Consider the following 576,716-nt stretch of genomic DNA (forward strand, 5'->3'; position numbering starts at 1 on the left):
AACATCCGAGAGTCCATGTACCGGGGGGAGACTGGCTCTGCAGGTTGCTGGTGTTGTCCTCTGCAGTGAGTTCTTGGTCACCTGTGGGTCAGATGGGAAGTGGTTATTGTAGTGCACGCAAGCTTTGTGTTAGCTGTGTGTCATTCACTTTTTGTACACTGCACAATTGGCAGATCATCACATTGTTTACTATGTGCACTACTGTGCTTCCTGACATGATGCAGTGGTACAGGCATTACTTGTCCATGGTGTGAGGTGTCAAGGCATACCATGCGACCCGTGCACAATTAATGATTAAAGGGACTTGTTGGCATCTAGAGCCTGGCACAACATGTTTTTAATTGAGTACTCAGTGTTGATTTGAGTGACCTGGCAGGCGTCACATCTGGCCATGAACTGGCCATTGTCATCTCCTGCATACCTTTGTCCTGTCATGTGCATATCTTGATTTGTACCACCACACATGCTTTCGTATTTTTCAAATGGTCCTTGTTTCACTTGCCCCATGGTGATGCACATGTGAATAGGTGCTGTGCATTATTGTGCCCTGACTTTCTTCTACTTGTGCATTGGTGTGTCACACTTTGGTAGCTGTGACAGTTTCCTTAGCTTGCCTGGGTGCTCACTGTGCTTGGCAATGGGGTAGGTGTGCCTCTTTGTGCAATGAGAGGGCTGGTGTTGTCATATGGCACCATTTAATTTGTGACGAATGGGTGGGTGCACGTACTGGCTACTTACCTGTAATGTGCCCACATTTGTGTTTTTGATGTCACACATGTGTGTGTGCGTGGTGGCAGGTTACATCCTGCTCAGTGGAGTCACAGGACAGAATCATATGTCTACCTACCTGTAAGTTTGTTTGATGTACTGCAATGGCTTCAAACTGCTTCTGGGTGGGGTGGGGGAGGGCTCCATCCTGCTGAAGTGTGGGACAGGGGGCATGGTGGGAGTTGTAGTGCTGGCCTTCCACCAACAAACACCCTCATTGTGAAGATGGCTACCTACCTGAAAGTTTGTTTGGTGTACTGCAATGGCTCCCAACTGCTTCTGGATGGGGTGGGGGGAGGGCTCCATCCTGCTGAGGTGTGGGACAGGGGTCATGGTGGGAGTTGTAGTGCTGGCCTTCCACCCACAAACACCCTCATTGTGAAGATAGCTACCTACTTGTAAGTTTGTTTGGTGTACTGCAATGGTTTCCAACTGCTTCTGGGTGGGGTGGGGGGTGGGCTCCATCCTGCTGAGGTGTGGGCCAGGGGGCATGGTGGGAGTGGTAGTGCAGGCCTCTAACCCCCAAACACCCTCCCAGGGAAGATGTCTGCCTACCTGTAAGTTTGATGAGGGTAATGTAATGGCTGACATATGCTTCTGGGTGGGGTGGGTGGTGAGCTCCATCTTGCAGATGCTGTGGGACAAGGGGGCCTGGTGGGAGTTGTTGTGCTGTCCGTCTGTACACATGCCCCCATGGTAATGTTGGTAGCTAAGTTTGGGGCGAATGAGAGTGGGTGAAAGATGGATCTGTGAGACATGTTTTTGTGAGTGTATGGTGCAGATGGATGGGATTTGTCCTAGGTGGTGTAGCTTTGTAGTTGTGTGAGACAGTACATAACAGAGTGGTGGTAGTCATTTGTTTGTACTTACCAGCCTCCACTCCCCCAGCTACTCCTGTGAGACTCTCTGGATGCAGTATGGCAAGCACCTTCTACTCCCATGGTGTGAATGGTTTTTGTGGAATGGGAGGGCCACCGGTAGTCCTCTGAGCCAGCTCACGGTTCTTGCTCCTCCTCTCCTTGACAACCCTCTTCAGATCATGCCACCACTTCATGATCTCCTTTTTGGATCTTGGGGTGGTCCCTACTGCATTGGGTCAAGATTTGGACTATCCTTGCCCACATTTGTGTCCTTGTGGCTAAGGGTGTCTGTTGGACCAGGCTACCAAAAAGCTGTGGTTCCACTCTGACTATCTCATCTACCATGACTGTCAACTCACTCTCTGTGAATGTGGGCATTTTCTGTGTGGCCATGGTGTGTGGTGTGCAAAGTGGTTGTGGGTGCAGGAGTGTGAGTGGTGGGTGTGGTTGTGATGTGTATTGGTGTGTGTTGTGCAGGGGGTTAGTTGTGCAGGTGTGGAAGTGGTGGTGGTGCTGTATGTGGTGTGGCTAGTGATGATGTGTTCTTTGCCTCTCCTTTCAGCTGGGGGGTGTGTCCCTTCTCTCATGGAGTATTGCAAAGGATTGTGGTCAGGGAAGGGGCTGTTTTTTTACTCGGCTATGTGGGTGTGTCCAATTGGGGTATTGCTGTAAGGTGTGTTGTCCTGGGATTTGTATATTTCTCTTTTGCCATGTGGTTGTGTCAGTGGGGTGTGTTTTGTGTATTTGGGGGCCATGCCTAGTTTGCTGTGTTTACTTTTGGGCCTTGTTGTGGATTTTTTGCTTCGTCTGCCATATTTGTCACGGTGCGTCCGCAGCGTTGGCTATGCTGCAGCTCTTCCGCTGGCACTCCCATTCATCCCATTGTGCGACCGCAGCAGTCGGAGACAGCGGTACGTACCGCGGGACCATCGAGGATATCCTAATTTCCCGTCCGGTGTCTCCGCTATACTTTGGCAGATTGGTGTTTTTCCGCTGCGGATCCAACAGTGTTTTTTGACGATTGATCCTAATTTGGCTGCCGGTTTTTCCACGGTGCAGGCGGGCGGTTGTTCTCCGCTTCCATGGCGGTCGGGGTGCTTTTCCGTCCGCCATACTAATAGACCCCTAAGTGACTAGTTTTCCTTATGGGGAAATGCTTTGCTTGAGGCAGTTTCACAGCAATGACTGTGATTTAGTAATAGTAATGTGATTTAGTAATAGCCCAATCGGAAAGCTAGCTGCGGTTTCTGGATAGGGGATATTCCGTACAAGTCATAGATAATGCAATTTTAAAATCCATGCAGAGACAGATATGAACTGCTGACTGGGAAACAAATTAATTGTGATGAAATTTCACTAAAAACTGAAAATGTGAATAGTGAGGCCAAAAAATAATTCAGAATTATCATCTAATACAGCCAACAACATAAACAACTTCAATTGATTAGCTCCCGTAATTGGCCCATGTTACTAAGTGACCCAGTGATTGGATCTAAAATACCTATCAGACCATCAATCACACACAGTAGGGGTCGATCTATGCGAGATGATTTGGTTAAAACCAGTCCTGAGATCATTGAGTCAACTAAATGGCTGCAAATGCATAAAGGTTTTTTTAAATGTAAGACCTGCAAAGCGTGCCAAAAGGGAGATAATAAAACAACTTACATTACTCCGTTCAGTACTAGGAATATCAAAATAACTAAACTACTTACCTGCAAAACTGAATATGCAGTGTATCTTTTAACTTGCCCTACAATATGTGGGAAGCATTAAATTACAGGTGCACAAAAGGATTTTACAGCACTTAAGGGCAATTAACAACCAAGACAACACCTACCCTGTGGCACGCCATGTTAAAAGCAAACATGAATCTAGAAGTCAGGATCTCGGGTACTTTGTTATTGACTCGATACCTCCTAGCAGAAGAGGAGGCAATAGAGAATACAGATTGCGTCAGCTAGAAACAAGATACATTTTAGAGCTCAACACTAAACAACCATCAGGGTTAAACATATCTGAGGACCTTTTTACTTGTCTTTAACAAATTGTTTTGAACATCATGCCGATATATGCAGTTTTTTAAGGAATTTTATCTAAGTATTTTACTATGATTATGAAGTTTAATTGAATTTTATCCGATATTTATGGTCGTTTTAGCATTATATTTATATATATATATATATATATTACCTACTGGCGGTCGGCAGTAGGTAGTTATAGTTAGGACCACGTTTCCATAGGAAATCCGCAACATTCTATTTTGAATAACTTTGGCGCCGGTCAACGAATCCTCGCAAATTTTTCGAAATAGGTGGGGCGCTACGCTCCGCTCCTTCCCTGAAAGTCTCGGGGGGATTCGTCAAGCGGGGGCTGAGATAAAAGGGGGGTCCCAAAACGCGTTTTTCCCATGCATTTTTCCATAGGACCTTTAGACACAGCTACAGCCCGAACGGCTGAACAGAATTACTTGAAATTTGGCAGAGAGGTAGTCCTCAGGTCAAGGAAGTGCCTTTTGTTGGTTTGGTGTAAATCTGTTCAGTAGATTCTGAGAAAATAGCCTTTAAATCAATATATATATCTGAGCCAGCTTACGGTGCGCTTACGGTACGCTTACCGTACGCGTACGGTGGCGTGCGCGAGCGCGATTCTGATTGGCTCTTAGATCTTAGTAAACATTCGAATCGGTCGAAACCAGGAAGCAGCGGCCGCCATTTCGTGTGTTTCACTCAGAAAAAAAAGAGTGATAACAAGAAAAGGGGGCAAGGAGGAGAGTTACAGACCCCCTAACATTTGTAAGGGGGTCAAAGAAGGACAGAAAAGTACAAAGAAAACATTTATTGATTTTAAAAAAAATCACGGGGTACGCGTACGGTAAGCGTACGGTAGAAAAAAAAAATAAAAAAAGAAATGAAAATCAGATTTAAGTGTTTAGATATTAGGGGGCTCTAAAAAGAGCCGTTGTGTTTATTAAGTGATTTTTTAGTGGTACCTACAAGTAAGTACCGATGCAGAGTCTAAGGTTCAAGAGGAAGACTCTGTTCCCTTCATCATTGAAGTGTACACCATCTCCTCTGTAAATGTCTTGCATGTCATAACGCAAGTTGTTGTGGTAAATGGAACCCATACCATAGTCACGGAGGAAAGCAGAAACAGATTTGTTGACGTGCTTCCTTGCTTTGTCAATCTGCGGACAGAAATGATTGGACCAGTTCCATTTTTGCCTTTGGCATATGTTAGAAAACACAAAGGCAGTTTTAGGGAAAAGTGAAAACAGTTGTGCAAAGGTGTCCTTCATAAGCATTTCCAGACCTACCCCAGTCAAAGTGCCTAGGTCATTGCCATCACAGTGCACTATTATGAGGTCAGGGTGTTGGATGTGCATGAAGGATTTCACCAATGGCATCAATTGGTGCCACTTTAACCCTCTCTGACCAATCCATTTAATGTCTACATTTGGCAAAGCAAGGTCTCTCACCATATCTGTTTTCTCTGCATACTTTTCACTCCAGAAGACATAGCTGTGCCCTACAATCCACACTGTGAACATCTTCAAAGGAGAACTGGATGCACTCAGGAGGTGTCTTTCAGTAGAATGGCAATATAAAAAGAAAGACAGTTTGGAAATGGAGGCATACATATTTTTTTTTTTTTAAAAAGAACTGATTGGCTGTTTCATACAATTCTAGAATAAAAACTAGGCTGTATGTGTAAATTAATAGAAGCATGTTTTGTATTGGTACAGAAAAATGTGTTACCAAAGAACAGTACTATGGATTTGCTGTTAGGTTTGAAAAGTCAAGCACTCTTGCTCTTTGGAATTGAAACATTCTTTGGCGAACTTCTGACCTGACTCCACACAGCAGTGTTCCATGAGCTGTTGCTATGGTAGCAGGCAGAAGTCAAGTTGGGGGAAGGGTACTAGGCAGAAGTCAAGTTGGGGGAAGGGTACTTTTGGAAAAGGGTTGGGTTTTCAACCAATAGAAATGTGTGATTACATTTGAAAAAAAGGGGCAAGCACTGAGATTTGAAACTAACATGTATATGTGTGGAAAAAGAGAGGGAAAGTTTGCCATTATCTGGTTCTGCTGAGAGGAGAGAGGTGTAGAGAACAGAGATCCTGGCTCTGATAATCTGCTGTTTGAGTGCCACATTTCTTTCACAACTAACTAATTTTAAAGGTGAGTTTAGAGTCTGAGAGGGGATGTATATGGTAAATTAAGAAATGAATAATAGAAATGCAATTCTTTTTGTTGAAGTTGTGTTTATTATTTTCTGTTTTGGGAGAAATTTAAATGTGAGGAACATGTAAAATAATATGGACTATATTTTCACAATAAATTAAGGTGTACTGGTATAATAAAAGAATAGTTTAAGGGTTTGAGGTTGGACTCAGTAATGCAAATACATTCAGCATCACTAAGGCTGGTTGCCCTTGCTGGAGTGTAGGCAGACACCCAGGTTACAAATGATGCTGGTCTGAAAAAGCAGTTTGGACATGTGCTTTGTAAAAAATCTGAAAAGTGGATTCATAATGTGTCAGTGTGTAAAAGTGTTTATCACTTGCCAAAAAAAGAGCAGTAAGTGTGCTTTCAAATTGGCAAAGAAATTTCGTTTTGTGACTAATGTGAAAACATGACTCTGTGTGCAAAAAGGAATTACAGGCAGAGATTTATTGCGTATTGCTCTGGTGATTTCACAGTTGCATTAGATGGAAAGGGGGAGACATTTTTTGGTGCAGAAGCAGACTCTTAGCACACAGGTAGCTGCTTACCATGTGGAATCATGCACAGTATTCACAAGCGAGTGGGGTTTGAGGTTTCAGTCAGTAATGCAAATACATTCAGCATCACTAAGGCTGGTTGCCCTTGCTGGAGTGTAGGCAGACACCCAGGTTACAAATGATGCTGGTCTGAAAAAGCAGTTTGGACATGTGCTTTGTAAAAAATCTGAAAAGTGGATTCATAATGTGTCAGTGTGTAAAAGTGTTTATCACTTGCCAAAAAAAAGAGCAGTAAGTGTGCTTTCAAATTGGCAAAGAAATTTCGTTTTGTGACTAATGTGAAAACATGACTCTGTGTGCAAAAAGGAATTACAGGCAGAGATTTATTGCGTATTGCTCTGGTGATTTCACAGTTGCATTAGATGGAAAGGGGGAGACATTTTTTGGTGCAGAAGCAGACTCTTAGCACACAGGTAGCTGCTTACCATGTGGAATCATGCACAGTATTCACAAGCGAGTGGGGTTTGAGGTTTCAGTCAGTAATGCAAATACATTCAGCATCACTAAGGCTGGTTGCCCTTGCTGGAGTGTAGGCAGACACCCAGGTTACACATGATGCTGGTCTGAAAAAGCAGTTTGGACATGTGCTTTGTAAAAAATCTGAAAAGTGGATTCCTAATGTGTCAGTCTGTAAAAGTGTTTATTACTTGCCAAAAAAAAGAGCAGTAAGTGTGCTTTCAAATTGGCAAAGAAATTTCGTTTTGTGACTAATGTGAAAACATGACTCTGTGTGCAAAAAGGAATTACAGGCAGAGATTTATTGCGTATTTCTCTGGTGATTTCACAGTTGCATTAGATGGAAAGGGGGAGACATTTTTTGGTGCAGATGCAGACTCTTAGCACACAGGTAGCTGCTTACCATGTGGAATCATGCACAGTATTCACAAGCGAGTGGGGTTTGAAGTTTCAGTCAGTAATGCAAATACATTCAGCATCACTAAGGCTGGTTGCCCTTGCTGGAGTGTAGGCAGACACCCAGGTTACACATGATGCTGGTCTGAAAAAGCAGTTTGGACATGTGCTTTGTAAAAAATCTGAAAAGTGGATTCATAATGTGTCAGTCTGTAAAAGTGTTTATCACTTGCCAAAAAAAAGAGCAGTAAGTGTGCTTTCAAATTGGCAAAGAAATTTCGTTTTGTGACTAATGTGAAAACATGACTCTGTGTGCAAAAAGGAATTACAGGCATAGATTTATTGCGTATTGCTCTGGAGATTTCACAGTTGCATTAGATGGAAAGGGGGAGACATTTTTTGGTGCAGAAGCAGACTCTTAGCACACAGGTAGCTGCTTACCATGTGGAATCATGCACAGTATTCACAAGCGAGTGGGGTTTGAGGTTTCAGTCAGTAATGCAAATACATTCAGCATCACTAAGGCTGGTTGCCCTTGCTGGAGTGTAGGCAGACAACCAGGTTACACATGATGCTGGTCTGAAAAAGCAGTTTGGACATGTGCTCTGTAAAAAATCTGAAAAGTGGATTCATAATGTGTCAGTCTGTAAAAGTGTTTATCACTTGCCAAAAAAAAGAGCAGTAAGTGTGCTTTCAAATTGGCAAAGAAATTTTGTTTTGTGACTAATGTGAAAACATGACTCTGTGTGCAAATAGGAATTACAGGCATAGATTTATTGCGTATTGCTCTGGTGATTTCACAGTTGCATTAGATGGAAAGGGGGAGACATTTTTTGGTGCAGATGCAGACTCTTAGCACACAGGTAGCTGCTTACCATGTGGAATCATGCACAGTATTCACAAGCGAGTGGGGTTTGAGGTTTCAGTCAGTAATGCAAATACATTCAGCATCACTAAGGCTGGTTGACCTTGCTGGAGTGTAGGCAGACACCCAGGTTACACATGATGCTGGTCTGAAAAAGCAGTTTGGACATGTGCTTTGTAAAAAATCTGAAAAGTGGATTCATTATGTGTCAGTCTGTAAAAGTGTTTATCACTTGCCAAAAAAAAGAGCAGTAAGTGTGCTTTTAAATAGGCAAAGAAATTTCGTTTTGTGACTAATGTGAAAACATGACTCTGTGTGCAAAAAGGAATTACAGGCAGAGATTTATTGCGTATTGCTCTGGTGATTTCACAGTTGCATTAGATGGAAAGGGGGAGACATTTTTTGGTGCAGAAGCAGACTCTTAGCACACAGGTAGCTGCTTACCATGTGGAATCATGCACAGTATTCACAAGCGAGTGGGGTTTGAGGTTTCAGTCAGTAATGCAAATACATTCAGCATCACTAAGGCTGGTTGCCCTTGCTGGAGTGTAGGCAGAGAACCAGGTTACACATGATGCTGGTCTGAAAAAGCAGTTTGGACATGTGCTCTGTAAAAAATCTGAAAAGTGGATTCATAATGTGTCAGTCTGTAAAAGTGTTTATCACTTGCCAAAAAAAAGAGCAGTAAGTGTGATTTCAAATTGGCAAAGAAATTTTGTTTTGTGACTAATGTGAAAACATGACTCTGTGTGCAAATAGGAATTACAGGCATAGATTTATTGCGTATTGCTCTGGTGATTTCACAGTTGCATTAGATGGAAAGGGGGTGCCATTTTTTGGTGCAGAAGCAGACTCTTAGCACACAGGTAGCTGCTTACCATGTGGAATCATGCACAGTATTCACAAGCGAGTGGGGTTTGAGGTTTCAGTCAGTAATGCAAATACATTCAGCATCACTAAGGCTGGTTGCCCTTGCTGGAGTGTAGGCAGACACCCAGGTTAGAAATGATGCTGGTCTGAAAAAGCAGTTTGGACATGTGCTTTGTAAAAAATCTGAAAAGTGGATTCATAATGTGTCAGTCTGTAAAAGTGTTTATCACTTGCCAAAAAAAAGAGCAGTAAGTGTGCTTTCAAATTGGCAAAGAAATTTCGTTTTGTGACTAATGTGAAAACAAATGTAGTAATATATTTAAATAAAATAAAGGAATTTTTTTTTAGTTTTTTTCAGGTATTGCTGAAGAGCAGTGAACAAAATTTAAGATGCCTACAAAATCCAGAGCAAAAAAAGAGCAGAAAAAAAACCTATATTTGAAGACAACTGGAGGACCTAAGTTAGTTGAAGATGCTCATGTTGGGAAGAAGAAAAAATCTTCTGGTAAGCAAAAAAAAGATTTTCTAAGGAACATATTCAAAAAAAGGAAAAATGTACAAAATGTCTGTACTGGAAAGAATGATTTGAATCGAAAAGGACAGGAAAAAATTGAGAATTTAGTTAATGCAAATATACCTTCTGCAACTCAAAACATAAACTTAAACAGAAAAACAGCGTTTAAAGAGATACGTAGAAAAATGTTTCAGAGGAGAGTTATGTCCAATTTGATAAAGGATGTGAAGAAATATAAGCAAAAGGCAAAGTTTTTTAAGAGAAAAAAAGAAATTGAAGCCATTGCAGCAAAGGCATTAGCATTAAAAAGGAAACTATTCATTTTAATTTTGAATAGGATGCGTACATTAGACAAAATGGTTAATGTACTGAAATCACATAGCAAAAGGAAAAGAGTAGTGAACAGAACAAACTTTTGTAAAGTGTTTTTAGGAAAATGGATGCATAGTTCAAGTAGTGAACCTTTTTTTAATGAAGAGAGCTATTTTCAAAGTAATAGTTTGCTGCATGCAGTTGACACCAGAGGTCGTGCTTCTGAAGTGAAAAATGGTTGCATAATGGAGAAGGAGATAATGGTTCCAAGAGATGAGGTACAAGTGATGGCGGATGAGGCTATGGGGAGACGTCCTAAAGCCCCAGTGTACACTTGGAATTGTAGTAGTATTTGCACTGTGCGTCAGGAGTCTATTGATAAATTTTGTGAGTTTCTAAGAGAATATAGCAAAAAAAAGTGTGAAACAGAAGATTAAGGTGCTTCAAAGTCTAGATCCATGCAGAGTGAGAGAGAATACTGGTTTGCAGGGTCATTCTCTGGCTTGTCTATCTAGAAAAGTGTGTAATAGTGTTTTCCATCATTTTAGGATGCTGGCTGTTCATCATACTGAAATGAGAAAGTTTGTGAGACGGTTGTATTTTGCTAAAAGTCCAGCAATAAAGTTAGATGAATTGAATAGGGCTCTGTTCCGTGGAACGGTATCAGATGTAGAGAAGGTTGTTGATGAAATTCAGTTTTGTTACTTTGATCCTGAACAAAACAATGCAGAGAAGGACACAGTAAATGAGGAAGAAGTGGAAGAAAATGTAGAACCCTCTGTAAGTAAGACATTTAATGATCACATAACAAAATTTGCAATAATCTCTAATGAAAGACCAAATATAACTTGTATTTGTTGCCGCAGAACTCAATATAGAAAACAAACCAGGTATGTTGATCTCTACAGAAAGAGTGAAAATTAAGATAATTATAAGTGGAAGGATTTTGCCACCTATATATTTCTTGAAAATTGTTTTGAATTGGGTGAAGTTCAGCGTATTTGTAAATACTGTTACAACAAGTTAGAGGAAAATAGAATGCCGACCAGAGCTGTACATAATAATTTAGAATTGGATGCTATTCCTGCTGAACTTTCTGAATTAAATACATATGAGTCTATACTCATTCAATGTGTTCATCCGTTCCAGACCATAGTACGTATGGAGCCCAAAACTGGTAAATTACCTCCTTCAGATTTACTGAGAGGTTTAAAAGGTAGAGTGGTGTATTTGCCCTTGGATTTGAAAAAAAATATGGAAACTATTGATGCGGATACTTTGGAAACTGAACCATTAATTATTCTGGTTAATGGTGTACCTACAAAGAATAAGAAGATTTGGCAGGAGCTGGTAGATGTACGGAAAGTACAAAGAGCAAATTTGTATTTGAAAAGGAATAACAAATGGTATGAATCAATTTATATAGAAGAAGAAGAAGAAGAAGGTTTACAAGAAGACACAGAAACACCAACTGGACAAATTGAAAAAGTGGACAAGTCAAAGGAAGAAGAAATTTATGAACATTTTAGCATACATCCTCTTCATTCAAAAGAAGTTATGGGAGACAATATTGATCTATTTCAGATGAAGAAAGCAAAAGGAACTCCCGTGAGTGTATGGGAGGAGAGCTTGGAAGCTCGATGTTTTCCCCAGCTGTTTCCTAAAGGAAAAGGAGGACGATACGATGAACGTCCGGAACAGATTCCAGCTTCTGAGTATCGGACTACAAGACTATATGCTGAAGATCCCAGATTTCGACAAAGTATTCCTTATTTGTTCCATCTTTTATTTGAAAGCGACTTGTCTGCACTGTCTTATGCAGTAAATCACATTTTAAAAAGTGGAGTACATTTGCAAAATGTGTCTGCTAAGGATTTTATGGAGAAAGTGCAGCACCGAGATGATCATTTGGAAACACAACTGATCAATCTGATGGCTTGTCAGCGTGGGACAAATGAATATTGGTACCGACGCCATGGTGAATTAAAATGCATGTTACGGAATTTAGGAACACCAACATGGTTCCTTACCCTAAGCTGTGCCGAGTACGCTTGGGATGATTTACTGGATTTTCTACGAGAGGCAAATTCAAACATTAAAAACATCGAATACAAAACAGCAGGAGAACTGTGCTCATTGGATCCGGTTAATGTTTGCAGATATTTCAATCATAGATTTGAGGCTATGATGTCCTTCATCTGCAATAAAAAAAATCCACCTCTAGGAGAAGTAGTGGATTTCTTTTGGAGAAAAGAGTACCAGGCAAGAGGTGCTCCTCATATTCATATGCTGTTGTGGATCAAGGATGCCCCAAAGTTTGGAACAGATACTGATGAAGCAGTGTTATCTTACATTGAAGAATATGCAACATGTGCTATACCAAAAAGCACAGAAGAGAAAAAGTTAAAGGAGCAAGTTTTACGTTTCCAAAGTCATCGGTGTGGAAAATACTGTCGACGGAAATACAAGAGCAAAGATAAATACTACACTAAATGTCGATTTGGATTTCCTAGACCTGTTCTTTCAAAAGGAAGAGTTAACAGTTTTATGTCAGCTGTGAGACATACTATCACAAGAAAATCACCTAAGAATACCTACAACCTTAAAAGAAAAGAAGAATCAAAAAATATAAATGACTACAACCCAGTGATTTTATCCATGTGGAACGCTAACATGGATATACAGTATGTAGCTGACAATTCCATTGCTGTTGCTCGATATATAACGTCTTACATTACGAAATCAGAAAAAACAGAATTGAAGGAAATGTGGGAAGAGATTTCTCACGAGAAAACTGTCAGTAAGAAGCTGTACAGTTTCAGTTTGAAGATGTTATCGCATCGAGAAATTGGATCCTACGAATGTTCAGATAGGTTATCTTCTGCAAGTCTCTACTCGAAATCAAGAAGAATAATTTGGGCAAGTTTAGGCCTTGTGGCAATGAGAAATCAGGTACTGAAATCTGTTGGAGAAATTGAATATTTGGCCGAGAATGACCCAGAAAGTACAGATATTTTGAAATCAAACATGTTGGATACATATTACCCAAAGAGAAGTCATCATCTGGAGAACATGTGTCTCTATGAAGTGCTGCAGAACTACATTTATTCACGGAAAGCCGCAGAAGACATCAACAATGGAAAATATAAAGTCATTGGTGAGGAAGGATGTTTGGTGAAGCAAACAAAAGGAAGTTTGATAAATCACCGGAAGCTGAGTTGCGACACTACTGACAAAAAGGAATTTTACTACTTGGCTCTTTTACAGCTGTTTAAACCATGGCGTACAGAGGATGAACTACTGGGAGAATTTCAAAGCTATGAAGATTCATTTAATGCTTGCAAAGACAGCATACAATGCAGAACATTCACAACTTATCTGCAAATGTTAAATGAAGAAATTGAACAGGAAACTACAATTGCAGCAGAAATAGCTAGAGACAGTTCTCAGGACAGCCAAAGTTCAGGAACACTCAGTCAAGATCCCCTAGGACAACCAATCATTGAAAATGAAGCATCAATAGCCATGAATGAAGTGGAAACAGCTATGAATCAAGCTCAAGAAGAATTTATAGACTTACAAAATTTGGAAAGACAACTGAATCAAGAGCAGCAACAAATTTATGAAGAGATCAGAAACAAAATTGATCACGGATTTCTACATGAAAAAAAAGAGTGCTCATGCACATCATTTCATCCAATCAGGATGTATGTAAGCGGACAAGCTGGAACTGGAAAAAGTTTCCTTATAAAAGTCATCAGAAGCTACCTACAGCAAAAAACGGATTCTACTTTGTCTTGTGTGGTTACTGCTCCAACTGGGTTAGCAGCATATAACATAAAAGGAATCACTTTACATCGTTTGCTAATGTTACCAGTGGAGCATGAGAACAAAATACAATACAACAAGCTAACTGGAGAAGCATGCTTGGAAGTTTCAAGAGTATTGAAGAAGATGCAAGTTCTCATTATTGATGAGGTGAGCATGGTATCGAACTTAATGCTTGCCTTTGTGCATTTAAGAATGCAGCAAATTCTGAAGACAGACTATGACGTGTTATTTGGAGGAAAACACGTCATAGTTTTTGGAGATCTTTTGCAACTTACTCCAGTTAAAGGACAACCAGTGTTTAATACTGTGACACATGAAGACACGAAGAAGTCATTGGGAAGCATCGGTAATGCAAATATTTGGTCCTTCTTTGAGTACAAGGAACTTACAACTAATATGAGGCAAGCAAACGATGAAGAATATGGAAGTATTCTGAAAGATATCAGGATTGGACTACTCACAGAAGCTGGCAAAAAAGCATTACAGACTCGGCTGCTACATAATTTATTTCCAAAGGAAGAAATAGTTGCAGAGAAGATATACAAGAACATTGCAGAAAACAAAAGTGTCATCTGCTTAATGCCAACTCTACGTGAGTGCTCAATATTCAATGAGGAGCTTTTGAAATTGGAAAAGGAAGATATCAGGAAATTGGAAGCAGTGGACAAAATTGAGGATGGAAGAATTACTGTCACATTAACAGGCACACTGAAAAATAAATTGGATTCACTAGAGAAGAAGATTTCCAAAACAGCTGGATTAGAAAAAAATCTATACGTTTGCATGAACTGTAGAGTATTTTTAAGGAGAAATTTGGATGTTGAAAAAGGTTTAGTTAATGGAGCTATGGGAAGAGTTGTGGGTTTTATTAATTATCAGAAAAAAGATGGAATTGAATGTTTAAAAATAAAATTTGATCAGATAGAAGAAGTTAAAGATATTTGTCGTTGTACAGTTCGTTTCATGCTTGTGAAAGACTTATATGTACGTAGGAAGCAGTTTCCGTTTTCTCTAGCATATGCTGTAACTATTCACAAGTCTCAAGGATTGACTGTAGATTGTGCATTTGTGAACATTGGTTCAACTGTGTTCAAAGAAGGTATGGCATATGTTGCTTTGTCACGAGTGAAAACATTATCAGGTTTATTCATGATAGACTTTGATGATTCAAAAGTTAGTGCTGATACAAACTGTGTAAAGGAGTATAATAGATTAAGAAGAAGCTATGCTCCTCATTTAGGTCAGTATCCTGTGTTGGAGAAACGTGTAGTTTCTCGTAAAAGGAGAAATGAGAATATCTGTAATGAAGATGTAGAGAGGAGGAAAAAAAAGAGGAGTGATGTAATTGCAAGCAAAAAGAATAAGGAAAATGAAGAACAGGTTGTAGGATGTCATTTTGAAAATAGCTCTGGTGTCAACTGCTACGCTAATGTAGTGCTGAATGTTGCATTTTATCTGGAAAGTTTGCAAGAGCAGATAATAGTAAATCAGGGAAAAAGATTCTGTACTGTGCTGAGTCTCCTTTTTGAAAAGCTGAGTAATGATAAAACTCAAATAGAAAGTGCTACTGAAATTAGAAAACTTTTAGATGTATGTTCAGGACGAACACAGTTTTCTCAAAATGTACAGCAAGATGCACAGGAATTCTTGATATATTTTCTTCAGGTACTGGAAGAGGAAGGGGTACAAATACAAAATATTTTTGGTCTCTCTTATAAATGGGAACATAGTTGTGAAAACTGTTATAATATATGTGGCTCTAATGTTGATTCTGAAAGGTTTATTTATTTAACATTGCCAGAGAGTAAAACAGTCACTTTTGCTAAATTAGTTAAAGATGCTAATCATAGCATGCAATGCAGTGAGTGTAAATCTGACATGTTTTCAACATTAATTTTAAAGGAATACAGACAGTATGTAATTTTAATGATGCAACGATGTAGAGCTGATGGTTCAAAATTGGATACTTTAATAAAGAAGTTTACAGGACAGCAATTATCAATTTCAGGAAAAACTTTTGTAACAGTTGCAATAATTTTCCATGATGGACCTACTGTAACTTCTGGTCATTACACAGTTTATCTTAAATGTGAAAAAGGCTGGACACTGTGTAATGATTCCCAATTGATTTTTAAGCAACGTTTGCCTTTTGATTTAGCAAATTCCTATCTAATCTTCCTGAAACATAAATTTTAGAGAGATTTGGCAACATCTGGAGAAAACAATTTTACCATTTTATTGGATTACCATTTGGAATTTACAAATAAAAAGATTTAACAAATTATCATTTGGCCTAATGGAAAGGTAACCAATTGTAATGTGGATTTTTTCCATTTTTTAAGGAAATTTTGGAAAACCAAAAATTTAGAAAAAATCGGTAACATCTGCACAATTTAAATTTTGGAATGTTATTGGATTGCCATTGGAAATTTTTTCAAAAAAGATTTTTAAAATTACTATTTGGCCATGCGGAAAAGTAAACAATTCTATTGTGGACTTATTTAATTATTAATTAATCTTTCAGAAACCAAAATGTTACAGAGAAACGGTGACATCTATACAATTTAAACTTTTGTTTTTTATTGGATTACCATTGGAAATTAAACAAAAAAAGAATTTTAAAATTACTATTTGGCCTAAAGGAAATGGAACCAGATGTATTGTGGAGTTATTTAACATATATTATTGTGATTATACTTCTGAAACAAAAATGTCAGACGGTATTTTAAAGAAATAAGTATAGATATTAGATGATATTTTTTTAGAATATTATGCATTTCTTTAAAGTTATGTTTATGAAAAAAGAGATTCTGGGCTTTTTTAAAAACAATCTTTGAGATTGTTAATTTTTTTTTGCCTGCTGTTAAATGATGAATGCAATTGCTTTCACAATTTATAGTGAAATGTAATATTTTCTGAAAACAGCAAAAAAAAGGCAAAAATATTTTTTGAAAAATATGTAAATATGTGTACTGTATTATTAAATGTTTTATTAAATATTAATACTTTTTTCTTTTTTTTCAGATTGAGATAGAAAATTTTCGAAAACTATAACCATTTAAAAAGCAATTAAAAATAAATAAAATGAATAAATCTTTTTTTGAGTGGCTATGGTAAGTCAATAATGTCATGGTCCCTTTTTTCCACTTCTCTACAATCACATTTGCAGTTTTTAATTGTAGTCTCTCAAGGACCTTGTAATGTGATAATTGATTTTTAGTGTTTTTAAAAAAAAAAAAAAAAAATTACGCGCACCGTACGCGTACGGTAAAAAAAAAATAAAAAAAGTTTTTAAAAACATATATAAAAAATAGATGAAAGGTAAGGTTGGCTCTTAAAAGAGCCGTTGTGTTCATGCAGGGACAGAGGAAAGAAAGATTGGGAATATTAGACGGTACGACAAGTGTGCTGATCTATTTTACTGTTCACTAAGGAAACACTGGTCTCCCTATAAGTAATTAGATCGTGACAATGGGCGCACCGTACTTCAACCCTCGCAAACCGAGGGTTAATTTCCAGAGGACCAGAAAAAGGAGATGCTCCCCCCACAGATGAAGGGCTCACCTGACCTGCAGAAGAAGGACTCGGCTCTGCAGATGATGGTCCAGGCTGAGCTGCTGTGGATGTGCTTGGTTGATTTACTGAAGGGTTACCTTCAGTAAGTCGAGCATGTGTCCTTCTGTGTACATCCTTAAGGTGTCTCATCATGGTGTGATTCCCAAAGGAATACTTCCTGTCAGGATTACCTCTTGAAAGTACACGCTTACACAGCTTGCAAGTCACTAAGGGTGCATTTACCTTTTGCTGGCCTTCTGGAAAAGTAAAATAATCCCATACGTAAGAGGTCTTTTGTTTCCTGGCTCTCTGCCTCAAGGTAGTGCTGCTAGCCTCACTCTCAGAAGAGCTCTGCTGTTCTGCCATCGTATCACAAAGACAACCCAGCTCCTTCTCCTAAGGGATCACAAGCAGAAATGAGGGGAATGGGTGTGGTGTAGGAGAGTTCTAGAACTGAAAGTAGTTTCAACCAATCAAAAGTTGTGTTTCATGATCACATGACCTAACGTACGCTTACGGTACGCTTACGGCAAAAGTACGCATGCGCGTAAAAAAGACACGCGCTTGCGCGCATGCGCTTAACAGTCACTCCCCGACACTTCCGCGTAACGTGCGCGTGTAGCGTACACGCGTACGCGTCCCACGCGGAGTACGCGCGACTACGTAAATTGCGTAACTATACGCAAACAGCGTAGATAAATTACGGACGTTGCGTAAACCGTACGCTTACCGTAAGCTTACGGTTCGCGTACTAAAAAAAAATAAAAAAAAAAAAAAAAAATGTATTGCTAATAAATTTTACATGTTTATTTTATAAAATATATTAAAAAAAACATATTATAGAATTTTAAAAATTTAACCATAGTCTTAAAAAAAGGATAGAAAATTAAAATAAAAATATGTAAAAAAAAAAAAAGAAAGAAAAAAAAATTAGCATTTAAAAAACCTTGCAAATTCACTGAAAAAACCATGGGTTTCACACACGTTATAGTTAGGAATTAGCATTTAAAAAACCTTGCAAATTCACTGAAACAACCATGGGTTTCACACACGTTATAGTTAGGAATTAGCATTTAAAAAACCTTAGAAATTCAATGAAAAAACCAAAGGTTTCACACATGTTATAGTTAGCTGGACATTTCACTCGTAAAAAAACAATGAAATTCCCCCGTTATAGTTAGTTCAGCTAACTATAACTCGCGCGCCCGCAATGCACTACTGATGACGTCACATATTACATCACTCATGACATGGTCAGTGACATCACTCATGACATCACTGATGACATCTCAAATGACATCACTGATGACATCATCCTTGTGACAGAGTGGTAGACCTCCTCTCACCCTAATATAACCTTTGATACAAACATTCAAAAATAGACACTAAAATTTTCAAAACAATGGACATACCAATAACAGTTACAACAACCTATTCAGTAATTCTAAGATCCACATACACATCCACTCATCCACCAACAATCCTATACAGTCACTCATACATGTACTCACACATCATATGTACTCATACACCTAAACATCCTGTAACACAATTCCACTCATCCATAGAGTTACTCACACACATAGTCACTCATGCTAATAAAGAAACAAACATCCATTTACTTGCATATACAGTTATACACACACCAGCACACTTACTTTAACAGAAACTTACACATACTTAGTCTTTTTAACAATCACTTATAGAAACACATACTTATTCATATAGGAACTCTTTCAATCTCTCACTCTCACATATACTCACTTATATACACCAATAGTCACATATACTAGTTTAAAACATATGTAGTTACTCATAAAGACACTATTGAGACAGTCATTCACTCACTAACACATCCATGCATACAGTCATCCACCCATACAGTCCTGCACACATGCTGTCTTCAACACATACAAAGAGTGAGTCACTCATTCATGCACCTATGCACTACATAATACCCCCCACCGAACCATACAGACACTCAGACACTCATAGTGATACTCAAAAAACCAACTAATAACCTATATAGACACTCATGTAGCTACTCACCAACCTATGCAGCCACTTATACACAAAGTGAGAGACTGCTACAGATATTTACATATTTAAACATTACTCACTAAGCCATGTATTCACTATGGTACACTTAATCAGTCAGTTACACAATCAATTTTTCAAAAACAAATCATCCACTTAGACACTTATATACCCATTGATTCTTCCATCGACCTTGAGATATATATGTATAAAACATATGTAATTTTCAGAAAAAGACACATTCACTGGATGATGTCATCAGTGATGTCATTTGAGATGTCATCAGTGATGTCATGAGTGATGTCACTGACCATGTCATGAGTGATGTAATATGTGACGTCATCAGTAGTGCATTGCGGGCGCGCGAGTTATAGTTAGCTGAACTAACTATAACGGGGGAATTTCATTGTTTTTTTACGAGTGAAATGTCCCGCTAACTATAACATGTGTGAAACCTTTGGTTTTTTCATTGAATTTCTAAGGTTTTTTAAATGCTAATTCCTAACTATAACGTGTGTGAAACCCATGGTTTTTTCAGTGAATTTGCAAGGTTTTTTAAATGCTAATTCCTAACTATAACGTGTGTGAAACCCATGGTTTTTTCAGTGAATATATATATATATATATATATATTCACTGAAAAAACCATAGGTTTCACACATGTTATAGTTAGCGGAAATTTTACTGATAAAAAACCAATGAAATTCCCCCGTTATAGTTAGTGCAGGAAACTATAACTCACGCGACCGCAATCCTCTGCTGATGCTAATACTGTATTTAGACACTTATTTGCCCATGTCTTCTTCCATAAATTTTTAGCTATACATATATTACAAATATTTTTTTTTCATAAAGACAAATATGTCATCAGCAGAAGATTGCGGTCGCGTGAGTTATAGTTTCCTGCACTAACTATAACGGGGGAATTTCATTGGTTTTTTATCAGTAAAATTTCCGCTAACTATAACATGTGTGAAACCTATGGTTTTTTCAGTGAATTTGCAAGGTTTTTTAAATGCTAATTCCTAACTATAACGTGTGTGAAACCTATGGTTTTTTCAGTGAATTTGTACGTTTTTTTAAATGCTAAGTTACTTTACGCCATTCGTGGCGTGCGCGCCCACTTAACGCAGTTCGTTCCGTGCGTGCACGGTGCGATTCGCGCACCGTGCGCACACAGTGAGCACGCGGTGCGCTTCGCGCACCGCGCGCCCACTTTACGCAGTTAGTGCCGTGCACGCACGGTGGGCACGCGGTGCGCTACGTGCACCGCGTGCCCACGTTACGCTAGATGGGCCATGTACGCACAATGCGCTTCGCGCACCGTGCGCACATGGAGGACATGTTATGCGCTTCCTTGTAATAGGTAATCTGTTGAAATTTTTTGGGGAAATGCTGTGCTCTTATATGCCATGCACAAATGGTGGCCACCATTTGCACACGGGGTGGAGAGAGTGGGTTTTTTTTTTTTTAATAATTTTTTACCGTACGCGTACGGTAAGCGTACGGTAAGCGTAATCGGCGAAATTTTCGAAAAATAAAAAATTACCGTTTTTTGCCTTGGGGGATCTTTGAAGACTCAACTAATATGGTTATGTGCATGGGCGCTGTCTAAACAGCCCCTTTATATGTTTTTGGCATTTGTTTATCAGCTCCCCCCTCAGAGTGCGAGAGAGAAAATGGCGGCCGCCGCTTCCTGGTTTCGACCGATTCGAATGTTTACTAAGATCTAAGGGCCAATCAGAATCGCGCTCGCGCACGCCACCGTACGCGTACGGTAAGCGTACCGTAAGCGCACCGTAAGCTGGCTCAGATATATATATTGATTTAAAGGCTATTTTCTCAGAATCTACTGAACAGATTTACACCAAACCTACAAAAGGCACTTCCTTGACCTGAGGACTACCTCTCTGCCAAATTTCAAGTTATTCTGTTCAGCCGTTCGGGCTGTAGCTGTGTCTAAAGGTCCTATGGAAAAATGCATGGGAAAAACGTGTTTTGGGACCCCCCTTTTATCTCAGCCCCCGCTTGACGAATCCCCCCGAGACTTTCAGGGTAGGAGCGGAGCGTAGCGCCCCACCTATTTTGAAAAAATTCGCAAGGATTCGTCGACCGGCGCAAAAGTTATTCAAAATAGAATGTTGCGGATTTCCTATGGAAACGTGGTCCTAACTATAACTACCTACTGGCGACCGCCAGTAGGTAATATATATATATATATATATATATATATATACCACCAAAGTGCCAAAGCTTTTGGAAGCGCCCACTCGTCGAACTAAACCATCCGGCTTTCTCTTAAGGGCATCTTCTTGCGCTGCTGCTCCGTAGTAAAATCCCATTGACCTGACGCGTTTCTAGGCTCTTGCCTTTCATCAGAGGTCGCTCAAGAATGAATGAAAGGGAAGTGTCTGGTGTTCTTTATTTATTTGATTACATGCCCCGCCCTCGTGGACTCGACTGAGTGCTTACGGTGCATGTTGGGAATAAGAGTCCATCCAGACAAGTAATAACCTTTGTTGGTCCCTTTCAACATTACATTTCAAAGCTTCTTTTTCACCCATAGTGGGCCCCAGAGTGGAGTACAAGTTTCTTTTGCCCCAGTTTGACGAGCCGCATTCGGGTCCGAACACCAGACACTTCCCTTTCATTCATTCTTGAGCGACCTCTGATGAAAGGCAAGAGCCTAGAAACGCGTCAGGTCAATGGAATTTTACTACGGAGCAGCAGCGCAAGAAGATGCCCTTAAGAGAAAGCCGGATGGTTTAGTTCGACGAGTGTGCGCTTCCAAAAGCTTCGGCACTTTGAGTATAAATAAATATATATATATATATATATATATATATATATATTCACTGAAAAAACCATAGGTTTCACACATGTTATAGTTAGCGGAAATTTTACTGATAAAAAACCAATGAAATTCCCCCGTTATAGTTAGTGCAGGCAACTATAACTCACGCGACCGCAATCCTCTGCTGATGCTAATACTGTATTTAGACACTTATTTGCCCATGTCTTCTTCCATACATTTTTAGCTATACATATATTACAAATATTTTTTTTTCATAAAGACACATATGTCATCAGCAGAAGATTGCGGTCGCGTGAGTTATAGTTGCCTGCACTAACTATAACGGGGGAATTTCATTGGTTTTTTATCAGTAAAATTTCCGCTAACTATAACATGTGTGAAACCTATGGTTTTTTCAGTGAATTTGCAAGGTTTTTTAAATGCTAATTCCTAACTATAACGTGTGTGAAACCTATGGTTTTTTCAGTGAATTTGTACGGTTTTTTAAATGCTAAGTTACTTTACGCCATTCGTGGCGTGCGCGCCCACTTAACGCAGTTCGTTCCGTGCGCGCACGGTGCGCTTCGCGCACCGTGCGCGCACAGTGAGCACGCGGTGCGCTTCGCGCACCGCGCGCCCACTTTACGCAGTTAGTGCCGTGCACGCACGGTGGGCACGCAGTGCGATGACAAAGCAAGAAAGCACGTCAACAAATCTGTTTCTGCTTTCCTCCGTGACTATGGTATGGGTGCCATTTACCACAACAACTTGCGTTATGACATGCAAGACATTTATAGAGGAGATGGTGTGCACTTCAATGATGAAGGGAACAGAGTCTTCCTCTTGAACCTTAGACTCTGCATCGGTACTTACTTGTAGGTACCACTAAAAAATCATTTCATAAACACAACGGCTCTTTTTAGAGCCCCCTAATATCTAAACACTTAAATCTGATTTTCATTTTTTTTTTTTTTTTTTTCCTACCGTACGCTTACCATAAGCTTACCGTACGCGTACCCCGTGATTTTTTTTAAAATCAATAAATGTTTTCTTTGTACTTTTCTGTCCTTCTTTGACCCCCTTACAAATGTTAGGGGGTCTGTAACTCTCCTCATTGCCCCCTTTCCTTGTTTTCACTCTTTTTTTTCAGAGTGAAATACACAAAATGGCGGCCGCCGCTTCGTGGTTTCGGCCGATTCGAATGTTTACTAAGATCTAAGAGCCAATCAGAATCGCGCTCGCGCACGCCACCGTACGCTTACCGTAAGCGTACGGTAAGCGTACCGTAAGCGGGCTCAGATATATATATTGATTTAAAGGCTATTTTCTCAGAATCTACTGAACAGATTTACACCAAACCTACAAAAGGCACTTCCTTGACCTAGGGACTACCTCTCTGCCAAATTTTGAGTAATTCTGTTCAGCCGTTCGGGCTGTAGCTCGTTCTAAAGGTCCTATGGAAAAATGCATGGGAAAAATGCGTTTTGGGACCCCCCTTTTATCTCAGCCCCCGCTTGACGGATCCCCCCGAGACTTTCAGGGTAGGAGCGGAGCGTAGCGCCCCACCTATTTTGAGAAATTCGCGAGGATTCGTCGACCAGCGCCAAAGTTATTCAAAATAGAATGTTGAGGTTTTCCTATGGAAACGTGGTCCTAACTATAACTACCTACTGGCGACCGCCAGTAGGTAATATATATATATATATATATATATATATATATATATATATATATATATATATATATATATATATATATTTATTTATTTATACTCAAATGAATTTTATCCAATAGGGTTTATATTATTTTATCTTGAAGTATATATTATATGTTGAAATATGTATGCATGGCATAATGTCATATATTACTTTGGAGACTCAAACGGGAAATATATATATAGGGGCCGATTCCGATCCTGTAAAAATATTCCCCGTACAACTCGTATCTGCATTTTTTACCGTACGAATCGTACAAGTCCCGTACAAACTGGCAAGTACGATTCGTATGTTAAAAAGTCCATACGAATCGCATTGGGTAAATTCTCCGACACGTCCTCGGGTCGAAAAAGGTGTCCGACACGTCCCCGGACATTTTTACGTACGAATCAGAAAACTGAAGTCCGAGCGCGCAAGTACGATCCGTCCCATCCGTCCGAATGCACAACCGTATGGAAAAAACACCGTACGGAGCGAACTCCCATAGCAACCATGGAGACATGTGCCCGCATACGCGCCGAACACCCCACCCCAGACCCCGTATGTACGCGCAGAACACCCCCCCAGCCCTCGTATGTACGCGCCGAACACCCCCCCAGCCCCCGTATGTACGCGCCAAACGCCCCCCCGGTCTGCGAATGTACGCACCGAACCCCCACCAGAGTATGTACGGAGCGTACCAACACCCCACCAGTGTATGTTCGGAGCGTACCCCCACCCGTGTATGTATGGAGCGTACAACCACCCATGTATGTATAGAGCGTACCCACAACCGTGTATGTACGTGCCGAACCCCCACCAGTGTATGTATGGAGCGTACCCCCACCCGTGTATGTTCGGAACGTACCCCCACCCGTGTATGTACGGAGCGTACCCCCACCCGTGTATGTATGGAGCGTACCAACACCCCACCAGTGTATGTTCGGAGCATACCCACACCCGTGTATGTTCGGAGCGCACCCCCACCCGTGTATGTTCGGAGCGTACCCCCACCCATGTATGTATGGAGCGTACCAACACCCCACCAGTGTATGTTCGGAGCGTACCCACACCTGTGTATGTTCGGAGCGTACCCCCACCCGTGTATGTTCAGAGCGTACCCCCACCCGTGTATGTACGGAGCGTACCCCCACCCGTGTATGTATGGAGCGTACCAACACCCCACCCGTGTATGTACGGAGCGTACCCCCACCCGTGTATGTATGGAGCGTACCAACACCCCACCCGTGTATGTACGGAGCGTACCCCCACCTGTGTATGTATGGAGCGTACACCCAGCCCCCCCTGTATGTACGGTGCGAAACACCACCACCAATGGTCGGTGCGGACCAACACCCTGCCCGTGTCTGTACGCACCCGGCCCCAGGCCCCTACACCAGCACCCTCACCCAACATTGCGCATGTACGAGTCGTACTAAGCCATAGCAAAGGTCAGCACTGTACAACAACATGGCCCATTTACGCACTGTACAGACGCCAAAAACACTCGTACTGAACCAGGACAAAGCAAAACAACACAAGGAGAGTCAATTTGATTCGCACAACACCACAAAACATGTCCAACACGCCCAAATACATCCTATACACTGACCTGCAACTGCCAAACAGCTAAACAGAGGCCCAAAACACAACCACTCCTTATAACACACCCACCCAAAGTTCAAACACAGCCACACCCACAAATGGACCAATAAAAAGGCCCAACACACACAAACCATGATCCTTTGCAACAGATCCACTACTGCCAGACCACAGAGACAACGCACTGCACCATGCTACATACATCAATACACCTTACACTTGCACTCCTTCACACAACCACCATCACAAACACCCCTCATCACATTCACACACACACACACCTTCACAACCACACTCACACACCCACAACCATCCACCCCCACACCCCCACAACCATCCACACCCACACCCCACACCATGCCCACTAACAGGAATCCAAAGTTCACAAAGGAGGAGCTGGAGATCCTTGTCGACGAAATCATCAGAGTCGAGCCACAGCTCTTTGGAACATTGATCAGACAGACCAGCATAGCCAAAAAATCAGCCATGTGGCAGAGGATTGTCAATTCTGTGAATGCTGTTGGGGCCACCAGAAGGACCATGCATGAGTGCCAAGCCAGGTGGTACGATCTGCGGAGGACGGTCCGCCGCAAAATGATGGACGATCACAACCAGGGGAACATCACTGGAGGAGGGCCGCCCCGCAGACGGGTACAATACCATCCCTGGGAGGAGAAGTTGATGGCCACGCTGCCGCCGGTGGGAGTACACGGGCTAGAAGGAGTCCGAGACCCTGGTGAGTACACAAACAACTCACCTCACATGGGGGGAACGCCATACACAACCAAAATCCCAATCATGCACGCAACCCCCCCAAAGCCAGCACCGGACACAACCACACTCCAAAAACACACACATGCCACTAGCGCCTCCATGCCCCATGCCCCATGCACCAAGCAAGGCCATGCCAAGTCACAGGCCACACAAAACACCAACACAAGACAGGATGTCCCCGATGCCGGGAGGGTGGGCCTCAAAACTAACATAGAGCAACTCAGAAGCACACAACAATGCCCTCAGCCCATATGGCCCAGGGCACAGCCATACAAACAGTGTGTCCCCACACAGTACTGTGTTGCCTGCAAATGGTGGCCGCGTTGCAGGATCACATGGGTATGAAGGCACAATTTGCACATAACAGCAGCTAATGAAGATGCAACACTCTGAAAGAGTGTCAGCACACACCGCCACAGCAGCAGCGTAGACTCAGACACTCCGCCCAATGGGTGCCCGGTGATTAGAAACAAACCCACATGAACAAGCCAATGGCCTTTGACAGACCTGCAAACTGTGTGTGCCCAGGAAGCTGGGCTGAGGTGACAGAGGGTGACACACAGAGGGAGGGAGAGGGGGAGAGAGAGGGAGGGAGACAGAGGGGGACACAGGGAGACAGACAGACAGAGGGAGGAGGGTGACAGAGGGAGGCAGAGAGGGAGACAGAGGGAGACAGACAGAGGGAGGAGGGTGACAGTGGGAGGGAGAGAGGGAGACAGAGGGAGACCAAATCACCCTTGGGTGGTGTGGCCATGTCCGCTCGTCAGCAGGTGGACTGTGTGCATGTAGACAAGGTTTGGCAGTGCCTTAACCCCCCCTTTTTCCTTTGATGAACACTGGGCCATGTGTCAATCTGTGCACGAGTACATCCGTGCTGCAGGCACAAACCTAACCTTACACCCAGTATACCCACCCACTGTGTTTGTTAGAACCCTGTCACAAATGCTTAAGTTACCTTCCTGCATTCTCAAATAGCATGGAAAAAACACCATTTGGCCACGTACAGTGCAACACGTAAGGCGGCTCTGCATGGCTCGCTACGCCCGCTCACTACACTGCTGACTGCGTTCCAAAAAGATGCATCAACTAAGATTGTGTCACACATAGGTAAAGTGTCGAAAGCTGTGGCCAAGGGACATACCCATGCACAAGTGCACTGTGAGAGGAATGCAAGACATATCCAACTACCCAGAGGAACTGTGCCAACTCAAAAATGAATAAAATATGGATGTCGCATGTAACACAATTAACATTGTCTCTCTCACACACAGGTCAACGTCGTTGATCTCCCCCCAACACAGGGGGGGGAAGACTCACAGGACCAGGCTCTGCGTGAAGAGGACCCCACCGGCAGTGACGACTCTCACCACTCCGTGGATGACCCAGACCAACCTGGCCCCTCTGGTGTCCAACCACCTGCAGCACCTGTGTCAGGTACAACTGTGCCAACCACCACCCCCATTCCTGCCACATCCCAGGAGACACCCAGGAGCCCTGCCCGCACACAACAACACAGCCAGTCTGTCCAGGAGGGACAAGGTTCTCCGGGCACCCAGGAGGAGGCAGGCGACAACGCAAATGCCATCCCTCAGGGGCTCCGGAGACCCGATGTGCCCACAACGGCAGGCCAGGCGCAAGTGGGCAGGGGTGGTGGGAGTGGAGGACGGCGGAGGCGCGAATCTGACCAGTTGGCTCAGGAACCGGTAATGTCACACGTCCGCAACATCCTGGACACATACCGGAGTGACACCAGGGGCATCAGCCAGGCCGTGGAGGCCCTCAACCAGATAAAGAACGTGCAGGCCGAGCAATATGCCAGTCAACAGCAACACCAAGGACGGATGGAGGCAAGACTGGCTGAGCTCGTGACGGTGCAAACGGACATGACCCGTTTCGGATTGCCGAAAACATGGGCAACCCTCCCTGTGCCACCAGGCGAAGAACATCACCAGCCACAGGGAGGGATCAGGAGGAGGAGGATTCATCCGACGGAGCATCACAAGCATCGTCACGGCCTGCTTCTGAGGGTCCCCGCAGGAAGGTGGGTCGTCCACGCAAAAGACCGTGAGAGTCAGCGGAACATCACCATCTCCCAGGTCACCTGGCCTGGCACCTGGCACCTGGCCCTCTGGCCAAACAGCAGCACATCAGCAAATGACATTCTCTGCCACATGGACTTGCTGGTCACTGTCTGACCAATGTTGACAAAGACTGTGGCATGGACTCTGATGACTTCCAATGGCAAGGATATCAACTCCCCCAGTGAACTTTGAATTCTACACACCCGGCAAGCACCTCTTGTCATCCCCCCCCAAACACGTACCCCACCACAAATAAAATTCACCACTATCAAGAGATGATGCCGTCATTTTGCATTATTCCATTACATGTGTGTGTTGTAAAGTCAAACGATGCCTGAGAATTTTAAATAACTACAACCATCCATACCCTGGGGTCTGAGTCTGGCACAGGACACACATGGGTCACAATGTATCATCCAATACAGACATGGAGCACCATACACACCCGTGATGGGCCCAACCAGCTGAGGGGGTGCCCGCACAACTGTGCCTACAGACCTATTTAGAAGAGCAACAGTCATGCGCAGAGGTCAGGGATCATGTGGAGTGTCCTGGGGTGCTACTCCCAGGTATGTGTACACAGGTCGCAGAACCATGTCCTGCATGCTTGAGTCAGGCGGATGTGGAGAATGGTGGGCCGGCCAAGGTTGGATGCATGGAGATGGCACAATGGGGTCTTGGATCACAGTGCCACAAGGTTGTGTTGGGGTTGTGGGCTGCATCCGGAGTGTGGGCGTGGATTGAGAAGGTCGTCCTGTTGGACGTTGATGTGGCTTGGTCGCCGGATGTAGAAGCAGAGCTGTGCAGATGCACCCTGGATGTGGACAAGTATCATGGGAGTTGTAACGCACATGTCCGTAGAGTGCAGGGTAGGATTAGAGACGGATGTTGTAGTTGACCTGGGGGATGGTCTCTCTTGCCTTGAGGTGGATGGAACTGGGGATCTTGTGCATAATGCAGAGTGTGCTGCAGCATGAGGTACAGATGATGCTGATCAGCATAGCACATGTCAGCAAGCAATCCATGATGAACACCAGCTCGTTTGCGTGGACACTGGGTGCCCTTGCTGCAGGGCCTGCAGCAGCATGCGCCATGTCAAGAAAACAATGCCACAAGTTGCACACAAAGACAAGGATCTCAGGAAGGAACTATGCAAAAGGTGTATGTCAAGGAAGGAATGTCTGGTTCAACATGGCACACACAAACACAATGGATGCACATGCAGCACAGTGGCCGTCGTGGAGACTGACATGCCACAATACCTACACAGCCATGGACATCATGCACAATACAGATTCTAATCCCTGACAAACAGCTTGCATCTTGCTACTCTACACATAGACTCATATGCACTATCTCTGATAACTATGCCAGACATGCCGCATGCACAGTGGCAACAGACCACCATTGACAGAGATGAGGCACCTTGGAGGCAGAGGGACACCTTTATTAGTCATGTGTGTCGGAATGCTAATGCAACTCTGTCAACACATACACAGGTCATGTGGATGAACATGTGGGACCGACACTGGCACCCCCCTTTGCACCACAGATGCTGGAAATCCATAGAACTGGCACACAAGTGACGGGTTACAGCTAAACACCCCCTGCTGCTCACAGAGAGGCTGCTATACACCATTGAGCCTCTAATGGGGAATTCACACACCATGTCAACCCGGTGCAACCCGTATGTTTCCAAGGGCAGTGTTACACACATTGATGGCTTCATCACAATCCACAATCCCATTACAGATGACTGTCACCAAGTCTGACCATCAATTCAGGTGAATTCAGCTCCATGTCATGTGCCCCATGGTGATTCTACATGTATGCAAAGTAACCAAACATGAACAGGAGCAGTGCACACACATTCAAAACAAATACCACACCCAAAAAGCCGTGCAGCATCCCTTACCCTAAGGAGATTTTCAAACTTGTCCGTGCATGTAACGCTGATTCAGCACATGTTGCTGTGTTCATGAGGAATAGCAGGAGCACAACAATGCCACCAGCATGCGCAAGTACCTGTGGATGAGAGACACACAAGGAGTCAGCCAAAAGAAGCACATCCGCATGCATGTGCATGTACTCGACACGTATAAGGTTGTCAACATGCTAGGTGACAATGATGACTCTGGAAAAACATTCTTCTATTGCACCATCACTCGAGTGACACATCCAAACACACCTCTGACTCACTTGGCAGACATGCAGATGGACACACACATTGCAACACATGCCACACATGGCCCAATGCGTGCACACTCAGACACTGGAACTCACCACTAAGCAAAGAAGTCGCGTATGAGCCGACTACGGATGTCCTCCACCGCCTCCTCCTCCTCCACATCACTTGCCTCGTCACCAAGCCCTTCATCCTCCACGGGTGGATGGTCCTGCTCATCCGGATCCAGGATGAGTGGCACACCTTTCTCCACTGCCATGTTGTGCAGCATGCAGCACACGAGGAAGATCTTGCAGACCTTCACCGGTGCATATGGGAGTGCGCCGCCGGTTTTGTGGAGGCAACAGAATCAGCTCTTCAGGAGGCCAAACGTCCTCTCTATCACTCGCCTGGTCCGCCCATGGGCGTTGTTGTAGCGGTGCTCGGCAGCCGTGCTGGGGTTGCGGAGAGGCGTGATCAGCCATGGCATGTTGGGATAGCCAGCGTCCCCTACATGGAAACATCATGGACAAAAGTGGGTCAGGAGAAGCAGTAAGACCGGAAGATGACGCTAAATACAGGACTGCCAGAGTATACCCACCAACAATACATGCTCGTTCGTTGCGCAGCTGCAGCATCATTTCAGGCACCCTGCTACGCCTCATGATGTAGGCATCGTGTGCTGATCCTGGAAAACGAGCACAGACATGTGAAATCACCATGTTGGCAAGACACACCACAAGGGCATTAATGGAGTGGTAATGCTTGCGGTTCCTATACGCTACCTCCTGTGCCTGTGGTGGTACCAAAGCCACATGTGTTCTGTTGGACAGGCCACATGAAGGGCTTGCTCCCTCCCCGCAGGACAGGGCCCGAGCCCCGGCCCCCCAGGTGTTACCCACAGAAACAACCCGCACCCCGTGTCATACGGGACTCCTGCCCCCGGACATCTCGGTATCATGGGGCCGAACCACTACCGGCTTCCTCGCCCGGCCCGGCCGCCATCTTTGACACTGCACCACGAGGCCGCGTGGCCTCAGCTCGACCCTAACCCTGGGCCTGGCCAGGCCCCGACATCCCGGCACCACCATCCACCCAGGAGGTGAACGGACCACTTGGCAGGTCGATGGGAGAAAGAAGTGTCGATGGCTCTCCCCCGCCAGGTGCCGATCGCCCCCCCCAGCTCCCCCGGGCGCTGGCTCCACCCCCCTGCTGGGTGTCTGGACTCCCTCACCCCGGACCTCCCGGCCTCCAAGTGCGAGGGGCCGAACATCAAAGGGCGCCAGACCTATAACTGGGGCAGCTCCAGAGCAGGAAGGAGTTGTATCCTGGAGTCGAGAGACACCGAGAAGAACTCATCCTTGACGGACTACCGGCGCTGCCGTAGCCCTGCCCTGTGAACTATCACTCTGCCTGCTGGCGCTGCCGCGGCCTTCTGCATCCTCCATCCTCGTCGGGACCGGCTGGCGCTGCCGCGGACCGTTGTACCTACCACCTTCATTGGGACCTGCTGGCGCTGCCGCGGACCGTTGTACCTACCACCTTCATTGGGACCTGCTGGCGCTGCCGCGGACCGTTGTAACCTCCACCTTCATCGGGACCTGCTGGCGCTGCCGCGGACCGTGTAACGACCACCTTCACCGGGACCTGCTGGCGCTGCCGCGGCCCGTCCAACTAGAACACCGAGCTCGAGGGTTGTGAGCTATCCATCATTTCATCGCATCTACCAGATTGGTAACAAGACTGTCCCGCTACCCCCTTTCCCAACCGAGAGACTAGAATCGAGGGGACCCCTGAGTCCTGACCTCCTTGTACCATTCTATCGTACCTAAAGATTGCTTTTAAATAACGTTAAAACCTATCTTTGTGTGGTGTACATCTGTGGGGGGGAAGTTACTCGTCTGTACGATCGCTGGAGACGGCTCTCCCCGGAGACCTCTCCCCTTGTCCTCGGCCGACCCTCCCGGTCCGTCTAACATTGGTGGCCAGCGGCGCGATCCGAATCAACGCGTAATCGTACAGAGAGTAGCTCACCCCACGACAAAACCACGATGTCAACCAAAGAGAGCGGATCCACCGAGAAATTCCAGATGGAGAAATTGGAAGAGTACAGCCATCGTGAATTGAAACAATTCTGCATTGAACTAGGCATTGCTACCACCGGCCTGAGTACCAAACACGATTTCAAGCACGCCATTGAGTCGTGGGCAGAAACCGGGGCCGCCAGATCCCCGGACCAAAACATTACAGCATCAGAGAGGAACACCACGGCTCCCGAAGAGCGAAGAACGGGCCTCTCGCAGGAAGAGATCCAAGAGAGAGAAAAAAACAGACTACATGAGTTAGAAATGGCACGGCTCAAAATGGACGGTGAACTAAAATTAGCCGAACAAAAACTGAACCTAGAGCATCTGCGGCTCCGAGAAGAACGGGAAGAAAAACAGAGGCAGAGAGAGCTCGAAGAAAAGAGATTAGCATACGAACACGAGCGCAAACTGGCAGAGATAGACCTACGGAAGCAGAACAAAGAACTGGAGGTGCCCGAGCGACCACGCACCCCGGGAGCGACAGAAAAGAAAGTCCACATCCCCAAGGATGTCGTTCGAGAGTATGTCCGAGAAGACGACATACAACAGTGGTTCAAGGCCTACGAGATCGCCATGACCTCCCACCGGATCGATCGAAGTGACTGGGGAGCCGGTCTATGGGGGAGGTTCGTCAATGAAGGCCGCGATGCCCTGTTACAGCTCCCAGACCACCTGATGTCATCCTATGACCACATGAAGGCTGCCCTCCTCACCCGATATGGGCTCACACCCGAAATGTACCGCCAGAGGTTCCGAGACTGCACCCGGATCCCGGGTACAACTTGGGTGGAATATGTCAACTATTTCAGCCGAGCCTTCGAGGGTTGGATCAAGGGAAGCCACGTAACGACCTACAAGCAACTTTTTAATCTCATGGTGTGGGAGCACCTCTCTAACAACTGCTTCGTCGAGCTCAGGCAGCACCTCCTCGACAGTAAATTGACTGACCCACGGCAACTCGCCGCCGAAGCTGACCGTTGGGAAAGCACCCGAGTGGGCCGGAGAGGGCCGCACGAACAGAACCGGAACAACCAAGGTCAGCACCGTCCCCGAGGAGGAGGAGGAGGCCAGGGACGAGGAAGAGACACCGTCCCGGCCGCTCCCGCTGCCAGCACCCCGCCCCCGGCCAGCCGGGGCAACCCCCCGATGCGCGCGGGGCTCCGAGCCAATGTCACGTGCCACCGATGCCAGCGAGTCGGCCACTACGCCAATGACCCGAACTGTCCACAGAACCAAACCCCGAGACCCCGCCAGGTAGCTGCCGCCGCCCTGGGGGGAGAACAAATCTCCAAAGAACAGGAAGAATACGAGCAGGGTCAACAAGAGTGGGAACCGGCCGCCATGGTTCTAGCGTGCCTAGGGGGAAGAGACATGGTCCCGCGGGCTCCCCTACCCGCCAACACCAGGAAATATAGTCAGTGGGTGAACATTAATGGACGCCGGGCCGAGGCACTACGTGACACGGGGGCCAGTGTGACGGCCGTCCGCTGTCACCTGGTAAAACCAGAGCAGATCCTGCCGAACATTCTCTGCCCCGTCCGTTCAGCCGACAATTCGGAGAGTCTATGTCGGATGGCCTGCGTCCCCTTCGAATGGGGAGGAGTCTCCGGCATGTTGAAGGTGACGGTCCGAGATGATGCCCCCGTGGACTGTCTCCTGGGGAATGATCTTGAGAGTTCCCCGTGGGCCGCCGTAGAAAGAAGAGAGCACCTGGGGATGTTGGGCCTCCCGGACTGGGCGTGCGTAACCACCCGGTCCATGGCCGCCCATGCCATCCCCCGACCAGAAGAACCAGAATGGCCAGCACCTCCTCCCCCGATCGCTCCAGTAGAGGACACCGACCATACCGACCCCCCAAGCAAACCCCCGAAGGGCTCGCTCAGCCCCAGGACCTTCCCAACCTGGCTCAGTGGCGTCAAGAAGGGGGGCCCACCCAGGAACAGTTCCGTCAAGAACAGAAGACCTGTCCCTCCCTCGAGGGACTCCGCCAGCAAGCCCTCGCCCAGAGCGCCGGGGACACCACCGGAGCCCATTGGATCTATTGGGACAACGAACTATTGTACAGTGAACAGAGAATCGCGGAGTTAGGGGCCAGTCGAGTGCTGGTGGTGCCCCTCCGTTTTAGAGACTTCCTGTTAAATTTGGCCCACGATGTCCCTCTGGCTGGACACCTGGGCCAGGACAAAACCTACAGTCGCCTGGTGACCCACTTTTTCTGGCCAAAGATGAGAAACGACGTCCTCAACCACTGCCGGTCCTGCCCCACGTGCCAGGCCAGCGGGAAGAGCGGCCGCAAACTCAAAGCACCTCTGCAGCCCTTCCCAGTTGTCACCACCCCATTCGAGAGGGTGGGGATAGACATTGTGGGGCCCCTGGACCCCCGTACAGCACAAGGACATCGGTTCATCCTGGTACTGGTGGACCACGCCACCCGCTACCCCGAGGCTGTACCCCTGCGAACTGTAACAGCCCCGGTGGTCGGCCGGGCCTTAATGGGGATCTTCTCCCGGGTGGGCTTCCCCCGAGAAGTCGTCAGCGATAGAGGCACAAACTTTATTTCAAAGTACATGAAGTCCCTCTGGCAACAGTGCGGGGTCACCTACCGATTAACGACCCGCTATCACCCTCAAGGAAACGGACTAGTCGAGCGGTTCAACCGCACGCTCAAGGGAATGATTGGGGGGTTGGAAGAACCCCTCCGTCGCCAGTGGGATGTACTACTTCCGTGCCTCCTCTTCGCCTATCGAGAAGTTCCCCAGAAGTCCCTCGGCTTTAGCCCTTTCGAACTCTTGTACGGGCACCCGGTGCGAGGGCCCCTCAGCCTAGTCAAAGAAGGTTGGGAGATGGCCCCCCCTAAAGACCCCTCCAGACGTCTTCAAGTACCTCCTGACCCTACGCAATCAGACCAGGCGATTCCGAGAGATGGCGAAAGCGAACCTTGAGGCCAGTCAGGAGGACATGAAAAAATGGTACGATCAAAATGCCTCCTCCATCGAATTCGAACCTGGCCAACAAGTGTGGGTGATGTCCCCCACCGAACCATGTGCCTTGCAGGACAAGTGGACGGGGCCCTTCAAAGTGGTCGAACGCAAGAGCCCCGTCACCTATCTCATCGATATGGAATCTCCACGGAACCCCCTCCGGGTCCTCCACACCAACAGACTCAAACCCCACTTTGTGCGCTCGGAGCTCAGCCTCCTGATGGCTACAGACAGTGGAGCGGAAGAAGACTCCGAGCCTCTCCCTGATCTCCTGAAGACTCGTGAAAAAGATGGTTCCGTGGACGGGGTCCGGCTCTCCGATGCCCTCACCCCGGAACAGCGCCAAGGCTGCCGGGACCTCCTGCTGCAGTTTGCTACCTTGTTTTCCCTCACCCCAGGGGTCACCCCCTGGTGCTTGCACGACGTGGACACTGGGGACAGTCCCCCTATCAGACACCGGGCGTACCGCGTACCAGATCGGGTACGGGCCTGCATCCAAGAGGAGGTATCAAAGATGCTCACGCTCGGGGTCATCGAGCCCTCGGACAGCCCCTGGGCCAGCCCGGTCGTGCTGGTCCCCAAAGCTGCTGCCCCCGGCACCACTCCTGAGCTCCGATTCTGCGTCGACTATCGGGGCTTGAATGCTGTTACCAGAACCGACGCTCATCCCATCCCCCGAGCGGATGAACTGATCGACCGCATGGGGGCTGCCCGCTACCTCAGCATCTTCGACCTGACAGCGGGCTACTGGCAGATCGGTCTCACACCCCGGGCCCAAGAACGATCCGCATTTTCTACCCCCGATGGCCACTACCACTTCAAAGTTATGCCCTTCGGCATGAAGAATGCCCCAGCTACTTTTCAGCGACTAGTGAACCAGGTCTTGGCGGGGCTCGAAGAGTTCAGCGCCGCCTACCTGGACGATATCGCTGTGTACAGCTGCCACTGGTCCGACCACCTCCACCACCTCCGAGAGGTCCTGCAGGCCCTCCAACGGGCCGGCCTCACAATCAAGGCCAGCAAGTGCCAAATTGGTCAGGGGTCCGTGACCTATCTCGGACACCAAGTGGGAAGCGGTCTGGTGGCCCCTCTGCAACTCAAAATCGCTGCCATCCAGTCCTGGCAGCCCCCAGTCACGCAGACCGAGGTCCAAGCCTTCTTGGGGCTCACCGGCTACTACCGGCGGTTCGTGAGGGACTATGGCAGCATTGTGGGGCCCCTCACGGGACTCACATCCAAAAACCACCCGAAGAAGATCAACTGGACCCCCGACTGTCAAGCGGCCTTCGAGAAGCTGAAAGCCGCCATGTGCACTGCCCCGGTGCTCCAGGCCCCCGACTACAGTCGGGAATTCATCGTACAGACGGATGCCTCCGACCATGGCATCGGGGCGGTCCTCTCCCAGCTGAACTCCGAGGGACTTGACCAACCGGTGGCCTTCATCAGCAGACGCCTCCTGGCCCTAGAACAGCGATGGAGCACCATCGAGAGGGAGGCCTTCGCAGTGGTGTGGGCCCTCAAAAAGCTCCGGCCCTATCTCTTCGGTACCCACTTCCGGGTGCAAACAGATCATCGACCCCTGCAGTGGCTAATGCAGATGCGGGGGGAAAACCCCAAACTATTGCGTTGGTCCATCTCCCTGCAGTGGATGGACTTCACTGTGGAACATCGCCCGGGCCAAGACCACGCCAACGCAGATGGCCTGTCACGCTTTTTCCGCCTCGACGAGGAGAGTCCCCAAGAGGATGGGTGACTCTCCCCGCCTTCAGCTGGGGGGGACGCATGTTGGACAGGCCACATGAAGGGCTTGCTCCCTCCCCGCAGGACAGGGCCCGAGCCCCGGCCCCCCAGGTGTTACCCACAGAAACAACCCGCACCCCGTGTCATACGGGACTCCTGCCCCCGGACATCTCGGTATCATGGGGCCGAACCACTACCGGCTTCCTCGCCCGGCCCGGCCGCCATCTTTGACACTGCACCACGAGGCCGCATGGCCTCAGCTCGACCCTAACCCTGGGCCTGGCCAGGCCCCGACATCCCGGCACCACCATCCACCCAGGAGGTGAACGGACCACTTGGCAGGTCGATGGGAGAAAGAAGTGTCGATGGCTCTCCCCCGCCAGGTGCCGATCGCCCCCCCAGCTCCCCCGGGCGCTGGCTCCACCCCCCTGCTGGGTGTCTGGACTCCCTCACCCCGGACCTCCCGGCCTCCAAGTGCGAGGGGCCGAACATCAAAGGGCGCCAGACCTATAACTGGGGCAGCTCCAGAGCAGGAAGGAGTTGTATCCTGGAGTCGAGAGACACCAAGAAGAACTCATCCTTGATGGACTACCGGCGCTGCCGTAGCCCTGCCCTGTGAACTATCACTCTGCCTGCTGGCGCTGCCGCGGCCTTCTGCATCCTCCATCCTCATCGGGACCGGCTGGCGCTGCCGCGGACCGTTGTACCTACCACCTTCATTGGGACCTGCTGGCGCTGCCGCGGACCGTTGTACCTACCACCTTCATTGGGACCTGCTGGCGCTGCCGCGGACCGTTGTAACCTCAACCTTCATCGGGACCTGCTGGCGCTGCCGCGGACCGTGTAACGACCACCTTCACCGGGACCTGCTGGCGCTGCCGCGGCCCGTCCAACTAGAACACCGAGCTCGAGGGTTGTGAGCTATCCATCATTTCATCGCATCTACCAGATTGGTAACAAGACTGTCCCGCTCGCCCCTTTCCCAACCGAGAGACTAGAATCGAGGGGACCCCTGAGTCCTGACCTCCTTGTACCATTCTATCGTACCTAAAGATTGCTTTTAAATAACGTTAAAACCTATCTTTGTGTGGTGTACATCTGTGGGGGGGAAGTTACTCGTCTGTACGATCGCTGGAGACGGCTCTCCCCGGAGACCTCTCCCCTTGTCCTCGGCCGACCCTCCCGGTCCGTCTAACATGTTCCATCTATGGACCCAATGACATGGGGCATCCCTCCCAGGGCATAGAACTCACACTTGACACCTGTCAACTGCTCAGGAGTTGGGAATTTAATGAACTCATCCAGGTGATCCAACATGGCCTCTAAAAAATCATGCAGAACACGGCTGTACATGGTTTGGGACATGCCATCAACATGAGCAATGGTATATTGAAAGGTACCCGTGGCAAAGAAATGTAGGGCTGCCATCACCTTCATCTTGGGTGTCAGTGCAGTAGGATACCTGTGTAGCGGTTGGAGGTGTGCTTCCAGCCGGGCGGTCAAGTCCTCAATCAACGGTTGGCTGAAGCGGTAGCGGCGTATACAGTCACGTTCCCTCAGGGCAGCCAAGTCAGGCATTGGTCAGGGGAGAGGCTGAGCCCTGCAGTAAATTTGAAGGGACAACGAAGAGTGAGTACAGTACACCACCAATGTCAATGTACTGAGCACATGTTCAACAGGCAATACACATATGCTACATACAGAGTCAGGTCTGTGCAACATATCCTGGACACGTATGCCAGGCAGGTGACACTCCTACCAAGAGCCAGCCACAAACGTGGATTCTTAAGCTCAACATGACATGGCATGAAACTAGCTGTGGGCCAGTGTGAGTGAACAGGCAGACGCATCACAGGAGTGCCAGACATCCGCATATGTGCAGAATAAGTATGTGAATCATACAGACAGGTTGCGGAACACTAGAGGCACAGGTCACATGTCATAGAAAAAGGACAGACCACACACCTTGCCATGAAGGAGTACATGTCAAGACTAATCACACATACATTGAGAGTATGCAGATATGTCCTTGTTTTGAAACTCCGTGTCGATGCATACATACACACCTTACGTCGGATTATACATGTGGGCTGGTGTGCGTAACAGTGTGCCATGCCCATCTACACACAGACACATGTTGGTTGCAGCAACTGCAGATGCATTTGACCAAACACCTACAGCAAACCTATGGGAACACATGACACACACATGACATAGTTACAGCGTGCAACGCGGGCATTCACATGTCAGGTGTAATATTCCGTGGACCTGGCATCAGGGGACAGTTGCGGGTGTCGGTGACTGTGCCATGCCAGTGACGCATGGCTCAACAAGTCTGTACTACATGCACACATGTCAAAGGAGTGAAGGGGATGTGTGGCACATAGTGCACCATCACACATGACATGTGTACACAGCTCACCATACATTTCTTTGCTTCACACCTCGGGGGTAATGTGCCACATCACTGCCTGACACACCTGTGCCCGACACATGTAGTACTGCACAGACAATGCCTTGATGTCCAGCCTTGGCCAAGTATGACAGCTCTATTCCTGTCTGTGTGCCGCCTGTCACCACTGTCAGGTGTGAAATGCACCGTACATACGCTCTGAGGGCGTGTGTAGGGTCCCTATCACAATGGGAGTGCTGGTGTATGCGTACGCCATAGTAATACAGACCGTACACGCGTGTGTAGGGTCCCTATCACTATGTGAGTGCTGTCGTATGCGTACGCCATAGCAATACGGACCGTACACGCGTGTGTAGGGTCCCTATCACTATGGGAGTGCTGGCGTATGCGTACGCCATAGTAATACGGACCGTACACGCGTGTGTAGGGTCCCTATCACTATGGGAGTGCTGGCGTATGCGTACGCCATAGTAATACGACCCTACACATGCGTGTACGGTCCGTATTATTATGGCGTACGCATACGCGAGCACTCCCATTGTGATAGGGACCCTACACACGCGTGTACGGTCTGTATTACTATGGCATACGCATACGCGAGCACTCCCATAGTGATAGGGACCGTACACACGCCTGTACGGTCCGTTTCACTGCATTTGGGGTGCCCTAGGGCAGTGGAACGCACCGTACCTGTGTGTAAATATTGAAATAACATAGGGGACACATGAGGGACAAGTATAAGGGCCTAAATGCATGCTGGTTGTCATGGAGACCGAGTTTAAAGTTTGAATTATTGCATCAGGTGGCCAGCAGAAGTCGGTTGGAAACAATATACTTTGTTGCAAAGTGGTTGTTGACTTGACATCATGCTCAATTTTTAAACCATGCAAAGCCACTCACTGGGGTAGGTTTAAAGGGGTTGGAGGAAACGTAGGATGCTAATGTGACTGACCAATCACTCTGTACTCCTGTAAATGAAACAGGCCAGCAAGGCAGATATAAGGCAGCCACGTCCCATGAGAGAGCACTTGCCTGCACATCCTTTCATTCCACAACACTGCTGCTGCTCGTGATTCCTCTGGCACCATGTCCAGGTCTGTGGAGAGGGCCCAGCCATTCACCATGGAGGAGAATATGGCGTTGGTGGATGTGATCCTCCCCCAGTACACCATGCTGTATGGTCGACCAGGGGAGCAGGTGAGTGCTGACTCCACTAGCTTAGACTGTGCCCCTTTTTTGTGACTGTGACTTCTGGCATTGTGTCCATGTGTGACAGACATGCAATGTTGTTTAGAGTGGGTCCCAGGGTGGGGAAGGCCTCATGTCTCCCATGCAGAGCATGCTGTAGTTCCTGTGTGCACTCCTCACTTGCATAGTGCTTACTGTGACAATCAATGCATGGTGCATGCCACATTCTGCCTGGCTACTCCTCCTGGGAATGTTGTTTCTACAGTCCTGATGTGATTCTGTGGTCCCCCCAGTGTGACAGGTGACAGTACCCATAGATGTGTGTTTGTTTAGTGTACCTGTGCTGTGAGTGTCCAAATGATGTGTTCGTCCCCTGGACATTGGTGTGTGTGTGTGTAAGTCCCCTGTCATGTGGGTGAGTGCATATGGGGAGTGTTGCACACCATCTGCATGAGGGATGGATATACCCTGCCCATCTGATGTGAGCAGGGAGCAGTGCTGTGTGACTGCCGTGCTGAGCCAGCCCCACACCTGTGACACCCCCCAGTCTAGTGGCACATGGGCAGAGTGAGGTTTGTACCCGCAGTTGGCAATGGCAGGTGATTGTCCTGTGCCTGTGTGTGTCTGTGTACTCTGCTGAGGTTGCGTCAGTGGGCTGGGGCATGTGACTGCTTTGAGGTGCTGTACATAATCCTGGTGTAGCTTGTGATGCACAGTGTGATCCAGGATCATTGATTGTGTGGCACCCCTCATGCCACCTGTGTACTTTCAATGCCACGTAGTGCATTTGGCCTCCCCCAGAGGATAATGTCCCTATGACAAAGGTGCAATGAGTTGCCTGCATACCATGGCCTGTTTAAACAAGACAAATTATTAATATGTGTGTCTCTGTGTCATTGCTCAGGTGTATTAAAGTATTCTCACTTTTGCATCCTCACAGGTAGGCGCCCATGCCAAGGGGGAGATATGGAAGCAAGCCGTCAGTGCCGTGAGGAAGACGGAGGGTCGGAAGCGGCGCCTAGCCCAGGTGAGGAAACGCTGGCAGGATATCCGGTGCTGGACGAGGAGGATCGCACGGGTCCTGCTGGGGGACTCACCTGAGAGCCACAAGAACCGTGGGCGCCGGCGTCTGACACACATCCAGAAGCGTGTGCTGGCGGTGGTCTTCCCCGACTTGGATAGGCGCTTACGGGAGAAGCAGCAGCAGGAAGGGGGTAGGTACATGTGTGTTTGTTGTGTGTCACCAGCTTTTTGAAGTGCGCAGTTGCATGGATACACTGCCAGGGTTTAAATGTGCAGTGCATAACCTGTTCCCCAAAGTAAACCGGTGCTGTTCTTCCTCCCTTCCCCTCCTTGCCATGTGTTCCCTGGTCTGTGTGTAGTCACTCTTGCACAAGGTTATCTAGGCTGCCAGTTAATCCAAGTGCCCAATGCTTGCAGCATCATGTATGGGGGTGGTGTGTAACAGGTTTTGGGACCTTGCCTGTGCCCTGGCCAGTTCAGTCACTGTTGGCACTGATGGTGAGTCCCGACATAGGAGTGTGTCTTAAAAGTGTACTGCCTTACAGCATGCATGTCCAATGTTGTGCCCTCTGACATGATGTGCATGAGTAGGAGTAATGCATAGTGCAGGGACGGTTGCTTCAGTTGCAGTCATATCCATCCAGGACCATGGAGGAGTGTGGCCACTACCGTGCCCTGGGGCACCTTTTCCTAGGTATCATGTGTGTCATCCAACAATGTGGACAGTCTCTGTGTCTTCGGCATAGGTTGGGCTCTGTGGCATTGTACCCTGGCCTCATCTGTATTTACGTAAAGTGTGCTACATGTGTCCACTGTACAGTGTGACCCAATTTTGCTTGTGCATACTCACAGTGGGCAGTGCCTGTGTGTCTTGGTACGACAATCTGATGATGGTTGATTGTCAATGATATATGTGGACAGGCGCACCAGGGGTAGTTTGTGTACAATCAGGATTTAGTGCAGGCCATGTGTTTTTATCCCAGAGTAAGAGGTGTAAGTACTTCCTCTGTCTGAATGACATTGTCTCAGGTAGGGGGTGGTTTGTGCGGGCAAGGCCTACATGTCAAAATCTGAAGTCTCCTTGCTAGGTCTGGCCTGTGTGTGATGTTTGTCTGGACATACACTCACGGTGCAGTGACCCAGTCATGTTGGGCATGGTTTAATGTATTAGCTTTGCAGCATGTGCAAAAAGTTAATAGACATGGTTCCTGCTCATCCCTTTTTTGGCAACGCTGTGTGGTGCAGATGCTGTGCACGATTGTCCCCAGAGCCTGGCTCCTCTGTCCAATTTGAGGTCAAGTAATTTGCTGTTGTGTCATGCTCTCCATTGTTTCTCAGTGGCATGGTGGGTCAACCAACTGTGTGTTGCAGGGCCTACATATGTACCTTGTATTGTAGATTTTACTCATGTTGCTTTTCAAGCTATGCACAGTGACCTATGTAGATTTGACTCATGTGACATATGTATACAGGTGTCTGATTATTTCCTGTCTCTTCACCTTGCCCACAGCATCATCGGGGGACTCCGAGGGAGACACTGGCACGGACCGTGAGGAGGGATCCAGCACCAGTGCCACCAGTGCTGGCGAGTCTGGCGCATCGAGTGGCACGGAGGCCGAGGGGAGTGAGGCGGAGGACCTGTCCAGTCCCACCACCAACTATGACGCTGACGGGTCCGAGGCTGAGCTCCCAGAGGGGGCGGAGGCTGCTCCCACAGCTGAAAGCAGCACTCCATTTCTACCCGCCCCCTCCATTCACATCACCGGCATCCCACTTGCTCGGGTCCCTTCCCGCCGTGCTAGGTCACCACGTGTCTCCTTCTTGCCAGGCACCGCACCCCCTGCCCCTGTCTCCACTGCTGCCGTGAATGCCGAGTCTGTGGACATCCTGCACCAGTTGCAGGTTGGTCAGACTGCGATGCTTAATGTCCTCCATGGCCACACCCAAGTGCTCACCCAGATGGAGGCATACATGGAGGGCATCTCAGCTGCGCAGTCTGACCAACGCCAGTTGCTGAGGTCCATAGACTCGACACTGACTGCAGCAGTGGGTCTCCTGCAGCGCTGCGTCCCCCCCCTACCCCTGCACCATCCACAGTTCCCACTCCCATGCCTGTCCCAGGCACACCCAGACATACCCATGCACGCACCCCACCAGACACAGGCACCACACCACCAGGGAAGGCCAAGCGCACACCTCCTGTCACGCACACACAGGGTGAAGTAGGCACACCCACTGGGTCGGGGGCAAACGGAAGACACGCAGCCACAGTGGGAGTCCACATTCCTCACAACCCACTCCCTCCAAATCCACTCCCCTCTGCTAAATGTAAATGTAAATGTCAAGGTACTTATAGAGCGCACTGTCACCAGACGGCCACCTTGCGGTGTCGCCTTTGCGGTTTCCTGGCGCTGATACTCATACCGCTGTGGAACCCCTCCTGGCTTTCCCTGTGAAGTGTCCACTCCTGGGCACCCCCAGGGTGAAGCCAGGCATCCTTAGCGCTGTTGGGGCCGGTGTGGAGGCTAAGCAAGCTATTGCCCAGAGTTGCAGCGTGGGGCCCATGATTAGAATAGGCACCGAGGCGAGAATAGACAGGTCCGAGGAAATTGAGCCCGAGCCCCGCCGAGGCGGGAATCGAACCCTGGTCCCTGGCCAGAACTCTGCTTCAGGGTCTGCCGCTCTAACCATTGAGCCACACTCCTCCACTCCTCTGCTCTCCTGGCCAAGATTCCAACAAAGATTCCTTCATGGCCGCTCTGTCCCTGAGCCCCAAGGTGACACCACCCCGCAAGCGGTCAAAGGAGTCCCCGGTCAGGGTAGTTGAGTCCCCCCCCCTGTCCACACCCTCCCCCAGTAGCGCTGCGACCCATCCCTTCGACCCCCCCCTCCTTGGGGCCTGTGGTTCCTTCGGGTGAAGGGAGATGCTGGGGGACCTTGCCACCGTGTGTAGCGCCATTCTCACCACCACCTTTGGCGCTGCCCCACCCCCTGTGGTGGAGTCCTCCGTCCCTGCACCCACAACACCTACCCTTGCCCCTCCTGTCCCTGCGGTGCCTGGTCCTTCCCCCCCACATGATGCCACCCCCCCTGTGGCAGCAAAGGAGGTATGAACTGTGCAGGCAAGTTAGGGGACACGCGTCCCCTAGGTGTCCCCCACCAGGACTATGGACTGCCCTATGGGCCTTGTACATATTGGACTTTTATTAACCAATTGTTTTTTCATGCTGAATAAAGCAATGTTTTTTTTCCTTTGAACACTACTGCTTTTCTGGTATTGCTGTTGGTGGTGCTGCTCCATGATTTGGGGTGGTGATAATGTGTTAGGTGTCTGGGAAATGTAGTAGTGTGCTGCTCATGGGGTGGACCCTGGTATCTGTGTGCCATCACAAGGTATTTGCGACATTTCTTTGTTCATGTAAGCTCTTACTGCATGGTGACATTGTCCCAAGGTGTGTTCCTTCCTCTGTGGACCCTGACATCTTCCCTGCAGGGTGTTTCCTAAATGCTGTGCTGAGCTGTGTCTACATTTCCTTGGTGTGTGATGGATCCGTTCAACTTTGCCCATGCATGCTGGGCAATGTCTCCACCTGCATCATTAGTGGCATCCTTGGTGGTCACTGTACTTGTGCATGGAGTATATTGCCATGACTTCATGTGGACATGTTCCCTTTTACACACTATGCATGTGTGTACTCCCAGCCTCGCACACATGTGTTACGTGTTCTGCAGGGTCTTTGAGCACCTGACTGACAATTGTGGGAATTGTATCTGTCGGTACTGCACCCTTTTCTTTCCATGGGCACTGCTGGGGGGACTCTGCACCCACCCCTCCTGTGTCTGGGCACTGCTGGGAGGACTCTGCACCCACCCCTCCTATGTCTGGGCACTGCTGGGAGGACTCTGCACCCACCCCTCCTGTGTCTGGGCACTGCTGGGAGGACTCTGCACCCACCCCTCCTACTGCGCACTGCTGGGAGGACTCTGCACCCACCCCTCCTGTGTCTGGGCACTGCTGGGAGGACTCTGCACCGACCCCTCCTGTGTCTGGGCACTGCTGGGAGGACTCTGCACCCACCCCTCCTATGTCTGGGCACTGCTGGGAGGACTCTGCACCCACCCCTCCTATGTCTGGGCACTGCTGGGAGGACTCTGCACCCACCCCTCCTGTGTCTGGGCACTGCTGGGAGGACTCTGCACCCACCCCTCCTATGTCTGGCCACTGCTGGGAGTGATAGGCACCCACCCCTCCTGTGTCTGGGCACTGCTGGGAGGACTCTGCACCCACCCCTCCTATGTCTGGGCACTGCTGGGAGGACTCTGCACCGACCCCTCCTGTGTCTGGGCACTGCTGGGAGGACTTTGCACCCACCCCTCCTATGTCTGGGCACTGCTGGGAGGACTCTGCACCCACCCCTCCTATGTCTGGGCACTGCTGGGAGGACTCTGCACCCACCCCTCCTGTGTCTGGGCACTGCTGGGAGGACTCTGCACCCACCCCTCCTATGTCTGGCCACTGCTGGGAGTGATAGGCACCCACCCCTCCTGTGTCTGGGCACTGCTGGGAGGACTCTGCACCCACCCCTCCTATATCTGGGCGCTGCTGGGAGGACTCTGCACCCACCCCTCCTATGTCTGGGCACTGCCGGGAGGACTCTGCACCCACCCCTCCTATGTCTGGCCACTGCTGGGGGTGATAGGCACCCACCCCTCCTATGTCTGGGCACTGCTGGGAGGACTCTGCACCCACCCCTCCTGTGTCTGTGCACTGCTGGGAGGACTCTGCACCCACCCCTCCTATGTCTGGGCACTGCTGGGAGGACTCTGCACCCACCCCTCCTGTGTCTGGGCACTGCTGGGAGGACTCTGCACCCACCCCTCCTATGTCTGGGCACTGCTGGGAGGGCTCTGCACCCACCCCTCCTGTGTCTGGGCACTGCTGGGAGGACTCTGCACCCACCCCTCCTGTGTCTGGGCACTGCTGGGAGGACTCTGCACCCACCCCTCCTATGTCTGGGCACTGCTGGGAGGACTCTGCACCCACCCCTCCTATGTCTGGGCACTGCTGGGAGGACTCTGCACCCACCCCTCCTGTGTCTGGGCACTGCTGGGAGGACTCTGCACCCACCCCTCCTATGTCTGGCCACTGCTGGGAGTGATAGGCACCCACCCCTCCTGTGTCTGGACACTGCTGGGAGGACTCTGCACCCACCCCTCCTATGTCTGGGCACTGCTGGGAGGACTCTGCACCCACCCCTCCTATGTCTGGGCACTGCTGGGAGGACTCTGCACCCACCCCTCCTATGTCTGGGCACTGCTGGGAGTGATAAGCACCCACCCCTCCTATGTCTGGGCACTGCTGGGTGGACTCTGCACCCACCCCTCCTGTGTCTGGGCACTGCTGGGGGGACTCTGCACCCACCCCTCCTGTGTCTGGGCACTGCTGGGGGGACTCTGCACCCACCCCTCATATGTCTGGCCATGTACGCTCGGGACATACACGGGTGGGGGTACACTCCAAACATACACTGGTGGGGTGTGGGTACGCTCCATATATACACGGGTGGGGGTACGCTCCGTACATACCCGTACCCACGCTCTGCGGGCCGGGGTACGTCTCATACCCATGCCTTTGGAACGTGGGTACAGTGCGTACCCCCATTGTTGGGGTGCCGTAGAGGTCCGCATCGTACCCAGGCCTTCTGAGCTTGGGTACGGGTCGTACCACGCGTACCCCTACGTCACTCCAACAATGGCGGTACGGCCCGTACCCAAGCTCTTAAGGCCTGGGTACGGTGCGGACCCCCAGTGGGGTGCCGTAGGGGTACCCCTACATTACCCCAACAATGCTGGTACGGCCCGTACCCAGGCCTTTAGAACGTGGGTACGGGCCGTAACGCCATTGTTGGGGTGACGTAGGGGTGGGCGTGGTACGGCCCGTACCCACGCTCTTAAGGCCTGGGTACGGTGCGGACCCCCAATGGGGTGCCATAGGGGTACGCACCGTACCCAGGCCTTCAGAGCGTGGGTACGGGTCGTACCACGCGTACCCCTACATCACCCCAACAATGCTGGTACGGCCCGTACCCAGGCCTTTAGAACGTGGGTACGGGCCGCAACGCCATTGTTGGGGTGACGTAGGGGTGGGCGTGGTACGGCCCGTACCCACGCTCTTAAGGCCTGGGTACGGTGCGGACCCCCAATGGGGTGCCGTAGGGGTACGCACCGTACCCAGGCCTTCAGAGCTTGGGTACGGGTCATACCACGCGTACCCCTACATCACCCCAACACTGCTGGTACGGCCCGTACCCAGGCCTTTAGAACGTGGGTACGGGCCATAACGCCATTGTTGGGGTGACGTAGGGGTGGACGTGGTACGACCCGTACCCACGCTCTTCAGGCGTGGGTACGGTACGTACCAGAATTGTTGTGTTGCCGGTTCGCGTCAACATCCACTTCCGTTGTGGCGGACGCATACGTTGCTGGACACGCCCCCACCCCCTCGAAGTGACCAGGTCCTGCAGGTCAGGTATGTCCAGGGCATGTATGATTTGTGACTTGGGTGGGGGTTATGTGTCCTGCCCCCCCCTTTGCCCCTGGGTGTTGTTCTGACCTTCTGCGGCGTCTGCGTCGGTTCCTGTAGAGCAGGTGGACTGCTATGAGGGCCGGGATGACACGTAGGTTCGGGTCCATGGCTGTCCGTCGCGTACAGGAGCTCTTTGTGCGCGTCGTCCTGATTTCCAGGCAGTTTTTGGCAGCCGGAAAATATAATCCGTGCGGGGTGACGTCGGTACGGATCGTACTTCCTGGTTCGTGAAATGCAGCCTGAATGCGTCCCGACTTCACGTCGGCGCTTTCCCGGATCACATTTGTATGTATATTTTCGTCGGTCGGTGTTTTGTACGATTCGTACGGAAATGGTGTTTCCATACGAATCGTACTTGCATTTTTGTAATGTTTTTTGACCGGGTATGAGTCGGACGGAGAAAATGCTCCATCCGACGGTTCGTACCCGGTTTCTCCAGGATCGGAATCGACGCCTATGGCGTTAAACAATAATCAATAGTAAAACTGTAGATGGAACCAAGGATTCTTATGGTATTGATACCGACATGACAAATGAACAACCAGACCACCTTTTACTTGGCAGTTAAGATCTGGTAACTGGGGCTCTAGTACCAAGACATATTAGACTAATGATACAATAATGAATTAGATTACATCGAAGATGTGAAAAGTTGATTTGCTGCTTAAGTGTTTTTATATTCACGCAACGTTTACAATACACTCACTTTTGCACTTTAGCACTATTTTGCACAGTTTCAATGTGGAGTCACAGAAACATCAATGAATATGTATTTATACTGAAAGTAATATATCAATATTGTATCTAAAATATCAGGCAAATAATTGTTATATAAGCATAGTGTCTGTGATATAGGATTCCAATGACCAAAGAAAATTTTCTTTTGAAGTCTTTTTTCAATGTCCTATGCGTGATGAGTCACGGGGTCACTGTTACGCCTGCACCAGTCACTTTAAATAACCTTTAATAATGTCGAACCGTGTCATGTGATCAAGGCTAAGGAGGGGCTGAAACGCGTCATGGCGACTTGCACCATTAAAGACTATTAAGCACCTTACAACGTGATCCGTATCCGTTTGTGGTGAAACATTCGGGGAAAAAGAACGGTACTGGTTTGATATTGTACACACTACTTACTACTACAGAGTAATTTACAAATATACATCAGGTTGGTGGAAATACCATTGGTCACACTATATTTAGCCCCTAAAGGGCCATAACCCCATAAATCAGACCACATCCTCCCATACAATACAGCAGAAACCATATACAAGGGTGTCACCTTACATCAAGCATAAACACTTATAGAACAGTCACATTTCCTAATGCATCACCATGTCATCGACTTGAGTAACCATAATCCATCTGTAATTATTATAATTATTAAAGCATTGCAACCGTATGCAGTTAATATAATGAATGAATCATTACGGTCAGCAAATAGAGCACAGTAAAAATCATCACACTGCGTGTCTGTTTCTTTCTTTGATCAACTTTGGCCACAAACATGCAGCCATAGCAGCAATAACAGCAAATTAAGCATTGCAAAAACCACATTACATGTGTCTGTTTCTTTCTTTGATCAACTTAGGCAACCATCATACAGCAAACCAACAGAGGTCACTGCACTCCTAGGCAGTAGAACAAAAGTTCCAGTCTAAGGGAAGTATTGACTAAAAGACAATGACTGTCATAATTTCTTTGACCCTATTAACTTAGGGTCAGTCATTTTTTTTTAGGATTTCCTGGAAGGGGGTTGGGGGGACTGCTGCACTCCTGCAGCCCCCACACTCTTTCAAGGGGTCTGGAATCGATCCCTGCTGGAGAGAGGCGTTGATTATCGCAGTCCAGCAAGGAACAATGGCATGGGAGGCAGCAGCAAGGCAGTTGGATGGTAGCGGGTCATTGAAGTGGTTGTTTGGGTTTAAGGAAGAGAGGATTATAGCAATGGAATCTTCGTCATAGACTTCGAAGTCAGTCCCGCAAGCTCCGTTTTTGGGTAAGGTCAGAGATGTAGGTGCAGTTGGTCATGAGGGGGTTGAGAGCAAGAGGCGGTACTGAGTTCAAGTCCTAGGGAGGCAATTTTTTCGGCGAAGAAGGGGGAGAATTCATCCGAAGATATAAGAGATTTCGGGGATTCTTTAGGGGTTTTGGCCAGCTTGTTTGATTGGTGTTTAACCAGTTCAAAGAGCATGCGGGGTCTATTCGTTGCATTCCCCAGTTCAGATCCGAAGTATTCTTTTTTTGAGTTGAGGATGTGTTTATTGTAGGAGTTTCTTGCCTGCCGGAGAAGTTTAAGGTGCTCAGTAGACGGGTGCTGCCTCCAGATTCTTTCAGATTGTCGTAGGGATCTCCTCTCTGAGTTGAGGGAGGCGGAGAACCAGGGGTTTCTGTCTTTGATTTGTGTTCTCTTTAGTTTCAGGGGGGCAAGGTCGCCTAGAATGTTCGATATAGACGCCGAGTAGTGTTCATAGAGGTCATTGATTGTAGTTGTGTTCGAGGACGGGCAGAGGTCAAGTTTGCAGCGAGCCTCCAGCTTCATAAGTTCAAGGTTTTTGGTGTCTCTAATCCAACGTTTGGGAATCACCGGTTGTAGGGGCTTTGTCTTGAGTGATCCAGGTAAGATGAAGGAGGTGGTGTGGTGGTCGGACCCGTCACAAGGGTCTATGGAGATGAGTTTGACTGCAGATTCCTTGGATATGATCCAGTCAAGGGTGGCTCCTTTTGAGTGAGTTGGTAGAGAGCAGGCTTGAGTCAGGGCTTGGTCATTTAGGAGGTCTTTGATGGTGTTGACGTAAGGGTCATTGGGGTCATTCCAATGCAGGTTGAAGTCACCGAGGAAGATCTCTTTGGTTAGAGGACATTTTCGAGGTGATGACTTCCAGTAGGTGATCGGTGAAAGAGTCATTAGAGCCTGGGGGGTGGTAAAAGATGTGCAAATTGCAAAGATGTAGGGCGTTGCTGGAGAGGTAGAGGGCGAGGTGCTCGCAGGAGTCCGTAGTGAGCGTTCCGAGTTCCTTGACCAGAAGGGAGGATCTGTAGATGCAGGCGATGCCTCCACCCTTCCTGCTAGACTGCCTGTCTAGTCTAGCAATGTTGTAGTTAGGAGGGACTAATAAGTCCAGACAAGGGGAGGAGTATTCATTTAGCCAGGATTTAGTTAGAATAGCTAAGTCCAAGTTTTTGTTCAGGATGAGGTCAGCGATATCGGCTGCATGTTTAACTGCTGATCGACAGTTGATTAGGAGACCAGATAGCGGGAGGTCTGGGGGAGTGTCAGGTGTCTGGGATGATGGGAGTATAGGCGCAAGGTTGCTTTTAACCACATTTCTATTATGTCGTGTGGTTGGCCTATTGGGGTTGATGGTGACCGTGCTGATGGGGTGTGCATGACCTGTGTCAGGTGGGCAAGAATTGGCTTGGGCAGTATTGTAATCTTGGAGGATAGCAAGGATTTCGTCTTCCGTGAGGTCAGATGGGGAAGGGGAGGTGGGGGGGGGATTGTAGGTGAGTACCAGAGCTCGGGATTCCTCTTCAGAGATGCGGCAGGGTTGCTTGCACGGGAGTAGGTGTCTTAGGGGAAGTGAGAGAGGGTGCTTGGGGGGCTCATTTAATTGTGGGGGGCAGGTAAGCGTGGTTTGAGGTTCGAGAGGGAGAGCTCAGCGAGGTGCAGGAAGTTCATAAGGTCCAGAATGGAGCAATGGATGCTCTGAGTTAGATTGGACGCTCTGGAGTACAAAGATTCGAGATTGATGAGGGCTGGGGGTGTTGAATATGTTTTTAGGAAGCAAATTACCGGATACTCCTGTAATCAAGTTGTAAACTCACAACAGACCCTACCACAATTGTAGACACATGAGAACGGAGTTAATGATATTTTGAAAATTGGAATAAATGATTGATTAAAAGGATTATTTTATGTACCCTGTCAGCATCTGTTCTTGGCATGTAGTGCTGTAAATTCATATGCTTTGCATAAGTCCGCCATCTACTGTTGGGCTCGGATGATTACAAATTGTATTGTACCAAGACGTTTTCTGCGAGTCAAAAGGCTGTGTGACTCCTGTTGGTAATACTGTGCATGGTCATAGACGCCATCTTAAGATGTTTTTTTCCGCCAACCGGTCTGGATGTAATGAGAGAGGGTCCGGTTTTACCATATAACAAATACCCTGGGCCATCCTTGTCACTCAGCAAAGTATGAACCCCTACGTAGGCCCTGCCAGCCTGATCTGTAGGCCTTTTGTTAAGTTGACCAAAGTTTTGCACCCATCTTTACTGAACAGCAGGCTCTAGGCTTGTCTGACCAAAAATCACAGCCAGTCTCTCTCTGCGAGGCCTCCTGCTCCAAACTATAGAGCCCCCACCCTACCCGTGTGCCAAGTTCACTGGCGCAGAGTTCACTGTCTCTCTATTCTGTCAACATATAGCACATCACATCCTGGGTCTGTATATGAGAATAGAGAAGTTCCCACTGCAACAACCGTCGGTCCCCGTCAGACCGGGGTGATGAATGTGGCAACCCAGACACATATATCCAGATATATATATATATTTTATTCCTTTGCATTACATATTTTCTGCTTGCCCTATGCAATTTACGACGAGCGCTTGGCCTGAGAATATAACCTTTCACCTAGTTTACGTTCCGCATTTAGTAGGATAGACACGACACGTCTGATAAAATGGGCAACCATGCTATAAGTGACGTAGGTAGAAGTGGCGTGAGATGACGTTACTGTAGGCGCTTCTCATAGCCTTAAACAGTATAAAAAGGAAGCCCACACAGTTCTCGGCAGACTACCCCACCCGTCTGTTAGTAGATGGCAGGCGGGTGTGGGTGCTCCCCAAGAGCTGTTGTTTTCTGTTTTTATTTTTGTCTATAAATTGGTGTTTTCTTATTGAGAATATAATACTTATATTACACTTGCAAGGCTGTTTTCTTTTAGGAAGGTATGTGAGTATTCTTAGTATTTTAGATCAAGTGTGTTTTGCATTCTGAGAACATTTTACTTGATTTAACTTATGTTTTTCATAATGCACTTATAAACGTGTCTTTGAAGTTCTCTGAAGTGTCTCTCTCCAAACGAGTTCAATGCTTCCATGTAGAAATGCCTTCTGATTCATATGACTCTCTGCGAATGCGAGGTCACTATATTTGTATTATATATTTGTATGCCCTTTTCTTGAAGTTGCACCTTCTAAATAAATCTGTTAAACCTTTTGGCTTAGTTTCCATGACTCACATATCTGTTTCCTTCATTTTTAGTGCGAGCGTTCCCAGGCACCCCCGCCTCAAGTTAAGGTGCCCCTTTTGCCCCTAAATCACTCCCTCGATCATTCGGTGAAGGTCCCTCGTGCCCCTGTCCCCCCTTAAAAAAGCTCCCTCGAACATGTGGTGACCCCGACGTGATAAGCATTACTGGCTGATGACAGGAGACCCCACTGGGACCCCGGACGCAGACTACCCTCCATGCCTCTTTTCTGACTGGACCACAGAGAACAGCGCTCGGGTAAGTCATTGCTGCCAGATATGCTGTGTCTCTTGGGAACAGTCTTAGAGGAGCGGCCGGTGGACATCTGTGTTTGTTGTTTTAGTTTTCCTGTCTAGCTAGTCTCGCTTATTAAAAGAACATTCCCAAGCTGAGGAAACATGTGCGGCGTAGTGGACTGAGCCAAGAGGGTGATGTTAGGAAGTTGTTTGAATTATGTGTTTATCTTTTTATAAATAGACATACGTTATTACTGTGCCTCTCGTAGAGCCAGAGAGAAGACTGCGTCTGTCATCTTTCAGTGCTCATTTTGCTCTATCATTGTTATAAGTTGTTACCGTGCCTCTCTGAGAGCCAGGGAGGGGCCTCTGTCTGGTAACAAGGACTGACAGGGAAGGGAAGATTGTGTTTGGGGTCTTTCAGTAACTATGTGCTTTTCTGAGAATATATCTTAGTTACATAGGGAGAAGTGAACTGTGTCATGAGTTTTCACGCAGTAATTTTGGAGCCTCTCTGAGACTCAGAGGGGCCCCCATTTCAATACTAATGGGGAAGAGGTCGATTTCTGAGCCCGTCTGGCTAACGGACTTACGGATATCTCCTGTTTAGAGTAAATTAGAAGTGGTTTCCCCGGGATGATGTATTAGATATTATATTTTCGCTAGCTTAAGCATTGGTTTTTTTTTTTGGGTTACATTATGTTTTTTAAAAACTATTTATTAAAGCATTTTGTGCAGTGGACATAGAGTTTACGCCTGTGCAGGAAGGCAAGGCGGTTGCATGCTGCAAGTCTCAGCTATTTGCGAGCTCAGGAGCAGTTCCGAGTCCTGGATGAGATGTGCCACTGTACGTCTTGTGACTGGCACATGAGGATTTATGATAAACAGTTCTCAGACTTCATCGGCTTTTGCGAGGGACTGTCAGTATATATTTTTATTTCCAAAGACAGTCAACAGGAGTATTATGTGATTATGGTTTGTGAACAAAAGGCTTTCCAATGTGGTTTTCTGTTCTCTTTTTGTGTTAAAATGAAATGTAAAGACGTTTATTTTTTGCTATGTTATTTTAAGACATCCTTCTGTACGCATTTAGGCCAGCAGAGGAGAATGCGCAAATAGTTCTGTGGGTTTATATATATATAGATAGACGTGTAAATAATATGCTTCACATTTTGTGTAATTGAAGTGCGAATATTTTATGGTCAAATATTTTTTTATTGTGCCCTTTTTAGCATGCATTGTGGTTGTCTTTTTAAGCATCTGTACCTGGTGCACCGACCTTTCATGTATTTAGTGAGACCAATAATAACTAGGATTGTAATTGTTTTTTTTATATATCAAAGCTGTTGCTTTTTTTGTGAATAAATAGTATTATATAGTTACCCCTTACCCCCCAAGCCCCTGTCTGACCCATGTGGCGCAGCACCACATTTAATTAGCACAGGTCACTTTCAGATAACTGACCACGTAGTGCACAACAATATACCCCGAATTTAAATAGTTCCTCACGTTTATATTTTGAAGCATGTACTTGGTGACAGGAGGTTGCGTCTGGCGTCTCCCACTTTGTGTCACAAATACGTGTGTATGGGACTGCATCTGGCAACTCACATTTGTTTTGAGTTTTGATTACCTATGTGGTGTAAACTGTATTGTTTGAACGTTTAATTCTGCCAACGCCTTTCAACATCTTTCTCTTCATTGTAAAAAGTGTCCTTTGTTCTCCGCCTTCTTTAGTTACATGCGGTGTACTCTAATAGCTATACTCTATTTCCTTCTCTCGTTCTGCATTTTGCGTCTCTCCCTCTCTTATCTGGCTTATGGGCCTTTCTCATCTCTTTCTCTCACAGTGGTACCACAGGAGATGTTATATATAGGTGAACTTCTCTTGTGCACTGCCTATGATATTTTTGGATCATAGGCTTAACATAGTACATACAATGTTCTGTGGCCCACAATGTTGAAAGACTAAAAATGCCATCAATATAAGTAATATAGTTTCCTGGCAGAAAAGAAGATACTTTCAGTTTCAAATGCATATGAATATCTCTCTATTTGTTCCGATTTCTTGTGCACAGAAGAGGGGAGATAAAAAGATGGAGTGGAATGCACGCTAGCTACACCCATGGTTTGACTTCTTGGTCACACGTCAAATGCTGCTAGGTCTCCTCAGCCTTTCATCTTTCCAAGTTGGATAAAATGAGTACCATTGAGTTAGGGGAACAATAACTATTTGCTATTTTGCGCCACAATACCATTCTGAGTGAATGTGCGCTTTACAAAAAAGCCATATTATTTTAAAATAAGCTATATTTTACTTACAATTAAAGACAACACATGTTGGTGTTGAAGGGTTAATAGATATTTTCTTGGGCTGCCTTCAGAAGTAGCATTCCTGGCCGACCACAGATTCTGGGCGTTGAGCCAGACAAGAAAGAGACTTCCTGTGGTTGGCAACGAACATGAGCTTGAGAGGAAAAATATGTATGTGTAGAAATATATTATACGATGGGCTGTGGAAGTTAAAAAAAAAAAAATAAGAGAAATAAGTTGCCTAGAATCACACAATTTGGTAACGGGGGATGCAGAGATTGAATGCAGTGTTTCAGGTTTCACGTTGTGCAGTTTAGTGAAGGAATATGTATGTGTTTATGTGCAGATGGGTGGGAGGAGATAAGGCATAAGTGTTCGGATATGCACAGCTGTGTGCAGCCTTCAAAATATGAGACAACCAGAGATTCATAGGAATAGATTACCACAGGTAGCCACCACACCAACTTCCTTCACACATACCCCAGTGCTAGGAAAATACAAAAGAATAAATAATACGTGTCGATATAAAGTAGATCTCAATGTTAAAGGACGGTATGCATGAAGTAAGCAACGCTCAGTATCGCAGTGCTGTCAGAATAATAGGTGTGGATTTAAAGAGGCCTTTTAAAAGTAGAGTTGCAGACTTTAGAGGTGGTTGCATATATTTTGCAGTTCGACCACTACGAGTTTCCTCTTGGCTCCTATCTCCTGGGACCTATTAGACTACAATGTTTTAGTTCTTCGTTCACTTTCAGCTTTCGGAGTTAAGTGAGGTTTCGAGGTTTTTGCAACATTTTTAGAATAAGCAGACTGCACTGGAAAGATTTGTCATGCCACAGTCTCAAGTCTACTACATTTTTCCCACACCTTTGGATGACAGCTAGACCATGTGTCCATTAAGCAGCAACAACTTTCAGCAATGACTGAACGGACTGCTTAAAGATAAAACAGGCAAAATAAGAGCCACAATTGAGGGAAATAAATAAATGAATAAATTGAGAGAAAGCAAAAATAGTTTATTGCCCATGGATCACTCTGTTTTCACTCACAAATATTACAATGTTCTGACAAGCACCTAACGCCCCATATACTTCTCACTGAACAATAAGTCACATCAACTCGACCTAACAGTGACATTGAAATTATGAAAGTAGAAATATATTTGTATAAGTTAACACGCGCTATGAAGTTTCTTTCTACTCAGGTATTCAGGGAGAAGGGCCCCATCATTCCTGAGTCCAAAGAGGAAGAGGACAGGTGATCAGCCGCAACGGGAACACCGCCATCTTTACAAGCAGATGTATATATATATATATATATATATATATATATATATAATAGCACTAGGTATATTGCGTTCTTGAAGGGTTTTGACTATTTGAATGGCGCAAGGAGGAGCGCTGTTTTATGTGTGTATCTAAAAGAAATAATGTGTATGTATATTAATGTTTTTCATTCGTAGATTCTTCAGAGTTGGAGAGAATATTGTTGTAACAAATTACATTGTACGGTGGAATGTGCTAAAAGGCATTCTAATGCAGTGCATTCACCAGGGACTACAAAGGATATGAGTAATAGGAAAAGTAGTAATGTTGTGTTTATATTATGTTTATGTATTGATTATTAGTAATGAGTATATGCCAATACAGAAGAATAGTGTGCATTGAATAACAGTGCTTCGTATTATAATGCTTCAAGGATACAATGCGTACAGATTTAATATGTCTTTCAATATATAGGAGCAATATTTCAGGGTGTTTGAAAACAGGTTTCAAGGTGTAAGGGATTGGCACAAAGGGGTGTGGAATTTAATGAAATATCTACTTGTTCATGGGGCAGGTTGCTTCCTAAATATATTTGTCCTGTAACAAAATCCTCTTGTCCCTTTTGTGCCATGTAATGCATCGACAAATTATGGCAGCAATGTCATTATATAAGAGCTCTGAAATAGCCTCTCTGATTATGTTGGGGCTCCTTCCATAGTAGGCTTTGAATACTAACAATCCCCTTATGTTGCCACGTTTCCGCACATACTGGGGCTGAAGGTAATGGTAAGCAACAGTTCTGGCTCACAAAAAAAAAGTGGCTGGAGGAAAAGTGAACTTGCTTATGCTTAAATGCAGTTCACAAATATTTTCTAGGAGTACTATTTCTGTGGTCTTGTGAATTCACAAAAGTTGTATATCTGCACATAATCCAATGACATGGGTGCACGTTATTTAAATTTACATTTAAAAGCCAGACCCTAATTGGGTCTGGCGTTAACAATGACCTTTTATGTTTAGTAAAATGTTGTCTCTCTCTCCCTCTCTTGGCTAGATTCACTGTGAAGGACTTCATTCTGTTCTTTCACAAGGAGCATATCGACACACAGTTGTTTTATCCAGTGCCAGGAACTTCTGTGGAATGTGTGATTTTTTAGACCAAAACAATTTCTGCTTTTGCCAATGTTTGTTATAATGGCCAGGGACCAGTAGCTCCCACACCAATGAGGTTTCACAAAAATATTGCCAAAACAAGTTGTGCGTTGACAAAGCCAAAAGGCTGACCAACAATTTCATTGGCTTTACCAATGCTTGTTTATTTTTATGTTGCAAAAAATGGTACCTACCTTATTCCAGTAGTTTAGCAAAATGCATTTTTTTGTGAACATTTTTATTTTGAAAGCAAAGAATTATCAGTCTTGCTATCAAGCTTCTGCAAATATTTGTATCTAATTGAAGAGCATTCTGAGAGCAGTATACATAGCCTCACATTGCTAAATATTGAAAACGTGTGTACACATTTTTATACTCGAACGACTGTCAGTAGTGCAGTCTGAGCTTACAACATTTACTTAGAGCGCTCACCCTAATAATAAAGCCTTTGCATTAATGAACAATAAATACAAGTTTGAACAGCATTAACACATGGACACAAATATTACCTTTATTGCAGACTATGCCTTTCCCTGATCCATAATGTGGTACTGTAAAATGGCAGCCAAAGGGTTTGTGCTGTAGGGGTTGGGCCTACTTGTCCCAAGGACGAAATACGCATGAAAACTTGTTGCCCTTGACCTAAAAAAAAAAATATATATATATATATATATGTCCTGGGAGTGGGGGCTATAGGAATTCCACATCCCTGGGCACAGTTTGACAACTATGAGTGTTTTGATTCCTAAAGGTGTTACTGTGACAGAGATTTTCATCTGTGTTTGCTGTTGGGTCAAGCTATAGTACAATGTTGTAATTCTTCTTTTGCTTTTGGAGATAATGAATTTCTTTTTAAAGTCTTGTACAGGGATGCCAATATAATTTTTAGGTTCTTTCCTTCATTTGGAGTTCCCGCCTTGCCTCAGCTGGCCATCAAATGCAGCGTGCACCATTAGTGGCTCAACTATTACAAGGCCTGTTGCTACCAAAGTTTCAATTGTAGAATGTGCTTCACACACCTCCTCCAAGGACTATGTATCAAGTGGTAAAGAATTTATTGATGCAGATGTACAAAAAATAATAGCATTAACTGATTGTGAGTACACAATGCTTCAAATGGCTTCTACTCCACATGATATATGATGATATGTACTATGACACTAAATATATTATTGAAAGGGCTGGATGGAAGAAAAGGAAGAAGGGAACAGGGGAGGATGTATGCAAACAGAAAATGAATACGGATAGGCCCAAATGGAAAGATATGTTTACCAACGATAATGCTTGCTCCCATGGCCCGTCTTTTTCATGGTTCATCACTTGTAGGACGTGATGGGCAGATCAGACTGTTTTGCTAATGCTGTATTTCCACTGCCCCAGGCCACTTAATTTCCCCACATGAAATGGACATCATCAACATACCCCCCTACTAAAACTACAAGTACGTGTTGGTTATTGTGTGCATGATCAGCACATGGACTGAGGCATACCAATACAAGAGCAGCAAATGCACATGCTATTGACAAATGCCTCCTGAAAGAGTTCAATACCGCGCTTTTGAGTACCTATGCTTTTGGGTTCTGACAATGGACCGGTGTTCATCTCACATGTGATTGAGGAGTTCTGCAAGTGGCAAGGAGCCACACAGAAACTACATGTGTTCCACGGAAACTACCAAGTGGGAATGGTATCACAAGCTCATCCTGAAGGGTTGCACGTGCTACACAGAAGAGAAAGGAAGAGTGTGTAAAGCAGGCCCCAAGGATACATCACCTAAAAAACGTCTGGAAACATCCACGCCCCAACCCCTCAGTCTACAAGTTGCGACAACGAGACATCTTTACCTTTTCATCACTTTGTTTTCTTCATATTGAATGTGTCTAAGTAATAGAAGTGCTTGCAAACTTCTCAAATTACTTGAAGACAGGCACCTACGGTTACTTTTTCTGTTTACATGTATCATCTCTGAGGCTCTACATTATTACTCTGCAGACTTTTTTTAAAAGAGTAAAAGTACAGCAGAAGATGAGACATTCCTCCAACTATTCACACTAGCCACACGTACCAATGATTGGAACAATGCCTCAAGACTATCAGAACGATTAGAGAAAATGATCATGGCTGCTGCTATTATAATGACTATTGTACAACATTTAATAAATAGCCATTGATAAAGACGGGACAGTTGACAGGGCAGGATGTTATGTTTGCACCTACCAGACTCCCACACAGAAAGCAGAATGTGTTACAATGTCATACCTGTCTCTAAATACGTGGGCTGTGTCCTAATGTACAATATGCTCTTCAGTCAGCACACCAAGTTCGTAGAAGTTGCACCTCCTGAGAAAAGCATAATTTGCAAAGGGAGAGAAAGGATAGAACAGGGAATGTGAATAACTTAGCACTTATAGAAGTTGTAGAAGTAACAACAATAGGACTACACTAAACGCAGCCTGCTACCATTACCAAATACCTGAAAGGTATGCTGTAAGGATTTTGTTCAAGAATGAACAAGAGGAGGGAAATGAGAGAGGGTCCGGTTTTACCATATTACAAATGCCCTGGACCATCCTTGTCACTTAGCGAAGTATGAACCCCTACGTAGGCCGTGCCAGCCTGATCTGTAGGCCTGTTGTTAAGTTGACCAAAGTTCTGCGCCCATCTTTACTGAACAGCAGGCTCTAGGCTTGTCTGACCAAAAATCACAGCCAGCATCTCTCTGCGAGGCCTCCTGCTCCAAACTATAGAGCCCCCACCCTACCCGTGCGCAAAGTTCACTGGCGCAGAGTTCACTGTCTCTCTATTCTGTCGACATATTGCACATCACATCCTGGGTCTGTACATGAGAATAGAGAAGTTTCCACTGCAAAAACAGTCTGTCCCCGTCAGACCGGGGTGATGAATGTGGCAACCCAGACACATATATCTAGATATAAATATATATTTTATTCCTTTGCATTACATATTTTCTGCTTACCCTATGCAACTTACGACAAGCGCTTGGCCTGAGAATATAACCTTTCACCTAGTCTACGTTCCGCATTTAGTAGGATAGACACGACACATCTGATAAAATGTGCAAACCATGCTATAATTGACGTAGGTTGAAGTGGCGTGAGATGACGTTACTGTAGGCGCTTCTCATAGCCTTAAACAGTATAAAAAGGAAGCCCACACAGTTCTCGGCGGACTACCCCACCCGTCTGTTAGTAGATGGCAGGCGGGTGTGGGTGCTCCACAAGAGCTCTTGTTTTTTGTTTTTAAGATACAATTTAACTTGCCAATATATATGCTATTTTTGTCTCTAAATTGGTGTTTTCTTATTGAGAATTTAATGCTTATATTACACTTGCAAGGCTGTTTTCTTCTAGGAAGGTATGTGAGTATTCTCAGTATTTTAGATCAAGTGTGTTTTGCAATCTGAGAACATTTTCCTTGATTTAACTTATGTTTTTCATAATGCATTTATAAATGTGTCTTTGAGGTTTTCTGAAGTGTCTCTCTCCAAACAAGTTCAATGCTTCCATGTAGAAATGCCTTCTGATTCACATGACTCTCTGCGAATGCGAGGTCACTATATTTGTATTTTATATTTTTATGCCTTTTTTCTTGAAGTGTCTTGAAGTTGCACCTTCTAAATAAATCTGTTGAACCTTTTGGCTTAGTTTCCATGACTCACATATCTGTTTCCTTCGTTTTTAGTGCGAGCGTTCCCAGGCACCCCGCCTCAAGTTAAGTTGCCCCTTTTGCCCCTAAATCACTCCCTCGGTCATTCGGTGAAGTTCCCCCATGCCCCCTAAAAAAAAGCTCCCTCGAACAGTAATCTCTTGCGCTCCATTTCAAGACTCCTTCGGGCTCCCTTCGGTTCTCTAGTAGAACTCCACTCTACGGTATTGACTCGATCACGTAGTTTAATTGAATCGGAGTGATCACCCTTCTGCGTAGCTGGTCTTCAGCTCGCTTCCTTGGCCCACGCCCAGCCAAACCGCTTTCTCTACTTCCGTTATTTTGCCGTAGGTAGGAGAATGTAATGAGATGTATCAGCAATGTGATTTTTTTTTTTTTTTAAACAGATTTTATTGAACAGTTAATCAAGACTTCTTACAGTGGGCAATACAACTACACTATTTTCATACATTGCATTGTGTTTTGCTCGTGCCTTTAGATCTTTCCCCCTGCAATGTTGGCTGTTGTGCAGCCTCAAGCTGGGTGAGTGTTCGCCTTTCCTATCATTAACTGCCATTTATTAACCTGTCCGTCATCTGTGATATTCAAAGGGCACCGAGCTATGGGCTATAGCGTGTTCTTGTCTGCTTTTTACAAGAAGCCATTGACCCCCCCCCCCCCCCGGTGTTGTATCAGCAATGTGATGGCCATGTAATAGTATGATGTAATTATATAATGTATATGAACTGCAACATACACAGGGTTTATTGGGAGGACGGATGGCGCATGTGAATCAACTAAATGCAATATCGGCCCCCTGTAACAAAGGCAGCTGCAGTGTTTACCAGGCGGACCCCCTTCCTCCACACATACACCCCCCCGCCCCCCCCCACCCCAACTGCGGCCGGTCCAATTCAATTGCCAGGGTTGGTTTGCGTTCCCAGTCATATGAATGTTCCCTAAAAAAAATCCATGGAATCTCCCATTTCCTAGTGGAGTGAGCTTTAGAAGGAACAGGTCAAAGCTATTTGACGTTTGACTATCAAAGTTTGGATGCATTTAACTATCCATCTTGAAAGGCATGGTTTTGAAACTGCCTTTACCATACGAGGAGGTGCGGAGGCAGTAAAAAGGTTTATATCTGTCAATATAATACATTATGGCCCTTTTGACATCTAAAGTGTGTATTGCCCTTTCAGCAACGGAACCTGGTTACGGGGGGAAAAAAAACAGGTAAGTCAATGGATTATTATGAAAATTGGAAACTACCTTTGGGAGGAACTTAGGATTTGTTCTAAGTACTACCTTGTCCCTATGTATTTGGAAGAAAGAATCATTAAGGGTTAAAGCCTGAATTTCACTGACCCTTTTAAGTGAAGTGATTGCTTTTAAAAAGGGGAGTTTCCTTGAGAAGTATTGCAATTGACAAGAGGGGAATGGGTCAAAAGGAGGATGCATGAGTCGTTAATACAATGTTCAAGTTCCATTCTGGTGCTGGAGGAAGCCTGGGAGGAATGATTCTATTAAGTCCCTCCATAAAAGTCTTAAGAACAAGAATTTTAACTATTGAAAAGTGCTGTCTATTTTGCAAATAGGCTTCAAAAACCGGATGGTGTAAGCGTACAGAAGTGTATGCCAACCCTGTGGTCTGTAAATGCAATAAGTGATTATTTTCTGTACTTTGCATTAGGAGAGTTGATGTTTTGATCCTGACCGTGTATAACAATCTTTTCATTTAGCCGCATAACAATGCCTGTGGTAGTTTGCAAGCTTAAGAAAGTCCATATTTTCCTGTGGTAAATTTAAGTACCCAAATTCTAAGACTTCAGGAGTCAAATTGCAAAATTGATTTCCTTGAGACTGGAATGTCTTAGTAGTCCTTGGTTGTGTGCAATGTTCCCTCTAATTTTTATGTGCAGCAGAGTAAGGTCTCTGTGCGCTGCAGCCAAGGCTATGTGCGCCAAGAACCCGACCGCGTGTGTAGACCCGGGCTTTAAGTTGAATTAAAAACTAGGGGGGTTTATCAAAGGGGCGTGACCAATGCAATTAAGGGCATGGCTTAAAAGCAATTAAGCGAAAAATCTATGCTTAGAATAGTGTGCCACCCGACTGATATTTTGCTTCTTCTGTCATTGCATCCAGATCAGTGGTCGAAGTGGGGGGAAAAAAAAGTAGGGGAACCGTGGGCGGAGAATCAGAAGGCGGGAATAACCTGATGATTGGATCAGTGGGCTGAGTTAGAGGTGTGGCCAGGATTGCAAAACATCCCAATCTTTAGTATTTGTTTGGCATTTCACTGACCAGTTACAACTTATTATGTTATGTAATTCAACCAATGGATACACATGATTATTTAACGATTAATATGAGTTATTGACATTAAAATAAATTCACAAAGTGGGATATGTTTCTGATCACAGAATGTCCCAAATATGCTTAAAAGTGGAAGCACAAGCCATTTGTTTCCGAGCCATGGATTTTCTGTCGTCAGCAATATAGACAATCAATTTTACGTGTGTAAATCACTGTATGGGAAATGTTACATTAGACAAAGGACTACAAGGTGTAGGAGTCACATGACAACCATATTAGTAGGCAGTATAGTTTAATAGTGATTAATCCGGAGAAACACAAACTCAGAATTTAAAACTTAATACCATGATTGGGGGGTCACTTTAATAATCGTTATTGATTTCTATCTGAAAGAACACTTTTTGCAACCTTAGGATAATCAAAGGCTTAGGGGAAAAAAACATAAAGCTCTAGTTTATACCTTGCAGTCTGTATGCAGCTGAAAGTTAATAGCTCACTGTTCTTTGTTAGGATTTTAACTTATAAACTTCAAGTAGCAAAAGGATCTTACTGACAAAAGCAGTAACCCACTGACCTATTTACAATATGTGCACTTTGTGATGGGCATGGTACATGTTCTTAGCAGCAGGCACATTAACCCTCTGCGCTATCTATGCTGAGGAATTGCCTAGTACTTCCAAAGTCAGCACCCGTTGCGGTCACACTGCCCTAGAGCCAGCTCTTCTCCGGGGATCCTGTGACCTCAGTGACAGAGGTACTGTTGCTCTAGGGTCCGCTACTTCGTAGGCCTGCCTGCAAGACTGGAGGTGAACTTCAGTATGGATTGTGGTGGGCAAGCCTTCAAGGTGAACCCACACTTGCCACTGCTAGGGTCCACCTGCTGGTGTTAAGACACCAGGACTTTTCCGGATTTGCAGGGCCTTCTAGGTCTAGCATGGAAATGTGTTCCCTCAGGAGAGTGGTCTGGGGGACTGCTCATGAAGGCTGAACCTGGTTCCCCAGTTCTAAATTTGGCAGCTCTGCCCCCAGTGCTACATCCGCTCTCTCTCTGAACACCATACTGCCCCACTGAGAGAAATTCACACTGCCTTCAACTACAATCCAATTTGACCTGCTAGAAACAACTGGATGTGACTCAATTCAAATTAAGCACTAGACAAGAGCAATATGCTGCCTAAAAGAAAAAGTAACAACATCCTGAAAAAAGCAAACACTCATAGGGAATAAACGATTAAATAAAGCATGTGAAATGTAAGCTGAAACAACATGGTGAACTTAACGCTTTTACACTCACTACTCAGAAATCAGTGAGTGCTTCTGCCTGAAAAATACAGGGCCCTGAAAGGACCCATTTCAATGTCCACTGCTTATATGCTCACAAAACGTAAGCAGTATGGTTTAAAAAGACCACATTCGTGAACACAAAGCCGCCGTACACATTTTGTTTTCCAATCCACCCATCAACCAGGTATTGCAGTACCTCCAGGTTTGGCCAACTTCCCCACCTGGGTAAAACAGCGCTTGACTGGCAAAGTCAGTAAAGTGACGCTAATGTTTTTGGGGTTTAAATAAAACCCATCTGGCCACTTTAAGAACACTCCGTCTTGCTTTATTTAGTTATTGATTTTTCATATTTTGAACCTTTTATTTCCGAGGCTGCACTTTGGAATAGAAAAATGTCAAAACGGCATTTCCAGCAAAAGTGTTTTTCTTTTTTGCATCCATTTCACAGGGGAACAAATGAATGACAGGAAGAAAGAGAGGGTGAGAACCATTTCTTGAGTCACGGTTTTCGGTAAGTGAGGAGGAGTTAGACAGACAGAGAGGGAATATGAGTAAGAAAGAGAGGGGGGCAGCTGCCAGCAGTAGAGCAGAAGCGGACACCTTCCTTGTCTTGTCTGGGCAGGAAGCTAGAGACGGAGACCTTTTCCTTCTCTGCTCCCCGCCCGTCCCCGAACAGCCACAAATGCAGAGCCTTCTCCGCAGACCTTGGATGTTTCTTATGTCCAGGGACGCATGTTCAAAATAAAAAGGTAGGGGAACGGAATCTATAGAATTAAAGAAGTAGGGGCCCGCCGTGCCCTGCCGATCCCACCCACTTCGACCATTGATCCAGATATATATTACAAGTAACATTACACAGGGCCACACAAAGAATTAGCACAATCAGCCCGCATCCGCGCTCGAATGAAAAAAGATATGCATCAAGTCCAAAAGCATGACGTGTGCTTTACAGGTCGTGCTTTTGGGCTTGCTTCATTTCTTTTCCCAACAGAACACGGCTGCAGGCTGATTGTGGGCATTTGTGAAAGTATTGTTGTTAATTGCAGCATCATCATACGCTGCATTTAACATAAATATCTTCACAATGGCCTACAATCAGCCCGCAGTCGTGTTTCATTAAGACAAGACATGCATCAAGTCCAAAAGCACGACGTGTAAAGCACACGTTGTGCTTTTGAACTTGCTGCATTTCTTCTCTTAATAGAGCGCGGCTGGGGGCTGATTGTGGGCCATTGTGAAAATACTTGTTAATTGCAGCGCATGACGGTGTTGCAATTAACAAATATTTTCACAAAGGCCCACAAAGAGCCCTCAGCCGTGCTCCATTAATAAAGAAATGCGGCAAGTGCAGGAGCCCCTGCGGGCATAGGCTTCCCGCAATCAGCAAATTACCGTTTTTCACGCCGCTCACGATTTAAAAGCATGCGGCGCGAATTCCCTCCCAGGATGAGCGCGCTTCACACCGGACACTGCGCGCTTGGTGGCACAGAGGTGCGTGCGTGCGCAGCTTTCAGGGAACACTGGTTGTGTGTGAAAATGTCCAGGTTGAGGTGAAGCTTCTTGCGCGGAACAAGAGATAGCTCAAACAGTGTTAAAAAAAACACCATGGTTGGCGAGCCAATGTTGGTGCTATAAGTATCATTGTAAAAGATGTTTCCGGACTACTAATTGAAGTATTGGGAGAGGAGGAAAAACGATGCAAATATTCCCGACCAGCTCATCCATAAAGCATTGCTCTTAGATTGTTGGTGTGGATACCTGCTTGCAAAATTTGGGCATTTTGTACAGTTGCAAACAGATCTATTTGTGGGAACCCCCCATTTTTGAAAGTATGGTAGAAGGACCATGGGGTGGACTTCCTATTCGTGGACTTGTTGCTGCATCCTGCTTAGAAAGTCTGCAATTTTATTGATTTTCCGCAGACATGTTCCTGGAGGTGAATATTGTGAAGTATTGCTAATCAGATTTTCTGTGCTGAGACAATTGGAGAGAGAGCAAACCCCCCCCCCCCCATTTGTATAGGATACATAGTTGTCATATTGGCTGTTGGAGTTGGACAACTTTGTATTGTGAGGTAGGAAGGCTTTCACTGCTATGTGAACAGGTTGCAGCTCTAGGTGATTGATATGGAGACCCCTGTGTTTGGTATCCCATACCCCCTGAATTGTGAGGTTTTGGAGATGTGCACCCCAACCAATTAAGAAAGCATCCGCTGTGAGAATTATTTGTGGAACTGGGTCTTGAAACGCCACCCCTTGGATAAATTCTGTGGATTACACCATTGCAGTGATGTGTGCTGCTGTCTACCAACACTAGATGGTGAAGTTGACACAGTGATTGTGTCCACTGATGAGAAAGACATTCTTGGAGAGGTCTCATGTGTGGTCTGGCATGTGCAACTATTGAAATACAAGATGCCATCATGCCTAGTAGTCTCTCAAGTTGATTCAGTCATACCTAGAGAATAGGACCTTCCAGGTTTTCTCAGGGGAAGCTATAGGACTCCGCTGTGGAGTCCCCCAGGGATCCTCCCTGAGCCCCACGTTATTCAATGTGTATATGCAGCCATCATCTTGCCTTATGGGATAAAAATCATCACCTACGCAGATGATACCCAACTAGTAATCTCCCTTAATGGCCCACACAACCACTCCTTTAACTTGGAAACCTGTCTGGAAGAAGTGGCTTCATGGATGGAACACTCCTGCCTTAAGCTAAATGGGGGAAGACCAAACTAATGCTGCTGGGCAACACCTCTGGCCTGGACCTTAAATAGATCTGGCCAACTTGCCTGTGACCAGCCCCCTCTCCAAAATCTAAGATAAAACGCTTGGGTGTCTGGCTGGACAGCTCCCTTGAATTTGAAGACCAGGCGGTAAGAGTAACAGGCACTTGCTTCGGTGCTATGAGACTGCTGTGCAAAATTTGTCCCCACCTGCCAATAAGTGCTAGGAGGACCCTGATTCAGGCCCTGATCCTATCACGCCTGGACTATGGGAACTCCTTATACCTTGGAGCTCCAGTCGCAACGCTAAGTAAACTCAAAGTGGCTCAGAACTGTGCGACCAGATTATTGCTAGGGGTACCGAAAAATAAATCAGCCAAACCAGCCCTTGGAAAGCTACACTGGCTACCTGTTACCAATAGAGTCACATTTTAGGCTTTGTGCATAGCCCATAGGACTTTTTGGAGCAGTGGCCCAGCTAATAGAATTTTGATCACCCTTTTATCTCCCTCAAAAATGCCTCAGCTCTACCAATCTCCACCTAGCAGTGACCCCGAAAATAAATACGGCAAGAAGTTGAGGTAGGTCATTTGTCTACAACGTGGCCAGACTGTGGAATACAATGCCCCCCTCCCTTCGAGCTGAATTCCATCTGCTTCCCTTCCGAAGTCTTCTTAAGACTTGGCTCTTCCAGCAACCTGGTGCATAACCCGCTGTAAAACCCTGTCTAGACGCAAGCGCTGGGACACCTACAGGTAGCTACGCGCTATATAAAAGCTAATAATAACAGTCACAAAAATGTTTTGGTTGGGGTTTGACTCCCTGTTTGAAAGTGTAGAATTAAAGTTACTATGCTGTGTATTCTGTCTACGTTTTGGTATGCAAATGCTGAACGTGTGCTGAGCATAGCTCCTAGGTATGACTCCATGGTAGCTGGTTGTAGTGCGACTTCTGAAGGTTGATGAACTCTAATTGATGTAGTAAGGTTAGGGTTTGTTGAGTATTTTGTTTGCAAAGGCTGAGGCTGTTTGCTTTTATTAACCAGTCGCCTATATATGGAAAGACATGCATGTTTTGTGTGCATAGATGTGCTGCCACTAAAGCTAGAGGTTTTGTGAATGCCCTTGGTGCAGTGATAATTCCAAAGGGGTTGAACCTTGAATTGATAATGGTATCCTTGGGAAACGTCAGATAAATTCTGTTTGTGGGATGAATAGGTATATGGGAGTAGGCGCCCTTTAAGTCTAATGCAGCAATGAAATCTCCTTTCTGTAGAAAAAGAATGATCTCCTGAAGCGGGACCATATGGAAGTGTTCCGATATGATGTAATGATTTAGTGGTCTGAGATCTAGATTGGGTCATAGTGACCCATCTTTTTTTTGGGAGTAAGGAAGTATAGAGAGTATACTCCTGTTTCCTGGAACTGTTTTTGAACTGGTTCTATTGCTCCTTTTTGTAGTAGAGCTGTTATTTCTTGTTGTAGGAGATGTTGATGTTGAATTGATAGTTTGTGTTTGAAAGGTGGGATATTTGGAGTTTTAATGAGCTCCAAATAGTAACCATTTTGGATAATATCCAACACTCATTGACCGGTTGATATTGATTTCCAAATAGGGAGAAAAGTTTGAAGACTACCACCAACAGGTGTTAAGTGGGCTAGGGGAATGGTAAGGAAGTTATTGCTTGGTACAGTCGTTTAAGGTACCGTATTATTCCCACAACCTTTCTTTAAAATCGTTTCCTCTGTAGAATGTTTTTGGAGTGGAGGTTTGTCCCTGTATGCTGACCCAGTATTGCCTGAGGAGGTAGATCTTGCACCTTGCTTACGGTTGCGCCTGCGAAAGGAACCACCGTATGTGCCAGTTTGTAGAGCCCTCATTGATTGTGTGCCATCCGAGTCCTTTTTCATTTTATCAAGGGCTCTGTCCACTTGATGGCCAAAAAGATGCTCCTTATCAAAAGGTAGATTTAAATTTGCCTTTTGTACCTCAGGCCTAAATCCTGAAACACAGTCATGCATGCCTACGTAATAGGATGCTAGTATTTATATCACTTGCAGCCATGTCGGCTACATTAATGCACATTTTATGAAATTGTTGGTAATAAGCTTTCCCTCATTAATAATTTCCTGCCCCCTTTAACTGTGTTCCTCAGGGAGGTGTTGGAGGAGCCCCTCCATTTCGCTCCAGTGGGCCCTGTCATTTCTAGCTAATCGAGCCTGGCTGTTGGCTATGCACCAGTGGTTAGCTGCTTGTACAGCTACACGTTTTCCAGAAGCATCTGTTAGATTAGACTTAATCTCTGGAGGTGGTGCATCTCTTGATGTTTGGGAGTGAGCCCTTTTTCTCGCATTTGAGACTACCGGCTAGTATGGGGTTAACTGACCTCAAATATATATATATATAAGATCTGATGTGCAGCCTTATATTTTTTGTCAATGTGAGGTGTTATGGCTCTAGCTTTGACAGGGTCTTTAAAATATTTCTTGTGACGCACCATGCCTTTAAGGAGCAGTAGGTGTTGTGCCCCCCTCGGAGCATCAGATAAAGTTTCAAAAAGAAAATCCTCCTCTATTGTGCCCTTATGCAAGGGGATATTATGTAAAGCTGCTGCCCTTAATATTAAATCCTGATATGCAGAAGCATCATCAGGTGGTGACGGTTGTGTGGGATAGATATAAGGGTCGGTATGACTTTGTGGTTCAAAGACAGTCATCGCAAGCATCCCCAGGAGGTATGTTTTATGGTATATTCTCATCATCCTCTACCATGGGTGAGTGAGGAGACATATTACCTGCCTCAAATAACTGTGGTGAGTGAGGTGGTGGATTAGATGGTATGGGTGGTGTTTGTGGGTTAGGTGAAGCTGGAATAGGGATGTGTAATGGGCTAGTGGCAGCATCATTGTTCTTTGGAGGAACATCCAAAGCCTCTTTGAAAGTTAATTGTTCTTTTTTGTAGAGTGAGGTTTTGTTGGTTGAAGCACTATTTTCTTAGTTCCAGCCTTAATCTGGAGCGTTTTTTTTCTTCGGGTCAATCCATTCCTGCATTACATTGAGGATCGGCCCGGTGGAGATTTCTGCCCGAAAATGAAGCATTTCAGTGGGGAAGCTTTGATTTATTCGGAGCTGTGGTCGGATCCGAAACAGTATTTTTTAGTTTCGGTGCCGAGACCGATAATCGAGGGGCTGTAAATCCAGAGGTTGAGAAGGCGGAGGCCCCTGCTGCAGGCCAAATTTTCGAAGGCGAGCCAGAGGGCGGGGCTTCAGAGTAAGTTTTTCAGTGCACGTCTTTTTGGTCAGAGCCGATATTTTGGGCTTTGGATCAGGGGTAAAAGTATTCACTGTCCGAAGCTTCAGTGCGAACTGAATGGTGGCAGAGTCCTGGTTTGATTAGGACTCGGAATCCTAGATAGTGATTCATTTTGTGCTGCCGAAGCTTCCTCGTCCTCCTCCTTTTGTTGACTGAAGATGTCCAGCACATCGTCCGCTTGCCTACGCTGCATTTCTTGCCATCGAGCACATCTATCTTGAAGAGTCTTTTTTGATCTAAAAGACTTCAGGCCTCACAGCTTTCCTCTTGATGATCGGGCAAGAGGCATAGGTTGCAAACGGAGTGTTGGTCGTAAGGGGATAGAGTGACACTTTGGACAGAAATGGAATGAATTGGTTACATTTGCAGGTCATTCTCAAAAGGAGGTTGGAAGTGGAGAGAGGCCCAGCTGGGCGTGGCCGTGGGTGAGGAAGCAAGCCTTATACCAGCTACCCAAAAGGTTGATCACTCAGGCGCAATGAAACTACGCGATCGAGACAACACCGTTGAGTGATCTACTAGAGAACCGAAGGGAGCCTGAAGGCGTCTCGAACCGGAGCACGAGAGATTACATCTGAACCGGTCGGCGGAAAAAACCAATCTGAAGATGGCATTGATGACCATGCGCAGTATTAGTAAGAGTCACACAGCCTTGTGACTAGAAGAAAACCTCTTGGAACAAAAGCTTATAATCATCCGGGCCCAGCACAAGACGGCGGAAATATGCAAAGCATGTGTATCTATAGCACACATGCCTTGAACAAATATTTTTCCTCACAAAATCGGCATGTGTACTCCTGCCAAGTGATTCATCAAGGTAGTAAATACCCAGATCACTAACCTGTGAGGGACTGCACCCTTCAAATGTGTGTGTTTCTTAATGTGGGGTGGGAACGGAGGAGGAGTGCCCCAGCCTTGGAAACATTATGCTGAAGTCAACTATTTTAATTAAGGAGACTATTATAATAAAGTACCTGGAGAGGGTTTCATAGAGTAATTGGATATCAGCAGAATAAAACTGCCATTTGGGAGCTGTCTTTCAAGTCAAGAATAACGGCGGTTTAAAAACAAACAAGACTCATCCCTGGGAGGGTTCCCCTTATCTCTGAAAAATTTCACCTTTAGAAGATAGGAGCTCTTCCTTATTCATGTTGAATGTATAACAACTAGAGGTCCACTGTATTAACAGAGGCTGACCGCTTTATTTAACCATTCCAAGACATGGCCTGAAGCCAAACTATTGAGTATCTACACTACCTTCTTCCTAAAAATAAAAAATAAAAAGTGTGTTGTATTCTACTATGTTGCTCTGCTGATGCTGTGATGTCATAGTGTCAGGTGCATGCTAAGAATGTTATGGTTCAAAGAGTGAACTCTGTAACTGCACTCCCTACGCTTCGCTGTACTGTGCAGGTGGTTTATCAACTGCTGTGTAGTCTTCCTTTAAATAAACTCACTTCAACCAGACCGCCGCTGAGTGAATCACTACAAAGTGCAAGAGTGAAGAAGGACAAAAGATTTTCTGGCGATGATTTGGACTACACAGCGGAAGCCACAGCGCGAGTTCTTCAACTTGGTCTCAATTCTCCTGGCCATTCTCAACACTGCCACTTCTCTTCTGGTGGATGCCTCATCACCTGCCTGCGTTTGATCTAGTCGTCTGACTGCTAAAAACAGTGGAGAACATGTGGACCAACGGCTACTCCCTCTCACCAAGTCTCCATGCATACCCAAGGACATAAGGTACTGAACTCTTCTCAACCGTGCCCGTTTGTCTTTGCCTGCCAACGGAGCCTCTATGTCTCATTGTGGATTTCTCTTGCGTCTCTCTGTCTTTCGCTCCTGCTGTCAGGACAGTCAAGGATTGGATTCCGTTTCCTTGCTGTCCAACCGCTGCCTGCTTTTGAGGGTCTGTCGTTTCTTCGCAGTTCAGCTACTGTCTGTTTTGAAGGTCCCACGCCTGGTTCCCCTTCCCTCAACTTGCTGGTGGGTCAATTTTGACTATTTTGTCCCCTTTTCCCAGCTTCCTACAGTTGTTCTGCACGAGCGCTCTGCGCGAGCATACCCACGCGCTGGTGCATGTGTTTATTCATGTCAGTCTTCTGTGCGTAGCCTGGACAACCCATCCTCATTGTTCACCACACCTCCTGCTTCACACTGTTTATTCAACGTTTTGTTTTCTCCAGACTGATCCTTTTGTTTACAGCATTCTACATGTATTGAGCTGCTTTTAAGCTCTGATTGCACTTCAGCATTGCCAATTCCGGTGATTCGCACACCATTTCCACTCTCATTCACCTACCTTCTGCCTTCTACTGCCAGTTGTGGATTTCAGTGAGTCACACACTTTTCACAGAGAGCTTCAAATATATTCCAAATAATTTAACCTAAGTGTGGATCACAGTGATTCGCACACTTTCTACATTGTATTCTTTGCTTTGTTATGCTCTGCTTTTTCTTCGTGGATCATGGTGATTACACATTATTCCTTTAACTTGACATTTTGTTTACCTTACCTGCATTTAATTTCCTTAACATCACTTCATTTGTTCTTGTTTGAAACTTGTTTTCTGCCATTTGTACCATGCAAGCCATTTCACCACCTCCAGCTTTCCTAGACAACCCAGGAGAACCACCTGTCAAATGGGATGTCTGGTTCGATGCATTTGAAACATACTTAGGTGCCATTGGAGCTTTAAGGTTTGGTGCCGAGAGGAAGAAATGTCTACTTCTTCACTCTTTAGGTTTTGAGGGCAGGTCCATCTTTAAATATTTACCAGAACAGACCTAGGACGACAATTAAGTTATCAATGAATATTAAGAAGCCGTGCGCAAACTCAAGTTACGGTTTGACAAACAACTGAGTTTGATGGTTCTAAGGCACAAGTTCTTGAAGAGGAAGCAAACAGATGGTGAAGATGTTGATGCCTACATTTCTGTTCTTAGGAGGGTGGCTTCAATTTGCATTTTCGAAAACTTTACTGATCAACTTATTAGAGAACAGTTCGTTTGCCAGTGCAGGGATAAGCATATTAGGCAGAAACTGCTGGCTATGGGGAACCCGTCACTCGAAGAAACAATTAAGGATGCAAAAAGCATTGAAATTTCACAGGATTCATTGAAAGGGCTTGATGAAAAACCTCTTGAAAGTGTCAATGCTGTTGGAGTAACCAACAATCTAAAACTTAGGTCTGTCAAGAGCAGTAGCAACAATGCCACCAAACCTAAATCTGATTTTACCATTCCTAACAATGTGTGTGTTTGCTGTGGTAGCTCTCCTCATTCGAAAGGGAGTAGATGCCCGGCTGCTAATGTTATGTGAAACCTTTGTAATAATAAAAAAAAAAAAGGGTCATTACGCTAAATTGTGTCAAGAGGAAATTTAAGAAAGAGTGTTGCTTGTGTTATAGAATCTGATGGCGACACAAATGAGATCATTTCTGTTGTTCGTGATGATTTTTTCTCTAGTAATGTGTCAAATGAACCCGTATCAGGTCATCCTTCTCTATGTGTTGACCCCATTGTTGAAATACTCGGGGATAAAAAAAACTCCAACTGTTAGTTGACTCTGGTGCTAGGATTATCATGATAACTCATAAATTGTTAACCGAAACATGGGGTGACAGAGTTATTTCCTCCTGACCGCTCGCCTGTCTCCTAGGAGGGACGTAAAATTGAACTATTAGGTTCCATTGAAGATGTTCTGATGTTCAAAGATAGAAGGATCAGAGGGAAAATCTACGTTGCCGTCAAGGGGCTCAACATTCTCGGGTGGTTTCACCAGGGATTGTTTGGGATGGTACTCAAACCGGGTACCAAGGAGCAAGTTATGCTAGTGACCTGTGAAGATGAGGGAAGTAAATGGAAAACCGAATTTCCTTCTGTTTTTGGTAATAAGCTTGGAAAAATATCCGGTTTCAAACACAAAATAATTGTAAGGGATGGTGCTATTCCCGTCAAGCACAAACTAAGAGGTGTCCCATTTAGCATTAGGATGACCTTAACAACAAACTCAAAGACTTGTGTGACAGGGGCATCATCGAACCTACAGAATCATCTCGATGGTTGTGGCCCGCAAACGTGATGGACAATTGCGCATTTGTGTTGACCTCAGATCTCTCAACAAAAGATCTGGGTTGACTCCCATTCTTTGCCTAGAATGAACGATCTCTTCACTAGTGTCAAGGGTGCACAAGTATTCTCGAAGTTGGATCTGGCTAGCGCATATCACCAAATTGAACTAAACCCCGACTCCAGGTCCCTCACAGCATTTGTGTCCCCTCTTGGAACATTCCGATATCGAAGAATGCCTTTTGAGCTTGCCACCGCTGCGTCTGTGTTCCAGAGGGTTATGCAGAATCTTTTTGAGGGAGGTGGATGCTGGTCTTTCAGGGTGATGTGCTGATCTATGCCAAAGATAATGATTCACATGACACCATCCTCAGAAAAGTACGCAACATTTAAAAACAAATTGCATTGTTCTTAAGTCCGAAAAAATTTACGTTTCTTTGCAAAGAGATTGAATTTCTTGGTCATTTACTATCACTTGAAGGTATTAAGCCTAGGCAAGGACTTATGGATGCCATTTCCAATGCTTCTGTACCCAAAGACAAGACTGGTGACAAGTCCTTGCTAGGTTTCTTTGAATACTATTCAAGATGTATTCCTAATTATGCTTCAATTGTTCGGCCCATTAGCAATATGCTCAAGTTAGGAGTCAAATTTGATTGGTCTGAGGAGTGTGATCGTGCGTTCAATGTAGTCAAATCTTCTTTGAAGAACAGGGAGGCTCTTACCTCATTTGACCCCGATTTGCCCGGCTGTATAGCTGTAGATGCTAGTCAAGTGGGTTTAGGCGCTATCCTCACACAAAAAATTGTGGAGACAGAGAAAACACTGTTGCCTTTGCGTCTAGGGTGCTGAGGAACGCTGAGGTCCAATATTCCGTCATTGAAAAGGAATTACTTGCTTGTTTATGGGCTATTGAAAAGTTTTGTCCTTATGTGTGGGGAAGACGTTTCATACTAGTCACAGACCACAAACCTCTTGTTTCCACCCTTGGTTCTGGTCCTAGTAAGTGTTGTACGCCCAGGATAACAAGGATGGTTAGCAAGCTGCTTCAATACCAATTTGATGTTTCTCACATCCCTGGCGGTAGGAATGTTAGGCCAGATTTTCTTTATCGTTTCCCTCAAAACAGTAATGGATGTGAAGGTACTGGCTTCCAAGAAATGTGTGAGGAAGATGCTGAAGATGCTTTGTGACTGCCATGGACGTCTCTGATCTGGCTGTTGGGTCGGAAGAGGATTGGAGAGCAGCTTTGTTAGAGGATAGTCTTTTTCAACAAGTGTGTGTTTGTCAAAGAAGGCTGGCCTAGGGAAAAGGGATGGTCTCCCCTCTTGCAGCCCTATTGGAAAGTTGAATCTGAAATCTCTTTAGAGGATGTTGTACTCCTGAGATGTGACAAACTTATACCTCCTCACTCTAATTAAACCTACCACTGTCAAAAAAGCTCACGAGGGACATTTGTGTTATGCTCACCAAACGTCGTGTTCGTCAGGACGTCCGGTGGCCGAGCATGGATGCGGAGATTGGTGTACTGGTGGAAAATTGTTCTGTGTGTTGCTTGGCTGAGAAAACCTTTAAGGTTTCTACTCCTCCCCTTTCACCTATTGAATGTCCTTCTGGTCCCTGCGTAAAGGTAGGAGTTGACATCATGGGTCCATACGAGGTTCTACCTTTGGGAAAGAAGTACATTCTAGTTCTGATGGACTATGCATCTAAATGGCCTAAGATTAAGGTTGTCAGGGAAGCTAGCTCTACCAGCGTTATTGCTTTCTTGAAATATGTTTCTCTGAGAGAAGGGTTTCCTCAGATCCTTGTCTCAGATAATGGGACTCAATTTCTAAGTGAAGAATTTGAGTTTTCCCTGACTTCTAGTGGTGTGAAACACTTAAAAAGTTTCCTCGATCACCCACAGACCAATGGTCTTGTAGAAAGAATGAATGGTGGTGGGTGAGTAGGTTACGTGGGCTGTGGGTGGTAACCATGATGTTATAAAGTCTTTAGAAAGCATGCTTTGGTTTTTTAGGACCCCACTCATCCGCTAAGGTTTCCCCGTTTGAGCTTCTAAGGGGTAGGAGGGCCAATACATGTTTCAGGCCTGGATGGATGAGCAAATTGTTAAAATCGGAGTCCAATGTCGATTCCCTTATGGAAATTGTCACGTTTAATTCAGATTGTGTACAGAGTAAACAAAAGGTATGGTTTGACAAACGGGTGTCAAGGTTGTTTCTCTTAATGTGGGTGATCTCATTCGTATCAAGATTCCTGTGCATACCAAGAAAGGGAAGTATAAATATTGTGGTTATCAACTGCTGTGTAGTCTTCCTTTCAATAAACTCACTCTTCAACCAGACCACCTCTGAGTGAATCACTACAAAGTGCAAGAGTGAAGAAGGACAAAGAATTTAAAGCAAGATCCAGGCTTGAAAGGCACTCAAATACTATTCCTTTTAGAGGGTATCCGATTAGTTATCTTCTAAAGATACTGGGACAAATGCAGTTTGTTGTAAATAAAATCAGTTCGAGATGGTCCTGCTTAAGTAATTTCACAGTGGACAATGTAGCCGGTTCATCATTCTGGTCAATCCTAGTCCTAATAGGGGAGGCCTTCAAGTTCGAGTGGAAGGAGTGTCTGTAATAGTTTCTTATGGAGTTAAGTACTTTGGGCAATCAGAAAAGGCCCCAGTCAAGCTCAGTAAATGGCCATATATCACATAAAAGTTACTTGTGTCAAAGGAAGTAGCCTCTGGATAACTTCAACCTTACATGACAGAAACTTTACAAAAAGGATCATCACTTGTGTGAAATCTTCAACAGCACATTCACAAGGTTTTCAAGAAAAGAAACACATCAAAATAATTTTCTTTAATGAGACTCTGAAGCAACAATTTCCATCTCCAGTACGCTGGATCTAAAAAACAAATTCATGAGACTGAATATTCTGCAATATGTGGAACATGGCGAGCATTAAGCGAGCCAAAAATCTGAATTATAAGCCTGAAGAACCTAGACAATTTGAAGTCATCTTTTACAATGATATTGCTTCAAGCTGCTATTCTAATGCGGTTTCTAAAATGAACCCCATATACTTCTTTGTAAGGCTTTGGTAAACAACCTCCTGCAGCGCTACAACCATATCATTGAAGTGCTCCAATACTTTTTCTTCCCAAAACTGCAGACAAGGCAACTAGAATTATTTACAGGTTAAGAAAATGCTCTTTTAGTAAAGGAAGTGTGCATTTTCGGTTTTATTAGTGCATTGAACCGGCTGCTGTTGAAATATCCCATCCTATCACTGGGGGTAAAGTTCTACAATCATTGCATGTCCCTGAAAATAAAGGAAAACAGAAAAAGAACACGGTTACTAGTCTCTGGTGGCAAAATGGAAGTTTTAGCCAAACATAATATTGACAGTACTGAATGCTAGATCTTACATTGGCAACCAAATAATGAGAAGAAGAAATCATTTATTGAAGAACCAGCTAAACCCTCTTGGCCAGAGGGGCCAAGGGTTAACCACAACTTAACCCCCAACCCCCCCCCCCCCCCCTTCGCAAGAGACACAGGGTTCGTAATATAACACAATAATTAAGGGATAGTAGGGTGCCAACCAGAGGAAATTTTGCATACAAGATATTTGGACATTATCATTTAATCTGTAGCAAACCACCATGACCTCTACTGAGCCACTCTATTCATTCAATACTGACTGAATGCGCCTTTAGAATTTTTATAAAGAAATAACAAAACTAGCATTTACAGCTAAAGGTGTATCAGCAGGTCAAAGAAATGAAAATGTAAGGGAAAAAGAATATAAGGGACACATCAGGCCCATACAGCAGTACTGGGCACGATAAATATGTAGTTGGTCTAAAGATATCACCAAGAGAGGAACATGTGAGCATCTACGTAGCTGATCGAAAATCAATACTGCAATGGGAATCAGATTTCAAACACTTATTCTGAGCAGGACCCAAACCAACATGGTACATGATGCTTCACTCCAAATTAATTCTATAAATCAGATCTACTTTAGCCAATGTTTTAAAAAACCAAGCTTGTGGTTTTGGAGAGAGGTGAAGGAATAAAGTAAGCTGAAAACTGCGTTTTGGAGCCTAGTCTAGCTCTGGCAAAAGGATGTGTGCATATTCAGGACAAGGCTATACTTTGAAGCTTTCCAGGAGTGATCCACTTATTGCAAGCATTCACCACAAAATGGAATATAATGTAGCATGAAGATGCTGAAAAAGAAGCCAAACATAATCTAGGCCCAATAGAGCAATGGAATGTTAAGCTTTTGCCTGGAGGAATAGACAGGGCTTCCAAAGTGCAAAAAATACCAGATCATAACTCTAAAGAGGTTAAAAATGTGTAATGCTACTCTGAGAAGCACCCACCCGTCACACCTGCTCTGCAGAAACATGAATGCACCTTTATGGGGTTGATATTTTAAAGATAACCGTAGATGGGTGTGGGAAACGTGCTGCATAGGTTTGTGAATAACCACAACATTATGACTGGGTGGGTGTTCTGCCTTTTCCATTAAATACTTCAGGCCACAACTGACACCTGACTGGAAGTGTGCACTTCAGATGTATCTCTCCTTTCCCACAACCATCTACATATATAAACGTAAACCTGAATGACACCGGTTCCAGTGTTGCAAAAGTGATGGAATGAAAACAAGCACACACATCGATTTTTGAACATTCTTTTCCCAACATGGAGTATGCAGAGTCTACGCAACATGGAGATGCTACACATGTGGTTAAAAGAATCAGGCATATGCCGGGAAAGTCTGAGAAAGATCTCTTCCATACTTAAGCTACGAGATTGATAGGGTAAGCGCAGATGAGTGAGAGTTGTTTGGTCAGCGCAGATGAGTGAGAGTTATTTGGTCAATCAGCTATTCAGTAGTAAATTCAGACCAAATACGTTGCGAGCTAGACCTAGAATAATTATTAACTTTGCACCATGTTCTACCCTATTAGATGGAATCCATGAGAAAGTCACTATAACCCAAAAGAAGCAAACATTTTCAATTCCTATGAGTGCATACTGTCTTAAAAAAAAGTAAGTAGGGCAGTCCTGAACCTTCAATCAAAAATTCCTACATAATATAAACACTACTGAGAACCAAACTTTAACCAAACATACAATCTTGCCAGTCATTTGCACAAAGGTTGATGTATACGGGATCAATCATATCCATGCTATGCAAGGAAACTCTATAGCATTTAGTCGATTTAAAAAAACAAAAATTCCCATTAGTGGTCCTTCACCTCAAGATAATGTAACGAAAGTGTAATGTGGTTATTACCTGGCCACCTGCTGCACATGCAGCCACCACCCCATACTGGCCGCCCTCTTGCTTTAGTCTGTGGGCAGTTGCCATTACCAGCCGGCATCCAGTGGCACCAAAAGGGTGTCCAAGGGACAAAGAACCACCCCATGTATTGAACTTATCCATGGGTAGAGCTCCAACCTTGAAGAAAAGATCAAAGAAAAAAAACCAATGCATTAACTTCAATAATAAACAACCTTTACCTTTCTACAGAATGAAAAACACATTTTGACTTGATTTTTCTGCCCATATATCAGGTTGAATATTTGTAGGATACATCTTCTAGGTTCTATGGCAGAGTAGAGGTGAAGACAATATAGCTGGGTATGCTTGTCACCAGTATTGGCTAAATACACATATTACACAATTTAATTGTCAATCTTTTCAAGACCATAAGAGGTGTTATAAAATCATCCATACTGCTGGTCATTTCTCTTCAACATATTAAAAAAATTAGTTTCAAAGAACTTGAATAGCGAAGGACAAGACTATATATTTAGCCACTGCAGGTCTCAAAAACACAATGTAGCCAAGTTCTTACAATGCGTATGCTAATCACATAGATTTCCATTTCTTGGCCTTACCTTGCTTTTCCTGCCCATGTATGTCTGTGCAAACCAATCAGAATCCATTGCTTTCAGGTTTGCCAAAATCTGCCCCTACGATGAAAAGCAAGAAAATGTGAACAGTGACAAACAGATGGTTTTTAACAGTCCTGTACACAAAGGCAGGATATGATGCGCACGCTGATATATGTGTCCAATGTTTGTGGGTATTACATGTTCAGATAGATTGTATATAAACCGTGCATGTCCCCTTTTCCAGTTTCTGATTAATTACCATATTGCACTGAAAGGGTCATCTTTCCAGACGGCGCTATTGATGTTCAGTTTCTGCAGACATATCCAAATACAATATAGTGCCTCTAATATTTCTAGGGTGGCTACCTGTAATTTAAATGTAGCAAAGAAGTTAAACTGATCTGTAGGGAATTATGCGCGCTATGGGACGGTGACAACCACTGTGGGCTTTGGGAAGTCCAGGAGCCACTAGACTCAAGGGAGTTCCTTTGACTGATTCAACTGGCAATATCTATGGAACCATAAGGGCTACAAATTAAACTCTGAAGGTTACATAATCTGCAGGAAACCACCCAAGTGATGGAATGGGACCACAAGGCAGGGGTCGAAGTCTGGATTCTCCAAAGCTTCATACAGTGGTAGCAGAGGTTATGTACATGGCACCCTAGGGGCATGGGGGGGGAGGGGGGGAGGAGTCTGGGACAAAGCAGGCTCCCCCTTCACGGTAGTTAAGCAGATGTCTTTGTGCTCAGCGTTGCTTCCTTTAGGCGGCTGGCTTTCTTCCCATTTCCAGGATAGGTTTCCTAAGTAGGCTCGTCTAGCAGCCTGCTTTGATAGGCAATGAAGCTAGTCACTTCTCGCATCTGCACTCTAGCTCTTCAGCAGGCAGGGACGTCTTCCTTCTTTCAACAAGACTGCCCCACAAATACTTTATAGTCTGGAGGGACCAGTACCACATCTGGCTCTGGCGTAGTCTCCCTCCCTTCTATTGTTGTGCAGGTTCTTCTTGGTCAAGTACAAACAACAAACTGGTCAATTAAACCAATATTTATCTTCCACTGATCTCCAGGGCTGGCCATCCAAGTAGTTTGCAGGTTTCAAATCTTTGGGATATCCTCAAATCTTGAAGGGGCAAGACCAGCTCATACCTGGGGTCATGCAATCCTGTTGGCCCTCTTTAATCCTGTTTGGGCAAGCTTATTTTATTTATTTAGAGAGTTTTATATAGTGCGAACATGACCACTGAGGGTATCAGAGCGCTTTACAGATTGAGCAGTAGGACGACTACATGCAAACCCAGATATTCAACATATCGAAAAGTACATAGACTTAGAATGTCCAACATTCTCATGAGCCTAGCTTCAAGGACTCAAAGCAGCGTCGATAGCCCGGGAGTCAAGTGGGGAGGGCAGACTGAGGCAGATATTTCTTCATCAAGAGCCCTTTAACTTCTGATTTGAAGAGGACAGTGGAAGGGATCACCCTGACTTTTTTTTGGGGGGGGGGGGGGGGGAAGAGGAGAGAGTTCCAGGTCCATACCTGAAAATGCTTCATTATAGGTCTTTTTTTTCTTGAATATTTGTGGTTTAAGTAAGAGGGTGCTGGCACTTCTGGAGGCTCTTGAACCACATGAGAGCTCCAGTTTCTGAGCAAGGTACATCGGGGTCTTGAGGTGGATGGCTTTGTGCGTCATGCATACAATTTTCAGCTGAATCCATGCTTCATATGGGAGCCATTTCAGAACTAGCAGGTCCGTAGGGATGTGGTTGAATTTTTTTGTGCCTGTTACGGGCCTAGCCGCAGAATTGAAGGTCACCCTAAGGGGAGCAGTTTTCACTCTGGGCAGGCCACACAGTGTTGCAATGCCATAGTCCAGCTTTGCGATCACCAATGCTTGCACTGGAACCTTTAGGTCATGAGCAGGGAGATCGGGTTTGAGCTTCCTAAGGATGCGGAGTTGGAAGTTTGATCCTTTGGTGAGGGAACTGATGTGTTTTTACATGTTCAGACTTTTGTCTAGTATGATACCAAGTGAGGATTTCGAGTCCACGAGGTGAGGTCTGCAGTTAAGAGCCGTAAGCTGATTCAACCATTGTTCAATGACTGGTGATTGCTTGTGGGCTGAGATAAGGAGGAATTCTGTTTTTAGAGCATTTAGTTTCAGGTGGTTACGTGTCAGCCAGCTTTGCGTTTCCAGCAGGACTGAGGTGAGGGACTGAATGTCCTCAGGGGAGGCGATCTTCAGGTATAGTTGAGTATCGTCCGCATACATGTGATAGTGAATGCTGGATGATTTCAGCATTTCTGTTAGAGGCTCCATGAACAAGTTAAAGAGTGTGGGAGAGAGTGCTGAGCCTTAGGGAACCCCCAGCGTAACCGGTGCAGGATGGGACAGGGATTCGTTCACCTTGAAGCGTTGGGATCTATTCAGGAGGAATGAAGAGAACCAGTTAAGCACAGGTGCAGACAACCCCATCCTGTGTTCCAGGAGGACAATTAGGTTATCATGTTTGACAGTGTCAAATGCGGACGAAAAGTCAAGAAGGATCAGTAGGAACGACTCATTGTGGTCCAGCAGTCTTAACGCATCATCAGCAATGTGCGTTAGGGCCGACTCTGTGCTATGGCCCACGCGGAAACCAGATTGGCATTGTTCCAGGAATTGGAAATGGTCGATATGGTTGCAGAATTGGGATTGGAAATGGTCGATATGGTTGCAGAATTGGGCAAGCACACATTTCTCCAGGAGCTTTGCGAAGGTGGGGATGTTGGCGATTGGGTGGAAGTTATCATGGTCCGAGGGATCCGCAGTAGGTTTCTTTAAAATCGGAGTGATTTGACCCATTTTTAGGCAATCTGGAATAGCACCTTGCCGCAGTGAGGCATTGACGATCGTAGTCCACAATGTTAGTAGGGAGGATCTAACTTCCGGGAAAAGGTTCGAAGGCAACGGGTCATTGTAGCGGTTGGAAGGTTTCAGAGTCTACAGCGTTTTGCATATAGCGCATTCATCCAAGGTTTGGAAGAGACTCCAGGAGGCATTGTTTTTGGGGAGGTGTGGTTGCGCCGGGACCATGAAATCCCTAACAGGTGGGTATAGGGGGGTTAGTGGAATGATCGACAGGTGGTTATGGGCAGATCGTAATTCAGTTTCAATCTTACTGGTCTTATCTATGAAGAAATTTGAGAATTCTTCGCAGTTGGGCAATGTCCCTTGACCCAGTGATGCGGAGTTCGGATGTCTATTGGCTTGGGACTGGATGAGTTTGAACTGTTTTTTGGACTTTTTTTGCTTGGTCTGCGTTCTGAAAAAAGTGGCCTTTGAGCATCTGATGCGTTTAGAAGTGCTTCTCAGGAATCTTAGGTGGAAGAGATGCTCAAGGGCTGGATTGGACCGCCACAGCCTTTCAGCAAGTCTTAGGTTTCTTCTTTCTGAATAGAGACTATCAGTAAACCATGGTTTGGAGAGTTTAGAGGAGATTCTTTTGAACTGTAGTGGAGCGACAGAGTCTAATACATTCCGCATTACGTTATTATAAAGGTCGTGGACATCCGACATGTTTGGTGGGGGGCAGAATGTTATCACAGAGAGCAGTCAGATCATGCGGGTTGATGTTCCGTTGGCATCTTTTCAACTGTTTTGGGTTCTTAGGCTGGGCTTTACTCGTTCTTACCAAATCCACGATACGGAAGGTGATGCAATAGTGATCTGTCCAATCACACGGGAGGATAGAATCCAGGAGGATGGAGTTGGGCTTACCAATGATGAGATCTAAGGTAGCTCCTTTGATATGCGTGGGGCTGTCACAGATTTGGATTAGGTGGAGGTCAAGAAGGAAAGATTTAAGGCTATTAACCACCACATTGTTTACATCATTCCAATGGAGGTTGAAATCTCCCAGGAAGATTTGGGAGCCGTGGAAGTCTGCATTGGCTGAGGTGGGTGGTAAAACATGTGCAGTTTGCAGGAGTGATTGTTGCACCCAGTCACTTCAATGCATAGGTATTCACAGGACGGCAGAAAATCAGCCTGTAGTACCTTCACTGTAAGATTGCTCCGATGTAAACATGCAATACCTCCACCTTGGCCTAAGGATCTGTCCAACCTAATGATATCATAGTTGGGAGGTATTAAGAGGTCCAGGAAGGGGGCAGCTGAGTCATTAAGGAATATGCTACATACTAGTATGCATCTGTTCTTGGCATGTAGAGCTGCAGATCTACACACTGTGCATAGATTGCCATCTGGTGTTGGGCACGGATGTTGCAGTTGTTTTTCTCTTTAGAGGTATGTGACTCCTCCTTTGGATCATATTGCGCATGGGCTTCGGCTCCATCCTCAGATTGTTTTTCGCCAGCGGGGAAATGATGGAGCTTTGTAAGAAACAGGAAAGATGCCAATGTGTGTTGTATCTAAATAAGATAAAACTGGAACAGATAAAGGTAGGTGGCGGGTGGGCGTGTGTAGATCTGCAGCTCTACATGCCAAGAACAGATGCATACTGGTAAGTAGCATATTCAGTTCGAGGCATATGAGCTGCAGATTACACACTGTGCATAGACTGTGTAGCAGTACCCTTTCCTAGCGGAGACCACCAGTATCTGTTGCAGTTGTTTGAAACAGTGCTTTGAGGATAGCCTGGCCCACACTAGCTTGTTGCTTAGTTTGCACATCTACACAATAGTGTTTAGTGAAAGTGTGCGGTGTAGATCATGTAGCTGCTTTGCAGATATCATCTAAGGGGATGTTCCCAAAAAATGCCATGGAAGCCTCTATCTTACGTGTAGAGTGGGCTTTAGGGGGAACAGATAGCGTTCGTTTTGCTTTGTGGTAGCAAATCTGCATGCATTTAACAATCCACCTAGCTATCCCAGATTTGGAGATGGGGTTGTCTTTGTGTGGTGGTGAGAAAGACACAAATAGTTGTTTGGTCTTGCGAAAAGGTTGTGTTCTCTCTATGTAGCAGAGTAAAGCTCTTTTGACGTCTAGGGTGTGTTGAGCTCCTTCTGCAATGGTTTGTGGCTGCGAGAAGAATACGGGCAGTTCCACAGATTGATTGAGGTGAAAGGGAGAAATGACTTTAGGAAGGAATTTTGGATTAGTGCGGAGAACAACCTTATTATGATGCATTTGCAGAAAATGTTCTTGAATGGTGAGTGCTTGTATCTCACTGACCCTTCTGAGGGACGTAATGGCTACAAGGAAAGCCGTTTTCCATGTTAAAAATTGAAGCTCACATTTATGTAGAGGTTCAAATGGAGGCCCCATTAGTCTTGTGAGAACGATGTTTAGGTTCCACACCGGTGAGGGTGGCACTCTGAGGGGGACTTATTCTCTTAAGGCCTTCCATGAAGGCTTTTATGGCAGGTACTCTGAAGAGTGATAGATGATGTCTATTTTGTAGATACGCTGCTATGGCAGCAAGGTGTAGTCTAATAGACGTGTAGGCTAGGTTGCATCTTTGTAGGTGTAGTAAGTAGCCTATGATGTGTTGGATAGACACATCTAAGGGATTGACATTGTTGTGACAATAAATCACGAAACGTTTCCACTTGGCTGCGTAGCAAGCTCTAGTGGTAGGTCGTCTAGCTTCTTTAAGGACGTTCATACAGTCAGGGGGGAAGATTAAGGTAACCAAATTCTAGTATTTCAGGAGCCAGATCGCAAGGTTGAGCTGAGCTGGGTCCGGGTGCCTGATCTCTCCATGGTTCTGGGTTAAGAGGCGTGGAGAGAGGTGTAACTTTTGGTGCGGAACTACGGAGAGTTCCAGCAATGTTGTGTACCACGGTTGTCTGGCCCAAGTCAGAGCAACTAGGATGAGAGGTAGGAAATGTTGCTGTAGTTTGCGCACCACTAATGGAATGAGTGGGAGAGGCGGAAAAGCCTACGCAAATCTGCTTGACCAGCTCATCCATATCGCATTGCCTTTGGACAATGGGTGTTGATATCTGGCGGCGAAGCTTGGGCATTTGGCGTTCTTGTGGGTGGCGAAGAGGTCTATTTGTGGTTGCCCCCACATTTGAAAGAATGGTTGACGAACTTGTGGATGAAGTTCCCACTCGTGGATGTGTTGTGTTTGGCGGCTCAACAGATCTGCAATGGTGTTTTGGACTCCTGGGACATGTTGGGCTAGGAGAAATATGTTTTGAGGTATGGCTCAACTCCATATGGTCTGTGCTAGCTGAGAGAGCTGCAGAGTGTGTGCCGTCCTGTTTTTGGATGTAGTACATTGCTGTCATGTCTGTGCGGACTAAGACAGCCTTGCCTGAGACGTTTGTTTGAAAGGCTTTTAGGGCTAGAAATATGGCTAGTAACTCCAGATGGTTGATGTGGAGTAACTTTTGTTGAGTTGTCCACCTGCCCTGCATGGTGTGATGTAGTAGGTGAGCTCCCCAGCCGGAGAGCGATCTGTCCGCAGTTAGAACTATTTGAGGAACCGGCTCTAGGAACGGTCGCCCTTTGGAAAGGTTTTTGGTGGTCCACCGCTGCAGAGAGCGATGGGCACGACCTTCTACCAACACCAGATCTGATAATTGACCCTGAGCCTGGTTCCATTGGTGTGCTAAGCACTCTTGGAGAGGACGCATCTGGAGGCTTGCATGAGGTACTATGAATATGCAAGAGGCCATCATCCCTATAACTTGCATAAACACTCTGGCTGGAAGAGAGTGTTGTGGTTGAAATTTGGCGCGAAGAGCCTGTATGCTTCCTATCCTGGCAGCACTGGGGTAGGCTAACGCTCTTGAGGTGTCTATGGTGGCACCAAGGTATTGTTGTACATGGGACGGATGCAGATGGGACTTGGCGTAGTTTACTGTGAAGCCCAGGTCGTGAAGTAGTTGGATAGAGGCGCGAGTGTGTTGTACACACTGGTTGTATGAGCTGGCTTTTAAGAGCCAGTCGTATAGGTATGGGAAGACGTGGATGTGTTGTCTTCTCAGGTGTGCTGCCACTACCGCTAGGCACTTGGTAAACACTTGTGGCGCTGTGGTGACTCCGAAGGGGAGTACTTTGAATTGGTAGTGGTGACCGTCCACTACGAATCTGAGAAACTTCCTGTGAGCGGTGTGAACGGGAATGTGGAAATAGGCGATCTTGAGGTCTATGGTGGTCAGGAAGTCGTTCTGGGAGAGCAGAGGAAGCACCTGCTGGAGTGTGACCATGTGAAAGTGGTCTGAGTGTATGTTTTGGTCTTAGAGAGCCGTCCTTTTTGGTATGAGAAAATATAGGAAGTAAACTCCCTTGTTTTGTTGGTGGGTAGGAACTGGTTCCATTGCATTTTCTTGTAGGAGGGAGATCACCTCCTGCTTTAAAAGTGACAAATGTTCCTGTGACATTGGGCGCTGTTTGGGCGGAATGGTTGGGGGGGGGGGGGGGGTAATGTTAGTTCTGGACACGAGCCAGATTGAATTATCTGTTGCACCCATCTGTCTGAGGTGATGGTAGCCCAGACAGAAAGGAAATTGTGGAGTCTGCCCCCGACTGGAGTGGAATAGTCTGGGGGGAGTGGAGGGAAGTCACTGGGGGTAGTGGAGGGAAGTCACTGGGTGGGGGTGGAGGCAGAGCGGGAGGTGTTAGTTTAGCATCTGCCTTTGTTGTTGTTACCCCTGTAACTGCCTCTTTAGTAACACCTAGTGAAGGTGGATTGGGTAGGGGCCTAGTAGGAAGTGGAGGCGCTGTCGGAGGAGTAGCCTCTGGTGGTACTTCTAAAGGTGGAACTGCAAAAGGAGCGTCTGGGAGCTTGCGACTGCAAGGCTCCCATAGATTTTGCCGTATCTGTTTCCTTTTTCATTTTTAAGGGCTACATCGACATTAGGGCCAAACAGATGTTTCTCATCAAAGGGGAGGTTGAGGATGGAACTCTGAACCTCAGGTTTGAACCCTGAAATGCGTGGCAATTGGCATGTTTCCTCGCATTGGAGACTACCAGGGAGTCTAGTGGTGCGGGCCTTTAATGTAGGTTGGATCTGTTGGGGCGGCTTTATATTTTTACTCAATGCGAGGGTTAATGAACCTTGCCCTAACTGGGTCTTTACAGACCTCTGGTGCGTGCTTAATAACCCCCTTAAGCATGGGCAGAATTGATGTTGACCTCTGTGCAGTGTCAAATGTATCTAAGAGGAAATCCTCCTCTACGGGGTCTGTGTGGAGATCAACCCCGTGGTAGTGGGCAGCCCTATGGAGTAGCTGGTTAAAGCCCATCGTGTTCTCTGGGGGGGTAGGGGACGGGAGGGGGGGGGGTGGTTGAAAGAGTGTCTAGAAGGGTAAAGATCGTCCTGCGGGACGTCTGGGATGTTGTAGTCGTCCCATGGGTCTGGGGAGCCTGTAGGAGTAGGGTCCCCTGTTGGTTGGTTGTCCGCCCCGTCCCCTGTGTCGTGGATAATGTCATCATCATGCTCATCTGGAGATGGTGTGGGAGAATGATGGGGTGGGGGAGGAGAAGGAGGAGGGGGAGGTGGCGGTGGCGGAGGAGGAGGAGAAGGAATCCTCAAAGGGGAGGTGGCAAAGTCTCTCCTTTTTGGTGGTGGAACTGGTGCAGGCTTGTCCAGTGATCTTTTTTTGGTGCTAAGCGTCAAATGCCCAGTCTTTGGATCCTTTACGAGGGTTTTTTGGTACGGATCAGGTCGAAACAGTTCCTCTGTATGGGGCAGATCCTTCGGTGCCGATGGTGTTGGAGCCGTGGGTTTTTTAGGCATCGATTCGGCACTGGTTCTCAGTTTGGAACCGTGGGGTTTAGAAGTGTCTTTTTACTTCCTCGGTTCCGAGGCGGGTTTCGGCTTCGAGGTTTGTCGAGTCGAGGCTTTTCGGCTTCTTGCTCGGCTCCGAGGATGTTATCGGTGCCGAGGAGCCGGTGCCAGTCTTCGGCACAGAGTGCTTCAGTGTCAAGCTCGGCGCAGACGAGGAAAGGGGCATTTTCTTTTTCGGTGCTGGTGTCTATGAGATTTTTTCGGCACCAAGGGTAGGCTGGCTCGAGCCCGAGCTGCCTGAAGGCTTGATGGGCTTCTTAACCGGGCCTGGAAGCGAGGTATGGGAAGCAGTCTTTTGGTGCATACCTAGGCCCGAAGGCGTGACCGAAGCCTTTTTCAATGGCGTGGAGGGGTGTTTAGGGTCGGGGTCAACGTCTGTACTCACGCCCCTCTGTGCCGGAGTGATGTCCTCGACGTCGGAGTCGTCAGATTTGGAGGCGCTGACGAGGCCCTCTTCGGTTTGCTGTTCCGGAACATTGACGCCTTCTTCGAAGATGTCGTCGAGGATCAAAGTCGAAGAGTGAGCCATTGTTCTCCTTGCTAGTCGGTCCCGGATCGTCTTCTTCGATCGGAAGGAGGCGCAAGCTGGACAGTCCCTTGCCTCGTGTTCTGGAGAGAGGCAGAGGTTGCACACTTCATGGAGATCGGTGTGGGGAAACTTCGACCCACATCGAGGACACTTTTTAAATGGCGTCCTTTCCATCAGCCAGGACCGGAGCCCAGGTAGGCCCAAAGGCCTTCGTCAACGACCGAAAATCGAAGACTTAGATTGTTGAGATTCGCGTCGAGTGTGGAGAATGCGATCAAGGCAATACCGTCGAAGGGGGGAGGATTGCGCGCCGAACAGGAAAACTGGAACGAATCCGAACTGGAGTGCGAAGAACACATCCGAGACCGATTGCGGTAAAAAACAATCTGAGGATGGAGCCGAAGCCCATGCGCAATATGATCCAAAGGAGTCGTCACATACCTCGTGACTTCCAAAGACTTTTCCAAGAGAAAAACAACTGCAACATCCAGATGGTAATCTATGCACAGTGTGTAATCTGCAGCTCATATGCCTCGAACACCAGGTTTCCGTGAACATTACAAGGTCAAGATCCCGCAACAGGGTGAGGTCGGCAATGTCCGCAGCGTGTTTAGCTGCTGATCTACAATTTAGGAGCATGCATTTGAGACTAATGGAGTCTGTTGGATTGGGTAGCATGGTAGTGACTCGCGTGAGGTTGTTCTCATTTAAGGTTCTGGTGTTAGGCCTAGGTTCCCTGAAGGGATCCGTGGGGATGGATTCAATTTGTTGCAAGTTTGCTATGGTGAGTGGGTGAGCTGGAACATAAGAATGCAGGAGAGAATGAATATCTGTATCAGACAGGGAGGCTCTGCATCTGGAGGGGCGAGCAGGGTCATAAGGGAATGGAGCGGAGCGGAGGCCCACCTATGAGGTATATGGGAGACATGAGACGGCGACCTCCGTGCTTAAGGGCGGGGGAGGGGGGGGGGCGGGGTTGAGGGGGCTGGGTGGGAGGTGAGGAAGGAGCCCGGTACGCCTGCAATCAGGGAGCAAACGGAGATGGTGATTTTTTGTGGTAGTGCAGCTTGGTCTGGAGTTTGCAGACAGGGCCTTGGTGATATGCAGTAGACTGCGGACCTCTGTCTTAAGTTGTTGTAAGCAGAGTGCTATCCCGCTCAAGCGGCCTTCCAGTGACATGTGTGGATGGGATTGGGAGGATAGGTCCCGGGGATCCTGGAGCGGAAGAGAGCTAGTGAAGTCGGGGGAAAGTAGGGCGGGTGGAGACTGCAAGTGTCCAGCGGGAAGAGATTCTGGACAACGGAGCTGCCTGCTCGGAATGGATAAGCTAGGGGAGGACTTAATGAGGTCAGGGGAAAGTAGGGCGGCAGGCAACTGGAAGTTGTAGGAAGGTGGAATCTGACTACATGGTTGCCCCCCCTTTTTTTCCTGGTTTTCGACTTAGTCTGGCTGGGGTCCTGCAATTCAGGACCCCAGCCTATCTGCTTACTCCCTAAAATTGATTACAAGTACTTTAGGTACACTCCAGATTGGATTCTGCAGTACCCTTATAAGTCACTAGTATATGGTATACTATGTACCCAGGGCATAGGTACCCCAGAGGCCTACCAGGGGCTGCAGCATGTATTATGCCACCCCTGGGAAGCCTTCCAAAATGACACAACAGGACTGCTACAGCAGCCTGTGTAAGGTGGTGCATGCACCCCTTACTGAGATATAGGTTCACTATATCTCTCCATATAACTGCACATATAAACCTATCAGTCACCCCTATGGTAGGCCTTACCAATCCTGAAGGCAGGGTGCTGGGTTTTATGTGAGAGGGTGCCCATGCATGAGCAGAGCCCCTCTGCAGCCTTCAAAACCTTTATTCCGGGGTTGTTTGTGATGCAGCCAAAACCATATACTCTTAAGTGCATTATGAACAAACGCTTACTGGTAACTTTGGGATGGCTGCATCGAAACATGTGTTTGGTGTCAAACACCTTAGAATCATAACCAGTAACTGATGTGGGAGTATGATCCACCCTTCTAGAGGGAGAAACATGATTGCACCGGTATACCCGGTACCAACTTAACAGAGCCCTGGCATCACAAAATGGATGCTGCAGCCACACGATTCTGCCCTCCTGTTGCTGGACGAAACTCCGTAACGGGAGGCCTGGACAATAGGTTTCCTGTCACAGGGAGGTGTGACCACCTCCCAGACAGGCTTTAGTGTATTGGGGCTGGGTGGGTGCACTCCAAGAGTGCTTTGAAGTCTGCACTGGGGGCACATTTGGTGTCCCTTTGCATAGTCTAGCTCAAACCGGTTGCAGGGACTACCATCCCCTGCTCTGGCGCGAAACTGGGCAGAGGAAATGGGTGTAGCCACCCCTCTTTCCTGACCCTCCCATAGGTGGGTCCCTAGAGTTTATCCCACCCCTTCCTTGGGTATAAAGAAGGAACCCCTGGCTACAGGACTTTAGATTACACCTGGACGAAACTCAGATACTGAATCCTGGAACTTTAGACGATCTACATTAAACTAGACGACCAAAGAATCTCCCTTGGAGTAAAGGAGTTACTCCCCTGCAGGGTAGGCACCAAAGACGCATCTGACCGGTTTGCATCTCCGAAGCTCCTGAGGACTCCTAAGAACTTTGCAACCCAGGAGGTGGGTTTCCGTGGTCTTAGAGGTCAATCAGTGTCCACAGCAAGTCTGAGGCCCGTATCCCTCGTGGCGACCGTGCAACCCGAACACCTGGACACCGTGTCACTTTGCAGAAGCATCAGCTTTCCAGCGACTCCTGCAGCTGAGCTTTGGGTTACTTGTAGCCCTGACCTCGAGCAGCAATTTCACCAAAGATTGCCTTCCTATACTCCACGAGTGTTCCGTGAACTGGCCCTTTGTGTTTTCTCTCGAGGTCCCTTCGCGATCCCTGGTCCGTCGACTGGTGGGTCCCTGTGAAGGCAACTTTCATTCTAATTGGGCTTAACTGGTTGCTCCAGATGTGCCCTGACTCTCCATCGCTTGGGGAGTCCCCAGGACCTTGCTGGTCCGCACCGAAGCATCTTTTCTCTTCCTGCGTGGGTTGCGGTTGCCAAGGCTTGTTGGGTTCAATCCGAGCACCAACACCGCAGCACGCAACATCCTTCGTGGGATAGCTCAAATCGAGCTCCTGGTTGTAGTCGACGCCTCCTGGTCCTCGTGGTTGCAGAGTCTAGCTTCACCTCTTCGCACCTGAAACACGCAACATTGGTGGGCATTCGTCTATCGTGCCCCTGGTCACTGGCAAGTGACCCAGACTGTCCCCTCTGCTTTCAGGTTCTTCTGATCTTCGATCTAGGCTTGGATCACCCCGGACACTTCTCGTCTTCTCGGCAGCAGCACTTTGCAGCAGATCGCCATTGAAATCAACAACGATTCCCCGACACCATTTGAAACCTATGCACCCGACTTCCCTGGGTGAGGTAACTCTAAAGGGGTTTGCTTAAAGTCCTCTCCTAAGTGTCCTAAACTTGTAAAATTCCAACCGCGACTTTCCCCATAGAATAGAACGGGAGCTCGGGGCTGTGTTCTCACACTGCACGCGTCCCCAGTGGGTCACCTGTGTGACTACCTTGGGTGGTTCCTTGGGGTCCCAGCGATTCTACTTGCTCTAGGCACTGTCTCATGTCGTGGTTCTTATACCACTGTCCTAATATATGGTTTGGTCCCCCCCGGGGCCCAGTGTATATTGTGCTATTTATTGTCGTTTTAGAACTGTATTAATGTGCATCTTAGACTCTAATCTCAAAGAGATTAGTAGTGAGTGTTTTGAAATAAATACATATATTTTATATATACCTGGTGCGGTTCTTCTTGTATTTTGTAACTCAAGAGGTTATAATCTGGTAAACCAAGCTGCTTTACACTCCTTCAAGACTCAGCCTGAAGGCTGCTCTCCATAGCTACCATTAGGATAGCTTTCAATAAAGGTGGTCTTTAAACCTATTCATCAATAAGGGTTGTTTAGACTGGCACAAAGTGCCCACTATAACTAGTGGACAGCATATATCAAGTCAGCTTCTCACAGAAGTGCCCAGTAGGAAAAGATTCTGGGCAGTAGAGCTGCACGCTCGGAAAGGGTATGGTGGGGGAGGAGCTAGTGAGGTCGGAGGAAGGTAGGGCAGTAGGTGACTGAATGTGCCCCAAGGGGAGGGATTCTTGGAAATGGCACTGCAGGTTTTGGAGGATGGGCAGGATAGGGGAGGAGGGGAATGATGGACAGAGACGACTGGAGGCCAGTGGGAGCCTGATGGGAGTGTGAGTTGGGCTGGAGGAAGGAGACTTGGGGAGAATCAGGGCAGTCTTGTACGCAATGGGGCTATGGGGTTTAGAGCCAGCTAACCATAAAGGGGGGGGGGGGGGAAGCAGGAGGGTTCACGTGATGACTGTACTGGCGCAGCTCGTTCAATGCGTGCATTGCGAGGGAGTAATTAGGCGTTAGGGTAGGAAGAGGGGGGTCCATCGGAGCAGATGTGGGATCAGCGGATGGTGGTGTCGAGGTAGGGGATAAAGTTTGCGAGTGCTGGAGGACCGCTTGGGGTCCCGCCCTTCCTCTGGGTGCGGGATGGACACTAGCCACTGTATTCAAGATGGTGGGGAAAAATGTGTCAAATAACATTAGATTGCGGTCTGAGGATTGTATAAGAATGGTTCCATTTTTGTAGAGGGAGATGGTGGCTTCAGCTCTGTAATCCGCGGAGGGCGCCACTATCCATCTAAGACCATGTGGCGTTTTCAGGGAAGTGGAGATCTTGAGCAGAGAGTGAATGGCCTTCTGCTATTGAGCATGACGTTTAGTGTAGAAGATGAGGTCATTTATGGCAGCACCCTTTCTGATAGAGAAGTAGGGGTCTGAGATGAAGGATTCCAGATGTGATTTAAGTCGTCTATGTTTGAAGTTTTTTGCTGCATTTTTAGATAAGTTTGGGGGGGATATCTGATTCGGAAAGCGTTGGGACTAGTCGGAACCAGGTTGGGTGAGAAGAGGATCGGAGGTTTAGGCTCCATATTAGCAAACGTCCTCTCAGCGCACATAGGAGGTGTGGGTAAGCAGGTGGCTGGGCAGAGTTCGGTCCCCACCATCGGAGGTGTAAGAAGACCAAGCGTCACAGGAATTTCTATTGCTAGCAACGCCCCTCAGGTTCCTTAGGGTCGACTAGTGGTTCCTTAGGGTCGACTAACTTAGGAGGAATATAAAAGGGCTTCAGGGAGAAGGCGGTTTCTAAAGTTATACACGTCTCAAGCACAAAGGCAAGGGAAGTTTCATTCTGGCCGGGAATACAGCCATGTGAAAACGGCCTTGCTAGTTACCTCTTCCACAACAGAGACAAGCGCTTACAGGTAGGAAGAGTGGCGGTGCACATACATGATTTGGTGTCTGAGAAGGACACTAGTAGCCTCAAAGGCATCCACCATCTTGTATGGCACAACCGATGTGGAGTCCAATGGAGTACACAATTCACCTGCTCAGGAACATGTGACCCCACACACACAAATGGTCAGAGGCAGGATCGTGGTAACACCCTGCTTCATGGCCTCCCTGAGGCCACACTTTAGGCCTTTTACACACTGAGGCACATCTCGCCCAGGGACAAAAGAAATATGATCCCACCACCCCATCCTGTGGAACTCCACTGGCTCCAGTTGCCGGCCCGCACCACCTTAATGACCAGCTGTATCATTTACAAAGCCATCATGACCATCACCCTCGCTTATCTTGCACACAAGCTCATCTTCTCTGGTGGGTTTCAAAACACCTGCAGCCAGCCTACCATCAGACTTGAGACCAAGTGGTGTAAAAAAGAAAAAACAGGGCAGCAGGCCCTTTCTATCGATGCACCCAAGATCAGGAAAAACATTCCTGTATCCATGAGGACCGCCCCAAGCATCATCCAAATTAGGAAAAGGTGGAAGACTCACCTATTTAAAGAACACGACCTTATGATGCAGTGACAATCCATAAACCAGCTACCTCTTCTATCACTCCTAGACTTACGCTTGCCTTTGACCTGGATAAGTCCCCCCCATGTGTTCTAAGCTAGGTTTGCGCTAAATAAATACCACATATACATACATAAATCCGTAATATGCAAGTCGATGTCATCGTGAAGCACAAGATCCCACAGCTGCATGTGGCTTTACTTTTAGTGGGAGGGCAGTAAGCAGCCTCTTAATCCATATGATCCTAGAAAAAAGGCCTGAATCTGCCCCCTTATTTCAGATTATATGGCTGCCATTGGAAATGCATACATATTTTAGTTGTAGAGGACAGAAGTTGAAATTACCAAGAAGAGCACACTTTAGGTGTCATCTCTCCATCAAAGCTGCACTCGGATGCCTAGATATTGAGACAACACCAAAGCCATTAGAGGTCACAGAGCACATTTCTGATGACATCCAGTGGGATTGCAATGCTGTTGAGCACACTGGAGAAAAGATATACAGAGCTAGCCAGAAAGCATAAATGGATACGACAGCATGGCTTCATAAAGCCACGCCAAGGACTTTGACGTCAAGAGGGGCAGTTAGATAACCCAACTGAAAGAGAGCTTACTGTGGTGGAAAACAAGATGGCACAGAGAGAATGTGCGACACGGATATAATGGTCCAAACCTGAAAGAGTGACGTAAAACTATTTTCAGATCCATCGCCTATGTATGGGATGTTTCTATTTCTACAGCATTCCTGCTAGAAGCTTTTGTGGAACCAAAATAAAAAAAAAGAGGAAATCGAAACAAAAATACTGATATTTTATTCCGGCCTAAACTGACGAGGCAACTCAAGGTCTTGTCTATTAATTATTAAGTGAATCATATAGGTCTAAGCAAAACTGCTGTAGATGGCATCTCTGGATCAACAGGCAAGTCAGGGATACAACACACTTACATGAAATGAATTAAATGAGAGGAATTAGCAAAAAAACTTGCATTTGAACACTTACTGCAAACGCTTCATGGACTTCAAAGGCATCAATGTCGGCCAAGGCCAAGCCTGCTTTCTCCAGAACTTTAGGAGTGGCATAGGTTGGTCTACACAAAGAAAAGTGAAGAATGAAAATGAATCGTGTTATCAAGAAACCATACGATTCTGGGCACTTTACCACTGCTAACCAGTGCTAAAGTGCTTCTGCTCTTTCCCTAAAACAAGGCAATATTGGCTCATACCCAACTGGCATATCTAATTTACTTAAATGTCCCTAGAAAAGTGCACTTAACTGTGGCCTGGGTCTGTAAATTAAGTGCTACTAGTGGGTCTGCAGCACTGATTGTGCCACCCACTTAAGTAGCCCCTTAACCATGTCTCAGGCCTGCATTTGCAGAGCCTGTGTGTGGAGTTTACATGGTCATTTCGACCTGGCAAAATAAGCCTTTTGCTAGGCCTAAGCCTTCCTTTTTCCGTCCAGTCTTTTTTGAATTATTATTAAATATCACAAACACATACCACAGTGTAAGGCATATAACAGGCAGGTGCTGGTTGTAGGAAGTTGGCTGTTTATATACACCAAAATGAGGTATAGTGCGCACAGAGTCCAGTGGAACCCCAAAGGTAGGCAGAGGTAAAAGTAGGTAGCACCTTACTCTCTATTTGTGGTAGTGTGGGCGAGCAGTAAGGCTTTACCAGAGGGTAGTGTTAAGCATGAGTTGTACACACTCAGGCAGCAAATGATGTCTCACACACAAAGACTGAACTCAGACCAATTTTGAATGTATTAAAATATCGTTTAGTTATATTTATTTTCTAGAACCAAGCAACCTGGCACAGGTAAGTGTAAACGGTTATTTTCAAGGCAGGTTAAACAATGCAAGCAAGCTAAATGAAAATGATTGTTACAGGTTTGTAAATACTTTGAATACAGCTGAAATTACTGTTAGATTACTTTTGATTACTTTTCAGATTTCTTTATGGATTACATTTTCTACTCAGTGTGATATGCCAAGATATCACACTGGGACATTTCCTAGAGAAAAGGTAAGTAAAGCCGTTTTTATATATTTGCAGTTTTTAAAATTTTCATACAAAACAAACTCCACACTTGGAACAATTTTCACAAAAAAAAACAGCAGTCCATGCACTCCTATCGGAGGAAATGATGTTATTGGTTTCAAAGTAAATACTTGGGTTTGGGAGTTGGTTTTCTCGGGTTAGAAACAGGGTTCCCAGGGGGTCGAGGATGCACTCTCTAAGCACCCTCAGCGGCACTAGGGCAGCTGGGTGCAGAGTGCTGAGGCCCAATTTTATCCAATGGGGGATAGGGGGCCTCTGGTTGGTGGCTGCTCACAAGCAGTCCAAAAGGCTGTGGGAGCAAAACTCCTGGAAGTAGGTTCAGGGCAAAGGGGGATCGGTTTAGCACACAAAGTGTACCCGCAGCGGTGCAGGGGCAGCTGGATGGAGGGTTCTGGTTTGGCGTCAGATGCCCTGTTTTCAGTGGTGATTCTCGGGTTGCAACAAAGACTGAAGGTTCGGGGACAAAGATGTTCTGGAGGTGACCACCGGTTGGAGAGGTAAGTTGGGATGCCTGGTGATGCTGGGACACTGTTGGTTGGGCCACCCAAGACCATGGGACATCGGGTGCAGGGGTGTCTTTAGGCGCCTGGTTTCTTACCAGCTCCGGTCTTGGTCAGGGGGGATCCTCCAGAAAGGGGCTGCAGGCGTAGATTGGAGATTCGAGGCAGGTCAGAGATCACCAGATCCCAGGTCAGGATCGCTGGGGAGACCTCCTCGTGGTGTTGAGCCACTCGAACTGGGCAGACTCGCGAATTTGGCCGGAGCCAGAGTCCGGTGCTCACGGGAGACAAAGTCTGAGATTTGGAAGGCAGGGTAGGTCATTAGGGTTCTTGAGGGCTGCTGGCTGCAGGACACACCGGATTTTGCTGGAGCAGCTTCGAGGTGGGGACAGGCCGGTAGGGCTGGGGCCAAGTCAGTGGGTGTCCTCCTCTTCTTAGTTCAGCACGGCTTCTTCGGTCCTTCTGCTCTTCTTCTTCTTGTTGGTTCTTGTCTCAGGCTGTAAGGTTCAGAGGTGAGGAGGGAGGGAGTGGAGGGATAAGGAGAATAGGGTGCAGGGCTTCCCGGGAAGGGCCCGTCAGGACCCCCGTTGGGGGCTAGGGGGAGAATAGCGAATTTCTCATATGATGGGGTTGGGCATCTTACCATGAAGTTTCAGCTCCACGGGCCAGGAGGAAATCTTCAAAGAGCTGGAGGGTTCGGAATCAGGGAGGAGAGAAGCAGGAATATTCCAGTTTGGATAAGTGATTGATCAGTGGTTCACAAGTATAAGTGAATTTGGGTTCTGAATGCGTAATCCGGCATGTTAAAGAGTTCCATCGCCATGACACGCCAGAGGCGCGTGAACCACAAGGAAATGGGTGGGGCAGAGGGCTTTTTCCAGGGGAGAGCAAGGACTTGTTTAGCCGCCCGCAGCATATGCGCGATGAGGTGCCAATCGGAATGGGTCATGGCTATGAGCTGTTGGGGCTGGATACCCAGGATGACCACTGTGGGTGAGTTCGGTATGGAGAAACCTACAGTGTCATTGATGTGGCTCAGGACTTCCTTACAGAATATGGTGAGTGGTGGGCAGGACCACCAAATATGAATGAAATTACCAGTCGCTGGTTGGCAGCGCCAGCAAAGGGGAGAGGAAGCGGGGAACATTTTCTGTAAATGTGTTGGTGTGTAATACACGGGGGTCATGAGTATATAGGCGGTTTCGCGTTGGGACATGCTCCTGTATATTCTAGGGATGTCGCGCCATAGATGTTCCCAGTGTTTCAGGGAAATTTCCTCTGTAGAGTGTGTGTCATAGCGTTCGGTAAGTATTTTATTTATTTGAAAAGTTTTATATAGCGCGAACAGGTATCAGAGTGCTGTACAAAGTGGCGAAAGCAAGAATAAAACAAAACATTGGAACAAATGCTTTCGTAAAATAATCACACGGTCAAACAAGGGGAGGAACAATCAGGTCAAGGGGCAGGAGAGTCAGCCCGATAAGAGGGGCCAGTACAGTTTCAGCAGGACCATAGAACGAGATAACAAGTAAACAGAAAGCAGAAGATTCAAACAAAACGGTATAAAAGAAGTATCAAATCCTGGTAGAGAGGAGTCTGGGTAAGGTAAGTCAGGTTAAAGCTGTTGATGTTCACTCAAGATTAGCCATTTGACTTGTTTCTTGAAAGATGCAGTGGATGGGTTTGATCTGATTTCTGAAGGAAGTGCGTTCCAAATTCTTGGAGCAAGACCAGTGAAAGCACGATTGTAAGTTCTTTTCTTTTTGAAAAGTAGGGTGGTCGAGCTTCTTAAGTTCCGACTCGAGCCAGATAGTTCAAGCTTTTTAGCCAAGTAAATCGGGGTGTTGTAGTGGATAGCTTTATGCGTCACGCAAGCTATCTTGAAACGTACCCTAGCTTCTTTAGACAATTGAATTAGGTCTGGCGTGCTGTGGTCATGTTTTCTGGAGCCTGCCTGGCCAATGCTTTTAGAGTGGCTCTAAGCGGCGCTAAACTAGCTTTAGGAAGCCCTGCAAGGGTCACCACACCATATTCCAATCGAGAGATAACCAGGTATTGTACTGCAGGCTGAATGTCCTCTGGCGGAAGGAAAGGCTTGATTTTCTTGAGGATGTTGAGCTGAAGATTGGCTCCCCTAGTAGTTGCACTAATGTGTGCTTGCATATTTAGGTATTTGTCCAAGGTAATACCTAACTATTTAGCAGAGTCAACAACATGCGGGGTGCAGTTAAGGGCAGTGAGTTGTTTAACCAAGTCCAGGGTAGGTGCAGAGTGGTTGCGGGGGTCAATCAGAAGGAATTCTGTTTTGATAGTATTTAACAGGAGATGGTTCTGGGCTAGCCATTGTTGAGTTTGTATGAGTGCATCATTTAAGGTTTTAAAGTCCTCTGGAGAGGAGATCTTCAAGTACAATTGCGTGTCATCAGCATACATAAGGTAAAGAATGTTAGAACGGGCCAGAATATCGGTGAGAGGTTCCATAAAGAGGTTGAAAAGAGTGGGCAAAAGTGAGGAGCCTTGAGGAACTCCAATGGTGACTGGGGTACTAGAAGCAAGGGAATGGTTAACTTTGATTATTTGTGTGTGGTTCTGAAAAAAAAGAGGCAAACCAATTTAAGACTTGGCCCGAAAGACCCATTCTGAAGGTGGATGGGGTTGTGTGTTGTAACCCCTGGTATATACGGGAGAACAAGCTGCATGTCGTCGAAAGAGCCCACCAGTGTCTCAAAAGGAGTGAGCATCTGTGTTGCTCCCTGTGCGTTCATTGGTATGAGCAGCTAGTGCCGGAGTTGGTAGCATTGCAGTCTAGATGCGTCAGTAAGGGTGAAAGTCTCTCTTGCATTGGTCAAATTTTTTGAATACATCCCCCTCAAAGAGATCTTGGATTGTGCGGCATTTCCCCTCACCCCAGGCTGAAAATGATTGTGACTGCAAGGCTGAAGGGAAGCTAGGATCACAAGCCAGTGGGGTGTTGGGTGAAGTGACGGAGGCGAGACTCCTGGAGATTGCGAGGACCGTTTTTGTTGGGGTGGCTATGTACGCACTTCGGGCCGAGTAGGTCTCGAGGGCCAGGCCAGGTTCCAAAGGGGTCTACAAGCCACTGTGCGATCGAAACCAATGTTTTTCGCTAACAATCCATTCCGAAATGTAGCAGAGGTGTGATGCCCAGTAAAAAGCCAAGAGTTTGTTGCAAGCTAGCCCCCCCCCCCCCCCCCCCGGTCCCTGGGCAACATGAGAAGTTTGCCTCCTCCCCCAGATAAAGTGTTCACGTCGTGTTGAAGGCGTAGGATATCCACCTGCAGGATAGGGGTAAGCAGGGTTTGGAATACGTATACAACTTTCAGTAGAATGGACATCTTGACCATATTGAGACGACCAAGCCAGGACATAGGGAGCAGTCACCAAAGTTGCAGGTCTTCAAGAATGGATCATCTACATTCTGACCAGTTGGCTTGAGACCATAAGGACAGGGATGGGGTCAAGTTGAGACCTAAATAACGGAGCGAGTGATGAGCAATGGAAGGGGGCGAGTGATTGTAGTTCGAGTATTTCCTGTGGAGGAATCGATAGATTGAAGCCTGGGATTTGGCCTTATTAATTTTTAATCCAGAGAGCTTCTCAAAGGATCGAAGGAGAGATACTAGTATTGGCAGGGAGATCCTAGGAGTGGTCAGTGCAAATAAAAGATCATCTGCAAATAGAGCAACCTTGTGTTCAGAGCCACCAAAGGGGATGCCCAAAGGGGTCGCCCACCACCAGGGCAAAGAGCAAAGGGTAGAGCGGGAAGCCTTGCCTGATGCCCCTTTGTATGTGTATGGGTGCGGAGAGATGACCATTAACTAAAATCTGTGCTGTAGGAGTAGCACAAGATGCCATAATCCAGGATGTCATAGTCTGGCCTAAGCCGATTTTCTGCAGGCCCACACGCAAGAAGACCCATCCAACCCAGTCTAAGGCTTTTTCAGCAGCCAGGGAGAGTAGGCATGCCAGGATGCCCCGGTGGTGGACCTGCTCCATTAAATGAGCTACTCGACGATGATCGAAGCCTTCCTTTTAATTATTATAAGACACCCCTAGGGTAGGCCCTGGACAACCCAAAAGGCAGGGTGCAGTAAATTAAAAAAAACAGTAGGTCATGCATGTTTAAGTTTTACATGTCCTGGTAGCAAAAAACTCAAATTATTTTTTCACTACAGTAAAGCCTATATCTCTCATAGGATACCTTATTACATGTTAGAAGAGTAATTTCCAAATGGGAAGATATTTGGAATCAAGTTTGGAGTCTCTGGACTCACAATTTAAAATCCAAACTTATGATTACTTCGAATTTTAAATTGCAATTCTTTAAAAAGTTGCCATTTTCTTATTTTAGCCATTTTAGTGCCTGCTGCCGGACTCTGATCACATCTCTGAGGTAGGTGACAGCTGGGGTTTGTATATTCCTCCTAGACAGGCACACAAAATAGAAGCTTAGGTGTGATTTGATAGACCAAACTGGCAGGATTAGAGGGAGAAGCTGGACCCAGCCTAACACTGAATAGGCTGTGTCCACAAGGGTTCAGGACTGGGGTGGCACCACTTGGCAGGGTAGACACACAGATGGCAGAGTCCAGGTGCAGGGGCTGGAACTCTTATGTCTCTGAGACTTAAGATCAGGAAGCCAGCCAGCTAGCCTTGGAGTCCCTCGGAGTTCTGGGGTCAGGTGATGCAGGTTCAGTCCTTCTCGCCTAGGCAAGGGGGCAGCAAGCTAGAACAGTAAAGCATGAGTCCGACATAGCAGGAGTCCAGCAGAGTGACAGCCATTCAGCAGCACAGAAGTCCTTCTTCCTGGCAGAGTATCCACAGGTCCAGAAGTTTACGTCTTGGTGGTGTCTGAGGTCCAGTACTTATACCCAGTGGTGCCTTTGAAGTGGGTGAAACTTCAAAGACAGGTCTTTTTAGTGCACAGAGGGCCTGCCCTGGCTCCAGACTCACTACATGCCCCCAGGTATTCCTGTTGGCCCTCCTAATAAAGAGGCTACTCCTCTTCTCGCAAATCACAACATAAAGCTTTCTCTTCTTCTAGGAAACAGAAGAAGCAACAGGGCTTCACCGGTTGGAAGAGGACAGCCAAAAGGAAGGTCCCATCTCTGAAATGTGCATTGTTTGGGCTGGTGCACATGAAAGTCCAGACAGTCTAAAGCAATACTGATCCCAAGGTAACAGTACTTAACTAAAGTTGCGGCTAATGACAGAAAGCCACAGCCAACCAAATTGTCAGCGTTCTATATAGAAATTCAAACACTCCTCTAATTGAGATGTAGTGGATCACCAAGGCGTTTCCATTTTCTAACTGGAGGCAGTAAAGGACTAGTTCCAGTGGGCCACGGATTCAGGATTGCATCCAGGCACTCTCAATCAAGTATCTTTGATTGCAAGGTGATGCCTAGCACAACACAGAAAGGTTGGCATAGGGAAGTTTAGGTGTAGACAAAAGCTGCTGTGGAATCAAGTGAATACAGACTCCTCAGACCTCTAGAAACCTATGGTGCTTTGGAGTAGAAACTCATTACAAAAGACATACAGTTCGAATCTTCACAGGACTATTAAGAGGACTAGAAGAGAACCCACTATTGTGTGCACATGTACAATGTCCCATGTGCACATAATATACTGAACCAACCCAAAATGCATGGCAATATCTTCAATGTGAGTAGCCTGCTACCTGTCCTTCAAGAGATTCAGAGCCTTGCCACGGGTAGAAAGCACTATAAAAATGCCTCGCCCCCAATGCCAATGGCAAGCAGCACCAAGCTTTGAGACTGTCAAGAAACAGGTTTCGAAACGTGAAGAATATACAGTGTTGGCGATAAAACAGGATGCCATCTTGCATGGATGATACATTCACCTAGCTTAGATTTATTGTAGCTATCTTGTAAGACAACATTCCCTTATGGACAGGTTACAGCACTACTGAAAGATAGATAGGGAAACATAAACCAAGCTCCATTTTACAAACCATGAAGGAAAATTGAGAGGGAGTACAAAAAAGAATAGTTAGAAGATAGTTACATTATATGCAGACAATTCCGTTGAAGGATCACGTAACAATTTTTAGGTTTTGCTTCAATAGTGCTACTACATCATGAGTCAAAGTGTGTTTTTGCTTTAAAGTCCATGAAAAACAAAAGTACACTGTTGCTACCTGGACATCAAAAGGTGAAAACATGTTTCTGTGCAAGCCTGTCTAGTAAGGGGGAAGCAGGAAGCTTCTACTAGAGTTGGAGGTTTTCCTATTGCTGGGAACTATGCCCGCACACTTGAGAATGGACCCACAAGTACTGGATGCCACACTCCCGGGCACCCACACATACACTTTGTGCCCCGATGCTCTTGCAAGGCACTCCTCCTTACCATCTTCAGGCAGAGCGAGCATCTCCTTGACCCCTGTCCAGCTTTGGCACTACTGCTACCTCCCCCACAGGCTACGTGTACACCCATGCCCATCTCCCAGGGGAGCCAATCAGAAAGCAGCCATCCACCATTAGAGGGAAAGAAGAGGCAGCCTAAAGTACTAGCGGGAATGAGGAATGTAGCTCAGCAGCATTAGGCAAGTTTGGAAAAAACAAGCTGCTGAAGTGTGTGTGCACGCCTGCATGTGTAATTCTTGCATACTGTGGACATCCATGGCAGGCAATCCTGCTATAATGCGGATGACTGCATGATGATGGCAATTCATGACGTGCTTGGGGCATGCATGGAGATGATGGAGCCCACCCCAGCTTAATGCTGGTATACTATGGGGAGTTATGGTATGATGGTGCTACGGAACAGATGGAATTTTGAATGCACTGAAGTTCACCCAGGCTCAGAGAAGAGAACCAGTGCAAGTAAACGTATGTAGGAGGTACACTGAGGTGCAAGGATAGCTAACCCTCTCTCCAAAATCTAGAATAGATGCATGGTCTGTATTTTGTGAAGAGGGCATAGAAGATGAACCCTATTAATTTGCTAATGCTTGTTTAACATAGGCAACAAAATTGCAAAAGGGCCAATTACATAGCAGAAAATGCAAAAGTAATTACAAGTCCAGAAAATATTCAAGATAATGTTCACTAGTAAAATGGAGGTAGGAGAAACAGTTTCCTACTCACCCTAGCAAGAGCTGGTCTTTCGGGTCTTGAGAGACATATACAAAATCCCTGTATGAAAGAAACCATAAGGTAAATAGAGGAAATGTGAGTATGATCAAGCAAGAATAGAGCACCATCTCCACTTACCTTAAGTAGGCCTTCGGTTTGTATCCCATAGCAAGGGCCTTCTCCTCTGACATAAGGAGAACAGCTGATGCGCCATCTGTCTGAAAGAGCAACCATAACAAACTGATTATTTAGGAATGGTGTAATTAAATTATAAAAACTATGCCAGGGAAGGTAAAGGGGTGTAATTGATGGAAAGGCCGGGCCATAGAGGGTAGCAAGAAGAAAGGCCCTTGTACACCTGAGGCTATCAATCATAATAATAATAATCTTTATTCGGCAAACATTAAAAAAATAGGACCATAAAAGATACACATTTATCAGCACAACAATACAGTACAATGATAATCATGGGTAGCCAGGGCACCGCATCAGCATAAGAAGCAATACTCATCTTAAAACATCATAAAAACATTAAAAAACACTAAAAGGTGTACCACACACTATCCCCATTAATGCACCATGTGCTTGAAGGACTCCTCCTTTTATATTCCCATCGTATTTCTTAGCTTTACTGCAGATCTTAAAAAATTTGTGACACGAAATAATGTAAAAGCATCAGGGGACAGTTTTTTTTTTTCTTTTTTTTTAAAGTAGGGCCACCCGGGCCTGCTTAAAATGATGTTTCCTTAAAAGCCCCTTGAGATGCACTCTTCTCGGGAATAAGTAATACGAACACAAGAGCACAAGGTGAAGGGTAGACTGTGCGGAACCAGATACTGTCGTGGAGCAACAAGTGACAAAGTTACCAGATTGTGGTCACTGAATATACGATACCCAATATTAAAACTAGTAATAAATCTCCTCACTGTATGAGAGACAAATAAATAAATAAATGATGCACAGCCTCTACCCTTATACGTGGGGGGCACGGGTGTATCTGGGTGGCTGACAGTCAAATCCATTGTATGGGTCAACCCAAAAGGTATTTAAAAGCATGCTCAGCTCACTTCCTGACTTGGTGTGCTCCATGTGAGGCCCTTTGTTTAGTGTACATGTCTGCCAATCACATTCAGTCACCCTCAAGTTAGACACAGGTGGCAATTAAAGTCTCCCACTACTATTAGGTGTGCTTGGGCACGTCCTTCTGCTTGTAGTTTCCCTAAGCAAAGCCTTAGTTCCTCAAAGGGTTTTGAGCCTTGCAAATTTGGCTGAGCGTTATAATAAATAATAAATGCCTAACGGTAGTTCGTGCTCACAAATGTTAGACCCTGTACTACTTCCGACTCCCATGGGATCGAATTCCACCTCCCCTGTATCTTTATATCTACAAACATTATCAGACCTCCGCTGGCTCTCCCTGCACTAGACCTTCTTGCTGGGCAAAAAAAAGTTTTGTACCCTTCTAAAAAGAAGGTATTTACTGGTTCCCATGTTTCCTGGATGGCTATTACATCAAACTTTCTAATATAATGGAGCCACTGTTCGTCCTGAAACGTACTCGTCAAACCTGACACGTTCCACGAGATCCGTTTTAAGTCATCCCGATTTCACCTCACCTGGTGGCATGAGGCATCGCTCTTATCCCCATCTATGCTGGGAGACCTGCATTCCCTAAGGTCCCTATATCCTTCAACATGTGTGTCAGTAAGCCCCCGTCGTCATCAGCCACCCCCCTCGGACTTTGTTATGTGTTGCCTGATTACACTTCAGTCTTTTTGTACTCACTCCCTCTACAAGTCCATCTATGTCGTTCAGTTCCCTCAATGGAGCGAAGGCATTCCTTAGCTGCAATGGACCCCCTCTCCAAATCGGACCTGCTTCATGTGTAGCCGCACCGTGGGGGAATAAAGATTTGGGTGGGGGTTTATAAAAGAAGCCCAGTGGTACTGGTTTAATCCCGGAGTCTGCCATAAATGATTGAGAGGATGAGAACAAAGTCTTCTGGGCTATTGAAGGGTACCTCAGCGTGACAATCATGCGAACCCCTTTGAATATTTTCTTGAACCTGCCAATCCACGCAACCCTTCTTGCCATCAGGACATGTCTGTGGTCTCAGCTATTAAAGACAAAATGTTTTCTTAGCCAGTAGGTAGCCTTATTTATCAACTGGTGGCTAGACTCTTCCTGTGAGATGTCAAGTCCTGGTACCACCACTAATACCACCGTGTACGGGTAACATGCCGGTGGGAGGTCTATAACTGGCAAATTCTGTGTGTGTGTGGGCTAGTTGAGCGGCACCACTAGCTCGCTGTCCCCGGTGGGGAGAACCCCCCTGATCACCTCTTTCATTCGGATCCCTGCTGTGTTGGATCAGCTGGCCTGCCCTCCACAAACCCCCGTCCCTCCTGCCCTGTTTTATCCGTGGCCACTGACGGGATCTGGGACTCAGACCCTCTCGGAGCGTGGCATAACATTCAAGCCTATTTGTTGTTGGCAGGTGTGAGTAGACGCATCATCCTGCCTGGACTCAACAGCCAGGGGCAACACTTTCTCAATGTTCGACAGAGATACCTTAATGTCGGTGATAGTGTTTGATAGTTCACTTAAGAAATCCTTTAAGAGGCCAGTCACCAATGACTGTATTTTTCCCTGAGACCCCCAAAGTTCTTCTACGTCCTTGCCCGATCCCATAGTTCGCCTAGAGTCAGAGTCTTTAGGATTATCCTACGCCGCCTTGGGTGCTAATTTGCTCTGCACCTTGCGCTGTCTCTTTTTGGCTGGTGGACCACTCCACTCCATACACCGACTAGTGGAGAGTGCGGCCCTGCTCCGTGTGATCTGCCCCACTGCTTGGGTATTCGAACTGGTACTAGGCCTCTCGTTTACGTTGCAGGTCTCTTCACCTTCCTCCCCCCTGCCTCTGGCTTAGAATAGTTCCTGCTCCATTTCAATCCATGTTTCCAGCTACCAGTGCCGGTTCCCCTTCTAATGTCAGCGCTGGTGAACCAGCCCTGCCCAGCGAGAGCCGTCTCTCTGCTTTATCAATTTCTTTAGTGATTGCTCCCACTGCCTTTATTAGGAAGGAATCAATAGTGCCCTTGGGTGTGTTCGGGGATAAACCCATAGGGGGGTCATTCCTCTTCCCCATAACCTGCTCAAAAAGGGCTCCCAGGCGAACCTCACCCAACAACTGCTGGCACAGCACAGGACACAGGGTACAAAGCAGTTGCAAGGTCTTGATGCCGCTACACAACACTTCAAGCACTACTGAACACAAGTACTGGCTCAATTCCACCCGGGCTACACAGTGATCGTCACTTACTGTAAGGCGGCATGCAGTCTACTGAGGAGTACTTAGTTGGCTGGTAATAGACGCAAAGGGTATAGCCCGTCCCGGCCACCTCCGGTCAGTGACGGGCAAGGAAGGGCCTGCCCTTGGCCCGCGCGCATCCCGCGCTGCGGGAGAAGACCGGTCATTTCAGCACACCACAGCAGCAGCACGCTCCTCTCTCCAGGGAGAACACGAAGTCCTGGGACCTGGAGTCCCCTTGAAGGAAAATGGCAAGTGGCTGGACTAGAGCTTCCCGCGCCACTGGAGAAGACAGGCGCTTTTCAGCGCACCACAGCAGCAGCACGCTCCTCTCTCCAGGGAGAACACGAAGTCCTGGGACCTGGAGTCCCCTTGAAGGCAAATGGCAAGTGGCTCGACAAGTGCTTCCCGCACGCGGGAGAAGACCGGCGCTTTTCAGCACACCACAGCAGCAGCACACTCCTCCCTCCAGGGAGAGCACGAAGTCCTGGGACCTGGAGTCCCCTTGAAGGCAAATGGCTGGAAAAGCGATTCCCTGTCAATCATGTTGAACACAGAACCTCACTATAGGAGAGGCGGGGCAGAGTCTTAGATCAATGAAGTCCTAAACAACATATTTAAAAGCAAGTTTGAGGGGTCATAGGACTGTCATAGAATATTTGTCTGCTATCTAGTCCAGCAATACAAAAAATGCGTCTCTGGCCAAAAGCACCTTACTGAACATGCTAGGCAGTGAGAAAAAGGAAATAAAACAGAATGGTCAGCAGCTCCATATGCATACAATGGTATGGAAAAAGGAAACTATAAGGAATTAATGGGTCAATGTTATAATGTCATGGGATTTACACCACCAGTCTCAAAGTCATCCTCTGAAAGATTGAATAATTACAAAACCGGAACAAAAACGGACCCACCCCCCCAATATGTTAAAACACCAAGGAAATTCACACCAATGGAGCCTGAAGCAACACTTTACATCCTTTGACTTCTACAGCAAAGTAGGACCCACTCCGCTAATCTTATGGTTGAATTCAGAGGTTTTAGAGAACATCAGTCCCCAGTATAATCAGACACTGATCGAAGAAAACGTCTGAATGCCCAAGGTTTATATAACACGTAGTACAAATACACACATAAGAGCACACACTTTCAGCCTTCCAGAGTAGAGCACTACACAAACACAACATCTTAAACCGGTCAGAGACATTGAATGTCATCAATACGTACTATATGACTATACTCTGACTTATCTCTTGGATTGGATTTTGGGTCACTTAACACACCAGTTTCTCAAAAGGAAAAACAGGCAAGGAAGTAATAAGAGAAGCAGCACAGCTTCAAAGAGGAAAGGCACTGTGCTTCCACTGTAGCCAGCAAGACTGGCCTCCCCAGAAGCTTAGGAGTCAACCAATGTCATACAGCTTACGCTTCCCACACGGGGGTCCTGTACCTAGCCACCCCCGCTTGTCAGGTAACACATGGGTTAAAATGCCCGCAAACAGTAGATGACAGTCGCACTTCATAACATAAGCAGGGTCAAGACTGATTTGTATATGGCTGGGTCCAAACTTGGCTGGCGTGGCGAGCACAAAAAACAATGGATTTAGGCCCAGATCTCTGACTGGAGTGAGTGTTTGACATTGTTTAGCATTCATTCCATCAATTCTTCTTTTCGCACTTGTCACTCTAAGCGGGACGGGGATGCCCACACAAGGGTTCCGTGCTCGCCATGCCACTGGATTCAAGCTATCCTGGCTGATGAAGGGCGATACCCTGAAATCAGTCCTAGGATGCTGGTTTCAGTTCCTGGAAGATTCTGGCCCGGCAGTTCGAACTGGACTGTTCCTATGGGGCGGCTAGCCGGGTCAAGACTGATTTGCATATGGCTGGGTCCAAACTGGGGTGGTGTGGTGAGAAAAAAATAAAACAATGGATTTAGACCCAGATCTCTAACTGGGTGGGGAGTCTTTGACATTATTCAGCATTCGGTCCATCAATTGTTCTTTTTGCATCAACACTATTCTGAAGCACCAGTCTCCTTTTTCAAACCCGCTGCCAGAATGCTATCCACTTACACCTTCCTGGGATGCATTTCATTATCCTTGTGAAGGAATGGAGGTGTCATGGCAGTGGATAAAAACGTACTCAACTGAGCGATTTTTCTCTGATGCCTAAACAGATATAAAGATACTTGCTATTTTTATAAATTGGTGTGGATCTCCTTCTTGAGACGTGTGACATTTATTGATTATTGCGTGTATTTGAAAATGTCTGGCACTCCTCGGTATTAGGCCTAAGTCTGCTCGCCCACACTACCCCCTAACAGAGCACTTTCGGATTGCCATAGCAAGCCCCTGTCCACACATAGGGGAACCCATGGACTCTTTACATAGTATATCAGATTTGTGATATCTCACACAGAGCCAGCTTCCTAGAAGTGAACAGCACTCAAGGACACTACTGGAGTATCGTGTTAAGGAGACTATTCACTGTTCCCCTCAAAGGCTCAGTTGTCTAGGGCTTCATTGGTTAATGGCGTTCACCACGTTTTCATCAGATCTGAGATGTGATGAAGTTAACTATCTCTTTTTCTGTCCCCGTTGTTAGCTCCTTGATGATCTTTGAATCTATGCCACTTCATGCCCAATCAAAGCTTCTCCTAGGTTTTCTAGTATCTTCGTATTACAATCCTTTGCAAGAACAGCGCAAGCCAGGCAAAGGAGATCAAGAATCTAGATTAGTAGCATGTGAATATATGAGACCTCTTCTGTGACTGAGAGACACCAACTCATACTCCCTGGCATGGCATTCTTGCATGAATGGGCAGTGGTTTGTGGATGACTTCCTATGGAAATGATGCAAGACTTGAAAGATAGTTAATGAAGACTTACAGGTGTCATATCAAGTCTTAGATCTTTCACCTTTTTCACTATTGTCTGCATGTGCTTGGTGAGGGGTCCCTTACGGTGGCACAATTCGTGCTGCTGCCCTTAGGCACCCTCTTTAGTACCTCAGGCTCTAGGTACCAGGGGTACGATTTGTTAGGGACTTACAGAGGGTGCTAAAGCTTTTGTCAATTGGGGGGAAAACTGTACAGTTTCAGGAAAGAACACTGGTACTGGGTACCTGGTTAGCAGGAACCCAGTACACCTCAGTAAAGTTTCATCAAATAAAAGGCAAAAAGTGTGTGTGTGTGTGGGTGTGTGTGTGGGTGGGTGTGTGGGTGGGTTGGTGGATTGGGTAAATGCAGCAAAAAATCAATTTCCTACAACTACTATAACAGACCACAGTTATAGTGCAATAGCTACACCAATCACGCTGACAAGCCATCGCCCGGATTTAAATAGGACTGTAAGTTTAGTTCGATCAATCTGGCTGCTGGAGCTATGTTAAGGATAAGAGAGTTTAGTTAACTGTCTTCTCAATGTAAAGGTTTTCCGATATTAAGGTAGGACAATAAACGTCAACGTTGTTTGCAATCATGTAACAAAGGCCACGAGGCAAGAAAGCAACAGTCTAGTTTTCAGTCGCCTCTCACTCAGAATGTGTGTAGAGAGATGACAAGCTATCTAACTTTGTAGAGTAACTTGTAGTGGCACAGAGTTCAACATGCTTTGATAGGAGGAGCTTTGCCATGAAGCGCAATTTAAGGTGTTACCATAGAGAGACCTCTATTTATGAATACCGTGGTACTATCAAAAATAAAATGCTGCTTATTTTTGTGAAGGATGTCTGTGTATTAAAACACGTGGGAACGGCTGCATCTTACCAGGAAGGAGGAGTTTGCAGCAGTGACAGTCCCATGGGGTTTTATGAAAGCAGGCTTTAGTTTTCCCATAGCCTCCATGGAAGAAGGACGGATTCCGTTATCTTTTACCACAGTATCTCTACCTGTAAAAATGAAGTATAAAAATGAATTTGACAATAAGGGAATATTCTACATATGAAATATACAAATTGTAAATGGCACAGAGATCACATACAGGATAAAGAGATGCAATGTATGAATCATACTGTAATGCACAGTGTTAAAGGGATGAAATTCAACTAAACAGGCCTTATTGATTTCAAGTAGGCAAGTATTTTTGACTTGAGAATAACTTGGTCAATGAGAAGCATACACCGCAGCAGCAATACAAATGGCATAAATTAAGTTTCAACTCTGAAGTTTTCGGTTCCAAATATTTAGCCTTATGCAACGCTGGCACAGAAACCAGAACGCGCTTAGATTTCAACGCCGAAGGTTTCGGGTCTGCACCGGAGTGGGGATGAGTAGGGCCCAAGCCAGAAGGCTGTTTGTGTCCCGGCACCGAGCCCGAAGGCAAGGCGTTCAAAACGTTGATGCCGACCTTGGCCCAAAGGCAGAGGAGGGATCAGAGCCTTTTTATAGAGGAGATGGTAGGGAAGTAAGTCTCTTTCCTCACGATCTGTTGTCCCGGTGAGAGCTCTTTGGCATCGGAGTCGGCTTCAGATACGGCGATGTACTCCTCCTCCATTTTGGCTTCCAGTACGTGGGATTCTTCATGTTCGGATTAGTCTCCGAGGAGACCCGACGCAGAGCCGCTTTGTTGGTGCATTTCGAGACGTCGAGCGCGACGGTCACGGAGCGTCTTCTTCAATCGAAACGACCGACATGCGTCACAGTCTCTCTCATCATGTTCCGTTGATAGGCAAAGGTTGGACACTTCATGCAAATCGGTGCGAGGAAATTTAGCTCGACACCCAAAGTAGCCATATCTTAAACAGCAACCACTTTTGCATTTCTTTGGCTCAGGCACACATCTGCCAATCCAGCTTTCTCCTGGTTGATGCTACCCTTCATGGTATTGTTCTGCCAATGCTGTACTGTGCTCCCACATGCCAGAGAACTATTTGGATAGGAGTGGTTTCACCCAATTGTGAGGTGCAGCTGTACACTGTCAAGAAGTTTACATGGCTTCATGCTAGCAACGATTCTGGAAAACTACTACAACTCTGCCACTATAGCTATATTGTAGACTCATCTCTACTCGTACCAGATCGAGCAGTCAACCAACTCCTCTAGATATACACATTCTGGTTTAGTAAACATTTACAGTGTTAGAGAGCATTACTTTACTTAAGTATCCAGCATGCTGCCTGTCTTTTGCCTATGGAGAGAAATCGGGGTCACTGAAGCAAAAACACTTTTTTAGCAAAAGTACAGCACAGTTACTTTCATAAATCAAGCCAAGGGTCTGGCAACCTAATGGTAAGTGTGTTACAGTAATTACATTTGTCACATGGCTCTCTAGCAGTGAGAAATGAGAACTGTCCACATAGTTTGCAATTCTCAGTGCAAGAATCAAGACCTGTATGTGCAGGCATGGCATTTCAACCGTAGCCCCTTTTGTATTGCTCAGGCATCACAGGCAGATGTGGATCCTGTGAGAATTATAAAACTGCCCGTAGGGTTCGCATACTGTGGATTGACAAACAAATTGCTCACTCCTAATTACACCGTTAGTGCAACATTACTTCTGCATCTGAAATTGGCAATCTTACAAGCAGCAACCACAACTTTGTGAATAGCAGTTATGAAACTTAGGGAACAATGTTAAATATCCAGCTAGCACAGAGAGTAGCATAAACTATCCGCAACATACATTCTTAAGCCCAGCAAATATAACAATTTGAGTGTCACAGGTGGCACAAATGTCAAAGCTTTAAGTAACGGTTTACAGAAAAGCGTTGCTAATCTGATTGGCACATGATTAAATAACCACTCACATCGAGTGCCATCAGCTGATTTGATATGTTAAATTATTAAATTCTGGCGGAATATTATGGGCCTTTAGACTGCGGAAAGTCAAGTGGTAGGTCTTTAAAATGTGTGAAGCGCTTGGAAACATGTGCAGCTAATGAGTGTGCAATCACTTTCAAATTCAACAATTCCATTACCCAATCAACAACATGCACTGCAACAAGAGTCAGCTAATATTACGCCACTCACCAATTCTAGTACTAAACAGGTTTTACAAACGGAGTGAACTATCAACTCCTCATTACACAGTGCCCCACAAGTATACACCAACACGTTCACTATCTAATAGGAGCAAAACACATTGCAGTTTCTCACTTGTCTCATCCATTAATTCATCACATCGCCAGAGCACAATTCCAATGATCAGGATTAAAAATGGTGTCCTACCAGGCACTTTGTATGGTATCACATCTGAGAGCAGTCCCTCATCCTGAGCTTTCTTGGCACAACTGTGAGAACGCAGGGCATACTCATCCTGCTCCACTCGAGACACTCCAAAAGCAGCAGCGAGGCGATCTGCAGAGTGCCCCATGGTCTCACTGGTAGAGAATTCAGCCACAGCAGGCAGCTGGGGAGAAAGAAAGTTGAAGTCACCATTCACAAAATTGCTTAAAAACGACATATTGGCGTCGCATTTTAACATTCCTGTTCAAAGCAAAAACACTTCTTTGTATGAGCAAAAGAAAATTGTTGCACAAGGACGTCAGCTGCATTGTGTGCAGTTGTGTGTCCCTGCCTCAAGTGCCCATCTGCGAGTTATCTGGAATCCTGGTTTTTGACTGCTGGTCCTAGCCTCACACTAAACTAGTGTATGAGCAGAGACCTAGGCCTGTCCTTTGACAAGAGCGGGGTATTTGGTCTGTCCCGTCACCTGAAGGGTCAAACCAAACTTGACCCCCAATTTACTGGCAGTGGACAACTGTTCCTGTTGTGGGTTCAGAATGTACAGTGGTGGTGGAGGCGGCAACATATATTTTGTGAATCCATAGTTACCCTGACCTGAAGCACTCCTAAGCCAACCCAACCAGCCTGAGAGGGGTACGGACCTGCCAACCCATCAGGAGGCTGGACTGTGAGAGAGCCAGAAGCAGCTTAACCCCGGTGGTGTCTGGGCCCACCAGTACAAGAAGACTGAGGAAAGTGATGTACGTGCCATGAGGAACGTGGGCACAGTCTCTCTGTATAAACTGTTCCATTCTGGATCCATAATAAGAACCTGATCTCAAGAGGTCGGTGCATCGGAGAACCATGCCTTATCTGACTGTGCCGCTGTATTAAAGAATGGTACCCGAGCCAAATGTGCTACTATGTAGAAACTGGCCTGAGGGCAGCCAAGCCACTGTGACTGAACCCCACAGATCAATCTCAGTATCTTGAGCCAGTAGAGGGTTCGTCGACAAGCCGGAAGCCTGTCTCAGCAATGGAGCCTCAACACGTCTGCACGGACTCTGGGCAGCAATCCTCGCTGCTACCTACTGCTGTCACACCCGAAGCAGGAAGAATCTCAGCTGGCTCGTTTCCGCTTGGAAAAAGGACCAAGAAGGATATGTGCTGTGGGTCCTGATGGCCTCCCGAAGAGGACTGGAATTGTGTTGAGAATTGGAACACTGGGAGAGGGCGGATTTGAGATAACTTGGCGCACAAACTATTAAAAGGGATAATCTGCCCTAGAGGGCTCTAAACCAGAAGGGAGGGATCTGCCTAATTACTCAAAGGAGGGGCACTCAGGACAGGGAGGACAGAAGGAAAAGAACCCAGGGCATAGTAGCCCAAGTTTCAGTAACATAATTGTACCTGTAGAATGTTCTGTGAGATATTAAGTTTTACATGTGTATTAAAGAGCCTTTCTTTAAAAGAGTCAAGCATTGGGTTGGATAATTGGTTACTGTGCTGCAGTGTGATTGTTAAGCTCTCTGCTTGCGCACCCCCACACTACCTGTGGCTGCTTGCCCCGTTCTCCCCCGAACGGGGTCGGACAAAAGGTCTTTGTCCGACCTCAGACATGCTTAATACACATACACACACACACACACACACACACACACACACACACACACACACACACACACACACACTGTGATGCAGAAAGCTGTCAGCTACATTGATCTGCAAACATGTCAGAGCAGCTGTGCCCACTTAATGACTGACAATGAAGGATATCAATCACTTCAGAAAGGGGCTCAGTGGGATTGCAATTCCCATACAGCACACTGACATTGCAGATTTGTGGACCAAACGAATAGCAGTAAACACGCTCTACATCTAAATATCTGACAGTCTTAATAAATGTCGTTCTTACAATGTAAGAGAAGTTAAATGACCTAAAAGCAGCTATGTCTGGAAACAAATTCTATTAAATGTATGAAATATTTACTATTATGTAAAAGTGACAGGCCACAAGATTAAGGGTTCTCTAGCACGCTCCCACCAGCTGCCTGCATGTCCTATACCTTTCCTCTAGCGAACAAGAACATCTGCAACTGCACTGGAGAAGCTCCATGTTTTATTGTGTTTTTCATCTGCAGAGCTCCTGTAGGTAGCTTCTGTGAATGCATTTTACAAAGTAAGGGTGACTAGTAGTGTCCGTGGCACACTGTGTGCCTGCTGCACTACATGGTTTGTCTCCCTGCAGACTAGCCATTTTGTGGACATAGCAAACTGCATTCTCCTTTCACAGGACCTTCTTCCTTAAATGGAGTTGTTTGGTTTGGTCAAAGTAGGTTTCAACCAGTTAAAATGCCCCGCCTCTTCCTGTGTTACTGGATGGATGTCACCTAGCAATGGTAAGGAGGGGGAGGGGGTTAGGGGCAGTCTAGCTTCGGACAGACAGAAGCCGGGAGAGATCCGCTGTGAGGTGAGTGTGGGGGGGGGGGGGGGGTGCTCGGGATACGTTTGTGGGCTGGGGGGGCTCAGGGTACTTTTGTGGTATTTTTCTGGGCTGGGGGTAGTTTTCTGAGCTGGGGGTGGGCAGGGGTCGTTTTTTGGGCTGGGGGTATCGGGCTAGTCTTCAGGGCTGGGGGTAGTTTTCAGGGCTGGGGAGACTGGGGATAGTTTTCAGGGCTGGGGAGACTGGGGCTAGTTTTCAGGGGTGGGGGGATTGGGGCTAGTTTTCAGGGGTGGGGGGATTGGGGCTAGTTTTCAGGGCTGGGGGGATTGGGGCTAGTTTTCAGGGCTGGGATGGTGGGAGTATTTTTAGGGCTGAGGAGTGGGAGTCGTTTTTAAGGGATGGGCAAGTGTTGGGGTCGTTTATTAATTAGAGGTTAGAGTATTAGGCCTCAGGGCAGGGGGAGGAAATGGGTAGTCGGGTAGTTTTTAGGGCTTAGGGGAGGGTGGGGCCGTTTTTAGGGCTGGCCAGGGTGAGGTTAAGGGACACGGGTTTAGGCATTAGGGCAGGATGAGGACACAGCGTGGGGGTAGGGGTATTTGCACTTCAGGGTGGGAGGGGATTTTGTACTTTAGGAGGTGGGGAGGGGGGTGGTGACCTTAGCCATGCATACCCCTTTACCATGCATGTCATTACCACGAAAATTTGTGGTAAAGGCATGCGTGGTAAAGCAATACACGGTAAAGACGCGGTCATTATACAGACCGCGTTATTTAGGTATGCGGGGTTGAGGAACTTGTTATTCCATTATACAACCTAATAAAGATGCTGTATTTGTGATCTTAAAGTTTACAGTTGTCACTGGAGGTGATAGACGATAATGTTAAAAACTAAGTCTTAGTGAATATAATGAAATAAAAGTATTAGAAACTTGGGAGAAGAAAATCAACTTTTTCTAGGAAACTAGGGGGATTTGTTATTATACTAAATATGCAACTTGGTTGTTGAGTAACATCACAAGGCCAGTCAAAGCGCATCTAAACAAATTGGATGCCATGGCTGGCTCAGTGTTTATAGAAGTAGAACTGAAGTCGTAACACTGTTAAAGAACCTGGCCTGTAAAGTGACAAGGTGCTGCTTAGCACAGTCATGCTGGGGCGTCACTCCTATCGTGACTCCAGGTAGTAAGTACAAAGAACACCAGGCAGTCTGCATTAGTGAATCCCCTTACACCCTGATAACATATTTCCTGCATCGTCTAGAAGAAGATCCATAGAACAAGGTTAGGTCAGGAGCAAACTGTTGAAGATACCTCTCCTGGTGCCCTTAGCGGAAAAGGCTGCACTGGCCTTTTCCTAAAGTCTCGTAGCTAGTGGTACTGCTGGGAAACCGGACGCCAAGCGGCTGAACTAGCAGATAGATGTATAAAATAAAGTCAGAAAATGATTTCCTGTTGTAATGATTTCTCTTGTGATGGTCATCCCCAGCACTCTGTCAATCAGGTTAATCAGACAGCATATAAACACATCTTTGCAAAGGAATCAGGACTATGTGCTCCACACACAGACAGACCTGGATCAAACGGGTTTCTGATTAACCAATTTAAATGGCATATAGCTTCTTTGCGACAGGACAGAAAAGTGAAACAATGATCTAAGCTGTTGCAAATGTGACTGAACCACCACTTTAATAGCTATGAAGAAGATTACACCCCCAACCGCACTGGGACTTCAGAGATACGAACCGCACTGTGCGGAAGACTGCTTTACTGGAACAGTCTCATTCAGCTGGAACATTTTTGAAGGAACTTGCGTTTGACAAAATGAAGGACAGAACACTGATGTGCTGAGAGGAGGTAAGAAGACACCTCATCATATCCTTGTTAGAGGAAATACAAAATAAACTGGCAGCTATCGGACAATGATATTCAACCCTCTTCCTCTCAATTTTTGGCTTTAAGTCCAAAAGAAATCGAACCTGAACTTGAATTCCAATGCAAGAAGACAGCATGCGCTTGCAATGGCCGTCTAAAACGACCATGTTCTAGAAGTAGGCAAGGAAAAAATCTAAAGTGTTGATTACATTGACTATCTACCTTTTTGTATATGAAAGCATGAAATTTAGTTTCATAAACATAAATTCTCCGGTTTAGACAGTTATGGAAATGCTGGAAAGAATCTGTTTTATAAATCTAAAGAACAGTTTAACAGATTTCCAAGGCAGTCAGAAGAGCCTCTTCAATGGCCTGGTTTTTGGAGTCATTTCAAAGAGGATATGAAGTAGCAGCCGTTTATTTCTGACAGATTCCATCGAAAGGGCTGGTACATAACAAAGGGCTACATCAATTGATACTCCAAGGAGGAAATGTTTAATAAATTATTAGAAGTCATTCCAGATGGGACAAAGAGCAAACCAAAAACTTTGCTAATTTCATGACTCCTGACAGAAAAAGCACTCTTGGTCCTTTGTTAAGATCACTAATAGCAGCCACAGTCCCAAGATGCTTCCAACCTGCCTAATGCATCAATCTACAGCCAAGCCAGTCACTCCATTTGATCGCCAGATTCTAAATACCTTCTCCACATTCAAGCCACGACAGTTAGTCCCCAGTGGTTAACTTAAATTAAGAATACAGACAGTCCTCAAATTCAATTTTCCAAAAAAGATACATTTAGCTCCAAGACTTAAACCAGTGCCTCTTCTCCCAACGCCTCACAATCTCACAACGAAAAAGTCAACTTCTGTATGACATTTAGAGAATTAATTCAAACTCGGCATTAAACTCAGTCTTCTCTCACCTCCTTCAGATTGCACAAATGGAAATATTCAAGAAATAATCAGCAAAACCATTGGATTAATAAACCAAGTGACAGAAGGCATTATTTTACCAATGGCTATTCAACAATTAATAGAACAGTTCAACCAAACAAAACATGTTGTAATCTGACATGGTTTCTGTATAAAGCAGGCTATCCTTGGCCGATACAATAATTTTGCTGTTGTTCAGGATCTTCTACGTGGCACGTCTTGTTTGAGGTTGTATTTAGACAGGAGGCGGCAGTCTTACCTCTGGTGCAAAGTAATCTGGACGGATTTTGGCGAGAAGGGACAACCTCTGACCCATGGTCTTGGCTTTGTTGAGGTTCAGCAAGAACTTTCTCATCTTCCGGCTGTGGCGAATGGGCACGTCTGACATGAACTCCACCCCACCTGCTACCACCACATCACACTGGCCAGAGGCAATCAGACCAACTCCTGAAGGAAGTAGTTACCAAGGGTGAGCGAAACATGCACTGAGATATAAACTGTAACTGTGTCAACCACATATCTGACAAACAATGCAAAATATGTGAGTATTTTTTTCTTAACCAAAGTGCATGCACTAACCAACAACAAGGACAAATGTAAAAGGGTGCATACAGAAAACGGATTCAAGAATTTCTGCAAAACTGAGAGGTGGAGTATCTTTTAGGTACTTCTGGACTCAACTTTTTATCTTGTCGCTACAACATGCCACGTCTTCGTTTATGGACTATGTTGCCATGGAATCCTCTCATACATCTCACCACACCAGATATAAAGGGCCAGCTAGCCACCCCACTACTTACAGAAAGAGGAGGCAAGATGTTCCCCTTTTGTGACTTAAAGGTAGATCTGTTAATATTTGATGAAACTTTTACTTGCTTTTCTATCTAGCTTTCTGTATTGTATATATATTTTTTTAACACAAACATGCTTAAACTTCAGAAAACTGAAAACATTTGTAAAGTGATACCAAGCAGCTCCGACGTTAACCTATGGGAGAGACAGTCTTTCAACAGTGAAAACAAAATACACAGTATTTCCCCATTAGGACATGCAAACATATACCACTACATGTCTTACCTTTAAAATACACTGCACCCTTACCTTAGGGGTGACTTAGATGTAAGAACAAGTATTTGGAATGCAATTGGTATCGCATCTGTGAAAGTTAGAGCTATTTGCGTTGTAAATTAGATTGTTTTTTACTTATGTTTTTTGTTTGTAGTGGAGTGGATGTAGGTTTGTACTGGAATTATGTGGTTTGCATTGGAATTGTTAGTTGTGTAATTGTGTAGGGTGGAATTATGTGGTGTGTAGGGTATTTGTGTATTGGAAATATGTGGCATGGTGAATAGCTAAGGGTGAGAGCTGTATAAAATAGATACGAAATAATACAGAGGGAGAGGTAGTTTGTATATGAAGTGCTGAATGAACTCTAGAGAGAGTAGTAGAAAGTGTGTGAGAAAGAGAATGAAGGGGAGAGAATGTTATAGGCGCATAAAGAGATTGCGCTTGTGTATGCAGAAGACACTGAAAGAAGGAGAGCGAGTGTTTGCGGTTTGGATTTTTTGAAAAGTTATGGTAAAGAAACTGTGCTGAAAGACCTGAAGTGCACCTATATAAGGAATGATGGTTGAGTGTGTGCAATGAAATTATTGTGTATCATGATTATGTGGTCGTAAGTGTAGTGAACTTATGTGTAGTGGTATTGTGTGTTGTGAAAAGACATGTATTGTGTGGAATTATGTGGTGCAGTGCTGAATTATGTGGCATGATGTGGAACTGTGTGACATGATGTGAATTGTGTGTTGTATATCGAGAGTATGTGGTGTGTAGTGGAACTGTGTTGTGGAGTGGAATGGAAATGTGTGAAGTTGAATTGTGTTGTGTGAAATTGCGCAACATGGAGTGAAAATATGTAGAGTGAAACGGGGCCGGGCTAGGAACCAAAACCGGCCCTGGCAAAGTGCTCGGCCGCCCTGCCCCCCAGGGGGTTGGGGGTGCCACCGAGCTCTTTGCCAGGGGCGGTTTTCGGCCGATTTTGTTACAGGGCCGATTTTGCAGCTATGCTGCAAAAACGGCCCTGTAACAAAATCGTCCCCCAGGGGCCCAAAACCGGCCCCCACCAGTGCGGCCCACCGGGGGTTTGCCCGGTGCACGCTCCGGCCAGTCCAGCCCTGGAGTGGAATTATGTGCCATGGTGTGGAGTGTATTTATGTGGAGTGCTCTGTGGCATGGAGTAGATTTATGTGGAGTGTAATTATGTTGTGTGGTGTGGAATTGTGTTGCATGGTGTGAAAATATGTGGAGTGTAAATATGGGGCATGCTGTGGAGTTGAAGTTTGTTGAGTGTGAAATGTGTTTTGGAGCGGAGTGGCTATATGTTGAGTGTAAATATGGGGTGTGAAGTGCAATTATGTAGTGTGAAGTGTAATTATGTAGTGTGAAATGTAATTATGTAGTTTGGAGTGTAAATATGTGTGGTGCAGTTATCTGGAGATGAACTGTGTTGCGGGCAGAGTAATGAAATTATGTTGTAAGGAGTGCATTCATGTGAGTGGAATTGTGGCATGGAGCAGAGTGGAAATTTGTGGATTGTCATTATGTGGCATCTAATGGAATAATGCTGAATTCCACTGTGTGGTGCAGAATTATGAGATGTTGAAATGGTTTGTGTAGTGGAATTATGTGGTGTGCACTTGTGTGTTGTGGAATTGCATGGTATTTAATTGTGTGGGGTTGTGTTGAATCATGTGGTGTTCAATGCTTGTGGTATTTGAAAGATGTGAAGTAAACCAATACAAGAAATGCTTAATGAGTGTTTGCATGTGCAATGGAATTACATTGATAGTAATTATGTGGTATTAAGTGTAGCGGACTCTTGTAGTGGTATGGTGTGTTGAGGAGTGGTATGTATTGTGTTGAATTATGTGGTATGGTGCTGAATTATGTGGCATGGTGTGGAACTATGTGGTGTGGATTGGATGTGTGTGGTTTGTAGAGGAATTGTGTTGTGGAGTGGAATTTTCTGCGGTGGAATGGAATTGTGTGGAATTGAGGTTTGTAGAATTGTGTGGCACTGGGTGATAATATTTAGAGTAAAATCATGGGCAATGGTGTGGAGTGTATTTATGTGGATTGTTATGTGGCATCAAGTAGATTTATGTTGAGTAATTATGTGGTATGGAGTGGAGTGTAATTATGTTGTGTGGTATGGAGTTGTGTGGCATTGAAATGTGTGCTGTGGCATTAAGTGGAATCGTGTTGCATGGTGTGAAAATATGTGGTGTGTAAATATGGCTCACATCGCAGAGTTGAATTCTGTTGAGTGTAAATATGTTTTGGGGCCGAGTGGATATATTTGGAGTGAACATATGTGGCAAGAAGAGTAATTATGTAGTTTGGAGTATAAATATGTGTAGTGAAATTATTTGGAGTTGAATTGTGTTGCGTGGAGCGCAATGGAATTATGTTGCATGGAGTGGTACTATGTGAACTGGAATTGCGTGGTATGGAGAGGAGTGGAGAGGAGATTTGTGGAGTTGAAATGTCATTACATGGCACGTAATGGAGTGATGTAGTGTTGAATTGTGTGCTGCAGGATTATGCGATGTTGAAATAGTTTCTGTAGTGGAATTATGTGGTGTGCATTTGTGTGTTGTGGAATTGCGTAGCCTTGTGTTTAATTATGCATAGCTGAATGCTTTTTGTCTTTATAAGTAATGGTGTTTAGGTGTATGAAGTCACAACTTTAAATATGAGCCACATGGACTCCTGCTGGAGCTGTGATTCCAAAAGATTACATGCATTCTCCTGGAGAGCGAATTACAGATCTCTGTGGGCACTGGAAGCACTAACCAGGGCCCTCTCACCATTCGCCACTGTAGCAGCTTCCGCTTGGCTTAGTTAGCGGAAGAGGGAACGCAGGAACAAGGTTTTGTTTAAGTATTAAAAAGAAGTGAATCTTTGAGAGTCAACTTCTTGTTTAGCCAATGCGTTCAGAATTTAAAATGGCTCAGATGAAACTGGCTCAGTGCTTAAGGCATTTCAGTTTTAAGAGGAAATTGGGGCCATGGATCTCCTTGGCAGAGGAGTGATGAGCGGTGGAGGGGCTGGGCTACAAGTAATTCAACACTGCCTGCAAGTATCTGCCTCTGGTCTCAGAGGTGAAAGAGTTTGTGCTCGGTAAGAATGAAAGGTCTAAAATATGTAAAGTGCACCCCCAAGACAAGAAAGCAGCCCTCAGAACCCTCGCCTTCTATGTTTGAAAGAGGTATTTATTGACACACAACTAAACAGCAGCTGTTCTAAAAAAAAATGTGCACCTCACTGGCTGGTCAGAGAAACAGCAAGTGTAAACAAGCATTGGCATAGCCAATAGGTCTCGCCTTTGGGATCTTATAATTTTTTTGCAATGTAGCAGTTGTTTTTGCACGAAGGATTTTGTTTTGGATAATTACATTTTTTTTTTGCTTTTATTGTATATGGAAATAAGTTTTCTAGCAGTTTGGCTTATCCCCGAGTTAATGTGTAAAGCATTTGCACAATACGTACATAGCAACACCATACTCTCCTTTAACTACATACTATATCTCAAGCTGAACTAAAACTTAATGTAAAGGATGTTAAAAAAAGGGCAAGCAGAGAAGTTAAGGAGAATGTAGCATTTTGTCAAGCTGTGAAATGGAATCCTTTTGCAATGCATCAACACCTTGTTTGAAAAAGACTCCCCAAGTGTAGCCGCCATCCAGTCTGGACTGGTGTGAAACGTACGAACAGTTACTACCTGTGGTTAAATGGGAGTCTGCCGAAGCTGAATAAAGACAATGGTTTCCTCCTCGTAAAGATCAGTATCAGCGTTAGGAGAGGCAAATGTGGCGTCACTGCAGTTGCACATATGTTTGTAGTAGTCAAAAGCAGAGACCGAAACAGAGATGTTCAATAATGAAGTCAAAACAAAAACAGTTATTTGTACAACAAAAAGAGAAGCAGGGTTGTCTGGCGTTTAGTAAATGCTTAATCTAATATTAACCGGGACAGAGGAAAATGCGAAAATGAGCTTCAATTAGATAAAGTATATTACTTGTGGACGAGGCTGGCTTTGGGGAAATAGCACACTAGTTCAAAATGCGAAAGGCCCGCGCTAGATTTATTTTTTTAATAATAAGCCGGAAATGTTTAAGAACGAAAAAGTTTCTCAATCGTGTATGAGGCTGGCTTTGGTGAGAGAACACGTAAGTTGAAAATGCAAAAGGGCCGCGCTCCATTTATTTCACAATTATGCGCCGGAGAGGTTTGTTTAATGCCTGAAAAGTGTATCAATTGTGGACAAGGCTGGCTTTGAGAGAGAGCACGCTCTATTTATTTAATAATAAAGCGCCCAAAATGTTTATTAACGCAAAAGTGTACAAACTGTGGACGAGGCTGGCTTTGGTGAGAGAGCATGTCAGTTGAAAATGCAAAAGGGCCGCGCTCACACGCCACACGCGTGCTTGTAAAAGTACAACAAAAATCACACTGCTGGCACTGCAATGATGTGTTTGCTGGGGCCGCGCTCTATTTATTTAAAAATGATGCGCTGTATATGTTTGTTTAATGACTAAAAAGTGTATCAACTGTGGACGACGCTGGCTTGAAAAAGTGTATAAATCGTGTACGAGGCTGGCTTTGGTGAGTGAGCATGCAAGTTGAAAATGCAAAAGGGCACGCTCTATTTATTTCACAATTATGCGCCGGATAGGTTTGTTTAATGCCTAAAAAGTGTATCAATTGTGGACAAGGCTGGCTTTGAGAGAGAGCACGCGAGTTCAAAATGCTAAAGGGCCGCTAATAACGTGACGGAGTTGTGTGTTTAATAATGAAGTGTATAAATCGCAAAACAAAGAGGCACGTCTTGCTAGTGGTGTGCGATGTGCGCACGCTGTAAGGGTGCCCGCGAGCGATGCGCTTAATGAGCCATGACAAGAGAGGAAAGCCAGATGGCACCTGTGCGCATAACTATGTGCGTAACCGCAAGCTTTAGGCAACAAGCAAAAGGGTGTGGTCAGCTTTTTGAAGCCCCCTTACTAAAAGTCTCGCCAGAGCAGCGCATGCGCTGCCTCAGGCAAGACCTAAAAATACAAGTGGGCAGAGGAGCTGCGGTGCGGCCAGAGGAAGCTGGGATGGGGGGGGAGGGGAGACATAGCGAGGAGGGTGAAGAGCAGAAACCCTCTCCTGTGGTGGTAAGAGCATAGAGATCGCAGCCGGCATGTTAACAGCGGAAAGGTGGCAGGCACCCATTAGATCAAAAAGAAAATAGTGCCACAAAGAAACCTAAAAAAAAATAAACAAGTAAGTAAGGAAGGGGCAGTCTCCTGGGTGGGTCCGGGACAGCAAAAGGCAGTACAAATTAACTGCATTCACCAACGCAAAGCAGCCATTTGCAAAGGCCATTAACAGGAGCCAACTAAACACACGGGAGGTTCTTCCACCCCATGTACCAGATACAGCAGGTGTCGTAGGAGAGACCTAAAAACGAAGGGAAGGGCCTAGCAAGTATGTGCACTTGCCAGGTCGACATGGCAGTTAAAAACTGCACGCAGACACTGCAGTGGCAGGTCCGAGACGCCTTTGAAAAGCAACTTCTGTGGGTGGCACAACCAGTGCTTCAGGCCCACTAGTAGCATTTGATTTACAGGCCCTGGGGGGGCACACACAGTGCACTGTAATAGGGACTGAGTAGTAAATCAAGTAAGCCAATTATGGAAACACCAATCCACAAACACAATGTACATGGGGAGCATATGCACTGGAGCACTGATTAGCAGTGGTAAAGTGCCCAGCATCCTAAAACCAACGAAAAATAGGTCAAAAACAGGATGCCAAAAGGTCTCGGGTGAACCTGCTGAAAAAGTCAAGTCTAATAATCAGTTACAGAGCCAATGCAGAGAAAAGTAGTCCTAAAGACGAGTGTACTTATGTAACCTGTCTACCACTACTTTTCAGGGTCATACTTTCCATTAATGAGCAAAGGGGGGAGATTAGCAGTTCACACCAGCACAGATGAAAGCACTGGATAACTGTCATATGGTGCTGAAAAGCACACTTACTCCCTCTGTTGCAAGGCTATGTGATGCCTGCATTTTTAAAATGTGTCAAATAAATTAGAATTAATACAAGCATTAGCAAAGCCAACAGATTGGCCTATGCAACCTAATGCAGGTCAGACCCATTAGCTTTGCAAGTGCTTTTTCAAAACGTATGGTGTGGGTCATCTACAGCAGAAGTTCCTCCATAACAATCTCTTGAGTACACGTAAACGTAGTTTTTCCAGATCGCTCAGTGTTGACAGGGCACTGTGTTTACAGTCCGAGGCTTTTCTTTCTCATATCCTTTTTTAGGGGGTGCATTCATCCAAGGCAATGAACAAACTACAACACAGACTGCACAGATTGATGAATGAAACCTCATAACAGGAAAGAAGATGTTCTGCCACCAATGAGTGATTAGGCAACCCTCTGAATTTCTTAGACACACTTGGACATAGCAGCGGCATGTTTGTTATGTTTTTAAATAAAGGCAGTGTTATGCAAGACCTGGAGATATTGCCGGTTATATATCTGAATATTTAGTGACGCTTTTAAAAGTTTTTTTTAAACAAAAGGAAGTCATACAACAGGTAAAAGATTCATCACATCCCCCAGTGCTGAAAAGGGGGGGGGGAACGGGAATGTCCAGTTACCCCACGTCTGTGAACCATGTCGAGAGCTACACTGGTTTGAAATAGCAATTCTTAATTGGAAATGCGGTCGTGGACTGGTTTAAATTCCCATGCTCAAATGATTAACAGAGGAACTTGAATGCCATTGTAGCACACATGGTAGTCAATCAGCTGGTTATATAGACAACTTGTGGAATTCTAATGCTTTCATTGATCCAAAACATGCCTCGTTGAAATGGTGACATGGGTGGATATTCATTTTGATCTTTTCGGGGTACCAATGAAGAGAACAAGGTTTACAGTACTTTGCTTTATTATGTAGCAAGTGACAAGGCATTCTCCATGTAAAGGTGAGAGTGAGGTCGAGACAAAAGAAAAGAATAAAAAGATGGAAGTAAAAGCAAGCTAACATTAGCATGGCCAGAGCATAATCTCACAATGGAAATCCAGGAGCATGTGAAAGCAAGGGCCAAAAATCAGCTATATTCTGCACAAAGATTAAAAGAAAAGTGGGATATGTTTTTCATTCACCAGCGCTCTGCTGCCCGCACTGCCTTCAACAGAAACCCCTGGAGAGCAAGGAGTAATTAAGGGTGTCTGGAAGTGGTGCATTATGGGATCATTAATTCTGCACATATCGTCTGCTGTTGCATTAAAGGGGAGGTATAAAGACAGAATCAAACCCAAAACCACACTCTAGAACACCCCTGGTTGCGTTTTTATGCGCCGCGCCTTTGTCTGCACTTCTGACAGTTGATGTTTGCCGTCCTTTGCCACCTGAAGCTGAAATCTGGTGATGGCTAAAAAGATTCTGAGAAGAAGCACATTGCCTCTCTGAAGGGCAGGAGGGGCGAAGAGATGCAATACTCCTAATTAAAAACAAACAAAAAGGTACCTAGTATAAACCAAAGTGAGTCAATTTAAACAAGATAGAAATAATCAAGAGTGACAGGTGATAGCAGCCTGGTGTACTGTCTGTGACTGACAGCAAACAGCTCACAGGAAGACACCGTACCAGCGATGCTGGCTCTCTACTGTGCTGCTGGGTGAGATCTTCCATCTTTGGGTGCTGCTGGCCCTTCTATAATCTAGTCTATCTAGAGCGTGGCGTACTACGAGCCAGGAGCTTGGGACACAGGGCCCCCAGGGACTGCTTATTGGTGGCCATGTCAGGAACAGCAGGACAACCCTTTCAGTGAACCAGCAGGTGCGTTAACGAGGCCGCCATCATGGAATGGGACAAGCTGTGAAGCTTTGTAAGCGGTGGGATAAGCCAGCACCTGCTACAAGCAATTTTCTGGTATGCCAGACTACCCATGTGCACAATGGCACCATGCAGATGGAGCTGGAGGCCAATGTTTCAGGTCGGGGGGGATGTTGGGAGTGTGATGCAGATGGCCACCCACATGTCCCTGCACAGCAGGGCCCCGTAAGTTACTCATGAGATAGTGAGCGCCATCTGTGGTGTATTGCTTAGGGCGGCATTATGCTGCACGAGAATGTGGCCTTGCTTACTTTAATATTTGACTGGTGAGAGGGGCGTGCTTTGCTAGCTCTGCATCTGGTACCAGCGATGGCTCAGTGCATGCAGCCTCACGGCTGTCTCTACATGGATTTATAGGTATCTGTGGAAACAAAGGTGTTTCCAAAGAGGTACGCCTTTGCCAAAGGGTGCCTGCCAGTGGAATCAGATTTAAAGAGAAAAAAAATGCAGATTAGTCAATACGTTTCACTCTTTGCAGAGTTGGAGACTACTTTGAAACCCTCACTAAGTGCCAAAACACAGATACTCCACAAAATGTGGTTCACTGATACCAAAACATGAGAACTTATCACACCATTGCCTGAAGGTGGCTCGCCCAAACGGGATACTGGCAGAAGGGCACCGACCCAAGCCCCAACGTTATGCTGTTTGTTGTCCTGACATGTAAAGTAGCCTATACCCAGCCCTAAAAAGGAGAATGTACCCACCTACATCATTTTAATAAACGTATGGTTTGGAATTCTATCCCAAGCTACAAATTCACAACTGTGCCACATACACTACACAAACATCCTTCATATGCTATTAAAATGTTTGCAAGGACAGCATATAGAGGTTTGCAGGTGGCAACACCATCACAAGAAGAACAGTGGATGAAGGAGCTAGCATTAGATCAAGTAAACACTTGTCAAAATATCAGATTGCCCACACAATACATAGCGACATTGGTAAATGTGGTGACAAATGTGGGAAACTGAACATTAACTGGGGAGGATAACTCGTACCCATGCATCTTAGACACCTAGTTATACAAATGTATTGTCTTGTTTGGGTTCGCGGCATAGGGCAATAGATGCATCTTTCCACATGTTGTACACTAGGATACCCTAAATCCACTGGTTATGACCAATGGCCACAGTGAGAAGCAGAGTGCACTAAGTAGGGCCAGATAACTTTTAATAATACTTAAAAAACAACAACAACAAAAACTTGCAACTTGGGTCATGCCAGCCCAGCCACTGATCGACCACCACAAATTAACATTTAGGCACACAAGATGGTATAGCAAGGAGGAAGATTAGGTACAGCATCTGAACTGTTAGCAGGTTCACCCTGTAAAACTGACCTTGATGATCAGTGTGACCATGTCCGTGAGGTCATTCTAGATACATATAGGCGAGGGAATCACAGCCACTGTCCATTAAAAAGCACAGCCTACAGACTGCCCTGGTTGCACAGTGTGCTTATTTTTTAAAGGTTTGTTACTGCACGCTGACATCAAGTGCTTTCTCTTAAATGGAATTGGTCTTGATGGAGCAGTCCGCAATCTCAATAGAAAGTCTCCTGGGATGAGCATGATGACCATTACTCTGGCAGCCTTGCATCAGGAGCGATTACACTGTGGCCATGACATGTCCTTTCATCCTGTCATTACATCAGTAGTATTACATAGCAGGTCCTTTATTCCTGTCTTTACATCAGTATTCTTACATCGAAGGTAAACCATTAAATTAATGTTTAAAGGTATCTCAACCCGTTTGTGTGAGAAAACACACACACTATATACATCTCAATCAGAGTGGCAGTAGTTATATTTAGGGTTACCAGAGATGGGAATTCCTCAGATTTTTCACCATTAATAAATATGCGCCCGTTTGACGAATCTCCACAAACTTTCCAGACCTGTTGCCTTTTCTACATTGGTGAAGCATGGAATGTTTTGTGGTGCTTGTTCAAGGGGGTAACAAAGATAACCAGCATTGGCATAGCCAATAGGTCTCGCCTTTGGGCCCTTAAAAGAGTTTAACCATGCACAGTTCATGTTGTTGCACCAAGGATAGTGTGCTGCATAAGGATAAGTTACTTACCTGTAATCCTAGTTCTCTTCCAGGGGTATCCTCATCAAAGTCATAAGCACTGAATATTCCCACCCATGTGCGGGGACCCCGGAAATAATAAAATTATATATGAAGAACATATATATACAGCTCTGTATATGTATAAACATATATTACTTTTTCCCAAGCAAATGCAGCCCTCATAGAAGGCTAAACAATGTAGACACAAATATCCAATAATGCACCATAGGTATAATAATACACCTAAATCTCCTTTTTTTTTAATGAGGTAAAAAAAAACTCATGATAAAGGAAAAAAAGAACACTGCAAACCACAGATCCACAAAACATTGTTAGCCTGCAGGCTGCATTGCAATACAATACCATAGAGACTGAAAAGCCTTGTACAGGTAAAAACTGGCCCCGTGCCTTTAAGACAGCCCTGACTCCAATATCCCATCATGCCTCAGGGGTGACAGTTGAGTCAGTTGTTCTTTGCGGGACCGTAGTCCTACACACAAAGATGTATTTCCTCCATGTTAAATAATCCACTCCTCATAATTGCCTGGGGAGGCGGGTGGGTTGCTTATGACTTTGATGAGGATACCCCTGGAAGAGAACTAGGATTACAGGCAAGTAACTTATCCTTCTCTTCCAGGGGATCCTCATCAATAGTCATAAGCACTGAATAGAATAGCAAGCCCACCTTCCACCTGCAGGCAAATGAGAACTGCATTATACATGGAGTAAAAAACCATTGACAAATTCAGTTATTGAACAGATTCCTCAAGGAGGCTTGTCCTACTTGAGTGTCTGCTCTGGTGTCCGAGTCCAGACAATAATGCCTCGTAAATGTATGGACAGATCTCCAAGTGGCTGCTTTGCAGATCTCGGAGAGTGGGACATTATTGAGAAAAGCAGCAGTAGCCGCCTTTCCTTTTGTGGAGTGCGCTTTAGGTCGAGCGACCAGTGGCTTCTGCGCCAGCTGGTAAACCAATTTAATGGCTGACACAATCCACCTAGCAATGGAATGCTTAGATGCAGCAAAACCTATGCGGACAGCACCATAGTTAATAAATAAGTGGTCAGATTTCCTGACAGCCTTAGTCCTAACTAGGTAGAACCCGCTTAACATCTAAAGAGTGCAACGTCCTCTCCGCTGGCGATGAGGGGTTGGGAAAAAAGGTTGGTAAGGAGATAGTCTGGTTAACATGAAAATCTGACACCACCTTTGGTAAAAAAGATGGATGAGTTCTCATCACTACCCTATTCAGATAAAAAATTGTGTAGGGTTCTTTAGAACAGAGGGCCTGTATTTCACTCACCCTACGTGCTGAAGTGATAGCTATTAAAAAAGCTGTTTTCCATGTAAGGTGCTGCAAAGTAGCCTTATGTGTGGGCTCGAAAGGTGAACTCATAAGTTTTGATAGAACCAAGTTCAGCTCCCAAGAAGGCGAGGGAGGCCTTACTGGGGGGTAAACCTTTGAGCCCCTGTAAAAAATCCTTCACCACCTGCAGCTTGAAGAATGACTGCTGCGAAGGGTAGCGCCTATATGCTGTAATGGCCGCTAGGTGAACTTTAATGGATGAAAATTTAAATCCCACCCTGGCTAAGTGAAGAAGATAAGGCAAAATCACTTCCTCCTGACATTTTGTAGGGTTATACTGATGTTGCATACACCATACATAAAACCTCTTCCACTTACAGAAATAAGAGTGTCTTGTAGAAGGCCTCCTAGCCTCCTTCAGTATGGTCATACACTCCTGGGGAAGGTTTAAATGGCCATACTGGAGGACTTCAGGAGCCATGCTGTTAAGCTCAGCGAGGGAAGACTGGGATGGTAAATCTTCCCCTGCATCTTGGTTAACAAGTCCGGTCTGCACGGCAGGCGCTTGTGAGGTCGGATCGACATGTGGAGGAGATCCGTGTACCACCACTGTCTCGGCCAGTCCGGTGCTATGAGGATCATCTTGGCAGCCGAGTGTTGCAGCTTGGTCACCACCTTGGGGATCAGTGGGAGAGGCGGAAAGGCGTACACAAATATCATTGACCAATCGATCAAAAGGGCATTCCCTATGGATCCTGGCCGATGGTATCTTGATGCGAAGCCTCGGCATTTCGCGTTGTGTTCGTCCGAAGAGATCTATTTGCGGACGTCACCACTCCTTGAAGATGTCCTCCAGCACCTCGTTGTTGAGTACCCAGTCGTCTGAATCTTGAAAATGACGACTGAGCAAGTCCACTTTTACGTTGAGCTCTCCTGGTAGGTGCACCGCCTTTATCGAAATGTTCCTTGCTAAGCTCCAGTGCCACAGGGACTGAGCCTCCAGCGAGAGCGTCCTGGATCGAGTACTCCCCTGTTTGTTCAGGCAGTACATTGTGGTGGTATTGTCCGTTTGTACTAGAATGGGACTCGTCCTGATTGCGGGCAGGAACGCTTTGAGGGCTAGGTGGACTTCCCAGAGTTCTAGCATGTTGATGTGGTACAACCGTTCGCTGCTGGACCACAGTCCTTGCGTCTGTAGGGATCCCAGATGCGCACCCCAGCCCTGCAGGGATGCGTCGGTGATCAGCGTCTGAGATGGGGGTTCTTGATGAAAAGGAAGTCCCACCTGTAGATTGAGTGGCTTCAACCACCACTTGATTGACTGCCTGGCCGCTGAGGAAAGACAGACTGTTTCCTCCCACAGTGAATTCCTTTGGTCCCATTTGTCCTCCAGATCTTATTGGAGAGGACGCATCCTCAACCTGGCATTGGGCACCAGGAATATGCAAGATGCCATGGCCCCTAGCAGAGACGAAATCTGTCGCGCTGCAGACAGCTTGTTGGTGATAATCTGCTTGCCTTTATGGATCAGGGATGACCGTCTCTCCTCCGAAGGAAACACTTTTCCTACTGCGGAGTCTATAGTTGCACCGAGGTAGTGTATCCTTTGGGTTGGTGTGAAGTTGGATTTCTTGAAGTTCACCCTGAGCCTCAATCTGTGACACAGGTTCAGGCAGCGTGCCAGCTGTGAGTGTACACTCTGAGGCGATGGTCCTTTTATCAGCCAATCGTCTAGATAGAGATAGACGAAGACTCCTGCGCGCCTCAGTGCAGCCGCTACTACTGCCATGCATTTTGTAAATACTCGAGGGGCCGATTTCAGGCCAAATGGTAGGACCTTCAACTAATAGTGAGAGGTCCCCACTACGAACCTTAGGAATTTCCGATGACTCTGTACGATGGGAACATGAAAGTACGCGTCTTGCAGATCCAGCGAGCACATCCAATCGCCTTGCCGGAGATGCGGATATATTTGGTGAAGCGCAAGCATGCGAAACTTCTCTTTTGACATGCTTGTTTAGTGTTCGTAAGTCCAAGATGGGTCTGAACTCTGCTTTTGTATTTCTTTTTTGGGTTAGAAAATATCTGGAGTAGACTCCTCTCCCTCTCTGCGCCCTGGGAACTCTTTCTATTGCTGATTTGAGCAGAAGGGTCACTACTTCTTCTCTTAACATCTTGAGGTGTTGAGATGATTGTACAGGGTGGATCGAGGGAGGAGGGCTCCGGAAACGAAGCGAGTATCCATGTCGCAGTATATTCAGAACCCACTTGTCCTTTGTGATGGATTGCCACTCTGGAAGATGGTTTGCAATACTTCCTCCCACCGGAGCGGTGGACGGCATTGGAGGAAGCAGGCTCTCATTTCTTTCCTTGAGCCTTGTTTCCACCGCCGGCCTGGCGGTTATTTCCACGTCCCCTGGATGGTCTACAGGACTGAAATTGTTGCTTCTTTTGCCCTTGTTGGTCTTGATTTTTCTGCCAGTGAGGGGTTTGAACCCTCTGCTGGTAGCCACGCCTGTCCGTTCCCCTACGGCGACGGAATTCTTTCCGTTTCTCTAGGCCCACGGCTTTCATGGTCTCGAGTTCTGACTTCATCCGAGCCATTTCTTCATCCGCATGAGAACCGAAAAGCAAACTACCCGAGGAAGGCAGATTCAGAATTCTTGCCTGTGCTTCAGGTTTCAAGGCCGTCAGCCTTAGCCAAGAGGATCTTCTGGCGGAAATCCCATGAGCATATGAGTGCGCTGCCAACGTTGCTCCATCCGCTGCTGCGCTGATCACTTGGTTTGAAACTAGGCTGCCCTCGTGCAGGATCTCTTCAAAGTCCTTTCTGTCTTCGGAAGGCACTTTTTCTATAAATCGCTGCAGGGAATCCCATAGTGATCTGTCGTAGCGCCCCAGAAGCGCTGAGGCACTAGCCACTTTCAGACTCGAGGCCGCCGAGCCACATACTCTTCTCCCCCAAGAGCCTTGTGATTTACTGTCCTTATCCGGCGGCACTGTGGATGATGACACCACTGAATGGGTTTTTCTGGCAGGAGCCGTGATCACAGAGTCCGGTGGAGGGTCCGCCTTGAGAAATAGAGGATCCTCGGGAGCCTGACGATATTTCTTAAGAATCTGCGCCGGCGCAGATTTGATAGTCGCTGGCGTGAGGAAGATATCCATCACCGGTTGAAGCAACCCAGGGACTAAAGGCAACAGTGGACGAGACACCGCTCTCTCATGAAGGGTCTCGAAGATGATAGAAGAGGTGGTTTCTTGAACAGGCATAGGAATGTTCAACTTTGTCGCTCCTCTGCACAGCACATCTTGGAAAGTGGTGATGTCGTCCACTGGCGACACTCTAGATGGTTGAGTATCTGTGAGTGTGGGTGAATAATCCCTTCTGGACGAACGGCTTGACAAGGAAGATGAAGGAGACCTCCGTCGCCTTCTCCCCGATCTGATTGACTCTTCTATGAGAGGTAGATCTGGATCGCCTTCTGGGCGAGCGTGAGCGCCTTTGCAATTCTCTTCCTCGAGAATGGGATCTTGCTGGTCGTGATGGTTGATCCAGAGTCCTTAGTCTTGTTAAGGAATCCTTAACTGCCTGAATCATTGCAGTGTTCTGAGGCATTTCCCTGACGGGGCTCTGAGGCAGAACATGGTCCTCGTCTTGAGATGTATGCTCCACTGGAAGAGCTGGAGAGAGACCCAACACCTGCGGTGATCCGGATATTGATCTCGAGCCTATGAGGAGATTTGCGCCTTGATACTTTCTTGAAAGTCAGACGAATGTGTGACGTCTCCTGGTATCCCACCTCGGGGGACCGTCTCGACGGTGATAGGCCTATCACCGGAGACCTGGACTTCGACGCCGAATGGATCACCGGCGATGTGTCCTGCCACGACGTCGAGAGCCTTGTCGTCGACGGAGGACTTGTCCTGGACGGAGATCTAGAACCCAACGGGGAATCTCGCCTCGACGTCACCATCTTCTCCGAAGATCTGGAGACCTTAGACGACGGAGGCACCCGCCTCGACGCAGACTCAGACGGAGGCACCCGCCTCGGCGCCGAATGTTCAGACGATGATCTTGTAGGATCTTTTGACACCGATCTTTGCCTCGACGTCAATGTAGATTTCGACGTTGAACGCCTGTGCTCTTCATGCGACGTCGACTACTCTCTTGGTGTCGATTTAGACGTTGAGCGATGTCTTGACGTCGAACGATGTTTTCTCGACGTTGATTGGCGATGAGCCTCCTTCGACGTCGAAGGATGTTTTCTTGACGTCGAAGTTGCCGACGACGAACAAATGCGCTTCGTCGACATGGACTTTCTTTTGGAAGCATGACTCCCCCTGGACTCCTCACCTCTCAGCGACGATCCCGCCGCTGGAGTCTTTGACGCCGAGCCCGACGCCGATGGAGAACAGACAGAGACCAGCTGCTTCGACGTTGACCGCTCCGCAAGGCCATAAAGCCTAATTCTCTCTCTTTCAAAGTCCTCTTTGAAAGGTCCTTGCAGTGACGACAGGATGCAGGAGTGAGAATCTGGTATACAGACGATACACACCTCGTGTGTGTCTGAAGAGGCCTTCTTTTTGCCACAGGATGGACACGGCATGAATAAAGAAGGCATTTTTCTGACAGAAAAAGTTGTTAAATTTAGTCAGAAAACACAGGAATACGCTTCCCCGACAGACTTTAACCAGAGGAAGCCCAAAAAATTACTAGAAAAGTAACAATTCTTGACTGAAGTCAAAAAAGAAGAGAGCTGAATTCCAGGGTCCTGACTGAAGGAGCCGGAAAGAACAACTGACCCAACTGTCACCCCTGAGGCATGATGGGATTTTGGAGTCAGGGCTGCCTTAAAGGCACGGTGCCAGTTTTTACCTGTACAAGGCTTTTCAGTCTCTATGGTATTGTATTGCAATGCAGCCTGCAGGCTAACAATGTTTTGTGGATCTGTGGTTTGCAGTGTTCTTTTTTTCCCTTTAGCATGAGTTTTTTACCTCAAAAAAAAAAAAAAAAAAAAAAAAGGAGATTTAGGTGTATTATTATACCTATGGTGCATTATTGGATATTTGTGTCTGCATTGTTTAGCCTTCTATGAGGGCTGCATTTGCTTGGGAAAAAATAATATATGTTTATACATATACAGAGCTGTATATATATGTTCTTCATATATAATTTTATTATTTCCGGGGTCCCCGTACATGGGCGGGAATATTCAGTGCTTATGACTATTGATGAGTATCCCCTGGAAGAGAACTAATACTTATAAGGTTCCAAAAGCAAGACCTATTGGCTATGCAAATGCTTGTTCATTATCCAACGACAAGCCCCCTTGCGCAGGAGGCAGATTAAGAGACCCACCAGGATATGGTGGGACTGATTACGAAGTATTGCGGCACCAAACAGGACTTTTGAGGCAAAGAACGGTGATTTTGTCACAGTTTGTCCACACTTATTGAACTCACATTGACTTCGTTCAGCCTCTATGCAGAGCACATCACTTTGACATAGACATGTTTACAGTGTGTGATCTGACTTTGCACTATACATTCCTTTATGACAAGAATATAAGACATAGGTGAAGTCAAGCGCGTGGCTCATGGGCAAACCCCGTCATGCCCACAGACACTCCCAGCCGGCCGGCACATGCTGACAGAGGGTTCCAGGCTGGGCATCCTCGGAGCTGGACAGTAGGCATCAAGCAGATGGACCTGGAAAGGAGCTGGCAGTAGGCACGGATTAACTAGTCTGTTTCCAGCTCTGTCTTCGTGATTAGTTGTTTTTAATTCTCTCCAGCAGTTCTTGCTGTAGTGGGAGTGAAAATTCCCATGTGATATGAATGGGAAATTAATATTTTTAGGACCACCTTTAGAACTTTGCCCCTCTTGAACTATGTGCAGGACATTTTAATGGACCATTCTTAGTTGTCAGATCATTTTTTGTCATCTAAAGCCCTCCGATATCTTTGGGTCGAGTTCGCTCTATATAAATCTGCAAAAAAAAAGTGTCATGCAGATTCCTCAAACAGGGATAAATGTATTAGCAAAAACACATTGTTTTCAGTGGACTAAAGAACGCACCTGTAAGTACAAAGCTGCTGTTCACGTACTTTTATGCATATCTATGCGTGTGTACGTTTGCTGGTGGGAGTCTATGTGAATTTAGGATAGGCTGTCCGCTTTATTATTTTGAATGCTTCTGGAAATATGCATATAATATTGAATTACATCATATGGTGTATGATTTGTATGACTTTGTATAAAAAAAGGAAAAAAAGGGGAAATCCTATAATAAAGAAATTGAAAGCAAATCATTAATTCTTCAGGCATGTATGTCAAGTTTAATTATAAAACGTTAACACATGAACTACCGGATTGTCACTTTATTTATTAGATTTTTGTCAGTTGACTATGTAATGAAAGCCAAAAACAAAACTGAAATAGAAGAAAATCCTTCGTTTTTATATTATACATTCTCGAGATACTCTTTCCAACATCTGGATATGTAGGTAGCAGTTTCTGGTTTACTGCTGGCATCCTGCCTCGCCAATTAAACTATTGTCCTTTATTTGGAATTCTAAAGTCTAGCTTTGAAAAAAAATAGCATGTCTGCTCAGTTTATGGCATCCTGCCTGCTTCTTCCGTTCTCCACTATCCTGTCATCACCCGACCTTGTCCTAATCGTCACCAAGGATAAAGGTAAACAATGTAATCTAAAATTGAAGAGAGAAAGAGAATATCTACCTATCTGTTTGTGTGTGTGTGAGCAGCAGCTTGTGACACACATACACGTCTAAATCAATTAAAAGCAGCCAACCAATTGAAATCTTAACTCTTTTCAGTGCAAAAGGTTTCTTTAGATATGTTAAAGTAATTCGGCCAGCCATTTTCTGCGATCTTGGGTTTTTCCGAACTTGGCAGCTTGTAATAAGAAGATAATTATTCCCTGACCTAGAAAACATATATATATCTAATGTTATTCTAAAATTCATTTATAAAACGGTATAGTCCTAATCCTGACCCCAACAACAGCATCAAAACTAGTTAAAGAAATATAAAGTACAAAAGGATCTAAAGGACCTAAAAGGTAAGGACTAGATAATTAGGTTACGAGTACCTTTATGCACCTCCCTTTGTTTTATGCATTAGCTACTTATTTCGTATGGGACGTTTTTTTAGCATTAAATGATTAGAAGCTAATGTTTGATTATAATGATAAAGATCCTTTTGTACTTTATATTTCTTTAACTAGTTTTGATGCTGTCGTTGGGGTCAGGATTAGGACTATACCGTTTTATAAATGAATTTTAGAATAACATTAGATACATATATGTTTTCTAGGTCAGGAGCCTGTCAAAAACGAAGATTTTTGTCAAGCTGGCTGTTACACTATTGCCAACCCGCCTTTCAATGCTCTATTAATAAGAATTGCTACTTGGAATTTTGGTGAGTGATTAATGGCCTAAATGAAGCGGCGTGCTGTGACTTTTTGTCTCATATTCTATATAGGAGTTGTTTATGGTTAGCGCTCTGTTTTACTTTGGTTCTATATTATGAGGTACTTTATGGGGGGTGATACTTTCACGTGCTATGATGAATAGAGCCCAAGGCATTTCTCTTTTGGGTATTATCTAAATTTTGATGGTTTTCTTTTTTGTTTATAAAGCTGGAATTATCTCTGGTGGCTTTTAACTAACTTAATCGTGGTGGTTTTGGTGATTCTGACACTTTTTCGGTCTATTTTGATTTCTTTCTTAGCCTTTTGGGTCTTTTCGGTTTCTTATATATGCCTTTCTTCTGTTTGGTGGAGGTCTAAAACACACTTAGTTTGAGATAGGTAATAGTTGGTAACGGTATTGTATATCTGTTTATTACAGCCCTGAGGAAGTCTTTTGGAAAATTTACCATAGACGAAACACGTGTTGGCTGTATGCTTTTAAGATAGAATGAATTAAGAACAGAACCTTTGCTCAACACAAGTGATTCTAAGAAACCTTTTTTTACGTCTGGATTTCGAAAATTGGTCGTCTTGAAAATCAAGCTCTTGCTTAAACATGTCTTCTAAGGATATTATCAGAAGCTGTAATAAAGACTGTGGATGAAGATTGGACAATATTTCCATTTATTATATAAAAACTTTTGGGTTTGAGAAACTTATATTATCTGTGATGGAAGACTTACTCTTTTGAAGAATGCTCAGGGAATCATTATCTTTTTGAATATTTACAATTGTTTCAATTGTAAGCTAACAGCGTTGGGTGGTGGCTGTCTTTTTCCCTTGATGCATAGTTGTGACAATTTTGTTCTCTTACTGCTTTAACCACTAAAATCTTGCGCAGGTTATACCTCACCACCTATCAATAAGCTGTAGCTTGTAATAAGAAGTTGAACAAAGATGGGGAAGAGGGGCTTTCGGCGGCATTTGCATTTTATGGCACCTATTTCTATGCCATACTGAGCTTTTCTACATAGAGATGAGACGGTCATTGAGGCGCCTCTGCTGTATTTGCATTTGGTAAAATAGCCTCAATGATGTGTTGAGAGGCGCCCCCGCCCCGCCATTGTTGAAGCTGCCGTATGGGGGCCTGCTAAGTGTATGGGGTGTGGGGGATCAGAGTACATAATTTATGGTATCTAAAGACATACTTTCCAGAGACACAGCCCCGGAGACAGAGGATGTTTATTTCAAGGAAGTCCCGCGGCCTTCGCGTCTGGGCAGCATTTGGTAAAACAAAGTACAAATGTTTTGAAGCATTTACATATTCCGAAGCATTTAATCCCTCGTGCAAGCCTCTCATTGCACGCGGGCGGAATGTTTGTCTACTGCGTGTATTTTTGGTATCAACAGATGCACAGAGGATGATGCTGTGTGAAAGGGTGCAGCATGGGACCCATGGTGTACGTGGTTGTGAAGTAATGTTTCCACCGAGATAACATTGTAAAGACTGAAGCATGGATAGTTAAAAACAGGTGCAATAATAAAACGTGAACAATGCGCATTTAGTAGTTGCTGCAACAAAATCTACAAAACCGGTATCTACAAGAAGAGACCCCTCTGAGTGCTGTCTCCACGTACCACATTTGTGACTGCTGCTATAAGTGGCATCTACTGACATGAGTCGCACAGAACAAAAGAAAGGCGCGTGATCGCCACTAAAAGTTAAAGCGCTTCATGGCGTGCGGCCCAAAAAAAAAACAAGCGTTTCTATTCAACCGGAGATCTTTTGCTAGCGTGCAGTCACGGGGGTGGGCTCCTCATTCTTTGAATAAGCTACTCACTTGCCAAACTCCTGGTGTGAAGGTCCTTATTACATTTTGGAGACAGGGAGGTACTTCCTAAGCTACTGTCTCAAACTGCCTTGAGCAGCCCCTGCTTTTCGTGAGGCGATATTGCTAAATGGGAGGGGATCGGACTTCCCACTTGACGCTTTGTAAAGATAACGGCTGTTGCGTGGCCACCAATTATTAAGCACTCATTGCCAAGTAATGTTGCGGCTTGTGCTTTGTAAATAACTAATATTTTATCGCTAGACAACATTATGCTAATATTTCTTGCCATCAGGGGTGGTGACAAAGTATTGTCATAAATTTGATTGTATCTATGATTGAGCACCCATATCATTGTGGTCGCCATTATTTTCGCCTGCCCATAAAACGAGCTTGCAAGAGTTAAAAATCCTAGGAGAGAACCATTTGCCTTTCATCTTTCCGAGAGCGATAAAGCCAGTACCCCTTTTTTTTTTAAATAAACAATATCGCCGATTATTAAGCACTCATTGCCAAGTCATGTTGCGGCTTGTGCTGTGTAAATAGCTAATATTTTATCGCTAGTCAACATTATGCAAATATTTCTTGCCGTCAGGGGTGGTAAGCGCCATATAAATACCATTTACAATGGCCACTGGATGTCCCCAGAGCACTATCTTATTCCCTCAGTACCGTCCCAAGTCAAAGTGTGGACGGGCGGCTGTGTCTCCGAAGGCTTTCCTGAGGGGCTATGGAGGTGGATTGAGGTAGCAACACACACTCGTTAAAGTACAGGGCAGACAGAGGTGGTGTATGCTGGTAAGAGAGAGGATGGCCGCACGAGAGAGAAGCAATTAATGTGGCGCAGTGAGTGCAGCCACGCGCAGCGTTTACCTTGCGGGAGAGTTCGATAATTGCTAACAGATGGTGCCGCTCGCTCCCGCAAGGGAAACGCCAAATGTGCACGCGTTGCAATTGAAAGCAATGCAAAGTTTTCACGTTTTTGGGCATAAAAAGCTAATAGATTCCAAGAGATTTCCGCCTATGCAGCGCATGCACGCTGCGTAGGCGAGACCTAAAAATTGGGGTTCCCAGAACGCCTTTGTTCACCAAGGCATTTTTACACAGACTGTGTGTAGCAGTCAAACTCCAAGCCAGATTTTGATGAAATTTGGCAGGATTACACATTATGGTGTGCAGATGATCCTTTTGGTACTACAGGTAAGTGTTATTTAAGTTATAAGGCATTTTAACGTAGTGATATCGGTCGTCACAGTACTTTTGCAGAAATAGCAATAAAAAGTAATTATGCGATTGTTTAATGACTGCCTTGACAAAAGTTAAAGGCAGCCATGTGGTTTTTAGGAACATTTTGCATGTATTCTACGTTTAGTCCTTGGATGCAGGTAAGTGTCACTTTATTAGAGTGGTAATAGGTAGGGAAAATATTTATAAGTCTCTACATATATTTTTAAAATGTACGAAGTACCACTTAGAAAATAAGTGTTAAAAAAAAAAATTAAAATGCACTGTATTACACTACATGTTACAAATATATAGTGCAATATAGTGTATTTTCAATTTTTAACATTTAAAATCTTGACAGAAAAGTCTATAGAGCACTGCGGAAATACCTGAAAATTACAGTGCAACTTAAAAACTTAAAAAGAAAAAAAAATGCAGCTCTCCCTAAACTGCTGGAAAGTATATAGAAAATTGTAAATACATTTGTATAACTAGTACCGCTTGTATAAAGTGGTAATAGGTAGGGAAAAAATATTAAACTTAATACTTACCTATATACAAAGCCCTAACCCAGAACACAGCGAAAGCGTGCTGAAAACTATATGGCTGCCCTGTACGCTTTGTAAAGACAGCCTAAGAAGGATTGAACCTGAAGGGCTGAAGGTGCGACTTCACTCCGACAGTAAACCCTAGGTTGTGCAATAGATCTATGGTAGCCAGATGGTTACACTGGGAAGCTTTTTTTGTTTTCCCAACATGAATGTTTAGAAGTCTTGTATTACACACAACATCTCATAAGAAAAGATTCAATTGAAAGAAACATGGATGAATTGCACGATTAAGATGTTCAACCAAAAATCACAAAAGTGAAATGCATCACAGTAAGGTGCGCTAACCAACATTATGGCGTACTCAATATAAACAATGTCACATGTGGCTGTTTAAATCGCGGCCAAGTGACCCCAAGTCAACTGGGGTCACTTGGTTTGATGAACGTACCAGTAGTCATTGCCTGGTTAGAAGAAATGCAGGCCATAGTCACTGTGTGGGCTGGAGTCTTGTCAGAGAAGCCAGCTCCAAGGGCAGCCTACAGAAAGATGTTAAAGCAAGACAGGATTACAATGTGTTTCACAGATTCACAAAAAGCATCCTACTCCTCTGCCTTGGTAAGCCTGGACTATTCTGTAGAAAGTCAGGTAACTATCATTGTAGTTTAAATGTGAGATCTATGGCATCGCTTGCAGAAACTGGGCACTTACAAGTTAATTAAAAAATATTTTACAGTGGAAGTAAAAAAATAGGTCTGCGCAGAATGAAAATAAAAGATTAAGTGTCGGATGTTTAAAAGCCTGTTTGCACTCTTATTCACAAAATCAGAGTCTATGACAGTAAAAAGATGCTTTTTCATTTTCTCAAATACTTGTTTCACTATACTTTTTACCAACAATTGAGGTAAAAAGTACAACACATTTAACAAGACCTGAAAACAGAAGAAATGAAGGAGCAGAAGGAGGTTAGGCTATAGGTACTATATAAAACACAAATCATTGCAAAAAATCCCAACAAAATTCATGAACATATCCCAGTAAAAGCACATGAAAAAAAAAAAAAAAAAAAGGATGCCAGTGTGACAAAATGGTTTCAAAACAGAACTACAACTTGCTGGTTTCAAAACAAATTCTCATACAACACTTGCTCTATATAAAAGTACTTCTGCAATATACCAGAATAATTCAAGTGGCAGCTTCTCCAAAACTCATAAAATCCACAGTTGAAGAGAAGTGCTGCAATCTGTTCTTCTGTTTCCATAAACTACACCTGTTTTTCTTGACAGTAACCATTTTGAAGCAGAACTGAGCTATAGTAATAATATGACAGCACTGATCTATGGTTCAATGTTTTCCTATACTGGGGACTTTCTTTGTGCCCGGGGATTAAAGGAAGGAGCTGCATAAATGTTGAATGGGTCACATAGCTCTCAACATTCTACCTACTTATTGCTCTTCTAGACGCATGTGCTGCCTTTCCAAAAGGCAGTCCAAGTAAAAACCCAAGACGTCTATGAGCCACAATTGCATCTTTAATGCTCATGTCCCCACAGGTCACAGAAAAGAACAGTTCCATTGGAATGATGAATCTTAAAATATATGACCAACTACACAAAAGAACACCGATCTGTCGAAGGAGACTTGAGAGGGTTTGGGTTAGAGTGAGAACTTGACTGTCAACAAAAAAAGGCCTACAAGCAATGAGTACCTATGACAGTCATACATGGGTTCAATAGAAATAGATTAACGTTATCAGAAGATGGGATCATATCAGCCAGTCAGTCAAACCACTTTATTAGATTATTTAAAATCATAAAAGTACAATACAATAAAGTCTTATTATCATTAAATACTGTGAGAAAGTGCCATCTTTCTTGCATGGTATGCCCCCCTTTTTGCTGAATTGCTGAATGTACTTTGACTGAGTGTGCCCTGGACTCCTGCCAATCAGGTGCCCAGGGCCAATGTTCCTTCCCTAAAAACCTCAAACCCAAATTGGCAAACCCTCGCCACATGTCAGCCCATGGTAAATGGTACCCTAGGTACCCAGGGCCTTGTGACCAGGGAAGGCCTCTAAGGGCTGCAGCACTCCTTGTGCCACCCTTAAAGGTCCTGTACCCTAACACACACACACTGCCCTTGCAGGCTGAGTGTCTGGGTACAAGACAAAACAAAGAGCCGACATGGCACACATCCCTGTGTGCCATGCCCACCACTTACACTGCCCTGGCATACATCAGTCACCCCTCTGGGTGCCCTATGCCAGTGGTGTGGGCACAGGAGCATGAGCCCTGTGCCCCTACAATATCCAAGTCCATTCCTGGGCACTGTAATTGCAGTGCTGCCATTTAAGAGTACATGGTGCTGAGAGCTCGTCAAACACGAACTCCACAGCACCATAATGGCAACACTGAGGACTGAAGTTTGGTATCAAACTTCTCAGCACATTAAACCTGCACTGATGTCTGTGTGGGATTTAATGTACGAAGCACCACAGAGGGCATCTTAGAGATGCCCCCTGAAACCTAACCGACAATCCACGTCTGGTCTGGGAGGCTGCCACAGAGCAGACATGTTGCTGGACCCCTGGGTAGGAGAGCCCCTGCTCTCCTGGGCCTGCAACAATGCACATCCTGGGCGAGGTGCTAGGTCTCCTCCCACAGGATGGACAGGGGGAAGCTTCAAAGACATGCCACCTCTGGGTGCTTCCCAGGCCTCTTGCAGCCCCCACTCTGGCAGGAAGCCTGGCCGGAAACCCCAAATAAGGACAGGGGATGGGACCCTACCCAATCACGACTAGGCTACTGCCCCCGTCCCACAGGAGAGTGGCAGAATAGGGGGGGGGTGTACCCACCCCAGGACAGGGACCCATTGGTCCCTGCCCTTTACCTACCTATAACGCCCCTAAATCTAGTATTTAGGTGCACCCTGAACCTTCCTTCCCCAGATTCCAAAATACAAACAAGAGCAAGAAGAACGAAGACCTGCCGTGCAGCTGCTAAGAAGAGGAAGACGCCAACTGCTTTGGCCCCAGCCCTACCGGCCTGTCGACCCTCGAACCTGCTCCTGCTACATCCCGGCACCTTGTGTGGCCAGCAACCTCACAAACCCCGGAGGACCTGGCTACCTTTTAGCTCTAAGCACCTGGGACTCCCATGAGCAGAGGCTATGCTCAAAATCAGCTTCTAATCCCAGGCATCAGCCCGGAACCGCGAACCCTGCGTACACTGCACCCGCCAAGCCTGGCCTGTGCCGGAGTTAACAAAGACCATGAGGACGACCCCCCGGCGACTGTGACCCCAAGTCCAGCACCCAAGGACTTCCCTCGACGCTCCCGACGACGCCTGCAGCCTCAGAACCAGGTACCCCCCCAACCGCGATCAACAGAGGGTAAGATTTCCCGACACCAAAAGGCACCCCTGCACCCGGAGCCCTGCGGCCCCCTGTGCCCAACTCCTGGGTACCTACCTATCCTCCAACTATCCAACTATCCAACTTACCTCTCGAAGTGGTGGTGGCACCTGAAGAATCTTCGTCCCAGAGCTTGCAGCCTTTTTCTAACCAGGAGCTTTCCCACTGAAATCAATTGAGCGCCCTAAGGCTCAAAAGCACCCTGCACCCAGCCGCCGGAGTGGCCCTGGCAGTGTAACCTCTGCACCCATCTACTTCCCCATTTCCCCCGAGCAAGTGACCAGGAGCCCAGCTCCCACAGCCGCATGGCCTGCTAGTCAGCAACCAACAACCAAGGCCCCCCTGCCTCCCATAGGATAACATTGGGCCTAACTCACTCTGCACCCGGCTTCCCCTGTGCCGCTGAGGGTGTAACAACTGTACCTACCTGACCCTGGGAGACCAGAGTCTGTACCCAGAACCTTAAATCTGCCAGTCGAGTACTTACCCAAAAGCCGATAACTCAATTTTCTCCATGGGTAACATTGACTGGTTTCTTCTGAAATTTCTTCTGTGGAGTTTCTAAATCTTAAAATATTCACCAAAAATCAGCCGAGTAACGAAAACGGAAATACTCACCTGCTTTTAGGAGAGATCCCAGTGCTGGATCGTGGTGCCCAGCACTGACCCAGAAAAATATTCACAACCATACTTACCAGTAACCCAATTTTCTTCCATAGGAAACCATTGACAGTTTTTCTGTGAAATTTCTTCTAAGTGTCGATTTTTGCAAACTTTAAATATTCTTTAAAAATCGTGCTAACTGTGAAAGCGTAATTACTTGCCTGTTTTAGATAGAGATCCCAGTACTGAGTCTAGGAGCCCAGTACTGGATTACAAAAGTAACGAGAACCTACTTTACCTGCAACTTGAATTTTCTTCCATAGGGAATCATTGACTGTTTTTCTATGACATTTCTTCTGTGCCAATTTTTAAAATAGCTAAATATTGCCTAAAAATCACAACAGTAACTAAGTCGACTTTTATCACTTGTTTCTAAGAACTATCCCAGGACTGAATGTAGGATCCAGTCCTGGAGTTACAAAAGTAATCCTGAAAGTAATCTATTACAAATAACTTAAAACTTCCATTGAGCTCAATGCATTGTGTTTGAAATTGTGTTGCCTATCGCAACAACCTGTAACCAGTATTTACAAAAGTCAATTACATATTGCAAAAGTATTTACCTAAAGCATCTCATTCTGAGAAAGTATATTTTAATACCTATTGTTGGTTCTAAAATAAAACAGACTTTTTTTTATATAAACCATTGGCCTAGAGTTCAGTTATTGAGTGTGTGAGACCATTTGCTGACTGAGTGTGTACAACCAATGCTTTACACTGTCCTCTGATACTGCCTTACTGCTCGACCAAGCTACCACTTTAGAGAGTAAGGTTATATCTAACTTTAGCCTCTGCCAAACCTCTGGGGACTGTGGACTCTGCACACACTGTACCTATTTGGGAACAGTATATACCGTGCCACTTTCTCACAAATACATATCAGCGATGTTAAAAAAGGAATAAAAACATCTGCATCAGTTATATAATTCATCAGGACTAAAAGAAATGTCAGATAAAAAGAACATTTCATTGAGGTTTAAAATAGAGGATTTCATACATCATTAAGCGCAGGATAGGCGTACAGCTGCGACAAGAAAACTAGCAATATTAAAAATGTTTTGTGTATTATCAAGCATTTGAAGATGAAATAATGCTGGTCTGACCTGTAAAAAACCCTTTCCCCTCAATAGAGGGACTAAAAACCTCCTGCAAATGTCATTGTAATAGTCACAAAACATCATAAAGTGCAGTGTGTCCTGTGGTGAGAAGTTATCGCACTGACACGGGCCTATAGCCTCTGGTTTACACCACCCAGGCAGGTTACCCAGCGAGAAATGAATTAAATTGAAACGGAACCTGGTCAGGAGCCAGCGATGGAAAGGCTTGGTCACCATTCTCAGATAAGGCTCAATTAATAGAGAAGATTTTATCAAATAATGAGCCCTGACCGAGGGATTTTGTAGCTCCAGCTCTTATCATTCCATCATCAGTATGTTCAAAAATTGAGATTTAACCCGTTTCACATCTTTTTTAATCCCTTCCGGAACGTTAAAAAGTTTGGGACGCCCCAGTTTAAGAAACATAAGCTTAACGTAGGACTACCACGGAATGCTGCTGGGTTTATCCAGGGAAAGACAATCCCGCAAAATCTGATGATTCAGGGTTATATCGGGATTAAGCCAGGTTTTAAGCCAGCAGACCAACGGGGCTATTCTCAGCAAATCAGTCACATACCCCAGCCCCAGTTCCTAATGGAGAGCAAAAGTTGGGGTTGATTGGGGTACGCACAGAAGGGTATGTAAAAATCTGTTTTCAGCCATCTGCACCCCTGCCAGCTGTTTAGAACCCCAAATGGCTGAGCCATGCGTAGCAATAGCCAGGCATTTGGATCTGTAAATATTAAGAATAGCTTCAAAAGGCCTAGCCCCCAAGCACTGTGAAAACCCTAGTAGAGCAGTCATTGATCTAACTACTACATTTTTTTCAGCTTTGTGTTGGGGGACCCAAGAGCATCTATCATCGAATAGGACCCCCAAATATGTAAAAGAGGTCACCCTGGACACCTCGGCTCCATTACAGAAAAAACATTTTACTTTTCTGTTTCTTTGGCCCATTGTCATGACATGTGATTTCGAGATGTTCACTATCAAGTCCAAGGATTTTATATAGGCCCGAAGGCATCCAGAAGCCTCTGGAGGCCTATAGCAGTACGGGATAATAACACCGCGTCATCCGCGTATAGGAGAACCGGAATAGTCCTTTCTCCTACACACGGAATGTCCAAGCTTGCCTGATCTAAGGTTTTATCTAATGCATTAATATAAAGGGTAAGAAGTAGTGGCGCCAGTATACATCCCTGGCGGACGCCTCTACCCGATTTAAAGTGCCTTGTGCATTTGCCTTCCTGAGTAACCCTGACTTGCTGAAAGATCCCGCTGTAGCTCTGCTAAAAAGTAAACTAGGCAAGGATCAATGCCCATGTCAAGCAGAATAGACCACAGCTTTGATCCGTTAACCAGATTGAACGCTGAGGTGAGGTCCATAAAGGCCATCTGCAAAGAACCTTCTTCGGCTATGGTATATTTGCCTATTAATAAGTATAAATTAAGGAACTGATCCATAGTGCTTCTGCCTTGTCTAAAACCGTACTGTAGATTGGATAAAACCTTGTTGTCATTCACCCAGTCCGTGACTTTAGCCTGGATCACTTTGACTAGTATTTTAACTGCAGAATAAATCAATGATATTTGTCTATAACACCATGGATGCCCTCTCTGTCCCTTTTTAAAAACTGGTATGATTGTTGACAGGACACCCCTGAGGCATTAAAAACGTTTGTTAATATCTTAGCCCAAAATTTAGGATCACATTTATACAGATCTGCAGGGACACAGTCAGGGCCAGGTGCTTTATTACAAGATGTCTCTATTATCGCCCTTTCAATATCCTCCTCTTTAAAAACCAACAAGGGTAAGTCACAATAAGTATCTATACAAGGGAAGGGGTCCGGAACCACACTAGATCCATAAATTGCCTCAAAGTGAGCAAGCCCATGCACCTCTGTGATGTTACTTTCCAGGGCATCATTCTCTATGTCAGAAAAAAAGGGTTCATTAACAATAGCCCAGAATCTCGAGCTGTCCTTCAGGACTTCAGACATAAGTGCGTTCTAGGCCTCTTCTTTAATCTCATTTTTCCGTGTATGTACCGCTAGCATGTACTGCTTCCTTAAACTGACTGTTCCCTGTCTCGAGGTATATTTTTCAGGGCTTGTACTAGGTTTCGGTGGGCCCTTGAACAGTTGTTATCAAACCACCTTTCACCTGTATTTAATCTGGGTTTAGTTATAACAGTCAGATCAGATGCTACCTGGCCACAAATACCTTCAAAAGGCTCTAAGGACCTCTGCCCTTGGGGTGGTATAATCTACGCATTTTGCGATGTTTTCTTTGGCCTTCTCACATAAATCTGCAAAGAAAAATTCAGGTATTACCTTGGACTATTTGAGCCTCCTCCCCTGATCACTTGTTGCCACACAGTTAGCTCCCAGATTCTTAACTGCTGTTCCCAGAAGACCACAATCTTTGTCTAGCCCTAAAATGACTGGGTTGTGATCACTAAAGAGAGACAACCTGGCATGATAGAACACTACCTTAGCTAGCATCGTGGAGGACAAAACTATATAGTCAATAACAGTGTCCCTCTCCTTGGCCTTAAACGTGGGAAACTGCTCAAAACGATCATTAAAGCTAGGTTCGAAGAGGTCCGCTCCAGCCAAAAGGTCCTCCAGAGACTCCCCCTGTTGCGTGTGCTCAATGTGAGGTGTCAGTGAGTGGGCAGGCCCTAAGTGATCATCGACATGACAATTCAAATTACACAAATGAATATTAAAATCACCCATAAGTATAGTATAATAAAAAGTGGATTGCTTCAGCCTATAATTTTCTAAAAAACATTTCAAATAACAAATGTTGATTCATAAAGTCACTTTCCCCAGAGTTATAAAAATTAACTAATAATAATTTGGAATAGTTAGAAGTGCCTAATTCTACTATCAAACAGTTATGGGAACTCGCCTCCCACCTCTTTGTACACACTTTTAGCTTTAATGAAAAAAGGAGCACTAGGCCCCCCTTTGCGCCCTGCCAGCCGGGGCAGGACGTGCAGGTGAGCAATAAGTTTTAAACACATCCAGCCAAAAGTTGCTCGCCCTATCCCACGTTTCCTGGAGGCCAATAACGTCATATTGTTTTATAAAATTCAGCCAACTTGGAACATCTCTTAGTTCTAAGACCCGCAATGTTCCAGCTGATGATCATACAATTGGGGGCAGTTTCTATATCTATGGCCTGATCGTTGTGGCTGGGTTCAGGTAAACAATCATTGGGTGTCTCCAGTCAATCATTCTCATCTAGCTGGGACAGTGGGAGAAATCTATTTGATAGAGCTAAACCAGCTCCTTCAAGCCCTGTTTGCATGGATAATGTTTGTGGGGCTGCTACATCTCTCCAGCAAGAACTTTCTGGGCGAGACTCAGGGTCTTTAATTTGTGAGGGGCGATTAAAGGTCTGATAAGACCTCTTTGGGTATGCCTCAATCTGAGATCTAAAAGGTGCATTTGAACGTCTTACTGGGGGGATAGAAAAAACCCAGCGGCAAAGCCCCAATACCCCCCTTCTCCAACTCAGAAGCATCCTAAAACAGCCTATCAGCTAAAGTCGGTTTGTTAAAATTAACGATAATGCAATCACCGTCGACTTGTTTGGGACAATTACCAACCCACCCCACCCGTCTAGCCATTATAATGTTACAAGAAATCTCGGCATTGCCAACACAATGTTGATCACACCAATTTTTGGTTTTTTGTAGCAGAGCCAGGGTGGACCCCTGGTCATGATCATCAAGTGGGGGTACCCCTACAAGAATCGCTACCAGAGGGGTGGCTTCTGGGGGGGGGGGGGGATTAAGTCTACAGCAATTGGGTTTTATATTCCTCTATTGTAGGGCTGGAGTCTCACTAGAAGCAAGAGTCGTGCCATTAACTGGCAGGTTTAAAAGGCTCCGGACAGAATGGGTGGGTATTCCCCCCCTACATGGGGGCCCTGGACTACCACAGATCTATCCGGGGATCCAGATTTTGACCTAGCCCGTGATTGAAATTGGGGTTGACTACCCAAGTAATTCTTACCAATATGTGGCCTAGTCTCTAAATGGGCCTTAGGTAGCATATTTAAGCTGGGGGTATCATGCGGAATTTTCAGTTCCGTTAGAAGGGAGTCAATGCACTCGCATTTTTTAAAGATCCCCGCGACACAGGTATTCAAAGTGTTGATTATGTCTTTAGCAATACTATTAAGTATAGATTCCAACCGCGAGCTAAATATGTCCTCCACCAGGTTCCGCAGTATTAGTTGAATATTCTTGCCCATAACATTCCCTTGCATAGAGTTACTCTTTTTCGAGCCTTTGTCCTGTTTATTAGTTTTTCTAGTGGCCCTCTTTTTCCCAGAAGGTAAGGGTTCTTTAGTAGCGCCATCCACGCACCCAGTCTGCACTGCATCGTGGTTCGGTGCTTCTCTCACAGCTATCGGTGTATTTATCAGCACCCTTGGCTTCTGAGTCACAGACTCAGGTATAACATTCCCCTCTCCAGACTCTTGACTCGTACCCAAACCCAGCTCTCTCTCTGCGTTAGCTATCTCCTTGTTTAAAGCTCCCACCGCCGAGGTTAAATAGGAGATGATGGACGCAGACTTTGTGATTTTTGCTTTTAGACACCCCTGGTCTTGACTGCATAATTGTTTCCGCTTACCCATGATTGATGTTAGAGGGATGGCCCAGCCCAACCTCTTCCGGTCTCTGACGGGCTTTGTCTGGGCCCGCCCTTGGCACGGGCTTTGCCCGGGCCCGCCCACGCTGCGGGAGCCGCGAGATGGATTTACGCGTCTCCGGGCACGGGAAAGCGGCGTCGGCCTGGTGCTGAGGCTGCTGGAGATGCAGTCTCCCTATGCTCCCTCCTCCTCCTCGCCGATACTGGTGCCAGTGGTGATTGCTGGCGTCGGTGGCCCCCATGCTGCGGGAGCCGCAAGATAGATTTACGTGCCTCCGGGTGCGGGAAAGCGGTGGCCTGGTGCTGAGGCTGCTGGGGCTTGCAGTCCCCCTATGCTCCCTCCTTGCTGATACTGGTGCCGGTGGTGATTGCTGGCGTCGGCGGCCCCCGCGCTGCAGGAGCCGTGAGATGGATTTACATGCCTCCGGGCGTGGGAAAGCGGCGTCGGCCTGGTGCTGAGGCTGAGGCTGCTGGGGCTTGCAGTCCCCCATGCTCCCTCCTCCTCGCCGATACTGGTGCCGGTGGTGATTGCTGGCGTCGGCACCCCCCCCAGCTATCTTCCTCTGCTTGGACCAGATCAAGACTCTTTGAAATGGTAAAGGAGTAGCTACACTTCTGGATTACAAAGTAAGAATCTATAGCCTATACCCACCACTTTTTCAAAGAAATACAATTTGCTTACTGTCAGGGTCCTCATGGACATCTTGCTGTCACATCTATTCGCCTTTATTAGGTCAAGCAAAATTAAAAGGCTACTACTGTAGCCAAAATAAACTCCTTGCCTTATACTCTAATAACTAACATCCTACTGGCACCACAGGAAAGGAGAGCGAGTAATAGGAGAAGCGGGAGGAAGACAGACCTTTCTTGTACAGGTTAGGTTACTTCTGAAACCTTTAGCAGTCCCAATGAGGACTGTGCAGCCTGCATTGTAGATTAAATATTTTCTACAACCAAACGTTTTGAAGTTGGGACAGTCTTATACATTCAATTTCCCCAAACTAATTCAGCTCTTTGATAAAGACTTTGATTGCCCAATGTGGACACGATGTGAAAGAAACTTTAGGATTTTGAAAGATTACGTAAATTATAATACCTACATGAACCAACCCTCAGGGAAATGTTTCCGATAGAAGACAAACACCACCTTTCTTGATGGTTTTCTCAAATGTTATCCCAAGTGTTTAAAGGACAAAGCCAATCAAAGGTGCACAATCCGACCTGATGCAGTATAATAGATAGGGTTCCAGTAATAGGTTATTTTTGCTCCCCTTAACTTTTTACAGAGAGGGTATTAGAAAGAGCCAAACAGCCATGGCCATTTCTAATCCGCCCACATCATCTCTCATATACATTAGGAGAGAGGAACAAAGAACGAAGGGGCCTGGTTCGGTTTTATAAAGCAGGTGATGGCTAAAAAGCCAATATTCATAAGCTTTTCTCAATTTCGCAGCCAGCCCCACATTGTTCTTTTTTTTTATTTTTTTTTTATTTATGGTTTTTATAGAGCGCAACACTCATCCCATGGGATATCACGGCGCTATATACCAAAGAAACTACTGCTGACGTGTGCTGAGATCATTGAGGGTTGGGGAAGAGATAGGTTTTTAATTTTCTTCGAAACTGGAGATAGTTAGTGGTATGTCTTAGGTCAGAAGGTAGTTCGTTCCATCTTTTTGCTGCTAGATATGAAAAGGAGCGACCACCTGTTCTAACTTTGTAGATACGTTTCGTTTTAGCCAAGGCTGATTGGCAGGAACGTAAGTTCCTGTTGGGTACATAGAATTCAATTTTTCCATGAAGAATTGAGGGGTCGATCTTGTGTAAGGCCCGATAGGCATGGTTAAGCAGCTTAAAAGCAGCCCTCTGACGCATCGGAAGCCAATGAAGTTTGATTAGGCATTCCGATGCTGAGTCGAGATAGCCTTTATTGCAGATGAGTTTAGTCGCCAGATTCTGCAGAACCTGTAGACGGGAGAATAGGTATTCGTTCATCCCTACGAACAGTGCATTGCCATAGTCCAGACGACTAACCAATAGGGCCTGTGTCACTGAACGTCTGCAATCTAGGGGTATCCAGGGAAATATCCTAGCAAGGAGTTTTAGTATGGCAAAGCCCTTGGCAAAAAGGGATCGAACATGGTCTTTCATGGATAGTGTGTCGTCCATGATAATACCTAGGTTCCTAGCATGTTGTTTAGGAATGGGGGCCACTCCCAATGAGGGTGGCCACCAGGTATCATCCCACATACGTTTGGCGCCCCCGAACAAAAGAATCTCTGTTTTGCCTGCATTCAGCTTTAAACAGTGATCGTGCATCCATCGTGCCATTTCAGAGAGACAGTCGTGTAATTTGCTTTTGCAGGTTTCTGGTCTCTCATCCATCGTCACCATCAACTGCGTATCATCCGCATAAGAGCAGATTCCAATACCCCACTTCCTTCCAATGTCAGCAAGAGATATATAGACATTGAAAAGGGTGGGGCTCAGTGAGGCGCCCTGAGGAACCCCGCAGTTGATGGGATTGGGCCTTGAGTGGAATTGGCCCATGTGTACTGCCTGGGTGCGGTTGCTCAGGAAAGAGTGTATCCAGTTCAACGCTGTAGATTGGACTCCTTTATTCTGAAGTATGTTCAGCAGACACTTGTGTGATACCGTGTCAAACGCCGCTGACAGATCCAGCAGTATCAGTGCCCCTGCTCCACCTTGATCGGTGGAGGATCTGATACTGTCTGATACTGCCAGCAGCGTTGTCTCGGTGCTGTTATTGGCTCTAAAGCCGGTCTGGGAAATATCTAGAAGGGAATTACCTTCCAGGCATTTAGTCAGTTGCTTATTTACCAGTTTCTCCAACGCCTTGGAGAGGTAGGGGAGCTGGGAAATTGGTCTATAGTTTTCAGGATTGAAAATATCGGACCCAGCTTTTTTCAATAGTGGGGTCACGGAGGCGTGCTTCCAGACAGCGGGAAAAGTAGCAGTGGTAAGTGATTTGTTAAAGAGTCGAGTGATCACAGGGCAAAGTGTAGACGCGATTTCTGCGAACACAAAGTGAGGACAAGGATCTGAGGGTGATCCTGATTTGACCGTGTTTAAGACTGCTAGAACCTGAGCTTCTGAGAATAGTTCAAAGCTGGTTAGCCGAGGTGTGTTTCCTGGGTCTAGTAAGGCTATAGATGTTTCTGGAGACATCATGATTTTGGATGAGTTATCCGAGTTATTATGGGTGTATTGAGGGGTGAAGGAAGAGTATATTTTCTTAATTTTTTCAGAAAAGAAAGTATTGATACGCTCACAAACCTCAGCCGAGGGAGCGAGGGTTTGTGAAGTGCTAGGTGGTTTACTGAGCTCCTTCACTATCCTAAACAACTCTTTCGCTGAGTTGCTATTTTCTTGGATGCGCTTGGTAAAGTAATCCTTTTTTGTGTTTTTAATGGCAAGAATATACTGCTTTCGTTTGTGAACGTAGGTTAGTCTTGTTTCATTATCTTTAGATTGTCTCCATAAGTGTTCAGTTTTTTGGCATTCCTTTTTAAGGTTTTTTAAATGAGGGGTATACCATTTCTCTGTTGAAGGTTTTTTTCTGGATTCCCGTATTGGGGCTAATTTATTTAAGGTTTGTGATATTTCGACCTCCAGTAGGGCAGCGTCATCGCAAACAGAGGAATTTTCCGATGTTTTGACATTGGCCACTTGGAAGTGTTTCTCAAAGCTGGATTCATTAATTAGCTTCCAGGCTCGTTTGGAAATGTAAGAAACAGCCTTAGATTTCAAAGGTTTAGCGAGAAGGCCCAGTGAAAAGGTAATGAGGGAATGATCTGTCCAGGGCAGAGGTTTAATCTCTCTTATGCTGGTAGATTCAAAGTTAGTGAAGAGTAAATCTAGAGTATGGCCAGCTGTGTGAGTGGGGCCCACTACCCACTGTTTAAGATTGAGAATACCCATGTCGTATTCAAACTGGGAAACGACCGGGGAGTCAGTATTTTCGTAATGGATATTGAAGTCGCCAATTATTAAATAATTTTTGTGTGTCAGACAGAGTGGCGATAGTTGATTCAGTAATTTGGCACCGAGAGTAGCTTGTTCTCCGGGAGGGTTGTAAATAACGGCACCAGCTAAGATAGTGAAACCCTCGTGAAGTACTTTAAAGGGCAAGATCTGATGTTCAATGTGGGCAGTTATGGGTTCCACTAGGCATATTAGTTGTTCCCTGAATATCACAGCAACCCCCCCACCTCTTTTCCCAAGTCTGTCTTGTGAGATGATTTTATAATTGGGGGGGAGGGCATTTGCTAAATCTGGGGCATTAGCTTCGGATAACCAGGTTCCAGTAATGAAAACTAGATCCGGGGTTTTTGCTATAAGTAGATCCCAGATATCCAGGGCATGCTTGGGTAGAGATCTAGCGTTGAAATACAAACAATTCAAAGTCATATGGTTTTTGTCATGATTTGCGTTGTTTCCAGATGAAGTTGGACCCATGCTGGACCAGCGACAGGCAAGGCAAGAAAATGGTCCGTACGAAAGTCCTGGCCCCATTTTAGTACATAGGTGTGATTTTATGCCCTTGCTACTGTCATGGAAGGCTAGCAATTCGCTACGAGAGTAGCGAATGGGTATGGACGCTGCTGGATCCGAACCGACAGGGGGGGTAGCCCCTAGTCCCGGTCCGGGCGCAGACGGGCTTGCCCGCGGACGGGCGCAGACGGGCTTGCCTTTGGCGCGCCTTCGGCGCGCCCGCTGCGCACGTCCGCTGCGCGTTCTGAGCCTAGTTCTCTGGCATGCTAAGCACTTACAAATTAAAATGATTATTATTAACCTCTAAATGCTTCCCAATAAAGAAATAAACTAGAAAAATAATGCAGAACATTTTGAGTTAAGTATATACCTGGCAATCAGAAAACCAAATCATCAATTTTTAGAGAGTGGGGTAAGGCAGTTGCAGTACCGAAAAACTCATGTTAGTCTAGATCTCTAACACTGCACTATCTGCAAATTACTGCCATGAAGCTGTGCCACGAGGTTTCAAATCAGAATATTAATCCAGACCTCCACTTTCAGGTACTGTATCTGAAGCAAAATACAAAGAAAATTCATAGGCATCGCAAGGCAGATATATCCAAGGAAGGAAAGCTTGGGAAGGTGAAGACACACTAACACAACTGCAACACACCCTACAGGATATATTTTTACATTCATAATCTCTGCAGAAGAAATGAGAACTCAGTTTAGCAAATTACAGTCTTTGATTAGTACTGAATGGATGTAGCAGGTGTGTATGTTGCCACAAGGAGGCTCTGCCCACACACTGCCGAGTTGTGAAAAGTAGTTCCCGAGACAAAGCAATCGGTTGGGGGGCAGGATTCTCTCCAACATCCCATGACTAGACCATTTAAATGTACTTTAACTTTGCAAACCTGAAGAACACAGGAAAACAAAGTGTCAGAATTCCTCAATCCTTCCTCCAGCTTTCTAGTTCATTGAAGTTGAACAGAGACCTGTTGGCTTTTCTCAGAGACCGGAGAGGCAAGATGGCGGTCGTGTAGCATCGGCCGGCAGCAGTAGCTCGCAATGAGGATGCGGTCCTAAGCCCCAGAGCGGCACACATAGGGATCAAGGCAGCCCGCTGGTCTTCCGAGGATTAAACGACTGGCTATGATCCTTCTGCTTACCTGCTGCGGTTCAGGAAGACCTTTTCTCCGGGCTCTGGCGCTGGCTGCTAAGGCTGTTGCGGCTCTCGCTCCCTGCTGCCGGCGATCGGCGAATGTCGGTGGGCGGGGCGTACGTGTGAAGCAGCGGAGCAGAGCGGAACTCCGTGTAGAGCTGAAGCACAGGAGCGGAGTGAGAGGCCGCGACCTGGATCTGGGTCTTGGTAATCTTTGCTCTATGACAAGGAGAAGAGGCAGCATGCAGAGTTCGGCTGCAATGGCCCCAAAAACAATTAATTCCAAGACGGCAGCATCTAAGAAGAAAGGAGGGGGTTGAGGGGGCAACGGCAAAGTTGGAGGAAGCAGACCCACGACTGAAACAACAATCGCCCGCTGCAAGGAAACAACAACAGCAGCTGGTCGGTAAGACACGTCAAGTAACTGCTTCAATTGCAGACATGTTTTCAAAGAGCAGTAAGGAGAAAGGGGCACAGGAGGACTCACCGCAAGCGGCAGTTGGGGCAGCACAGGAAGGTGGGGACCATTTTGCATTACCCACTAGTCTAGCTGGCATCGAAGAGAGTGCAGAAGTGGTAGCCGCCCAGAAAATCTCAGAGGAAGTTTTGGAAGAAGTTCCTTAGACCGGTAGCGGGCAAGTGGCTATTTCTACCCTGGCATCTGTCATTTGTGGGGACCCGGCAGCAGGAAGAACACCGAAGGGCCAAGAAACTCTGGACAACAAGACTGGCACCTCTTCTAAGGTAGGCCAATATACCAGCAGTGGTCCTCCCCATGAGAAGGGGGGAGAGCAGCCTGAGTTGGGTGTAGCCCAGGGGACTGGCAGGCATGACCCAGCTTTTAGTGAGGCTATCCCAGGAGGAGTGGTGGGGGGTTTGGCGGAAAAGGTCCCTAGTGAATGTTTCTTCTCGGTGTCTGAGAACGCAGAGTGGTCAGACGAGGACGAACATAGCTCCTTTCTGGAAGGCAGCATGCAGGACACAAAGTGATCAGGAGCTAGTACCCCCTACTACAGCGGTCAGGCCTGCGGCAGGTCCGAAGGGGCAAGATCACTACGAGCTAAGCTGGGATCATTCATCGGCCATGCCATTGCAAGGGAGTCCTAGCACGGAGGCATCTCAGATGTCGCTCCTGCAATTGATACACCAGGAAATTATCTCTCATCAAGAGGAGACTCGCCAAGACAGTAGGAAGTCACAAGCCGCTATGAGTAAAATGCAGGGGGCCGTGAGGAAACTGTCCAAGACTTGTACGACTCTGGGCAACAGAGTTTCGAACTTGGAGGAGAGGGTCGTTTCAACTGAGGCTGAGGCAGCAGCTGCAGTAACTAAAGTGGATGCCCACTGCTCACAAGTGGTAGATATTCAGTGGAAACTCGAGGACATGGAGAATAGACAGACGGAATAATCTCAGGGTCCTTGGGATTCCGGAGGGGGTCGAAGGTTCTGATATCAGAGCGTACACCATCAAGCTATTCGACCGGGCATTCCCAGAGCTCTCTAGCTGGAACTGGCCCTGCGAAATTCAGAGGGTACATCGCACTCCCTTTAAAGCTCAGAAAAACCCGAGGGAAGGGGACAAGCCAAGGGCTATTCTAATCTTTCTTGGCAATTTCGTACTGAGGCAATTAATCGCAGAGAAGGCAAGACCGGATGCAAGGAGGACCAGTGAGGGGGTGTCATTCTTCGTTCGGCCAGATTTCTGCCATGCCACGGTAGAAAGGAGATGGAGACTTCGGCAGCTCATTAAACCCTTCCAGGAAAAAAAAACTACAGGCCTACCTGATAAATCCCGCTTAGTTAAAAGGTTATCAATGAAGGCGGGACCCATTATTTTTCATCTGAGATAAAGGCGAAGGCGTACCTAGACTCTTTGGGCAATTAGGCTTTTGCGGGAAAGAGTACCAGCCGGATATCTTGTTTGTTTAGGGTATTTCCACAGGGTCACAGTATCTTTTTCTCTTTTTCTCAGCGGCTTTCAGGTTTTTCAGGTTGTTTAGGGGGCTGTATGGTGCTGCCATCTCGCTGCATATGTGTGACTATTCCTGGGCGTGATCTTAGGTTACAGTCAATGGTTTTTCTATTACTCATTGCGACAACTGCTTTACATCTCATGCACAGACTAGGTCTGAGCACCTCGTCTGAGGGGGTACAGGGGAGGGTGTGGGGGGGGGGGGGGTCGGGGAGTAGGGGGGGTGAGGAGGGAGTAGGGAGGGGGAACTGGGTGTGGGGGGGAAAAAGAAAAAATGAGATAATCTGGTGTTGTAAGGAGTTTGGCAGTTATGAATCCGGTTGGTTCAGTGTTGCAAGAGCGTTAGCTGGGATAATGTTACAGAATATTCTGAGACAAACCGGGCATACAGCGGCAAGGATGATTAGAAATTTATATAATGCCGAACATTAGAATATGTACAGTCAACGTTTGCGGACTGAATGACTGGAAAAAACGCCAAAAGCTGGATTATTTTGCTAAATATAACGGGATAGATGTACTTTGTTTGCAAGAGACCCACTTGCCGTGGGCCAAACGGAATTTACTTTGCATTAGGGGTTTTGACCCGATAGCCTGCACATCACAGACATCTATAACTAGGGGGGTTGCAATCCTAGGTAGATCTTCTTTAGGGGGGGCGAAGCGGGTTAAAAGCGATAGTTTGGGCAGGTGGGTCATTGCAGAGCTGAGTTTAGGATATACAATTTGTTCGATTTACGGGTCAAATTGCGATGATCCAGAAGTTTTTGACTTCCTGGAAGAAGAGCTAGCGGGCTGGCCAACCCCCATGATAGTTTGCGGTGATCTAAACATATCCACTGGCTGGCATAATGCATTTAAGTACACAGGACGAAAACCCAGGGTGTTTCGGGCTATGTCCCCCCTAATGAGCTCACATGGGCTTAAGGATGTTTGGGGTGAGAAGGAGACAGAGAACCCTGGGTATACGTATTTCTCGCACCCGTTCCAAAAATACTCTAAACTAGATTACTTCTTTATATCGACGTCAGAACTGAATAGAGTTGGTATAAAGAAAATCCCAAGAATAATTTCCGACCACAATCCGCTGATCTTATCTTGTAGAATAGATTCAGTAGAAAAAAGTCATACCAGCTGGACTTTTGAAAGAAGGTTATTATCGGATCAAAGACTTTTAGATCATATTAAAAAATGGACAGGGGAGTTCTTTGACGCAAACCGCTATAGTACATCTAGGAACAGCGTTTGGGAAGCTTTTAAGGCGGCTCTCAGAGGGGAAACCATTAGCTGCTCAGCGAGAATAAGGAAGGCGGACAGGGGAGAGCTAGATAGGCTTATGGATGATTTAGCGAAGGCGGAGGAACTGCACATTAGGGACATTGGTAGCGGTGTAGATGGGACGGACAGCCAAAGAAGGTTGGTGATCATTAAAGCCGAACTTCAAAAATTGGTTACACAGAAGGCAGTAGGGGATTATCAGGCTTCAAGGGCTAAGCGGTATGAGACAGGGGAGCAGGCAGGTAGGGTCCTGGCACTTCGTATCAGACAGGGTAGAACGAGGAACATCAAATCTAGCATACAAGAGGACGGTAAGAATTACTCGGAGTCAAAGGAAATTTTAATGGTTTTTAAAAATTTCTAGCAAAAACTGTACGATGAAGAGATCCGTCAAGGACAACAAATGGTCGAGAATGGCAATAGGGGCCCAATGCTGGATGATCTATCTAGAGAAGCGCTAGATAGGAACATGACTGGAAGCGAGATTCAGGCTGCCCTACGGGAACTTGCTGCCGGTAAGGCAGCAGGCCCCGACGGAATCCCCCTGGAAGTCTACAAAAGCATTGAATCTGAGATAGTCCCTATCTTGCTGGATCTCTTTAATGGTATCTGTGTACTGGGGACATTGCAGATTCTTGGAAAGAGACCAATATAATTATCTTTCACAAGAAGGATAAACCTAAGGAGAACCCAGGTTCTTACCGGCCTATCTCGCTCATCAATGCAGATACTAAACTGTACTCGAAAATATGGGCCAAAAGGCTGGGGAGGGTCATTGGCGGTCTTGTCTCTCCTTGGCAGCATGGGTTTGTGCCTGGGCGAGGCACGACGGACCACACTCGCCGAGCTAACGCGCTGTTTGATGCCCATGCTGCCGGGGGGGGGGGGGGAAAAAGAGATGGCCATGATCCTCCTCGACGCGGAGAAAGCGTTTGACCGTGTGGTCTGGGAGTATTTGTGGGGTATCCTTGTAGGCAGGGGATTTGGTCCCAAGGTCATCAGGGCTCTTAGAGCTATGTATAAAGATCTGGTGGCCAGGGTGTCAGTAATGGGAGAGAGTTCGGAGAAAATTGCGATCAAGAGAGGAACGCGTCAGGGCTGTCCCTGTTCCCCGATCCTCTTCTCACTATATATAGACCCCCTGATTCAAAGAATGTTGGGCTGCCCTCAGATTAGTCCAGTGACGTTGAACGGGTATACAAGTAAATTGCTAGCATACGCTGACGATCTGGCAGTTCTTACTACCGATCCGCAGCAGGCGATGCCTGTACTTGCAGAGCTGGCGAAAGACTTTGGTAGCAGGTCCGGGTATCTGCTAAATGAGGGGAAGACCCAGATTATCTGTACTAAGAACATTAATAAGTCGGACAGTAGATACGTAGACTCAGCGGTCTATTTAGGGGTAAGAATTAATGCCTCAGTGGATAAGGTCATCACAGAAAATTATTGCCCCCTTATGGGATCGATTGAAGCAGAATTAAAGAGGTTGGATGTATTACACCTCTCTGGTAGGGAGGGTAAACGTCCTTAAAATGTCAATATTCCCGAAGGTTCTTTACTTGTTTCGTGCCATCCCATTATTGCTGGAGGAAAAACTATTAAAAAAGTCTGGAATCAATATTTAACCGGTTTATCTGGCAATACGGAAGACTAGGCGCTCCATGAAGCTTATGTCGCTCCCGTTTGGAAGGGGGGGTATGGCCTTACCAAATCTTCGCTTATATCCTCTATCTTGCCTTCTGGCTCAAATGTCAATACTTTTTCAATCAGTCCCTAGCTCGGAAGCGGCCCAAGGAGAGAGTCAGGTTCCCCCATCTATTTTTGAGCTTTTATTGGGGAAGAAGGCTGTTGGGCTACTTTTGAGTGAGGTGGATCGGAGATTTTATAAGAAGGCCCGGCTTAAGATCATGGGTGGGGTTTGGGGGTCATGGAAAGCCGTCCAAAAGCTGCTGGAAATTCCTAAGATTAATGCGCACCTCCTCCTCTGGAACTCTAACCTGCTCCCTCATATGGGTATGGACAGGAATTGCCTGGTTTGGAAAGAACATGGAATTAGAACTATAGGGGACATTATGGAGGGGGGGGGGGGAGGTCCTCAGTTCAAGTGATTCAGCACAAGTTTGGGATTCCGTCTAATCACTGGTTTCTGTACGGACAGCTAGTCCAAACGCTGATGGCCTTTAGACCGAGGATCTCTGTAACAAGACGATTCCCCTTGATTGATTATTTATGGAACGGGGGTAATAAAATAACATGCGTCTATAACCACCTATTGGTGGGTATTCAGGACGATTTGGAGAAAACAGAATCTGCAATTGCAGGGAAATTAGGCGATCCTGATGTGGATGTAGATCTAGCACTTGCATTACATAAGAAACTATTTCGATCTTCCAACTTACGAGCTCAGCATTACAAAACGCTGTTTAATCTGTATCTTACTCCGGCGAAGCTGTATGCCTGGGGCCTGGTGGAGAACGATAAGTGTCCTAGATGCGATAATGGTCCTGCGGATCTAATCCACATGTTCCACCAGTGTGATAAGCTATCTACGTTACTAATGAAAATCTCAAATTTTCTGGAGGGCCTGCTAGATTGTAGGATTGTTTTATCCCCTACCTTGATGCTGCTAGGCGTAGATAGGAAATTGGAGCTGGGTAGTGCTGCTGAAGCCTTGGTTTTTATATCTACTGCAGTGCTGCGTATCCTCATTTCAGCAGGTTGGAAAGATTCCTCCCCTCCCACCTTTCAAATGTGGATCGCAAGGTTGCTGGGAGTGCACAATATTGAGTCTTGCCTATATGAGCTAAAAGGTAAAAAATTAAGGGAATTCGGAAGAAACATCTGGGCACCACTTGCCATCTGGAGGAGTTCGAGCGCCTGATTACTGCTTTATTTATTTCCCGATAATGTATGGTTTAGAACTATTGCCTTATTATCATTTAATAGTTTGGCTTTGTATTATATGCATCTATAATGGTTATTATTGTGTAACGTGCTTCCTGTATGGTTTAATAGGAATAACTATTTAATGAATTTGTAAAAACTTTTTTTTTTGTATGACACCTGTAAAAAGAAAAAAAGGGAAGAAAAAAAAAAGAAAAAAAAGAAGTTGAACAGAGTGTTCATTACCCAATCTATTCTATAATCAACTGCACAATTAAAGTAGCTCTGAACACAGGTCTGGAAAGCAGATGTCAAAGCCGCATGACCCACTGTTAACACAACTCTCACTGAATTCTCCCCAGCAGTTGGACAATGTAACTTTCGACAATTGATTTGAGGGAGAAATGGAAGAAAAGACTTACTTCAGTACATTTGTACATCTTCAAAAATATTCCACTCAGAATTTGAATTGATTTCAGAGATATGTGGGATGATGTAAATATTTTAAAGGCAATTTGTAGACAATCAATTTGACTTGGAAGCCACCTAAGGGCAAAGCTTGATTGGTCTATGGCACTCAAAACGGCTAGGTGCAATACCTAACCATTTGTTTCCCCTTCTCCCATAACTACTGAATTGTTACTGACAAGCAAGGCAAGGTGGGAGAAGTACTCATGGGTAAACCATACATACGAAAAAAGAAGAATAAATTGATTGCTGCTACATTTTGCTATATTTCCCCATACTCTAGTAAACACTAATTCAAAATAACCCAGTCTTCTGATACCTCCTTTCACACCCCTATGGGTTTCTCTTTCACAGAGGTCACTGTTACTCCTCTCAGCTGGATGGCAGAAGCACCGCCTGGCACAGTTAGGCAGCATACCCTCTTGCTTCCCATTTATCACTACGGAAGTGAATAAGTCCAAGAATGCAAAAGGTGGACACTGCATCATGTACTTCTTCTTCATTTTCAAGTGTTACTTAAAATGATTTTTTTTCTTTACACTACAAAACAAACAAAAAATACCTTTCAGTAAATGCACACCTGTGCCAATCCAAAACAGTGTTTCACTCACCTCGCGTGCAACATTGCTGGTTTTCACTTCCATTATGACAGTGCCATACACAATGTAATCCACAACTTCCTTTGGAATGGCGGTGCGGTCTAGCAACCCTCTGATATTGGAAAAGGCAAAAAGAAACATGCAATCAATAGCAAAGAAAGACTCAAGTTCAGCTATGAAGAGCAATCGATCATGCAAGCTACAACACAATTTAGAGTTGGTCTGGCAGGCCACATTGATATTTATTCACAGATATGTTACGAAACTAAACAAATCTCCTGTAGGGCATCCACCGTGACCAAGAGAAAGTAATACTAGGATTCCTGCAAATGTAGTTTGCTAGCTCATGGAGAAAAAACAAACTATATAAAATGTTGTGTTGCAGAACTGCACGGTTTATAGTTGGAGACAGTAGTAACAGGTTACAGTATCAACTTTTAGCAAGGCCAGCCTAGGTCTGTGCTTTTCAATCTTGTGTAGGTTAGATCTGGAACAATCAAATCTTTTCATAGGGGCAAATCATTTGTACCGCTCAGCATTGCCAAAAGAAAGAGGACTGCATTGTAGGATGAGAACACTTGACAAATATGCAATCATTTGTGGCTCACAGGGTGCCAACCAGTGACAATCCTGGATGGAGCACATACAGTTTTGGGGGACTCTTGTACAGGCACCCAAAACTGCAGCCAAGAAGCAGAGTATCTAAAAGCAAGTAGCACAGATAGAACAAGGTCCATTACATAAAAGGGAGTGGAGTCACTTTATAGGAAATTACTCCCAAATATTGGCATATCCATGGAGAGGTGATGAATCTATAAAACCCAGTCTGGCACCCACATTTAACTCAGATCACAGTTATGAGGACATTTCAAACAAACAGAGCAGTATTAACAGTGTCTGAGAAAAAACTTGTACCCAAAGCATCAGAAACGCCCTGAGACAGGGAATGATCCTAGCAGAGGACAAACTCTGCTGGCTAATTCTTCAGATACCTTTTCCCAATTAAAAATACTTACTGCAGAGCCGTTCTTGCCAAGTCATGAGGCATCAAGTCTGCATAGCTGCAAGAAGAAATATGAAAGGGCCAAACACAATTACAACAGAGCAAGACAAGTCTACAAAGGCTACAGAATGGAGAAAGTGAATTAACCTATATATGTTCCTTAATGAAGGGATGTAGAATAGTTTTAAAAAAATGTACTTGTTCATGGGACAACACACCACAGAAATCTATTTGTCCTGCAAAAAAATCAACTTGCCCGGCCTATTGCTTAAATCAAATCAGATGAGCTTCCAAAGAAAGTGTCAACTCATTATAGTGGAGACTATGGGACTATTGACTTTACATAGTGACACTTTTGATTGGGATATCATTATGCATTATACATTTCCTTGATGTGCATGGACTGGAAAAAAACTATATGACAATATACATTTTGCATTAGGTATTGGCAAACAAAATACAGTAAACATTTTAGACCCAAGCTGATCCCTACAATACAGCTGTGATCCAGTCCTATGTCAGAGATGGACATAAATGTTATTCTTCAGTGTGCCTCAAGTAGAGCTAGGTGGTCTTCAGCATAACAAAGGATGTTTTTTCCAATTCATCAGTGAAGGACAGGAGTCAGAACTCCTTTCTTCATATGAGACAACTCTGCAGATTTCAGTCCAATTAACATCAAAGCATCACCACACAAGATGTGAAAGATTTTCATTTGGGCGACTGTGGCATTGCATAACATAATGGTAATAAAGAAAGCACTTGGACCTGGGCCCACAGTTGAGCAAGCCGCCAGGGAGGGAGGCTCACGCTTTTACCGAGGGTATGGCAGTCTTCCCAGCAGTCTCAAAGAGAGCGCAGCATTAACCTTGGTGAGGCATCAGTAGGATCTTCAACAAAACCCAATTTGTGTTACAGAGGCACAAAAAAGATTTCCAAGTCTTGCCATAGGAAAAAGCGGATTGAAAGTCTTGGAAGGCTTCAGTATATCGCAGAACCATTGACCAGACCTGTGTTAACTAGGTAAAACTAACACAATAACAGGTTGTGCAGCAGTGGCGACACGTGTGTTAGAAGGTGGTTCTGACACTATGGGCCGCCCGGATTGTTTGATTTTTGAGCACCTAATTGTTGAGCTTTTACTGTGGGGGAGCCTCATAAGTTGGGACTCACCCACAGTGAACTCAGGATGTAAGAGACTGCATGGGGATTTTACTGGTGTTCCCCCGGCTTGACCAGGCCACTGCGCAGCAGCTGGAGTAAGGGACACCGGGCTGGTTACATGCAGACACATGTGTACATGCGTGTGCACACGTGTACGGGCTGCGCAGGGGAGATTCATAGCGTGCGCAGTCCAGGAGCAGCTACAAAGTGAATGGTGTGGCAGGACTTATGCAGTATTGGTTGGTGATATGGAATAGGCTTTATACGCTGGAAAGAAACATGCCAGGGAAAGTCAGTGTGTTTTACTGTGTTTTCACTTCATTATTTCCCTAAGGGAATGTGGGGCCCATGGCTAAATTAACTTCCACAAGGCCTACAGTTTCCAGACATGTACTAAAGTCCATTGTTTTGGAGGTGAAAAGACATTCTGCAGAGTCCAAAGTCATATTTGTACTGCTTTTGGGTCATCCAGAACTGTCATATTTCTGTGAGCCAGCCAGGACCAGACCCAGGCTGAGGGCTGACCTCAGCTGGATGGATTGATAACCTTTCTTCCACAAGCTAGGGCCTCCTCTCCATGAAGAGAAGATGGGAGGGGATACAGGTTCATCAATTAGCAGCTGTCACTGGGTGCCGGGCACCAGGCTGCACAAGGAGGGAAGGCAGTGTGGGGGATGAGGCTTCAGACATGTGGCCAGAAACCCTGTAGGACGCCATTATTGAACAAGCTCAGAGGCTGGACAAGAAGGAGGGAGCAGGGGCAGGGACGTGATGTGTTGCTGTTTGATAGGACCAACAGAGAATTCCTGCCAGCCCCCTACTCAACTTTTAAAAAGTGCGTGCACAGGAAGAGAAGGGCTCTCTGGGGTGTAGTCTGCTGAGGGTGAAGGTGCTGGAGCCTGGCGCAATGGGCAGTTGGAAGGAGAGACCCCCTGACTGCCCCCAGGACCCTATCAGCACCATAAGAAGAGCCCAGGACTGGGGCACAGAAGCAGAGGCCTCTGCGCAGGGAGAAGAAGTCCCAGAAGGGGAGCCTGGCGAGAGGCTGGCGCAGGGAACCAGTGAAGACAGCACCCTGCTGAGTCAGAGACCCTGAGGGCGGAGGAGAGTGTACCCACTGGTGGGGGCTGGTGGAGAGGAGCATGAAGCGCCCCATGGTGCCTCGCCGGGCATTTGGAAATCTGCAGTTTTGGTGCTTTGTGGCCCCCAGAGGAGAGGGGTCACCCTCACTTGTGAAAAGGTGCTGGGGGAGCCTCTGGAGAGGCCCAGTCTCCCCCCCCCCACAGCACGAAGAAGTCTGTCATTTTGGTGCCCAGAGGAGGGGGTCACCCTCACGTGTGAAAAGGGGTGCAGGGGGGCTGCAGGAGCACCGCAGTCTCCCCCAGCATAAAGAAGAACAGTCCACCCCTAAGTTTCACGGGGCATCTGAAAGAATAACCCCTTCAGGACTCAGCCAGCCTTTAACACCTTCTAGGCTGGAACTTATGTTCTACAGCTGAGGGTGTACTATGAAGTGCATCACGGATTGAAGGGCTGAGTTGGGGGATGTCTGGAGAAGGGCATCCCCTGGAGGTGAAGTGGTGTAATTGCACCGAAATGCATTTACTATTGGTTATTTCTTTTTAGGTGGACTGAAAGTCACATGTGTAAAGTGAAGTACCTGTGTAAGGTGATGTCAAGCTAAATGGAGTTATGTTGCTGGACCCTCCTGCTAGGGGTCTGGCTGTATTTACGTAAACCCATGCTTTTGTGATTCCTTTTAAAGTTAAGAGGCGCACTGCAGGAGAAGTGTAGTTGCCAGGAGTACTTCTTTTGAAGGGACTGTAAGTCACATGTGTAAGGAGATGTCATAAGCCAAGTGGGGCTATGTTGCCAGACAGTCCTGCTAGGGTGTCTGGCTGGATATGCGCAATCCTGTGATTTCATCTGTGATGCCCTTAGGGGCTGTAATTGCAATGCATTCAAATGATCAACCAAGGTGATGAGTACTGTCATTCTAAAGTGTGCGTAAACATGGATTCTTGCTGCTGCGCTTAGTTGAAGACCCCAGACTGCTAGCCCTTAAGATATAGAGGTGCATACTTTATGGTCAGTAGGAGATGCTCAGTCAGGGTCATGTGTCACCAAGGCAGGTTTACCCCTTTTTAATGCTTGTTGAGGTAATGGGGTGGGTCGCCACTGGGATGGTACCAGTGCGCAGGGCCCTCGCTCCAGGTTATGTTCAACTAACTGCATTGGGGGCAAGTTGATGTGCATACATGGGAGTGGTGGTACTAGACCCCACCCCCCCTGCGGGAGGGGTGGAGATGGTATGCAATGTCACAAAGTAATTCCAACAGCTTATGTATATTTGTAAATTGGTGCATAGTATTGAGTGGTGTGTGTGTTTAATAAATGTACTCTTACTTTTATAATGCAAAGTACAGACTGGACAATCAATTATTGAGTGTTATTTTTGTGCACCTGCCAATGGCGATTACTAGCCCACACCACCTCCCTTGAGTAAGCCTCAGACTGCTCTGCAACGCTACCCTCTGAGAGTCAGGCGCTACAATTGGGTGTTTGGTTCCCAGTGAAGGACAAATGTAGTCATGTTATTTGTGCAGGCCTCACAGATGCTGCCTCGTTTTCCAACAACGTGAAATTACTAAACGGATGCAAGTAGCTGGTATCAGGGCCAAGTATATGAAAATCCTTCTCTTGTGAATGTTCTCAGTCCCGGAGGATTCTGATGTGCCATGATACAAACTGCAAGGAATTTGGTCTATGAAAATGCATTTGTATGCTCATGATGAAATGCTGAATAAATCCTGTGTTATAAATAAGGACAACATAGCAGAAGAATGAATTGTGAGCCATCAGTATGGACAACATATTGTAAGATACATCAGCACTTTCAGAATAGTTGTAGTTGGAACTGTGATGTTTCTCCAGTAGTAGATACCACAGTGCAGTGGCAGAATAAGACTTATACAGCACAATAACTAATAGATTGCACCAGAAGAAAAGCTGCAAAATTAGTCTGCATGGACAACTCAATGTTTTTAGTAGGCTCCTTGAAGGAATGGTCAGCCTTTACCACAACCGTCATTCTCCAGTGACAATAGTCTACCCTGTAACAAAATACAGATCACTGCCTCCACGTCAGACATAATGTTATGTTATGTTAAACTTTTATTTCTATAGCGCACGGCTACTCCGTGGAGTGTCCCGGCGCTTTATCGAGGCAGCTCAGTAAAACCAGAAAACAAGAAAACAAACAAAAGAAAAAGACCGAGACACCCTAAAGGTTAAAAAGCCACGTCTTGAGGCTCTTCCTAAACAAAAGGAGAGAAGAAGAGGACCGTAGGACCAAAGGCAAAAAGTTCCACAACTGAGGGGCCCTCAGACTGAAAGAGCGACCTCCCCGTGCGGGTCTTCCTCACCCGAGGAACCACCGCGAGAAACAGATTCCGACCGCAGAGATCTAACTGGGCGGTAGAAGGACATTCTCTGCTGTAGATACTTTGCTCCGGTGCCAAAGAGCGCTTTATGCGCCAGGGTCAGTACTTTAAACATAATCCGCTTGCAGATAGGTAACCAATGAAGCGATCGGACCAGACCCGAAGCTCTCGCTCGCCTATGAAGGCCAAAGATGGCCCGGGCCGCGGAGTTCTGCACAACCTGCAGCCGCTGAACCAGATATTCCGGAAGACCTACATAAAGTACGTTCGCGTAGTCCAATCTAGAGCCTATCAAGGCTTGCACAGTGATCTTTCTATGCTCTTCTGTGAGTAAAGGCAGGAACTTCCGGAGCATCTTAAGCATGCCGAAGCAAGTACCCACCAGGCCAGAAATGTGTGAGCTCAGTGACAAATTCTTGTCAACCTTCACTCCCAGATTCTTAGCCACGAGCGATGCCCGGACAGGGGAATCCATACCTGATGGCCACCAGGCCTGCCAATCGGGGTCCAGAGAGCAGCCAAAAAACAACACCTCCGATTTACTGGAGTTTGCCTTAAGGCTGTTCCGCTGGAACCAGCCAAAAACCATCTCCAAGCAGCCCCGGATGTTCTCACCATCAAAAGCCTGGTCTTTCCCACACGTGAAAAGCAGTTGGGTGTCATCAGCGTAGGATACGATCCGGGCCCCAAAGGACTCCACCAGTGCCGCCAAAGGTGTCATAAAGATGTTGAACAGAGTCGGGCTCAACACAGAACCCTGTGGAACACCGACTCCCAATGGCGGCATCTCGGCGGAGCTCGGAGAGGCCCAGACCGTTTGTCGGCGGCCCTCGAGAAAAGATGTAAACCAATTGAACACCGTCCCCCTCAGACCGATGTCATAAAGTCTGGAGAGGAGCACCTCATGGGGGACGGTGTCAAAGGCCGCCGACAAATCCAGCATGACGAGCATGGCCCTTCCTCCAGAATCCAGTGTCTCCCTGATGATCTCAGACACTTCCAGAAGTGCCGTCTCCGTACTTAAATTAGGACAGAAACCGGACTGCGATGGATGGAACAAATCATTGGATTCAAGAAAACTGGAGAGAACGCCATGAACATGCTTCTCTGTGATCTTAGCCAAGGCCGGCAGAAGGGAAATCGGCCTGTAATTGGCCAAGACCTCAGAGTCCAACCCAGGCTTTTTGAGGAGGGGATCACCATAGCTCTTTTCCATGGCACCGGAACCTTCCCCTCCCTCAAGGATAGATTCACCACAGGGTTGACTAGTGGGTTAACCACGGCCGCCATCTTGGCCAGAAATTTAGCAGGACAAGAATCCAAAGGTGAGCCCGATTTAAGGCTGGCCAGCAGAGCAAAAGAAACATCGGCCGAAACAGGAGGAAACTCGGCAAGAACCGCACCCTGCCCGGACGGAAAGGACAATCCGGCCATCGGGCTGGAACACACCTCCGCAGACCTCACTGGGAAGGAGTCCTGGATAAATTTTATCTTATCCGTGAAAAATTTGGCCAGATCACAGACCCAGCGCTCCGATGGAACACTATGGGACACGTTGGATCTGGGAGCCGTAAACTCCCTCACCACAGTAAAGATCTCTTTACAGGAGTTGGAGGCAGTCTCAATCCTCCTGGCCAGATACTCCTTTTTCTCCCGGAGAATATCCTGATGATAGGATTTGATCATTGTCCTATAGGCCACTCTAGCTTCCGGGTCATAGCGAAGACGCCATGCCCTCTCGGCCACCTTACACGAGTAGCACACAATGCCTTCGTGAACCATGGGGCTGAGACCCTCCTAGCCCTATCCCGAGGGGCCATTGCGGGGGCCAGATCGTTCAGCCTCTCCAGCAGCCAACCCTGCAAGGACTCCACATCCTGCTCTAAATCCCCTAAAAGAGGGCAAGGATGATCTATAGCAGCCTGCGCAAGCAACTCGGGTGTGACTCTGTGCAGAGCCCTTTGAACAGTACCATGCTGCCTGGGGGCGCTACTGAATAATTTATCGCCACCCAATACCCCGAATCTGGCCAACCTATGGTCGGTCCAGAGCACCGGAAGGAGCTCAACATCAACAAGAGGAACCGAGGAGAAAACCTGATCTAAAGTATGTCCCTTGTCGTGTGTAGAACCAACCAAAAACGGGACAAGACCGAGAGGAGCCGTAATGTCAAGCAGTTTTTTTACATCCGGATCATCGTCATAAGACAAAGAACAATTGATATTTATCTACTTTTAAAGGAATCAATCAGGGATCATGTCTGCAGAGTGATCTGGCCTAAACATCACTTGCTTACCTGTAAGTTATCAAGAAATGGACTCAGAGACTGGCATTTATTTTAATCATATACACTATGGTTTAGGCAGGAGCCCAGGAAAAAGCATGAACAAGTTGGCTGGTAAAAGAAATCTATCAAAATGCATAAATGATCTGCATTCTCAAAATATTCCTCAGCTGTTGAGTGGAGAGGGATTGAGAGGATGCTGGGGCAGGTTGTAGGCCTGGATTTAGGGAAGGCGAAGGAGAGACCAACCATACATAGGGTCTTGTAAATCAGTTTAACATTGTGCTTTGCATGTCAGAAAACAGGGTTGCTCAAAGGAAAGAAGGATATGGGATTGCATATGTAAGACACTAACAGCAGCTTTAAGAATTAGTGGTGTGGTGAAGGGTATGGCGATAACCTGGGGAGAGGAAGATTTGATATTTTAGGGCATTTACAAGAAAGGAAAAGGCACATGGAAGTAGTTGGTTTGGACATTAGTCCTCCGGTTTGTAGGAGGAGTTTGCACCAGTTCCCAAAAATCCAAAAACTGATAGCATCCTCAGCATTTCAAACTGTGGCGGGGTCTTCCTGAGGACAGCAGCTAAAGAACAAGTACAAGAGACTACAGAAATTGAAGTAGAGCTTGTGCACGAAAGTAGGGAGGGTAAATGCAAGTAATTGGTTTTCCCAGTACAACATATGATCCAGGCACGCCCTGACACACAATCATGGGACACTCTTGTCATTAAATGTATGACAAAATCAAAGACACTTCAAGACATTCACAGCAAAATTAGTCAAAGGAGAACATTTTGGGGGGGATCTATAGATGGGTGAGGGATTGCATGGAGCTCCACAGGGAGCTACTCGTGACTGAGGGGTTACACAGGGAGTCATTGATGTCTATATGGGGATTTACACCGCGAGCCTGTGGTAGCCTAGGATTTATAAGGAGAGCCAGTGGTGGTCCAGGGTTTCTCAGCTAGAAATGGCTTAAGTGTCACTGATGGCAGTGCGGTTGCAACAGATGTTAGGCTGGAGGCCAGAGAAGAGTGAGGGATGATTCATAGGTTAGCCATGGAGTTAGAGAAGGGAGGAAAACTAGACCGGGAACTAAAAATAGCAGTAGGGTTTAGACAAGGAGAAAGAGAAGAGATAGGAGTTAGAGTAATCGAAGCATGGTGAAAGGGTTACCCTGGAATCTAGCGATGGGAGAAAGGTTGTGGGTTGATTTGAGAGCCAAAGAATGGAAAGGGTCAGAAGTGGATAGAGATGGTTCAAGAGTTTGCTATGGTGCATGAGAAGATAGTGGTTAGACCTGGCTAGTTATAGTGGAGGTGTTAGGCAGGACACGGCCTAGTTTTGGTGCCTTCGTTGTTTGTTTGTTTTTTACCAAAGTTGGTAGCCACTGTAAAGAACGCTACGCAATTGTATCCATTTTGTTTTCTGGCTACTATCCTACTGAATGCCTCAGAGCATTGCAATGTTGGTTCTGCCTAGCTTCAGTGCTGCCCGTTTGGTGGTTAAAGCCTATGTTTTGTGGTGCTTTTTAAAAAGGTCAACCCTACTGCAAGGTGTAGTAACACATTAAAAGCACTGGGAAGAGAAGCCAAATCATTGTCAAAGGAAAGACTGCAAGCCATACGGAGGTGTTCACAGCCTAACAGCAAGGCACTTCTAAGCCTTACTGATGGAAAGGATACCTGGGCCTTGTTGATATACGCACTACACGCAGGAGACACATTAGGACTCTTCAGACCCATCCCACTCCCTCCACAACTCAAGCCAGTTCTCCATGGCCGTTTTTAAGAAGCTCCTTTTAATGTGCTACATTAACACATAAGCATTTTACAATACTCCATTTGGAGTATGAATGAGATATACTGCCCAGGCTCCAATTGCAAACAATACATCATGTTTGTTAAGATGCAGCCCAGTTGCTAGATTGGTAGCGATCAAACGAGGGCACCACATTTCTAATGCTGCTCCACTTAACTACAATAGGTGATCTTGGGGCTGTATTTCTTTACCTTTCAAAACTGCTTGAGCTTGGCTAAAGCCTAAAAGATAATGCATGTGTTATGCCAAACAGCTTGGCATTTACATAAGCATATGAGAACAACACTACTATGTTTTTATTTCTCACAACAACATTTTATTGTCAACAGCAGTATCGGCCCTGATGCATCCAGGTTTTTCAGTAATACAATATACATAGTAGCAGTATTGATGTTGACATTTGCAGTATCCAGATACAGCAGTTTAGGATCTAGGAATAACTGAATGAGAACCCAAACAATACACAGCAGTGCCATGTATCTGATATAGGGTCTGAAACATGTAGTTCCCGGCCACCCAAATCGAATGATTGCATAGTTATATCTCAATTTGTCTCACCATCCTGTCGTCACATCTATTTCCCAATTTTTGGTGCAGGGGGAATGGGCTCCAAGTATAGTCCCCGATTGTCTGCCCACCTCATCCAAATCCTGAGGCGTTTCTGGGGGCATCCCCTCGCCTTTAATATTGGTATCTCTAGTCCCATGCGGAAATAAAGTCCCCGCTTCCAAACCCCCACTGATGGCGGGGATGTGTTTTTCCATGCAATATCCCGTTTCGCCAATGTAAGTCCAAAGAGTAGTAGATGGTGCTTGTACCCGTTACCCCCTGTTCCTTCAGTAATATGTAGCATGGCCAGTCGTGGTGAATATGGAACATCCTAACCCAGCACTTCTGAAAGGCAAGTGATCAACTCCCCTCAAAAACTACAAAAGAGCAGTGCATTGCCACACGGTATGTATGAGAGTGCCATCTGCAATTTTGCAGCACAGACAGAGGAGAGGCGACCAGTCTAGCCCTCCAGAGCCTGTGTCTAGTGAAATAGACCCAATGGAGATATTTGAATTGTAGTAGTCGGAGGCGTGCAGCGACAGCAGCTCCATGTTGGGACTCCAGCGCCTCAACCCAATCGTCGTCATCTATGGGGCCTAGTTTTTTTTGCCAGGCGTCCTGTGTTGTGTCGAGTGTAGTGGGTATAATGTTCGGTATCTCGATGGGATTAAATTCCGGTATGTCTTCTTGATGGGCAATGTAGGGGTAGAATGCATGCCGGAATTGGAGGTATTTATAAAACTGTCAGCGGGGCATGTCATTCTGTTTGAAGCTCCTGTAAGGACTTTAAAGTCAGACCATGCAGAACTTTCCCCACCCTAGAGATACCGATGGCCTCCCAGCCACCGAATCTGGACAACATAGTTAACTGTGGTATAAGGCCGTTGCGCCAAAGGGGGTCCTCCTTTGTCAGTCTACCCCACCACCCCATTTGGCGCAGCTTTTGTCTCCAAATCACAAATACCATCCTGGTTGCTGGCGGCAACATTTTGAGCATCGGACCCGAATATAGGATCGAATGTAATGACATAGTGTCCACTAACCAACTTTCGACCGCATAAGCTGGATCTAGTCTGTCCCCATACCACCAGTAGTTAAGGATAAGAAGGTGTGAAGTAGCATGGTATGCCTGGACGTCTGGAGTCGCCATACCACCGCAGTATATGGACGGAACACAGGTTCTTAGGGCTACCCGTGCTGAGCCCTCACTCCAGAGGAAGTGACAGAGAATTGCATTCATTTGTCGAAACCAGGTGGGTGGTATTGGATAAGGGTGATTTTGAAGTTGATCGAGGATGGAAACCATTTTGAATATGGCAGATCTGCCAAACAGGGAAAGTGCTAAGTGCGAACAAGAGAGCACCTGCTCCTTGACCTGTACAGACAGTGGAGCTAGATTTTTATCCCATGAAATGGGCTGGGAGGCCAACAGGAAGACCCAGAGATATGTTAGCCCCTCTGGGACCACGGTTACCTCATTTGTCCATTCACCCAGTTGGCTTCCACCTTGTAATGGCCAGAGGAAGGATTTACAAGCATTCATATAAAGACCAGAGGTCTCGCTGAAGACTTGCATAATCCTTAATAGCCACAGGCCCAATCTATTGGGGCGTGTAAGAAAGAACAGTACATCGTCCGCATAGAGCCCTATGCTGTCCGAGACCTCTCGTGACCACTCAAAGCCACGGACATGAGCATCTATCCTTACCCAAGCTGCGAGCGGCTTCATAGCTAGTGCAACAAGGTAAAGGGAAGAGGGGGCATTCCTGACGGGTACCCTGCCCAGCGAAAAAAAAGGTCCACGAGGTCGAATCTGCCACGCGAACAGTGTAGTGTCAGTGTATAGAAGGGGAATATATGTGAGGTGGCGGGGACAATATTCAGGCGACCCAGGAGTGATAAACGGTAAGTCCAATTAAGCGAGTCAAAGACCTTGTCAATGTCTGAAAGGAAGACTAAAGCCGGTCCCTCTATACGGTCTACTGTCGCAATGGCATTATGAGCACAGCGAATACTGTGCCGTGTTGCGCGACCTGGCATAAAGCCAGCTTGGTCTGGGTGAATCAGGTCCATAGTGGGACAATACGGTTGACTATGACTTTGGCTAGTAATTTAGCCTCTACATTAAGAGATATTTAGCAATATGAGGTATGGCGTTCAGGGGGACGGCCCGACAACTAATTCTGTGTGGTGCCAATCCGGTGGGAGGCACCCCCTATCCACAGTGGCGTTAAGTGCTGCTAAGTAGGGAGCGGTCAGTTGAGATTGGTTATTTTTGTGAAATTTGCCTGGGAAGCCATTTGGGCCCGGCCTTTTACCCGAGCGCATATTGGATAGGGCACTCTGAAGCTCCTCAATTGTCAGAGGGGCGTCCAGTTCTTTTCTCGTCGAGTCAGTCAAGGTCCGCCGAGACAGGTCATCCAAGAACTGGTGGATAGCATTCACTGTAGGGTTCTCCCTGGGAGCGTATAAGTCTGTGAAATACTCAGCGAAACTCGCCGCAATTTGTACTGGATCAGTGAGAATCTCCCCGGCGGGCCCGCGTATACCTGGTATAGTTAAGGGGCAGAGTGTCTGCTGACAGATGGTGGAGCAGGGCACTGGATTTATCTCCCCACTGATATATCCCACTGTGGGTAGCTAACCATGCTATTTTAGCCTCATTTAACAGTTCGCTGGCATATACTTGTTGTGCATTACACAATTGTCGGCGTGCCACACTCCCATCCTCCCCCCTACGTATGCGTTCCAAATCTATGAGATGGGCTTCTGTCTGTAGCAGCTTCTCGCGGCGGTGTTTACGCTGTGCAGTGCAGAATGCATTATCAACCCCCCTGAGAGTTGGTTTCATTGCCTCCAACAAGGTTTTGGGGGACTCTACCATCCCTGTATTGTAAGAAAAGTAATCTGAGATGACTGTATGCATGTGCAGCCTGTATTGCTCGTCCTGCAAGTGCCATGACAAAAGCAGTCATTTGAATGGGGAACATCTGGGGTCTAGTCGCGGCGACACGGGGAAGTGGTCGGTAAAGCCCCTAGGCAGAATTTCTGCAGTCTCGAGGCTGTGGAGGTGGATTGCAGGTATGAAAGTGTAGACGAGGAGAGAGAAACACTCATGGACACCAGAGAAATATGTGAATTCTTGCTCTGTTGGGTGGAGTCTCCTCCAGGTGTCTACCCATGCTATCCCCTGAATCAGTAACTGTAGACTCGACTCCTGTATTCCCACCCGCCCTGTACTGCGCCATCTATTACTTTGTGGGCACAGTACATCGTTCCAGTCTCCCCCAACAGTCGCCAGGCCAGAGGGGATCTCCGTCCATAGTGTCATCAGGCGCTCTACGAGGTTCCAGGCTAGAGGCAGGGGGGAATAGAAGCTACCCAGAATGAGTTGCTCGCCGTATAATGTACCTGATACTACAATGTCCCTGTGCTGGAGATCCGACCATGTCTTGTCATAAACGTAGGGAACTCTGCTCTGAATTAGGATCGCTACGCTGCGGGAACCCCTGGTAAACCCAGAGTGGAAGGTCTGGACATAACCAAACCGTGCCAAGCAAGGCGACTTATTACCTAACAGGTGGGTTTCTTGTAAAAGGAGGACATCTGCTTTGTAGCGTTTAGCCTGGCAGAGTATGGCTCCCCGTTTGATCTCATCTAGAAGACCGCAAACATTCCAGCTGATGATATGGAGCCCCCTCCCTGGCGCATCTGTCAAGGCTAGTGGCATGTTTAGCAGAGGGGCATATGGATGTGAGATGACGTATAGATGCCATGGTCACTGGAAACAAACAAAAACTGGTCATTAACCCCCTCCCACCCCAATACCTCATGAACATTGAAGCATCTGTCACGGCACGGAGAGAGTCCCACCCCCAAGGGGGGGGGGGGGGGGGGGGGGGCAGAGTTTACTCCCAGCCAACAGCTCTCTGATAAACTTCCCTTGTACATAAAAGCATCTTGAAAATCAAGGGAATGAGAGTACAAAAGTAGCCCTTTTGTTCTTGTTGTCAAGTTTATTATATATCCGTGTACAGCTCTGGAGGAGTTGGCAATGATGTTGTCCGCTCCAGCTGGCCTCCTGTCGAACGCATGTGGGACTTGCTGCGAGCCTTGGATCGTCTCTTGGAGCGTGACCTATGGCGTTGCTGGTCAGCGACCCTGAGGAGATTATGACTGGGGCCCCCAGAGGAAGATACAGAGTCTATCCTAGGTGAAGTCTGGGGTTTGAGTTTCACAACTTCATCTGTCCAGTTGAACACCTCCTCCGGTGTCTCTAAGAAGTGTGTCTCCGAATGTTAGGACACCCTCGCTGGCCGGGAACAGCATGGAATATTACATTTTCAGACCACGCAGGTGGACCCCAGCTTCCACAAAGGACTGTTGGTGCTGCTGAACCAGCCTAGTGTAGTCCGGTAAGTTCATTATGTGGTGGGAGGTGAAGGTAAGGGTTTCCTTCACCCTTGTAAATTGTAGGAAGTCTATCAATGATTGGTCTGGGATGGGGTCCGGGCGGTGGTTTCTGCACAAGAGCCCGATGTGCTTGTTCAATTATGAAACAGGGAGACATTAAATTGGGTGGAAGCCAGTCTGTCAACTATTTGGTAAGGAGGTCATCCATACTGCGTCCCTCACAGCCCTCTGGAAATCCTACAGGGCAGGGGTTCTACCTGCGGGCCTATTCCTCCGCATCCTCCACGGGCATCACCATGCCCTTCGCAAATGTCTCTAGAGTGGATACTTTCTTTTGAAAAAGTATTTACTTTGTCTTCCACCATCTAGATTCCGGATTCAGTTTCAGTAATGCGATGCGCCGCAATACGGAGGTCTTGCCTGAGTAGCATGACGTCTGAGCCCACCGCACCAATATTGGGCTCCAGCATATCTCTCGATTGCATGATCTCTGCTAACAAGGCAGCATTATCTGGCATGGGCGATGTCGGGTCCCCAGGGAAGGATGCATGGGCCACATCTGGTCAAATTTCGAATGTCACCGGTCCCAAGAAGTAGGCTCCCTTCTAGGGAGGAAAGGAGTATTTTGGTTAGGGATTGGAAGGCTCTTATGAGGAAAGCCCAGTTATCACCTCTTTTCGGTGCGACTCCCCCCTTTGACCCCGAGAAGTCGGTTGACGAAAATTATGAGGTGCTGTGTAGGCACTTGGTAGATACTATCAATTTGTCTGCTCCCCTGAAGCGACTTAGGAAACGGGGATCTCCCTCTGCGCCATGGTTCTCGGAGGAACTTAGGACTTTTAAGATCCAGTGCAAACATGCAGAGAGGCAGTGGCGCAGCCATTACTTAGAGAGCGACAAAATTATATGGAGGGAATTGCTAATAAGATATAAAAGAGCCATAGTAACTACTAAGGCGTCGTATTTTGCGGACCTTATACTGAAAGCACCTAACAGCATGAAATGTGTTTTTAACATTCTGAGCGGCATTACCAATCCAGAGTGCATGGGTAACAAGATTATTCCTTCCCAGGAATTATGTGATGGGCTGGCAGCCTTTTTCCATAATAAAATCAAAGGAATTATTGAGGGTCTGCAATCAGACCCCTTGTCAAGCACTGAGGTTGGGGCGGATTTACTGACAGCCAGCTTGGCTGATTGCATGGACCCCGGGGAAACACTGCCTTTGGTGCGACCTCTTTTGGATCACTGGACCTGCCCCTCCGAGGAGGAGTTTATTGGGCTGGCCAAGAAAGTGTGCTCTGGCTCTCCGTTGGATCCTATCCCCCAGAGATTTTGGAAGGAACTGGGGCCCGAGACTCTACCGCATCTGCATCAGATCGTTGGTCAGTCACTCAGTAGTGGAGTGGTTCCGTCCTGCTGGAAGGATGCGTTGGTGTAACGGGGAAGAGAACTCACACAAGGAGGACGTCAGTCCTTGTGTATCCCGCTTACACGGCGAACACATTCCACCTTCTCTCCCCCTACAGCAACCAACAGTGCCACATACAACAGATTGGTGGTACCCGTATCCCTCGCAAGACTGGACCACAGAGACGGAATGAGGTTCCTTTAATTCGGCCTTCCAGTGGGACGAAGTCCCGCCCCCTGATGACGTCGCAGAGATAGGCGGGATAAAGAACACGGAAACCCGGAAGAGGACGGACGGCGTTTCCCTGGAGGTAGACGGAGAGCTGGAGCAGAGGAGTGCGAGGAGTTTGGAGGACGGGCGGAGAGAACAAGAGAGCATCACTGCAGGTCCTGAGCCAAGGAGAGACGACTGCTACACGCCAGGAGGCCAACGACTCCACGAGCCGCCCCGCCACGTTCCCACGGGAGGAGCGTGGCTCGAACAGGTACGGGGGAAGGTAGCGGGCTGGGTGGGAAGAAAGACACCGCCTACCCCCTGAGCACCCCGACTCACCGAATTTAGCGGTGTATCAAGTACTGAACCAATTCCCATACCCTCACCTTGCACCAAACCCCTGTGCACTGCCCAGAGAACTACGAGCACAAGAGCACTCGGTTTCCTTCACACCCGGTCCTTGACAACAGCCAACCAGGATGATTGTCCTAATCCTTGTTTTGTTTGTTGTTTTCATTTCTCTCCCCTTTCGCCTACCAACCCCTGAGATCCTTCCTGCGGACTGGACCCTTAAGGAGAGAAGTCAGCAGAGACACCGCCTTCCTTCAATCTGGAGTCACCCAGAAAGAGCAAGTCGGGGTCCCCTTCTTCCGCAGCGACAAGACGGGCCGAAAGACACAAGAGAACTTTGTCTAAAATAAAACCTTCTTTACGCCATCCCAGTCTGGTTGTCGACTCTGTCCCTGCTACCCCGCCACAGTTGGTTTCTCCTTTACTGAAGAAACCTTCACTGGACCCCGCCTGCTATGGGAATTATCGGCCTATATCTTTGTTACCTTTTCCGATTAAGATAGCAGAGCGCTTGGTTAGTCAGGAGCTCTCCGGCTTCCTGGAACGTAATCACAGGCTGGAGGAGAACCAGTTTGGTTACCGTCCTGGGCATGGGACCGAAACTGCATTGGTTACGGTTTTTGATGATCTTCGGATGCGCGCGGATATGGGGAACTCTGCAACTTTGATATTGCTAGACCTATCCGCCGCATTCGATACGGTTAACCATGACATCCTCTTGAGACGGCTCAAGGAGGCGGGTGTCACAGACCTGGCCCTGAAGTGGCTCTGTTCTTATCTAGTGGACAGACGGCAGGCAGTATTTCTGCCTCCGTTTCAATTGGATTTTCTGTCTAACAGGCATGGTATGGTGTTCCTCAGGGCTCCTCAATGAGCCCGGTTCTGTTCAATGTATATATGCAACCTCTGGTCAAAATTTTGAACTCTAATAATATCAGGGCAGTTAACTACGCTGATGACACACAACTGATTATCTCCTTGGAAGGGGTCAATACGGATTCTCTCTCCACTTTCCATAAATGTATGATGGAAATGGCAGCCTGGATGACAAATAATGCCTTGCAATTCAACAGTGCTAAAACAGAGATTCTGCACTGCGCAGTGGGCAAAGTGCCTCAGGCCTTACCTTCTAATTTCTGGCCCCTTCCTTCGGATTCACCCCTGGTCCCTGCGAAGACTGTGCGTAATTTGGGGGTCTGTTTCAATGAGAAGTTGAGTCTGGAGTCGCATGTTAACAAAGTGGCCTCTAATTGCCATAGGATTATGAGAGGCTTACGTAAAGTTCTCCCACTGCTTCCTGTCCACGTTAGAGGAACAGTGGTTCGCTGTACTATTCTTGCTCGCCTGGATTACTGCAATGCCCTGCTGCTTGAGTCTCCTGTCTACCTGATTCGGCGACTTCAACGCATCCAGGTTGCAGCTGCAAAGCTTGCCCTTTTGAGACCGCGCAAAGCATCAAGCACCAGGGCACTATCAGAGTTACATTGGCTCCCTGTGCAACAGAGAATTTTGTTTAAATCTCTGTGCTTAGTTTTTAAAGCTCTTCATGGGCTTGGCCCTGGACCACTGCAACACTTATTTGACTGGTACGTTCCTACGCGCAATTTGCGATCCTCGACAGCTAGGTTGGCCAGGATTCCCAAGATGACGAGATCCACCTTGGGTGGCCGCGCTTTTAGTGTTGCGGCCGCACGTTTGTGGAATAGTCTTCCTTTACAGCTAAGACAGGTTCAGGAATTGACACTGTTTCGTAAACAGATTAAGACCTGGCTCTTTCCCAGAGCTTAATTTCTTTGGGCCTTTCTGTTGCCAAGTCTCTCCACTGTGTCGTTAGCGCCAGGATGCCCGCAGGGTTGCAGCGCGCTTTATAAATGAAAATACATATAAATGAAAAAAAATACATACATTGCTGCTGTATTTATTCATTGTCCTTTGCTCTGTGGGGGCACTGGGCATTTTATCCTTTGTCATTCTGTAGGAATTTATGGGGGCCACCTCTTGGCGTGTGCCCAGCTGCACACTGGTGCATCGAGGCCGCTATGGAGCCGATTAATCTGGCCAGACCAGGCCGGTGGGAGATGGTACTGGAGGAGGACACTATACCCACAAGCCTCAGAGAGGCCTAGCTCGGCCACCTCTGTGAGCGGGCACTCCCCTGCCCACCTAGTGGGTATCTCCTCTTGCCCCTGTGCTCTAGCTCCACGAAGGGTGGATCAGGGACGCGGAGGATTACAGTCTCCACTCTATCGGTTCGGGGACTCCCGACCAAGGCTTCAGCGTGGGTGGGCAACGCACGGACAGGGCACCCAGGGCTCGTCTTGGTTTGTGCTGCTAGTCACCGCTCTCCCCGACAAGCAATCTCTGCCACCGTCCAGTGTTGATCCACCTCCCTGTCTCACTGAGAGGAGCCTGTGTGGTGTAGGAGAGCCCACGTTTATAAAAGCAGCGCACCACGATTACCTGGATCCTTTGCACTGCCAGATAGATTCACCAGGTCTCAGCAAGACAGGAGCGAGGGGGGAGATAGAGGGCTCTCACCAGCGCCTTTGTCATCCCTGGTCCGGCCACGCCGATCAGCTCTTATTTGGCCCTGGGTCCCTCCAGTCAGGGACCGTGCATCGGCATCCCAGCAGGAGAATTACGGTCAGGGCCCCACCTCAGACGTCCACAGCGACACAGGCCCAAAGATGGCTACGCCGCGGCCCGATATGGCCGCCAAGGTACGAGTGTATGACATCAATCAGGCCGGAAGGCAGCCCGCGACTCAGGTCCAGTCGCCCTCCATTTATGCCAGACCACAGATCACGCCCGTCAGGGGTCGCATACAAGGCGAGCCCCCAGCTGGAAAGTTGCAGTCTGGGCACCGCCTCAGCCACTCACTGAGACCAAGCCCCGGGGTGAGTACACCGTGCCACAGCTCGATATCGCCGCCGAGATCCAGGTGCAGGGCGTCAAATCAGGGCAGTAGCAGCCTGCGTCCCCAGTCTAGTTGCCCCACACCGTCAATTATGGGTCGCCCCTCTCCGCCAGGGATGCACGGCACAGCCACAATCTCTTCTTGAACACGTCGCGGGCTTTCCCGGCAGTGTGCCGCCCACTTCGGCGTGTCTTCCTCCACGAGGCTGGAAAACTCTAGGCCTCAGTTTCGTCACAGCCCCAGGCCGCGTAACACGCTATGGCGGGCAACTTCACGGCGGTCTCAGGTGGTAGGAGAGCAAGGCAAGGAGCTATGCAGTGTCAAAGAGATAGAATAATGAGCCGATGCGGCAGGATTATTGACAGATTTCTGCAGGGCTACGTGACCTTCGCTGAGGCGCATCCACCATGTTGGACTGCCAGGCCACGCCCCCAACACCACCATGTTTAAAACATTATTTGAATGGTTTTCACACTGAGACTTAAAGTTACCGAGCATAAGTACCTGTGAGGATCAAGTTGTGCTTATCCTGTAATAGCAACAGCGATCATGTAACAGATATCTACAACAGCTGTTTGTTACAGTCCTGCCTCCGCAAAGGCATGCTTGGCATTGCATTGAAACTCCAACACAGTCCCTTAATGTGCTAAATACATGACATTTATGGAAAATACACTATCAGAAATCTACCCTTTGCTGTTTTCTTTAGCAACCCTTCTGTTCACTGATGCTGCTGAAGTGGAAGTACTGCAGAACACACCATTTGCACAAAGCCACTGATTTACTACTGATTACAATCACTGTGCAGAGAACAAAGGCAAGCAGGAAGCACAAGAGGGTAATGGGGACCATAGAGCGTGCTTCAGGCATCAGCTCACATGTGACGCTCAGGTAAAGTGAAAGGTAATGGAAATCCCCACTATGAGCAGACTTTTGGCGATTCTACAAGGCCCAGAGGTAGAAAGGACAAGAGACCAGACCTAAGGAAATGCACGTAGCACATGGAGGAGCAAATGCAACTGAGAAGGAAACTGAGGGACAAAACTGAGAGGTCCTCCATTCCCCTCCTCCCCCGCCATTCAGTCTCTTACCTGGCAGTCTGATGGGAGCTGTGCTTTCCTGCTCCATGACCTGTGTCTCAAGCCCTGCAGAAAAAGCAGCTTCAATTTGCTTTACATCCATCTCCATTTCACAAATAACAGCAGTCTTGAGCCTGTCCTGAGTCCCGCTCCCTGGCAGAGTTCCCCAATCAGAAGCAAAGTTTTACCTGGGGGTAGATTCATGGTTGATCCAGCCACTCACAATAGTAACTACAGTCACTGGATTTCAGCAAATCATAGGCCATTAGACCTCTTCAATAACTGAAATATTTGCTTCGGATTTTTAATTAGTGGTTTGCTCGAGGGAGCAGTAGTTCTGGCCCTACTTTAATTATCAAGTCTGCTTGTCCTTTGGATAAAATGGACATTAAAACTACTTGCCTTGGAAATAAATCTAGATGTATCGGGCAATACATATTTCCCATCCCTGATGCATGCCGGTTGCATTTTATTAATTATTTGCTTCAAGATCACTAAAGTCTTCACACAAAGTAGTTCCTGGGGAACATGGCGGCCGTCAGCTAAGCGGCCACGGGTCATCAGTCAGCTCGGACGTTGTGATCCTTGGTCTCTCTTGGGGGTCCTCCGCAATGTTCACGTGCTGATCTTTGCTTCCTGCACCCCTTCCCTCCACCCCGTGTGCAAATACCTCAGTTTCTTCTCCTTACCTTTCCAGTTCGAGGATCGTCTGCAATCGGCGGATGGCTCCTGAGCCCCGGGGAGCCTCCTCAGCACTCAGAGCCTAGCGGTGGGAGGGCATGGCTCCGGAATGGCGTCGCAGCTGAGCTGCGTGTTTCCAGGTCCGGACCTCGGGGGCAGTCAGCACTGGTGGCTATTCTGTAGTGGTGCCGTGACACGCGCAGATTGGGGCGGGGGAACAAACCCCTCAGGTAGGGCGAAAGGAGCGGAGACTAATTGCAGGAATTGAGCCAGAAAAAGAAGGTAAGGCTGACTTTGCTGGACACCCAGAGACCTCTCCTTTCTTTGGTTTGAGCCGACATTGGCAGTGTGTGATCTCTGCGGCTGTTGGGAGATCAGGAGGAGGAGAACTTTGGTATATGGAGAGGAGGGTTGGTCAGCACACTAAAGTCAATCCCTCAATGAAAGTGTGCAGATATGCTCCTCGAAAATTTAGCCCCCTATAGGCACCAAAAGCCCTAGAACCAGAGGAAGAGGCAGAGGGAAGGAAGTATCGGCACCTATAGTGAAGATTACACTCTCTTTAAAAACTTACTACAAAGTTCTCGCTACTCCCGCCCAAACCTCCGTGCCTATTTAAAAAGGCTCCCGCCCCGCTACTGTCAGCAAGATGGAATGGAGTCAACCTCAGACTACGCCGACTATGCCATTGGAAGTTCCATACTCCCTTTCTACATCAATGGTCCCCAACCAAATCGGCAGAGACATTGTCCGAGGACTCCAGTTGCCCCCAAATTTCTGCACACCCTGCAGTCTCCACTTCAAATCGTTTTAGTGTGTTGGAGGCGCAAGACGCCCAGCCAGGTCTCTACTCGGAATTAACACAACAAGCGCCATCTCTCCAACGACAATCCCAAGATCTCTGGCAGATATTCTCCTAGCACTTAAGGAAGAGATGGGGAATAGATTTACAGTGTCCGAAACCAACCAGGTAGCAATCCAGGCCTCCTGTGCAGTGTTAGCCCAAAAGCTGGAAGAAGTATCTTTAAGAACGGATACTTTGAAGCAGGAGATTCCGAAAATCAAAGAGGCACTTAATATATCCTCAGCAGAAATGGCTAAATTAGTGAGTCAAACTAGAGAAACGACGGAAGATCTAGAGCGTCTCGAGAAACAATCTGAGACTGATCAATGTCCCCGAAGCTCTTAAAGGCTCTGATATCAGGGGGTTTGTGATATCATTACTGAAAAATACAGTCTTAATCTCCCCAAATGTAGATTTATCCCAAGAGATACAGGGGGGTGCATCGAGATCCTTATAAAAAGAAATCCCGCAAAACAGAAGCCCAGGAAAATCCTGATTAATTTTCTTACCTATACTGTAAAAGAGACAATCCTAACGGTAGCACTCAAGGAAGGCACTTTAACATTCGACTCCCTCATTTACTATTAGATCGGATGTGTGCCACACCACTGCACAGAAACAACGGGAGATGGGCAAACGTATGGAGGAACTGAACAAACAGGGGGCTAGGGCACAGTTGAAGTTCCTAGCATCACTTCATACTATGTAGAACAATCATATGCATGTCCACCTCTCAGTAGAGGAGGTAGATGATCTTATAGATAAAATTAAGAACGGAGCAGGGGTATAGGTGTAGTGAGATGCGGAAGTGAGGGAGGCTTAGAGAGATCAGGGAAAGGAAAATGTGAAGAAAGTTTTTGCCCGAGGGACTGAAGCCTCTTAGGCTTTTAGCCTCATATAGTAGGGAGGGTTCCCTGGAGGGTTACTTGGGTGGGGGGTGGATCACGGGGTGGGGAGCAGTGGGAAAAAATTAAAAAAAAGAATCCTCTATTACATTTTCAATATCAGTTAGCCTGTCCTGGGTTTTATTTTTTGTTAGTTGTAGATATGCTTAATTGGCCTCGTCAATGGATGAACCTTTCTGATGGGAGTTAGAGATCTAAATCTCCTGTCGTGGAACATTAATGGTTTAAGATGTCTTCGTAGGCAGAGGTTAGCAATGAAATATCTAGAGCAAAGCCCAGCCCAGATCTCCTTAATCCAGGAGACCCATATGAGTCTTTCAGAGAGTCATATCGTATTTTCACGGTACCCTTGGATAAAATATTTCTGTACATCAGAACAGACAACCCATTGTAAGAGGGTTGCTATCTTGATAAAACAGGGGGCGGGATGCATAATTACATCATTCTAAACGGATCAAACTGGAAAATGGATTATAGCTAAACTAGACTTTAGAGGATCAGAGTTAGCATGTGTATCCTCCTATGGTCCGAACATCGATGATCCTACGCACTTATGCAAGCCAGGGGGCCCCTGAAAGAATACAAGCTCAGAGAAAGCTTGAAAATGCCCGCCAGGATTACAGGATCAAGCTTGATCAGAAATGTAAAGCACAGTGGCCGACAAAGTCCATGCAGAATTTCAAGTACGGAGAGAAGGCAGGATTACTTTTGGCCTGGAAGGCAAGAACGGATCGGGCAAAGAACCATATAAACGAATTATAAATGAAAATGGGGAGACATCTAGTAGATTGGAGGAAATGCAAGCTTGTCTACTCTCTTTATTCTCGGAGCTCTATAAGGAGACCTCACCTAATACCGAGACCCTCAAAACCTGGTTGAGGGAGAAATCCTTGCCTACTCTAACAGTTGAAAGCTGTAAAAAAGCTAGATGCCCCAATAACTGAGGACGAGATCAGAGTGTAAATTGGGAGATGCAAAACTAATAAAGCAGCAGGTACAGACGCGCTTTCTAGTGAGGTATATAACCTTCTGGTGGAGGAGCTGGTTCCGATCATGGGCACTCTGTTTACTTCGGTCTATCGAGTGGGGGCCAGGTACGTAGGTCCTGGAAGGAGGCAACGATAGTGCTCATTCTGAAGCCCACTAAGGACCCTTTAAGGGCTGATTCCTACAGACCGATCTCTCTGCTGAATGCTGACTATAAGATCTTTACGAGCATTCTAGTAGGGAGGCTGATCAAAATCCTTCCACAGCTGATTAATTCTGATCAGAAAGAATGTATCCCTAAGAGGTATACTCAAGAACAAACACAGCAACTCACAGGTAACATAGATTTGGCAATCACTCGATCTGAGCCCTTGGCCGTGGTGGCACTAGATGCGGCCAAGGCGTTCGATAGAGTATGCTAGGTATATCTTTGGGAAGTGTTACGAATAATGGGTTTTGGGTCTATTTTTAGCCAGACTTTGGAAAAATGTTATCAGGGGCCCTCTGCTAAAATACTATTAACGGGATTTTAACATCTAGTTTTAACATACTTAGTGGAACGAGACATGGTTGTCCCCTTTCGCCCCTGTTGCTCAATATTTATATAGAGCCCTTGGCACAGGCAATAAGAGCAGATGTCTTAACTCCCTTTAAATCCCATCATTATAGCAGCAAGGTTGCTTTGTACGCTGATGACTTGCTGTTATATACTGATAACCCCACAGTGGCAGTTCCAAGGGTTGAAACCTTGCTAGAAGAGTTCGGATCTCTGTCAGGGTATCTAGCCAACACATCTAAAACCGAGGTGATGTGTTGGAATATCGGCTATTTTGGGGGGGGCGGGGGGGGTTGGGGGAGGAGGGGAGAGAGAGAAGAAGTCAAGATTTTAAATATTTGGGTATTAGTATCGTTAAAGACATTGAGAAGATTCTGCAGATCAACCTAACTGGGGTTATAAAAGAAATTGATTGTTTATTAGCAAGGTGGAAAAACCTTCCTTTAACAATCAATGGCAGGGTTTACCTAGTTAAAAAGACCACTAAAGTCTTAGTATTCTTACACATTTATGTGCATTTTAAATGTACTGTGGTCATGTAACTCAATGTTAAACAACACAGTGTCTGAACTGTGTCAGTAAAGTGTAGCCTTGATATGAGTTTGGCATAACAAAGTGAGGATTTTAGAAAGTAGTGCAATCTGCTCCAGTTAGTGTTATTTGTACAAAAGTGTCAAGTACTTCAATCAATCAGGTTTTTGTAGCGCGCACAGCAACTCAGATGAGTGTCGAGGCTCTAAGATTCATTAACCACAAGTCAGAAGAAATTAATTAGGAAGCCAGATTAAACAGCCAAGTTTTAAGGCTCCGTTTTAAGGAACCTTCCTCTTTATTGGTTCTCAGTTCAAGGGGGAAGAGCATTCCAGCTAGAAAGCGGCAAGAGCCGAGACAGAGGAGCTGCCCCATGTCTACCTTTTGGTTTTTGGCACAACAGGCCATCTGAGGAGCGCAAAGTTCTTGCTGGAAGGTAGTGCGCAAGTCTGTTCCCAGGTAACGGGGACCTAACTTAAAAAAGGCTCTATGGGTCAGCACTAGCCCCTTGAAATGAACTCTCACGGATTGGCAACCAGTGCAATTCCTTTTGGTGCCGAAGAATGTGACTGTTTTTCCGGATCCCTACAAGGAGTCTGGCTACATGGTCCTGCACCAGTTGGAGTCTCCTAAGTTGGAAAGCTGAAAGACCCCAGTACAGAACATTGTAGTCCAGCAGCGAGGTTATGAGAGCATGAATTACCATCCTCTGGCGATGTAAAAGGGAGCAGAAATTGAAACTTTTTGAAGGATCTGTGATGGCTGAATCACATTTCTACCGCACGGTCTGCCTGGGAGCTGAAGGATAACTTATTGACAAACTTTTTCTCACAAGTGCGTACAACTGTGGCAAGGGTAGGATTTCTGTTTTTTGATGCCTCCCATCTGTACCAACAAGGCAGCTCCTAGCTCCCTACAGGCATTAGTCGCTTTATAAATGACGGACAGAATTACAGACTTTAACTGTGATTACGACAGCCACTGAAAGAAGGCCCTGCAGACGCATTTTGATCACATACAGCAGTCTCCAGCAGTGCCACTACTGGTGCTGATCTCTATTGAAACTGCTTCATTAAATCCAATGGCAAATATGAAGAATGACCCAAGAGTCTAAAAGTCCCCAAGAATTGTGAATGGGACCAATATACCATGCTTGGATGACCTGCTTGTACACAAGTTCAGACTGGAGCCTTTTTTTGTGGATTAATTTTTCACATTTATGGAACTTACATAGGACTGGTAGGGTGAGTTAGTCTCCGATTTAACTAAGTCAACTTGAGGAACCTGGGCCTTGCTCCTTTCTAATTCTTGAACTTTGGGCTAAATATCCTTGCAAAGGGATTTACTGATTGTGGCAACTTAAGCAGATTGCATAGGATCCTTTTTTAAATTGATTGGGTTAGTTTTTTAAAGTATGGCCTATAGCATAAAAAAGACAAGTGTCAGATAATATGCACTGCAGCATTTTTGTGCAGCCAATATGCGCACATTTGCAAATGATGGAAAGACAAAAAAGGAGCATTATGCTACTGGGTAAAGGCAGGTAAAAATAACAGCAAAAAAATCGAAAAGAAATAAACAGTGGTAAATCAATGAAAAACTCATGCAGGTTCTAGTAAGGTGATAAAGGCCATGAGTCATATATGTACAGTAATTGACATCATGGAGTACATATACATACTATGTCCGGGTGCCCTTTTGTGTGTATATCAATACCAAAACAGTGGTAAAAAAGACAAAGAAACAAGTCAACTGTCTTTAGAATGATGCCAACCGTATCAGAGAGGAAAAGAAAAACCTTATCCCATTAAGCATTAGGGGTATAGGCAGTAGGACGTTCAGAAAGGTTTTTGGTGTTTTTTCCTATAGGTAGTAGCAACATCATAGTATACCGGCGAGTCAGACGCGCATGTTCTTCATCCTGTATTTGAGGATTTGCATTCGCTTTGCCCTCGGCTTCCGCCCGCAGATTGTATAGGATCCTTAAAAAGCGAAAGCTTGTATCGATATGAAAGTTTTTCATTTGCATATCTTATAGACAACATTGTAGTTATTTTGACTTGGGTGCTTTAATGCATGTTTATTTGTTAGCAAGATTTGTTTTTCCCTTTTCAGTCCATTGTTTCTGCATTTAGAGGCTTTGAGCTTTTAAGTTGGGGTTCTACCCTAACATTTCAGTGATTTGTATTCACCTCCCCCACTGCTTTCATTGTTTTCAGACTCCAAAAATAATGGCTAAAACAAAAAGACGAACGCTCCACTTTCGAATGTTGCGAAAGCAGCCCACCCATTAAATCTCTCCAAAAACAGTCCAAAGAACCACAAACATAGGCTCTACACAGAGTGTCTGGAAACTCTGATCACCGACCAATACTGTCGCACAAGAGGATGCATGAAAGCAGATATGATCTTTTCCAAGAATTGCTATCCATAGACAGAGCTCTTCAAGGAGACGCTGTGTGTAGACTGCACAACAAAAATCCTCCTTAGGCAAAAGCAGTCTATTACAACTGTAGACATCTTTATAAAAAGAAATAGTAACAGAGAGTCAAGCCTCTTATTAGTACCTGAAATCATTCAACCTGTTACTATGACAATGACGAACCGTGAAAATACATAAATACTTTGGAAAATCACAGTATCTATGAGGTCAGAATTATTACTCACTAATACCACAAATCCCAAGACTACTCTCACAAATCCTGCAAAACATCCTTCTAGTTAAAACTGGAATCTGAAGCGAATACTCACCTAGATTAGGCCTTACCAATACTTTTAATTCCCCACTATTCTGACACCGTCACAAACTATCCTACTTTCACCCCCAAAACGGACAGTGGCAAGTGACTAACAAGCCTGCACCACTAGTCTAGAAGGCCCAGAAATGGTCTGACAAACCTCTTTGCCACTTAAGGTGGCAGCAAACTCCAATAGAACACAATAACTCATCACAAAGTATCCATTCCCTTCATACCCGACTCTACGCATAACTATGAGTCTTTCAATAAAATACAAGGCAACCTACAGGAAATCAGTAGCAAGAAAAACTCATCGTCTTCTGACCTCAGCAACACGAGAGGTGCAGTCAAAGCTATTAGAACAAATATAAACACCATTAATTCACTATGTTATAGCCTAAGGGACCTAAATGCAAACTGAAAACTGCACTAAGCAAAGAGCAAACAGACTCTCCCTCACAAGGTACCGTTAAAATGCTGTTAGGCACATGATATCGCCTAAAGCACAACTAGAAGTCTCGTTAACATCCGAATAATTATAGGCTACAAAAGTAAAAGGTACACTCACAAGAACACAGAGCTCATTTCAACAATGTAACAGCGGTATTCGTCTTCTCAGGCCAATCCAATATCAACAGAGTCCTTCTTGAAGGTTTTTTTCCTTTGAGCTGGCAGCATGAGAGCTCAATCAGTAACATTTGCAAGTGGTCACTGGTTTTCTTTACAAAAACATATGGAGGAATTACTGCATTATTTCAGAGTGCTGGAAAAGTTACAAAGTATTCTCTCTCTCTCATAAGTGATGAAACAAATAATTTCCACATTTGAACCCATCAGCCAACTATGAACAGAGACTTTTAGGAATAAAATGCCAAATTAATAATTTATGGGACAGAAAAGCTCCCAAAGGCCACACAAACAAATTATGGATATGACGATAAAAGTATGCTGATCCACACCCAAAATCCTTGCATTCGGTCTGTATTGGTCCGTAACTCTTATGGTTAATTCAGAATGGAACACTGAAAAATACTTAGAACTTTTCAATGCCAGCCTAGTGTCTTGACACAAAGTGAGCACTTTGTCAAAATGCAGAGACTGGAACGGAGACTACAAGAAAATTTACTTTTACTCCCATCATATAGTGACAGACAGGGTCAGCAGGCGGTAAGCTATAGCAAAGGTCCAGAAAGCAAAACAAGCATTTACAATGCAATGGTCTCGGCAATATTATGGGAAGAGCTATTGGTATTGCTCATCATTTTATCATTTTTGTATCCCTAAATAAATGGCATTGTCATTTCTATTGGCATTAGTTTTTTTTTTGCATATGTGATACCTATTGCATTAGCAGAGAGAGAGTGAGGTAGTGAGATAGAGAGAGAGTGAGGTATTGAAATAGAGAGTGAGGTAGTGAGAGAGAGTGAGGTAGATAGAGAGTGAGGCAGTGAAAGAGTGAGGTAGTGAGGGAGAGGGATGTTGTGAGGTAGTGATATACAAGCATAGAGTGATATTGTGATGTATAGAGAGAGGTAGTGAAAGAGAGAGTGAAAGTGAGTTAGTGAGATAGAAAGAGTGAGGTAGTGAGATAGAGAGTGATTGTAGCGTGCCGCCGTGTTTTAACTGAGGCGGGGTGGGGGGTGTTTTTGTGCCCCAGCAGCTGTTTGTTGCATTGGAGCTGGGACACCAGAGGCGAGGCAGGGGGGGGAGCATGCGCAAGGAGAGATAGAGGCGGGGGTGCGTGGAGTGGGCTGTGTCTCCGACCCTCGGGGCGCCGCCTCCTTCAAGCGCCTAGCAACGGTACAGAGTGATGGCGTCTGCTTTTGGTATATAAGGCTGCCATCTTGAAAAAAATAAAATGCAATAGAAGGAACAAAAAATGTGCACCATAAATAAAATGCCCACAGTCTATTGCATAGGTTACCCAAATGACCTTCGGAAACCTTAGCTGGTATTACAAAATGTGCATAATGCATGGATAACAAAACATTGCATTTAAAGTAAAAGTACACGTTATAATTAATGTACCTTTTAATAACATATGTGTTATTGTGGCTACGATAGTCGGCCAGTTGTACTTTGAATCAATTGTTCAGGTATCCCCCGCGTAAGTTGTTTACAAACGTATGAGAACAGACTGTAACCCCCAAACGAGGCTTGGGACGCAAAGTGATCTGTAACGTCCTTTCAACGAGCGTCGCACATGATTGGCTGGGATGTTGTAATCCATCCAATCAGAAGCCAGGACGCAGTAGTGTAGGAAACGGTGGAAGCGTCTTCACCAGGGCACCGGGTGCTCCTCCGGACTCGGGGCGTGTGAGTGAGTGGGAGCAGGGACTATTCCCGATACCGTAACAGCAGTAGGGTGAGCTCCAATCAGCATGACAGTGTGCACTCTGGCGATATCCACTATAGTAACCCTCTCCTGACTGCTCTTTGCAAGATTCACTTCACTCTGCTAAAAGCAAGCCTACAGTCGGCAGCACTTTTCGTCTCAGGGACCAAAAGGAATCACCATGTTTCACCGATTGTGGTAACACTTCACTGTTTTCCCAATGAAGCCAAGGCTGCATACAAAACGGCATGCATCACCCACTGCCCCTATACACATCCACCCACATTACCTGGCTGGACAAGCTTCGTTATTTGGCGGCAATAGGCGATCATAGAATGCGGATGCTCACCTGCTAGAAACCCAATCTTTAACACGCACACCACCGCCTTTCTCCGAGGCGAAGCAGAAATGCCTCGGAGAAACGCAGCGGCGGTTTCAGATTCGGGTGTGTGTTTCTTTTTCTCTCCTCTTGCCATTGGCTGGAGGAGAGAAAAACACGCCTAAAAAAGGGCGTGGCTAAAAAGTGGAAAGAAGAGCACGGAACACGCCCCCGAATCTGAAAAAGACGGAGCCTATTTGGAGGGACGTCTCTCTCCTCCAATGGCTGGCCTCCATTTAGGAAGCCAGCCAATGGAGGAGAGCCAAAAAGAGAGGCGGGCTAAAGAGCCACTCTCAGAAACATTAAATCTCCGGACTTCCGGTTCTGCCTTCGGCAGACCGGATGGTCCCTCGACCTAAAAAGCTGAAGTAAGAACAATACATAGGGCAGATGGAATTTTGGATACTTACGTTGTACCAGATAGCAAGAATGGTGTTCGGACACCTTCAACAACCACCACATTTTTCACACCAGGCTTGGATAGAGTTTTCTTGCTCTTGGTCTGCACAGCTGTAAGCAAAGAATTAGAAAGATAACAATACTACAGCCCAATGCATGTTTGACATCAACTTGGTCAAAAAGAGAATATCCCTTTGTATGAAGCTGGCTCTTTATATAGTGGACCAAAAGGAGGTACACTGTGTAAAGTGTCCAGGTAAACCCCAAAGGAATTACAGAGGCACCAATGACACCGCAAATGTTCTCGTTCGTGGTAATGTGGGTGAACAATTAGGCATATTAGAGGGTAGCGCTAAACATTTATTATCTACAAAAAGGCAATAAATGAGACACAAACTCAATAAAGAAATCCGAAAGCTATTCATAAAAATAACATACTTTTATATGAATTAGAGACCACGATTATCTAAATCAGCTAAGTACTTTTAGAGTTATACATTTTTACAGTTTCAAAAGTTGACAGTGCAATTTTTGGGAGTAGTAAGGTTATCCTAGGGGAAAAAAAACATGTACTGCATTTGGGCACTTACCGGCGACTTACGGGACTGTTCTCCGGGACTTAAGGCGAGTATGGGGCAAGGTCCAAGGCCACACCAGCAGGTCACCTAGGGAGACTGGGGCTTCTGGGTGCAGAGGTGTGTTACGGCACTGGGGGCCCTATGTATTTTAATGGGGAATGGTCAGGTCGAAGAGAGGCTGGTACTGGGGGACCAGTTTGGGGGAATCCACAAGAGTGCTCGACCCTTGAGATGCTTGTGCATGTGGGAACACCTTTGGCCCACTTCTTCTCGGGCCATGGGGCTTGGTTGCAGTGGTGTCTTTTGGCATTGGGTCCGGTGCTGGAGTCTCACGGTTGGAGGAGCCCTGCAGAAAGAGGCTGCTGGCGGTGACTGGACATCCAGTCTGCCCAGACCCAAGGATGGGCTCTGTTCTGCTGGGTCTGGGGACCTTGTTGGTACCGTCACTTCCCTTGGACTTGGGGGCGCAGGTAGAGAGGTGTTTTAAGTTGCTGGGTGGTGTCAGTTGCAGACTCACTTTTAGCCTTTGTTTATGCTGCAGAGGAGCAAACAGGATCTCACTGGCCCTGAAGTCCCTCAGCATGCAGTTCGGTCTTCCACGGCATTGGTGTCCAGACTGGACACAACAAGCCTAAATTCCTGCAAGGGGTCCAGTACCCATGGTACTGGTGTTGTCCGGCTCCGGTCGATCCTGACACCCCCACACTTGGAGGGAGGATGGATCTGACCTGTAGGAGCACTGCTACATCTTCCTGGGCAGCTGCTGTGTTGGCAGTTCCCGTAGGCGCAGGTCAGTGTACTGGGCATTGCTTCTTTGGTGCCTGCAGCTGCAGGGGAGTAGCTCCTAAAATCCAATGGAGTTTTGTTGGCGAGTGGCAGCGCACTGGCAGCCCTCCGCATTTCTTTGAATCTGCACAGCGGCAGGACGAGTTGGCTGCTCCATGAGGGTCGGGTGGAGCAGGCAGGCTGGCAGGGTTGGGGGCCAAATGAGTCGTGCTCCTCAGTTCGGGTCAGCAGTCTTCTAGTCTACTTCTTTTTGTCCATCACAATCTGAAGTCCTGGTATCAGGGGGTCCCCTAAATACTCAATGTAGGGGCGTTAAGGGGAGGGAGGGATAGTAGATAATGGGCTACTTACCCCTGGGGTCATGACACCCCCCAAACGACCACTTCCTTTGGGGAGTGGGCATCCCCGGTCCCAGAATGCCTAATTCCACCACACACACGATGGTGTAATTCCTAATTTCGTGCTCACTTCAAGCTGGTCACCCTAAACGTGTGTCCAGCCTTGGCAGTCTAGCACGTCTCCAGCATAGCTAATTTTCCTGCCCTTCTGGGTCCCAGGGCAGGGGGTGGTATTTTCCCTGTCTAGTAAAGCCTTGAGTCGCATATCAAAGGCATTAGAGGCCTTTGAAGCCTCCTACCTCGATATGCTAATTTACCAACCTTCCTGGACAACGAGGTGATTACACCTCTTTCCAGAGCAGGAATTGTTCCCGACTTCCTGAGAGCGAGGGCTCTTACCCCTGGGGGTTAGAAACTCGTCTGTGGTGGCAGGCTGGACTGGACCAGTCAGCCAGAACTCTAGAGTCCTGGAAGGTTTCAGAGGTCACCTCTAAGGTACCCTCTAGGTGCATATATCTATCACTGGATCAGCATGGGTTTCTTAATACGAGCTGTTTGATACCAAACACCATAGGTTTCAGTGAACCCATTATGTAGTTGGGAAACTTGTTTTGACCAGTGCCCAGTACATACCTTAACATGACTTCTGTGTTCACTTGTACTGTCAGTAATTGAACGGGCAAGCACCAGGGCATATCTGCTCATTGACATATATGTCATCACATGTAATATAATGCACCATTCCTGTCGGGGTGACTTACAAATATTACATACATTGTTTGGGGACATGGCACACAACTGTGTGCCATGTCGTATATTTACTTTTTGGAGCTCTTTGTCACGCAGCCTGCAGTGACAGTCTGTAGGAGTTTGGTGCAGGGTCCCTTAGAGTGGTACAAGATATGCTGCAGCTCTTAGGGACCCACTTTAGTACCTATGCCCCAAATACCATAATTAGGACATAGGTAGTACCACTTACTAGGGACATACAGAGGTGCTAAAGGCCTGGCCCGCTTGGGATCAAGTGACCAGATGTTTTGGGGAAAAAGCACCGAGGACATGGTTAGCAGGAAACCAGTATACTTCAGTCTAAGTTGCATCACATACCACACAAACGTGTGGGGGGGGGGGGGGGCTACTGCAACAAAACCCCAGTTTCCTACACCCATAAACACTGGTACTCTTTACAGAGAATCAAAAATCTATCTACAGAACACAAATAATGGCCATTGGGAAAAGCGAGCAAGAGGAAAAACACCAATTTAGAGGAGGTGCACATCATCTACAAGTGTACAGAGTTACAAAATTGCATCCCACACCTATGTGGAGCCACATACTGCTCGCTTGAATTAGAATTACTAATAACTATGAAGCAATACTGACATTCTACAAAAGCATTCCTACAGATGGAAGACGAGAATTGAGGAATGAAAGGGATCAATGGTCTTGGGGAAGACAGGAAGCTAAGACGAGATGCATGATGTATGTTGTACAGCCAATACAGTGGGTGGCACTGTAGTGAAAAAAGAACATACCAAGGTGTACCTTGCAAAACTGAAAGCTACCAAGGAACCTGGGCCAGAACATGGTATACATCATTGTGATATCAAGCTCTTTGGGAAAGTCCAACAATTGGGCTGCACTCTGACACAGAAGAGCTTTCCCCAATGCTTTATTTTGGTAAAACAGTCGCGCTGACCCGCTAATTGTAAGCAGCAGACCACAGACCTGACGCGTTTCGAGAGTTCTCTTTTTCAAAGGGTGAGTGTAGTCAAAAGCACACATGCGGCCACACCTTCCTTTTTCCACCATATCGTGAGTCCTGATTGGACAACTCTGCATGAGAATTCACGTTGTGTTCTGGGAGGTGTAGTCCATATTAAAAACCCTCAGATGGTGGTGCTCCAAATTCACTGCAGATTACGGCTCCACATGAGCCCAAGACAGCGTGACGGTATTAATCCACTTCTGTGCCCCACAATCGAAGCCCCTCCTCATTAGGAACTCCGTGGACCCCGTTTACAAAGTGGTGCAGTCCAATCAGGACTCAAGATATGGTGGAAAAAGGAAGGTGTGGCCGCATGTGTGCTTTTGACTACACTCACCCTTTGAAAAAGAGAACTCTCGAAACGCGTCAGGGCTGTGGTCTGCTGCTTACAATTAGTGGGTCAGCACGACTGGTTTACCAAAATAAAGCACTGGGAAAAGCTCTTCTGTGTCCGAGTGCAGCCCAATTGTTGGAATAGATAGACAGACAGACATATATTTACTGCTGTCTAGATTTATGGGCATGCAGATTCTCATAATACAGAGCATTAGGGAAAAAGGCTTTGGATTTCTAAGCGAGGAATATTTCAGTGTGTTTTAACCACAGGAGCAGCTTTTCATAAATAGCTTCCCTAAGAGTTCTACCGTCAGAATCAACATTTCCCATGATGAGTCTTCTGTGACAGCAGGAAGTAAATCCTGCATGCAGTTTAACGGCTCTGTAGTTTTCCAAGTGGTGAGTTTTATAACTAAGTTATTTTATCTCCTTGATGCTAGCGCACACAAATGAGCCTTGGTAATCTCTTACTCTAGTTTCTTTTTTTTCCTTCATGGATTTTATGGTGATTGTGTAAACTATGTAGTAGAAAGTATTTCTTCATCGAGGAGATGACAATTCTCAGTATCTAGTAACTTGAACAAAAGGGGGTACATTGTGGGTGAGAGAAGGTGGGCGAATGGAAGAAAGTGGCCTGTTGACTGACTTGTTAGGCGAGGATCAGGTTCTCTGGTGTGGAGAAGGGAGAGGTGGACAAATGCTTGAAGGTTTGGAATTGAGGGCACAAGTAAAGAATGAATGAGGACAGGTAACTGCATTGGGGCACTGGGTATAGGACTGGCCAAGTCAAAAGAAGTGCAGCTGACCCACTGGCATAGAAAGGACCACAGTACACAAAGGGCCTTGGCGGCTGCAACTGATGAGAAATACTGAGTTAGCATGTATGTGTCAGCCTAAAAAATTAAGGAAACACAGATAAAGACTAGCAGGATACAAAAAAGAATTGAGCTCTGCTAATCTCAAAGTTCCACATAAATCTAATCTAAGGTCATACAGCAGCTTGTAACAAGTCCAGCCCAAATTCAATAGGTATATTCCATGTGTACATTTGCCAAAAATACAACTAAATTATAACATAAAAAAATACCCACATATCCATTTTCTTACATACATTATGAACATAGTTCTTTCGAAGTAACTACATTTCCAATTCTATGTTTTCCCTGCGTTTTGAAGTTTCCTATAATACCCTACTATTAGTACACAAAAAAGTTTAGCCCAAACGGGAAAACTAAAAAAAACACTACAGCCTCTTCATCCAATCTGTTAAATGCATACAAAAACCCTAATTAACTTATTCTCACCACTATAATACATAAAACATTCTGCTTACTTCCAGAGTTATTTACAGTTTTCAGTTGACCAGTAAGGGAGATATCAGAATGGATTTAAGTGGGTACTTTTGCAAGTAGGTACAATATGCATTTACTTGGCTGTTCTATATCATACATAAAACAATTGTCTAAATATATTGAGTTTTCTTCCCCCTACCAAATCCAAACAATTATTTTGTTTAATGGAGGCGGAGTTGCGCGCCCTGCTGTGGAGTGCAGGGACTGCGCGTATAGCGTCACACAAGTTACAAAGGTGCGTCTATGAAGGAGGGCTGACGATCCTGGTTGCACAAATTGTACTACTGGGCATCCCAATTGGTCACAGTGACCGGCTGGGCCTTTGGAGACGGGACGGAGCCAGTTTATAGAGTTGAAAGGTTATATATGGGAACCAGGGGATACTGCTCTCTGCTCTATGATGAGAAGGGAATCCGGGGTCTACCGGCACGTACGCAAACTGTGGCCAAAATTTAGAGGGAAGCAACAAAATACCTGGGCTAGAAGGGCAGGCTGACCGCAATTACTCCCTTGTGGGAAGAAGGCGACCAACGTGCGGAATTTAGTATGCTAAGAGGTTTGAGTAAATGGGAACTTCTCTGGCTTGAAAAAGTGGGGGGTCTCTGGAGTGTTCGGGCCTTCGTGACATGTGAGGTCCTTCAACAAGGGTATGGAATGGGCCTGGGGGAGCGGTTGCAATATTTACAATTGGGCCATTCCCTGCAGAGACATATCTGCGAAAGGTGAGGACCTGGTGGAGGCAGCTCCCCTATAGGAGGCTTTTTTTAACTTAGAACTCTGTTGAGCTGAAACTTTCTTTTAAAAATATTGTGTCACCTTCTTGTAATTTTAGTTGGCTACATGATGTTATAAATTTTGTGTCACGCTGTCAAATTATTGCATTCTCGCACTCATTGAGGGGTTAGTTGCTCTAGTATCGTTCTAAAGTTTTGAACTGTGCCTGCACGCCCGGTCCGACCCAGTAGCCAATCACGGGTGCGGAGGGCGGGGCAGTGACAGGCCCACACAGGAAGGCGAACGGTTAGCGCTCTAGCTTCTCCACACTTGAGGGCTATTTAGCCACTCGTCGTCTCTAGCGCGCAGCGTTTGCGCGCACTGTGGCGCCTACTCCTGCGCCTAAGACGAGCCGAAGACCAGCCCGTCTGCGCCCGTCCGCGACAGATCGGGGCAGGGAGCTATGAAGGAGTACCTATCCAGCCCAGAGAAATCTCCCAGCAGCAGGATAACATATACCTCACAGGTATTAATAGAGATTGGCACACATGTTCCTAGGGTATGCACACATTAGGTGGGAACCAACCTAGAGGGCCCGTTTGCCTGTCGGGGATGTCATGTGCAGTTTCATAATCCCACTGCAGCTGGACAATACTTGGAGCGCCCCCCGGAATTGGCGGGACAAGTACAACATATCACATTGACACACAATCCTATGGGTAATCTACCATTGGGGAGTAAGAACCTGTTGTGTAACATTCGTTCATTAGCCAAACACTCCATTGAGGTATGGGACCTCATATCATCTGAAGAACCAGATTTATGCTTTCTGACTGAAACATGGCTCAAACCTCACTCAGTCCCAGCCATAACCTTGGGTATACCGATAGGATATAAAATATCCAGGTTGGATCGCCCTAATAAAACAGGGGGAGGGGGGGGGAGCTATTGTATATAGACAAGAAATGAATGTTACTATCACTGAGGAACTTTGCACACCTCAGAGAGAATTAATGATTTTTAAAATTAATTCAGCATCTAAGGAAAACAGGAAGGGTGCTGTGGTGTACCGCCCCCCTGGCCCATGTGAGAATTTTTCTGTTCTTCTTATTGAAGCTTTAGCCCCTCATGTACAAGAGAAATCTGATTTTCTTCTTGTAGGGGACTTTAATGTCCGCAGTGAGCTGGGTAATTGTCCGGAGGCAAATACCTTACTTGCGGACTTAGACTTATTGGGACTAAAAAAGTATAATCATGGCCCGACTCATCAAGCCGGCCATACTTTGGATTTAGTCATGTCTAATTCGCCCTTGATTAAATGTATGCCTCCTACTCAAGTGGACTGGACGGACCACTTCATTCTTAAATTTTACACATTTGCTAACCATAAGCCTCGGGCTGGACAGATTGCATTAGCCAGCACAAGGAGACCTTGGCATAAACTCACTTCGGAGAATTTTAGGGAAAAATATAAGGAATTCATAACTAATAGACTGTCAGATGATATTACAATCGAATTAAATATGTTTGAGGAAGAGGCCGCTAAGGCCATAAACGCTACCATTCCTTTAAGAGTGTTTAAACCCCGTGTAGCACATAAGCATCAGGTCTGGTTTTCTGATGAATTAAGATCCCTTAATTTAAAGACTAGGAAACTAGAAAAGATATGGAGATCATCGCGGAGGACTTAAGATAAGGAACATCATAGGATCGCTCTTAAACATATCACAAGGCCATTCGTGCTGCACGTTAAAACTATATTGCTACACAACTATCTGCAGCTGCTGAAAACTCGAAAATGTTATATCAAATTTTACAAACTTTCACTAAGCCAGCAGCATGTGAAACAGCAGAACTAGCATCCCAAGAACTTTGTGACGAGATCTCACTATTCTTTACAAAGAAGATAGATGGGATCCATGATAAAATAATGCATTCCAACAATACTGCTCTAATAGATAACATTCCTCCACTGACTGCTGGAGCCCATTCCCGCTCCACCCTGTGCCTCACTGAATTTCCTCCTATATCTATAGAGGAGGTAACTTCTTTAATTATGCAAATAAAGAGTGGTTGCCCTTTGGATACCATCCCTGCACGTATCATGCCTATATTGGCTAACGATTTGGGCCCGAGAATTCTGCAATTAGTTAATCTGTCCCTGAGTACAGGGGAGGTTCCCCTAGACTGGAAACGGGAACTGGTAAGACCTCTAAGGAAAAACAATGCCATCCCCTGGACAGAACTGTCCAATCTAAGACCGATCTCTCTTCTTCCCTTTTTGGGCAAATTAATCGAGAAGTTTGTAAACCGCCACCTGTCGACTTACATCGAAAAAGCAGGGGGACTGGACTGTTCCCAGTCACGGTTTAGGCCTAGACACAGCACCGAGACCACCTTGCTGTCCGTCGCAGACGATCTACATATGCTCCAGGACAAGGGTTATTCCGTTGTACTGGTGCTGTTGGATCTGTCTGCGGCGTTTGACACCGTGTCGCACAACATCCTGACTTCCAGGCTAGCTAATATTGGCCTGGGAGACAAGGCGCTGGCCTGGCTGAGGAGTTTCCTAACAGATCGTACCCAAAGTGTCATCTTGGGTACATTTCGGGCAGAGGAGCCGAGGATCTCTAAAGGGGTGCCACAGGGCTCCTGCTTGAGCCCTACGCTTTTCAACATCTATGTGGCCCCCTTGGCCAACATCATGAGATCCCATGGGTTCATCCCGGTGTCTTACGCGGATGATACCCAACTCCTCTTTCCATTTAAAACACTCACTACAGAGATTAGGAACTCGTTTGCCCAGGGAATGAAAGCAGTGGCACATTGGATGGCGTCCAAATATTTGCAATGCAATGTTGCTAAAACGGAGGTGATGCTATTTGGCGAGGCTAAACTCCTGTGGACCCCGGACTGGTGGCCAGACCCTTATCTGTGGCAGGTCCCATGCTGTGGAACAGTCTCCCCATAGCGATCAGACTGCACAGAGAACATCTTCCTTTTAGGAAACAATTAAAAACTTTCCTCTTTCAAGATTAAGATACCATTTTAATGTTATAAATGTACACGGCTAGTAATTGCTCTTTGTTTATTGATGGTGCTAAAGGGCGCGGAGATACTCCTTAGGGAGTCGATTCCAGCGCGGTACAAACATGCAAATAAATAAATAAAAGGCTATCTCGCTAATAAACTAATGAATAGCCCAGAGCAGATAGGACCACTACGATTAGTGTGGAAAGGTGATGTGGGTACAATGTTCGACACAGACTGGATGGAAGCCCTCGAGGGTAAGCTTCCGTTTCCGTCTCATTCAATTGATGGTCCTACACGAAATATACTGTTCCCATGGTTTGCTGAGCCGCCTGGGCAGAGCAAAATCACCCCCTTGCCACAGAGGGTGTGGACAAGAACGCACTTTTTTACCAGCTCCTCTGGGAGTGCCCGGAAACAAAAATACTGGGGGAGAATTAGGGATGCCATGTCACAGGTGACGTCACCCCCTTCCTCCCTCCTCCTCCTCCTCCCTGCTTCCTCCACCCCCCCCATCTTCCACTCCCCCCTCCTCCACCTCCCATCCTCCTGCTGCCCCCCCCTCCTCCTCTCCCTCTTCCTTCCCCTCCAAGCCACCAGAGAAACACTACACAGAGCCAACACAGGCAGGTTAGAAGCCCAAACTTCAGGAGGCACCAAAATACTGCATTCCACAAAATAATCTTAGTACAGACAACTTCCTCAGATGACCTGTGTACTGTGTGAATCCCACAGTATACGGGTTAAATGTATATAAAGCACAGAGAGGAAAAGCAGCCATTTAATCTGTTGCAAGTTAGACCGGGAAAAGTTAATTTACCAGGAGAGTTGAGAGGGGAAGAGCAGCTCACAGATCTTGCGCCTGGAAGAGAGGAAAAGGAAAGAGAATTTCTATGGTGTGATAACTCAGTAAAAACAATGTATTTACAAAAACAAATTCATACATTGCTTTCACATCAAGGAACAAAGCATGTCTGGTAAGCACAACCAGAAATAATGAGCAACAGAAGGGGCGTGGCTTAACGCCGGAGGAGCCCGATTTGAAATGAAAATAAGTAATCATTCATAGGGATGACTTATTGGCATACTCATTCAGAAATTAAACATAAGATATGTCGATTAGAATAGAAATGCAAACCAATGCTGAAGTCACATTATAAGTGAAAAACGACATAGTATAGTGAACACCTGGCAAGTAATTTCTAATGTTAAATTTTTACTGGATCATTGGAGGGAAGGCTACATCAAAACTATAGTTTAATGGTATTTTAACAAAAGTCAAAATACTGGAGGAAAAGAAATCAGACACCTAAATGCATCACAAAACTGAACATCGAATTCAGTATTTTCAAACTTTAAAAACAGCATGGTTTATTTTTTAGGTCTCGCCTAGTGTTGCAGCGCACATGCGAGGCACGCTCTGCGAGGCATATTGAAGTAGGGTAGGTTTTAGAAGTGGGGTGGGAGCCCCGCTCATCTTTTTCATTAGCTGGCGTCATCGTCCATGGTAAATGCTGGCTTCCGATTGATAATGAGGCTTCTTAGTCCCTCCTTGTCACGGCCCTTTCTCCTTTTGGGCCCGCCCATCAGGACTGGATCTTTTATTTGCGGTGTTATACTATCTCCTTCAATTAATCGGTGAGCACTTTTTTTATACTGGTGCTGGACTATGTGTGGTGGGCGCTTTTTGGCTGGTTCCTAGAGCCCGAGAAGAGGGCTCCAACTGTGCTCAGAACAAGCAGTGTGGCCAGAGGTACGTGGGGGCACCAGTAAATTCTTCCCGAAGCCCGGGCCATTGCGGAGGCTTGCTGAGGGAGGAGTCTGGAAAAACGCCGTCATTGCTCCCAGTGTCGTGGAGGGAGCTCGGGCTGTTGTTGATGTTTATCTTGTGTTTTTGTGTGAGATGTCCCCACTTCTGCCCCTGCATTAGCTTCTTTCCCGCCTTCATTCTGCCACAAGAACCGCAGGGGGGGTCTCGCCAGCAGAGTTTTGTTTTCACTACTTCCAGTGAGCCGCTGGTACACAATGCCATTAGCCGAACCAGGAGTGCTTATATAGAATTGTATTAAGTCCTCATTATTTCCACTGCATTATCACGTCAGTGGGTGGACTCGCAGAAACCATTGTGTTAATGGAGGTCAGCGCCAATGAGCACGAGCCCGGCGTTCTGCACGCACTGCTCCAGCTCATCATGTTCTAATGATCTGTCACCTCTCTTTGTACACACGTGTGAAGCCACAGCAGTTGACAACGAGCGAGGCACATACAGCAGCACAATACACCAGCTACCGAGAGGAGGCTGTGGTCCAGGTTCAAATCCCAACACGGGTTTCTGAGGCCAATAAAGTGAGTGGAGGGATAACACTTGTTTTTATAGCGCCTATAAACGTCTCGATACGCGGTGAGTGCTAAAGGCATGCTGAGTATTATTAAGAGATCATTTTCGCTGCCAGACAGATGTGGTCCTGCGTGAAGAGTGTCCCGCATGGTACCTAGTCTCACCCTCCCTCCCAGCATGCCCAGGTTCTCCTCGGTATTCCGCACTCCCGCAAGTAGGAAGCGGAGACAGAACCAGCCTTTCCTCACGTTTAATTTTAATTTTCTTCTCGCCCTTTGCCTGATGGCGCCTTAGCTCTCCGGCCTCCCGTGGATGTGGGTTCGTGGCTGAGTGGACATGTCTTTCCTCAGTGCTCACATGGCCGGGACCACCTGTCCATTCAGATGCACCAATAGTCCCAGGCCTTCTTTCAAGCCCTGGTCTGCGCCAGACGTGCTCTCCAAGCATGTGCCCTTGGGCGATTAAAGTGTTGCGTTTAACTCCCCCAGAGTTCGAGTCTGTGCCAGTCCCATCCCTGGCACCTCCCTCGCCCCTTGGGTCCTGTGATCTCACTGTCCCCAAATCTCCCACATGTGTTGCAAGGAAAGGACAGTGTGGCCTCGAGGGTGGTGGGGGCGCAAACTCATATAAGAGGAATGTTCATACAAAGTGCACAACTGGTGCAAGTGCGGGTTAGGCGCTACTCTCGGTGTCCTCTGTCTCCGAAAGGGTGTAAGTTGTAAGCGTGCCTGGTATGAAGGGAGTCCCATGGCTGTCATGAAGTCTGTGGGGTTAGGGAGCCCTTCAAAGTGTGTGGAGGGGGCAGGGCGGGTGTGAGGACTTGTGCAGCCTAGTTCCACTAAATTAACCACCTCTTCTCTGAATGTTAGACTTTGGAAGCGTTTGGCAGAAAAGGAAGCAGACACTTAGGAATGTGGTGCGATCTACCCAGAATCACACAATTTTGGTCAAGGGTTAGGCCCCAGGTCACCGAAGCCACATCTCTTGCACCGGAAAAATTCATTAGTGACGCTCGCTCTACCTAACTCGGATTATGAAAAATCCTGGTCCCTAAAAATGAACGCTGGTGTGGACTACCTGCAACTGCCTGCACAAGTTAAGGGCTGGTGTAGAGCAAAAGGCACATTCTTTACAGCTTCAGGTCGATGAATCCTGATTTTATGAAGGGCAGAGGGCTGCAAGTATTACTCGAGCATATGTCTCCTTTCAGTTAATTCTGTGTGATCTCTTCACTCGCCAAAAAGCGCTTCAACGCCTTATTAGGGGTAATAAGCGCCATATAAATACAATTACAAAACAATCATTTGCAATAAAATAGGTCTAGCATTTACGTGAGTATAAGCTATTGGCATTTTAAATGAGAATGCCTTTTCTTAAGTTTTAAAAACAAAAACAAAAGGCATTGTCATTTGCAATGTGAATAGCTCAAACTCACATAATTGCGAGACCTATTGCATTACAAATGCTTGTTTTAAAAGGTTCACGCAGGAAACTGAATAGAATTTAAAAGTCTTGTTGTACATAATCCACCTTAAAAATTACATATGACTAGTTGCAGGCACTTAAAACAACTAAAGTGCTGACTAAGGATCATAATAAGGAGCAGTCATAATTTAAAGGAAAAAGATTGTTAACCCCTTCGGTGCCACGCCCTTTCCCCCTCCTGTGCCGGGCGTTTCACACTCGGGTGGGGTTCATGACGAGATAGTCTCGTCATGGGTACAGCGCGACCGTGCTCCATGACGAGACTCTCTCGTCATGGGCACAGAAGAGGTTAAAGCAAACTATGCAAAAGAATAAATGAGCTGACCTTTGTGTTCAGCTCAAGCTCGAGGCTCAAGTACACGTTTCGTCTTAAACGCTAGTCCAGTCACTGCAGCAGCTCGCCCCAGTACCATAAATACTGCCTTTATGTGCAAAGGCCTGGGCATTCATGCAGCTTGTGGATTGAAGGATATAAACCCAACCTGATAAAGTGTGTTCTTTAGTCAAACCTTGGGGGGGAAAAAACAAACCCGTTGCTGTGCTTTTACGGGTGAGCTGGAAGGGGTGAGGAGCAATATGGAAAGTGGAGGGGCAGGCATGTGAGGGTGAAGTAACAAACTGGAGAGCAAGAACACACATGCACTCCCATGTAGTACTTACGGCAAAGGAACAAAAGTAATGATCTGATGTAAGCCACGGAAAGATACAAGTCATTGATCAAAAAGAACGTTAAAGAGACTATGCTCTGGGGACAGGACAAACAAGAAGAGGATGGAAAGCCACGAGTAAGCAGCAAATGAGATTGACAAGAAAGCCAACAGATGATAAGCAATGGGCTCAGCCTGAGCCTACTCTAAGTATTGGTATTCAACGGCTAAAGTCGGTCTCGAGGCGAGTTCGAAATAAGACTTCAACATTCACAGATGAATCGGTTTGTCGTGTAGGTGCTCTCAAGGGCATAAAAGCACTAGTGGTAATTTTTACTCTCATTAACACCCCTTTCAATTTTGAGTAGGAACTCCTTGCCAAGCCAGCAGAGCAGGTAGCTTCACCTTGAAGAAAGGAAGTTTGAAGGAATTGCTCCCCCATCAGCAAAGTGGGATTTCATTTGAGAAAGCGACAGGATTCAAAAAACATGACACCGATGAGAAGGAAATCTACTTACTGAAGCGTGCTGCCAATGATGTGGTTGTGATGGGGAGGCTCCGGATAGAGCGCGTCAACATAGAAGCCATTTTTAAACCTACAACAACAACAAAAAACAAATGAGAAATAAAATGTCATTTGCAAATATCTAAAAACCTATAAATTCAGATTTATTCTGAAAGGCAGTAGGAGCAGTTAATTTGTTGTACTTTGTGAAGGCGGGGTAGATTTCAACATGACTGCCATGAAACCACATCCTTTTAACATCAACATTCTTAATATCTTTGGTTTTCCATACCATAATCGAACATATGGGATTGTTGTTTCACAACACAATGCAGAGAAACAGAACAAGGGTTGCTTGTCAAATGATACTTCCAAACCAAAAAATGTAAGCTATATTCAGACTATGAAGCTCATAGTTATTACAAAGACCTCAGAACAAGTCCCCTAGACCTCAATCAGTACACGCATGCAATCAAAGCTTCGAAGGTCCTCCACCTTCTCTCAGTGGAGCAAAGTGAAAAAAACCTGGAAAATGATTTACAAAAGTCCACACTAAGGAGCAATCTGGACAACTTTTCAATGGCACAAGAGACAACAACCTTTCCTTTACAGTTATCAGTAGAGTAACGGGGCTGTATCACACTGCTTCTGGGGCTCCAGCCAAGCCACTCATTTGGATCTGTCTTCCTACTGATTTAAAATCTATTTGCAGGTATCACAAGCACATGACAAACATCCACAGTAGACACTTGAATTCGGGCAGGCACTTATGGACTAAAAGCGCTGATTATCTGTGCTACCAGGAGGTGGTGAAAGAGGGGTACTGAAGCAACCACGGTAATAGACTTTGTAATTACAGAAGTTCAAATAAAAGAATTACTTACTTAAATAACTTTATTTCGGTCAAAAGACCATAAAAGCACAGAATAAAAATACTACAATATACAGTTCAGTGCAAACAGACAAGGACTGCCGCCAGTTACATAAAAAATAGTGCAAATTTTGGCTGACCAGAAACAAAATCATTAGTTAATTGTAAAAGTTTGTTACAAAAGGGTTACACAGATATAAATGCTAACAGAATTTCTTGGTAATATACATAGATAGTAGGACACCAAGGACCACATAAGTCTAAGGATACTGCAAGATGGACTGTGCAGAGAGTCCATCATTTATAGCACATGCCCTTACTATATCTACAATGTAAAAAGAGCCTCATTTAACTAATTCATCTCGTGTCAAAAAGACATTATATTCAACGTGTACATCTTATAAACAGGAAAAAAGTCAGTTTAAAAAATGTCACAAAATAGGATAAAAACACTCAAAAAAGTTAAAATCTAGATCCAAGTTAGAAATTTACAAAGTATACACAGAGATTCACATGTCACTTTACAAGGGTGCTACGTAAATACCACATCCAGTTTAAAAATCGAAAAACAGCAAAAACTGTTGGGGGATGGGTATCATATTTTAGTATCCTAAAAGCCTCTAGATATAGCTTAAACCCGAGATTGCGGCATATTGGTATTATCCAGCGTTTGCGTGGGAGGGTGTATGCCAGGCAAAAGAATTACATCGAATATTTACTCAGTTAACACCATAAATGGAATGGTTTATCCGAAATGAAACATACTTTTTAACCACCTTTACGGCACTTTATATTAAAGGAAAGGGGAAGCAGCTGAGCTCTCAATGTTGTAATTCAAATTTGTTAACTAAGTAGTAGAAACTACTGATGATGCAACAGTGAAGCAATAAACTAATATTTGATGTTATGTGACTGGCATAGTGCACATCTATAATTGATATGGCTTTGTTATGCTTTTGGCGGTCCAGCGAATTCCCACATGGTTCTGAAGTTACCATCACACACCAGAGTACAAATGAACGTGTGATGATGATGCGCTAGGGGTTGCGTTTCACAATATTTAGAGGAGAGCCAGACTGGATAATTGCCAGTTAGGCTGGAATAAGGTAATGTATTGTTTAGTGAAGGATTATATTAAATGTGGCCTGCAAGAACCAGCCATGGATTTGTCTGAAGCTTCATATGCATGGATGCCTGTGTTGATCAACAGTGCCCTTCGTTTCATTCTGCTGGATTGTATGGTTATATTGCTTGAAGGTAGGTGGTTATGTTTTGAACAACGTTTGCCAAGTATTATGCATCTTTTAAACCATTCTTTATTTATGTATGTGTGGGAGGTTTAAGTTAAATCCTTCTGAATGGCTGTAATATAGTTTGGTGAGAGGATACGGATGTGTTTGTATAACTTAACTGATGTACCTTTTTGGTTCGGTGTCAAATGCTTAGCTACCTATATGGCTTGCAGCCCAGCTGTATGCATTATGCTGCCAGGGGTTGTGTCTATTATACAAAAGATGGGATTGGATGGATACAAAGATCTCGGAACGCCCCTGAGGCGGCAAATACCCCAATTAAAAGACTAATAGCAAATTGCACGCATGAAAGTGCCAGTGGTTGTGTCTACTTTTGACGTGTTGAATGCATGGTTTGCTTATTGGAGCAGCATGGTTGGCTTGTGGGAGAAAAGTATAGGGAGAAGCAAAGAATCACTCATGACAGATGCTGCAACAGTCATTTGGTTTGCTAGGCATATTAACAAACAATGCATAAATAACCTGACATTGGCTGCCCTCGGGTATTTAGAGTAAGAAAACCTGACCGGCACAACGGAAATGCTAGAAGAGGATACCGAACACTCCATGCATTCAGAAGTGCTGATGCTCTGTAGCTGCCTACCTCTCCAGTAGCATGCGCATATTATTTTGTCTCAGCAAAAAGCTATACATTTTTTTCCATCATGATATGTAAATGCACTGCAGCTCATGGTCTGCTTATTGGCTTTTACACATTTTATTTTCTCTCACCCAAAAAGCTTCCTTGCAGTTTGACCAACCAACCAACCAACCAGAGGGCTACAAAACACATTGTCACCCTCACAAAGCCAACGACACAGAAGAACAGCAAACATATTATTCACTCTTAAAGGGGGACAAAGTAGAAAAACTAAGCAAAGGTGGCAGGATGGAACAGCAGCACATTTTATTAATAAAAAGTGGACTAATGTACTGATAGGCTGAGATGCACTTATAACACAAAATAAATAAACCTATGGCAGGAACGCTTTGCCTCATATGTTATACTCCCAACTACGATGTATTTTGAAAATACTTCCGAGGCAGAAAAAGATTCACCAGACCGCAATAAATTACCATTGAAAGCATGTTGAGAGTAGACGAACAGCAAAAACAAATTTAAAACGGTCAATAAGACTATATTATATTTCAGGCTAAAACTTCACCTTGGTATTTACCCTTCATCATTCATAGGGTTAGTTCAGTTAGAGATGGAATGAGACTTACTGGGAAAAGGAATAATGAGTAATAGGGAGATTAGTAATACTTCTAGTTGTACTGAAAAACGCAGAATTTTCCAGTATGTATGAAATAAAAGTAGAGATCAACTGTTTAAAATCACAGCCATTGTGTGCGTCATTGCATTCAGATGAGTAGCAACCAGATAGGATGCCAATATAGAAGCCTCATAATTCATCAGTTCTAACACCTAACGTATTCTATGTGACATTTATATAGCACGTAGCTACCCGTGGGCATCCCAGCGCTGGTAGTCAAGCACAGACTAACCACAGTGTTCTAGAGGGGGTTGTTCTCAAATAGCAAGGTTTTTAGAAGTTTCCTCCAAGACAATTATTTGTCGGCTATCCACAACGTATGGGAGAGTGTGTTCCATTGTTTACCCACACTGTGGTCAAAGGCTTGCCCCCCCCCCCCCCCCCCACTTTTCACCCTTCTGATAGTGGAAATCACAGCCCATCGGGCATTAGTAGATCGAAGAGTTCTACTGGGGGTATAAAGGGAAATGAGAGGTTGAGAGATGGAGGGGCATTAACCAAAAGTACTCTATGCAGAGGGCTTTAAATTTGATCCTCTGAACAACTGGAAGCCAGTGGAGGGATGCCAAGGCCTGTCGGGCTGAGTTGTGTCCCAGAATATTAAGCAGAGTCCAGATTGTGGAATTCTGCACCGACGTTTTCTGGTGACGGATTTTGGAGCCCCTAGATAAAGTGAGTTTCCACAGTCCAGGTGAGAAAGGATTAGTGCCTGGACCACAAGCATTCTGGAGAACGGAGGGAACCAGTGCTGGATTTTATGGAGTATTTTGAGAATGGATTAGCAGCTGGCCGAGAGTGCTAGACAAAGTTTTGCTCAGCCATACCCCAAACATTTCATAACCATCTTAGGGGAGGGAGGCGTATCCGGGGAGTCTGGCCAGCCCAGGCTCAAACGGGGATTGATATTATTCCCTAATATCATGAGCTGAGTTTTGTCTCCATTTAGCTGTAGGTAGGACCTGTTCATCCAGCTAATAACTCTCTCTAAACAGGCGCCCGAAGAGGGGGATTGATGATCTTGTTCGGAAGTTAGAAGGAAAACCAGTTAGGCATCATCCGCGTAGGATATTATAGAAATCACAAATGGCGATACAATGTCTGCCAGTGGACGCATATATAGGCTGAATAGCGTGGAGCTCAATGATGAGCAGTGAGGAGCTCCACACTTCAGAGGGAATATGTCAGAGGGTCCATCAAGGACCTAGAAGATCCTGTCCCTCTGGAATGAATTGAGTCAGTTCAGGCACGTCCTGAGACTCCTGCACTGGAGGGTCTTTTAATAAGAATATCATGATTTACAGTGCCAAAGGCAGAGCTTAGATCAAGGCGTATGATGGCTGCCAAGCCTCCCTGATCTAGCATTTTTATTCCTCAACTACCGCCCAAAAAACTGTTTCCGTACGATGTTTGGGTAGAAACCTTGTTTGGGTTGGGTGAGGAATGTTATTAAGTTCTAAACAATTCTGAGAGGGACTGGTTACCATGTTTTTCAAGTATTTTGCTCAAACCAGGGAGCATCGAGATAGGTCTATAGTTTCCTGAACATAGAGGGTCCAGGTTAGACTTTTTTTTTTTTTTTAGTAAGGCTTTTATCATGGCATGCTTCCGTGCCAAGAGTACTATTCCATTTGCTGAGAGATTTAACATATCTAACAGAGAAGAAAAGATGTGTTCTACCAATTTGGCAATAATACATGATGGAGCAGGGTTAAACGGAGATCCCGATTTAACTATAACAAAGAGCTGCAAAGCTATCCACTGTCATGTCGGGAAATTCCAAGAGTCCATTCCATTTTTCCTATTTTCCTGCTTGCCTCTGTTGAGTTTGGGGCTTGAATATCTAATCAGGCTCTGGGAAGTTAGGTAAACCTCAGTGACTCGCAAGATCGATACATACACCAAGGTACTGACAGGTTCGGGGTAGAGCTATTCGAAGTGGGCTCCAATAATGCCTTAATTTGGAACGAGGAGCGACTACGAGCATCAAGATGGCGGTCACACTCTACAAGTGCTCTGGACTCCTCCATCATCCGCTCGCCTCCTGTATGAGTTTTAGGAGTAGAAGACACTTCCACCCGCGAGTTGCAACCTGGAAATCCACAGATGCAGGTCTTGCAGCTAGTGACTGCCAAAATAGGATAGGGTGGGGGGGAGGGAGGCAAACTGACCACAGCCCAGATACAAAATGGCAGCTCCCTGAAAGGGCCCTGTCACCAATTGACTAACTCGATCTACTGAGATCCTTGGGCCATCCGGGCGACTGGTGGGGCCTCTGCCGGTCTGACCCCGCCATATCCCTGTTCCGATGCCTGTACAGTAATTTTCGGTCTTGTGCCCACCCTGACACATCTGAGAGAGAGAGGGCCCAGGTAGTCAGCCTGGGGCCTTCTGACGTGGGCTGACACGTGCATTCGCTGGAGGAGGTCAGAGGCCGCACTCTGAGGAGGAGTCTCCTGCAGCCACATCCCAGCAGGTGAGGCGGCCCGGGTTGGTGGACTGGACCTTTCCCCCACCGCTGAGCGGGAGGCCCGCTAGACACATCATTCCAGGTCAGGAGCTCCAGGTGTAGAGCCTGGTCTGTTTCCACCTGGGCGAATGTGGATGCCCGGGCAGAGCCCCCTTGGCCTCTTGGCTTCCCCGGCCCATTAAACCCCAACTTCGGTGACACCGGTCGGGTGCAGAGCCTGGAGGAGTGCCTGATCCCGGGATACTGGCACGCAGATATGTGCGTCCATTGCTGCGGCTAGGCAGAGCGAGATACAGGAAGACCTTCTGCTTTCTCCTGCGGACACCCTCAAGTGCCTAACTACATGTGCTGAGGCAGTGGCCCCCTCCGGTCAACGGGGGTTGAGGAGGATCATCCCCCGGTCGGAAGCCAGGAGCGGACCACAGGCTGGTGTCATTTGAACTGCAAGGAGGGAACACGGCAGGAACTGCTGCAGGACTATGTCTCGAGCTGCCCTGCAGATCCTTTTGGGTGCAGGGTGGTCATCTCACAGACTTTAAAAAAACGGATACCCCTTTCCTACCTGGAAAATGTGGTTGTGATACAAGAGGGCAGGCCCCTTGTGGGCCCCCCTTGATAAAGGGGACGTCTGATGGAAGTGGGGCAGCCCTGAGACTTCTGGCTTAGACTCCATCACTACTCAAGTGGGACCCCCCTGAGGTCTGGTCTCAGAGAGAGATTCTCTAGGGCAAGACTGGGAGAGTAAAGGGGGGGGGGGGGGGGGGGAGTAAAATGGGTGGGGGAAGATTCCGCCAGAATTCCGAGCTGTCCCTCTCAGGGGTGAACTGTGTTGCCCAAATTGCTCCTCTCTCTCCATTAACTAACCATAGGCAAAGACAAAGTAGTGAAACCATATCCATCTCAAATCGGCATGGACCAGTACACCACGGGCGACTAACACTAATAATGCTGCTCCAGCTAAGACCCCTCTGCTAGCGGGATATCACGCCACCACCCTTCAGGCCATACACACACCTCACAAGAAATCGTAGAGGCCAAGATAGGCCATCATACGGCAAGATCTCCGTAACGCCACAGCTAGAATTTTGGAGGCTGAATCCCGTCCATCTACCATGGAAGATGACGTTGTGACTTTAAAGGCACAGATCTCACGGCTGCTATCCCATACAAATGAACTCCATCGGCGCACAGAAGACACTGAAAATCGTTCCTATGGGAACAATCTTTACTTCGTGGGCATCTCCGAGGGAGCAGAACCCACGCAGGCCGCAACCTTCGTGGAGACCTGGATCAAGACATGGATGCCGTGGCATGGTTCGTTGTGGAGCGGGCCCATCAAACCCCCATGCCTAAGCCGCCGTTGGGAGCCCCGACCAGACCAATCATTGCCCGTGTCCTTAATTTCAAGGACAGGGATGCCATCCTGCAAGAGGCCCGCTCTCATCCTAACAAGTAAGGTGATGATCTTCCTAGACTACGCTAGGGAGGTGCAAGCACAGCTTCGATCTTATAATGCAGTCAAACAAACGCTCCGGGCCCTCAACCTCCAGTATCAGCTCCTGTTCCCAGCCCGCCTCAGGGTGGTCCTAAATAACAAAAGACATTTCTTTGATACTCCAGAGGCGGCGTGGACTTGGGCAACAGAGTAGCAACTGCTCAACCTGCGAAGCACTACTTCCCTTTCCCCCTTGCTAGCACATTTCAGATCTACAACGGGTGAGGATGTCAAGCCTCAGAGGCGGCGCACCTGCTCCAGCAGAGGGCACAACACTCAAAGAGTTACTTCATCGCCCCAGGCAGCCACGAGGAACATGACTGGATACCTTGAGTCTGCCGGACCACTCAGACTTTCACAAGACCTGGAGTCGGACTCAGGGGTCTACTATCCATCCCATAGCTGGCTCGGAGGACACTGACCTTTACCGGAGCCTGGTGATCTAACTAAGGGAATAATGTTGTGATTGTCCCAGACTCCTGAAGCTCTCGAGATCCTACATTATGGAGGGGTCCACCACTCTGCTCGTTTTTGATTTCTCTTTTAGGGCAACAGATGCTTCTAGGAAAGAAGTATGTGGAGGGGGTTGGTTGGAGGGATTCTTGGGGAATCAGTTTACTTGTTGTATCTCTTCTCTTTATAGCACTTGGCACGACATTTCAAGCCCACACGCTTATAGATTACATGGACCAGAGATGCCCCCACCTTAGTCTCCGGGACCTAGCAGTCGGGCGCCCACATACTCCCCATATGGGTGAACTTACTCTCTAATCAGTAACAAACATGACCTTTCCCCATTTTGATTAGGAACCCCATCAGATTCTTTCATGGAATGCCAACGAGCTCTTGGACTGTGTGAAGCATACTGTGGTCCTAAAATACTCACAGAGGTCCAGCCATAGTGCCCTAATGCTGCAAGAAACACATCTCATGGGAAATCACTGTCCATTCCTAGCACACCAAGGGTACGATAGGGTCTTCCATGCAGGATTCATGAGAGATTCTCGTGGGGTGGCCATTCTCCTGCGCCGCTCCTTCCCTTTCAGCAACACAAAATATCAAGGATCCCCAAGGAAGATTTGTGGCCCCTGCTGGTAGAGTGGGGGCACTTCCCTTAATCTTGTCTCAATCTATGTACCCTTGGCAGCCCTTGAGCTCTCTGTCCGAGATCTTGCAGACTTGCTGTCGTCCCTTCCCCAGTGACTGATGGTGATCGGAGGGGACTTTAATGCAGTACTAGCCCTTGCATGCAACGCTACTGGCACCCCCCCTCCCCTAACCGGCGCTAAACGCCTCTCAGAGTGGGCGTCCAGGTTTGGTCTGTGAGATGTGTGGAGAATGTGGAATCTCTTGACTGTGTCAGTACACTCACACCTCCGCAGCCCATCACACTCACTCCCACATTGAACTGATATTTATGCCTGCCCCAGAATGTCATGCTGTCACCAGTATCCAAAGTCTAGCACGAGGAATCTCTGACCACTCGCCCCTCCTCCTTCGCTCAGAAGGCCTTACAGGCACCCTGTATCCCATCTGGCAGTTCAACGCCTGTTTTTTTCAGGATAGGGTTCAAATCAGGCTGTGGGTGAGGAGCTTAGGCACTACTTCCAGCATAACGAGGGAACGGTCCGCTCTCTGGGTACGCTGTGGGCGACTAGCAAGGCCACGGTCCAAGGTTTTGCAAAAAAGGTATCTCAAAAAGAAATACTTGGCCCGATATAGTAACACCTCTCCCGGCTAGAGGTTCGAGCCCTCTGTCTGGAAGAGGCCACCAACGTGGCTGACCAAGATGTTGTGTCCAGACAGCCTGAGCTCCTGCGTGAAGAAACACGCCATGTATCCCTAGAGTTGGCAAAGCAGATGTGAAGGTCTTCTACGGCCCGAGGTTAAGGCTAGGGAGACAAAAATAGCAAGCTTCTCAATTTGCTTGTGTCTTACCCCCTGGCCAAACAGATAATTACAGAGATTTTTGACACATTGGGATGCACTCTGCCGTCATTGCGCAGACCGTGGCTAAATATTAAGGGCTGCTCTACTCAGCCGCCTTGTCCTTGGGCCTGGAGCTCAATCCTCACTTCTTACAAGATGTACCTCTTCCACAGCTCTCGGAAGCAGACACTCATCTGCTAGACCAACCCATTTCGCTGGAAGAAAATCGGTGCGCCACCTCCATAATAGGGGCTGGAAAGACCCCAGGCTCAGACAGGTACTCCGACGGAGTACTATTCAGCGTTTAAAAGATATTTTGATACCGCAACTTCATGCTCTATACATGGAAGCTGTGGAGAAGGGTGCCTTTCCAGCAGACATTGATATGGGCATGATTGTAGTCATGTCTAAGGTGCACCCTCCTTCAACCACCCCTGCTCAGACCATCTTCTGATCTCACTCATTGACACAGGTTAATATCTACGCCACGATCCTAGCCACCCATCAAACCAGTACTTGCCAGTGATATACCCCGATCAATGTGGCTTCAAGCCCCATTTTAGCACAAGGCAATTTTTGCAGAGCCTGCATGTTGCATTGGCCCGTCACCTCCACCCACCTTACTTGGCCTTGCTACTAATAGACTTTGAGAAAGCCTTTGATACAGTAGATTGGCAATATTTGAAGGGTGTGCTGGTTAGAGCAGGATTCGGCACACACTTACAGGGATTCATGCATGTGCTCTACTACAATCCGTCGGCTCCAGTCTTGATAAATGGTGTTGTCACCGAAGCCTTCTGCATCTGTTGGGGAACAAGGCAAGGCTGCCCCATATCTCCCCTTCTCTTTGCCCTAGCAATAGAGCCACTTGCCTGACTGATCACATGCCATGCACAAATACAGGCGTGGCAATGGAAGGACTTCCATGAAGATCGTATTGCTCTGTATGCAGGCAATGTTCTTTTCATGGTGGATCCCGCTCGATAGGACCACCGTGGTCTCTGCATCCTGCAGCTATATGGGAAAGCGTCTGCATACGACTTAACCTGGCCAAATCAATTCTGGTACCCTTACACCTTCCTCGAGACTGTCTGGCAAGGCAATCCAACATCCCAGTGAGGTGCCTTAGTTTTTGATATCTGGGGATTGGGGTGTCACTCCACCCGGTCCCTCAAGCTTACCCCACTCCTAAAGAAAACTAGGGAAGACCTTAGTAAATGGCAGTCCCTTCCCTTGAATCCACTAGGAAAGATCTCCCTATTCAAGATGATGGCGCTCCCTGATTTTTGTATGCACTGCAAAATCTACCTCTCCACCTTCCGTGCCATTGGTTTCACACTCTAGACAAAACGGCCACAGCATTTCTCCAAGGTAACTCAAGGCCACGCATGACCCTTGTTCATTGCCAAAGGGCCCCTTACGATGGCGGGCTGGGCATGACCAACAGTTTCCTTATCTAAGGCCAATTATGATCAGAGTATGGGGAAAATGGTTGGGCCTTATGGGCTAAATGGCAGTATGTGTTGGTTACTACTGTCTCTGTAGATCCGGTCGCCTCTCTGTCAGACTAATGTGAATGCGGCTGTTAACTGACCTTCAAATAATAATTGTGAACTGTGCTGTATGCTAATGAGCTACGAACTATAGTGCCATTGTTTTAAAGCCCAATAAAGTTGATTATCAAAAAAATGATCTGTAACATCTTGCGTGGGGAATTCTAGGTGCGATTGATTTTTGCATCATAGTAGGCAGCTTGGGCAGTTTTAATTTCAGCATGGTATTTGCTTATTGTATCTTGATAGTTTGATAGTTTGATTTGCTTATTACGTCATAGTATTTCCACCATTTCCTTTCGGCTTGTTTACACTCTTGTATTAGTGTCCATAGGTATAAGGTACACTAGGGGGAGGATTTATCCTTGGCACATCTAGTTTGGACTTTTATGAGGCTAATTTTATCGAGTGAATGTTTGATCCACTGAGGGACCTTAACATTTGCGACTAAGTGGTCCAGGCTCAGGTTCGGTCTCTCAGTGTCAAGGCATGTTTCCATTTTTCATTGTTTATTTTTGACCAACTGCTGTCTTTCCAGGTGATAGACTGGGAGAAGGGGGTGAGCGTGGAGCGTTCAGGGCCTTGGAGATCATGCAATGGTCAGACCATATTACAGGGAGCATGTCCAGCAAGTTTAGGAGGGGGTGTTAGTAAAAATGAGGTCAAGCAGGTGCAATTTTTCATCAGTGGGAGCAAATACCAATTGGGAGAGTTGAATGGCAGAAAGATCTTGCAGTAGCCGCGAGGTTTGTGGGCTCTTCTAGGTGGATATTGAGATCTCCCAATATGGTGAAGCTGGGTTTTCTGCTTGCCAGATAGGCATTCGCATCAGAAATGTCCTAGATAAAATGGCCACTCAGGCCAGAGGCCAGTAGAGAGGAGTGCCCCTGAGAAGGTGTATGTAGGAGACAGTGAAATGGCATAGATCATGCTTTCATATTCGGGAGCTGAAGGGGTTCCTGGAGGCACCTAAAGGCTTCTAGAAGTATTATGGCAGTCCCCCACCTTTCTTGTTCTCTCGGTCTTTCTGACAAATGTAGTAGTCAGAGGGCAGAACCTGAGTAAAGTCGGGCCCTGACTCTACATGGAACCAGGTTTCTGTCAGGAAAACCACATCTAGTTTTTCCTCCTCTAGGAAACAGAAACATTTTAACTTGTGGAGCGGTAGTGATCTACAATTGATTATAAGCATATGCCTGCTGGTCATGCCGATATTGGCGGTCTTGAGGCCGTGGATGCATTGGAGGGGCGTAGAGCAGTTCTAACAAAGTAGTTCCCCCTTGGACAGATTACTGAATGAAGACAGTCATCCTTGATAGACCCCCAAAGAGCTAGTAGTTGTGACGAGGAATTGGTCAACTTACTTGGATGGCTCGGACAGGGTTCCTGCACCTGGTCCCACTAGGACACAGACAGGCTTGCCTTAGGCACGTGGCTGCACGCCGGGCTTAATTTTATAGTGCTGGCCGAGATGAACTGGAGCGCCTTGGCCGAGATGAACTGGAACGCCGACCAAGATAGTTGTCACAGCGTCCTAGTCCCCCCCTCCCCCAAACACCGCCTCCCTTTTTCCGAGTATTTAAAATATACTATGAATAAATAGAAAATACTATAAATAAAATACTATTAAAAAAAAAAAAAAAAAACAATGGTCCCACGAAGCGTCCAGTGGCAGTGCGTTGCACTAACAAAGCAGCTGTGCTCCTCGATAACTTTTATAGTGCTGGCCGAAAACGACTGGAGCGCAGACCAAGATGGCATCTCACAGTATCCTAGTTCCCCTCCATACCTTGCCTACCACTTTATCAAAGTACAGATTGCCGTTTCATAATACAAATTAGGTGCAGATTCATTTTAGCTTTTAAAATTAGGTTATTCAGTGTAATTAACACACTATTAAAAAAAAAATGGCCCCTCGTAGCCACACGGTAGAAGCGCATCACACATATGACTTTTCCAAGAGTTTAACCCAAGTTAAGGAAAGAAAAACTATTAACTGCACATTTACTCCTTGCTTTATTAAGTTAGGGGTCCCCAGAGAATTAAAGAGAGCTGTCCTTGTAGAGGAAGGATGTAAAATACTAAGCATATTTTGGGTTTTGGTTTACATGCATGACAACCTCGTTATTAGAGAAACAAAATATGGTTAACAGTTCAGGGTCAACCCAGACAAATTATCTTCGTGCTACTGACAGCGAACAGATGGTATCAAACTCAACGGTACTCATTGCTCTCACAAAGATGAAACGCTGGGTGAGCCAGCCAAAATTTAAACATGTGTCAATGGAGTCAAGCAAAGGTCCCTGGAGAGGATGCATTAGTTAACTTAGTCATTATGCTTAATGAAGATGGGGCTGTTTAAAACTAAAAAGGTTGAGAGCAGTGCTTTAAACGGAAATATAGAAAAGCAGGTACTCACTACTCAGAGCACCCGTTTGCTACTCCCGAAGAATGCTGCTACGCTCTCATTAAATGAATTGCAGGAGTCCTGAGAAGCGCAGGTACTCTCCCTTTCAAATAAAAGAAGTGCAGGGACTCGGTGCAGTAGAGTACCTGCCCATGCAAAGCAGTGGTTGAGAGACTGAAAAGAAAAACCCTGCTTTTGCTTCAGAACAACGTAACCATTTGTGCCTCCCTGGAACGGTCTAATCAGGCTTTCAGACGAATACAAATCTCTGGTGCAGTTTGACATGCCTCCGAGTACTCCATTCGGACATAGGACGGCCACCTGTTTTATGCCGACATGGCCAGTATTTTAATACTACAGGCATAGAAATTAGAGAAAATGTTCTGAAGCCCGTATTTCCCCAAGTTCAGTACATAAACAGCACGTTAGATGAAAACACTTTATAATGTGTTATACAGCTGACCTAATGAACTCTGACTGATAGTTAAAGTAAACTAAGATAGAATTAGAAATAATACAGACGACTTCATATAAAGTTATACTTGAGAAAGACGCCCCGGGCTTTGCAGGCTCTTCAAAGGTAACCAGATGGGCGGTATTTTTCTCTGAGAAAGGTGCCAACCCTCCCTCGGGTCTGCCTGGACTCTGCCCAGAGGGACCAGGACCGAACCAGTTCTCGAGGCTGAAGAGGCCGCTCCTGTGCTGCTTTAATCAACATAATAGGTGTTCGATGTGATAAACGGGGTTATGCATTCGTGGTATGCCCGAGGTTAGATGCTGCTCTTGCCGGGGGCAGTCGGCCGTAGACACCGGAGTCGGCACTGACAGCCCCTCCCCGCTGTCACCTTTCACCTAGTGCCGACGGCACAGAGCCCTGGATGAGAGTGCCGCGAGTCGGAAGTGCCCTGCCACTAGAGAGAAGATGCTTCTCCTCCCGAAGTGGTCTTTGATGCCCTTACCCTTCCCAGGGGCCCTCAAGGGGCCCTGGACCCCACACTCACCCGATCCCAGTGACTCCGGCCCGCTGTGTGCAGTTCCCTCTCTCCCCGCCTGACCTCCAGCTGCTGCGTGCTGAGGTGTTTAGGACCCCGGACCCGCCCCGCTAGGCTGTCTTTGCCATTACCTGATGCCAGCGCTGTCTGTGCGCTCCTAACCTGGGGAGGGAGGGGACGGGGAAACCGGGCTCACGGGGAGGCTTCAGACCCTGACCTGGAGGTGTGCGTTTAGAGGAGCCCAGGGGCGAATTACAGCGCGGAGGCACGTCCCGGTGCAGGCAGTGCTGCGGACAGCACAGGGTCCTTGTTGAATGGAAGTGTCAGGACCTGGCAGACTCTGCCTGTTGCACTCAATCACCTCCAGACATGGCCGCACTTCGAGGCATCGGGGCTCTGCGGGGCTGTTCCGGTGAGAGCGGGGAGAGGAGGCCGTTAGCTCCGCGTAATCTAAAGGGCATGGGAGGGTATGACAGGAAAGTGTGGTTCGGCGACTAAATGGGGTGTGTACAGGATGGCTGGCCTGTTTGAAGGGTGTACAAGGGAACGGGGAGAACTATGCTGCCTACCTCCTAGGTGGGAAACTAGGCTGCCTAGATTTTGGGAGGGAGGGAGGGTGGGCTGCTTAGGTTTTGGGTGGGAGGGTGGGCTGCTTAGGTTTTGGGTGGGAGGGTGGGCTGCTTAGGTTTTGGGAGGGAGGGTGGGCTGCTTAGGTTTTGGGAGGGAGGGTGGGCTGCTTAGGTTTTGGGAGGGAGGGTGGGCTGCTTAGGTTTTGGGAGGGTGGGTGGGCTGCTTAGGTTTTGGGAGGGAGGGTGGGTGGGCTGCTTAGGTTTTGGGAGGGAGGGTGGGTGGGCTGCTTAGGTTTTGGGAGGGAGGGTGGGTGGGCTGCTTAGGTTTTGGGAGGGAGGGTGGGTGGGCTGCTTAGGTTTTGGGAGGGAGGGTGGGCTGCTTAGGTTTTGGGAGGGAGGGAGGGTGGGCTGCTTAGGTTTTGGGAGGGAGGGAGGGAGGGTGGGCTGCTTAGGTTTTGGGAGGGAGGGAGGGTGGGCTGCTTAGGTTTTGGGAGGGAGGGTGGGTGGGCTGCCTAGGTTTTGGGAGGGAGGGTGGGCTGCCTAGACCCTGGTCGGGAGGGTGGGCTGCCTAGACCCTGGTCGGGAGGGTGGGCGGCCTAGACCCTGGGATGGAGGCTGGAGCTCTGAATGGAGCGAGGCTTCTAGAATTGAGTTGCACAGGCGAGGAAGGAGGCAATTCAGTGGCAGGATAGGGTTACCAGCTTTCAAATCATTAAGAGATTTACTGGTGGATTTGAGTGGGTGACGAGTATAACACATCCGGTTATATTGACCAGAATCAAATGGTTGCTATGGCAAAGTCAGCAGAATGCCTACATTGTGTCGTTTTGTACTTCTGTGTACACGTGAGTTCTTTCCTCTTTTTAGGTGGTACCTAAAATCATGACAGTCGATCACTCAGGTTTAAGGGGTGTGGAAGGCGTGGTGTAGGGCGCAGGTGGTTCAGTTTTGAAAAGAAAGGGTGCACAGTGAGAACTGTAAGAGGTGGAGGAGCTCTGCTTTAACCATGACTTGATTCCTTGAGTAGTCCTTGACGTTTATGGGATTATTGAATTTGTCTGGTTGATTTCGGGTGCTATATCAAAATGTCTTTTGACCCAAGTACTGGTTAAGTCCTTAGCCAGAACTACAGTTTTCTGTATTTATGTTGTGTTTGTCATTCTCACATGTAAGGTAATTTCTTATGTATAAGTCCAGAGAAACCGCTGCCCATTTTTAGCTATGTTACTGAAGTTCATAGAAATACCAGGTTGCACCTTATTATTAATATTGCATCTTTTCAAACTTGTGCTCCCCACTACCCCCCCCCCCCCCCCCGCCCATTGCACTAATTCTGTCATTTGTGTACCTGTCATTTGAGTGCATCTGCTGCTGGTTTCTATGCTCGGTTACTGACTTTAAAGGTCAAAATGTGACTATCTCATGATTAGTGACTGGGCTGTACTGGTGGCAGCAATAGGACTATGATATTCTATTATTTGACCCTCCCTCACTTCTAACTCATCTACCTCAGTGTTTCCCCAACATCTTTGTCAGGATCATAGGATTATATGTACTACTCTCACTATGCGTATGTTGCACATTAATGTACATAGAGGGTTTTTATACTGCTGCCTCCTTTTCATGACGTTTCGGGTAAATCTGAAGCCCAAATTTACATCTGTGATAGTCCTTGATTTTTAGGACCAGTGTGGCATTGCCTGACACATGACACTGTGTATTGTCAATATTGATGCACAGTCCCCAGAACAAAACAGTAGGTCATGTCCATCACACCTAAACAGATGTATGTAAACTAGGTGGTATTTGTAGGGGTGATGGGAAGTCTCAGCCTCGTTATCTGAATTTATATTTGTGTGTATGAGTAAGTATGTGCGTGTATATATATATATATATATATATCATGCATTTTTGTTAAGAAAGACTGATTCGAGTGACATTACACGGATTCTTTCTAGAAAAGGCACAGCAAACTCTCCTTTTCTTGTAGCAGATAGCACTGAGCTGTCTCCAAGTAAACCACCTATAACACAGGCACAATTTAGTGTGAGGTTTCGGCATCCGGTGGTCATCAGCTTTTGAAAGCAGTAATCTGGGCTATACAAAAGAAAAAGGCTGACCTAGAAGCTTTGGCTCCCTGCATAACAGGTACTGCAGTTTCATCCTTCACCTCTATCAGCCAAAGGCACCCCTGAAGAACTAATCCGCACCCCCTCTCTAATAAAGTCTAAATGGAATTTCTAAAGGTAGCTCTGACTCCAGCCTTATTTTTTCAGTGTATGGGCAGGGGCGTTGCCACTATTAATGCAGCATTTCGAAAAGCACTGGGGCCCATTATACATGACAATTGCTGTGCTTTACAATACCAACAGCAGTCGAAGTGACCATTTTTCTTGCCTGGGATTGGGATTCAAATCTGCCCGTGCACGCTAAAAAAAAGTGGCCCACATTTGCATATGGCCTTTCTGCAAAACACTTATTCGGTGAAATTTTATTTAAAAAAAAAAAAAAAGAGGGGGGTGCAGGGGGTGTTAAAAAAAAAAAAAAAACACTGATTGGTGTACACTGGTGAAACACCTGAAAACAAGTGTGGCACTTTTGCTCAGGCCCCCTGCCCCCGCTCAATATGCATAAATTAATGGACTGGGCCAGCGAGAGAAAGGGAGTGACACCTCTGCTGTTGATAAAAAGGAGGCAATGAGCGGCCACCTACCTCCAGAAAGGCCACTCAGGCACCCACTGGGCCGCTGGCTGCATCAAACAATGCAGAAACCGCCAAATCTCCCCCCCCCCCCCCCCCCGAGTGCCCACGTTACCAATCCGACGCTTCTGACCTAGGTCCCATAGTATCTTTGCTCCTGCACTGAGTGTCAGGATCTCCACCCTTCAGCCATAAGCGTGCATGCAGTACACTTGCACCTCTAGTGAAGCTGTCCTGATCCTCCATTTTTTTTTTTTTTTGCCAGCTCAAACCTGGGGCATCCATAAAGGGCACCATTTGCTTCAGTTCTCATACACACAGTTTTATCAGGCATGTACTGCAGCATGCGCACTGGGTGTCAGTACTATTAGAACTTTATACGGGTGCAGCCTGTAGGCCACCCTCTCGCTGATGATAAATTTCAAAACTTGGTACACTGTTAGCAGCACCACTTTGCTCACTAAATCCAGTACAGGGATGAGTGCACACTTGCTACACTTTCCATGTCGCAGAACGGCCCGAGATCTTGCATTATCAGGGACGGGTTGATGCTTCTTTGCTGGATTAGCATGATATCAGGGCAGACGTGAGTATCGACACTAGATTTACAAGCAAGTGGGTGCTCGGGCATGGGTGGATGCATGCTTGTGCAACTCGCAGGGGACATTCAGGTCACATCGGAGATCTTTTTGACAACGTTCAACGTTGTTTATTTGAACTCTCTTATGTGAACGTATGACTTAAAAGTCGTGTAGTATTTTTGAGCGCAGATCATCCGGGAATGTTGCGAATAAAGTTTCTCCATCAAGTGCAGGTTGAAATCACAGCTTTTTAAAAGATTACTCTGCTCTGTTATACAGAGTTCGTGTGCTTGATAAAAGGTCCCGCTTTGGAAATGATGCTTACTTACTTCGGCACCGAAGCTCACGCTAATAGCGCAACTACCGCAGATTGTGGAGTCTCACTTAAAGGAAGGCAGGCGCCATATATAATTCCTCTGTGCACCTAATGTGTAACCTGAGGGCGGTAGCTCCCACCCCCCTTGGTTCCGAAGGGTTGTAGGCGGCCAGTCTGCCGGTCACGCGCTGCGTGGAATATGGGACAAAGGTCGCAGCTCACCGACTTCAGAGGCGGCTGATTATAATGTGTACCAAAGGTGACCGAGCCCTGGGCGCGCCGTATGTCTCTTTGTCTCACATGCGTCGTCCCAGGGAGCTGTCATCACTGACTTGATTCCGTTATCCGCCCCCTCACCCAGTCTCGTCATGCTGCTCCTCATTTTAGCTACTGTAGACCTGTACAGCAATGTTTAACCTTCAACACAGGGCCCCCCCTTCCCTAATGCTGCACAGGTGCTGCTGCTGCCCCCCCAACCCAGTCTCGACAAGCTGCTCCGCATTTTACCTGTTGCAGCTCTTTACAGCATGTTTTTCACCTTCAGCTCAGGGCAGCCCCTTCCTTCATGCTGTACAGGTGCTCCTGTCCCCAGATTTCCCCTGTTTCAAGTTTCACAGATAACGTCTTTATTTAGCAGGAACCGATTTTGGGCCGTCTGAACCGGCGCCTTGATGAAAGTGCTTCGAGGCGAAGAGCTAATCTGGTTTAACGGGTTTAGCGCATCTGCTGCAATAATCTGTCTGGAACACACATGTCACATGACTAATCTCCAATGGGACACTCCCGAGCTTTCAAGCTCAACGGATTGAGAACTAACCTGGCGGGTATCTTCAATGTTACAAGTTCAGCCTTGTAATAGTGTCTCTTTTTAGGTCTCGGCTAGCGAAGGCTGCGCTTGCGCAGTCTCGCTCGCGAGATTTAATGACTTTGAGTGACTTTGAGAAGAGGGGCTTGCACCCGCCCCTCTTCTCTCCTGTTCTCCATTGGCTGGCCTCTTAAATGCTGGCCAGCCACTGGAGAAGAGGTCCAGTCACTCCGTTGAAGCCCCGTCCTTTTCGGATCGGGGGGCGTGTTTTTTGCGAGAAGTCTCAGGGAGGAGACAACAGCTAAACACGCCCCCAAATCCGAAAATGACGTGGCGTTTCTCCGAGGCATTTTCTGCTGTGCCTCGGAGAAAGGCGGTGGTGTGCCTTTTGCTCTGCCTTGTTGTTTTGTATGGTAGGATGTGTGCTCCTTATTTTACATTGGCATATACGAGACTATAAATCACAGAATGCTATGTGAAACATTGCCAGGACTAGGTTCAGAGGCATGGGGCTAGAAACCTTGCGGGCTGTCTGATGTCAGCACTCGGAGGAGGGGGCGGGGGGCGCCGACTAATGCTTATGCTGTTTTTATGCCCATTTTGCCGGTGTGGTGAACCTCGTCAGCACTGAGGCATATAGAATTAATAAAATTGAATTGGAATCGAGGGTTACTCGATATTCCATTTGTGTGGCAACATAAGAAGGTCACTCTATCGCAGGACGGAACCTTTGTTCAAGACCGGAACTTACATGACTGTGTCGCTGTTTCCAGTCGGACTGGTTGCGCTCACTGCAGAGGAACTTCCGGGACAGAATTCTGGGCGCAGAGCGAGAGCAGAGGCACCAGAGCTGGGGCAGTCTGGAGAAGCAAGCCGGGAAAAGAGAGTGACAGACTTTAGAGCGGCTGGCACTGAGAGGTGAGGCGCACCCTAGGTTTTGTTTAAACGAGAGGTGAGGCGCACCCTAGGTTTTGTTTAAACCTACATTTATGTGTTATACGTGCTGAGGGCATGATCGAGAGCCTGGGGGTTTACTTTCTGAATGGCTATGGAACTCGTGGGGACGAGCTGGATTGCTTCCGGCAGAGACCCCCAGCCTGTCTGTACGCGCAGACACAGCCCATCTGCGGGGGAGTGCCTCTGGGGGCAGCCTGCGTCAGCGGGGGCAGGGACGCTATAAGCTGACACTTGGCTCGCGGCCTCCCACTCCACAGCCTCAGGCTATGCCTCTGACCGTGGCACGCAGTGTTCGCACGGCACTGTGTACCCCTAGATGCGGATTGCCAAGGACCAGCAGCCCCAGCAAAGCATATGCGGAGCTCAGTACACAGATGAGCACTGCCCGGCCGCCACTCACCTATCTGACACACAGCCGCCTCTCACCTATCTGACACACAGCCGCCCCTCACCTATCTGACACACAGTCGCCCCTCACCTCACTGTCACACAGCCGCCACTCACCTCACTGTCACACAGCCGCCACTCACCTATCTGACACACAGCCGCCACTCACCTCACTGTCACACAGCCGCCCCTCACCTATCTGACACACAGCCGCCACTCACCTCACTGTCACACAGTCGCCCCTCACCTATCTCACACACAGCCGCCACTCACCTCACTGTCACACAGCCGCCTCTCACCTATCTGACACACAGCCGCCACTCACCTCACTGTCACACAGCCGCCCCTCACCTATCTGACACACAGCCGACACTCACCTCACTGTCATAAGCTGGCACTTGGCTCGCGGCCTCCCACTCCACAGCCTCAGGCTATGCCTCTGACCCTGGCACGCAGTGTTCGCACGGCACTGTGTACCCCTAGATGCGGATTGCCAAGGACCAGCAGCCCCAGCAAAGCAGATGCGAAGCTCCGTACACAGATGAGCACTGCCCGGCCGCCACTCACCTCACTATCACACAGTCGCCTCTCACCTATCTGACACACAGCCGCCACTCACCTCACTGTCACACAGTCGCCCCTCACCTATCTGACACACAGCCGCCACTCACCTCACTGTCACACAGTCGCCACTCACCTATCTGACACACAGCCGCCACTCACTTAACTGACACACGGCTAACATTCACCCCACTACTCCGGCGGAGCATTCACCTCACAGCCACGCAATCATCAATCAGTTCACTGACACACAGTCCTTATTCTCCTTACTGCCATGTAGCCACCGGTTACCGTACACCTCCACTCACCACACTGAGGGTGTGAATTAACAGCTAGAGCGGCCGACTTTGACCCTGGGAAACCAGGTTCGAGTCTGGTGGAGGCTCAAACATCCTGTGATTCTGGGCAAATCACGTTATCTCACCTTGCCTGAAAAACATGAATGTGTACGTCTGTAATGCGCTCCGATGTCGATATAGTGCTATGTAAAACAGAAACAACAAAAATCTGTCCTACAACTATCTAAGCTCACTCCTTCGGAGCCACCACTGGCATCCCTGGGCACGCTGGCGCACAGCAGGACTGCCCTTGCCTGCTGCCTCCCCGGACTCGCACTCTTCTGGCGTCTTTACTTTGTTTCCCTCCGGTGCTGGAGTTGCCGGGGGACTGTAGTTAATATCCGCTTGTAGCCCTGCGCTGAACTCTCGTGGCAGCATCGTGTGCGCGCCCACCGTGTGTGTCTGCGTAGTGTAACCTACGCATTGTCAACTCTAGGATAGGGAGTAAGTGTATTGTCATGTGTGTAGCAGCACACAGTCACTAGACATGTGTACCGCAATAATCTGCCATGGGGGGGGGGGGGGGGGGGTGTGTGTGTGTGTGTGTGTGTGTGTGTGTGTGTGTGTGTGTGTGTGTAGTAGAGGCGGACGAGGCAACCAGTTAACAGGGAGAGTCGCACCAGAGCTCAGCCAAGGGTCTGGCGTGGAGTTGAATCAAGAAAATGTTTGACACATAAATCGTGAAATAAACTTCATGCAAACATATAACATATGTTCAGAATTCCAAAATGAATATTTGCTTAACATGGTGTGTGGGTGGCTCTTTTTGTAGGTGGCTCTAAGCGTGGTGGCTCTGTCTGTGTGTGGGTAACTGTGTGTGTGTGTGTGTAGGTGGCTCTGTGGGTGGCTCTATTTGGGTGTGGGTGGCTTTGTGTGTGTGGCTCTGTGTGGGGGTGAAAATGCAATAGGTCTCGCATTTGAGAGTGATTAAGCTATTGACATTGTAAATAACAATGCCGTTTCTTTTAATGTTTTAAAAACAAAAACATAAACAAAAATAATGTCATGAGCAATGCCAATAGCTCTAACTTTAACAATGCCGAGACCATTGCATTGTAAATGCTTGTTAGTTCATGGGACCGGTGTCCCGCATTGGGAAGGCGTTTTCCCTCTTGTGGCAGGCACAGTGTACAGATTTATAGGCGGCGCTTCTGGAATCGCGCAGGGCCGTATGAGACAAGCATTTACAATGCAATGGTCTCGGCATTGGTAAAGTTAGAGCTATTGGCATTGCTCATGACATTATTTTTGTTTATGTTTTTGTTTTCAAAACATTTAAAGAAACGGCATTGTCATGAGCAATGGCAATAGCTCTAACTTTAACAATGCCGAGACCGTTGCATTGTAAATGCTTGTTCTGATCTGGAGCCAGCCTCATACATACCACGTGAATTGAAAAAAATGAACACACACAGATATAACCAAAATCACACTTACACTGCGTAAAATGTTCCTTCTGTTAAGTCTAAAATGTGCGAATTAGCAGAGCGTAGCAAGGGGGCTCGCGTTTTTTTTTTTTTTTACATGCAAGCAAAATAAAACTGAACAATCAAGGTTAAGCTTGCCCTATAGACGTAGGTGCCACTGCGCCTGCTGCAGATAGATACCCCCTGTAAAGTAGGCATCCACGCTTTACTTTCTCGATCCCGCCGGAATGCAATGGTGGTGAAACCGACCTGCCTGAGGTCACACGGCAGGTTAGGGGAAAATGTTTTATAGTTATAACAGATTATGCTAGCATGGCACGTCGTCTGGAAATGGGAACATATCATTGACTTACCTCTGGAAAGCGGTTGCTCCCCCGCCTGGCGGTGTTACTCCCGGGGTCTTTCACCGGCACCCCTCGTCCTGGCGGGGGGAGAGTGGTGAGCAGGGAGAGGAGTTAATGTGTGGTTGAGTGGGCCTGCACACCTATTTGTGTGTACTTATATTCCTTATGTAACAAAGGTCTTTAGTGTATTTTTAGCGTGCTTTCACGTAAAGGGATGTGAGTCAACGTCCCTGACAGTAACAATGAATAGGAGAGGTTCTGAAGTGATCAGAGCCTACGTGAAGTTTACGCACAAAGACGTCCTTTTAAAAAGACCGGTAACTCATCATCTGAGGAAAGCGTCGCTACTGAACAAGACGTGCTACTTCACAGACCGACAGTTGGGTCACATACTCAATCTGATAACCTAAGGGAAGAACAAGCAACCACTTCTACTACCAAACCGTCTTTTTTAGCCGAGGGCCACTCATCCAAATCCCCCCCCGGACAAAACCATCACACCAGGAGACAACGTACCCGCAGGGGACAAATCCAAAAAAAACATCGAAACAGGCAGACCTCAGCGGAGTACCAAGAAGACAATTCCCTAGTAGTAAACATCTCTAACAAACAACTCAATACCGATCAACTTCAAGTATTGAATAGAGGAATATCGTTTGTACCAACCTACACATCAAATAGTCTGGAAACTGAGATCGCATTCTTCAAATTTATGCGTAAATTACGACTGAAATGGTTCTTCACGATTAACCCCAGAACTGAAGATGAGACAACTATCACCCATCACCCAGAAATTTCGTCCAAAAAGCAAATTTGTGTCCCCATTGACACACAAAACCCTTGACACCTTTGAAATCTTGGTCAAAAAGGACCTGGAGAGTATAAAGTACACTAAACCAAAACATTCGAATCTTTCACAAAAAGAAGCACGGATCCTCAACGCCTTACGACAAGACACATCTATCACATTTCAACCAGCCGACAAAGGTGGAGCCCTGGTGGTAATGGACACCGAGTTCTACGCAAAAAAAGTTGATGAGCATGTGAACGACCTCAATACATACATCGCCATGGATTCAGATCCCACTAAGGATTTGTTGATTATTCTTAACGGCATTCTACAGAAAGCAGAGGAAGATGGTATCATCGATGTAAGCACACGCAAATTTCTTTTCCAATCCACCCCAAAGGTTCCGCATATATACATGTTGCCAAAGATACACAAAAACAGAATGAACCCCCCGTTCAGACCCATAGTAGCAGGCTGCGGATCGATACATGAGGCAACAGGCCAATATTTGGACCACCACTTGCAACCTTTGGTTCAATCCTGGGAAACATACATCAGAGACACCACTGATTGTCTTCTTAAACTAGAATCGATCAAAGCACATCTAGACACCAACTATCTTCTCTGCACAATTGACGTTGTGGCCCTCTATACATCTATTGCCCACGAAGAAGGTCTCGAGGCTGTAGAATGGAGACTCCTTAACTCATCCATTGCAAAAGAAAAAAGCATTTTCCTTTTGGAACTATTACATTTCGCACTGTTCCACAGCTACTTTTCATGGAAAGACAGACACTACCTTCAAATCACTGGCACATCGATGGGCTTTCCAGGAGCCCCATCGTACGCGAATACCTTCATGGCCTACTTCGAGCACCAATTCATTTTACAAAACCCGGTTTGGCGCGCCAATACAATTCTCTTCTTGAGATACATTGACGATATCTTGGTCATTTGGAAGGGTTCCAGGATTCTTTTGGAACACAGCATCACTGAGCTCAATGCATGCAATCCGCGAATACAATTTACCCATGATATACAAGATGACAAGATCCATTTTTTGGACATTGAGATCCTCAAATCCACTCAAGGTCTCATCACCACCATTTACAGAAAGCCTACAGATGTTAACAACGCACTGCACTTTAGCAGTGCCCACCCATACTCCTTGAAGAAACATCTACCGGTGTCCCAACTCACGAGAATAAAAAGGATTACCTCAAACGATCGACAATGCGAATTGAACATCAACGAGCAACTGGTGAAATACAAAAACAGAGGCTACCCTGATAACATTCTTGCAGAGGCTGAACATAAGGTAGCACAAAAAAAACGAGAAGATTTGCTTCTGACCATCCCAAAGGTTTCCCCGAAACGTGAAGTTTTTGTATTAAGACACTCGATGCAATCTAAAACCATCAAAACCATCATTCATAAACGATGGGATATAATCTCTCAAGAAGCTGATTTTCAAGAGTTGTTTACGGACCCCCCTATGTTTGCGCACACTAGATCGAAGAACTTGAGGGAACTCCTCAAAAATAAAATCCAACCGCAAGCAGTGAAATACAGTGGGATGAAAAAATGTTACAACTGTGGCCAATGTGGCAATGTCATTGTAGGCAAAATTTTCACCCACCCACACACAGGCAAAAACATAACATTACAACACACATCTGACTGTAATACTGAATGGGTTATTTATGCCATTAAATGCCCTTGTGGCTTGGTATATGTTGGGAGAACTAGTCGCAAAATCAAGACTAGAATCATCGAACACAAAAGTAGAATTCGAAATAAGAACATGACCTCCTCCCTTGTAACACACTGGATCAATACACCACACACCATTCCTCAACTTCGTTTTACAATTCTGGAACATCTCCCCACCATGCCAGACAGAGACATGAATACAGTTTTAGCACGCAGAGAAACACATTGGATCAAATTCTTAGGAACAGTGATCCCAGGTGGCCTCAATGACCACTACGAAATGTTATGTTTTATTTGAAACTGTCAGATCATATATTCTATTGTAAAGGATTTTGCACTCGCACTCGCCTTTAATTCTTATATCTTTCTTTACGGCACATACACATACGGTGACCTTTTTTCATTTCTCAAATGTAGGGCACTATGGTTAACTGAGTCCATTTTTAGACAGTCCTCTTTCCATTTTCCTGACCTCTCGTTATAGACGTGGTCCTTTGTTTATGTCTTTCACCCTCCCGTTATAACTGACACAGCGTTCACATACACGCATGCGCTAGTAGCAGACTTGCTGGAAGTGGAAACTTCGCGGAAACACATGAACACATTCTCTAGCACGGTAAGCCTCGTTGACTCCCGTTAATCACATAGATCGTATTACAACCCTCGGGTTGTTTTGTTAAATCTCAGTCTTCGTTCTTTACAGATTTTCTTGACCGGCAGACACTCCGACTCTGTTTCGCACACTCCTGGCGTTACAGCTAGGTGAGTCTAGGTTAGACAGTCTTCTCCGTCGGAATACTGGTGGCGGTTTAGCTTTAATATGCATGTCTTTTACGTCTCTCGCAACGCACGATTTCACTTCATTCGGCTGGTTATATATCTCATGATTACAGCACAGTTTCTTTCAAACACATCACAATGAGACTTCACGTTTTTCGTTTCCCTCGTTCTTTTTAAACACTGTTACTCTCTGACTTCGAGGTTACGGTCTTTCACCTTTTGGACCTACTGTCGAGTGCAAATCCTATTGTACCCATGTACATGTAATTTCCTTAATTGGATTTATGTGGCTTTTGTTGCAGCTCCGGTGTGAGACTGAAAAGAAGTTCAAAAGAACCACAACACTTGCTAAGATGGTTTAGTGAACAAATGTATCCCCTGACGAAGGGTTAGAGTTTAACCCGAAATGCATTGGGATCTAATCTTTGTAATTGTTGAATGTTATTTTTTACTGCGAATTGAAACACAGAATCTTTATTGAATGTATTGTGGTGATAACAATACCCATTAAGCTTGTTTTTCAATACAAAAAACGGCTAAATTGAACGCGTTTGTTGTCTTTCATATTTTATTATTAGTATTCAGCTTCACTGTAAATTTTTCGCAAAGCTTGTATATGTTTTGGGTTTACTTTGTTGAGACCTGAGGGTCCGAGCTGTGATTCACATAGGCTCTGAGCAGGGAGAGGAGGCAGAGGCCAAGCAGAGCCTTTCCGCCGACCAGAGACATGTCCTGTGAGCAGACTGCCAGCCCCGGGGAGGGTCCTGCTGGTAACCGGAGCGAGGGAAGCAATCCGACCTGCAGACACAACTTGCAAGTCAGTCGAAGGGGGTCCAAGTATGGAGGTTTCTATCTACCTCACTGCCCCGCAAACCTGTATCTTCTTGGTGAGGGAACGGAATTTCATATACAACTGCGTTTATTTGTACTTTCAGCTTACTCGCTGTAGTACTGGCAGGTCCATTGGAGGCGAGAGAAGGAGCAGTGGCTAATTTTTGTTCGAAGGTTAGTGGGTTAATGGTTATCGTAATCAAATAAAAAACAAATAACTACTAGTGCTCTAGAAAGCAAGATATGACCTAAAAAGGAGAACACAGAAGACCAGATACAGAAATGGAAAAATGACAAGGCTCATGAAAAGCGTCTATCTGCACACATACATATCTGTAATTCATGTAGTGTGCATTTATTACAATATGAACACGATACACCAATGGAGTAAGTGATATACATCCCTCAATGTACAAAACGTAAACAGGAGTGCATGGATACAAAGGCCTCCCACATATTTAAGACACATATACTGTCTACGTACGTAAGCTGTGTGCCCTTCCGACACCTCTCGTGGCCCCCCCTGCCCCACCTGTGCAGCGCAGAGGTCACAGCCACATCCTGTATCTGTAAAGCCCGGATGAACTCACAAAGATACTAAAGTGTTTTTAAATGTTTAATGTTTCCTTTGATACCTTGTCTCCATCTGCAAAGATGAAAAGACACTATGAGGCTCGCAGCTTCCTCACCAGAGAAGGCGTCATTGTTTATCGACACAGGGCAAATACCTCAGCAGACATGCAGATGGGACATTCCTAGCTCATCACAGTTTCTCGCACAACACATTGAGGCGCTCAGACACTCCTGGGCCGACTCAGAACTTGCACATATAAGGAAGCAATCACCAAGGAACAGGTACATTATTTCAAGAACTGCACTCAATGCGCCTGATTAACAAGAACCACACGAACTACACGAGTGAAGGATGGCGTAAACCCTGGATTCACTCTACTGCCCCCCGCATGCAGCTCCCACCTCCTCCCTCAAATAATGGACTGGTCTCAGCCCAGCAGCACCGCGCATGCGCAATCATGTTTCAGAGTTATTTCCTGTTTCGCAGACTCTCGCTAGACCGCAGCACAATCTCTACAAGGCACCGCTGTACTCACTGTCCTTAACCCTTCACTGCCTGTATCTTTTTTCTATTGTCCTTTCTTGACTCTTCTCCGCAGCCAATACTTTCATAAACCTTGATCACTTGTTGCACGATTTTCTCCGACGCCTCGAGTACACACATTATACTTAACAAACCCCTTTACGTCATTGTTTCCCGAGCCTTCTTATTCCAAGTTGTTTGCCTTTTTGCATTTGAGGAATACTAGTCTCGGTGGACTGTGCACAGTAGTATTTCATGTGCTGTTTCCTGAACGTCCCCTTTAGGTCATTGTTTCCCGAGCCTTCTTTTACTGAGTTGTTTGACTTTCTTAATATATCTTTCGAGCGAAATATGTGTCCGTGGATTGTGCAGATTTGACATGCCTGAGGCCGGGAGAATCAAGGGGGAGTGGGAGGGGGTGCAATAGACTTTTAACAGATGCACGTCTTCATAAAGCGAACACGGGAGCCGACAGCAAGGGGAGAGGACAAGCACACCACTGCCTTTCTCCGAGGTCAAGAAGAAATGCCTCGGAGAAACGCAGTGTCCTTTTCGGATTCGGGGGCGTGTTTGTCTTTTCTCTCCTCCAGCCATTGGCTGGAGGAGAGAATGAGACTTTCTTTAAAAAACACGCCCCCCGATCCGAAAAGGACGGGGCATGAGTGGAGTGACGGGACCTCTTCTCCAATGGCTGGCCAGCATTTATGAGGCCAGCCAATGGAGAACAGGGCAGAAGAGGGGCGGGTGCAAGCCCCTCTTCCCAAAGACATTAAATCTCCGGACTTCCGGTCTGCCGACCGGATGGTCCCGAGACCTAAAAAGGAGGTACCAGTGTTGCTGGGCTTTTATGTTTCTATTGCACATCATTGTAGTCGAATGTTAAAGTATTCCTCGTTAGAGGAACCTGTGGAAAGTGTTTCTTTACCGTTTATATCTAGCTCAGCTATCCCCTCACTCCCCCCGCTGTAGGTCAGAAAGAATGACCAAACCTATTATGTGTTCGATGCAGTAGCATGGCCGTTGTGTGTCAAACACACTAAAACAAAATTAGTTTTTCTGTGTTTTAATATAATTCTAATTACTCTTTACGTTTTCACATCACACCTTTTCATCCGCCCCACAGAGAAGACTGATGAAAATGTTTGGAGCTCCGGTGGTAACACACTGAACTGAAGATGTTGTTATGCCGCTTGACTTTCTTGCATCTAAATATGCGGCATTGTATTACCCTTCCAATCAATCAATCATGTAATTTGTAAAGCCCACTACATACCCGTAAGGGTTTCAAGGCGCTGGGGGTGGGGGGGGGGCGGGGGGGGGGAGTGCTGCTGCTACTGGTCGAAGAGCCAGGTCTTGAGTTGTCTCCTGAAGGTCAGCAGGTCTTCGGTTTGTCGTAGGTAGAGGGGGAGGGTGTTCCAGGTCCTGGCGGTGCGGTGGGAGAAGGACCTGCCTCCGAAGGTTGTTCTACGGATGCGCGGGACCGTGGCCAGGGCGTGGTCAGCAGAGTGGAGTTTCCGCCTAATTGGTCACCTGCTTTGCTTTTTGAGAGCCTGAAACGAAGCAGGATAATGTGCAATAATGCAGTTAGACTTACACAGGTTTTAAAGCTTTGTGCAGAGGCATTTCGACATGTGGAGTCTCCCAGTGAGCTATTACGAAATGGCTGAAGTCCACAGCCGTCTTTGTCCAGAGAATTTTGGGAGTTAATTGCTGTTATATGCATTCAAGGCAGAGGCGCATCTACAGCCAAATTTCGGGGGGGCTGGGGGGGGCTGAGCAAAAATTTCGGGGGGGGGGCGAACTTTCAGCAATAGGCAGAGTGGAGCTGCAGGGGCTCTTAGAAGGGGTGAAACAACAGCGAGGCCTCATTAACCTGCAAATGGTCTTTTAAAGACCTGTGAAGTGCTCTGGTGCAGCTGCTTTTTTGCCCGGGATGGTGTCTCATCCCGGGCTGCCACACACGACGGGGGGGGGGGGGGGGGGGGGGGGAGGGGCTGAAGCCCTTTGAGTCCAATGGGTGTTGCGCGCCTGATTCAAGGCTCTAATGCTCCGTGTCGCCGTATTTCCAGAAGAGCTGACGGAGCAGGCTCGATTCTTTAATGAGAGAAATCATGTGCAGTAGGGTAAGGTAGGGTCAGCACTCATCACACACTCCCATTAACGGCATGACGTGCCAGGGTTTGTTCTAGATAGTAAGAACCCTGAACTGCTGTCTAGTAGGACCTGGAAGGAAAAGGTCCAAATAACAAATTTGTCAGTAGATTATGATCGGAACATCGAGACTTTAATCGTCCTGAAGGAGCCATTTGTTAATGAAGGTTAGTTTATTATTCAATTAAATTTATTCGGTGCAAATTAATGACCATAAAAGCACAATACACAGACGTAATAAAAAGAAAAACAAGGGCAAGTTATAGTAGACATGACAATACATTAAAAATCACAATAAGTTAATTAAAACTGATTAGAAATAGGAACATTTACACACTTGGTTAAAAACATATACTTTTCCTGGAATTGATGCATTTGTTTAAAAAAGTTGCAGTATAAAAACAAATGTCCGCAGATTGCAAGTTAAATATCAATTTCATTGCATGCTCAACTGTACGTATTCCATATTTAACAAACATTGGTTTAAGGAGGGCAATACGAAAATTATAATACAGTTTACAAAACAACATAAAGTGCAATGTGCTTTGCGTGGAAGTCCCGTCACACCTACAAGGCCCAGATGGATGTTTTTTCATTATCGGATGTGCCACCAAATGGTGCACCATTCCAAATCTGAGTCTTGTAAACACAAATTTATGCGACGGTCTTGTGACCAAGGTTAAATAGACAGGAAATCCATCCGTAGATAGATATCTGTTATAAAACAACAGTGGACAGAGTTCCGGCGACAACAGCCCTCTTTCTCTCTGCAAAGGCCAGAAAAACCCTTTTTAGCTCAACTTTGGGGATCAGTAGAACTGCTTTGGGGTCATTTACAATGTTCAGGTTCAAAATATCTGAAAAACACGCAATAATGTATTTGATCCAGGGTATTGCTACAAATTTGTCTACTCGCAAACAATCCTGGATAATAGACTTAGTAAAAGACTTCTCATCCTTCAGCCAAATAGACCGCCAGGTCATCAAAGGCCTGAGGGATAAAAAGTTGAGTAAGTAATTGACCGATAATTCTTGATGACTCAAAACATTGGAGGCCGATGCGGGCAAGCATAGAAGTTTTTTAAGAAAAAGATTTTCTTCCAGCTGCAAATTATGGGCACAACAATAGCCCCAAATTCCTGCCCCATATAGTGCAATTGTTACATATCTGGCCTGGTAAATTTTAAGCATGTCCCCAGTCCTATGGTCCCCAATTTTAGAGGCAAATTTGAAGATGCCGTGGGCATTTCTAGCCATTTTGTTGCGTATGGTATTAAATTCATAAATCCACTTCTTATCGCTAGAAAAAGTAATACCTAAATAACAGAATTTATCCACTTGTTGCACCTTTACATTATCAATATAATACCCTTTCATAGTCTGTTTTGAATTCTTGGAACCACAGATCATGGTGTGCGTTTTTCCTTTATTAATAACTAGTTTCCTATCCTTAATAAAGGATGCAAAACTGTCCATCAACCGCTGCAATCCTACAGAAGTTCTGGATAACAAAACAGCGTCATCGGCATATAATAACACCGGCACTGAAACACCATTGATTATAGGAGCATCTGCATTAACTTCCTTTAGAATAGTATCAATTCCATTAATAAATAAGAGGAGCTAAAACACAACCCTGCCTTATACCACGTTTGACACTAAAGTTTGGGGTACATTCTCCCTTCCTGCCAAAACGTACACAGGTTTTTAATTTCTCATACATCCTGGCAAGAAAAAATATTATACCCTCCGGTGCTCCCAGTTTCAACAAGGTTGGCCACAAAATTGAGTTGTCAACCATGTCGAAAGCGCTACTTGGGTCAGCGAAACACATGTACATAAGGCCCGGTTTTGCATCACTGTACTTCCTGATCAACAGTTCTAAATTGACGCATTGATCGAGCGTACCCCTTCCTTTCCTAAAACCATACTGGCTGTCTGCCAAAATACCATCCTGTTCCACCCATTCTTCCAGTCTTACAAGCATAATTCTGCTCATAACCTTTATAGAGGAGTCCAATAAGGAGACAGGGCGGTAATTCTTTACATCAGACCTGCTCCCTTTTTTGTAAATTGGAACAATAGACTTCCCCCCCCCCCCCCCAGGTTACAGGGGGCTCAGTACAAACAGCAGCATTAAAAACAGCGGCCAGGAGGGGACCCCAGACTTTAGGTGCGGCTTTATAGACTTCGATCGGGACCCCATCTGGTCCTTGAGCCTTCCCGCCCTTACTCACCCGAATCCCACTTTCAACCTCTTCCACAGTGATATCAAGTGGCAAAATAGGCCAACTAGATGAACCAGCATCAATAATTTTACCAGAGTCAAAAATTGTCGAAAAGTGGGTAATCCATCCTTCACTTGAAACATTTGCTGTTAACTCGGGTACATTGGCCTCTTTCAAAAATGGTGAGTTAACCGTTGTCCAAAATAGTGTGCAGTTAGATAGTTCTGCGGCTTGGTTGAGTGAATCCCAAGCTTGCTGCTGTAGAACCCCCTTCCTAAATTTAATAGAGTTTTTATATTCTGTCCTTAAATTTATTACTAAGTTTTTATCCCTAGGCTTCATTGCTAAAGCCTGCTTGAGGCTAGTCAAAGCTGCCGAACAGGTGTGGTCAAACCAGCCAGGTCCATTTCTTAAACAACCCTTATTACATCCGGTAAACTTAGCGTCAATGGCAGTGTTGATCCCTATAAAAGAAGATAAGACCCGCTCATGGTCGAATCTATTTTCTAAAATAAAAACAATGTCTACCAAATTCTCCTTTATTATAGATGTGGTCAATTCTGAAGCTTTCTCCCCTACCCACCTAAGTCTTACCCCGTTAACCCGGTGAGCTTCTATATTATCAACTGTTGTTGTTCCCACCTCTACTTCACCATCCTCCCACAAAGTCGTGGTCACAATAATACAATTGTGGTCACTTGTAGCCGATATTTCAATTTCCAGTGGGGCAAAACAGTCGACAATACTAGAAGATACTATCATATGGTCAATCACCGAATTAGAACGCCAGTTTTTAAAAGTAGGGATAGGCAAGCCATTTCCATCCTTACAGCAATCCAATATTTCCAGGTCATGACATCCCATTAATTTGTTCAGTTTCCCCATAAGTATCATGGCCAAAGTGCGGAACGTCCCATCCCGTGTTATTAGTGACCCCACATACCTTTTAAGGGTAACAATTCACACAACGGAGTGTTAAAGTCCCCACACCAAATAATATCAAATACAGCGTTAGATTCCAAACTCAGAATATCAATGGTGTTGGCCAGATCTGTTACTATTTTACCCCTGGTGCTGTCGAAGATATTATTGTAATAATTGATCAGAAGGATATTACGGCCTTTGCTTTCAAAGATCCAAAGTATCTGAACAAGATCACCTACCGGTATATACTTTTTCACCAGTGTCCGGCGATGAACCGATATAAGTGTAAGTAAACCCCCCTTGGCTCTGCCAGGACCCTCTCCCCGTGCTGCTAGATTATATGACACAAATCCCTCATAATCAACATCTCCTTTACACCAGGTTTCTTGGAAACATAAGATGTCATACTTATTAATAAAAGTTTCCCAGCCTGGATCTCTACCCTTGGATTTTAAACCGGCCACGTTCCAGCAAACCAATCTGGCACATGTACCTATTCTGGTAGCATTCCTAATTACAGGGTCAGTAACATGTTCAGTAACAATGCCCCCCCCCCCAATAGATTGCCCCAGATTGCATAAATCCACAAGACCCTCACCAACAATCTCTGCCTTAGTCAAAAGGGGCGTGGATGGTGTGGCCGTAAGTATAATTTTGTCAACACGGTCATCTGCACCAAACCCTTTAGCCCTCTCTGAATACATCTCTCTCTCTTGTATAAGTCAGTCATTAGAGTCCAGGGAGCTAAGGGCATGAAATCTATTTTGAGTTGGGATACCAGAATAAGGTCTATGGGTAACCGGGTGGGTAATGATTCTGCTATTCTCGCGTTGATTAATATTAAGATGACTGTAAAAGAAACCTAACGATCGAACGCATACATTGGCATCAGAGGTTGGAAGAGATGCAGCTCTTAGGAGGACAGTGGCGACATGTTGTGGATGTTTAAAGTTTACAATTACACAACCCCCCTTTGAGCTTTTCCTGGAACTCCCTATCCAATTAACTCTCCTGGTAGTCAGGACTTGGTCAGAGAAATTTAACGGGAAAACACATTGTCTATTCAACCAGGATAAACTTTTATTTTTTAAAGAGTCATGTGTCTCTTGATAACCCCTGCTTTCTAGTGGTGGTACATTTGTTAACACTACCACGTATGGTGCACACTCGGGTGGAAGGTTAGTAACGTGCCCTCTATTTATTTCTTCCCAACCCTCATTGTTTTTGATAACAGTTGCATCCTGACTGTCACTACAAATTGGCACTTCAGGGGTTATGGGGTTAGCTATGACATTCTCTTTACTGCCTGTAACCTTAATAGAGAGGGCATCCTGAGTATTACATTTACTATTAGTTGTGGCAGTAGTTACTCTTCCTGGTTCTTCCATGGCCTTTTTAAGAAGTCCGCCCAATCTAACGACTTCTGCCGTTAATTCTTCAATTTTTGACACAAGTGGGTGTATAATACCTCTGATCTTTAAATCAATAATATCCGCTAAGCTCTTTGTCATATCGCCATCTAAACTAACATCGTTAGACTTAGCAGCCACATCTGTTTCAGAATATTTTAATGGTGAGGCTATCCGTTTCCTTGTAGTTCGTGTTCCCCCTTTTTTGTTTTGAGTTTTCCTACATGTTCTAACTACCGCGCTACTGGGGTAGGAGAACATTGTACTACCTTATCATCTAGATCCACTGAAATGGGGGGGGTCTGCTCAAGATCGTGCAGTACCTCTGTTAAAACATCTACATTAGTGGTATTAACTCGGCTATTCTCATCTAATAATATAGAAACTGGCGGGCCCTGAATAGGGGTTAGCGACGGTGGAGAACTACTTATACCTAATGACTGCCGCCTTTCAGTATTTATTTTGCTCACCACCTGCACCAAGTAATTATCCATAGTACGTGGCCCGGAAGGGGCCTTCTGTTTCGACATATTAGTAGGAGAAAAAACAGCCCAGAACAAAGCTTACAGAATTATATTAATGATTACGCCATCAACTGGTGATATTGCACATTTAAAAACAAATACGACCGAATACAAACTCCCATACACAATATGGTGGGTCAGATCTCACTGTGTGTGCCTGTTTTTCAGCCAACGGCTTCGTGGGAACAGGATTTCTGGCCCAGCCCAGTCTCTTCTGGCCACAGAGGGCCCGCCCTTTGCCCGGCGCCACCCGCGCGCGGTCCCGCGTCGCGGGGGGAGAGCATAGTTTTAATGCGCCTCAGTGCGCGCGGACGTCGTGGGCGGCTTTCCGGCCGCAAGGGAGCCTGGGCGTTGAAGTTCCTATCCTCCGCACTGTGGCCGCGTGAAGAGAAGCTGCGGCGGCGGGAGGGAGGGATTAGCACGGTAAGTTGCTCAGCAGCCCACACCGCAACCAGTTCTGCCTCTTCTAGTCAGTTTCCACAGAGCACCCGCTCTGCCGGGGGAGAGCGAAGTTTTAATGCGCCTCAGTGCGCGCGGACGTCGTGGGCGGCTTTCCGGCCGCAAGGGAGCCTGGGGGTTGAAGTCCCTATCCTCCGCACTGCGGCCGCGTGAAGAGAAGCTGCGGCGGCGGGAGGGAGGGATTAGCACGGTAAGTTGCTCAGCAGCCAGCAGCCCACACCGCAACCAGTTCTGCCTCTTCTAGTCCGTTTCCACAGAGCACAAGGTAGGGTCAGCACTCATCACACACTCCCATTAACGGCATGACGTGCCAGGGTTTGTTCTAGATAGTAAGAACCCTGAACTGCTGTCTAGTAGGACCTGGAAGGAAAAGGTCCAAATAACAAATTTGTCAGTAGATTATGATCGGAACATCGAGACTTTAATCGTCCTGAAGGAGCCATTTGTTAATGAAGGTTAGTTTATTACTCTTCTCTCCAATTACAATGGAGGACTAAGATCTGCCATCAATATTAAAGTTGAGTTGTTTCGAAGTATTTGTCAGAGGCGTAACTATGCGTCTGAATTTATTAAAAATGAGAACACTCCTCTCTTCACAAAGCGAGATGTTGAAGGTCATCTCTTTGCGATGTGATGAATCAGTTTGTCGGTTGTGCAAGTTAGTCTTCATTTTTTTTTAAACTTAACTGTACAGTTTTGTGAAAGGTAAAGCAAACTTAAATGTATGTGTAGAAAGTCGGATGGGGGACCTGGAGCAGCTGTCCTTTTCTGATAGACGTCTAGCCTCAGATTCCTCTTAATATTTTGTAATATTCTCCAGGTGTCAGACTAGTTCCGGAAACTTTTCAGTTGTTTCTCAATGTGCCATCGGGTTGTGCGATGTGGCTCAGCACATGCTGTTCTTCCCCAGAAATGACGTGCGGAGCCTACAAGGTCCCACCCCTGCTCACTGACATCAGTTTCTTTCTTTCCATGCCTCCAGATGCAGATCTGAGGCTCCCTTCGTATCTCTCAGAGATATTGACCTCAAAATGTTCCCTACTGTGCAAAGAATGTCACGCCCAAAAAACCACCAAGAAACCTTCCTAATAGCGAACCACCAGGTGGGCTTGTTTAAAAACAGGGCGGACAAACAAAGCCATCAGCTCCTCTCAGATCATGAGTTGCAATTGCACCCAGACGTGGTGCAAGGCCTCGTCTGTGAATGGGGATTACTTTGGCTTGCTCTATTCACCACCAGTGAGAACACACAGTGTCAGTGCTTTTGCCCACTGGAGTTTCTAAGGCGTCTCTCACTCAGAGATGCATTCTTCCTTGAGTGGAACTCAGGACTCTTGTATACCATTTCGCCCATACCACTCCTACCCAGAGTTCTCAAGAAGGTCAGGACCGACGGGGCCCAAGTCATCCTAGTGGCTCTGGATTGGGCACAGAGAGTATGGTATCCAGAACAACTGGGCCTGAGCATATGTCCTCCGAACACAGAATACAGTGATTTGGAATATGACTTACTGAATTGCAGCCGATGTCTCATTTATCCTCTTTGAATCACGTCCCAACATGATTCTAGTGTGATCTTACATGACAAAAACACTAGGAATTGTTTAACCTCATATACTGTATTCTGAATTTAAACATTCAATCAAGAATGCTGAAGAACTGGTTGTCATTGGTCAATTGTATACGTCCAGCTCTTCACAAACGTTTATCTGTTGTCATTCCAATATTATAGGACACGGGCATATTCAACCCTGGCATTTAGTCCTGTTATCTTTATCCGATACAGTTCACTTTTCAACAATATGTTATCAAATGGTCTCTAATCGTGACCTGTTCCAATCCTGTAAAAGGGGAGGGAGGAGGGAGGAAGGAGGAGGGAGGAAGGAAGGAGGAGGGAAGAGGGAAGAGGGAAGAGGGAAGAGGGAAGAGGGAAGAGGGAAGAGGGAAGAGGGAAGAGGGAAGAGGGAGGGAGGGAAGAGGGAGGGAGGGAGGGAAGAGGGAGGGAGGGAGGGAAGAGGGAGGGAAGAGGGAGGGAGGGAGGGAAGAGGGAGGGAGGGAGGGAAGAGGGAGGGAGGGAGGGAAGAGGGAGGGAGGGAGGGAAGAGGGAGGGAGGGAGGGAAGAGGGAGGGAGGGAGGGAAGAGGGAGGGAGGGAGGGAAGAGGGAGGGAGGGAAGAGGGAGGGAGGGAGGGGGGAGGGAGGGGGGGGGAGGGAGGGGGGAGGGAGGAGGGAGGGAGGGAAGAGGGAGGAGGGAGGGAGGGAAGAGGGAGGGAAGAGGGAGGGAAGAGGGAGGAGGAGGGAGGAGGGAGGGAAGAGGGAGGGAAGAGGGAGGGAAGAGGGAGGAGGGAGGAGGGAGGAAGAGGGAGGGAAGAGGGAGGGAGGGAAGAGAGAGGGAGGGAGGGAAGAGGGAGGGAAGAGGGAGGGAGGGAGGGAGGGAGGGAAGAGGGAGGGAGGGAAGAGGGAGGGGGGAGGGAGGAGAGAGGGAGGAGAGAGGGAGGGAGGGAGGAGAGAGGGAGGAGAGAGGGAGGGAGGGAAGAGGGAGGGAGGGAAGAGGGAGGGAGGGAAGAGGGAGGGAGGGAGGGAGGGAAGAGGGAGGGAGGGAAGAGAGAGGGAGGGAAGAGGGAGGGAAGAGGGAGGGAAGAGGGAGGGAAGAGGGAGGGAGGGAAGAGGGAGGGAGGGAGGGAAGAGGGAGGGAAGAGGGAGGGAGGAGAGAGGGAGGGAGGAGAGAGGGAGGGAGGGAAGAGGGAGGGAGGAGAGAGGGAGGGAGGGAAGAGGGAGGGAGGGAAGAGGGAGGGAGGGAAGAGGGAGGGAGGGAGGGAAGAGGGAGGGAGGGAAGAGGGAGGGAGGGAGGGAAGAGGGAGGGAAGAGGGAGGGAGGGAAGAGGGAGGGAGGGAAGAGGGAGGGAGGGAGGGAGGGAGGGAAGGAAGAGGGAGGGAAGAGGGAGGGAAGAGGGAGGGAAGAGGGAGGGAAGAAAGAGGGAGGGAAGAAAGAGGGAGGGAAGAAAGAGGGAGGGAAGAAAGAGGGAGGGAAGAAAGAGGGAGGGAAGAAAGAGGGAGGGAAGAAAGAGGGAGGGAGGGAAGAGGGAGGGAAGGGAGAGGGAGGGAAGAGAGAGGGAGGGAAGAGAGAGGGAGGGAAGAGAGAGGGAGGGAAGAGAGAGGGAAGAGGGAGGGAAGAGGGAGGGAAGAGAGAGGGAGGGAAGAGAGAGGGAAGAGGGAGGGAAGAGGGAGGGAAGAGAGAGGGAGGGAAGAGAGAGGGAGGGAAGAGGGAGGGAAGAGGGAGGGAAGAGGGAGGGAAGAGGGAGGGAAGAGGGAGGGAAGAGGGAGGGAAGAGGGAGGGAAGAGGGAGGGAAGAGGGAGGGAAGAGGGAGGGAAGAGGGAGGGAAGAGGGAGGGAAGAGGGAGGGAAGAGGGAAGGGAGGGAAGAGGGAAGGGAGAGGGAGGGAAGAGAGAGGGAGGGAAGAGAGAGGGAGGGAAGAGGGAGGGAAGAGGGAGGGAAGAGAGAGGGAAGAGGGAGGGAGGGAAGAGGGAGGGGAAGAGGGAGGGAAGAGGGAGGGAAGAGGGAGGGAGGGAAGAGGGAGGGAAGAGGGAGGGAAGAGGGAGGGAAGAGGGAAGAGGGAGGGAAGAGGGAGGGAAGAGGGAGGGAAGAGGGAAGAGGGAGGGAAGAGGGAGGGAAGAGGGAGGGAAGAGGGAGGGAAGAGGGAGGGAGGGAGGGAAGAGGGAGGGAAGAGGGAAGAGAGAAGAGAGGGAAGAGGGAAGAGAGAAGAGAGGGAAGAGGGAAGAGAGAAGAGAGGGAAGAGGGAAGAGAGAGGGAAGAGGGAAGAGAGAGGGAAGAGGGAAGAGAGAGGGAAGAGAGAGGGAAGAGAGAGGGAAGAGGGAAGAGAGGAAGAGGGAAGAGAGGGAAGAGGGAAGAGAGAGAGGGAAGAGGGAAGAGAGAGGGAAGAGGGAAGAGAGAGGGAAGAGGGAAGAGAGAGGGAAGAGGGAAGAGGGAGGGAAGAGGGAAGAGAGAGGGAAGAGGGAGGGAAGAGGGAGGGAAGAGGGAGGGAAGAGGGAGGGAAGAGGGAGGGAAGAGGGAGGGAAGAGGGAGGGAAGAGGGAAGGAAGAGGGAAGAGGGAGGGAAGAGAGAGGGAAGAGGGAAGAGGGAAGAGGGAGGGAAGAGGGAAGAGGGAAGAGGGAAGAGGGAGGGAAGAGGGAGGGAAGAGGGAGGGAAGAGGGAAGAGGGAGGGAAGAGGGAAGGAAGAGGGAAGGAAGAGGGAAGAGGGAGGGAAGAGGGAGGGAAGAGGGAGGGAAGAGAGAGGGAAGAGGGAGGGAAGAGGGAGGGAAGAGAGAGGGAAGAGAGAGGGAAGAGAGAGGGAAGAGAGAGGGAAGAGAGAGGGAAGAGAGAGGGAAGAGAGAGGGAAGAGAGAGGGAAGAGAGAGGGAAGAGAGAGGGAAGAGAGAGGGAAGAGGGAAGAGGGAAGAGGGAAGAGGGAAGAGAGAGGGAAGAGGGAAGAGGGAAGGAAGAGAGGGAAGAGAGAGGGAAGAGAGAAGAGAGAGGGAAGAGAGAAGAGAGAGGGAAGAGAGGGAAGAGAGAGGGAAGAGGGAAGAGAGGGAAGAGAGAGGGAAGAGGGAAGAGAGAGGGAAGAGAGAAGAGAGAGGGAAGAGAGAAGAGAGAGGGAAGAGAGAGGGAAGAGGGAAGAGAGGAAGAGGGAAGAGAGAGGGAAGAGGGAAGAGGGAAGAGAGAGGGAAGAGAGAGAAGAGGGAAGAGAGAGGGAAGAGGGAAGAGAGAGGGAAGAGGGAAGAGAGAGGGAAGAGGGAAGAGAGAGGGAAGAGAGAGGGAAGGAGAGGGAAGAGAGAGGGAAGAGAGAGGGAAGAGAGAGGGAAGAGAGAGGGAAGAGAGAAGAGGGAAGAGAGAAGAGGGAAGAGAGAGGGAAGAGGGAAGAGAGAGGGAAGAGGGAAGAGAGAGGGAAGAGGGAAGAGAGGGAAGAGGGAAGAGAGAGGGAAGAGGGAAGAGAGAGGGAAGAGGGAAGAGGGAGGGAAGAGGGAGGGAAGAGGGAGGGAAGAGGGAGGGAAGAGGGAAGAGGGAAGAGGGAAGGAAGAGGGAAGAGGGAGGGAAGAGGGAAGAGAGGGAAGAGAGAGGGAAGAGAGGGAAGAGAGAGGGAAGAGAGAGGGAAGAGAGAGGGAAGAGAGAGGGAAGAGAGAGGGAAGAGAGAGGGAAGAGGGAAGAGAGAAGAGGGAAGAGAGAGGGAAGAGGGAGGGAAGAGGGAGGGAAGAGGGAGGGAAGAGGGAGGGAAGAGGGAGGGAAGAGGGAAGAGGGAAGAGGGAAGAGGGAGGGAAGAGGGAAGAGGGAGGGAAGAGGGAGGGAAGAGGGAGGGAAGAGGGAGGGAAGAGGGAGGGAAGAGGGAGGGAAGAGGGAGGGAAGAGGGAAGAGGGAAGAGAGAGGGAAGAGGGAAGAGGGAAGAGAGAGGGAAGAGGGAAGAGGGAAGAGAGAGGGAAGAGGGAAGAGAGAGGGAGGGAAGAGAGAGGGAAGAGGGAAGAGGGAAGAGAGAGGGAAGAGGGAAGAGAGAGGGAAGAGGGAAGAGAGGGAAGAGGGAGGGAAGAGGGAAGAGGGAAGAGGGAAGAGAGGGAAGAGGGAGGGAAGAGGGAAGAGAGGGAAGAGGGAGGGAAGAGGGAAGAGAGGGAAGAGGGAGGGAAGAGGGAAGAGAGAGGGAAGAGAGAGGGAAGAGAGAGGGAAGAGGGAAGAGAGAGGGAAGAGAGAGGGAAGAGAGAGGGAAGAGAGAGGGAAGAGAGAGGGAAGAGAGAGGGAAGAGAGAGGGAAGAGAGAGGGAAGAGAGAGGGAAGAGAGAGGGAAGAGAGAGGGAAGAGAGAGGGAAGAGAGAGGGAAGAGAGAGGGAAGAGGGGAGAGGGGAGAGGGGAGAGGGGAGAGGGAAGAGAGCGGGAGGGAGGGAGGGGGTTCCTTCTAAGTTTGACTTTGATCCCTTTTGATGGGTGATTTATCTCTTTTCCCTTTATACTGTTATTGCAGTTGGTACAACTAAAGCACATAGTGGTGTCCTTGTATGTTGTACTAGATTTATGATGGATTCCATCATTGAAATACAATAATTCCTGCAGGGGGAGACATTACACTGGTGTGGTATAGTGCATCGAGATGCATCTAAGTTTATGCCATCTGCTAGTGTAAACCTGGACTACGACTTGCTAACCTGGAGGAGTCCTGTGCCCAAAAGGAGTGATGTGGGTTTACAATTGGAGTGCAGTATTGTTGGTTGTCCTGGTGAAAGAATGCATACACGCAGGAGACTAGCTAGAAGTCACTGATGGGTATTGCCCTTAAGAGAAGTCTTTATACTTCCTGAAGACATTGTTTTTTAGCGTAGCAGAAAGTACATTGGTTAATGTACCTAGGTGAAGATGGGACATATTCAGTGCTTGCATGCTTTGGAACAATACCCAGATTAGTTTGTCATTCACATGTGGCACTTGCTTCTGGCAGTTTTGCATTTCAAGCTGTGCTTTGTACTGTAGGCATCAGTCACTCAGGTGATTGTGTTTTTTTTTAACTCAATGCTTTTCTTTTTTTAGGTTTCACCTGCCGAAATTTCTCCTCGTCTTCCGCCGTCCTTTGTGAGTACCATAGAGGAACTTATTTGGTTACCTGTTTGAGTACTTTGACCTGAACGGCTTGTTCATGTTTTAGTGACACTATCATTTTTTCCATCTTTAGCCAGAACACATGTCAACTATGAAGTCAAAGGAGACGTGGCTGTCGTTCGGTTCAATACCCCGAATTCCAAGGTACAGCTTCTGCTCCTTTGTCCCGAAGTCTGACTCCAGAAGGAAACTGAATGCGTACAATGGGTCCTATGAGTGGGTGGCCAAGAAATGATGGGTAGTCCAGAAGGTAGGATGAGAGCAATCATGGTAATAAACACAGCAGGAGCATCATTTTAGAATGGGAAATCAGAATAATATGAATGGAGGGACTTAAACGGTTGGTCAGAAGCAGTGGAGACAAAAGGGTACATTAATTAAAGGTCTCAGACCCATTTGATCAAGTGGCACTGAAAACTGAAGCTTAAAGCCATAGGCTGTATATGATCGATTTCTCAAGAGTGCTGGGAAATTGAAATACTAGGATTGACAGTTCTGTCTTTGCATTCTATTCAGATTTGTTTTTGAGATTTTCCCATTCAAGTGGTGTTTTACTTCATATCCGCTTGTATCTTGCTTGGTTTGTCCACACTACTAATCATATTTCTCTGCTACCCACCCCTTCCTCAACCATTTTATTTTTTTGTGCGAAGTCCGGTTTACACTTGCAAAAGCATCACTCCTGCTGGGAATGCTCACATCCATCCAGGCACCTTTTTTTATAAGTGACTAGGTGAGATAAAGGGAAATGTGTTCTGTTATGCATCTATTTTATCTGTTCGAAATACATTGCAGTGGGCCTTATTTAGAATTTGGCCGACAGAGTTCTTTGTCATAAACGTGGCCAAAGTCTCATCTGCCGTAGTACAAGTGCATTCAAACCTGTGGCCCTTTTAACACAGAGGACAGGATATCCATCACATTTTGACTGAGTATCCCCTTCGCCAAACTCTAAATAAGCCCTCCGTTTTTATGTAGAGCGGTGTTTGGTTAATGGCGGGCCCTTGGTTGCTGTTGGCGTTAAATGCTCAGTGTTTGCCTGGCCCAACTGGGGTCAGTTTCTGGAGGATTAATACATGTTTTCTGTAGCCCGACTCTCTTTTTGTGATCAAATAATTAGTTAAATTGTGCTGTCTTGAGTCTTCATAGCATTTTGCGCTACTAGCTTATTTTGTATTTCTTTGTTAGTGCCTTCATAGGTGGCGATGTAGTCACACTCTCATTCTCGCTGTCAGTTGTGCACTTGCCTGCTGGCCTTTGGCTGTTGGTTAAGTTCTGCGCCTCACACCTAATAGAGGTGCATTCTATAATTGAAATCTTATCAAGTGAACAGGGACTATATAGCGCGCGCTTGAACACCAGCATGTTGTATGAAGGATTGTGTTTTGCCCTGGTTATGAGCTATGTTTTTGTTGTGCTTGTACGTTTAGGAAGTTCTTTCTAAGTATTCCCATTTTTTGACATCTATCGCCTACAGGTAAACACACTGTCAAAACAGTTGCAGTCCGAGTTCAGCGAAATTATGCATGAAGTCTGGACAAACGATGCCGTCCGAGGTGCTGTTCTCATCTCTTCAAAGCCTGGCAGCTTTATTGCTGGGGCAGATATCAAGTAAGTGCTGTTGACATAAGGACACATTCGACCTTAGCTTTAACCTTCTTGCCAAACAGATTTGGGGGTGTGGGGGAGGGGGCAGGGCCTGAAATGTCTGATTGTTTCCCAGTTTTGTATACAGTTTTGTATCACATTCTGCATAACAAATTTCAATATAAATCCATTGCAGACTTCATTCTGTTTCAAGCTAAATGTAGCTTCTCATGCTCCAAGGTGTCATTTTGGTGCTGTGGAAATAAAATGAAGCTTTGATGTGTCCTAAGCGCTGTATTTATTGTTTTAACCAAGGTTTGCATTGCTCCTTGAGTGTGGATCAATGTGGTATGAACACAGCTAGAATCTTCTGATTTTGGATTACTTTGGTACTTGTTGAGGAACCGGGTTTGTACTTAAATCTGTGGGTTTTTTGTTGGTTTTTTTTTAACCTGAGCTGTATGTTAGAGAGTCTCTCCACCCAGGCCTGCCAACCTGAATACAATTTTTACCTTGTGATATTTGGTTGAGGGGCATTGGAGTAGACTATGTCTAGAGAAGGGGGAGGACCTAGAGTCATTTGGTGTCTTACTCTGCATGAAAGGACTTCAGAGGGGGTGTGGCATCATGACCAGCACTGCCTGAGAGTGACTCTTTACCCTCCTTATGATAACCCCCCCCCCCCCCCCCCACGCCCCAAATGCTTGGAGGCTGCTGCCGCTGTCCTGGAAAGGGTTTCTAAACCACTCACCATGGGCATTGGTTGTGCAAAGTCCACAAAGGATATGGCAAGCCACTCTCTGTTGGATTTCCTGCTCGTATTGTCTTAAACTGTGGGATGCCGTCCCTTCATCACGTGAAAGGAGCTGATCTTGTGTGACACAGAATGCTGTTATGTGAGTTTGAAAGTTTGTGCACCCCATTCATGCTTTGAGGGCAGTTGCATGATCTTAGCACCTCCCAGGTTCTAATTTCCTCTCCTCAATGCTGTTGATAGATTTATCCTTTTCTCTTATCTTAAACTTTGCCCTTTTCATCTGACTGGTGTAAAGCACCTTCATTTCAGAAAGATGTTCTGGCCCTTGGGTGGAAAAAGACCTGACAGTCTAAGTTGTGACCAAGCACCTATTGTAACGGGTTAGTTCACAATATGCCTTTTAAACTCCCTAGCCAATTTGCTTTATTTCACTGGTTTTATTTAAAATACTTGCTTAAAGGACTTGCTAAATGCACAAAGCATGTTCAAGATGGTTTCAAAATGCAGAGCAAGTGATCTTATCAGAAACAGAACTTCACAAATTATCTTCCGTTCAGCCAGAGATGTCACAGGTTAACCTTTTTCCCCAGAGAGTCTTCGTCCTCCAAGAAGTAAAATGCTTTATTTTCCACTGTATTTTTCTATCCTGTGGTTCATGTTCCTTTTTTTGCTCCTGTGGCTTTCAGCATGATCGAAGCTTGCAAAAGTGCCGAGGAAGTCACAGAGCTGTCACACGAAGGCCAGAAGATATTTGAAAAACTTGAAAAGTCCACTAAGCCCATTGTGGCTGCCATCGGGGGCTCGTGTCTTGGAGGAGGTCTTGAGGTACTTTTGTACTATCTTGTTTGCTACTGCTTCAGAGAGGGCTTCTGGAAGATTGCGGCAGAGAGTTTAAACCAGTTTACATTTCGAGGCTAGTTGTCAGTCTGCTCAATAGACCGTTTTTTTTCATGAATGCCAATCTGCTTTAAACATGCTTCTTCCCTACCTTAGTCTTGTGTCTTAGCTGAATGGGCAAGGCTGCAAGTATCCCCAGGTTTCACAGATTGCTTGGACTGACTTTCTGTAGGTCTCTTGGTTCGATGTCAGAACTGCTTAGGATGCCCGCTGAAGGGCTTTCTTGTGGGTCAATTTATACAGAATGAAGGATATTATGGCAGTTGGAATTTGTGTCATAGAGGATGGATTGGAGTTTTAGTAGGAGAGCAATGTGGTTTCTGTTTCAGATGAGATAAGAAAACAAACCAAAAAGGATGTGGCACGAAAGACCCTCTGTTGCCTTCCATGCCATCTGTAAGAGCTCTGCAACCCAATCTGAGAGTTGCTATTTGCAGGGAAGTACTTCAGCGTGGAAGGCTTAAATTATGGGGAAAGAGTGGACAGCCTTAACATTTATTCACTGATCTGACTAGATGGATCAAACTTTCATGTACAGCCGTGTGCATCATGCAGATCTTGCTAAATGGGCATAGCACGTCGGTACAGTAGAGACTCCTAGTGATGCAGATCTGAAAAGTTTGTCTATTGAATTTGTTAGACTCGCCACGTGGCAAACCTCTTCCCTCGTCAATTGGGTTAGTGGTGATCTGGAGAGCCTTTCTATGACGTGGATAATCTGTGATTAGCTTGGAATAAAAAAAGACTGGACAGTCCATTGTTTAACTCTTTATTTCCATGTCAGACAACTGTGTGCAGTAGTACCCTGCGGTGCATAGTATGAAGGGCTCTAAGGTGACCAGATGTTTCGGCAAGTTCTTGCATCTCTGTAGAGCATAGTGATGTTTTCAGAATTCCGTCTGTTCCTTCTCTGTGCTTTAGTACTGCCAGGTGTAGACTTGCTGAAGCCATGCCAGCCTCTTCGATTTGTGTTATTTTAACCCAAATACATGCCAATAGACCCGATTCAGGCGGGAGACTACCGATTTTTCAAGCCGAAAATGGCTTTATTGTAGCTGTCTCCCGCCTGAAATTGCATTTTCTACAATAGAAGTCAATGGGTAATTTTCATTCTCCCGATTTTTTTATTTTTTATTTTATTTTTTTTAATTTTTTATTCCTCGCGTCCCTGCCCTAAAATGTTGGCATGTATGACATGTGTGCCTGTTGATGGAACTGATGGACTTGTATCTGCATTTCAGTTTGCTATCGCCTGTCAATACAGGGTAGCAACAAAGGACCGAAAGACTGTGCTAGGAACACCTGAGGTAATGCTTGGACTGCTACCTGGAGCAGGAGGCACCCAGAGGCTACCGAAGATGGTAAGTTGTGACTTTCGAAGTAATGAAGGCTGTCTCTCCCCCTCTACACAGTAGCGCCTACCTAATAGTTCCTGCTCATTCAAAGTGGAGATCTATTTGCATTTTAGGTATTTACATCTCATGTATTTACGTAAAAGTGATAGAAAATAATTTAGGAATAAAACACATAATTGATAGAGCTAGAGGATAGTGGAGATTATGCCATATTCCAAGCAGCCCCTGCCTGATGAGTTCGACTGGAAAGAGGATACTTTGGTGTAACCCGTAAAGTTCTGGGTCGTAAACCAGTGTTGGGTCCTAAAGAGCTGCTGCATAGTCTAGTCATTGAATACCAGGGAGAGTCGCGCAGTTCATGGCAATTCATAATACTTAAGGTAGTACTCCCCGCGGTCCATTATTTGTGTTGGGAATCCCCCCCTTAACCACTTCTTTACTTTGTCTCTAAGTTGCTATAGTGCATGTGTTTCGATTTCTTTTGTACACACTGTGTGCAAGGGTCCTTAACATGTCTTCTTTCCCCTGCTGTTATTTCTCTCCCCCTCCTGTTTCTTCCTTACCTATGCAGGTGGGACTGCCAAGTGCCTTTGACATGATGCTGACTGGTAGAAACATTCGTGCTGACAAAGCGAAGAAGATGGGCCTTGTGGACCAGTTGGTTGACCCTCTAGGTAAGAATCTCTCAAAGGCGAGTTACCCAAAATGTTAAATGTTTTGTTAGGACATTTGGGTTTGACACCGGTCTACTTGATTAAAGCCCTCTGGTCACATGCTCCTCTCTGAGGTTTGACTCCTGAATTGCTTCCACATCTCAAGTTTCATTTTATATTGTATGTTCTTAGCCACAGCGAAGCTTCGTCTCCATGCCTTAACTGTCCATGCAAATGTTCTGCCAAGCTGCAGATGGAGTTGGTACAGTGTTAATCTACTCGGGTAGACGGCGGCTTGGTTACTGTGGAGCCCATACCCTGAAATTTGTTTCTGTAAAAAAATAAATGAGCTTAAAGTGACTGTTATGAGGTGAAGGGTTCATCATAGGGTGTTTTATCTTCTGTTGTGTAACAGCTCATTTTCTCTGTATCAGAGTCCACTCTAAACTGTTCTCCTCTGTCTTATTGTCACAATGCACCCTGAGCATTCAAGATGCACCTTAACGACATTCGTCACAGGCGCCTCACAATCATTCAAGCGACTCCAGTAGCCCACTGGGTACCAGCCCAAAACGTCACACTGTAAAAGTAACACAGAGACCCACTGGACTAGAACCACCTTGGACAATACAGAAGAGCAGGTGTATCCTAAGAGCGAAGACCCTACTGACTGTAGTCTGACATTCCTCTGCATGACTCATTAAATTTGACTGGTGGGTGCAGAATGGGACAACTTCCAGGCCTTCTTCCCCCTCTCCCAGAGAGGGGGGGCAGGAGCTAGATTGAGGTGTGAGGGTAGATAATTTACACCCAATCTTTCCCCGGGGAGGCTGATTGTCACATAATGCTGTTTGATAGGCCGCACCTTGACCTCTAAATTTTCAAATGTCTTTCTGTCCCCCTTGTGCCTAAGGCACCCCCATCGCCATGGCAAATGAGACGAAATTTGGGTATCTCATAGGCATAGGTTTTACATATGACCCAGTAAAGAGGGGGGTAAATCCCAATTCCGAATCACTTGCCAATGGTATATGGCCGTACTAGTCATGCTTAGGGTCAGCCTGCAACCAGGGAGCAATATGAACATTGGGCATTTCCTGCAAACCTAGAGTCTCAGGCGAATCAAACTCTAGCAAACCTCAGACATTTTCCTTATGTTTCTGTGAGAAAATGCTCCAAACTCTGTGGGGAACCACAACATTAAGAACACCCAGTGTTCCCACACTTCTACCAATTAAAAACAGTTCCTGACTTGTGTGGGTGGTCCTGTCGCTCCTGAGGGGAACAGTTAAACTTGGTGACCATATGAAGTCAATATTGTCTTCACTCTATCCATGTGTTAGTCTGTGCTAGTTTCAGGTAGTAGGCACAGCCATACAAGTAGAGCACTGTTTTTTATCTGGAGAATTGTTGTAATGCTGGGTGGTTGGAATTTTGTGGATACCCACAGATTCATCTTCCACCACAAAGTAGAGATAATAAAAAAACGACTTTTTCGACACGACAGACATCCCAGCATAAAGAAGCGATTTGTGGTCAGTAGAGCATAAACACACCGTTAACCACAGCCCCCATCTCTATAGGAAGTGACTTTCTCAAACGAAACTTATTTACTGCTCTCCTACTTTATTCAGTGGATCACAGTATTCCACTGCACACCCTTCGCTGCTAAGAGCAGACACAGAAAAGGTGATTGCCTGTTTGGGCTGCACCTATCTCCAGTTACTACCACAGCAAGCACTTCGAAGGATAGACCTCCTTATGTGCCTAGACCAGCATCTCTCACTACCCATCCCCTCAATTCTACCCAGAACCGACCCACACAAACGCACACCGCACTCTCGCAACGCAGGCTCAACCTTGTGCAGGCGGTGCTGGAATCATTTTTCCAGTGGGATGCTGCCATCAGTGTTATGCCGCTGGAGTAGTGGGGGTTGTGAAACGTCAAATCATTGCACAAAGAACAAGAGCCATGCCCATTCAATGGGGAACTGGGTTAGGGGGGTTGTTGGAGGGTTTGGTCTATTGATGCATTTTGCAGCACATTGTCAGTAATCTATGACAACCGCATTGTATGGTACAGTGCTACCACTTATAGAGAGCACATTGTCCATTAAAATGGCTGCTAAATATGCATCAGACATGCAGTTAAACTGGTAAACGTATATGCTGTACATACAATAACATGTGGGAGTTGGATTTTCTGCATATATTTATCATTTGCGCATCACACAAGTAAAGTTTGTTGGTTTGTTTTGATCCAAATAAAATCTTCACTTTTATCATGTCAGAATTTCTCCCCAATTGTGCCTCATTTGTACTTTAATTACTGAAGTATTTTAAAATATTATTGGAAATTTAATTTGCAAGTATGTAAATGTTGTTTCGTAATGAACTCCCCTGTCCTTACTTCCGTTGCAAGATTGCCATGTGGTTCACATTACAAAATCCCCTTTACTTTCCAATCAGTGTTACAAAAAGTAAACTCCAATCTCCATTTTAAATAAGAACCAATTTATCAGAAGACATTTCCCTACGCTTGACATCTGCCTTTGAACTCGTAGCATTTATGGCGAACATTTTTTTAAAGTATACTTATGGCTCATTTTCCTTCTGAATTCCTGCAAGGTAATTATAAGAGTGATTCAGCATCGCCACCCTCTGCTCCTAGCACTCCTGCATATTGGGCCTGCCACCCCATCTTCAGTCTACTGAACACACACTCCACCTTTTGCCCAATTTTGCATTCTTTACAAGCTTCATCACCTGTAACTATCTTGAGGCACTTTAGGACATGGAGTGAGATATTTCTGTGATCAAGTCGCCCTTGTACTTGCAGGCAATCGGCGTTGAGACCACAAACATAAGAAGTTCTCATTATCATCCATAATTCTTTGAGGTTCTACACTCTAGACCAGCAAGAAAGATGAATAACTTCATGGATCTCATGAAGTGCCACTTCCCTCTCTGCAACTCAACCCACTGTCGTCTTCCTCATCTACAGATCTCCTGGACAGAACAAGTACTTCACAGGGAACTTTTCTGAACTCTTTCCCTCCCTCCCCTCCCCTCCCCCCCCCCTCCCCCCCGCCACACACAAACACACACTTTATCAATCTGGTTCATCCACACACCACTTCTTCGGCAACTTCAACCTCCTAAACAACCAGAACATAAAACAAAAGAGAAGCTCTCACACTCCGTGTGATACGTGTCACCCAACTAAAATACTTTAATGGAAAAATCCTTACCCCCATGTTGACATCCATTGCAAACTGCAAATACCTCTAGGCTGGACTGACCACCTCAGTCTAAATCAGCCTGCTCAGCATCCAACCACAATATCGAGCTCAACCCAGGAGAACCCGCCCCAAATCGTGCCTGGAGAACTAAAACCGGTCCTAGGAAGCTTTTTTCCGGTCCAGGGAAGGCATGGCTTGGCAGTTCGGGCTGGACTGTTCCCATGAGGCACAGGGTCAGACTGATTTGCATATGGCCATGTCTGAACTGGGGTGGCAGAGTGGGCTAAAGAACGGTGATGGATCAAACCCAGATCTGTTGACTGGGTGTGAGTGTTTGATTGGTTCTGATGCTCCGTCCTTCACCACCCCCTTTTTGTACAACCCAGGAGAACAGCAAACCTCGAGACCGTTTAATCTACATTTTAAAGTTTGAACTCTTCTCTCACCCTGCCACCCTCACGTTGAACGGGAGTATCCTTTTAATTGTCTTCCATTTATTTCTGGAAATCCATCTCCACACCCATGCTCCGACTAAAGACAAAGGTGCTTGTTGATATGGGGGAGGGCGGGGAAAACATGGTCTGGCCATGAAGGAAGATGGCAGCTAGACTTGGAGCTCCGCGCGCCGGCGGGCCCCTACAGGGATGTGGAAGACTATCAGAAGTTGTGGGGGCATACCACAGCGACAGAACTTTGCCTCCCTGAATGGGGAAACCGCCAGGAGAGCCCGTTTCTGCAGCTGTCCCCGCAGTGACAGCAGGGCGGACACTCGCTGCTTCCGCCTTGAGTGATCGCTCCCCTCGCTGCTCCTCACAGCGTGGTATCGTATTGCTGCATTGTAACCAAGTTGTGATATCTGCATAGCTCCATTTTTAGTAAGCTTCGTAATTTCATAGCGCTATTATCCCACAGCGCTTACATTGCTTTGATTGCATTGTTGTGTGTGATTTCCCCCGGCGCCCTGCTCTGACCTCCCCTTCATTTTGATCCTGCTATTGTTGTGTTCCCCTGAGCCCGCCACGCCTCCCAGCTGAGCCGCCCTCCCACAAGCACCCAAAAGCATTCCCCAAACCTCGCAGCGCTGTGATTCACTCGCTGCTTCCGCCTTGAGTGATCGCTCCCCTCGCTGCTCCTCACAGCGTGGTATCGTATTGCTGCATTGTAACCAAGTTGTGATATCTGCATAGCTCCATTTTTAGTAAGCTTCGTAATTTCATAGCGCTATTATCCCACAGCGCTTACATTGCTTTGATTGCATTGTTGTGTGTGATTTCCCCCGGCGCCCTGCTCTGACCTCCCCTCCATTTTGATCCTGCTGTTGTTGTGTTCCCCTGAGCCCGCCACGCCTCCCAGCTGAGCCGCCCTCCCACAAGCACCCAAAAGCATTCCCCAAACCTCGCAGCGCTGTGATTCACTCGCTGCTTCCGCCTTGAGTGATCGCTCCCCTCGCTGCTCCTCACAGCGTGGTATCGTATTGCTGCATTGTAACCAAGTTGTGATATCTGCATAGCTCCATTTTTAGTAAGCTTCGTAATTTCATAGCGCTATTATCCCACAGCGCTTACATTGCTTTGATTGCATTGTTGTGTGTGATTTCCCCCGGCGCCCTGCTCTGACCTCCCCTCCATTTTGATCCTGCTGTTGTTGTGTTCCCCTGAGCCCGCCACCCCTCCCAGCTGAGCCGCCCTCGCCCCTCCCCCTCCGCTATCCATATATGACAGTAGTTCCCGCGCGCAGCGTCCGCGCCCAACCCGCGCCGAAGGTGCGCCAAAGGTAAGCCCGTCTACGCCCGTCCGCGCCTGGACCGCGCCCAGCGCCAGTCCCCCTGCCCCTCGAGCTGCCCAGCCCTCCCGCATTACCTACGATGCCGCCTCCCTCCTAGCCCTCGACCCCGGTCGCGCCCCCAACTGCGTCCATGCCGCTCCTGGACACACCCATGGCCCTTTCTCCTGCTACTCCTGCAAATTCAGCGGTACCGACAACATCTCTGCTACGTCCACACCACAGATTCCCGACCCCAACCACCTACAATGCATCCTTCTCAACACCCGATCGGTCCATAGGCATGCCATTGACCTATGGAATCTACTAGACACCATTTCCCCGGACATCGCCTTCCTTACGGAAACATGGATGAATGCTTCCTCCGCACCAGACATCGCCATTGCCATCCCTGAAGACTATAAGATCACCCGCAAAGACCGTACCAGCCACACAGGAGGAGGAATCGCCATCGTCCACAAGAAATCTATCCGCATCTCAACCAGCTCTGACGTCAATCTCGCCAACTCCGAACATCTTCACTTCCAGATCCACATCGACCCCAAAACAACACTCAGAGGCACTCTCCTCTACAGACCACCAGGACCCCGCGCAAAATTCAGTGAAGACATCACGGACTTCATCACCCCACACGCGCTCCCCTCCAAAGATTACATCCTTCTGGGAGACCTCAACTTTCACCTTGAAAAGACCAACGACCACAACACCTCCACCCTCGTGGACAACCTCGCCAACCTCGGACTTAAACAACTAGTCACTTCCCCCACCCACATCGCAGGTCACACACTCGACCCCATCTTCACATCCAGCAATCATATCTCCTTCTGCCACACTACGGATCTCCTCTGGACCGACCACAGCTGCGTTCACTTCATCTACAACAAGCCGAAACCCATCATCCACTCCCAACCTACCCTGCAAAGAAACTGGAACAAAATCACCACGGACCAAATCTCCGCATCGCTCCTTCGAAACTCCCCAGCCCTCTCTTCTAACGCCAACGAAGCCGCCGCCAACCTCACCCTATGGTTATCCAACACCGCCGACACCTTAGCTCCACTGAAAAAACGTCAAAGCAAACCTGGCAGCAAGAAAGCCTCATGGTTCAACGATGATCTCAAGAAGTCCAAGAAACTCTGCCGCTCCCTTGAAAAGGCCTGGAAAAAAGACCCAACCACCAGCACCAAGGACGCCTTCAAAAGCGCCACCCGCACCCACCACCAACTGATCCGAAAAGCCAAGAAAACAGCTTTCAAGGATCGACTTGACGACAACGCCCACAACAGCAAGGAACTTTTCAACATCGTCAAGGAATTTTCCAATCCCTCGGCCAACTCCAACGACATCACCCCCTCTCAAACCCTCTGCGACTCCCTAGCCTCTTTTTTCCACAACAAGATTGCAGACATCCACAACAGCTTTGACAACCAACCCGGAAACCAACCCACCCTACCATCTGCTGACCACCTTCCCCCCGTGAACACCCTTAACGCTTGGAACCCAATCTCCACTGAGGACACCATCCGCCTGATGAATTCCATCCACTCAGGATCCCCCACAGACCCATGCCCTCACCACATCTTCAACAAAGCAGACTCCGTCATAGCACCGCACCTCCGAGACGTCATCAACTGCTCCTTCAACTCCGCTACCTTCCCAGAAGACTGGAAACACGCCGAACTCACTGCCCTTCTGAAAAAACCAACAGCGGACCCCACCGAACTCAAAAATTACCGCCCCATCTCGCTTCTTCCATTCCCGGCCAAAGTCATCGAGAAAGCCGTCAACAACCAGCTCGCCGCTTTCCTCGAAGCCAACAAATCCCTCGACTCCTCACAGTCCGGCTTCCGAGCCAAACACAGCACTGAGACCGCCCTCATCGCAGCAACAGACGACATTCGAACTCTACTGGACAACGGAGACACAGTCGCCCTCATCCTCCTCGACCTCTCTGCAGCATTCGATACAGTCTGCCACAGCACCCTTCTACAACGCCTCAATAACATCGGAATCCAAGGAAAAGCACTTGAATGGATCACCTCGTTCCTCACCGGAAGAACCCAGAGAGTCCGCCTTCCTCCATTCAAGTCCGAGGCCTCTGAAGTCATCTGCGGCGTCCCTCAAGGATCCTCACTCAGTCCCACCCTCTTCAACGTATACATGAGCCCCCTCGCGGCCATCGCACGCCGACACAACCTCAACATCATCTCCTACGCGGACGACACTCAACTAATCCTTTCTCTCACCAATGACCCTAGCACCGCCAAAACTAACCTACACGAAGGAATGAAAGAAGTTGCCGAATGGATGAAACAAAGCCGTCTGAAACTGAACTCAGACAAAACTGAAGTCCTCATCTTAGGTACATCCCCCTCTGCATGGGACGATTCCTGGTGGCCTGAAGCCCTCGGAAAAGCACCCATCCCGACAGACCACGCACGGAACCTAGGCGTCATCCTGGATTCTTCACTCTCAATGAACAGACAAGTCAGCGCCGTATCCTCTTCCTGCTTCAACATTCTTCGCATGCTCAGAAAAACATTTCGCTGGATCCCCCTCGAAACAAGGAAAACAGTTACCCACGCTCTAGTCACGAGCCGACTGGACTACGGAAACACCCTCTACGCGGGTACTACCGCAAAGCTCCAGAAGAAACTCCAACGAATCCAAAACGCATCAGCCAGGCTCATATTAGACATCCCTCGCAACGAACACATCTCTGATCACCTTAAAGACCTCCACTGGCTACCCGTCAATAAGAGGATCACCTTCCGACTGCTTACCCACGCACACAAATCACTCTACGACATCGGACCAGATTGCCTCAACTCTCGACTGTCCTTCTACACCCCCTCCCGCCAACTACGATCTTCCAGCCAAGCCCTCGCCACTATACCTCGCATCAACAAGACCACCATGGGAGGCAGATCCTTTGCATACCTGGCTGCTAAAACATGGAACTCACTCCCCGCCTACCTTCGCCTCACCCAGAACCACCTAGCGTTCAGAAAGCAGCTTAAAACGTGGATATTTGACAAATAATCCTCCTCCCCTTCCTAAGCGCCTTGAAACCCTCTGGGTACGTAGTGCGCTATACAAATTCTATGACTTGACTTGACATGGGCTGATACTGAAGAGGAGGACCTGCAGGGAGAGGCAAGGTGCGGGCCTTGAGTTCAGCAGACCGGGCACCTCTGCCACATTGCAGACACACAAGACACCAACACCCAGGGATTTTCTGGCTAGGCCTGGCCAGCACCATACTGTGACCTGCAATGTTCACAGGCTTGACTGCCCCATAACCCCAACAGCATACGCAGAGGCCTGCCGAGAATGGGGAAGTGAGCTGGCTGTCATTTTATCAATTGGCTGGAGGGAACTGCTGAGGCCCGGCAGGGAATCGGGGGGCAGCCCCTCCCACCCGCATCTACAGACACCGCAGGGGTGCTCACCATCGGCACCCCTTTGTACTCTACCACACGCATGAGAGGCACATGCTAGAGAGTACAAAAGCCCGGGAAGCCCCCCTCACCTGCGACAACCTCAAATTGGGCAGTTCGCCTCTCCCATTCAGAGACCGGACTCTATTTCTGCCCTAATTGGGGTCCAGGAGCCAGAGCGCCTGGTTCTCAACAACCAGTAGTGGAGGCTGAGCAGGAAGAGGAAAGCCGACTGCCATTTTGAAGCGCAACCTTGGCCTGGCTAGGCCCACCATCTGTGTGCACACGTGGACCTGCTGGGCCCGAGAGCGCCAATGGGAAGAGGCTATCTTGAGGTGGTTTAAAGAGGCCTGTGACGGACTGCAGGAGCTCCCGGGGGCAGTCACGCAACCAGTACAGACAGTGGTGAGTGAAGCACCTGGAGGCTACACTTACACAATGTAGCCTGGCAGGTGCCTCCCACCGCACTTGAGGCCTCCCTGTTGAACCCCTCCCCAGGGTTGAACCCTCAGAGGCACCCTCTCCCCCACACCCCCTCCCTCGCTTAGGGGCCTGGGACACCGACACCTTGCACTAGGCCACAGACTGACTGCAACCACTGAGGGCTTGCCCTAGAACTGTCACATTGCCCAGACCAGGCCAAGACAGCCACAAGGCTCACTACATTCATGCCCACCACAAGCGTGCCAAGGGTGTGGACGTCACGGATTTCCTCAGGAGCTTCCTTCCCACCCCCACTGACCTGACCTTCACCCATCCCTGGAACTCCAAAGGGTGTACCCCATCGGCCACGTGCACCAGAACCAAACAGGGAGGCCATGAGGTGAAAGAAATACGCATAGCCACAGACTTCACACGGGAGACCAACGACCGCAGAAAGGCGTTACTAGCCCTCTGGCCCCACCTTCATCAAATCGACATCAAGTATGGACTGTTTGAACCAGCATGAATGTGGATCACAACTGACTGCAGATCCAAGGACTTTTTTGACCTGGAAGCTCTGCGCCTTTTCATGGAAGGACTTGCCATTCATTCTATTGACACTGCCCCCGAATTAACATCCCGAGCTCCGTTCTCTTGCCACACCGCCTCTGGTGGCTGAGGAGGTTGCAGCAGGAAATGTGACTGGGCAGAGACCCAGAGAGGGCTGTCCGCTCCCAGGACGACGGGGACCTGACCCTCAAACCGGTGGCAGCCATCATGCGGGACCAGGGCTGAGACCTATCCTGATCACCGCTGAAGCCCGCCCATCTTGAGGGCTAAGATGTCCGGAAGGCACCGCAGACATTTCCCCCCCACCCACCACCCTACCTAGGGCACCGAGGACTGGGGGCCATGGACTATTCTCAGCGGCAGATGGAGGAGTACCCTTTTGCATGCCGATACTACTACTTAATGTTGCGTTAATTGCACAGTTACTATATGTTTTCTTATTGTGCAGCTGCACTGTTTTGTACTCCGTTGCGTGACATTGTTTGAGCTTCTGCAGGCCCCTGTAACATTCTATGCAGAGGCGTACTTTGATGTATTTTGGTGTATTACAACGTTCCCCATGCTTTGGCCTGCAGCTTGCCTGGTTGAAGGGAGACCCTGAGCTACCTGCTCACCACTATTGGTAACACCATCTCTCTCCTCCCCTTGGAGCCCTCTTGCCTTTAGTAGCGCTCGGAGCCCTGTTGCTGGTTCCCTTCCACTCCCCCTGCTACCCTCCTCCTGCTGGCACTGCCAGACCTTTACCGTCCTTGAAATGCACTATTGACTGTTGGTTAGACATCGGGGGGGATGCCTCAACCCACCGTTCTCTTGCTGACACTGCAGCCCTACCCTCAACCTGGTTACTTCTTATCCAATTTCTGCTCTGCCCCTCGCCACCACCCTCTCATATCTCCTCTTCTCCCTCTCTTCTCTCCCACCCACCCCCATCATCCTTCCCAGGCTACACTCTGCCTCCTCAGCCTCTTCCTTTGGGTCCTTGCTGCCCGTGTCGCTACCAGACCCACGCCCTGCCCTAATGGCTACGTCAGCACCTGCAGTCCCTAACACCCCCCCCCCCCCAACACTCACTCACTCACTCACTCACACTCGGAATGTCAACGGGCCAACGCACTACTTAAAGCATAATGTGCTGTCCTATCAGCAGTTAAAACTGGTGGATGTGGCCCTGTTACAGGAGACATCTCGCCAGCCTAGAGTCTGAAAAGCTGCACCAGGACTGCGTTGGGAGAGTGATGCACAGCAGCTGTCCAGCGTGGGTAGAGACAGGAGATGGACCCTCCTTCCCCCAGGAAATGTGGAGTCTCGATTCTCCCCTGCAGTTCACTGCAAGTCACAATAGTCAAGTCCTGGTTTGACCCGTATGGTTGGTATGTTTTTGCCAACTGCAGCCCTGGGATAGGGCGCTCTGCATAGGCTTGGTGTGCACCCCTACAGGTGCTAAGCGTTCCTATCTCCGCCAGCTCAGCCGCCTCCTCACTGAGATTGAGGCTTCTCACTACTTATTTGGGGGTGACTGGAACCTAACACAGTAAAGCGTTTGACCGAACCAGCCCAAAGGACACGAGCATAAACGTGGACCGAGCCCTTCTGGGGGACGTGCTCTCTGACCATGGTTTGGTGGATCACTGGAGTCGCTCCCATCCGGCAGACTGGGAGTATACCTTCCTCTCGCCGGAACATGGCACTCAATCTGGATTGGACTACTTCCTGGTCTCCCACTGGGAGTTGTCCATCATGCAGGAATCCCGGATCATGGAAGGCATGCTCTCCGACCATGCACAGTTCTTTCTATCCCTGGACCTATGCCTTGCCTCTGGTTCACAAGCTATGGCGCCTGAACATGCCGCGCTACCGCACCCCCTATCCCCCTTCCCAGGGTTAAGCCCAACTGCGCGCTTATGTCTCCACATACCTAGAAGACAACAGGTGCTCGGTATTCTTCCGTAGGATCCTGTGGCAAGCTCATGAAGATCACCGCTCTGGCAAATGCACGGAGAGTAACTCATCAGAGGGAATTGGAGGGCGAGATTACTACTCTAAAACGTGACTTTACGCTGCAAAACCCTTCCCTCCCGCGAGTCGTCTTCTATAGAAGGCTCGCATGGATCTCTACGCATTCTGCACATTCAAAGCTGAATACGCGTTTCAGAGGCTTGAAGGCTGCCACTGTGAGCAGGGCGAAATAGTAGGTCGCTTCTTGGGTGCTCAACTGTGCAGATAGGAGGCCGCTGTAGCCATCCTCGCCATCCACTTTGCGGGAAGCAAGGTCCTCACAAGACACAGACCATACGTTTGCGACCTTCTACCAGACACTGTACACCTCAGAGATGATGGCTGGCGCTGACTGACTGGAGGCCATCTTCGAGGGCATCCATCTCCCTAGTCTCTCGGAGGAGAGACTGGCCCTACTTGATGGGGGAAATCAGGAAGACACAAGCCATCTCAACTCCACTATCCTAAGGCCCCAAGGAGAATGGCTTCCCCGCGGAGTTTTACCAGTGGGCGGGCAGGGTTGTCATTGGCTCGCTTCATGCTGCCTTCCAAGAGGCTGAACAGAGGGGCTCGCTGGGCTCCATCTCTTAACAGCGCAGTGATGGCGATCCTCCCGAAGTCTGGGGAAGGACCCCCTCCTATGTGGCAGCTGTTGGCCCACCTCCTTACTTAATAGGGATCTAAAAATCCTCAGTAGTGGCTCACCTTCGTAAGGGGATCCCGTCCCCTATACACCACATGCAGGTAGGGTTTGTCCTTAGCTGCTGCTCCAGGAACCACCTCCGTACCCTCGCTTATGCCCTCTGGGAGGCCAAAGTCGGTCGGAGAAGGTGTTCGATAGGATTGAGTGGGGGTACCTCTTCACCCCCTTGAAAAGATTTGGCCTCGGTCCTTTGTCTCTTCGGCTGCCCCACAGCACAGGTCCATTGTGGCTGCTTCCTGTCGGACCCTTTCCTGTTCTGCTAGCAATGGCACCCCTTGTGGCCACCATTTGCCAATTGCTGCTCCTCACAGGTTTACCTCTGCCAGAAGGGACATCGAGGATATATCTGTATGTGGATGACCTACTCCTCACAGACCTCTGTTGTTCTCTACTAGACCTAATGGACATCATAGCTGACTTTGTGGCCCTGTCAGGGACCAGGTGAAATGGGACCAAAGTGAGGCACTAACCATATTGCATCTTACCACAAGGGTGGCGATCCATGGCTACCCCTTTTGGTAAAACCAAAGGAAATGATGGACGGAGTGTTGAACATTGCAAGCACTCACCCCCAGTCAACTGATCTGGGTTTAATCCACCACCGTGCTTTAGCCCACTCTGCCACCCCAGTTCAGACATGGCCATATGCAAATCAGTCTGACCCTGTGCCTCATGGGAACAGTCCAGCCCGAACTGCCAAGCCATGTCTGTCCTGGACCGGAAACAAGCTTCCTAGGACCGGTTTCTGGCATTTCAGCCGTCTTCAGCCAGGCTTGCTTGAATCCAGTGGCAAAGTGAGCAAGGGACTCGCGTCTGAGCATACCCTGCCAACTTATGGCGAACAAAGCAAAACCAAAGGAAATGATGGACGGAGTGTTGAACATTGCAAGCACTCACCCCCAGTCAACTGATCTGGGTTTAATCAACCACCGTTCTTTAGCCCACTCTGCCACCCCAGTTCACACATGGCCATATGAATTGGGGTGGCAGAGTGGGCTAAAGAACGGTGATGGATTAAACCCAGATCAGTTGACTGGGGGTGAGTGCTTGCAATGTTCAACACTCCGTCCATCATTTCCTTTGGTTTTTACCCCTTTTGGTAGACCCCATCGCACCTCATGTACCTAGGGATCTTGGCGGACTGGGGGCTTTGATCTAATGGCGGTGGACAATCTGGATCCCCCCTCATAGCCCGCACGAGACTGGACTTTGAAAAGTGGTCCCATCTAGACCTGTCCATGTGTGGGGAAAGTACAGGTAGTACAGATGGTCACGCTCCCGCTGTTCACATATGCCCTTCTCATGCTATCTCTACTGGTCCCCCTGTCAACACTATGTTCAGTGGATGCAGGGATATGTGTCTTTGTCTGGGGACCCTCTCGCCCCTGCCTGTCCTACACAAATACTCGGTGCAGCGCTTGTGCGGATGCCTGGGCCTACTGTCTGTCGAGCACTACGCCTTTGCCCTCCACCTCTCTCAGATGGCTTATATGCTCCCTTTGACACTGGACCCACCACTTTGGGTATCGGCAGAACGATCACTATTGTCGATATGGCATGGACTTGACCCTTTGTACAAGGGAGGCACGCCTCCGATGCGCCCTGACAAACCGATGCTGCAGGCCATGCGGAATTCATGGCACCAGGAGCATCGCCTCCTTGGACTGGATCCCTGTCTCCATGTGCATGCGCTCTTATGTGGCAACAACTGCCTACGCATTGAAGGGGGGTCCTCTGATGGGAACAGTGGCGAGCGGAAGGCATCCACAGCCTTGACCAGGTCATTGCAGACGGGGACCTCAAATCCTTCAAGCAGCTATGCAAGGAGTTCGGCCTACCCCACCAACGGGGGTGGCGGCATCTCCAGTTGCAGCCTTGCTTCTGATGCAGCATGGGTGCGTGGCAGAGGGACACGGGAGGCCCTCCTGAAATTCTTCCTCTGCATGACTGGCACTGGCCTCCAGTGAAGCTGCATGTGGTGGTACTGTTGCCACATGCAAACTGTTGGAGGTGCCTAGCCACCCATTGTGACCTTGTGCACGTTCTATGCGACTGTCCCTTGATTAAGCCCTTTTGGGATATGTTGGGGACTATGTTGGGTGAAACCCTAACGCTCAGGACCCCTCTCCCTAAATACCTTGATTCTTTTGCATGACATGGGTGTTTCTCCGGGCCGCTCCTACACTATGCGCCGCCTCTTGCACATGGCTCTGGCAGCTGTCAAGATATTGTGTTCCCACACTCCCCTTTTACAAGAGGAATGGCTGGCGAGGATGTTTAATATGTAATCTCGAGGACAGAGCAGAGATGATTCTACAGACATGGGCCTTCCCTCCATGACACCATGCATTGAACCTGATGGATTGTGGCACAGAGACTAGTCTACTGCACTGGGCACACGGCCCTGTGTGCCATGCCTAACAAACCACTGTCCTGACATACATCAGTCACCCCTCTAGCTGGGTGCCCTATGCCTGTGGTGGGGGTACAGGTGCTTGAGCCCTGTACCCCTACAGTGCCCAAGTCTATTCCTGGGCACTGTAAGTGCAGTGCTGCCATTAGGAGTATATGGTGCTGGGAGTTAGTCATTACGAACTCCACAGCACCATAATGGCTACACTGAAGACTGGGAAGTTTGGTATCAAACTTCTCAGCACATTAAACCCACACTGATGCCAGTGTGGGATTTAATGTAAAATGCACAACAGAGGGCATCTCAGAGATGCCCCCAGAAAACCTATGGGAGGCGAGGTGAAGCACACCCTTGAGTCCCCACCATCTTGAGGATGGGGGGGACCCAGCCAACCAGGGACAGGCTCCTGCCCCCCCTCCCACTGGAGAGTGGCAGAATAGGGGGTGTACCCAACCCAGGGAAGGGACCCATTGGTCCCTGCCCTTTACCTACCTGTAACGCCCCTAAATTTAGTATTTAGGGGCACCCTGAACCTTCCTTCCTCAGATCCAGCAACCACAAGAAGAGAAGGACGAAAATCCGTGCAGAGCTAAAAAGAGGACGACGCCCACTGACTTGGGCCCCAGCCCTACAGGCCTGTCTCCCCTCGAACCTGCTCTGGTGAAACCCTGGCGTGTCCAGCAGCCAGCAACCTCACAAACCCCGGAGGACCTGCCTGCCTTCACTTTCCAAGCTGTTTCTCCTGTGAACACCAGACGTGTTTGAACTGCAGCTTCTGGTGCCAGCCAGGAACCGTGAATCCCGCACACTCTGCACCCGCTGAATCCGGCCCGAGCGGACAAATATCACAAGGAGGTCTCCCCGGCGATCCTGACCCGAGATCCGGCGACCCCTGACCTGCCTCAAGCCTCCAGACGACGCCTGCAGCCTCAATCCAGAGGACCCCCCCCTTACCGCGACCAGAGCGGGTAAGAAAATCCGACGTCCCAAGGCACCCCTGCACCCGACGCCCCACGGCCTTGTGTGCCCAACCCAGCGGTGCCTAACCAACTCAACATCCCAACTTACTCCTCGAAGTGGTAGTCACTCCTGGAAGATTCTTATCCACGAGCCTGCAGTGTTTCTTTGTCCCGGAGAATATTCATTGAAATCAACAGGGCACCGACCTCCAAACAGCACCCGGCCAGCCTAGTGCCGCTGAGGGTGCCCCTTTTGGGCTAACTTGGTCCCCAACTTGCCCCGGGCTTACCCTAGGAGCTTTGCTCCCACAACCCCGTAGCCTGCTTGTCAGCAGCCACCAACTGGAGTCCCCCTATCCTCCATAGGATAACATTGGGCCTCAACACTCTGCACCCGGCCGCCCGAGTACCGCTGAGGGTGCAACAACAGTGCTGTACCAATTCAAGTTTACAGGGGTTGCAATGCAATGCAATGCACGCACTTAGTAGACTCAGTACATAGGAATCAATAGGCTTTTTCAGTAAAATGCAATTACATTACTTTTCGGATTACTTTTACTAACCGTGCTGAATCCTAGAATCGGCTCCAGGGCATTTCCTGAAAACAGTTGAGTAAATGTGTTTTAGTTAGTTGTACGATTTTTAAAGAATATTCTTGTATTTCAAAAGTTGACACTTAGGATAACGTTGGTGACTATGTGAAAAAGTTTCTATGGGAGGAAATTCGCTTTGCAGGTAAGTTACTTTAACGTTACTTTTCTTACTCCGTGCTGGATACCTAGATTCAGCACTGGGACATTTCCTGAAAACCGTTGAGAAAATGTGTTTTGGTTATTTGTGTTTTTTTATTTATTTATTTATGTTTTAAGGAATTTTCTTAGTTTTCAAAAGTCGACACTTAGAAACTTTTTGGGAGAAAAAGTGTTAATATTACTCTGAGGAAAAATAGGTTATTGGTTTCGAGGTAGGTAATCGGTCTTTGGAGTTAGGGTTAGGGGGGCGGGGGGGGGGGGATCTCCCAGGGTCGGTGATCCCAGAGCTTTTTCGAGTCTGAGGCTCGACTCGATCCAGCTGCTCGGCGCGTGCATCGTATTTGGTCGGGCATGAATCTGCCCCGTTGCGCTGTGCGTGTCGGCCATGGCGGGGTCGTCTCGAGGGGATCTCTGACGTGTACGAGTCGCTCCGAGCGCTAGGCGTTTATCGCATCGTCCTTGCTCGCTCGTACAACTGTACAAGTCACCTGGAAATCCCAAGTACGGTTTAAGATCATTCAGGCAGCATATGCAGTATGGAAGAGGCTCAGGAAACAACTAGCTATCCCTTGCATCACGTGGTATACACCTTTTGATTCGTATATTCTGCCTTCTACTGTATGTCATGATTCAGTTATGAGGAGGTGGTCACAGCAAGGTATAAGAGTAATAGGGGATCTATTAGAGATGGGTGATATTCTCTCTTTTCTGACACTCCAAGAGAAATTTGGGGTTGGTAGGTCTGATTTTTTCAAATATCTTCAACTTAGAAGTTTATTGCAGGTTGAAATTGCGAGGCGGAACTGCCAGGTGTCTCAGATCCGGCTATTGGAGTCGATAAAAGGGAAATCCAAAATAGGTCAAATATACAAAGAAATTATCTTAAAAGAGCCCGATGACATCCGTAAATTTGAAGCAGCGTAGGAGGGAAAACTGTCATTGACCAATCTCGATCTTCAGCTGGTATGGAGGACCGCTTGTGCTATTTTGCTTTCTGGCAGTTTAAGAAGTCAAGCCTATATGGCTATGTTTAATTTATATTATACGCCAGCAAAGATTACAAAGTGGAAGGCTGGAAGGGGGACGAGATGTGCTAGATGTGGTTTATACGGGGCAGATTCGATACACATGTTTTTCTCCTGCCCTTCGCTCCATCAACTTTTATCGGATATTGAATGTTTTTTATTTTAGGGTCTCTGGGTATACCGATTTCTCTGACTGCACATCTGGTTTTGTTCGGGATAGAACATGGTATGGACTTGGGGAGGAAATTGGTACCTCATAGAGGCCTAAAGTTCATATGTATGGCGGTTCTGAGGCTATGCATAACATCTCATTGGCTTGATCCCGAACCCCTGTCATTTGTTAACTGGAGGGCTAAGCTTATCTCATTGTACAATTTGGAAACCGCCCTATATAGACTAAAAGGTAGGGCAAGGAAGAAAGTGGGGGCTGCAATATGGGAGCCGATTGCTAATTGGGTATAGTAATATATTTTAATGATTATTATTAGATATATGTCTGTAAATTACGGATTATCTATGTTGCATTATGGCTCTATGTTTGTATATGTCCCTGATTTAAGGCTTTTTTTGTATACTATGAATTATGTTTAAGTATCTTGACCTCACTGAATTGCAAAAAAAAAAAAAAAAAAAAGGAAATCACAAGTACGACTGACTCGCTAATGACGGATGCCGTCAGCAGGGCTGCCCAGTGAAATCGGGCCCCAAGTAGTTTTTAGTTACTTGAGGTTGTTAGTGCATGGCAGCCTAAACTACGCCAGCACAGGCAGAGAGGAAAACAACACGCATCATAGTAGATATACACCCGGGGGAGATAGGGGGGACCTCGTCGGCCACATCCAGGCCCACGGTAGCCGCTACTCACCACAGTCCTCTCAGACAGGTGGGGGGGGTGGGGTTGTTGGGCAGGGGAACACAATCCAGGCACTGCAATCACCGCAGTGCCCCAGGTGCGTAGCAGTCAGGTAGAGGGACCTCATCGCTCTTATCGGTCTGCGACAATGACGGCAGCCGCCACATTGAGGCTCGCTGGCAGCATCCGAACAAGCCGCGGCTCAAAAATTGGCAGTTGCAGTCCTCTCGGGACAAAAACCCTCCCCAAATCGTGCCTGGAGAACTAAAACCGGTCCTAGGAAGCTTGTTTCCGGTCCAGGGAAGGCATGGCTTGGCAGTTCGTGCTGGACTGTTCCCATAAGGTACAGGGTCAGACTGATTTGCATATGGCCATGTCTGAACTGGGGTGGCAGAGTGGGCTAAAGAACGGTGATGGATCAAACCCAGATCTCTTGACTGGGTGTGAGTGTTTGATTGGTTCTGATTCTCCGTCCATCACCACCCCCTTTTGTACCGCTTTGGAGAACTATCAGGCACAGTTACGTGAATTTAGGGGACAGATGGGCCCCAGGGCTGCATGTGTAGACAGGATATTGTGGGCCGGTACAGAGCTCAGTACATCTTGCTGTCCACGCCCCCTACAAATCTATTCATGACCAGGCTTCAAAGTTTGTATTAAGCAGATTTGGTATATAAGTTACAACTCAGGCTCTCGCAGTCTCTTGCCAACCTGTTGAGGATCCCTCAGTTCAAGCAACAGAGCAGGGGGCAGGAGCTCCTCTGTCCTGGCCCCCATCTTATGGAACTCGCTCCCTTCCTCAGTCAGGCCAGAACCTAACTTCCAGAGGTTCAGGAAGCTTTTAAAGGCCTGGCTGTTTAAATAGCTTTTGATTAGCCCAAGCTCTCTACTTAACTTCCCGATGGTCACAGAGCCAAGAAACCATTGGTGTATGGGCACTCTTCAAGTTTCCCAAACATAACAAGTAGACTGTAACTGCTTTGCAATGTAGTGTTCATTAAACAGAAGGGTCTGTAGCGATTTCCTGAACAGGAGCACTGCTGGGGTGGTCCTAATCAATACAGGGAAATGGTCAGCGATCAGGGGTCCATACATGGAGAAGGCCTGTTGCTTTATTTTGTTTTCTTTTTTGCACTTTTTAATCTGCAGTCTTAAGGCATCTTGGATTTGGGTATTGTGAACCCCGCTACAGATGTTGGACCTACTAGCTTTTCAGGCAGGGGTGTAGATCATGATGACTTTGTAGATGATGCAATTGGCTTTGAAAAGAGTGTAGGCATTAAAAGGGGAGACAGAGGAGTTCTGTCTGGGTGAGAGGGATGTGGCCAGATTTCTTAAGGCCCTTCATGAGGAGGGCTGCCACAAGTAGGATACCCTTGAAGGGGAGGCCACGTAATGTCAGGAATGCTGTGGTGCAGGACATGCAACCATTCAATTGCTAATTGCAAAAGTATGAGGCCTTGAACAGCAGAGCTGAGGTCACTTTCTGGGAGGAACAGTTCTACTTTGTTTCTTTAGAGAGAGGTGGTATCAAGTAGTATTAGGTTTCATGGTGTGTTCTTTGGGTGCGAGGTTGCTGCTCAGGGACACCAGAGTGAATCAGCATTGGGTTAAAGTTGGGAACTGAATGCATCCAGGTTCATGTCACTGACAGATTTGGGCTAGTTGCTGCTTATTGTTTTTGGCAAACCGCCGTAATTGTTTATTGGTGGGGTTGTGCTACAGACAGGTGGTGGATTTTCATGCCTGGATGAGGTGTCAGCTGTAACTGAGGAGCTCAGGAGACTTTCAAGTAAATCTGTGCATCATTGGCATACAGATGCATTCTGATGCGGTTACCAGTGAGTAGAGTTCCAAGAAGTTTCTTGTAGAAGTTGAAGAGGACAGAGCCAAGATTGAAGGCAGGAGAATTTGGCAGGTAATGGGAGGCTTCTTGGACCTGGAGGTGGCCATGCGAACTGGTGCAAACTATGATTGGAAACACGACATGGCACACTCCTGTGTGCCATGCCAAAGACGCTGCATGGGGTAGATGTATGTCACCATTACAGCAGGCCTTGGTGCCCTAAGGCAGTCCTTCTAAAATAACATAACCTACTGAGCCATAGTGTCACGTGAAATACGGAGGCTCAAAACATTTTATTCCAATTTAGTGTTGTTGTAAGGATGAGGGACCTTGAGGTGCAAGATACAGTATACAACAGTCTCTTCTTGGAGTCTCTCCCCAATATTGTGCATTGTCATAGCTGCATCATTCTGTTCCCCCTAGGATGCATCATATTCCCTTAACATTAGACTGCAGCTAGACACATCTTCCCAGGGATCTCAGTCTCTAAATCTCTTTCCCAGTTCAATATGTTTGTTTTGTGATGAAAGTTCCTGTACACTGGTATTGCCATGTGACAACTTTTAACGTCTCATTCTGTTGAAGAAAATGGATTGTTTAGTCTTGAGTCCTTAAGCATAGACATAGACCAGAAGAAAAGTGAACATGTTGCCTTTTTTTTATTTTATTTTTTTAAATACAGAACAATGCGGATGCCTAAGGCCCCCTCCTTCTCATTACCTCAGAGCGTTAGTCCATGGGGTTAGGGCCTATTCCTTTTTATAATCTAGTGAGTGTCTCTCAATGAATGCACAGGGCACTAATCTTCTTTCTTCACACTGAACTGTCGGGTCCTTGCTGAATGACATGCAGGGTCTTCCTGTCCTTGCATAGAACATCTACATCTGCGCAGAGTTCTCTGTTCCTTGCGCTTTTGTTGTGCGCCTTCTCTCGTCACATCACATTACCTCATGCCATAGCTCGCCTTCAGTCTTATTCACTTTCATTTATTGACAGCCTCAGTCTACAATGCCTGATGCTCAAATGAGAGTTCCATCATTACATAAAGCTAGGCATTTCCTCCTTCTGATAGGCCGTTTGTATAGAGAAACATTTAAATGAGTTTCCTTTTCCTTCTCTAACAGCACCATGGATTGCCTCTTACCTAGAATTGTTATTTCATTTGATGTTCCAGCGGCAAGGTTGTTCCTGTTCTGCCCACTGGGCAGGAAGGTTCCCGAGGGCTCACCACCAGAAATGTTGCAATTAATACTATGAGCCTCAAAGCTTCTTATTCCAATTTAATTTATTCAAGGATAGTGTACGGCTATCCATTATTGGACTCTTCCACCCCCCCCCCCCCCCAACATTCTTATGTAATTGTAAATTGCTTTTATATAGCGCTTACTACCCCTAACGAGTCATTGAAGCGCTCTTCAGCAAGTAGCACGCTACTCCGGAACCCACAAAGGATTTGTGGTGAATTGGTATAGAGAAAATATGAAATTAATTTGAGCGGTGGACATGTGAATGTGTTATTTGGGTTGAAAATGATAGTGATGGGATAGAAGAGGGAGGAGTTTACATTTAAATAGCGCTTAGTACCTCTGATGAGTCATCAAAGCACTTTTTGTGGAGTAGCAGGCTACTCTGGAACCCAAACAGGATTAGTGGTGGATTAGTATAGGGAAATATGAAATGTATTTGAGCAGTGGACATGTGTGTCTGTTTGGATTGTAAAGGATAGTGGAGGGTCTATCCCTCAACTATCCTTTTCAATCCAAACAGACACACCTGTCCACTGCTCAAATAAATTTCATGGAGGGGTCTAGAAAGGGTATATTTGGAGATCATAGCAGCAGGATGAAGTTTGGGATTAGTGGGGGGTGAGGGAGGGGTCGGAGGGAAGGGTTTAGAAAGGCTTATTTGGGAGATCTGAAATAGTAAAAGAAGTTTGAGATGGTGGAAGTGAGGGATAGAAATTGTTATTTTGGGGATCCTTGGAAAGGCAATTAAGGACTTTAGGAAGATGATTTGCTTTTATCATCCTGTTTCTGTGCACAAACCATTTCCCTGGGCTTCTTATAACGGTGGTCTGGATCTGGTTTACCCAGTTTAAGGTAGTACATTTTGGTGGGAAGATTGTTCCCACCAGAATCCAGTTCAATGCCAAACATGGCTGAAAGAAAACTTCCAGTGCTAGATGAACCACCTTGAGCTCCTGAAAGTTGATGCGGTAATAGCTCTACTTCAGTAAGCATAGTCCTTGGACAGATTGCCTTATTGTACTCCCCAGCCTACCAGAGATGCATCTGTTAACATCTTGCAGAGTAGACTTTGTTGAAATAAAAAGCCTTACAGAAGATCGCTCCATTTACACCCCAATTAGAGTGAGATCTCCTTTTGTCAGTTGTGATTCCCTGTTTTGAATTTTGACTTTCTGTGACAATTGTTCTTTCAAGGATTGTTGCAAAGATCTCATCTCATATTGAGATCTTGCATTTTGGACAGTAGCTTGCAGGCCATCGCTCATGAAGTGATGAATCTGTTGTGCTGCTCGATTTGGTTCTTTTAATGAGAATCTGACATTTCACTGAAATTACACATGAACTCCAAAGGAAACACTAACTTGTATAGTGTTTAGAGTCGCTCCTAGGCATGTTAGTGTTCAAACTGGTGGCACGACTAATTTTGGAAAATGTAATCACAGGCCCAGTTAAAGTAAATGAATAGTTCTGTAAAGACAGATTCTCTATTTTACACGCTTGCTTTCTTTGATCGGCCAGTCCTCCAGGAATATGAAGATCTTTCCAGTATGCAGGTGGTCTGTTACTGCCATACGTTTGAACAATGTCCAAGATGCAGTCATAAGTCCAAAAAGTAGGAATGCATACTGGTAATGAGTCTCCCACCAAGCAATGAAGAAAACTTCCTTTCTGCCAACATGTGGAAGTATGCATCCCACAAGTACATGAAGCATATTGAGTCTCCTTTCCTGAGTAAACAGGGTATTTGATGAGGCTCTAGCATGAGAAACCTCTTCCTTTTTATCTTTTTGCTGGCAAGATGATGATGTAAAATGGATCTAAAATCTGCCCTTGACCCTTTCTTGGTTATGAGGAAGCAACCTGAATAGATGCCTTTTCCCTTTTGGTGATGTGGGGCCGGGAATATTGTTTTATTTAGAAGCAAACCTGCCAGCTTGGGAAGGACAGCAATGCACTGTTTTGATGGTGATCTGGTGGAAAGAAGGGAGGTGCCGCTTTGAAAGTGTGTGTTCCATTGTGAACACCTGCTAGCACCTGTCACTTGTAATGTTTTGCCACACTCCCAAATGTTAAGTAATACAGCCTTCTAGTGAAGAGGAGGGTACAAGACTGTCTTCACCCTGAATTTGACAATGGGCGTTTAGATGAATTTGCTGCCTTATGTTGACGAGCAGATTGCGATTTGGAGCCTTGTCTGATGGCTCTTGTACCTGTGTGCTTGTAGTGTTGAGGATGGTATGACCACCAATGATTGAACTCTGTCTCTGGTAATAGTAGTTCTTATGATGGTAGGAGTTTCTAAAGAATTTCTTGTTACTCAACACCCACCGCTTTGAGAGAGTCTGCCTTTTCTTTCATGTGTATTATCTCTTCCTCTGTGTGCTGCCCAGAGTGTTATCAGAGAATAGCAAATGTACTATTTTCAACTTTGCATAAGACTTCAGGGATGTGAGACAAAGCTGTGACGATCTCTGCATAATGTCTCTCACACGGATGGCCAAGGGAAGTGTACAGTACAGAAAAAGAAGGTACGAAGCTCACCTATACTCTTCCAGGATTGAATGAAACTCACACTTGGTATAGGGCAGCAAAACTAACTACAACAAAGAGTGGGGAGAGAAGAAAATGTAAAGGTGGGTATAACAATTATATGGACGTAAACCCTCACTCACCCAAGGGTGACATGCTTCATCATTGGGTTCCTCCAAAACACTGGGACCACAAGGTACCCAGTGTGGGCTACAACTTCCCCACAGGGAGTGTTCTCAAGAAGCATGTGAATGTATATACACCTCTAAGGTGTAGACGAGAGGCAGAGTGCAAAAGAAAAAATAGTGTGTGCATTTAAAACTATCTCAGTAGAGACCACCAATCTTTATTATGACGTCCTACTGGACAGGATTAAAAATCGTGAGACAGGGTTATAGGTATCACATTGATTGTCCCCTCTTTTTTTTGTTTGCTACAGGATCTCCCAACCTTCGGAATTGATTACGACAATTGCGTATGGTTGGTCTCGAAGTTTATCCTGAGTATATTTGTCTATCATTTAAGCACTTTTTAGCAGAGTGACTAGACATTTGGTCCTGATGAATGCCCTGAACATTTTTTTTGTCATCTAGGGCAGAAACATGTTGACCACACGGTAGATATCTATAACCCTGTCTCGCGTTGCTTTTTAATTCTGTCTAGCAGGACGTTCTAATAAAGATTGGTTGTCTCTACTGAGAAAGTTTTAAATTAACACACTATTTTTTCTTTTGCACTCTGCCCCTCATCTACACCTTAGAGGTGTATATACATTCATGTGCTTCTTGAGAACACTCCCGCTCCTTCCCTGTGGGGACGTTGTAGCCCACACTGGGTACCTTGCGGTCCCAGTGTGTTGGAGGAACCCAATGATGAAGCATTTCACCCGTGGGTGAGTGAGGGTTTACGTCCATATATAATGGTTATACCGATCTCTGCATAATGCCATGGCAAAAGACAAAGTCGGCTCTGCTGACTCAATGCCCATATTTGTGACTTGGATGGGCAACAACTAGCCTTCATGCATAACCTCCTGAAAATATTACCTTAAGAGACTCGCTGCTTTGAATACTGGGAGGACATTTTACATATGAGCTTTCCTGCAGCATCCATCCTCTTGCTTTCCCTGTCCGGAGGATTTGAGATCGCTGATGGTGTCTTTCGACGCAGCCACAATAAGATGTCACAGCTGCATCCATACACACTACACACAATCCTCAATAAAACAGAACTTTCCGCTTCAGTGCTTATCGCACCTCAAAAACATTACCCAAGCAATGGTCCAGAGTGCTATTCCTTGCTCAACTATGTCCGACCTGAAACTCGTATAGAAGGCCATGATCAATGTAGGGCCTTTTAAAACTAAATTAAACTTGAAATTAAGTTATCCAACGATTGATCTATGTCATAGTGAGCAGTTCTGTAAAAACTAGTGGGGGTAAAAAATAGTTCATCCTAGGGTAAATGTGAGAGTACAAGAGCAGTAGCCAAGCACACCCACTGTGTGTCACAAATTGCTGACTTGCCTGCCACAGCTTTACAGCATTATAAAGACTTCCCTTTCAAACACAATATCAATTCATTTTGGACATGGGGACGAGCCATGTTGCTGCTTCTCGGCTCTTCTGTGTCCTTATTAGGTCAGTAGAATCTGCTTTATGACGGGTGGTAGCCAATGGGCTACTTATCTTTCTCTACCCTTAACACCCCTAAATCTAGTACCTTACATGACCACTTCCTGTGAAAAGTGGGCATAAGCCTGTCCCGGAGTGTCTATTTCTGCCATCACCAAGATGGCTGAATATTCCTAAACGGGGGCACGTCTGGCAGCTCACCTTAGGGGTGTGACTGGCCAGGTAGTGCACCACGCCTTTCTGCATATCTAATTTCCTGCCTGTCCTGGTGCCAAATTGACCCAGGGCGGGGGGTTGGCCTTTCCGCTGTCTGAGGTAGCCAAGGTCACATATCAAAGGCGGCAGAGGTCTTTGAAGCCTCCTGCCTTGATATGCTGATTACTTTGCCATCCTGCTTGGAAAAGGCGACAACACCTCAGACCAAGACGGGCATTGTTTCTACCCTCAGAGAGCGTAGGCTGCCACCTGCAAGGGTCAGAAACCTCTGTGGTGGTAGGCTGGTCTACACCAGTCAGCCAGCACACTAGAGGCTGGTAGGTTTTCAGAGGGCACCTCTTGGGTGCCATTTAGGTGCATGTATTAATAAATCCACCGGAATCGTTGTGGGTTTATTAATATTTATTAATACAAGGTAGTTGAAACCATACACTATAGATTTAAGTAAAGCCAGCATGGGGCTGGGTAACTCGTTTTTACCATTGTCCAGCACAAGTACTTAAAATGGCTTCCCTGTTCACTTGTGATATGTAAGAATTGACTTGTACAACAACACAGGAGCGTATTTGATCTGGCAGATATGCCCACACATGTAATATAGTGCACCTTGCCTTAGGTCTGTAAGGCCTGCTGTAGGGTTGGCTTACCTATACTGCATGCAGCGTCTGCAGGCATGGCACACAGGGATGAAGTGTGGCTCAGGGGTTAGAGGCGGCAGACCCAGAAGCTGAGATCGGTCCTGGACCAGGGTTCAATTCCCCGCCTCGGCGGGTCTTGGGCTAAAAATTCCACGGACTCGATAATTCTCGCCCCGGTGCCTCCTCAACTCATGGGTTCACACTCTGCGACTCTGGGCAATAGCTTGCTTAATCTCCACAATGGCCCCTCGCAGCGGGATGCCTGACTTTCACCTTGTGGATACCCTGCTATCTCACAGGGGAATACCAGGATGGGTTCCCTAAGCAAGCGCCGGGAAACCCACAGCGGGTAGCTGTGCGCTATATAAGCTCAACTACATTTACATTTACATGTGTACAGTGTTGTGTTTTCACTTTTATCTACACCAAGACACGCAGCCTGCAATTGTAGTCTCCGTGAGTTGGGTGAGGGGGTCCCTTAGGGTGGCACAATACATGCTGCAGTCCTTAGGGAACCTTTTTAGTACCCATTGTGAGAAAGTGCCCTCTTTCTGCATGGCATGCCCCCACTTTTTGCTGAATGGCTGATGTACTTTGACTGAGTGTGCCCTGAGCTCCTGCTAATCAGGTCCTGTGAGGAAGTGCCATCTTTCTTGCATGGTATGCCCCCACTTTTTGCTAAATTGCTGAATGTACTTTGACTGAGTGTGCCCTGGACTCCTGCCAATCAGGTTCCCAGGGCCTATGTTCCTTCCTTAAAACACAAACTCCAAATTGGCAAACCCTGGCCACATGTCAGCCCCTGGTAAATGGTACCCTAGGTACCCAGGGCCTTGTGACCAGGGAAGACCCCTAAGGGCTGCAGCACTCATTGTGCCACCCTTAGGGGCCCTGTACCCTTACACACACACACACACACACTGCCTTTGCAGGCTGAGTGTCTGGGTACAGGACAAACTGAAGAGTCGACATGGCACACATCTCTGTGTGCCATGCCCATCACCTACACTGCCAAGGCATATGTCAGTCACCCCTCTGGCTGGGTGCCTTATGTCCATGGTGTGGGCACAGGAGCAGGAGCCCCGTGCCCCTACAGTACCCAGGTCCATTCCCGGGCACTGTAAGTGCAGTGCTGCCATTTAAGAGTACATGGTGCTGAGAGCTCGTCAAACACTAGCTCCACAGCACCATAATGGCAACGCTAAAGACTGGGAAGTTTGGTATCAAACTTCTCAGCACATTAAACCCACACTGATGCCAGTGTGGGATTTAATGTACCAAGCACCCCAGAGGGCATCTTAGAGATGCCCCCTTACAACTAACCTACAATCCACGTCTTCTCTGAGGCTGCCCAGGCTGCCACACAGCAGACACGTTGCTGGACCCCTGGGTGGGGGAGCCCCTGCTCTCCCGGGCCTGCAACAATGCACATCCTGGGTGAGGTGATAAATCTCCTCCCCCAGGATGAGCAAAGGGAAGCTTCAAAGGCCTGCCGCCTCAAGGAGTTTCCCCAGGCCACTGCAACCCCCCACTCTGGCGGGAAGCTTGGCCGGAAACCCCATACAAGGACAGGGGATGTGCCAGCCTGCCCACCCCACCCCACCCCTCAGGTGGGGGAGGCGAGGTGAAGCACATCTCCGGGCTCTCGCCATCTTGAAGATGGGAGGCCCTACCCTATCAGGATTAGGCTACTGCCCCCCTCCCACAGGAGAGAGGCAGGATAGGGGGTGTACCCACCCCAGGTCAGGGACCCATTGGTCCCTGGCCTTCACCTACCTGTAACGCCCCTAAATCTAGTATTTAGGGGCACCCTGAACCTTCCTTCCCCAGATTCCAGATTCCGAAACTACAAGAAGAGCGAGAAGAAAAGAAGACCTGCCCTGCAGCTGCGAAGGAGAGGGAGACACCAACTGCTTTGGCCCCAGCCCTACCGGCCTGTCAACCTCGGACATGCTCCTGCTCCAAACTCGGCATCTCTTGTGGCCAGCAACCTCAGAAACCCCGGAGGACCTGGCTACCTTTGAACTCTGATCCCCTGGTACTCCCATGAGTAGAGGCTCTACTCAGAACCTACCTTTCACCCCTGTCAGCAGCCCGGAACCGCGATCCCAGCCCACTCTGCACCCGCCAAGCCTGGCCGGTGCCGGAGTGAACTAAACCCACGAGGACGACCCCACGGCGACTGTGACCCCGAGTCCGGCACCCAAGGACCCCCCTCGACAATCCTGAAGAAGCCTGCAGCCTCAGAACAGAGTGCCACCCCAACCGCGATCAACAGAGGGTAAGATTTCCGACATCAAAAGGCACCCCTGCACCCGGCGCCCCACGGCCCTCTGTGCCCAATCCCGGGGTACCTACCTATCCTCCAACTACCCAACTTACCCCTCGAAGTGGTGGTGGCACCTGAAGAGTCCTCGTCCCCGAGCCTGCAGTCTTTTTCCAAACCGGAGATTTCCCATAGAAACCAATTGAGCGCCCGACGGCTCAAAAGCACCCTGCACCCAGCCGCCCGAGTGGCCCTGGCAGTGAAAACTCTACTCTAACCTACTTCCCCACTTGCCCTGAGTAAGTGACCAGGAGCCCAGCTCCCACAGCCGCGTGGCTTGCCAGACAGCAGCCACCAACCCAGGCCCCCCTATCCCTCATAGGATAACATTAGGCCTAACTCTCTCTGCACCCGGCCGCCCTAGAGTCACTGAGGGTGAAACAACTATACCTACCTGACCCTGGGAGACCCCTGAGTCTGTGCCCAGAACCTCAACATTGCCAGTCGAGTACTTACCCTTCAACCGCAAACTCTATTTTCCTCATAGGGTAACATTGGCTGGCTTTTTCCTGAAATTTCTTCTAAGTGTGGACTTTTCAAATCTTCAAATAATCACCAAAAATCAGCCGAGTGACAACGAATTTACTCACCTGCTCTTAGGTGAGCTCCCAGTGCTGGATCTTGGTGCCTAGCACTGACTCTGAAAAGTACCCACAACTATACTTACCTTTAACTCATTTTTCTTCCATAGGAAACCATTGACTGTTTTTCTGTCAAATTTCTTCTAAGTGTTGATTTCTGCAATTTCTAAATATTCGTCAAAAATCGTATAACATCTGAAAACGTAATTACTTACCTGTTTTGGATAAAGGTCTCAGTACTGAGTCTAGGCACCCAGTACTGGATTACAAAAGTAACGATAACCTACTGTACCTGTAACCTACATTTTCTTCCATAGGGAATAATTGATTGTTTGCTCTGAAATATTTTCTAAGTGCTAACTTTTAAAATAGCTAAATATTAGTTAAAAATCATTACAGTACCAAAGTCGACTTTCAACAGCTGATTCTGAGAACTGACCCAGGACTGGATCTAGGATCCAGGCCTGGAATTACAGAAGTAATCTAAAAAGTAATCTGTTGCATATCATTTGAATTGATCATTGAGCTCAATGTATTGTGTTTAGAAATAGAGTTGTTTATTGCAACTACTTGTAACTGTTTAGTAAAGTCTATTGCTTATACAAAAGTATTTTTATGAAACATCTCCTGTCGAGAAAGTATATTTTAATTCCAAGTGTTGGTTCTAAAATAAAACAGTGTCAACGAGAGATGTGTAGTTCCTGCAGGACAGGAAGTCTGCAGGGAATAAAGTATTCCAATTCAGACTTCAACCTAATGAAAGAAAGTGCACAAGGGAAGGGAATCCCTTCAGGGTGGAACTAAAACCCTCACACACCCAGCAAGCTAGGTGTCATGCTTCATCATCTGGGTTCTGCTCCTCGTCGGGTCGGCGGTGCAATACCCGACGGGCACCCATACAGGGGCTCTTTGTCGGAGATCTTTTGTTCCCTGCCGTATGGTGCGTGCGTGTGAGGGCCCGGGAGTGTAGATGTAGGTGATTAAAAAGGTTGGTTGATCTGAAATTGAAGTTTATTGGCTCAGTCGACCACCTAGTTAAAAAGGGGGGGTTGAGTGGCGTAAAAGCTATATGTGCTCACAAAGGATGAGTGGCTAGCTACGCTCAACTCTTATGGTCAACATGTTTCGCGCACATTGAGTCAGGAGGATCTCGCGGCGCTTCGTCAGGACCTTAAGTGAAGTGAAGTGTGCTCGAATAAAACTATCTACAGTGGGGTGAGAAAAGTAAGGGTGAGAACAAAAATGTTGGTCAACCCTTAATAGGCGCCCCTACCTTACGTATTTGATTTAAGAGGGGGTCACCAATTTATGTTAAAAAGAGCTCCTCATCAGGTGCATGGCGCGTCCACAGGGGGAGAAACACATTCGTTCCTGCACAGATATCCCCTGGAGGTTATTTAACCTGCCCGCGTCAAACCATTGGCCTAGAGTTCAGTTATTGAGTGTGTGGAACTATTTGCTGACTGAGTGTGTACAACAAATGCTTTACACTGTCCTCTGATACTGCCTTACTGCTCGACCAGGCTACCACTTTGGAGAGTAAGGTTATATCTAACTTTAACCTCTGTTAAACCCTTGGGGTCTGTGGACTCTGTACACCCTGTACCTATTAAGGAACAGTATATACAGAGCCACTTTCTCACAGGTCCCCAGGGCCTATGTTCCTTCCCTAAAGCTGCATTGAAGCCTAAACCCAATTGGCATCCCTGGCCACAGGTGGGCCCCTGGTAAATGGTACCACGGGTACCCAGGGCATTGTGAAGAGGGAAGGCCCCTATGGGCTGCAACACTTATTGTGCCACCCTTAGAGGCCCTGCACCTTTTCACTCACACACTGCCTTTGCATGCTGCGTGTCTTGGTGCAGAACAAAGTAAAGAGTCGACATGGCACACAGCCCTGTGTTCCATCCCTAACAAAACACTGCCTGGCCTAGATCAACCACCTCTCCAGCTGGGTGCACTATGTCAGTGGTGAGGGCACAAGGGCATGAGCCCTGTGCCCCTACAGTGCCCAAGTCCATTCTTGGGCATTGTAAGTGCAGTGTTGCCATTAAGAGTATATGGTGCTGGGACTTTGTCATTATGAACTCCACAGCACCATAATGGCTACACTAAAAACTGGGAAGTTTGGTATCCACTTCTCATCACATTAAACCCACACTGAAGCCAGTGTGGGATTTAATGTAAAATTCACAACAGAGGGCATCTTCGAGATGTCCCCTTAAACTCGACCAACTTCTAGTGACCCGACTTAGTAGCCGCTTAGGCTGCCACCACCAAACATGTTTCTGGACACCTGGGCCGAGAGCCTGCTGCTCTCTGGTGCCTGAAACAATGTACATCCTGGGACAAGGTGCCAAGCCTACTCCCCCAGGATGGGCAGAGTTCACGAAGGGCAAGGTTCAAAGGCATGCCGCTTTTGTGAGCCTCCCCAGACCATTTGCTACTTTCAGCAAATGGTCACCCACTGGTTCTAGCCCCCACTTTGGGCGGGAGAACTTGCGGGAAAAACAAGTGAGGGAAAGAGGTGTGCCCACCTCTGCCAATTCCACCCCTCACGTGGGGGAGCGAAGCACAACCTCGAGTCCCTGCCATCTTGAGGATGGGGGGGACCAACCTAATCGGGGACAGGCTCCTGCCCCCGTCCCACTGGAGAGTGGCACAATAGGGGGTGTACCCACCCCAGGGAAGGGACCCATTGGTCCATACCCTTTACCTACCTGTAACGCCCCTAAATTTAGTATTCAGGGGGCACCCTGAACCTTGCTTCCTCCGATCCAGCCTGACAACAAGAAAAGAAGGACGAAGAGCCATGCAGAGGTAAGAGGACGATGCCCACTGACTTGGCACCAGCCCTACCGACCTGTCTCCCCTCGAACCTGCTCCTGCGAAATCCTGGTGTGTCCTGCAGCCAGCAACCTCAAAAAGCCCGGAGGACCTGCCTTCCTTCACTTCCAAGACTGCTTCTCCTGTGAACACCAGACTTGTTCAAACTGCAGCTTCTGGCTCCGGTCTGATACTGCGAATGCAGCACACTCTGCACCCGTTGAACCCAGCCCGAGCTAGAGTGGAAAAACACCACAAAGAGGTCACCCCGGCGATCCTGACCCGAGATCCAGCAACTCCTAAACTGCCTCAAGCCTCCAGTCGACACCTGAAGTCTCAATCCAGAGGATCCCCTCTACCGCGACCCGAGCGGGTAAGACTTTCTGACGTCCTAAGGCACCCCTGCACCCGACGCCCCACGGCCTTGTGTGCCAAAACCAACGGTGCCTAACCAATCCAAGACGTCCCAACTTACCCCTCAAAGTGTTGGTCGCACCCAGAACATCCTCGTCTCTGAGCCTGCAGTGTTTCTTCTAACCGGAGGTTCTCCATTGAAAATAACAGGGCACCCGACATCAAAACAGCACCCTGCACCCGGCCGCCATAGTGCCGCTGAGGTTGCACCTTTGGTGCTAATTTGGTTCCCTATTTGCCCTGACCTAAACCCTAGGAGCTTTGCTCCCACAACCCAGTGGCCTGCTTGCCAGCAGCCATCAACAGGAGGCCCCCTATCCCCCCCATTGTATAACATTGGGCCTCAACACTCTGCACCCGGCCGCCCTGGTGCCGCTGAGGGTGAAACAAAAGTGCATCACTGACCCTGGGGGACCCCCAAGTCTAACCCCAGAACCTTAACTCCCACAGTCGATTACTTACCTGTGAACCGATAACCTGTTTTTCCTCCATAGGATAACATTGACAACATTGTCCCAGTGCTGAAGCTAGGTATCCAGCACTGAGTTAGAAAAGTAACGTAAAAAGTAACTTGCCTGTAATTTACTGAAAAAGTCTATTCATTTCAATGTACTGCATTCCCTGTAAATCAAACAAAGTACAATTTCTTTTGCATTTTCAAACTGTTCTACAATCAGCAACTTATTACTGCAAAGTATTTTATGCTTACCTGTGCCAGGCTTGCTTGGTTCTAAAATAAAACCGTATATTTTTTTTTTATACAAAAACAATTGGCCTAGAGTTCAGTTCTTGAGTGCGTGAATTCATTTGCAGACTTGGTGTGTACATCAAATGCTTAACACTGTCCTCTGATATTGCCTTACTGCTCGACCACTCTACCACAAATAGAGAGTAAGGTTCTATCTAACTGTAACCTCTGGGGTCACTTGGACTCTATACCTCATTTTGGTGTAGTATATATAGAGCCAGTTTCTTACACCCATGCCCTGGGTATTTGAGGTACCATTTACTAGGGACTTACAGTGGGTGCTAAAGGTATGGTCAATTTGGGGAGTAATTATACAGTTTAGGGAAAGAGATCTGGCGCTGTGGACCTGGATAGCAGGAACCCAGTGCACTTTGGTCAAAATTGCATCAGATACAAGGCAAAAAGTGGGGATGGCCATGTCAAAAAAGGGCATTTTCCTACACTGTGCCACTTTAAGTTCAACAATCTCATGCCAGTGCTTATGCTTTACAGCATATCACCTGGTTTCTTTATAGGCAGGTCGCCTCTTGTTGAACATTGCAAAACAAATCCCATATTTAATGGCATGAACTGGCGAACTCAGGACAATTGAGACCTTCCTTCCTCCCTGAAACATCCAAAGCATGCCATCATTATCCCACACTTTAGTAGTGGCAGTTCAGTTGATAAACCTCTGCCTCCTCATCTTCCATGCTGCATATTGTCTCATTCCTGGCACAGGAAAGTACGAACACATCACAGGTGTGCTTGCTGATACTGCTAGCATGCATATTCTTGAAAGCCTTCCACATCATTTTTGTAAGACTTCACCACCTATAGAACTATAGCTCATAACATGACTTCTATGACTATCCCCCATTACTTGAAACCCTCTGTACCAGATTTGGCAATGACAATGACTGGTGAGTTTGGAGAAGTGTCTGGGTTCTGCTCGCATCCCCCCCCCCCCGTTATTGGATACATTAGATACCGGACTGGACCAGACGATAAAAGCAGGACTCAGTCAATTCAAACCCTCAAGCCCCTCGAAAGTAGAAAACGTGTTCCACCGCACAAATCTTCGCTCAGGTAATTGAGCGGGCGTAATATACTAAAACAGCAAGAGAACGCTAGTGGCCTTTATGCCAATGTTTGCAGCCTCCCTCTTGGTTATTTTTCACAAACCGCTGGCATTGAGAATTCATGCCCCTCTAACCCCCCGCCCCCCCCCACCACCACCACCAACCTTTGCGCAGTGGAACACGTTCTCTACTTTAGAAGGCCTTGACGGTTTGAATTGACTGATTCCTGCTTTTATCGTGCGGTCCAGTCCGGTATCTCATGAATGGCTCCCGAGCCTGTTCCTAAGATTTTGTCTAGCCCGAGCAGAATAGAAAGCCCTAACGGCCATGCACAAAAAACCTTGAGTTGGAATGTTGCCGGGCTACAATCTAAGTTGCTATGTCCGGACTGGCTTCTTTTTATTGGCTAGTTTGATTTTATAATGTTCCAGGAGACTTGGTTGACACATGATATACCTAATAGATGCTTTTGTATGTTATAAGCCAACAACTCCCTCCAGGTCAGGGTGGGTTGGCTATTTGATTGAGTATTAAAGCGGAAGGCAGTGTGAGGGTTTTTGAGATGGTTAACACCAATTTTATGGCAGTGAGGTACAAAAGAGGGCCAACTTTATATTCAATCAATTTCTATAATGATTATTTTAGTAATGTGCCTAACACCAAATTCTTAACCTTGTTTGAATATATATCTCTTCACTCCTTTAAAAACCTTAGTGACAATAGCCAGCGTGCTGGTTTTTGTTTACGGGGAGATTTTAATACAAGACTGAGTTTATTGAGCCCCAGTTTAGTTTTTGAAAACTATGCCACCCTCAACACCTCTTGCATACAAAATAGATCTGATGCCGGAGGACGTGAGCTGGCATCGTTTCTGGCAGCCCATGACTTAAAAAATGTCATGGATATCGTATGTAGTGACACAGAACTACTCCCCACCTTCAGCGGCCAAGGTCACACATCCATAATAGATTATTTCTTCATATCATCCAATCTCGAAGTTCTCTAATCTGGTAAAGTGATTCCCCTCTAGTCATGGTGACCATAACCCATTTGAGGTAGTTCTTGCCCTGGCCCAAAAAACCCTCTTACACCAGGGAAATCGTGGCTAGTAAACTTGATACTTCATCCGATGGATTAAGATTAAAATGGAGGGCTGTCACACCCATTCACTTATTTCAGAAAGTGATCAGTGAGAACTTGCCCGTGTTGGGGGCCTGCCTTGCTGAGCCCAACACTGATTACCCTGCAGCGATAGCCTTTGTCCATCTCTGTAATCGTATTAAAAAGCTTATGATTCTGATCAAATCACCAATTAATAGGCCCAGGTGGCTTAACCGCGCGTGCTCCATTGCTGATTGTCAACTGCGACAGACACCTAAGGTAATTCTGAGGATTCCCAATTTACCTCGCATTCATGGATTTGACCACAGCGCTGGACAGTGTAAACCTTTTGAAGCTGTGTTCTACCTTTTTATAACACTTTGAATAGTACACTTTTTGTCATCCTTGCACAGGGGATTTAAGGCTAGAATAAGAATCCATGCTCAGGAGGAGGTGCCTCGAGATGTGAAGATCTGTAGAGGTGCGAGACAAGGATGTGTTTTAGCTCCACTTGTATTTATTCTGTACATAAACTACCTTCATCCTTTTTTACTTACCACTACCCCTCATATCCCTAAAGTTAAAGGCTCTTTTTTACCATCGCTACTGTATGACGACTATGCAGTGTTTAGTTGCCTGTACTCCGAAGGCCCCATTTATTATGACCGGCGGCCCAAAGAAGCATAATTTGGAATCTTTAGCAGTTGGTTAATTTAGTCTAAAATGTGTGAACACTTTTTCTTATCTGTGATTGGTTTTCGCTGTTAATGGCTCATGGAGAGCACACTTCGCATATAGTGGAAATAAATTCTCCAGAGCCATCAGTTCATTGTTTAGCTTAGCCCAACCCAAGAAGGGGGGAGCAATTGTTCCTCTATTGAAGATTTTTAAAATGCAGTGCCTCCCAATTAGTACTTACGGGGCTGAAGTCTTGAGTATTCATATGTGCAGCTTAATCCAAGTTGAAGAAAATGGATTCTGTATAAGAATCTTAGGGGACCGAACTCTACCCCGAACTTCTTTTGTCACAGAGAAGTGAACATCCCATTTGGTGAAGATTATATTAGTGCCTGCCCTTCTGTTTTGGCTCGCCTTATGCAAACAAGCATTTGCAATGCAACCGGTCTCGCCTTTGGGACCTTGTATGTGTTTAGCTATGCAACACGTTAGCCTGGGTGCTGAAACATGTACTGTTCTTTAACATGGAGGGAAAGTGAGCACCAAACTGCTTGATAAACTAGGTATGGGAACACAAGGAGAGAAATATTGCCTTTCAGCGGGAAATGGTATAGTCCAAAGCTCTGTTTTTAATATATAATCAGGGCCTTCGGTGGTCATATCAGTGAAAATACAAGATTTGAAAAAAATATTGCTGTCTACGGGTGCTCGTGGAAGACCATTTCTATGGACTGAAATCTAGAGAATGATAAAGTGATTCGGGTATTTTACTGACCTCTGCTTGTCGTTATCAAGAAAGTTAAACAGAGGCAGTTGCCAGAAGAAAAAAGAAAAAGTCCCTCGGCAGAAAGCAATTCTGGTATTTTACTGACCTCTGCTGGTCCTTTTCTATGAAGACTGTTAAATCGAGGCAGTTAAACAGAAAAAAAAGTCCCTAAGCGGAAGCAGACCAGTCCGAGGTCTGATCTCCAGAGCCCACAAAGTACATACACACATGTATATACTAATATATGAGTATATACAAGAGGTCTCGAATGCTCATCCTAAATATACCGAGGCAGGCCTGACTAGAGACATCATCAGACTGCTTCTTGAAATAAAGGCAAGAGCATTCTTTGGCTGGCGTACGTAGAATCCCGCCTGTGTAAGGCAGGTTGCCAACAGTTGTTTAAGAACCCTGGTGGCCCACACACTTAGCAGAAAACAGTTGCAGACCATTTGGTTTAAACTATTGCAGGCTGAGAGACTTGCAAGTGAGTCTGTTAAGCCGAGAGTGACTGCTTATCTGAATATAAATATGGGAGGAAATAGTTTCAATTTGTTACAATTTGGAAAAATCAAATTTTGCACACTTGTATGTTGTGAATATCAACCTTGAACATTGTGGTTACTTAAGAAAACTTGAAGTGACCTTTGAATGCAGCACACCATTATTCCCTTTGTCCACAGCTTGTGAAATCTATTTTTTTTTTTTTTTTTTTTTACAGTTCCGAAGTCCAAGTTATTTTTGCTCCTTCAATAAAACAAATGTACACCTTTTTGGTTCTGTACTGTTTTTAAAAATAAAATACCTATGCTAGCATTTACTACGTTTTCTAAATATTATTATTCTCCATGGCCAGCAGGAGACATCTAGATTTCCTAAGGCCTTTTTGTGATAAAAAGGAGCAATTTGTTCTAGATCTATATTCACCATGTAATTATCACAAGCAACTCCGTGGTTACAGCTGGCTTCTTGACCGCTCATTACATTAGAACATGACTCACTCTGAGAGTGTCCTAGAATAGGAATTCTTGTTTGTCTGCTCTTGTTGAATCAATGTATGGCAATGTAACTAGTCTGTTCTGCTTTTCCCAGGGCCTGGATTAAAGAGCCCCGAAGAGAGGACTATTGAATACCTGGAGGAGGTCGCGATCCAGTACACGAAAGGCATTCTCAACAAGACAGTTTCTCTCAAGAAGGAGAAAGGGCTGGTGCAGAGTAAGTGTTACTGATACATGTTTGTTTATCCGCAAGGAGCATGCAACATGGACATCGATTTACCAAAATTCCAGGGGTAGTGAAAATGAAACCCCTCACCCTTTGACCGTAATGCTGACATAGGAAGTGTCCTTGTATATCCTATGACCTCAAATATTCTGTGAAAGTCATGTCACATTACCTTAACCCTGATGGCATCACAATTATTGCCATTGGTGGACTTCCAGAATAACTGCAGGATTAGTATAACACAAATGCAAAAACAGTTGATGGACCGAATGCAGAACAATGTCATACATACACCGCAGTACAGAGATCTGGGCCTAAATGGATCGTTTCTTGCTCACCATGCCGTTCCAGTTTGAACCTAGCCATATGCAAATCAGTCTTGACCCTGTGCCTCATGGGAACAGTCCAGCCCGAACTGCCAAGCCAGGTGCTCCCTGGACTAGAAGCAAGCATCCTAGGACCGGTTTCGGGGTTTCACCCCCCTCTCCAGCCAGGATAGCTTGATTCCAGGGGCATGGAGAGCACGGGACTCACGTCTGAGCATACCCATCCCACTCGGGGTGACAAATGCAAAAACAGTTGATGGACAGAATGCAGAACAATGTCATACATTCACCCCAGTACAGAGATCTGGGCCTAAATCCATCGTTTTTTTGCTCACCATGCCATTCCAGTTTAAACCCAGCCATATGCAAATCAGTCTTGACCCTGTGCCTCATGGGAACAGTCCAGCCCGAACTGCCAAGCCAGGTCCTCCCTGGACTAGAAGCCAGCATCCTAGGACCGGTTTCGGGGTTTCGTCCCTCGCTCGTTGTCCCTCGCTCGTTGTCCCTCGCTCGTTGTCCCTCGCTCGTTGTCCCTCGCTCGTTGTCCCTCGCTCGTTGTCCCTCGCTCGTTGTCCCTCGCTCGTTGTCCCTCGCTCGTTGTCCCTCGCTCGTTGTCCCTCGCTCGTTGTCCCTCGCTCGTTGTCCCTCGCTCGTTGTCCCTCGCTCGTTGTCCCTCGCTCGTTGTCCCTCGCTCGTTGTCCCTCGCTCGTTGTCCCTCGCTCGTTGTCCCTCGCTCGTTGTCCCTCGCTCGTTGTCCCTCGCTCGTTGTCCCTCGCTCGTTGTCCCTCGCTCGTTGTCCCTCGCTCGTTGTCCCTCGCTCGTTGTCCCTCGCTCGTTGTCCCTCGCTCGTTGTCCCTCGCTCGTTGTCCCTCGCTCGTTGTCCCTCGCTCGTTGTCCCTCGCTCGTTGTCCCTCGCTCGTTGTCCCTCGCTCGTTGTCCCTCGCTCTGAAACACTCCTATTCACTGACGGTCAGTCTCACTCACTACCTCTCACTGATTCTCACCCACTCACTGTAGCACAGTCGCATGCTCACACTGGCTCTGTCACACACACTGACCCGCAATCATACATTCAAGACCTTTTTGTTACTAGACCAATAGTTGACTAGTATTAACTTTTAGTGTAATAATAGATGGCCACTGATCTTGGGTTCGTAGCAGTGATTTGCCACCTCTGTGACCAGTGATTGCAAAGGTAGTTCCAGCTGCGACCCCTAAATGATATCCTTGGCCTTCATAGAGGTGGAGGGAGATTGCTGGTTAAAAATGTGCAAATAATGTTGAGTAATGCAAGGAAAGGTGCCAAAGACTCATCATACATTAATTAATGTGCCAATGATTTTCAAGGGGACCTTAAAGTACATATCCCTATGATGTCAGTGCTTCCTATTTAAATTATTTTTTCATTGTTAAATATATTACACAGTGATGCAGTTAACAGCTGGATTACATTTCTTGTGACTCTGCCATATAAGACCTGTATCCCCCTTCCCACCCCTTTCCCCGAGCTCAGGATCGGAGTGGGCCAGGTACAGAGAGGGTGCAGAGGGACCAGGGTATATGGTGTGAAACAAAACAATTGTGTAGTTCAGTATTACAGCAGTGGGGAGGGGTATTAGTGTTGGTTTGCACAAGGAACTCCATAGCAGTCTGCAAATCCCATTGAATTCCATGTAAAAATCTCTCACCATAGAAGCTTATAACAATGGGACTTGTCTGTCGTAACTTGGTATTAAGGGGCCGTGGGATGCATACACTGTACTAGCTTCATATTGTGAGGACTGACATTTGTACACTGTAAGAGCTTGATGAGATGAGCACTATTTAAAACAAATGTAAAGGTTCAATTATATCTGCATCTATTACAAAGCTACAGCTTAAGGTCAATAAATGATAACCTCACCAATGTGTCCGCGGTGCAACATTCTCAAAGCTCCCATGCTAGCTCCGCCTTCCTGAATTGCATGTTGCTGTCATTACACTTGTTTAAATGCTGTACTGGGTTTTCCATGGTTCCCATATTGGTAACTGACCATCTAACATGGAATATATTGTTACATTTGTATGAGCTCTGACATGTAGATGTTGCTAATCATTGATTGGATATTTCATTTGCCTGTAAGTCCCTAGTATATGGTACTCTGTGTACCCAGGGCCCACAATATGTAACGGTGGCAACCCCAGGCTACCCAATGGCAGCCCTTTCGGAGCAGAGTGAGAAGAGGCTATCCCTCCAGAGGAGCCAACTCCTCAACCAAGTGACTCCCCTTACTCCATCATATAACACCAGTGGGGGGCAGAATAGACCACTTCCTTCAGGAATGGAGGGGGGTCACATTAAAAACTGGATCCTCAACATTGTCCAACATGCATACTGTATAGAACATCTAAAGACACCAGCCAGGGCCAGACCAAAGAAGAGATCACAGTCAGAAGAGCAGAGATGTCTACGGTGCGAGATGCAGGATCTCTTCGCAGATAGGGCAATGGAGAGAGTGGCCACATCAGAAATCGACCAAGGAAACTACTTGCCATAATTCCTCATCGCTAAACCAGACCACTCTCTAAGCGCAATTCTGAGCATCCACTTCTTAAACCAGTTCATAAAACGCAAAAATTCCAAATCACCATGACACAGAAGGTCATCCGGTGGCTGCTGGAAAACGATAACATGGCAACCAAAGAACTAAGACGCCTGCCTGCACATCCCCATGAATCACAAGCACAAATAGTACCTGTAGGTCATTGTCAACCAAATCCCTTACCAATTCAGAGTGCCCCCTTTCAAAGTCAAGTCCGCTTCTAAGGTATTCACAAAGTGCTTCGCCACGGTGGAGCCCTACCTAAGAAGGAAGGTTATCCACATATATCCGCATCTAAATGCCTGGCTAGTCAAAGCAACCTCCTTCTCTCAATGCAAGAGGCACTTCAGGACAGTCATCGACACCCTTCACTAACTAGGGTTCACAATCAATCTTGAAGATACCAACATAGCTAGAAAAAGAGAGAAACTTCCTGGGAGCATGAATCCATACAGTGGAGGTGGGAGCCTTTCCTACCTTCAAGAGATTCGGGCAATCGCAGCGCAGGCTTGCCGCTACCTCAAAGATCAGTCTTCGACAGCGAGGACAGTGGGTAAAATGATGGGAATGAGTGCCTCGTGCATTCCCCAGAAACCACCTGCAAGACTCCACATGAGACCACTCCAAGAGTGGATCCAAAACCAATGTCCGCAGGCAACAGACTGTTAGGACTATCTAGCGGTTGTAACACAGAGTGCAGGAAGAGATGGATTGGTAGAAAGTGGATAACACAACAGTGGGCTGACCCTCTTCCCCCCCCCAAAGTCGCCAGAGGGGAAAAAGGAATCTGAAAATGTCAACCACGCAGAAGGGCTTCTGGGGTGCACGTCTGACACCATGGTTCATGGGATGGACATGCCACCCAATAGCCACATATGATGCCCATCAAAAAAGAGGACTAACCAGAAGTTTCCAGACCCAGCCACTAGATGGTGGAGTAATGCACAGCATGTGAATCCGGAAAATTCTTAAAGCTGAAAAACAACTCCTACTGATAAGTAGCCATTTCATTCTATCATGTTGGATTTTGGCAGAGCAGGGCACTGTGGGATTGGTTAGGGCCAAACCCCCAGCAGATGTCTGAGTAGGTGGAGTGGCCCCTGGAAATATTTTCCCTATTGGTTAGGGAGTCACCTCCACCCACAAGCTAAGGCCGGGCATAATAGTGGCACCCCTGGATACAGTCTTCAGAACACCTCCCCTCTGGACCTGTGGAAGACAGAAGGAGGACAGGGCCTGCTAAACCCTGGACTGCAATGACTGGACCTGCTCCCACTTGTAGCTTGGACTAAAGAGCGGTCTCCATGTCTAGAGGGCTAGTCTCCTGTTAAGCTCCAGGAACTCAAAAGCTGCTAGAAGCCTGACACTCTGCTGGTCCCAGCTGACCAGTTCCAACTGGATTTCCCTGGGCCCTGACATTATAAGGCCAGCAAGGGATCTCCCTGGGCTCACATTTAGAATTTCTTCCACTTAGAGCTTTCCCGCCAAAAGTCAGCAGCTATCCAGCCTCATGAAGCACATCGTGCCAAAGCCAGCTGTCTTGACCCGCTGAGGATTTTTGATTTCTGAAAAGGTTTCAAAGTCAGAAGGTAAAACTTTCCACTGAACCGAACCTGGTCCTTGAATCCGACCCACGCTCCAGCCTTAACATTTGACTTTGACCCGGTGTAGCATGACTAGATACCAGCAGTTGGCGCTGTGCGCTTTTTGGTGCTAAAAACATCTAAAACTTAAAACCTGTATCATTGGTTCACTACATTATACACTTTTGTTGTTTTGGTGTCGATTTGCTCATTAAATCTTTTCTATTTTTATAAATTGGAGTGGGCTTTTTATTGTATTATTATCTTTTACTTAACTGTTTTGGTACTGAGAAATGTTTTGCACATTTCTGCTAATCTAAGCCTATCTGCTCTGTCCTACAGCTCCCAAGGGGTGATCTCAGGTTTCAATAATTGGCACCTAGCTGGACCTAGTAGGAAATAGTGACACTGTTAATTGAAGAGGACTGCCATAAACTTCAGTGTATAATCCACTTTCTCACACTAGGTCTATGGAATGGTTCCTTGCTCTTGGATGGGCTCTATGCCGGATTTCTAAGAAGCTTGGTCCTATAAAGCCAACAAGTTATCGTTTCATTGTCCTTTTAGATGTTGAAGCCAACATATTAACAGGGAAGCAATGTAGAAATCTCCGGGAATGGGCGAAAGACCATGAACTGCTGCCAACAGACCAAACTAGGTTCTGCCATAGTGAAGAAACGTGAGGTACTATAATAGTCCTGAGAATAGACCGAAGAAATCCTTGTACACTTGCATTATAAATGTGTTCTCAGTATTCAATTGGGTGGACCATAAAATGCTATGGTGGAATCTTCAAAAGTAGAGCGTAAATATTATGATCTAAAAAATCCTGTACTTCAAAACCTGAGTTTGAATAAAATTGGACAAACATGGGGTGTATAGCTGAGAAGATTTGGCTTCAAGGAGGAATTTATGCTGTCCCCCCACTTTATTCTACACTGATGGCATAGTAATGGCATAGAATCTCAGATTTTTTCCTCCTAACTTGAGAAGCCAGCACCTCCACCTCCATCTGCTTCAATACGCAGATGATAATGGCTGCACAGGACCACACTTGTAGGAGACCAAAGAGCACTGGATCATATGATATGATTGGGATAATAATCTGCAAAATCAATGTAATAAAAACAAAGATGGTAGCTTATAGCAGAAAATAGTGTTCAAAACCATATTGACCCCAGTTATAACCTACTGCGTGTACATACATGTAGGAAAATTGATTATTATTTTGGATGCAAAGGATAAGGCTACCACCTGCTAGATGTCACACAAACTAAATTAAATAAACCTGTGTTCAATATCTGGCAACTGAACGCAAAGCAGCCAGCATTCAATCAAAGGCAATGTGTTTTTAACCAGTGCATGAACAGTAGAAAAAAAATCACAAACAAAACTCCACAACCAATTTTAAAATAGAAACATTTGGAGTAAAAACAATAAAGACCAAAACGACATTATGAAATTTGAAAAAGTTAAGTGAAATGGTGCCAAAAAGCATAAAGCACATTTGATATTCTGTGGAAGCTGTAGACTGGGGCCTAGATGCAATTTGAGGCTGGTCACAATGGAGCCCTGGTCGGATACAAGATCGATCCTGGTGAAAGTCTAGAACTCGAGAGTTTGAAAACGCTTTTAAGTCCCTGTAGGAAAGTGCCCCATTATGGCATGGTCACCCCCACATTTTTCCTGGTATTTGAAGCAACTATGACTGAAGTGCACTGGGTTCCTGCTAACCAGGTCCCAAGTGGCAAACCTGTTTTATTTATTTAAAAAAAAAAAAACTTTTATTGCAACAGTTCCACAGAATCACATTGATTATCTTGCCATATATATGTTACATTTTATCTTGGGCAGTCTTTTCCTGGCAGTCTGTTAATGTTCTCTAATGTCTCACTCAACAGTTTCCTTTACTGGGCATATATATGGCTATTACAGTGCTTGAACACTTTCCCCACACAGGAGTAATGTGTGCAACAATACTTATCAGAACTGTTGAAAAGAAAAAAAGAAAAGCAAAGAAACAATGTAATTAATAACAAGCATTTGCAATGCAATTGGTCTCGCCTTTGAGACCTTATATGTATTTAGCTATGCTGCACATTAGCCTGGGTGCTGAAACATCTACTGTTCTTTACCATGGAGGGAAAATAAGCACCAAACTGCGTGACGCGCCAAGTATGGGAACACATGGAGAGAAATATTGCCTTAAAGCAGGAAATGATAGTCCAAAGCTCTGATTTTAATATAAAATCAGGGCCTTCGGTGATCATTTCACTGAAAATACAAGATTTTAAAAACAAATTGTCGCCTATGGGTGCTCATTGAAGACCATTTCTATGGACTGGAATCTAGAGAATGCTAAAACGATTTAGGTATTTTACTGACCTCTGCTGGTCGTTTTCTATCAACAAAGTTAAATAGAGGCAGTTGCCAGAAAAATAAAATAAAGTCCCCAAGCAGAAAGCAATTCTGGTATTTTACTGACCTCTGCTAGTCATTTTCTATTAAGACAGTTAAATAGAGGCAGTTGAACAGAAAAAAAAGTTCCTAAGCGGAAGCAAACAAGTCCTAGGGCTGATCACCAGAGCCCACATAGTACAAACACATATAAGTATATACTAAAGTATATACAAGAGGTCTCGAATGCTCGACCTAAATTCGGGGCCACTCAGTCGTGCAAACCCTAACTCTGGGTGAGAAGTACTGTTAGAACCCCATTAAAAGGATAGCAACATTGCTGAGCATTACTGACACTACTATCAAGAACACCGCAGTCCTGCCGAGAAGTGTTAATACTTTTTCGTTGAATGTCGGCCCAGCGAGGAAGTGCTGACCCATTAAAAGAGTATCAACTCTGCAGACAAATGCTGGTACCCCCTCCAACAGCAGCACCATCCTGCATAGGTGTAGAGTACTGCCATATAAGGGTATACCAGCCCTAATGAGAAGACCTGCCATTTGCCCATTAAATGAGTGTCTGCTTGACTGAGAAGTGCATACGTTTCTCCATTAAAGTGAATGCTCCCAATAAATGTAAATCCACCATATTTAAAGATGTCTCTTTGAAATTCTAGTATACCTGCTGAGAAGTGTTAGTAATTTACCATTGAATGAATGTCATCCCGGCTCAGAAGTGCTGGTACTGCCCATTAAAGTGCTCCAGCTCTGATGACAAGTGCAGGTATTCCCCTCCTTTAACAGGAGAGCCACCCTGCTCAGACGTGGCACTGTATTATAAGAGTATATCTGGGATAAGGTTTAGTACTCTCCCATCACATTAAAGTCAATTTTGCTGAAAAGTGCATATTTTGCTCCATCAAAGGTGCAGCTGCTCTGCCGAGAAGTCTAATATGCTCTCATTAAATGTAGATCAACCATGTTGAAAGGTTTCTCTATTGTGCCTCAGTGAAACTTCAGCAGACCCATTAAAATGATGGCATCAACATTGTAAAATGCTGCTATGTTCCTATCACGGGTGAATCGGCCCCAAAGAGGCATGCTGGTTCTGTCCAAGGAAGGCCATTCTAGCCCTACGTTGAAAGCATGGCAGCCCTGCAGAGTGGGGTTCATACTGCCCATTAAAAGTCTGGTATCCATGTTGAGCAGTGCTCCTACCACCCTATTACAGGTGAACCAGGCACCAGGAGACGTGCTGTTACTCCCCTGCTAAGGGGAGGGGGGCTGCTGAGAAGTGCCGGTACTGCCTATGAAAAGTAAAGTAACTCTGTTGGGAAGGGGCTACTCAATTAATTAAATTAAAATTATCCTGCTGGAATTTTGCTATTAGGAGTCTGTGTAGCAGCCTTGCTAAGAAATGCTGTACTGCCTTGTTGACAATGTGGTAGCCTCACCAAAAGGCGCTGGGCGTGTCCACTTGAAAGTAAAGTAGCCCATCTGGGGTGTATGTTACGGGTCCATCACAATCGCAGCTGCCCTACCCAGAGGTACTGTACTATCATATTGATAATCTAGCATTCATGCTGGGAAGTGCCGGTGCTGACATTTACAATATAGCAGCTCTTCTCAGAAGTTACTGTACTGACTGATAAAGTATGGCAACCCTCCAGAGAAGTGCTTGTATTGACATACTGAAAGCATGGCAGCCCTCCAGAGAAGTGCTTGCATTGACCCACGCTAAGTGTGGCAACCCCATACCAACTAAAAATGTGGCAGCCCTCCAGAGAAGTGCTTTCAGAAATGTGTTTGCACTAAACCATTAAATGTGTGACAGCCCTCCAGAGAAGTGCTTTCACTGACCAACTAAAAGTATGGCAGACTTCCAGAGAAATGCTTGCACTAACCCATTAAAAGTATAGAGGTCTTCCAGAGAAATCCTTCTACAGGCCTTTAAAAACTAGTGATTTAACTGACACATTAAAAATATATCTGCCCTCTTCAGCGGTACTTGTACAAACTATGAAAAGTATAGCAAGCCCCCTGAGTAGTTCTTGAACAGACCTTTTGAGAGCAGGGCAGCCCTGAGGAGAACTGAACACATTGATGGCATTGCAGCCCCCTCAGAAGAGCTCTTACTGACATGCTGAAAGTAGTGGCCTTTCTGAGAAGTGTTTGCACTGGACCGAAAAAATTGATATTTTAACTGACCCTCTCCTAATATAAACCCCCTTCCCCTCAACAGTGTTTGCACACACCTAATAAAAGTATAGCAGCGCCCCACCTCCCTTCGGAAGTGTTTGTAATGTGTATAAACCCTCCCCAGAAAGGCTTGTAACTTCCGGTTCAAGTGCGGCAGCCCACATCATAAGAGCATGCGCTGTCAAAGTGTCCCAATAACACAGAATTTTACATCCTATAATATTGTCTGTATGTAGAAATTATGTGATTATGTTCAGAATTCTGTGCTGTCATTTGTAAGTGGAGCTGTTAATAAAAAAAAAAGCATGAGACCTATAGAAAAAATCACCATAATTGAAAGATAAAAATGTATTTCAAAAGTCGGCAGAGTTGTTAACAAGCACTGAAATACAAGCGCGGCCCAGCGTCTGCCAAAGTTAATTGTGAGAGGGGTAGCAGGAGGTGAGCCTGCGAGTGGTGCGCGCACACTGGGGAGAGCAGTCTGCTCTTTTTCGAAGCACATACTCGTGGCGCGCCCCTGTGCGGTCCCGCAAGGTGTATGCCGCCACAAGCGCGAGTATGTGCTTCGAAAAAGGCAGAACGACGGCTAAAGGTCTCCTATGCAGCGCATGCGCGCTGCGTAGGCGAGACCTAAAAAGGGAAACCTTGTCAGCAACTGGTGATGGAACCATCTTGTGGGCAGAAAGTATAAATCATCCAGGGCGGGCTATCGGGCTTCTGAAATTGTGGTACCGGAAGGTCGAGGGAATGCCTATTTCTGTCATCCGATGAAGGCTATTTATTTACATGTGGGAGTGGGGGTTTTCTCCACACTCCAAATTTGGCTTGTGGGCTATAGGATTTGACTCCTGTGTTGAGCCCTCCTCCCCTCCGGTCAGGTCTGCTGTTGGGTACAATTTCTCCAAAATGTGTCCCCACTCTCAGGTCTTGCTCTGCATTCTCATCCTTAAGCACTGCTCTCAGGTGGTTCTCTTCAGCTACAACCCATTCTTGCATATCTGCCCTCCATTGGTCTATGCTGGGGGGTGTAGTGTGGGTCCAATGTATTGCAATACGACGTTTACCGCGACTAGGCCTAGAAGTTCAGATTTGTGTCAATTGCGAGCCCCCTTTTTTGGTGTCGGAAGTACTCCAATATACCCTGTTTAAGGTATACCTCCAAACGCACTGCCATAGTTGTACGGAGTACCTGGATCACTTGTTGCCAATATGAGTGTAGGCGGGCACAGTTCCAAGTCATATGAATAAATGTGGCGGGATCCGTAGCACACCTGGGGCCTGTCGCAGATTGCCCAGGAGTAAACCGTGCCAATCTCTGAGGTGTCTGGTATGTGCGGTGTAGATAGTAGAACGGAGTAAGTATGAACCTGGCATTGCTGGCTACTTCGCGGACCTGTGCAAACGCCCTCATCAATTCGCCCTCTGTGAGCGGGATTGGTAAATCCACTATCCATCTTTAGCTATAAATGTACGATCTTTCTTTTGTGCTTATTTATACGAGAAATTAGTCCTCTAGTGGATCCCGGGTCGAGCAGCAGTGTTAACGTGTGGGACTCTTTCAGCTCGTCTGGAAACGAGGTCCACATTTCGACACTTGAAACCACTCTCTTGCCTCATCGAAGCTTAAGAAGGTCCCGTCCATGTACATGTCGCCAGCCGTCCTGCATCCCCCTTGTACTACTTTATAATATCCATAAATGACTGGATTTGGTGAAAACCCTGCAGCCACTGAAGTGGGAGTGCGTTGGCGTCGGGAGCTCTGTGGATAACTAGGGTAACCACTTCTTCCCATGCCTCTGCTACCTGTCAGACTACGTGTGGGCAGACCCTAGGGGGGTTCGGGACCCATCATAAGATAGCTTGGCAGTTCCATCCTGTTGCCCCGATCCGCCAGCAATTCCTTCTCTCTCAGTGCCAGATCGCTTTCCCAAAACTGTACAATTATTTCCCCAATTGGTGATACATTTAGTACCCTCTGTAAGTCCGTAGTAAACCTAGGGCCTGAGGTCAATGGGGTCAGCGTGGTCTTCAAGAGACAGTCCACTTTGGTTTCTTCCCTCTCGAACTACCCCACGCCTCCTACAGCCTCTGTGTGCAGGCCTCCTCATCTGCGAGTATGCCGAAACGACACCTCAAAGACCCTATGCACCCGGTCTCCCTGGCCCGAGGAGAAGAGGACCACTGGTGTCCCCACGTCTCCTAACATAGCAAGATCTCTCACTTCCCACCTGCAGCCTCTTTGTGACCGGACTGATCCCCATTGGATACATTGGGCACCCGATGCTGTTTTGCACCTCTACACCCTTGCCACCCCATTGCCGCACAGTGTTAACTCTTTGTGCTGCCTTTGACCTTGCCCCATACTCACCTTAAATCCAGGAGATTGTACTCTACCTGTATGCCATACTTGTTTTTCCTCCATAGGATAACATTGCACCCTCTGAAAAAGGCACTGTCGACTTTTAAAACATAAGTATTTTACTTGCAAAACTTACTTACCTGATCGTATTGATTCTGGTGCCTAAATATATATATAAAGATGCATGTTACTTTTATACATCAGTGTGGCTCTTTTTGAGTCGTGGGCACCATTTATTGACTATTGTGTGCATTTGCAGATGTCTAACTCTCTGATAAGTCTAAGGCTTCTCGACCACATTACCCCCTAGAAGAGCACCTTGGGATTGCTAGAGCAAGCCCCTGCCCACTAGTAAGGGGATACCTGGACTCTTTTCACTGTATACCTCTTTTTGGTATACAATATAAAGATCCAGCTTCGTACAGTACCAAGGCGGAAAAGTAGTGTGTCAATTTGAGAATAAAAATCGTCTCCAGACAGCTCTCCGCTGAAATTGTAGCGGTCGCCATGGAACCAGAGGCTGGATACTTGAGCAGGTTGTCCTCTCTGGAGGTTTGAAGATTTCTTGCTAAACAGAAGAGGAACGCAAAATGGGACTTGGTCGTTTTTTGAAGAGGTGATGTGAGCCTTGCCCGGGACAATGCTGAAGTTCAGTCTGAAGCTGGTGAACTTCCAGTCAGATACAATTTCTAGCAAGTCCCCTGAGAAACTTTTGAGAAAGTTTCCAAACTTTCTTCTGTATCCAAACAAGAACAGGAGTACACTTCAGAGGTCTCCGGGACCTTCAGGGAAAACTGATGGAGATTCTCATGGTGTCAGGCAAAGGCAAACATCAAAGTCTAGTTGGGCCCTGTTACATGCCAGGGGTGTATGGCCTTACTGGAGAGTTACATTTGCAAATCAGGTTTCAGTCTAATAACCTGTTTTAAGAGACCGAGCACATACACCGGCTACTAGATAGTAATATCTGTGTCTTAGAGTTCAAGAGTACCAGCAGACAAGCAACAACTAAAAAATGTAAAACTGATAGACCACCCAAAAATGGGTCACTTTGCAACAATGCATTATACTGTATTAGTTACGATCAGCTGTGGGGGGGTAACCAGCGCCACAAAATGCCTAAATAAGAATAAAGCTGGGTCCAAAGAGTCCGAATAGAGGGGAAGGGGGCAGTTTTGATGTACCTTTTATAAAATAACAACAGATGGCACTATAAACATTGCAAGCACCAGTGGGCTGAGACAGCAATTTTCATAGAGTTTAAAACGGCAGTTGGAAGATTGTTTATAATCGAGCAAAGCACTTCCTTGGAATGTATCAAGACTGGGATTGTGACTCCAGATCATTTGTGGGCTTTACGGCTCTAGTCAAAGACCGCATTGACTAGGCATAATTTCTCCATGTTGTTGATCCATTGACAGGTGAGGGAGTTGCCAAACATGTGATTAGGTCGTATACTAGACTGGAGCCTCACCTGAATACTAATTGTAGAAAATTAAAGGGGTTCCTTAGAATCCGATTTTTTTCAGGTCACAAACTTGAGCGTCCTAGACTAGTGTGGTACTACAGCTCATACATCCCACTTCCCCATTGTACAAGCTTGTTATTACAGGGCGCGGTGATGGCTCTTGATCCTGTGGGGCATTAGACTATATACACTTAAGGAGCTTAGTATTACCGGGCACCGACAAATGTGTGCTGTAGGAGCTTGGTAATGCAGGGCACTGGAATGTGTACCCTGTAGGAATTATCCATTATTAACTGTACATTGGAATGATGTATATAATGGAGTAGCATGGTCACAAGGCACATATTATAGTGCCCCATAATATCAAGCAATTATAGGACCCACCTTCCGATGCCCCTAATACCAAAGATCTACAGTGTTTGCATCCTAGTGCTCCCGCAATAACAGGTCTTTGCGGTGGGAACTTGATATTACTGCAGTCCCGGATGCGTGCTTTTATGAGCTTACTAGAAGAGTAAACTGGATTGTTAACACTAAGGCTTAATATTTATTGCATAGCAACGCTTTGTGTACACTGTACGGACTTGGTCTGGTAATATTGAACACTATAATGCATGCTGTGTAAGCATGGCAATAAACAGACTAATTCTTGACTGTTTTTCATCTTCAGAGTTTACAGATTATGTCCTGGGCATCCCATTTGTCAGGCAGCAGGTCTACAAATCTGTTGAGTCCAAGGTGAAGAAGCAGACCAAAGGCCTGTACCCAGCTCCGATGAAAATCATTGAGGTACGTCCTTCGCGTCATGTTTACTGATGGTGCCTGACGGACACTACTACCGATCTCCCCACTACCAATCCAAAATATGAAAGGAGAGCACAATCAAAATTTCTCTACTGCCTCAAAGGCTGCCACAAATTTGGGATGGTAGAGCGGTGACATATATCAAGGGCAGGTGTCGCAGTTCAAAAGTTAGTTAACTTTATTGCACCTGGCGGTAGTTGAATGTTCCACACACCTACAAAACAGAGTTGTCTTCTCTTTACAAATTGTATTTGTACCCTTTATCTGTGACGAATTCCTGATGCCTGCTACGATTTCCCTGTGGAAATTACTTCTGTTATTGGATATAAGCCTAATTATTACTTTCTAATGTGGGCTGCCAAAGGCTCTTCCTTTGCACTCAATCTGTCTTGTCCTTCTCTGAGGTGTTTGAAGAGCATGTTAAGGTATGCTGTAACTACAAAATATCTCATTGCATAGCATCCCAGCTGTACTACTCCTAGCCTGCCCCCCTCAAGGAGGTTCCATCCTGGCTCTCCTTCCTGCTAATGCAGTTATTTGCCTACCTGCGGGAGCAGTCCTGTTTTGGACAGGTACTTCCTAATCTGTACTCTGCGTATACAAGACACCTTTGTAAGATGGTCGGCAGTTGTGCTTGTAGGAAGACCATTGTGGCACTGCAGTGGAAAGAGGTACATGCCACTGTTCCATAACTCCACCCATCCAAAATGAGTGAGGCTGCTCTTTGCCCAGTGCTAGAGTGTCTGAAATACAGCTTTTCCTCGAATCCTGTAGACTGTTGATTACCGTTATGTACACAGGCCAAAGAAAGGCTTACAGTAACTGAAGCTGAGCCCTTGGATTAGGATAAAGTATTTATTTTTTGCATTTACAGATTTTGGTGCCGCATCTCCATTTCTGAAAGTGGTTGTAATAGAATGTTTTTTAGACCTGTGCAAATTTTCTCATTTTCCCCCATGTCTTGCTAGGTTGTGAAGACTGGACTCGAACATGGATCGGAAGCTGGTTATCTTGCAGAAAGACAGGTATGAATCCACTTGACATCAGTGCATCTCTGTCACTTTGGAAATTTGTTTTGCAATGTAAAACATTTTCTCCATACATACACCAAGATTTGTCTGAGTTTGTTGCAGGGCACAGTCACATCTTACTGAAATACATTGCGCATTTGTCTGAAGCTTTCCTGCCACTTATGAGTCCTAAAGCATTTTCTGAATGGTCAAGTAGGTAGCTGCTCCCTAAATTATGTCAGGTGTGGTCGGGTGTTGGTTTAGATGTCTTTGTGAGAATAATTTTGGTCCAACATCTATTTTAGGCTTGGAGTTGTGGTTCCAACTGGTATTCAAAGATATTCCTTCTGTTTGCACCCACAATTGCTAGTGAATAGTGTTTTCAGAATCTACCAGTCAAAATTTTTATGGTTCCAACATAGATGTTAGACCTAGTGTAACCGCATATGGGTGAACTACACGGTCAGCACATGGTAGTCGGCAATTTAGTCCTCTTCCCTAACAAACTGGCCTCTGCACTCCGCATGAAAATCCATGCATTTCTCCTTGCCTTGATTTGCAACCTTGCTTATTATCATTTTCCTGAACTCCTTGCTGATCGCTCTGTGTCGGGTACCAACTGAAAGGCCTGCTGTGTTGCATCATGCTTATGGTCACTGAAATGTAACTAGTTCAGGATCTGAGATAGTCTTCTGTCTTGGGGTGAAATCTTGTTGCAAGTGTCCACTTCTTCTTGAGGTTGCTCCTTCCTTAGAAATGGAACACCACTGCTTGTGACACTTGTGTTTACTTCATGAACAAATAAAGTGGCCCCAGATTAGATGGCGGCTTTGGACCTGCATTATCCCTGGCCCCTTATCATTCACACTGGTCAGTGTTTGTAAAGATGCACCAAACAAGATGTTTTGACCTTCATCAGTGTGTGGTGTTTGAAAAGCGGTGACAACTTAAAGTTCACAAAAACTACTTTTCATGTTGTTGTTCTTCCTCTCTGCAATTTGATTTTGCTCCTTCTGCTCCCTTTTGTCAGGGTGTCGTTTGTAAGACGCAGCAAGAAGGTATTTTCCTGCTGAATGGTAGGGACAGAGTTTCATTAGGAAGAATTGAGGAAAGTGTATCTGTTGCTTTCTCTAAACCAGGTTGGAAAATGCCATCCTGTTGAGTATCAATAAACCATATTTATATTTTATTCAAACTACTGGGAAAAGTTCTTGCAGATCGCCTGCGGACCTGCATTCAGGACTTGATCCACCTAGATCAATCCGGCTTTATGCCACACCGAGCCACCCACCATAATATTTGTCGGGTCCATAATACCATGGCATTGGCCCCAGAGCTGGGACGCCCTGCAGCCATACTCCTCGCCGATATGGACAAGGCCTTTGACTCCCTGAGCTGGGAATACTTATTCCAGCTTTTGTTCGCGATTAATTTTGGTCCACGATTTCTGGCATACGTGCACCTACTATATACAGAACCTAAGGCTTCAGTGCGTATTGCTGGTCATCGTTGTTCTCCCTTCTTTCCCATTAGCCTCGGCACACAACAGGGTTGTTACTTGTCCCTGCTCTTATTTGCTTTGGCATTGGAACCTTTGGCGATATGGGTTCGTCGGGATCTGGTGCTCCGAGGCTTTGACGAGCCAATATCACAACCAGGCCATATTGCATTATATGCAGACAATGTCTTACTCTTCATGACGGATCCATGTATCTTGGGCCCGCCTAGCCTACAGATCCTCTGAATCTTCAGCCAGACCACCGGACTTCCTACTAACCCCTCCAAATCTGTACTGTTCCCAGTATGCAGACAACAGGGCTGTGGTACATGGGCATCCCAGCTCAAACACGTCACAGACTGTTTCCAATACCTGGGTATATATATATATATCTCCCTGTCCCAAGACCTCTTGGCTGCACAATATTAACCCGCTCCTTGCTGGCCTTCTTGATGAGACCTCCATATGGTCATCCCTACCTCTCTCGCTATATGGGCGTTACGAAATCTTTAAAATGGTCTCTCTCCCCAGAGTGCTTTATAGGCTTCAAAATTTCCCATATCATATATCGCGATCGTGGTTCGCGCAAATGAGCACTATACTTAACAAATTCGTATGGGGCGTGGGAGCAGTTAGTGGCGCTACAGACCTGTGTGCAGTCTACATATTGCGGCGGTATTACTGCTGCAAACGTATACTCGTATTATGTGTCCTCTCACCTTCTGGTCATCCATGATTGGTGGTATAATACACCTACAGACCCGGCGTCTGCTCTAGAACACACAGCAATGGAAGGGATTACCCTCCTTCGGTTATTGTTTAGCGAGCAAAATCTTGACTCTCTACCTCACGCAAGCAGATAAGCAATTCGGCTGTGGCGGGATACAGTCCGGCGAATGGGGTGGCATGGGCGTTTGACTCGGACAACGGCCCTATGGCATGGTACTTACCTTCGCCAGGTGACAGCATTAAAAGGGTTCCGCCAGTGGGGCCGATCGGCATCTCCACATTAGGGGACATCATACAGGGCACTACTCTAAAATACTTTCAGCCGCTGCGGGAGAAGTTTCATCTTCATAAAACCCAGTTCTACAAGTACCTCCAATTACGCCATGCTCTAACCCCATTGCTTCTAAACTTAGATGACCTCCACGAGTTTCACCCATTAGATGGTCTCCTCCTTATGGGCGCCCCCAAAATTCTGCAAATATATCAAAAACTGACAACACACTCCACCATGACTCTTCAGAAGACTAGGAAAGCATGGCAAGATGATATCCCAGAACTGACAGATGATGATTGGGCGGGGGTAATTGCTAGTCCCTGGGGTGCCTTGGTGTCTTCCCCTCAGTGCCTACGATGTGACAGGGAGGAGAGGCCATTCTTCCCCACTGTATGGTGCTGCACTGCAATACAGCCCTTCTGGCGCAGAGTCACTTAAAGAAGTGTTGTCCTGGGATCTCCCACTTGACCCTAGACTGTTCCTTCTCCATGCCATAGATGACATAGAAGGGAACGGCTACAAACAACACTTACTCTTCCTCGCTCTCACAATTGCCAAACGCGATATAGCTCCGCTGTGGAAGGGAACTTCCCCACCAACAATTGGGAAATGGCGAAAGGAACTGGACAACTGCATGGGTGCAGAGAATGCAGTCTTCCAAGCGTGGGGTTGTCCTCAAAAGCACAGGAAGGTCTGGTCTCGATAGGCTACTTACCGGGGCATAGACCTGCCTCCTCTTCCTTCGCAAACCCCCTGAAAAGCAGTATCCATGGGATGATATGGGCCATACTATATGATAGTGTTTTCTTTCTTCGGGCACACATTTGTATCTAAATATGTTCGCCAGTGTGGGTGGGGTGGGAAAGTCTGCGTAAAGTTTCGGCTATCAATTTTGTTATATATTCAAACTGTACCCAATGATATTTCCATGCTTGGTAGTTTGTCATTATCCTGTCTCAAAATGGGTTATGCGGGCGATCGCCCAAGAGGTACTTTACAAACTCAAACAACAACAAAACGAATTAATATTTTGGCTATGACCCCATTTGACTGTAGTAGTACTCTGCTGATTGACTTACAGTTGGTCTGAAGGACAGTTTTTCACAATGACATGAGTATGTGTTGATAAACTTACAACCATTTTCTCCACTTACAGAAATTTGGGGAGCTTGCCATGACAAGAGAGTCAAAAGCATTGATTGGGCTTTACCACGGCCAGGTTCTGTGCAAGAAAAACAAGTTTGGCGCTCCTCAGAAAGAGGTCAAGTAAGTTCCATCGATGCTGCTTCCATATCCAATATGTCGCTGTGTAAAGCATGCGGGGTAACTAGAGAAAAACAGCATGCTTCAAGGGTAGAGTTGTACAAAACCTGTACAGGGCAGTGAGGGTGGAGTACGAGTGCAGGTGCCGGCAGCATCCCTAGTCTGTAGCCCTCTATAAAATTATGTTGTAGATTTTCTCCTTTTTAGTGGACGTGTGAGTTCTTCTTCCTCACTCCTCTTCCTGCTAAGATTTTAAAAGCACATAAACCTATAATTACCCCCACAATTGTTTAAATCAGTTTTGCCTTTAAATGAAGTTCCAGAATTTAGAAGAGTCTACAGCAACGTGGAGCTTAAGAGTTGGGTGGAGTTTGGTTTGGAGAAGACTTTGGCGTGTGTAATTACATGTAAAAAATGTTTCCCTTTTGTTCAGTCAGGGTGACCATGCTTTGCTTGGGGACAAGATTACATGTGAATCCGTTTTGAGTGGATTCATAGTCTGATGCAAGCTTCACTGAAGACTGTGGATATTAATTGGGGGTGGAACAAGGAGTGATGTGCACTCGTAGATTAGGGAAATGTCCTAATTAGGAGCTGTGAAAGAGAATAGGAAGTGTTTCGCCATATTTGTACAAGGCTTTTTTTTGGTTATAAATGTTGGGTCTGGTGTAAATAGGAGGACACAGGTTAGCGTGAGGTTGTTTGGGTTGAAGTGATTTCTATGCCTACCAAGTACTAAAAAATCGCCCCCTTCCTTTGTTTGTTCCTATCTGGAACACTGTTATATGTCTGTGAAACCTAGGAGGCAGAGGCTGCTCATTTGAAACTTTTTTTTAAAAGTTCCACCTGAGCACTAAATGTGCAGTAGTAATGTTTGTAGATCGTCCTTCGGTTTTACCAGAATATACACACACATGAATTTATTCACTAACTTTTGTCCCATCGCTAAAACCCATGCCGATCACTGGGCATTCTTCATGGGCTCCTTAGGGCTGCAAAATTTTTGAAGAATCGGTGCTTGAGATGTAGGTGAGGCAAGGGGATAGTGCAAGTGTAAAAAAACTGCAACATTTAACAAAGGAGGAGAGTTGCTGCAAGTTTGTCAAATGATACGAATGAATATGTAGTATTTGGGCGTTTGGGAATAGCGGTCTTGATTTAGTTTTGCACTGTAATTAGCTTCTGCCTAGCCTGCACTTGATGCCTTCTGTAAAATAAAGTTATCAATGTTCCCTCGTCTAGTGATTTGATGCTAGAATAAGGTGAGTGTTTGCGTAATGTCAACTAGTCTGCATTCATCTTGGGAAGCTAGACTTTCAATCTGAAGGGGCAGTTACTAGCCACATTTGTAAGGCTTTCCGCAACGAATAATGACTGCCATGCGGATCGGCTCTTCAGTAACTGGAGCAGCCTCTGACGGAGGTTCAGTCTTGAAATCAAGATCTCTCCTCAGGAATAGCTTTAACTTCATAATGGTCATTTAATGTCTCCCTTTTTGATACTGTGCACCAGAAAATAAGCTGCTTCTTGGCCCTTACATAGATCTTGCAATACTAAACTCCAGGGCACTTATTTTGTGACTTCATAAGAATGAAGTACTTTATCAGTCCCCCGGGATTTAGATGTTTTATTTACAGGTTTCAAACACATCTTCGGCATCTTGTCCACTGCTATTGCCATAACACTGAAATGGGCACTCTTGTTAGGAAAGACTTTTGTCTTATGTATTTATGGGGTAGTCCAGGTGAGTACAATTACTTGGATCAGATGGTCCTCATTTCATGTTTATCTTTTGCTAAAGTGCTGTGGTTTGAGTTGTTTATGTAATTTATGCTATGTTGATCATAGTACATTTACTAACCTGAGTTAAATGTGGAAAGAGCAGGCTAAACTGTGTGGGTTATGAAATCTAAATCTAACCATGTTGGCTAATATTGATACCTTTAGATTAAGAAGTAACTGAAGACATGTATGACATGCATCGGATATTCAAATAGTACAACATTGCCAGTAGTGTGATACGTACAGCCAAGAACGTTGCAGCTTCGTGTGATATGTCCTGATGGTAAATGCTGTGATGTTGAACCCCAGATGTTTTTGTTACTCCAGTGTCTAAGGTTTTAAGACATGGCTCAGCAGTGACAACCAAGCAAGACGCTAGATTTTACAATGCAGTAACAATTTTATCCAATGAGGGAGGTTCTTTATGCCGGGTACTTGTGTGAAGTACAGCTCTGTCATTGATAGGTTAACTTATAAACCTAGTAGATGTAAATTGCTACTGACTTGAATGATAATGACAGCTTCTTGTGCATGCAGGACCCTAGCCATCCTGGGAGCAGGCCTTATGGGTGCCGGAGTTGCACAGGTCTCTGTCGATAAGGGTCTTAAGACCATTTTGAAAGACACCACCCTGCCGGGGTTGAGCAGAGGGCAGCAGCAAGTCTACAAAGGGTGAGTATTGATTGTACTGCGACCTCTCCTTTGCACTACCCAGCATCCACTAGTGTTGCATCCATGCCTATCTTGTGCCTCGTTCTCACCGTCTCCACGCACTCCCAGATGTCATAACCTAAATATCAGTATCCACCGCAGGAGTAAATCTGTTAAAACTGCTGTTGCCGTTAATTTACGCAGACTTAATGACAAAGTGAAGAAAAGGAACGTGACGTCATTTGAGCGCGACAGCATTATTAGCCACATGACGGGGCAGCTAGATTACACGGGATTCGAGAAAGCTGACATGGTAATCGAGGCAGTGTTTGAAGATATCAAAATCAAGCACAAAGTGCTGCAGGAGGTGGAAGCAGTGAGTACCGATTTCACATGATTTTTGTTTATTTCACAATTTGTTATTTAATTGCAAGTTCACGTAGCATAATGTGGGTGGTGGATAATGTGGTTGGTGTCTCGCTTGCTAAGGTTTTTACATAACTGGACATAGTGTTCTGAAAATGTAGGACTTTGTAGAAGCTTTCAACACCATATCTGAATTTGACTTACACTTTTTTCTAATACATACAGAATTCAGCGTTAAAATAAATATTTTTTAAAAAGGTAAACTTATTTGTTTTTGAAAAAGCTAATTTGGTGGAAAATGTTTTAAAACCATTGTTAATAAACAATCTTTTATTGCACAATATGGTATGTTTATGACTGTCTGGGAGTTCTGGTGAGTACTTTGCCCCAAACATTTTAGGAAATCAGTTAAAGGGAATTATCTAGACACACTCTATTGGAACCACCACAGTATTTTTAGTTCTACCATACAGTATAAACCTACATGCCATATAGTGATCAGTATTAAGCTTCGGATCTGTGCCACGGATATTGCTCCTACTACTAAAGGATAGAAGTAATAGGAGCGTCACAATATTGACTGAGAAACATCAGCTCAGTAATGTCAACCAAAAGTATTTGCTGCGGGAACATTTTCAGTTTATAACCTATTGCAACCATTTCTGTTCACTAAATCATCGACTATTTAGGTGTCCAGGACCCAATGTGCAATAAGACAAGAGTAGTCCAGGTACTAATAATTGCTGGTCTATGCCATTAGTCCAGGACCAAAGTACCGTTAGTGTTTCAATCGTGTTGTGATCTGTTGTGCTGCTTTTGCCCTGGTCCTCAAGTTGTCCTGTTTCTTCCGCAGGTGGTTTCCCCTCACTGCATATTTGCCAGCAACACATCAGCTCTCCCAATTGGCCAGATTGCTTCAGTCAGCAAAAGACCTGATAAGGTGGGTTTTTCCTTTCTGTGACATACATTTCTATGGGAAGTGGGACCATAAGCGACCACCCCATAAAAATTAGTTCAGAGCATGTTTAAACAGTCTGTGTATCACCTGATGTTTCCCCTTTTCTCTTCTGATCTTGACAAATAAGCTATTGTAGATGAATGAAGGTCAAAAACATTTCTGAATAGCTTTTCAGACTATATTCACCCACTGCCTCTGTGACATCTTAGTTTCTGCAGTCTAGTTTCTTCACAACAATGCCACACAAGTAACTGGTCTGTGTTCAGCACCTCATTGTTTAGGTGAAGAGGCTGAAATTAAACCTTTCTTTGTAAAATATGCATCTGATCCTAGGAGCTCAGATTCCACTCTATGAAATACCTTAAATAAGTTGGAAATCATCCCCTTCTTACTCGCCTCAGGGTGCCTTGTGAGTGGCTGATTGATAGTGCCAGCAAGCTTGTGTAGAATATTCTCTTATCTTGTTCTTCAGCGGTGTTCATGCCCGGTTTTGTTAAAATTAATGAGTCCTATGTGATCATCCGCTTTTTGCCGTGAGCGATTAGCTCCCATGCATAAAATGGAATGCTGTTTGTTGGCTGCAGCGGGCGCAGTAATTACTTCTTTGTTCTGCCCCATCCTCCCACTTCTCTTCCTTCCCCCTTACTGTGTTGTCTCCCCTTCTAGGGCCTATTGTGAGATAAAAGCGGTTTGTTCCTGGTTGTCATCTGTATGTTAATGTTTATGAGATGTCCTTTTCTTGAGGACATTACTGTGCATTCTACTCCTTTTTGTGATTTGACGCATTAGTTACTCCTAGTAACCCTGATTGGTCCATAATTTCCCTTGTTTAGGTCATTGGAATGCACTACTTCTCACCAGTGGACAAAATGCAGCTGCTGGAAATTATCACCACAGACAAAACCTCTCCTGACACTGCTGCAGCCGCAGTATCTGTCGGGTTGAAACAGGGAAAGGTCATCATTGTTGTTAAAGTAAGTTTATTCATTCGCTGAATTGGCATCTATGCAATACCATCCGAAGGCTTCTGCTATACTTTGTGCCAGTGTAGGACTCTACTCTGTAGGTCTACAAAATTTCTCCACAGCAGTAATTTTTAGATTCACTAGAATTCATTCTAATCTCAGAGAGAAGAGTCTAGTCACAGCTTGTGAACCTGGGCAACCAAGGTAGAAGCTTCGTATTACTGCTAAATAAATTTCTCTTTGCCTTGCTCTGTGCAGCTTGTCCCTCCCCAGCCACCCCCATTCCTGACCTCCAGTTAATTTCTTGTCCTCATGCTTCTAACCTCGAGGCTTTGAATGGGGATTGGCAAGTACCAGCGGGTGTTGCGAAAGACAGTTTAACCCAGGATCATATTAACCATATGTCAGCCACTTGTTCACAATAGTCGAACTGCTGTGATATTAGTCACAAGACGGATTCTTGACAGTTTGTCCACCTTAATTAAGTACCCTCCTAGTATTAATGCAACTGAAAACACATTCCAGTGTGACTTAATGATCGTAATTTTCAAAGACATGGCTGTCCGCACAAAACAGGCTTTGAGGTTAGTTTGTGATGCAGTGCTGCTTGGTGCTGTTAGTGAGACTGATAGGATCTGGGCCTAGATATCGACTTTATCTGGTCATTTCAATGGAACGTGTAGGTGCAGAAGCCCAGATTGTAGCTTTGTGTGAGCCGCATGATTACATATACTTATTTCTTTTTTTCTTTCAGGATGGACCAGGATTTTATACCACCAGGTGTTTGGGGCCCATGATGGCTGAGGTTGTCAGAGTTCTCCAGGTTTGTACTGGTATTTTGTGTACTGCACTTACACTCTGTTTATTTGCTATTTATTCAGTCTCTTTGTGATTCATTCAGTCTCTATTTTCTTAATCGATTTGTGGAGGGCAGCTTACATCATGATAGTGGGGTATTGCCCAAGGACATGATGGCACAAGGGTAGACCATGAAGTGGAATCAGACTATGAATTGGAGTCTTTATGGAATGCTAAGAGTCGATCAATTTTTTTAATGGTCTGTGAAAGAGCTGTCAAAGATGAGACCAAGACCGAAAGCATAGCCTCCAGTCCGGGAACTGCAAATATGGGAGCTTTTCAGTAGCTCGCTAAAGGAGAATGAGTTCCCTATAAATTAGTAACTTTAGATTTTTTTTTTTTTATTATATGAAAAGAGGCCCTATTGGTAAACAGCCTAGTGCAAGACACCTAGAAAGTGCTTCCAGTTGGAAGCAGAATTCCCGTTTCGGCAAGGTCTAATTCCGTGAAGGGATTGTGAAGTCTCAGCAGAAGGGCCACTGCATTCTGTATGATTCTCTGAAGTCTATGGATAAGAGACTTGGCCAGGGCTAGATGGAGGCTACAGCTGTAGTCTAGTACACACAAAGAGACTTTACTGAAAGTTGGGACCTCTTTTGGAGTAATTCAAGTCGTGCAGGAATTTCCTTTTTAATGAATTTAGTGTTTTGTTGTTATTTGGGTCTTGTTAGAGTTCAAGCAGAGATTGAGCTTTCTGATCTGAGTGAAAAAGGGAAGTAAAAAAAAGGATGAAGAGTTTGACGTCAGTTTGACTCTTTTACTATCAGTACTTCTGTGTCATGATTGTTATTTTACATATGATTTCCATGTAATGGTCTTAATGGCCCCCTGGTATAGTCGGGAACTCAAGACCCTAAAGATAGCGTGCAGAAAGGCCGAGCGCCTTTGGAGGGTGGACTATAGCTCTAAGAATAAAACTAGGTATAATTGTGCCCTTTCACAGTACAGGAATGCAATAATTGCCGCAAAGAGTCTATTTTATGCAACTAGGATTAGGGAAGCAGCGAACTCGACTAAAGAGCTTTTTAAAACAATAACTGTACTTTCTATTTATTTATTTATTTAATTTTTTTTGCATTTGTAATGCGCACAGATACCCACAAAGGGTTTCCCGGCGCCAGGGCTTAAGAAGTCAAAACATAGAGGCAGTAACTGTCAAGGACCACAATTATTTATTAAAAAGCCAAGTTTTAACGTTTTTCTTAAAACTGGCAAAATTCTCCTCCTTCCGTAAGGCTAAGGGGAGGGAATTCCAAAGAACTGGTCCCAGATGGGAGAAAGATTTCCCCCCCATTCGGGCCAGTTTGAACCTGGGAACCACAAAATTTGCTCCATTTAAAGAACGGAGATTGCGTGTAGGAACATGGGGCCTAACCAATTTTTGCAGGTATTTTGGTGCAGTTCCTGCCCTGATCTTGAACATGTATGTCAAGGCTTTGAACCGAACTCGGTTCTCTACCCTCAACCAATGCAGGTTCCTCAGATGCTTCGAGATCCTTGCTGTCCTAGGAATCTTGCACAGCAACCTGGCTGCGGAGTTCTGGGCCAGCTGCAATCTCCTGATCACGGCTAAATTGGAACCCAGGTATAAGATGTTACCGTAGTCAAGCCTAGATGTAATTAATGCATTGACTACGGTCTTCTGGGTATCCACAGGCAGCATCCAGATAATCTTCCGCAGCCATTTAAGGATCGTGAAGCAGACACCAGCCACTTTGTTGGCCTGCTGTTTCATTGATAATGAATCATCAATGCACACCCCCAAATTTCTAGCTTGGGTAGCCGGGGTGGGGAAGGCGCCCAAAGATGGTGGCCAATGGGTATCCTGCCACAGATCTTTATTTTTCCCCAGGAGAAGAATCTCTGTCTTCTCCCCATTGAGCTTTAGCTGGTTCGTAGACATCCAGCTGAAAATTTCCTGAAGGCCTAGTTTCAGCACAGAGGGGGATGAAGATTCTGAGTTAGTAAGGGAAAAAATAATCTGCGAATCGTCCGCATAGGTCATAAGTTCTAGACCTACCCGCTCTGCCAAGTCGGCGAGGGGGCGGAGATACAGATTGAAAAATAGCGGGCTCAAAATTGAGCCCTGAGGCACACCGTGGGGTGACGGAAAAATGTCCGACTGGGCCTGTGAGGACGAGATCTGAAACGTCCTGTTGCTCAAGTAAGATCTAATCCAGTCCAGCGCTGCCCCTCCGACACCATCCTCACTCAGCCTGACAAGCAGTCTGTTGTGTGAGATGGTGTCGAAGGCTGCGCTTAAATCAAGCAGAACAAGAGCAACCGTTTGCCCGTCGTCCAAAAGTCCCCTGATCTTCTCCGTGACTCCCAGGAGGGCAGATTCGGTGGAGTGGCCTGCCCTAAAACCCGATTGGGAAAAATGGAGTAGGTTGTTATTCTCTGTGTAAGTTGAAAGTACACCATGGATGTGCTTCTCCAGTATTTTTGAGAATGCTGGCAGCAGGGAAATCGGACGATAGTTGGCCAGTACCTCTGGATCAGCTGACGGCTTTTTCAGCAGAGGGCTGACCATGGCGTGCTTCCAGGACGCTGGGACGGTTGCCAGATGAATGGAGGCGTTTAGTGTCTCGGCAATAATCCCCAAAGCACTGTCGTCCAGTTGGCTCAGAATATTAATTGGGAGAGGGTCACATGGAGAGCCCGACTTGATAGAGGTGGCTAAAGATTTCAAGGTGTCCAGGGAGATGGATGGCCAGGAGACAAGCCGGTTTCCTGGTAGGCTTTCTAAGGGAGGAACTTTCCTGTCATCCCTCACCGGAACATTAATGTTGGCAAGAATAGTCTCGATCTTTTCCACAAAATATGTGGCAAGGTCTTGACATTTTTGAGGGGTCCGGGGACGTGCAACTGCCATAGAATTAGCTCCGGCTAATTCTTTAACTGTGTTAAAAAGGGTCCGTGCTTTATTGGCAGCAGTATTAATGGTCTCTGTTACATAGGATGCTTTAGCTCTAGCACAGGCCGTGTGATAGAGGTTTCTGGCCTTACGATATGCTTCCTTTTTAAGAGGATCATACTGTTTGCGCCATTTCCTCTCAAGTCCCTTACACTTGGTTTTTTCTAGTTTCAGTGCTTCCGTATACCAGGGGGCCGGGGGACGATGGACATTCCCTCTACACCTGGTAGCGGGCAGACAGATGTCAACTGCTCTCTCTAGCCAAGTGTGGGCTTCCAGCGCATTTCTTTCCATATCAGCACCCAGAACAGGGAGGGATGCCTGTAACGCGTTCTGTAACTCAGTTAGATCTAGCTTTTTCCAATTTCTCATAAAAATTGGAGGGCAAGCAGAGCCTGGCGAATTAAATTGTTCAAGAGTAATACTAAAAAGCGTTAAAAAATGGTCCGACCAACAAATAGGGTCTGTTTTCAACCATTTTAGCTCCTGTACACTAGAAATAATGGGGTCTAACAGATGCCCAGCTTTATGAGTGGGACCCTCATTTCGTAGAGACATATTCAAAGTATTAAAGTCCTCTAACAGGTTAACAGCTATGCTATTAGATTTGTCATCCAAATGAAGATTTAAATCCCCCAGTATGGTCAAGTTTTGGGCATTCAGAAAGTAAGGCGAAATGAAATTAGCCAAGTTCGCAGCCCAACCACTGCTGTTTCCCGGAGGACGATAAATTAGAAATCCAGAAAACATAAAATTTGGATTCAATGAAATTTAAAAAAAAGCTGCTTCACATCCAGGAATATTTACTGTTTCAAAATCACAATTAAAATCCCTGTTAAAGATCACAGCGATGCCCCCTCCTACTTGTTTATCTCTGTCTACTCTAACAATGGCATAGTTAGAGGGTAAGGCAGCGGCTACATCGGGACCTGCACCATCTTGCAACCAGGTCTCTGTTAGAAATAGCGCACAAGGTTTTTCTTCAGCTAGGAGGTGGTAGATATCAGCTTTATGTTGAGGCAGTGATCTACAATTCACAGTGTAGAATGTGAATGTGCGAGAATTTAAAACAGAGGTTTGAGTTGATGGCTTAGGTTTGTGTGATACCTCTGGGTAGGGCTGAACATTTGTAAGAGCAAATGTACAGTGAGGACATACTTGTATACCCGTTAGGGAAGGCTTTAGGACAGAGCATTTACTATTGCTACTTGGGCGCATAGACCTTAACTGATCCACAGTGATCTTACCCGGACTAGCGTTTCCTGCCCCGTGACCCGGCCTGGCCCGGACGGGCACAGACGGGCTGGTCTTAGGCTCGTCTTTGGCGCAGTCAAAGGCGCCTACCCTGCGCGCCATCGCTGCGCGCTGGGGGCCTCCGAGTGGCTAAATACTCTCCAGGAAGCGGAGGTCTAGAGCGCTAACCGCTCGACACTCCGTCAGGTGCCGCCCCTGTCCCGCCCTCGACAACCGCGATTGGCTAGGATGCCGGTTGCCTCTAAACTACGCGGAAACAGTCCACGGCTCACAAAGAATGTCACTGGTGAGTGCAAGTATGTGCTCTTATTTTCAGGGTGAATCTAAAAACAACATATACACAACAACAGTTTCAATTATTTAAAAAAAGCGAGCTTCAGCTCAGTGTCACTGCACAATGTGCGTTTAAAACAATTATTAGCCTCTGAAAAGCGAGTTACATTAACAGAATGTTCGTGCTCGGCGCCCAGCGGGGAGTAGCTGCCACCAACTCTTACCGCGTGGAACGTCTGCCTCCTCGCAGCCTAAATACTCTCCAGGAAGCGGAGGTCTAGAGCGCTAACCGCTCGACACTCCGTCAGGTGCCGCCCCTGTCCCGCCCTCGACAACCGCGATTGGCTAGGATGCCGGTTGCCTCTAAACTACGCGGAAACAGTCCACGGCTCACAAAGAATGTCACTGGTGAGTGCAAGTATGTGCTCTTATTTTCAGGGTGAATCTAAAAACAACATATACACAACAACAGTTTCAATTATTTAAAAAAAGCGAGCTTCAGCTCAGTGTCACTGCACAATGTGCGTTTAAAACCATTATTAGCCTCTGAAAAGCGAGTTACATTAACAGAATGTTCGTGCTCGGCGCCCAGCGGGGAGTAGCTGCCACCAACTCTTACCGCGTGGAACGTCTGCCTCCTCGCAGCCTAAATACTCTCCAGGAAGCGGAGGTCTAGAGCGCTAACCGCTTGACACTCCGTCAGGTGCCGCCCCTGTCCCGCCCTCGACAACCGCGATTGGCTAGGATGCCGGTTGCCTCTAAACTACGCGGAAACAGTCCACGGCTCACAAAGAATGTCACTGGTGAGTGCAAGTATGTGCTCTTATTTTCAGGGTGAATCTAAAAACAACATATACACAACAACAGTTTCAATTATTTAAAAAAAGCGAGCTTCAGCTCAGTGTCACTGCACAATGTGCGTTTAAAACAATTATTAGCCTCTGAAAAGCGAGTTACATTAACAGAATGTTCGTGCTCGGCGCCCAGCGGGGAGTAGCTGCCACCAACTCTTACCGCCATCTCAGGATAATACATTTCAGCCTGATCAAGCGATGTGCGAAAAACTAGCCTCCTTCTTTCAGGAAAAGGTTCAACTAATTTATAAAGAACTTATGAATTCTTACCCTGGCCCAGAGAAGCAAGGGCAACCACTGACTAATAGAGTTATGACTCATCCCGGGCTAAGGAAATTTCCACCAATAACGAGGGAAGAAACCTGTAGACTGATCACTTTAACTAAATCAGGCTCCCCAAAAGATCCATGCCCTCCCTCGATCTTGCACCTCGCTGCTGACAGAATTGCAGGTGAATTAGCTCCTCTAATTAATGAAGTACTGGAGTCTGGTAGCTATCCTTCCAGTTGGAAGATAGCTACGATCAGACCACTACTGAAGAAACCCACACTAGATCCCCATGTACCTAAGAACTACCGCCCTATCGCTGCACTACCTATTGCAGCTAAAATTTTAGAGAGAGCAGTTAATAGCTCATTGACGGACTACCTAGACTCCCATAATCTGTTAAACTCCACCCAGCATGGTTTTCGTGCACAACACTCGACGGAATCAGCGCTGCTTATGGCAGCAGAGGAGATCCGTAGTATAGTCGACAAAGGAGGCAGGGCGATTCTCATCTTGTTAGATCTGTCGGCTGCTTTCGACACTGTGAATCACACGGTGTTGATACGAAGATTGCAGGAGGTCGGAATTGAGGGCCCAGCGTTGTCCCTTCTTTCATCATTTTTGGAATGAAGGGAGCAAAATCTACACTGGGATGGCCTACAGTCCGACAGCTTCCATCTTCCATGTGGGGTTCCGCAGGGTTCAGCGCTGTCACCTACGCTGGTCAACATCTACGTAACTCCTCTGGCCAGATTTATCAGGAAGCATGGTTTCGCCTTAGTGTCATACCCGGACGATTCCCAGCTCATAATTTCGACTGCCAAGCAATCTAATGACACTGCCCTTAAATTTCACAAGTGCCTATCGGAAATTATGATCTGGATGCATGAGAGCTTCCTGAAGATCAATACTGGAAAGACCGAGATCATTGAGTTTGGCCAGGGGAATCCCCTGTGGAATAACTCCTGGTGGCCTTTGAAGGCCGGTGAGTGCCCCCGCTCCGTGTCCAAGGTGAGAAACCTGGGCGTGTTGTTTGACTGTCAGTTATCAATCAATCAATCAAAAGACCTTTATTCGAATTACTTGAATTCATAAAAGTACAGACATAAAAAAGAAACAATTCATTGATACAATATACATAATACAATTTTTTTAATTTTTTTTTAAAAATTTTAAAAAGGGAACTAAGACAGCAATCTTTCAAGGGTTTTCCATCATATTGCGTACACGGATTATTAGTCTTAAAAAGGTACTGATACGAAAGGTCAGTTCCTCTGTATCCAGGGAGAGTAACATCAAGCGAGACTCCTCCAAGGAGAGGGGTCTTTGTTTTCTAAAATAGGGTGTTAAGAGCCAATTAATATATTTTAAATAAAATTTGCAAAAAAATAAAAAATGCAGATCATTCTGTTTGCTGGTACCGTCACAGGGGCAGGGGTTACATTCTGTAGTGTGATTATAACCCAAAGGAAAGCCCAGCAAAAATTTTATAGAACCTGCCCTTAATCGAAATAACAGAGACCTCTCCCAACTAGACATAGGCAAGGTAAGATAGAGTGGGAGGGGTTGCCTGGACAGATCATCCTCCATGTATCTGACGACAGTCGATTTGGATATTTCCCTTTCCATCCTTTCAGTTTCAAAGAGTGCGTATAATGCTTGTTTAACCTCGACCTTATCTTGACATCCGATTCTGGAGGGATCTGAAAAGAGATCTCCTTTATTCACGGCACTTAATAATTTTAAGACCCCAGCAAGCCATGGAATTAAGAGGCCGTGGTCACATTTAAGACAATCTTTAATTATGTCTTGTGTTAAAGAGGCAGCATTGTTCCTCCAGATTCTCAGCCAAAATAAAGCTGGTCTACATCTGATAAAATCGCTAATATAAGGGAGGTTCAGCTCTTTGTGACAAATAAATTCGGAGGACGAGAATGGGGCACCCAGTACTTTCCTACAAAAACGTGTCTCTTCTCGTTGGATACCGGGGGTTTTAGCAGAGCCCCAGACTTCCGCCCCATAAGTGGCAACAGGGATACACTGTAATCTAAAAACTTTTAAGATAGCACTGGTTGCACCTAATTTTTTAGGGCGTGGAAGACTCAATATTGAGTTGATGGCCTTCGAGAACTTACTCATGGCGTGGGCAGAATGCCCACTCCATGAGTTGTTCGCAGCGAAGGCCACCCCAAGATATATAAAAGAATTTACATAGTCAAGTTTGTCAGACCCGATATGGATAGCATTAAGTTTCCGTTTTCCGGGTCCACATGACATAACGAAAGATTTTTTGAAGTTCACGCGCAGGTCTAATCCCTCCATATGATGGACAAAGTTTTCCACAAGTAAACGGAGGGCATTAGGGGTGCGGGCCATAAGGACCGCATCATCTGCGTATAACAGGACTGGCAGGGGGTGCCCCAGGACAGTTGGAACATCTCTAGTTACTTGTTTTAAAACCTTTTCTATGTCATTGATGTAAATAATAAACAGCAGGGGTGCTAAAACGCACCCCTGTCTAACCCCCCTACCAATTTTTATGGCTCCGGAAACTTCGCCCCCTGACCCAATTCTAACTTGAGCCCTAAGGTCAGTATGGAGGTGCGCCAAAAAATGCACTAGGGGCTCGTCCAGTCCATAGTTGAGAAGCATGGGCCACAGTTTAGATCTGTTTACCAGATCAAACGCAGATGAGAGATCCATAAAGGCGAGGTATATAGGGGACGATCGAGCAACGGTATACTTATCAATTATTAGTTTTAAATTCAGACATTGCTCGACCGTGCCCACCCCGCTCCTAAATCCCATCTGGCATGGATCCAACAGGTCAGAATCTTCCGCCCACTCTACCACCCTATTATAAATGACTCGTCCAAGTATTTTTAGAGTGTTGTCCAAGAGCGAGATCGGGCGATAGTTAGCTGGATCTGACCTATCGCCCTTTTTATAAATTGGGACAATAATACTGGAAGACCACGTCGTAGGGATAGGCGCTCTTGTCAGACTGTTAAAAACATTATGTAGAATTGGTGCCCATAGATCTGGACTGTGCTTTATAATATCTATGGGAAGGCCGTCTGGTCCAGGGGCCTTATTGCTAAGACTCTCTCTGACGGCTATCATCACCTCGGAATGATCGATCCGCAAATCTCGCAGCTGTCCCAAATCTGGAGTATTTGTTTCTTCAAAAGGGGCTGCATATATATTCGAAAAGTGGGCTTCCCAAGTGTTGCTGGTTATATTGCAGCCAATTGGGGATAAATGTTTACCCGTGTCTCATTTTCCTGACTGCGGTCCAAAATGGTCCACTGCTCTTCATATTAGCGCTGACAACCAGGGACTCCCATTGTTCCATCAAAAGTGCCGCTTTTCTTTCAGCTATTTTTTGTTTATAAAGTTTCCTAGCTGATTGTACCTCCACTATATTCCTTGGCTTGATGGTTAGTACCCTGCGCAGTTCCCTGTTTGCCATGGAACAGGCGGAGTCGAACCATCTTGGGTCTTTTGCCTTAGTGGGTAGTGGGACTAACAAATAGTTTTTAATTGCCACAGACAGTTTACCAAAATCTGCGACTATTCTGTGGCAGTCCCCGTCGGCCAATAAGCAAGAATTTATTAATGCAAGGTGATCGTTTTTTACACGATCCATTAGGGCTTCACAATCAATTCCCCTCCATTTTAGACGAAGACCATCACCTGATGGCGTAATATCTCTCGCGCCATTAAATTTTGCATATACTGGGCTAGATCCCAAGTATAAGGTGACTGTAAGGGGGTTGTGGTCTCCATATGATGTCTCAACCACATTTGAGTCAATGACACGATCTATTAGGCAGGGGGATGCAAAAATAAAATCGATCGTTGAATGAGAATCTCTCCCTCTATGCGTGGGGGCACAAATCATCCTTGAGGATTGGCTTACTTCCATTACATTGCAAAGGTTATGTTCATTTAATATCTTAGCAAGCTCAATGCCTCTACGATCTGCTAAATCTTGGCAGCTTTTATCCTCTAATCGGTGCTTTTCAGGGATCTTCGCATTGAAATCGCCCCCAATAAGGATCCCTGACTTCTCGTCTGTGCCTATATTTATGTTAGTTTCAAAGTGTACCAATAAATTAGAAAGTGCTATGTAGTTCCTGTTTGGTCTTGAATTAAAATCGTTATTGTAAAAATTAATTAAATAAATCTTGGTCTTTCGCTTGTATTCGAGAACCTGAATGTTTGGGTTCCCGAATGATAAATCTTTAAAAGTACCACCCGCCAATATTCTAATCCCAATAAAAGTCCTCCCATTGCACGGCCAGAGACAGACTTAGAGGCAAACACATTAAAACAATGATAACCCTCTATATGCACATTCCCTACGGCCCAGGTCTCTTGGAACATGATGATATCTTTGCCATCTAATAGCTGGGCCCACTGAGGGTCGGACAGTCTAGATTCTATGCCTGCAACGTTCCAGCTAAGGATTGACAAATCACAGCCGCTTGGGGTGCTTAAATGCTTGTCCCTGGCTATCTGCATGGGGTTAATTTGGGGGGTTATGATGTTCTCACATGCAACTGGTAAATCAACCAAGGCAGACTGTACGGCCGTGGTATGAGGTATGACAATTTTTACCAGATCGAAGGGGCCCTCGGTTGCATTGGCTGCCTCTGCGCATTCACTATTCCTGTCACTATCCCCCAGTCAGTCCAATTCCTCTAGATTTGAAAAAACATGTTCGAATCGATTATATGTGGGGACATTATACAGATACCTCCTCTCATGCTCATCAGGGTGAATATTTTGATTGGTCGCTGCATACGGCCTTACCCTGGGAATGTGCTGGGGAGCGACTAAAAGAGGGGTATGACATTTGGTGTGCAGGTGGTGCAATCGCGTTATCCAATGGGAGGCCATTACTAATATCAGGATATTGGCCCTGGTGGTAACGTCGATTATTAATTCTAAAATGAGTATTAATGTCCTGGTGGTGTCCCAAAAAATGAGTCCCAAGACTAGGATTAGAATCTATTAGATGCCTGTAAAAATACCCCAAAGGGAGGAGTGTGGTGTTATATTCCCAGTGGGAGGGCTGTGGGGCTTTTGCTAGCGTACATTGGGCCCATAGAGGGGACTTAAAGTTTATAATTATACAGTCCCCTTCAAACTTTTTCCTAAGGGGGCCCACCCATCCCACTCTTTGGGTGTGAATAATTTCTCCAGCGCCATCCATCGGAAATTGACAGTATCTAGTTAACCAATGGAGGGTTCTGTTTTTTAGGCTAACAAAGTTTTCCTCTTGGTCTTTCCTTAACTTAGGAACATTAGCTAAAACCAGGACATAAGGTCCACACTCTGGAGGTAAACTAATACGAGCCGGAATTTGCTTGGCAATTGTTAAGATAGTTTGATCCGGTTTAGGTGAGGGAAGGGATAAATCAGGTAGGACATCAGTATTGGTTTGGCCCAAATGTGCCAAATTACTTTTGGGAGCGGTTTGAGCCGTAACTATAGGGGTAGCAGCCTTGGGTGATATTGGTTTAAGTGCCCGTTTGGCACGGTGCTCCACAGGTGGTAGGTTTTTACTTGTGCCAGGTATTGGGGGCAACAAGGGGGCCCTGTTTTTAGTTTTGTTGGGCATTTTGGGCTGATTTATTTGGACATCATCAATAGTGGTGGTTGCCCCTAGAGAGGGAAAAATTTCTTGATGGCGCCCCGAACTTAGTTTAACAACATGATCAGTCAGCACTCTCATCCTTTTTTCTATATTTGAAACATGTAAATTCAAAGGGCCCAAGAGAGTAGATATCAATGTCTCCAGTCTCCCCCAGAATCCCTGAGCCCCTGACCCTGTGTTAATTTCTATAATGGATGAGTCCATCCTGTTAGATAGGCCAGCCTCTTTAGACTTATCTAATGCTGCAGGGGCAACAGATCTCCGTGATTGACTGTTCCCACCCTTCTGTTTATTTTGTACAGGCTCAATGTTTTTCTGTTTGTTCTTAGCTTTTTGTCTCTTCGCTTTCTGGCCCCTTGTTTGCATTGGTCCACTAGTGCTTTTATCCCCACCTGAGTCCAGGGCTTCAAAGTCATGACATAAGTCAGTCCCTTCAATATGTATCGGGTTGTCAACTGGAGAAGGCAAAAGATCCAGATGCCTATTTGGGCTTGGCTCTAACATAGTTGGGGTTGACGATAGCCTCGTATCCATGGACAGGTGGTCATGGGGTGCTGTGTTTCCATTAGGATGGTTCTCTTTTGTAGCTGTACCCGGAAGCCCTGCGTAAGATGTCGCAAGTAGGGAATCAAGAGATTTATCTGAAGAATTATCATGATGCAAAAACAAGGGCAGGCTTGGTGGGAGCGAGAGGCGTCTTTCGGTGTTCTGAATAGCCGTAGCAACGACCCCTATTGTTTTTTGCAACATTTTGTCTATGGCCGTTAGGCTTGGCAGTGGGGTAGTAGGTGCTGCATGTTGTTTAGCCTTACCCGATCTTCTAGATGCAGCTGACGTCTTTTTCCCCATAGCAGATGTCGGTGCGGGTAGCCAGAAGTTGTTTCTCAGCTGGATGCCCCCGGGTCAGGGAGGTTAGGGGGGTGGCCCAGCCCTGCCTCCTCCTGCCCCGGACAGCCACAGACGGCCCGCCCTCTGCCCGGGCTCTGCCCGGCGCCGCCCGCGCGCGTCCCGCGACGCGGAGTAAGCAGCGGGCTTTTAGTGCGCCTCCGGGCGCGTGGATGGCGTCAGGCGGGCGCTGGGACGCCTGGGAAATGTAGTCTCCCCGCTCTCCGGCCGCTGAGTAGAATGGCGGCAGCGAGGGAGACCCGGTGTGCAAAGAGCCCAGGAGCCCGGGAGCAGCTACAGCAGGGCAGGTGAGTAAAAGCGCCAGCAGGGACCCAGCTACCAAGTTCACAGGTCTCCGTTACAAGTTTCAAAGTTTCCCGCTCCCCCGAGGGAGCAGCGGGCTTTTAGTGCGCCTCCGGGCGCGTGGATGGCGTCAGGCGGGCGCTGGGACGCCTGGGAAATGTAGTCTCCCCGCTCTCCGGCCGCTGAGTAGAATGGCGGCAGCGAGGGAGACCCGGTGTGCAAAGAGCCCAGGAGCCCGGGAGCAGCTACAGCAGGGCAGGTGAGTAAAAGCGCCAGCAGGGACCCAGCTACCAAGTTCACAGGTCTCCGTTACAAGTTTCAAAGTTTTAACTGTCAGTTAAATTTCTCGGCCCATGTGAACAGCCTTGTATCATCATGCTTCTTCTTAATAAAGACCCTGCGAAAGATCTTCCCCTTTATCACGCCAGAATTACGTAAGACTGTCGTGGTGGCGCTCGTGCTGTCTAAGCTGGACTATTGTAATGCCTTATTATTAGGGATAAACCAGGCACAGCTCAACAGGCTGCAGGCTCTGCAAAATGCTGCGGCAAGACTACTTCTGGATATTCCCAGAGATCAATCTGTCTCTGCGGGAATTAGAACTCTACACTGGCTCCCCGTCCAACAGTGGATAGAATTCAAGGCCGTATGCCTGGTCCATAAAGCTGTCTTTGGGGGTGGAGCCAAGGACATCGAGAAAATACTGACCCCCTCTATCCCCAGCCGTGTGCTAAGGTCCAGCACTCTGAGTCTTATCGAGGTGAGCAGGATTAGGAGAGCTAGATGGGGAGGTAGAGCTTTTTCAAATCATACTGAAGGACTCTGGAATAAGCTTCCCTGTTCTCTAAAATCAGTAGATAACCATCAACGCTTCAGGAAAGTTTTAAAAACCTGGCTTTTCCAGGGAGCTTATGTTTGAAGACTGATTTTTCTCTCCCCACACTTTCCAGCACCAAGACGCTACGACATTCGAGCGCTTTAAAAGACCTATATCCTATCCTATCCTATCCTTTTTATCTTTTGGCGGATTCAGAGCCCTTTTGGGGCATGGTGTGGTAATCTGTGAAATGAGACAAATGAGGGATATTAGCGCGAGTCCAAACAATATCTTTATCTGAAGAGACCCATTTAAAACTCGTTGCCCATGAAGAAGGGGCCGCAGTGCCTTGAAACGCGTCGGCGAAAAAGAATACACAAACGGGCTAATCACGGTGAGCTGCGTCACGTGCCGGATGGCAGGGGTGATGTCGAGTGCCCTGTCAAAAGCTTTGGGCATCTTGTGGTAAATGTTTTGCACGGCTGGTCCATGCCGTGGATGGGGCACCATCTCGTACAAGGAGAGGCTGGGAGAGGAACTGTTCTTCACCGTCAGCACATCGCCCCAGATGCGAACAAAACAGCTCATCACAGAGGATCCCTACCTACTTAAGGAATATAATTTGCTCTTAATAACGAACAGTCACTAAACTTACTCAAAGGAAATAATTGCTTGCAATGCGGTGACTACATGCCCCAACAGACATTGCGGCAGCACTAACTGGGAGGGGCTGCTGCAGGGACATGTGATGTGAATAAAAACCGACAAAAGATTCATTGTGAGCCTCAGTGGTGTTTGTGAGCTGCCCATGAAGAAGGGGCCGCAGTGCCTTGAAACGCGTCGGCGGAAAAGAATACACAAACGGGCTAATCACTGTGAGCTGCGTCACGTGCCGGATGGCAGGGGTGATGTCGAGTGCCCTGTCAAAAGCTTTGGGCATCTTGTGGTAAATGTTTTGCACGGCTGGTCCATGCCGTGGATGGGATCCCATCTCGTACAAGGAGAGGCTGGGAGAGGAACTGTTCTTCACCGTCAGCACATCGCCCCAGATGCGAACAAAACAGCTCATCACAGAGGATCCCTACCTACTTAAGGAATATAATTTGCTCTTAATAACGAACAGTCACTGAACTTACTCAAAGGAAATAATTGCTTGCAATGCGGTGACTACATGCCCCAACAGACATTGCGGCAGCACTAACTGGGAGGGGCTGCTGCAGGGACATGTGATGTGAATAAAAACCGACAAAAGATTCATTGTGAGCCTCAGTGGTGTTTGTGAGCTGCCCATGAAGAAGGGGCCGCAGTGCCTTGAAACGCGTCGGCGAAAAAGAATACACAAACAGGCTAATCACTGTGAGCTGCGTCACGTGCCGGATGGCAGGGGTGATGTCGAGTGCCCTGTCAAAAGCTTTGGGCATCTTGTGGTAAATGTTTTGCACGGCTGGTCCATGCCGTGGATGGGGCACCATCTCGTACAAGGAGAGGCTGGGAGAGGAACTGTTCTTCACCGTCAGCACATCGCCCCAGATGCGAACAAAACAGCTCATCACAGAGGATCCCTACCTACTTAAGGAATATAATTTGCTCTTAATAACGAACAGTCACTGAACTTACTCAACGGAAATAATTGCTTGCAATGCGGTGACTACATGCCCCAACAGACATTGCGGCAGCACTAACTGGGAGGGGCTGCTGCAGGGACATGTGATGTGAATAAAAACCGACAAAAGATTCATTGTGAGCCTCAGTGGTGTTTGTGAGCTGCCCATGAAGAAGGGGCCGCAGTGCCTTGAAACGCGTCGGTGAAAAAGAATACACAAACGGGCTAATCACGGTGAGCTGCGTCACGTGCCGGATGGCAGGGGTGATGTCGAGTGCCCTGTCAAAAGCTTTGGGCATCTTGTGGTAAATGTTTTGCACGGCTGGTCCATGCCGTGGATGGGGTACCATCTCGTACAAGGAGAGGCTGGGAGAGGAACTGTTCACCGTCAGCACATCGCCCCAGATGCGAACAAAACAGCTCATCACAGAGGATCCCTACCTACTTAAGGAATATAATTTGCTCTTAATAACGAACAGTCACTGAACTTACTCAAAGGAAATAATTGCTTGCAATGCGGTGACTACATGCCCCAACAGACATTGCGGCAGCACTAACTGGGAGGGGCTGCTGCAGGGACATGTGATGTGAATAAAAACCGACAAAAGATTCATTGTGAGCCTCAGTGGTGTTTGTGAGCTGCCCATGAAGAAGGGGCCGCAGTGCCTTGAAACGCGTCGGTGAAAAAGAATACACAAACGGGCTAATCACGGTGAGCTGCGTCACGTGCCGGATGGCAGGGGTGATGTCGAGTGCCCTGTCAAAAGCTTTGGGCATTTTGTGGTAAATATATATATATATATATAATTACCTACTGGCGGTCGCCAGTAGGTAGTTATAGTTAGGACCACGTTTCCATAGGAAAACCTCAACATTCTATTTTGAATAACTTTGGCGCCGGTCGACGAATCCTTGCGAATTTCTCAAAATAGGTGGGGCGCTACGCTCCGCTCCTACCCTGAAAGTCTCGGGGGGGATTGGTCAAGCGGGGGCTGAGATAAAAGGGGGGTCCCAAAACGCGTTTTTCCCATGCATTTTTCCATAGGACCTTTAGAATGAGCTACAGCCCGAACGGCTGAACAGAATTACTAGAAATTTGGCAGAGAGGTAGTCCCTAGGTCAAGGAAGTGCCTTTTGTAGGTTTGGTGTAAATCTGTTCAGTAGATTCTGAGAAAATAGCCTTTAAATCAATATATATATCTGAGCCCGCTTACGGTATGCTTACCGTACGCTTACCGTACGCGTACGGTGGCATGCGCGAGCGCGATTCTGATTGGCTCTTAGATCTTAGTAAACATTCGAATCGGCCGAAACCAGGAAGCGGCGTCCGCCATTTTGTCTCTCGCATTGAGTTATTTATCAAACTTGATGCCCAAAAACATGTTACGGGGCAGTTTTGACAACTCCCTCCCACACAGTCATGTTGAGGGAGTCCCCAAACATCTCCAAAGGGCAAAAACGGTTATTTTTTTTTCGGCAATTTCGCCGGGTACGCTTACCGTACGCGTACGGTAATTAAATAGAAAAAAAAAACCACTATCCACACTTACCCCACCCCCTGTGCTTTTGGTGTCCGCAGGCCACCAAATGTACAGGGCTTAGTATTTTTGAAAAAAAACATGAAAATATAAAATCGAAATAAAAAAAAACACTATCCACATTGTCCCCACCCCCTGTGCTATTGGTGGCCGAAGGCCACCAAATGTACAGGGCTTATTAAAGTTGATAAAAACCGTGCACGGAACGAGCTGCGTTAAGTGGGCGCGCACGCCTCGAATGGCGTAAAGTAACTTAGCATTTAAAAAACCGTACAAATTCACTGAAAAAACCATAGGTTTCACACACGTTATAGTTAGGAATTAGCATTTAAAAAACCTTGCAAATTCACTGAAAAAACCATAGGTTTCACACATGTTATAGTTAGCGGAAATTTTACTGATAAAAAACCAGTGAAATTGCCCCGTTATAGTTAGTGCTGGCAACTATAACTCACGGGACCGCAATCTTCTCCTGATGACATATGTGTCTTTATAAAAAAAAATATTTGTAATATATGTATAGCTAAAAATGTATGGAAGAAGACATGGGCAAATAAGTGTCTAAATACAGTATTAGCATCAGCAGAGGATTGCGGTCGCGTGAGTTATAGTTGCCAGCACTAACTATAAAGGGGCAATTTCATTGGTTTTTTATCAGTAAAATTTCCGCTAACTATAACATGTGTGAAACCTATGTTTTTTTCAGTGAATATATATATATATATATATATATATATATATATAAGGATGGATGGATATAAGGATGGATGGATATGAGGATGGATGGATGGATGGATGGATGGATGGATGGATGGATATATATATGGATGGATGGATGGATATATATATGGATGGATGGATGGATATATGGATGGATGGATGGATGGATGGATGGATGGATGGATGGATGGATGGATGGATATAAGGATGGATATAAGGATGGATATAAGGATGGATATAAGGATGGATATAAGGATGGATATAAGGATGGATATAAGGATGGATATAAGGATGGATATAAGGATGGATATAAGGATGGATATAAGGATGGATATAAGGATGGATATAAGGATGGATGGATATAAGGATGGATGGATATAAGGATGGATGGATATAAGGATGGATGGATATAAGGATGGATGGATATAAGGATGGATGGATATAAGGATGGATGGATATAAGGATGGATGGATATAAGGATGGATGGATATAAGGATGGATGGATATAAGGATGGATGGATATAAGGATGGATGGATATAAGGATGGATGGATATAAGGATGGATGGATATAAGGATGGATGGATATAAGGATGGATGGATATAAGGATGGATGGATATAAGGATGGATGGATATAAGGATGGATGGATATAAGGATGGATGGATATAAGGATGGATGGATATAAGGATGGATGGATATAAGGATGGATGGATATAAGGATGGATGGATATAAGGATGGATGGATATAAGGATGGATGGATATAAGGATGGATGGATATAAGGATGGATGGATATAAGGATGGATGGATATAAGGATGGATGGATATAAGGATGGATGGATATAAGGATGGATGGATATAAGGATGGATGGATATAAGGATGGATGGATATAAGGATGGATGGATATAAGGATGGATGGATATAAGGATGGATGGATATAAGGATGGATGGATATAAGGATGGATGGATATAAGGATGGATGGATGGATATAAGGATGGATGGATGGATATAAGGATGGATGGATGGATATAAGGATGGATGGATGGATATAAGGATGGATGGATGGATATAAGGATGGATGGATGGATATAAGGATGGATGGATGGATATAAGGATGGATGGATGGATATAAGGATGGATGGATGGATATAAGGATGGATGGATGGATATAAGGATGGATGGATGGATATAAGGATGGATGGATGGATATAAGGATGGATGGATGGATATAAGGATGGATGGATGGATATAAGGATGGATGGATGGATATAAGGATGGATGGATGGATATAAGGATGGATGGATGGATATAAGGATGGATGGATGGATATAAGGATGGATGGATGGATATAAGGATGGATGGATGGATATAAGGATGGATGGATGGATATAAGGATGGATGGATGGATATAAGGATGGATGGATGGATATAAGGATGGATGGATGGATATAAGGATGGATGGATGGATATAAGGATGGATGGATGGATATAAGGATGGATGGATGGATATAAGGATGGATGGATGGATATAAGGATGGATGGATGGATATAAGGATGGATGGATATATGGATGGATGGATGGATGGATGGATATATGGATGGATGGATGGATGGATGGATATATGGATGGATGGATGGATGGATGGATATATGGATGGATGGATGGATGGATGGATATATGGATGGATGGATGGATGGATGGATGGATGGATGGATATATGGATGGATGGATGGATGGATGGATGGATGGATGGATGGATGGATATATGGATGGATGGATGGATGGATGGATGGATGGATGGATATATGGATATATGGATGGATGGATGGATATATGGATGGATGGATGGATGGATATATGGATGGATGGATGGATATATGGATGGATGGATGGATATATGGATGGATGGATGGATATATGGATGGATGGATGGATATATGGATGGATGGATGGATATATGGATGGATGGATGGATATATGGATGGATGGATGGATGGATATATGGATGGATGGATATATGGATGGATGGATGGATATATGGATGGATGGATGGATGGATATAAGGATGGATGGATATAAGGATGGATGGATATAAGGATGGATGGATATAAGGATGGATGGATATAAGGATGGATGGATATAAGGATGGATGGATATAAGGATGGATGGATATAAGGATGGATGGATATAAGGATGGATGGATATAAGGATGGATGGATATAAGGATGGATGGATATAAGGATGGATGGATATAAGGATGGATGGATGGATATAAGGATGGATGGATGGATATAAGGATGGATGGATGGATATAAGGATGGATGGATGGATATAAGGATGGATGGATGGATATAAGGATGGATGGATGGATGGATATATGGATGGATGGATGGATATATGGATGGATGGATGGATATATGGATGGATGGATGGATATATGGATGGATGGATGGATATATGGATGGATGGATGGATATATGGATGGATGGATGGATATATGGATGGATGGATGGATATATGGATGGATGGATGGATATATGGATGGATGGATGGATATATGGATGGATGGATGGATATATGGATATATGGATGGATGGATGGATGGATATATGGATGGATATATGGATGGATATATGGATGGATATATGGATGGATGGATGGATGGATGGATATATGGATGGATGGATGGATGGATGGATGGATATGGATGGATGGATGGATGGATGGATGGATGGATGGATGGATGGATGGATGGATGGATGGATGGATGGATGGATGGATGGATGGATGGATGGATGGATGGATGGATGGATGGATGGATGGATATATGGATGGATGGATATATGGATGGATGGATATATGGATGGATGGATGGATGGATATATGGATGGATATATGGATGGATGGATGGATGGATGGATGGATATATGGATGGATGGATGGATGGATGGATGGATATATGGATGGATGGATGGATGGATGGATGGATATATGGATGGATGGATATATGGATGGATGGATATATGGATGGATGGATATATGGATGGATGGATATATGGATGGATGGATATATGGATGGATGGATATATGGATGGATGGATATAAGGATGGATGGATATAAGGATGGATGGATATAAGGATGGATGGATATATGGATGGATGGATATATGGATGGATGGATATAAGGATGGATGGATGGATATAAGGATGGATGGATGGATATAAGGATGGATGGATGGATATAAGGATGGATGGATGGATAGATGGATGGATATAAGGATGGATGGATGGATATAAGGATGGATGGATGGATATAAGGATGGATGGATGGATATAAGGATGGATGGATGGATATAAGGATGGATGGATGGATATAAGGATGGATGGATGGATATAAGGATGGATGGATGGATATAAGGATGGATGGATGGATATAAGGATGGATGGATGGATATAAGGATGGATGGATGGATGGATATAAAGATTTATATGTATTCATAGATAGAAAGTGTTGGAATATATGAAGTAGCTTTGTCATGAGCATGCCAGATTTGTTATCCAAAGGCCTGGGTGGTTTAAGAAATAAAAAATTGGCAAATAATTGTTGGTGGTTTTTGAGGGGGTATCCTTACTGTTGTCGTTGAAAGAGATCATGCAGAAAGTGAGGTAATGAGAGAGCCATTAGATGTGGTTGATGGTGAAGCAAGGGTAATTAATGGGAGACTGAGGTGACAAAGAAATACAATTGGGGATTCTGCTGTGTGATTTTGGATAAAGTATTAAATGACGCAGAAGGAAATAAGTCTGTGATGTGCATTAGGGCGAGAGGACAGTTCAGGCATTGTGACTGGTCCAGTTTTGCACAGCTATTGTAAAAGCATAGGGGCATCCTGTCAGAGTGCAAGTGCTGAGAACGCTTGCCTGCTGCATGAATGAGCAGAACTGAACATTTGGGTGGAATTAAGTTTAAAATATCCAACCTGTTGTCAGTTCTGCAGTGGCAGGCAAGTCCCTTTTCCTTGTTTTCTGCCCTCTGTGTTCGATGTGTGTATTGAAGCCCTAGTGCCCTTTTCAGGCTGAGTAAAAGCAAATCCGGTCTTAGCTCCTGCTTTGGAACTGGGGAGGGAGCTGCAGTTTAACATAATGAAGGCAAATCTTTGGACTTGTATTTAATGTTGGTAATTCATTTTAGTCCTGGTACTATTCCTGCTATGCGTGGTCTAAGGATAGTTGAATGTCTGTATTCTGTGCCCGTCTCTTTCATGTATTGTATTCTACTGTAGAAGGCTTGGCACTGTAAGGCAAATTTATCTCTCCATTACATGTGTGCATTTTATTGTTCCTCCTTGCTTATTTGTAGTGTACTGCGTGGGAGGTGCTGCATTTGCCTAGAGTGGCTTTGGGCATTACAAATGCTTGACATTTGAGTTTTGGACAAGTACAGAGTGTCCTTAATCCTGCAAATTTTCAGGTTAAGGGAAGAAATGACCACATTTGCAGCGCAGGTCAATGCAACAGTCCGTTACAGGCTGAATTTCAGTGCTTACCCAAACAAGGAAGCATACAAAGAAGATGGCACTTGTAGCATTCAGACTCTGTTTTCATTCCCTACTATATTCTACTTGCATGGAGATAGGGTTTTTTTTTTTTAAGCTTTGAGTACTGCCTGTTTGTTGTAGATCTTTCTACAACACTGGCTGCACCATGCACATGGCAAAACACAAGGCTTTCCCAATGACTAAATATTCGTTCTAATCAAAAGCAGGTTGGCGCTGACCTGTCACTTTGTGGAATTCAGTTGAGCAAGAGAAACATGACCTCTTCTGCCAGTGTTGTAGGGAATGAGCACTGGTAGGAAGCCCTGTATATCCTGCTATGCTTGGGTGAAATAACTAACAGGAAATTTATGAAGTGAGTTTTCAGCATATTAAAAAGCATTGTACTCTGCATATATAATGAACGATAAGCTCACAATGGGGCGGCACTCGGTGGATCCCAGCCATTTAGATCCCAGTAGTCTGTGAGCTATCACATCGCTTCTTTACTCTTATATCTATCTTATATACACTGTTCATGCTGTATGAATATCTCATGAGCTAAGCTACTGACTAAATAAAACAAAATCAAACGTGGCAGAAGAAATAAATTGTGCCACAAGAGTGCACTTTAAAAGATGAATTTTCGCCCTGAACCAACCTTGTTGGCTGCCATGAGAAATGAATCAATATAGAAGTGATGCCATAACTCTAGCACCAATATGATTTGAGTTATTGGGATCTATTGAGTGCCACCCATTGTGGAATTATTTGCATTGTTGATCTTGTAGCAGCAGCATCTTTATCAGCTGGTTGCTGTTTGAGGTGCTGCACCTATTTTTAACATTGGGACTTACTTTGGTAAGCAGGCATGTGAGCCATAACTGCTTTGTAGACCCATATGTAATGAAAGATGCAGGATGCCAAACTCATAACTCATGTTTTCAACTTTCCTGTAAGGCCACTGTAAATGGTGAAAAAAATGCACCAGTTAAATAGAAGTTAGCCCTTTTACAGATGAGGCTACCCCAGTGTTGATGTTTTTTTTTTAATGTTTTGTCAATTTCCATTTAACCCATAACTTTTGTTACACAAAAGGTATATGGGCCAAATGTTTGTCCTTATTTTCCCCACATGATGGAGATTCTAAAGGTACACAAAGTTTTGGGATTTCCTTAGAGGTAACCAAGAAAATAGGCAAAATAAAGCAAAACGTTGGTGGCGGGTTAAAGAATGGGGAATAAGGTGTTGTGCAAGATCTTGTTTTTTTTTTCCTCCTTAAAGATGGCATCTGTAACAAAAAAGCCTCGTTTTGCGTGGTTAGACCTTTTTGTCGACTGATGCTGCTGCTTTTGTAAGTCTGTGCATTGGCGCACTGCTTTCCAGTCCCCAGTGCATGTGATGTGATCTGATCTGTAAAACATGTTAACATTGGCTAAACCAATTGCACAAAATATAGCAAGGCCATGAAAGTTAAATTCCACCTGTGGACTGAAGCACATATTGCACCGTCCACTAGACTGGCAAAGAAAACATGGCTTCAGGTCTGCATGTGTAACCTGACTGCCGCAGACCTGCCTGAATAATCCTGTTTGACAGGAGGAAACCCTACTTTTAAACAGAAGTCTCCCCTAAGTAGGCCTTGCTGCCAACAAGGTAGGGTGCCTAGTGTTTTAAAGTGGAACATGTAAGAAAGTCGAGTTGGCATGCCCCTACAGAGACTTGCCATTTAAAGCTATTTTCACAGTATGGGGCTATTACTTGCTCCATAGGAAAGGCTACAGTGAAGTTAAACTATTTTGTTCATTCAACCACTATTTTTAGCATTGATTTAATGTCGATGCCATTATTGAAGTTGAAATCTTAATCCATAAACAGTAACTTTAAAAAGTGATACTTTTTTCTGCCTGAATCTCTAGTAGACTAATTGGCACACAGCTGGCCCCGTCAGTGGCCTCGTTTATGAAGTGTGAAATTCTGCTGCCGGTTCAGAGACAATGGCTTGGGTCTGACATGCTGGCCTGAGTGAAGCTTGTGACCTAGCTCAACACAGCAATTGCATCTGAGTAGGGTCTAGAAAATTCACTAACTGGAAAGGGACTAGAGTGTGGCCTGCACATTTATAGTTAAGTGTTTAGGGAAACCTGGAGAAGGAGTCTTTTGATCCCACGATACACTTTAGCCATCTTGGAGTCTTAAGTCTAAGTGGAGGAGTGAACTGGCTCCAGAACTACTTTGGTGTAGTTGAGTAAGAGGGAACTTCTCATCATTCTAAACACATCTCTGGTCCTGCCACAAGCCTCCACCAGGTTCAAATTGCGCATTACGAGACAGTTTGCAGTAGGATAAACAGGATGTGCAGGAGAGGTCACCAGTGGGAACTTTTTGTCCTTTGGGTAGGCAGTGCCCAGGAGTCCAGCCACACCCACTGAGTAGTGAACTGTTCCTCATAGTTTGAAAAGTGTCGCCAAGGCCCCAACTGGCATAATATCCAGCCTGAGGTCCTGGTCGGGGACAGACTAGCTTGCCTTTGGTACGCCTGATGCTTAGACATAGTCGTCCATATTTTTTTTTAATGGTTTGACTAAGAGCAGACCGCGGTCGTAGTAGCCATCTCCTTCCAAGATGACGCATCCTAAAGGACGGTGCTATAGACCAAGAGAGGTCTTGAGAGAGTCGCAGAAAAGCAAAACCACTGTTACAAGCACTACCTGAAAGCCACAGGTAGCTGCTTCAAATAGCAATTTAAATGTTATGATAGTGAACTTGATGCAGAGTAATTAGAAATGACTAAAAATCCCACCCCCAAGCCCCCAATCTAAAAGCACTAGAGTTAAATATATGGATAGAGGTATGAAAAGTGTTTGTGGCGGATCAGACATCAATTCGTAATAACCCACTTTCTGACCATAAGCTTTTGTTCATCAGTGATGTTTAGATCCGGTCCCTCTTGTCTAAGAGTTCCAGGATTGTGAGAAAGGGCCTCTTTTGGATGGTTAGCTCCCCACTTTTGCCTGTTTTTGATGTGTTTTCAAATGTAGTGCACAGGGTCACTGCCAACCAGGTGCCCTGCGCCAGAGCTCCTTCCCTAAAACAAAATCCCAATTGGTACTTCTGCCCCTGTAAGTCCCCCAGTAACTGGTATACTGTGTACCTAGGGCCTCGGAGCTGAAGGGGATACCTTGGTACCCCCATCACCGGGGCAATTCCACTGCCCTTGCAGCCTGCATGCCCTTGTGAGAGAGAAAACGGTCGACATGGCACCCTGTCTAGGTGCCATGCCAGCGAACACTGCCTGGCAGCATAGGTAAAATCACTCCTCTAGCAGGCCTCACAGCCCTAAAGCAGGGTGCACTGTACTACAGGTGAGGGCATATCTGCCTGAGCAGATATGCCCCTACAATATTGGGCATTTCCCAGTAAAGCCATAGAGAGTACATGGGCTGGGAACACTCGAGGTGGTGCAGGGGGGAGGGGGAGTGAGGAGAAGCACACTTTCAGTCCTCGCCATCCTGAGGAGGGGGCGGGGGGGGCTAGGTCTATGCCCACAGGATGGTGGCATAATAGAGGGTGAAGTCACCCCAGGTTAGTTGCCCATTAGCCCTACCTGCTACTCCCCTAACACACCTCCTAAATTTAGTCTTTAGGTGGCTCCCCCCGACCTGGACCCCAGATCTGCAACTACCTTTGAAGTAAGAAGACATGGTGCAGCACAAGCCAGAAGACTGCAACTGCCTTGGGCCCCAGCCCTACTGGCCTGCCTCCATCTTCGACAAAACATGTGATCTGTCTTGCAGCACAACCTCCAATACCCCGGGAAGGACTGTTACCTTCAATAAAGACTTCAATCTCCAGAGGATAGAGGACATGCCCAGAAGCAACCGACTCCAAAGACTTAGGATCATGGCTGATATGCGACCCTAGCCCACTCTGCGCCTTTGTCTAGAGTGAGTGGCTCAACTGTGCAGTGAAGTTTACCCGGAGATCCTGACCTCGTGTCCAGTGTTGGGTGACCTCTCCTGCCCTCCGCGACAGCGTTTGCAGTGTGAATCCAGAGGCTCCCCCCGAAAGCGACCAGCTCCGGTAAGATGATTGCGGCGTCGAAAGGCACCCCTGCCCCAGAAGCCCCTGGGCCTTGGTGAGCAGAACAGACGTTGACCGTACGACCAGCTACATCCTAGCTTACCTCTCTTCCTCCGGAGCCACGCCTGCAGCCTAACTGCCATCATGAAAATCCTCTTTGAAAAGCATTGGTTGCCCAATGTCGAATCTGCACCCTGCTGCCCTTGGGCCGCCGCTGGTGGTGTATGTTTGGTGCTGATTTGTGGCCCCCGTGATGGTGTTATTCCCCAAAGCATGGCCCCTGCAACATATTTACTTACCTGCAAACAGTGTGGCTCCAGGCACCCCGTCTCCATTGGAAAGCATTGGGCCAAGCTCTGATTTTGACCTCTGCACCCGGCTGCAAATGTGCTACTGGTGGTGCAGTTTTGGGACCTACCTGACTTCTGGCCCTTGCTGACTTTTGGCACCGAAGAATTAAATTGTAAGTTCTATACTCACCGGTTTAACCACGATATTGTTTTCCCCATATAAACTTTTTCACACTGTCCAATGTTATCCTAAGTGTCGATTTTATTTTTTTTAATTGAGAACTCTTTTTAATTAAAAACTTGCAAACCTTACTGGGAGGACCTGGGTCTTAAAATAAGTATCATTTTCTAAAATTGGTCTGGATCTCCTTCTCGAGTTATGTGGTTTTTTTTTAATGAGCATGTGTGTGCAATAAATGTCTTGCACTCCCCTGTGTTAGGCCTAAGGCTGCTTGCCTACACTTCCACTAATAGAGCACGTTGGGTTTCGCATTGAGCCCTGTACACTTTTGGGGAAACCCCTAGACTCTGTGCATGGTATTACCACCTAGTGATAAATATCACCTACGCGGATAATGACAGACTTGTGAGCTAAACCCTTCACAGTTGTGCTACTATATTATGGATCTTTCTATTATGGAAATGTTACTCCCTAATTAAATCTGCTCTTTGGTTTCAAAAGGCCACAAAATTAGCATACCAATATGATTTAAACATCCATGTTACAGATGCTGCATATGGCCTCAATGGTCAAGTGTGAGACTGAAATGATGCCTCAAACTCTCCACTTCCACTCCAAAAGTTGGGGTGTTTTCACTTTCCCGGGACTGTCCTCCACAAGCATGTTTTTCTAGAATATAATTTCCATGCTTGTTATCAAACCAAAAGTTAGCCAGTTTTTTTTCCCTGTGGGATGCCGCCCTTCCACATGTCATGATGATCTCACCTCTGACTTTGTGTGCCCAATTGTCCCGCACAGGCATTCTTGATTTTCTTTTTATTTTTTTCTCTTTTCTGTTTTTTACATCACTAGCCTTTTAAAAGCCACTGGAACACAAATGATTGCCTCTTTTCAACCATTCACATCTACTAAGTTCTGAACTTGTTGGTTTCATTTGCAAACCATGAAATGACCACAAGTGTAAAAACTGTGTACTAATTGTAGTTGAGTTGTCGTTCAAATTTGGGTTTACGAACCACTTCTCGAAAGAGATATAGAGAGAGCTATAGAGAGAGATGTAGAGAGAGAGAGATGTAGAGAGAGAGAGATGTGGAGAGCGAGAGATGTGGAGAGCGAGAGATGTGGAGAGCGAGAGATGTGGAGAGCGAGAGATGTGGAGAGCGAGAGATGTGGAGAGCGAGAGATGTGGAGAGCGAGAGATGTGGAGAGCGAGAGATGTGGAGAGCGAGAGATGTGGAGAGCGAGAGATGTGGAGAGCGAGAGATGTGGAGAGCGAGAGATGTGGAGAGCGAGAGATGTGGAGAGCGAGAGATGTGGAGAGCGAGAGATGTGGAGAGCGAGAGATGTGGAGAGCGAGAGATGTGGAGAGCGAGAGATGTGGAGAGCGAGAGATGTGGAGAGCGAGAGATGTGGAGAGCGAGAGATGTGGAGAGCGAGAGATGTGGAGAGCGAGAGATGTGGAGAGCGAGAGATGTGGAGAGCGAGAGATGTGGAGAGCGAGAGATGTGGAGAGCGAGAGATGTGGAGAGCGAGAGATGTGGAGAGCGAGAGATGTGGAGAGCGAGAGATGTGGAGAGCGAGAGATGTGGAGAGCGAGAGATGTGGAGAGCGAGAGATGTGGAGAGCGAGAGATGTGGAGAGCGAGAGATGTGGAGAGCGAGAGATGTGGAGAGCGAGAGATGTGGAGAGCGAGAGATGTGGAGAGCGAGAGATGTGGAGAGCGAGAGATGTGGAGAGCGAGAGATGTGGAGAGCGAGAGATGTGGAGAGCGAGAGATGTGGAGAGCGAGAGATGTGGAGAGCGAGAGATGTGGAGAGCGAGAGATGTGGAGAGCGAGAGATGTGGAGAGCGAGAGATGTGGAGAGCGAGAGATGTGGAGAGCGAGAGATGTGGGGAGCGAGAGATGTGGGGAGCGAGAGATGTGGGGAGCGAGAGATGTGGGGAGCGAGAGATGTGGGGAGCGAGAGATGTAGGGAGGTAGAGATGTAGGGAGGTAGAGAGGTAGGGAGGTAGGGAGGGAGGGAGAGGGAGAGGTAGGTAGAGAGGTAGAGGGAGAGGTAGGGAGGTAGAGGGAGAGGTAGGGAGGTAGAGGGAGAGGTAGGGAGGTAGAGGGAGAGGGAGAGGTAGGGAGGGAGAGGGAGAGGTAGGGAGGGAGAGGTGGAGAGGTAGGGAGGGAGAGGTAGGGAGGGAGAGGGAGAGGGAGAGGTAGGGAGAGGTAGGGAGGGAGAGGGAGAGGTAGGGAGGGAGAGGGAGAGGTAGGGAGGGAGAGGGAGAGGTAGGGAGGTAGGGAGGTAGAGGGAGAGGTAGAGAGGTAGGGAGGGAGAGGGAGAGGTAGGGAGGGGAGAGGGAGAGGTAGGGAGGTAGAGGAGAGGTAGAGGGAGAGGGAGAGGTAGAGGTAGGGAGGGAGAGGGAGAGGAGAGGTAGAGAGGTAGGGAGGGAGGAGGGAGAGGGAGAGAGGTAGAGAGGGAGAGGGAGAGAGGTAGAGAGGTAGAGGAGGGAGAGGGAGAGGAGGTAGAGAGGGAGAGGGAGAGGTAGAGAGGTGGAGAGGTAGAGAGGTAGAGAGGTAGGGAGGGAGAGGGAGAGGTAGGGAGGGAGAGGGAGAGGGAGAGGTAGGGAGGGAGAGGGAGAGGTAGGGAGGTAGAGGGAGAGGGAGAGGTAGGGAGGAGGGAGAGAGGGAGAGGTAGGGAGGGAGAGGGAGAGGTAGGGAGGGAGAGGGAGAGGTAGGGAGGGAGAGGTAGGGAGGGAGAGGAGAGGTAGGGAGGGAGAGGGAGAGGTAGGGAGGGAGAGGGAGAGGTAGGGAGGGAGAGGGGAGAGGTAGGGAGGTAGGGAGGTAGAGGGAGAGGGAGAGGTAGAGAGGTAGGGAGGTAGGGAGGTAAGGGAGAGGTAGAGAGGTAGGGAGGGAGAGGGAGAGAGGTAGGGAGGGAGAGGGAGAGAGGTAGAGAGGGAGAGGTAGAGAGGTAGGGAGGGAGAGGGAGAGAGGTAGGGAGGGAGAGGGAGAGAGAGGGAGAGGTAGAGAGGTAGGGAGGGAGAGGGAGAGGTAGAGAGGTGGAGAGGTAGAGAGGTGGAGAGGTGGAGAGGTAGAGAGGTAGAGAGGAGGGAGAGGGAGAGAGGTAGAGAGGTAGAGAGGTAGAGAGGTAGGAGGTGGAGAGGTGGAGAGGTGGGAGAGGTGGAGAGGTGGAGAGGTGGAGAGGTGGAGAGGTGGAGTGAGAGGGTAGAGAGGTGGAGAGGTGGAAGAGGTGGAGGGAGGGAGGGAGGGAGGTAGAGAGGTGGGAGGTGGAGAGGTAGAGAGGTAGGTAGAGAGGTAGGTAGAGAGGTAGGTAGAGAGGTAGGTAGAGAGGTAGGTAGAGGTAGGGAGGTAGAGGTAGGGAGGTAGAGGGAGGTAGAGGTAGGGAGGTAGGGAGGTAGGGAGGTAGAGGTAGGGAGAGGTAGGGAGGTAGAGGGAGAGGGGGAGGTAGGGAGGTAGAGGGAGAGGGGGAGGTAGGGAGGTAGAGGGAGAGGGGGAGGTAGGGAGGTAGAGGGAGAGGGGGAGGTAGGGAGGTAGAGGGAGAGAGGTAGGGAGGGAGAGGTAGAGAGGGAGAGGTAGAGGGGGAGGTAGGGAGGTAGGGAGGTAGAGGGAGGTAGGGAGGTAGGGAGGTAGGGAGGTAGAGGGAGAGGTAGGGAGGTAGGGAGGTAGGGAGGTAGGGAGGTAGGGAGGTAGGGAGGTAGGGAGGTAGGGAGGTAGGGAGGTAGGGAGGTAGGGAGGTAGAGAGGTAGGGAGGTAGGGAGGTAGAGAGGTAGGGAGGTAGAGGGAGGTAGAGGGAGAGAGGTAGGGAGGTAGGGAGGTAGAGGTAGAGGGGGAGGTAGGGAGGTAGAGGGAGAGGTAGGGAGGTAGGGAGGTAGAGGGAGAGAGGTAGGGAGGGAGAGGTAGAGAGGTAGGGAGGGAGAGGTAGAGAGGTAGGTAGAGAGGTAGGGAGGGAGAGGTAGAGGGGGAGGTAGGGAGGTAGGGAGGTAGAGGGAGAGGTAGGGAGGTAGGGAGGTAGAGGGGGAGGTAGGGAGGTAGGGAGGTAGGGAGGTAGAGGGAGAGGTAGGGAGGTAGGGAGGTAGGGAGGTAGGGAGGTAGGGAGGTAGGGAGGTAGGGAGGTAGGGAGGTAGGGAGGTAGGGAGGTAGGGAGGTAGAGGGAGAGAGGTAGGTAGAGGTAGGGAGGTAGAGAGGTAGGGAGGTAGGGAGGTAGAGGAGAGAGGTAGGGAGGGAGAGGTAGAGAGGTAGGGAGGAGAGGTAGGAGGGTAGGTAGAGAGGTAGGGAGGTAGGAGGGAGAGGAGAGGTAGAGAGGTAGGGAGGTAGAGGGAGAGGTAGAGAGGTAGGGAGGTAGAGGGAGAGAGGTAGAGAGGTAGGGAGGTAGAGGGAGAGAGGTAGAGAGGTAGGGAGGTAGAGGGAGAGAGGTAGAGAGGTAGGGAGGTAGAGGGAGAGATTGAGAGTTTCTGGAAACAAGCTTGCCAAGTGTGGTTTGAGATATCCTGCTGGTTTTTGGCGTAGAGAAGAGCAGCAATTCCTGTGAAATCCTTAAGGGTTGAACTTGAAATGGATGAGCAGAGTGTAGATTTGTCAAAAACAGCCATTGTTGCTAATGGTGTGGTTTTTTGTTGTTGTGTTTTTTACATTTATCTGTGCCATCACTACACATTCGCTGTTGCCGAATCAAGTCCATGTATCAAGTTTTTACATTCCACTGACTAATTTGAGACCTATTCTGACTATAGTATCAATAAGTGGGCTGTAAACTGGCCAAATGTATTACAAAAATGTGTTCCCGAGGAAGAAAAAAAACGTAAACTTTCTAAATAGAACAATGCCATTTAGTGCAGAAATAACAATGTGTCGACTTAAAAGATTACCGTCCCATAAAAATCTTTTGCATTGTAAAGACATTGACATTCTAGATATAGACTTTGGGTATTAATAAAAACGTTTGCAAGGTGCCATCCAAGCACCTCTGCTGTAATAGACGAGTTAAGGTTGGCAGCTGTTTTGGTAGTGGGTGACTTCTCACTAAAATGGCAGGTGATGAAATGCAAGGGCGTTTTCATCTGTGAAGTAAACTGATTAGGCCCACAGGTCAGGAAGGGGCTTGGACTCTAGTTGATGATGTACATGTAACACTTGCTAATTAAATTTCTTTAAAGTCCACATATGCTGTAACTTTGTATGAGTGCTTATTCATGATCTGTGTTTTCCCGTGCACAGGAGGGAGCAGACCCTAAAAAGCTGGATGCTCTTACCACAGGTTTCGGTTTTCCAGTGGGTGCCGCAACTCTGGCGGACGAGGTTGGCATTGATGTTGCTACTCACGTGGCTGAAGATCTCGGGAAAGCCTTTGGGGAGCGCTTTGGTGGCGGAAACGTGGACCTATTGAAAGCCATGGTGGCCAAAGGATTTTTAGGTGAGCACCCATTGTCTTGAGAGGAGATAGTCCCAGTGTCTATGAAATCTATGTATGTGAGAAGTTGGCCTGGCATATGCTGGTCACTAGTTATAGTGGCCACCTTGCACCAGTCCAATTCGACTCTTATGGTAGATAGGTTTAAGACAACCTTTTAAAGAAAGCTATCCTAGTGGTATTTGTGGAGAGCAGCATTCAGGCTAAGTCTCAGAGGAATGTAAAGCAGCTTGTTTTACCTTATAATCTCATAAATTACCAAATGAAAGGACACCACACATGTGTATATATATCAAATATATATGTATTTATTGCTAGACACACTCTACTATTCTCTTTATGAGATCAGAAGCCAGGAACGCATTCAAATATCAACGTTTCACAATAAGTTAAGCACAAATATGGTTGGGGCCCTAGGGGCGTACCAGACCATATACTAAAAAAATGGGTTAGGAAAGTCAACTTGCAAATTGACAAGGCCTAGGGCCTGTAGAATCGCTGGGGCTTCACTACTACAGTGAAAGCAGGTAAGTAACAGACCCACGGGAGACACATGCAGTGTGTGAACACAGCCGCGGGTTCCATATTGATTACAATGGAGCAAGTCGCGGTTTGATTTTTAAAGTTTTAGGGTACTTCGAGGAAGTCTACAAGCAAGCCACTTACAAGGTAAGTAATTCGAGGGCCAACACACACTAGGGCACCGGAGCGCACGAGTTACCTCACCCAGGGAAGCCGGGTGCATAGGTGTCTTTTGGTGTCTGGTCGCGTCGCTGTTTTCTATGGAGACCAAAGAAGACTTGCTGCTTGCGGCGGCTGAAGAAGTGTCCGGTGGAATCCAAGGCTGGATTCTAATGTAGAAGACCTGAAAATTGAAGGGACAGTGTTCACAGTCACTTGCCAGTGACCCGGGGCCAGGAAGATGGATGCCCACGGATGTCGGATGATCAAGGGTGTTTTGACTCTTCGCTCACGAGGTCCAGGAGAGATCGACGATGACCAGCAGCTGGATTCAGAGTGTCCCATGACGTCTGCAGCTGATGGCGGTGTCGGCAACCGGATTGGAGCCAGCAAGCCTTGGCAACAGCAAGTCTCGTGTAGAGTGAAGAAAGTCGATGGTGCAGACCAGCAAGGTCTGAGGGACTCACCCAGCGACGGTGAGTGAGGGTAGGCCTGGAGCAACCAGGGGCGCCCTTTGAGTCGATAAAGTCTTCGGGGGACCCACAAGCCAACGGGCAAGGGATCGCAAAGGCGCCTCTTCAGGAAATGCTTCACAGGAGCCCACAGTCACTCCGGACGGGGTAGGCCTCTGATTTTTACTGCAAAACCTGCTGGAGGCTTGTGCCACAAATGGTCCAATGCACAAGTTCGTAGAACGTCGTGAAGGGGTTACACTCGACAATAGTGCACAGTACCCGGGTATTGCTGTTCCTAGTCACTCGTGTGGTCCACTCGCCTCAGCTCTGCTGGGGACTCACAATGGCCATCGAAGTCAGGAAATCTACTTCCGGGGCTGCAGGGACTTCGGACTCGAGCGGGAAAGTTTGCGACCGTTGATTCAAGTTTTTGGTGCCTGCCAAGCAGGGGAGTCACTCCTTGACTCCAAGGGAGATTCTTCTGTCTTCCAAAGGTAGTGGAACGTCGATGGGCCAGGATTGTTCTATGTAGAGCGTCGTCCAGGGTCATCTACTTTGCAATGGCAAGGTTGGATATCTTATACTGAAGATAGGGGAGGGACTACCTCTATGACCACTCCTCTGGGAGGGTCAGGGTAGGGGGTGGTTACACCCACTTCCCTTTGTCCATTTTCGTGCCAGAGCAGGGACAGGCAGCCCCTGAACCGGTTTGAGCTGGCATATGAACAGAGGAGCCTACTGCTCCCCCAGTGCAGGACTTCAAAGCACTCTAGGAGTGCACCCACCCAGCCCCAATACACTAAATCCGGTCTGGAAGGTGGTGACACCTCCCTGTGACAGGATGCCTATTGTTGGGCCTCCTCCCCTGCGAGTTTGTCAGCAGCAGGAGGGCAACCCAGTTTCTGTGCTGGTGGAATCCATTTTGTGATGCCAGGGCTCTTTCAGATTTCTACCGTGCTACCACAGTAGGTACATGTCATCCCCTCTAGAAGGGTGGGATCATACTCCCACACCAGTTACTGGTGGGGGGGTATGAATCCAAGATGTTTGACAACAAACACGACATGCTTTGATGCAGTCATTCCAAAGTTAGCATCAACTGGGAGGTTATAATGCACTTAATAGTATATGGTTTAACCGCATCCACAAACAGCCACAAGGAATAGACCCTGCCAGCTGCAGAGGGGTCCTGCTCATGCAGAGGCACCCCCTCACATTGTAAACCAAGCACCCTTCCCTCAGGATTGATAGGGCCTGCCTTAGGGGGGACTGATAGGTTTGTGTGTGTGTATGATGAGATATAGGAACCTATACCTCTGTGAGGAGTGCTAACACTACCTCATCCAGGCTGCAGTAGCAGGCCTGTGGTGTCCGATTTAGTCTGCTTCCCAGGGGTGGCATAATACATGCTTCAGCCCCTGGTAGACCTGTGAAGTGCCTATCCCCTTGGTACCTAGGGTACCATATACTATGGGCTCAAAGGGTACCACAGTATCCAATCACTAGGGCATCTAGTATGCACTCAAAGTTGTTTAGAGAGAACAGAGAGACTGGGGCCCTGATTAGCAGGGACCCAGCTTGACTATAGCCAGAAACCAGTGTATACGTCAGAAAAATAGTGGGGGCAACATAAGTGCAGATCCTACTCTCCTACAATGTACTACTTTCATTGTCTTCCTGCTTCTGTCTTGCAGTGTCGCTCAGATCACATTACACATGTGTTCATTGACTCTAGTGGGTAAACTGGTATTTAGTGGTTGGTTAAATGCTTCAAAAGTTATTTAGTAAAAGCTTAGAGCTTCATCACTCTGCATGCACGTATGTGCCAAACACAACAGGCTCGCCTCTCCTCTTCTCCCTTTTGAACATTGTGGATCCAGAACCTCCTGGCGTGAAACGATTTCCATACAGGTCCTGGTCTCCGATACTCTTTTGGAACTTTGATTACTTTTTTACCTGTTTTTTCCCTCTTCTTCCTTTTGCTACTGGAACTTAATCTGCAACAGTCCAGCAGAAGCTAATCCACTTAACTACTACATCTCTTGTTTGGGTCATCTAAGGCACCTCGGTGCTGTGTGCTACCAGTCATGCCGGTTTTCATGTGCATTAAAGGTGGGCTGATCCCAAAGAGGACGTTAGATTTTGTAGGTCAAGATCTGGATGCATTTTCTTCTGCCATGCAAGTTACCTCACTCATGCATGGTGATGAGGTAGCGAGTCACCCTAACCAGGCACCCTCTCCATCCATGTGGAGGCTACCCTGACTGGTCCCTATGCATTTAGTGCAAATAACCCAAGGAAAAGTGAAAGCACATATTTGTGCAGTCAACCTCCACCCCAAAATAACTGAAACCCGGGGTTCCTGTCTTGTCTGGGCCGAGGGGTTCCGAGATCCTGTTTCATTAACCCAGTCTCTCTTTATGGGAATAATACTGCAGGTGTACAGCACTGTAATGTAAAGGAAATCTTTCTTCCTGTCCAAGGGTTAGGTATCCAAGTCTCCGCTATGGTTGCTCTGGAGGCTTACACTACGAGAAGACTTGAGCTTATCCTGTTGGTGATTCTTTTGTAGTCTCTGGCTGTAGGTTTTGTAGCCTGACTGTAGGTTCGTCACCAGACAACTCCTCTTTAGCCCCACAGCTAAAGTACCTTTCAGTTCTATGCTAGTTGAGAGGCTGCTGACCATCAAGATTGTGAGCAGTGTCTGTTTAGGATGGCCGTTCCCCTCCCCTCCACTCCAAAGCACTGTTTTCCCCACATGGATGAAAAGTGAACTGTCTCAAATCATGAGGTGAAATTGTAACATCCTGGTGGTCTCTCCCTCCCCCACCCCCCCGAGCCAAGTCAACAGCATCATGACGAGGTAAGTGGTGCACTTGTGGCACCACCTTGATCCAAGACTATGCCCAGATAGGCTTTGTTTATACTTCTGAGGCCATAGATGCAGCTTCCCAGAAACGGCAGATTCCCCTTTCTTTGTTTCATCACGCGGGACATATTGCATGATGCAGTTTATTTCAGAAAGAGAATACAAAATACGTACTATTTTATTTTGTACAAAGCTATAAAACCCATCCTCCTCCATGGGGCATTCCAGATAGGGTACATTTTTTTGCATTAAATTGTACATATTTTGGCACACTTTTTTGAAACAAAGAAAGGTTGGCACTTTGAGTTCCAGAGAGTCTCACCCCTTCTGCTCAAAAGTGTTTGAAAGGGTTCACGGAATCACAGCTTGGATCGACAAATGGAAAGTTATAAAAATAACATGTTTTTGTCTTTATAATTATTGCAGCATAGATTGTCAAAATGATTTCCAACTTGAAGGTAACAAGTGCAGTGTGATTACTTGAAGATATAAAATCAGAGTGGTGCCTAAGCAGGGGGCGCAGCTAATTTGTGTTTTTCCCATTGGAAGCTTCAATGAATTTATGATGGAATAGGGTTTTTTTTTTTTTTTTGCAGCCCCTGGGATATTCACCTGGTTCTAGCTAGATTGATGCACTTTGAGTTTTGAGCTCATTGAAATAAAACCACTCATGGAGGACTACTTCATTGGTGGCTACGATGTCAAGGAGATGCTTAAATGAAAGGCAAGCAACTTGCGGTTCAGAACCCTACGATGTATTCCAGAGTACAAGGTGCTCCTGGGGACTAGTCCTCCACCCCTTCCACAAAGGTTCTGAGTTCCTTTTGCAGATGCTCATCCTCTCAACCGTCTTTCCCCATCTACATGCCGCCTTGGCTTAAGAGGCTGTACTCGACTTGGACATCAGTCATACCTTTGTCTCTACCTTGACAGAAGTAGTGATCTGTCAACTAACATTTTGTGAACTTTTTGGTGCAGTAATGCTTGTTGAGTGGCTGCTAAAGCCAACATTGTGGATGGATTACTCCTTATATTGTGCATTGCTGCACTTGCATGGAATGGGACATCAGTCCTTTTGTCTGAGGACATTCTCTCATGGCTAATACTGGATTGGTACTATCCTCCCGGCATGTACTTGGACATGGAAAGAGGTGGCTCAACAGCTATCACACATACATGTATGTACTTTATATGTTTGACCAATAAGTTCCTGGGATCTATTTTCTTGGGTATATACTGCCTGTTGCTACCCTATCCTCCTCTCTTTCTTGTTTCTCTTAGCGGTTTCTGCTCAAAGGCTAAGAATTGGGTAGATCCTCCCCCTCCCTCCTCATCCTACAGTTGGCTCCTTTTTACAAGAAAAGGACTGGCTAAACTGTGCATATATACATAGCAAAGACTGTATGGGCCCTGTATTATGCACACCTGCATGTGCTATATTGGTGCACACAGCTGTGAGTACAAATCTGTTGAAGACATTTTTTGTGATGCCACAGTATTGCAGAATACCCACAGTTTATACTGTGCATGAACCTCTGACCTAAAAGAAACGGAGTCATCATATAGGTAACTTTTAAAATTATTAGTCATGGTTTTATGTTAAAACTTATTTGCTCAGGATCCAAAAGGTAAGGGTGTAACCTGTTTAGTGATAACTTTGCACGGATGTGTCCTTAATGGAAAACATTCTACAAAGAGGTAGTTGCACTGTGAGCTATAAAGGGCATCATCTGTATTGATTATATGCTGAACTTGATTGTGCCCATCCACACTGTATTTGTTATAAAATTGAAAATAAAGTTCTTAAAAAACAAAAGGGGGTAGTTCAGATCTTTGGATTCTCAGTTATCTGTCCAACTGAATCCTTGATGTATTTAAATCAACCATGCAGTAGAATAGGACCTCTGTCATCTGCTTTTTTCAATGTTTCAGAATAAACTCCATGCACAAGCATAGTGTGGTACAAATATGGACTGAGAAAGTTGTGCTCTTGTCATTTTTGTTCATTGGGCTTGAACTGGGGGTGAGGAGTTTTAAGAGAAATCTGTAACCTAAAGCAAATTACTTTTATTGCTTAAGGTCCTATTGATATTTATTTTTTAACTTCCCTAGGTCGCAAATCGGGGAAAGGATTTTACCTGTACCAGCCGGGAACGAAGAGCAGACCTTTGAACTCTGGCACCGATGAGATTCTAGAGAAGTTCAAGCTGTCAGCCAGACCTGATGTGTGAGTCAGTAAGCCTGTACCAACAGCAAGCATTGTTATGTTCAGATCCTCTCCTTCCTTGTATACCATGTCATTGTGTCTCTTAACTAGTCTGACTTCAGTAGTTTTCCTTTCAAAAACAAATCACTTGTCTGGCTTTTTCTTGAGCTTTTCATAACGCTTAAGCTGCCCACGGACACTGGGCTACCTACCAATAATCCGTGTAGCTAAGTGCCGTAAGTGCTGTAGATCTGATAACAGCAGCATACCAGATGGGTGATCAGTGTGCCTTTTTTGTAGTTTGAGTGGCTTGTTTGCTTTTGTTGGTGCAACCTTTGGCAGAGGATACCTTTGAGCCTAAGCATTCTGTACGCACTGTTTTATTGCAACGATGAATCGATGTGTTCCTTCGGAAATGTTTGTCACAGAACCCATTGCGCTGCCGGTACTATCCCTAAAGAGACGAGGCATTGGTTATAGAGTTTCAGCTTAGACGCGATACATCCTTATGCTTATAACCTTTACACTGTATCTTGCTTGTTGTCTACCAATGGGAAATGGATATGTGGCTTAGGTTTCCCCCTATCATGCCACTCCTTTTTAGTTTGATTCCACAAAATGTTCTCAGTGAAAATTATGACTTTTTTTCCAATCCTTGTTTCAGCTCGACAGACGAGGACATCCAGCTCCGTCTTGTGACAAGGTTTGTGAATGAGGCAGTGATGTGCCTGCAGGAGGGGATCCTCAGTAACCCAGTGGAAGGTGACATCGGGGCAGTGTTTGGTCTTGGCTTTCCACCTTGTCTTGGAGGTATGTCTACTGCTGATTGCTCGTTTCCCTCCCTGCCCCTTACATATTTGTGTTCTCTCTTCTTAAGTGCTTCACATTGTGATCTTTTCAACTGATTTCTTTTGTTGTGTAACAAACATTCTAGAAAGTAAAATTATTGTAGAAGTACTGTGTTTTTACTTGACACATTTCTACTCACTTTATCGTCCTTGGAAAGATTAGAGCTGAGTGAGCCTAGCAAGATGAACTAATGGCCTTTAGGATTGTCACAGATCTCTGCTGTAGATGTATAAGTCCCTTGACCTGTCTGGCTGGCTGTAATGGTTAAGAACATGGCGTTAACAGTATTTTAAGTTACAACATACCTCAAAGGGTCTGAAAAATTTGTAAAATACTGACATAAGGTACTGAATAAACAACTGGGATACAAAGAAAGTTGCAGTTAAAGTATTTGTGTTTATATTAAATAGGAGTTCCCCACTCATGGAGACAACTAGATAGCGAATCTTAATATGTGTTAAAGTCCAGGAAGCTCAACTCGAGTTTTTTTTTTTTTTTTCCATTAATGTGCTGACGTTTTATATGCTGACACATTAAATCTAGACCTATTTCCTTTGCCAGTGCTTGTTAGATCTTGCCTACAGAAAACTTCACCTGTTTGTTGGAGACCTCATGTTACCAATACTTTACAGTCTTCACCTGTTTGTTGGTCGTGTTACCACACTTTGCAGTATATACTATATTAAAGAATGTCAATCCAGAAAGTGTTTTTGGATCAGCCCCCGTCAGCTATTGGCTCTCATTACCAGTTGCTGTTGATTGGATGGGCAGTCCTCGAAGGCAGTAGCATTTCATAAAAGGTTACATAGCATTTCCTGAGTTTTCCCATAGGGTATTGGTGCTAACTGGGGATTAAAGTGGTCCTGGCTGTAGCTGTTTTCTTCCCTTGCTGGTGTTTATGGTGACAGTTATATGTGCTTCCAAATGTTGTCCCTACTAAGTCTCCATCCATTTGTGTTTCTATTCTATTTGTGTTCTTCTCAGTGACTTCGACAGGCTGTTGCCACTTCTTTCCATGGTATTTGCTTTACCAAATGCATGATACATTGCTTTGCAAGCGACCAGCCATCTTGGAGTGTAATTGTTGTATCCTTTAAAGATGGCCATGACCTGGAAGTACAAAATAAATTTGAAGATTGGCTGGATGTCACTATTGGCTTTGTCAGTATTTGTAACGCAGTTGTAGGAACTTTGGCAAGGACAGTACCACAAGCGTTGGTGAAGGGAGACCTTTTGCCTGTGCCTATGCTTGTTAAGTAGTGCTGTTGTGTTGGTTCCTGAATTGGTAGAGCAGTGGAGAACTAAGGAACAGATGGAAGCTTCTGTATAATGCTAAGATTCTGTAGAAGGACACCCCATCTTTTTTGGGAAAGACATATGGGTGTGCTGCATCAGACTCCACCATTCATGGTGGTAGAGGGGCAGAGCAGTTGTAGAATAGTAATAGGCAAGTAGATTTCTAAATCACCATGATTAAGTTACTTACCTAGGGTAAAGACTGGGTGTTGCAGATCTGCTTAGATTACAGTAGGGGTGCAGATGGCGGTGAAAAGGGGCGAGCAGAATATTTGAAGTAGTGCACTGCACTCAAATGCAGTGTGCAGGAAAAAGCACTATTGTGCAAAAGGAGCCAGTGAAGTAGTGCAAGGCCTGAGACTGTTTGGGATTACAGAGGGTTTAGTTTGGTAAAAAAAATACATTATTTGGAGAGGAAGTGGATACTGCCAGGAGGGCTGTGGCATTGGCACAGAGTTAAGAATATTATCTTGTCCACAGAGGAGTCTGTGCTGCCACTTTGCATATAATTGACTTCCAACCCATCTATGCAATGTGCAGGTCTCTGTTGCTTCCTAAGTAGGTTTGCGCTATATAAATATTAATGCATGCATTCATAATTTGGGAGTACTTGGAGGCAATTCAGTTATCCATGTTCACTTTATAAGTGAATGAATACATTAATGTGAAGTCCTCCTAAGTGCACTGGCTCACCCTCACACACAGAAGTTAAGCCTTTCCTTCACCAGTTAACTTATTCCCTCTCTGCCAAGCTCGAGCACACTGGTTGAAGTCGGTTGATGTGTGTTGTATGAAAAGTGGAGAATAGAGCAGTTACTAGATTGTGGAATGTACATGTTGAACATAAGTTGACCTCCTTCATACCCGTGGGACCATCTCATATCCTAAGGAAAAACAAAGGTGCATAGGCAATTTGTCTATTTCAAAAACTCTATCAGAAGGCATACTGATAGACTGGCAAATATGACAAGACGGGCTTGTTCAATAATACATCAACTGCTTATTACAATCCTACTCTGTATCGACGTGACAGTTGTTGATCCTGTGTCTGACTAGAATGAGCATGGAGTATGGAATGCAGAAAATTCAGGTGGAGGTCATCGCTTTTGGGGCCGATCATCAACACCAGTTCGCATCACAATGTTGACATGCTCATATGCTAAATCTGACAGTTTGAGACCAAATGCACAAGTGTGCTAGAGCTCAAAGTACTTTAGTTGGCACAATGAGTGTTCAAGAAAAACTTTCCAACAAGAGGATTCTAAATCTCACAGACTTGACTAACGCACTGCATTCTAAAGCAAGGAGAGCCTCGTCCTCCTTAACTGTCTGTGATGGAACAGAGTGTTCGAGGCATGTGGGCTGCTGAATTCATATCTGTGCATAGATCGCCGCCTAGTGTTGGGTCCGGATGTTTGCACGTTGTTGTCCTGGAAGAGTCTTTGAAGTATCCTGGGATAGGTGACTCCTCCCCTGGACTACAGTGCGCATGGGCATCCTCTCCATCCTCAGATTGTTTTTTTCCGCCATTGGGTTCGGATGTGTTATCTTGACTCAAGTTAGGAAAACCTGTTTTCAGGCCAAAAGGCCTTTAGCTCGCGTCGGTACTGTTATCGATCGGTATCGATAGTATCTTTGTTAGTTTACTAACTTCTAGAACAAACTTTCGCATCTTACCCGACCGTCGATTCGACATCAGCGATGGAATCGAGGACACCGTTCAAGAGGTGTCCGGTATGCAATGCGAAATACCCCCACGTCGACGTCCATCCGGTGTGCAGCAAATGCCTCTCACCGGATCACGACGAATCTACATGCATGGCCTGTGCCAGATTTCGATCCAAGAAGACTCTACGGAATCGACGAGCGGCGAGACTCGAGGCGCAGCAAGCGGCACCGGCCCTGGCCGACATCAACGCCGAGACCGAAGATGTCGAAGAAGTGGAGAACCTACCCTCCAGTCCCGTTTTCCGAACATGACTCCGGATCGGGAGACGTCGACGAAACACTCTTTCGCAGAGATGAAGACGACACCGAGGTAGGAGACTACGATGAGGCCTTAGGGGCCGAAGAGAGTAGCTCCGGTGACGAGCAAGGCCTACCCGTTCAGACTGAAGAAAGCCCAGTGCAACAGTCTATGGCTCCGGTCGAGGGATCGCCTTCGGGCCTTACCCAAGACTTATCCTGCAGTTCTTCGGCCCCGCCCTCGGGCCCGGCCTCGGACATTCAGCGGCAGCCATTAATGCCAAAAATGGCTGGTTTCCCTTCTTTAAAACCGAAACCGGAAGCAGTATTGGTTCACTTGAAACCGAAACCGAAAGTGGCGCTGGTCGGATCGAGGCCCTCCACACCTTCGACGCCAGCAAAACACATCGGCACCGAGCGCACCAAACGAGACTTCGGTGCCGAACTCGAAGCGGCCGACGTCGGAGTCGACATAAGGAAGAAGGCCTTCGGTACCACCAAACCTGATCGGCTCCCGGCACCGACGCAATCGACTCCGACCCCAAAGGTCAAACAGCCTGCTGCGTCTCACACCGCTTCCACGGCGACATCTAAGCCACAATCATCGAAGAAGTCGACGGCCACTCCCGCCCCTCGACTCGATGACCCACCGGCGCCGAAAAAATCCACGACCGCCTCAACAGAACCGGTCGGTGCGAAAGACTCGAGGGCGCTCCAGACGCGACCCATTGCTGCGCAAAGCACCAAAAAGAAAATGGTCCTCCAGGACACGTCTGGCTCCGAGCCAATTACAGCTCCAGCAGCCTCTTCGACACCAGCCAACATTACTTTTGGCCTGCCACCATCCACGGCCCCGAAAATGTTCCAAATCAGGACACGGGTGACCCATACCACAATCACGCCTGCCGAACACTCTGCGGAGACGTCTCCATCGCATATAATCGACGCCGACACCGGCAGGATGATTATCCACAAACGGAAAATAACTTCGGAGCCGGCTTTGGACTCCTTCAGGATTCCACTCAAAAGAAAGCTGCCTGTGGCTTCAGAACCAGTTCTTTACGAACCTTTCCACTCACCCTACCAGGATCCACAATCCTTCTCTCCCACACACTCCGACACGGATGCGTTGGGGAACTACATGGGTGACCAAGTCCCCCTACCCCGGAGACATGGACCCTGACGGTCAACAAGACCCTGATCAAACTTGGGATGACCCTGTGGACCCAGGTGCACCTATGGATGCACAAGACCCGCAACTCTATGGAGCAAAAACATCTCCCACAGAGGACACGGCAGCGTTCAACGCTCTAATTGAACGTGCTGCGGCCAATCATGGGGTGCAACTTCACTCAGACACCGTCGAGGTCGACTTTCTTATGGATACTTTTGCATCCTCCAAGGAATATAAAAACTCTACCCATGTTGAAGGGTGTCCTCAAACCAGCAAAGGACATCTTCAAGGAACCCACCAGGGCAAGAGTGATAAACCCCAGGATCGACAAAAAATACAGATCAGCGCCTGGGGACCCTACTTACATCAGAGGCCAATTACCTCTGGATTCCATTGTCGTTGCGAATGCTCGCAAGAGGGCACACTCACAAACAGGTGACGCTCCTCCCCCGGACAAAGAGTCCAAGGTGTTAGAGACCTCTGGCAAACGGATTGCCGCCCAGGCAGCCAACATATGGCGCATTGCCAATACTCAAGCACTCCTCGCTCGCTACGATAGAGCGCACTACGACACATTAGAGCAACTAATCCAACATCTCCCTGACCAATTCAGAGAAGGTGCAGAGATCCTCATCAGGGAGGGACAGCTCCTCACAAACGCATCCATCAAGTGCGCGCTGGATGCCGCAGACACAGCTGCCAGGGCCATAAACACTAGCGTCATGCTGCGACGACATGCCTGGTTACGAATCTCCGGATTCAAACCTGAGGTGCAAAACAACATACTCAACCAGCCTGTCAACCCCGACTATTTATTTGGCCCGAAGTTGACACCACCCTAGAGAAAATAAAGAAGGACACGGACACTGCAAAGTCCATGGGGGCTCTCCAAACTCAGTCCTTTCGGAGCGGCTCCTTTCGTCGCCCCGGAAATAGAGGAGCAGGTAGAGGACAGGGGTCACAGCAAACATACAACAAAAGCAATACACAAACCACCTACGATAAAAACACCCGGGGTGGATATCGTGGCTCCAGTACAAAGGGCAGAGGACGCGGCTACGGCAACACCAGGTCCTCCCCCAAGAACAAGCAGTGACGCCCTCTCCCTTCCTCCCGACCACATAACACCTGTCGGGGGAAGGCTACAAAGGTTCCTGTCCACGTGGAACTCCATCACCACGGACAGGTGGGTCAAAGATATTGTCAAATACGGTTACTGTCTAGAACTAACCTCCACTCCACCCACAATACCTCCAAAAAATCGTCCTATGTCCTCAGAGCACTTAACGCTCTTACAGCAGGAGGTGCAAAGCATGCTTCTAAAAGGCGCAATAAAGGTCGTACCCGTCCACGAGCAAGGTACGGGGGTGTACTCCCTGTACTTTTTAATACCGAAGAAGGACGGGTCACTCAGACCTATATTAGACCTGAGACCCCTAAACAGATACATTCTTTCCGAGCATTTTCACATGCTCGCTCTCCAGCAAGTCCTCCCGCTGCTCAAGCAGGGAGACTTTCTAGCCACACTGGACCTCAAGGATGCGTATTTCCACATACCCATTCACCCATCACACAAAAAATACCTCAGGTTCACTGTTCAAGGACAGCACTACCAATTCAGAGTCCTTCCCTTCGGCGTGACAACGGCAACAAGGGTGTTTACAAAGTGCCTAGCTACTGTGGCGGCGCATCTACGGAGGCAGCACATACACGTCTACCCTTACCTGGACGACTGGCTCGTTCAAGTGAAGTCTGCCCAGCAATGTGCCAGCCACATGTCCCGCACCATTCACCTCCTTCACAGTCTGGGGTTCTCACTGAATTACCCAAAATCCCATCTCCAGCCCGCACACGTACAACAGTACCTAGGTGCAACTATAGACACTCTGGCAGCCACAGCTCAGCCAAATTTAGTGAGAATCAACAGCATGTAAATGCTGATTTCCAAGTTCAAACCACAACACTCCCTGCCCGCGCGAGTGTTCATGCAGTTGATAGGCATGATGGCCTCCTGCATCTTCATAGTCCCACACGCGAGACTACATATGCGCCCGCTTCAGGAGTGCTTAGCACGTCAGTGGAATCAGGCTCAAGGACAGTTGAAAGACCTAGTGTTGGTGAGCGGTCGGGCATACAACTCTCTGCATTGGTGGAATCCACAAAACCTTTGCAAGGGCCGACCGTTCCAAGAGCCTGTCCCACAGATAATACTGACGGCGGACGCGTCTCTCCAGGGATGGGGAGCTCATGTACTCCATTACACAGTGCAGGGACTATGGACACAACAACAAAAGAAGATGCACATCAACCTCCTAGAGCTGATTGCAATCTTCCTCGCTATGAAAGCATTCAAAGTACACTTGTGCAACAAAGTCGTGTTGATCCGGACGGACAACATGACTGCCATGTACTACATACAGAAGCAGGGAGGAACACACTCTCCACAGTTGTCTCATCTGGCTCAGAGCATGTGGAAGTGGGCCATTCAGAGGAACATGTTCCTCATGGCGGAACACCTCCCCGGCAAGGACAACCAGATGGCGGATCTGCTCAGCAGACACAGCCACCAAATGCACGAGTGGGAGTTACACCCATCAGTACTCCAACCGTACTTCCAGCAGTGGGGTCATCCAGAGATAGACCTATTCGCGACAAGCGAAAACGCAAAATGCCAAAGCTTTGCCGCCAGGTTCCCACATCCGCAGTCGCAGGGCAATGCGATATGGATGAACTGGTCCGGCAGATTTGCGTACGCTTTTCCCCCAGCACCACTGATACCGCTGGTAGCACGCAAACTGCGTCAACACTTACTGACGCTCGTCCTGGTTGCTCCAACGTGGGCACGCCAGCCGTGGTACACCACCTTTCTCGAACTTTCCGTGGTGCCGCATCAAAGGCTACGGATCAAACCCGAGCATTTGACGCAGAACCATGGAGAGATTCAGCACCCAGATCTGCAACAGCTGAACCTGGCAATCTGGCTCCTGAAGTCCTAGAGTTTGGCTACCTTAACCTGCCACCTGACTGTATGGACATAATTAAGGAGGCCAGGCGACCCACTACCAGAGCTTGCTATGCAGCCAAATGGAAGAGGTTCATCATTTATTGCAATAATAATGACATTAACCCGCTAGACGTATCCATCCAAAACATTATTTGTTACCTATTACACCTATACCGATGCAATCTGGCGTACACCTCTATACGTGTCCATTTGACCGCAATATCAGCCTATCTGCACACCAGGCAGCACCTCTCTCTATTCAGAGTGCCTGCCATCAAAGCATTCTTGGAAGGACTCAAACGAGTCATTCCTCCAAGCCACCCACCGGCTCCGATGTGGAACCTCAACTTGGTCCTCACACGCCTGATGGGTCCACCCTTTGAACCTCTACACTCATGCGAGATTCAATTCCTTACCTGGAAAGTAGCTTTCCTAGTAGCGATCACTTCTTTGAGGAGAGTTAGTGAACTCCAGGCACTAACCGTGGTAGAGCCATTTATACAGGTTCACGCCAACAGGGTCGTACTACGTACCAACCCCAAATTCATGCCAAAGGTGGTATCGCAGTTCCACATGAATCAAACCATTGAACTGCCCGTTTTCTTCCAAAACCCACAAACTGTCGCAGAAAGGGCACTCCACACACTAGATGTCAAAAGAGCCCTCATGTATTATATCGACAGGACCAAACCCTTTAGGAAAACACAACAACTTTTCGTTGCCTTTGCCCCACACCACAAAGGTAACGCTATCTCCAAAGCAGGAATAGCCAGATGGATCGTTAAATGTATCCAAATTTGCTATCAAAAGGCTAAACGTACTTTAACGATTCCCCCACGAGCCCACTCAACACGTAAGTTAGGGGCCTCAATGGCTTTCCTAGGAAACATTCCTTTGCATGACATATGTAGAGCAGCCACCTGGTCCACTACACATACATTTACCAAACACTATTGTGTGGATGTGCAATCAAAACAGCAGGCAGCTGTAGGACAGGCTGTTCTCAAAACTCTTTTTCAGACCGCTGCAGCTGGCACTGGTAGCCGCCGCTAATAGGAGGGCACTGCTATATATTCTATGCACAGATATGAATTCAGCAGCCCACATGCCTCGAACTGAATATGCTACTTACCAGTATGCATCTGTTCTTGGCATGTAGGGCTGCTGACATTCATATCGCCCTCCCTCCTCCCCGGCGCCTGTAGCAGCTGCAGCTCTCAGAATTACTATAAGCATGGTCATCACTTTCTATATCTACTCCATCACTGCCACAATGGCGAAAAACAATCTGAGGATGGAGAGGATGCCCATGCGCACTGTAGTCCAGGGGAGGAGTCACCTATCCCAGGATACTTCGAAGACTCTTCCAGGACAACAACGTGCAAACATCCGGACCCAACACTAGGCGGCGATCTATGCACAGATATGAATGTCAGCAGCCCTACATGCCAAGAACAGATGCATACTGGTAAGTAGCATATTCAATCTTCCAGGCTTGGCGAACCACCTAACAGATGTCTTGAGCAGACCTCATCCAGATACTCACAAAAGGCAGATGAACATTCACATTCTGCAATACTTCCAAAGTGGAAGGCCCCACACCTCGATCTAGTCTCCAGGCGTTGTAATCCCCAATCATGGGTCATGTTTTTGGTTTGATACGTCAGTCCAACTATTTTGCAAACTCCCCATCCAACAGATTTAGCAGCAACAGGAACCAAATCTCCATCCCAAATCTCTCAATTTGGCACCTGAAATCTTTCGAGCGTGGTTACTTACAGCTTCCCATAGAAAGCATTCATATTCTCAAGAAAGCATGCTACCCTACTATAAAGGGCTTGTTGAGCAAAAAGGTGATTTGTACACTATTGCAGTTCTATGTATCATGACCCATTAGAGGTTAGTCCAGGGCCTTCTTTGCTATCAGCTAACTTTACAGAAGTGAGACCGGTCTATATATGGATGAAGGTGCGTTTAGTGGCGTTATCTACTTAACAATGGACAGTAGTGATCAATTTTTCGAAATTTCTGTCATAAAAGCTTTTATGAAGGGACTTTAAAAAGTTATTCCTCCAATAGTCATACTGGCTCCCTCTTGAGATCTAAATGTAGTATTAACGCGATTAAATGGAAGCAACCTTTGAATGAATACATTGTTGTTCACTGCATCTCATGAGGATGGTGGTGTTTCTAGTAGCAGTAACTTATTTGTGCTTAGTGAAAGCAAAACTCTGTCCATTGATGAACATTGCTTGCAAGTACACAAAAACAAGGTGGTATTGCGTACTTGCTCACATTTTCTATCCAGATTTGATTCCCTTTTTCATATCTGGGAATCTATTGTTACTTATTTGTGTTTTTTCCAATCCACACCTTGCGCAGTATGGTCTTTAAACACATTAGTGTCCATGTGTATTACATTGATCATATTTATCTTCATAGTAAAAGAAAACTTGTTTCTCCACCTCATTTAGGAAACTCCGCTTGGGGAGATGGTTTGGTGGATGTGTTCAAATGTGTTATGCTTGTGTAAAACAGTTACTCCACTCCGGCAAAACAGTTACTCCTCACCTTGGACTTGGGTCTACAGTGGCTTTTCTGGATAAACTTAATGATGGTTGACTTATTCAAAGCTACTACATGGGTTTCTGTTCACACAATCACAAGGCATTACTGTAGACACACATGAGGTTCAGAAACTGGCCATTCTGTTTGTAAGATGCTCTTTGCTACTATTTCCCCTACTCCTTTACCTGTACCGAATTGGTGTTTAGATGCAGGAATGTAGTTGGATGATATTTAACAAATTGCCTTCATGCATTTTGTGATAAAATTCTTACAAAAACACTACCATTGAGCTGGGGAAAAAGTGACCAAACCTGTGGTGAAGTCTGTGTCTTGATGCATTGTGGGTTTCTGGTATGTGACCACAAGTTATTTGATACACACTTGGAGCCTAAACAAACTTTGAGGTGAAAAAGTATAATCTAAACCCAAGAGTAGATTCCAGGAGAGCGCACAACATGTGAATGTACAACATTACAAACTCAAAATGACTGTTAAAGGTAAGTAATTTCCATTTGAAAGGGTCCTTCTGTCTTATGGTCTTCAAGGCTCCCTGCAAGAAGCAGCTGCACATCTTCCGTGTACCTGGAGAGGAATCGTTCAAAGAACCTCTAGAAACCTATTCATTTGGGAAAGCCTTCTTTATTGTGTTATGAAAGCAAAATCTAACATGAATTCTATTTAAGTCAAGAGTGTCTCTCGCTGCTAAATCCTTGAATTTACAGAGGGTTTCATGATAGCTAGTGACCTCTAGTCTTGAAGATCAGCTCATTTAACCAGCGCGTGGTAAAGCATTTGTATCCTTCTGAAAGCACCCCAGATCACTTCCCAGGGATCACCGTCCATTGGATCAGCAGTGCAAGTCTTAAAGTAGGTGTAATGCTGGAGACCTGTAGCTCTTCCTACTTGCATTATTATGAAGTACCATACTTACAAATGTGTATTTCACTTTACATGGATGTGTGGCAGCGCCCATCATATAACAGAGCCGCTCCTGTACTTTTAGAGACCATATTCTTTCTCTTGCAAATTTTGTGGAAACCTTACCTTAAACTCTCTATTTTGTCTTTCCCAGGTCCATTCCGATTTGTAGACTCCTATGGGGCCAAAGGTGTGGTCGAGAAAATGAGGAAGTATGAGGCTGTCTATGGAAGTCAGTTCACACCGTGCCAGTTACTAATCGACCACGCCAACAACCCAAGCAAGAAATTCCATCATTAAATCCATACGTGGAAGTGAATTCTATTGGAGCTGCACTAAAAGATCCCTAGGGCAGAAGCTAGCATCTGGCCTCTAGAGTGTTAGTAAAATTCTCCTTGAAACCCAGTTCACAGGGTGGTATGACGGTGAATGTCGGATGATCTCGGTCAAAGACTTGTAGTCCAAATGTGCCTTAGTTATATTATGCAACTCGGCACTGATTTACAAAGCTTTTCTCAAAGTTTAATTTTGCACTTAATGTTGTCTAATTGGGAGTAATGTGCTCCCTTCATTTCCTGCATCGTTCTCCGCTCCCTCCTCATGTTCTGATCTGAGGACAAGTGATGAGATGTCAAAACATTGGCAGCTTGTGCTGGCTGGCAAGGAGGTTTCCATACAAAACATGAATTGTCACTCATACGAATGTTTGTAATAATAAAAGATAGATATTTTCAGTTGTCTTTTCTTTTTTCACTCCATTGCCCATTTCATAAGCATATATGTGTAGGCTATGTATAGCATTGATCATTGAATGATACAGGGTTGGAGATAAAATAGTTATTCTTTGTATGCAATGATGTGAAAATCTCAAGTCTGAGTTTTATGGACCATGATATCGCCCACACTTTTCATTAGACCGCATTATTAAAACTAAGTGCTTGGAGTCTGCTATGTCCTAACTTAATAGTACCACCTTAATATACGCTTTGTCTCGAGTTTTCTGGTCACTGGCATATAGAACTTTCAATAAATCAATCAATTTATAAAGCGCGCTACTCACCCGCTAGGGTCTCAAGACGCTGGGGGGAGGGGTCCGTTACTGCTCGAAAAGCCATGTCTTGAAATGCTTCCTGAAGGAGAGATGGTCCTGGGTCAGCCTTAGGTGGATGGGGAGGGAGTTCCATGTCTTGGCCGCCAGGTAGGAGAAGGATCTTCCTCCGGCGGTGGCTCTGCGAATGCGTGGAACGAGGGCGAGGCTGGCCGATCGCAGCTCGCGGGTGGGCGTGTAGAAAGTGAGGCGGTTGTTGAGATACTTGGGGCCCAGGTCATGGAGAGCCTTGTGTGTGTGGGTGAGGAGTCTGAACGTGATCCTCTTGCTGACGGGGAGCCAGTGAAGGTCTCTCAGGTGGGCGGAGATGTGGTTGTGGCGGGGGATGTCCAGGACGAGTCGTGCAGCGGCGTTCTGTATGCGCTGGAGTCTTTTCTGTAGTTTGGTTGTGGATCCCGCGTAGAGGGTGTTCCCGTAGTCCAGTCGGCTGGTGACGAGTGCCTGGGTGACCGTCTTCCTGGTTTCGGTGGGGATCCATCGAAAGATCTTTCGGAGCATGTGCAGGGTGTTGAAACAGGATGACGAGACGGCGTTGACTTGTTTGGTCATCGAGAGGGAGGAGTCCAGGATGAAGCCCAGGTTTCGTGCGTGGTCCGTTGGCTTGGGGGTGGTGCCCAGGGCAGGGGGCCACCAGGAGTCGTCCCAGGCGGAGGGGGATGATCCCAGGATGAGGACTTCCGTCTCGTCTGAGTTCAATTTCAGGCGGCTGTTCTCCATCCACTCGGCGACATCTTTCATTCCTTTGTGTAGGCTGGCTCTGGCGGTGGCGGGGTAGTTGGTGAGGGAGAGGACCAGCTGGGTGTCATCGGCGTAGGAAATTATGTTAAGGGTGCGATGGCCGCGAGGGGGCTCATGTAGACGTTGAAGAGGGTGGGGCTGAGCGAGGATCCTTGAGGTACGCCGCAGATGACTTCGGTGGCTGCGGAACGGAGGGAGGCGGACTCTCTGGGTTCTTCTGGCGAGGAACGAGATGATCCACTCCAGTGCCTTCTCTTGGATTCCGGTGTTGCTGAGGCGCTGTATTCATGTGCGGTGGCAAACTGTGTCGAACGCTGCAGAGAGGTCCAGGAGGATGAGGGCAGCTGTTTCCCCGTTGTCGAGCAGGGATCTGATGTCTGTGGCTGCGATGAGGGCGGTCTCGGTGCTGTGGTTGGCTCGGAAACCGGACTGTGAGGGGTCGAGGGATCCGTTCGTCTCGAGGAAGGCAGCAAGCTGTTTGTTGACGGTCTTCTCGATGACTTTGGCAGGAAAAGGGAGGAGCGAGATGGGGTGGAAGTTCTTGAGGTCGGTGGGGTCCGCTGTCGGTTTCTTCTGGAGGGCGCTGAGCTCTGCATGCTTCCAGCTCTCCGGGAAGGTGGCGGTGGTGAAGGAGATGTTGATGATGTCCCGGAGTTTGGGTGCGATGATGGAGTCGGCCTTGTTGAAGACGTGGTGGGGGCAGGGGATCCGGAGTGGATGGTGTTCATCGTGCGGGTGGTGTCTTCGGTGCTGACCGGGGTCCAGTTGCAGAGGGTGGTGGTGGGGGGCGTTGGTTCGGTGGTTGGGTGCGTGGTCTGTGCGCCGAAGCTGTTGTGTATGTCAGCGATCTTGCGGTGGAAGAATGAGGCGAGTGAGTCGCAGAGGTCTTGTGAGGGTGTGATGTCGTTTCCAGCGCTGGGGTTGGAGAGCTCTTTGACGATGCTGAAGAGTTCCTTGCTGTTGTGGGTGTTGTTGTCCGGTCGTTATTTGAATGTTGTTCTTTTGGTGGTGCGGATCAGCTGGTGGTGTATGCGGGTGCCGTTCTTGAGGGCTGTCATGTTTTCTGTAGTCTGGTCGTGGCGCCAGGCTTTTTCGAGGGTGCGGCAGTTTTTCTTGGATGGTTTGAGTTCGTTGGTGAACCACGAGGCTTTCTTGCTGCCGGGTCTGCTGGGTGGGTTCTTCAGAGGTGCAAGGTCGTCTGCGCAGTTGGTGAGCCACTGTGTGAAGTTGCGGGCTGATTCATTGGGGTCCGTTGCACTAGCGGGAGGGTTCTGGCTGAGGGAGGTGGTGAGTTGGTCGTCGGTGATCTTGTTCCAGCTCCTGCGGGGAGCCTGTTGCGGGTGGTGGTGGGTCGTGGTTCTCTTGAAGTTGACTCAGCTGTGATCAGTCCAATAAAGTTCGGTGGAGTGGCTGAAGGAGATGTGCTTGCTGGAGGAGAGGACGGGGTCAAACTTTAAGAAATTAGGTTATTAGTAGAGGGAAGTAGATACCCTTGTCAAGTAATAATGGTAATAATCTTAATCCTTGTCAAGGTGAACCACAAAAGTCCCTAAATAAACCTGAGCTCGTATTTATTTATATATTTCCACCCCCCCAGGTGCTATGCCACAGTCTTAACTTAGAGACAATGTGTATACTATTTATGCAGTACTAAAACAGTAATAAAGTTGCAATGCAAAAAAAGAATTCAATTCCCAGAACGAGTTACAAAAATATAATAAGCAAATTAACATGTGACAAAATCTAAGAATGGGAACTGGATAGAATTGTTAATGTTTTAAGTGAAAATAACCCCAAGAAGCACAAAGTGCTATTGTTAGTCAAGAGTCGCGGTAGACCTGGACACTGGTGCAATTTAACACAAACTGCAATGGAGTGTGGATCGAATACATCAACAAAGTTTGTCCTGGTCAAAGATGTTACCTTCTGACTTAAGTCTCTATCCATCACTGAAGTACGCTTCTAAATCCCCCCCACTTCCCCATCAGCCCTCAGGCGGGGAAGGAGCTTAGAGATTCGCTGGGTGTCAGGCAGAAGCCAACAGCAGAGTTCAGTCACCACTGGTGAGCTGGGCAGTTGCAGGAGAGGCTTCTTGTAGCTTGCTGTATCCCTGTAGTTTTAAAAAGAGGTCAGTCTTATGCCCCTTAGATTCTACCTTTTTTTTGTCCTGGTTACAAGAGGGAGAGCAGGTCCGGTCTTTTAGGGTTCTTATTTAGACCTTAGCAAGTCCAGTTTTCTTCTGATCTACCGCAGGTCCAGGCATTTTCTGAAGTGGGTGCCTGAAGTTTCCACATTTATACTTGGCATGGTGGGAATGAACACTGAGGATGCCCTAACCAATGAGGCAAGGTTGTCAGGGCTGGGTATTTCCAAGATGGAGAAGGTAATTAACCACATTTAATCTGTCAGTGAGTGTGTCATGGTGATCCTGATGTCCTCCCACATCTAACACTAAAATTCAGTTTGAGGTAGGTCCGGTACCTACAATAAACTGGGAGACAAGTCTGGAAGAGCAAACGTTCAGTTTTCTGCAACCAAAAAGATACTCAAGAATTGTTTTGTCATCCTGTTTCGCTCCTTTGAAACGTGTGCCAAGCAGACTCTTCACAAGCAAGATTTGGCATTCAAGCAGAATTTCAAATTTTTTTATTCCACAAAGGATGCGAAAAGCCCCACCTCCATATTCTGTCTGGTTCAGAGGGACCATCTGGGCCCATTTAGGTCAGCCTGTTTTCCCTGAGACGTTTCAAACCCCTTCACACTTATTTGAATGTGAATTACTTGCTGGCAGATGTTAGAGACCAAAATGCAGATTAGCCTACAGGAACTTCAGGCCGGGAAAAGATAACTCTCCAAAAGTTACTTTTCCTTAATATTTATTATAACTATTTCACCAATGGGTTTTTAATAACTATTAAAACGTTTGTTAGTCCCATTCCTGAGGTATACAATATTGTTCGAGGCATGTGGGCTGCTGAATTCATATCTGTGCATAGATCGCCGCCTAGTGTTGGGTCCGGATGTTTGCACGTTGTTGTCCTGGAAGAGTCTTCGAAGTATCCTTGGATAGGTGACTCCTCCCCTGGACTACAGTGCGCATGGGCATCCTCTCCATCCTCAGATTGTTTTTTTCCGCCATTGGGTTCGGATGTGCTATCTTAGCTCAAGTTAGGAAAAAATTTTGTCGAGGCCACAAGGCCTTTAGTTCGCGTCGGTACTGTTTATCGATCGGTTTTCGATACTCTCTGTTAGTTTACTACCTTTCAGCACCGACTTTGTTCGCATTTACCTGTCCATCAACTACTTCGACGATGGAATCGAGGACGCCATTCAAAAGGTGTCCGGTATGTAATGCGAAGTACCCACACCTCGACGTCCATCCGGTGTGCAACAAATGCCTTTCGCCGGACCACGACGAGTCGACATGTATGGCCTGTGCCCGGTTCCGTTCAAAGAAGACTCTGCGGAATCGTCGAGCGGCGAGGCTCGAAGCGCGGCACCGGCCCCAGCTGACATCTTCGACGACGCGGACGACGTCGAAGAAGTAGAAGTCTTACCCTCCAGTCCCGTTTCCGACCAAGAACCCGGATCGGACGAGGCCGACGAGTCACTCTTCCACAGAGGTGAAGACGACACCGAGGTAGGAGACGACGAGGAGGCCTTAGGGGCCGAAGAGAGTAGCTCCGATGATGAACAAGGCCTACCTGTTCAAACCGAGAATTCACCAGTGCCACAGACTATGGCTCCGGTCGAGGGATCGCCTTCGGGCCTTACCCGAGACCTATCACGCAGTCCTTCGGCCCCGCCCTCGGGCCCGGCCTCGGACGTTCAGCGGCAGCCATTACCGCTTAAGCCAGCTGGTTTCCCTTCCACGAAACCGAAACCGAAAGCTGCTCAGGTTCCTACGAAACCGAAACTGAAAGTGGCGCTAGTCGGATCGAGGCCTTCAACACCTTCGACGCCGGCGCGCCGTGTTGGCACCGACCGCACCAAGGGGGACTTCGGTGCCGAACTCGAGACGGGCGACATGGGAGTCGACAAACGGAAGAAGGCCATCGGCGCCGAAAAACCTGCTCGGTTACCGGCGTCGACGCCACCGACACCGAGGGCCGTCCCGCCTGCTACGCCTCGCAGCACTCCCTCGACGACACCGAAACCTCACGTGTCGAAGACGTCGACGGTGATCTCCGCACCTCGGCTCGATGCACCACGGGCGCAGAAGATATCTGCAGCCGCCTCGACGACCCTGGCGGGGGCCACGACCTCTAAGGCGCCCCGAGTACGGCCTGGCGCAATGCCAGGCTGCAAAACCAAGGCTGCCCTCCAGGACCAGTCGGGTTCGATCGATCCAGCGGCTTCGTCGGTGCCGACCAGCATTACCTTCGGCTTGCCTCCATCCACAATCCCGAAGGCGTTTCAACTCAGGACACAGGCCACCAAAACTGCGGTTACGCCTGTCGAGCCGTCACCGTCACGCGTCATCGACGCCGACACTGGCAGGATGATTCTCCACGACCGAAGGATAACTTCGGAACCGCCATTGGAACCTTTCAGGATCCCGCTAAAGAGGAAGCTGCCTGTGGACACAGAACCTCTCCTGTATGAACCCTTTCATTCACCCTACCAGGATCCACACCGGGCCTCCCCCACACGCTCCGACACGGATGCATTGGAGGACTACATGGGTGAACAAGTCCCCTACCATGTGGACACGGACCCTGATGACCAGCAGGACCCTGACCAAACTTGGGGCGACCCTGCAGACCCCAGTGCACCTCTTGATGCACAGGACCCACAACTATATGGGGCAAAAACGTCACCCACAGAGGATACTGCGGCGTTCAACGCTCTGATTGAACGGGCGGCGAACAACCATGATGTACAGCTTCACTCTGATATCATCGAAGATGACTTTCTAATGGACACCTTTGCATCCTCAGAAAGACATGTAAAGACTCTGCCAATGTTGAAGGGGGTCCTTAAGCCAGCCACTGACATTTTCAGGGAACCCACCAGGGCACGAGTGATAAACCCCAGGATCGATAAGAAATACAGATCAGCACCTGGGGATCCTACTTACATCAGAGGACAATTACCACTCGACTCCATCGTTGTGGCGAATGCCCGCAAGAGGGCACACTCGCAGACAACGGGTGACGCTCCTCCCCCGGACAAGGAGTCCAAGGTGCTGGAGACCTCCGGCAAGCGAGTTGCCGCACAAGCTGCAAGCATATGGCGCATAGCTAACACTCAGGCGCTCCTCGCTCGCTACGATAGGGCGCACTATGACACAATGGAACAACTCCTTCAACACCTCCCTGACCCCTACAAAGAAGGTGCAGAAATCCTTATCAGAGAGGGACAGCTACTCACAAATGCTGCCATCAAATGTGCACTAGACGCTGCTGACACGGCTGCCAGGGCCATCAACACTAGCGTCATCCTACGACGTCACGCCTGGCTACGTATCTCAGGATTCAAGCCTGAGGTACAAAACAATATCCTTAATCAGCCCGTCAACCCCGACTTTTTGTTCGGGCCTGAGGTTGACGCCACCCTCGAGAAGATAAAAAAGGACACGGACACTGCAAAGTCCATGGGCGCCCTACAAACTCAGTCCTTTCGGAGCGGCTCCTTTCGTCGCCCCGGAAACAAGGGAGCAGGCAGAGGACAGGGGTCACAACAAACATATAACAAGGGTAATACGCAGACCACCTACGATAAGAACACCCGAGGTGGCTATCGTGGCTCCAGTACCAAGGGCAGAGGACGTGGCTACGGCAACACCAGGTCCTCCCCCAAGAACAAGCAGTGACGCCCTCTCCCTTCCTCCCGACCACATAACACCTGTCGGGGGAAGGCTACAACGGTTCCTGTCCACGTGGAACTCCATCACCACGGACAGGTGGGTCAAAGATATTATAAAATACGGTTACTGTCTGGAGTTAACTTCCACTCCACCCACAATACCACCAAGAAACCGTCCTATGTCCTCAGAGCACTTGACGCTCTTACAGCAAGAGGTAGAAAGTATGCTTTTAAAAGGCGCTATCGAGGTCGTACCCGTCCACGAGCGGGGCACGGGGGTTTACTCCCTCTACTTAATTCCAAAAAAGGACGGGTCGCTCAGGCCTATATTAGACCTGAGACCCCTGAACCAGTACATTCTTTCGGAGCACTTTCACATGCTCACTCTACAGCAAGTCCTTCCGCTTCTCCAGCAGGGAGACTTCCTGGCATCACTGGACCTCAAGGATGCGTATTTTCACATACCCATCCACCCCTCACACAAAAAATACCTCAGGTTCACTGTTCAGGGGCAGCACTATCAGTTCAAAGTCCTTCCCTTCGGCGTGACAACAGCGCCCAGGGTTTTCACAAAGTGCCTAGCTACGGTGGCGGCACATTTACGGAGACAGCACATACACGTCTACCCCTACCTAGACGACTGGCTCGTTCAAGCGAGATCGGCCCAGCAATGTGCAAGCCACGTGTCCCGTACCATTCACCTTCTTCACAGTCTGGGATTCTCACTAAATTACCCAAAGTCTCATCTCCAGCCCGCACACGTACAACAGTACCTAGGTGCGACTATAGACACTCTGGCGGCCACAGCTCAGCCAAATTTAGTGAGGATCAACGGCATACAAGCGCTGATCTCCAAGTTCAGACCCAACCACTCGCTTCCAGCGCGAGTGTTTATGCAGTTGATAGGCATGATGGCCTCCTGCATCTTCATAGTCCCGCACGCGAGATTACATATGCGCCCACTTCAGGAGTGCCTAGCACGTCAGTGGAATCAGGCTCAAGGACAGTTGAAAGACCTAGTGTTGGTGAGCGGTCGGGCATACAACTCTCTGCATTGGTGGAATCCACAAAACCTTTGCAAGGGCCGACCGTTCCAAGAGCCTGTTCCACAAATAGTACTGACAGCGGACGCGTCTCTCCAGGGATGGGGAGCTCATGTACTCCACTACACAGTGCAGGGACTATGGACGACACAACAGAAGAAGATGCACATCAACCTTCTGGAACTGATGGCAATCTTCCTGGCCATGAAGGCTTTCAAAGTACATCTGTGCAACAAGGTCGTGTTGATCCGGACGGACAACATGACCGCAATGTACTACATACAGAAGCAGGGAGGAACACACTCTCCACAGTTGTCTCATCTGGCTCAGAGCATGTGGAAGTGGGCCATTCAGAGGAACATGTTCCTCATGGCGGAACACCTCCCCGGCAAGGACAACCAGATGGCGGATCTGCTCAGCAGACACAGCCACCAGATGCACGAGTGGGAGTTACACCCATCGGTACTCCAACCGTACTTCCAGCAGTGGGGTCACCCAGAAATAGACCTATTCGCGACAAGCGAAAACGCAAAATGCCAAAGCTTCGCCGCCAGATTCCCACACCCGCAGTCGCAGGGCAATGCGATATGGATGAACTGGTCCGGCAAATTTGCGTACGCTTTTCCCCCAGCACCGTTGATACCGCTGGTGGCTCGCAAACTCCGACAACACTCCCTGACACTCGTCCTAGTTGCTCCCACGTGGGCACGCCAGCCGTGGTACACCACCTTCCTCGAACTTTCCGTGGTACCGCATCAAAGGCTGCGGATCAAACCCGCGCATTTGACGCAGAACCATGGAGAGGTTCAGCACCCAGATCCGCAACAGCTGAACCTGGCGATCTGGCTCCTGAAGTCCTAGAGTTTGGCTATCTCAATCTGCCACCTGACTGTATGGACATCATCAAGGAGGCCAGGAGACCCACTACAAGAGCTTGCTATGCAGCCAAATGGAAACGGTTCGTCATTTATTGCGGTAATAATGACATTAACCCGCTGGACGCATCCATCCACAACATCATATGTTACCTCTTACACCTATACCGATGCAATCTGGCGTACACCTCTATACGGGTCCATTTGACCGCAATATCAGCCTATCTGCAAACCAGGCAGCACCTCTCTCTCTTCAGAGTGCCTGCCATCAAAGCATTCTTGGAAGGACTCAAACGAGTCATTCCACCTAGTCACCCACCGGCTCCTATGTGGAACCTCAACTTGGTCCTCACACGCCTGATGGGTCCACCCTTTGAACCTCTACACTCATGCGAGATTCAATTCCTTACCTGGAAAGTAGCCTTCCTGGTAGCGATCACTTCCCTAAGAAGAGTTAGTGAACTCCAGGCACTAACCGTTCAGGAGCCATTTATTCAGGTTCACGCCAACAGGGTCGTACTACGTACCAACCCCAAATTCATGCCCAAGGTAATATCGCAGTTCCACATGAACCAGACTATTGAACTGCCCGTTTTCTTCCAAAACCCACAAACTGTTGCAGAGAGGGCATTACATACACTAGATGTACGGAGGGCCCTCATGTACTACATCGACAGGACTAAACCCTTCAGGAAGACAAAACAACTGTTCGTTGCCTTTGCCCCACACCACAAAGGTAACGCCATCTCCAAAGCAGGGATAGCCAGATGGATAGTTAAGTGTATTCAAATCTGTTATCAAAAGGCAAAACGCACATTAACTATTCCACCACGAGCCCACTCAACACGCAAGTTGGGGGCTTCCATGGCCTTCCTAGGAAACATTCCCCTGCATGATATATGCAGAGCAGCCACATGGTCCACTACACACACATTTACAAAACACTATTGCGTAGATGTGCAGTCAAAACAGCAGGCAGCTGTAGGACAGGCTGTTCTCAAAACACTTTTTCAGACCGCTGCAGCTGGCACGGGTAGCCGCCGCCAATAGAGGGCACTGCTATGTATTCTATGCACAGATATGAATTCAGCAGCCCACATGCCTCGAACTGAATATGCTACTTACCAGTATGCATCTGTTCTTGGCATGTAGGGCTGCTGACATTCATATCGCCCTCCCTCCTCCCCGGCGCCTGTCGCAGCTGCAGCTCTCAGAATTATTGCAAGCATGGTCATCACTTTCTGTATCTACTCCATCACTGCCACAATGGCGAAAAACAATCTGAGGATGGAGAGGATGCCCATGCGCACTGTAGTCCAGGGGAGGAGTCACCTATCCAAGGATACTTCGAAGACTCTTCCAGGACAACAACGTGCAAACATCCGGACCCAACACTAGGCGGCGATCTATGCACAGATATGAATGTCAGCAGCCCTACATGCCAAGAACAGATGCATACTGGTAAGTAGCATATTCAATATTTAATATTGTATGCCAGTGTTTTCCAATGAAACAGCCAGCCTTGCTACGGTGAAAATAGCTGTGGGACGTGCCTACTGTCAGGATATGTTTAACATTAAACTTGCACATGTCTTACTTGTAAATACCATGCACCCTGCCTTATGGGTAATAAGGCCTACCTAGTGGTAACTTGTAACTATTTAAAAGATGGTTTGGAGCTGTCAAAAGGGGTTATTTTTACAGGTCAAATTTGCAGTTTTAGACTGTTGTAGACTGGCTATTAGTGGTAAACCTGCTGTCATGTTTGCACTGTCACTGTAGTGGATGACACAGTGGCTGCTGCAGTCCACTAGTGGCATTTAATTTACAGGCGCAGGTTAAAAATGCCTTTTAGAAGTATCCCAACTTTACCTTGTTGAAAGGAGGAGCACAAGCCCACTATGCAGTTTGCAGGGTCCAGCAGAAGGTTAAATAATTGGGATGACTACGCAGAAAGGACAGATTTTCTACAGAAGCATTTTGTCAACCTTCTTTCTTTCTTTAAATTTGGAATGCTGCAGGCAATGTGACTTGGGCATCTAGATTCCTCCCCTAGATAGTCACAGTAGAGCTCCAGCGGATGACTCGACCACAGGTAATTTCTATCTCGCTTTAATGTTTGTCTCTAATATCCTGCCAGTACAGCAGTTGCTCTCTTCCTTGCTGTCCGTTATACAATTTAATAATCCTTTATAGGCTTAAATATTCCCCCTTTTTAATGGAATGTTACTTTCATAATCCGCTACAGGCTGCAAGAGTCAGTGTCTTTCCCACCTACAGCTACTTCATAGTCCAATCTTTAGATGCAGGCATTGGAACATATGGCCCACCCTACTGAAGGCATAAATGCCAACTCTGGTGAGTAAAATGCCTGGATATATTTATATTTACACTGCTACAAAAATTTCTTCCTCAAATGTTTTGTGTGCACCCACCTCCCCTCCTCCCTCCCCGCCCCCCCCCCAATCTATAACGCAGCGATGATCATGCCCATGTAGTTATGGTTGGCTAAGATGTTCCTTTGCAAAATCAGTGTTTATTTTGCTAATAACTTTTGCACTATTCGCTGAATCGGTCTAAAACCTTTCCCAAAAGAGATCATCCACATTGGGTTCTTTGAGAACTTTCTTGTATATGCGTCAAGGGGCACCTAAAGGAGGGAGGGGCCAATAGTGAGATTTTCTATTTGAACTCCCATAGGATTCTTAGCTTCTTCATACAGAAACACTGTCTGAACGGAATCGCACCAAACTTGGCATGAAAGTAGAAGTGTACTCAAGGAAATTCCTTTTCTTGGTTTAGTGAAAAGCTGCTCAGTGGTTTTCAATACATTAATTTAGAAGGTGTTCCAGTCTAGACATGAAGAGATTGCATCGAAGGAGATATCTGGGCTGTTATTCTTAGAGGTCTGCTAACCGTGCTTTTCAGACTTCTGTGGACCAGTATTTAAAATATACTCTAATTTGGTAGAATGAGGGAGCTTTCTCTCCCATCATCCTTTCCTGGTCTGTGAACCCAAAATCTGCTCCATGGAACCGAACCTGGCTTTTTAGCTGTCCACAACATCTGAAACATGTTGCTGCTGCCATTACAGGACACAATAAAAAGTTGCCCATCTTTGCTACCGGTGCTGATGAATTCTCAGGCTGGGTTTGCGATTCCTGATATTATCGAATTCTGACTCTGGGCTGTGAACCCAGCGCAAGCTTTATAGGGAAGAGACCATGACTGCAGTGGAAGCCTCATGGAACCCTATCAGTCCATTTTAGGGTTCTTCAAATCCAAAAACAGGTTTGTGGACCCGACATAGGCCCATTCGCAAATGGCATAAAAGCGTTTGCGAATCCTAAAAAACAAAAAATAAAAACACTGCCTGGGAGGGCTGGTTATATTTTATTGAAAGAATTTTCTACAGGGTAAATATGATGCAAGGGTATCAGAGCCCCGGACAAGGTACTAAGGTACGTATTGAATAAAAAAATGTTGGTAATAATACAGTAGTTGAATGAAGTAGCATGAATAACATATTAAATTGCAAAATTGTAACTACTGACAGAAACCGCAATGGACACAGCAAAAGTCGATGGAGGAGCAGGGGCGGACCATCAAGGGATCCACAAACTGACCCGTCATCGTGGATTCACGTAAACCACCGAGCAAACCCCTGTTTTGCTGACTATCAGACCGGAGAAGGCCAACGAGTAAATAGTAACTCACTGTAGTTTCCTTGGGATTACAACGGTTGGGTCACCATGGCCGGTTGTGCACTAGTCTTTTGACAATATGCAGCTGGGCTTGGGCGCACATACAGTGTGTTCGATACATGACCAGACCAATGGCACTTTAGTAGATTCTGTCTTCAGTAATGTCACAAATAATGTAATTTGACCGGTCATGAGTGGTGCCATTTATAAGTTTATAAGCCATACATGATGGGTACGAGTTATGGTTCGTGTACCCAATCAATGCTTGTTTATTTCAGTGGTTTTTAGGCTTTGTTTTGTAACAATAACTGCACTTTAACTGGTTTAAGGTTTTTTTTATTTAAATAAAATGTACGCTAAGGTCTTAAAACCTATGCTAAACATACATTAACCATTGGTTTCTTCTGGGGAAAAAATATTCTCTGAAAAGAGTTAAAAGGTATTATGTTTAATGCTCAAACAGGAAGACACTGAAATTTGCCAGCTATGTTTAGGAATGCACACAACTCATGGTCTTCCACCATACTGTTCTTGAGTTAACTGTTTCTATGCAGTAGACAAATATGTGTTTTAGTTTTTCTATGGCGGTTGACTGAGTTATTTCGAGTGTTGTGTGCATTCCTGAACTTTACTGGTGGTTTGCAGTAGTTTTGTGCCTTCATGCGGCCAGGTCTTGCTCCCAATACACCATGGCCATCTGACTCCTGCTCTGCTGATGGTGTTGGTTGCAAGGCTTTTGCGTGTTTTTTCACAACTCAGAGTAGAATTGGTAGTTTTACTATAGCTAGAGAAAAGCAATTTGCCCTAATTACAATTTCTTAACACTTGAAAGTTTGATGATAGGACTGACTCAAATTTAAACAGCAAAAAAGTTAAACTTTTAAATCCGGTTAGTTATCCTTTAAAAAAAAAAAAAAAAACAGTATCTCAAACTACTGAATGAATATACACCAAACAGACTTTCTGAGTAAAGTTCTACAGTATGCCCAGTTTGGTGTAGATCAGTTCAGACTGTAGCAAAATTCCCTGTGAGTGCTTCAATGGGAATTCACTTATTTAGTGTTTTCTCGTTTTCACTCCACCCAACCCATTAAATGTTTCCCCCATAGGTGGATCTTCTCAAATCTCCGCATCCTGGAAACTAGTAGACTGACATTCTGTAACTCCATCCGTTGGGTCAAACAATATAGTACAGACCCTAGCTCGCCCCTGGAGTCAAATTTGTCAATGTAAAAACGCCAGCAGGCATCTTATTTTTTTTTTTTTAATGTCACGATCTTTTTTAAAAACATTTTTTTTATTTTGGCCCATGGGGACCCCAACAATGGCTGGGGTTAATGTGTAGAACAAAGGTCTAGTAGAGGCCAAAAGGGTCCTCAGGTAGCCTGGGCTACTGATGATTTCAGAACAGTATTTAATCAGATGAGCTAGTGCAAGGAAGCCCAGGAGGGACTTTGATACTTAATATATATTTGGACGCAAGGTTTTTGAAATGACAACACATTTATTATCTGCATAAATGGAATAATACTTGAATATCATATACTTAAACAGTAGTTTTATTGCTCACACAAGAAGTGGAAGTGGGGGAAGTGCTGGTGACATTTTAAAATTACATCACATTGAAAAACAACAACAATAATTATCAAAACTCCGAAATAAATTTATTGTAATAATGGGGTTTTTGTTGGAAAGGTCAACGGCGTTTCGATCTCAAAGGATTGAGATCATCATCAGGACGAGAACGTGTGAGCGAATAGAATTTGTGGGTAGAGCAAGGGATTGCTCAGGATGCCCGAAATTTCTCAAACTATTGAACGGATTAATACCAAATCACAAAACGGCACAATAGTCTGCAGACCAAGCTCTAGCATCCTGCTAAATTTGGTGCAATTCCGTTCAGTAGTTTTTACTGTAGCCTTGTCTAATGAAGTCTGGAAAATGCATGGGGATTTTGTGTTTTGGGAACCCCTGCATTTTTTCTGAACCCCTGCTAGGCAGATCACTGCAACACTTTCCAGAAAGGATCGGAGGTGGAATAAAACATTTTTGGTAAAGTTTTGGGAAGATTTGTCAAAGGGGTGAAGGTTATTAGCAAATCAAAAAACACTCCTTTCTATGGAAAAGCAGACCTAACTACCTAGTGGCGACCTCCACTAGGTAATTTTATTATATAAATATATATGTGTAAAACAACACTTGCGCTGCAGCGCAAGTAATGCCAGCACTATGAAGAAGGTTTCCAGTGAAAGCTTTATTCTGCTGACGCGTTTCGAACAAACTGGTCTTTCTCGAAGCCAATACACAAGTGATGATCATTCCCTATCACCTATGGACACCAAGCTAACACATAAATAAACATAGTGAAAAGAGTTGACTGTAACTGACTGGATACCATTTAAAACCTGTGCAAACAGACTAGCATCATTGTGTCTAGGCAACATAAATAAGCAAGTTAATTAACACAAGTGTGTGATTTATCTTCTACATTCAAATTGTTACCAAATATCCAACAGAATTAAAGAAATGTATATTAAATACCAACAAATTGAATATATATATATATATATATATATATATCTTAATAGCAGATAAACGTTTGGATTCTGCCAAGTATCTAAACTTGCATGATTAATAAAAATCATACATTTATAATACATTATATTTTTTTTTATTGTAAACCATCTAATGCTTGTTATCCTAGCATAATATTTCACTGCCCTATGTGCAGGGATTCAGTCGCTACGCCAGTTTCGTACTAATATTGTAATGTCAAGTGATAGTATGTAATGTTTCTCGGACATCAGAAATGCCCAGAGCCCAAGATAATACACTGGTCCAAGGGATCCCATACTGGAAACACAAAGACGGCAAATGTGATTGAACATACAATCCTAAAAAATAGCTCATTCAAAAAGACATCTGCCAGTGCTGCACGCACCTCCTCATAAGGGAAATTCTGTGTTCACTGATGAATATACAAATCCTCCAGATAAGCAACCGGACGTGTACCTTGAAAAAGGGAGGGACAAATAGGGGCAAAGAAGGAGGGAAGTAAGAGAGGGTATCTGGATGGAAAGCAGATGGGGGTACAAAAATAAAACGGGGAGGGACCTGCTGGATGTAAATTAACCCAGACGGACATGCAAACCCTCATGCTAGTTGAGACCATTTGGGTGTTTGTAGTTGAGGCAGGTAATATATTCTGACTCCAGTTTCCTTAATGCACGTTCCTGGTCACCACCTCTCGGATTCACTGGGATTCTGTCAACACCAAAAAATGAAATTTGGTCACTGTTGGACCATGCACCAGATTGCAGTGTCGTGCTACGGGGTAACTTGCATCCTGGTTTTTAATAGCAGGGTCCTCTTTTTGACCAGGAAGATGGTACTCCCGAATTAACACATACCACAGTGAAAACAAATATGTTCACAGCAACATCATTGTTGCAGTTCAAAAACGTTCTGATCTTGACCTTCCTGCCTGTTGGAAGCATGCAAGCCTTAACGTTCGCACTTTGGGCACTCGTCTGGCACCTACCACACTTATAGAATCCTGTTGCTTCTCTAAGCCAAGATCCTGCAAGGGCTTGCTGTCTCTTAGGATAACTGCGCACTAGCATGTCCCTGAGGGGATCGCTCTTACGATAAATTATCTGAGGGCGAGGTCTAACCAATTTTCCAATCACCAAATCCGATTTAACCAAATGCGAGTGCTTGCCAATTATCTTGCTAATGGCAGTAGACTCACAGTTGTAATGGTGATTAGTCTTACTTCATTCTTGCCCCTTACTTTCTTTTTAGGTCTCAGGAGGACTGTCCCTGTTTATACCAGTCACCTTCTCTTTTGCTGTCCTGATCACCCTCTCCGGATAACCACGTTGCTTGAAACTATCTCCCGGTTTGCTGGTATCTGCCCCAAAAAAAGTGGGGCGCCCAAAACTCATTTTCCCCATGTAATTTTCTTTCGGAATATTGAACAGCACTACTGCAAAAAAGGTTGAATGAAAGTTCGCCAAATTTGGAAGAAGGCTAGATCTTGATCTAGAAAGCATGCTATTTATGATTTCTTGTAAATCTATATATAGAAAGCTGGCTCTTTATATGGTGGCCCAAAGCTAGTCAAAAAGAATCCAGGCAAACCCTAATTGGTTTACAGAGGCACAGATGATAACTGTTGGAAAGTGGTTTATTAGTGAAAAATAGGGACCTACCACTAGTAATAAGGCCACAAATACAATAAAAGGTTCTTCTGTCAAGGTCTCAAATTATTCCTTTGCCCAACACTTGGTAGCTGGCAACGAGTAGGCAGTCTTAACTTAGGAGACAAGTGTTTAATGCATTTATAAACACCAATACATTAAATAAGTAAGGCACAAAAAAAATCCAACACTAATTTATAAAAATGGATTATATTTTTATGAACAAATAGACACCAAAACGACAAAAGTCATAAATAGGGAACCGGAGGCATGAATTTTTAAAGAATAAACACTTTCTAGTGCTTACAAAATATTATCTTAAAATTGGGATATCTGGTCACGCTTGACCGGGCAAAGCCAAAGTTTGAGGCTGACTGCGATGGAGCCCTGTTCGGATACACAAAGTGGGAGGCCTCGGTCAAAATTTTACCTTCACATTTACAAACCTTTCTGGAGGATTTTATCTGGACGTCGAGCAATGCTCTTCTTCAGGCCAGATTCGTGCGGGTTCGTTGGCTTGTCACTCTGAGAGGGGCCGGTGAAATCCTGGATGTCTGGATCTCTGGAGCTTTCAGCAGGACAAACCTAAATTCCAGGCCGGGTTGTGGTTTTAGGTAGCCAGCTTAACTCTAGTTGGCCGACTTATGGAGCTTTTTCAAAAAGTTCAACAAACATCTCCAAACTTCTGGATCTTCTTCCAGAAGGTCTCATTGAGGGTTCAAAGTGTCCACAACACCAATCCAGGGTCAAGAATCTCTGAGATGTTGAGACTACAATGCACCTTGCCAGATGATACAGGTGGGCTCAGTTAACCTGTAGCTTGCAGAAAGTCCAGTCCTTAAATCTTCTTGAAGCAAGGCAAAGTCCTTAGGACTGTAGTCCCAGAATGTGAAGCAGGTGCAGACCTTCGTGTGCTGATCAGGTTTCCTACTGGGCATTCTTCTTCTTGTAGTTTTAGGCAGCAGATTTGAGTTGCTTGGCAGTTCTTCCAGATTTGTGCTGTGTTTCTGGGTGTCAATAAAGGGGCGCCACTGACCAATGGGATGCAGCGTGCCACCCAGGGGTATGACCACTTCTCCAAAGTGTGGCATATTCTTGTCCGAGAAAGCACTATTCTTTCAAAATCCAAGATGGAGAAATTATTTCCTCGGAAGTTAGACTAGGCTATGCCAACTCACTGGCATGGTTAAGATTCCCTAACACTCCCCTTCCATTCCTCTCCTTGATCTAATGACATGGGCTCCTGTGTGGCTGGGGTGGCAGGATGTTGGGGTGAGCTTGTGCTTTCCTGAAGTGTCATTCTCCCTTTGAATACAAGTTTAGGTACCCCTCCCTCATCCTGCCTTCTGCAGTTTCAGTCCTCCTCCCGCAGAAAACCTATTGTCTCTCTTGCAGGTTATTTCACACCTCAGGACAGCTTGGCTCAGCCTGGCAGAGGCTAGCTAATCAGGAGAGGGCAACTGAAAGGCTGGGTTTTGGTTTACAGAAAAAAATAATCTATAACTTATTTTCTGTTCTAATTATTATAAATCCAATAGTGGCAAGTTGTTGGATTTATCATAACTATCATTTTAAGTCTTTGAAATTTTTAGCTCCATCCTATCAATATTTATACTTATATAAATATTTTATAATGCTCTGTGTATAGTTACAAGACAACCTACCCCTGGGCCACCTAGGGGAGACCTTAGAGATGACTTGTATGTAAACGTAAGGTGGCTTACTACTTTGACAGTACCTTTAGTTCCAAAGTCGAATTTGCATACAATTGCAATTTAAAAGCAGCTTGCAAGGCAGGGTTGGCTTTTAAAATGACAACAAGCAGCACAATAGTGCACACACTAGTGCTGGAAATTTACTGTGCCTCTAAATCTCCCTGCCCTCTTATATACTAGGGTCTTACAGGGGTCTGTCTGTACCGATTGTGATTATACCTAATTAACATGGACATTTAATCAGAACACAGGCCTTGGGTCTGGTTAGTAGAGCCCAGGGCACAATCGAAGTAAAAAAACTAGAACCTAGTAGTCAAAATGCGGTCAAAAAGTGGGGGACACGGCAAACAGGTCCTGATTTCTCACAATAACTTAACTGCTCTCTTTCGTAGTAGTGTGGTTGAGCGATTAGGCTTATGAGAGGGTAGTGCTCAGCAGTTGTGGTACTCCGAGGCAGTAAATGAGACACACTCAAAGAATACATTTGAGACCAATGTAGAAAAGTAAGTCATATTTTAATATACATTTTGATATCAAGAACTTCCTTATCGAGTAAGAACTTTTTTAAATATAATTTTTTACAGATAAGTAAAAATGCTCACTTAAATGAGTCTTTATGCAGCAATGCTTTCCTATGGGAGAAAAGGCATATATTGAATACAGTTATTTACAGTTGGTTTCTGGGGGTCTTCTTCAGGACGTAGGGGCCAAGGTCCCAAGTACCACCAGCAGTTACTCATTACCTGCCCAGGGGCATCCGGGTGCGAAGGTGCAGGTCAGGTTGGTAGCTGTGAGTGCTACGCCGGTAGAAAGAAGGGGGCCACCTAGAAACAGGCTGCAGAGGGAAACTTGGGTACAAGTCCGGGAGCACCCAACAGGTTGCTCAGGCCCCAAGGGTCCTGGTAACCAAGAAGCACAGTTGATTCATCGGTGGCTGGGGTGCCCATGTGTAAAGTAGAAAGTTCCGCTGGGCTCTGTGCTTCCTAGGGCCCTGCTGTTGCCAGTCTCGCCGGTTGAAGGTGCAAAGATCAGGACAGCTGGGCCACTCTAGAAGTCGGTCTCTGCAGTGTTGATGTCCCTCAATGGCTGCTCCAGTTCAGAGTTGTTGGAGTCCCGACTGGACTCTCAAGATGCAGGTTTGCTGCAAGGAGTACAGTACCCTGGGTAATGGTCCTATGCAGCTCCAATTGGTCTGATGTCCTCTCGTTTGGTATGGGGACCTGCCTGACCTTCAGAAGCACAAGTATTTCTTCCTGGGGGGGCTGCAGCATTTGGGTGGCCGTTGAGTGGCAACTCTGTGAAACAGACTCTGCTTTTTGGTCCCTGCAGACTGCAGGAAAGTAGCTCCTCTACTCCAAGGAAGATTGCTTGGCAGCTTGTTAAGGGCTGGCAGTCTCCTGGGGTTTGTGGATGCTTGTCAGGTGCAGGACGAGTTACTAGCGATTGTGGAGACTTGGTGCAAGCAGGCAGGGTTTGGTTCCTAAAGTACATAACAGACTTCAGTTCTTGCTTTTCATGCAGCTCTTGGTGTCCTCTTCTTATGGATCTGAGTTTTTGGTGTCAGGGGTGCCACTTTCCCTTTAGGGGAGTTAAGGGGGGTGACAAGTAGTAGCCAATGGGCTACTTACCTTTAGGGTGACTTCCCCCTCTATATGACTACTTGACGTGGCAAGAAGACATAACCCTGACCCAGAGGGCCTAATTCTGCCCAAACCAAGACGGTGGAATTCTAAACGTCGTGTCCACATCAGGTAGCCCACCTTAGGGGTGGAACTAGCCTTATGGGGGCATGCCTCCTGATAAGCTAATTTTCTCACCTGTCCTGGTGCCATGTACCCGGGGCAGGTGGTGGCATTTCCCATGTCTAGGAAAGCCTTGGGTTGTATATCAAAGGCAGCAGAGGCCTTTGAAGCCGCCTGCCTTGATATGCTGATGATTTAGTTATTCTGCTTGGAGGAGGTGACACACCTCTGGCCGGAGCAAGCATTGTTTCTGCCCTCAGAGAGCACAGGCTCTCACCTGCAGGGGATCAGAAACCGGTCTGTGGTGGCAAGCTTGTCTACACCAGTCAGCCAGGGCACTAGTAGTCGGTAAGATTTCAGGGGGCACCTCTAAGTTGCAGGTATTAATACATCCACCACTGGAATCGGTGTGGGCTTTTTGGTTTGAGATGTTTGATACAAAACATCTCTAGTTTCATTGAAGCCATTATGTAGCTGTGGAACCTATAATCACCAGTGTCCATCATATGTACTTAAATTGGCTTCCCTGTTCACTTCTGATATCTGAAAATCGACTTAGACATCACAGAAACATATCTACTCATGCAGCTATGTCCCCTACTTGTGGGGCAGATATGTCTTAAGTTTCTTTTAGGGACCCAAGTTGAGCTCTTGACTAGTACCCTATGGATCAGACCTGGTATTAGATCAGTTGGGAGCTTTTTAGAATTTATTTTTAAAACATGTAAGTTACTTTTGTACAGGCCTAACTGTCTAGGTTTTCCTTTAAAATTCTAATACAAATGGACTGGGGACTTAACCAAGGCCCTAACAGTTCAAGTTTAGAAATTTGGAAAAATTGACAAAAAAAATAATTTTGAACTGATGTCAGTTGTGGATTTTAATTTGTGGAGTCACCTATTGACCAAGCTGTATCAGCAAATGTAAAGTCTTGTATCCCACTGCTGCCACCAATGTAAGAAGCTGGCTCTTTAAATAGTGGACCAAAACGAGGTTCACTGAATAAAGAATCCAGGCAAACCCCAATTGGTTTACACAGGCACAAATGATAACCCCAATGCTCTCTTTTGTGGAAGGATGGGCAAGCAGTTAGGCTTATTAGAGGGTAGTGCTAAGCAAAAGTGGTACTCATTGAGGCATTAAACGAGACACTCACTGAAAGAATAAATCCAAGACCAATTTAGGAGAAAAATCTCATTTATAATGTAAATTCTGATTCCAAGAATTTCGTGATCAAGTAAGTACTTTTTTAAACATCGATTTTACAAGTAAGTAAAAATGTTCACTTAAATGTGTCTTTATTCAGCAATGCGTTGCTATGGGAGAAAAGGCATATATTGCATACAGTTATTTATGGTCTGTTTCTGGGGGTCTTCTTCGGGACTTAGGCTCGTAGGGGGCAATGTCCAAAGTACTACCAGCAGTCCGTGGTGCAGAGGTGCTGGTCAGGTTGGTAGCTGTGTGCGTTTCGCTGGTAGTAAGAAGGCAGGCCACTTAGAAACAGGCTACAGAGGGGCTCTCTGGGACAAGTACCGGAGCTCCCAACAGGGGTCTGGGTCACAAGGGTCCTGGGAACAAAGGGGCACAGCTGGTTCATCAGTAACCAGGCTCTGGTGTTCGGGTGCAGAGTAGAAACATAAGCTGCACTTTGTGTAACCTAGGGCTTTGAGGTTGTTGGGCTACCCAGTTGAGGGTTCCACGATCAGAACAACTCGGGCACTCTGGAAGTGGGTTTCAGCTGTGCTGATGTCCCTCAATGGCTTCTCTGTTTAGGAGCTGTTGGAGTCGCGACTGGACTCTCACGGTCTGAGTTTGCAGCAAGGAGTCTGGTACCCCAGGTATTGGTCCTGTGTGGCTCCGGTTGGTCCTGGTGTCCTGTCACTTGTTAGGGGACACAGCTGACCTTCAGGAGCACAGGTTCCTCTTCCTGGAGGGCTGCTGCATCGAGCTGCCCGGTGAGTGGCAAATCGGTGAACCAGACTCTGCTCTCAGTGTCTTCTGGAACCATAAAATCTGTGTTCCTGGTGTCAGCAGTGGCACCTAAATACTCAATTTAGTGGCATTAAGGGGAGTGACCGGTAGTAGCTTACCTATAGGGTGACTACATCCTCTATATGACCACTTCCTGTGGGAAGTGGGCATAAGCCTGACGCAAAGAGAGACTAATTCCACCAAGCCCAAGATGGTGTATATCTAAAAGTTGTTTCTTTTATTTCATTATGTCTGACATTATCGGTCTCGCTTGATGAAAAAGATAGATTCATTGTTTGATATAGAGCGCTATGTGATTTTCTGCAGATGTGAGCAGTTAGAAAGCTTAAGCAGTTGGAAAGCAGCAGACGGAGTAGGAGCAGCGAAGGAGCTGCGCTACATGAAAGGCTGCTGGGAAAGCCAAAAAAGCGGCTGCAGAGAAACCGGGAAAGAGGGCCAAGGTAAAAGTGAATGTGGGGCCCGGGATTCTGAATAAGGCCCAGTCAGCTTCCAGGGATAGCATAACCACCCACCCAAATGCACCAGCTGCTCCCGCTCCTTCACAAGCAGACAGAGCTGAGAAAAGCGGGAAGGGCGATGGTGACATAGGGGACAAGACAACTGCAGCTCCGCCTTTGTCAACTCCCGCCATCCGATCTGTACGAAATCCTGCCCTAGCAGCAAATCTAAGAGGGTTGGATAGCAAAGTAGGGCAGAGGTGCAGAGTAGTGGAGAACAGCAGTGGGCTATACTTGTTGTCATGGTGACTACTCTATCCACATTTACATCTTTACTCTGAAGCAGAGAAGTTGCAGCATGCCAGGGAAAGCTTCCCCTCCACGAGCCGGTTTTGTCTTGGGAGAGTAGGTAAGGCTCAGAGCCATGTGTCTCTCACTGCAGGTACAGAAGCGTCCGGCATTAGGATGGTGCGGCTAGCTCACGCAGTGGGGCTACTACTACACTCGCCCTTCCCGCCTTTGCTTTTCATGCCCAGGAGTGGACTCAATCAAGTATAGACCGCTCAGTGAGAGCCAGAGTCTGAACACAATGAACAATTTTAGATAACTGATCAGTTCCCCTCAACTTTTAGTTAGCAGAGTATTAATCGTTAGTCGAATGTGGTCTTTGGTGGTCTTAACCAGTTGGGAATTTGACGAAACGATGCCCATTCGCATCTAAGGCCAGTAATAGAGGGTTTTTGAGGGTTGAGTTATGACTGCCAAGAAGCTGCACTTGGGGATATTGGTCTTTACAAGAGCCTGTAAAAAGACCAAAGCCAACCCCCAGAGAAATAAGTCGTTATAGTTGAACACCCTAAAAGATGTTAACGATATTTTGACTTTTTCTCAAAAAGAGAGGCAGGATCAAATAAAGTGGCCGTGATGGAGAATAGGTCTGTATTGCCCATTGGAAAATCTGAGGGGCAAGCTGAAATTCTTCCTGGGACAAACTAAATCTTTAATACACTCGGAAATAGTGTGATCCAATCAAGTATTTAAACAAGTATTGAAACCAGGGAGGAAGGACCTCTAATTGAACATTTTACCCTGCCAAATATTGACATTGATATGGATTTTGCCACGAGTAGCCCTCAGACATCTAAATTATCCACTGACATCCCACCTTCTCCAAATCTAGTGGAATACATTAGAGATACCACTATTACTCCCTCCATCAAGATGCAGCTTTTTAGTAGTACACCCAGTGGAAATTCCATAATAAATTCCAGGGTGTCGGTCACTCCAGAATTGTGCTTGAGTCCACATTCATTATGTAATCAACCAGGGAATAAGGTTCTGTTGTCCGATTCTCTGCATCATCTTGAAAGAGTTCTGTCCTCTATATTGGGTCTGATGGAGAAATATGTGATCAATTCTGATCACATTTTTGATTCTCTTCCGTCCCTAACTAAATTGTTAATTTTTGACCAAAGAACTCTAACTGAAAAAGCCACCTCTCCTTTTGCTAAATCCTATAATAAATCTGGTTTTGCATAAAGGGGTATACCTGTCCCAACATCATTGGGGTGGCTCCAACTCATGCTCCTATATATTCACTGTTTGCAGTAGCTGAAATTTGATCCTAATGAAGGCCAAGACACTTCTATAGGGCTTGAGGCGCAAACACGTTGATCGTTTCCGGATGCAGCTGTCTCTAATGTTGGCAGCTACATTGCACGCTATCTGTTTTTAATCCTGCCACATGGTAGCAGAATAAAGTTCCCCTTAGCTAACCTTGTAATCAGTTTTAAGCCACTATAGCACTGCACCCCATCTACACACCACATTCACATAGGGTTTTAGGACCACCCTCTTTCAAAAAAACATCCCTGAGCTCCTCCCTCGCAGCGAGGAGGTTGTAGCCTGCATCACAACTAGGCTCTTGACACGTGGAGCCACCCCTATTATGAAGCATGACACCTCTGGTGTGTGAGGGGAACCGTCCTTAAAAGAGATTCCCCCCCGAGCATGGTAGTCATAATCCACACTCCCTTTAGACTTACGACTAGGACCCGTGGGTGTTTTCTGTGTTTGGCATTAGATTGAGTGGGGAGTTTGCCCACACAGGTCCCTAAAATCTCCTCTTAGTCCCCCTTGTGTGAATTCATGCATTATTTTATCTACATTATGGGATAACTTTATTTATAATCCTAAAGGGAGAGGCCTTGTTGGGAATATTTTGTCTAGTAATCCGATGTCGGTGCCTTTGTCGTTAGAATCTTTTTCCATTTTCGATCAGGCGTTGTATCTGAATATGTCATTCCTATTGTTTTTTTTCCTGAAATCCTTGACCTTCAAATGGTACAGAGCAGTGATCTTGCTTTGGTTCAAGTTTTAGATCACGGTAGTCAGGGAGGGGCTAGAGTGACCTTTTGTTCCAAGGTGATTTCCAACTTAATAATCTTGAACAGTGATACATTGCGATGCCGTGGTATGGATCGTCTTGTTCCACAGAAGTAGAGAGCCTCTAAAATGTTTTCATATAATTTTAATGGTCTTAAGGGTTAGGTCAACTGCCGTTCTGGCCTTTCTCCCTTAGAAGTCCCTCAATTGGTGAGGGAATGTAAAATGCGGGTCTCTTTTGGAAAAGAAGGTAGGAGAGTTTCTCTATTTGCAGAGAGAACAAACAAGCACAGCCTGCAGAAGAGGAAGAGAGGAAATGGAGTTGGGTGGCGGGAGCTCTTCATTTTGATAGCTCTACGGGGTTAAAGTTTAAAAATTGTTCCTAAAGAGGGTCTTAAATTAATTTCTTGGAATGCAGCCAGTTTATTCACTTATAAAAAATATATTGGTATTCTTAGAAGAACAGAAAGCTGATATAGTGTGCATTCAGGAATCTTGGATTGTAAAGAACTGGTCAGTAGAAGAATATACTGTGTTAAACCATCCTGCATTACCAGTGAAGAGAGGACATGCAAAAGGAGGCATAGCCATATTGCTCAGTACGAATTTAGTTGCTTATATAAATATATTTCCCATGTTTCTAATTTAATAGAGGCAGTCAAGATAGACTTTAAGCAGAATCATGAAAGTATAGGTTCACTATTATTTGTAAATGCTTACATCCCCCCAGACTCCTCTCATGTTTACCTACTGAGGAATTATTTGATTTTATTTCCATTACAATGTTAAGAGAGGATTGGATACATTTAGTACTGGTCGACCATTTGAAAGGCAAAGTATCTACTCACAGTTAAAGGTGATTTGAAAATGCCTTGAAAGAAGAAGCTTAAAAAATTCCTCCAGCTACGTTTCTAAAAAATAGTCGGGTAGATAAGAGGCTTGCTTGTATAAGAAGGCTTGAGAAATACAGATTTACTTATTGCTAATGGAAGATTAGAAAATTATATCACAGCAAAGGTTAAGCATAAATCGATTTCTGGTGGGTCTATTATTGACCACATGTCTTCCTCTGCCTTTCAGATAATACAGACTCTCCCACACGGTGGTTCAAACACGGCAGAGCAAAACATAAAATACAACACCTAGAAAAGGGTTTCACTTAACAAAATGCAAAGACTCTCTTTTTAGAATAAGGCTTGGGGTTTTATTTATGCAATGCTCTCTAACAGAAAGGTTTTCTTAGATGTCAAATGAATCACATTCAAATATATATAGAGATATATATTTATATGCAAGCAATACTAACACACTTGGTAAATGCAACTGTTAAATGCATGGATAATAACATGAATAAACAAGCCGCAAATAGTATGAGATAAAACTCAAGCAAATATAATGTACATCCTGCAAGAGATCAGAAATATATATACACTGAATACATCAAATGATTACTTTGCATGTGCACTCTGACTCATTTACACATCACAAAAAAACACCTCAAATGACCACAGCCACTGGAATCAAGCATCTCAATGGCACTAGTCAGAAACAAATCACCTCACCCGATCGTTCACTAAACATCCTTGCCAACTCAAGCTGGGGGGCCCGTTCACAGCTGGGCATGAACTCAGGTTCCATTCGTCTTACGGCAGTAGGTCTACTCTGTAAGTGAACTACCACCTTGGCTGTCAAAAACCCTCAGCTTTATACTCTCAAAAACACACTAGAAGGTTCAAGAGTCTTCCCCTCAGTGTCATGGAAACTTACTGGAACTGGCCAGCTTCCAGGCAAGCATTCTACAGCAGGAAGGAGTTCCCTCTACATTCTCACATATTCCATCCTTTATCTTAACAAAGCTTACAAAAGCCTTCCAGGGTACATTAAACAATGTCTCACAAAACAATCCTTTAATGTGCTTAACCCAAACAACTTGCAAGCCTGTCTGTGGGCGCAGAAAAGCTCAAGCAAGGCAGAGTCAGAATTCAGGATGACATGAGGCCATGTCAAAGCTAAAAGTAGGAGCTTCATAATTCTCCCCAATATACAACATAATACACATTTGTGCACCACTGCTTACAGCATCTCATACTTGATCTCTAAATGTACAACACAGTGCACATTTGTGCACCACTGCTTATAGCATCACATACTTCATCTCTCAATGTACAACACAATGCACATTTGTGCACCACTGCTCATAACACTGCCCTTCGAGACCAAACAGTACATTCCACAACTCTCTCTCTCTCATGCTTTCAAATCCACATCCCATACGTTCTGTTCTTGGCAAGGCTGTCCTACTGTGACCGCTCCCACTGTAAGTCTGCAAGATTACAAGAACAAAACCTTCAATAGAAACAAGGCATATGTTTGCATCACAGGCTTATTTGGTTACGTCTTTTCTCCTTTTTGTTGGTTGTATTCTAATTGTTGAACTATTTGATGCTTTCCTTTGTCTTATTGAGCTATTTGGTCATTTTTAAGACAAAAAATGTAATTCCACTGTGTCATGTAGCATGACAGCCAGGGCATCTCATTTAAGGTATGCATGAGATAACTATCACACCCTATGGATGGTTGCGATAAGATCACATTTGCCTCTCTTTAGCGGGTAGTACCTGGTTTAAGTAACCTTTAAAAATGTTTATGAAAATACATTTCTCTCATCCCCATTATCTGTCGGTTTGACCATGAAATGTGTCTCATTTTTTCAGATTAACCCCACCCAACACTCTTTTGAGAATTAATCGACTCAAAACTGGTCCTGATGAAGGTGGTTATATTAGGGTTCCACCGAAACGTGCGTTGACCTATATGTAACTTACGGGAATCCTGTCAGAGACACATACAAGAAAAGAAACTGTTGGGAGGTACTTGCACAATGTAGTTAAACCATCGGTGTCTCGATTCTGGCCTATTAGATCCCGCATATGCTTTGACCTGTTTTGTTATTATTTTTTAGTGTTGTATGTATGATAGGATGGATGAGTTAGATGATAGGTATGGTTGCAGATTTGATGGATGAGTTTGGAGTTATCTTTGTATTTGTCATTCTTGCATTTGTATTGATTATTTGTTTTTTATGATATTGCACTGTCTGTTTCATTCAGTCACATTAGGCCAACTGAGGTATTAAGCAATTTATGAACGTAGGCTCATAACATTTATTGAAGTATTGATATTATTGGATTGCTATTTATGGTGTATGTTTTTTCTATGTTTAGTGCCAATTTATAGTAACGAATTTTTGAAAAAGAAAAAATATTTTTATAAATAATAAATACAGTTCTATGAACTCATTTCGGTTTCAGAAGATATTTTGAGGATATGCTTGATGTATGAGCCTTATTGGCCAGTTGTATAAAGGATCTAGGTTGGTTTAGAGGTTTTTCTCAGATTCACTTTTCTCTGCACCATGGCATGCAACCAGGGCCGGACTGGCCGTAGCGGGCACCGGGCAATCCCCCGGTGTAAAGCACGGGTGTGGGCCAGTTTTGGGCCCCTGGGGGCCGTTTTTGTTATAGGGCCGTTTTTGCAGCATAGCTGCAAAATCGGCCCTGTAACAAAATCGTCCGGAACCCGGCCCTGCCAAAGATGTCGGCGGCACCCCCAACCCCCAGCGAGGGGGGGGAGGGGGCGGCCGAGCACTTTGCCAGGGCCGGTTTTGGTTCCCAGTCCGGCCCTGCATGCAGCCTGCAATAGCAGTTTACATGTTGGTGCTGAGGGGTCCCTTAGGGTGGCACAATACATGCTGCAGCCTCAGGAAATCTCTTTAGTCTCTTTGCCCTAGGTACCAGGGGTACCATTTACTAGGGACTTACAGGGGGTTCTAAAAGGTGGCTAATTGGAGGAGCAATGGTACAGTTTTAGGGAAAGAGAACTGGCACTGGGGACCTGGATAGCTGGAACCCAGTGCACTTTCTAACAAAATGACATCAGAAACCAGTCAAAATGTGAGAGTGACCATGTGAAAAAGGGGCACTTTCCTACACCATTCAGTAGTTTTTGAAAATTAAGACTCAAAATGTATTTATATTTCATACTGTGGTGAATCTGTGATCTCAAGCACGCATTATGAGTGGGATCTGAAATCCCAGTGGGCCCAACATCTAGGGGACCTGTCCTACCATGTTCACATTTTGGAGAAGACTGCAAAAGATCTAGAGTGGTGGTTACTGGTTGGGTCAGTGGTAGATCCCTCCTCCTACCCGACCAGAGCAGACAGTGGTGACAGGCTTGCACTTCTGCGTTGGGGCAGCCACCTGGAAGAGGTGGCGATCAGAGGCCTCTGGTCTCCGTTTGGAGTCGTGGCTCCACATCAACCTTCTGAGGCTGAGGGCCATACACTTGGTGTTCAAAGCCTTCCTGACGTCCATTAAGGGAAAGCTGGTACAGTAGCTCACAGACCACACCACCACCATGTGGTACTGCAACAAAAAGGGAAGGATGAGGTCACGAACCCTGTGCCAGGAGGCCTTGCTCCTCTGGATAAGGCTGGTCTACCAAGGCATTTTCCAGGTGGAAAACCACTTAGGACTATTATTGAATGCCAGGCAGGGCAAGCTTAGTTGTTGACGCCTGGCGGATCTCAATTGGCAGCTACATCTGTAGATGGCACATGGTCTCTTCCGTGAATGGGGACAATCTTGGCTCGATTTATTTGCCACCTCCAGGAACAGTGCAATGTTAACACTTTTCCACGTTCGAGTTTCCAAGACATCTCGCTCAGAGATGCATTCCACCTAGAAATGAACTCGGGACTCCTGTATGCCTTCCCACTAAAACCACTCCTGCCCCAAGTTCTCAAGAAGATGATGGCAGACCAGGCTCAAGTCATCCTAGTGACTCCGTATTGGGCATGAAGAGTATGATATCCAGAACTCTTGGGCTTGAGCTAATATCCTCTGGGCAGGATGTCCCTCTGGGAGGACATGTTGTCGTAGCAAAGGACAGGGTTCTTCACCCTAACCTTTGCAATTCCAATGTTCATGCTTGGAGATTGAGTGGCAACAGCTGAACACCTTTGACCTTCCTCCATGTTTGCGGCAAGCCATCCCTCAATAAAAACTGTAGACGCCTGTCATTTGGACAAATGTGTAACTTGGTGCAGCCCTCGCCTGCTTTACTCCCTCCAGGTCAAATAAACTGACCTTCTGTTATTTGTTCCTCCCCTTGCCTTGCAAGGTTTTGCTTTGGGCACATTTTATGGTTATCTTTAGGCCTTCTACCGGTTGCCTTATTGGCTCTTGTTATTTGTCACTGGTTGTGATGCATTTTTTAAAGGACTGCAACACGTGTGCCCCTTATCCTTTTGTCATCCCCAAATGGGACCTTATTCTAGTTCTGACTTTAATGATGTGCAAAAATCTGGAGGCCATTTTTAGATTTATCAAAAAACTAGGGTCCCGTCCCATCGAAGCAATAATTGAAATCTATAAAGCACGAACGTGCGCTGTTACTTTGTATGGTTCCGGAGTCTGGGGTTTTTGTAACTTTGCAGGCCTGCAGAGATCTTCAGAATACGTTTTTGAAACGCTTGTTGACTGTTCTAATAAGTACTGCCGCCACTATTTGTCACAGCGAACTTGGCGTGATCCCCTTGTCTTTCTGTATACAATTAGCCCCTCTATTACTGTGGCACAACATTTGGGTAAAGGAAGACGCAGCCCTGAACCGGGCTGTTATCACAGATTGTTTAAAATTGGAGTGGGTGAATAAAATCCTCTGGATTTCTTATGTCAAAGCGCAGCGGGAGAATTTGGTACTGTCTGATTGTTTCGACAAATAATATTTGAAATATTGCCAAAATATCAAGGGCAAAGTTGAAAAGAGAATTCCTAGCTTACTCCTTTTCGACAAGAGGGTCTCGGGAGATGGCAAAAAAAAGGGTTGTTGACCACTCACTCCTAGTTTGTTCTCCAGGCACTGAGCCTTATCTTTCCTTCTATTTTAGTCCCACTTAACTGTACTATCTCATTAGGTTCAGGTTTGGCATCTGCCATCTCTTGGTTTCATACCCACGTAACATATATTCTGACGCCAAATTGAATCCATGCCCATGCGACTCAGAATCAGTTCAGCGTACGTTGCACTTCATGTTTTTCTGCAAACTTTATATCAATCCAAGACGTGCGTTTTTTTAAACCACTTTTAAAATTTCTAAACATAAGAAAATTTCGGGCTGCTTTGTACTATCTTCAGCTTTTAAAAGATGAATTTATTTGCCTAATGGTTTTTAAATATATTTCTTCTGCAATTCGGCTTAGGAATATTGTTGGGAAATGATTTCCATGTATTTTATTATAATTTGTGTCAAGGACCTAAGATCCCTACATATGGGATCAATTCCCACAGTGCTAAATTATGTGATCTGAAACTGTTGCTGATAAATATTATATTCGTAGATGCTCCCTTCCTTTGTCCATTTACCATCCCTAGCCTAAACATTGTTGCGGTTATTTGCTTCTGTAGCATTTATTTTACGAAATTGATATCTGGACATTTGTAAATTGTTCCTTATTATTTATGGAATTTCCATTTGATGTTTGTATTTTATTAACTCCATTGTGTTTTTAATCAGAAATGCTTTTTTCCTTTTATGATGTATTCTTTTATGGCTGGAATACAGCCGAATAAAGATTTCCGACTGACTTACTAATGATGTGCACTCCGTTTGAGCCACTTCATAGCTGTCTTTTACGGCTCCTTACTATCAAGACTGTGTTTTTCATTGCCTTCACCTCAGCAGGGCATCTGACTGAGCTTCAGGGTCTTTGTGTCAATCCACCTTACTCTTCCTTCTTCCCAGACAAAGTGGTTCTGTGGACGGGGCATCCTTTCTGCTTAAAGTTGTGGTGCCATTTCATGTCGGTCAGACCATCACCCTGCTGGCGTTCAGCGCTCTGTTTCATCCCTCTAAGGAGGAGGAGAGACTTCATTGCTTGGACCCTAAGAGAGTGCCAGCCACAACACAGATCGTACCAAAGATCACTGGGTTAATGATCAGCTCTTTATGGGGTTCTCGGGAGCCAAAAAATTCAAGGCTCTGCAGAAGAAAACCATCTCTCGCTGAATTTTGCTTTGCATTAAGTTCTTCTCCGGAAGCAATGTAAGCTCATTCTACTAGGGCCAAAGCTGCTGCCACCGCTTTGACACTGTCCTAGATATTTGCTAGATGTGGGAGTCCCTCCATAAGTTCACTCAGTATTATTGCAAGGACAGTCGGGTTCGTCTGAAAGTGCAACTTTGCCTACTCGGCCCTGAAGGACTTTCTGGTTTGAGTCCATTCATAGATCACCCTCCGAATTGGTATTGCTTTGGTATCTATTTAAAAGGTGAGGTAATCTGCATCTAGAAGTCTCTTAGAAGAACAAGTTACTTACCTTCCATAATGCTCTTTCTGGTGGAGACTGTCTAGCCACAGATTACTCACAGGCCCTCACACCCTCCCTGTTCTGTTATTGGACTCTATACATTCATAAAAGCCCAAGTCTAGGAATCTGCAGTGTCTAGCTATTTGCTTTTGGAGTTCAGCATCTGGTGACGTGGACAGTCTCAAAACAACTAACAGTGTGCAGAGTGGCACCTTGTTGTGAGCTCTTCTTGAGGAGAAAACAGGACACCAATGGATTTTCCAATAGAAGCTTTTTTGGAGCACTCAACCTGGCGTCAATCCACTCCAAGGAGCCAGGAGCAATTGACTCTCTCTGAGCTCTCTTAGCCTTACATTCTAGAAGTCTTTACCAAGAATAACAAGTCCCATCATACCACATCCCCTTACCTTCCCTAATTATAACTAAAGGGTGGAAACTATTGAAACTAAATAACACTCTAAAAGCATGCCGTAAGATAAAACAGAGGAAATTGATGTTGATAAGGATGTAATGAAATGAAGAAATATGTCCGAATACAGTGTGCTGAAAGGCACCAAACTCTCACACACACAGAACTCACCTTCTCACATAATCCTCCAGTTAAGAAGGAGGTCTGTGAACTCTTACCTCACCAGAGACTATTGAGCACCTAACATCACCATGTATAAGATTGTTAACAACTTCACTCCGATTTGCCATTGATCTCTTCATCCCGAATGAACATAACACCAGAACATCCCTCTTCTTCCTTCCTTCTCATACACTCACCACCCTTCTCGTACAATGCCACATTCCTCAAATTTCATCTTTCTCCTCCTTCCACTACAACAAAAAACTTCCCAACTCTCACAACGCGAAATGTCCTCTGAAATTTGGACAGCCCTTCCAGATCTTATGTTGACCAAGTCACCCACTTGCAATTTGGAATCCATCAACTTCACTCCACTCTCACCTCCTGATGTCAACCACTTCTTTAACCGTGCAAGCACCAATTTGGTTCCTAGGAAACGTCCTCGCTTGTGCTGGAAAGGATATCTCTGCGTGACTGTGGTGCAAAATGCTCATACCATATCAGCCATACATTTCTTGACACTACTCCTACTACTCATTTCCATCTGAATGGTACTTTTGACTATCTTTTGGCCTTCTCTGATATACCATTGCCTTGGGGATTATAAAGAGATGTGCAAGAATGTCCAATTCTACATTGCTCTAGAAATTTCCCCAAACTCATTGGATGTCAACTGCGTGCCATCATCCCTGAGCATAACAAAGGAAACCCCATCGTCCCCAAATATTTCTTCAAATATTTCTATGGTGGTCTTGGTGGTCACATCCCTCAAAAATGTTACTATTGGGAGCGTGGCTTAGCCATGGCTGAAAATGGTCGCACTCTAGAAGAGCTCCGCAAACCAAGGAGTTGACCCCGTAATCCGACCACTATCCAGACCAGCAAACATCCTCCCACCATCCAGCGACAAGAAAAGCAGCGGAGTGGAGCAGGACTGCTCAGATGCGACTTAAAACGCCAAGTCCAGTTTGAGTCCATAGAAAAGTGGAGCCAAGAGTGAGGCAGCCGTGGTGGGAAGTGGCCTGACCACAAGAGTGCCACGGCTGAGCCGTGAAACAAGAGGCTGGGAAGGAGGCGTCCAGCAACCGGCGCGAGGTACTCTTCTCCTCCGGCAGAGAGCGTTGGGCCCGACGCCTACTGCTGCCGAGAGAACACAAAAAGAAAAAAGATCCAGAGTAATGGTAAGAGGGCACGCCATCGATGTGACGGCAGGAGCTGGGACGGAGCTGTCAACCAAGGCCTTGTCCGGGCTGCTGAGAAAGCGACATGGAACCCGTGAGCACGAAGGCGCGAGTACATTACCGGAGTGAAGTTAAGATGGGGCTGACTCCCTGGGCTGGTGGATCGCACACCAAGCAGAGCCTGGAGACCTCGACTGGAAACATCAATCTTTCAAGTGGCTGTGAGAGGGCCGTTGTTCGTCCCTGTCCTTGCCCCCCAGAAGGGACTCCACACAGAAGCACCAACCTCCCCCCTTTCATCTCTAAGACCCCACGAATATCAGGGTGCTAGAAGTGGAGTTCAAGCCAGATGCCTAAGAGCTCTGAAAACAGACAACACAGTGACAAAAGTGGTGTGGTGCGGTGGCGCACCTATGGAATAGCCTGAGGCACTTGAGAGGACAAATTGAATCACAGGCAAAGGACCTAGTAGTATACAGAGGGGTCTATCGAGGGAGGGTGCCCAATTTCCTGCCCGGTTGACCCAGGAGGTGTGGGGGCCGTGAGCCTGTGCGACGGCAAGCTGTAGGGAGGAAATCTGATGCCGATCTCCCCCTCTCCACCCCAAAGAGACAAAGTGCATAGAGCGGACCACAGGGGCTGATAAATTAGCAACAAACTAATCCAGTGTGGGAACCCAATCAGGGGCCCGCTCCAGGGACCCTGAACGACCCAGAGGAGCCAGATCCCTGAGCAAGTCCAGAAAAGAAGAGATGGTGAAACCCAAAGGGCCAATAGACTGTCAATCCAACAAAATGGATAACTATGCGGTTCCAAAACCTCCTCAAACTGCAGAAGGAGAAGCGACAGTGGAACCCTCACTGGGAGCAATTATGACAGCCATAATAGATCTCAAAGGTACACTGGAACCAAAGATAGATTCAGTGACGGTGGAGGTTACCCTGATCAGAGCAGACCTACAGAAACTGACTGAAAATGTTACAACTTCCTAGACCCAGATACTTCAGCTTCAATCCACGACAAAAAGTCTGGAAACGCGAGTACAGTCTCTGGTGCAGCAGGCGTAAACCATTGCGGCCAAACTTGAAGATCAGAAAGGAACAGCAACAAGAAACAACATTCGAGTGGTGGGAGTCCCTGAGGGGGCCGAGGGCTACAGTGTGGACCTTTTCCTTGATGATTTCATAGTCAACACATTGCAGCCTAAACAACTGTCTAAGTTCTTCTCAATGGAGAGGGCGCATCGGGCCCCAGTGCCCCCACCCAAACCTGGGTCTCCTCCACGAACAATAATAGCAAAAATCTTCAACTATTGCAACCGTGATGTGATCCTACAAGTGACCAGGGCTAAGGGAGAGATACATTCTGAAAATACACAAATCCATTTCTTTCCAGACTTCACTTCTACAGGTACAAAAACAGCTGAGGAGTTTCTAAGGGGGTGAAGCGAGAACTTAGAGAGAAAGAAAGAAAATATATGATGCTATTCCCGGCCAGACTCTGAATAATTGCAGAGTGTAAGACATGGCACTTCACCTCCCCAGAGGAGACATGGGAGTGGCTGGAGGGATGGCGCACGGCCACCCAACTTGGGGGCAAGGGACCGAGGGCCCCCAGAGGAAAGCCAAACCACGACAAGAAGATAACAATACAGCCGCAACAATGGGAGACGAGAGACTCGGCTGAGACCTGCAGCAATGAAGGTGGAGCGCCTCAAGTAAAGTGAGGGGCCAACACGACAGGTGAGAAACACCCAAGGGTGGTTGCGTAAATAGAGTGGCAGACTTGATGGCAAGACCTGGTCTACACTAGATCACCAAGACTATGCTGGTACGTCCCTACCAAGGAACAATTGAGTACTCCATTATGGATGGAGAGCCGATAAACCAATGAATAAGTTACTGTAGGGGTCAAAATATTTTACTGTTTCTATAATCACTCGGCGCGGCAGTGCAATTAGTGCAAACTGTTACTAGAGCGACAGGCTCTCTGCAGGTCGGGAAGTTGGGGTAGGAGCAGCCTATTCAGCAGGGTAGCAGGGAGGGGGCAATAGTTGAGGGTTCTGGGGTTATTTTTCACAGTTATAAATTCACAGTGGTGTGTTCAGAAGAAATTGGGTAGAAAAAACTGCTATACAGTGTGCAAACACCATAGGAGAGCGGAGACTGCAAAAGGCCAGGTGGGAATGCAGAGGGGAGGGATAATATCTCACTATGACGACTCATGATTGCCAAATTAAGAATATAAAAATATGATCCTGGAATGTAAATGGCCTAAACTGTAGAATTAAATGGACAGTGGTAATACAGTTTATGAAGAAGCATGCTCCAGACATTATCTTATTACTAGAAACACATCTTCGAGGCAATCGATGTAAGGCACTAGACCGCTTCAGCAATACATTAATCGCACACTCGGGCTTCACCACTGGCTCAAGGGGAGTGGTTATATTGTGTAGAGCCTCACTTCCCGTCAAACTAGATAAAGTGTGGATGGACCCCTTGGGGAGATTTGTTGCAATAAGTGGCTACTGGGAGGGACAACAGCTTAATTTCTGTCCAATATATGTCCAACCAGGGCTGCAGATGCCCACACTAGCCATGCTGAGGCGCAGACTCCTAGAACTTCCAGCAGGCCGCCTGATTATGGGAGGAGACATGAAGGACATTGTCTCTGCTGAGCTGGATTCGATGGGGGGGGGTCTGCATCCAGTAGGAGAGAGGGCCAACTTGGGAACTTTCTTATGGCTCTAAGCCTAAATGACATTTGGAGGTGTCAACAACCCACAACTAAGCAATACATACATATATCGGCGGCCAATGGAAGTCTGTCCAGACTAGATTACTTATTCACTGGCTCTGGGGGACTTCAATGAGGCAACACGTGTGGCACAGGGGTGTCGGATCATGCTCCAGTTGAGGTCGCTTTGAGAGGCCCCCGAAGAGGTGTCACCTTGCCCCCAAGGATAGATCAATGGTATCGTAAGGCTAAAACGTTCTCAGCTGATATTAGGGGTTGACCACTTCTTTTTTTATGAAAATAGGGATTCAGTAGACTCCAAAGTTATACTGTGGGAGGCATTCAAATCGGTGTTGAGGGGACAGAAACAGGAGAGAGGAGAGGTTAAAAGGTAACATAATAGAGTTCCCAATATCTAATCTAGAAGCCAGTATAGTACAGGAAGGGACGATGACATTAGAATTGAAACATCAACTTCGACAAAAGGAGTTGAGAGATCTATTAGAAGACAGTGCAAGAGCGCAAGCCCTGACCACCCAACATAGATTATACGAGGTGGGGGAGAAGACCTGTAAACTCCTTGCGTGGTTGGACAAGGGGAGGGCTGGAAGCAAAAGGGTCCCGGTGATTATAGATGCGAAAGGGCGATACTATCAAACTGGGGCAGAGATAGCAGAAGCGTTTGCCATCTTTTACGAGGCTTTATACACACCTATGATTGGCAAAAAGTAGGAGGAGTGTCAAGAGTTCCTACGAGATATATGCTTACCGAAGCTTACAAATCACAACAGAGAAATGTTAGAGAGTGACCTGACAATAGAGGAAATCAATAATGCAACACGATCCCTACAATCAGGGAAAGCGATGGGACCGAATGGCCTACTGTGAGAAAGTGGTTCTGTATATACTGTTCCCTAATAGGTACAGGGTGTACAGAGTCCACAGTCCCCCAGAGGCTGATAGAGGTCAAAGTTAGGTATGACCTTACTCTCAAAAAGTGGTAGCTTGGTCGAGCAGTAAGGCAGTACCAGAGGACAGTGTAAAGCATTTATTGTACACACTCAGTCAGCAAATGGTTTCACACACTCAATAACTGAACTCTAGGCCAATGATTTGTATATATAAAATATATGCTTGTTTTATTTTTAGAACCACAAAGGGGGTAAAAATATACTTTCTCAGAATGAGAGGTTGAATATAAATACTTTTGTTTCAAGCAATAAATTTGTGTAAACAGTCACAGTTGGTTGCAATAAACAATCCTATTTCCTAAACATACAATGCATTGAGCTCAATGGTAAATTCAGGTTATTTGTAATAAATTACTTTTTAGATTACTTTTGGAATTCCAGGTCTGGATCCTAGAACCAGCCTGGGGTCAGTATTCAGAATCAAGTGATGAAAGTCGACTTAATAACTGTAATGATTTTTAAATAATATTTAGCTATTTCAAAAGTTAGCACTTAGAAAATATTTCACAGAAAACATTCAATGGATCTCTATGGAAAGAAATTCAAATTGCAGGTAGAGTACTTTATCGTTACTTTAGTAATCCAGGACTGGGTGCCTAGACCCAGGACTGGGGTCCTTATCAAAAGCAGGTAAGTAATTTCGTTTGCAGAAATGGTACGATTTTAAAAGAATATTTCAAATTTGCAAAAGTAGACACTTAGAAGAAATTTCACAGAAAAGCAGACAATGGTTTCCTATGGGAGAAAAATGAGTTAGAAGTAAGTATAGTTGTGAACACTTTTCAGAGTCAGGGCTGGGCACCAAGATCCAGCACTGGGAGCTCACCAAGGAGCAGGTGAGTAAATTCGTTTTTGTCACTTGGCTGATTTTTGGTGAATTTTTGCAGTTTTGAAAAGTTCACACTTAGAAGATTTTTGAAGAAAAAGCCAGTCAATGTTACCCTATGAGGAAAATGAAGTTAGCGGTTTAAGGGTAAGTACTCGACTGGTAGTGTTGAAATTCCGGGCATGGACTCAGGGGTCCCCCAGTGTCAGGTAGGTACAGTTGGTTCACCCTCAGTGGTTTCAGGACGGCCGGGTGCAGAGAGAGTTGGGCCCAATGTTATCCTATGAGGGATAGGGGGGCCTTGGTTGGTGGCTGCTGTCTGGCAAGCCACGCGGCTGTGGGAGCTGGGCTCCTGGTCACTTACTCAGGGCAAGTGGGGAAGTAGGTTAGTGTAGAGAGGGCACTGCCAGGGCCACTCGGGCGGCTGGGTGCAGGGTGCTTTTGAGCCTTAGGGCGCTCAATGGAAATCAATGGGAATGTTCCGGTTTGGAAAGAGGCTGCAGGCTCGGGGACGAGGATGTTTCAGGTGCCACCACCACTTCGAGAGGTAAGTTGGGTAGTTGTAGGTTAGGTGGGTACCCCGGGATTGGGCACAGGGGGTCGCAGGGCGCCGGGTGCAGGGGTGCCTTTTGACGTCGGGAATCTTACCCTCTGGTTGATCGCGGCTGGGGTGGCACTTGGTTCTGAGGCTGCAGGCTTCTTCCGGGATGTCGAGGGGGGTCCTTGGGTGCCGGACTCTGGGTCACAGTCGCCGTGGGGTCGTCCTCTGGGTCTTTGTCCACTCTGGCACTGGCCAGGCTTGGCTGGTGCAGAGTGTGTTGGGTCCGCGGTCCCGGGCTGGTGCCAGGGATAGCAAGTAGGTTTCTTGAGTAGAGCCTCTACTCGTGGGAGTCCCAGGGGCTTAGAGCTAAAAGGTAGCCAGGTCCTCCGGGGTTGGTGAGGTTGCTGGCCACGTGGGATGCCGCGCTGGTGCAGGTTCGAGAGTCGACAGGCCGGTAGGGCTGGGGCCAAAGCAGTTGGTGTCTTCTTCTCTTTTTAGCAGCTGCAGGGCAGGTCTTTGTTCTTCTTGCTCTTCTTGTCGTTTTTCTATCTGGAATCTGAGGAAGGAAGGTTCAGGGGGCCCCTAAATACTAGATTTAGGGGCGTTACAGGTAGGTGAAGGCCAGGGACCAATGGGTCCTTGTCCTGGGGTGGGTACACCCCCTATCCTGCCTCTCTCCTGTGGGAGGGGGCAGTAGCCTAATCCTGATAGGGTAGGGCCTCCCATCTTCAAGATGGCGAGAGCCCGGAGATGTGCTTCACCTCGCCTCCCCCACCTGAGGGGTGGGGTGGGCAGGCTGGCACATCCCCTGTCCTTGTATGGGGTTTCCGGCCAAGCTTCCCGCCAGAGTGGGGGGTTGCAGTGGCCTGGGGAAACTCCAACTGGCGGCATGCCTTTGAAGCTTCCCTTTGCTCATCCTGGGGGAGGAGATTTCTCACCTCACCCAGGATGTGCATTGTTGCAGGCCCGGGAGAGCAGGGGCTCTCCCACCCAGGGGTCCAGCAACGTGTCTGCTGTGTGGCAGCCTGGGCAGCCTCAGAGCAGACGTGGATTGCAAGTTAGCTGTAAGGGGGCATCTTCTAAGATGCCCTCTGGGGTGCTTAGTACATTAAATCCTACACTGGCATCAGTGTGGGTTCAATGTGCTGAGAAGTTTGATACCAAACTTCCCAGGCTTCAGTGTTGCCAATATGGTGCTGTGGAGCTCGTGTTTGACAAGCTCTCAGCACCATGTATTCTTAAATGACAGCACGGCACTTACAGTGCCCAGGAATGGACCCGGGTACTGTAGGGGCACAGGCTCCTGCTCCTGTGCCCACACCATAGGCGTAATGCACCCAGCTAGAGGGGTGGCTGACATATGCCTTGGCAGTGTAGGTGATGGGCATGGTACACAGTGATGTGTGCCATGTCGACTCTTTGTTTTGTCCTGCACCCAGACACTCAGCCTGCAAGGGCAGTGTGTGTGTGTAAGGGTACAGGGCCTCTGAGGGTGGCACAATGAGTGCTGCAGCCCTTAGAGGCCTTCCCTGGTCACAAGGCCCTGGGTACCTAGGGTACCATTTACTAGGGGCTGACATGTGGCTAGGGTTTGCCAATTTGGAGTTTGTGTGGTTTAAGGAAGGAACATAGGCCCTGGGCACCTGATTGGCAGGAACCCAGGGTACACTCAATCGAAGTACATTCAGCAATTTAGCAAAAAGTGGGGGCATACCATGCAAGAAAGATGGCACTTTCTCACACCTACCGGTGGAACTGTTTAAATCCATGCGAAGCAAAAAGGCGGACCACCTACTGGTTATGTTCGTGGAGGCGGGAGAGAATGGTTCCATGCCCCGGGACCGAAGAACAGCACTGATAGTGGTCATTCTCAAGGAAGGTAAACTGCCAACAGCCTGCGTTTCCTATAGGCCGATCTCCCTGCTTAATTACAAGTTGAAGGTATTGGCCAAGATCCTATCCATACGTTTATGCAAAGTGATCACCTCCCTAACACAACTGGACCAATCCAGATTCATGCCCCTTAGAGGCACCAGACTGAATCTGAGATGATTAATTGGTATTCTTCACATGATGGGTGGAAATGTGGCAGACCCCGCAGTCCTTCTTTCCCTGGATGCCAGGATGGCTTTTGATAATGTGGAATGGTGATACCTCTTCTGCCGTGTTAAGTCACTTAGGGTTCAGATGAAAATGTATCGGCTGGAGAAACTGCTTTATCACCAACCATTGGCAAGAGTATGAGTCAACGACACAGTGTCCAGGGTGTTCCCCATGCAGAAAGGGATGATACAGGGTTGCCCCCTCTCTCCACTATTATTTGCTTTAAAGCAGGAACCACTAGTGGCCTGGACACGACAAGTCCCCTTCATATGGGGTATTCCAGTGGGTGGGGTATGGGAAGAACGCATTTCCCTATATGCAGATGACATTTTACTATAAGCTCTGAAACCGCGGCAATCGGTACACAGAATACTGCAAATTTTCTGCATCTTCGGGGACTATTCTGGATACTGAATTAATAAGGATAAATCCCTGCTGTTCCCATTGACGAGTGGTGTCCCTAAACTGACGACCAAATGGATGGTCCCAGTGGAGACACAGGGTTTTAAATATTTGGGGATCGAGGTAACGAGAGACCCACAAGACTTCTATCAACGAAACCTGGTGTCTCAACTAGATAGATTCATAAATTACATAAAACTTTGGCGAACGCTTCCTCTCACTTTAATCTGTCGGGCAGCCCTATAAAAAGTGATGACACTCCTCCACCTCATATATGATCTGCAAAACACACCCTATGAGATCCCTCACACCTTCTTTCAAAGAGTGGAAATGGATCTGCGCTCTTTGCTTTGGAGCAGCGGCACCCCAAGAATAGCACTTCGCAAACTATAACAAGCATTGGCATAGCCAATAGGTCTCGCTCTTGGGACCTTATAAGTGTTTAGCCATGCAACAGTTGATGTTGTTGCACCAAGGATATTGTGCTGCATAACTAAATACTTAAAAGGTCCCAAAAGCGAGACCCATTGGCTATGCCAATGCTGGTTTTAATATGGGCGTGGAGAAATTGATCAGCTTTTTCGCTGCACAGGACATGAAAATAGGGCCAGGTAGAGGAGGGCCAGGTAGAAAGCCATTTCAAAGTCAGGTTTAATTACTCTGGGGTCAGGGAGGAAGAGGTGCCCGTCCTGATTGCCACTCTATTTCTTTTGACACTGAAAATACCCAAGCCCAAACAATACTTTTTTTCAGCTTCAATCTTTGGTACCTCACTTTTATTCACTGTAGAAAGGGGCATCAATAGGATTATTGCGGAGCCTCAAAGAAGAAATCATTCTGTGTAGGAAAGGTTTCCCTTGTCCAAAAATATCCTGTATATTGATAAATATACCCCAGAATAATAAAACGCATCGCGCTTGAGAAGTCTGTACCAAATTAAGCTTGCTTTAACCCCTTCAGCGCGGCGCGGATTACCGCGCCGTGCTGAAGGTTCTATTGAGCGGGCGGGGCCGTGACGGAGCGGTTCCGTCATGCGCACAGCGCAACCGACGCGCATGACGGAACCGCTCCGTCATGCGCATTGAAGGGGTTAACTCTCTTGGCCTGCAGCGTTGTTTGGGATCAACACTGATGTTTCATATCACAACTAATCGGCTTTACATCTGCTTTACTCTCAAGATTATTACATAAAGTTCATAGTAGTTTCACATGTAGTGGCACCACTGCCACAAGCAATTTAAAAAAAAATGTGTTACTTGAAATGAACATTTTATCTGGTTGGTATGGCATAATTGACATAGCAAGATCAGAGCTAAATTCCCAGGGAAATATCCACCTGGAAAACACTACATGGAATAGGGAAGGCTGAGCACAGTTGAAATTGTAGTATGAAAAATATGATAGTAAATGACAAATGGCATGATTCGGCAGTGGCGTAACAAAACTTATAGGGGTCCCCCTGCAAAGTACATGGAGGGGGGCCTACTCCCAGGCCCACCACTTTTGCTGAGGGGGGGGCGCACCACGGAGGGGCTGCAGGGCTTAGGTTACACCACTGTGATTAGGGTTGTTGTTTCAGAAACATCCAGTGTTTAATTCGAGCCGGTGGATACAAATGGGGCCTACCAGCAATCCTTTTTGGGGACCGCCACTTATTTTTCCTAATCAGAGTTCCACCCAGAGCTAGAGAGATAAAAACACAAAACGAAGAAAGAAATTAGATAAAGACAGAAAAACTGTGACAAAGGGGGAAAGCAGCGATGAAAAAGAACCTACTACAGTGACACAAAGGGGCCAATGGTGTTTAGTGGTGGTTAAAAGCGGGATGAGATGGAATCAAGACTAGGCAGCCTTGGTAATTGATACCCCAACATTCGATTGCACCATTTGTAGGCTTCTGAAGAAAACTTTGGGCCTGGCGCTCATTGGTTTACAAATTAAGCACTTGGATCATCTCCACAGAAGACCTGTACCAGGCACAGCTTCATCTTGCATGCCACCAGCAATAACCACTTTCTTGCAGAAGATAAAGTACCACACAAGGACTCCATTAAGACAACTTGGGCCCTTGCTCTCACACTTATGCTTGCTATGCCTCAGGGTCATCACTCCCTCTTCCCAACAGTCGTATTACATCCAATGAGGGTAAGATACATCTGTGCTAACATACATGGGAAAAAACATAATCACCCATTAGCTTTGTGGATCATGGTATCGATGTTACATGTATTCACAAAAATGTGGTGTGCACGTAACAAAACAGCAAAGAATATGGTTTGGAGTGCATTTCCAGGTGCCTCTCAAAGCTACAGTACCATAAAACACACATGGCTCCCCAACTGAATCACAATTTATTTATTTATGTCATTTGTAGAGCGCTTGAATCACCCCAGATGGGGTATCTCCGCGCTGAGGACGTATAGAGGTGATGACTTAAGTGTTAGATAATGCCCACCATGACAGTCCACACTGGTAGCTCCTGGAAAATAATCGCTGAAGAAAGACATGTGCGGTATTGTGGGAAAAACCAGTGACTTTGCATTACCAAGTTAGGGAAATCATAGGAGATTCCATGATATGATAGGTTCTAGAAAAGAAAAAACACACACTCCCTTTAGAAGCAGGCCAAAAGATTCCCTCCCGGTTCGGCTGAAAGCAAAAAGCGCCTGCTACTCCGTGTTGTAGGATATTCTCAGGAGTACTCGCTGCCATACTCGCCTGGCTATACTATGCTGCATTAAGAGTTATACTTAGCTTGCCAGAGGAACAAGATTGTATGTTGATGATCAGACCCTTTCCACTAAATAGAAAATAAACTTACCAACTGTTGTAATCCAGTGGCGTAACGAAACTTGAGGGGGGCCCCCAGCAAAGTACATGGAGGGGGCCCCCCTCCGGACTCACTTAGGAGCGCTGAAGACAGGGTGCTGTTCTGAAGGGGCCCCATGGAGCTCGGGGCCAACCAACTCCGCGGGAGCTGCGGGTGCCTTTGTTACACCACTGCAGCAGGCCAGGGCTGCTTGGCGCTGACCTGTGCATGTATGTATGAGTAGGTGTGTTTCTGACTCACTGTGTGTGTATGGGGGCCAATGGTTTGTTTGGTAAGGGAAGAGGACCTCTACATAGCTGCCAAGGTTTCCGATTGCTTATGTGCGACATTTTCATAATTCCAGTGCAATTATGAGTGACATTCAACGATGATGAGTGACACTTTCTCGCAAGCAAAATTAAGCAATGAAGACGAGGGAAACATATAAATATCTGAACTTACACCCATTAGAACAACGAGACACTCTAAAAACTTGGACCCGCAATAATAAAAAGGTCTGTAGATATTAATCATGTGACAAAGAGGAGTGCTGTGTCTTTGTTTTGAGGTATATTGTTTGTCCTTTGTCAAAATAATTATTACAAGAAGTGTTATGGAAAAAAGAAACTTGCATGAACATTCTTTTCCCCATGATTTCTATTAACACACAACTTGAAATGAAGCCCTGGGCATGTCACAGCCACAAACAAACAAAAAAGGCCTCTTCACTATTTTGGCTCACTTCTGCAAGCAAGAGACACTAAGGTGCTTGAAATACATAACAACGAGGCATTAAAAGTATAAGCAGAATGATTCACCTCTGTAAATGCTTCTGCAGGCAGTCACTAACTGCTGCTATGTGATTTTATTGTTGACATTGTATCACTAATTATCAGTTGTGGTTTAATAAATCCTTCATCAGCACCAGGCCCAGAATTACACAGTGGAAAGAACATTGTGTAGCATAGGAGTCAAGTGCCCTGGGCCCGATTCACAGAACTAAATTAAGACAAAATCCTAAACTTACTACTTCTGGTATTCACAAAAGGCATTCAGTAGTAGTAAAGTTTGGATTTTGTCTTAAGTTTGTCTTAAGTTTGTCTTAAGTCTGTCCTAAGTCTGTCCTAAGTCTGTCTTAAGTCTGTCTTAAGTCTGTCTTAAGTTTGTCCAAATACTTTTGGTATTCACAGAAGGCATTTAGTAGTAGTAAAGTTAGGATTTTGTCTTAAATTTGACTTAAGACAGACTTAAGACAGACTTAAGACAGTCTTAAAACAGTCTTAAGACAAACTTAAGACAAACTTAAGACAAACTTAAGACAAACTTAAGACAAACTTAAGACAAACTTAAGACAAACTTAAGACAAACTTAGGACAGACTTAGGACAGACTTAAGACAGACTTAAGACAATATCCTAACTTTCCTACTAAATGTCTTCTGTGAATACCAAACGTAGTAAGTTTTGTCTTAAGTTAGTTCTGTGAATCGGGCCCCCTGTGCCCAGTAAGGATAGGGATAGCTAGTGATAGAAAAAACATCATGAGCATAGAATCTGTTATAATGCGATTCAAGTTCGTCACATTTTACAAAAAATGGCTGCTTACATATATTACCTTATTTAATGTAAACAACTGCTTTTATTTACCTCGCTATGAAGTGTCGCTTAAAGTACACACATAAGGCAGTGACATGTCACTGATAAATTACTGAAGACCTGTAAATGTCACACATAAGCGAAATGAAAACCTGGCAGATATGGTCCCCTTCCCCATACTGTAAGCTGTAGCTGGCAGAAGTAAAATGTGAATTACACCAACGGCCCAATAGATGAAGAAAGTTGGCCGAGAGTCCCTTTAAATAAGCATATTGTACAGATGTATTTTCTTTTAAAACAAAAGGTCTGGCCAAAGCCTGATCTAAAAAAATGGTATGAAATACAGGCTGTGAAAACCTAACATGTTGTGGTATGTACTTCCGGTTGTGTACCAACTATGTTTTTACAAAAAATCACACAGAACAAACCTGAATGAAAATCAATGTACACGATCACTGAGGGTTGCTCACCAGGTAAAGCATATCGGCCACTGTTGGAGTGACTTGCAAACTGTATTTGTTGCGTTCGTCAATTATTTAATGAAGGCAGGGCTTTTGTTATTTGGTGGCACCACTGGAAAACAAGGACCGAAAAGTTCCAGCAGCATAACGCACACCAATAGCTGTATGCTCTCCATTGCATTCTGCCAATCACAACTTTCTCAATCTCCCTGTCGGCATTAAAACGACTTCCCGCCGCGGCCTCACTAAATGATAGCGGTCTGGCAGTTACGCAAGGCGTCCGGGCACGTCACAGAAACCGCACCCCCTGTTGGCATGATTTTACGGATTGAAAGCAATTAGAAAACAAAGCTGGTGCAGAAACCAGTAAAAAAATTGTAAACAAAGATGTCGGCCCCCACCCACTGAGACTCCTCGCCACCACCACCCACGCACCACTCCTGCCTCGGACAGACTTACCGGAGGCCTGGCCTGCAGCTGCAGAGCAGGCAGGCGCGAGCGGGCAGCGTAAGGGGGCAAGGCTAGCCAGGCAGGGGCTAGTAATAATTAAATAATGCCTGGCGGCCGCATGGTCCTTCCAAGCTCTCACTAATATCCGGCTGGCCTGGGTCCTAGGATGCCTCTCACCTCACTGGTCACGCGCACTTTCAATTGCAATGCACATGAAAATGGCATTGGTCACCAGCCCCGCCCTCTATGCCCCACCCTGAAGAATGCGCAGACGCGGAGACAACTGTGCGCCGGGCACCCAATTTTAATTAATGAAGAGCACAAAGGGCCTGCTGGCCGGGGCGCGGCCCGTGCCTGCGCACCAATAATTAATTAAAGGTCCGGGTGTGCACACCTTAATTAATGAATGAAGAAGATGCCGTGGCGTGCCGTGCGCGCACCATTTGAGGCCGTGCGCACCATTTAGGTTTGCTGGAGTGAGGGGGCCCCTGGAGCGCGGGGCCCCCCGCAATGCGGGGACTGCGGGGGGCCTGTGTTACGCCAACAATGTAATCACCTTTGATGCAGTGCCTGTCTGTGAGGCATGAAATCACAGAACTGCAGTTTACGTTACACTTACAAAGGCACACACACCGGTGGCAGCCTAAATCCTCTCTTCCCCAATCATTTTCACTCCTAAATGTACACAATTCTAAACTAAATGATAGTAAATTAAATATCTTTTCGGAACGGGACGTGAAATCGGTCATAGCGGACTGCACTTGAATACCAGCAAAATATGTCAACGTATTCTTGCAAATCATAATAAAAGGGGTGCTTGGGGGGGCAGCCGACCGCAGGGAGGGGCTTGCGGGGGGGGGGGGGGAGAGGGGGGGGGCTGGCCTCGCACCGGCCATTTTGCATTTGGGTTCCTTATTTTATAGCCCAAAAGGAGCCCATGTATACAGGCTTTGGGCTCCCGCTCCCAGCCACCATTTTAGGTTTTTGGTGACCTGGTGGCTGGGAGCTTAGCGTGGGAGTTTTTTGTGAGAGTTAGTTTCATATTGTAGTTTTTCTGTAGTACATTTAGCGGTGGAAGATTATGGCGGCAGAAGATTACCGTGTCCTAGAGGCCCTCCGGCTCCTGAGTGAGGCGGGCCGGATGGACCTTGTGATAGCTGAGGTCGCGGGGCCGTCGCGACCTACCCGGCAGGCTTCGGCGGGCGTGGCGGCGGCGGTGGCCGCCTGTACTTCGCCGAAACGTCCGCGACCTACGATGGTGAGTGAGCAGGGCCACCCACGTTTTAAAAAGGCGGCCCGGCTCGTTTGTTACAGGCTGGTTCGTGGGAGAGGCGGGGGAGGCGGGCGGTGAGGGTGGGGATGTGTGGCGCGCTGGAGCAGAGGGGTTTTGGCCGGTGTTGGGGGAACGTTCTCATTCCTCCCCCGCTGCGAGAATCAAGCACGGGGGAGGGCGAGGCGCTAAGAGGCGTTCTGCCTCGCTGCCTATGGTGCCGGCAGGCGGGAAATGTGAGGCGGAGCAGGCGGGGAGCGTCCGAGGCAGGCGTATGGGAAGAGTAGCCTCAGGGGGCATGTCGCGCGAGAGCGGTGAGGAATTCTCACGCTCAAAGTGCGCGCTTCACTCAGTAGAGCGTGGAGACAGCACAGGGAATTTGAGAGGCTCCCGGTCAGCAGGCAACTTCATAATGGGGAAGCTTTCCTTAGAGTCTTTTGACACGATGCAGGCAAGAGGGGCTGAGTCAGTGGCAGAGATGGTAGGGGATCATGGGGACCCAGGGCTAGATAGCCCATTATTGTTTTCTTCCCCCCGTTCAGTGAGGGACGAGCCGGGGTCTGTTAGGGGGAGCTCTTTTGGAGAAGGTGAGTGGGCTCAGGTGGGGGGTGGAGCTCTCAGCAGGATGTGTTTTCTTATGGATAATTTGGGGGCGTCGGGACACCAGTTTTTTCCGCATGGGGGTTTTCTTTCTCCTGTCAAGGGTAGGGAAGGTTCTATGTTTGCAGGGGCGGGAGGGGCTGGTTTTGGAGAGGAAGGTGGGGCTGTTAGTGATTTGGAGCCTGCTGGGGGGGCCCGGCTTGGGAGGGTTTGGATATTTTCCCTTCATGGGCGGAGGGGGTTTGGGGTCTTGGGGAAGGGGAAGCATTGGAGGATTCTCAGGTCCGGAGGCGTGAAGGGGGTATGTGTCAGATGTCATTGGCAGGGGTTGGATCTAGAGGACGGGAGAGTGCAGGGTTAGGAGGTTCATTGGTCTGCGGGGAAGGTCAGGTTTTGGGTTCTGCGTCTCCGGTGGTTCAGGCAATGCTGGAATGGAGTGGGGATGAGGAAGGGGTGGTTTCTTCTCCTCGGGTCGGTATGGTTCCTTCCGGTTTTTCTAAGGGTAGGCGGACTATGGAGCCTTTTTTGAGTTGTCAAGGGGCAAGTGTAGCGGATAGTTTACAGGGACCCAGCACACCAGTACAAAATTTTTCTTCACGGGTTAGGAAGAGTAGCAGCGCAGCGGACTCGGTAGGATGAGGTGCGGCCCGGTTACGCCGAGGAGAAGGGAGGGTGAGGCCTTGCGCGGCACATTCCGTACCAGCGGGGGATCCCGTCGCGGCCAACACACAAAGGTCCGGTGCGACTTCGTTTGCCCCAACGTCAGGCTGGTCACGGTGGTCAGCTTTCACACATGAAATGGATTTTCATGAGAGTCAACGGATGGGGAAGCACTGGCGTGTACAGTCGGCTCCCCCGCAAGGTGGTCACTCAGGGGCCGTTGGGGCCAGTTGGGGTCACGCAGGGTCCGGTAAGGCCCGTGCTGTGGAATTTGCTAAAGATGTTCTGCAAGTGGAGGAGCCAATTTTGCTTGACTATGATGAGGACAGCCCCGAGGAAGGGGAATTGCGGGATTATGAGGAGGGGGGGCCCTCTCATGTGTCTCGTAGTTTTTGCAGGTTTCAGGAGCGGTACCACATAAACAGCCAGTGGTGGTCAGAGCCAAAAGAGAGCGCGGCCCATCGGTGAGGGCGCATAGTACGGGTGATTTATATGAGAGGTCGGCGCGGCGGCCGGAGTCCGTCCGAGCATCCTCCTTAGAGACAGGTGAGTCCGCTACAACACAGGCCAAACCTAAAATGGTGTCTGTGGGGACGGGGGGAGGGGAGTGGGGGGGGTGACGGAGGGGAGATTGTACAAAGGAAAGTATGTTAAAGACACAGGGGTAAGCACAGGAGATGGGGGAGTAGTGCTGGGCACCAAGGTTGAGAGTGGGACCAACACAGACACAGCGGGTGGGAAAGAGCCTTTGGTAAGTAAGGAATTGAAAATTAAGAAACTCCCTTACATGGGAGTGACAAAGCCTTTGGGTGCACATTTAATGCTGGCAACGAAGGAGCGCATATGGAAAGGGGAATACGTGGAGATTTTGAAGCTACTTCATAGGGAAGTGCGGTCTAAAGAGGGATCTAAAGAAGAGGAGTATGAATTAGCCAAGCGCCCTAAGGTGCCGTTGACAATTGAGAATTGGACGGCGGCATTTTTGATTTACGCCAGCGTTTACTGCGAGAAATTTCCTGAGCGCTGCGTGGCTATATTTAAGTATATGGATGTCATACGGAAAGCCAAAATTACGGGTAGTGGTTATGCATGGGCACAGTGTGACGAAGAATTTCGGGCGCGAATGGCATGGGATTCTGAAGCAAAATGGGGGGAGTTAGACAACGACTTGTGGCAGCATACAATGGGGGCTGCGCCCGGGGGCAAGACCATTTTCATAGCCAGCGGCTTGCCTTTAGTTTACCGGCCCTTTCAGGGGAAGCCCACCCGCGGCGGGGTGGGAGGCGCAGCCGCGACACAAACTGGAATCGGAGCATGCTGGGATTTCAATAAAGGCTTATGCACACGGGAATATTGCAAGTACCGCCATGAGAGCTCTAAGTACGGAAAGAAACATCCCCTTGTTAACTGTTGGGGCATCAGACCGCCAGGCGCACAGCAGGGTCAGCAGTCGGGCGCGGGTATATCTGGCACACTGTAGCAACACCAGGGTGGAAGGGGGGGTAGGGGAGCACAAGGTACTGGGCCGAAGGGCTACTACACCAATTAGATTGTCACAGCTAGTGGAGGCATTGCGGGGGTATGAGGATGTGGGGGCAAAACAGACACTTTTGGAGGGGTTTCAGTGGGGATTCCATTTGGGTTACCAGGGGCCGAGGCTCAGAAGATAGGCAGATAATTTGAAATCAGCGGCAGAACATAGCACAGTGGTGCGGGAGAAACTGATTAAGGAAGTGCGCGAAGGGTGGATGGCAGGCCCTTTTGATGATTGGCTAGTTCAGAATTTAATCATATCCCCTATTGGGGTAGTGCCTAAAAAAGAAGAAGGGAGTTCAGACTGATTCAGCACTTGTCATGGCCAGAGGGGTCGTCAGTAAATGATTTTATTGACGAAGCAGCAGCTTCAGTGTCATATTCCTCAGTTGATGTGGCTATGTCCCTAGTGGTGACCGCGGGCGCAACTGCAGAAATGGCAAAGTGTGACATCAAGTCGGCCTTTAGGTTGCTTCCAGTCCATCCTGATGATTGGCCTCTTCTAGGGATCCAGTTTGAGGGCAAATGGTATGTGGACAAGGCATTACCGATGGGTTGCTCTGTGTCATGTGCACTATTTGAATGTTTCAGCACCTTCCTCCAGTGGTATTTTACGCAGCGCACAGGTCACACTTTGGTCACGCATTATTTGGATGATTTCTTTTTTGTTGGTTCCCCGGGCTCCGCGGAGTGCCAGATTGCTCTGGACACTGTCCACGAGCTCATGGAGGAGCTGGGGGTGCCGTTGGCACCTGAAAAGACAATGGGGCCTGCTACAGCTTTATCCTTTTTAGGTCTTGGCTCGTAGGCTGCGCTTGCGCAGTCTCGCTCCGAGATTTAATGTTTCGGAGTGGGGCTTTAACCCGCCCCTTTTTTTTTTACCTCTTCTCCATTGGCTGGCCTCTTAAATGCTGGTCAGCCATTGGAGAAGAGGTTTGTCTCTCCAAACAAGCCCCGTCCTTTTCGGATTCGGGGGCGTGTTTTTTCGATTCTTTCTCTCCTCTGGAATGTAAACATTCCAGCCAATGGCAAGAGGAGAGAAAGAAAAACACGCCCCGATTCCGAAAACGCCGCTGCGTTTCTCCAAGGCATTTCTGCTTGACCTCGGAGAAAGGCGGTGGTGTCTCCGTATGTTTCTATGTATTCGGTAGTTTAGTGTGGATTATAAACATTCGCAGCCTATTTTCTGGTGCGGTTTAAAGGCCTTTGTGAGGGCTGCATGCACGCTAGGGGCTGCCTTTGTTTTCTGTTGTCAGTTTGCACGTGAGAGCTGCAGAGCCTCCGTCAGCACTGCTGGTTGTGAGAATCCAAGATCGTCTCGTGAGGACTGGGTGGAGGCTTTTCGGCACTGAATGGATGGGGGCTTCAAACTAGTTTGGGGGCGTACGGAGTGGGGCCAGTGTGCAGGTTACAACAACTCGGGGTGCGCAGAGTGGGTGTTGTTGTGAAAGTGGGACGTGCACAGTGTGGGACTGCAGGTTGCACAAGTGGGTGCTGCTGGGCTGGCTCTGTGGGCGTCATGTGGGGGCTGCAAGGCCACTACAGAGATTAGGAGCCGCACACCCCGTGCGCGGGCTGCAGTTTGGGAGTAAGGACTGGAGGGTACAGACTAGGACGATACACATCTGCCTGGGAGGCAGCACAGGCTGAGGGCTGCTGAGAGTAGTGTCGGGGGGTGCGGTGCCTCTGCAAATGGCCAGGGGTGGCTCCGTCTTCTGAGCGGGCCGCACAGAGTTAAAGTCGCACAGCTGGCCGCGAGGGCTGCCACCCGGCTGGATCGGCCTCTCTGGCTCAACTTGTAGCGCTCGGGGGCTCTGACAGGCAGCAGGATTTCCTCTGAGGTGTGCGTAGAGGAGGGCAGGGCTCGGGGAGGAGAAGGCGGATCCCGGCCCGCACACACCTTTCGGGAGAGGAAGTCAAGGTGCAGCTGGGGAGGAAAGTTGCAGAGCTCTGGGGCGCACGGCAGCGGGCAGTCACGGCGAAGGCGCTCCAAGAAGACCCCATTCTCTCAGGCTGAAGGAACAGATCACCTCCATGTCTGTGACAGCCTGACCGGGAGACCGCACCGGAGCAGAGGAGGGCGGCATCACCGGAGGACAGCCCGCTGCAGGGGACCCCCTGCACCGCCTGGAGATTGGAGAAGGAGTGCCCCCCGCTGGGTCAGCGGCCTCTGCACACCGAAGGCGCACCCACCGGAGCCCGCCATGGAGAACGCGCACGCCAAGAGGGTGTCCGAGGTGCTGAGGCACTTCAAGGTGAACGAGAGCTGCGGCCTGAGTCCCGACACAGACCCCGAGGCTGGGGGGAGGGGCACCTTCCAGCTGCTGCCATTTAAACACCCGCTGACACGAGCAGTGCACGCCCCCGAGGCCCTACTTAATGCACAGCAATGCCCATCTCCCCAACCCCTGGCCCCCTACATCAGGTGCCCCTACCTCCTCGCCCCTTTCTCACCAGCTGAATATCTTACTCTCGGTCCCGGCTTTCTCCCATGATGCGCCCCCCTCTCAGCGGTGTCACTCGTGGGGTGTCCACTAAACCTCAGCATTGTCCTGATAGTAATGAGTCTCGGCGTATAGCGCCTACTCCCTGTGTGCCATTCTACAGCGCGGTTAAGAATAGGTGTAACTAGCACCCTATTTAATGACACTCGGTGTAGCGACCTAGTTGGCACGATCAAGATTCAAATCCGTGGCTGCCGATGTTAGCAGTCAAAGCGCCAAGAAACAGCCAGAAGGTGCTATGTTAGTGTTAGGAGTTACACTCGAGCACAATGACCCTGAAATGAAAGGCAGGGTACACACGAGTCTATGGCGGCGGAGGCGCACAACCCACTGAGCTGCTTTACAATCTTGCCCCTGAGCAGCACAAATCTGTAAGGATGTGGTCCGTTTGCTAGACTGCCGACTTTGGTGCTGGAAACCAGGGTTCGAGCCTCGGGGTCGCGTCCACATCCTGTGATTCTGGGCAAATCACCTAATCTCCCCGTGCCTGAATGTGTAATGTAGATACGGTGCCCATGTAAAGCGCTCCAATACCTTCGGGTCGAGTTTGCGCTATATAAATATGCAACAAAAAAATAAATAAATAAACACGCTTTGAGTGGGCACTAGTGCCCTCTTGGGTAAAGTAAGGCATGCCCCGACACAGCGCCCCCTGCTGCACCCCCTCATTAACACCACATTTTTATGGAGATGGTTGAGGGAAGCTCCGCTCCTATTTCAAAGGTGGGGGCATGAAACGCCCACCTTGCCCCCTCCCACCAAGGCCTCTGGGCTGGGGGAGTGGATTGAGCCAGGTTTAGCGCTTTATGCTCCTTAAATGTTTGTCTGGGGGTGGGGGGCGATGGTAATTGCTCTTTTCGGGGTGCAAATGTACTGCTGGCCCAGCCGTGGGGGGTGTCCTGCCCGCTTCCTGCCCGGAGGACAAAAAGCAGAATATATTGGGGGTGGGGGGGGGGGTCTACAGTAAGCAGCCTGTGACCTCACAGGGCCTGGACATATCACACAATGCACGTGTGACCTTGGGCTCCTGGAAGCGGGGGGGGGGGGGGGGGGGACAAATATTCAAGATTATTCGGCGATTGGAAACTGGGACGATTACAATACTCATCATTTGGCTTGGAAAACGCCTGGTCAGCTTAGTTCAAGGGAGTGTCCATACTAATTTGAGAGTGATTAAGCTATTGACATTGTAAATAACAATGCTGTTTCTTTAAATGTTTTAAAAACAAAAACATAAACAAAAATAGTGTCATGAGCAATGCCAATAGCTATAACTTTAACAATGCCGAGACCGTTGCATTGTAAATGCTTGTTGGGTATTGAGATTGATTCTGTTGCGATGCAGGCTTGCTTGCCTGATGACAAAAAATTCAGAATGCTGGATTTGTTAGACAGAATGTTGTCTAAAAGGAAGGTGACGGTGAAGGACATTCAAGTGTTACTGGGGCATCTCAATTTTGCTTGCAGAGTTGTCAGGGCGGGAAGGACTTTTTGTAGGCGTCTGGGCCACGCATTGGCAGGTCAGCATTTACCACACCATCATGTGCGCTTGTCGGCAGGGGTGAAGGAGGATTTGCGCATGTGGTCAGTTTTCTTGCACTCCTTTAACGGTGTGCCACTGGCTAGAGGGGAGGATGTAGAGTGGGATGTTCAAATGTTTTCGGACGCGGCAGGCAGTGATGGTTTTGGCATTTAATGGCAGGGAAGGTGGTGCGCAGAGACGTGGCCGCAGGATTGGAGGAATGGAGGGAGGAGCATTACTTTCTTGGAACTCTTCCCATTACTCGTGGCTTTGACCATTTGGGGGAAAGAGTTGGCGCATAAGAAGGTGCTTTTCCGGGTGGATAACATGGCAGTGGTTGAAATTGTCAACAGGCAGTCAGCAAGAGATGAACAGATTTTGAAGATGTTGAGAGTGTTTGTGCTGGGCTGTCTGCGATATGATATTTCATTCAGGGCCTTGCATGTTCCGGGTGTGGACAATGACATAGCAGATGCTTTGTCTCGTTCGCAGTGGGGGAGATTCCATGGGCTGGCCAAGGAGGCGGACAGGACACCGACCCCGATGCCGGAGCATCTCTGGTATGTAGGCAACGTAGGGTATTTCAATTGGTGGTAGGTTCCCTGTCTGCGTCCACGCGGGCAGCATATGCACTTGCTTGGAGGGAATTTTTGGCATCTGGAGCTTACAGGAGGAAGGAGTTTTGGCGCCGTTCTGAAGATGTTATTCAGTTTATCTTGGACCTCATTGAGAGAGGCTTGTCCAGGGTCACTATTGCCGGGAAATTGGCAGGAATTTCTTTCATGGGGAAACTCCTTTGGGGCTATTCCCCTTCTGCTGGTGAAGTGGGTAGGAGGATGCTTGAGGGTTGGGCTAGGGAGCGGTGAGGTGTTCCTCTGGCTCGCTCACCTCTTTCTTGGCAGACTTTAGCACGTTTGTTGGAAGTTTTACCGGTGGTTTGCAGGGATGATTTTGAGTCTTCTTTGTTTGCCACCCTTATGGTGTTTGTTTTTTGGGGCTTTTCGAGTTTTGGAGCTCTTAGGTACTAAGTCAAAGCGGGGCATTTGCTGGCAAGATGTGTTTTTCTCGGACAAAGGTTTGAACATTTGGCTGGCCAGTTCGAAAACCGATCAGAGGGGCATAGGTAAGGGGGTGTGGTTGGAGGCAGAAGCTCCTAGTTCTACGTGTCCTCTACGGTTGGCAAGGCAATGGAAAGCTTTGTCAGGAGGGGCAGGGAGTGACTTGGTTTTTAAACAGATCAATGGCGCTCGGGTAACAGATGACCAGCTGCGTATGGTTTTGTGCAAGGGGTTGCAGAGGATTGGGATGGACGGGGCGCAGTTTGGGACTCATTCTTTTAGGTTAGGGGCAGCGACTGAAGCACACAATAGGGATTGGTCTTAAGGGGACATTATGCTGCTAGGGCGCTGGTCGTCAGACTGTTTTCAAAAATATGTGAGAGTTAACGTGGGGGAAGCGCATGAGTCAACCCCCTTTTTATGAGTCTCATTCTGTTTTTCTCTTTTCAGGTTCGGTGGCTGGGCCCCATTCGAAGGAGTTGACTGTTTGGATTGTAGGGCATTCGTTCATCAAATGGGCACAGGTTCAAGCGTGCCAAAGTTATTTCGGGAAATTGTTGGGTTTTAATGAGCATCTTTTTAAAATCTTGTGGAAGGGAAAAGGGGGTATTCTATGGAAGGACCTTATTCCGTGTTTGAATAATGCCATGGTGAGGGGCCAGTGCCCGGATATTTTGTTGATACATTTGGGCGAAAATTATCTTTGTGGAGTTAAGGGTGTGGTTCTACTAAGGGCAATGAAGAGGTATTTGGCCTTATTGAAGGAGCGCTGGTCGGGATATCATGTTTTGTGGACCGAGTTGGTCCCGCGGAGGGTCTGGAGGGGGGCTTTGAATCCCAGAGCTATTGATAGGGCACGGAGGAAAGTGAATGCTGAGATTTCCAGGTTCTGCTGCAGTTTAGGGTTTGGGAGAGTGACTCACAAAGAATTCCGTTTTGAGGCAGTGGAGTTTTTTCGGGATGATGGAGTGCATTTATCCAGGCTTGTTATGGATCTATATTTGCTAGAAATTAGGGAAGTTTTGTCCAGATGCGTGAACGTTCAAGGGCATGGTCAGGGAGTTCAACAGTTTTTTCTTGAGGGGGGGCAGAAAGGGGGGTGGGTAGTTTCCCCCCCTTCTTTCTGGGTGGCGGAGGTTATTTGTATTTTGACAGTTTTGGCTGAGGTTGGTTGACTAATTGTTAAGTTGGGTTATCGACAGGGAAAGGATAGGTTGGTTATTTTAGTTCGGTTACACAGGTTTTGGAGGGGCTTGCGGGGGGGCTGGACTCGCGCCGGCCATTTTGCGTTTGGGCTCTTTATTTTATAGCCCAAAAGGAGCCCAAGAATATAGGCTTTGGGCTCCCGCTACCAGCCACCATTTTAGGTTTTTGGTGACCTGGTGGCTGGGAGCTTAGCGTGGGAGTTTTTTGTTCCTCCCTCCCTCCCCTAATTTTTAGAATTTTTATTTTATCATTCATTTCTCTGTTCTTTTTCTTGGGGTTTTCTTTTTTCCTTGGTGGTTTTTTGTGGGACAGGTGAACAGGGGTCTTTTTTATGTATTTGTCGCTTGGAGCAGGTGCAGTGCGGGGGTTAATTGTATTTTGACAGTTTTGGCTGAGGTTGGTTGATTAATTGTTAAGTTGGGTTATCGACAGGGAAAGGATAGGTTGGTTGTTTTAGTTCGGTTACACAGGTTGGGTGATTGATAGCTGTAAAGGGGCAGGCAGGAGAGTTTGTTTAACGGAAGGTTTGTATTTATAGGTTTATATGGGGTATACGGTAATGTAATGTTTGGTATTGTTTTAAATGTTGTAATGTACGGGCGGGGGCGGGTTCGAAGAAATTTAGGGGAGGGGGCAGGGTGCGGGGTTAGGTATACGGTTCATTTAGTGAGGTTTAGTTTTGGAAGGCTTTTGCCAAGGTTGTTAATTTGTAATGTGCACCTGTTCCAATAAAAAGCGGCCTTTTTCACACAATTATGGATCCATGGTCTGCTCCCCCCCCCCCCCCGCTACTCCCTCCCAACACTGTATTTTGAGCACTGTTCGGATTTACGCCTGGGTGCACTCTGTTCTGAAAATAATGTCTAATTTATATCCAATAATTTTCAACATGTGACGTCCTTGTTTTTTTAAGTCATTCATTAGGCGTAGTCACAATGGGAAAAAAAGTAAACGACCTCTACTCTCTTCCCTTGCCTTATGCCCACACGTTTGTCAACTATTGCCACTCGATTCAACTTAGCGATCACCTCTACAATCGTCTCTATTCAAATGATACTGCTTACCCGGAAACGTTCACCATTTTGAGTTCTGCCACTGCTCATTAGTGCCGGCTGCGAGCAGCACAGCCTCTGCTCCCTGTCACTGCTGCACTCATAGCGTGCGGCACGCGCGCCGCGCGCCAGACCTGGCATCGCGTGCCGCGGTGTTACAGATGGGCCGTGGAACCTGGTAGACAGCAATATGCCAGTGATCCCAACCACTGCCACACTAACTGCATGCAAACAATGCTTGAGCAGTTTCCAGACAGGAGCAACACAAGTACATTGATTATGCGTCAGTCAACGAGTCGCGTGTTTGTGCAGCGCACTAAAGTTTGTGAGCGCTATGTGGTAAATAAAAATTCCTTTACCTGGACTGAATTTGATACATAATCATAATAAAATAGCTCAGTAAAATGAGAGGCAGAATCCGTGATATTAGAGTTTCTGAATGGGCTTTATTCCAATAATCGATTATAATCGGATGCCTCAAGTTCCATCACCACGGGGTTCAGGAAGTGAAGTACATACTTTATTGACAGAAAAGTAACTTTTATAGTACATACATTATAATGAAGTGAATACAGTAGGCGTAACAACTGATAAGGACATTGACGTTTGTCTGCGTAACCGAAAATGGGTGTAATAATGAGTAAAAAGAAACATGATTGGTTATGATGTCATGTATAGGTGGATCTATAAGATAATACTTGGCATAGATGCGCGCGCAGCAGTATGACGTGTAATTGACGTGTAACTAGGGGGTGAAGGGGACTTGACATTAGCTCTACATGTGGAGACGAAAAGTCTGGGGAGTCAGGTCAACCTAATCCCAAATCATATCTAACATCCTATGTTTAAAGAACTATGTTATCCACAAAAGAAGGACTCTCGGACAGAATCTATTCTATACTGACTGTGCGTGTGTGTACAAGCGTCTAAGTGTCTACACTGAATGCGAGGGGGTAGGAATATTCCATGGTGACAGGGCTATGAATTACTTGCATAAAGACAGAGAAGATGGGCCTTTTGCTTGGTAACTGGAAGAATGTTTACTTAAGCTACTAGGCAGGAATGCATCGGCTGAGGGGGAAGCAGATAATTCGAAGGTGAAATACAGCTCTTGGCAGAGAATAGGCTGATGTCAGGCTTCGTGAGCCGCGCAGAGAATGAGACAGAGTTCATGGTCACAGATGCAGGCTCGGACTGGAGCTTTCAGAGGCAGAAGGCAAAAGGAGTTTGATGACAGAATCAGGGCCTACTTGCCTGGACTGTAAAATGGCATAAGTGAACCATATAAAGCCGGTGGCCTTTCATATTTAGGAATGGAATATCCGGCCTATTCATGGCGGATCTGACAGAGGACATGTTGACGGTGGACGCACATGTATTTGCGTCTTCATAACTGGAACTGGAGGGAACATACATGTACTTGTGACATGCACATAGAACCGTTGGGGTCCAAGATAGGGGACATAACTGACCAGGAAAATCCACATTTCCACATTCCCTCCTTGTCCCCCTACTTGCCCTTCAAGAGATATCGATCTTCATCAATCCATTGATCTGTTCATATAGCATCATTTGTTCTTCTTTCTTCTTCCGTGATTTTGAATGAAATCTTGGTGGTGGAATACACGATGTGGCACACAGACCACAAATCGCTGGTCCACATTGTAGACATAGACAGCAACTGAATAGTATGAGAAAGCCAATACCTAGGAAGGATAAAACTCTCCATCCCCAGGCTGATACCGCATTCCAAAACCAACTGGACCAAGTCCAAGTGCCTGGGTTCTGGTGTATCTGGTTTACAATCTTATGAAGGCGAGTGATGGCTTTATATACAGATGGCGAATTTTCTGGTATGAATACGCAGCAACTTGATCCGATGACCCTACAAGCTCCGCCCCTATCAGCCAGGATGACGTCAAGGACAAGACGATTTTGAAGCACAACAATCCGCATAGCAGACTGCTCTTCTGTTAAATTGCCTAAGGCGGAAATAGTCTCATTCACTACTGCTTCAAGGGTTCTGGTTAATCTACGTATCAGCTTACTATTAGTAACAGTACCTATATAGGGAAAGATGCCTTTATTAAAATCTACATACTTGTCCCATGCCGTCTCAGTGTAATCGACAATGGGGAGATCTCTCCGTTCTCTGTTGTGTACTAAATGAATATTTCTGTAATAATCAGGAGGAGCTAGGAAAACAGGTGGCAAAAGGAATGCAATGTAGCAGGTACCATCCCAATCTGGAGGTAGACGCATATATGCAGTCTGACCACATATGAAGTAGGAGTGGCGAGAAGCTCTAAATGAAGATTTTCCTTGATCACTGAATTCTACTATAGTAGTGCATTTACTATGGCCCATATGTATGGAACCAACCTTTCTTACACACAATTCACCCCTCGCTGGGAATACTGACATGGTGGGTAAGACTAATTCAACTTCGGATACGATATTTAGAATCATGAGATTAGGTGTAAAATTACCTAATCCATATACTTCATTTTCTAGATCAGTTCCTGTTCTTTTGGGGCGACCCTCCTTGTCAGGGTAGCAGACCTTGAGTAAAACTAGGTTCAGGTTTCCCCATATCCAATGATCTTGGTGAACTGCTGTGTCTGAGTCTATGGAATTGATTAAACTAAACCATGCTCCACAGGAGCCATTATGTGTGAATGGATGTGGAAAGAAAGGCAGGACTCCTTCATAATTCTGATAGGGAGGGAGTCGGCCACACACCCAACAATTGGTGGCATTACTAGTCTGATGGGAATGATGTAACATACTAATGAAAGTGTTATTGCGCAGCGCAAGTCTATAAGATAATTCATGCGGAGGTAAGTCGCTAAAAGAATGTTCAGCAGTAACATTATAAACATGTCTCGAAATAGGGTAATATATGTGCAACAACATACTCGTAATAATTATTAAAAGACTCAATAAAAACAAAACTAATAATGTCCCCATACAGTGGCTACGCAGTGTTTTACAATACGCCTGTCGTTTCAACATTTTCCGGGTATTTTCTCTACTCAGGTCCAAGGGATACATGTCAGAGACAATTCAACCGCTTCACCTTGGAGAGGACTTAAACAATCAAATTGCTCGACTGTTTGGGCCTAAGCTTTAGTTTGTAGTTCTCAGAGTCATTTGGTTCAACAAAGGGAAGTTTTGAATCAGTCTGTGAGGGAGTGCAGGGCACAGTGTCTATATCCGAGGATAGTCCATGAAATTTCTTGATGTGGCTTGAATGAATCCAGCCCTTGCGGCCCTCGATCTTCACGGCTGTCCTCGTGGTCAACAGGACCAACTTGGGTGCTTTCCACCTGGGCTCCAGCTGGGTCTTTCGGTCGAAATTCCTCACAAACACAAGATCACCCGGAACAACGTCATGGGGTTTCACCTCAGTGTTGTCGGGAAAGGCTGCAGCTACCTGTGAACGACAAGATTGTAGTGCAGACATCAAGGAAGCCAAGTAATCTGTCAGCATATTACAGTCAATATCAGTTATTTTGCGTGGTATGGGCGTCCCCCACATATTCGGTGGTCTGCCGAAGATCACCTCATACGGGGATAGCCCTGTTCGAGAGTGTGCTACCATTCTTATGTAAAAGAGTGCAACGGGTAACGCTACTACCCAGTCGACACCTTTTTCTCTGCATATTTTGGACATTCTGATTTTCAGGATCTGGTTATGTCTTTCTACGAGACCTGCTGCCTCGGGGTGTCGGACACAGTGGAATTTCCACTGATATCCTAACAGAAGTGAAACGTGTTTCATTAATTCGGATGAGAACGGCTGGCCGTTATCTGAGTAAACAGCACGTGGTAAACCGTATCGTGGGAAAAATTCTCGAACCAACTGTTTGGCAGTAGTCGGGGCAGTGTAATCTGAAACCGGGTATGCCTCCGTCCAACGGGACAGAGCGCAAACAACTACGAGAACATATTTGAATCCTCGACATCGTTCCATCTGGATATAGTCCATCTGGAGTACTTCAAAAGGATGATTAGGAGTATGAAATCCACCCTGTTCTACGGGAACGCTTTTTCCTGGGTTAAACTGACAACAGATCATACAGGTACGGACCTTTTGTTTTGCTGCTGCTCGTAAATGTTTATTGAACCAAATGTGTTGAATGCTGTCTAGCATCGCTTTTTCTCCTAGATGTGCTGGACTATGTATAGTGTTGATTATAACTTGGACCATTGAGTCAGGAAGGAACCATACAGACTTTTCCTTCATCATCCATCCTTGGTCCGTTTGGATCCCTCCTAATTCAGTCCATTTCTTTATTTCATCTGATGTAGCATGTGTCTGTATGTCAATTACGTCAAAAGTAGGATCTTTAACTGTCATGCAATGTGTCGGTGTCGGGACTATTGTCTTTGTCATGTCGGGGGTTTGAGTTTGAGCAGTCTGTTTAGCTGTTCTGTCGGCTAGATCATTGCCTTGAGAAATGATATCAGTAACCTTCGTATGAGCCTTACATTTCATGATTGATATTGCAGTGGGTAGATGTATTGCATCTAATAAGGCATGGATGAGGGGTCCGTGCTGAATGTGGGCACCGTGGGAAGTTAAATAACCTCTCTCTCGCCACAGCACGCCGAAGTCATGTACAACTCCGACTGCATAACGTGAGTCAGTGTATATGTTGACTTTTTTATTCGTGGCTTGAATACAGGCTTGTGTCAGAGCAATGAGCTCTGCGGCTTGAGCTGACAACGTATTTATACGATTAGTTTCAATGACTTCCGTATCTGTTGTGACTGCGTAAGCAGCTACTAACTCTCCTGTACTTGTTCTCATGCATGAACCATCTACATACAAGGTCAGGTCTGGATCTGACAATGGGACATCGGTTAAGTCTTGTCTGGGTTTCATTGTTATCGTAATAACTTCAATACAGTCATGGGCTAGTGGATCTGTTCCGATTACAGGTAAAAGTGTGGCAGGATTCAATGTGTTACAGCGTCTGATTTCTATATGTGGCTGAAACAATGTAAGTTCATATCCTGTAAGTCTTGCTATGGTCAAGTGTTGTGTTTGCGTTCTATTCACAAGAACCTCTACTGCGTGTGGTACTTGAACTGTCAATGGATGTCCTAATACTATGGCATCGCTTTGTCTGATTGCTAAAGCTGTCGCTGCCACTGATTTCAGGCACGCAGGCAAAGCCTGAGCTACGGGATCTAATGTACTAGAAAAATAAGCACATGGTTTGTGTGCTCCTGCTTGTTCCTGTGTGAGTACTGACAAGGCAGTACCTTCGCGTTCTGTAACAAAGAGTGTAAACTGTTTTCTGTAACATGGCGTTGCTAAAACGGGTGCTTGACATAAAGCTTTCTTTAAGCTTTCAAAAGCTTGTGTGTGTTCCTGAGTCCAAGGGAGAACAGTCGATGTGGCTGCCTCCTGTGTGGTTAACTGAATGAGTGGTTTTGCTAGAAATGCATACTGAGGGATCCACTGCCTACAATATGAAGTGAGGCCTATGAAAGCCCGCACCTCCTTTTGTGTCTTGGGTATTGACATGTTAGCTATTAACTGAATGCGGTCGGGTGTAAGCTGCCTTCCCTCCTTGGACAGCGAGTGTCCAAGATAAACAACTCGCTGGACACAGAATTGCAGCTTAGAAGGGGACACCTTGTGCCCCTTTTCGGCTAGAAATTGTAAAACTGTCAGTGATGCCTTTTCACATTCCGGTTCGCTTCTCGCGGTGATCAGCAGATCATCGACGTATTGAAGCAGAGCAGTATTAACTGGCATGTGGATACTGTCAAGTTCTCGTTTCAGTGCTTGGCTATAGATGCTGGGGCTTTCTGTAAATCCTTGAGGTGCGCGTGAGAATTTAAAACTACGCCCATTTAAACTAAATCCGAACAAATATTGGCTTTCCGGATCTATTGGGACACTGAAAAAGGCATTCTTGAGATCAATTACAGTAAAGAATGTTGCTTCGGAATCAATAGCTGTCAATAATGACGAGATATCTGGGACCACAGGAAATTGTGGCACAATGCATTTGTTTAACTCGCGCAGATCAATAACCAATCGATATACTGGCGGAGCTGTAGGATCTGTTCGTTTGAGAATCGGAATTATCGGTGAATTACATACATTGGAGTCTGTTTCTACAACTACTCCTTGGGCAATAAGCTCGTCAATGATTTGTAGTAAAGCCACTACAGCATCTGGTGGTAACTTGTATTGTCGCATTCGTGGTAGCACCACTCCTGCCTTGAGTGTGACTCGATATGGTGTAATATTCATGCAACCAACATCAGTAGGGCCTTGTGCCCATAGATGTGTAGGTAAAGTCTGTAGTCGGGGATCCATGTCTCTAGACACATAGTGACCTTTAAAATCACGTAAAAACAACCTTACTCCTTCCGGAGAACAACATATTATGGCTCCTAGAGCTTTCAGGGTTTTAATTCCTAACAGATTTTCTGGGCATGATTTAGTAAGCAATAAATCTGTAGTTCGTGTCAAAGGTCCTATCGTAAGTGGAAGAGGCTGTGATACTTCATTAACAATAGGTTTTCCCGAAAAACCAAGGGAAATATTCTGAGAGCCTGAGAGGGGTGCCCCTGGAACTTCACTACGTTTTATAGTTGTTCGACTTGCCCCTGTATCGAGTAAGAATTTTCTATCTTGACCTAATAATTCACTATGTACATAAGGTCCTTCTTGATCTACAGGAATCTCAATAAGGGGTAAGTCAACTTCCCTCTCTAGGCTAGTTCATGCGTAACGTTGATACTCAGGATATTCATACTGTGCAGTCTGATACATTTGTCGTGTTGTGGTCTGTGTGGCAGCAGCAGGCAACGGTGGTGCAGCTGGCACAAACTGTATTGGCTGTTGTGCGGCTGGCATGGCCTGGGCATGCTGCATAGCTCCTTGTTCATTCTGATCTTGTCTTAGTGGCCGTGATCTTTCTTGTGTTTTACCTATGGCGATATTATGTTTTAAAACTGGACAATCGTGTACGTAATGACCTGGCTTTTTACAATAATTGCATGTCCCTTTTACCGGTCCTGCTGAATCGGAATGTGTCATACCCTTTTTATGTCCTTCAGCTGGTACTGTCTGGGAAACTAGCATTTTCATTTTTGTGTCTTTCATGCGTCTGTGTTCATGTTCTTGTTCCTCTTTAATTCTATTGTGATGGTACTGTAACATTTGTAACATTTGTGTTGGAGTGTTACCTTGCCAGGTACTCTCGAATTTTAATACTCTATTCTTTACCGGGGACAGAGCATTTTCTACTAATTTTGTTACAAACAGATGCGGGTATGATTCGCTACTTGCTTTTATGCCACTATTTATACCAAAACATTTTTCAAATTGGGCATAGTAATCACTAGTGTCTTCATCTTGCTTCTGTTTACAGGCTGAAATTGTACCCCAATCTTCCTTTTTCGTAGTTAATAAACGTGGCAGTACCTGTACTAATAAACCTGGTAGTGCTTTAGTTTTATCCCCAAGCCCTGCTCCTGCAGTTCGGGCCTTTTCTTCCGCTTCTAACACTGACCATTCTATCTTTTGGTCTCCTACCTCCCACTCTTTTTCCTTGAGTTTCTCATAAATGCCAGCAGGCATCAACACCTTTAATATCGTCATAATGTCGGGATAGGTATACTCTCCCATGAGTAACATGTCTTTAATTTCTCGGTGAAAACCCGCTGGGTCTTTGTCATGACTAGGTACCACTTTCTTCATTTCTAACAGTTCTATTTTCGATATGGGCGTATATACAAATACGCGCCTAAACTCGTCGCCCTCGCCTTTTATTGGGTGCACTTCTCGTAAGGGATTCTGTCTATCCATGTGATACGTTGTTCTTTCCTTGCTGGGCAATGAGGTATGCTCTGAGCATACAAAAAGAATATACTGCTTTCTTGACATTAGAATTTCTTTAATTAATTCAGTACCTGGACCTCTCCATTTATTTGTAAGCAATTCAGTCAATATGTCAGGTAAGGGACCAGGGTCCGAATGCTGACTCCGATATAGTATAATGAGTTGTTGAATCATATAAATCCCAGCTAACCTCTGTTCATCTGGGGTGAGATTCAAAAATGTGCGTACTACTGTAGCATCACTATATTTTCCGGGGCTGTCCACCCAGTGGACAGCTGCCCTGGCTAAATCTTGTTCATCCATAGAATCGAGAAAATGATAACCCCTTCGTTCTCGGAGTAGTTTGTCGGCAGTTTGGAACGAATGCTCGTTAGACCTTATGTTAATTATGGGTATTTGGAAATTCCTGTTATTATCTGGACATATTGGACGTATTGAGTCAGTATGACATCTAGTCTGATCCCTATTACAAGATCTTCCTCTACCTACATAGGCTATGGTGTCCAATTGTCCTGCGGGCGGTCCTGACCCTTCTTCCTCGCTTTGTTCGAACTCGTCTGTCTGTAATCTTTCTTCATGAATACGTTCTATTTCTTTACGGATCTTTCGGCACATGGCTATTATACAATTTTGCTTATCGTGTCTCCCTTCTGATATATTCTGGCTCCATCTTGTAAGAATATGCATTGCATCCGGGTCTACCCCCGGTCGGTCTTGATTTCTGATCACACAGTTTATGAGGAAACGTAACAGTTCCCCCTGTATCTCTACTTTCTGGAATTCCATAGCTCTGTTAATACATTCTGGATCTCGCCCTGTTTGAACAAAATGATATATTTTATCTAGATGCGCAGTCATTCCTGGTAACTTCGCTAAATACCCTGCGGCTCGTCTGATACGTAATGATGCCAGGACCATTTCGTCCTCTTTACCGACCACCGGGTCATATCTACAATCTATAAGAAGTTCCTTAAGCGCACGTTCACTTACGAATTTGGGTGTACGTGAATGCGCTGACTCTTGAAAAACAAGTTTATTTATTCTAGGTGGCGTAAAAGTATTGCTAGCACCTCCCGTGGCCCCATCTGGGGCGTCGGGTGTGAATGGATTCGTCGAACGTGACACAGCAACTATAGGTGTGGACACAGCCATGGAAGTACCTGTAGGGACAGATGCGGAAACAGATGTGCTTGCCGGAACTTGTGACTCGACTTGTTGCTGTAGGGATACGAGTGCTGGATCCTGGCGTTGGATCTCCCTGGTATGCGGTCTATGTGGGGCGGAATTAGCATACTCGGGAGCTACGTCATCTAAATATGAGGAAAGAAAAACATCTTCTGCTGTTCTAGGATGCCCCTTAGGATGTACCTTAATTGGAAATAATGGGGGTGGCAAGTCTTTCGGTATCTCTGGAGCAGCCTTAGTTAATCCTTCGGCTAGAAGGGGATACATACCATTCATGAGGGCATTTCTTTGTCTATCTACTTGTTCTGATTTCACTCGGATACCTTCCTCAATTAATAGATTTTCTTGAACTTTATTTGAACTTTCTTTACTCTTCTCTTCCTGTCTACGTGCTTTTTCTGTACGTCTATGAGATTCTTTACGCCATAACTCAACAGCGTCTTTCTGTGACTGTCTGACCTTTCTTTTCCATAATTCTTCCTCGACTTTCATGATGCACTCTGCATCCCAGGTTCCCGCTGCGGGCCATCTCTGACTTTCTGGTAATCCCTTGGTGTAGTCTACCCATAAATCAAGAAATAATATAGCGTCTAAGCCATGTTTGTGATACATGAAGTGCCCTGGAGTATCCCTAGGAGGAATAGGGACGGCTTCTTCAAGTACCCCTTTTCTAGTAGTGATCTGTCTTAATTTCGAAAAGAGCGGCATATTGACAACTGATCTGATACTTACTCTTGAACACACTTAATACAAAAGCACAATAATGAACAACCATTCATACCACAATATGCAGGACGTTTAACACATTAAACATTAAAACATTAAACCTTTAACTGAAACAACAATGATGATCGTCTGCATAACTAAATCACCATGCTTAATTCTTGACACTTACTAGACACTTCGGAATACTTGATATACTGCTAAACAGTACAGATACACTGCTAAAACAGTGCAGACCGGATTTGTGTACCCAAACCCGTCTTGACCGGCACAACCTATGTGCACGTCAGAAATGCCTCCCCAGTAATGGTACTCACCGGGTAGCTTCGGAAACGGAAGGCCTCGGTAACTTGAACTTGAACCGGACTGGACTCGACTCGCCTCGTCGGAAACTGGGCTTGACTTCGAACTGGTGGGTCTCTGTATACCTCGGATCTTGCTCTCTCAGCTAGGCTCTGGTCGGGATACTTCGCACTTCTCACCGCCTCGTCTGGGTGTTGATCGCAGTCTCAGTCGCCCCCGCTTGACCGGAGGGAGATACAGGAAATCCTGCTGGTACGCGTTATTGTCCGTCCAGCTGCGGCAGGAGACCGGGCCTGCTACTCACCGCCGGCGCGTGAGATGAGAAAGTGTCCCTGTTCGGGCGCCATCATGTGGTAAATAAAAATTCCTTTACCTGGACTGAATTTGATACATAATCATAATAAAATAGCTCAGTAAAATGAGAGGCAGAATCCGTGATATTAGAGTTTCTGAATGGGCTTTATTCCAATAATCGATTATAATCGGATGCCTCAAGTTCCATCACCACGGGGTTCAGGAAGTGAAGTACATACTTTATTGACAGAAAAGTAACTTTTATAGTACATACATTATAATGAAGTGAATACAGTAGGCGTAACAACTGATAAGGACATTGACGTTTGTCTGCGTAACCGAAAATGGGTGTAATAATGAGTAAAAAGAAACATGATTGGTTATGATGTCATGTATAGGTGGATCTATAAGATAATACTTGGCATAGATGCGCGCGCAGCAGTATGACGTGTAATTGACGTGTAACTAGGGGGTGAAGGGGACTTGACATTAGCTCTACATGTGGAGACGAAAAGTCTGGGGAGTCAGGTCAACCTAATCCCAAATCATATCTAACATCCTATGTTTAAAGAACTATGTTATCCACAAAAGAAGGACTCTCGGACAGAATCTATTCTATACTGACTGTGCGTGTGTGTACAAGCGTCTAAGTGTCTACACTGAATGCGAGGGGGTAGGAATATTCCATGGTGACAGGGCTATGAATTACTTGCATAAAGACAGAGAAGATGGGCCTTTTGCTTGGTAACTGGAAGAATGTTTACTTAAGCTACTAGGCAGGAATGCATCGGCTGAGGGGGAAGCAGATAATTCGAAGGTGAAATACAGCTCTTGGCAGAGAATAGGCTGATGTCAGGCTTCGTGAGCCGCGCAGAGAATGAGACAGAGTTCATGGTCACAGATGCAGGCTCGGACTGGAGCTTTCAGAGGCAGAAGGCAAAAGGAGTTTGATGACAGAATCAGGGCCTACTTGCCTGGACTGTAAAATGGCATAAGTGAACCATATAAAGCCGGTGGCCTTTCATATTTAGGAATGGAATATCCGGCCTATTCATGGCGGATCTGACAGAGGACATGTTGACGGTGGACGCACATGTATTTGCGTCTTCATAACTGGAACTGGAGGGAACATACATGTACTTGTGACATGCACATAGAACCGTTGGGGTCCAAGATAGGGGACATAACTGACCAGGAAAATCCACATTTCCACAGCTAGCCAATTACAGCTGATCTGAGGCAAATGGAGATATTAAACTAACCAAGCTCGCGCAGAAGGTTAGCTGTGAGCCAGGAAGCAAAAAACATAAGTACTCAATTACATACCCAGCATTTTAAGCATTAAACTGGATATTTCTCAAGTAAATAATTCTCCTGAGCATTCACTTGCGATAAGGAAGAGCAGTGATTTACTACTGAAGGCCTGACATCTAAGGGTATTATCCTCTCTAGGCATTGCACATCCCTTCACTAACAGGCAGCAAAATGCAGGCATTTTATGTCGCAGACACTATTTTCGCATTCGCAGTCAAGGCCAGTCACCGGCTCTTAGGTAATGGAGCTTTTTGCAAGGAGACTGAACATTTAATAGTGCTGTTCCGCTGCAGTACATAATAGTGTCACCCGCACAGAACTGATTCAATCTAGCGACATGATCTCCAATCTGATTAATATATATTGAAAATAAAATTTGGTCCCCGTGTCATCTCTTGTGGGAATCCCTTTTAAATTGACAGACAGCGAAAATCAACACATTAAGCAGAATCAAATTTGTTACCACATGTATAAATAAATGCTGGAGCACCGAAGAGCTCGCGCTAAACCCAATCTACCTTAACCTGATCGGCTAGATACCTCGACCCACAGCATCAGAGGCTTACTGCCAATCAATAACGACAGCCCAGCGGCAAACTCCTGGTACATGCACTACCACGCACTTGATAAGCCTGCTCACTTTAAACTAAACAAGCAATGGCCGCGCAGCCGTGAAAGTGACACGGTCGCGCGGCTCCGAAAGTGAAAGGAAAATGAAACTGAAGAGGAGGGAGTGGGAGAATGGAGGGGATTCACACGCTGTAAGTCTTAATGAGCCATTACAGAAAGCCAGATGGCGGCTGCGCGCGAGCACGCTTGCGTGAACGCAAGCGCTAGCCCACCAAAAGCCTGTGGCAGCACTTTGAAAACCCACACACTAAATTTCTCGAAGAGCAGCGCATGCGCTGGCTCAGCGAGACCTAAAAAAGGGGTCTATGAAGGGGGTTTAGCAATTCCTGACATTAAAAGTTATTACTGGGCCTGCAGTTGGTTACAGTCAATGACAGGATGTTTGGAAATCAGACAGACCCGGCAAGGAGTGTAGACATAGTGACCATGGGAGAGGGAGGGTGCTTCCCCCTTCTATATGACACGAAACGGCCTAAGGGAATGTGGAGCGCTGCGGTCAAACACCTAGGCTGGGTGGGGAAACTCACAAAATTGACTCAGCACTGGGATTTTAGCCTACTCCGACATATGAAAGAATTGAAGAAGTTTGGCAAATGAAAAATACTGGGGTTAGAGTGGCTTGGGGATGTATGGAGAGACTAGGCATATATTAAATTCGAAACACTACAACAAGAATATGAAATGGTAAAGAGTGAGTGGTTAAAATATCTACAAATTAATTTGCATATGGGCTGGTGGGAGGAGCAGATGCTCGGTGGCAACAGTATGGAACAATGGACTGACCATATTATTCTCCTGGTCAGATTCATTGATGAGCTATTTTTACTTTGGAAAGAGACTGAATCCCAGGCAAATAGTCTTCGAAGATCTCAATACAAATGATTTAAACTTAAGATTTAGCAGTTCAATCAGCAAGACTGAGATCAAGTTGTTAGATGTGTTGGTGTAGGTTCCATCTTACCTTCGTTGTATGAAGCATTCCCTTTGGGGAGTACTACAGAGCAAGGAGGGTGTGCAGTACTGAAGAGAAGTATAACAAGGTTCAGGAGCAGATGATTGCACATTTTAAAGTAAGGGGGGTACTCTGATACCATCCTGAAAGCAGCATCCAAAAGAGCTGGATCATGTAAAAGAGAGGTAGCCCTTTTTACACATAAGAAATTCGTAACTAATAACAAAATACAGAGATTTGCAACAACATGCATTGCAGACCATAGGAAACTGTGATTTGCCCTGCAGAAACACTGGAATCTTCTTAAACATGACCTGTTTATCGGACAATAGATGCGGAGCCATCCACAAATGTATTTCAGACACGCCAGGTCACTATGAGATCAGCTAGTTAAGGGGGACTTTGACCAGACTGCAGTGAAGAGTATATGGTTTACACCTAAGGAAGGTTTCAATAAATACACATGCTGCAAAGAAGGTAAACATGGTGAAAACTTGACACAGACTTTAACACAAACATCAAAATAGGAGGAAGACTCACATGCAAAAGCAAATTCGTAGTGCACATATTGAGATGACCCTACCCTAAAGTGTACATACATAGTATAACTCTGCCTATACAAAAACGTATACTCCGGCACATCAGGGCAGTTGCCAACAAAGATCCCAACTACCCATTCGCAAGACACTTTGAGAAATTGCATGGAAGTGATGTGTCCCTGTTAAAATACAGCTGTCTTGTTCGGATCCCCAATGATATGAGAGGTGGGGTTTGAGAAACTAAACTTAGACAACTAGAAACCAAATTTATATTGGACATAGACAGCAAAGAGCCTCGGGGACACAATGTAGACGAAGAGTTACACACATGTTTGAGATTGCTGCTTATAGTCCTTTAGTCGTACAGTCCACTCCATGTGTCAGTTAATTTTGTTTTTGATATATTTTCATATTTGTTTGTCTGTATCTGGGTGACACAGGGTTTTCATTTTATTGTTTAGAATCAGATTAGACGTAGTGGGCCTTAAAGTGTCAGATGAATAGTAACATTTTGAGCCCTTGTTCACAATTAGTACCCTGATTATAGTGATCAGATTATAGTATGAATCCATTATATCTGTGTTGTTTAGAATGTGATTGTGGTGACTCTCCAGTTTCACTTTACATTGTACATTGGTGATTGCAGTAGTACTTACACATAGACATACATTGACTTTAGTTGGTTTTGTACACCATGTGGCCATCAACCTTATTGCATTCTTCTCATGTATACATTAATATATTAAGGATTTCTGGGTTGGTGTGAACTGCAATACAATGTTATTATTATGCATAGCCCACTTGGGTATTATGACAAACAAGTGACAGTATTTTATGTATACAAATGAATTATCTAATGTGCATAGTTCACTTGGGCATTATCATGATTATCTTGATTTTTTTAGTCGATATTGCGTTGTTTATAGTTTTGATTTGATATGGACTCGACTTATAGCAATTAGAACGTTAAGTTACATTTGAAGGGACTTGTTATAATGCACTGAAGAGTGATATATGCACCATTACATGAGTTATTTAATTTACTTGGGTCCCTTCTCTGCGGGATCAGTGCAGCCTTCAAGTGTTCATCTGATCTTTTCTGCGCCTTCTTCCGAATAACTCGACTCACATTTGCATTGTTTTTTTTATGGTATTATTTGCTCTATCTGATTAGAATGAATTGCATTGTTACAAGATGGCGACCATGTTGACCCTGTAGAACTTAGTCCTTTGACATTGTTTGTTATTGCATTGGTGATGTCAGAGTATATAAATACCAGCATATTCAAGATGGCGTGTTTGCGTGCACAGGGTTGCACGAAGCAACCATAGCGCATTAATTATCCTTTGGTAATAAAGAGAGTACAGTAACACAGCTGTCTGGAGTGCAGTCTTTGTTCTTTACTAAGGGACGAAGCTGCTTTAATGGGGTATATATATATATATATATATATATATATATATATATATATTACCTACTGGCGGTCGCCAGTAGGTAGTTATAGTTAGGACCACGTTTCCATAGGAAAACCTCAACATTCTATTTTGAATAACTTTGGCGCCGGTCGACGAATCCTCGCGAATTTCTCAAAATAGGTGGGGCGCTACGCTCCGCTCCTACCCTGAAAGTCTCGGGGGGATCCGTCAAGCGGGGGCTGAGATAAAAGGGGGGTCCCAAAACGCGTTTTTCCCATGCATTTTTCCATAGGACCTTTAGAACGAGCTACAGCCCGAACGGCTGAACAGAATTACTCAAAATTTGGCAGAGAGGTAGTCCCTAGGTCAAGGAAGTGCCTTTTGTAGGTTTGGTGTAAATCTGTTCAGTAGATTCTGAGAAAATAGCCTTTAAATCGATATATATATCTGAGCCCGCTTACGGTACGCTTACCGTACGCTTACGGTAAGCGTACGGCGGCGTGCGCGAGCGCGATTCTGATTGGCTGTTAGATCTTAGTAAACATTCGAATCGGTCGAAACCAGGAAGCGGCGGCCGCCATTTTGTGTATTTCACTCTGAAAAAAAAGAGTGAAAACAAGGAAAGGGGGCAATGAGGAGAGTTACAGACCCCCTAACATTTGTAAGGGGGTCAAAGAAGGACAGAAAAGTACAAAAAAAACATTTATTGATTTAAAAAAAAATCACGGGGTACGCGTACGGTAAGCTTACGGTAAGCGTACGGTAAAAAAAAAAAAAATAGATAAATGAAAAGCAGATTTAAGAGTTTAGAAATTAGGGAGCTCTAAAAAGAGCTGTTGTGTTTATGAAGTCATTTTTTTAGTGGTACCTACAAGTAAGTACCGATGCAGAGTCTAAGGTTCAAGAGGAAGACTCTGTTCCCTTCATCATTGAAGTGCACACCATCTCCTCTATAAATGTCTTGCATGTCATAACGCAAGTTGTTGTGGTAAATGGCACCCATACCATAGTCACGGAGGAAAGCAGAAACAGATTTGTTGACGTGCTTTCTTGCTTTGTCAATCTGTGGACAGAAATGATTGGACCAGTTCCATTTTTGCCTTTGGCATATGTTGGAAAACACAAAGGCAGTTTTAGGGAAAAGTGTAAACAGTTGTGCAAAGGTGTCCTTCATAAGCATTTCCAGACCCACCCCAGTCAAAGTGCCTAGGTCATTGCCACCACAGTGCACTATTATGAGGTCAGGGTGTTGGATTTGAATGAAGGATTTCACCAATGGCATCAATTGGTGCCACTTTAACCCTCTCTGACCAATCCATTTAATGTCTACATTTGGCAAAGCAAGGTCTCTCACCATATCTGTTTTCTCTGCAAACTTTTCACTCCAGAAGACATAGCTGTGCCCTACAATCCACACTGTGAACATCTTCAAAGGAGAACTGGATGCACTCAGGAGGTGTCTTTCAGTAGAATGGCAATATGAAAAGAAAGACAGTTTGGAAATGGAGGCATACATATTTTTTTAAAACAAAAAGAACTGATTGGCTGTTTCATACCATTCTAGAATAAAAACTAGGCTGTATGTGAAAATTAATAGAAGCATGTTTTGTATTGGTACAAAAAAATGTGTAACCAAAGAACAGTACTATGGATTTGCTGTAAGGTTTGAAAAGTCAAGCACTCTTGCTCTGTGGAATTGAAACATTGTGTGTCGAACTTCTGACCTAACTGCACACAGCAGTGTTCCATGAGCTGTTGCTATGGTAGCAGGCAGAAGTCAAGTTGGGGGAAGGGTACTAGGCAGAAGTCAAGTTGGGGGCAGGGTACTTTTGGAAAAGGGTTGGTTTTCAACCAATAGAAATGTGTGATTACATTTGAAAAAAAGGGGGAAGCACTGAGATTTGAAACTTACATGTATATGTGTGGAAAAATAGAGGGAAAGTTTGCCATTATCTGGTTCTGCTGAGAGGAGAGAGGTGAACACAACAGAGATCCTGGCTCTGATAATCTGCTGTTTGAGTGTCACATTTCTTTCACAACTAACTAATTTTAAAGGTGAGTTTACAGTTTGAGAGGTGATGTATGTGGTAACTTAAGAAATGAATAATAGAAATGGGAATTGTTTTTGTTGTAGTTACACATGGTGGTTTCATAATGTGTCAGTCTGTAAAAGTGATTTTCACTCGGCCCGAAAAAAAAAGAGCAGTAAGTGTGCTTTCAAATTGGCAAAGAAATTTCGTTTTGGGACTAATGTGAAAACATGACTCTGTGTGCATAGAAGAATTATAGGCAGAGATTTATTGCGTCTTGCTCTGGTGATTTCACAGTTGCATTAGATGGAAAGGGGGAGCGATTTTTTTGGGGAAGAAGCAGAGGCTTAGCACACACCCATGTGCTTGCCATGTATAGTCATGCACAGTATTTAGAAGCCACTGGGGTTTTCAGGTTTAAGTCTGTAATGCAAATACATTCAGCATCACTAAGGCTGGTTGCCCTTGCTGGAGTGTAGGCAGACACAGAGAATGCACATGGTGTTGGTCTGAAAAAAAAACAGCTTGGACACGTGCAATTAAATAAATCAAAAATAGTGGTTTCATAATGTGTCAGTCTGTAAAAGTGATTTCAAATTGTAAAAAGAGATTTTCACTTGGCCCTAAAAAAAAAGAGCAGTAAGTGTGCTTTCAAATTGGCAAAGAAATTTCGTTTTAGGACTAATGTGAAAACATGACTCTGTGTGCATAGAGGAATTATAGGCAGAGATTTATTGCGTCTTGCTCTGGTGATTTCACAGTTGCATTAGATGGAAAGGGGGAGCGAATTTTTTGGGGAAGAAGCAGAGGCTTAGCACACACCCATGTGCTTGCCATGTATAGTCATGCACAGTATTTAGAAGCCAGTGGGGTTTTCAGGTTTAAGTCTGTAATGCAAATACATTCAGCATCACTAAGGCTGGTTGCCCTTGGTGGAGTGTAGGCAGTCACAGAGAATACACATGGTGTTGGTCTGAAAAAAAAACAGCTTGGACACGTGCAATTAAATAAATTTTTAAAAAAGGTTTCATAATGTGTCAGTCTGTAAAAGTGATTTTCACTCGGCCCGAAAAAAAAGAGCAGTAAGTGTGCTTTCAAATTGGCAAAGAAATTTCGTTTTAGGACTAATGTGAAAACATGACTCTGTGTGCATAGAGGAATTATAGGCAGAGATTTATTGCGTCTTGCTCTGGTGATCTCACAGTTGCATTAGATGGAAAGGGGGAGTGAATTTTTGGGGGAAGAAGCAGAGGCTTAGCACACACCCATGTGCTTGCCGTGTATAGTCATGCACAGTATTTAGAAGCCAGTGGGGTTTTCAGGTTTAAGTCTGTAATGCAAATACATTCAGCATCACTAAGGCTGGTTGCCCTTGCTGGAGTGTAGGCAGACACAGAGAATACACATGGTGGTGGTCTGAAAAAAAAACAGCTTGGACATGTGCAATTAAATAAATTTTTAAAAAAGGTTTCATAATGTGTCAGTCTGTAAAAGTGATTTTCACTCGGCCCGAAAAAAAAAGAGCAGTAAGTGTGCTTTCAAAATGGCAAAGAAATTTCGTTTTGGGACTAATGTGAAAACATGACTCTGTGTGCATAGAGGAATTATAGGCAGAGATTTATTGCGTCTTGCTCTGGTGATTTCACAGTTGCATTAGATGGAAAGGGGGAGCGAATTGTTTGGGGAAGAAGCAGAGGCTTAGCACACACCCATGTGCTTGCCATGTATAGTCATGCACAGTATTTAGAAGCCAGTGGGGTTTTCAGGTTTAAGTCTGTAATGCAAATACATTCAGCATCACTAAGGCTGGTTGCCCTTGCTGGAGTGTAGGCAGACACAGAGAATACACATGGTGGTGGTCTGAAAAAAAAACAGTTTGTACACGTGCAATTAAATAAATCAAAAATAGTGGTTTCATAATGTGTCAGTCTGTAAAAGTGATTTCAAATTGTAAAAAGAGATTTTCACTTGGCCCTAAAAAAAAAGAGCAGTAAGTGTGCTTTCAAATTGGCAAAGAAATTTCGTTTTAGGACTAATGTGAAAACATGACTCTGTGTGCATAGAGGAATTATAGGCAGAGATTTATTGCGTCTTGCTCTGGTGATTTCACAGTTGCATTAGATGGAAAGGGGGAGCGAATTTTTGGGGGAAGAAGCAGAGGCTTAGCACACACCCATGTGCTTGCCATGTATAGTCATGCACAGTATTTAGAAGCCAGTGGGGTTTTCAGGTTTAAGTCTGTAATGCAAATACATTCAGCATCACTAAGGCTGGTTGCCCTTGGTGGAGTGTAGGCAGTCACAGAGAATGCACATGGTGGTGGTCTGAAAAAACAGCTTGGACATGTGCATTTAAATAAAAGAAAAAAAAGTGGTTTCATAATGTGTCAGTCTGTAAAAGTGATTTCAAATTGTAAAAAGAGATTTTCACTTGGCCCGAAAAAAAAAAGAGCAGTAAGTGTGCTTTCAAATTGGCAAAGAAATTTCGTTTTAGGACTAATGTGAAAACATGACTCTGTGTGCATAGAGGAATTATAGGCAGAGATTTATTGCGTCTTGCTCTGGTGATTTCACAGTTGCATTAGATGGAAAGGGGGAGCGAATTTTTTGGGGAAGAAGCAGAGGCTTAGCACACACCCATGTGCTTGCCATGTATAGTCATGCACAGTATTTAGAAGCCAGTGAGGTTTTCAGGTTTAAGTCTGTAATGCAAATACATTCAGCATCACTAAGGCTGGTTGCCCTTGCTGGAGTGTAGGCAGACACAGAGAATACACATGGTGGTGGTCTGAAAAAAAAACAGCTAGGACATGTGCAATTAAATACATTTTTAAAAAAGGTTTCATAATGTGTCAGTCTGTAAAAGTGATTTTCACTCGGCCCGAAAAAAAAAGAGCAGTAAGTGTGCTTTCAAAATGGCAAAGAAATTTCGTTTTGGGACTAATGTGAAAACATGACTCTGTGTGCATAGAGGAATTATAGGCAGAGATTTATTGCGTCTTGCTCTGGTGATTTCACAGTTGCATTAGATGGAAAGGGGGAGCGAATTTTTTGGGGAAGAAGCAGAGGCTTAGCACACACCCATGTGCTTGCCATGTATAGTCATGCACAGTATTTAGAAGCCAGTGAGGTTTTCAGGTTTAAGTCTGTAATGCAAATACATTCAGCATCACTAAGGCTGGTTGCCCTTGCTGGAGTGTAGGCAGACACAGAGAATACACATGGTGGTGGTCTGAAAAAAAAACAGCTTGGACATGTGCAATTAAATAAATTTTTAAAAAAGGTTTCATAATGTGTCAGTCTGTAAAAGTGATTTTCACTCGGCCCGAAAAAAAAAGAGCAGTAAGTGTGCTTTCAAAATGGCAAAGAAATTTCGTTTTGGGACTAATGTGAAAACATGACTCTGTGTGCATAGAGGAATTATAGGCAGAGATTTATTGCGTCTTGCTCTGGTGATTTCACAGTTGCATTAGATGGAAAGGGGGAGCGAATTTTTGGGGGAAGAAGCAGAGTCTTAGCACACACCCATGTGCTTGCCGTGTATAGTCATGCAAAGTATTTACAAGCGAGTGGGGTTTTCAGGTTTCAGTCTGTAATGCAAATACATTGAGCTTCACTAAGGCTGGTTGCCCTTGCTGGAGTGTAGCACTGTGGACATGGGCTTTTTAAAAAATCTGAAAAGTGGTTTCATACTGTGACAGTTTGTAAAAGAGATTTTCACTTGCCCAAAAAAAAGAGCAGTTTGTGTGCATTCAAATTGGCAAAGAAATTTTGTTTTATGACTATTGTGAAAACAAATGTAGTAATATATTTAAATACAATAAAGGATTTTTTTTTTAGTTTTTTTCAGGTATTGCTGAAGAACAGTGAACAAAATTTAAGATGCCTACAAAATCTCGAGCTCAAAAAACGCTAAAAAAAAAACTATATTTGAAGACAACTGGAGGACCAAAGTTAGTAGAAGATGCTCATGTTGGGAAAAAGAAAAAATCTTCAGGTAAGCAGAAAAAACAATTTCTTAACAAAATATTCAAAACAAAGAAAAATGTACAAAATGTCTGTCCTCGGAAAAATGTAACAAAACATAGAGAACAGCAAAAAATTGAGAATTTAGTTAATGCAAATATACCTTCTGCAATTGAAAAGTTTAACATAAACAGAAAAACAGCGTTTAAAGAGATACGTAGAAAAATGTTTCAGAGAAGAGTTATGTCCAATTTGATAAAGGATGTAAAGAAATATAAGCAAAAGGCAAAATATTACAAGAGAAAAAAAGAAATTGAAGCCATTGCAGCAAAAGCATTAGAATTAAAAAGGAAACTATTCATATTAATTTTGAATAGGATGCGTACATTAGATAAAATGGTTAATGTACTGAAATCACAAAGCAAAAGCAAAAGAGTAGTGAACAGAACAAACTTTTGTAAAGTGTTTTTAGGAAAGTGGATGCATAGTTCAAGTAGTGAACCTTTTTTTAATGAAGAGAGCTATTTTCAAAGTAATAGTTTGCTGCATGCAGTTGACACCAGAGGTCGTTCATACGAAGTAAAAAATGGTTGCATAATGGAGAAGGAGATAATGGTTCCAAGAGATGAGGTACAAGTGATGGCAGATGAGGCAATGGGGAGACGTCCTAAAGCCCCAGTGTACACTTGGAATTGTAGTAGTATTTGCACTGTGCGTCAGGAATCTATTGACAGATTTCGAGAGTTTCTAAGAGAATATAGTAAAAAAAGTGTAAAACAAAAGATTAAGGTGCTTCAAAGTCTGGATCCATGCAGAGTGAGAGAGAATACTGGTTTGCAGGGTCATTCTCTTGCTTGTCTATCTAGAAAAGTGTGCAATAGTGTTTTCCATCATTTTAGGATGCTGGCTGTTCATCATACTGAAATGAGAAAGTTTGTGAGACGGTTGTATTTTGCCAAAAGTCCAGCAATAAAGTTAAATGAATTGAATAGGGCTCTGTTCCGAGGAACGGTATCAGATGTAGAGAAGGTTGTTGATGAAATTCAGTTTTGTTACTTTGGTCCTGAACAAAACAGTGCAGAGAAGGACACAGTAAATGAGGCAGAAGTGGAAGAGAATGTAGAACCCTCTGTAAGTAACACATTTAATGATCACATAACAAAATTTGCAATAGTCTCTAATGAAAGACCAAATGTTACTTGTATTTGTTGCCGCAGAACTCATTATAGAAAACAAACTAGGAATGTTGATCTCTACAGAAAGAGTGAAAATGAAGATAATTATAAGTGGATGGATTTTGCCACATATATATTTCTTGAAAATTGTTTTGAATTGGGTGAAGATCAGCGTATTTGTAAATACTGTTACAACAAGTTAGAGGAAAATAGAATGCCGACCAGAGCTGTACATAATAATTTAGAATTGGATGCTATTCCTGCTGAACTTTCTGAATTAAATACATATGAGTCTATACTCATTCAATGTGTTCATCCGTTCCAGACCATAGTACGTATGGAGCCCAAAACTGGTAAATTACCTCCTTCAGATTTACTGAGAGGTTTAAAAGGTAGAGTGGTGTATTTGCCCTTGGATTTGAAAAAAAATATGGAAACTATTGATGCGGATACTTTGGAAACTGAACCATTAATTATTCTGGTTAATGGTGTACCTACAAAGAATAAGAAGATTTGGCAGGAGCTGGTAGATGTGCGGAAAGTACAAAGAGCAAATTTGTATTTGAAAAAAAATAACAAATGGTATGAATCAATTTATATAGAAGAAGAAGAAGAAGAAGAAGATTTTCAAGAACACACAGAAACACCAACTGGACAAATTGAAAAAGTGGACAAGTCAAAGGAAGAAGAAATTTATGAACATTTTAGCATACATCCTCTCCATTCGAAAGAAGTTATGGGAGACAATATTGATCTCTTTCAGATGAAGAAAGCAAAAGGAAATCCCGTGAGTGTATGGGAGGAGAGCTTGGAAGCTCGATGTTTTCCCCAGCTGTTTCCTAAAGGAAAAGGAGGACGATACGATGAACGTCCAGAACAGATTCCAGCTTCAGAGTATCGGACTACAAGACTATATGCTGAAGATCCCAGATTTCGACAAAGTATTCCTTATTTGTTCCATCTTTTATTTGAAAGCGACTTGTCTGCACTGTCTTATGCAGTAAATCACATTTTAAAAAGTGGAGTACATTTACAAAATGTGTCTGCTAAGGATTTTATGGAGAAAGTGCAGCACCGAGATGATCATTTGGAAACACAACTGATCAATCTGATGGCTTGTCAGCGTGGGACAAATGAATATTGGTACCGACGCCATGGTGAACTAAAATGCATGTTACGCAATTTAGGAACACCAACATGGTTCCTTACCCTAAGCTGTGCCGAGTACGCTTGGGATGATTTACTGGATTTTCTACGAGAGGCCAATTCAAACATTAAAAACATCGAATACAAGACAGCAGGAGAACTGTGCTCATTGGATCCGGTTAATGTTTGCAGATATTTCAATCATAGATTTGAGGCTATGATGTCCTTCATCTGCAATAAAAAGAATCCACCCCTTGGAGAAGTAGTGGATTTCTTTTGGAGAAAAGAGTACCAGGCAAGAGGTGCTCCTCATATTCATATGCTGCTGTGGATCAAGGATGCCCCAAAGTTTGGAACAGATACTGATGAAGCAGTGTTATCTTACATTGAAGAATATGCAACATGTGGTATACCAAAAAGCAAAGAAGAGAACAAGTTAAAGGAGCAAGTTCTACGTTTCCAAAGTCATCGGTGTGGAAAATACTGTCGACGGAAATACAAGAGCAAAGAAAAATACTACACTAAATGTCGATTTGGATTTCCTAGACCTGTTCTTTCAAATGGAAGAGTCAACAGTTTTATGTCAGCTGTGAGACATACTATCACAAGAAAATCACCTAAGAATACCTACAACCTTAAAAGAAAAGAAGAATCAAAAAATATAAATGACTACAACCCAGTCATTTTATCCATGTGGAACGCTAACATGGATATACAGTATGTAGCTGACAATTCCATTGCTGTTGCACGATATGTAACGTCTTACATTACGAAATCAGAAAAAACAGAATTGAAGGAAATGTGGGAAGAGATTTCTCACGAGAAGACTGTCAGTAAGAAGCTGTACAGTTTCAGTTTGAAGATGTTATCGCATCGAGAAATTGGATCCTACGAATGTTCAGATAGGTTATCTTCTGCAAGTCTCTACTCGAAGTCAAGAAGAATAATTTGGGCAAGTTTAGGCCTTGCAGCAATGAGAAATCGGGTACTGAAATCTGTTGGAGAAATTGAATATTTGGCCGAGAATGACCCAGAAAGTACAGATATATTGAAAACAAACATGTTGGACACATATTATCCCAAGAGAAGTCATCATCTGGAGAACATGTGTCTCTATGAAGTGCTGCAGAACTACATTTATTCACGGAAAGCTGCAGAAGACATCAACAGTGGAAAATATAAAGTTGTTGGTGAAGAAGGATGTTTGGTGAAGCAAACCAAAGGAAGTTTGATAAATCACCGGAAGCTGAGTTGCGACACAACCGACAAGAAAGAATTTTACTACTTGGCTCTTTTACAGTTGTTTAAACCATGGCGTACAGAGGATGAACTACTGGAAGAATTCCAGAGCTATGAAGATTCTTTTAATGCTTGCAAAGACAGCATACAATGCAGTACATTCTCAACTTATCTGCAAATGTTAAATGAAGAAATAGAACAGGAAACTACAATTGCAGCAGAAATAGCTAGAGACAGTTCTCAGGACAGCCAAAGTTCAGGAACATACAGTCAAGATCCCCTAGGACAACCAATCGTTGAAAATGAAGCATCAATAGCCATGAATGAAGTGGAAACGGCTATGAATCAAGCTCAAGAAGAATTTATAGACTTACAAAATTTGGAAAGACAACTGAATCAAGAGCAGCAACACATTTATGAAGAGATCAAAAACAAAATTGATCACGGATTTCTACATATAAAAAAAGAGTGCTCATGCACATCATTTCATCCAATCAGGATGTATGTAAGCGGACAAGCTGGCACTGGAAAAAGTTTCCTAATTAAAGTCATCAGAAGCTACCTAAAGCAAAAAACGGATTCTACTTTGTCTTGTGTGGTTACTGCTCCAACTGGGTTAGCAGCATATAACATAAAAGGAATCACCTTACATCGTTTGCTAATGTTACCAGTGGAGCATGAGAACAAAATACAATTCAACAAGCTAACTGGAGAAGCATCCTTGGAAGTTTCAAGAGTATTGAAGAAGATGCAAGTTCTCATTATTGATGAGGTGAGCATGGTATCAAACTTAATGCTTGCCTTTGTGCATTTAAGAATGCAGCAAATTTTGAAGACAGACTATGACGTGTTATTTGGTGGAAAACACGTCATAGTTTTTGGGGATCTTTTGCAACTTACTCCAGTTAAAGGACAACCAGTGTTTAATACTGTGACACATGAAGACACGAAGAAGTCATTGGGAAGCATTGGAAATACAAATATTTGGTCCTTCTTTGAGTACAAGGAACTTACAACTAATATGAGGCAAGCAAACGATGAAGAATATGGAAGTATTCTGAAAGATATCAGAATTGGACTACTCACAGAAGTTGGGAAAAAAGCATTACAGAGTCGGCTGCTACATAATTTATTTCCAAAGGAAGAAATAGTTGCAGAGAAAATATACAAGAATATTGCAGAAAACAAAAGTGTCATCTGCTTAATGCCAACTCTACGTGAATGCTCAATATTTAATGAGGAGCTTTTGAAATTGGAAAAGGAAGAGATCAGGAAATTGGAAGCAGTGGACAAAATTGAGGATGGAAGAATTACTGTCACAGTAACAGGCAAACTGAAAAATAAATTGGACTCACTAGAGAAGAACATCTCCAAAACAGCAGGATTAGAAAAAAATCTATATGTTTGCATGAACTGTAGAGTATTTTTAAGGAGAAATTTGGATGTTGAGAAAGGCTTAGTGAATGGAGCGATGGGAAGAGTTGTGGGTTTTATTAATTATCAGAAAAAAGAAGGAATTGAATGTTTACAGATAAAATTTGATCAGATAGATGAAGTTAAAGATATTTGTCGTTGTACAGTTCGTTTTATGCTTGTGAAAGACTTATATGTACGTAGGAAGCAGTTTCCGTTTTCTCTAGCATATGCTGTAACTATCCACAAGTCTCAAGGATTGACTGTAGATTGTGCATTTGTGAACATTGGTTCAACTGTGTTCAAAGAAGGTATGGCATATGTAGCTTTGTCACGAGTCAAAACATTATCAGGTTTATTCATGATAGACTTTGATGACTCAAAAGTTAGTGCTGATACAAACTGTGTAAAGGAGTATAATAGATTAAGAAGAAGCTATGCTCCTCATTTAGGTCAGTATCCTGTGTTGGAGAAACGTGTAGTTTCTCGTAAAAGGAGAAATGAGAATATCTGTAATGAAGATATAGAGAAGAGGAAAAAAAAGAGGAGTGATGTAATTGCAAGCAAAAAGAAAAAGGACAATGAAGAACAGGTTGTAGGATGTCATTTTGAAAATAGCTCTGGTGTCAACTGCTACGCTAATGTAGTGCTGAATGTTGCATTTTATCTGGAAAGTTTGCAAGAGCAGATAATAGTAAATCAGGGAAAAAGATTCTGTTCAGAGCTGAGTCTCCTTTTTCAAAAGCTGAGTAAAGATAAAACTCAAATAGAAAGTGCTACTGATATTAGAAAACTTTTAGATGTATGTTCAGGACGAACACAGTTTTCTCAAAATGAACAGCAAGATGCACACGAATTTTTGATGTATTTTCTTCAGGTAGTGGAAGAAGAAGGAGTTCCCATTGACATTTTTTTTGGTCTCTCTTATAAATGGGAACATAGTTGTGATAATTGTTATAATATATGTGGCTCTATTGTTGATAATGAAAGGTTTATTTATTTGACATTGCCAGAGAGTAAAACAGTCACTTTTGCAAAATTAGTTAAAGATGCTAATCATAGCATGAAATGTGGTGAGTGTAATTCTGACATGTTTTCAACATTAATTTTAAGGGAATACGGACAGTATGTAATTTTAATGATGCAACAATGTAGAGCTGATGGTTCAAAATTGGATACTTTAATAAAGAAGTTTACAGGACAGCAATTATCAATTTCAGGAAAAACTTTTGTAACTGTTGCAATAATTTTCCATGATGGACCTACTGTTACTTCTGGACATTACACAGTTTATCTAAAATGTGAAAAAGGCTGGACACTGTGTAATGATTCCCAATTGATTTTCAAACAACGTTTGCCTTTTGATTTAGCAAATTCCTATCTAATCTTCCTGAAACCTAAATTTTAGAGAGACTTGGCAAGATCTGGACAAAATAATTTTACCATTTTACTGGATTACCATTGCAATTTTGTAGAAAAAATATTTTTAAAATTATCATTTGGCCTAAAGGAAAGATAACCAATTGTAATGTGGACTTTTTAAATTTTTAATGCAATTTAGAAAAACCAATAATTTTTAGATAATCGGTAACTTCTGCATATTTTAAATTTTGGAATGCTATTGGACTGCCATTGGAAATTTTTTCAAAAATGATTTAAAAAATTACTATTTGGCCATGTGGAAAAGTAAGCAATTCTATTGTGGACTAAATAAATTATTCAAAAAATTTTCGTGAACCAAAATGTTACAGAGAATCGGTGAGATCTGGACAGATTAAACTTTAGAATTTTAATGGATTTCCCTTGGAAATTTATTCCAAAAAAAAAAAAAAAAATACTATTTGGCCTAAAGGAAATGAAATCAGATGTATTTTGGAGTTATTTGAGATATAATATTGTGATTATACTTCTGAAACAAACATATCAGACGGTATTTTAAAGAAATAAGTATTGTTTTTAGATTATATTTTTTTAGAATAATATGCATTTCTGTAATGATAAGTTTAAGTGAGAAGAGATTCTGGGCTTTTTTAATACAATCTTTGAGATTGTTATTTTTTTTTGCCCGCTGTAAAATGATGAATGCAATTGCTTTCACAATTTATAGTGAAATGCAATATATTCTGAAAACAGCAAAAATAAGGCAAAAATATTTTTTTGAAAAAAATGTAAATATGTATACTGTATTATAAATTGTTAAAAAAATATTAATACTTTTTTCTTTTTTTTCAGATCGATATAGAAAATTTTCGAAAACTACAACCATTTTTAAAACTATTTTTTAAAAAAACAAATGAATAAATATTTTTTTGAGTGAGTATGGTAAGTCAATAATAATAATTGTTGTCTCTCAAGGACCTTGTAATTTGATAATTGATTTTTAGTGTTTTTTAAAAAAAATAAAAAAAAGGTACGCGCACCGTACGCGTACGGTAAAAAAAAAAAAAAAAAGTTTTTAAAAAACATATGTAAAAAAAAGATGAAAGATAAGGTTGGCTCTTAAAAGAACCGTTGTGTTCATGCAGGGACAGAGGAAAGGAAGCATGGGAAAATCATTCAAAGCTACAAATGTGCTGATCTATTTTGTTGTTCACTAGGGAAACACTGGTCTCCCTATGACAAATTAGACCTTTACAAAATGTGCAATGAATATCAACCTTCCGAAATCGAAGGTTCATTTCCAGAGGGCCAGCAAAAGGCGATTCTCCCCCCACAGATGAAGGGCTCACCTGACCTGCAGAAGAAGGAGTCAGCCCTGCAGATGATGGTCCAGGCTGAGCTGCTGTGGATGTACTGGCTCGTCTTTCTGAAGAGTTACCTCCAAAAAGATGACCATGTGTCCTTCTGTGTACATCCTGGAGGTGTCTCTTCATGGTGTGATTCCCAAAGGAATACTTCCTGTTAGGATTACCTCTAGAAAGTACACGCTTACACAGCTTGCAAGTAACTAAGGGTGCATTCACCTTTTGCTGGCCTTCTGGAAAAGTAAAATAATCCCAAACATAAGAAGGCTTTTGTTTCCTCGATCTCTGCCTCAAGACAGTGCTGCTGGTGCTAGCCTCACTCTCAGAAGAGCTCTGCTGTTCTGCCATCGTATCCCAAAGACAAACCAGCTCCTTCTCCCAAGGGATCACAAGCAGAAATGAGGGGAATGGGTGTGGTGTAGGAGAGTTCTAGAACTGAAAGTTGTTTCAACCAATCAAAAGTTGTGTTTCAAGATCACATGACCTACCGTACGCTTACGGTACGCTTACGGTACGCTTACGGCAAAAAGTACGCGTGCGCGTAAAAAAGACACGCGCTTGCGCGCATGCGCATAACAGTCACTCCCCGGCACTTCCGCGTAACGTGCGCGTGTGGCGTAAGCGCGCACGCGTCCCACGCGCAGTACGCGCGGCTACGCGAAGTGCGTAACTATACGCAAGCAGCGTAGATAGATTACGGACGTTGCGTAAACCGTACGCTTACCGTGAGCTTACGGTACGCGTACTATAAAAAAAAAAAAAAAAAAATCTGGTAATAAATTTTACATGTTTATTTTAAAAAATATATTAAAAAAAATATTTAAGGATTTTAAAAATTTAAGCATAGTCTTTATAAAATGAAAGAAAATTAAATTAAAAATATGTTTGAAAAAAATGAAGAATAAAAAAAAAAATTAGCATTTAAAAAACCTTGCAAATTCACTGAAAAAACCATGGGTTACACACACGTTATAGTTAGGAATTAGCATTTAAAAAACCTTGCAAATTCACTGAAAAAACCATGGGTTTCACACACGTTATAGTTAGGAATTAGCATTTAAAAAACCTTAGAAATTCACTGAAAAAACCATAGGTTTCACACACGTTATAGTTAGGAATTAGCATTTAAAAAACCTTAGAAATTCAGTGAAAAAACCATAGGTTTCACACATGTTATAGTTAGCTGGACATTTTACTCGTAAAAAACCAATGAAATTGCCCCGTTATAGTTAGTTCAGCTAACTATAACTCACGCGCCCGCAATGCACTGCTGATGACGTCACATATTACATCACTCATGACATGGTCAGTGACATCACTCATGACATCACTGATGACATCTCAAATGACATCACTGATGACATCACTGATGACATCATCCTTGTGATAGAGTGGCAGACCTCCTCTCACCTTAATATAAGCTTTGATACACACATTCAAAAATAGAGACTAAAATTTTCAAAACAATGGACATACCAATACCAGTTACAACAACCTCTTCAGTAATTCTAAGATCCACATACACATCCACTCATTCACCAACAGTCCTATACAGTCACTCATACATGTACTCACTCATCATATGTACTCATACACCTATACATCCTGTTACATAATGCCACTCATCCATAGAGTTACTCACACACATAGTCACTCATGCTAATAAAGAATCAAACATACATTTACCTGCATATACAGTTATACACACACCACCACACTTACTTCTACGGAAACTTACACATACTTAGTCTTTTAAACAATCACTTATAGAAACACATACTTATTCATACAGGAACTCTTTCAATCTCTCCCTCTCACATATACTCACATATATACACCAATAGTCACATATACTAGTTTAAAACATATGTAGTTACTCCTGAAGACACTATTGGGACAGTCATTCACTCACTAACACACCCATACACACACTCATCCACCCATACAGTCCTGCACACATGCTGTCTTCAACACATACAAACAGTGAGTCACTCATTCATGCACCTATGCACTACGTAATACCCCCCACCGAACCATACAGACACTCAGACTGATACTCAAAAAAACAACTACTAACCTATATAGACACCCATGTAGCTACTCACCAACCCATGCAGCCACTTATACACAAAGTGAGAGATACACTTAATCAGTCAGTTACACAATCAATTTTTTAAAAACAAATCATCCATTTAGACACTTATATACCCATTTATTCTTCCATCGACCTTGAGATATACATATATAAAACAAATTTAATTTTCAGAAAAACACACATTCACTGGATGATGTCATCAGTGATGTCATCAGTGATGTCATTTGAGATGTCATCAGTGATGTCATGAGTGATGTCACTGACCATGTCATGAGTGATGTAATATGTGACGTCATCAGCAGTGCATTGCGGGCGCGTGAGTTATAGTTAGCTGAACTAACTATAACGGGGCAATTTCATTGGTTTTTTACGAGTAAAATGTCCAGCTAACTATAACATGTGTGAAACCTATGGTTTTTTCACTGAATTTCTAAGGTTTTTTAAATGCTAATTCCTAACTATAACGTGTGTGAAACCTATGGTTTTTTCAGTGAATATATATATATATAAAATCTATATATATATTACAGCCAAGAACTCTCCGAACCTCCACAGCGGCGCAACAGCAGCGGCGAACAGAGGGAAACTGACCCTGATAGCGATGGCAGGTAGAATTTTATTGTCTTACTATATATACACACACACACATATATATATATATATATATATATATATATATACTAAAAGAAACAAAAGATTAAAGTGGAGTTATATTGTGAGGCAGGCAGTAATACTTTAGAAATTCACTGAAAAAACATTACCATTTAAAAAACTAAAACACAGGGAAATTCACCAGTAATACATATCTGACAAAAGTATAACTTGCACCGCCATATATTCCAGTTGTCATCGGTGATGTAATGTATGAGGCCATACGCAGAGCATCACAGCCGTGCAAGTTATACACGTCAGTCTTTGGAAATCACTTGCTGTAGTCAACATGCCCATTTTAAAGATGTTTCCCTTTTTAGCTCCCATAGAAAAATGCTGCTTTGGGCTGCAGCCCAATCCACTGATCGGATTTGTAACAAACTTAGGGGCATATTATCAAGCACGGCGTTAAAATTATCACCGCTTTAGCGGCGGAAAACGGCCGCTAAAGCGGCGATATTGGGCTTGATAATATGCCGCAGAGAATTCCAATGGAAGCCCATGTTGACACCAGAACATGGGCTTCTATTTGAATTCTCAAGGGCATATTATCAAGCCCATTATCGCCGCTTTAGTGGCAGTTTTCTGCCGCTAAAGCGGCGATAATTTTAACGCCGTTTCTTCATAATATGCCCCTTGGTATGAAAGTAGAACTTTACTTGTCTTTGTTGTTTTAGTGTAAATCCATTCAGTAGTTTTTGAGATATAAGCTATAACAAAATGCTGAAGAGGCTTTAAAGGATTACCGCTTTCGTATGCCTGTCTATTTGGTATTCATGGATCCTTCGCAAGTCCAGAATAAAAAAAAAAAAAAGGAATCCATTTGGACGGGGGAATCTATTCCTCCATTATCATTTTTGGATTTTTGGATCCACGGCTCTTAAGTTGGCACCACTGATCCAAGTGATGCGATTGGCTGCTATAAGAGAAAGACATTCTGTTGCAGTGTCCATTTCAGGATGCGGGGCACAATCCTCAAAGGGCCCCAGGGAGTAAATTAATCAAATAATAATAATAATAATAAAACGAGTTGTTGGCTGAGCACATCCGTGTCTGGAACTGGAGAAAGCTGACACCTAAAATAGTGTCTGCGTCAGCACAGACTTGTACAGACTCTGAAGAGCACTTTCAAGGTCAGGGGTCAGCAGTTCCAAAAAATCTCTCAATAGGACGCATAGCAAGCTTGAAGCCTGGTACTGTGTGCCGAGGGCAAGCTGCTCCGAACCATGCATCTCCTATGATGGATTTGATTCAAGTTTAACTTTCAAGTTTATTTATTTTTCAGAGTTACTTAAAACCATTGCATCAAAACACATCGATACATTTTTGTAAAAGTTTTATAGTAGTATCTTGGATCCAGATTCAGAACCACAAACTTCTGAAAGGGAGGCATGGGTCAAAAAAGCTTGCCCTGGGTTCACGGTACGCGGGCATGAAGGTCGCCCTGGAGGGGGGCGTGGCCAACCGGGCAACATGGCGGACGCGAGCTGCTGAGGCTCCGACCGTAATCCCCTGATGATCCTGGTGATGATCCTGTGAGGGGACAGGACGTGGCGGCAGGACGCGGGTACAGAGAGAGGGGGCTGTGAGGAGCCCGTGCAGCCCAGCGGGCGGCGATTTCACGTCGCCGGGACCCGGCGCGGCTCGGCAGACGAGGACGTGTGCGGCGGCCTGAGAGGAGGGGCTGCCCGCTGGAGCCCGCGCTGGCGCTGGACGGAGGCCCTGGGACGGCGCTTTGGAGCGGAGAGGCCTGCGGGCTACGAATTCACAGCGCCTGGGGACGCGACCTGGCGGGAGCCCTGCCGGGTGCTGGTGCGTTGCGAGGGACCCAGCAGAGGTGACGTGAGGAGTGCGGCGCCCCAGGACTGCCTGCTGGAGGCCTGCTGCACCCTGTGGGGCGCCTGGAAACGGAGCGTCGTGGGGCTGTGGCCTGCGAGGCTGAGGAGGTCCGGACTGTGAGGGGGAGCCTGAGGCCGCGAACTGTCATCGAGACCTGGACGGTATGGTGAGCTGGAGCTGGGGGCCTGTGCCGGTCCCCCTGATGACTGTGAGCCCGTCATGACTGGGAGAGAGATGTGCGGGGCGAAAGGCCCTGGTATCAGTGGGTGATCCGCGGTCGCGCTTACGGCAAGAAGCGGGCGCAGGAGCCTGGACTGGGGTGGCCTGGAGCTGGTGCGTGTTGAGGGACGTAAGGCGGTGAGGGGCACAGAGAGCCCGGAGGACCCGGAGGCCGTGACGCGGGCGGCCGCTGCTGAACCTGAGGCCTGGCCTGCGCAAGGGCGGACGACGCTCAGTGGGAGGCGCCATCTTGGGTGCGGCTGTGGAGGCGCCTGGTCTGCTGGACACTGCAGGGGTCGCCGACCGGGCACGCAACGGAGCAGTCCGGGGGGCCCCTCACGAGACGGTGAGCCGGGGAGTGGAGAGCGGAGACTGAGGGAGTGGGACCCCCCCCCCCCTGTGTGAGGCTGGCTGACGGGGCTGGTACGACTGGACTGCCTAACGCCCCAGTGCGTATGAAGTCAAGACTCCCTGCGCCGGGGGGTGCAGCGATCTGCTAGCGGGCACCGGTCGGGTGTACCTGGCAGGGCTGGAGAGGGCCTGGACTGGAGGACGGGCAGTTGCCATGCCAGGGGACAAGTACAGTGGTGCGAGGTGATCGGTCCTGAGTGCCCCACCCATGCGGGGGAATCTTCCTGGGGCGCTTCCCCTTGGAGCCTGTTGTCTGAGCGGGCTGTGAGGTGATCTCTGTCCTCTCCCGGTTGTTTGCGGCCTAGCGACTGCGCCCTCGGGGACTGAGGAGGGCTCCGGTGGTCGCACCGAACGATGTATCGGCGGGACTGGAGAGCCCGCGCCTGGCTGTGCCCACGACGCCTGGAGCCGAATTGTGAATGCCGACTGCCCAGCAGTACGTGATGGGCCGACTTCGAGACAAATCGCAGCAAAGACAGCTGCGTGCCGGGAGTCTGGACCCCCCGCAGGGGCGTGCGGAGGGAGGTGCGGAGCCACAGGCGGCGGCCCTCTCCGCCAAAATGGACATCATGCTCACGGCGGTGGAGAGACTCAGCACCACCCTGGACCAAACACGGGAGTCCCTTGAAACGAGGATAGACAAGGTCGCGTCGGACTTCACCCTCCTTCACGCTGACCACCGCAAACTAGCTGAGAGGGTGGCGACACATGACCAAACGCTCCGAGAGCTCCCACCTGTCGTCCAGAGCCACAGTGCAGCATTGCAGGATGTACTGGACCGGGTCCATGCCCTTGAAGACCGAGTGGATGATGCGGAGGGGCGCTCCCGGCGCAACAACATCCGCGCAGTGGGCCTTCCGGAAGGAGTGGAGGGTAGGCACCCGGAGCGATACGTGGAGACCTGGCTGCGTGATCTCCTGCCTCAAGGGGTACTGTCCCAGCACTTCGTGGTGGAACGGGCACACAGGGTGCCAGCGCAGAAGCCCAAGCCGGGGGCCCGGCCCCGGCCGTTTCTCTTCAGGCTCCTCAATTACCTGGACCGGGACGCAGTCCTGAGTGAAATCAGGAAGTCTGGTGACCTGACAGTGGGCAGTAGTCGAGTCATGTTATTCCCGGACTACACTGCAGCTGTGCAGCGGCGACGAAACAACTACATGGCGGTGAAGAGGCAACTCCAGGAGCTGGCGCTACCTTACTCCCTGCTGTTCCCGGACCGCCTCCGAGTGGTGGCAAAAGAGGGGGTCCGTTTCTTCGACTCCCCGGCGGACGTGTGGGACTGGCTGGAGGAGACGGGGCAGTGGACGGGGGCGAGACCCGATGATCCGGACAGCGCAGGCCGCCCTGGGAGGCGATCCAGACGGCGGGGGCTCAGAGGGGCACGGCAGCTAGTGCATCCAGGATGGGTGGCACCTAGTCCGGAAAGAATGCGGATGGAACGGCAGGAGGCACTTGAAGCAGTGGCGACGCTTGGTGCATCGCCTGCTAGTGGGCGGATGGAGACTGGTGTACACAGTGCCCCGGGCACGAGCGGGGCGTCGTCCCCGTCCACGGTGGTCTTGGAAGACTTGCTTTTGCCTGTGGTGACCCCACAAACTGCCGACCTGATGGTGTGATCAGCTGCTGCAGTGGTGCGGTCCGGATGGGGGCCATGCATGTTGGATGGGGCCGCGTGCTTGCAGGGGCGCCGCGTTGGGTGGCCCTGGGACCCTAGGACCCGTTTGGGGGGGGAAAGGGACTTGCGCTGGGAGCGGCTGGCCTTGTGGGGGCGGGTGGCATACGGCGCGCCCCTCTGGATATCGCGGCTGCGGAGGCCCCCCCCTCGTCGCGCCCTGCGCTGGGCCTGCGTGGCAGTTTGGTCCTTGCCATGACACTGCCCCTCCCTCTATCAGCGGCGACAGGGGAAGGGAACAGGTACCAACGCGTAGTTGCACCCACACGAACCCCATTAGGCACCACCCCGCCATAGCCTAATCTTACTGAGCATCTCAGAAGTTTGGACGGATGCCCCGTTGGGAAAACGCCCCATTTGTTAAATTGTTCATGGTAGTTACACTGTTTGTATGGCAGCGCATTAACATGCTCCCCCCGGACTGCGGCCCACCTCCCTCCCCTGGCGCGGACGCTTTGCCCCCGGCCCAGCTTGCTCGACTGGCTACACAATGGCGCACACTAACATTGTGACCTGGAACATACGGGGCATGCACACGCCGTCCAAGCGGTACTCCATCTTTTCCTACCTACAGCGGCATTCCGTTGGGATTGCCCTCCTGCAGGAGACGCATATGACGGAGCTGGGCAGGCTCTCCAGGCGCTGGAGAGGGCAGACTTATGCACCATTTACTCGGCGCACGCGCGGGGCACGCTGATCTGGGTGCGGGCAGGCGTCCCCTTCGATTGCAAAGAGGTGGTGGTGGATAGGGAAGGCAGATACACGCTAGTGCAAGGGAAGCTGAATGGGCAGGAGATGTTGCTGGGCTCACTATATGCGCCTAACATAGATCAGGCCTCCTTTTTAGTGCACTTGACGCAGCTTCTGCACACTTATGCTGGGCTCCCCTGGATGCTAGGAGGAGATTTCAACATGGTGTTGGATGTCCAGTTAGATAGATCCTTTCCTCCCCTCCGCGCCACGGTGGCAGAGTCCGGCGCCCGGGCACTGGGAGACTGGCTCACGCACTGGTCACTGCAGGACTTCTAGCGCATACTGCACCCGCAGGACAGGGTATACTCTAACTATTCAGCAGTTCATGACCTGCACGTCCGGTTAGATAGGATTGTGGGCTCCCAGTCCCTGCTCCCGCTTATCGAGCAGTCGGAGTACTTGGGGCGGACGCACTCCGACCATAACCCTTTGTGGTTTAGGATTGGCTGGGTGGCGGATCGCCCGCCGGTGCCTACCTGGCGCCTTCAGCCGAGCGCGTTGGAGGACCCGGAGTTCCGCTCCTCTCTTGGCACGGCTGTGCTGGAATACTTTGATGCCAATGAGGGGACGGCAGGTAGCGCCTTGGTGGAATGGGACGCCCATAAGGTGACCGTTCCAGGGCACTGCCTGGGGGCCCAGTGGAACATACGTAAGACCCTTTCCGACTCTCTGGCGCGTCTTGAGGACGAGCTCTTGTAGTATGAGAGGGAGGGTGAAGGAGGGGGTAGGCATTCCCGTAGCCTGGAAGATCTCCGTGGGAAACACGCGGCGCTCTTGGAGTGGCTCCGTTGCCATAACTATGCGGCGCATACAGCCAGAACACATGCTAGGGCGGACAGGGCGGGCCGACTGCTGGCCTGGTTAATCCGCCAGGAGGATCGTCGGGACCCGGTCGGGGCGATCCGCACGGAAGACGGGGTGGTGGTGTACACGCAGGGCGAAATACACCGGGCCTTCACGGATCACTACAGGCGACTGTACACGGCCAGGGGGGCGGGTCCCCGGCACCTCCTCGGGGAGTTTATGGCTTCCGTCCACTTACCTGAGGCCTCCAGGGACCATAACGCAGCGCTCAGTGGGCCCCTCTACCTGGAGGAAATCGGGGAGGCGATACAGTCCATGGCGTCGGGAAAAACGCCGGGGCCGGACGGACTACCCGCGGAGTACTACAAGGCAAACCGTGGGTCTCTGGTGCCGCTGCTGCGAGCGCTCTACAACAAGGCGCTAGAGGACGGGTCGCTTCCCCCCTCCATGCGAGAGGCGTTCCTGGTTTCCCTGCCTAAGCCGGATCGTGACCGCACATCCCTGAGCTCCTACCGACCCCTGGCAATGCTCAACGTGGATTACAAAATCCTAGCGAAGGCACTGGCGGACCGGCTGGCGCCAGTGGTCCCTCATCTGGTACATCCGGACCAAAACGGGTTTGTCCCTGCGAGGTCCACGTCATTGAACCTTCGGAGATACTTCCGGGTGGCCGGCGAGGCCGTGCGCGGGTGGCCCAAAGCGGGGTGCCTTCTCCTTGATTTGGAGAAGGCGTTTGATTGCCTGGAATGGGGCTACTTGTCCACGGTATTGTTGCAGTACGGATTGGACGGGGAATTCCTCAGAATGGTTGACCTGCTCTACAGGAACCCCACGGTCCGTGTCAGGCTGGGCCCCTATGTCTCGGAGGCGGTGCCGGTGGGCCGGGGCACCCGACAGGGATGCCCTCTCTCCCCGTTGCTGTTCGCCCTGGCGATGGAGCCCCTGGCGGTGGCCATGCGGATGACCCTGGGAGATGGTGTACCGCTGGGAGATGCTGTTCATCAGGTGTCGCTCTATGCCGATGACCTGCTGGTATACGTCAGGGATGTGGGGCGCATTCCGGAACAATTGGCCCAGTTGTTGCAGACCTTTGCCACCATCTCGGGGCTCCGTGTAAATGCAGGCAAATCTTGCCTCTATGCTTTTAGCGCAGGGACGGAGGACCCGGGCTACCACCTGAACGGCACGCCGGTTCAATGGCGGGAGGGCACCTTTCGGTACCTGGGGCTGCAAATATACCGCTGCCCGACTGACTTATTTGATGGCAACCTGGGAAGGGCGGTCATGGCGCTCAGGTCGCAGGTGCGCATTTGGAGCACGCTCCCTCTGACGACCACGGGCAGGGTGGCACTCACCAAAATGGTCATACTCCCCCGCCTCCTGTACTTCTTCGTTAACCTACCGACGTATGTCCCCCCCGCCTTTTTCGGTACACTCACTCGGATGTTGCGAGATTTTGTTTGGGGAATCGCGAGGCACAGGCTTGCGCTCGCAAAACTGTATCTGCCAACGGACAGGGGTGGGCTGGCGGCTCCCTGTTTTGAGCACTACTACCTGGCCGCCCAGCTGCAATGGGTAGCACAATGGTTGGCTGATGGAGGCAGGGACGACACAGCCACGACGGAGGCGCCCTACTCGCTGGAACGTGTGACCGGACTCTTTCACCCCCTCGCTGCGGTCCCGGGGCCGCTGACGCTCCTCTTAGGTGTGGCACATAGGTGCTTTAGGAGGGCTCTCTACCTCACTCGCGCGGTTGTTCCATACGCGCTGGCAATACCCCTGGAGGGCTCCCCCGGAGGTGGTGGGGTACTTGCGGCCCCTGCGCTGGCGGGCTGGTGGGAGGCTGACGTGCACACGCTGGGAGATCTATACAGGGACGGAGAGCTCATACCGTATGAGACCTTGGGGTTTCTTACACACCGCTCGCTCCTGGCGACGTTGACCGCTAAATGGGGAAACATGACTACGGAGCCCCGCCAGCATCTGACCGTGCAATACCTGCACGTCATGGGGAGGGGCAGGCACCTGGTCCGCTGGTTCGCGGCTTCGTTGCGGGAGCACACGGCGGTTGATCTGGGCCCACTCCGCGTCAAGTGGGAGCGGGACCTGGGGCGGCCATTCGCAGATAAGGAGTGGGAAAGGGTCCTTAAAGGCCCGGTGCGTGTCCCCAGAAATATGCGGTTCCGCCAAATCCAGCTGTTCATAGTACACAGGGCCTACCTCACACCTGAATTGATTAACAGGTACTTTCGCCGCAATGACGCACTCTGCCCGAGGTGCGGAGAGCTGGGGGCGGGGTTCTTGCACATGCTGTGGAGCTGCCCTGGGTTGAGCGCCTACTGGAGAGGGGTCCATGGGCTGCTGCAGGGGAGTGTGGGCCGCACCATCCCATTTGACTGGCCCGAGCACATTTTACACCACTTCAAGAGACCGCCCAAAGACAAGGTGACGTCCCGATTCATGGACCTGGGGCTCGTAGTTGCGAAGCGCCTCATTACCAGGAGATGGAAGGCACACGACTCACCACACACATGGGCATGGAGCTCCTCATTCCAGGCGTGGGCTAGGGCGGAGGGGACGGCCATCCGCAGGGAGGAGACCCTGGGGCTGCGGAGGGAACCTATGGCGGACCGCTGGGAACAACTACTTGCTGAGCTCCGGCGTTTAGACGGGGAGGGACACACAGACCACGAGGGGATAGCTGGAACTGCCTGCGCAGGTGACGGCGTGCGGTCCGCTGCCCCGTAGATGAGATAGCATAGCCCCTGATGCTTCTGACCCGTAGATAGGGGCGCCTGCGGCCACAGGGAGACGACGGCATTCTTGGGGTTGGGGGGGGCGGTGGTCCCGGGGATGACTGGGGGGGGGGGGGTCGTGGGTGAGACAAGGGGGGGGAACACTCTGTGTACAACTATTCAAGCTGCCACTGTTCTGAGTTTCTCTTTTTGACCTGTTTGTGATTAATTTGTTCTCAATGTCTAAGTTTCTTGGGTGTCTTACACTGGCATGTATGGCTAGGGGTTGGTATGTGGTGGCTGCTGCCCCTCTTTAAGAGACGACACTGGAACTGCTGAGGCACATGCACCCGACTCCCGGGCAGGGTGCAGTTGGTACATTTCTTGACTGTGGGGCTGTCTAGCTGGCTCGGCCAGACACGGATCAGTGACTCGCATGTGTTTATATACTTCTGTGTGTAATGTATCCTGCCGCACCATGTATTCTTTATTCATTATACCTTTTGGAAAAAAGCAATAAAAACAGATTTGCAAAAAAAATGAAGGTCGCCCTGGATTTGCAGTGCCGAACTAGGATCTGCAAATCCAAACATTTAAAAAAATAAAAATAAAGGCCAAGCCCTATGAGCCAACTGTTGTGTGCAGCGGGGAATGTACTGAAAGGCGGACCCGGTCCTATGCCAATCCTCACTGCGCAGTCACATAACATACGGTGGATGGCGCAAGTTATGGCATTTGTGTGGGTGTTGATAATTGCAACTGGTGATGCATGAGTGATGTCATTTATGCAGCCATAAGAAGTGCATGATGGTGGACAAGATGTATTTAGTTTGCTAAACTATAACTGGCGTAGTTTAGTGTTTTTTTTGTTGTTTAATCCTAGTTCATATCTCACTCCATCACAGGCGTATAAAGGCCTGGGAGGCATTCATCTGTGACCTAAACAAACAATTCTCCAAACAGGGCAACGCCCACAAAGCCCACAGACCAACCGGGCAGCTTGGTACACTAACAACCTAAGGACAAAAAAAAAAAAAACAATTGAACAAACATCTAAGATTATTGTGAACTCAGGGCCTAGAACCCTCACAGGAGATCCTCATGTCACTAGCAAGTATAAAACAAGCATTGGCATGGCCATTAGGTCTCGCCTTTGGGACCTTATAAGTGTTTAGCCACAGCTATTGGCTTTGCCAGTGTTTTTAAGATATGGTGTAGAGCAGTGTGGCTGCTGTGCAGCATGTTGTAAAGTTATAATAAAAAAGTGTTGTATTTTTTTTTATTTTACATAAAACCAAGAAGATATTATGTAGAACTGAACGACCCTATTAAAAAATAGAATTAACAGAACAGATGTCTTCTAGTTTTTTTGTTCCGGTAGAATGTTATAAATTGTTTTATGTAACATTTCCCATAGACTGATTTAGACATGTATGATTCATTGTCTCTATATAATGTGTGTGATTTAATGTGCTCTGACACCCAATACTATTATGAGTAGTGCTAAAAAATACATGAATGTGAGAGAGGGGCTAGGAAGAGATGAGGGGCACCATTGGAGGCACCAATCAGAATGGGAGCTATTTTTGCCTCTGGTTGAACAGCTGTGCTTATTCCAAAAAGTCAACTTTCACATGTGTACATCAGTTGAAACTCCACCAGGAATCGCTTTGAAATCATCTTACCCCTACGTCATCTGAGATATAACGCGCCTTTGCCTCACTAGGTGACTACATGCCTGGCAGAACATCACATTGTCTTCACTTATCTGGCAGACGTCCTGGAAACAAATAAATTTGCCTTCGTTTTGAAGATTTATTATTAATCACAGCCCTTAAAGAAGCCCGGTCGGTACAATGCAACAGAATTTGCAGATGTTAACATTGTGGCCGTTGTGTTTTTTAGGTCTCGCCTGACCCAGCGCTTGCGCTGGTCTCGCGAGACTTTAAGTAAGGGCTTCAAAAAATGCTACCGCCGGCCACAGCTTGCAGTGCATGTGCGCGGGCGTGCGCTTGAGCAGAGGCGCCATATGGCGTGATTACTGCTGCGCGTGCACCACTCAAGCACATGCACTGCAAGCTGTGGCCGGCAGTAGCATTGTTCCCCCACAATCACTTTCACTTTGGCCCCGCAGTTAACTTTTTTTTGTGCCTCTGCCGCCTTCGTTTGACTCTTCGGCGGCAGAGTTACGACCTTCTGATCCGTATACCCTTCACCTTTGATGTGTGCGGCAGTAGCCATTGTTCCCTGGGACTTTGCCGCCAAACTTAAACCTCCGCTCGAAGGGGTTCTCCACAAGATGAAGGGGGATCATTGTGCGACATCGGAAAAATGAGGCGTTCCTTTCCCTCAAGAGCACAGCGGCGCCGAATTAGACTTGTTTACAGTTTACTTTGTAGAGTCCCCATGCATGTAATCACACACCTTTGAGGCGGGAAGCTTGTGGTTTTGATTAGCTGTACTGGCAGCCCTTGGGCGGGGGTTTGCACAGCTTGTTGCTCGCATATCCAAAAATCTGTTCGAAGACATTGATCGCTATGGAGTTTTGTTGATATGGACTACACATTTGATGCACATTTGCACATTTTTTGTAGATTATCGGGCAGAGATCCGCCTATGCATGGCTTTAAGTGGGATGAAAAAACTGGGGGGGGTCTTTCAAAGGGGCGTGGTCGATATAAAAGGCGTGGCTTAAAAACAACTAAGTTAAAAATCTGTGCTTACCATAGGGTGCTGCCCCACTGGTATTTTGCTGCTCCTGTCATTGCATCCAGACATATACAACAAGTAACGTTACACCTACAACAAGCCAGGACTATAGGCTTGTCAATGGTTGTTAGTTGCATAAGATAAATAGACAACATAGTATTGAAAATGCCTCCGTTCTGAAATGATGAGACTGAAAGTACTATAGCGAGTGTCTTTGAAGTTACATCAAAGGCTGTGAAGGGTGGTGCTGCTGAAGAATTAAGATGTATTTTTTTTCATCCTGAGGGTGCGGGCAAAACTGAAGAGCCCGATAGAGACCCCTCTCAGCACCTGCTTTTTAGAACTGCAGGTGCAGGACCTGGCCCACTTAAAGCCAGAGCCTATGATTCCCACAGTGATATTCAAAGTACCACCCGGGGGCCACATGTGTCCCTCCTGACCTTTACATGCAGCCCTCTGGTAAACAGCAGCATTGGGCTGCTTATTTTCTACTCTGCACTAACGTTGAGAAATGTGTTAAATAAAGGGGCACACATTTATTTACAGCTTAACTTATGCTAAAGGAAGTAATTAAGGTGTTGTGCACCATTTAAATTTAGGAATGCCTTAGTTTTTTAAAACAAGCCTTTGCAATGCAATAGGTCTCGCAGTTGCGAGAGTTTGAGCTATTGGCATTGTAAATGACAATGGCTTTTATTTATATGTTTAGAAACCTGCAAGCACCAACTATACATACAAAGCGTACATAAATAAAAGCCATTGTCATTTGATTAGACTAAAGAGAAAAAAACTACAAAAGCAGTTTTCTACAAGGTGATTGAGTTAACCAGTCAGATTGGAAGAAACATGGTTAGGGGTAATGCTGCCATGCTGACTGATTAACACATTGGCATAGCCAATAGGTCTCGCCTTTGGGGCCTTATAAGTGTTTAACCATGCAACAGTTAATGTTGTTGCACCAAGGATATTGTGCTGCATAACTAAATACTTATAAGGTCCCAAAAGCGAGACCTATTGGCTATGCCAATGCTTGTTTCTTACTGTCCCAAGAAGTTTGTCCCCTAACTGACTGAGGCATAAACGAGCCGTCCAAAGTTATCCTACAAAGCAATACTGTAAACCCTAAGGCGCTGTCTTGAGAGGTTTGTTTTGCATTATGTTTTTATGATGGTGCTTTGAGGCGGCGGTACGGGTCGCATTAGTACAATGCTGTCGGTATTGCGATATAAAGAAAATACTTAGCAGGTAAAACTCGTCATGCAGTGGACACTGATGTGATTTGGGGCACGTAGGATCTCTCCAATCTACCCCCGCCCGACTGCAAAGAAATGGACACGGGGCGTGCACCATAACATTTAAACTATTTGACCTTCGGAATAACTTTTTTTGTTAAGCATAGCAACGCCAAGAAAATTTTAGGGATGCAGATTGCGGTCTTCAAAACGCTTTGTAGAAATAAGGTACAATGTCCAAAGAATTGCAGTTTCTACCTGCAGGGGTATGCTTTGTAGTGCTGAGAGACACCACCTAGAGCCTCATTAGGTCATTTGTAAGGACACTGCACAGACAGCGAGCTGCCTTTGTTTCCAGGTGACTGGAGGCGACAGCCGCGCATTTACCTGCCCTCAATCTACGGCCTATGGAATAGACCCAGGCAAAAATGGAAGCGCGGGTCAGCTGCTGACATCACGCAATCAGGACATAGGCAAAGCTGTCATGTGCAGTCTGGTGGTAGCAAAAACAGACAAAGGACTCCTGCACTAAGCCTCATGCCTAACTTGCCATTCGCCATCGGTTCTGCGTATTTGTTAGTTCTTTCTATAGCATTCTTGACTTGTCCAGCAGCGTACTAACTTTAGTTTCATACCACTCTTCATACAATCAATGCCTAGTTTACAACATCGTCTATGAGAATGTCACTTCCTGTGTGCAAGGACAGCAGCTGCAGTTCTTAATGCAAGATGGGATTTAAATTTCAATGCGAGCCAATAGCCAAACCCCGCATCGCCAATAGCCAAACCCCACATCGTCTACAATCACTGTAATTGCACGAGTGTGAGATGCACTATTAAAACATAATTTACCTGTATGTCCTTTATTAGCATCACCTAATACTTGTTAATGTGATCAGTGGACTGCTGTATTAGATGTTTATTTGTATAAGAGTTATCAGGATACAAGCAGCGGCAAAAGTGAACGCGACCGCCATCTGTTTCCAATTAACGAGACCGCGAGACAGGCAAATGTAAACAAGCGCGGGCGCGATAATTGGAAACAGATGGCGCTGCTCTAGACTCGACCTAAAAGATTTTAAAAAGGACATCAAGGTGGCCAAGCAAGTGTACAAAGAACAATTTTGGGCGAAACTTCTCCAAGCCAGCAAACAAAGAGACTTCAAACTACAGCTAGATGAGACTTGGCATCCAATAACTACCAAGCGGATCTCACGGTTACTGGATAAAGCCACCTTTGCCCACAAACAGCATGCATGGGCCATGATGCAATCTTACAAAATGCTGCAACCCCAACCGTACTTGTCCGAACATTTTTTCACACCAAAAAAAAGCTAAACCGGATGCTATTGAGGCTGGTATCATTCCTCATGAAAGATCTCACCCCAAAATGGAAACCGACGTGGATGACAAAGGAATGCCACCTCTGCGGACAAGGTGATGAGTCACTATTACATCTACTATGCATCTGTCCTTCACTTTTAGACACACGGAAAACCCTCCTTCGGGAAATGCTGAGGAGAGAACAAATAAGGGCTTGCAGAGCGGCCGTCATAAAATGCCTAGGAGGCTCGGCTGTTCAATTGTCCTGCAGAGCTATAAAACATTGGAATGGAGCGGCAAAGGAATTAGACAAAAAAGAGAAATGATCTGAATCTGTCAAAATGGAATCGCTTTGCATATTTACTTTTAAAACTTCTTTCTTACATCTTTCTTGTCAAATCCTGCAGAAACAAGTGAGTTTTAAATTCCTTTATTTAGAAGATCATTCCACCATCTCATGAATTTTGATGTGTTTTTATTTTTCGTTTTTAATCAAATGACTGTTTGATGTTTGATGTACCTCAGTGGCTTGTCCCACCCTTTTATGATTATAATGAAATCAAATAAAAGTATTATTGACTGACACTCCATCACTGTAATGTCTCTTTAACTGTTGTGTTTTTTTAGTGCAGGTCTGGGGTCTGTTTTTTTTTTTACCATAAGTTAAGGTCTTAACACCTAACCTAACTATAACGTCACTTTAAGCTTTGTTTTTTTCAGTGAGTCTATCTATCTATCTATCTATCTATCTATCTATCTATCTATCTATCTATCTATCTATCTATCTATCTATCTATCTGTTTGTAGCATGCGTGGTTGTAGATACACATGCTTAGCATTCCCTTGCCATCTAGTGTTGGGCTAGGATGTTTGCAAGTTCTTTTTCTTCGAAAAAGGTTCTGGAGTCACGAGATCAGTGGCGACCCCTCCATAGGGGTGTTTGGGCGTCGCCCCACTGCTTTCTCGCAGTGCGAGAAGTCAGAAACATAAAATGGTAAAAATGACCATTTTATGCTTCTGCTTCTCTCAAAGAGAGAAAGCAGAAGTGCCTGGTTGGGGCGGGAGGGTGGGCGGTCCTGCTCGAGAGCAGGGGGGGAGTGGCTTACCCACTGTTGTGGATACTGACTGTTTGGTCGGCTCCTGGAGCCGACCAAACAGTCAGTACCGACAACACTGAGTAAGCCACTCTCCCCTTCCCTCGAGCACAACCGCCCACTCTCCCTTTTTAGGTCTCGCTAGAGCCAGCGCATGCGGTGGTCTGGCGAGACATTTAGTAAGCGGGTTTTTTAAGTGCTGCCAAAGGCAGCCACCAGCTTGCTGTTACGTGCACAAGCGCGCGCGCGCCTCACTCCGCCTCTCCAATGTTCTGTTGCTTGTTTAACTTGCAGCGCGAGGCGCGGGCGCTTGTCTTTTCTTGTTTTACTTTTGCCAGTGCGCGTGCGCAACACTCGCGTGCTTTTTTATTCTTTCAGCGCGCGCGCACACAATACCTTGTTTAGTTCAGTGACTTGTTGAGCACCGTTAAAAATAAGAGCTGGATAGTAAACATTTTTAATATTGCCAGACCTTTTTTTTTAGCATTTCCTTCATGCTAGTTCCCTGCAGAGCAACATCCCATTTCAAAAAACAAAATGACTTATTTCGAATGCTTATTCTCAGTTTAGTAACGCCCTGGATACTGACAAGGCAACACCCCCTCAGAGGATGGTCTGTGCCTCATCTCTGTAAACTGTGGCTGAGCATTCTTTGACAGTGTACTGGCAAAGATTGGCTGTGACATTGCTGCATCGATGAGTTGCCAGTCTGGCCCCCCCACCCTACCACCCGTGAGACTGCTGGCCCAGTTTAGTCAACCAATCAGTAATTACAATTGCTGTGGTCAAAAAGCCAGTCTCTTCGGTGGACCTGAAGAAATGTAACAGCAAACTCAACCAAGGCTTGTCACTCTAGCAAAATGAGCAGAGCCATCTAATAAATGTTATTATTATATAGACCGATATATCTGACATTCTTACAGTGCATGAATCCCTCTCACACCGAATGGAAAAGTAACAAGCATTGGCATAGCCAATAGGTCTTGCCTTTGGGACCTTATAAGTGTTAAGTTATCCAGCACACTATCCGTGGTGCAACAACATCAACTGTTGCATGGCTAAACACTTATAAGGTCCCAAAGGCGAGACCTATTGGCTATGCCAATGCTTGTTCTCTATGCAGGAGAAAATGGCCCGGCTGGGGCGCTCTCCCCTGAGCCTCACCAATCACAACGCTGCCATTGCAGGGTTGTGATTGGTTTAGGGTAGGGGAGGGAGGCTGCCTGCTGGCTGCTTCCTGTGTTCCAACTTCCTCCAGGATTCAGAAAACGCGGGAGTGGTGTGGGAGCTGCGCGATACCGGCGGTAAAGTAGGTAACTTTCTTTTTATTCTATCCCCCGCACCTCCCCTCTCCCTCCCGTGAGCATGTCTCCTCAAAACAAAGATGCCTGTCCCCGTGTCTGACCTGTACAATTTCGTAAAGCTGTACTAAACAAAGGGGCACCTGCTTTGTGCTCCGTGACCTCTTTACACATCATCAGCATAAGTAGGTTGCTTGCTTGAAGCGTGAAGCACAGGGTTTTAGTCTACAACTTTGTAAAGGTTTCGGTTTATATGTTTGATGCCATGAGGCGGGTCTGGTGGGACATTTATTAAATTATTCAAATAAAATGTATAGACTATCTCCCGTGCCGCTCAAGGTATTACGTGGAGTAGCCAGAATCAGTGAAGGGGGCTGCTGCAGACACATTGTAGGTTGTGCCTTTAGGCCCTGCGGCAAGGAGGTGGGGGGGTTCAGCACAATTAATCCCCACAGGCTTAGGTTCAAGGGAGGTGAGGGGAGAGCTCCCGATATGGAAGACAGGCAGAGGGAGACTGGAAGCGATGGGGGAGAACTGAGGGAAGAAGGATGGGGTAGAGAAGGCACGAAGAGAGCGCTGGTGAAGGGAGAGATGGATGGAGGGAGAGAGCCCCGGCTATGAGGGAGGAGGGGAGAGGGACTAGAGCACGTGGAGTGCACCTTTCCCTTTCCCGTCTTGCCTTGTCCGCTAAGGAGAGAGCTCAGTGGTGAAAGGAGCTGAATTAATGCAGCTCGTGTGCAGCTTTCCAAAGAAATTGGGGGGTATATTAAGGCGGCGCTATAAAATTATCGCCACTTTTGCGGCCGTTTTCGGCTGAAAAGCGGCGATAATTTTATCGCCTTATCAGCAAAGACGCGCGTGTTTTGCTGACTTAGCGCCCGTTTCCAGCACGCCTAACTTTGCATCGCTAATGAGATGCAAAGTAAGCGTGGCTGTAAAACCAACCAAGGAAAATATCGCGAAGGCAGCTTCGTGATATTAACAAGGAAGGGTAGTGATTATTTAAATCGCGTTAAGTATGCCTTAACGCAGGAATTTAACGTCTGTTAAATTCCTGACTAAGGCATACTTAACATGGGGGTGGATTCAGTGGCTAAGACCACAGGCCCTATTATCTAGGATATCGTCGTTTTCCACCATGGAAAACAGCGATATCCACACTATCTCTGGAATATTTATCGCCTCAGCGATGCGCGTTGTTGATAACGCGCTAACCGGGTGATAAATTCCGGAGATAGCCGGCGATAAATATGCAAGCACTAAGTGCACTTTGCGATATTTATCGCCAGCCCTTGCTAATATGCCCCTGGGCCCGGAGCACAGGACCCCGCCCTAAAGCCCCGTAAATATCACAGCAACTCCACCATTGAGCTCCTGCCTCAACTCGCCATACAGTCAGCGTGCCTTGGTGCCTCTCTGCTGACATCCTCTGACTTATGTCCGCACCCCAGTCTGTTATGTAGATTTAGAACAGTTACTGTTCCTTGTGAATATATCTTAGAGCCTTTTCATGCCCACTGCTGCCAGGTGCATTGTGCTCGCACAGGACGAGAGTAGCCACTGCCACCAACCCGCATTCTTGTCTGGCTCGCCTCTTCCATTTATTGAGTTGTTTTTGGCCTGAAAACACGTCTTGGTTTCATGGGGTCACGCTAAACAATCCTTGTGTTATCTCATGCTTTCTTTTGTATTTTCACATACAGGTGTATTACTAAAACTAACAGAATACACGTTATCGACCTCGGAAAGATGAAATCAAAATTACAGGATTCAAACTTTTGGCCAGATGTGAGCTGGGCCACCTAACAATTTTACTATGTCAACCAAGTCCCCTTCCTGGATTTTTAATGTATTAAAGCATGCGGGATTCTTATGTGAGTGTAGGATGAGCACGCAGTGTGCGCCTGTGATTGAAGGTGAATGAAGCAATGTGTCTGTGCGAGTGCAGGCTGAGTGATGTCACTCTGCATGAGTTAGGTTTTGCAAGTTTATTTTTACCTTTTTTTTTCAACCACCCCCAGTGTTTGATTGAAGGTCGCATGCACTTTATAGTCAACTCAAACCTTTCTGCTCACCACTTTTAAAAAGCACCAGCCGCCACTGCTCCAGATGCAGTGTGACTCCTCCTCTCAATGTACATTGTGCCTAGGACCTGACTCCATGTTAGATTGTTTTTTTCTGCCATTTGGTTTGGATGTGCATCGAGTAGGGCCTGGGTTCAGTGTAGCCTTCAGGCGTTCATCGGATCTTTTCTGGACCTTCTTCCAAATAACTTGTTTATACACTTTCCCACCAGCGATACCCATCGGACTCTTGCCTCGCAGTCAATGTCAAGCACCATCAGGGTCAAAGACTCTTCTTCCTGTGGTGCCCCCTCTGAGAATGAGCAAATGTATTGGAATACTCACCGTTCCAATGCTACTCTGATGCCATAATACATACTCTTGGTCTGCAATTTGTATTTGTCGCCTGACCATGACGACACAAACTGCCCAGCGTGTCAAGCATTCAGGTAAAAGAAGACACATCACTATCGAAGGAAGCATAGGTGGGCATGCACCATGCAGTGAGAGGCAACTTCGGAGACCCTGGACATTTTTGGAGAAGAAGTATTCAGCACCAACGAAAATGAAGAGACTGGACCTTCAAAGATCAACATCACACAAACACCCACTAGTCCACACACCAGCAGATCAGAAGATGGCCTGGACGTCACACCAGCCTTGAAGCCCAGCCCTTGGATGAAAATAACTCTGGGAACCATAAGTGCCAAACAACTGAGACACAAAACCGGTCGCCATGCCGAGAAAGATCAATGCTCAAGGGAGTAGGGCTTCAACCCCCAAGCCTGTTGGCAAAGATAAAACTGCTGAAGGGCTACTGCCTGCCACATCAGATCCAAAAGCATCAGGGGCTATCGGCACAGAGACCCTCATTGGTTTCTGAACCTCCTGCTTCGGCCATCACTCCCTCTGCTCCAAAGACATCAGCTCCCAAACACTAGTTGGCACTCAGGACACCATCGACATTGAAGACTCACTCTGGATCGAAATCTTATTCGGCTCCATAGCAGCATCACACTAGAGGTCAGAATAAATGCAGAACCACAACAGCGTCTTTTTATTGATCCGCTCACAATTCATGTTGTCCTCCATCGCCAGAACCTATACCACAAAAAAGGAAGCTGGCTTTCGAGGTAGATATTGTGCCCAAGTACTATACAAAACAAGGCTCTTTCTAGTAAAAACACAGGAACGGTGCGACTAGTCCTATCCCTCTGCCATGCACACCACACCTCTACCTCCCACAGCCCCCTACCATCCACCCCTACATCGATGCCCCTCTCCTACTGCCCACCAGGGTCACCTTATTCCACTTCACCACAGGACACCCCCTTCGGGCCATTTGACCCTTACGACCAACCAGTTGTAGGGGGATTAATGGATGATCCATGGGATGATTATAATGTAGACGACAAGGGGATCCTGGCCTTGATTATTATCCTGTGAAACCCTCTTTTGCAGAGAATTCATCCTCATACCATGAGGTTATGCAGCGTGCAGCCACCTGCCTTATGGTGGATATGCATGTCCTACAGAAAGAGGAGAACGTCCTGTTTGAAACTCTCTGAAAGTCTCACAGATCAGTGCAATTCCTCCCAATGCTCAAAAGGATGTTACAATCCTCCCCTGAAAACTGTTTGAGCCAGGGTGGTCACCCCACGGGTGGTAAATAGGTCAAACCACCCCCCAGTGATCCCCATATACTTCAAGGGACAGATCCCTCCGGACTGTCTGGAGGTCCACAGTACCTGCAAGCATGCCTCTGCTCAGGCCACTGATGATGGTCCTCCAGACAAGGAGAGTAATAATAGATGGTACTCACTAGCTAACTCGGCAACCCCTCCTACCATGTTACGATAGGGCACACTGGGAGGAAATGGAATGTCTCCTCGAACATCTGAGCAATACCGTAAAAGAGGGAAGGAAATTCTATCAGAAGGCAAGGTAACTTCCAATGCAAATATCTGCTGCTGCGTTGGACACTGCCAACAAACTCTAGGGGCATTAATACAAGCATTATCTTGCATCGCCATGGTTGGCTCCACATCTCAGGTTTAAAACCTGAGGTGCAACATCTCATCAACCTGATGGAGAACACCTTTCTGGCCCACAGGTTAATGAGATGTAGGAGAAAATAAAAAAAGACACAGAAAAAGCAAACTTGATAGGGGCCCTATAAAGCACCATTTACAGTGGGTCCTTTCACTTGCACCAGTCCAGGGGGCGGGTCAAAACCTACATCTCGTAGCTAAGACCAATCATGTCAAAAATATGGCAACACTCTTACCAGCACCCAGCCGGCAGAAGGTATAATAAAAGGACATACAGAGGCAATCATAGGAGTAGCTGCAGGGAAGGTGCCAGCAAGAGTCTACCCCACTTATACAGTGGCAGCCCCCAATTCCCCTCTGATAACAAGTTACCTGTCGGGGAGAGACTACGGCATTTCCTCCATCAATGGCAAAAAATCACCCCAGACAAATAGGTGGTTGGCATTATGGAGCAAGGTTACTGCCTCGAACTACATACCACCCTGCACTTACAAACTCACTACTGAACACCTCTTCCTCCTCCAGAAAGAAGTGCGTTCACTCCTACAAAACGGGGCGATAGAACCTGTACACCCACTATACCAATAGACAGGCGTACAATCACGGTACTTCCTTGTCCCTCAGAAGGATGGATCTCTCAGGCCAATCCTTGATCTCAGGCTGATCCTTCCACTTGAATTGCCCCCTTCTGCAGCAGGGAGACTTCACAACGGCGCTCAATCTCAGTCGCCTATTTCCTTATTCCCATCCACCTAGCACAGCAAAAGTACCTGCATTTCTTGGCAAGTGGCTATCATTATGATTTCAAAGTACTGCCTTTTGGCGTCACCACGCAGACAACAATCTATCTCCTTCAATCGCTGGGATTCAATATAAACATCACAAAATCCCATCTTCTACCATCCCTACTACAGCCTTTCTGAGTGGCCATACTCAACACCCTTACCACTAAGGTGAACCCCCACCAACAGAGGGTAGAAAACTTACAGCAACTACTGCCACTTTTGCAACCAAGTTGTCTAATTCCTGATTGTACATTCATGCGGGTCTGAGGCAATATGGAATCCTGCATTCCAATAGTCCCATATACCAGATTGCACATGAGGCCCATTCATGCGGGTCTGAGGCAATATGGAATCCTGCATTCCAATAGTCCCATACACCAGATTGCACATGAGGCCCTTGCAAGAGTGTCTGATAGTCCAATGGTCAGAAGCTCATTGTCAATGGAAAAAAACTAGTATTGGTTCATGCCAAAGTGCACCACTCGCTCCAAAGGTGGACACCCACCAACGTGGTGTAAAGCTGGCCTGTTGCAGTCACTGTCCCACATATGACAAGTACCATAACTCCTCTCTCTTGGGATGAGGAACTCACTCAGATCACCATACCATACACAGGCAGGCGCCCTCCCATTATTGGGGTCAACACATCAATGTCTTAGAGCTTCTGCGATACAACTCACTCTCAAGTCTTTCTCCAAGTCATCTGGGGCAAAGTGGTCCTAATCAAAACAGGCAATATGACAGCAATGTTTTACACTCAGAAACAGGGAGGTACACATTCACAGCAGCTCTCCCACTTAGCACAGAACATCTGGCACTTGACAGTTTGCCACATGGTTCACCTCATGGCAGAACACCTTCCATGAATAGGCAACAACTACACAGACCAACTGAAAAGGACACATCAACAAGCCCGCGAGTGGGAACTCCACCCACAAGTTCTCCACACATACTTCCAACGGTAGAGCACTCTGCAAATAGTTCCATTAGTAACAGTCAAAAACACAAAATGCCTCGCTTTTACACCAGATACCCATACCCACAGTCCATAGGGAATGCACTATAGATCAACTGATCAGAGATATTTTCCTGCATTTTTCCACCTCTCCCACAGCTTTCATTTGTCATCAGGAAACTCAGACAGACGTCCCTCACTATCATTCCACTTGCTACAACTTGGTCCCGACAGCCCTGGCTCTCCATCATCCTCCACAAGAGACTTCCCTTCAGACCAGACCTGCTCACGCAGCAACGACGACAGATCAGGCACTCGGACCCAGCACACCGAAATCTTGCTATTTGGCATTGGAGGTCCTAGAATTTGGGAACCTGCATGTACCACAATAATTTATGTTCATCCTTAAGGGGACTAGACACCCTACAGAGTGGGTTTGCAATGCATCAAATTGGAAATGATTTGTACATTACCACATTACCAATAAATCTGAGCCTTTGAACCCTACAGTACAAGACATAGTTACTTGCCTTCTTCACCTACAAAAGGTGAAGTTAATGTACACATCCAGGTACTTCCACCTCACTGCAGTCACGGCCTACATGCAAAAGAGGCAGCATATCTCTGTACAAATACCAGTTTTAAAGCTTTTATGAGGGCCTTAAAAGGGTAATAACCCAAGCTGCCCTCCCACCCCAATTCGGTGACTAAATATAGTCCTTACCAGACTCATGGGTTCATCATTTGAACCTTTGCACTCATGACCTCTTCAATTCCTTTCATAGAAAGTTGTCTTCCTAGTCACCATTACCTCCCTCGGGCGAATTTGTGAGCTACAAGCCCTCCCCATACAAGCGCCCTTTATATGGGTACACAAGGACAGGGTAGTTCTGAGAACCAACCCTAAGTTCCTTCCAAAGGTAGTTTCTCCTTTCCATTTCAATCAAACCAGCCCTCATATTTATTGTTTTATTACCTGAAGGGATACAGGATACAGGGACCGTTTCCATGAGTCCTGTATTAGCTGCCTTAATGTATTGTTCATGTGGCCCGTCAATCAGGCTCCAGATATACCCAACTGTTTCCCCCCTTCATGCCCAATACAAACCCTACTTTTAATGCTAATTTCTCGAAACTGGCAGAAAGGATTTACACCAAATCCCTAACAACACACTTGCTGAATAAGGTTATACCATTTTGAAAAATTTGGTGTAGTTCAGTTCATTTCTTGGCATTTTTTTCTGTGTCAAACAGCAAAGTTTCCAATAAGAATTAACATCGGAAATCACACTTTTGAGATCCTCCACATTTTTCTTTGCCCCGGCTCGAAGGATCAGCACAAAACTTTCTGTGAAGGAGCCGAGGTGGATAAACTTGTTTTTGGTTCGTTTCATGCTAATTCGTTAAACGGCACCAAAATTATTAGCAAAACAAAATGCTTTTTGTATGGAAACTCTGACCTAACTATAACTATATAGTGGCGAATGCCACTGTGTGAAATATATATATATATATATATATATATATATATATATATATATATATATATATATATATATATATATATATATATATATATATTGTGAGGAAATTAAAGTTATTATATAGTTTATTTGAGTGACCTCATGGTGTAATAAACTCACAACCCCTGGGGTCCAGTCAGGATCATTTGTCAAACCTTAGCTCAACCCTGCGTAGCTGTGGCTTCGAACAGACAGGCTTTAACAAAGGAAAAAGTGTCAAGCATTTAAACAATTTCAAAACAATTGGAGAAGAAAAACACAACTCTCAAGCACTCTGACACCAATTTATAAAAAATAGGCTATATTTTAATGCATTTATAAACACCAAAACAAAATAGGTCCATTGGAGTGTTCCGGAGATACAATTACATGAACTAGTAAATCACGACTTTTCACTTAACCGTGAACAAGCATTGACAAATTCAATGAATTTGATACTTGGAAACTTTTTGAGAAAACTTTTGTCGAATTTGAATGCAGTCACTTCCACTTACTTTGGGTGACCAACTTCAGCAAGGAGCTGGTCAGATGGAATAACAAATTCCCAAAGAACAGTTACCGCCAAGAAGAAGCAGTCTCCAGTCCCGTTCCAGCTTTGCTGGCAACTTGCCATTGACTTCAATGGGGTGGTCCTGATGCAAGGGATACAGTGGTGGTTTCTACCGTTAGAACCATAAAAACATGAAACCACAGGTCTAACCTTTTAATATAATGCACCCTGCCTTTAGGGATCAGTAGGCATGATTTAGGGGTGACTTACAAGCATTAAAAAAGAAGGCTTGGCTATTGTTATGGCTTGCAATGCACAACTAGTGCGTCAGCCCATGAGAGACACTTTACATTACTGGCATAGGTATCCCTAGTACCATATACTAAGGACTTACAAGTAAGTCAAGTTATGCCAATTGGGGTGAGCCAATTAAACATGTACCTTTTTAAAAGTCAGAGCACATGCACAGAGTCCTGATAGCAGGGCTTAGAGCATTTCAGAGCAATGGCATGGGTACCTAGTAGTCCAAATGATGGCAAAAGGTGGAGGCAAACCTGCAAAAATCCAGCTTCTTCACATAATATATTATTATATAATATGTTGGAAGCCAGTGGTGTTTTGTGAATGGTGAAGCTCTGTGACTTGGTACAAGGAGCTAAAATAGGTGCGATGCCCAAGAGGGAAACGTTTATCAAATACATTTGGACTAAGGATGGCATTTTTGCTGTGAAGAGTGTAGAAGTTTAGTTTCTCTTGTCTTTCCAATGTTTTCTTCTCTATGTCTGATGTTTCTTATCACTGATGTTTCCTTAGCACTGCAAATCTTTACCTTAGCTCTCTTCAGTAAACCAGCCTCCCATTTTGTCAGTGCTTCTTTCGCTCTCTACTTTGTCTCACAGCCTCTCCTCTCTGGTAGTAGTTTCCGGCTGCTGTGTGTTCATCTATCCTTTCTTATATTTCTCTCCAAGTCTCGTATCAATCCCCTTATAATTAGTATGGCCAACGTCTGCGCTGTGATTGGATGTCCTGAGTGCATTTCTCCATTATCTCAGTCACTCATTTCTAGTGTCCTTTCCTCTCTGGTTTAGAGCCGCCTTTTCTTCTTCCAAACTCTGTCGCCCTATTCTCCAGTTCGCCCCATTTGGGTCTTCTCTACTTGGCCTCAATCACTACGGGCATATCAGCAACAACCGGCGATAATTATCGCTAAGCGCACTTAGCGCTAGGATAATTATCGCCGACTAGCGTGGATTTTTATCGCTGAGATAGCGTGCTATTAGAAACGCTTATCTCAAAAGCGATAAAAATCCTAGCGCTAACTGCCTACCGTGAGATTATCGCTGGAAAACCAGCGATAATCCCACGAAGTTTGGCGATAGCTTGCTGATAAGGCCTCACATACTTGGGCAGGATATCCACCTTCCATAGGATATCATGGCTAAGTCAGTTTCAAAGCAGGCGTAAGGAAAGTAGCGATAACAGAGGTTAGTGCTACTTTTCTTGTTTCTATGATGCTTTGCGTGAGGCTTGTTATTAGGAGAAATGTCGCTTAGCGACATTTCCCCCGTTATCCTGGGGAGGAACGCCCACTTTGCATCTCATTAGAGATGCAAAGATGGGCGTTCGGAATTCAGGCGCTAAGGCAAGGTTTCACGCGATAGCGTGAACTTGCTGATATAGCGATAAAATTATCTTCGCTTTTCGGCCGAAAACGGCCGCAAAAGCGGCGATAATTTTTAATCGCCGACTTGTAGATATGCCCCTATCTTCTTTTCTCTAGTTCTGACTTCCGTCAGTGGATTATTAAAACTCATCAGACATATTGCTTGGGAACGCTGTCTTGCACTAGCTTCTGGGTTTACCGCAGTGACTGGTCTACCATTTGCAGTCCATCAAGAGGGGAACTTGAGACCAAAACCTGTACGCAAAAAAAGTTTATTTTATCTGGCAGGTGATATTCCTTTGTTAGTTTATATATTTGCTTGTCCTTCAATTTGAGATTGTTTCCTCGCGTTGTCACAGGCAGGTTGGAGTGAAGTCAAAACAGATGTATTGTGAGAGGGTTTACCTTTATCTATTTATGTTTGGGGATTTATAGTTGCACATCTAGCTGCAAAGCATCATGGAATTTGGGCTCATGATTTAGAAACGCAGAAATAACAGACACTAAGAAATCATCTCATGTCATTTGTGGCTTTATGGCTAGTGAGTGTCTTCTGGCTGACCTAAAAAGGTCTGGTCAGCTTAAGGTATCAGAGATCCTGTGCTCTAAGAAAGATGCTGCAAGTCAAGCCAGTTTTTTCGATACTCGAGCTAAAGAAAGAGTCTTCCATTCTTGTCCTCTGATAACGGGGTTTCCTCCGGTGACTGTCAATTTCTTCTCCACTGGATTATGGTTTGTTCCTTTTCTTAGGTATGCCCACTGCTTGAAAAGAAAAAATAGAAGTGCAGGTACCCTACTCTGTATCAGAGTACCTGCTTGTTTCTGAGAAGTGCCGGTACTCTCCAATTAAAAGTATTACGTCTCTCTTGAGAAGTGCAGGTACTCTCCCTCTCAAAATAGAAAAGTGCTTGTACTCAGTACCGGACAGTACCGGCCCATTTAAAGCACCGGGTATGCCAGTTTACTTGACCCCACTGGTAAAAATCATCCGGGTGTTGCAGCCTCTGCCTTCGGTCGAGGTTAACAATGCGTGATGCAGTGCCCTAAATGCAGAGCCTGTCACTAGTTTTTGGTAGAACAGGTTATCTTCCCTTCCTCACTCATTATCACAAGGATCTTTGCTAGACAGAGCTTCCTTTCATCACAGAAAATATCCCATAAGACTCAACCTTGACCCCAGAGATCAGCCAATCACAACAAATCTCCAGTGGGGAGCAAACGTATCACTAGTGAGGGAAATGGCCATTCTTGCTTCAAATTGGTTATTTTGGGGCATATTAACAAGGAACAGGGAAAATTACCGCTAAGGGCGCTTAGCGTTAATTTTTTTAACGCCCGCTATCGCTGGATAATATCGCCTGGTTATCGCGTTATTAACAACGCTAACCGCCTAGGTGATAAAAAATCCAGCGATAGCGGCATTTTGGGAGGTTATCGCTGGTAATGCAGCGATAAATCTACAAGGATAGGGATATCCTTGTTGATAGCCCATGGTGGATTTAGCCATGTAATCCACCTCCCATTGGATTACATGGCTAAGTCTGAAAATTAGCAGACGTAAAAAAGCAGCGTTAACCGTGGTTAGCGCTGCTTTTTTTTGTCTCTAACAGGGTTAGCGTGAAGCTTGATAATAGGAGAAATGTCGCTTAGCGACATTTCTCCTATTATTTTGCTCTGGAACGCCCACTTTGCATCTCACTAGAGATGCAAAGGGAAGCGTAGAGTAAAAGGGTGCTAACATGCGATTTTGCATGTTAGCACCCTGTTGTTGATAGGGCGATATTATTGTCTCCGCTTCTTTGGCTTTTAAAGCCAAAAAAGCGGAGATAAAGCCCTTGTTAATATGCCCCCACATTTTTAAAAACACATATTTGGGTAGACCAACAATGCACGAGGGTTGACCAGACCTAAAAGGAAAACTAGAGTACAAATCTTGCTGGTGGCAGAGAGGCCTGTGGTGCGTGTGTCATGTAAACCAAGTGGAGGGTGGGGGGGTGCAGATGAGGGTTTTCCGGGCGGTTGGGACCAGAACATCAAGATTATTTATTTTTAAGATTTTGAGTTTCCTGACAAAGTTTAAACCTAAATGTGGGGGAGCGTCCAGGGAACAAGGGGGTCACCTGGGCGCTCCCCACCGCTTTATCCCCCCCCAGTGGCCCGCCCCTCTCCCTTCCGACCCGGATGTCGATTAACGACATCCGGGTCATCCAGGCAGCCAATCGGCGGTAGGGCGCGCCCCCTAGTGACGCGCCCCACCACCGAGTAGTCCGGGGGGAGGTCGCCGCACAGCCATGCAGGCGGGGGGGGCCAAAAGCCCCCCCTTTCCATTCTGCGGCTCAACATTCTAAGCACACCCACACGCTCCCACGCACATGCGTACAAAACACAAAGCCCACGAATTAAGTTTCCTGCTTCATCATTTTAATCTCTTTTATTTCATTATCCCATCAGGATTCAGCAATGTCGAACGTGGAAAACAATAATAAAGAAGTACAAGCAGGCCGCCCCCACAAATTCAGGGGTACGACTCTGCGCCCAGTGTGAAGACCAGTTCGTGCCGACATTACCGTAAACTTCAGGAGAACGCCGCCGGGAAATAAATACATCCAGTCACCCCTGGGAAGGGTTCGAAGGCAGTTAAGCGGAATGGTACAATTAAACAGTATAATTTAGTGCCAGCTTTGACAAATATCAGACTATACAGCTGTGGAGAGCGGCGATTAGTAAAGTGTAATTTTAGTTCAAATTACAGGGTGTGCTTTCGTTTTTACAGTGAGTTTGTCAAGACGCTGTACAAAAGGCAATGCTGTGTTCAATATGTACACAAGTTCAGACAAAAAGTTGTGCCATTCATCAGAAGGTTTTTCTGTGCCACTGATGAAGAAAGAGCTATTGACAGGTTAGACAGTGACGAGGGATTGCTTTTAAAATTGCTCTCCCCTGAGGCGGAAGCCGGGGGATTCTCTGACTATCCTTGATCGTTTTTAAATCTTTAAATTGCACTTATACTTGCTGTCATTGTCCGGGCTGAGGGCAATAATTAGTTCGATGTATTTCTAAATACATCTTGGGTGGCTAAAATCTTGGCGCTTACCTCACCTTCGTGAATACATAGCGCGCTGCATAGCGCGACTGCAGCCTTCATTTCCAACAGCGCGGCCCTCTCGGTCACGGTCACGTGACTTCTCATACCTCACCCGCCATCTTGAGGAGGGAAGGGCTGCGCTCCAGTCTATCCAGCGCTCCCGCCCTCTTAGACTACTTAAGGGGCGTTCACCTTACCACCGGCAAAACCATTCTTTTAAAATTGCTCTCCCCTGAGGCGGAAGCCGGGGGATTCTCTGACTATCCTTGATCGTTTTTAAATCTTTAAATTGCACTTATACTTGCTGTCATTGTCCGGGCTGAGGGCAATAATTAGTTCGATGTATTTCTAAATACATCTTGGGTGGCTAAAATCTTGGCGCTTACCTCACCTTCGTGAATACATAGCGCGCTGCATAGCGCGACTGCAGCCTTCATTTCCAACAGCGCGGCCCTCTCGGTCACGGTCACGTGACTTCTCATACCTCACCCGCCATCTTGAGGAGGGAAGGGCTGCGCTCCAGTCTATCCAGCGCTCCCGCCCTCTTAGACTACTTAAGGGGCGTTCACCTTACCACCGGCAAAACCATTCTTTTAAAATTGCTCTCCCCTGAGGCGGAAGCCGGGGGATTCTCTGACTATCCTTGATCGTTTTTAAATCTTTAAATTGCACTTATACTTGCTGTCATTGTCCGGGCTGAGGGCAATAATTAGTTCGATGTATTTCTAAATACATCTTGGGTGGCTAAAATCTTGGCGCTTACCTCACCTTCGTGAATACATAGCGCGCTGCATAGCGCGACTGCAGCCTTCATTTCCAACAGCGCGGCCCTCTCGGTCACGGTCACGTGACTTCTCATACCTCACCCGCCATCTTGAGGAGGGAAGGGCTGCGCTCCAGTCTATCCAGCGCTCCCGCCCTCTTAGACTACTTAAGGGGCGTTCACCTTACCACCGGCAAAACCATTCTTTTAAAATTGCTCTCCCCTGAGGCGGAAGCCGGGGGATTCTCTGACTATCCTTGATCGTTTTTAAATCTTTAAATTGCACTTATACTTGCTGTCATTGTCCGGGCTGAGGGCAATAATTAGTTCGATGTATTTCTAAATACATCTTGGGTGGCTAAAATCTTGGCGCTTACCTCACCTTCGTGAATACATAGCGCGCTGCATAGCGCGACTGCAGCCTTCATTTCCAACAGCGCGGCCCTCTCGGTCACGGTCACGTGACTTCTCATACCTCACCCGCCATCTTGAGGAGGGAAGGGCTGCGCTCCAGTCTATCCAGCGCTCCCGCCCTCTTAGACTACTTAAGGGGCGTTCACCTTACCACCGGCAAAACCATTCTTTTAAAATTGCTCTCCCCTGAGGCGGAAGCCGGGGGATTCTCTGACTATCCTTGATCGTTTTTAAATCTTTAAATTGCACTTATACTTGCTGTCATTGTCCGGGCTGAGGGCAATAATTAGTTCGATGTATTTCTAAATACATCTTGGGTGGCTAAAATCTTGGCGCTTACCTCACCTTCGTGAATACATAGCGCGCTGCATAGCGCGACTGCAGCCTTCATTTCCAACAGCGCGGCCCTCTCGGTCACGGTCACGTGACTTCTCATACCTCACCCGCCATCTTGAGGAGGGAAGGGCTGCGCTCCAGTCTATCCAACGCTCCCCCCCTTCCCGCCCCCTCAATGTATAAAAGTACAGGCACTTCCCGTCCGCGCAGCGGGCGGGCGCAGCGGGCGCGCCGGCGGCGCGCCGGAGGCGCGCCAGAGGCAAGCCCGTCTGCGCCCGTCCGCGCCGGGACCGGGCCCAGGGCCACAACTCCTGCCCAAATGGTTCCAGGAGTTCTTAAAATATATACCAGACATAACCTATACGCGCTTCGACCACCCAATATGATCAAATGTTTAAAGATCAATCCCTCAGAGATCCACAAGGATACTGCCATCATCTGCCCTCACTGTTGTGATACCTTCCCAATAATACTTCCTCAAACTAATGACTCGGCAACCAAACATGATGTAGGTGCTCTCACCTCCATAGCCCTTATAAATGCTCGCTCACTTGGCAAGCACAGGCAGGAAATATATGATTTGATAACCGATTTCAAACTCGACATATTGTTCATCACAGAAACATGGACGGATGACTCTTCACAGCCAGACTTGGTCATCGCCGTTCCAGAGGGTTTCAAAGCCTACTGTCAGGACAGGCCCACACAAAGAGGGGGGGGGCTGGCCATTATTGCCAGAGATTTATATCCTGTTAGAACAACTTCTATTCCATCCACCTCCTGTGAGGCCATGCAATTTGCTATTAACATTTCCCCCTTGTTTAATTTCAAGGGGATATTAATATATCGTCCACCAGGTTCAAAGACGACCTTCCTGTCCAATATAAACACCATGATGGAATCTGTAGCCACAGAAAGCAGCTTTACGGTGCTAGGTGACCTGAACTTTCTTTTAGATCTAGGTCACCTTACCGACTCTGCCGCCCTCATCTCTGACCTAGGCACTCTAGGGCTAAAACAACTTGTTACATCTTCAACCCACCAAGCAGGCCATATTTTAGACCCCATCTTTTCTAACCTAGAAGGACTGCAAATTACCAATATCTTGCCACTGCCTTGGACCGACCATTTTGCGGTTTTTGCAAACATAGCCACTGAAAATCACTGTAAGAAAAATTCCCAACCTATACCGAAACAATCTTTTAAAGACTGGAAAAATATAAATCATGAAGATTTGAAACACATACTAGAACAAACATATCCAGTGTTTGCTTCAGACCCTAACTTAGCACTCCAGCAATTATATGACTGGATGGGCAAGGCAACACACCAGTCAGCCCCTTCTAAAGTACACTCTAGTAACAGAGCTAAACCCACCGCACCTTGGTACAATGATAAACTAAGGGCACAAAAACAGATAAATCGTAGTAAGGAAAGAACTTGGAGAAAAGAATATGATACCAGTAGTAAATTTGCCTATAAGAAATCCTTAGCACTATATAAAATCATGATAGCGGAAGCGAAAAAAGAATACTATAGTGAGCAAATTGAGAAAGTTAAGAACTCCAGCAAACAACTATTCTCAATCACCAAAGTATTATTAGGCAATACCCCAGACCTTACACCCCCCCCGTCACAATCCTTGTGTGACTCTCTTGCCTCTTTTTTCTACACCAAAGTAGATGATATCTACCAGGCGTTCTCTTCCAAATCACTTCCGGGTTCTATCCCACCTACCACTTCCCCCCTGGTTAACACGTTCCCTTGTTTCCAACCAGTCACCTTGGACCAAATAAAAAATACTTTATTTACCATTAAATCAGGTTCACCTCTGGACCCCTGCCCTTTATCTGTACTCAGACCAGTAATTGACGCCATTCTACCGGCACTCACTCAGGTTTGCAATTTAATATTGCTGTCGGGCAATTATCCGGCCCCTCTCAAAAACACTTTACTAAAACCTCTGCTAAAAAAACCCTCTCTGGACAAAAGTGAGTTAAAAAATTATCGACCAATTGCCAGTCTACCCTTCATGGCAAAGATGATTGAAAAAATCATGAATACCCAGATCTCCGAGTTTATTGAAAAACATCAGCTTCTCGACAACACGCAGTTTGGGTTTAGAAAACATCACGGGACAGAGACAGCCCTGATCAAAGCCACTGACGATATCAGGGTCATTAGGGACCAGGGTGGCACTGCCATACTGGTCCTGCTAGATTTATCAGCGGCTTTTGACACGGTCGACCACAACATCTTGGTCGACCGTGTCCAAGGACTTGGCATCTGCCACACTGCCAAAAACCTGATAGAGTCCTTCTTAGCCAAAAGAACGCAGGCTGTCACTCTGGGACCCTTTCAATCAGCTCAACTCTCTTCTCCTTGCGGAGTTCCTCAAGGCTCATCCCTGAGTCCGACTCTGTTTAACATCTATGTGTCGGACCTTGCTAAGACCATCAAAGCACATGGGATGAGCCTAACCTCTTACGCCGACGACACCCAACTAGTGTTGGCGGTTAAAGGCGACGGAGAGCAAGTAGCTGAAAAATTTAAGAAAGGGCTCCTAGATATAGGAGACTGGATGGCTACAAACTGCCTAAAGCTAAACTCGGAAAAAACCGAGGTACTCATCTTTGGTCCACTCCTTCCAGCCTGGTCCACCTCTTGGTGGCCAGAGACCTTCGGTACTCCTCCGATGCCCACTTCGAAGGTTAGGAACCTTGGTGTCATCTTTGATGATGGACTAAACTTCATGAACCACGCTAACAAAACAGTTTCTACAGCACACATGAAGTTAAAAATGATCAGGAAAATACGACCTTTTCTCCCTGACTCCGCCATCAAGACACTGGTTTCTGCCCTGGTCCTTTCATCTTTGGACTATTGCAATGGGCTATTTCTCAATGCTCAATCCAGAGTAATTGCAAAACTCCAAACTATTCAAAATGCGGCAGCTCGTCTTCTTACCGGTAAAACAAAGTTTGAACCCATTTCCAAAGATATAAAAGATCTTCATTGGCTCACTGTACAAAAACGAATTTATTTCAAATCACTTTGCATTGTATTCAAAACCATTAATAATCAAGGACCTCATTTTTTAAGAGACCAACTACAATCTTATAAACCCACAAGAGTTTTAAGATCAGCTACTCTCAGTCAACTGGTCGTCCCCCGCACCAAAACAGTTAGCTGGGGTGACCGACGCTTTTTGGTGGCGGCCCCCAGACTCTGGAACACCTTACCCCTTAACATCAGACAAAGTGTTACACTGCTTCAATTCCGTAAACTCTTGAAAACCTGGTTGTTCGTTCAGTAACCTCTTTTCTTTTTTTTTCCCTCACATCTGTTCACTTAACTGGTTGTACCCCCGCGCACTTCCTTGTCATTATTGGTTTTTAGCGCCAAGACGCCTACGGGTAAATGCAGCGCTTTACAAATATTAAAAATAAATAAATAAATAAATAAATAAATTCATCAGAAGGTTTTTCTGTGCCACTGATGAAGAAAGAGCTATTGACAGGTTAGACAGTGACGAGGGACTGCTGCTACAAAATGGCGTCCGGGGGACCTGAGGGAAGGGGGTATTAACAAGTGTTCGATGATGCTGTGCAACAGATTCACACACAATTTTGTGCAGCAAAAAAGTTCGAGACAGACCTATTCAGGACAGTGGTAGTAACAGTTCTGGTTGTGTAAATACAGTCTCTAGCATGTTGAAAAAGTGGGGGAAGGACTCATCTATAACATTTCTATTGACTGTTACTTGAAAACTCACTCCTCACTAGCTGAGTGAATCATTTATCTTGCTACAAGGACAAGTCTGTGTGCAGTAAGATCTTACCTCAGCAGTGTAAATGGTCAAGATATTGGAGCTAGCCACAAGCAAGGGGCCACGGCACCAGCAGGACGCGTGCCGCAGACCCCTGCAGGGATGCGAATGTGGGGGCCTGAAGACAGCACTGGGGCAAATTTGAGCCAATCGCCTCTCCATTCCGCATCCCGTGCAAGTGCCCACCTTAAAGTCAGGGGTGTAGCTCCGGGGGGGGGGGGGGGTCTCTTTGGGTGTGAAACCCTCCTATAAATGGATTCTGGTGTGTGTAGTTGGTTCCAGGGGCCTCCAGTCAGGCTAGCAGTGTGTGGTCGGATTTCCATTTGGATTAGCAGCCCTCATAGCACGGACACATGTCTCCATGAAACTTTGAAGAGTTTGTATAACCCCCCCCCCCCTCGTCTTCCCTCTCACACAAAACAGACCAAAAGTAAACATATGGCTGGATGGCTCTTATGTGGTGCAGAGAAGCCTTTTAAATATAATACTATTTCCATCAATTTTTTGTCATTTTAATGGCCTTGATGGTTGGGAAACCTATGTTCCACACCCTCCGAATCTAACTGACTAAGCTGCGCCCCTGCTTAAAGTGAGCTCTGTCTGGGAAGAAGTACCCACACACATCACTGCCTCTGTGTGCCACCTTCGTCCTAGACCCTTCTTCTTCCCACAAACGTCGTTCCTTACCCTTCTTAACTTTACTCTTTTAACTAAACTTTTTTCTAAACTCTTTACCTAGAAGACTTTTCTTCTTGTGCACACTATACTATGCTGCATTTTGGCACATGGAACAAAAGTTTTGTCACAGGTCTTACTTATAGCACAATATGGCCATATTCTTACCTCATTCAACGTCAAGGGGTGTGTGCGGGGGAAGAGCCGTAGGATACTGCTGTGGTTGGATTAAACAGTTCTCTTGACGGGGGTGAGTGTTTGAAAAGTTTCATCACTCCGTCCATCATCTTGTTGTGTTTGCTGTGGTTGGGTTAGCCAGCAGCACCCCTAACTATGTCCTGCCTCCTGGTTTTTAGCCTTCTCGAGTATAAACCTTCTGCACTCTACTCGCTGATGTCAAGCCTTCCAGAAAAACCACTGCCTTCCCTAGGAAGCATTGTAACCAATAGGAAACCTCATAGCGACTTTAAAACCTTTGCACCCCAGTACTTTTACGACCTGTGCTGTGACTCTGACTGCCCTGGTCTCACCTTGATGATCTGACAGAAGAAAATTGAAGGCAACACAGCAATGACAATAGAACTTTCTAAGGGTTTCTGAACTCAGGATTTGCACCTGCAGGTTAGCCATGGGTAACAAGCGTATAAAGGGCCCGATTCACAGAACTAACTTAAGACAAAATCCTAAACTTACTACCATTTTGGTATTCACAGAAGGCACTTACTCATTTTGGTATTCACAGAAGGCACTTACTCATCAATGAGTAAGTGCCTTCTGTGAATACCAAAATGAGTAAGTGCCTTCTGTGAATACCAAAATGGTAGTAAGTTTAGGATTTTGTCTTAAGTTAGTTCTGTGAATCGGGCCCAAAGTGTCTTCGCTCTCATGAATCGATATATATATATCCCTCGTTTGAGTTTGTGTTTAAGGCTAACATGGCCGTCTGTGACTACTATAGCATCTGAAATGGGTGATGGACAAAAATGACAAGTGAGGCTTTGATGAAATCCAGACAAAGATGCTCTGGGGTACACTGTGGCCCAAGGACAGCTTTGCAGAGACGTTTTTAAGCATGGGCAATTGCCCTAGCCCCCCATTGTCAAAGGGGCCCTGGGGAAAGTCCCACCTCTGTCTATGTCTGCATGTAAACCTTTCTCCTAACTCTGTCTCTGTTTGCTCATCAATATTTAAGGATTTTAGGAGTCATGGGCAAGGAAGATTTCTTTCTATTGGTTTGATCCTTTTTGTTTTTATAAATACTTTTGGTTGGTTTTAACTTATTGGCAATAGGAATAGGAGGCATGTTCATCCTGATACAGGCCAGGCATATTTGAACTGTTTTTGAGTGACCCCATTTCTGCAAGTCTGTTTGGCATGATGTTGGCTTGAATTAGCAGACAATAAGTAATAAAATTCAAAGTTGTTCCCAGTAGGGGCCCTCAAAATATGTTGTGCCCAGGCCCCCCAAAAATTCTTAAGTCAACACTGCAGAGGTGTAACATAAAATGAGGAGGCCCACCTGCAGAATGCGAAGCGGGGGCCCGAGTCTCCCATATCTCACAAATATTCACTGGCCTTGGGTGGAATGGGTCCATGGAGGGCTGGGGCCCCCAGTGAGGCAGAGGCTTGTAAGAGCCTGTGTTCCGCCCCTGCCGTGGAGCATCATTATATTTACAATATGATATCCATGACCCGACTGCGGTCGCGGTCTCCCTAGTAAAAGCTGCCAGAGAGTTTGCTGCCAGGGACGTCTCATGCCCTTTGTGCTTCATTTGAGGCAGATCACGTTACTACTCCAACCACACGATAAAGTGAGAAAGGTGTATCCCTCAAGGTGATCAGTGTGAAGTTACACCGACAGAGAGACCACGTGTGTATATGTGTCATTAGGCACTGGGAGTACAAAGGCAAAGTTGATTTTTAGGCAGAGGGTGACACTTACTGATCCTTGCACCACCACAGTGAAAGGCATTCCATTCCATATAGCCCAGCAATTGGATAAAGCGTGTTTTTCCCGAGTCTAAGGTGATCACCATTGCACAAGAGCTCTTGTCGCTCTTTGACTGAACCGCAGATCCCCCCCCCTCCCTAGCGCCTTGAGGACCTAACGGGTGAGTAGTCGCACTTTACAAAAAACCTAATTAATTAAATTTGTCACGACTGCACAAGAGCTCTCGTATGTCACCATTGCACAAGAGCTCTCGTGTGTCACCATTGCACAAGAGCTCTCGTATGCCAAGACTTGCATGCTATGCCAGTGGCGGGCCAGCTCATTGTTGATTAATTCCTACAGACCTACCAAGTGATCACAAATAAGAATCTACCTACCAGTCTTTTCTCCTGACTGATTCTTGAAGGCACTTTAGTCCAGCCCAGGGTTCTTCCAGTATCCTCTCATGAGAACTCCATCATTGTGTGTCCTCTGCATCTACTGCAGCTCAGATCCATGGCTGGCCATCAGCCCCTTCTCATGAGGGTCACTTTCAGGCAGCATGGGCTTGTGGGTTCTATTGGCTCAGGCCTGTAAAGTGGAAAGGTGAAGTGCCAGGTGCTGATGGGTAAAGGTCAGGAAGGACTGAAGACACCCTGGAGACACCGGGAAGTTGACCGTGATGGAGATCATTGTGACTCATTAGTGAACAATTTACATATTTGGTAGAACAGACCTGTGGGCGTGGATGGCCCCACACTGCCTACATCTTTCACATTCACAAACATTTGCAACAACTTTGTGAAGTGCATCTTTGCTCACCTCTCCACGGTGTGTCTTCTGCCCCTTTCTAATGGGGCCTCCTACACTTTGAAGGAAAACTCTTTGCTTCAATATGTGAACTTCTTTTTGAATGCTTGGGTGGGAAAAAGAGTTAAAAAATGTTGTGCAAAAAACAGAGATGTTCTGAGATGCTCAGATCTCCTCCAAGCTGCGACCTTTAGAAAGAAGGTTTCATCCCTTCCTAAGCTCACATTTATGCTCAATATCGTGGCCTGTGGGAAGCAATGCTTAGATTTAGAAGATGGCAAATTAAAAGGCTTTTCCAACCAAGTATCTGCACCACCATCACAGGTTTAGAATCACAGTCTCTTTCACATCTAGGGCCTCACCCTTGTGCCGCAGGTACGCCACTTTTTGTGACGTTCCGTGGTGCAGGAGCCTGCTTCATATTTACGAGGCAGCACTAAGCCACTTGTTTGGCTTAATGCTGCTTCGTAAAGATTGTTCCCTATAACGCCATTTTCTGCATTAAAGGTGCATGCAATGGGCGTTGCTGGGGGCGTTCCCAGCAACATACATGGCTTTTTGACACTGCCACGGATTTACGAGAAATCGTAACTGTGAGGCAGTGCAGAAACGTATGCCTCCCCAGGGGAGACGTATGGGAGGCACAAAAAGGAGAAATATCTTTATTTCTCCTCGTTTTTCCTTTTTCTATGTGTGCCGTATGCTGCAGCACGCATAGAAAGAGGGAAAAGCCTCATGATTGTTTTTGTGCAGGATGGTTTCCCTTCCTGCGCAAAAATAATTTCCCCCCAATGCAGGCACCCTTGCACCATGGTGCAAAAGGGCCTGCGTTGGCACACGGCAGCTCATTGTGTGCCGGCACAGGGGAAAAGGACAGAAATGTGCCGTAACTGATAGATATGGTGCATTCCTGCCCTTTTCTTTTGCCCTAGGACAGCACAACAGGAAGACCTGCGGCACTGCCCTAAGGGAATACCTCATAAATGAGGCCCTTAGTGTTGGTTTGATTCCTGCGGAGACGAGCGTGATCGCGGACTCTAGGCGGTGCTACGTACATGCCCTCCACATGGACCTCTGAAACTGCCCACTCACAGTAGCTCTAAAAGGACCAGATTTTGAGACTGACTTGTAAATGTTTGACTGGGGAAGCCCATCTCACCACTTCTAATGGACACCTTCGCTCAATCAACCGTCTCCTCCTCATCTTTCGCACGTCCTGGGGACCAAACACTGAGCTGCTTACTTCTTCACAACCCTCCTCTTCTTCAAGGATACCTTTCTGCCTCTCTGGAGGTCCTACATACCCCACACTGGGTTTGAGACCACATCAAGACACCGTTCAGTTTGTTGTGGGTGCATGCCACAAACATCACACTATAGGAATGGATCTTGTAAGGCATGGCATCATCAACAGTGAGATGGCGCATTTATGGCAGGAGGAAGTGGGGGCTGTTTGGACACAGAGATGCATCTGATGAAATACAGCTTTTTAAAGCAATCTGGCAAAGTGCTCGCTGCGGTGTGTGGCAAGCCCAGTACCCAGAACTGAGGAACACAGTGAAAGAGGCCTCCTAGGTGTTAAAATCGAGAACTTCAGACGTATCCTATCTTGATGCGTTTGCCCTACCATGTTAAAAATACCCCTCCATCTGTTAGTGATGCTGTGTGCATGCATCATCTTCAGGCTGCTGGGTGGACCAGGTGAGGAGGACTACCATAAGAAAATAGCTACTTGAGCTTAGAAATGGGCTATCCTATCGGGACCTCCCTTTCAGCACCATCACTTTAGCCCCTGACGTCTGCATGTTTTCCTTCACTGGCTAACATGGTCCATGGCTCTGCGACGGTTGGCCGTGGCAGGCCACATGGGCATCACTCGAAGAGCAAAAGTACTGCGTGTCACCTTCTTGAAACCAGTCAGATCTTGGGCCGCCAGCCCTTGATGAACTGCATGATCTTCTTCACCTGCAGCTTGGTGAGTTTGAAGTCCTCTGACAGGATCTCCTCTGTGAGCTGTACAAAAATACTGCCATCGATGCGCTCCCTAACGAAGAAAGACACCACGTCCTCCGAGAGGCCAATGAAACGCAGGCATCTGGACACTTCTTCCACAGACAGGGTGGACAGATCCGATGGCGGGTGCCAGACCGACCCATCTCCGTTCAGTCTGGATATGCCAGGAGTGCGTGAGGGCGTGTCCAGGTTACTCCTCGAAGGCATTGGTGGTACCTCTATGACTCCCTGGGTGAGGTAAACTCTAGTAATTCCACCCTCAGCCCCCCTCACAATTGTTGGAGATATTGGAGCAGTGCTTCTAATCACAATGTTTTCTGAGTCGTAGCCTTTGGGAGGCCTCGGGGGCGGGGGAGGACACGTCCCCTTGCCGCCCACCTTGAACACAGCATCCGGTATGCAACTGCGCATGTCCTGGTTATAGCGTAGCTCTGAGTTTATGGACACAGAGTCGGGGGATGTGCTTTGACTATTACCCCCATCGAAGGGGTCGAAGCTCTCTGAGGCGGTAGAAGGGGTCTTCTGGCGCTCCAAGGATTCCAGCCATTCTGTTGAGGAGGTAGGACTGGTGGAGTAGGCAGGGTTGGCAAAAGGGTTCAATGCTCCAAAAGGCGCAAAGCGTTTCTGTGGGTGTGGTGGCTTCAACCGCGGGCAGCTGTAGTAGGTCTTGATAGGGGTGTCCCCACTCAACAATGGCGTAGAGCGTCCGCTGGCCACACTTGGGCCTGTGTCTGCATAGGGCCAGGGATCAGACCAGGACGTCTGGGTGGGCTGCACTGTAGAAGGCTTGTTGCTAGGAAGCTGGCGGTTGGAGGAGTCCCCAGCCTTGCAGTCTCCCCAGGTGCATGGGTAGCAGTACAAGGAGTAAGAGTCTGGTGAGGGGGAGCAGCTTCCGCTTCGGTTTCCAGAGCTGAAATAAAAGGAAATATAAAAGTAAAAGTTAACAAATAAACATATTTATTTATGTACTTATTTTTTGTCAAAATCTTTTTATTGGTTTTTACAAAGATACACAACATTTGTGGCTCGGCCAAGCTTAGTTCGCATGCCATGATCATTAGTTGTCGAAAGACAATACACAGCTTTTCCACAAGTTCTCAGCATGACTATTCGCCTTACCTAGGCGCAGATGTTCCATCATTACAGCACCTTACATTCATAGGTTACATGTCTCATGTTGCCTCTGCGCTCCACCATCTGGAGGTAACAAATTAAACGCAACATAGTACAACTAAACATTTCCGTGGTGCCCCCTGTAAATGACCCTAACGTGGCTGAGGGGACTGTAGGGCGGGCGTTATCCGGAGCCCGGAGGACCCAAGGGGTCCACCGCTCCAAGCTCGCGGGGAGACTTGGGTCACCCTCAGAAGAATCAGTAGAATGCCTAGATGCTTCGACTTCCCGGGAATTCAAGACTGGGGCCAAATCTGTTATATCTGAAAAAGGTAGAGGGCCCGCAACCTATGCCCACAGGCAAATAGAGGTTAACCTTTCAACAGGTAACCCACCAAGGGACTCCAAATGTAATCAGAGCTCCTGCGGGAATCTTCAATAATATCTGTCATGCGTTCAAGGGCTAGGGCTTGCCATAAACAGGCATGCCATTGGGTAAGAGAGGGGGCCTCTGGTTTCTTCCAGGCTGCTGCTATTGCCATTTTGGCCACCCCCAGACATAGCCACATAATAGAGCGGTTCCCCTGTGTTTGGTGCTTCAGACTGGGATCACACCCCCCCCCCCCCCTCCCAAAAGAGTGTGTTCTAAGGAAGAAGGGATTGGTTACCTCAGAATCTGTTTGATTTGGGAAAGAAGGGTTGAATGGAAGGGCAGTCCCACCAAATATGACGGAAATCTCCCAAAAGCCCACAGTCCCGCCAGCATCTGTCGGAAGTGTTTGTGAAAATAGTATGTCGTTTCTGGGGGTGTAGATACCATTCATACATGATTTTGTGATGGGCTTCTCTCTTTTGCAATGTCTTTGTATAGGGAGCTCCACTGTTTCTCTGTTATGGGGGGGTGTAGCATGGCACCCCAGAACCCTCTGTGGCATGGAGCTTGATGATAACCCACCATTAGAAGGAGTGAGTACAGGAAGGATTTGCAGCCCTTAGTCGGGGTGCTGGTTTGGACAAACCTCTCTATTGGGAGCAAATCCCTGGTCGTGGCCAGCCGCTCCTGGGGTTCTTGCACCCCGTTTTTTAACTAGAAATAGAGCCCTTCTTCTGTGGGCGGCAGCTTTAAAAGAGCAGCCCAATCTGCGAAAGAGCGTAGTTCTCCTAGCTTGAAGAGATCAGATAACACGAGTCATCCACCCTCCCTCCACTTATCAAAGGGACCTTCCAGTAGAGCTGAAGGGAAGGCAGGGTTAAAATAAATGGGGTGAGGGGGATGGAAAGGTCATTAGGGGCAATGCCTTGGTTACGCTACCACACACTTTTAGGGTGGTGGCTGTGGGGGTGCTCAGATAGACATTGTTTGGTCTGTCTTGTTTCGGTTTCCAAGGTAGGTCCAAGATAGTTCTTCCTGCTACCTGCCTATCCACATGGAGACAATGTCTATCTGAGGCTTTAAGGGACCACTCGGCCAAGACCCGAAGTTGTGCGGCTCTATAATACAGGAGGAAATCAGGGAGTGACAGACCTCCCTCCAGGCGTGGCCTTGTTAAAAATCGCTGGGATAAGCGAGCTCTTTGCCCCTGCCAAATACATTTTGTGGTCATCCTTTTCAGCTCTACGAATACATCATTGTCCACCATGATCGGGAGGCCTTGATAGAGAAGGTGGGGGAGGACATTCATCTTTATTGCGTTAATTTGGTCTATCCATGTTATAAATGCAGAGCTCCATTTTTTTAAATCGGTTTTGAGCTGTCGCAGCGAGGGGGGGAAATAAGCCTTATAGGTATGGTAGGTTGGGGGTAATTTTAATGCCCAGGTAGGTAGTTTCTTTGTGTGCACATTGGAACGGCGAAGTTTCCTCGATCGCTGTCATCATTTCTTGGGGCATTGTCAGGTTAAGTAAGAAGGGTTTGGAAAGATTAACTTTAAACCGCGCTACTCATTCAAAATAGTTACGTTTGGCCTGTATAGACGGCAGGGAAGCACTAGGGTCAGTGATATGTAGCAATACATCATCCATGAAGAGAGAAATTTTGTGTCTATCTGGACCGAATCTGATGCCGCTGATCTTTGGATTAGATCTTATCCGTGCTGCGAGTGGTTCGGTACACAGGGCGAATTGCATGGGAGATACGGGACAGCCCTGCCTTGTGATAGATTGAAAAAGTCTGAAGCATCTCCATTTACTAGAACTCCGGATCTAGGGGAGCGGTAGTTAGCTTTCACCATTCCCAGGAAGGCCTCACCAAACCCAAAATGACGTAGGGTGCACATTGAGAAAGGTCAATCGACCCGGTCGAATGCCTTCTCTGCATCCAATGATAAGAGGGCCGCTGGGATATGTTTCTTCTGAGCTTTATCAATTAGGTGCATTATCCTGCGTAAGTTATCATGGGTCTGGCGTCCCTTGATAAAACCCGATTGATCGGGGTGAATTAGTGTAGGTAAAATATCTTCTAGTCTGCTGGGCAATATCTTGGAGTATAGTTTGGCGTACAGATTCAGTGGTGCCATAAGTCTGTATGAGGCGCTTAATTGGGGATCATTCCCTCTCTTGGGGATTACAGTGATTAACATTTCCCCAGTGAATGGAGACACTTGTTGGGTAATTGCTATTTTGTTAAAGAGGTCTGTCAGGTGGGGAGTTAACTTGGCTGAGAATGTTCGGTAGAATTGGGCATTCAGCCCGTCAGGCCCTGAGGCTTTGAGGAGTTTGAGGCCGTCTATTGCCTTCTGGACCTCTTCTCTTGAAATATGTCTGCTGAGGTCATCATTATTGGCAGGGGAGAACTGTGGGGGCTCTAGTGAGTCCAGGAAATTAGCTTGGTCCTGTTCTATGAGTGGATCTGCTGCAAAGAGTGAGTGGTAAAACTCAAGGAAGGCCCTCGCTTTCCCTCCCTCGCTAAGGTGTTTGGTGCCCTTGTCATCGACTATTTGTTTAACATATTCTTTTTCTTGTTTCGCTCTAAGCTGTCATGCTAGCAGAGGGCCTATTTTATCGTTCCCATCGTATCCCCAGAACTGGAGGCATAGAATGTTTTTTTCTGCCATATTGGTATATATTCCCTGGAGTTTCCCTTTTAGTGCAGTTACTTTCCATTATGTTTGTATGGAAGGGGTGTCCTTGTACGCGCTTTCCGCATCTCGCAGCTCCCCCTCTAGTGAGAGACGTTCCTCTGTCAGTTGCTTTTTCAAAGTGGTAGCTAGCGGAATGCATTTTCACCTTATGCCTGCCTAATGGCATCCCGATTATCCAAGTGAGAGGTGTCTGTGGAGTCATTGGTAGCAAAGCAGTCTTTAATCGACTTCATGAGGTCACCACGGAGAAGCATATCCCTGATAAGAATATTGGCAAAATACCACCTAGCAAGTTTAGAGAGTGGAGCCGGCCAGTTGATCAGGATTTCAAATTGGGCGTGATCCGAGAGATCTATCGGGTGCAGGTGAGCACTCGAGATCGACTGCTGGAGTGCTTTACTGGCGAAGATATGGTCAATCCTAGAGTAAGATCTGTGGAAGTTATAGAAAAAGGAGAAATCTCGCGTTGAGGGATTGAGGGCCTCCATGTATCTATCAGTCCCATGCGTTGTAAAGAGGATTCAAGAGACTTACTAAAGACTCCCCCCGCTGACCGATGTGGGTGGGTAGTGTCTACTGTAGGGTCCCAGATGAGATTAAAATCTCCCAGTAAGATTATGTCCCCCTTGGCAAAACCCTCCAGAATAGATAAAAATGTGAGGAGAAATTCCGACTGACCGGTATTGGGAGCATAGACCGTGGCTATGGTGCATGGTCATTCCATCAATATCCCTCTGACCATAAGGAACCTCCCCGCCTTGTAAGTTTTGGTGTCGTGGGGCTGAAAGTGAATCGAGGAGTGAAAAAAGAAGGCAATGCCGTTCTGTTTAGTATTGGTCGAAGAGTGGAAAATTAGTGGGTAGGTTTTGTGTTTCAGGCGGATGTCTTCCCCTTTCTTTAGATGGGTTTCTTGTAATACTACAATAAGGATATGATGGTCCCCCAGGAATTTCCACAAACGTTGCCTCTTGTTAGGGAAATTGAGACTCGTTACATTCCATGACATACAATTAACTGCCATTTAAATGGTGATGTGTAGCACCTTTGATAATGCAAGCACAGGTTCTCCGATCCCCAATCCACACATCCTCCATCCCCCCCCCCCCCAGGATTCCAGTCAAATATGCCACATTCTAGGTACCAAGGTGAAAAGAATAAAACAGAACATAAACAATAACTTTTAACTGAGCAGTCCCCAAAGCAATAGAAAAGCTTCACTCTTGGTGACTCCAGGGGAGAGTCCATTTCCGCTCCTAAAGCCCCGTTTGCATGTATATTTGGACACTAGTTTTCTAGAACAGTTCATGCGTTGAGCCGAGGACAAAGAGAAAAAACGAAATCGTATCCTAGTCTGATGAAATAGAGATGCTCCCCTCTTTTTTGTCTTATACCCTAGCATCTCAGGAACAGGGAGACTCTTTCACTATGTCGCCTCTCTCTCAGGGTGGTGTCTTTGCTTGAACAACAGGTTAGAGGGAGGCGATCATCACTGCACTGGGTCGTGGGTTGGGGGTCCAACACCTGTCAATGCTTCGTCGTCTTGCCACCCCTCTTGGGCGTTTGACAGGGGCCCGGTAAGCGCTGCTCCGTCGCCTGCTCCATGTGTTCTCTCCCTGAGGTTGCTGCCTGCTGTGGTGGCGTTTTTTGAGGCCGATCAGGGCCGCCGCTCCCTCCACCTCTGTGAAGTGATGTTGTTTGTTGCCGAATGGGAAGGCTATTCCAAAAGATTAGTCCTTCAGTATTTAATCTGGTGATCTCTTAGTGCCACTGTAATCGTCCAGAACTGTTGCCTGCTTGCCAGTGTGGCTTAGGCCACATCTTGAAAGAGTGAGCACTTTGCGCCCTGAAAGGTGACCGTATCGCTGCTCCTGGCTTTCCATAGGACCAGTGCCTCAGTTTAAAAAGAGCTGAATTTGGCCAGAATGTTGGGTGTCTATTTTCTTCTTGCAGCTGTGGGCCCACCGTGTCCACTCGTTCCAGTTGCGCCTCTGAACATTCGTCTCCCAGAACACTGGAGAAGAGACCCACCATGAACGTTTCCAGGTCTGTTCCTTCGCTTCCTTCTTCCAGACCCCTCACTCTTATATTGTCTCTGCAGGAGAGGTTTTCTAAATCTTCGCATTTTAGCAGGGTGGCGTTCAATTGGGCATTTAGATTGGCGGTGCCTTCTCCTAGGGGCTTCATTTGACCTTCGAGCTCCTGGCCATTTCGCCTCTAAGTCCAAGGTATGGGTACCAACTGAGTCTACGTCTAGCTGAAGCACCACTAGTTTCGTTCCCATCTCTGCCCTGAATGCATCGAATGAGGTGCCGATGTCGGCCTTGATATCTTCTCTGAGTTCCCTCTTGAACTCCCTCAAAGTCACCAGCAGATCCTCCCGGGTGAGCGCCATCCCGCCTGCCACGTGAGCTTCCCCTTCTTTATCCACCGTGGTCTCAGTTGGAGAAACATAGCGGGAGACTCTGATAGTTTGAGTCTTTTTCAGTGGCATATGGACACAGCCTCGGTCATCGCAGTGCTGCCCCTAAACAGTTTGTGCGTTTGTCTAAGTCAGGGTAATCTGGGGCAGGGTGGGCTACTCTCCTGCAGCTCGGGCCTCTGTCTCGATGTGGCCTCATACAGCTACTTGCTTTGGCTTAGGTAAGTACATTTCAGAGATCCCCAGCTATCCGAGTGTTTGCTCTTTGCAAGCAGGCAGTCACATTCCCTTTCGCAGGGCCCACGACTCTCGGGCAAGTCCTTTCCCTCTAAAGAATCAGCCACAAGTTGGGGTCTCACGAGGAATTTTGGGCCTGTTGGGTGCCATTTTAAAGTGAGGCATCTTCGGTATACCTCATGAGGTATCCCTCTAGTGCCTTTGTTTCCCTGCTGGGGCCCAGGTTGTAGGTGAGGGGTATTTCCCGGGAGCTCCTCACTCTCCGCTGCTTTAGTGGCGCGCTCCCACCTGGGTGTTGGGCTGTTCGTTGGGCCTTCCTCGGTCACGACCATGTGGAGCGAGAGGGTCTTTGCCCATCTCGGCACGGCTGGAATCTAGCCTCCTCTCCGCCTCAGCATACGTTATTTCCCCCCCGGAGGTCTGTCCTGCATGCTGGGTGTATCTCGTGAGTTCAACCGCATCTGTGGTACAGTGGAGGTGGTTCCACCGAGTCCATCAATGCTTGGGGGGCCCGCTGCCATTTTGAGTCTTTCGCCGTGCCTCAGGCTAGCTCGTATCGGACCCGTAAAAGAGCTCCTACAGCTAATTGGCAGTCTTTTTGGTGTCCTCTTGTCACGGCGTGCCCCACTCTAGCATCACAAGGGGTTTTCGTGGCATTCCGCGTGCCGTGTAGACTAAATTCACAGGGATCTGAGCTGAGCCGATCAGAGTGATGTCCGCATGACCATGATGGCTGGCCAAGCCCCATGTACTTATTTTTAATGTTTGTAAACACCTATCACACAGAGCCTCAAATACTGGCAAAATGTTGAGTAGACCAAAGATGGCGGACAGGATCAGTTTTAAGCTTAATCAGTTAGTCAAGTAATTTGTTTCTGACGTAAGGCGAGCTATTTATTGATTTCCCTCTGGTGCTAAACAACATTGTGCCAAAGCATGACACGCTAAACAGAGAACCCCTGACCGCTAAATGTGGGAGACAGCCGGTCAAACATGGATCGACATTTTCAAAGCAGAATAAAGAAGTAATTGGGTATCGTGAAGAAGAATCAAGTCTACCAAGGACATAGGAGCCATTTTGTGAACTCTTTGTGAGTGAAGGAGAGAACTTTACATATACATCTCTATATGACTGGTAGCCAATGAAGATGTTTTATATGGTCGCGTCATCAGGCGTAGCACACTGCAGGCTGATGAGCTCATGAAAGAAAAAATTATTTTTACAATTGTCATTAGGTACATAATATTATAGGGGAAAGACATCTTAAAGTTTCTAAGGTGAACACCAGTTATGAATCTTGATAAATGATGTGCTGTCATAGAACACAAAAGTGAATTTTTTAAGTTCATTCACTGCTTTATCTTCAACTAATATAAAGCATTGCATGACATGGGTTTTTAATGGTTCATAAATATTTTGTAAATACCCCTAAAATGGAAAGGCGTTCACATACTTGAATGCAACTATTCTCACGCTATTCCTCAACCCCTCATGCTTAAGCGCAGTGAGCTATCTGGACCATGTTTAGAGCACGTATCCAGACCTCATGCACCTCATCCAAGACCTCTTATAGAGGCCAACGCCCTTCTGAACCCCGCACTCCAAAAAAGAGTGCCCAGGAGCTCAGTGCATACATAGCACATCACCTGGTCACAGTTACGAAGCACTATACGCGTGCTACAATATAATACAATAAAGTATCCAAACAATTCTGAACTGTTGCTCTCAGATCAGCACCGCAGACACCTCTCCTTCACTTCTTCGTCGCCAGAGTGCTAATGACAGAGGGCATTCACAAGACTCGCCTCCTCTCTCTACCTAGTCACCCTAACTTCACGCCACACACTCTCACTGTTGCAAGCTGAAGCTGGTGGGACCTCCAATCATGGTCAAATCGGATGGTGACCATGGCTGCTACAAGACTACACCCAAGTGCAGGAATGAGAGAATCCATCCCCTGCACAGCCCACTAACACACTTCTTGGGTGCGAGGTAGGTCATTTCAAGGAGTGGGTAGGTGCATTGTGCCCCTTCCCTTCCAGGGAGCCCCCAGCATGTTGCCCACTTTAAAGCCAATGTCATAAACTCCTTCTAGGCGTGTGATGCAGTTTGGCTCGGAAGATAATTAAGACTATTTTATTGTAATTGCCTTGATACAGTGCTTACTATTCATGATGAAGCGTTGAAGTACTTTACGGCGGGCGAGTGGCACGCTACTCTAGTGAGGGTGAATATGAACTCATCGAGGGTGGCACACTCATAATGAGTGTAAATTGACTGCTCTGCTGTTTGTATGGCTAGTACATGTGCATTACGCTGCACAGTCATTAGGTCCCACCTACTAGAGAGCACACGTGCTGTCTATTGCAAAACATATTGTGGGCTTACCAAGAATTTACAGGGGCTTAGAGCCTGCCCATTTCGTACCACTGGTTGGCTTTCCTGTCACTCTCATTTGCCTGCTCCTTATTCATGTCTTAGCTAGTCAATCTTGAAACATTTGTCTCTTTACTGTCACTTTTGATTGACTGGCTTCTATGCTTCCACTGCTTGCTTTTTAAGCACTACTTTTTTTGGGGGGGTGAAACGCTCCATGAGAGTGCATGTTTTTTTCCAGCTGTAACTCACAACATTGTGAAGGACAATGACTCAGTACACTTTAGAAACAATGACTGAGTACACAGAGAGACAGTGACTCACAACACTTAGAGGGACAGTGACTCATTACAGAGGGACGGTGACTCAGTACACATAGAATAAGTGACTCAGTACACATACACAGAGAGAAAAAGATCCAAACTCCTACTTACGCAAGGAAAAGACTTAGCCAGCCACACACCCACCTGGCCCGGTCCCTGCTTCTGATCCCAGCCAGGTCTGGGGAGCCTCCCTTGGCCCGATGGACCCCGTCACGGGCACCCGGACCCTCACCAGGCCGCAGGACGGGTGCTCTCGCACCACATGGTCGTTTGCAGATGGACACTGACTAAGTACACAGAGACTGTGACTCAGTAAACTCAGAGGTACAATGTCTCAGTACACAGAGGGACAGTGATTCCCAACACAGAGGGAGAGTGACTCAGTATGCATAGAGACAGTGACTAACAACATGCAAAGGCACAGTGATTCAGTACACAGACGGACACTCAGTACAGAGAGAACAAGAAGGACAGTAACTTAAAACACTCAGATGGACACTGACTCAGTACACAAAGAGACTGTGGCTCAGTACACTCAGAGGGAAAGTACATTTATACTCATAGGACAGTGTCTCAGTACACAGGACAGTAACTCGGTACACAGAGGTTTGTGTGACTCTATACACTCAGAGAAACAGTGACTCACAACACTCGGAGGGAAAATGACTTGGGCCTTATTTATGAGGCCCTTACGCCACCATTGTGTCACTTTTTGTGGTGCTGCAGTGGCATAAAAAATGCATCACACTGCGCCATATTTACAAAGTTACGCATCTAGGCACAAGTGTCACTTTGTAAACCCCTGCACTACATTATACCTGTGTCAGGTATAATGTATGTAGGGTGGGTGTTTCAACGCAGGAAAGCCACACAGAAGTGACACAGTAAAATCTATGAGCTTTCACAGTGCTACTTCTAGGGCGTCACTATGTCAAATACTTGCCCCATGTGAAAGACACATTGCTGGAGTTGCGTCTGTTTTCAGGCACACTCCAGCAATGCGCCAATTTTGTGCCTACAGATACGTCAAGAACACTGACTTATCTGTAAGTCCTTGTGACATGGAGCGCCGTACAGTAAATACGGCGCATCCATGGTACCACAAGGATGACACACTGAAGAGTGTTGCATCGCTGGTTTCCCGCATCAATGCAACACTTTTCATAAATGAGGCCCTCAATACGCAGAGGGGCAGCAACTCCATACACTTAGAAATAGTGGCTCAGTACACTTATAGGGACAGTGACCGTACATAGAGGGAACAAGTGGGACAGCAATTCTGTACTTAGAGGACAGAGAGGGACAATGGCTCCCAGCACACGGGGACAGCAACTCACACTTCTTGGAGCCCGGAGGAGTAGTAGGAGAGGCTGGGGCTGGGAGAGTGTGCTGCTGAGAGCTGAACCTTAGGAAAGCGAGGTGGCACCGGAGGGCTGGCAGGAGTAAGCGGTCGACCCCCTCGTGGAGGCACCGGAGGGGCATTCAGCAGGCGGCACTCTTCTCTCACCTGAAAGACACAAATAGCGGCACGGTTAGTCTAGTTGGGAGTGAGAGGAGCACTTCCCTGTCCACAAGATGTCCTAACCGCTTCTCACTGTGCATCACCACTTCTGCTCAGCTTGGCTCTTAACTACTGCTCACCATGTGTTACTATTCACTGTACACCACTACTCCTATTGCACAACTTATCGCCAACACCACTGTGCACCACTGCTGATCCTCTACCTTCGCTGAGTACCACGGCTCAATGTGCACCATGCTGACCATGCATCTCAACTCGTGCTCTACCATAAATATGTACCACTGTGCATTGTCGGCTACCATTGCTCACCGTCTACCACTGCTTACCGTCATTCTTAACCATCTACCACTGCTTACGATCTATCATTCTTCACAGTCTATCATTCCTCACCATCTACCATTTCTAACCATCTCCCATTGCTCACCATCTACCACTGCTTACTGTCATTCTTCACCGTCTATCATTGCATACTGTTTACCACTGCTTACTATCTATCAGGTGTCACCGTCTGCCACTGCTTACCAGCTATCCTTCTTCACCATCCATCATTTCTCACCATCTACCATTTCTCACCATCTTCCATTTCTCACCATCTTCCATTTCTCACCATCTCCCTGTTCTCACCATCTACCGCTGCTTACTATCTAGCATTCTTAACTGTCTACCATTACTTACAATCTACCATTTCTCACTGTCTACCACTGCTTACCGTCTATTTTTACTCGCCATCTATCACTAGTCACCACCAAACACTGCTTATAATCTATCAATGCTCACCATCTACCACTGTTTACCATCTAGCATTGCTAACCGTCTACCAATGCTTGCCATCTACCATTGCTCGCTATCTACCATTACTCACCGTGTACCACTGCTTACCATCTACAATTGCTCGCCAGCTACCACTGCTCACCATCTACCACTGCTTATTATCATTCTTCACCGTGTACCACTCCGTACCAGCTATCATTGCCCAGCGTCTATCACTGCTTACCGTCTATCATTCCTCATCATCTCCCATTTCTCACCATCTCCTATTTCTCACCATCTCCCATTTCTCACCATCTCCCATTTCTCACCATCTCCCACTGCTTACTACCTATCATGGCTCGCCGTCTACCATGGCTCACTGTCTGCCACTGCTCTGCATTTGCCATTGCTCACCCTCTATAATGGTTTATTCTTTAGCACTGCACACCCATCACAACTGTCTAATTTCTTCCAGTGCTCACTGCCTATGGATGCTCACTGCATACCACGGCTCACTGCTTAACACTGATCGCTCTCACAAGGCACTTTCCAATTTTGGAGGACAAATAATACTTTGTGGTCCCAAAAATCATTCTTATTGGAGATATTAAATATTACTTGTGAAATCTTATAACTCGCATATACCAGTGATCATTATGAAAGGAATTCTGAAATTCCAGTTTTATTCAATGCTACTTCTGTGGGTGTTTTCATATGTCCAACCAGCGCCTCACTTTCTTCATTAATGATGTGTCTCTTATTTATTGATTTACTTGAAAAGTTTTATATAGCGTGAACATGGCCCGTAAGAGTATCAGAGCACTGTACAAAGAAGCGGATTAAGATTGGCAGGTAAAAGCGTACATAAGAAAAAATAAAGTAAGTAAACAAGCACAGGTTGAAAAAGAGCAAACCAAACATGTGGAACATGTAAAGAAACAAAAATTGCAACATTGAATAAGAAACCCATGTTGTCACCAAGAAATGAAAGTTATTGTGCCTTCAGGTCAATTGTTGCAACTGGTTATTCAGGAGTAACGCCTTGACGTGTTTCTTGAATGAGGAGGTCGAAGGGTTAGATCTGATTTCGGGTGGAAGAGCGTTACATATTCTCGGGGCATGACCGGAGGAGTGGTTGTAGGTTCTTTTTGAATTTGTGAGGTTTTAGCAAGAGACTGTTAGAGCTTTTTAGGGGCCGATTTAGACCAGAAAGTTCAAGGTTTTTTGCCAGGTAAACAGGGGTGTTATAATGGAGAGCCGTGTGCTTCAAACAGGCAATCTGTGTGTCGTCTCTTCAGCAGCTGTCGATTTATGCCTTGGTGAGGCAATTCCATTGTACGACTCCAATGGAGGTACCAGGCTGTGCCCCCATCTCAGATGATGTTCTGGTCATAATTTATGAGAAAAATGAAGGAAGGTTCATCGTGGATGTCAAAGCCACCCTGATGAGACTGTGTTGTACATATGAGGCTCCTGTTCTTTCAATCTACAGATGACATAATTTCTCTCTTTAAACTTATGTTAAAACAATTACTAAAGAAATTCTGTTTCAGATGTTAGGTGAATGTTGACACCTTTGCACCATATTAAAACCATGGTTTTGCTTGACATAACCATGTGAGACTATCCATATGCCAAATGGGTGCTTTGGTTCCTGGGGGTGAAGAACCATCCCTCCCTGCATTTACATGAGGCATAACTTGCTAGCTTGAATAGTTCCTAAGGTTCAAAAAGAATGTAAAGGAGTATATTGGCCACAAAGCCAGAGGTACACAGAAGGCCGCACCCATCGACCTGACATCAAGGGCAGGTGTCTGGGAGAGAGAGACTTCTCCACAAAGAGGAACCAGCGCTGAAGGCACCAAGGTCAGCCTCCACATCTCCAATGCTACAGCGACGCCCCACACTGAGCTAAAGATAGCAGAGTGTCGTCCTTCACACTGCCTCAGACGGAGTCGCCAGTGGCCACACATAGGCAAGAGAAGAGTCGCACACTCCACATGACAAGCTGCTACCGCAACGTGTGCTCTGACGACAGGCGACACGTGGCCGGACGCCACATTTGCACTGCAAGCAAGGAGCACATGACTCGAAGTGACTAACCTCGCCAAGCACAACTCAACGGAGGCAGGAACAAGCATCACGACGGTGCAGTCTCAAGGCGCAAGCATGACGCCCTAGAGTGAAGAGCAGAGGAGCATTGCGGAAACCCCTGAGGAGGGGAAGGGGCTTGCAAGAGGTCCTCAAGGAGAAGAAGCACGTCCTACCAACAGAACAGACCATAACAGGTCAGCAGCAAAGTAAAGATTGCCCCAAGAACCGGACACGCCCAGCGAGATGTCCATGTGGCACGAACATGAGACATGTGGCAGGACGCCACATCCGAGTAACGAACCTGTTCGGAAGAAGGAGAAGAGCGACAGGACAAAGAACTCATGCCAGCACTGGAGAAGGTGTTCATCAGCACAAGCCAGCCACCGGGGTCCAGAGATGTCACTGGAGACAGCTTCACGGAAGGACCAACCGTAAGACGCTAGACAGCGCGATTTGCGTCCAGGCCCCATGCTTCACAGTGCGACCGTCGATAGAACCACATCTAGCAAGCGCACCTGCCAGAAGAGAACCGTTAGTGCCCACGAAATCCCTCCAGTCCTCCTCACTCTGCGGGGTCACCGAAAGCAAGAGATAGCCACCTGTTGCCCAACCAAAACAAATATCATTGTATTCATCATCCAGGTGCATCATCACCAAGAACATCAAAGGAGCATCGCACCAGTGGATCCAAACACTCAAGACATCCGGAAGCCAACGAGACACTCCTGGTGCCGTGGGAGGCTTGCCACCCAGGAACCTTCTGTGTGCCCCCGTAAACCTGAAGCCTGCCGAAGAAGAGCATACCCAACAATTGGACTATCAACCCTTGGGGTTACACAAGGCTTGGTCGTGGCCCTGTTGAGAGTTCTGCAGTGACCCCTTAGCGTGGCCTATCAAAGGCCCTCACAGCCCACGCGGTCAGGTGGCAATTCAGGAGCAACGCCCAACGGAGTTACTGTGAGAGGGGAATCCAAACCGGAGACATGCGTCGGCAGCAGCTCCAAGACAGGCACTGGGAAGCATGGAGGTCGCAGACAGAGACTGGCCACCTCAAGACCACCTGATGAAGGAATGTGAACCTGAGCCCTGACAGCGAGAGCACACAGACTCTGAGACACCACTTTTTGCGACTGCGTGAGCCACTTGGCTGTGGTCCTGTTGGCAGATCCTCAGCGACGCTTTCGTACGGCACACAAGAGGCACGCACAGTCCAAATGGTCCAATGGAAGCCCGGCAGGAAGGCCTCCAGGAGACTCCTGTGAGAGGGGAGTCCAGGCGGAAGAGGCCAGTCTGAAGCTGCTCTGCGAGCGGAAACTGGGGAGCATCATCGCCAAAAAGGAAGGCCCTCACCCACCAAGGTCATCCTCAGTATTTGATGGTTTGTCGTCCACCAGAACCTGAGCGCCTTCAAGAGGATCTACAAAGTGGACTCCACCACTGCTCCAGATGCACCGCTATTTGAACTGTGTAAATAGACTCCAGCACCTCCCGGCAGATGGCCTGGAGAGACTCATTGGTGCTGTGTATTGTTTTTTTTTCTATAGCTTGGACTTTTGTTTGTTTCTTTTCCATTAAAATTTGGGAGGGATGTAGTGTCCTGCTGGACACGTTCTAGTTTTCAGCCTTATGCTGCCGCCACACTTTACACCCACCCATCACAGGTGTCACCGGTCAGGTGACCCTGTTAATAAAAGGGGCCGGGCGCACATGACCTGGACCAGTTCCAGTACCCAACTACAATGTGTCATCATTAGCAGCATGTGGGCCCCGGGGCCCACATCACCACACTGCCCACCTGTGTGGACCAAACGAGCTGCCAAAAGGTAGTGTGCTGAAGAGACACAGTTATGTTTAAAATCTCCAAGTGCCTGAGTTTTAGCCTGTTTTGGTTGGTGAAAAGAATCTAATTAAGGGCAAATAAGTGACGATTGCCAAAGTGTAACTGAAGCTGCACATGCGTCTTTGGTTCAACTACTACTTCTATTCTGTTCCATAAGGAGGCGCTGTTGTCGCACACTGGTATGAAGCTTTATCACCAAACTAAGCAACAGATATGAATGGAGAGAATGAATAGAACAGCACACCAGTAAACATTAATATGAAGTCTTCTTTTATATGCTGTTAAATTATCGAGGTCTCAGAGCGCTGACAGATGTTATTGCATTACTCAGTGGTGCACATTTTAACAAACTTGATAATAAAATGAGTCATTCATGCTGGAACTGAAACACTGCCCTGTAGACTGCAGACAAATTCTCTGAAGCGAGTGCATGAACCCACCGAGATATTTTAGTAACAATAGTAACAGCACTGTGTGTGACTCAGGAACTGCTCAGCCCCCTGGCATCGATGCCACAAGTGGGTTCACTCCTCCTGGCAGGCCATGGCAGTGCACTGGGCTCCTGCTGTCAGCTATACACGCCTACAACGAGCACAGAGAGCAACAGGATGTGGTGGCTTGATAACTTGGCGGATTTATTACAACACAATCCTTCCGACTTTGCTCGAACGCTGCCGACGTGCACTTGACATTATTATGCGGTACCGAAATGCACGCGGTCTCTCTGGAGGTCTCAGACGTCAGACGTCCTATTTACCAACCGGCGGATTACAGACGATGAATCCAAAACATCCACTCTAGATTCTTTCTTGCGTCCTTAATGTTTACATCACGTGCACTGTGTTTAAAGACCACTAGATGGCGGCATCGCATTTCGTAGCCAAGAACATGTTCGCCGATTTGGATGTCTATGCACTGGAGAGGCGCGGTAGCCAGAAGTATATTTTTAGAAGGGCAGGACCAAACATTAAAGCTGTGCGCTATAGATGCATAGCTGCCAAGGTTTTAAATTGCTATGTGCGACATTTTCATATTTCAGTGCAATTATGAGTGACATTTTAACGACTGAGTGACACTTTCACGCAATCAAAAGCAAGCAATGAAGACCAAGAAAACATTAATATCTCAAATGTACACCCATTTGAGCAACGAGAAACTCTAAGATCGTAAAACGTATGCAAAGCACCAGAAATGGAAGGGCACTTAGGTGTGAATGTGCTTCTAAGCACTTCACAACACTGGTGCCCCCCACCCCCAGTACCTCCAGCCCTCATTGGTTTACCCTAAAATGATCCGCCCCAGTCGGCGCGCCGCTACCTGCCCAGCCCCACATCCAGGGGCAGAGATGAGCTGCCTATGCCATGGGCGTCCATGAGTCAACACAGCTGACTCATGGACGCCTTCGCAGTCTTCTTCTTGAGGCACTTTCAGCAGCAGCTGCTGCACAGTGGTGTTCTGGGCTCGACAGCCGCCGCCGCTGTGGTCCTCAGGGTTGAGTAAATCCAGTATTTGTATTTGTAAAGCGCAAACAGCTACCCGAAGGCATCCCGGCACTGGGGGCCGTAGGGAAGATTAAGCAAGCTATTGCCCAGAGTCACATGGTGCTGACCTGCGCCTGTGCCGGGGATCAAACCGTGAGCCCCAGATTCCAGTGTCAGTCACCCTGGCCGCGGCGCCAGGTCTGGGTCCGACCAGTCACGGGACTCAACACTGATTTTAAAAGTTTGTTTACCACCCGGCAATGCGAGCACACCGCTATTGTCGCAGCCAGCCTCTCACAACTTCATCAATCGTATCATGAATTACAACCAACTGCTCGCGCCACCGCGTGACGCAGCAAGACCTCCACCTATTAAAGTCTCTATGTCACAACTCTGTGCAGTGACATGTAACATGGCTGACGTCATGCTAGTAGCCATTCGGCACGGCACTGCCGCTCCTGACATCAGTGAATAAAGCGGCTGCGGTGCAGTGTCGGGACTCCAGGCTAATTTTGTTACAATGTAGCTAGCAGTTCAGCCAGCCCCTATAAGCCTGCCGGGAGCAGCGTGCATGCCACGGCACGATGCCACTCCATCAGCTAAAGTTTGCCAGCCTTGTGAATTGAATAACAGCGCTACCACGCCATGCCTGTTATGCACGACTTTCCTTTTCAGTGCAGTGATGCGGGTCACCACACTGAAATGCGTTAGTCTAACGCCTGATGCGTGGTACTTGGCAGGGCTATAGATGCATTCTTTCCCAAATACTGGTTGTACTACCAAATAACGACCCGCAGAATATTGTGGTACAAGAATATTGAGGTCAGAATATTGAAAGGCAACGGTATATAGGGAAATATAGATCTACCATTCGTAACACCACATCTACAAACCCAGAAAAAAAAAGATTATATATATATACACACACATATATATATATTCCTCACAGTCCTTTGATCCCAAAAGACAAACAGGTCGCACTCTTGCAGTTTCCTTTCAGTACAGTTAATTTATTCTTAAATCCATTACTTTATAACAGGGAACAGGCGATTATTAATCACCTGTTCCCTGTTTTAAAGTAAGGAAACTGCAAGAGAGCGGCCTGTTTGTCTTTTGGGATCAAAGGACTGTGAGGAATTTATAATGGTTGTGGTCCTACCGTGGAGGTCCCGCACCTAAGAGAGCGCCATACAGCCAAACGAAAGAGAACCGAGTAAGGCTGAAGGGATATATATATATATATATATATATATATATATATTTGTATATCTTAGGTAAATATATGAGGAGTAAGGTATAGAAAATCAATGCTTACTTACCTGTCGATATCATAGCTGCAAGTTATAAATTACTTATGTGTGACATTTCGATGGTTTCATTACACTTATGAGTGACATTCAAACACCAAATGTGTGACACTTTCTTGCGAGTAAAACCAAGCACAGAGAGAGATAAATGAGTAGCTCTAAAATTATCTTGAAACTGCTGGGACATCCCTGAAATGGAAGGTCACTAACTTACTGCCCCTATTTAAAAAAAATGACTTGCATATTCAAGTCAAGTCAAAAGAACTTTATTTCGGAGAAAATCTCCATAAAAGGTACATAAAATAGTAATTTAAAAGACATTTAAAAACATACATATAAAAAGTGATTAAAAGTGATTAAACATTAAAAGAGAGAATAACAAGACATCTATATATCCACGAGTTACATCAGTCGTGCACAATTTTTACCATGGTGCAAATTAATTCAGGTAAGCATTTTCAGATACCGTTTTCTCGAGTGCCAGAAAGCCCCCAGAAATTTGGCCACAGCAAACACAATATGAGTAGCCATTTCAGTCTTGAGAATTCTGAAGGCTTCATGACACCTAATGAAACCCAGATTCCTGCAAATGGGAATGATCCATTTTCTGCGCGCCTCACTATAGCCCGGGCAAAAAAAATATGATGTGCAGGTCGGTTTCGTCACTTACTCCGCATGCCGGGCAAGTGCTGGGTGCAGACTCGGACCAGTGACTAGTAAGTGCACGGGTTGGCAAAGACCCGTGCCTCCATTGAAGATAGAGCTTCCTGATTAATACAGGGTAGATATTGTCCAGGGTTATTTCAAAACTGTAGGCATTTTTGATACAGAGAAATTGCTCCGTTAGAGTCCCTAAGGTTGTGGAAGAGTGTAGTGTGGGAACTTTGGAGTTATAATACAATTTAGTTAAGAACTTTTTTGGAAGCCTAGTGCAAGCATCCAGGGGGTCATTCCAGAGAGTGTCAAGACCTAAACCCACCAAACTACTCCTTACAAACTTGAACCAGGCAATACTCCCCGAATTTGGAAGATTAAGGACTTCCTGCAAGCCCTGTCTATAGTGGATTGCATATTCAAAATGATTTGTGTTCCAGGCTGGGACCTCGTAGCACTATAAATACACAAGCCGCACACCACACTGCACCAACCAGGATTCAATTCTGCTTCTCTCTGATTAAACACAAACACATTCAAATATACACTCCCCAGAAGTGGTTGTATTAAATAATTGAGGCTCCATGAATTATATGCAATTATCTTTGCACTTGATGTATATCTGGAAAGTATTATTTGAAACACTATGGATGGGGCTTATTTATGAGAGGCTTGCGCCGTCAGCGGGACACTTTTGTTGATGCTCCGGCAGCGCAAGCTTCTCAACCATACCTATGAGGTGACGCAAAGCCACCCTGCCTGGCTTTTCATGGCCTCATAGATATTGAGTAAGGCATAGCAGCGCAAGTCGCTGCCTTGCCTTACTCTGCATCAAGGAGGCATTCCATGATTGTTGCGGAGGGTTTTCCCACGTAACACCCATGATTTTGGCGTTTCCCAGATTTACTCAATCATGTAAACCTGGGGCAGCACCAAACCATTACACCTCCCCAGAGCAGGCATAATAAGTAGAAATATTTGTATTTCTCCACGTTTTTTGTTCTTGCGTGTGTGCTGCATTGTGCAGCACACATAGAAAGAGGAAAACAAAACCTCTGGATTGTTTATGTGCAGGAAGGTGCCCCTTCTTGCACAAAAACAATCCTGCCTTCAACGGAGGTGCCTACATTGGCGCCAGTCAGCACATTGTGTGCCAGAGCAGGCGTAAAGGACAGGAATGCACAGTATTTCATTAATACAGCGCATTCTTGCCCTTTCACATTGGCGCAGGGCAGTGCAGCAATAAGAATTGTGGATCTGCCATACGCCAATTCCTCATAAACGAGACCCTAAATCTCTTTGCAGATATTATACTGTCTGCATTACAGTTTTGAAATAATGACTTGCGTACAGTGCTTTCAACGGCAGGCTTAGACCTTGCAGCACTATAAATACACGCCACTATTCACCACCGTGCCAACCAGGATTACATTCTGTTTCTCTCGGATTACACACACACCTCGGCAGCGATTCTATCAACCACTGGACCGAGAGAAAACCAGGCACGTGTCCTTCCGCTCCCTCTGAGCCAATAGGGCAGTGGTTTTTCATATGAAATTAACTCAACAGCACCAAGGACATGACCTGGTTAAGGCGCATTGCTAATGACAATCAAGGTGAGCTGATACATTGCGAAGCGTCTTGTTTGAAAATGAGATAGTTCTGTCACTGCGACCACATCTGTCCAGGTTTCTAACATAATGGAGCAGAGTGAAATAAATGTTAACACTCACAGAGGGGTTAGTGGCGTGCACCTTGAGCCTGCCCCCGCCCAGGCCACTTGGTACTAGTAGTAAGTCCCATCTTCCACGCTCACAACAATACCAGAGTGCACATTAGTGTTATTAAAAACGTTAGACACACAGTAGCTCAGCACCTACCTAAAAGTCAAAATATAACAATGAAAATAATACAGTGCAACATCTGGAATAGTAATCAAACATGAAATGATCTCCCAAATGAATTAATCGAGTGTTCAGACTTCTTGCAAAAAATTATTTTCCTTTTTTATTCCTTTATGCAATACTTCTTCTTCAGATTTTTTTCATAAAAACACAATACACTGTTCATAGCCATAGCTATATTTTGACTTTTAGGTAGGTGCTGAGCTACTATGTATCTTGTGTTTTTGGTCATCCAAATTAGTGGGAACTAGGAAGGTCAAGTTCTCAGCTCATTGCACTACCCTCTCTGCCCAAATTCTTAAAACCTAAGACTTACTGGTGCAGGCCTTGAGTGCCCTGACCTATCTCGTGTTATATTATTAAAAGGGTAATTGATAGCAGTCAGCCAGCACTTGACTGTAGATCCTGTAACACTGCACAACCTTCCACACATAACATTCCAGAGGGAAAACAAAATAGAGAACAGACGATAACATTCATTTTCTTCTAATTCTTCTATGTACTATGGTGGATGTGATGAAGACAGTTCATAAATGAAAAGATAAAGGCTTCAATAATGTAATTTTTTCATTTCCGACTGAATATTTAAAGCAGCGGCGGATCTTCCGCTAGGGCGGAGGAGCATTGCCCGACTGCTATCTGAGCAGTTCAAAAAGGAAAAATAAAATGATAACAACCAAATGTTATAATCATTTTATTTTCCTGGACTGGCTCAGTTGGTTTCCGTTATAGGTGCGGGCGGGGTGGAGCAGGGCTTGGCTGTCCAGAGCAGGCGGGAGGAGTGGTGGCCACTTTCTAAGTGCACATGATGATTTGGCCTGGCCAAACCGTCATGCACACTTAGCATGTTCTCCACCCGGCTGTATTGCAAGGCTGGGAGGAGAACATGCACAGGCTCCCACTCCCTGTTTGAGCGGCGAACCAGGCTGCTCAGACAAATCACAACTCAGCTGTCAAGCTGGTGACAGCAGCGTCATGATTGGATAGGGGAGAGTATGACTCTGAGTTTCCTTGCTGACTGGAGAAGTGAAGAGGATGGAAGTAAGTGCTATATATATTTATTTCATCCCCCGGGTTCGGTAGCAGCCGCCACTGATTAAACGTACATTTGTCTTACATTTTAAAGTGTGTGTGCACCATTATTTTATATGCAGATTAAGAGGACTCTGCCTGCACCTCACAATCTGACAATGTCCACACTGCAGTTAGACTCACATATGTCAACCAGACACAGCTGCCAGGATGTGCTGAGCAAGCAGGCAACTGCAACAATCTTCGATTAGGGGCCATGCCAGGGAAATAGCTGCAAGAATCTTCAATTTGTGGCCGTGCTAGGTTTCAGCTGCAAGAGTCTTCGATTTGGCGCCATGAAGGGGCTCAGGTGCAAGAGCCTTTGATTTGGGGCCATGATGGGGATCAGCTGCAAGAGTCTTCGATTTGGGGCCATGATAGGGCTCAGTTGCAAGAGTCTTTGATTTGGGGCCATGATGCGGATCAGCTGCAAGAGTCTTCGATCTGGGGTCATGCCGGGGAAATAGCTGCAAGAATCTTCGATTTAAGGCCATGATGGAGATCAGCTGCAAGAATCTTCGATTTAAGGCCATGATGGAGATCAGCTGCAAGAATCTTCGATTTGGGGCCATGCGGGGGATCAGCTGCAAGAATCTTCGATTTGTGGCCATGCTGGGGATCAGTTGCAAGACTCTTCGATTTTGGGCCATGCTGGGGATCAGCTGCAAGAGTCTTCGATTTTGGGCCATGCTGGGGATCAGCTGCAAGAATATTCGATTTGTGGCCATGCTAGGGATCAGTTGCAAGAATCTTCAATTTATGGCCATGCTGGGGATCAGCTGCAAGAGTCTTCGATCTGGGGCCATGCTGGGGATCAGCTGCAAGAGTCTTCGATTTGGGGCCATGCTAGGGATCAGCTGCAAGATTCTTCGATTTGGGGCCATGCTGGGGATCAGCTGCAAGAGTCTTCGATTTGGGGCCATGCTGGGGATCAGCTGCAAGAATCTTCAATTTGGGGCCATCATGGGGATCAGCTGCAAGAATCTTCGTTTTGAGGCCATGATGGGGATCAGCAGCAAGAGTCTTCGGTTTTGGGCCATGCTGGGGATTAGCTGCAAGAGTCTTCGATTTTGGGCCATGCTGGGGCTCAGCTGCAAGAGTCTTTAATTTGAGGCCCTGATGGGGATCAGCTGTAAGAATATTCGATTTGAGGCCATGATGGGAATCAGCTGCAAGAGTCTTCGATTTGAGGCCCTGCTGGGGATCAGATGCAAGAATCTTCGATTTGAGGCCATGCTAGGGATCAGCTGCAAGAGTCTTCGATTTGGGGCCATGCTGGGGATCAGCTGCAAGAGTCTTCGATTTGTGGCCATGCTAGGGATCAGTTGCAAGAATCTTCGATTTGTGGCCATGCTAGGGATCAGTTGCAAGAATCTTCGATTTGTGGCCATGCTGGGGATCAGCTGCAAGAGTTTTTGATTTTGAGCCATGCTGGGGATCAGCTGCAAGAATCTTCGATTTGTGGCCATGCTGGGGATCAGATGCAAGAATCTTCGATTTGAGGCAATGCTAGGGATCAGCTGCAAGAGTTTTCGAGTTTGGGCCATGCTGGGGATCAGCTGCAAGAGTCTTCGATTTTGGGCCATGCTGGGGATCAGCTGCAAGAATATTCAATTTGTGGCCATGCTAGGGATCAGCTGCAAGAGTCTTCGATTTGAGGCCATGCTAGGGATCAGCTGCAAGAGTCTTCGATTTGTGGCCATGCTGGGGATCAGCTGCAAGAGTCTTCGATTTGAGGCCATGATGGGGATCTGCTGCAAGAGTCTTCGATTTGTGGCCATGCTAGGGATCAGCTGCAAGAGTCTTCGATTTGGGGCCATGCTAGGGATCAGCTGCAAGAGTCTTCGATTTGGGGCCATGATGGGGATCAGCTGCAAGAGTCTTCGATTTGGGGCCATGATGGGGCTCAGTTGCAAGAGTCTTTGATTTGGGGCCATGATGCGGATCAGCTGCAAGAGTCTTCGATCTGGGGCCATGCCGGGGAAATAGCTGCAAGAATCTTCGATTTAAGGCCATGATGGAGATCAGCTGCAAGAATCTTCGATTTAAGGCCATGATGGAGATCAGCTGCAAGAATCTTCGATTTGGGGCCATGCGGGGGATCAGCTGCAAGAATCTTCGATTTGTGGCCATGCTGGGGATCAGTTGCAAGACTCTTCGATTTTGGGCCATGCTGGGGATCAGCTGCAAGAGTCTTCGATTTTGGGCCATGCTGGGGATCAGCTGCAAGAATATTCGATTTGTGGCCATGCTAGGGATCAGTTGCAAGAATCTTCAATTTATGGCCATGCTGGGGATCAGCTGCAAGAGTCTTCGATCTGGGGCCATGCTGGGGATCAGCTGCAAGAGTCTTCGATTTGGGGCCATGCTAGGGATCAGCTGCAAGATTCTTCGATTTGGGGCCATGCTGGGGATCAGCTGCAAGAGTCTTCGATTTGGGGCCATGCTGGGGATCAGCTGCAAGAATCTTCAATTTGGGGCCATCATGGGGATCAGCTGCAAGAATCTTCGTTTTGAGGCCATGATGGGGATCAGCTGCAAGAGTCTTCGGTTTTGGGCCATGCTGGGGATTAGCTGCAAGAGTCTTCGATTTTGGGCCATGCTGGGGCTCAGCTGCAAGAGTCTTTAATTTGAGGCCCTGATGGGGATCAGCTGTAGGAATATTCGATTTGAGGCCATGATGGGAATCAGCTGCAAGAGTCTTCGATTTGAGGCCCTGCTGGGGATCAGATGCAAGAATCTTCGATTTGAGGCCATGCTAGGGATCAGCTGCAAGAGTCTTCGATTTGGGGCCATGCTGGGGATCAGCTGCAAGAGTCTTCGATTTGTGGCCATGCTAGGGATCAGTTGCAAGAATCTTCGATTTGTGGCCATGCTAGGGATCAGTTGCAAGAATCTTCGATTTGTGGCCATGCTGGGGATCAGCTGCAAGAGTTTTTGATTTTGGGCCATGCTGGGGATCAGCTGCAAGAATCTTCGATTTGTGGCCATGCTGGGGATCAGATGCAAGAATCTTCGATTTGAGGCAATGCTAGGGATCAGCTGCAAGAGTTTTCGAGTTTGGGCCATGCTGGGGATCAGCTGCAAGAGTCTTCGATTTTGGGCCATGCTGGGGATCAGCTGCAAGAATATTCAATTTGTGGCCATGCTAGGGATCAGCTGCAAGAGTCTTCGATTTGAGGCCATGCTAGGGATCAGCTGCAAGAGTCTTCGATTTGTGGCCATGCTGGGGATCAGCTGCAAGAGTCTTCGATTTGAGGCCATGATGGGGATCTGCTGCAAGAGTCTTCGATTTGTGGCCATGCTAGGGATCAGCTGCAAGAGTCTTCGATTTGGGGCCATGCTAGGGATCAGCTGCAAGAGTCTTCGATTTGGGGCCATGATGGGGATCAGCTGCAAGAGTCTTCGATTTGAGGCCATGATGGGGATCTGCTGCAAGAGTCTTCGATTTGTGGCCATGCTAGGGACCAGCTGCAAGAGTCTTTAATTTGAGGCCCTGATGGGAATCAGCTGCAAGAATCTTTGATTTGAGGCCCTGATGGGGATCAGCTGCAAAAATATTTGATTTGAGGCCATGCTGGGGATCAGCTGCAAGAGTCTTTGATTTTGGGCCATGCTGGGGATCAGCTGTAAGAATATTCGATTTGAGGCCATGATGGGAATCAGCTGCAAGAGTCTTCGATTTGGGGCCATGATGGGGATCAGCTGCAACAGTCCTCGATTTGAGGCCATGATGGAGTTCAGCTGCAAGAGTCTTCGATTTTGGGCCATGCTGGGGATCAGCTGCAAGAGTCTTTAATTTGAGGCCCTGATGGGGATCAGATGCAAGAATCTTCGATTTGAGGCCATGCTAGGGATCAGCTGCAAGAGTCTTCGATTTGGGGCCATGCTGGGAATCAGCTGCAAGAGTCTTCGATTTGGGGCCATGCAGGGGATCAGCTGCAAGAGTCTTCGATTTTGGGCATTCCTGGGGATCAGCTTCAAGAGTCTTCGATTTGTGGCCATGCTAGGGATCAGTTGCAAGAATCTTCGATTTGTGGCCATGCTAGGGATTAGCTGCAAGAGTCTTCGATTTTGGGCCATGCTGGGGCTCAGCTGCAAGAGTCTTTAATTTGAGGCCCTGATGGGGATCAGCTGTAAGAATATTCGATTTGAGGCCATGATGGGAATCAGCTGCAAGAGTCTTCGATTTGGGGCCATGATGGGGCTCAGTTGCAAGAGTCTTCGATTTTGGGCCATGCTGGGGATCAGCTGCAAGAGTATTCGATTTCGGGCCATGATGGGGATCAGCTGCAAGAGTCTTCGATTTTGGGCCATGTTGGGGATCAGCTGCAAGAGTCTTCGATTTGGGGCCATGCTGGGGATCAGCTGCAAGAGTCTTCGATTTGGGGCCATGCTGGGGATCAGCTGCAAGAATATTCGATTTGTGGCCATGATGGGGATCAGCTGCAAGAGTCTTCGATTTGTGGCCATGCTGGGGATCAGCTGCAATAGTCTTCGATTTGTGGCCATGCTAGGGATCAGCTGCAAGAGTCTTCGATTTGAGGCCATGATGGGTATCTGCTGCAAGAGTCTTCGATTTGAGGCCATGATGGGGATCTGCTGCAAGAGTCTTCGATTTGTGGCCATGCTAGGGATCAGCTGCAAGAGTCTTCGATTTTGGGCCATTCTGGGGATCAGCTGCAAGAGTCTTTAATTTGAGGCCCTGATGGGAATCAGCTCAAGAATCTTTGATTTGAGGCCCTGATGGGGATCAGCTGCAAGAGTCTTCGATTTTGGGCCATTCTGGGGATCAGCTGCAAGAGTCTTCGATTTGGAGCCATGCTAGGGGTCAGTTGCAAGAATCTTCGATTTGGGGCCATGCTGGGGATCAGCTGCAAGAGCCTTCGATTTGGGGCCATGCTGGGGATCAGCTGCAAGAGTCTTCGATTTGGGGCCATGATGGGGATCAGCTGCAAGAGTCTTTGATTTTGGGCCATGCTAGGGATCAGCTGCAAGAGTCTTCGATTTTGGGCCGTGCTGGGGATCAGCTGCAAGAGTCTTCGATTTGGGGCAGTGCTGGGGATCAGCTGCAAGAGTCTTCGATTTTGGGCCATGCTGGGGATCAGCTGCAAGAGTCTTCGATTTGAGACCATGCTGGGGATCAGCTGCAAGAGTCTTCGATTTTGGGCCATGCTGGGATCAGCTGCAAGAGTCTTTAATTTGAGGCCCTGATGGGGATCAGCTGAAAGAATTTTCGATTTGAGGCCATGATGGGGATCAGCTGCAAGAGTCTTCGATTTGGGGCCATGATGGGGATCAGCTGCAATAGTCTTCGATTTGAGGCCATTATGGGGTTCAGCTGCAAGAGTCTTCGATTTTGGGCCATGCTGGGGATCAGCTGCAAGTCTTTAATTTGAGGCCCTGATGGGGATCAGATGCAAGAATCTTTGATTTGAGGCCATGCTAGAGATCAGCTGCAAGAGTCTTCGATTTTGGGCCATGCTGGGGATCAGCTGCAAGAGTCTTCGATTTGTGGCCATGCTAGGGATCAGTTGCAAGAATCTTCGATTTGTGTCCATGCCAGGGATCAGTTGCAAGAATCTTCGATTTGTGGCCATGCTAAGGATCAGCTGCAAGAGACTTCGATTTTGGGCCATGCTAGGGATCAGCTGCAAGAGTCTTTAATTTGAGGCCCTGATGGGGATCAGCTGCAAAAGTATTTGATTTGAGGCCATGCTGGGGATCAGCTGAAAAAGTCTTCGATTTTGGACCATGCTGGGGATCAGCTGCAAGAGTCTTCGATTTGGGGCCATGATGGGGATCAGCTGCAAGAATCTTCGATTTGGGGCCATGATGGGGATCAGCTGCAAGAGTCTTCGATTTGAGGCCCTGATGGGGATCAGCTGCAAGAATATTCGATTTGAGGCCATGCTGGGGATCAGCTGCAAGAGTCTTTGATTTTGGGCCATGCTGGGGATCAGCTGCAAGAGTCTTCGATTTTGGGCCATGCTGGGGATCAGCTGCAGAGAGTCTTCGATTTGGGGCCATGCTGGGGATCAGCTGCAAGAGTCTTCGATTTTGGGCCATTCTGGGGATCAGCTGCAAGAGTCTTCGATTTGGGGCCATGATGGGGATCAGCTGCAAGAGTCTTCGATTTGGGGCCATGATGTGGATCATATGCAAGAATCTTCGATCTGGGGCCATGCTAGGGATCAGCTGCAAGAGTCTTCGATTTGGGGCCATGCTGGGGATCAGCTGCAAGAGTCTTTGATTTGGGGCCATGCTGGGGATCAGCTGCAAGAGTCTTTGATTTGGGGCCATGCTGGGGATCAGCTGCAAAAATCTTCGGTTTGAGGCCATGATGGTGATCAGCTGCAAGAATCTTCGATTTGGGGCCATGCTGGGGGTCAGCTGCAAGAATCTTCGATTTGGGGCCATGCTGGGGATCAGCTGCAAGAATCTTCGATTTGGGGCCATGCTGGGGATCAGCTGCAAGAGTCTTCGATTTGTGGCCATGATGGGGATCAGCTGCAAGAGGCTTCAATTTGGGACCACACTTGTGGGAACACCAGGATGCAAGGATGCATACTAATGGAGGCCTTCTCTTGGCGTAGGATGGACGGTGTTCAGATGTATAGTTTTAATATTGGCAAAACATTTTGCACCCGCTGCCCGGCTCGTGAGCATGACCACCTGCAGGCCAAAAAGACCCCAAAGCACAGGGTTGCTCGTCGTCACCTTCTCTGGGTGCGCCACTCAAGCGGAGTATGCAATAAACACAGACTGCATGGGCTAAACATTAGATGTCAGGACGCATACCAGACAAGAGGCCACCTTATTTAATATGACTTTTACTGATGCACTGCAACGTCGGATCCACATGGTCCAGAGAGGCTGATAACCAGCAGTATAGGGAAACCTGAAGTGCGCTGCCTGCTTTAATGAAGGAAGCTCCTCAGTGCACATGTTGATACCAGGCGCTCTAATGTGCGTGACTAATGCATTTTAGTGCGTTGATGCGCACACCAGCACTAAAAAGCGTTAGTCTAACCTCTGATGCGTGGTACTTGACAGTGGTTCTATATTTTGTATTTAATATTCTGTGCCATCGGTAGTCTGGTTTCGATTTTCAGGTACACACCATTTGATTCCATGTGAAGGAATATGTGGATTTTTTTTAAGGTACATATTAAAGCACCCTCAATCAACTTTCCACAACTCAACTTTAAATCATATCAATAAAATTAGATTTAAAGTAGAAGGGCGTAAAGTAGGCTGACTCTGAACTTTCTGTATTTTCTAAACTGTTGTGCAATGCAAAGCTGATCAAGTTATTTTCTAAAACATAAAAAAAAACTCAGGGACCACCCTCCCCCACCTCAGGTGGTGGAAATCCAGCTTCCAAATGCAACATTTTTCTTGCTGGAGGCTGTCCTATCGTAAACTTTACCTCACGTAAGGAAAGGAACCTTCAGCCGCTTCATAAAGTGTGGAGTTTTCTAAGTCCAGACTTCTTCGTAACCAAATTTTATTTTAACTCCCCACTAATTTAAAATAATCTTACAGAGAGCTTGGAGCGTTTCAATCAAGACTGTTGCCAGGCTAAGGACACTTGTTCCATCTCCAGTTAGAGGAGCCGCAGATGGACAGGCAGCAGCACTGCCGCTAATGCTCTGAGTGGTGGTTTCACAGTTTGCTTCTAGGATCCCGCCCTATCACATCATCTCTGTTGGATGCTGCTTGAATGGTACCTCCCATTATGATGCTACATAGATGTCCACTTGCAGAATTATGGACATTCTCCTATCTTTCACATGCAGTAGATTCCTTGCATAGAATCCTCAAGGTAGCACCCACAGTGTGGATAACATTGATTGGACGAGCATGCACTTTTCTGAGTAGTAAATGTAGAAAGCATAGAAGCCTGCAGTGTGTACTAGAAATGGAAAATATTCACGTGCAGAGGGATTGTTCGGCATTTCTACAGGTGCAGATAAAAGTCAAACTTCATATCATGAAACAGTTAAGAGGCTGACATATTTAAACGTCCATTAGAAAGGCAAATCATCACCTTAATAGAACGTTGACTTCTAGCAAGTAAGTTGTACTTTCCAGCTACTACACCAGCAAATGCACACTTGGCTCATATGTCTTTCTTTCTCTCATTCATCTCTCCTTTTCTAGAACCTCTTCTCTCTATCTTCTTTTCTGTCTTCTTTGTAATTCTCAATATTTTTTCATTCTCCCTCTAGCCGTCTTCTCCGTAGACCATGTATGGCAACTGAACTTTCATTTGGTGGTGCACGGCCATTAGCAGGACCTGTCGCATATAGCACGTTACAACGTGTGCTTTTAATACGCGGTAGGTAACAACGCGGTCGTTACAACGACCACGTTGTTACAACGCGATGCCATTACTACGCAAGTCATTACATCGACTTCCAGTAGATGGCGCAGTAAAATTAGGAATGTATAATTTACTATTCCAACTACAGCCTATGCAATAGTAGGGAAGGTGTTGGAATAGTAAATTATACTATTCCTTATGTTAGAGCGCCATCTACTGCAAGTCGATGTAATGACTTGCGTATTAATGGCATCATGTTGTAACAACGTGGTCGTTGTAACGGCCGCGTTGTAAAGGCATCGCGGTCTAATGACCGCGATGTAAAGGTTGTTTCCAGGACCTGTCATATTGTTTGATGACTGTGCTTTTCACTATTCCCCATTCCCAGAAACCTACCCTCCCGGGGGCCTTCTGGAACTGAAGCATTCCCCTAAGATCATGGATCAAAGAAGTTAGTGCAATGTGGCCATCATATCGCAGAGGCTTGTTGTCAATTCCTGATAGACAACACATCAGGCTACACGGATTTGGTGGGTTTCAACAGCTTTAGGGCAGATGGCAATCCATTGACATTCACCACACTACTTCAGCAATGGTGCACTTCACTGAGTCATCCGCAGTACTGGAAAAGAAAATGTTTCTGGCAAAAAAAACCAGAAACATTTTCTTTTCCAAAATCAAAGTTGGCATGCCAGGAAAATACTTTCCCATGAGTCCCAAGTTTGCTTTTTTGTTTTGCTGAATTTCACAGCATGCTGTGAGAACTGACATTACGGAGCAAAACAAAAGTGAAAGCAGAACACGCTAATTGAATCTGCGGGGAGCAACACATTTCCTACCACACAGCGTTTTGACACTTCTCCTGATAACAATAGTAGCCCACTAGTGTGACTGAGCTGTCACTCTTGAAAGGAAAGGGTCCTTAAGACCCCTAATGCACAAGGAAAGACCAAGATTTTGCCTTGCGAATTGACCATTTCTGGCGATGTGGGTAGCTGTAGTATGAGGCCAGGGCTTGGTTGGCACCCAGGGAAAACTGCCAGGCACAGATAATTCTGAAAACAGGGTATCTGGGGTATTCTGGGGTGGTGTAGCTTGCATGGATTCTTTTTTTATGTATTTTTCTTTTTTTCTTTTTCTTAAGCCAATAGCCAATCATATACAATTACAATAACAGAGACGAGAACAAAGAGACAAAATAAAACAACCATAATGTTTGGTCAGCCTTAAGTCCCAACTAAAAGGAGAGAAGGAAGAAAAGAAAACAGAAAACAAGAAAAAAAAGAAACAACAAAAAGAAAATACAATCATATAATGCTTCTGTATGTCTATACTGCTGTAGTAAGCAATTACATCATCATGTCTTTACATACCATGATTACATATAAATTACATATAAATTGCTTCTTATATGCCAAAAACATAAAGAAGAAAGTACGACGGTAGCAAAGAGATAGGAAAAAAACATGTTGCAGACCGTCGTTGACGCTAAGTAATCCACAAGAGCCCTCCAGATCTGTTTCTGTTGCCCTTTAAGGGCATATAAACTATGTTCCAGATTACAAATAGCAAATCGCCTTCCTCTCCACATTTCGAAGGTTGGGGGTTCTTTTTGCCGCCAAAGTGATGCTATATACAATCTAGCCATGGCCACCTCGATAAATATTAAGGGGCAGATTTACAAGCCCCTTGCGCCACTTTTGCGTCACTTTTAACATGGGGAAAGTGGCGCAAGGGGCTTGTAAATATGCCCCTAAATACCTAACTGCAAACATCTCCTGAGTTGCCATTCAATCCTCCAGAACTCCCAACAACATGACCATAGGAGTAATTACAATCTGTACCCCTGTGACCTCAAGAAAGCCTCCATCCTATTTATCAACTGTCTCAGCCCTGGACATGCGCAGAACATATGCAGACTATCAGCCTGATCCAACCCACAGCGTGTACATTTGCCCTCATTTGCCCCGCCCCATCGTGCAATTTTGGCAGGAGTTTAATATAAGTTAAACATTGTTTTATATTGTTTTGCTTTAAGGCTAGACAAAGTAAAAAGCTTGTCAACCAGTGCAATGGAATCTTGTAGAATATTCCCTCCCTGGGATAACCTAATATTCCATTTGAAATTCTGCACCTCCAGGTCATCACTTTGTGTTTCGATAAGGCTGTGATATAAAACCCCAATCCTTCCACGCCTCCTAACTATCTCTAATAGATTACTCTTTTGGGCCAAACATGCTACATCCGACTTTTTAAGCAAATAATCCCTGACCTGGAGATATTCAAAAAAGTCAGTCTTAGGGAGCTCATATTCAGACACCAGCGATGAGTAGGCCCGAACACCGCTATTATCCACTAAACCTCCCAGGGTCAGGACACCCTTCCGTCCCATCTGGTCATCGTAGTATCAGAAAAAATAGAGAGAGGGAGTGCTGAAGAAGAGGTGGGCGTATAAAAATTGAGCCTACCAATCTGTAGGGGCCTCCGTACCTGGAGCCATGCCTTATAAGCAGCTTGAACCACTTTAAAACATTTTTTTTAAATAATAGCTGGGCTCAATATTTTGAACAAAACTCCTCTCTGCTTTAGAGCCTAACAGCATTTGAAAAATAGGCGGGGACTCCTCTACCTTAACCTCTCCTTCCCCATCCAACAAAATGCCCATATGTTGCAGAAAGCAGGTCAAATAATAAAACAGAAAATTAGGCACGGCCCAGCCCCCTCGAGATCGTGGTAGGGTCATATAGTTCATTGCACGACGGGGTTTGCCTTGAGCCCATAAGAAACTTCTGCATATTGATTGAAGTTTCTGGAGTTGCTTACCTGTAACCCAGGGGGACTGATAAAAAATAATACAAGACTTTTGGTAAAATACTCATCTTTAAGATGTTAAATCTTCCCGCCATTCACAAATGTAAGCCTTCCATTCTGTCTAGATCCCTTTTGATTTTATACACCATTGGATCCCAGTTAGACAAAATAATTTTGTCCAAGCATGCATTGATACGTACCCCTAAATATGTTGCCTCTTCCGTGACTAGAGAATCACCGAAGAATGCTTGATCTGTACAGACTACTTGTGTCCTAGCTATGTTTAGCTTGTATCCTGAGCTTTTCCTGAATAGGGATGTTAATTGCTCAAACTCTGCCAAGACCTTAGCTGGATCCGGCGAGACTATGGCAATGTCATCGGCATATGCTAATATGACAGCCTGTTCCTGCCCTAGCCTTGCCAGCTACGTATTTAAACTATTCTTAAGTAAATTCAAAAATGGATTGATATAGATGGCAAAGAGTAAAGGAGAGCACGGGCAGCCTTGTCGGGTACCCCTTGATTTTGGCACAAGATCAGATTCAAGCCCCAGCAAACATATTCGCGCCACAGGAGATCTATATATCATTCTGACTGCTAGAATAAAGCCAGGCCTAAAACCTTGCCACTGCATAGTAGCCCACAGAAACTCCCAAGAGACACGGTCAAACGCCAACTCTGCATCGAGTAGTATTACTCCGCATGGGGCTTTTTGCACAAAAGCAGAGTCCAGGATGGTAACTACTCTACTAATGTGGTTGACCATGCCTCTTCCTGGGATGAATCCGAGGAGGCTATTATTACAGAGAGTCGTGTGGCCAGGATTTTTGCATATATTTTTCCATCACAGTTTAAAAGTGAAATGGGTCTATATGACCCTGGTAGCCTAGAGGATTTATCCTTAAAAAATAAATAATAATACTAGCTATATCCCACGATGCCTGGCGTCCCCTTCGTGTGCTTCTTGAAACACTGTAAGCATATCTGATTGTATCTCAGCTAAAAAGGTTTTATAAAATTCAAGTGGGAGCTTATCCGGCCTGGCAGCCTTCCCTGTTGCTAAAGAGCTTGCATGGATTCAGTGTCTTTTCTTTCCCAGAATGCCCTGCAGGCACCAAACCTTGGCTAAATCACTGATTTTCCTCATATTTCTGTGAATGAAAATAGTGGAATCTGTGAGGATCTATACAATTCCTACCACCTAGCATTTCCACACTTCTCCCAATAAAAACGCTACCCCAAATGTTCACCAAATATTATGCACTTAGTACATAAATTGCACAGGACCTCATAACCACAATCTATTTTCTATGACCATAAACTTTAAAAAGATGAAGCAGAATTTCAAAGGAGTCAATACATTTCAAAAAGCAGATTCATAGAACACAGCCTTTAAATTACAATATACAAGAATCAGAAAATGTTAGTCAATGGTTTATTAAGATGTCTAGAGAGGTGAATTATAATACAAATGCTTTCAGCCTCAGATGCCCTGGTTCTGGTTTCCATCATATTTGGGTCACGGAGATGAATCCTCAGTGTGTTGACCATGGCAGGGTCATCTGAATAATATTAAACTATTTTCGAAAGACAGTCTGTTATAGCAGCTTTTTGTGACACAGCAGGCTATACTGGGTCATTTCAGATTCACAGTACTGCTGGTTGGGGTACTTGCAGCCCTCCGCAGCAGGCACATTGGCCTAACAAGCTATCTGGCTCCCACAAACAAAATAACGCTCTGTAGAGCGGATTCATTATCTCACCAGGCCATATTTACCAACAGACCACCAAACGTAAGTCGTACTGACCTGTGATAACTATGCCCCGGCACAACAGGGCAATCAAAACACTATGCCTTATTGGAATCTGGAGATTTCCTAATTGGGCACTGCTTTTGAATGGGTTGTAGGTTTAGGTAGTGATAACCACTTACGTATGAGGAATAGGTAATGTCATGAAAGTTGCTGGCTTAAGAAAAACATGTCCTGTATAGTTGTGCAATCTCTTCACAAAGTAAATTCTTGTTTGACATACCACATGTGAAAGATAGGAAGGGAGTTCAGCTAATGCCCATTTAATTCTTGTCCTCTCAGCTGCGACTGTGAACTAGTGTTAGTACCACCTTTCAAATCAGCTCCTCGCGTACCACACTGTGGCGTCCCCTCTGCTATTCAACATCTACCTACCGTCCTTATCAAACCAGATTAAATCATTCAACCTCACCTGTTACAACTATAAAGATGACACCCAAATTGTTTTTAAAATTAGATGGTCTGGAAGACCTCTACAATTGGAAACTTGATGACTGCCTTTGGGACATAAACACATGGATAATGAATAGCCATATAAAGCTAAATACTGCAAAGACAGAGCCTATAATGACAAAAATACCAGCCTACCCCTATATGGCCTAAGAAACATGAGGCCCCTCCAGCAATATCAAGAGAAGTCAGAACCCTAGGGGTAACCATAAAGTCAGACCTATATTTTACACTGCATTTTAACAACATAAAATAGAGGACATTTGTAGGAAGGTGGATATCTGACTATGGTTACCCCCAACTTTTTGCCTAGTGTCTAGCTGGTTTTTCGACTTAGTTGGCCTGAGATCCTGCCATTCAGGGTCTCAGGCTGCCTGCTCTCTCTTTAAAATGGACTCCATGTACCCTAGGTACATTCCCAATTGGTAAGGATCACCTTATTGGACCCTGTACAGTGTACCCTAGGTACCCAGGGCATAGGTGTACCCTAGGCCTCCCAGGGGCTGCAGCATGTATTATGCCACCCCTGGTCTGGCCTTCCAATCAGACACAACTGGCTGATCACTCAGCTGGGGCAAGGTCGTGTAATCACCCCTTGCTTAGATATAGTATGCCTATATCTACCCTTATATATAGACACATGTGTACCTATCAGTCACTCCTATGGCAGGCCTTAACAATCCTGGAGGCAGAGTGCTTGGTAACATGTGAGATGGTGCTCTAGCATGAGCTGAGCCTGTCTGCAGCTTTCGGAACCATGTCCTTATAGCTGTTCTATGATATAGCCTACCATATACTCTTAAAGTGCCTTATAATCTTAAACGGTTATGGTAACTATGGTTTGGCTTTATCAAAACATGTCGTGTAAGGTGTCTAACACTTTGGAATAATACCCCCATACCATTTCTGGTGATGAGGATATTATTCCTCCCTTCTAGAGGGAGAGACATGTTAAAATCCTACTTTGCTGTTTAACTCTAACCAAAGCCTCAGCATCACAAAATGGATGCTGCTGCCACAGACACAAGTCTGACCTCCTGCTGCTGGGAGTGATCCCAGCCAGGGAGGCCTGGACAATAGGTTTCCTGCTTGGGGAGGTGCTAGCACCTCCCCAGACAGCCTTTAGTGTATTGGGGCAGGGTGGGCTGAAAGGAATGAGACATGCCTGGGGCACACAAGGTGTTCCTTGCATAGTCCAGTTCAAACCGGCGCTGGGGCACTCCAGCCCCAGCTCTGGCGCGAAACTGGTAACCACCCCCTCCCAGGTCCCACCCATAAGGCGTGACCTAGCAGGTATCCCAGCCCCCCAGATTAGTATAAGAGTGGGAGTTGGGCCTCAAGACTCTAGATTATCCTGAACCTGCAATCTTGAACAGAAACTCTGGACCTTCGACATTCGACGAAAGAAGAAGACTGAAGAATCTCCCTTGTGGCCAAGGAGTGGCTACCCTGTGCAAACAGGCACCATCAAGAGACTACCCCTTTGCTTTGTGAACGTTCTACGAGGAACCGACTACAGAGCCCGACCAGAGCCTTGACTCTCAGACTTCTCCGACCCTCATCCACATCTGCAGCAGAGCTGAGATCCGTGGAGGCGACGAGCGACGTGGGACCGGCTACCTGGAAAAAGTGGCTAGTAACTTAAAGCGCAGCTTCTGAGGTACCCTCGAAGTTGTGCAGCGGGGATTGAGAAGCCCCACCCCCAAGCACCATCTGCACCGAAGACCAGCCCCCCACACTCAACGAGTCCTGCGTGGGGCCCTTCAGCATTTTCCTGCTTGCCGCGTCTGTCCGTTTGCTTGCCCGCTGGCTAGTGGCCTTTGCGACGATGCATCCCGAAATCTTCTGCGCTGGTTTGGCTCCTCCAGACTGGCTCCTGCTTCCCTGCAAAGAAGAAGCACCCCAGACCTTCCTGGTCTGATCCTGAAGCAAGACCTCCGTTCTTCGTGGGTTCCGCTTGCCAAGGCCTGGTGAGTCCTAGCCCGGCTTCGACGCCGCCGACAGCAAGAGCCTTCGTGGGACAGCTCGCCTCCTGGTCCTGGTCGTCCTCGACGCTTCCTGGTCCTCCTGGCTGCAGCGACAAGCTTCACCTTCACCTGCAACTCTTCACGACATCGTCTGGTTCCTTCCTGGTTCCACGTGGTCACTGGCTAGTGATCTTGACTCTGTCCCCTCTGCTTGCAGGTCTCTTCTCTTCTTGATCCCAGCCTTGGGATCCACCGGACACTCTTCACTGACTGCCTGTCAGCATCTTTCTTCAGGCATCCATAGGAGTCGACGACGAAACCCGACGCAACTTCACCCCTATGCACCCGCAGCCTGTGGGCTAGGTAACTTGGGTACTCCGGTGCTCATCAGGATAGTGACTATCCTAGTGTCTAAGTTTCAAGTCTCAACTTCCTAGCTACTCCGGAAGTGTCCTAAATCTATCTATTTCTAAACTGTACTATTGCTAGTGACTTTTACGCATTACGCGTGAGTGTTTCCACTCTGCATACGAATCCCGTGGGCCTCCCACTTCCTAACTGCTGCTAGTGCAGTGTAGCCCCAGCGATTCCCTAGGCCTATTCTATTTCCGTGACAGTGGTCCTTATACCACTTACTTAGTATATGGTTTGCGTGGCCCCTAGGGCCTAACTGTATTACTTACCTGTGTGACTTACTGTATGCATTAATAAGACTGTGTTGTACTTACCTCTAATCTCATAAAGAGTGCTGAGGGTTTGCTTAGAATAAATACACTTTATTTTATATATATATCTGTTGTGGTGTCCTTTCATTTGGTATTCAAGGGGTTATATATGGTATCACAGCTGGCTTCACATGCCATTCAGAGTTTAGCCTAAGACTGCTCTTGTCCATGCTACCACTAGGATAGCTGGTCTATAAGGTTGACTTTACAACCAATCACCATAAGGGTATTTGGACTGATATAAGGTGTACACTAGAACTAGTGACATCATACATCAGGCCAACTTCTCACAACATTCTACATAAAGGAACCCCATGTTGCATCCTCTCATACTTTGGACACTAACATAAACTACAAAACATCCTCACACTCGTAATCTCCAAGCTTGACTACTCCGACAGCCTATACCTTGGCGTACCCGCATTCATCATATGAAAAATACAACTCACCATAAACGCTGCAGCAAGACCGCCTCTCTGCCTTCATCCAAGAGAACACGACTCCAGTCTTGCAATCGCTTCACTGGCTACCTATAGCAGGAAGGGCAATGTTCAAGGCACTCTGCATTGTCCACAGAGTCTGCCAAGGAAAAGGGCCACTATACCTACAAACTAAATCCAAGCCATACAAACTAGTCAGGACACGGGGCTCCAGGCTGGCACCTCTTATCATCATGCCACCATAAGAAATCTGTACGAGGCACTGATTCCTCACTACAAGCCACCAGGCTCTAGAAAACACTACCAGCCAGCATTTGAAGCATCCAAGAGCATGTACATTTCAGAAGAGAGTTGAAAGAATGGCTATTTCTAAGACAAGTACACCACCACACATCCCTGCAACAGAACCTGGAAAGACAGTCGCACCCCCCCCTCATGCATCCACCCATGGATTTTGGAAAGACCCCCAGATTTACTAAAGCTATTAAACCTGAGACTGCATCAAAATGCTATGCCTTCCCCAATGAAAGCAAAAGGAAAGAATGATGGGCGGAATGCTGAAAAATGCAAACATTCACCCCCAGTCACAAAGATCTGGGTTTAATCCATTGTTCCTTTGCTCACCACACCACTCCAGTTTGGACCCAGCGTATCCAAATCAGTCTTGACCCTGTTCCTCGTGAGAACAGTCCAGCCCAAATTGCCAAGCCAGGTTCTCTCTGGACCGGAAACAAGCATCCTGGGAACGGTTTCAGGGCATCACCCCATATCAGCCAGGCTAGCCTGACTCCAGTGATGTAGTGAGCGCGTGACCCACGCCTGGGCATACCCTTCCCACTTAGGGCAACAAAAGCGGTCCGAGGATGCTTGTTTCCAGTCCACAGAGGATCTGGTTTGGCAGTTTGGGCTGGACTGTTCTCATGAGGAACAGGGTCAAGACTAAGTTGCATATGGCTGGGTCCAAACTGGGGAGGTGTGGTGACATTAGCTCTTTACGATGAGCCTCAAGAAAGTCAAAGACAACCTCATCTGAGCGAAACACGTGTCGAATCAAGAAGTACCTTAAAGTACACTTTGTCACTTTGTACATATTAATTTGGAGTTGTAAAGAATGAAATTTAGATAGAAAACAATGCAAGTCTCAGAACGTGTTCTATCACATCACAACCCATAGGTGTGTTGTCTCCCAGTAGACACAATTTACTAGTTCTCTAGTGGAAAGGCTAGCCCTGGTGTTGGTAAAATTAAGCAAAAGAAGCAGGGGACTAGTTCATGCGCAGCATTTATATATGGGACCCAGCCCTCCAAAAATACAGAATTAAGGGTAAGAACTTGGCGGTCACGTGACTGATTTAGAGGAGCGTCTGCCCCTTCCTGGCCACAGGTGGTTTGTAAGGGAGCTCCTGTAGTGGTGTTGCTCGGGGCTAAACTCACATTCCCTGCAGTTATAGAAATGAACTGGGGTTAGTGTGGTGTTTCCCTTATAGGATTGTATGGTTTCCACCTTACCTGCATCTGGACTGTTAGTGTTTTGTGAGAGAGATGCTGTTGTCTTCTCTAGTAGGGATGAAATGACAATTAACTAGGGATGGTTCATCCTAAAGGGCGGAGGAGCGTTGCCCAGCCTGCTGCAAGCACAGCAGGCAAACACAAATAAATACATTGGCATAGTAATTCTATTTTAATTTATCACCGGCTCACGCTGTATACAGCAAGAGTGTGAGGGCCGGGGGCGGGGATGAATCCTGTGATTGCAAGATGACTGCTGGGTCTACAGTGCGCATGTCCAATCAGCCAACTGCCTTTTGACGGCCAGCCCGGCATGCGCACTGTAGACCCAGCATTCCCATGGCTGTGATTGCTGGCACACGCTCCCAGTCTCAAAATGAGCGCTGGGTTAGCCTGCTCCAACCAATTCTGGAGCTGCTCTCATGCTGAAAACAGCATGAGAGCAGCTCCAGGATTGGTTCGATTCACACTCCACTGGACAGGAAGGAAGTCCTTCCCTTTCCTGCTTGTGGACACCAGTACTGGAGGAGAGAAGTGCTGCACCCGGGCAGCAGCATTAATGGTGATTTGTGCGCCGTTTCTGGCTAATGCCACGTGGTTCTGGCACGGTCTGGCTTGAAGGCATTGAGGCAAGGCCTCTGCTGGTGTAGGGCCACTTCACTGCTGGTCCAGGGCAGGTTTACTCCAGGTGCTGACATTCCTTCTCATTAGCATCTGAAAGAAAGAGAGTTTCCAAAGCAGAACTGTACAGGACATCTTCTGCACTGCAGCAACCTCTCCCAACTCACCCCGTAAAAACACACTGGCCCCAAACTGTTTTTTTACACAAGCTACTTTCACAGTGTGAAAGGCTGTGGGGGAGTGGAGGGTGGGGTTTGGTAAATGTAGATGGACGCTAAAGAACTGGGTTTGGGTGGGGTAGTAGAGTGTATGCAAAAGCCGTACCCTGCTATTGCGTAAGTATGCAACATTTTGGAGAAAAATACACAAAATTGCACAAAGTACAAAACTGGCATTTGGCTCTTTAAAACAAAATACGTCCTTGTGTCACAAGGATGCATTTCTTCCTAAAAAAAACAAGCATTTGCAATGCAATGCAATAGGTCTCGCATTTTTTTTAGAGTTAGAGCTACTGGCATTGCAATGAAAACGTTTGTTTAAGTACCCTTAAGTAATGTCTCACGGCTGCCAGGTTGGAAGTGAACAATATGTTTTGTTATGCTTTGGTAGAAGGGAGCATCTGGTACTTGAGGGTTAATATATAGCGAGGTGGGGAAAGGTACGTGTCCTGTTGCAGTTTGTGCATGTGGCTTTCAAAGTGCAGACCCCTTGGGCTCTCAGTGCTAAGTACCGCATTCCTGGTGTCCGAATAAACACACAGCATGCAGGGGGAGGAGAGTTGAAACGGGGGAGGGGTAGTGTAGAGGCGTTGGAGTATGAATGTACAGGCTAAAAGAAAGGGATGATGAGCACAGGGAAAATGGAGGAGACATGCAAAGGGAGACCGAACATTTTCAGAGATAATTAGAACACACAGTAGACTATGTGGCAGAAAGAAACATTTAAAAGCAGAGATCCCAGATGGGTGGTGGGGGTGGGTAAGTAGTGTTGTGGGAAGGACGAGGGTGTGGTAGAATACAGCATAGGGAGATTACGTAATGGATGCTGGGGAACTGGTTTTGAGTCTCGGCAGGGACGCTCAACATCCTGTGATTTTGGGAAAATCACTTAAACTTTGAGTGCCTCACAAAAGATGAATGTGTCTGTCTGTAAAACAACTGGTGCTCATGTAAGGAACTCTGATGCCTTCGAGTCAACACTAGGGAAAAAAAGCTTCATTCAATTTTATTTTAACCAAATAAAAAAAGAGCTGTGAACTTGGACGGGTGGTGTGTGTGAAATACCCACCTTGCTCTTCAAAAGCAGCAGTGGATCGCCGACCAGTCCCTTGCCACATGCCCCTCTGCAAGCATCCAAAGTGGAGCGATACGGCGCCCTGCTGCAGCGTGATATCAAACTCACAAATGGGCTACACCATTTATTTAGACTCAATACAATTATGCACTCATGACCATTTGCTGCATTTTATTAATTTGAATATCTATCAGTCATGCAGCTGTACGCTTCTGATGGAAATGTATTTTTCATTCAGAAATGAATGAATTGTGTAGAATGTTTTAGCCGGGAGTGCAGGAGCGGCAGCACCAGTCGTTCCCTTCCCCTTTCAGGCAGTGCTCTCTGCTCCAGCCCCTCCCATCAGCATCCCCGGCCTCTGTCGTAGTCCAGGAGGATGCACGGGAGACAGACAGACGAAGCAGGAATCCCCGAACCGACCCCGAGCCAGGAAAAACTTTTCAGACAAGGAAGCGCTGAAGACGAGATAAGGAGAGGTAGCAGCAGTGCGCGCACAGATGAGGGATGGATGGAAAGCGCAACAAAGACCTGTGCTTGTAACGAGGAGCTGGTGTAGTCCAGAGTGGGGGAACCCATATGTGGGGGTGTTTAGCGGGGAGTTGAGCCGAGCCGCAAAACCGCGCGAGTGCTCAGATGAACTCAACAGCACCGCAGGTCCCCTGCCCCGACAAACCACACACGGGCAGCAAACACACACCTGGGCCACAGTCAGAGCAGCCACAGAAAGTACGGAGGAGAAACGAGAGCTTTATACAACGGTGGGGTACTGTACTACTAAAATGTTCGGAGGAAAAAGGCACCAGGAAAAGAAGCTATCCCAGCAACAAAAGAAAGCAAACGAGGGCGGAAATCGAAACCAGTGGTGCGCGTGCACCACAGAGGAGCGGGGGCGAGGGAGCCTGTCGTCTGTGCCGCGCACTGATGCGCGTCCTAGATCCGGACGGGAATGGGCGGAGCAAAGGTGGGTCATGCGCCCGCCTTTACCCAATTGCGTGCCGTTTTTTTTTTTTAAACGCACGCTACAGGCAATGCCAGCCTGCGAAAGCAAAACCACATGCACAAGCGTGTGGTTAGCTTTCTGAAGCCCATTCAAGAGGTCTCGCGCTGCGCGAGCAATGCTACGCACTGCAACGCTAGGCACGAGACCTAAAAAGCAGAAAAGAACAAAAGCACAATACAATAAAGAGGCTCTGGTACTGTTGCTCATTGTAAATTTTGAGCTGTGTGTAATTGTGCAGCGTGACATAATAGCTTACACTTTGGAATTTCACGTAAGAGTAACTCATAAAAACTGAAATTGCACTAGATTAGGCCGCATAAGAAAAAATATGCCCTGGCCTACTTCAGTGCAGAAAAGGGTGGAGTACGGGTAGCGGGGTGTCGGGCTGAGGAGATGGGGGAGGGCAGAGAGAGGCTTAGGAGGAAAAGTGGGTGAGGGGAGTGAGGGTCTGAGGGGATAAGGGCGATGGATGAGAGAGAGAGAGAGACAGTGAGGGGAGGGAGGCGGTGCGAGTAAATGAAAGCGAAGTTGAAAGGTTGGGAGGAGAACCATAAGTGTAAGAGGAGAGAGACGTGATGAAGGAAGAGAAGCGCTGAGGGCAGAGAAGAGGTGAGGGGCAGAGGGGTGCTGAGGGAAGAGAAAAGATGAGGGGTAGAGGGGCGCTGAGGGCAGAGAAGAGGTGAGGGGTAGAGGGGCGCTGAGGGCAGAGAAGAGGTGAGTGGTAGAGGGGCGCTGAGGGCAGAGAAGAGGTGAGGGGTAGAGGGGCGCTAAGGGCAGAGAAGAGGTGAGTGGTAGAGGGGCGCTGAGGGAAGAGAAAAGATGAGGGGTAGAGGGGCGCTGAGGGCAGAGAAGAGGTGAGGGTAGAGGGGTGCTGAGGGAAGAGAAGAGGTGAGGGGCAGAGGGGTGCTGAGGGCAGAGAAAAGATGAGGGGTAGAGGGGCGCTGAGGGCAGAGAAGAGGTGAGGGTAGAGGGGTGCTGAGGGCAGAGAAGAGGTGAGGGGTAGAGGGGCGCTGAGGGTCAGAGAAGAGGTGAGGGGTAGAGGGGCACTGAGGGAAGAGAAGAGGTGAGGGGTAGAGGGGCGCTGAGGGCAGAGAAGAGGTGAGGGGTAGAGGGGCGCTGAGGGTCAGAGAAGAGGTGAGGGGCAGAGGGGTGCTGAGGGAAGAGAAAAGATGAGGAGTAGAGGGGCGCTGAGGGCAGAGAAGAGGTGAGGGGCAGAGGGGTGCTGAGGGAAGAGAAAAGATGAGGGGTAGAGGGGCGCTGAGGGCAGAGAAGAGGTGAGGGGCAGAGGGGGGCTGAGGGAAGAGAAAAGATGAGGGGTAGAGGGGCGCTGAGGGCAGAGAAGAGGTGAGGGGCAGAGGGGGGCTGAGGGAAGAGAAAAGATGAGGGGTAGAGGGGCGCTGAGGGAAGAGAAGAGGTGAGGGGTAAAGAGGTGCTGAGGGCAGAGAAGAGGTGAGGGGTACTGAGGGAAGAGAAAAGATGAGAGGTTGAGGGGTGCTGAGGGCAGAGAAGAAATGAGGGATAAAGGGGTGCTGAGGTGCAGAGAAGAGGTGAAGGTAGAGGGGTGCAGAGGGCAGGGATGAGGTGAGGGGTAGAGGGGTGCTGAGGGAAGAGAAAAGATGAGGGGTAGAGGGGTGATGAGGGCAGTGAGGAGGTGAAGGATAGAGGAGTGCTGAGCTGCATAGAAGGCATGAGAGGTAGAGAGGTGCTGAGGGAAGAGAAAAGATGAGAGGTAGAGGGGTGTTGAGAGCAGAGCAGGCGTGAGGGGTAGAGGGGTGCTGAGGGCAGAGAAGAAGTGAGGGATAGAGGGGTGCTGAGGTGCAGAGAAGAGGTGAAGGTAGAGGGGTGCTGAGGGCAGGGATGAGGTGAGGGGTAGAGGGGTGCTGAGGGCAGGGATGAGGTGAGGGGTAGAGGGGTGCTGAGGGAAGAGAAAAGATGAGGGGTAGAGGGGTGATGAGGGCAGTGAGGAGGTGAAGGATGGAGGGGTGCTGAGCTGCAGAGAAGGCATGAGAGGTAGAGAGGTGCTGAGGGAAGAGAAAAGATGAGAGGTAGAGGGGTGTTGAGAGCAGAGAAGGCGTGAGGGGTAGAGGGGTGCTGAGGGCAGAGAAGAAGTGAGGGATAGAGGGGTGCTGAGGTGCAGAGAAGAGGTGAAGGTAGAGGGGTGCTGAGGGAAGAGAAAAGATGAGGGGTAGAGGGGCGCTGAGGACAGAGAAGGCATGAGGGGTAGAGAGGTGCTGAGGGCAGAGAAAAGATGAGAGGTAGAGGGGTGTTGAGAGCAGAGAAGGCATGAGGGGTAGAGAGGTGCTGAGGGCAGAGAAAAGATGAAAGGTAGAGGGGTGTTGAGGGCAGAGAAGGCGTGAGGGGTAGAGGGGTGCTGAGGGCAGAGAAGACGTGAGGGGTAGAGAGGTGCTGAGGGAAGAGAAAAGATGAGAGGTAGAAGGGTGTTGAGGGCAGAGAAGGCGTGAGGGGTAGAGAGGTGTTGAGGGAAGAGAAAAGATGCGGGGTAGAGGGGTGCTGAGGACAGAGAAGGCGTAAGGGGTAGAAAGGTGCTGAGGGCAGAGAAAAGATGAGAGGTAGAGGGGTGTTGAGAGCAGAGAAGGCGTGAGGGGTAGAGAGGTGCTGAGGGAAGAGAAAAGATGCGGGGTAGAGGGGTGCTGAGGACAGAGAAGGCGTAAGGGGTAGAAAGGTGCTGAGGGCAGAGAAAAGATGAGAGGTAGAGGGGTGTTGAGAGCAGAGAAGGCGTGAGGGGTAGAGAGGTGCTGAGGGCAGAGAAAAGATGAGAGGTAGAGGGGTGTTGAGGGCAGAGAAGGCGTGAGGGGTAGAGGGGTGCTGAGGGTCAGAGAAGGGGTAATGGTTAGATGATGCTGAGGCCAGATAAGAGGTGAGGGGTAGAGGGGTGCTGAGGTGCAGAGAAGGGTGAGGGGTGCTGAGGAGCAGAGAAGGGGTGAGGGGTAAAGAGGTGCTGATGGTCAGAGAAGGAGTGAAGCGTAGAGGAGTGCTGAGGGCAGAGAAGCGGTGAGGGGTGCTGAGAGCAGTGAAGAGGTGAGTGGTATAGGGGTGCTGAGGGCAGAGAAGAGGTGAGGGGTAGAGGGGTGCTGAGGCAAGAGAAGAGGTGAGGGGTGCTGAGGGCAGTGAAGATGTGAGTGGTATAGGGGTGCTGAGGGCAGAGAAGAGGTGAGGGGTAGAGGGATGCTGAGGGCAGAGAAGAGGTTAGGGGTAGAGGGGTGCTGAGGTGCAGAGAAGAGGTGAGGGGTAGAGGGGTGCTAAGGTGCAGAGAAGGGGTGAGGGGTGCTGAGGGCAGAGAAGAGGTGAGGGGTATAGGGGTGCTGAGGGCAGAGAAGAGGTGAGGGATAGAGGGATGCTGAGGGCAGGGAAGAGGTGAGGGGTAGAGGGGCGCTGAGGGTCAGCGAAGGGGTGAGGGGTAGGGGGTGCTGAGGTGCAGAGAAGGAGTGAGGGGTGCTGAGGGCAGAGAGGAGGTGAGGGGTAGAGGCATTCTGAGGGCAGAGAAGAGGTATGGGATAGAGGGGTACTGAGGTGCAGAGAAGAGGTGAGGGGTAGAGGGATGCTGAGGGTAGGAAAGAGGTGAGGGTAGAGGGTGCTGAGGGCAGAGAAGAGGTGAGGGTAGAGGGGTGCTTGAGGTGCAGAGACGAGGTGAGGGGTGCTGATGGCAGAGAAGAGGTGAGGGGTGCTAATGGCAGAGAAGATGTGAGGGGTATAGGGGTGCTGAGGGCAGAGAAGAGGTGAGGGTAGAGGGATGCTGATTTTCAGAGAAGAGGTGAGGGGTGCTGATGGCAGAGAAGAGGTGAGGGGTATAGGGGTGCTGAGGGCAGAGAATAGGTGAGGGTAGAGGGGTGCTTGTGGTGCAGAGAGGAGGTGAGGGGTTGAGGTGTCCTGAGGTGCAGTGGCGAGCCGTTGAGAGATCAGGTGAGAAAAGAGGGGATGGAGTGAGGGTAGAGGGCAGTCATGCTAAGGAGATTGGTGTGAGGAGGGCAGAGAGTGGGTTAGGGGGAAAAGAAGGTGAATGGGACGAGGTGGTGAGGGTGGGGAGCAGATAAGGGAAGAGAAGTGGGGACGTAAGAGAGATGGTGAGGGGAGGGAGGTGGTGAAAGTAAATGAAAACAAAGAAGGCAGGTGTGGTGAAGAGAGAGAGGCGTGGTGAAGAGTGTTGATGAATGTAAAGCAGAAGGGTGGTCGAGGGGAGGGATGTTGTGAGGGCGGGGAAGGTGTGAGGGGGAGAGAAGTGCGGAGATGGTGGGGTGCAGCTAGAGGGGTCTCATACGGAGGAGGTCGGTGTGGGGGGGCGGAGAAAAGGTTAGGGTAAAGAGGTGCGAGGGTGGTCAGGAGAGAGAAGAGGTAAAGGTAGAGAGGAGGTGAGGGACAGAGACGCCGAGAAGCGCCGCAGAGACGTCAGAGGAGGGGGGGGGGGAGTGAAGAAGCGGGGGGGGGGGGGGTGGAAGAAGCTGTGAGGGGGTGTCCCGGGTCCCCTCCCCGGCTCGGCGCTTCCACAGCCTGTCACATTGATAAATTAGTACCCTGCCATCATCCTCCGTGTTCCACTCACAGACGGGGGTAATTAGCACCGGGAAATTAAATGTGAAAACAATCTCCTCTCACCACCCTTCGAGGAGTCCGCGTGACCTCCGGGGCTGAGGGGGGTAGAAGGGGGTCACCGAGACGGTGAGGGGGAGGTGGAGAGTGAGTGCAGGAAGAGACTGTGGGGTCCCTGGGGGCGGGAAAGAGTCAAAGTCAAACACTAAGGTGAGGTGGCGTGAGGAGGACACCGCGGCGCTATGTGGGCCTGGAAAGGGGAGGAGAGGGGAGTGATAAGGAGGGTTTGTGTAACCCACAAGGAGAGGGGGCGAGTGAAGAAACTGAAAGCGGCTCTTTCTTTCTATTTTGGAAAGTATTATGTGAGGGTGAACAAGGCCCTGGTAGACATAATTGCGCCTTACATTTAAAGAGGACGAAATTACAGTATATTCAAGGTGTAAAGTAGTTGGGGCCCAGCTCACATACCTGAGAATAAGGCACACAGGGACACAGTGAACTGGGTACTGGAACTGGCCCAGGGCACAGGCGCCCGGACACATTTATTAGCATGGTCACCTGACCAGTGATGCCTGTGATGGGTGTAAAGTGTATATACATCACACTCCTGAACAATGGAACATGCCCAGCAGGACACTACACAAGGAAAGCATGAAAATAATCGGTATGTTTGCTTTAACGTGGGGTGCAGAGAGTGTTTGTATAGTCAGCACAGCAGACAGGTCTGGACTGGGAACCCGAAGCCGCCCTGGCAACAGCACCCCCTGCAGCTGCCGTTACTAGCAGCACCCCTGCAAAACCGGCCCCCAGTAACAACAAGCATTGGCGTAGCCAATAGGTCTCGTCTTTGGGACCTTATAAGTGTTTCGCCATGCAACAGTTGATGTTGTTGCACCAAGGATATTGTGCTGCATATACTTATAAGGTTCCAAAAGCGAGACCTATTGGCTATGCCAATGCTTGTCTAAAATGCAACAGAACCTTTATTTGTCTAAGTTCAGCTGGGAGTTCATTCCACAGCTGCGCAGCTGCAGGACTAAATGATCTGCCTCCGATCCTGGTCTTTCTAAATCTAGGGGTGCTTGCCAACTTGAGGATAACTCTAAGTGTCTTCTCTCCTGCAGATACAATTAAATGATGTTTGGGCTACAGCCCTGCTGTGCTCATTCCTACCACTCTTGAGTATATAGCAGGCGGAGTTCTGCCAGGGAAGAGGTGTGGCGCCGCGGCCAGGGCGACTGACTCCGGAATCTGGGGATAACGGTTCGATCCCCAGCGCCGGCGGCAGATTAGCCCAGCACCATGTGACTCTGGGCAATAGCTTGCTTCATCTTCCCGAGGGCCCCCAGCACCTAGAGACCCTTACGGGTGATTGTTTGCGCTTTACAAATGTGGATTATTATCTCGGGTCACAGGTGTGACAGGCTGAGATGAGTCTCCTTGCGACCACCAGAGGGGTGGATCTGGAGCACCACATGGGACATTTGGCCCTATATGGTAGTGCAAGCATTTCACTGTAAGCCCCCCCGTGCTCTCGCGCTATCCAGCTCCCCCCAAAGTCACCACTCTTATAGTCTATGTGCCATTAAAGTCCTCACACTGTATATTCAGGTGCCCGAGCTCCAAATTACATACCCATGTGTACCCACACTATGTCCAGTGTAGCACAGGCCCCTCCTCACTGTGAGTCCACATGTCCCTACATGCCCATGTGTGTCACTCTCCCTGCAATGCATGTTCATGTGCCCTAACCTCCTCACTGCCCGCCACGTGTCCTCGGCACTACTCACATTACAAACCTGTGCCTAAGTCCGCATTCTTGTATGTATTCCACTGAAAGCGCTTTCAGGTGCCCTATGTTCATGTGCACTTAGGTGCAAGAGATGTAGCTGAACGGCCACAGCGACGCTCCATTCCATTCCACTCCATTCCACCCTAATCTACCTCACTGGACTCAACTCCAATTGTTCACTACTCCACTCTAATCTTCCCACTCCTCTCCAATCTACTCCACGCCACCCCAGTCTACCCCTCTCCACACTACTATATTCCAATCTACCCTAATCTATCCCACTTCAGTCTACTCCACACCACTCCAGTCTACCCCACTCCAATCCACACTACCATGTTCCAATCTACCTCACTCCAATGTAAGCCAATCTACCCCACTCCAATCTATCCCAAGCTACCCCACTCCACTCTACCTCACTCCACTCTACCTTAATCTACCTCACTGGACTCCACTCCAATCTACCCTACTCCACTCTAATCTTCCTCTCTCTACCCCACTCCTCTCCAGTCGGCTTCACTCCACTCTTCCACACTCCAATCCACCCCACTCCTCTCCACTCCAATTTACACTGCTTTTATCCAATCTACCCTAATATACTCCACCCTACCCTAATATACTCCACTCTACTTACATTTACCCCACTCCAATCTACACCACTCCATTCTACCCCATTCCATCCCACTCTACTCAAATCTATCCCACTCCACTACAGTTTACTCCAAACCAATCTACCCCACTTCGCCCCAATCTACCCCACTCCAACTTACTCCACTCTATCCCTGTCTATCCCAATCCACCCCATTACAACCGACCCGCCCCAATCTACTCCTATCTAATCTATCCTACCCACATCATCCAAACTCCTTTCTACCCCACTCCAATCTACCCCACCTCACCTTAGTCTAGACCACTCTGATCTACCCCACTCCAATCTACCCCACCCCAATGTATCCCACTCCAGTCTACCCCAATCCAACCCTCTCCACTCTACTCCAATCCAATCTACTCCAAACCACTCCCCCACTGTACTCCAATCTACCATACTTCACCCCGATATATATCCCACACAAATCTATCCCTTCCCAACCTATTGCACTCCACCCCAGTCTACCACAATAAACCCCAATCTACTGCAATCAACCCCACTCTACTCCACTTCAATCTACCCCACTCTACTCCAGTCCAGTCCACTCCACCTACGTCTACTCCAATACAACCAATTACACCCTGCTCCACTCTACCCCAGTTCTACCCCAATCTACCCCACTCCAGTCTACCTCAATCTACCCCACTTGAACGCACTTTGCCCTACTCCACTCTGCCCCAATGTACCACACTCCACTCTACCCCAATTTAGTATCTACCCATCTCCACTCCACTAACTTTTAGCCATGCTGAACAGCAGCCACACTGGTGCACAACAGGGCTAAAACACATTGCCAAAGCCAATAGCTCTTGTGTAGGCGAGTCCTATTGGCTTTGCCAATGCTTGTTTGGTTTTGTCACGACCCACTAGACCAAAATAACCGCTCGCATACTGCCCCTTTCACCGCTCGCAGGCTGCCCCTTTCACCGCTCGCAGGCTGCTCCTTTCACTGCTCGCATACTGCCCCTTTCACCGCTCGCAGGCTGCCCCTTTCACCACTCGCAGGCTGTTCCTTTCACTATTCGCATGCTGCCCCTTTTGCCCCTCTCAGGCTGCCCCCTTCACCGCTCTCAGGCTGCTCCCTTCACTGCTCTCAGGCTGCCCCTTTCACCCCTCTCAGGCTGCCTCCTTCACCCCTCTCAGGCTGCCCCCTTCACCCCTCTCAGGCTGCCCCCTTCACCCCTCTCAGACTGCCCCCTTCACCGCTCTCAGGCTGCCCCCTTCACCCCTCTCAAGCTGCCCGCTTCACCCCTCTCAGACTGCCCCTTTCAATCTGGCCAGTTTGGCAGTGCCAAGGTTTCAGAGCAGAGTACCGACAGGCCAGTCCAGCGCCACGAACCTCTGTTTTGGCAGGAGGGATGGCGCAGATCCATACATGAAGATCACACTGGTGAGTGACAGCGCGCTTCTGTACAGCGCGCCGTGCCCTGTGCCCTGTATCGAAACCGGAGCAGTCTGGGATGCCTGAAGCGACCTTGGCAGGATGCCCCTCACGCAGCCCTGCACACCGTGATGATCCAGGGGCCCATGAGCGCCAGCTTTTGTTTATATGGCGGACTAGGAGTCAGAAGGTGCATCATACACACGAAACACACAAGGAGGGCTGTGAACACATGCAGCGAGGCCTTCAATGCAGCACGCCACTGGGCATTCACCTGGCATACAAAGCAACGTTTTGCCGCCAAGCACAAGTAGGACTTTGAGGTTTCAAACCTATTCATTAACATCCCAGTGACTTCAATGGAAATAACAGTACATACGCCTTTGGCTCGATAGTCACCGGACAGTAAATGTGACCCACATCAGAGGAGTGAACATGTGTGACATCGCGGGATCAAGTGAATTGTGACCACTGCGGGCAGCCTTCTCCTTGTAACACAGTGTCTGTGGCTGCAGCAGCCCTGCAAGGTGTGTACTTCTAGGCACTGCTAGCCTAGAGGAGGTGTTGGGAAGCCCCCCTGATTAGAGAGCCGGGCTTTAAATGGGCAGGGCCTGAGTGTCTGCACTTCTTCAGTGTGAAAGGGAGTGCACCTGCGCTTCTCACCGGGGGTTCAGTGTTTAGAGGGGAGTGGGGGTAACAAACACTTCTGGTTAGTAAACTGTCTCTCTGGCATAGTGAATTACCTGCGTGCTTTTGTATACTTTAATGTTCAGCCCTGGTAAGCAGGTAAAACACACCACACCCCCAGAATCAGTAGGGCATCCTGGAGTTGGCAAATATGGATGTCTGGCAGGGCGGAGAAACCAACAAGCACGGTCCACTTTCACTTTCGTCCGTTGTGAAAGCTTTCTGGTCTTTATGGAGCCATGTGTTTGAAACACATGGCCCCATAAAGATAAGAAAGCTTTCACGACGCACGGAAGTCAGACGAGCCCGTCCAAACGGGACGGCTCAAAAAGCCAAACGAAAACGTCACTACCAGCTCTTTTCCAATGGCTGGCCACCGTTTAGCATAAACAGTGACGCCAGCCAATAGAAAAGAGGGGCGGGGCTTAAAGCCCTTTACAGAAAATACTTAAAAACGTTAAATCTCGCCAGCGAGACTGCGCATGTGCACAGCCCATGCCAGCCGAGACCTAAAAACCACCCCACCACCGCAAAATGGGCCCCCACCCTTCAAGCCTCCCGGGGAAATGCCCGATGCCCACTATGGCGAGTCTGGCCCGAATATATCTCTTTACAACGAATGCGCTACAACGCATTTCATTACAACGCGGTTGTTACAATAACCGCATTGTTACAACGCAAACCATTACATCGCAAGTCGTTACAACAACTTGCTGTAGTGGGCGTGCTGGACTTAGGAATAGTATAATTCACTATTCCTACTCCAGTTTGTGGAACAGCAGGGAAGGTGTTGGATTGTAAATCCAACACTTTCTGCCCCCTATAGCAAGTCATTGTAACGACTTGCAATGTAATGGTTTGCGTTTTAACAACGCGGTCGTTGTAACGACTGCGTTGTAATGGAATGCGTTGTAGCGCTATTGTTGTAAACAATGTCTCCCGTCTGGCCCTGACAACAGAGCCTTAAAAGCCCGTGGGCAGGAGTCTGAAATAAAACCAATACAAAATCCAAGTGTAAAATGAAGGTCAAGGGGAGAAAGAGGCCCAGGGGACCCCTTAGGAGAGCCAGAGAATTATGGAGGAGTCATACAACACCTATTGGAGACAGGGAGAAAAACTGTTGAGAGAGTCAGAGACACACCGTGCAAAATAGTCCCTGAAAGAGTCCTATCTTTTCAGATACTGATTTTTGTCTCGGTATCAGAGAAATTTTTCTCAGCATCTTAGCTTAGATTGATGGCCAGATAAGTAATATCTTGTTAGGACAGCAGTAGGGTGGGAGTAGGAGAGATGGGGAACTAGGCGAAGAGCGGTGGAGTCTGTGCTCCATTGAACACTGCGGAAGAAAGATCTTAAAAAAAGGATAAAATAATCTGACAAACGGGCCCAAATAGATTGAACCACGTCTGGGGTTGCTTTTTGCCCTTGTTCTGAGGGGATCTTGGCATGGCAGTTAGATTGGCAAATTTCTACTGGAACCCAGCCATAGCGGATTTGCATATGGCTGGTGCTGTCTGTGTGGAATGGGGGGCAAAAAAACACAATGGCCTGGAATGCAGTAATTGCTAGTGCTGAGATTAATTCAGGCACTCCACCCATCACCTTTTAGTGTACTTCGTAAAAAAAGCTAAAGCAAAGATGATTGGCCCAGGACTGAGCCACGAGGGACCGCCCTGTGATGGAAGCAGGAGAGGACTGGCTGTCCCTGTGTAGAAAGGAACAAAGAGAGACTGTAAGGACAGACTGCTGTGGCCAGCTGTTGGGGAAGTCTAGTATATGAAAACCAAGGGCTGTGAAGGGTTCACTGCAGCTGGCATGGGGGAAGGTATCTGGGCTGAGTAAGGCTGTAGAGGGGGCAGTGCCTGTTCTACATCCTCAGGTGTGGGGGCAGTGCCTGTTCTACATCCTCAGGTGTGGAGGGGCAGTGCCTGTTCTACATCCTCATGTACGGAGGGGCAGTGCCTGTTCTACATCTTCAGGTGTGGAGGGGGCAGAGCCTGTTCTACATCCTCATGTACGGAGGGGCAGTGCCTGGTCTACCCCCTCAAGTGAGGAGGGGCAGTGCCTCTTCTACCTCCTCAGGTATAGGGGCAGTGCCTGTTCTACATTCTCAGGTGCGGGGGCAGTGCCTGTATTACATCCTCAGGTGTGGGGGCAGTGCCTGTTCTACATCCTCAGGTGCGGGGGCAGTGCCTGTACTACATCCTCAGGTGCGGGGGCAGTGCCTGTTGCACATCCTCAGGTGCGGAGGGGGCAGTTCCTGTTCTACATCCTCAGGCACGGACGGGCAGTACCAGTTCTACCTCCTCAGGTATAGGGGGCAGTGCCTGTTCTACCTTCTCAGGTGTGCGGGCAATGCCTGTTCTACATCCTCTGTGCGAAGGGGCAGTGCCTGTTCTACCTCCTCAGGGGCAGAGGGGGGAGTTCCTGTTCTACATACTCAGGTAGGGAGAGGGCAGTGCCAGGTCTTCATCCAAAGCTGCAGGGTGGGCAGTGCCTGTTCCACCACCTCAGGTGCGGAGGGAGCAGTGCCTGTTCTACATCCTCAGGTGCGGATTGGACAGTGCCTGTTCTACATCCTCAGGTGCGGGGGCAGTGCCTGGTCTACCTCCTCAAGTGCGAAGGGGCAGTGCCTGTTCTACCTCCTCAGGTATAGGGGCAGTGCCTGTTCTACCTCCTCAGGTATAGGGGCCGTGCCTGTTCTACATCCTCAGGTGCGGAGGGGCAGTGCCTGTTCTATCTCCTCAGGTGGAGAGGGGGGAGTTCCTGTTCTACATACTCAGGTAGGGAAAGGGCAGTGCCTGTTCTACAGCCGCAGGTGCGGATTGGACAGTGCCTGTTCCACATCCTCAGCTGCAGGGTGGGCAGTGCCTGTTCCACATCCTCAGGTGCAGAGGGGGCAGTGCCTGTTCCACATCCTCAGGTGCAGAGGGAGCAGTGCCTGTTCTAAATCCTCAGGTGTAGGGCAGTGCCTGTTCTACATCATCAGGTGCAGGGCAGTGCCTGTTCTACATCCTCAGGTGCAGACAGGACCTTGCTTGTACTACATCCTCAGGTGTGGAGGGCGCAGTGCCTGTTCTACCTCCCCAGGTACAGAAGTGTCCCTGACTGCCCTAACGGGGTCTTCAGTGGCCCGTCATAGAGTGGAAGGGGTCACGCCGAGGTACACACGAAGGGAGAGGTGGTTTAGCTGCTGGTCTGTGTTTCTTCCGCTCTCTCGTCTGCGCATGTGCCAATTCTTTACAGGTGTGTAGGACACTTTGCCTCTGTGTTACTGCCGCACACAGCCCCAGTTTGTTTGTTTGCGTACAGACAGAAGCCGGGTACCCCCTTAGTTTGCACTAGTCCCTTCTGGATGGCACTGCCCTCCTTCCTTCGGGTTCAGATCTGCCACCACCTGCCAGCAAGGAAGAACCCGAAGGGCTCAAATCTTGGCCCAATTCATCGTCCCAACAATCGAGGATGGACAGTTTTCAGCAAAACTCGAAGTATATATGAGCTATTCCCAGGACTTGGGTCTGGCCGGGTGCTCAGCGCCAGCAGTTCTTAAAAGCAGGTGCCGAGGCGGGTCCCTTTCGGGCTCTCCATTCTCGCCCTCACTCTCAGAAAGGAAAAAAAAATCTTAACTCTGCAGCAGTTCACTGTTTTTGATGTAACTTTTATTTTTTTTGCAGTTTTGTATTGCAAAACTCGAAGTGCTTTACTTGAGCACCAACAAGGACATATTCATTTATTTTTCGGTAGGCACGGGCGATAAAGTGATTGCCCAGAAACACAGGATGTTGCGCCGACGCTGAGACTCAAACCTGCTTCTTCGGCTCCAAAGTTGGCAGCTCCAGCCATTAGGCCACAACCTCTCGCACAAGAACTAAAGCATTTTCAATATTATGTACAATGAAGCCATAGTTGTATGTATGCATGCACTATATGTATCTTATGCAACTAACAACCTTTGACAAAGCCAATAGTTCTGGCTAGGGAGATAGGGCAGGAACAACGCTGGCATGGCATGGCTCATCCGGCAAGATACCGTCCCGCACCCTATAACTGAAGTTATTACCTCTACAGGAACGATAGCCCGGTACCAGGCTAACATTACGCAAGCATTCTGGGCCTATTATGCAGAGGTATACACAGCCCCTAACTAGCCAGATCCTGCGACAGTGGACAGCTTCCTAGCCTGCTACCATACATAGCCCCAGCAGACAGGGCCGCCCTCGATGCGGTCATCACGTCTGCAGATGTGACACAAGCAATACAGGCCCTAGCCAGGACCAAAGTCCCAGGTCTAGACGGTCTACCACTAGAATACTGTCGCACGTTCTCTACTCTGCTGGTTCCATGCCTAGGGGATATGTATGGGACGGCGCTGAAGGGTGGGGAACTTCCGAACTCTCTCCCAGAGTCGCTAATTGTATCTTTCCTAAAACAAGATCGTGACCCATGTCACCTAGGATCCTGACGTCCTATGGGCAGACTAGAAGATTTTCTGCAAGATACTGGCAGATCGCTATGCATCAGTCCTCCCAATATTAGTGCATCCAGATCAATGTGGATACGTTCCAGGAAGATGCCCCTCCCAAAATATTCGACGGCTGTTTCGTGTCCAGGATCGGGAGCAGGGCCTCTACCAACGCGCCGCGTGCCTGATCCTGGACTTGGAGAGTGCCTTTGATACCTTATCCTGGCCATACCTCTTTGCTGTGCTTCCACGTAAGGGAGTAGATCCACAATTGCAAGCATATCATTCCCAGCATCTGTCCCACTATCTGGAACAAAACAACCTTTTGATCCTTCCCAGTCCGGCTTCCGTGCCTCACATAGCACGGAGGCCGCACTGCTGGAGGTCACGGATACCATAAGGTTGACATTGGACAGGGGGACCCCGGTGATCCTAGTCCTTCTTGATCTGTCGGCAGCCTTTGATACCATCTCTCATAGGATTCTGCTTGACAGACTGCGAGGGATGGGAGTCAAAGGCTTGGCCCCTAAATGGATACAAAGCTATCTACCAGATCGCACCCAAAGCATCCAGCTAGATTCCCTCGTGTCACAGACCATAGTGGTGGACAGGGGAGTTCCTCAGGGATCTGTCCTGAGTCCCACCCTATTTAATGTGTATGTGATCCCCCTGGCTGAAATCATCAGAGGCTGTGGGTTCGAGACCATCTCGTATGCCGACGACACGCAGTTGATCGTCCCCATTGACGAGGACATTGTATCAACTCAATCAAAATTTAAAAACTGCATGTCTAGCATTGTGATATGGATGAAGAAGAACTTCCTACAGCTCAATTCATCCAAAACAGACATACTGCTGTTCGGGAAGGCCGTAGAAATCTGGTCCCCTGATTGGTGGCCTGTAGAGTTGGGAGAGGCCCCTTCCCCTAAAAACTGGGCTAAGAACCTCGTCATCAGGATTGATAATAAGCTATCAATGGAGGAGCAGGTGAAGACACTGTCAGGCACCTGCTTCGGGACAATGAGGATGCTTAGAAAGATCTTCCCCTGGATCCCACTCTCAGCAAGAAAAACCCTTATCCAGTCACTCTTGGTGAGTCTACTTGACTATGGCAACTCGTTGCTTGTTGGAATAAGGGAAGATCTACTATCTAAACTACAGGTGGTGCAAAACACTGCAGCTCGCCTCGCCCTTAATAAACCGGCACGCACCCCTTCCGCACCCCTCCTGAGCCAACTTCATTGACTTCCGGTTAAGAAACAAGCCATTTTTAAGATGCTGTGCATGGTCTTCAGGTCTCTACAGGGGAAAGGCCCAGCCTACCTCAAAAAGAAACTTACCCGGTATCAACCCGTACGACAGTTAAGATCTAGCAATCGTAACTGCCTGTGTATAGACAGAATAAACAATGTGTAAACGGGGGGTCGACCTTTCTCTTATCTGGGTCCCAGTCACTGGAATAACCTACCTGAGAAGATTCGGTCTTGCACCGAGTTATCTAGTTTTAAGAAACTGTTAAAGACTTGGCTGTTTTAGGAGGCCTTGCTCATGAGTACCCATTTCTCAAAGCGCCGAGAGATCCCCCTGGGGATGATTCGTTGCGCTCTATAAATGAGTAAATAAATAAATACATAAATATACTAGGTTGATTTACACGAACCACACATACAGAGTCCGACTAGGCCAACATATATCAGTCCCCCTTTGCAGTATCTAGGGGCACACAGCAGGGTTGCCCACTCTCTTCCCTGCTCTTCGCCCCAGCGATGGAGCCATTTGCGATTCATCTTCCAGAGGAGGGCAAGTGATGGCGTATTCCATTGGCGAGAATCACCATAATATATCAAAGTATGCACACGACCAGCTACTTTTTGTGTGCGACATCACAATGGATCTTACCCCCATTTCCAGCACTCAGGCTGACTTTGAGACCGTGGTGGGGTTAAAAGTTAATTGGGCAAAGTCCACAATATATCCACTCACTACTGATCTCTCCCCACAGGAGGTACGTATAGGAGGTGTCGGCCTCACCTAGAGTGCTCACGCCCCTGATACTTAGAGGTACAACTATACCACATGCCCCAAGTCATATATGAAGCTAATCATCATAAAGCCTTCGCGAGCATACACACCTCCATTGGATTATGGAAGACTCTCCTCTGGACTCCCCTAGGCAAGATTGCGGTGGCCAAAATGGTTTTAGCCCCATGACTTCTTTATCACTTCACAAACCTTGCGATAGTCCCCCCACACTGTCTTTCAAGAATTGGAAGCTCTCCTATGCACCCTCATATGGGGCAATAGGCGTCAACGAGTTACCTTAAGATGCAATTACCAATCGATCAGGGTGGACTGGGAGCCCCATCATTCGAGGCATACTTCTTGGCGGCCCAACTTTAGTGGCTGTGGCGCTGGACAGAGGGACGATTACTAGACGAGACCAACACAGACACAGGGCCATTGCCACTCCCACTGATCCGACGTCTGCTGCTGCCAGGCTCCTGGCCAGCAACAACTTACCCGTTACAGGTGGCAATGGTGCGCGGTTGCATGACACGTATTCATCGATTATCACAAGAAACCCCACTATATACGCCGCTGCTACCCCTTGTGGGCCTGCCCGAGGCAATAAACACTACACTACACAAACCATCCAGATCTGGACAGACCACTCGCTTGTACAGATAGGATCACTCTTTGCAGACGGTCATCTCCTTCCCTTTGGCAAACTAGTCTACGACACTGGCCTCCCCAGAGGTCAATACCTTCTTCAAAGACAATTGGTGGTGGATTGCCGCTGTTCTTCGCGTCTGACTGACAGTGAACCAACAACTCGCCCAGTCCTACACGCTATCCGTCAAATGGGTTCCGGACGCCACAGTTACTTGAATCTACAGAGCCATGCATGACCTCACGGCAGTATCGCTTACCTCCAAAGGTCGCTACATGACATAGAATGGGAACAGGCACTAGAGTACCCGAAGAAGGTATCCCACAACCCCTGTTTTAAATACATACTATAATTTATTCTACATCACACATACTTAATGCCTGAACGTCTTCAGCGCTATTATCCTAACTCACTATTCACATGCCCACAATGCCATACTTCCAGCGCAACTTTCATCCACATGTTCTGGAACTGCCCAGTTCTGCAACCCTACTGGAATGCAGTACATAACACAATACGCAAAGGAACAGAGCTCGCTGACATTGCCACCTGGAACGCCTGTGCACTTGGTATATTCCGACGCCACAAGCACAGCAAAATAGAAACACGGTTTGCATCTCTGGATCTCTTATTAGCGAAGCGCGGATGGACATGCACTAGCGAGCATCGATGAGACCTTCATTAGTAGCCTGGACAGGCACGGTCTCCAAATGGGAAGCATCTGAAGAAGACACCCTCTGATATGAAGAGGTCCGAGGTGTACGTAAGCGCTGCATCTCCACGCAATGGGCAGCGCTTCTACGTAGCTTCAAACATATCTCAGAACACACCACGTCTCCCCTGCCATCCACACGACCATTGCAAGCACCACGGGATGCACCTGCCCCCGTGAACACATGCAGAGTCCCCCGCGCCAGACCAATACACTAAGAGTAAATAAGTACCTATCCTGGGCGACTCCCTCCGAAACCTGCGGTAATCAAGCCCCCTGCACTCACCCCATACGAACACAATCAACCAGTGCCCACTCATCCATTTATATCCACCCTCCTTCCTTACCCCTCAGTGTAACCCAAGTTCACGACCAGCTTCCCCAGTTTAACAAAAGTTACATCCACTGCACAACTCCACCCCCACATATACATCTGAGTGAGATGCCAACATGAAGGAGTAGGATGGCATAGAAACTAGAATATACTGCCTGCAATATAGCCTAGTAGTAACAGAGTTCTTGTTAAAGCACCAGACTTGTCACATACCCACTGATATTGAATGTGACACTAGCTGCATGTACATGTCTCTGTTTAAGTCTCAATCAACAATGAAGTATTGTTCTACTCTGAACAAATGTTGAAAACCAAATAAAAAAAAGTTTTTAGAAAAGCCAATAGGGCTGTCTTGTTGTAGGTGTAATGTTACTTGTTGTATTACATATGTGGAGGCAATAACAGAAGCAGCAAATACCAGTCGGGTGGCACATTATGCTGAGCACAATTTTTAGCATAAATGTTTTAAGCCACGCCCTTAATTATATCAGCCACGCCCCTTTGAGGGACCCCCCCAGTTTTTCCATCCCCTACAATGGCAGGGTTCATGACGACCCTCAGACTACCTTGAATCACTCTGACCACATGCATGACTTTATGATATAAGGGACTCCACGACCACGTCACTTCCCCTTCCTCTTCACTTCCCTCCCATCTAGTGCTGCCACCCCCAGGAGGGGCCACCAGGGGGCAAGAAAGCTGGAAATACACAGACAACCTGAAAAATGTCTTGTCACATACCGGTAGTCTTCATTACCGCGCTTAGGGTCGTCCTCGTCGCAGTCCTTACATAGTGAGGCAATCCTGCCTCCCGACAGCCAATCAGCAGGGTTATAATATTATCTAAGGATATATAAGCCCCTCCCAAGCACCGCTATAACTGTTATCAACAAGTCCTGACACAAACACAGCAGGAGGGAGGGAGGGAACAGGACTGGAAGAGGAGGACCCTAATCGGGGTAATGAAGACTAAAGGTAAGTAACAAGACAGTACCCCCTCATATGTCCTCCTTTTCCCAGTGCTAACATAGTGAGGAACTCACAAGCAGAGACCCGAGAAGAAAAACGCAGGACACCAGGGATCCTTGCAAAAGCACAAAACTAAATCCAACAAAGGATTAAGGAACAGCAGTGTGCAAAACGCCAACAGCAAAACGGGCCACAGAGGCAAGGAAAACAGCAAAGCGATAATGCCGCACAAATGTGTGAAGGGACAGCCAAGTGGCCACACAACAAGACACATTGGACAGAGACCCCCGCCCCCTGAGCCCAGGAAGCGGACACAGAACGTGTCGAATGACCCAGCACCAGAGACGGAAAAGGCAGACTCACAGGATAGGCAGACTGCCAAACGCACATAGCGAGTGAAGGTGGAAGGAGAAACCAACCATCCATGAGCCACACCCCCACATGAGAAAAACAGGGCAGGTGAAAGACCTGCTATGAAGGAAGAAAAAACGAAGGGTGCGGTCAACCAAGGAAGAAGGTATAAAGGAATCTCCAACCCCAGGCAAAAGAGGAAGGAATCACCTCCTGCAGCAAATGGAACCCGGAGGAAGCTCAGGAAAAACAAACGGGCCCAGCCGCGAAAAAACCTAATCCAGCAGAAACTGCAAATAAGGAAAGGAGAGAAGCAAAGCACCCAACTCACCCAACCGCAGCGCGGAAGAGACGGACAACAAAAAAGCCACAGTTGCGGACAACCACAACAAACAGCCTCCAAAAAAGGCACAAAAGGGCGCAACTGCAGACCCTGCAAAACAGTAGGCAAACCCAAAAAGGCACAATCACAGGTGAGATTGGATGTGGAAGCCAAAAAAACACAGAATCAGACTCACCCAAGGAGCAACAACCTCCCAAGAGGCCCGAGACCCCGACAAGCCTGAACCACAGCCCAACGAGCACGCAAGGCGGAAGGGGAAAGGTTCATCAAAAACCCATCTTGGAGAAAGACCAGAAGAGAAGCCGGACCACCAACTATGATTCCAGACCAAGAGAAGTTCACCAAGAGACAAAAGAGCCTTAATGCACACCACAGCCCCTAAGTGTTGAAGGCCGACGCTACAACGGAATGCCACAGGCCACCACAGAAGAACAGCCCAAAGACACCAACAACAGTCGCTCAAGACCCAGTGTTAGAAAAGGTAGACGGACCGGGAGGGTCGGCCGGGGTCAGGAGGAGAGGTCTCCGGGGAGAGCCGTCTCCAGCGATCGTACAGACAAGTAACTTCCCCCCCACAGACAGATATCACACACGGATAAGGTTCAGCGTTCTTTATAAGCACTTATTTAAGGTACGGTTGAATGGTACAAGGAGGTCTGGACTCAGGGGTCCCCTCGATTAGAGTCTCGCAAGGTAGGGAAGGGGGTAGCGGGGCAGTCTATTTACCAATCAGGTAGTTCTGATGCGATGATGATGAGCTCACAATCCTCGAGCTTGGTGGTTAGGTGGTACGGGCCGCGGCAGCGCCAGCAGGTCCCGGTGTGGATGGTCGATACAACGGGCCGCGGCAGCGCCAGCAGGTCCCCGGAAGATATACGGTCCGCGGCAGCGCCAGCAGGTCCCGGTGAGGATGGTCGTTACAACGGGCCGCGGCGGCGCCAGCAGGTCCCAGGAAGATGACTGTTGCAGAAGGCCGCGGCAGCGCCAGCAGGTCCCGGTGAGGATGGTCGTTACAACGGGCCGCGGCAGCGCCAGCAGGTCCCAGGAAGATGAATGTTGCAGAAGGCCGCGGCAGCGCCAGCAGGCAGGACGATGGTTCACAAGAGCGGGCTACGGCAGCGCCAGTAGACCGTCAAGGTTGAGTTCACTCGGTGTCTCTCGACTCCAGGATACAACTGCCTTCCTGCTCCGGAGCTGCCTCAGTTATAGGGCTGGTGCCCTTTGATGTCCGGACCCTCGCACTTGGAGGTCGGAGGGTCCGGGATGAAGGTGTCCAGACACCCAGCAGGGGGTGGAGCCAGTGCCTGGGGGAGCTGGGGGCGATCGGCACCTGGCGGGGGAGAGCCCTTGACAGTTCGTTCTCCCATTGACTTGCCAAGTGGTCCGCTCACCTCCTGGGTGGATGGTGGTGCCGGGATGTCGGGGCCGGCCAGGCCCGGGGTTAGGGTCGAGGGGAGGCCATGCGGCCGCGTGGTGCAGGGCCCCAGATGGCGGCTTGACCCGGCCGGGGAAGCCGGTGGGGCTGGACCCCGTGGTGAGTAGGGGTCCGAGGGCAGAGGGTCCGTCGGGAGACGGAGTACAGGTGCTTGTCGGGGGGATATGCCAGGTGGGCCGGAGTTCGGGCCCTGTCGAGCGGGGAGGGAGCAAGCCGTCTGTGAGGCCTGTCCAACATGCGTCCCCCCCAGCTGAAGGCGGGGAGAGTCACCCATCTCCTTGGGGACTCTCTTCGTTGAGGCGGAAAAAGCGGGACAGGCCATCCGCGTTGGCGTGGTCTTGGCCTGGTCGGTGCTCCACGGTGAAGTCCATTCCCTGCAGGGAAATGGACCAGCGCAAGAGTTTTGGGTTTTCTCCCCGCATCTGCATCAGCCATTGCAGGGGTCGATGGTCGGTTTGTACCCGGAAGTGGGTACCGAAGAGATAGGGTCGGAGCTTTTTGAGGGCCCACACCACTGCAAATGCCTCCCTCTCGATGGTGCTCCAACGCTGTTCTCGGGCCAGGAGACGTCGACTGATGAAGGCCACCGGCTGGTCATGACCTTCGGGGTTCAACTGAGAGAGGACGGCTCCGATGCCGTGGTCGGAGGCGTCGGTCTGCACCACAAATTCCCGACTGTAATCGGGGGCCTGGAGCACCGGGGCGGTGCACAGGGCGGCCTTCAGCTCCTCGAAGGCCGCTTGACAATCAGGAGTCCAGTTGACCCGCTTCGGTTGGTTCTTGGATGTGAGACCCGTGAGGGGCCCCACGATGCTGCCGTAGTCCTTCACGAACCGCCGGTAGTAGCCGGTGAGCCCCAGGAAGGCTCGGACTTCGGTCTGGGTGACGGGGGGCTGCCAGGACTGGATGGCAGCGATCTTAAGTTGTAGTGGGGCCACCAGCCCGCTCCCCACTTGGTGCCCAAGGTAGGTCACAGACCCTTGGCCAATCTGGCACTTGCCGGCCTTAATGGTGAGGCCGGCCCGCTGGAGGGCGTGTAGGACCTCCTGGAGGTGACGGAGGTGGTCGGACCAGTGGCGGCTGTATACAGCGATATCGTCCAGGTAGGCAGCGCTGAATTCTTCAAGTCCCGCCAAGACCTGGTTCACAAGGCGTTGGAACGTGGCAGGGGCATTCTTCATGCCAAAGGGCATGACCTTAAATTGATAGTGGCCATCGGGGGTAGAGAAGGCTGACCGTTCCTGAGCCCTGGGTGTGAGGCCGATCTGCCAGTAGCCCGCCGTTAGGTCGAAGATACTAAGGTAGCGGGCGGCACCCAGCCGGTCGATCAGCTCGTCTGCTCGGGGGATGGGATGAGCGTCGGTCCGGGTGACAGCGTTCAAGCCCCGGTAGTCGACGCAGAATCTCAGTTCAGGGGCGGAGCCGGGGGCAGCGGCCTTGGGAACTAATACGACCGGACTGGCCCAGGGACTGTCCGAGGGCTCGATGACCCCGATCGTGAGCATCTTGGCCACTTCCTCCTGTATGCAGGCCCGTACCCGATCTGGTACGCGGTAGGCCCGGTGCCGGACAGGGGGACTGTCCCCGGTGTCTACGTCGTGCAGACACCAGGGGGTGACCCCGGGGGTGAGGGAGAACAGGGCAGCGAACTGCAGCAGGAGGTCCCGGCAGTCCTGGCGTTGCTCTGAAGTGAGGGCGTCAGAGAGCCGGACCCCGTCCACGGAGCCGTCCTTCTCCTGAGTCTTCAGGAGATCCGGGAGGGGCTCGGAGTCTTCTTCCGTGCCACTGTCTGTAGCCATCAAGAGGCTTAGTTCGGATCGCACAAAGTGTGGTTTGAGCCGGTTGGTGTGGAGGACCCGAAGGGGGTTCCGGGAGGACCCCATGTCGATGAGGTAAGTGACGGGGCTTTTGCGCTCGACCACTTTGAAGGGCCCCGTCCACTTATCCTGCAGGGCACATGGTTCGGTGGGGGACATCACCCATACTTGCTGCCCAGGCTCGAATTCAACGGAGGGGGCATTGTGATCATACCACCTCTTCATGTCCTCCTGGCTGGCCTCGAGGTTCGCCTTGGCCATCTCCCTGAAGCGCCGGGTCTGGTTTCGTAAGGCCAGGATGTATTTGAAGACGTCTGGAGGGGTCGTGAGGGGGGCCATCTCCCAACCTTCCTTGACAATGCTGAGGGGCCCTTGCACAGGGTGCCCGTAGAGGAGTTCAAAGGGGCTAAAACCGAGGGACTTCTGGGGAACTTCCCGGTAGGCGAAGAGGAGGCACGGGAGCAGTACATCCCACTGGCGACGGAGAGGCTCTTCCAATCCCCCAATCATCCCTTTGAGAGTGCGGTTAAAACGCTCCACTAGTCCGTTCCCTTGGGGGTGATAGGGGGTCGTGAATCTGTAGGTGACCCCGCATTGTTGCCAGAGGGACTTCATGTATTTGGATATGAAATTCGTACCTCGGTCGCTGACGACTTCTCGGGGGAAGCCTACCCGGGAGAAGATCCCCATCAGGGCCCGGCCAACCACCGGAGCGGTCACTGTCCGTAGGGGCACCGCCTCGGGGTAGCGGGTGGCATGGTCCACTAGTACCAAGATGAACCTGTGTCCTTGCGCCGTGCGGGGGTCCAGAGGTCCCACAATGTCTATCCCCACCCTCTCGAACGGGGTGGTGACCACAGGGAAGGGTTGCAGAGGGGCTTTCAGCTTCCGACCACTCTACCCGCTGGCTTGGCATGTGGGGCAAGATCGGCAGTGGTTCAGGACGTCATTCCTCATTTTCGGCCAGAAAAAGTGGGTCACCAGGCGACTGTACGTTTTGTCCTGGCCCAGGTGTCCAGCCAGGGGGACATCGTGGGCCAGGTTGAGCAGAAAGTCTCGGAAGCGGAGCGGTACCACCAGAACTCGACCGGCCCCCAGCTCGGCGATTCTTTGCTCGCTGTAGAGCAGGTCGTTATCCCAGTAGACCCAGTGGGTTCCGGTGGTGTCCCCGGCGTTTTGGGTGCTGGCTTGTTGGCGGAGTCCCTCGAGGGAGGGACAGGTCTTTTGTTCCTGGCAGAACTGTTCTTGGGTGGGCCCCCCTTCTTGCCGCCACTGAGCCAGATCCGGAAGGTCCTGGTGTTGCGCGTCTTCTTCGGTAGTCGGGTCCGGGAGGTCGGACTCGCCGTTGTCCTCTACGGGGGCAACCGGGGGCGGAGGTGCTGGCCATTCGGTTTCTTCTGATCGGGGGGCGGCACGGGCGGCCATGGATCGGGTGGTTACGCAGGCCCAGTCCGGGAGGCCCAGCATCCCCAAGTGCTCTCTTCTCTCGACGGTGGCCCACGGGGAACTCTCGAGGTCATTCCCCAGGAGGCAGTCCACGGGGGCATCGTCCCGGACCGTCACCTTCAGTAGGCCGGAGACCCCTCCCCATTCAAACGGGACGCAGGCCATCTTACACATGCTCTCAGAGTTATCCGCCGAGCGGACGGGGCAGAGAATGTTCGGCAGGATCTGCTCGGGCTTTACCAGGTGACAGCGGACGGCCGTCACGCTGGCGCCGGTGTCACGCAAGGCCTCGGCTCTCTGTCCATTAATGGTCACCCACTGACCGTATTTTCTGGTGTTGGCGGGTAGGGGAGCCCGCGGAACCATGTCTCTTCCCCCTAAGCATGCCAGGACCATGGCGGCCGGTTCCCACCCTTGCTGGGCCGGCTCATACTCTTCGGGTCCCTCCGATGATTGCTCCTCCCCGAGGGCAGCGGCAGCTACCTGGCGGGGCTTGGGTGTTTGGTTCTGCGGGCAGCTCGGGTCATTGGCGTAGTGGCCGACTCGCTGGCATCGGTGGCACGTGACGTTGGCCCGGAACCCAGGACGCAACGGGGGGTTGCTCCGGCCGGCCGGAGGCGGGGTGCTGGCCACGGGGGTTGCCGGCAAGGCGTCTCTCCCTCGCCCCTGGCCTCCTCCTCCACCCCGAGGACGGTGCTGGCTTTGGTTGCTTCGATTCTGCTCGTGTGGCCCTCTCCGGCCCACTCGGGTGCTTTCCCATCGGTCAGCTTCGGCGGCGAGCTGCCGGGGGTCAGTCAGCTTACTGTCGAGTAGGTGCTGCCTGAGCTCGATGAAACAGTTGTTTGACAGGTGCTCCCATACCATAAGGTTGAAGAGTTGTTCGTAGGTGGTGACCTGACTTCCCTTGATCCAACCCTCGAAGGCCCGGCTGAAATAGTTCACGTATTCTACCCAAGTTGTACCTGGGATCCGGGTGCAGTCTCGGAACCTCTGGCGGTACATCTCGGGCGTGAGGCCGTAGCGGGCGAGGAGGGCAGCCTTCATGTGGTCGTAGGACGACATTTGGTGATCGGGGAGCTGTAGTAGGGCATCGCGACCCTCGTTGATAAATCTCCCCCAAAGTCCGGCTCCCCAATCACTCCGGTCGATCCGGTGGGAGGTCATTGCGATCTCATAGGCTTTAAACCACTGTTGTATGTCGTCTTCTCGGACATACTCGCGGACCACATCCTTGGGGATGTGAACTTTTTTCTCAATTGGCCCCGGGGTGTGTGGTCGCTCAGGCACCCCCAGTTCCTTATTCTGTTTGCGCAGTTCTATTTCCGCCAGTCGGCGCTCGTGCTCGAGCGTTATTTTTTTCTCTTCCAGCTCTCTCTGTCTCTGCTTTTCTTCTCGTTCCTCTCGAAGCCGCATATGCTCGAGGTTGAGTTTCTGTTCAGCTAACTTGAGTTCCCCATCCATCTTGAGTCGTGCCATCTCTAATTCGTGTAATCTGACTCTGTCTCTTTCTCGTATCTCCTCCTGCGAGAGGCCCGTTCCCCGCTCCTCGGGAGCCGTGGCGTTCCCCTCTGGTGTGATGCTGTTTTGGTCTGGTGTGACGCTGCTTTGGTCGGAGGGTCCTGCGACCCCAGTTTCTGTCCATGACTCAAGAGCGCGCTTTAGATCATCCTTGGTACTCAGGCCGGTGGTAGCAATGCCAAGTTCTATGCAAAATTGTCTCAGTTCGCAGTGGTTGTATTCTTCTAATTTCTCCATTTGGAACTTCTCGGTGGAGCTGCTATCTTTGGTCGACATCGTGTTTTGTCGTGGGGTGAGCTACTCTCTGTACGATTACGCGTTGATTCGGATCGCGCCGCTGGCCACCAATGTTAGAAAAGGTAGACGGACCGGGAGGGTCGGCCGGGGTCAGGAGGAGAGGTCTCCGGGGAGAGCCGTCTCCAGCGATCGTACAGACAAGTAACTTCCCCCCCACAGACAGATATCACACACGGATAAGGTTCAGCGTTCTTTATAAGCACTTATTTAAGGTACGGTTGAATGGTACAAGGAGGTCTGGACTCAGGGGTCCCCTCGATTAGAGTCTCGCAAGGTAGGGAAGGGGGTAGCGGGGCAGTCTATTTACCAATCAGGTAGTTCTGATGCGATGATGATGAGCTCACAATCCTCGAGCTTGGTGGTTAGGTGGTACGGGCCGCGGCAGCGCCAGCAGGTCCCGGTGTGGATGGTCGATACAACGGGCCGCGGCAGCGCCAGCAGGTCCCCGGAAGATATACGGTCCGCGGCAGCGCCAGCAGGTCCCGGTGAGGATGGTCGTTACAACGGGCCGCGGCGGCGCCAGCAGGTCCCAGGAAGATGACTGTTGCAGAAGGCCGCGGCAGCGCCAGCAGGTCCCGGTGAGGATGGTCGTTACAACGGGCCGCGGCAGCGCCAGCAGGTCCCAGGAAGATGAATGTTGCAGAAGACCGCGGCAGCGCCAGCAGGCAGGACGATGGTTCACAAGAGCGGGCTACGGCAGCGCCAGTAGACCGTCAAGGTTGAGTTCACTCGGTGTCTCTCGACTCCAGGATACAACTGCCTTCCTGCTCCGGAGCTGCCTCAGTTATAGGGCTGGTGCCCTTTGATGTCCGGACCCTCGCACTTGGAGGTCGGAGGGTCCGGGATGAAGGTGTCCAGACACCCAGCAGGGGGTGGAGCCAGTGCCTGGGGGAGCTGGGCGGCGATCGGCACCTGGCGGGGGAGAGCCCTTGACAGTTCGTTCTCCCATTGACTTGCCAAGTGGTCCGCTCACCTCCTGGGTGGATGGTGGTGCCGGGATGTCGGGGCCGGCCAGGCCCGGGGTTAGGGTCGAGGGGAGGCCATGCGGCCGCGTGGTGCAGGGCCCCAGATGGCGGCTTGACCCGGCCGGGGAAGCCGGTGGGGCTGGACCCCGTGGTGAGTAGGGGTCCGAGGGCAGAGGGTCCGTCGGGAGACGGAGTACAGGTGCTTGTCGGGGGGATATGCCAGGTGGGCCGGAGTTCGGGCCCTGTCGAGCGGGGAGGGAGCAAGCCGTCTGTGAGGCCTGTCCAACACCCAGGCTGACAGATAAAGGTGACAAAGATAGGGCAAAGACAGGTGCGGACACAGAAGCAGAGTCTCGGGAAGCTGGCCAAACCCACCCCCTCCAAAAGCAGCAGGAGCGGAAACCAAAGGCAACGAGGTCAAAAAGGAGCAACCAACAGCACAGACACCTTCACCCCCCGAATGCTCTGCAGCACCACTGGGAAGAGGGAAATAGGAGGGAAGGCATACAGAAAGCCCGAAGGCCAAGGAAATGAGAGAGCAATCCCCAAGCCTGAGGACAGACCACCTCGGAACAAAACCAGGGGAGAAGAGCGTCTTGAGGAGAAACAAAAAGACTGATCCAGAGAGCCCCGATTCGAAGGCAAATGTCCCGGAACAGAGGAACAGACAGACGGCACAAAACAGAGGACAGAAGGAAGCGGCCCAAGCTTTCCATACGAAATTCAGAAGCCTTTGAATGTAAACAGCCCACAAGGCCAACAGATGAGATTTCACCCAAACACAAATCACGGAAGGCAGCAGGTACAGAGACGCGCACCTGAACCCCCCAAGAAGGCGCTTTTAACAGCAAGCCACCTGATTGTCGGGACAAACCAACAGACTCGTCAGCCACCAAGGAGCCCAACACAGCCCCCCAACACCAAGTACAAGCGTCTGAGGTTAACAAGAGGAGAGAAGGAAGAAGAAAACGCACCCCCACACCAGGGTGGGAGAGCAAAGCGACCAAAACACAACTAGAAACCAGAACAGGGGAGACAGGACGTGGGTCCCGTGCTCTCCATGCCACTGGTCCTAGGATGCTTGTTTCCAGTCCAGGGAGGACCTGGCTTGGCAGTTCGGGATGGACTGTTCCCATGAGGCACAGGGTCAAGACTGATTTGCATATGGCTGGGTCCAAACTGGAATGGCATGGTGAGCAAAAAAACAATGGATTTAGGCCCAGATCTCTGTACTGGGGTGAATGTTTGACAATGTTCTGCATTCTGTCCATCAACTGTTGTTTTTGCGAGAGAGGAACCAGAGCCATGCAACCTGTATGGGAAGGGTCCCAATGAGCCACAGAAGAATCACCACGGACCTGAGGCGCAGGCGAGCTCAAGGAACCACAGCCATGGAGGCGCCACCAACCCCCGGACCTGCAACCAACCACGAGCAGGGGCAGAAGGGCAACTCAACAGGACCCGCAGAAAAGTCAAAAGGGCAGAGAACCAAGCCAGAGGGAGAAAACAGCCCCCTGCAAAGCATCGAACAGGCCTCCGAGAAACAGAAGTCCCAGAACAGGAATCAGATGAGAAAAGGCCAGATCCAACATGAACCCCAGATCCTGGAACAAAGCCATCAACGCCACCACTGCCAGAAGAGCCACAAGGAGGGTGGAAGCAGAAACCATACAAAAGCAACATAGGGAAACACAGGGAAACCCAGACTCAGTAAAACCCCCACAGCAGGAGCTAACACCGTGGAAAAACCCAGGGAGCAGTAGCGAGGCCGAAATGCAAAACCTGAAACTGGTAATGGAACCCGTCCACCGCAAACTGCAGGAACCTCAGACCTGCCGGACAGATGGGAATGTGAAAACAGGCGACCAAGATGAGGGGAATGACGGACAGCAAGGGGATCATCCAAAAATGACCCAGCCTACCAAACTGTACAAAGCCCGGGGATTCAGAAACCGAGTGGAAGGAACCACTGGGCGCCAGGACCAGGAACAGAGAGAAAAGAACGCTGGGCCCCGCCCCATCACTAGAACCAGCACAACAGTGCCCCAGGTCAAAAACAGGCTGACGCCAGAGAAGTTGGCAGAGCGCATCACGGGGCCAATGGACAACGGGGCAACCTCGAAAACAGTCCAAAAGGGGGACGGCCATGGAACCGAATCCAGTAACCAAGATCGATGACTGACAAGACCCACCAGGTGGAAATCAGACCGGACCTACGATCCAGAAACAACCGAGCCGAGTCCCCAAAATTGCAACATCGCCAACAAAGTAGACAGGGAACTCACAACCAGTGAAACTCCAGGAGTTGAACACATAACCCTTTGAGGAAGAGACCGCAACCGGAACCACCAGGCCACGATGACTCCTCCTGGGCATAACAATATCAGACCAACACCCAGGGGCTGCAGCAGGAGCTGCAGAGGCCGGGAACCAAATGGAACGCAGCTCCCCCGACAACGGGCCTGACCATGAAAGGGCCAAGAAGAAACCAGAGAATCTGGAAACTCCAGAAGAAGGATAAAAAACAAGCCCCTCTGCACAGACTGCCTTTGGAGTAAGCCAAAAAGCCTGAGAACCACAAAAGGCAGGTAACGGACCAAGGCGTCTGTGCAGCATCAAGGCGCCAAAGCGCGGTCTAGAAAGACCTCCTACTAGCCGCCGCCGCCCTAGCAGCTAAGGAGAGGACCCTCAGGGCGACAAAACACAGCAGACAGAAACTGAGCGAAGACCTCCATCTGTGCCAAGAAAGGAGTGAGATTCCCCCGATCCGGAAGACAGACAGACAGGTACCCAAACCCCTAGAATGCACCTGCAAAGCAGAGGTTGAGGATGTGCAAGCATGAACCCCAAAACGAGAAGCAGCAGAAGAACGCATGAGAGCAGACTCCTCCGAAGACAAAAATGAGGAAAAAGACATAGAGGTCAAAATAGATAGACCCCAGGAACCAGAGGAAAATGAGTATCAATACCAGCAGGTGATACCTCTTCCCCAGAAAACGAGGAATCTCCCGCTCACTATGTTAGGACTGGGACGAGGAGGACCCATGAGGGGGTAATATTCTGTGCCCCAAAAGGCTGGAGAGCTGACTTAGAGCCCTGTGCTGAACACTGGGGTAAAGTCTGGAGTCCGTACTAATGTTACAGTACAGTTTCGTAGGATTTAGTACCCCAGTGAAACAAAAATATATATATATATATATATATATAGAACTGACGTGGTACTGTGGCATTACCTATTGTCACCTGTAGTGAAGTTTCCTTGATATGACCGAGAATTACTTCATCTCTCGACATCAGGCAGAAAATGGCAGAAATCTGCAGCGAGCCGATTGCCACATATTTTTCAGCTTACTGTAGCACTCTATGGCCTTCATTCGATTTATGCGGTAAATCCGGGGAATGTGCGGTACTCGGGAAGTTCAGTTGTTATCAGCTGTAATAGCCTTGATTTGGTCTCTTCAGCGCATAAACGGGATAAAACGATTGCTGCACGTTTAACACGGGTTTCAAGCGCTGTACCAAACGTCACTGACTGTAATAAGAATGTACTGAACCGAATGGCTAACAGCGCTGCGAAACCATAGCCGTGGCTAATTAGCAGTACAGCGCTATATAAATGTTAATATCACTGACTAGCGGTCTTCAGTGGAACGTTATTGCTTTTGTGTGCACGCTGGTAGTGACGTAAACTGTAAAGTTTGGGAAAGTTCTGGTCACTGGATGTCAGGGCCAGGGGTTCTGGGGCCAGCTCCAGCGGCCTCTCTACAGCCTGGGGATCGGAACAGAGACTGCCATCTAGGGGTGGTGGTTCGTGTTTGCAGCCTGGGATCCCAGTCATTCTGCCCTGCCCCCACCTTCTCCAGATCTGCACGGAGGGCTGAACGCGAGCGGACTCCCACACAGTCTCTCTCGCCCAAGAGACATGCCAATCTGGGAGAGTGCTCAATTTAAGGCAACTTTTGTCTGTTCTGGACCGGTCTCCACGGCAACGGGATCGGTTTCCATAGTTATTATTGGCAAATGGAATGACTCAGAGTATAAACAGAGGGGCGACCGGCGAGGCTTCTGGGGGGCATGTGCAGACCTGAGAACAGGCGAGTTTAGTGACTATTTAGCGGGCACCGCGACTACGAGGGCTGAATTGCGAGTCACCCACCAGAGGGGGCAGGAGTGCTCCGAGTCACTCAGTAGTGAAAAGCGTGCCATTGCGTCACACACCGAGGGGCGAGGGGATGTCAGTCATTCACTAGTGTGAAGGGGCTATTCAGGGTCTCACTCTGGTGTGAAGGGGGCAGTTCAGGTTCACACGCTAGTGTGAAGGAGGCTATTCAGGGTCACGCACTCTAGTGTGAAGGAGGCTATTCAGGGTCACACACTCTAGTGTGAAGGGGTCTATTCTGGGTCACACACTAGTGTGAAGTGGGCTCTTCATGGTCACACACTAGTGTGAAGAGGTCTATTCAGGGTCACACGCTAGTGTTAAAGGGTCTATTCAGGGTCGCACGCTAGTGTTAAGGGGTCTATTCAGGGTCACACGCTAGTGTGAAGGGGCTATTCAAGGCCACACGCTAGTGTGAAGGAGGCTATTCAGGGTCACACACTCTAGTGTGAAGGGGTCTATTCAGGGTCACACGCTAGTGTGAAGGGGTCTATTCAGGGTCACACAC

At 46.8% G+C, this 576,716-nt stretch overlaps 3 protein-coding genes across 4 annotated transcripts in view; 1 reads left to right on the top strand and 2 right to left on the bottom strand.

Moving 5' to 3' along the window:
* Nucleotides 1–78,810: 78,810 nt before the first annotated feature.
* Nucleotides 78,811–420,188, bottom strand: HADHB (hydroxyacyl-CoA dehydrogenase trifunctional multienzyme complex subunit beta). 2 transcript variants are annotated; one of them, XM_085613199.1, is made up of 16 exons: nucleotides 419,993–420,188; nucleotides 212,529–212,606; nucleotides 208,361–208,402; nucleotides 198,650–198,749; nucleotides 168,649–168,693; nucleotides 167,645–167,744; nucleotides 145,378–145,465; nucleotides 121,802–121,989; nucleotides 116,298–116,478; nucleotides 113,898–114,019; nucleotides 106,957–107,036; nucleotides 106,831–106,878; nucleotides 98,134–98,221; nucleotides 81,889–81,963; nucleotides 81,281–81,445; nucleotides 78,811–79,288 (listed from the first exon to the last, which is right to left on the bottom strand). In XM_085613199.1, exons 2-16 carry the CDS (start codon nucleotides 212,596–212,598, stop codon nucleotides 79,253–79,255), a joined length of 1,428 nt encoding a protein of 475 aa, XP_085469325.1. In that variant the 5' UTR covers nucleotides 212,599–212,606; nucleotides 419,993–420,188; the 3' UTR covers nucleotides 78,811–79,252. The 2 variants fall into 2 exon arrangements, with proteins under 2 accessions (XP_085469325.1, XP_085469324.1); XM_085613198.1 differs by lacking the exon at nucleotides 419,993–420,188 and adding an exon at nucleotides 226,808–226,929.
* Nucleotides 226,944–372,947, top strand: HADHA (hydroxyacyl-CoA dehydrogenase trifunctional multienzyme complex subunit alpha). Its single transcript, XM_085613197.1, has 20 exons — nucleotides 226,944–227,210; nucleotides 255,246–255,287; nucleotides 255,388–255,458; nucleotides 256,792–256,925; nucleotides 258,345–258,483; nucleotides 259,797–259,916; nucleotides 260,482–260,584; nucleotides 298,424–298,546; nucleotides 312,140–312,258; nucleotides 313,242–313,298; nucleotides 316,941–317,050; nucleotides 319,367–319,501; nucleotides 319,685–319,856; nucleotides 320,700–320,786; nucleotides 321,638–321,778; nucleotides 322,524–322,592; nucleotides 354,036–354,231; nucleotides 360,346–360,460; nucleotides 361,104–361,249; nucleotides 372,368–372,947. The coding sequence occupies exons 1-20, from the start codon at nucleotides 227,168–227,170 to the stop codon at nucleotides 372,511–372,513; spliced, it is 2,268 nt and encodes a 755-aa protein (XP_085469323.1). The 5' UTR covers nucleotides 226,944–227,167; the 3' UTR covers nucleotides 372,514–372,947.
* Nucleotides 420,189–498,649: 78,461 nt separating the features above from the next.
* GAREM2 (GRB2 associated regulator of MAPK1 subtype 2) overlaps nucleotides 498,650–576,716 on the bottom strand; it is a 470,347-nt gene continuing 392,280 nt past the window's right edge. Inside the window, exons 5-6 of the mRNA XM_085613200.1 lie at nucleotides 513,436–513,605; nucleotides 498,650–503,459 (exon numbers count right to left, since the gene is read on the bottom strand). Coding sequence (XP_085469326.1) covers nucleotides 502,454–503,459; nucleotides 513,436–513,605 — 1,176 coding nt within the window. The 3' untranslated portion in view covers nucleotides 498,650–502,453. The remainder of the gene's footprint in view (nucleotides 503,460–513,435; nucleotides 513,606–576,716) is intronic.

Source organism: Triturus cristatus, chromosome 6, assembly GCF_964204655.1.
Source record: "Triturus cristatus chromosome 6, aTriCri1.1, whole genome shotgun sequence".
Lineage (NCBI taxonomy): Eukaryota > Metazoa > Chordata > Amphibia > Caudata > Salamandridae > Triturus > Triturus cristatus.

What these genes read in the sequence shown, in the direction of transcription:
- HADHB (XM_085613199.1), bottom strand. Translation starts at nt 212,598, where the DNA reads ATGGCTTCTATGTTGACGCGCTCTATCCGGAGCCTCCCCATCACAACC. An exon ending in ATCATTGGCAGCACGCTTCA is followed by an intron (nt 208,403 to 212,528) that starts GTAAGTAGATTT and finishes CCTCTCTTCCAG; the next exon opens with GCGCAAGATCTGTGAGCTGC. An exon ending in CTGCAAACTCCTCCTTCCTG is followed by an intron (nt 107,037 to 113,897) that starts GTAAGATGCAGC and finishes TTGCTCTTTCAG; the next exon opens with ACAGATGGCGCATCAGCTGT.
- HADHA (XM_085613197.1), top strand. Translation starts at nt 227,168, where the DNA reads ATGGCCGCACTTCGAGGCATCGGGGCTCTGCGGGGCTGTTCCG. An exon ending in TCAATACCCCGAATTCCAAG is followed by an intron (nt 255,459 to 256,791) that starts GTACAGCTTCTG and finishes TATCGCCTACAG; the next exon opens with GTAAACACACTGTCAAAACA. An exon ending in CCAGTTGGTTGACCCTCTAG is followed by an intron (nt 260,585 to 298,423) that starts GTAAGAATCTCT and finishes TGCTTTTCCCAG; the next exon opens with GGCCTGGATTAAAGAGCCCC.